Consider the following 429228-nt stretch of genomic DNA (forward strand, 5'->3'; position numbering starts at 1 on the left):
TCAAATGACTGGTAAGTTAAATCACACCAAACAGAGCTAATGTTCCTAACTTTTAAAATACTTAGATGTAGAAACCTGTGAACATATTTAAAAGCCAGGAACACACTGAGTGCAGAATATGATGAACTGTCAGAACCACTATCTTCTGACTCAAAAGGTTCTAGAACTTTAAAAGCAACAGATATGGGGGAGAAAGCAGACCTACTGCAATAGTGGAGACAGATTCAGTTTTCAGCTTCATCATGTATTTGCTTATGACTTTGAAATGAAAAGAATATCCTTTTCTACTCCCCAAATGCACAGACAAGTAATGAGAATCCAGGAATCTGAAGTACTGAATTGTACAAATGAGAGTTAATGGGATAAAATGAAGCACCACGTATACTATGTCTAAGAATTTAAAAAAATCGTAACATGATTGACCTTCTAGGAACTCATGTCAAATAGACTATTTGCAAAAAGGGACTGTTAATGTCTCAGTTATTTCTTAATTTATGATTTTTCACTGGCAGATTTAACATCTAACAGAGATCTTAACAATTCAAATAAAGCCCTTATGTAATAGGTAGCACTGAGAGTTAAATTAATGCTGACAATTACATCATGTATTAATATCCATTACATACTAAGCACTTGGGTAGAAATAAAATAATCAGATTAAGCATATTCCATATCCCATACAACACTCACAATCTTTACTCATTTAACTATTGATATCCTTATTTTTAAGACCTTGTAGTGAGCCAGGAACATGGCTCACTGTATGAACCTTATAACATGTGACATGTAACAGATGCCATCCAACTATTGTACCCGTCATTGGAATAACAGCTCATCTCACTCCACCCTCCCATCCAGCTGATCCAAAAATAGAACTCCCGTTCACCTCAAAGCTCCCATTCATTTCATAATACACATACACATAATACATAATACACAATTCACATCCAAGCCATCACGAAAACCTGCCGGTCTCAGCTCCGCAACATTGCCAAGATCCGCCCTTTCCTCTCCATCCATACCGCTACCCTGCTCATTCAAGCTCTCATCCTATCCCGTCTGGACTACTGCATCAGCCTTCTCTCTGATCTCCCATCCTCGTGTCTCTCTCCACTTCAATCCATACTTCATGCTGCTGCCCGGATTATCTTTGTCCAGAAACGCTCTGGGCATGTTACTCCCCTCCTCAATAATCTCCAGTGGCTACCAATCAATCTGCGCATCAGGCAGAAACTCCTCACCCTGGGCTTCAAGGCTGTCCATCACCTCGCCCCCTCCTACCTCACCTCCCTTCTCTCCTTCTACAGCCCAGCCCGCACCCTCCGCCGCTAATCTCACGGTACCTCGTTCTCGCCTGTCCTGCCATCGACACCCGGCCCACATCATCCCCCGGGCCTGGAATACCCTCCCTCTGCCCATCCGCCAAGCTAGCTCTCTTCCTCCCTTCAAGGCCCTACTGAGAGCTCGCCTCCTCCAGGAGGCCTTCCCAGACTGAGCCCCTTCCTTCCTCTCCCCCTCGTCCCCCTCTCCATCCCCCCCAACTTACCTCCTTCCCTTCCCCACAGCACCTGTATATATGTATATATGTTTGTACATATTTATTACTCTATTTATTTATTTATTTATTTTACTTGTACATATCTATTCTATTTATTTTATTTTGTTAGTATGTTTGGTTTTGTTCTCTGTCTCCCCCTTTTAGACTGTGAGCCCACTGTTGGGTAGGGACTGTCTCTATATGTGGCCAATTTGTACTTCCCAAGCACTTAGTACAGTGCTCTGCACACAGTAAGCGCTCAATAAATACGATTGATGATGATGATGGTGATAATAACGGTATTTAAAATCTTACTATCACCATCAATTGTATTTATTGAGCACTTACTGTGTGCAGAGCACTGTAGTAGATATAAGTTCATCAGGGTGGACACAGTCACTGTACCACATGAGGCTCACAGTCTTAATCCCCATTGTATATATGAGGACACCAAGGCACAGAGAAGTTAAGTGACTTGTCCACAGTCACATAGCAGACAAGTGGTGGAGCTGGGATTAGAACCCAGGGCCTTCTGACTCATTTACACCTAGAATAGCTCCATAAGAATGCTCAGAAAGTGACTCAGCCCAAGATTCAGAGTGTTTGCTTCTGTTCCAGTTACCATTCATGAGTTGAAGCAGAATCTGGGCATTTGGAGAGGGAAGAAAGAGAGGATACAAATGATCAGCAGAACTCCCATATCAAGCTGTTAAATAACTGTGATGTGATATGTCCGCAATGTTTATTAGCCCCTCCCAAAATCATACCTGGAGAGTCTCCAGTATTCTACCAGTCTCAGCTATGGGAGGGAGAGTCAAGCAGAGGCATACACAGAGATCTCAATAATGCTTACTAGTCTTCTTCAATACTTAACAGTCAAACTGAACTCCAGTTCAAATCACCTTTAACCCCCACCACCATTCGTGATATCTTTAGACTTCTCAGGCTCTCATTCTTATGATCCTTTCCCCTCTTATAATCCGAGGTTCTGGTCTCACCCTAAGTTTTACAGATGTCAAAGCACCGCCCTGTCATTTCTCCCCCTCAGGGCCTGGAGTCTCACAAATCGTATCTCTGGACCCTGATCCTTCAAAGTATCCAAATCTTAACTCAGGATCATCTCAGATCCTACTCAATCTTCTGGATCCTCTCAGGTTTATAGTTTAGAGCCTTCCCTGTGTTCTCTTTCCCAGATTCCCAGATCCCAAACTTTCACCTCAAAATGATTGAAGGTCTCTTTCCCCAACTACCTGGGCCCTGTACTTCCTCCCCAACAACGGTTGATTGATTTGATTCCCAAAAAGTTTCAATAAAGTTTCCACTGGGAGGGGCATAACAAAGTGAATCTCCCCATTCCTGAGCATGGGGACTACTCAAAGTGACCACCACAATGCCTTCCAACAAAACAATGGATTCTTTATCAAATTTGGAAAGTATGTAGAGAAGAAGCAAAATGATACTTGAACCCATTCCCTGTAAGATGTGACCTTGTTGCATGCAGGGAATGTGTCTGTTTGTCATTGTATTGCACTCTCCCAAGTGCTTAGGAATAAATATCATTTTATGACACTTGGACCCATTTTCTTTCAGATGTCATCCTGTGATTTCATCTCTTTTTTTCCCCCCTTGCTATAGCAGAGTTGGTTCCCAGGTGTCCAGACATAGTGGCTGGCATCATTTTTATACTTTCTTCCATTTCCATGTCATAATCTTCCCAAAGCAGTTACCACATTTTATTATGTCCTCTATTAGAATCCACCAAGGCTTTTTCTTCTAGAGAACAAAATGGGATTGCTTTGCCAAAGTTCCCCCCTTATTCAATATCATCTAAGTCAGACGCCAGGACCCTACCTATGAATGGACCAATGTATGTTGGACCATTGCTGAATGAAAACCCTTAAACAAATTAATGATCAAAAATGTATAAGATGATGTGAAACGATCAGCTGTCTGACACTGTGGATCACTCTTCTCAGTGAAACATTATCCAACCTCGGCTTCACTGACACTGTCCTTTCCTGGTTCTCCTAGTATCTCTCTGACCACTCCTCCTCAGTCTCTTCCACAAGCCCCTTCTATGCCTCCCACCCAGTGACAATGGGGGGTCCCCCTCAAGGCTCAGTTCTACATCCCCTTCTATTCATCCTCTATACTCACTCCCTTGGAGAACTCATTTGCTCCCATGGCTTCAATTATCACCTTTACATAGATGAATTCCCAAATTTACTTCCACAGCCCTGACCTCCCTCCTTCTCAGCAGTCTCACATTTCATTTTGCCTTTAGGACATCTCTATTTGGATTTAATAATAGTAATTTTGGTATTTGTTAAGCACTTATTGTGTGCCAAGCACTGTTCTAAGTGCTGGTGGAGTTACAAAATGATCAGGTTGTCCCACGTGGGGCTCACAGTTTTAATCCCCATTTTCCAGTTAAGGTAACAGGCATAGAGAAGTTAAGTGACTTGACCAAAGTCACACAGCTGATAAGTGGAAGAGCCGGAATTAGAACCCATGACCTCTGACTCCCAAGCCTGGGCTCTTTCCATTGAGTCACGCTGATCCAAGCACTTATCCCATCCCACCTTAATTAATGTATTAGCCTCCTTGCTGACTTCCCTGCCCTCTGTATCTCCCCACTCCAGTCCATACATCTCTCTGCTGCCCATATCATTAAAAAAAACAGAAAAACAAATTCAGTAGACATTTTCCCCACTTCTCAAAAATGTCCAGGGCCTAATTAGGCAATGTGTACCTTGTTATTCCTTCAATATTCTGATCCAGTCTTCCTTAGCCAATGCAGGTACTTTAGGCAGTCTTGAACTAGGTGTGATCTTGTTTCCCAATTCCTAGCTGTCAACTGAGGTTAATGTAATTCTTCTTTTCTTTTTGTAGTGGGAAGAAAATGGTGAGAAAATAAGCTTCCAGCTGGTGAGAAAAGAATGGGGCTCCTTTTTAAATCCCAAAACCTTTGTAAAAAAGGCATATGTAGTCGATGTCAAATTATACTCTTTAATGGATCGTACAGTTCTTCCATTTCTTTCAGAGATGCCTGTGCTGGGCAGCAGCGGCATGGGAGAGAGTTGAGGGTGGAGACTCAGGTTTACTGCATGGAAGGAGGCAATGGCAAACAGGTTCTGTATTTTTACTAAAAAAACTCTATGGATCCACTACCAGAACAGTTGCAGATGGAGGTGGGGTGTTCTGGGAGAGATGCGTCCATGGCATTGCTAGGGGTCAGACACGACTTGATAGCATAAGACAACAACAATAAAATCTTGCTGGTCTCTTGGACATCATTCAGTTTTCCAAGCCACAGTAAAGATGTGGCTGCTTTTTGTGGGGCTGAAGATCAAGAGGGTCTAAATAAAAGCACCAATTCCTAATGTTACTGCATCAATTTTGTTTCTCTTCCCAAAATGAGGGGCTATATTTCTGTAATCCAAAAAGGGTTGACATATCCGGCAAATTCTGATCATTGTTCCTGAGAGGAGAACCTGGCCTGCACACCAAGTTTCCCGGTTCATCTCAGTCAGAAATACAGTCTGGCACTGCGTGTAGAGTACTGCAGCTTCCCTTCAAGGGTAGAGCTTCCCACCAAAGGAGGATGAGACCCAGGCCATTTGGAAGTCTTACTGGTTGGATCCTACACCACTTAACTTGGTCTCTGATCCACCTCAGTTCCTGGAAGTGAACTAAAAGGAGAAACTAAAAGCCAAGACTGTGGCATGCAGATGAACTAACGTTCAACTGCTCTTTTTAAATGTAGATGATGTTTGGGTTGAGCTGCTGCAATGCAATCTCCATCTCAGTAACAAATGAGTTTGTGGTTACAGTGGTTTAAAGTTACCATAAAATACGGGAAAGCAGCATGGTTTAGTGGATAGAGTACGGACTTGGGAATCAGGACTTGGGTTCTTATACCAGCTCTGTCACATTGCTGCTATGTGAACTTGGACAAGTCACTTCACTTCTCTAGGCCTCAGTTGCCTCATCTGTAAAATGGGGATTAAGACTGAGCGCCCTATGTGGGACAGGGACAGTGCGCAAACTGATTATCTTATAGCTACCCCAGCATTTAGAACAGTGCTTGACCCATAGTAAGTGCTTCACAAATATCCATTATCATCATCACCACCTCAGCCTTCTGGTGGGAAAGCACTGTAAATATTTGACCAGGGTTAGCCACTGTTTCACTTCTGGTTATGATAGATGCCAGAATAAACCTTCAAAGCAGAGTGTAAAAGGAAATGAAACAAATGATTTTTTAAAGACAAGCAAACTTCTGGACAAAGAAGTGCACACATTATATAGCCAATTATCATTCACTATCATGGTGGAGGATAGTGATCATTTACATTACTGTCCATCCTAAATAAATGCAATAAAGTTTACAATTTGTTAGCACACACTCTTAGAAAATCCCTCTGAGTTCATGATTCAGCAGGATTTCCCTATGAGAGAAGGTATCACAGGGAAAAATCTGATTTTATATATATATATATATATATATATATATATATATATATAAAATCAGATATATATATATACACACACACATTTTTATAGCATATATATATATATATATAATTTGAAGATACTGCAGATAGTGAAGTTCAGCTATGAGTGTCTATGTGACTGAAAAGGACACTTTGGTGAGGAAAATAAAGAGGACTAGATTTCTCTGTATAGGTAGGGGTGCAAAACCTTATTCCTTGTAGTACTCAACTGTATATTTTAGTTTTCTTACATGACGTATGAGAATATAATTATTGACAATACAAAAGATTACTCTACTTACATCATTCATCTTTAATTATATAATTCTGGATGCTTAGAAGCATCAAGTTGTAATGGATAGAGCACAGGCCTGGAAGACAGAAGGTGATAGGTTCTAATTCCAGCTCTGCCACTTGTCTGCAGTGTGACCTTGGACAAGTCACTTAACTTCTCTGTGCCTCAGTGACCTCATCTGTAAAATGGGGATTGAAACTGTGAGCCCCACGTGGTAAGGGGATTGGGTCTAACCTGATTTTTTTGTATTCACCTCAGAGCTTAGTACAATGCTTGGCAAATAGTAATAATAATAATAATAATGGCATTTGTTAAGCACTTACTATGTGTGAAGAACTGTTCTAAGCGCTAGGGAGGATACAAGATGATCAGGTTATCCCATGTGGGGCTCACAGTCTTAATCCCCATTTTACAGATGAGGTAACTGAGGCCCAGAGAAGTTAAGTGACTTGCCCACAGTCACACAGCTGACTAGTGGAGGAACGAGGATTAGAACAAATGACCTCTGACTCCCAAGCCTGGGCTCTTTCCATTAAGCCATGCTGCTTCTCAAGTGCCCAACAAATACCATTAGTAGTAGTAGTAGTAGTAGTAGTAGTAGTAGTAGTAGTAGTAGTCCAGCACTTAGAACAGTGCTTTGCACATAGTAAGCGCTTAAGAAATGCCATTAGTAGTAGTAATAGTAGTAGTAGTATTAATAGTAGTAAATAGAATATCTGACCAGTTCAGGAACCAATTCTCCATTTATGACCTTATTCCTAGGAGAATAGCATCTTGGCCTACTTAACAATAATAATATTTGTAAAGTGCTTACTTTGTGTCATGCACTGTTCTAAGCACAGGGGTAGATACCACCTAATCAGGTTGGACACAGTCCTTGTCTCACATGGGGCTCACAGTTTTAATCTCCATTTTACAGACGGGGTAACTGAGGCACAGAGAAGTTAGACGACTAGCCTGAGGTCACACAGCAGGCACAGAGGCAGAGCCAGGATTAGAACACATGACCTTCTGACTCCCAGGCTTGTGCTTTATCCACTATGCCACGCTGCTAATCAATTCCCTGTGTCTCCTTACTTCCTATTAGAGCTTGGCTCCCACACTTGCTCCTTCTAACACCAGCTTGCTCACTGTGCTGTCCAGCTCACTGACAACCCCTTTCCCACATCCTCCCTCTGGCCTAGAAGTCCACGCCGCAACATGCCCCAAGACATCCAAGAGGTCTTCCCGAATTAAGTTATTTTCCCAGTGTCCCTCTCCCTTCTACATCATCTATACACTTGTATCCATGCTCTTAAGCACTTGATATTCACTCCACCCTCAGCCCCACAGCACTTAGGTTTATATCCGTAACATATTACTTTATACTTCATATGAATGTCTGTCTGTCTCTCTCTCTAGACTATAAATTTGCTATGGGCAAGAAAACTGTTTACCAACTAATCTCCGGAGAGATTAGTACAGTTCTCTGCACACGGTAAGCACTCAATGGGGAAGAAGCATGGCCTAATGGAAAGAGCATGGGCCTGGGATTCAAAGGATCTGGGTTCTAAGCAGCTGGCTTAGTGGAAAGAGCACAGGCTTGGGAGTCTGAGGTCATGGGTTCTAATCCAGGCTCCACCACTTGTCAGCTGTGTGACTTTGGGCAAGTCACAACTTCTCTGTGCCTCAGTTACCTCATCTGTAAAATGGGGATTAAGACTGTGAGCCCCATGTGGGACAACCTGATTACCTTGTATCCCCCACTAGTGCTTAGAACAGTGCTCGGCACATAGTAAGCACTTAACAAATGTCATCATTATTATTATTATTACTATTAAATGCTTGCTGCGTGACCTTGGGCGAATCACTCAACTTCCCTATGCCTCAGTTCTTCTGTTCTCCCTCCTACTTAGACTGTGAGCCCCATGCGGGACAGAGACTGTATCCAACTTAATTGACTTCTATCTACCCCAGCGCTTGAAACAGTGTTTGATTGATCTAAAGATGCAGCACATATTGATTGGAAGTCTTAGATCTTGCTCCATTGCCCTCCACATCCACTGTTAGTCAGGCAGATTGCTGTGCTTTTCTTATGATGAGATCATGTTACTGGAAACCTATTCCTTTGATTATTACATTGAAATAATTATGTGACAGTCCTCTAGACTGTCAGTTCTGTATGTGCAGGGAATAGGTCTACCAGCATGATGATGATGATGATGGTATTTGTTCATTCATTCAGTTGCATTTATTGAGCACTTACTGTGTGCAGAGCACTGTACTAAGCACTTGGGAAGTACAAGTTGGCAACGTGTAGGGATGGTCCCTACCCAACAATGGGCTTAAGCGCTTACTATGTGCTAAGCACTGTTCTAAGTGCTGGGGTAGATACAAGGTAGTCAGGTTGTCTCACATGGGGTTCACAGTCAATCCCCATTTTACAGGTGAGATAACTGAGGCACAGATTAAAAAATAAATAAATAAAAAATAAAAAATGGCATTTATTAAGCACTTACTATGTGCAAAGCACTGTTCTAAGCACTGGGGAGGTTACAGGGTGATCAGGTTGTCCCACGGGGGGCTCACAGTCTTAATCCCCATTTTACAGATGAGAGAACTGAGGCCCAGAAAAGTTAAGTGACTTGCCCAAAGTCACACAGCTGACAGCTGACGGAGCTGGGATTAGAACCCACGACCTCTGACTCCCAAGCCCGGGCTTTTTCCACTGAGCCACGCTGCCTCTCATCATCTGTATCATCATCATGTCATCATCATCTGCATCATCAATGCAACATCTGTTGCATTGCCCACACCCGACTTCTTGAGAAGCAGCATAGCCTGACATGGGCCCGGGTGTCAGCAGGACCTGGGTTCTAATCCCAGCTCTGGCACTGGTCTGCTATGTGACCTCAGACTAGTCACCTCACTTCTCTGTGCCTCAGTTACCTCATCTGTAAAATGGGGATGAAGATGGTGAGCCCCATGTAGAACACAGACTGTGTTCAACCTTGTATCTACTCCAGCACTTAATACACTGACTAGCACATAGTAAATGCTTAACAAATACCATTAAAAAGTGCTTAGTACAGTGCTCTGCACACAAATGCCATTGACTGATTCAGCTCCACCCAGAGAAAGGGGCAAATAACATCCCCACAACTAGTAGCAATGAATACATTTTAATCTTGAACAAAGAGTGTGTCTTCATAACTGAGTGTAAATGAAGACACATGCCAAATAATATGAGCAAAAGAACTATTTGGTACCTGAATCAGCCAGGAAATCATTCTGCTTATCCATTTTTCTCCCCTACAGGAGACATGAATAATAAAAATTCATCTTTAATACCTCTGCAAAGCATGAAACATCTTATTTTTTTAATGTTGTATACATAGCTTCCATAAAGTCAACGGAATGCAGATGATTTACATCCCTATCCTTTTTTTCTGATTTTTAACCTATTTCTCTTAGAGTGGTTGAAACCTTAATGGCTGAACAATTTAGATGATGAATGTTAATGAGACTTGCATATGCTAACCCCTAAGACAGACCAGAATGACAAGATTTTGATTTGTTAAACCCTTCCAGATTTAGCCTTTATAGGTTTCACGTGATGCAGTGTCAGAGAAGACCTGACCAAGTGTATTTTACGCAAAATTGAAGAAATTAAAAATCCAAAGAGATTGGTAGTGGGGCTCAGAGCAATGAGGTAAACACTAGGGTATGTCAAAGTAGATAATCTTTCCAACAATACCCAAAGAGCACAGAGAAGGGAAATGTCTCAAAAAAGACAGGTCCCTGGATCTTAATGATTTTGAAAGTGACCTAATTAGTCAAGCCATTAGGGAAACATAAGGTACTTCAAGGCCTGAAAGAATAAAAACATTCAGGTGTAAAGTCCTCTGGGAAGGAGTGGCTTTTCACTTGACTCTCAAGAAACCCAAAACTTGTTTGCATGGGATTTCTGCCTCAGTAAAGTCTCTGAAAAAGAGTTTTAAGGCTAGAAGATCAAATTCTTCTCTTCTCATTACAGCATTTTTTCCAGCTTAACACACACGGCCTCATTAAAAGGAACTAATTTTTTTAAAAAGTGCTGAATCACAAGTCCTGGGAGACCTTACACAATTTGATCACTAATCAGATAAGGAATGTACATACAGCTTTGATGTTCAGTTTGGATTCCATCCTCATGCAAGCCCAATAGTTGATTTTGGCCCCTCTATTCTGTAAAATCTTTGGGGATAGGGGTTGTGTCTACCAACTCTATTGTGTTATACCCTCCCAAGTGTGTAGTACAGTGTTCTGCACACAGTAAGTGCTCAAATACCACTGACTGATGTTTTCCTTACAAGCAAAGCTGCCCTGTTCAAGTCAAAGTCAAAATCCATCTCAATTCGAGAGCAGGTTGGAAATTTCCCTCCTAGAATCTCCTTCATTCAATTGCATTTATTGAGTGCTTACTGTGTGCAGAGCACTGTTCAAGCAATCGGGAGAACACAATATAACAATAAGCAGACAGAATCCCTGCCCACAAAGAGCTTACAGTCTAGAGGGGAGACAGACATTAATATAAATTACAGACAATAAATTATTATACAGCAATAATAAATTACAGATATAAATAAATTACAGTTAAACCCCCAGGTTCCTGAGTCTCATTGCCAAGCCAAGAACAGTCCCCATCCTCACATCCCCTTATCCCCTGTAAAATGGATAAGCACTTAGTACAATGCTCCACACACAGTAAGTACTCAATAAATATGATTGAATAAATCCCCTGAAAAGCATTTGTGTCAGATAGGTATCACAGAGAGGACAGTACCAATCTGCAACTAGTCTTTTCTCAACTTCCCTGGTCCACTTGTTAATTTCGCTACCTGTTCCTTCCTGTGAAACTCTGAACTCCCAAGGTGTCTTGAAGTTTCCTGAGCCAGACTAAGGTTTCAGCAGCCCCTTCACACTGAGGGCTTTCTCAAACATGAGAAAAAGATCAAAGCCAAAAAAGATAAAACAATAAGAACACACTTGAGTCTGCTTTCCAACTATACAACTACTGCATCTCAAATTCACACCTATAGTTGTTCTGATTTCCTCCCAAACTCTACGCATCTACAGGGAGAAAAATGTAACCTAATTAAAAAGAAATGGTGAATGAGGATACTGTTTGTGATTACAGAGAGACACATAGGCTGTATATATCAATCATACCAGAGGCATAGTGTTTCTCACACAGAGGGATATCTCACTTGCCGAGCCCTTCCTACTGTCATTTTCCTACCCTCATTTTAGCTGTTCTGCAATGGTGTCTCTATTCATTCGTTAATTCAATTGTATTTATTGAGCTCTTACTGTGTGCAGAACATTGTACTGAGTGCTTGGGAAATACAAGTCAGCAACACATAGAGACGGTCCCTACCCAGCAACGGGCTCACAGTCTAGAAGGGGAGAGACAGACAACAAAACATGTAAACAGGTGTCAAAATCATCAGAATAGAGTTATAGCTATATGCACATCATTAACAAAATATAGTAAATATGTACAAGTAAAATAGAGTAATAAATATGTACAAATATATACAAGTGCTGTGGGGAGGCGAAGGAGGTATGGCAGAGAGGGGGATGGGGAGGAGGAGAGGAAAAAGGGGGCTCAGTCTGGGAAGGCCTCCTGGAGAAGGTGAGCTCTCAATAGGGCTTTGAAGGGAGGAAGAGAGCTAGTTTGGAGGACGTGTGGAGGGAGGGCATTCCAGGCCAGTGGAAGGATGTGGGCTGGGGGTCGACAGCGAGACAGGCGAGAACGAGGCATAGTGAGGAGGTTAGCGGCAGAGGAGTGGAGGGTGCTGGCTGGGCTGTAGAAAGAGAGAAGGGAAGTGAGGTAGGAGAGGGTGAGGTGATGGACAGCCTTGAAGCCGAGTGAGGAGTTTTTGCTTAATTTGTAGGTTGACAGGCAACCATTGGAGATTTTTGAGGAGGGGAGTGACATGCTCAGAGCATTTCTGTACAAAGATAATCTGGGCAGCAGAGTGAAATATAGACTGAAGCGGGGAAGTCTCTATGATCCCTCTGTCTATTTATGTCAGGGCTGGTTATGTCAGTGCTGGCTTCAGCTCTAGTGGGCCCTCCTGACCAAAAGTTGGTGCCATCTCTGGCCTATGTCTGCCCTCTGTCCCGGAGCCCCCTCCCCCTTCATATATAACAGACCACCACTCTCCCCACCTTTAAAGCTTTAGCAAAACCACACCTCTTCCAAGATTCCACCCCTACTCAGGCCCTTATTTCCCCTACTTCCTCTCCCCTCTGCATCATGTATATACTTGGTTCTGTACCCTTTAAGCAGTTGATAATCTCCCCACCATCAACCCCCACATCACTTATGTACAAATCCATACTTTATTTTAATATCTGTCTCTGTATCTAGATTGCAAACTCCTCGTGGGCAGGAAACATGTCTACCAACTCACCCAGGTGCTTAGCATGATGCTGTAAGCACTCAAAGTTATCACTGATTTATTTTATTTTTTCATACTAATCTATTTCTCTAGGTCTCATTGCTTATGCCTCACCCCAGTCAATCACTCCCCCTCTTCTCTAATTTCCCACATGGTATTTTTCTCCCTTTGCATATTATGTTCTGCTCCAGGCCTTTGGAGGACCTACATGGGAAGGTAATAATATTAATTTGTGGCTTTTTAAGTACTTACTCTACACCGAATACTCTACTAATTGCAGGGGTATCAATCATATTTATTGAGTGCTTACTGTGCACAGAGCACTGTACTTGCCCACAACAAGCTTACAGTCTAGAAAGGGGAGACAGATATTAATGCAGATAAATAAATTATGGGTATTTACCTAAATGTTGTGGGGTTAAAGGAGGAGGGAATAAAGGGTGCAAAAACAGTGCAAGGGTGACACAAAAAAGAGAAAGAGAAAGAGGAAGAGAGCCACTTAAATTCTCTGTGCCTCAGTTACCTCTTCTGTAAAATGGGGATTAAGACTGTGAGCCCCACGTGGGACAACCTGATCACCTTGTATCTCCCCAGTGCTTAGAACAGTACTTTGCACATAGTAAGCACTTAACAAATACCACCATTATCATTATATGAAGAGGAAGGGCATTCCCAGCCAGAGGCAGGCTGTGAGGGAGAGGTCGGCTGTGAGATAGAACCAGGATATTGAGGCACAGAGAAATTGTGGAACTTGCCACAAGTGGAGGAGCTGGGATCAGAATCTTATTCTTCAGGCCCATGCTCTTTCCATTAGGCCAAAGCGACAAACACACTCCCATCACTCTAAATACTGGGGGGAAGGCTAAGAGACATCACCCTTGCTACAAGCACAAGATGTCCTTATTTAAAGGGAGACCAGGAATTCAAACCATAAACCTCACAGATCTTACTACATCAGGACCAGTTGCTGGGGATGTTCCCTTTACAGAGTCCAACACAGACCAAAGATCCAGAGCCAGATGGGCTGAAGTGAACCCTATCTTCCAAAGCAGGGAAACACCACCCCAAAACATAAACCTACCTTTCTGAGTATCATATGAAGATTCGCATTGCTTGGAGACTATTTCCCATCTTCTCCTTAGCTGCCTTTCATTGGTTGTTCCTTCATATCCCTGCAGCTCTTCTCCCTTCTCACTGTCTGTTAGCAATTACCTTAATCACCTTCAGCTTCCTGTTTAATTGCTGAATCATGCAGCCATTCAAATAGTCTCTAAATAACCCCATCTCTATCTCCTAAGGGAAATTTAGGGATGCAGCTTGGCCTAGTGGAAAGAGCATTGACCTGATAGTCAAAGGATCTGGGTTCTAATCCCATTTGTTGGGGTTTTTTTGGTATTTGTTAAGTGCTTACTATGTGCAAAGCACTGTTTTAAGCGCTGGGGAGGATACAAGGTGAACAGGTAGTCCCATGTGGGGTTTACAATCTTAATCCCTATTTTACAGATGAGGTAACTGAGGCACAGAGAAGTTAAGTGACTTGCCCAAAGTCACACAGCTGACAAGTGGCGGAGCAGGGATTTGAACCCATGACCTCTGACTCCCAAACCCATGCTCTTTCTACTGAGCCACGCTGCTTCTCAGACACAGTTCTGCCCTGTGTCTCCTGTGTGACCTTGGGCAAGTCACTTAGCATCTCTGTGCCTCTGTTACCTCATCTGTAAAATGGGGATTAAGAGGGTGAGCCCCATGTGGGACGTGGACTGTGTCCAAACTGATCCAAGCTCTTAATACTATGTGTGGTAAAGAGTTCCAACTTAATTATCTCACATCTATCCCAGCTCTTAATATGGTGTGTGGTAAAGAGTGAGAGTTTACAAATTCCAGTGCTTAGAACAGTGCTTTGCACATAGTAAGTGCTTAATAAATGCCATCATTATTATTATTATTATTATTATTAAAAAATGCTCACCTTCACTACTATTTCTTTGAAGGAAATCATCTTTCATTGATAGGGTTCTCTTTGCCTAGAAAGCTTAGTAAACTTCCCATGTGTAAAAGAAAAATGGTAAACATGTGGTAGAGTGGGAGTCTTTTTGGCAATTGGAATGCTTCTACACCACAGCAGGGGGTTGGGTGAGATGATTTTGAGATTGTCATTAAACCTCTTTGCTGTTCGTGGTCCAGTCTTGCCATTTGATGTTAAGGCACAAAGAGGGAGGTAGCAAGTATCTAATCATCAGTAGGACATACACTTGACTATGAAATAAGATTACTTGATCTTCACCTAAAATGGAAGTTCATTAGTTCTTTGAAAGCTGAGGAAACTTTATTTCATTTTTTAAATGAAAAAGTAATCTATAAACAACACAGAAAATGCATCAGATGGGGCAGAAATCTGGGAGACTGAGTTCAATAGAGGGAAAGTATAAGGCAAAACTTTGCACTCTAGTTTATATCAAGTAATCTGGGTTTCTTAAGAAAGTGGCTGAAGTTCATAGGGGAGCATCTATCTTTGTTTGGGTACAGATTTTCCAAGCTAAATATATTCAGATGTTAAGGCAGATATGTTCAAATGCATTTTTAATGCTTTATGTGGGTGTTTCTGTAGCATCCATTAATCTTCTGTGCTTTTTTCTTTAGCAATACATAATTAGCTACAAAATGAGTTTAACTACTTTTCTTACAAATGTCAAGGATAAACTGAAAACAGACATGCGTAAAAAAGTCAAAACAGTACTTTTGATCTGGAACCTCCGACACCCCAATCAAGTGTGGTTTTAACAAATCACAGCTGTGCAGTTCCCTAAGCAGGTGAAGAAATGTGATTGTGAGAGCTGAAATGACAGTTTTCTAACCAGACTCAAGTCATGCCCTGTGCATCTGTTAAGTATCTGGGTATTCTTTATCTCAGTTGCTTTTAGAGAAATTCAAACCAGCAGATCTGTATTTAATTTGCCAGTCATCATAAATATGGTAAAAGTGGATGTGAGTAATTATAGAATAAGGGAGTTGCCTTATCTCAATGGAAAATGTTGATCTGTCAAGGCCATTAATGAAGCGCATGAACTATGGTCTCTCTCAATTTTCCCTGTTTCCTTCTTGTGGAATATTTTAAATAGTAATTATTTCACTCCTTCCTTCATAGAAGTTGGATCATTACGCTTCGGAGTTTACATTTCACATGGGTTAAAGCTTTGATTTTCTCACACTGCAAAGGCTGCACTGGAATAGCTACCTAGAATATTGCCTTGCATTTTATTAGACCCGATCATCCAACAATCTCCAAGCATTCACACCTATCATTTGACTATTTACCATGGTCATCCAGGGTGGGGCAGGAGAGCATCACTATTTTACAGTGTGAGGAAAATTAAGACAAATAGGGTTTTTTGTTTGTTTTTTTCTGATAAGGTTTTTGCCATTTGGGAACAGAGCCAGTAACAGAAGTCCAGGACCTTAATTCCCAAGTCACTACTTGATTCATTCTTTATCTACTGATGCTGCTTAGATACCAGTAGGCAATTATTTCCTCCTGACAATGAGAAAGTCTAGCTCCTTACCTCCACTGGGAGATAGCCACTAAATCTAATGTAGAACCTAATGAAAGAGGCAAGGCATCATAGAGCTTTGAGATGGTCCAGCCAGTATCAGATCATCTAGACACATCTGCCATGCCCCAATTCTGCCAGTAAAACACCACAATCCAGCTATTGGCAAATCCTCATATATAAATATATAAAGTGTCCTACATATAGATGTTCACATGCTTATATGCACTCTTTTTAATGGTATTTGTGGAGTACTTACTATGTGTTAAGCAGTGTACTAAGCAATGGGGTAGATTCAAGATAATCAAGTTGGACACAGTCCCTGGCCCACATGAGACTCAGAGTCTAAGTAGGAGGGAGTAGGATTTAATCCCCATTATACAGGTGAGATAATTGAGGAGGTACAGAAAAGTTAAATGACTTGTTCAAGGTCACACAGCAGATAAATGGCAGAGCCTGGATTAGAACCTAGGTCCTCTGACTCCTGGACCTAAGCATTTTCTACTGTGCTTCCTAAGAACTCTTAAGGCCATTCTCCAAGTAACCAGACTTCCAGAAAGGAATAAATCAGGAAGATTTATTCCAAGATTTATTCCAAGTCCATCCTAGAAACACAAGTATTCTGCTTTTGGAAGCTATCAACATTGAAGATAATCTTCCTTCATGAAAGACTTCACTTTAAAGCCATTTAAAGACAATATGATCTACTGCAAAGAATCCTGGATTAAATAGTTTGGACACCTGCTCTCTTTACTGTACTGGATTTTTTCCTACTGACTTACTCAGAGAGAGAGACAGAGAGAGAAGAATGAATCGACATAGTTTCTGCCACCTTGCCAAGAAGGAGTTAACAATCAGAAGAGAGAGACAAGCATTAAAATAAACTACAAATAGGGGAAATGGGGATTTGAATACCCACCTTCCCTCCTACTTAGATTGTGAGCCCCATGTGAATAAGCACTGTGTCCAAACTGATTAACTTGTTCATTCATTCATTCATTCATTCATTCAATCATATTTATGGAGCACTTACTGTGTGCAGAGCACTGTACTAAGCACTTGGGAAGTACAAGTTGGCAACATATAGAGACAGTCCCTACCCAACAGTGAACTTACAGTCTAGAAGGGGGAGACAGAGAACAAAACAAAACATATTAACAAAATAAAATAAATAGAATAAATATGTACAAGTAAAATAAATAAGTAGAGTACTAAATACGTACAAACATATATCCATATATAAGGTGCTGTGGGGAAGGGAAGGAGGTAAGGTGGGGGAATGGAGAGGGGGAGGACTGGGAGAGGAATGAGGGGGCTCAGTGTGGGAAGGCCTCCTGGAGGAGGTGAGCTCTCAGTAGGGCCTTGAAGGGAGGAAGAGAGCTAGCTTGGTGGATGTGGGGAGGGAGGGCATTCCAGGCCAGGGGGATGACGTGGGCCAGGGTGTATGTGTCCCAGTGGTTAGAACAGTGCTTGACACATGATAAGTGCTTATCATCATTATTATAAGAATGTGGCTCTGATTATAAAGATTAACACATGACCAACTATGTCCATGAAAAGATTGTTCCTGGCTGGGCTATTGAATTTGCTATCAAGAGCGCCTGGTCAAAGCTTCCCAGAAAAGATGAATAGCTGAGTGTCCTCATCAGCACTGTGGGAACAATGATACTTTACACTTCTAGACTGTGAGCCCGTTGTTGTTATCTTACTGAATTGTACTTTCCTTGCGCTTAGTACAGTGCTCTGCACACAGTAAGTGCTCAATAAATATAATTGAATGAATGAATACACCAATCTGCTCAGGAAGAAAGTGTTAAATAAAAGCACCTGAATACAAATAACAATTAAAGATCGACTGAATTCTTCATATATACAGCATAAAATAGTATTATCACTGAATTCTTCAAGGATTTCTAGAAGTACTAAATGCCCAATGAAAAATGATCATCTGGCAGTTTAATATGCAATGTTGTCTCCCATGGCTATTTAAGTGAAATCAGATTTCAGATTCATCTGCCCTCAAAACCCTCTCAGGATGGCACTTGGAGAGTTTCCAGTACTCTACCAGTCTCGACTATGGGAGGGAGAGTCAAGCAGAGGCCTACCCATTTCATTCCTAGCTTGGCCAGTGGCTAGTGAGTGGAAGGCAATCAGCTACAAGTCAAAACTCACCTTTGTTGGGAAGCAACAGCATGGGAGAGAGTTGAGGGTAGAGACTAAAGTTTAGTGCACAGAAGGAGGCAATGGCAAACCATTTCTGAATTTTTACCAAGAAAACTCTATGGATATACTACCAGAAAGATTGCAGGTGAAATTGGGGCAGTCTGGGGAGAGATGTGTCCATGGACTCGCTATGGGTCAGAGACCACTCACTGGCATAAAACAAGACAAGTTACCCTCAAAATACACACAGAAACCGAAATAAAATTTTTCCAGACTTTGAAAAGTGCATATAATAGTATAAGTCCAAGTACACTGCATATATTGGTCTGGTATCGTTCAAAATATTCAACACAACCAGGCTGAAAGGCACACCTAGCAATCTGAAAGGGTGGGTTTAAATATAAATCCAACCCTTTAAAACATGCCTATTCTCTTAGGACTGGAGGTTTTGAGAAATCTATGGCCCAAAGAGAGAGAAATAAAAATAACATGAAGTACAGTGGATAACCTATGCAACAGATTTATTGGCCATTCTCCCATACAATAGATAAATTTCAAGAGTCTAAAATCTGGAGGTTCCCAACAGCAGATCTATGGGGTCTGCAGTCAGTGGTCTGAAGAGCTGACCATCCTCAACTACTACAAGAGCCAGGGGCAGAGTGCAAAAACTGACCTTCACAGCTTTTCAATCCTGAATAAGTGGTGGCAGTTTGTGTGTTTGCCTGGAACAATGAGAACCAAAAAGTAATGAATCATTATTTCCGTTTTTTCCTTTTCTAGTTTGTTCTTGAATGTTCAAATAGAGTTTAATGTGAACCTGTCTTTATTGAATTTTCTCTGCTTCTGTCTTAGATTGTAAGCCCCTTGTGGGCCAAAGACCCTCCCTTAATTAATAACTATGTCTTCTCCCAGAGCTTAGTACAGGATTTTGTATATTGTAGTTGCTTAAGTAGGATTATAATTGATTGAATGATTGATCAGAAGCATCATGTTCTAGCCAAAGAACAGCTACACGTACACTCAAATTGAATTAAAAGTACATCTCTGACTTCAGAATCAGAGATAGTCATTAAAAGGTGTGTAGAAGAAATGGTAAATTAAATACTAGGCTTAGGGTTTCTGAATTTGGAGCTCATTAGCCCTCTGGACAAAATGATTTCAAACACTCTACAAACCTCATTTTACCTTATTTAATATTGTTTATATTCATTTGTCCTTTGATCCATTTAATCCTGCCAAGATTTGAATCTCGAAAGGTCATAGGAAAAAAAATCCATATTACTTTGTACTTGGCTTACAAAGCATTATGAAGAGTATAAGTAACAGCAATTTAAGTAGAACACTCAGGAAATACTTTTTTTAAATCATCTTTATAGAAATGGAAAGTTATGATTGACCTATATTTACGTCATGTTGCAGTGAAATGCGAAAACTGAAACATGAAATATGTAATATTACCCACATACCTTTCCTTGTTGGTAAATCTTGTGTTCCTTAAAAGAACACCAAGAGTTTTTTTAATTTTCAAAGGTATATAGCAGATCCATTAATTTGCTAACCTTTTTAGAAACAAATTATGGAAATACACTGTCAGTTTAAAGACCAAATCTTTTGAAAGCTAGAGTCCTCCTTACCTCATAATTAGCTACAACTAGCTTTCATTATATGGGGCTTGTTTCCATTCAAACAGCTATTCTTTAGAGGAGAAGCAGCGTGGCTCATTGGAAAGAGCATGGGCTTTGGAGTCAGAGGTCATGAGTTTGAATTCCGCTCTGCCACATGTCTGCTGTGTGACCTTGGGCAAGTCACTTAACTTCTCTGAGTCTCAGTTCCCTCATCTGTAAAATGGGGATTAAGACTGTGAGCCCCACGTGGGACAACTTGATCAGCTTGTATCCCCCCAGCGCTTAGAACAGTGCTCTGCACATAGTAAGCGCTTGACAAATGCCCTCATTAGAGGGGGCATGGAATCCATTTTGTTAACTGGTTAATTCAATCACCAGTATTTCACAACAGAGTGAAAATAATATGGGACCAGTTCTCTAATGGTAGAGTTGTGTTCTTTCATTCATTCAATCACATTTATTGAGCACTTACTCTGTGTAGAGCACTGTACTAAGCACTTAACAGTTTTGCACTGTTCTTGCAAAAACTTGCACTGTAGTATGCATCTATTCTAATGTGTTCATGAAGAAGCTTCTTCCAAAGACATGCTAAACCCAACTGTAGAAAATACACAGTGATACACTGTGATACACTTCTAGACTGTGAGCCCACTGTTGGGTAGGGACTGTCTCTATATATTGCCAACTTGTACTTCCCAAGATCTTCGTACAGTGCTCTGCACACAGTAAACGCTCAATAAATATGATTGATTGATATAAAGGACATAGTGATATGTGAATCATATTGACCCAAGACACCCCTGCATCATAACTGGGCTATCAGATTATTTCAAAAGGCTTCCAAGTCAGTTTATCCAGTCTTTCCATTTCTTCTTCTAGGTGCAGCCCCAAGATGTATGAGAACACAGGGAGCCAAGCAGCTGTATTCAACAACTAAGGAATCAGTCAATCAGTGGTATTGACTGAGTGCTTACTATGTGCAAAGCACTATACTAATTACTTGGGAGCACACAACACACAAGCAATGGCAGATACATTCCCTGTCCACAAGGAGCTTACTGCCTAGAGGAGATAGACATTAATAAATATCAATATATTATGGGTATGTATATAAGTGTTGTGGGGCTGATGGGGTGAATGAAGAGAAGCAGCGTGGCTCAGTAGAAAGAGCACAGGCTTGGGAGTCAGAGGCCATAGGTTCTAATCCCGGCTCCCCCAAATGTCTTCTGTGGGACGTTGGGCAGGTCACTTCACTTCTCTGAGCCTCGTTTACCTCATCTGTGAGATGAGGATTGAGACTGTGAGCCCCACGTTGGACAATATGATCACCTAGCATCTCCCCCAGCGCTTAGAACAGTGTTTTGCACATAGTAAGGGCTTAACAAATGCCATTATTATTATTATTATATCAGTGCTTAAAGGGTTCAGATTCAATTGCAATCAAATCAAGGAACCAAATGTAATTACTGTAATAAAATACAGCTTGTAAAATGTTTGCTGCAAGCTGTCTGTGGTTTCTTAGAAACATGGAACAGTTCTTTGCAAATGTACCTTTTAGAAAGAAATGGAAATTACATATGATATATTTCTGGAACTAAAGTGATTGAGTTGTACCATTACTCAGTCTGTTTTACATTCAACCCACTGCCAGGCCCACAGCACATTTTGTACATATCTTTATACCCTGTGGTATCCCCTATTTATAATTTATTTTAATGCCTTTGTGCCCCACTACTTTGGGAGCTCCTTTTGAGCAGGAATCATGTCTATTCATTCATTTAATGGTATTTATTGAGCATTTACTGTTTTCAAAGCACTTTACTAAGCTCTGGGAGACTGCGATACAGCAAGACACATTCCCTGCTCACAACAAGCTTACAGTCTAGAAGGACAGGCTTACGCTCTAGTTGTAAAGTGGAATGTGATGCCTTGAGCTGAAAGGCATCACAAACTCTGTACTCTATTGTACTCTCCCAAGCACTTAGTACAGTGCTCTGCACACAGTAAGCGCTTGATGAATACACTTGTTAATTTGTTGATTGTGCTCCTTTTTCCCCATCCACCTTGCTTCAAATCCTTGGCTGAAAAGAAGGAAATATATGAGCAAATATGATTGTAGGGGAGAGAATGGAGATCCCGTTTTACTTTGTGTTACCATGAAGTGTTTGAAACCCACTGGTGTGCTTTGGTCCTTGGCTTGGCCTGAGATAATAAAAACCAGATTAAGATGTTAAAATCCTGGATAATGATATTATTGGTTTTACACCACATAACTATATTAGACCTATTTCCTTTGCTGTCTCATTTAATCGATCTGTGGTACTACTGTGGTCTGCGGAGGATGGTAGCATACAGTGCTGGAGAATTCTGCTGGATTCTTCCCAGATTTCATCCTTCAAGAGCTGGCTTTTCTATACACTATGGACGGAGATGAAGTTGGAGTCGAGCAGTTATTGCATATATATTCAACAGCTATAGAAGGGTCTGCTTTAGCTCCCCCATAACCAAGAAGGAGAGAACTGAGCTGAGGAAGAATAAAGAAGAGTGGAGGACAAGGTGGAGGAAAGGACAATTCCAGTCCAACAAATTTCACAGTAATTTATGCATCATTATCTTTTGTTGCCCTTTTCTCCCCTGCCATATTGAATGTGAAAGGATGTCTTAAAAGGAGACTTTATTTTTCTCAAAGCCAAACCTGCCAGAATATGGAAAAGGGGATTGTTGGAAGAAAGGACATTTCACATTCATAGGTAAACTTTCTTTGTCTTTACACCACTTTTTTTTCAGATTCTGATAAGGCTATTATTGATTTAGTAGTTTCCAGGATTGCCTACCCAAAAGAAAAATATAACATGAGAAAAGCTAACATGTAAATATGACACAAATGTGCATAATTCCATTTGAAAAAATTAGTCACTTCTTCCTATATCACCATTCTTTTTTTTTACAACCCTGCTGTTCATTAGTAGATAATTGCCACTTAGTGTGAACCAGTCTATAAATATGCTGTTTGCACTGAAAGCAGAAAAACTAATGCTAAATATCCCATCAAATGATTAGTGAATGATGTAACCTGACTGTATTGCTGTCTGCAAAGCTCTGGGGTAAGCTATGCAAGCAGAGCTGTGCACCTCCCCGATTGTTTCCTAGAGTATTTTCTATTTGCAGAGCACGACATTAACTAGCTTGATTTTATGGTTCCCCTTATGCATTCCAGGCTCCAGCTCTTCTCTGCTAACCTAGAAAGAAACAGTTTTTAAATTTTCTCTAGAGACGAAAGTAAACAGGAAATTTTTGGAACACCAGCCCAGTTAAAAAAAAACACACACAAAAAAATCCACAGAGCAGATATTCCAAAGTGATTTTTTTCAAAGTGGACTCTGTTTTTCCAGCACTGGGACTCCCCCAACCATGGCTTAGGGTAGGAGTGGCACATTCGATCCTGGGTCCTGTCAGCCCAGAGGTGAGGGGGCTGGGCTACCCCTCACTGGTTTACTGTCCCTTCTACTGGTTTGGGAGGTCTTGCATTGGCTGCGGGGAGGAGCAGGTTTATCCCCAATTTGGGCAGGTGGGACCTGAAGCTTTGGCTGGAACCTGGGCTGCTGAGTTCCTGGTAAGTAAGTTGCCAGCGGCAATGATGTCAGCTGCAGGGAAAACCGGCATTCTCCAAGTTCAGTGATCCAGGAACCACACTGAGGTGGAGATCAGGAAAACCTGGTCCACTGACCCCACTGCTCCAGGCTAGTGACCAGCCAGTACTTGACTGACAGGCCAGTCAATCGTATTTATTGAATGCTTACTGTGTTTTGCACAGCACTGTACTAAGCGCTTGGGAGAATACTATACAACAATATAATGGAAACATTCCTTACCCACCTTGAGCTTACAGTCTAGAGGGGAAACAATATAATCAAGTGGGACACGGTCCGTGTCCACATGGGGATCACAGTCTTCATTCCCACTTTTCCAATAAGGTAACTGAGGCCCAGAGAAGTGAAGTGACTTCTCCAAGGACACACAGCAGGCAAGTAGAGGAGCCAGGATTAGAACCCAGGTCCTTCTGATGCCCAGTCCCATACTCTATCCATTAGGCCATCCCACTGGACAGGCCATTAGGGAAGGAGCAACACTGGGCCAAGAAGCAAATATGGAATTACCCCAGATGCAGAAAGGAGCCCAGAGCATGGTAAAGTAATAATAATAATAACAATTATGGTATTTGTTAAGCACTCACTATGTGCCAAGCATTGTTCTAAGTGCTGGGGTAGATACAAGGTAATCAGGTTGTCCCAGGTGGGGCTCACAGTTTTAATCCCCATTTTACAGATGAGTAAACTGAAGCCCAGAAAAGTGAAGGGACTTGCCCAAGGTTACACAGCAGGCAAGTGGCAGAGCCAGGATTAGAACACACATCCTCTGACTTCTAAGCCCATGCTCTGAAAAGTAGAACAAGCTGTCCAAGCTATGAAACGGGAAGTAATGCCTTATCTTGGCACTTACTTTGTGGCAGACACTGTTCTAACCAGTGGGGTAGACACAAGATAATCGGGTTGGACACGGTCCCTGTTCAACATAGGGCTCTGCACACAGTAAGCACTCAATTAATATGATTGATTGATTGCTTCATCATCATCATCACCACCATCATCAATGGTATTCATTAGGTGTTTATTGTGTGCGGAGCACTCTACTAAGTGCTTATGAGGGTTCAATACAACGGAGTTGATAGACACATTCCCTGCCCACAGTGTGCTTATGGTACTTTGCTATAGCCCAAGGTTATATGTTAAACTAGATATTGAAGATCAGAAGAAGTGTATAATTGATTAACTGAAAGGAAAGGAAAAGGAATCATCCTGACCTCATTCAGGTTAAAGAATCCTGCCCAGATAAGGCTTAAGGGCAAAGGTTTAAGGACATAAAGGATGTATAGACCAATCAAGAACCAAAACTGAAAGACATGCTCACAGGAATAAAATCAACCCTTCAATTAATCAGCATTTAATGAGAGCATACCCATATTATGTGTAGAACACTTTATTAATCCTTTGGAAATTTGCAACATAATTTTGATATGGCCCCTGACTTCAAGGAGTTTATAGTTTAGTGGAAAAGCAGACACTAAAATAGATCAGAAGTAATAATAATTAACGATAATTATGGTATTTTTCAAGGGCTTACACTATGTCAAGCGCTGTACTAAGTGCAGGGTCGATAGATCATTTCAGGCACAGTCTCTGTCCCACACGGGGCTCAGAATCATAGGGGGAGGGAGAAACGGTATTTAATCCCCATTTTACAGATGAGGAAACTAAGACACAGAGAAGCCAAAGTCATTCAGCAAGCAAGTGACAGAACCAGGTTTAGAATGATGATGATGATGATGGCATTTCTTAAGCGTTTACTATGTGCTAAGCACCGTTCTAAGCGCTGAATCCATGTCCCCTGTCTTGGAGGCCTTTGCTCTTTCAGCTAGGCCGTGCTGAGTATAGAAATAAGTATTGTTGAAAGTATTGAACAGGTTATCCATACTCAAGTGCTTAGGTAAATAAAAATGCTCATGTGGCAATTTGGGGGAACATAGGATGGGGAGATGAGAGATTAATCAGGAAAGAGCACCTGGAAGAGATGTGCCTTCAGAAGGGCTTTACATATATTCATTCATTCATTCATTCATTCAATCGTATTTATTGAGCGCTTACTGTGCAGAGAGCACTGTACTAAGCATTTGGGAAGTACGTCAGCAACATATATTTATAAATATATATACATATTCACATATATATAGATACATGTATACACTGATGACCTCTTGCATACAGCATCCCTTCTGCAGGAAATTCCTTTCCCTTCATATCTACCAGATCACTTTCACTTTTTCTTTAAAGCCCTTATAAAGCCACACCTCTACCAGGTGGCCTACCCTGATTAATCTGTCATCTTCCCAACCTGTGTCCCCCAAAACTATATATATGTATGTATTTCTACCTTCACCAGGGAAGCCTTACCCTCAATCAAAACTTCATACTGGCAATACAGAGGTTAAAGTTGTGGCAGAATTCTACTTCCTATTCATTCATTCATTTAACCAATCATATTTATTGAGCTCTTACTCTGTGCAAAACACTGTACTAAGCACTTGCCATCCTGAACAACAGTGCAATGATGGACAAGGAAATAAGAAAGAGAATCAAGAATCATTCATTCATTCATTGAATCATATTTATTAGGCACTTACTTGTGTTCAAAGTACTGTACTAAGCCCTTGGGAGAGCATAATATAACAATAAGTGGATACATTTCCTGCCCACAATGAGCTTAGAGTCAAGAGAATCAAGAAAGTCAGCATATGTTTGGGAGGTAACAGAATATGGTGGCAGCGTGATATCAAGTTCCAAGCCAAACTAAAGATGAACATAGCTGTAGTGTTTATCCATACTCCTACATGGCTGACAGACCTGGACTGTATACAGGAGCCATAACCAGCATTTTAAGAATCCCACTAGCATCACTTAAGGGGTAGCAGTATGGCCTAGTAGACAGAGCTCTCGCCTGGGAGTCAGAAGGTCCTGGATTCTAATCCCGGCTCCACCACTTGTCCACCCTGTGACCTTGGACAAGTCACTTCTCTCTGTTACCTCGTTTGTAAAACGAGGATCAAGACCATAAGCCCCATGTGAGACAGGGACTGTGTCCAACCTGACTAGCTTATATCTACCCTGGTGCTTAGAACAGTGCTTGACACATAGCAAGTGCTTAACAAATATCATCATAATCATCACCCTACACAATATCGGCCAGCAAGATAATGAACAACAAATTTTTGGAACAGTCTCGTGCAGCGATAAAGAATATAAAGACTGCACTGAATCTTTGTTCAACCTTAACTTACCATGGTGCTATCTTATTTAACTGTCTAAATAAATTCTCTTTTTACACGACTTGTAGAAGTGGGCTCATGGGCAATTAATTTCCCTAATTACTTTTATATTATTGATTCATGAGTTCTCAGAAATAAAGAGAAAAATCTTATATTTGGGAGTAAGCATAAAGGAAATTAAAACAATCAAGGAAACATTGGGTATGGGGGTAATTTTTCTTTCTGAATGTTATACCAGTAGTCATAGTACTAGTTCTTATTAAGCATTGCTATGTGCAGATTATACTAAGTGCTAGAAAAGAATGCCCAGATGGTTCACAATCCCTGGCTTTCAAGCGGCTCACATTCTAAGAATATAAAGGTGGTGAGGGGATTGTAGGCAAAAAACACATAAGACCTTCCATGATGCAGGATGGTCTGATCCAGAAATTCTTTTTCTAGAACTGAGTGGGAGAAAACCTGCACTAAAAATTGAACATAAGAGAATAAAGTTCTCATTGGAAATCCTTTGTAGACTGATTGGTGGCTTTGTCTACCAAAATGTCTTAACTTTCTATCCCAATTTCCCATGTCAAGTCCTGACCTTCATGCCATTTTCCGGAGATTTGATTGAAATTACATTTCGGCATTAGAAGAGGCAGGGAACAGTTTCCCTAAAAGGGCAAATTATCCCTCAGGATTATGAACAGTTACTTCTCTGACAGTCCACATCTTGAACTTTAAATGTATTCCAAAGGAAAAAAACAGTAGAAAGTCTCAAATTCACATCACTCGCTCTGTCCCTAATGAATTATAGTTTCTGTTAGATAGCAGTAGTGGAGCCAAAGAAAACACAGTTCCCCATTAAGTTCTCATAGCAAACCTTTATTACAGTTTTAAAACCTGTAATTGTGGAGAAGCCTTTTGTGATTACTACTAGTTTATTTGCATAAGTGGGCCCTATTGACTGAAATGGATCTGCCAATGAGTTTGATAGGGCAGATTCATTTTCCTGGCTTTGGATCCTAATGGAATTCAGATTTGTGGGTTGAAAGGTCACATTAACACAGGGAGTACACATTTATTCATTCAATCATATTTATTGACTGCTTACTGCATGCAAAGCACTGTACTAAGCACTTGATGAGGCACCTCAAACCTCTCTAGACTTCTAGTTCTCTAGTCATGAATCCCAGAATTAAATATGCAAACATACTGGGACAATACCTTAAACCAGAAGACAAAATGTTCTGTATTCACTACTTATGAAAATGTTTAAAACTAAGGGTGTGTGCTATAATAGCAATGGGCAATAATAAAAGAATAAGAAAACAACATAGATGTTATAGTGAGAGGAAAAACAATATAAAACTTTTCCATTGATAGTAAAGCAATATCCAATTCAAATCCTGCAGTTTAAAGAATCACAGATGTTGACAGTGTTATTAGGAAAAAAAACCACACACATTTTGGGTAAATCCTCCCCTTAATCAAAGCACTGAAACACTGGATAGGTTTCAGAGCGCTGATTCAGAAGCAAGAAAAAAGCCATTGTTCTCTCCTTGAGGGCAAGAATTGTGTCTTCCCAATGAATTGAACTGTACTCTCCTGAGTACTAGCACAGTGTCCTGCACAGAGTCAGCACTCAATAAATACTATTGACTAACCAATTTTCCCCTTAATGATACCTCTAGACTATAAGCCCATTGTTGGGTAGGGAGCATCTCTATATGTTGTGTACTTCTACTTCCCAAGCACTTAGTACAGTGCTCTGCACACAGTAAGCGTTCAATAAATACAATTGAATGAATCTCATTCTACAAAACCAAGACAGTCATAATCCTACTCTTATATTCTAAAATTTGCTCATCCCCTTCATAGAGAGGCAGCATCAGCTGTTAGAAAGAGCGTGATAAAGAATGGATTGTATCTCTTGGTCACCATTACCATATCATGTTAGTCTTTTGTAACTATCAAAATAAAGACTCCGAACCAACTTGGAGTCAGGAGAACCGGTTTCTAGTCTTACCTCTCCCACTGGCCTGTTGTGCGATCTTGGACAAACTACCTTCCTCTCAGTGTCTCAGTTTCCTCATTGTTAAATAGGGATAAGAAACCCCTTTTCTCTACCTCAGATTGTGCACCTGGTTTGCAACAGGAACCATATCCAGTTTGAGTATCTTGTAAAAATATCTACCAAAGAGTTTAACATCTAGAAATATAATTATTATGTGGTAATTACCAAAAATAGGATGTGACAGTGCATTACTCTTTCATTCATTCATTCAGTCGTATTTATTGAGCGCTTACTGTGTGCAGAGCACTGTACTAAGTGCTTGGGAAGTACAAGTTGGCAACATATAGAGACGGTCCCTGCCCAACAACGGGCTCATAGTCTAGAAGGGGGAGACTGACAACAGAACAAAACATGTGGACAGGTGTCAAGTCGTCAGAACAAATAAAATTAAAGCTAAATGCCCATCATTAACAAAATAAATAGAATAGTCAAAATGCACAAGTAAAATAAATTGAGTAATAAATCTGTACAAACATATATACAGGTGCTGTGGGGAGCGGAAGGAGGTAGGGTGCTCTTCTACCTGGGTCATTTTTCTAAGAAACATTCAGTGTCCCAAATCTTTAAGAAATGCCAGTGCTTGACTAGTTACCTCTGCATCACACAAAAACTCCTTAACATTGGCTTCAATCGGCTCTCTCCCTCTGTCTTACCTTGCTGATCTCCTGCTACAACCCAGCCCATGTACTTCGCTCTTCTAATGCCAACTTCCTCACTGTACTTCCATCTTGTCTGTCTCACCACTGACCCCTTGCCCACATCCTCCTTCTGGACTCTAACTCACTCCCCCCATTATATGTGTGACGCTCTCCCCATCTTAAAAACCCTCCTAAAATCACATCGCCTCCAAGAGACCTTCCTTAACTCATTTTCCCTATTCTTTCTCCCTTCTTCATCATCTGTACACTTGGATTTGTACCCTTTAAGCACTTATTATTCACCCACTCTTAACACCACTGCAATTATGTACATATTCATAATTTATTTTGACCTTCTCTACCTCTAGACTGTAAGATCCTTGTGGGCAGGGAACACGGCTACCAATTTGTCAAAGCGCTAGGTACAGTGTTATGTGCACAGAAAATGCTCAATAAAATGCCTCTGATTAATCAATTGAGAAAATTATCCCTTGCTCTTGACAATCAAGGTTTATCACAAATTTAACAGTCTGTTCTGGAGGGTACATTTTGTTGTTCATTACTTAGGAATTATATTCAAAGTTAAAATTTGAAGTTATTTGTGGTTTTCAATGTCACAGACTCCTCTCTGATCACCCTCATTTGTCAAAACATTCCTACAGCTGTGTCAATGATCTCCTGATCTCCTTCCCCCCGTCTGTCCTTGTGCTAACAGTCTTGGTCTCCTCTGAACTGCAGACGGTGAATTGCAGGATAGGATCACTACCCTCAAAGGGGTCTCACACAGCTAGTCAAATGTGATCACACACACAGGACCTCAAGAATGGGTCTTAGGGAGGCCTCCATGGGGCAGCTCAAGAGCTTAGGGACAAAGAGGCAAGAATGGAATACAGAGCAACAGAATATCAAAAAGGAGGAAAATCCATGAGCAGCATTATCAGGAAGTAGCAAGCAAGGGAAGTAGCTAGAAATTGAGGGACTGGAGTCTGATCCCCAAATATTTTGATAGTTATCGCAAGAAACTTTAGTTGATGAGAAGCAGTGTGACCTGGGAGTCAGAGGACCTAGGTTCTAATCATGGCTCTGATGCTTACCGGTTGTGTGACCTTGGGTGAATCAGGTGACTTCTCTCTGCCTCAGTTTCCTCAACTGTAAAATAGGGATTCAATATCTATTCTACCTCCTGTTTAGACAGTGAGTCTCACGTGGGACAGGGGCTGCGTTTGACCTGTTTACCTTGTCTCTACCTTAGCACATAGAAAAGAGCATGATACATAGTAACACATAGTAAGTGCTAACAAATAACCCAGTTATTATTATTAGGCTTACCCAGCTCTTAGTATTACCACAGGTGTCCAACTGAGCCCCTTCTGCATGACTTCTAGGACGTGGTGGGGTTTTTTTTTGTAGAGTCCCATTAACCCTCATGATTCTGTCCCCCACCGACTCAACGTTTATACAGTAAAGACCTTTCAGCTTTCAGCTTTGTATTTCAGCTTTCTAATACAAATAGTAGAACTTCTCCCCAAAACTCGTTGGTAATAGCACTACCATTAAGCCAATCCAAATTAGTGCCCTGAGATTCTTCTGTTTGTCGAATTTCCCAAGAACTGATCATTTCTGAGGTGGCTTTACAAACATTCTCAAGTGTGCTAAGGCTCGGTTTCAGCCAGCTAGCAAAGAGAGAGGGTTGAGGGACGAGGCAGGGTGGGACTCTTCTAAACTGTGAACCCGTTGTTGGGTAGGGACCGTCTCTATGCATTGCCGATTTGTATTTCCCAAGCGCTTAGTACAGTGCTCTGCACACAGTAAGTGCTCATTAAATATGATTGAATGAATGAATTTTGTACGTATTTATTACTCTATTTATTTATTTTACCTGTACATATCTAGTCTATTCATTTTATTTTGTTAATATGTTTTGTTTTGTTCTCTGTCTCCCCCTTTTAGACTGTGAGCCCACTGTTGGGTAGGGACTGTCTCTATATGTTGCCAACTTGTACTTCCCAAGTGCTTAGTACAGTGCTCTGCACACAGTAAGCGCTCAATAAATACGAGTGACTGATTGATTGATCGATTGATTGATTGAATTTGTGGCCAGGTCAGTGGGGAGGGCTCGGGGATTCAAAGCAGTGTACCCTGCATTTCCTGGGGAATTGGGTTTCAGCCAAGAAGAGAGAAAGCCACCAGGTCACCAGACTTGCTCCTCTTTGGAGGAGTCTCCGTAGGGGCCATCATGTGGAGGACAGCTCTCCTGGGTTCATTCCCGCTCCCCACCCCTTGCCCATCTCCAAGAGGCTGGGGTCAGATCCAGATGTCTGGTTTGGACTGGGAGGGTACAAGAGTGCCCCACTGAAGGGACAGGGAGAATACAAGAAGCCCAGCTCTGTTGTAGGCCTTTCCTAGGCTCCCCTAAATCTGAGCTGGGCTCTGGAGGGCGATTTGGCTCAGACAACCTCCCAGTCTCATCAAATTGCTTTTCCTCCCTCCTATCTCCTAAGCCACTTCCCACGGTTTCTGGTTATGAAAGTGCACAGGATTGGTAGCCAGCAGCTCTTGGAAACAGTGTTTGCTGCTAGGAGAAGCAAAACACCATGGCCGCTGAGTAACCAGTATCCCCACCCTCCCATGTTCAAAGCCAGAGGGATTGATTGCATCACCTATGGGGAGGCGGGCGTGGGGGGCGAGGCTCAAGTGGAAGATTTTCCCAACAATCAGATTATGACTCAACAGGCTAATTTGCCCACCAATCATACCCTGTTTGGGGGTTCCAATCAGAGGAAGGATTGAGATGCAGCTCCTAACCTTATGCTTTAATTGGAAGAATCTGAATAAAGGTTTTCTGGAAACCTTTCAAAAATGGAGGGAGTCATAGATTAGCAAACCACAACACCCATTATGTACCCAGAACAGCTAAGAATGCGTGTGTCAAGCCAATATTCTAGCCACTAGAGAACAGTCCTTACATTAAAAAGCTGAAATCAGCACCAGCTTCTTGATATTTCTCATATTAAAATTTGAATCAGAATCAGAATTTGATTTAAAAGCTCTGAAATTAGCTCTCATGTTACTAGACTTGAAAACGATGTCACTTTGTCAGCTGTCTAATGCAAGACTGAAAAGTGGTTATTTGAATCAAAATTTCTACTTTCCAGGATATCTGGTCACTAACTTGAACAGATAAAATTGTTTCTCTTCACCTGGATATCTGGAAAGTATGTCAAAAAAATTCTGACAGATTCTATTAATGGAGTTATCATCCTGGGTGGAACTGTATTATTTAGTCAGTCTTTTTCTGCATGGTATGTAAAATTATGTATTTTCCTTTTCTCCTTAAATTTACAGCATGAGCTAAACTGAAGACCAGTATTATGTGGCTTATTAGGGGTGATTTTTGCAAATTTTCCATTTTATAAGAGGCAGGCAGCTGCATGTGAAGTTCTGTATTATAGCTATATGCCAGTAACCAAATGACCATTATTAAAGGAAGCCTGGCAGGCTGCTAATGTAACTTCCATCTAACTGAAGGGTTCCAGAAGTGATCATGGGAGTGAGAGCTTGGTAATGGGAACCTCCTACACCTAACAAATTAGTAGAATTGATCATGAAGTTGAGGACTGATGAGCACTCAGGAAAAAGATAATTTGCTGAAAAGATGCAAGGTGGCTTCTTTTGGAGAAAATTGTGTCTCACCAATTCTGCTGGAGTTCTTTGATGGGACCAAAAGTTCATCTCTCCTCTCCTTAAAACCCTTCACTTGTTCCTTTGTACTGCTGCATCAGTGTTGCCTGGTGGATAAAGCACAGGCCTGGGAGTCAGAAGGTCCTGGGTTCTAATCCTGACTCAACCACGTGTGATGTTGGGCATGTCACTTCACTTCTCTAGGCCTGTTACCTCATCTGTAAAATGAGGATTAAGACTGTGAGACCCGTGTGGGTCAGGGACTGTGTCTAATCTAATTATCTTGTATTGGCAGCAGCACTTAGTACAGTGTCTGGCACATCGTAAGTGCTTAACAAATTCCATAATGACAACAACAAATAAAAATTACTTACAATTGACCTCAAGGCTCTCCATTAGTTTGCCCCTCCTTAACCTCCTCCTCCCCCTCCCCATACCCCCTGCCTTACTTCCTTCCCCTCCCCACAGCACCTGTATATATGTATATATGAATATATGTTTGTACATATTTATTACTCTATTTATTTTACTTGTACATATTTATTCTATTTATTTTATTTTGTTAATATGTTTTGTTTTGTTGTCTGTCCCCCCCCTTCTAGACTGTGAGCCCGCTGTTGGGTAAGGACTGTCTCTATATGTTGCCAACTTGTACTCCCAAGCGCTTAATACGGTGCTCTGCACACAGTAAGCGCTCAATAAATATGATTGAATGAATGAATGAATGAATGAATGAATGAATGACAACTCTCTTGTTCTTTGCACCCAATTCTCTGGCATCCATCTCCTCATTCACACTGTTTCCCTGGTTTGGAATTTTCTCAACAGACAACAGCTCTCCCCGTATTTAAAGCTTCCCTAAAATCCCATTTCCAAAAACCCTTCCCCAATCAATATCTCAACACACTAAGCCATACAAACCCATCAGTCAACTCTAGCACTTATGAACATATTCATTCATTCAATCATATTTATTGAGTGCTTGCTGTGTGCAGAGCACTGTACTAAGTGCTTGAACATATTTAAACCTATCCTCAGTGGGTACAATTATACATTCAATTATTTAATAATTATAATAACGATGCTTAACTGCTTACTATGTGCTAAGCACCGTTCTAAGCACATGAGCCTTACAGTCTCAGTAGGTGAGAGTAGGATTTAGTCCCCATTTAACAGATGAGGAAACTGTGACCCAGAGAAGTTAAGTGATTGCCCAAGGTCACACAACAGAAAAGTGGAGGAACCAGAATTAGAACACAGATCCTCATTCTCAGGCCAGTGTTCTTTGGACTAGGCCATGGTGTGTCCCTTTTTATTTATTTTTCCTTATTATTTATTTTGATTGCAGTGCTCTGCACACAATAAACACTCAATAAATATCATTAATTGATTTGATTGACTACGTCTGTAGTCTCCCATTAGTGTAAAATCTTAGTGTGGGCAGGGAGCATATCATTTCTTTATCATACTTCCCAAGGACCTTGGTGCACTGCATCAATTTTGGAGTTCAATCTAAATACAAAGTGCTAAAACAATTTTGGATAATATACACTCAAGTTTCCCTTATGAGTGTTTTCACTATGGACTTTAGACAATTAGGATATTAGGTTGCTTTCAACAAAGCCCTCCCACAAGATTGTAATCTCCTTGAGGGTAAGGATCATATCCTTCAGCACTATTATATTGTATAACATTGCATTGTACACTGTATTATACTCTACCAATAGCTTAATATAGAGCTCTCCAAACAGTAAGTGCTTAATAAATACCATTGATTGACTAATCTTAATAAAATATAATGTAATGACTGTACAATAGTTCAGTCAAAGGGTAAATATTAGAAAGAGAGCTTTCTTTGGCATAGTGGATAGAGCATGGGCCTGAGAGTCAGAGGGTCATGGGTTCAAATCCTATTTCCACCACCTGTCTGCTCTGTGACCTTGGGCAAGTCACTTCACTTCTCTGTGCCTCAGTTACTTCATCTGTAAAATGGGGATTATGACTGTGAGCCCCACATGGGACAGAGATTGCATCCAAGTTGATTTGGTTGTGTCCACCCGTCACCCATCACCCAAGGATGGGTTTGTTCAGAAATTGGCTTAGAGAGAGAGAGAGAGAGAGAGAGAGAGAGAGAGGAATTGAATTAGAGATTCCCTACTGGGAGGAAGCATGTTACTCACGCTTGGCAAAAACACCCAGCTCTCACCAAGGAGGAATTTACTTACGGTTTGTTTGCACATGGTGAGGCGCCTAGCTCCCACCCACGAGTACTTCCCACTTGGGAGGAATCCATTTATGCATTACACACCCATGGCAAAGAACCTGGCTTCTAGACCTAAGAATGTTCAGCAGGATGGGTCACTCACCCATCCCACAGCTCCTCACTTGGTGCAGGCAGAGCGGGTTTCTCATGCTCTGGACAGAGGCGACCTGCATCTGGCTGCTGCAAGTCTTGATCCTCTGCACAGAAGGTTAAAGGCCACAGGTATTTAACACCTGCGCTCCTAGGACATTCCAGCTTCCAGCCTCAGTTTGTCCAATCTCCACCCTCTCCCTTCCTCCATACCTAATTTGATTGGCACAGAACCGAGGGACACCTTCTGTATTCCCAGCTTGGGCTGTTAATCTAGCAGTTTTCATTGTGGAAACAGTATCCCACCCACACTTCTGAGTTTCTCCTGCTGGCCATGAGATAGTATGTGACCTTGAGATGGTGGATACGCCAGGGTCACCTTGGGACACCATCCCAGTGCTTATTTCAGTGCCTGGCACATAATAAATCCTTAGACAATATTATTATCATTATTATTGTTATCATTATCATTTTAAGACCATTGCTATAGGAGAATTGAGTGTGTTTAAATTTTTGAAAAGCTTTTGATACAGTACCACACCAAAGCCTTTTGTTTAGATATGTTCTGTTTTCCATAAACAGAGTAATCTTGAGCTTACAGGGAATGTGCTGTGAATAGAAAATGATACGACACAAAGAGTAGGGATAACAGCCATGTTCCAAAATGGAGAAGGGTAAGTAATGGAATCCTGTCTAGGGAAACATTGCTAGTACCCATTTTGGATGGCATCTTTATAAATGATTTGAAAAAGGGAGTATCCAGGGAAATCTTCAAGTTTTCAATGACACTAAGCCAAAAGTGATGATTTTTTTTTCCTCAAATTTAGAGGGATCTTGGGCAGGGATGGGTGGTGGAGATTGGGAGGCATGGTATTGAAAGGGTTGGAGAAGATTGCAAAGAGAAAGCTCAGGTAGGCAAAGGAGAAGGGGAAGGAGAAAAAGAAAAGAAGGGAAGGGAGAAGGGGAAAAGGAGAGGAGGAGGAAAGGGGAAGGAGGACAACCAGAATTATGATAATTATAACGAGGACTCTGTCACTCCCCTGAAATTGGCTCTTAAGTGCTGAACTCTTCTGGATAGTGAAATGTCAAGGAGTTGAGGGAAAAGTGCACTGTGATCTAATAAAGCTGAATGAGTGGACTGAAAAATGGCAGTTGAGCTTTCATGTGAATAAGTTCAAAGTAATGCACCTAAGGAAAGATAATCAATCAATCCGTTGTATTTACTGAGCACATATTATGTGCAGAGCACAACACAACAGAGTTGGCAGACACATTCCCGGACCACAACGAGCTTACAATCTATTTTATAACTGGATGGCATTGAGTTCAGCCTAATCCAAACTTCAGAGTCACTGTTGACTGTCCTTTTCAATCGCCAATATAATATGTTTCAGCATCCAAAGAGGTCAACTGATCAATCATTCTTATTTATTGAGCACTTACGGTGGCAGAGCAGTTGTACTAAATACTTGAGCACTGTACTAAGCCCTTCTTGCTGGACCTCATAAAGATGGAGAAAAAAACAGTGCTGTCACCACATTGCTACAGTAGGTTGTCACCTGGATTCATGATTAAAGGTAGGACAGTTATTGGTAAAAAAGTACTAATGGCATATTTATGGCCTATGAACTTTATTCTCCCTAGTGTGTATTTTTAATTCTGATAGTAAGCTTTTCACTGTAGAAGTCATATTTAACTCCTGCAATATTCTGGGTTCCAAATAGTGCATGAATGAATGTGTTATTGAGAATTTCTAATTTACAACAGGGAGAAATTTCCAGAAAAGGAAGAGTGAGGCTCACTGATGAAGTTGTTTTATCTCTTCGGTGCCCCTGGGGAATTTTTGAGCACACCAAAGCAGTGAACACTGATCATTTCCTGGTAGTATGCAAGAAGTAATTATCAAGATTTTTAAGAGTTCAACCAAAAGGATCTTAAAAAATACACAGGGAATTTCAAAACGGAGAGACACATACTTTGTATTCATTTGAATACCTTCAGTATGCAACAGTACTCTTGTATTTATATAGCAGCTTTCATCTAAATATCTTAAGGCACTTCGTATCTTTTACCTAATTTGTCCCCACCACATGCCTGTGAGGTAAATGGATGAATTAATATAGGTCCTTGTGAGGGATAATTTGTTTGACCTCTATCAGGAAAAATCATTCATCAGGAAAATAGCTAGGCATATAAATTTTGAGTTTAACTTTTAAATTCTCCATTTTAATGATTTATCTCATTTCTCTGAGATTATAACTACCTTCTTATTAGCTATACACTAATTTTGAATCATGTATAATTTGAACTGGGTATAATATGAGGCAATTTTTTCTAATAATAGCATATAGTTGACATTCAAGTTTTTCCCCTGCTCCAAATTGATTTCCTATTGTGTGCTAGAGATGATGTTAAAGCTAAGGTAAGTTGATTGGGAATGGAAAGGTAGACCATCTGAGGAATGCTTATTTCTTGTTACACCAATAATCTGTCCCACCCACTTCCCTCTCTCCACAGGTGGCATATGATACTGATCCTAAAATTTAGAGTTTTACATACTTCTTTTCCTATTCTTTGCTGATATCACTGACCTGCAGGATTTCCTGGGTAATGGCGCCATATTTTTTTTACTCCTCATCAGGTAAAAAGCAAGAATGGTGGTTTTAGTTAATAAAATTTGTCCCTCCCAAGCCAACCCAGGAGTACCTTGCTCTCAACTCTGTCTCGTTGCTCACATTTTTTCCCTTGGAACTCCCTCCATCCCTACATTAGACAGTAGCTCTTCTAATATCAAATCCCTCCTAAAACCTCACTTCCTCCAACAAGTCTTCCCTGACTGATTTCCCAGCAGCACTCTCAAGGCTCCATTCTGGGTCTCTTCAATTATCCGTCTATGCCCACTCCCTTAGAGAACTCACTTGCCCCCATGGCTTCAACTGCCATTTCTATGTGGATGATTCCCAAATCTACCACTTCAGCCCTGTCCCCTCACTGAAATCTCACATTTCCTCCTGTCTTCAGGACAGTTCTACTTGGATGTCTCACTGACAGAGAAAATTTACTGTGTCCAAAACTGAATTCCTCATCTTTCCACCCAGTTTCCTCCTTCTATCACCTTCCCATCACTGTTGACAACACCATCATTCACCATGTATCACAAACACACAATCTTGACATTGTCCTCAACTCATCTATGTCATTCAAACCACATATTCAGTCCATCACCAAACCTGGTCAATCTTATTGTCACAAAATTTCCATAATCCACTCCTTTCCCTTCATCCAAATTGCTCCAACACTGGTCCAAGCACTTACCAAATTCCTGCCTTGACTACTGCATTGGCCTCTTATGTATGTATATGCCTCACATATATACTGTATACTTATACTCTGTTTCTTCCTCTTTCTGTAATTTAATTTCCCCCACTAAATTATAAATTCCTTGAGGGCAGGTATGGTGCCTACAAATTATATTCAATCTTCCTTAAGCATTTAGTACAATGCTCTGCCTAAGTGCTCAATGAATATAATTGATCAACTAATTGACTGATCTTCTCTCTGAGGTTGTCCAGATTGAAAGGTGTGGCCTAGAGTTTAGGTTTGGATGTGTAGGTGTCTGCCATTCCTAACCTTCTCCCTCACTCTTTCTCTTTATGTTTTATTCTGTTTGTCTTACTTTATTGTACTCTCCCAAGTACTCAGTATAGTGCTCTGCACATTGAAGCAGCATGGCACAGTGGATAGACGATGGGCCTCAGAGTCAGAAGGTCAAGGGTTCTAATTCCAGCTCCACCACTTGTCTGCTGTATAACCTTGGGCAAGTCACTTCACTTCTCTGGGCCTCAGTTACCTCATCTATAAAATGGGGATTGAGATTGTGAGCCCCACATGGGACAGGGACTGCGTCCAACCTGATTTGTTTGTATTCACCCCATTACTTAGTAGAGTGCCCGGCACACACTAAGCGCTTAACAAATACCATAATAATAAAATATTATAAATTATTTATTTACAGCAATGTCCATCTGCCCCTCTAGACTGTAAACTCATTATGGGCAGGGAATGTGTCTGCTAATTCTGTTGTATTGTATTCTCTCAAGCGCTTAGTACTGGCCTCTGCTCACAGTTGGCACTCTATAAATACCACTGATTAGTGGTATTGATTGCTGCTTGTTGGTCAGGATTAAATTCAAAGGTATTGTCTCTGGATAGCAACCCAGGGACCAGAACTAAGGAAGGGAGAATCCCTTCCCCGGGTTTCCTTAATAACACTGCAGAAAAATGCCAGTGTAATTCCTTGCTCACTTGTCTATAAACTTTCAAAAACAGCAATGATTTTACCCAACCATACACTAAAAAACAATATTCATAACTGTGCAACTAGGGGTGCTGTAATATACACCTTTCATTTGCTTACTCAGTTTTCATTAAGTATTTTGCAAGATCTGGAGTGTCATCATGATTAGGCATGCAACTTCATAATCTACTAATTATGCCATCGCTATCTTTATAGTTCTAATCTACTGAAGCTTTAACATCAAAGCTGTTAGTAATGTAGCTGCATTTCACATTTTTCTCTCCTAAAAGGATTTGTTCATCACAGTAGTTAACAATCACTCTGTAAACTGCCATGAGACAAAACAGAGAACAAGTTCATTGTGTAACAAATTAATCATTGTTAGTCAGTTTACCCAGTACAATTTTATTGTTTTATTGAGCCCAATTTATAGATTTATAGCAATAGCATTTAATTCCAGATAAAAGACACAAAAATGAAATACAGTGGGGTGCAGTTTTCACGTAAGCTACTTTCATTAAGAACCAATTGCACTCCAAAATCAGTTAGTATAGATCTTGTTCCATTTGACAGCCAATTTTCCACTGAGATTGGATACTCTTGGGCCTTTTTAATCCTCAACACCACTCTGAGGTTCAGGGGTTGGGGGGCCAGGGGATTTTAAAGTGATTAAGAAGCACAGAGTGAAGGGCTTTGAGAGAAGGTTCTTAGCTTTGAACAGCACAGAGCCTCAAGAGGAGGTACATTAAGCCCTTTGTTCATTGCATGCCAGGGTTTTCCTCAAGAAGACAGATTTCAAAATTTATATTTTTAAGGATGCAACCCGGTAGTGGGAAGATTCTTGTTCAACCTTGTTGGCTGCCTCTTCCTCCTCCTTCCATCTCCAAACTGGGTTTCTTGAAAAGGCTTTTATGGGAATCTTGCTCTACTCTCTGTCCACACTCTTGCCCAAAGTTCTCATCACTCACATGGTTTTATTATTACCTCTACCCAAATGACTCCCAAAACTGCCACTCCAGCCTATACCTCTCATTTAGTTTACAATCCCATCATTTCTCTTGTTTCAACTTGGATTTTTGTTGTTGTTGCTATTTTTTTGCTTTATGGAATTTGTTAAATGCTTACTGTGGTTCAGACACTCTACTATGTGCTGGGATAGATACAAGTTAATCAGGTTGGACTCAGTCCATGCCCATATAGGGGTCACAGCCTTAATCTAGATTTTATAGATAAGGTAATTGAGGCACAGAGAAACTGTTACTTGCCCAAGGTCACACAGCAGACAAGTGACAGAGCCCGAATTAGAACCCAAGTCCTCTGACTCCTAGACCTGTGTTCTATCCACTAGGCCATGCAGCTTCTCACCAACATCAAAACTCAACGAATCTAAAGCTGAACATCTATTTTTCCATTTCTCCTCTTCCTAACTTCCCCATATCTTTCAGAAACACCATCCTCCTTGTCTCAGAGCCTCAACCTTGGCAACGTCTTTGACTCCTCCCTGACTTTCAACTTTCGTATTCAATCAGTTGGTGATATTTATTGAGTTGTACTATGTGCTGTGCAGAGCACTGAAATAAGCACTTGGGAGAGTATAGTACAGCAGAATTAGCAGACAGGTTCCCTGCCCATAACGAGATTACAGTCTCACTCAACTGGGAACCCTTGTCAGTTCTAATTTTGTAATATTTTCATGCATCTGTCTCTTCCTCTTCATTCCAACACCTTCCACTCTTTGCCAAGGTCTTGCAACCTTGATCTCATGTACTAAGCACTTGGGAGAGTACAATAGAATGATCACTTAGATTGTGTGCCTCATACCCATGTAAGAGACTGCACCCAACCTGATAAAAATGTGTCTTCCCCAGGGCGTAGAACAGTGCTTGACACATAATAGGTTCTTACTGGTAAGTAGTACTACCAGCCTGGGGTGTAGTAGGAGAGTAGAGAGGTGAGGTAGAAGTGGGTAAGGTGATTGAGTGCTTTAAAGTTGATGGTAAAGAGTTTCTATTTAAGGCAGAGGTGGATAGGCAACCACTGGAGGTCTCTGAAGAGTGTGGAAACATGGACTGAGCATTTTTGTAGAAAAATGATATGGGCAGCAGAGTGAAGTATGGACTGGAGTGGGGAGAGACAGGAGGCAGGGAGGTCAGCAGGAAGGCTGATTCAGTAATCAGCCTATCTGTCTCCTACTTGACTGTAACTTTCAGCACTTAGTACAGTGCTCTGCACATAGTAAGTGATCAGTAAATATGACCAATTAAATTCCTTGATGAGAGGGATCATGTTGTCTTTTTTTTCTCTTAATGGCATTTGTTAAGTGCCTACTATGTGTCAAGCACTGTTCTAAACCCTAGGGTATATACACTTTTATCAGGTTGGGTGCAGTCCCTCTTATGCATGAGGCATGAGGCTCAGTCTGAGTACTCTATTGTATTCTCCCAAGTGCTTAGTAAAGTGCTTAGCACACTGTACCATTGATGGATTAGTTAACCATATACCGCAAGACCTTTGCAAAGAGTGGAAGGTGTTTCAATGGAGAAGAAGAGACAGATACAGGAAAATATTACAAAATTATAACTGGCAAGATTTCCCAGTAGCGTGACAAAGATACACAAGATCTAGGTGTGCTCCTCTAATCCCAACCTACTCATTGTACCTTGATCTCATATATTTTGCCACTGACCTATCACTCACATCCTGCCTCTCGCCTGGAATGCCTCTCTTTTCATATCTAACGGAAAATTTCTTTCCCCACCTTCAAAGCCTTTTTGAAGGCACATCTCCTCCAAGAAGCCTTCCCTGACTAAATCCTCATTTCTTCTTTTCCCACTCCCTTCTGCAACACTTTGAGTTGCTCTCTTTATTAACCAACTCCCACTCCTAACCCCACAGCACATATGTACATATTCATAATTTATTTACATGAATGACTGACTCCCCTTTTAAACTGTAAACTCACTGTGGGCAGGGAATATGTCTGTTATATAGCTGTGTTGTATTTTCCCACAGAGTACTCTTAGCACAGTAAGTGCTCAGTGAATACAACTGATAGATTCAAATAAATTACAGGAAGAAGAAGCAACCAAGTACAAAGATGTATACATTAGTGTTGTTGGTCTGGGTAGGAATGGGTGGCAGGAGTACCTAAGTACTTAGGGAAAATGGGCACGTACATTGAAGACAGTATGAAAAGGGGAAATATGGTGGGGTGAGGAGGAGGTGAGAGCTTAGTCCAGGAAGGCTTCCTGAAGGAGATGCAATTTTGGATGTGAAGGAAAAATTAGTTCCAGGAAGAAGAGAGGGCATGAACAAAGTTAAACCACTGTCTTCTTGCATCCAGTCTCTCCAATTCAATCTGTATTCCATATCACTACATGAACAATTTCTTTAAGTGTCAGGCTAGCCATCCCTCTCTGCATCATACAGAAAATCCTTAGCACAGATTTCAGTGTTCCCCATACAGCTCTCCCACCCAATGTACCTTCTAAATTCATTCATTCATTCATTCAACCATATTTATTGAGCACTTTACTGTATGCAGAGCACTGTACTAAGCACTTAAGAAGTACAAGTTGGCAACATATAGAGTCCCTACCCAACAACGGGCTCACAGGCTAAAAGGAGGAGACAGACAACAAAACAAAACATGTGGACAGGTGTCAAGTCATCAGAATAAATAGAAATAAAGCTAGATGCGAATCATTAACAAAATAAATAGAATAGTAAATATGAACAAGTAAAATAAATAAAGTAATAAATCTGTACAAACATATATACAGGTGTTGTGGGGAGGGGAAGGAGGTAGGGCAGGGGGATGGGGAGGAGGAGAGGAAAAAGGGAGCTCAGTCTGGGAAGTCCTCCTGGAGGAGGTGAGCTCTCAGTTGGGCTCCCAACCGCCCCTTTTCTCTATCCTCCAGAGGAGCAGAGGAGCGGAGGGTGTGGACTGGGCTATAGAAGGAGAGAAGGGAGGTGAGGTAGGAGGGGGCAAGGTGATGGACAGCCTTGAAGCCGAAGGTGAGGAGTTTCTGTGAATGAATGGGAGAGCAGACAGAATTGATTATGAGCCTGTGTATGGAACAGGGACTTTGCCCAATCTCGAAACCTTGAATATACCCCAGTATTTGGCAGTTAACCAGCATTTAGTAAATTCCATTGTTATAATTAATAATAATAATAATGGCATTTCTTAAGTGCTTACTATATGCCAAGCACTGTTCTAAGCTCTGGGGCAGATAGCAAATAATCAAGTTGTCCCATGTGGGACTCACAGTCTCAATCCCCATTTGACAGATGAGGTAACTGAAGCACAGAGAAGTGGCTTACCCAAGATCACTCAATAGCTAAGTGGTGGAGCCAGGATTAGACCTACAACCTTTGACTCCCAAGCCTGGAGTCAAAGCTTGGTCAGTGGCCAAAGCAAAGCAGGTCAGTGGCCTAGTCTTGCCACTAAGCCATACTGCTTCTCTAATTATTAATTATAGTATTTGTTAGGTGTTTATTTTGTGTCAGACATTGTTCTAAATATAGGCATAACTGTATTAATCAGTTACCCCACATGAGGCAGGCTCTCAGTTTAAGTAGGAGGGAGAAGAGAAATTGAATCTCCATTTCACAGATGAGGAAAATGAGGCACAGAAAAGTGAATAACTTCCTAAGGCCACACAATTAGCAAATGCATATCTTCTAACTCCTGGGCCCATGTTCTTCCCAATAGGCCACGCCATAATAATAATAATGATAATAATACATTATTATTTCCAGACCATCAGTGCTACCTTTTCTGTCAATTCAACTCTGTCCCACCCTTGTCTGCCATTGATCTTGTACCACTAACCCACTGATTTGAATCACCTCAACAGCATACTTCTACCACTCATTCACTTGAGCCACACAGAGAGAAATGGTACTGGAAATCCAAGTTCAAGGCCAACTTCAGCCAGTAGAAACTTATCCTCACCTTCTATAAATCTTCCTTCTCTGCTCTGCAATATTTCCCCTCCCTTACTGAAATCCAATACCCAAAGTAGTTATTTCAGACCTCTAACTCCCTCCTGAAACTCAATGCCCAATGCTCCTCCCTCTCTAATGCCTGATGACCTTGCCAACTAGATTATTATTCAAATCAAAATTATCAGGCATGAGCTTCCCAAATGTTCTCATCTCCCCACCTTCCTTGGACTTCTTCATCTATCCTCTAATCCTTTTTCTAAAGCATCATTTTGTAAACATCTCCTCCTTCCTCAAAAATCTTCAATGGCTGCCCAGTCCTATTCGTATCAAGTAGAAGCTTCTGACACTTGCTTCTGATCCTTGGCATTAAGACCCTCAGTCAGTTCTCTTCCCTACCGCTTATCCTTAGTTTTCGCTCATTAAACCCCAACCCACCCCATACCCTTCAATCCTCTAAGAACAACCTTGTAACTGTGTTTTATTCTCATTTCTCTCATGGCTGATCTTTTCCTCACAACCTCCTTGTGTCTGAAACTGTCTTCCCCTTCCCAATCCATCAAACCACAGCTCACTTCCTTTTCAAAGCCCTTCTGAAAGCACACCTCCTCCGAGAGGCTCGTTTGACCAATCTCTCATCTCCCCATCTCATTCCCTCTCTGCTTCAGTAGTTCTAGGTCATCCAAGCCCTTGGGTACACAATGCCCCTCCCCTACCCCCCACCCATCCAAATAACATGTACATCTCTTTAAATTTTGTAATTTACTTTAGTGTCTGTCCCCTCCAGTAAGTTGTAACCTCCTTGAGGACAGGAATCATGTCAATTAACTATTTTATTCTCTCAAGCGCTTAGTACCCTGCTCTACCCAACCTAAGCACACTCAATAACTATCACTGATTGATGGGTCTTAATTACATTCCACTGATGTGGAACAGCAGAGAGTGAGATTCATCCTGTTTTTATTTTATTTACAACACATTTTTATTTCCAGAAAAATACTTGCTCAGGATTTCCAAACATAATAATGTACATATGAATTTAGTTTTCCTGAAAATCCACACAATGAAAACTTGATTCTCTTAATTATACAAATCAATGAATCAATCAATCATTGGTATTTATTGAACTCTTACTGTGTGTGGAGTAATGTACTAAGCAACAGAGTTGGTATACACATTCCCTGCCCACAACAAACTTACAGCCTAAATGAAATCAGAGAAGAGTAAAAAATTATCACCCATAAACTGGAGGGAAAACAACAACATAGTAGTATTTTTCCTCTCTGTGACCCCATAAACTGAGTAGTGTGTCGTTACTAAAGTAACTCCATTAGTCTGACAGATATAAAAATACATCTGGAGCATATGTGAGAGTTATCTCACCTAAAGATGAAAAGAAAACCCTTGAAAACAAAAGAAAAAAATATTTCAATGATTAAACATGCCCCAATTATTTCCAAAGAACAAAGCATATTTTATGATCTTTTTTTATTATGTCTATCTCTCTTTCTCCAGGTTTCCTGTAGGGCTAAGCAGAGGTCAGCTCTGGGGTATTTTTATGTCAATTAATTTGAGGTTATGTCTTGTTCTCAAAATAACAGGAGCATTTTTCCTCAGAAAGCTTCAGCTGCTTTTATGAAGAAAAATATTTTCTCCACTTTTTTGGCTTATAAAAGGCACCACTTTCTTTCAGTAGATGGATTAGGTGTTAAACAGACTTCTGCAGATGGTTTAATAACACTGGCTTCCTGTGAGTATTTTTGCTTGCATTTAAAGTCTTTTCAAAGACATTTTTCTCCTACCTCCTCCATGTCATTGTAACTAAAGAATCATAGAGTCACTCAAGAGTTTCAGGACAATAATCACCAACATCTCTTCAGGAACAAAAGGTATGTACTCTCTTTAGCATTCATCAGCTTTAGCATTAGGAAGGATGATAATGTGAGTGCTTACCAGAAATCTTGCGTTGCTTTGAGTAATATGTAAAACAAATGTAGGATACTATGGTTCGGCTCTTAATAAATACCGCAATTATTATTATTAAACTACATCAGTCCCCAGTCTGATAACGAGGGGGAAGAGCTGGGAAAGAGGGAGGTGGGACATTCCAGTGAGCCCCCCTCATGCCTCTTCCAAAGTGACATTACTGTACCCCTCTACCAGCATAACTCCTACCAGAGCCCCCCTCTACCTCCTCTCTGTCCCCCCGCCCCCAAGGACAGTGACCGTGGGGGTCGGGGTTATGGAGGGGAATGCCATGGGTAGGCATGACACCTCCTGAGGATCCAGGGCAGAGCAGAGCCACCTCAGTTTCCTCCCCACACCCAGGGCTCAATATTGTGAGGCTCAGCGCCAGTGGTGGGAGCAGCCCACCATCCTTGAGAAATAAGGACACAGCATTGTGAGGCTGGGAGAAGATGAGTCTACCGGAGCAGTGGGGATGAGGACAGGGAAGGATACTTGTATTCCAGAAACATTCTGTCTGTCTCTCAATCTAGGTTCCTCTCTAATGATTTCCCTGTGTCAGAAGAGTGACAGATGTTCCAATCAATCAGAGCTTATCTGCAGGAACCAATCAGAAGAAGCAGCTCATAGTCATAGTCATGAAGTAAACCAACCTGTTCAACTGAGGGGTGGACGAATCAGATAGGGGCACCCAGCGATAGCTGTAATTCAATCAAACGCACCTTAGGCAATTCACACCTGTATCTTGAACTCATCATAGTCCCTTCTAGACTGTGAGCCCATTGTTGGGTAGGGACTGTCTCTATATGTTGCAGATTTGTACTTCCCAAGTGCTTAGTATGGTGCTTTGAATAAATACAAATACAATTGAATGAATGAATGAATAATAAGTGTTCTTCCTGCCAAACATTGCCTAAGTCTTTTAAACTTCTTTATTCACAGGTCTTGCAACTAGGAAGCTGGGGGAGTGGGAGGAAATGGGCAGAGTGGGGCATTATGATAAGCCCCTCTCCCACCCCTCTCAGAGCAGCTCTGTTTTCCCTCCCCTCCTCTTCCTCTTTGTCCTGGGTGGTGGCAGGGACATGGGCAGTAGCTTTATGGAGGGCAACTGTGAAGTTCATTAGAGTAGTTGTGGTGGCCCTCTGTGCCCAGCTGGGAGGAGACGTGTGGCATGGCAATGGGGCTGAGAATGGGGGAAAGATACTGATTTGATTTTTTCAGAAACATTATCTCACTACGATCTCACTATCTCTTTCATTCAACCCACATAGTTTTATGTCAGCAAATCCTGTCATTGTACCTTTACAACATCACTAATATCTGCCCTTTCCTCTCCATCAAAATTGCTACTACGCTGATCCAAGCAATTGTACTATCCTGTTTTAACTACTGCATCAACTTCCTTGCTGACCACGCTGCTTCCTGACTCTCCTCATGATAATAATAATAATGATGGCATTTATTAAGCGCTTCCTATGTGCAAAGCACTGTTCTAAGCACTGGGGAGGTGACAAGGGATCAGGTTGTCCCCGGGGGACTCACAGTTTTAATCCCCATTTTACAGATGAGGGAACTGAGGCACAGAGAAGTGAAGTGACTTGCCAAAAGTCACACAGCTGATAGTTGTCAGAGCTGGGATTTGAACCCATGACCTCTGACTCCAAAGCCCGGGCTCTTTCCACTGAGCCACGCTGCTTCTCCTCATGCCAGTCCATACTTCACTCTGCTGCCCAGGTCATTAAAAAACAGTTCAGTCCAGATTTCCCCACCCTTCAAAAACCTCCAGTGATTGCCCATCAACTTTTACATCAAACAGAAATTCCTTATCATCAGCTTTAAATCATTCTATCAACTCACCCCTTCTACCTTCCCTCATTGAATTCCTACTACAACTCAGTCTGCAGACTTTGCTCCTCCAGTGAAGAGAAGTCGCATGGCTCAGTGGAAAGAGACCGGGCTTTGGAGTCTAAGGTCATGGGTCCATATCCCAGCTCTGCCAATTGCCAGCTGTGTGACTTTGGGCAAGTCACTTCACTTCTCTGGGCCTCAGTTCCCTCATCTGTAAAATGGAGATGAAGACTATGAGCCCCCCGCTGTGGGACAACCTGATCACCTTATAACTTCCCCAGCACTTAAAACAGTGCTTTGCACAAAGTAAGCACTTTATAAATGCCATTATTATTATTATATTAGTGCCTGCCTACTTCCTTGATATCATCTATCTCTCCACTGTACCCTTTCTCACATCCTAATCCCACCTCTGCCACTTGTCTGCTGTGTGACCTTGGGCAAATCACTTCACTTCTGTGGGTCTCAGCTGCCTCATCTCTAAAATGAGGATCAAGACTGTGAGTCCCATGTGGGATAGGGACTATATCCAACCTGATTACCTTGTATCTACCACAGCGCTTAGAACAGTACTTGGCACACAGTAAGTGCTTAACAAATACCAAAAAAATCCATGATTTATATTAATGTCTGTTCCCCCGTAGACTGTATTACACTCTTCCAAGTGTAAAATGCTTAATACTGTACTCTCCCAAGTGTTGTACACACAGTAAGTGCTCAATAACATTGGCTGAGTGACTGATTAAGAATGGAGGTTTTAGTAAGGGTTTAGCAAATGTAAAGTGTAAATTTTGAATGGTAGAAATAGCTCTCTGTGTCTTCGTATCTCTGTTCCATTCTCTTGCCCTATGTTTCTGCCCCTCTGTCATCATTTCTGACTTTCTCTCTTTCCCTGTGTGCCTCTCTCTCTGTCTCTCTGTGTGGCCAGGGCAGTGAGTGTCTGGAGGTGGCTATCAAGTTATTTCAGTATCCCCACAGTCACTGTCTCTCCCCAATCCCTTCTATCGTAAGGTGGAGCAGGAAAACATATGTTAATCATGGAAGTTGCCTGTGTGGGACTAGCCCTGGGAGGCAGGCCAGTCTCTTCTTTGCTGCCCTGAGATCCGGGACCCCCATATCTGTGTCAGAATGTGGCAGATGTTGAGCTGATGTTCCAAACAAAATCAGATTCTCTCTGTAGGAACCAATCAGAAACCCATGAGTGTGCCATAAATCAACCCCTTCATCCCTGAAAAACATGATCAAAGAAAGGCAACCAGGGATACCCTGGGTGAAGCAGCTTGGCTTAGTGGAAAGAGCAAGAGCTTGGCAGTCAGAGGTCATGGGTTCAAATCCCAGCTCTGCCACTTATCAGCTGTGTGACTTTGGGCAAGTCACTTAACTTCCCTGTGCCTCAGTTACCTCATCTGTAAAATGGGGATTAAGACTGTGAGCCCCACGTGGGACAACCTGAGTACTTTGTATCTTAGAACAGTGCTTGGCACATAGTTAGAGCTTATTATTGTTATACCCACAGAACAATTAAACATATCCTCACCACTCCTGTTGCACATATGAACCTATGTTTTCACTCTGCCCCCTAGACTGTAAGATCACTGTGGGCAGGAAATGTGTCTATTATATTGCTGTGTTGTACTCTCCTAAGCTCTTATTCATTCTATCATATTTATTGAGCACTTACTGTGTGCAGAACACTATACTAAGCACTTGGGAGAGTACAGTGTAACAGTAAACAGACACATTCCCTACGCACAATGAGCTTACAGTCTGTACTCTGCACAGAGTAAGCACTCAGTGAATACAATTAGTAGGGGAGACAGACCCTACAATGAATTAGGATCAATCAATTAATTGTACTTATTGGGTGTTACCTGTGTGCTGAGCACAGACTGTAAGCTCGTTGTGCACAGGGAATGTGTACTTTGCAAGTGTTTATTACAGTGCTCTGTAATAATAATAATAATGATGGCATTTATTAAGCACTTACTATGTGCAAAGCACTGTTCGAAGCACTGGGGAGGTTGCAAGGTGATTAGGTTGTCCTACGGGGGGCTCACAGTCTTAATCCCCATTTTACAGATGAGGTAGCTGAGGCACAAAGAAGTTAAGTTACTTGCCCAAAGTCACACAGCTGACAGTTGGCAGAGCCGGGATTTGAACCCATGACTTCTGACTCCAAAGCCCGTGCTCTTTCCACTGAGCCATGGTACACAGTAGAAACTAAAAAAATTTAATTGAATGTCTGGAATGTCTGAGGGTTTTTTTTGGCAGAGGGGAGTCACTTTTAGAGTGCTCTGATACCTGTTGACTTCTTCTAAGTCCTAAAGCCAACTGGTTTTACTTTTCCTGAGATAGCCTGATTTGGGGACCCCTTCCCCAAATTACTCCCTGCCTCATTTAGCCTTCTGCATACTCTCTAAACTGTGGGCAAAAATTAAGGTAATTTTAAGTGAACCTTTGTCTTCAGGCACATCCAGAGCATTGACTGGTGACCAGAACCAAGCCAATCCTTTTCTAAGCAATTACACTGTTTAGCATTCTTTTGCATGTATACAACTATTAATTCAGATGACAAGAAGCAAGGCAAGGTCACCAAATTAACTGCTGCTCAATTAGTTTCATTTCATTTCTTTTTATTAAATTCCACTGAAGATCTGTCCATGTTATGCATTCCAGAGGCTCCTGGATATAGCCTATTCAAGAGTCTATTAAACAAGCATCCTTTCTTAGACTGTGAAGTAAAAGGACAAATATGCTTACAACCTTTGCATTGTTGACCTGTTCATATGGAGGCTTAGACAATTTTAGTCTTCAGTACTTTGTCTGTGATCTCTTTCGGGTATGGTTAGTTATATGAATACCACAATTTTCAGAAATACTGTTTATCTTGCTTCCCTAATGAACCTTTGACATAAAGTACCACGTTCTATTATTTGGAATCAGCCTGGGTCCGTTCTTACAATGGAAAAATGCACATTATGAATCTGATGAAATATAAAACCAGAGAATAGGTGACCACAAAATAAAGAGGCTTTGTGAATGTATTTCAATTCATTAAGTTAATTTCCACTCCATCAGTGGTTAGATTTCTAAAAGAATAAAGTGATTGCTGTCACTACTTCAAGACAATAAATATTTTTCAATCAATTATATTTATTGAACATTTGCTGTGTGTGGAGCACTATACTTAGTGCTTGGGAGAGTATAATATAACAGAGTCCGTAGACATGTTCCCTGCTTATGAGTTTACAGTTTGGAGGGAGCTTAGAGTCTACAGGGGATATTTTCCAATGAGATTAGTAGCATCATTCTTTTAGACTGTGAGCCCACTGTTGGGTAGGGACTGTCTCTATATGTTGCCAATTTGTACTTCCCAAGCGCTTAGTACAGTGCACTGCACATAGTAAGCGCTCAATAAATACGATTGATGATGATGATGATGATCATTCATTCATTCATTCAATCATAGTTATTGAGCACAGAGCACTGTACTATGTACTTGGGCAAGTACAATACAGCAATAAAGAGAGACAATCCCTGCCCACATAGAGTTCACAGTCTAGAGGTGGGAGACAGACATCAATACAAGTAAACAGACATCAATGTAAATAAATAAAATTACAGCTATATACGTAAGTGTTGTGGGGTGGGTAGAGGGAAGAAGAGCAAAGGGAGCAAGTCAGGGTGACACAGAAGGGAATGAGAGATGAGGAAAAGTGGGACTTAGTCTGGGAAGGCCTCTTGGAGGAGATGTGCCTTAAGGAAGGCTTTGAAGGGGAGGAGAGTAATTGGCGGATTTGAAGAGGAAAGGCATTCCAAGCCAGAGGTAGGACTTGGCCGGGGTGGCGGCAGGACATCCAGAATTCCAGCCTTAAAAAATGGATACAGATATTTCCTAAGATAATTTCATAAGATCACTGATAAATCAAACCACAGTTTCATTTGGGGGTTGATTATCAAAAAATAACTTCTTTTTAGGGGATTTCAGCTAAAAAAAAATCAACAATTAGGTGGTTACCTGTCAGACTGCTGGATATCACAGTTGCTAAGCAAGCACAGACTTTTTCCATATGTTCTCAGAGTTTGCAATATGTAGTTTTCCAATATCCCTTCAGCCAAGGGACAAAGTTATGTTCCATGGTGGTTAGATTAATTTTCTCACGCCAATTTTCCTAAATGGTTTCACTGACTGAACAGCTTTCCCTTCTTCCAGGTGGCTGAGTTACACACAGAGACAGCATTGCCCTTGTGTCAAACCCTATCATTTGATTCATGGTGATTTCACTCTCATTTGCATTACTTCTGTATTCAGGGCAGACATTTTATCACTGGATCTAATCCAAGCCTCTTATCTCTTAGCTTCTCTGATGAACTGGTAATTCACAGAGAAATAAATAATAGTGCATAAGGATTAGTTAAAAAAAAGATCATGTCAAACTGACAAATGTACCAAGGGATGAGATAATGATCTTCGGAGATAAAGCAAATAGGACTTCAGATGGTTCTAGATCCAAAGCGATAAATGGAGCAGTGGTTCTCTCTAGGGGCAATAATAGAGTTGGCCAGGAGAATGAGATACAGAGTGATACTGCTCTGAGTATTCTCATTCCAGAAACATTTTGAAGTGTTTCTCTGTTCTCATCATCACCATCATCAGTATCATTGTCACCATCAATAGTATTGAGTGCTTACTGTGTGCAGAGCACTGTACTAAGCATTTGGGAGAGAATGAATGCATACCACAGAGTTGGTAGTCACATTCCCTCCCTTCAACAGGTTTCCGTTCTACAGGGGGAGACAGACATTCATGCCTCATAACCCTCCATTGGCTTCCCCTTTCCCTTCACATCTAGATAAATCCTCCCAGCTGAATCCAAGGCTCCTCAGCAACTTTCCCCATCTTACATTTATACACTTTTCACCTGCTACTCTCCTACTCAGTCTCTTCACTCCACCCAAACTTATTTTCTAACATTATCTCACTTTCAACCCTTCTGCCCCCATCCCCTCATTCACAGTGTGCTCCCAGCGTAGAACTCTCTCTCCCTCCAAATCCATCAAACCTCAGCTCTCCACATATTTAATGCCCTCCAAAATCCCACCTCCTCCAGTATACCTTCCCTGTTTAGTCCTCAGCAGCTCAAGCCGTAAAAACCCAACAACTGTTTCCAGAACATGCATAGAGATAACGGATATCTATTTATAAACATTATCAAAACATTTGTCCCCTCCCCTTTTCCCTCCCTCATAGCCATCTTCAAATATGTGCTCTCCAATAGCTTCTTCCCCATTGCTTTCAAACATGCTCATGTCTTCCCTAGCCTTAAAAAAAAACTCCATTTATCACTTCATCTCCCTCCTACCATTCTTCTCCAAAATCCTTCAGCGAGTTGTCTACATCCACTGTCTCCAGTTCCTCTTCTACAATTCTCTCCTAGCGTACTCCAGTCTGGCTCCCATCCACTTCACTTCGCAGAAACCATCCTCTCAAAAGTCACAAATTATCTTCTTGCCAAATTCAGCAGCCTCTACTCCATCCTAATCCTCCTCGACCACTCAGCTGACTTTGACACTGCCGACTGCCCCCTTCTCCTGGAAACATTATCCAACCATGGCTAATGTGATACAGTCCTCTCCTGATTCTTCTCCTGCTTCTCTGGGTGATCATTCTCAGTCTTTTTCATGGGCTTCTCCTCTACTTCCCACCCCTAACTGTGGGTGTCCCTCAAGGTTTAGTTACGTGTCCCCTTCTATTCTCCATCTATACCCACTCCCTTGGAGAACTAATTGCACTCCCATGAATTCAACTACCACCTCTATGTGGATGATCCCCAAATTTACATCTCCAGTCCTGATCCCTCTCCCTCTCTGCAGTCTCTCATTTCCTTCTACCTTCAAGACATCTCTAATTGGATGTCCTCCCATCACTGCAAACCTGACACATCCAAAACAGAACTCCTTATCTTCCCTAGCCAAACGCTGTCCTCCCCCTGACTTTCCCATCACTGTAAACAGCATCAGCCTCCTTCCTGTCTCACAAGCCCATAATCTTGGCGTTATCCTTGACTCCTCTCTTTCATTCAACCCATATATTCAATCTATCACTAAATCCTGTTAGTTCAACCTTCACAACATCATTAAAATCCATCCTTTCCTCTCCATCAAGACTGCCACCATGCTGATCCAAGAACTTATCCTATCCTGCTTTGACTACTGTATCAGCCTCCTTGCTGACCTTCCTGCATCCTGTCTCTCTCCTCTCCAGTCTATACTTCATTCTCCTGCTTCAATCAGTTTTCTATTAAAACATTCACACCATGTTTCCCAACTCCTCAAGAACCTCCAGTAGCTGCCCATGCACCTCCGCATCAAAGAGAATACCCTTACCATCAGGTTTAAAGCACTCAATCACCTTGCCCCCTCCTACCTCACTATTCTACTACAACCCAGCCTACACATTTCACTCTTCTAATGCCAGCCTACTCACTGTACCTCAGTCTTCTCTTTTGCTACTGATCTCTCACCCACATCTTACCTCAGGCCTGGAATGCCCTCCCTTTTCATACCCAAGAAACTATTACTCTCCCCACTTTCATAGCCTTATTGAAGGCACATCTCCTCCAAGAGGCCTTCCCTGACTAAGCCTTCATTCCCTCTTTTCCCTCTCCCTTCTGCATTGCCCTGACTTCCTTCCTTTATTCCAGAGAAGCAGAGAAGCAGTGTGGCTCAGTTGAAAGAGCACAGGCTTTGGAGTCAGAGGTCATGGGTTCAAATCCCAGCTCCACCACTTGTCAGCTGTGTGACTTTGGGCAAGTCACTTCACTTCTCTAGGCCTTGGTTACCTCATCTGTAAACTGGGTATTAAGACTGTGAGCCCCCCATGGGACAACCTGATCACCTTGTAACCTCCCCAGAGCTTAGAACAGTGCTTTGCACATAGTAAACATGTAAAAAATATCATTATTATTATTATTCACCACCCCCACAGCCTATGCACAATTTATTTATTCATATTAATGTCTGTGTCCATTAATGCCTGTGTCCCCATCTAGAATGTAAGCTCTCTGTGGGCAGGGAATGTGTCTGTTACACTGTTGTACTGTAACTCTCTTAAGTGCTTAGTACAGTGCCCTGAACATTGTAAGCCCTCAATAAACAAATACACATTTTCACTCAACCTATTGAACAATCAATATTCTGAGTCTCCTACTTGCACAGAACTCTGTTTTGGATAAGGGTTGTCTCATCAGTAGGACAAAAAACCTCAGGTTGAACAGATGGGCAGATCCACCGTGAGAATAATCATCACATCATCATCATCATAGTATTTTAAGAGTTTACAGTGTCTCAATCACTGTACTAAGTGATTCTGGGTAGATACAGTATATGCATATCAGAGACAGTCCTTGAGCCAAATGTGGCTTACAGTCTAAGGAGGGAGGAAACCAGGCATTTAATCCATATTTTACAAGTGAAGAAACGGGCACACAGAGAAGTTAAGTGACTTGTCCAAGTTCATTCAGCAGGCCAAAATAAATGCCATAGAGGTGTCCTCTGGACCCTATCCACTTCCTTCCTCCTCACCTTGTACCACACCTTCTTTCTGACCAGGCTACACACAACCACTGCTGTGACATGAAGAAAAGTGTCATTGGGTGTGAAGGGAATGTGCTAAGAATCTCAAAGTTCCTTGCTTTCTGGCCCAACCCCCACCCCTCCTCACCTGTAGCCCTCCATTTGGACAGTATATTCAAACATAGGCCTTCCCAGACTGAGCCCCCTCCTTCCTCTCCTCCTCCTCCCCCTCCCCCCCCCACCATACCTCCTTCCCCTCCCCACAGCACCTGTTTGTACAGATTTATTACTCTATTTTACTTGTACATATGTACTGTTCTATTTATTTTGTATTATCAATCAATCAATCAATCAATCGTATTTATTGAGCGCTTACTATGTGCAGAGCACTGTACTAAGCGCTTGGGAAGTACAAATTGGCATCACATAGAGACAGTCCCTACCCAACAGTGGGCTCACAGTCTAAAAGGGGGAGACAGAGAACAGAACCAAACATACCAACAAAATAAAATAAGTAGGATAGAAATGTACAAGTAAAATAAATAAATAAATAAATAAATAAATAGAGTAATAAATATGTACAACCATATATACATATATACAGGTGCTGTGGGGAAGGGAAGGAGGTAAAACGGGGGGATGGAGAGGGGGACGAGGGGGAGAGGAAAGAAGGGGCTCAGTCTGGGAAGGCCTCCTGGAGGAGGTGAGCTCTCAGCAGGGCCTTGAAGGGAGGAAGAGAGCTAGCTTGGCGGAGGGGCAGAGGGAGGGCATTCCAGGCCCGGGGGATGATGTGGGCCGGGGGTCGATGGCGGGACAGGCGAGAGCGAGGTACAGTGAGGAGATTAGTGGTGGAGGAGCGGAGGGTGCGGGCTGGGCAGTAGAAGGAGAGAAGGGAGGTGAGGTAGGAGGGGGCGAGGTGATGGACAGCCTTGAAGCCCAGGGTGAGGAGTTTCTGCCTGATGCGCAGATTGATCGGTAGCCATTGGAGGTTTTTGAGGAGGGGAGTAATATGTCCAGAGCGTTTCTGGACAAAGATAATCCGGGCAGCAGCATGAAGTATGGATTGAAGTGGAGAGAGACACGAGGATGGGAGATCAGAGAGAAGGCTAGTGCAGTAGTCCAGACGGGATAGGATGAGAGCTTGAATTAGCAGGGTAGCGGTTTGGATGGAGAGGAAAGGGCGGATCTTGGCAATGTTGCGGAGCTGAGACCGGCAGGTTTTGGTGACGGCTTGGATGTGATGGGTGAATGAGAGAGCGGAGTCGAGGATGACGCCAAGGTTGCGGGCTTGTGAGACGGGAAGGATGGTAGCGCCGTCAACAGAGATGGGAAAGTCAGGGAGAGGACAAGGTTTGGGAGGGAAGACAAGGAGCTCAGTCTTCGACATGTTGAGCTTTAGGTGGCGGGCGGACATCCAGATGGAGATGTCCTGAAGGCAGGAGGAGATGCGAGCCTGGAGGGAGGGGGAGAGAGCAGGGGCAGAGATGTAGATCTGGGTGTCATCAGCGTAGAGATGATAGTTGAAGCCGTGGGAGCAAATGAGGTCACCAAGGGAGTGAGTGTAGATTGAGAACAGAAGGGGACCAAGCACTGAACCTTGGGGAACCCCCACAGTAAGAGGATGGGAGGGGGAGGAGGAGCCTGCAAAAGAGACTGAGAAAGAACGACCGGAGAGATAAGAGGAGAACCAGGAGAGGACGGAGTCTGTGAAGCCAAGGTCAGATAACGTGTTGAGGAGAAGGGGGTGGTCCACAGTGTCAAAGGCAGCTGAGAGGTCGAGGAGGATTAGGACAGAGTATGAGCCGTTGGATTTGGCAAGCAAGTATTATGATGTGCCTACAGCTTTAATTCTATTTGTTCTGACGATTTGACACCTGTCCATATGTTTTGTTTAGTTGTCTGTCTCCCCCTTCTAGACTGTGAGCCCGCTGTTAGGTAGGGACCGTCTCTATATGTTGTCAACTTGTACTTCCCAAGTGCTTAGTACAGTGCTCTGCACACAGTAAGCACTCAATAAATACGATTGAATGAATGAATGAATGCCTCATCCTGTTCGTCATGTACTCCCAAGAGTTCACGCTTCATACTCCTTTCATTGAGTAATGTTTTGCACATTCGTTGTCTTGTCTTATGCCATCGAGTCATTTCTGACTCATTCCGACACCACACACACATCTCCCTCAGAATGCCACGCTCTCCATCTGCAATCGTTCTGGTAGTGGATCCTTTGAGTTGTCTTGGTAAAAATATGGAAGTGGTTTACCATTTCCACCTTCTGCCCAGTAAACCTGAGTCTCGGCCTTTGACTTTCTCCCATGCTGCTGCTGCCCAGCATAGGTGAATTTTGACTTGTAGCAGATTGCCTTCCACTCACTAGCCACAGCCCAAGTTAGGAAGGGAATGGGTATACCTCTGTTTGACTCTCCCTCCCATAGCCGAGACTGGTAGAGTACTGGAAACTCTCCAGGTGTGACCCTAAGAGGGAGCCATTCTATTAGAGGGTCTTTTTTTAGCAGATTCTTCCGTGCATTGGCCTGGTGTGTCAAAAATGCAGGTGTGCACCTGCCTTGTACCCTCCTTTCAGAGTTAGACAATTTTTCACCTCAGTCCATGTTCAATTCTTTAATATGCTGGGGTAAGTAAGCAAATACCGTGGGTGAACAATTTGACAGGACGATTAGACAGTGCTCGCCAAAGGATTTATTTTCCCTGGCTTTTTTCAGAGTCACAACAGAGTTTTTGGCAAGTGATGGATATATCTAGTAAATCTCCTTACTGCATTCTAACAGAAACGGCATTCAGTGATAGGGCCTGCTCTACTTTTGTGCATCACAATGATGGGCTTCTAATCTGCACAGTGGATTTATAGTAATAAGTTGTTGAGAACATTCAGTCAGGATTCAGGGCAATGTTGGGTGCAAAGTCACCAGAGTAGAGAGGCAGCCTGGCCTAGTGGATAGAGCAGGGTCCCGGGAATCAGAAGGCCATGGGTTCTAATCCCAATTCTGCCGCTTGTCTGCTGTGTGACCTTGGGAAAATCACTTCACTCCTCTGGGCCTCAGTTGCCTCTTCTGTAAAATGGGGATTGAGAAGGTGAGCCTCACGTGGGACAGGGACTGTGTCGAGCCCGATTTGCTTATATACACCCAAGTGCTTAGTAAAGTGCCTGGCACATGGTAAGTGCTTAACAAATATCACAATTGATTATGAGTGAATTCCACTCCGGAAAAAACACCTAGATAGACAAATAGAATTAAATACCTTACTCAATATAGACCCCTGTTTCCCATGTATATTTCATTTTATGACTCACTCCTTCTGGCTACAAAATCTAAATGGAAATTCAGAGTGAGAATTTTACATAATTTATATCAAAAGGATTTTAGCAACTATCACCTATTCATTTTCACTGCATATGCTCTTATAGGCAGTTTTCTAAATGTATGTGTAATCTATATATATACAGAAGCAGCATGGCTCAGTGGAAAGAGCCTGGGCTTTGGAGTCAGAGGTCATGGGTTCAAATCCTGACTCTGCCAATTGTCAGCTGTGTGACTTTGCGCAAGTGACTTCACTTCTCTGTGCCTCAGTTCCCTCATCTGTAAAATGGGGATTAAGACTGTGAGAGTCCCGTAGGACAACCTGATCACCTTGTAAGCTCCCCAGTGCTTAGAATAGTGCTGTGCACATAGTAAGCACTTAATAAATGCCATTATTATTATTATATATACATTATATATAGACATAATACATATATGTCTGTATATACTCATTCATTCAATTGAATTTATTGAGCACTTACTGTGTGCAGAGCACTGTACTAAGCGCTTGAGGAGTACAAATCGGCAACATATAGAGATGGTCCCTACCCAACAGCGGGCTCACAGTCGAGAAGGGGGAGACAGACAACAAAACAAGTAGACAGGCGACAATACCATCAGAATAAATAGAATTATAGCTGTATACACAATAGGCATAATATAGACATAATATATAAAAGAATTAATCAAAACATAAAACTATAAATCCACCACTGACATAATAATTCCAAAGAGGGATGTCAATTCTATCCAAGTTGAAAATGAATGGTTCTATCAGGTAATTGTGGTACACAAGATATTTGTCCTCACTCTGAGTTTATTCATTCATCTGTTTTTTCAGATGTTATATTCTGCCTCCCTAATTATTTGACATTTTTATTGGAGTAAAAATATCTAAGGTGTAACCCAAAACTCTCTTTGTGTTCTACACAGCATCAGATGCACTGTCCCCTTCAACATATAAGTATTCAGGAAGACTTTAAAAGTACATTAAACACAGCATAATAAAAGAAGTGAGGCCTTGAGGGAAGAACATGGACCTGAGATCCAGAGGGTCTGGATTCTAATCCCAACCCCATCACTTACCTGCTGGGTGACCTGGGGCAAGTCACTTGGCTTCTCTATGCCTCCATTTCCTCATCTGTAAAATGGGGATTAAATGGCATTCTTCCATTCCCTTTAGCCTATGTGCCCCAGGAACTATGCATACTTACCCTTGGCACGTGGGAAATGTTTAGGAAATACCACAATTATTATTATCACTATTATGCAGCCTAAGACCCAATTTAAGGAGAAAAAATAATCCTAAATCTTAACATGGCAATATCTGTGTTGCGTTAAGATTTTATTTTCCCCAATCAATCAGTCAATCAATGGTATTTATTGAGCACTTGCTGTTTGCAGAATACTGTACTGTTTGGGAGAATACAATAAACAAGAGTTGGCAGATATTATCCTTGCCCACAAGGAGCTTGCCTATAGACTCCTAGATTCAGTATTTCCAAGTACCTGACACCATCAGAGCACTTCCGAACAGGGTTAAAATGTTCTAAAATGGAGGCTTTCTGCACGTTAGTTCCTTGAAGTTGGTCTTCTACTCCCAGGCTCCATCCCATTTATCTCCCGTTAAAATATCTGCCCATATTTTATTCCCACACTGAAAATTAAAAGTTGACATCTACCCAAGTCCATTTTTCCCACCGCACTCGGCAACATTAAATGATGTCCTCTGTCCTGCCTAAAATGCCTTCCTCCTTCCCATTTGGCAAGATTATTGCTCTTCCCATTTTCAAAGCCTTTCTAAAATCGCACTTACTCTAAAAGGTCGTCTCCAATTGGCCTCTAATCTCCGCCCCACCTTTATAGGAGGCAGCATTGCCTAATGGATAGATCATATGCCTTGGAATCAGAAGAACCTGGTGTCTAATCCCAGCTCCACCGTTTGTCTGCTATGTGATCTTGGGCATGTCACTTTGCTGTGCTTCTGATACCTCTTCTGTAAAATGGGGATTAAGACTGTGAACCCCATGTGGGACATAGATGGTGTCCATGCTTACTAGCTTGTGTCTATCCCAGTGCTTAATACAGTGGCTGGCACATAGTAAATGCTTGACAAAGCAAGTGCTATACAAAGCACTTCTGAACCACCTAAGCATTCAAGTTCTATGATCCCTCCACAGCACCCATCTACATATCTTTGGGTGCATATTTTTTTCCTTACAATAATAATAATAATGATGGCATTTATTAAGTGCTTACTATGTGCAAAGCACTGTTCTAAGCACTAGGGAGGTTACAAGGTGATCATATTGTCCCATGGAGGGCTCACAGTCTTAATCCCCATTTTCCAGAAGAGGTAACTGAGGCCCAGAGAAGTTAAGTGACTTGCCCAAAGTCACACAGCTGACAATTGGCGGAGCCGGGATTTGAACCCATGACCTCTGACTCCAAAGCCCATGCTCTTTCCACTGAGCCATGCTGCTTCTCTAAATAGTCTCTAAATACTTCTTACAGTATTTATAGTGCACATACTGTGAACAGAAACTCTACTGAGCACTGGGGGACATACCAAAAAAGTATAGAATGTAATTTGGGCCCTGAAAAACTTCACAATCTATGGGTGGTCATTTGGTCAAACTACAAAAGCTGAAATAATCACATTTTTTGAGGATTTACGGCATGCAGAGCTCTGTCCTCAGTGCTTGGGAGAGTACAATATAACAGAGTTGGTAGGCACATTCCCTGCCCTCAACGAATGATCCCGTCCAACTAGAGTCCATTATTCTACACGGGCTGTCGTTCCACTAAACCCCAGCTCTGGTTCTTCTCACACCTCCATCTTCCCTTCCCCATCTCCAGTCCAGCTGACTTTCCCCAAACACACTGATTTCTCCTGCGCCTCTATCCCCACCGACTTCATTCTGTGCTCTCTACTCTGCTTCTTCATTTGACTGTCTCTAAGAAGATATTGTTTGGATTTTGAGACAGTTCATTACTCTTCTCAATCCCTGGTCTCCATCCCAGACTGGATTAGAGTGGCTGGGATAGAGAGAATAAAGGGTGGACTCATTTGTCTCTACACTTCTCGATCTGATGCAGCCTGGCCTAGTGGAGAAGTGGTGTAACCGAATGGAAAGACCTGGGTTCTGTCCCTAACTCTGTCAACTCCCTGCTGGGTGACCTCGGCTAAGTCACTTAACTTCTCTGTGCCTCAGTTTTCTCATCTATTTCCTGGGGATTAACTACCTTGTTGCCCTCTCCTTTAGACTATGAGGCTGTGTTTGATCAGATTATCATGTAATAATAATGATAATAATATTTGTTAAGCACTTACTAGGTGCCAGGCATTGTACTAAGCGCTCGGGTGGATACCAGCAAATTGGGTACAGATGAGGTAACTGAGGCACAGAGAAGTGAAGCGACTTGCCGAAGGTCATACAACAGACAAGTGATGAAGCTGGGATTAGAACCCATGACCTTCTGACTCCCAAGGTCATACTCTATCCACTATGCCATGTTCTACCCCGATGCTTGACACCTGGTAAGCGCTTAATTAATTACTACAATTATTATTGTTACTGAAGACAGTCAGCTTCCAGAACTGTCAGCCTGATGTTTAAAAGGGAAAATAAACAGTGGTTAAAGCTGTTCAGATGGTTTATCTAAGACACTATTCCAACCACGCATCTGTAGCTGTAACTGTAACTACAGAAACTAAGGAGTAAGCACTATAGCTTTAATCAGTTTGAGACAGTTGATTTGGCAAGTGATTTTTGTTTTCTTCTACATGTTAATTACTTTACCACTTTCCTTTCATTGTAATGGCTCCTTAAATGATGTGACCCATGGGACTCCTGAATACCTTCATGGCTGCATACACCTATTTAACCATCTCTTTCACCCTCATCCAAACTATCGCGATCATTATGAGGACAATCAGTTTACATACCAAAGCAGCTCCACAACCCATGCATCCAGCAGAAATGCGAGCCTGAAATTTGCTCGGCTCTCCGCCCCAGGAGCCGGAGAGATTGGAGGAGAATCAGTAAAGGACAGTGTCAGTAAAGCTGAGGTTGGATAAGCTTTGCAGGGGAAGCGGGTGGTTGGGTGGTGTCAAAGAAAGCTGAGAAGTGGAGGAGGATTATGCTGGAGTAGAGGCCATTGGATTTGGCAAGAATGAGATCATTTGTAACCTTTGAGAGGGCAGTTTCAGGGGAGTGAAGGGGGAAGAAGTCTGATTGGAGGGAGTCAAGGAGAGAATTGAAGGAAAGGAACTGGAGGCAGTGGATGTAGATAACTTGTTCAAGGAGTTTGGAGAGCAATGGTAGGAGGGAGATGGGGGATACTTGCTCTGTCTTTCTCATTAATTGTGAATCTTGTGTGAGATGGGAACTGTGTTAGATGTAATTATCCTGAATCCATCACAGTACTTAGTTCAGTACTTGGCACAGAATCAAAATACCAAAAATAAATATTAAATACTAAGTTTGGGAAGAATATAGCTGAAGTTTAGATTTTAATCATGTCACAGTTTATGCAGCAATACTTCAATTCACCAAACAGCAGTGTGGCCCAGGGGAAAGAGCAAGGGTACAGGAGTCAGAAGGACCTGGGTTCTAATCCTTGTCTACTGCAAGACCTTGGACAAATTACTTAATCAATCAATCAATCAATCGTATTTATTGAGCGCTTACTGTGTGCAGAACACTGTACTAAGCGCTTGGGAAGTACAAGTTGGCAACATATAGAGACAGTCCCTACCCAACAGTGGGCTCACAGTCTAAAAGGGGGAGACAGAGAACAAAGCCAAACATACTAACAAAATAAAATAGAATAGATATATAGTACAAGTAAAATAAATAGAGTAATAAATATGTACAAATATATATACATATATACAGGTGCTGTGGGGAAGGGAAGGAGGTAAGATGAGGGGGATGAAGAGGGGGACGAGGGGGAGAGGAAGGAAGGGGCTCAGTCTGGGAAGGCCTCCTGGAGAAAGTGAGCTCTCAGTAGGGCCTTGAAGGAAGGAAGAGAGCTAGCTTGGCGGATGGGCAGAGGGAGGGCATTCCAGGCCCTGGGGATGACGTGGGCTGGGGGTCGATGATAGGACAGGTGAGAACGAGGCACGGTGAGGAGATTAGCGACAGAGGAGCAGAGGGTGCGGGCTGGGCTGGAGAAGGAGAGAAGGGAGGTGAGGTAGGAGGGGGCGAGGGGATGGACAGCCTTGAAGCCGAGGGTGAGGAGTTTCTGCCTGATGCACAGATTGATTGGTAGGCACTGGAGATTTTTGAGGAATCTTAAGATTCCTCAAGACTTAAGTCTTCTCTGCCTCAGTTACTGCATCTGTAAAATGGGGATTGAGACTGTGAGCCCTACGTGGAAAAGGGACTGTGTCCAACCTGATTAGCTTTATCTCCCCAGCACTTAACACAGTACTGGGCATAGAGTAAGTGCTTAACAAGTACCACAATCATTCTATTAGTCAATCTTTATAAATATATCACATCTGCCCAAGTCTAAGTGGACTAAGTCCTTTAACTCTTCACATTCATATTAATTCCAGAAGCAGTGTGGCTTAGTTGAAAGAGCACAGGCTTGGGAGTCAGAGGTTGTGAGTTCTAATCCCTGCTCCTCCACTTGTCAGCTGTGTGACTTTGGGCAAGTCATTTAAACTTCTCTGTGCCTCAGTTACCTTATCTGTAAAAATGGGGATGAAGACTGTGAGCCCCACACAGGACAACCTGATTACCTTGTATGTACCTGTGCCAAGGCTTCTAGACTGTGAGCCCACTGTTGGGTAGGGACCGTCTCTATGTGTTGCCAACTTGTACTTCCCAAGCACTTAGTACAGTGCTCTGCACACAGTAAGTGCTCAACAAATATGATTGATTGATTGATGTACCCCAGCACTTAGAACAGTGCTTGCCACATAGTAAGCGCTTTAACAAATACCTTCATCATCATCATCATTCATATTTATGCGGGGGAGTATTTCTGACCTGGTACAAAGCAAAACAATATTTCTTTGGGAAACGAATGGCATTGGAGCTCAAATGGATTTCAGTAGAGAACTTGTGACAGGCATTCAGCCTGAACAACCCTCTGCTGAATGACATTTTTGAGCTCCAGATGCCAGGCTGTGAACAACAGTGTTTCGGGTTCACCATCTGCTTCCCTGGGAGATTCCCCCCATGGTTGAATTGGCAACCCAAGGTGGCTTCGAGGTCCACCATGGGGGAGAGTGTTCCCTACTGACAGACTTTCTGGTCTTCCCTACCAATGTGAAGCTGCTGTCCTGTCACTCATCAGGATTTTGTTCTGGGAGTTTCCTTTTAAAAGGGATAATTAGATTATATATGTTTCCTTAAGATGTGCCATTTGGTATCCAAACCTCCTGCTGAAATCTCTTTAACAAGAGCCTGGACAGGAAAAACTAATTAACCCTGCTTTTCCAGCCCAAACCAAGACATAAATAGGTTCAATTCATTCATTCATTCAATCGTATTTTTTGAGCGCTTACTGTGTGCAAAGAGCTTGAGAGAAGCAGCATGGCTTAAGCACTTAGTACACACAGTAAGCACTCAATAAATATGATTGAATGAATGAATGAAAGAGCACGGGCTTGGGAGTCAGAGGATGTGAATTCTAATTCCGGTTCTGCCACTTGTCTGCTGTGTGACCTTGGCCAAGCCACATAACTTCTCTGTGCCTCAGTTACCTCATCTGCAAAATGGGAATTAAGACTGTGAGCCGCAAGTGGGACAACCTGATTACTGTGTATCTACCCCAGCACTTAAAACAGTGCTTGGCACATAGTAATCACTTAACAAATACTATTTTTTTAAACAGACAAATTCATTGCCCCCAGTGAGCTTACAGTCTAGAACAACTAGCTAAAACTAAGTTCTTGCAACTAACACTTATTCACTTCATTACTGTGGACTCACAGTAAGAATAACCAACAATAATTGTGGAATTTGTTAAACACTTACTATGTGCCAAACATTGTACTGAGTTCTGGTGTAGATACAAAACAATCAGGGTGGACACAGTTCCTGCCCCACATGAGGTTCACAAGAGAGGAGAATGGTATGTAATCCCCATTTTATCTTGTCGTACACCATCAAGTTATCTCCGACTCATAGCAACACCATGGACACACCTATGCCAGAACACCCCACCTCCATCTGCAATCGTTCTGGTAGTGTGTACAGAGAGTTTTCTTTGTCAAAATATGGAAGTGATTTATTTCCCATTGCCTCCTTCCTTGCAGGAAACTCGCATCTCTGCCCTCGACTCTCTCTCATGCTGCTGCTGTCCATCACAGATGAGTTTTGACTTGTAGCAGATTTTCTTCCACCCTGCCAGGCACTGGCCAAGCTAGGAATGGAATGGATAGGCATCTGCTTGGCTCCCATAGTCAAGATTGGTAGAGTACTGGGTACTCTCCAGGTGGGACCCTGAAAGAGGCAATCCCCATTTTACAGATGAGAAACTGAAGCAGAGTGAAGTTAAGTGGCTTTCCAAGAGTCATACAGCAAGAAAGCCATGGGGTCGGGATAAGAACCCAAGTCCCCTGACAATCAGACCACATTGCTTCTCTCTCAGTTTGAGAGAACTAGGCTGTGTGAAACTTTTTCCCTTTCTCACTTTTATTTTCATCATCTACACTGATCTCAGAGGACTTCAGCATTCAGGTTGATGACCCTGCTGATGATCGATCAATTGTATTTATTGAGTGCTTACTGTGTGCAGAGCACTGTACTAAGCATTCTGAAGAGTACAATATGAGAGACAGTAGACGTTCTCTGCCCACAACGAGCTTACAGTATAAAGGGGGAGACAGACATTAGTATAAGTGAATAAATGTTGACATTGTGGGGAGAAGTGTGCGGGGTGGATTGTAGTAGGAGAGCAGCAAGGTAAGGTGGGGAGGGCAAGGTGATTGAGTGCTTTAAAGCTGATGGTATGGCGTTTCTGTTTGATGCAGAAGTGAATGACCAACCATTGGAGGTTCTTGAGGAGTGGGTAAACATGGACTGAACATTTTTGTAGAAAAATGATCCGGGCAGCGGGGGTAAATTATGGACTGGAGTGAGTAAAGATAGGAGGCAGGGAGGTCAGTGAGGAGGCTGATGCAGTAGTCAAGGGGAGGTAAGATAAGTGCTTGGATTAACGTGGTAGTTTGGATCGAGAGAAAAGGGCTGATTTTAGTGATGATGTGAAAGTTGAGCCAACAGGATTTGACCCACTGAATATGTGACTTGAATGAGAGAGATGAACTGAGGATAACACTGCTGAGAAACATGGGAGAGATGAAAAAAGGAAAGGTGGGAGGGACTGGAGAGGAGCCAGGAAGCTTTAAAGGAGCTAACACCTGATGGTTTCAATTTTCTCAATAAAGTATTTGGCTAGGCCATTAGTGACAAGAGATGGGGGAGGCGGGAAGACAGGGGGTCTGAGGAGGGAGTTAAAAATATGAAATAACTGGTGAGGGCAATGGGTATGGGAGTCAATATGGATGGAGAAATAATGTTGCCAGGCAGAGGAGAGGGCAGAGTTATGGTGGCAAAGATGAACTTTAGGCAGATGATAACATCACTCTGCTCCTCAAGCACAGGAAGCGGACTGTGGAGTTGATCCAGAGCACAGGATAGTGTATGAGATTGGCAAAGGGGTAAGGACACCCTAGTGGATAGAGCTTGGCCCGAGAGTTAGAAGGACCTGGGTTCTCATCCTGACTTGGCAATTTGTCTGCTGTGTGGCCTTGGCCAAGTCACTTAACTTCTCAGGGCCTCAGTTAACTCATTTGTCAAGGAACAAATGTCAGTATAAGGAACAGGGAAGTTGACATTATTTGTATATCCATCAGCACATTCTCCACTTCCCTGGTATGACAGTACTAGATATTTTGCCCTCAGAAAGACGGCAGTTCTGACCTCCCAAATCATAATATTCCTATTTCCAGTTGGACACTGTTCTATAGTCAGGTGACAGCTGCCACCAATCACTGAGAGGAACTGTACTCTCCTTTCTTGTCTCTACCCTTCTTCCCTGTGATGCCACTGGGCCGTGGTTACCATGGCTATTGACCCCATCCAACCACTTGATAAAAAGCGATGGTAAGAACTCTCATTGGAGGTTTTTTGAAGGGAGGAACTGAGTCACCTTAAAAGAGACTCCTGGTCACCTGAAAACACATCCCATTCAAGTACAGAATCAATCACTAAATGGTATTACTGAGTGATAACTGTGTGCAGAACACTTCACAAAGCACTGGGATACATTAGAATACAGTTGGTAGACATGATTCTACCCATGATGGGAAGCAGCGTGGCTCAGTGGAAAGAGCCCGGGCTTTGGAGTCGGAGATCGTGGGTTCAAATCCCAGCTCCACCACTTGTCAGCTGTGTGACTTTGGGCAAGTCACTTCATTTCTCTGGGCCTCAGTTCCCTCATCTGTAAAATGGGGATGAAGACTGTGAGCCCCCTCCGTGGGACAACCTGATCACCTTATAACTTCCCCAGCACTTAAAACAGTGCTTTGCACACAGTAAGCACTTTATAAATGCCATTATTATTATTATTATTATATTAGTGCCTGTCTACTTCCTTCATCACAGTGGGACAACCCGATTACCTTGTATCTATCCCAGCGCTTAGAACAGTGCTTTGCACATAGTAAGCACTTAACAAATGTCAACATTATTATTATTATTATGATTCCTGCCCACAAGGAGCTTACAGATCAGAGGCAGAGACAGATATAAAAATGAATAAAATACAGACCAGATACCCAACCCAGACACATGTCCTTCCTGGTTTTCACACTCCATACTTTCTACCTGGTATCTGGTTCCTGGGGCTTTTAACTAGTCAATCATCTGCATTCTAGATGAAGCACAGTTGTTCATTCTCTGAGTTCAGTGACTTCTCTAGTGTGTTAGTCTGACCCTGGTGTCCTATGCTGTTTTGGAAGGCAGATTCCCTGATACAATTTTCTTCAAAAATATGATATATCTAAAATATAAAAAATAATTGCTCCTGCTAACAAGTTACGACTTCTGAACAAAGTGCAGTTGGGACCAGATCAGAGGAACACTTTTCAGTCACGCACACACGCACACCCCACCCCCCGATAAGTGAGTTCCATGATTAGTGGCATATATCTTCTTTGTTTATAAAGACAACTAACTTTAAACGGCATCAGTTTACTCCCAAACAGAACTTTAACATTCTCAAAGAACGGCTGAGATTTCCAGTGCGGACAAAATTATAATTCGGGAGGCATTTAAGTCTCTGGAAAATCTCACTCATTAACACATTGATTCCCATAATTTCCCTTTGGGGAGTTGGGGGAGGACAGAAGGCAGAATCATTTTGCAGATGAGAAACTAAAACTTGGAAGGAGTGAGCCTGAGGTCCACATCTAGGCAGTAGCAGAGGGATAATCTGATTTCAGGCCCTGAACCAGTGAATATCCGGAAAGCTTTCTTATGGACAAAGCTCCACTGTCATTCAATCAGCCAATCACTGGTAATTATTGAGCGCTTACTATGTGCATTAGCTTTAGCATGTGCTGTGCTCACAACGAGCTAAGCACCTAGAGGGGGGCAGGCATTAATATAAATAAATTATGGATATGTACATAAGTATTGTGGGGCTTGAGGGAATGGTGAACAAAGGGAGCAAATTCATTCAGAGTGGCTCAATGGAAAGAGCACGGGTTTGGAAGTCAGAGGTCATGGGTTCAAATCCAGGTTCCGCCAATTGTCAGCTGTGTGACTTTGGGCAAGTCACTTCACTTCTCTGTGCCTCAGTTACATCATCTGTAAAATGGGGATTAAGACTGTGAGCCCCACATGGGACAACCTGATCACCTTGTATCCTCTCCAGCGCTTAGAACAGTGCTTTGCCCATAGTAAGTGCTTGACAAATACCATCATTATATTATTATTACTCATTCAATCATATTTACTGAGCATTTACTGTGTGCAGAGCACTGTACTAAGCACTTGGGAGAGTACAATAAGACAACAAATGTACACATTCCCTGCCCACAATGAGTGCACAGTCTCAAAGGGTGACACAGAAGGGAGTGGGAGAAAAGGAAATGAGGGTTTAGTCAGTCTTAGAAATAGAGAGGAATTGATGCATAATGATAAGAAAAATTTGAACAACTAAATGCTAAAATCAGCTGTTTCTCCAGTATTTAAATTATGTATTTTTGTCCATGGCAAAAGTACTTCAGGCCTCAAAACGGTACTGTTTAGTGCGTTGAAGCAGTCACCCCCATTAGTATTTTCTAAGCACTTATCCTTGCAGATTTCTGTCCTATATGCTTGCTGGCATTAAATAAAAGTAGATAATTCAGATTCTGCCCTTTGGGAGCTTATGGGCATTTTCCAAATACCATCCTTCTGTCCCAAAAGAATAAATAAAACTTCTCAAAGTGTCTTAGGCCTGCTGTTCCATCGTATGGCCAGTCTGACTCAGGGAATAGGTAATCGTTTCAACATACAGGATCCTCCCTCAGAGACACTGAGCCAGGGAAAACATGTTAATGCATGCCTCTTACTCAAAGCAAGTAAAAAACCTTGATTTCAAGGAGGATAAGCCAATACTTTAGCTTTTTTCTGGGTATCTTCATGCATTCAAAGCGGGCCATGACAGGGCTGCGATTTGCATAAAAGGTGTTGGTTTGATTGCACATGTGTCTTGGCATCCTGTCAAATCTACCAATCCCTAGTAGAAAGGCTTGAACTACATACAACCCAACATGGCACCATGTTTCCTATGACTGACATCTGTCATACATTCGATATATAAGAAGCAGCAAGGCCTAGAGGGAAGAGCATAAGTCTGGGAGTTAGAGGACCTGAGTCCTACTCCCAGGTCTTCCACTTCCCTATTTTGTGACCTCGGGAGAGTCACTTAACTTCTCTCTTCTTTGGTTCCCCCGTCTGCCAAATGTGGATTCGGAACCTGTTTTCCCTCCTGAGAGCTGATTATCCTGTATCTACCCCACCACTTAATATAGTGCTTGACAAATATTATTATTATTTTTATTGTTGTTGTTATTATTATCATTAACAATCTGATGCCAACCTGGCCCACATCCCTGGAGGAGGGTCTACTCCCTAGCCATGTCAGGGACCCCCACCCTCTTTATGGTGAGAGGCAGCGTGGCTTAGTGGAAAGAGCATGGGCTTGGTAGTCAGAGTTCATGGGTTCTAATCCCAACTCTGCCACATCAATCAATCATTCACTCAATCGTATTTATTGAGCACTTACTGTGTGCAGAGCACCGTACTAAGCACTTGGGAAGTACAAGTTGGCAACATATAGAGACGGTCCCTACCCAACAACGGGCTCACAGTCTAGAAGGGGGAGACAGACAACAAAACAAAATATATTAACAAAATAAAATAAATACAATAGTAAATATGTACAAGTGAAATAAATAGAGTAATAAATCTGTACAAACATATATTCAGGTGCTGTGGGGAGGGAAAGGAGGTAAGGTGAGGGGGGATGGGGAGGGGGAGGAGGGGGAGAGGAAGGAGGGGGCTCAGTCTGGGAAGGCCTCCTGGAGGAGGTGAGCTCTCAGTAGGGCCTTGAAGGAAGGAAGAGAGCTAGCTTGGTCTCCTGTGTGACCTTGGGCAAGTCACTTGACTTCTCTGAGCCTCAGTTACCTCATCTGTAAAATAGGGATTAAGACTGTGAGCCCCACGTGAGACAACCTGATCACCTTGTATCCCCCCCAGTGCTTAGAACAGTGTTTTGCACATAGTAAGCGATTAACAAATGCCATTATTATTATAGGCAGAGAACATGTCTGTTATAATGTTGTGTTTTACTCTGGACTGTAAACTGGCTGTGGGCAGGGACTGTGTCTGTTTATTACTCTATTGTACTCTGCCAAGCACTTCGTACAGTGCCCTGCTCACAGTAAGCGCTCAATAAAAACGATTGAATGAATGAATTGTACTCTTCCAAGGGCTTAGTAGAGTGCCCTGCTCACAGTAAGTGTGCAATAAATGTGAGCAGCTGCTCAGTCCTCCTCCACCCATACAGCCCCTTCGGGTTACAGACCGCATTCTGACCCACTCCCTGGTCAGTTGCACGTGCGCATCTCCAAGAGGACGTTCTGTTCCCCAGGTGCACACCAGAGATACTGTCGACCTTCCACCACACCTCCCTGCCCCCTGGCCCTCACGATGGGGGTCATCTCCAAAGGAAGGGTCACGAGAGAGAGATCATCATCATCATCAATCGTATTAATTGAACACTTACTATGTGCAGAGCACTGTACTAAGCGCTTGGGAAGTACAAATTGGCAACATATAGAGACAGTCCCTACCCAACAGTGGGCTCACAGTCTAAAAGGGGGAGACAGAGAACAAAACCAAACATACTAACAAAATAAAATAAATAGAATAGATATGTACAAGTAAAATAAATAAATAAATAGAGTAATGAATATGTACAAACATATATACATATATACAGGTGCTGTGGGGAAGGGAAGGAGGTAGGATGGGGGGGATGGAGAGGGGGACGAGGGGGAGAGGAAGGAAGGGGCTCAGTCTGGGAAGGCCTCCTGGAGGAGGTGAGCTCTCAGCAGGGCCTTGAAGGGAGGAAGAGAGCTAGCTTGGCGGATGGGCAGAGAGAGGGCATTCCAGGCCCGGGGGATGACGTGGGCCGGGGGTCGATGGCGGGACAGGCGAGAACGAGGTACGGTGAGGAGATTAGCGGCGGAGGAGCGGAGGGTGCGGGGTGGGCTGGAGAAGGAGAGAAGGGAGGTGAGGTAGGAGGGGGCGAGGTGATGGACAGCCTTGAAGCCCAGGGTGAGAAGTTTCTGCCTGATGCGCAGATTGATTGGTAGCCACTGGAGATTTTTGAGGAGGGGAGTAATATGCCCAGAGCGTTAATGGACAAATATAATCCGGGCAGCAACATGAAGTATGGATTGAAGTGGAGAGAGACACGAGGATGGGAGATCAGAGAGAAGGCTGATGCAGTAGTACAGATGGGATAGGATGAGAGCTTGAATGAGCAGGGTAGCGGTATATCAAAAGAATAGATCAAAAGAATAATAAAAAAATGGGGGAAGAGCATAATTAAGTAGTCAAATTCTCTTCCCTGCCTGCTCTTATCAATAACAAGAATAATAATAATAATAATAATAATAATAATTGTGGTGTTCATTAAGCACTTACTATGTGCCAGGCACTGTACTAAGTTCTGGGGTGGATACAAGCAAATCGGTTTGGACACAGCTCCTGTCTTACGTGGGACTCGCAGTCTCAATCTCCATTTTCCAAATGAGGTACCCGAGGCACAGAGAAGTGAAGTGATTTGCCCAGGGTCACACAGCAGACAAGTGGCAAAGCCAGGATTGGAACCCATGACCTTCTGCCTCCCATGCTCATGCTCTATTCACTGTGCCATGCTTCCTCAACTCATCCTATCTTCAATTCACTGTGAGGCCACTCCCGAGCCACTCCCCCTCCTCCCCCTCTCCATCCCCCCCGCCTTACCTCCTTCCCTTCCCCACAGCACCTGTATATATGTATATATGTTTGTATGTAGTTATTACTCTATTTATTGATTTATTGTACTTGTACATATTTATTCTATTTATTTTATTCTGTTAATATGTTTTGTTTTGGTCTCTGACTCCCCCTTCTAGACTGTGAGCCCACTGTTGGGTAGGGACTGTCTCTATATGTTGCCAACTTGTACTTCCCAAGCGCTTAGTACAGTGCTCTGCACAGAGTAAGCACTCAATTAATATGATTGAATGAATGAATGAATGAATCCATGATCCACCTCAGTTCTTCCTCCCTTCATGGAAAGCCCTGCCTCCTTCTTCTCCACCACCACCCCTTCGTATTGAGATCAGCTGTCTTTATAATTTGAATTATGAGGACAGCCAATCAGGAGCCAGTACACTGCTCTCCATTTATTATATCATCTTAAAGGATTTCGCTTGATTAATGTGTCATAATGTGAAATGGGTCAATCTGTCGTGAAACCAAAGACCCTTTCCTCAACCTCCTATCGACTGCAGACACATTTAATAACAACTTCCTTTTCTTCTCTCTCATTTATCTTACTCGTAGCCAGAGAGGCTGGGAAGCTACTGTCAGGGTAGCCTAAAGCAGGACTCCCCATAGATTAAATCACCATAGAAATAGAAGGCTTAGAAACAGATGGAGGATACTAGTGTAATTCTTGAGGGGTGGGAAGCAATTACAAATTTAATTTCCAAAAATGAAAACCAATGTTTAAAGCTGACCTGGAAAATCATCAGAAATAGACTCTAAGTCGCAATTCTGCATTAGTAGAAAAACAGATCAAGGACCTGATTTGTTTACTACCCTTCCAACCTGAATTCTATGATTTAGTGGGACTATTTTCTAAGCTTTATCTGCTCATTATCTCAGATGACAGTGTTCCAAATCTCACACTGGATTAGAAATTGCTTAGAGAATAGAATGAAATGGGTTAGACTGAGTTAGGTGAGAGAACTATCTTTTATTTGTATCTAGGGACTCTTAAAGGATTAGTAAATGAAAGGCCTGTCACTTGTCAAGAGAGCTGACACAAGTGCATGCAATGAAACTGCATGGACTCAATTTACAAAAGACAGAATAATCAGAAATACCATGTAATCACATTTTTCTCATTTACGTCTGTACAAATTTATCTAACATCACCTTTGGCGCAAAATTATGGCTTTCAAAGGAAGTATTGAACAAGAAATTCCAAGAACTTTTCAACTGTAGCCCGTCTCCTGACATTCCTGGAAACTCTTAAAAAAAAAGGGAACAATCTCACAACTGGGCCTGGAGTTGTTAACATTAAGGATAGAGCAGAAAAATGTAGGCTAAGAAATGTAGGCTGAGAAAAGGGTGTGATTTTTGAGTGGACTGATTTTTTCTTTTTTTTGAAGAGGGATAAATTATGTCCAGAGATCATTTGATCATTTGTGGTCAGAACCCCATGATGTTCCATATTATTTTTGGAGATTTAGCTCATAGATTTACATAGAATAAGAACAAAGAACACCATCCCTAAGATAATTCTTGTTGTACAATTGGAATTATGGCTTTTTTATTAATTTTACAAATAGATAAACCATCTCTGGGGAGACACAAAATAGGGAAACATGTTAGTAATGTTTTTATATTAATATCTGTCTCCCCCTCTAGACAATTAGCTCATAGAGAAGCAGCATGGCTAAGTGGAAAGAGCATGGGCTTTGGAGTCAGGGGTCATAGGTTCGAATCCCAGCTCTGCCAATTGTCAGCTGTGTGACTTTGGGCAAGTCACTTAACTTCTCTGTGCCTCAGTTCCCTCATCTGTAAAATGGGGATTAAGACTGCGAGCCCCCTGAGGGACAACCTGATCTCCTTGTAACCTCCCCTAGTGCTTAGAACAATGCTTTGCACATAGTAAGTGCTTAATAAATGCCATTATTATTATTGTACACAGGGAATGTGATGACCAACTCTGTTCTTTTGTATTCTCCCAAGTGCTTTGTACAGTGCTCTGCTGACAGTAAGCACTCAATTAATAACATTGATTGATTGATTGACAATGTTGATAGGATAAATGAGGATGAGACTACCTCTCTCCCCATTAATAAACTGACAGAGAGATCTCAGGGGCTTACCACATTCTATTCTTTCTCCATATGAGGAAGAGAGAGAATGGAGGGAAGAAAGTTCATTTAAGCCTTCCATTTCCATCATATTTTCTCTGTGTCTCCCCTTCCACCTAACTGCTGCCCATTTCAAGGATTACTCAGGCTATTCGTTTCCAACAATCTCATCAAAAGAATCAACGTGGCTTAGTGGAAGCAGAACACCTCTGGAAGCAGAGGACCTGGGCTCTAATCCCAGTACCACCATTTCCCTGATCTGCACACCGTAAGCACTCAGTAAATACAACTGAATGAATTGAATGAATGAATGAATGAACAAACAGACACATTCCCTGCCCCCAACAAGCTTACACTCTAGAGGCCCGTGTTCCCCAGCCCCTGACCCAGAGCCCAACCTGTGGCATTTCCTGGAGCTGCTGTCCCCTCAGAACACCTCCAAAACCTGCCCCATCCCAGCTTGGAATGAAGCCTAGTACCTTGGTATTTTGGAGGTGCCCTCTGATCTCCCTCTCCTCTGGGCCACTTGGCTCCAATTTGACAGATTTGGCTTCAAGGTGGTTATTGAACAATGGGAACATTAGAGAAGGAACCAAGGGTGATGAACCAGTACCACTGGAAATCGAGAGGTGCTGAAGTCCTGGTCAACCACCAAAGAGAAGCTGAAGAAATTGACTGGTAGCAAGGAGAAATGAAGGATGGTTCCCATCAGAGGAATCATCAATAGGAGAGCTAAGGGGAGCTGACCATGTCAGCTAGAGAGAGGCTTGTGCAAATGTGTGGATGTATTAAAACCCTACATGTGGACCAGCAGACATGTGCTGACACCAATCAATAGTATTTATTGAGCACTTACCATCTGCAAAGCACTGTACTAAGCATTTGGGAGAATATAATGAAACACAGTTAGTAGATGTGTTTCCTGCCCATGAGCTTACCATCTAGAGGGGTGACAGACATTAAAATCAATCATGGATATGTACATAAATGCTGTGGGGATGCTTAAAGCATACAAATCCAAATAACAGGGTGATGCAGAAGAGAGAGGGCATAGTGAAAATGAGGGTTTAGGCATGGAAGGGCTCTTGGAGGAGATGAGATTTTAATAAGGCTTTGAAGGTGGGAGAGTGGAAGTGGGAGGGAGCTCCAGGCCAGAGGGAGGGTGTCGGTAAGGGGTCGTTACCAAAATAAATGAGATTGAACAGGTTGGCATTAGAGGAGCAAAGTGAATGGGCTGGGTTGTAGCAGGAAATAAGCAAGATAAAATAGGAGGGAGAAATCATTCAGTCGTATTTATTGAGCTCTTACTGTGTGCAGAGCACTGTACTAAGCACTTGGGAAGTACAAACTGTCAACGTATAGAGACGGTCCCTACCCAACAATGGGCTCACAATCTAGAAGGGGAAGACATACAACAAAACAAGTAGACAGGTGTCAATAGCATCAGAATAGAGTTATAACTATATACACATCATTAATAAAATAAATACAGTAAATATGTACAATTAAAATAGAGTAATAAATATGTACAAATATATACAAGTGCTATGGGGAGGGGAAGAGGGTAGGGCAGAGGAAGGAAGTTGGGTGACGGGGAGAGGAGGAGGAGGAGGAGAGGGAAAAGGGGGGGCTCAGTCTGGGAAGGCCTCCTGGAGGAGGTGAGCTCTCAGTAGGGCTTTGAAGGGAGGAAGAAAGCTAGTTTGGCAGATGTGTGGAGGGAGGGCATTCCAGGCCAGAGGAAGGATGTGGGCCAGGGATTAATGGTGGGACAGGCAAGAACAAGGCACAGTGAGGAGATTAACAGAGGGTGCTGGCTGCACTGTAGAAGGAGAGAAGGTGGGTGAGGTAGGAGAGGGCGAGGTGGTGGAGAGCCTTGAAGCCAAGAGTGAGGAGTTTTTGCTTGATTTGAAGGTTGACAGGCAATCACTGGAGATTTTTGAGGAGGGGAGTGAAATGCCCAGAGCGTTTCTGTACAAAATAATCCAGGCAGCAAAGTGAAGTATAGCCTGAAGCGGGAGAGACAGGAGGATGGGAGATCAGAAAGGATCTATTCTATCTTATTTCTATTCTATGCCAAGGTGGATGGGCAACCCCTGGAGGTTCCCCTCTATTATTATTATTGTACTTGTTAATCAATTACTAGGTGCCAAGCACTGTCCTAAGCACTGGGATAGAAACAAGTTAATCAGGCTGGACATAGACCCCGTCCTACATGGGCCTTAACACTCTTAATCCCCATTTTACAAATGAGATAACCAAGGCCCAGAGAAGCAAAGTAACTTGCCCAGGGTCACACAGCAGACATGTGGCAGAGCAGGGATTAGAACCCTGGTCCTTCTGACTATGCCAAAGAAAGCCACACTGCTTCTCTGCTTCTCCCGCCAGATTGTAAGCTTGTTGTGGGCAGGGAATGTGTCTACTGTTGTATTGTACTCTCCCAATCACTTAGTACAGTGTTCTGTGCATAGTAAGCACTCAGTAAATGCGACAATGAAATAATGAAGTTATTGAAGAGTGGGGAAACATGGAGTGAACTTTTCAAAGAAAAAACAATCCAAGCAGCAGAGTAAAGTTTGGACTGGAGTAGAAAGAGACAGGAGGCAGGAAGGTCAGGTAGGAGGCTGATGCATTAGTCAGGACATGATATGGGAAGGGCATGAACCAGTGTAGTAGCAGTTTGGAGATTAGAGGGAGGACTTTAAGTTATGAAGGTAGAGCCAACAGGATTTAGGGACACTGAAAATGTGGGTTGAACGAGAGAGATAGGTTGAAGGTAATGCCAGAGTTACAGGCTTGCAAGACAGGGATGATGGTGATACTGTCTACAGTTATGGGTAAGTTGTGGAGTGACAGGTTTGGGGTGGGAAAATGAGAAGTTCTGTTTTGGATATGTTAAATTTTAGTTGTCAGTGAGACATACATGTAGAGATATCGCAAGGGCAGAAGGAAATGCAAGGCTACAGAGAAGGAGTAGAAATCAAGGCTGAAGATAGAGGTTTGGGAATCATCCATATAGGGATGGTAGTTGAGTCACGGGAGTGAATTATATCTCTGAGACCTCCTGGAAAGGAATGGGATTAATGATGCCTATCAGACTAAGCTGTTGTCTCTGTTTTCCGTATGTACACCTCTCTGGGATTGATAGCGCACAGCAGAGAGGCAGCATGGCCTAGTGGCAAGAGCACGGACTTGGGAGTCAGAGGACTAATCCTGGTTCTGCCACTTGTCTGCTGTGTGACCTCGGGCAAGTCACTTAACTTCTCTGTGCCTCAGTTACCTCATCTGTAAAATGGAGATTAAGACTGAGCCCGTCGTGAGACAACTTGATTACCTTGTATCTTCCCCAGTGTTTATAGCATAGTTTGGCACATAGTAAGCACTTAATAAATCCCATAATTATGATTATTATCTTTTCATGGCTAGCTTTTTTTCTAATCTTCTTCAACAGAATCCATCATTACTTACTTGCAAATTCTACAGCTAATAAATTCAACATCAAAATGCCCTCTATAATGCTAGAGAAAATGGATTATCACTATATCTTTAGTAAAATTCACTTCAAAATGTGGAAAAGATGAAAAAGAATGCTGCAATATTGTAAGAATGCTCTCTATTTTCATGGAACATTAAGACTAGGGGAACTGTCTGCTTCCGTCATACCAACTTAGAATAAATGTAAAGTTTCTGAATTTAGATGAATAACAGAACACCTAAATGTGTTCCATCTTATTTAACAAATTCATCACTACATTTAGATTTTATGACTCTTTTCACAGGTTTCAGGTCTATAAAGTATAATCACCCGTGATTATTATTCAAAAGTATTGGTTCCTCAGATGAAATTTCTACAGTGTACCTGTTTAATATGCCTTGTACAGTGTGATGTCCTAGTAATAATAATAATTACCATGGTCGTTAAGCATTTACTATGTGCCAAGCACTGCTCTAAGTGCTGTTGGCAGATATAAGTTAATCAAGTTGGACATAGTCCCTGCTCCTGTGGGGCTCACACACTTTATCCTCATTTTATAGATGAGGTAACTGAGGTCCAGAGAAGTGAAGTGACTTTCCCAAGGTCACATAGAAGACACACGGTGGTGCTAGGATTAGAACCTAGGTCCTTCTGCCCCCCGGGCCCATGCTCTGTCCACAGAGCCATGCTGTTTCTCGAAAGGCACTTAAATACTGGATGAGGATGATGAATGGATGGGTGGATGGACTTGTTGTTGTTGTGGTTTCTATAATAACTGTAGAATGAATTTCTATCATCTTCTCAGACAAATGCCAGCTGAACCAGTACCACTTTGGGAATCAGAACACTTGCTGACATTGTTAGCAAAGCCAGTTGGACGCAATTGACCCCACCCTTCTAAGAAGCATTTCCAACAGAGAAGCAGTTAACGTCTTTAAGTGACCAACCTAAATGGAATAGCAACAAATTATACTTTTTTAAGTGGTTTCTGTTAAGTGCTTTTCAAGCACTGTTCTAAATACCAAGAGACACACAAGTTAATCATGACAGATACAATCCCTGTCCCACACAGGGCTCACAATCTAAGTAGGAGGGAGAACAGGTACTGAACCCCCATTTTGTTCTGGAGGAAACTGAGGCATAGAGAAGTAAAGTGACTTGTTCAAGGTCACACAGCAGGTAAGCAATGGAGCTGAGAATAGAACTCAGGTCCTCTGACTTCCATGCTTTATCCACTAAGACCATGTTGCTTCCCACTATTTGAACCTGTTTAACTGCTGTTGCAGTATCACATCTGATATACAATTGCACTGAGTCAACTTTGGGTGCTGCTGTAAGCATTAAACCTAGTAACACAAAAAGAGGCAGTCTTTTTGTGCCCACAACATGACAAGGACTGTGGGTCCCATAGGTACCTTGAAGCTCAGCGAACTTCAAGGATTCACCTCATGTTTAGTGAATTCCTCAACATGGATCATTTTAGGGGCAGTTTTATCAAGCAATTATTTCCTTCCAAACTCCACTAAGAATCAATTTTGACCATCTTAGACAAGAGGGGGTGGGGAAACCCCCTGTTTATTTCCCATTTTCATGGGAGCAGAGTCTTCCCCATTGCCTCCCTGAAGACTATCCATTTCCACCCCCAGTTTTCCAGGAACTGTAAACCTAGTTCCAGACTGCTTCATTTCCCCTGCCTCGTCCCCAGCGAGGAGGAAATTCACAGCCACAGCTGCAGGCTAGATCAGATGCTGTTCCATCCCTTTCCCCAGAGGTTTTTTTCATTTTGGAAGTCCTACAGAAAGAATACTGAACTCAGAATCAGGAAAGCTAGGAAACTGAGTGCCTGCTTCTCATGGCAGCAGGAACCAGTGGGTGCTGAATGTGATAAAAGGCAGATGGGAATTAAGAACCCAGTATGTGCATAAGAGGGAGGAAGTTTGGCCAGAATTTTGGAGAGGACACTGTCCCAGTAACATCCCAGCCTGCAAGAGACAAAGTGAAAAACGCAGCTGATAGAGGCCCTGAATAATCGGCCCCATTCACCCCTGCCCCCCAACAACGTTTTCCTCATTCATTTCATTAAGAATCTTCTCAGACACTCAACCACTTTTTATACTTCATACTTTGTATCACAGATGCAAGGGAGATTTTCCCACGTATTATATCCTGCCTATAAGCCAATGTTTTAAATGGGAGGAAACAAAAAAATGTTGCCTGGAAGCCTCTCATTGTCTAGGATGTGGTAGATTAGGAAGTTTTAACCCTGTAGTGGCCCCTCTTAGGATTGCACCTGGAAGAGTTCCAGTCCTCTACCAGTCTCGGCTACCAGTGGGAGAGTCAGGCAGAGGCCTACCCATCCCATTCCTAGATTGGACAGTGGCTAGCTAGTGGAAGGCAATCTGCTACAAGTCAAAACTCCCCTTTGCTGGGCAGCAGAGGCATGCGAGAGAGTCGAGGTCAGAGACTCATGTTTTCTGCATTGAAGAAGGCAATGGTAAAGCACTTCCACATTTTTCCCAAGAAAACTCTATGGTACACTAACAGAAGGATTGCAGATGAAGGTGGGGCTATCTGGGAGAAGTGTGTCTATGGAGTCACTATGGGTCAGAAGCGACTCAACAGCATGAGAAAACCCTGAAGTGGACCCATCCAACCTTGATATTTTCATCCACACTCACTCACGCAAGTACCGAGAAAATCCAATGCCCGGTATCCAACCAAGCTTTGCTGCAATGTATGAATCATTGAAGAAATGCCACAAAGCTTCAGAGATGCTGGTATTAATCAAACAGTTGTATGAACTGAGTGCTGACCATGTGCAGAGCACTGTGTTGAGCGCATGGGAGAGTGCAGCAGAGTTCATAGACAGCACTCCTGCTCACAAGAACCTTATGATAGGAAAGAGAGAGAGAGTTGGGTTTGGAAACTAACGGGGAATCTCTTTCCTTGCCAATGCAGGCAAAATTGTTTCTAGAATCCTTCTATACAGGCTACCTGTGTATTCCCTGAATCACAATGAAGTCCTGCTCAAAGTTGCTGGTATAATTTTTACAGCAAGACAGCTACAAGCAAAGCTCAGAGAGCAACACTGAGACCTCAACACAGTTCACTGATTCTTACAAAAACCTCTAACACCATCCACAGACCAAGTATCATAAAGGGTCAAGAAACATTTGTGGTCTGGAGATATTCACTGAATCTCTTAAGGTACACCTCGACTGAATGGTTAATCAAATCACAGTTGAAGGAACTTAATCAAACCCTTCGCCCAACAACACTGGAGCAAAGCAGCAGATTGTGATAGGTACAATCAGTTACGTTTATTGAGTGTTTACTGTGTGCAGAGCACCATGCTAAGTTCTTGGGAGAATATCATAGAGCTTTTTTCTCTTCATGGCATTTGGAAGCGCTTACTATGCACCAGGCACTGTATCAAGTGTTGGGGTAGATAATCAGTATCATGTGCCACGATATTATTCCCCATTTTACAGATGAGGTAACTGAGGCACAGAGAAGTTAAATAACTGCCCAAGATCATGGAGCAGATGAGCAGAAACCAGGTACTTTGACTCCCAGTCCCGTGTTCTATCCACTTGGCCACGCTGCTTCCCTGACATGAGAAGTTAATTGACATGATGCTTGACCTTAAGGAGTTTACAATCTAGCAAACAGATTGCTCAAAGTGTACTAGATCTGGTATTGTTCAACTTTTTTACGCTGCTATGCTTGAGGATGCAATGAGAGATTGACATGCAGGAATCAGAACATGCCAATCCACCAAGGAACTCTTCCATCCTCCTCAGTCATCTTTAGGAAACTGGTAAGTGCAGATGACTGCTTTAATGACACAAGCGTATTGACATGTAGACACTAACGGGTTGCTTTGCAGCTTTATCACAGTACTATAGTCTGACAATAAGTCATAAATCAGTCAAACATAAGAAATCTTGCTGGCTTCCCTGCATCCTCTCTGCCACCTCCCCCCCGGGACTCCAGTCCATACTTCACTCTGCTGCCAAGATTATTTTTCTACAAACATTTTCAGCTGTGTTTTTCTACTCTTCAAAAACCTCCAGTGGTTGTCCATCCACTTCCATATCAAACAGAAATTCTGTGTCACAGGCTTTAAAGCACTCAATCACTTTGCCTCCTCCTACCTCACCTCGCTGCTCTCCTACTACAACCCAGCCCCTCCACTTCGCTCATCTAATGCCAATCTACTCAACCTACTCACTGTACCTCGATCTTGTCTATCCTGCCACCAACCTCTCGCCTAAAGCCTGCCTCTGGCCTGGATCACCTTCCCTTTTCATATCTGATAATGACTCTCCCCACTTTCATAGTCTTACTGAAGGCACGTCTCCTCCAAGAGGCCTTCCCTGACAAAGTCCTCATTTCCTTCTCTCTCACATCCTTCTGCACTGCCTTGATCTGTTCCCTTTATTCACCCCTCCCTCAGCCCCACAAGGCCAATGTACATATTGGCAATTTATTTATTCATATTAATGTCTGTCTCCCCCTCTAGCCTGTAAGCTCACTGTGGGCAGGGAACATGTCTCCCCTTTCTGTTGTATATACAGAGCTTAGTACAGAGCTCTGAACACAATAAGCACTCAATAAATACAATCAATCGATTGAAACCTACACAAAAATCAGTGTTCCTTGCTGTCTTAGAACTTAAAACAGTTACCAAATGCAATTACCTAGACAAGACATGGGTAGCTAAGAGAGAAAGAGAAAACAGAAGCTAAAATGCAGGATGCCCATCAGAAGACTGTGAGACAGAGTTTTGTGACAACAGGGAATCAAGCCCAATCAAAAGGGAAGTTCTAAGGGCAATACTGTGTTGTCTACTCATCTTTATGGCTGTAAGTTCTAGACTAAAACATGCCCAGCTTCTGGAACAGTTTCATCGCTTTCACTTCACAACAGAATCATCATCGGTGAGATCTTGGAATATAGTCAGTTCACTAACACTGAACCAATGCAAGAATAACAATAATAATAATAATAATGGTATTTGTTAAGCACAACTATGTGCCGAGTACTTTACAAAGCTCTGAGGTAAACATGGGATAATTTGGTCTGACACAGTCTCTGTCCTGCAGAGACTCCTGGTCTACAAAGGAAGGAGATCAGGTATTAAATCCCCATTTTACAGATGGGGAAATTGATGCATCGCGAGGTTAAATGACTTGACCAAGTTCACACAGTAGGTCAGTGGTGGAGCTGGCATTAGAGCAGGTCCTCTGACTCCCTGACCAATACTTTTTCGACTAAGCAACACAGCTTTCTTTTTCTTAAATGGAATTTGTTAAGTGCTTACTGTGTGTCAGACATTGCTCTAAGCACTGGGATAGATATAAGTTAATAGGGTTGGACACAGTCTCTGTCCCACATAAGGCTCATATAAGTTAATCGGGTTGGACACAGTCTCTGTCCCACATAAGGCTCATCGGCTTACTCCTCATTTCACAGATAAGGCAACTGAAGCACAGAGAAGTGAAGTGACTTACCCAAGGTCACACACCCAAAAAGTGGTCAGGATTAGAACCCAGGTCCTTCTGACTCTCAGGCCCATACTCTTTCTACTAGGCCATGCTGCCTCTGAGGTCAGCACTGGTCAGCACTTTCCCTCTGATCCCCTACCTAAATACTCCATTCTGGGTGCTGGTCTGCAGACTCAAAATACTAATAATAATTATGTTACTATAATAATAATAATAAATAAGAAGCAGCATGGCTCAGTGGAAAGAACACGGGCTTTGGAGTCAGAAGTTATGGTCTTGAATCCCGGCTCCATCACGTTTGCTGTATGACCTTGGGCAAGTCACTTAACTTCTCTGAGCCTCAATTCCCTCATCTGTAAAATGGGGATTAAGACTGTGAGCCCCCCATGGGGCAACCTGATCACCTTGTAACCTCCCCAGTGCTTAGAACAGTGCTTTGCACATAGTAAGCACTTAAATAAATGCCATTATTATTATTATTATTATTATTATTATTATTACTTGTTAAGCACTTGGTATGTGACGAGCACTATGTTAAGCACTGGGGTAGATATAAAATAATCATATCCATCACATAGTCTCTGTCCACATAGGGGCTCCCAATCTAAGTAGGAGGAAGAACAGATACTGAATCTCTATTTTACAGAGGACAGAACTAAGGCTCACAAAAGGTTAAGCTGCGTGGCTCAGTGGAAAGAGCTCGGGCTTTGGAGTCAGGGGTCATGGGTTCGAATCCCGGCTCTGCCAATTGCCAGCTGTGTGACTTTGGGCAAGTCACTTAACTTCTCTGTGCCTCAGTTACCTCAACTGTGAGCCCCCCATGGGACAACCTGATTTCCTTGTAACCTCTCCAGTGCTTAGAACAGTGCTTTGCACATAGTAAGTGCTTAATAAATGCTATTATTATTATTATTATTATTATTATTAAGCTACTTCCCCAAGGCCCCACAGCAGGCCAGTGGCAGAGCTGGGAGTAGAACCCAAGACCTCTGACTCTAGGCCCATGCTCTTTCCACTGGGCCATATTGCTTCTCACCATGCTGCTCACCATACTTCAAAGCCAGGTGCAAGTATAGGCCAGTTTGCAGACAAAACATCTTTCCACCTTTCAGTCAGATTTATTTGGATAAAAGATTGGTTAAAATAAAATCTCTCAGTGGAAGGCAGAAAGGAATGTGACATCAACTACAACATCAACGTTTCTTTACTCAACATTTTGTCTCTTGGAATCCACTAACAAGGCACACACATCTTTTCTTCCTCCAAGCCTTTAGAACAAAAGGGTTTGAAAAGCCAGTTTCCTTCCCAATCACATCAATATTCGCTACCTTGGTCAAAGAATGCACTTTTAACATCCTCTATTTTCTATCCAGAGAAGCAACTAAATAATCGTACCAACATTAAAAGAGTTTACCAGCTGAAATTTGTTTCCTTTTCTGGGATTTGGGGAAAGTATGCTCATTTCAAAGGGAGAGAGGGTCAGTTGCTTTTTACATGGAAACAAAGGAATCTCTAGCTTTCATTTTGTTGCATACATTGAGTCTCGTGCTGGGAAATCAGCAAAGGTTTTAAATCTGACCCTCGCTCAGATTTTAACCCAGAAGGTATGTGGGGGAAAAAAAACTCCCCCAAATGGTTGGCACGTGTCTAATTTTAGCATAGAATGTTTAGAGCTGCGATTGTGACGGTTTTGAGCCGACGATGAGGCTGGCTCGCAGTAGGAGGTGGACCAAAACGTCTGATGTTCTGGAAAATACAGATTGTCGAATGAATGAGACTTGAAATACATTCCGCTGAGCGCCGTTGGAAAGCAACCCATTGACCCCTGTCCTCCCCCTACTCCTCAGCTCCACCCACGGGTCTATTTCATGTCTCACCCTAGCTGGTCCCCAGAATCCCACAGCTACACTATTCCCTCCCATTAGCTGCAGGAATCCAGAATATCCATGGCAACCGGGCTCTAACCCCAGGGAGAAGGCAGCGGAATTGAAAGGCTCCATTCTGTTCCCGCGGCTACAGCTCGGTGAATTGACAGCCTAGTGGTTTCCTGAGCTCCATTTGACTGGGCTGTACTTTTCTCCTTTTCTTTGTGTCACGCATTAGCCTGTGCAGATGTCAGCTCAGGTTCAGGAATTCTTCCTTCAAGAGCTTCTTTCCGAGAGCTTCCTTGGATCATTTTTGCCATATGAGCATATGTAGAACGAAGCGTTTCTGTGCTGTCGGCCTTTTCGCCCTCTTTCAGAAAGGTGAATTTGCAGGCCTGACCTGCAGATTCTTGCCAACCATGTAGATTTCAGCCGTACCAAGCCTTTTGTGCTGCTGCTCCCACAAACAGGCACAGAGAGAGGAGGAGAACATCTATTTTCTAACACAATTAAGAGGTATGATCCAATAATCATGGTCACCTGAAAGGGAACACTGATGTGGCAGAGATTTAGACAAGATAACAGATTGCACATTGCTTTCTCTGTCTGCCAGTTGGGTCTGAAAGCTAATTTGCACTCTGTGGCCCTGTCGAGGCAGCTGAATCCCAGTGGGTTCATACAGCCTGTCAGGAACAACCCATTTAGTCTGCAAGATCAATTTCCTACACCAATGTCACGTTTACCACCTGCTTTGGAGTTGTGGTTCCTCACAAATAAAGTGGCCGAAGAAGAGGACCTCTCTCGACAAAGGAAATTTTGTCATTCCTCTTTGTCCAAGTGTCTGAATCAGCAATTATAAAGATTTCGGTTCCATCCTCAAATTTAGGTTGCCAGTCTGATTTCCACTTCAGAAGCAGCATGGCCTAATGGAAAGAGCATGGGGCTGGGGTTCAGAGGACCTGGAGTCCCTGCTGCCACTTCACCATCTGTGTGACCTTGCAGGTTACATAACTTCAATTGTCTCATCTGTAAAATGGGAATTCAATATTTATTGTCTCTCCTACTTAGCATGTAAGCCCCACGAAGGACAAGAACTGTGTCTGACCTGATTATCTTCTATTTACCCAAGAGCTTGGCACACAGTAAGTGATTAACAAATGCCACAATTATTATTATATTTTATTATTATTATTACTATTATTCCCCTTGTTTGGAGAGGCAGGAACTGTTTCACCCAAATATGAGATGATTATTCAACCCCATCTGGCTTGGAAACATGGAACAAGGCAACAAATTAGGAGACAGGCCATTTACATGGACTATTGGGCAATTCTATTCCAACAGCAGGTCTTGCAATTGTCGCTGAAGAACGAGGCATATTGTGTTGGTGTAGTGTCAATGAGCAATCCTAGCCAACTGATCTTGCCAGAGAAGTAAGTCCTTCTTGACCCTGGCTCCCTAAGTGGAACATGCATCCAGGAGTTGAAAGGAAAATATCAGCCTTTTTTAATTTTTGGGCAAGCAGAATGGCCAATCCTTTCCCACTGGCCTGCATTTCCCAACCATCTTTGATATCTCCCTGCAAAGGGAGGTACCTCCAAAATCTAAGCAGGCATACGATTAACCCACCACAAACTACTTTAACTCTCTTGTTCCACTGCTTCTGGAAATTTAATCCAGATACAGTCCTTGTTGCTCTCCAATCTCTTTGTCAAATCCAGGAGGCATTCACTCTGTGCCCTTTTAGAAAGAGGAGATAGTGAAGTGACTTCATCCAGAATTTGAGTGTAACGGTTGTGCTATCGTGTCCCTGGACCTTTCACTACCAGAGAGTGAAATGCTGTGTTTGGGCATGGTGGTGACAAAAGCGACTTCTACCAGATGCTGGTGACATTTTAGAGCTGAGCAACAGCAGAAGCAGGTTGAGTGAGAGACAGAGGCCACTGTTTCTTGAATAGGCAAGTACCAGAGTACCACCCCCAGTAGCCCCAAGACTGATGAATTCTCCTCCAGTGTGGCTTAGTAGTTAAAGCATGGGCCTTGGAGTCAGAAGGACTTCTGGTTAAATTCCAGCTCTGCCATTTACCTGCTGTGTGACCTTGGGTAAGTCACTTCACTTCTCTGGACCTCAGTTACCTCATCTGTAAAATAGGGGGATTAAGACTGTGAACCCCATGTGAGACAGGGACTGTGTCTAACCTGATTACCTTGTAACTATCCCAGCACTTAGAATAGTGCTTGGCACATAATAAGTGCTTAATAAATTCCACAATCATTAATATTATCACCTTCTTAGAGCTTGGTGGCTCATAGCTCATTAGCCTCTGTGTAGTTTCCAGGGATCTCTTGCCCCATCTTTCAAGATTCCCTCTTCTCTTCTTTCCCATGTGACCTCTCAAATCAGCATCTCATACCACTGGATTCCCCAACACTAGAGATCAACTCTCATTCCCTCTCTAAGTCACTGGCACTTCTGAGAATCAGTGTGGTTTAGTGGAAACAGCATGGGCCTGGAAATCAGAAAGACCTGGGTTATGATCCTGGCTCTGCCACTTGTCTGCTGTGTGACACTGGGCAAGTCACTTAGCTTCTCTATGACCCAGTTACCTCATCCATAAAATGGGGATTAAAAGAGGGAGCCCTATGTGGGATGACTGTTTCCAACCTGATTATCTTGTATTTACCCCAGTGCTTTGTACAGTGCCTGGCCTATAGTAAATGCTTAAGAAATATTATTACTATTATTATGACTATCATCATCTTCACTGGTCACTTCCACCAACCTATTCACCTATCTTAGTGGGGACGCTCTCGACCCCTTTCTCTACTTTCCCATCCTTTCCAGCAGTATCTCCAGAAAAGAACTCCTCCCTCCTCTCAAGTGCCACCTCCTCCACCTGTGCTTTGGACCCTATTCCCTCTCACCTTATTAAAAACTCTCACCCCTTCCCTCCTCAACTTCCATCTTCAACCACTCACTCTCCAACGGCTTCTTCTCCTCTGCCTTCAAACATGCCCACATCTCCCCCATCCTAAAAAAAACCCTCTCTTGACCCCACTGCCCCCTTCAGTTATCGCCCAATCTCCCTCCTACCCTTCCTTTCCAAACTCCTAGAGCGAGTCGTCTACACTTGCTGCCTCGGATTCCTCAACTCCAACTCTCTTCTGGACCCCCTCCACTCCACTGAAACTGCCCTCTCAAAGGTCATCAATGATCTCCTTCTTGCCAAATCCAATGACTCCTACTCCATCCTAATCCTCCTCGACCTCTCAGCTGCCTTTGACATTGTGGACCATCCCCTTCTCCTCAACATATTATCCAACCTTGGCTTCATGGACTCCGTTCTCTACTGGTTCTCCTCTTACCTCTCTGGCCATTCATTCTCAGTCTCCTTTGTGGGATCCTCCTCCCCGTCCCATCCCTTAACTGTAGGAGTTCCTCAAGGGTCACTTCCTGGTCCCCTTCTGTTCTCCATCTATGCTCACTCCCTTGGTGAATTCATTCGCTCCCATACCTTCAACTATCATCTCTATGCAGGTGACACCCAAATCTACATCTCCTCCCCTGTTCTCTCTCCCTCCCTCCTTTCTGCCTTCAGGACACCTCCACCTGGATGTCCGCCCGCCACCTAAAACTCAACATGTTTAAGACTGAGATCCTTATCTTCCCTCCCAAACCTGTCCTTTCCCTGACTTTCCCATCACTGTGGATGGTACAACCATCCTTCCCATCTCACAAGCCTGCCACCTTGGTATCATCCTTGACTCCACACTCTCATTCACCCCACACATCCAATCCGTCACCAAAACCTGCTAGTCTCACCTTCATAACATCACCAAGATCTGTCCTTTCCTCTCCATCCAAACTGTTACCTGGTTGGTACAATCTCTCATCCTATCCCAATTGGATTACTGCATCAGCATTCTTTCTGTTCTCCCATTCTCCTGTCTCTCCCCACTTCAGTCTATACTTCACTCTGCTGCCCGGATTATCTTTCTATTGAAATGCTCTGGGCATGCCACCCCCCTCCTCAAAAATCTCCAGTGGTTACCTATCAACCTTCGCATGAAGCAAAAACTCCTCACTCTCTGCTTCAAAGCTCTCCATTGCCTCGCTCCTTCCTAACTCACCTCCCTTCTGTCCTTCTACAGCCCAGCCTACAGTCCACTCCTTTGCCACTAACCTCCTCACTGTGCCTCATTCTTGCCTGTCCCGCCGTCGACCCCTGGCCCATGTCCTACTTCTGGCCTGGAATGCCCTCCCTTCTCACATCCGCCAAATTAGCAATCTTCCCCCCTTAAAAGCCCAAAGCTCACCTCCTCCAGGACGCCTTCCCAGACTGAGCCCCCCTTTTCCTCTGCTCCTCCTCCGCTCCCCATCACCTTCCCTCTGCCTTATCCCCTTCCCCGCCACACATCACTTGTGTGTATTTGTACATATTCATTATTCTATGTTACTAATAATGTGCATATATCTATAATTGTATTTATGCATTTTGATGGTATTGTCACCTGTCTAATTGTTTCATTTTGTTGTCCGTCTCCCCCTTCTAGACTGTGAGCCCATTGTTGGGTCAGGATTGTCTCTATCTGTGGCCGAATTGTACTTTCCAAGTGCTTAGTGCAGTGCTCTGCACACAGTAAGCACTCAATAATTACGATTGAATGAATGAAAGGGAGGGGACAGATGAACCAAAATTTGATTTATAAATTTTATAAATTTTCATAATTTCAAACGGAAAAAGTTTTTTTTTCTAACTTTCTGATATTTCAGCTTTCAAATGCTCGTTCACTGTTTGATTCCAAAAAAAAAGTGACAGTCTCCTCTTGCCCAATTTCCACATTCTTAGTCAGGCTTCCCCTTTCCTGTAGTTGGAGGCAGTTCAGAAGTCCCATCTCTGCTCAACCTCTTCCCATGTCTGAGTGTTTCACACCTGCAGACCTCTACCCAAAATCAGAAAATATTGAAAGAATGGAGATGCTCTGATAATAATAATAATAATGGCATTTATTAAGCACTTACTATGTGCAAAGCACTGTTCTAAGCACTGGGGTAGATACAAGGTAATCAAGTTGTCCCACGGGGGGCTCACAGTCAATCCCCATTTTACAGATGAGGTAACTGAGGCACAGAGAAATTAAGTGTCTTGCCCAAAGTCACACAGCTGACAATTGGCAGAGCCGGGATTTGAACCCATGACCACTGACTCCAAAGCCCGTGCTCTTTCTGCCAACTCCATGCAGACAGTGGTCCCCACTGTCCCTAAATGCTTCCAGCTGTGAGGGTGGAGCCAGTACTACTACTATACTACTACTATTACTACTACTATTCATTCAATCATATTTATTGAGCACCTCATGTATGCAGAGTACTGTCCTAAGCCCTTGGAAAGTACAATACAGCAATAGAGATAATCCCTGCCCATAACGAGTTCACAATCTAGAGGTGGGGGGGGGGAGGACGGGGGCAGGCAGACATCAATACAATAAACAGGTGTCAATATAAATAAAAAAATTAAAGCTATATACATATATATGTAAGTGCTGTAGGGCTAGGAGAAGGGGGAAGAGCTAAGGGAGCAAGTCAAGGTGATGCAGAAGGGAGTGGGAAATGAGGAAAAGTGGGGCTTAGTCTGGGTAGGCCTCTTGGAGAAGGTGGGCCTTCAGTGGGGCTTTGAAGACTGTGAGCCCACTGTTGGGTAGGGACTGTCTCTATATGTTGCCAACTTGTACTTCCCAAGCGCTTAGTACAGTGCTCTGCACACAGTAAGCGCTCAATAAATATGATTGAATAAATGCGACTGAATGAAGTGGGGGAGAGTGATTGTCTAGCAGATTTGAGGAGGGAGGGTAGTCCAGGCCAGGGATAGGATGTGGACCAGAGGTTGGTAGTGAGACAGATGAGATGGAGGCACAGCGAGAAGGTTGGCACCAGAGGAGCGGAGTGTGCCGACTGGGATGTAAAGGGAGAGAAGGGAGGGGAGGTAGGAAGGTGCAAGGTGATGGAGAGCTTCAAAGCCAATAATGAGGAATTTATGTTTGATATGGAGGTGGATAGGCAAACTTCTACTAGTATTATTACTATTATTATTAACTGGGGTATTTATTAAGCACTATGTGCACAGTACTAAGCATCATGATGTAGTGGATAAAGCACAGATGTGGGAGTCAGAAGGTCATGGGTTCTAATCCTGGCTCTGCCACTTGGCTGCTGTGTGTGCGATCTTGGGCAGGTCACTTCACTTCTCCGTGATTCAGTTACCTCATCTGTAAAATGGGGAGTGAGACTTTGAGCCCCACTTGGGACAAGGACTGTATCTAACCTGATTTGCTTGCATTTACCCCAACACTTAGTTCAGTGCCTGTCACATAGTGAGAGCTTAACAAATAATAATAATAATGGTGATATTTGTTAAGCTCTTACTATGTGCAAAGCACTGTTCTAAGCACTGGGGGGATACAAGGTGATCAGGTGTCCCACTTGGGGCTCACAGTCTTAATCCCCATTTTACAGATGAGGGAACTGAGGCACAGTTATTATGTGCTGGAGCATTTATGAGCTAATTGTCATCACAGTCCCCATTCCATATGGGAGTCATGGTCTAATTTAGGAAGGACAACTACAGATTAGGAAACTGAGGCACAGAGAAGTTAATTTCCTTGTTCAAGGTCACACACTGACTTCCGGATCCAGTCTCTTCCCACTAGGTCATGCTGCTTCCCATTACTTCCAATCCCTGAGCTTTTGGGGCCAAAGTCCCTGCCTCTCTCATCCCAGTTATCCAACACCAGAGGGTTTCTGAGGAGAATGGATAAAACCCAACAATGAGTCTTTTTGACACATGACCTCTCTGAAGCCTTCCTGCCACTCCAAAACTCTATTCCACAAGACAACGGAGCCTCCTATCAAGGATAATGGATGAGCCTCAGTTGTGAGGCTTCAGGACAGAAAGCCTTCATGTAGGAATTGAGTATGGTGTTAATTACTTGCTCAGGGTCTCAAACACTCTCTGAGCCTTGCCAGCCATGTTCTCTCTGTGGCACAGAAAATGTCAATTTCATGTAGTCTCCACCTAAAAGTCCCGACTTCCTATCCATCTCCAGAGTCAGAGTGAAAAACTGGCACATCTCCAAAAGCTATGAATATATTAGCAGAACCATCAAAGATGTGGCAACATTATCCATGGGACCTTCCAGTTTAAGCATGTTTGACCTACGAATATTTAATGACAAGTTATTTTACATTGGCAGTAATTTACCTCTGCTTGCCCTTGCTGCTAGTGAAGCTATTTATGTCTGAAATAGAGATGCATAAAACTCAACTTCTCCTTTCCCTGATCTCTCCTGAAGTCATCATAATCTCGTTTTTATGACGCCACAGTACGTTGCCATGAAAATGATTTCCATGTCATAAATTTGGCTTTTCAAATTTGCTGCAGCACAAAGGGAGACGAAAGATACAAATACCTTATATAATTGGCCAGAGGAATATAGGAAACAATCAGAGAAGCCTGGGTGAACTGTTTCAGAGTTCTAAAATTCAGTGTATTTAGGACATGAAGCTGGCATATGGACATTTTCTGGCAATAAAACCCATGTGCTGATGACTGTGACAGTGGACTAAAACTCATGTCATTTCTCAAATGTCCTGTTTAGCCTAGGCGGATATCTCCTGTTAGGATTTAGGATGAAAACCCAATGTATTTTCCTGGTAGAACTAGCAATATAGCTGAATGCTCTTGCCTATTAACTGGAGAAGTAATTAAAATAATAAGGTCACAGTTATTTTATATTCCCAAATTAAAAGATTTTTATTTGCCTTGGGTTCGGCTCTTTTGCCAACAGTGAACCTAGATATCGTTTGTTGGAAGGAAAAGCAACATTACTATAATGAGGTCTAATTATGGAAAAGAAAATTGAGACCCTACAAGGAAATTGACCAACAAGGAAAATGAATTGTCTCCAGCAAGCTAGTGTTCAGCCACAACTCATGAATTCTCAAGAATAGTGATGAAGCCAAATTGAGGTGAGGGTGGGAAATGCAGGACCTGTGAAAGGCCCACAGGGCAAGTAATGGAAATAAATAATAATAATAGTAATAATGGTATTTGTTATATTCATTCATTCAACCATATTTATTCATTCATTCATTCAATCGTATTTATTGAGTGCTTACTATGTGCAGATCACTGTAATAAGCGCTTGGGAAGTACAAATCGGCAACATATAGAGATGGTCCCTACCCAACAATGGGCTCACAGTCTAGAAGGGAGAGACAGACAACAAAACAAGTAGACAGGCGTCAATACCATCAGAATAAATAGAATTATAGCTATAGACACATCATTAATAAAATTAATAGAGTAATAAATATGTACAAATTTACACAAGTACTGTGGGGAGGGCAGGAGCGGGTGAGGAAAGGGGGTGGGGAATCAGTCTGGGAAGGTCTCCTGGAGGAGGTGAGCTCCCAATAGAGCTTTGAAAGGATGAAGAGAGCTAGTTTGGTGGATGTGTGGAGGGAGGGCATTCCAAGCCAGAGAGAGGATGTGGGCCAGGGGTCGATGGCGGGACAGGTGAGAGCGAGGTACAGTGAGGAGGTTAGTGGCAGAGGAGCGGAGGATGTGGACTGGGCTGTAGAAGGAGAGAAGGGAGGTGAGGTAGGAGGGGGCGAGGGGATGGAGAGCTTTGAAGCCGAGAATGAGGAGTTTTTGCTTGATTTGCAGGTTGATAAGCAACCACTGGAGATTTTTGAGGAGCGGAGTGACATGCCCAGAGCGTTTCTGTACAAAAATAATCCAGGCAGCAGAGTGAAGTATAGACTGAAGCGGGGAGAGACAGGAGGATGAGAGATCAGAAACGAGGCTGATGCAGTAATCCAGACAGGATAGGATGAGAGATTGAACCAGCAAGGTAGTGGTTTGGATGGAGAGGAAAGGGCTGATCTTGGCTATGTTAAATGCTTACTATGTGGCAGGCACTGTCCTAAGCACTGGGGTAAATAGATACAAGGTAGTCAGGTTGTCCCACATGAGCTCACAGTCTTAATTCCCATTTTACAGATGAGGTAACTGAGGCCCAGAGAAATGAAGTGACTTGCCCAAGGTCACACAGCAAACAAGTGGTGGAGTCAGAATTAGAACCCATGACCTTCTGACTCCTAGGCCCGTGCTCTATCCACTACACTATGCTGTTTCTAGACTATAAGCTTGTTCGGGGTAGGGAATGTGTCTGTTCATTGTAATATTGTACTCTCCCAAGCACGTAGTACAGTGCTTCGTCCAAAGGAAACCATCAATAAATATGATTGAATAAAATCAATCAATCGTATTTATTGAGCATTTACTGTGTGCAGAGCACTGTACTAAGCACTTGGGAAGTACAAGTTGGCAACATATAGAGACGGTCCCTACCCAACAGTGGGCTCACAGTCTAGTAGGGGGAGACAGAATAAAACAAAACATATTAACAAAATAAAATAGAATAGAAATGTACAAGTAAAATAAGTAAATAAATAAATGAAAGGAACTCCTCCATAGCTGCATGAAGGAAGAGAAAACTGGCACCTTCTTTATCTCCGTTACTCTCTTCCTCCCTCCTCTCCACCAGAACTTAAGAGCAGAGTGACCAGAACAGAACACTGACCCAAACATATCCCCAGCAACTCTTCACCAAAACTGTCGAGCTAAGGCATAAGGCAAGCTAGGGCTAAAGCTAAAATATACACTTACAAAACTTCTCCAGTACATGGAGTCTAGTTTTTCAGGGAGAAATGATGGGTACAGTTGAATCCAAATGTGCTGTTACTCTTGTCTGCTACTTCTGGAGGTGGTTACCTCTGAGAAGATAGTCAAAGAAAAGAAATTATGAACCTGATATGTGAAGGGGTGTAGTTCACACCTGGGGAAGTTAATTACCTGTTTTCCCTCCTATTTGGACTGTGAATTCTTCATGGGACAGAGATTGTGTTAAATCTGATTGGTACATATCCACCCCAAGGTTTAGGACAGCACTTTGCATGTAAAAAGTGCTTAAATGCCACAAGTACTATTATGACATGGGAAAGAGCAAGAGTTGGGTCTTTGGGCAGCAGGAGGGAACATTATGCTATCTGACTATCCTGGTGAGGGAAGAGAACAACAGAACAAATGAAGAGATGAGGATGATGGGGGAATATAATTTTTAGTCCTTGGGTGGGGGTTTGAGTCAGATTCAAGGGTTTATGAGGAGCCATTAGGTGACTTTTATCATAATAATAATAATGGATTTTTTAAGTGCTTTTGCCAAGCATTATTCTAAGCACTGGGGTATATACAAGGTAATCAGGTTGTTCCACATGGGGCTCACAGTCTTAATCCCCATTTTACAGATGAGGTAACTGAGGCCCAGAAAAGTTAAGTGACTTGCCCAAAGTCACACAGCTGACAAGTGGCAGACCTGGGATTAGAACCCACGACCTCTGACTCCAAAGCCCATGCTCTTCCCACTAAGCCATGCTGCTTAAGGAGAGCAAATGTCGGGTCAAAGGGAAGAGCTGAAATTTAGCCCTCAGAATGGAGTGTGGAACTGACACATCCATCGACCAGATCAATAGGCATTTTGGGAGTACAATAACTGCCTCTGTAGCCCACCCTTGAGGAGGTGTCACCGAGCCCCATGTCTTCATCATCATTCCTCTTTCTACTTATTTATAGTTCCAGGGAATGAATAATAATAATAATATTACTATACTTACTATATGTCAATTCATTCAATAATAACATTACTATACTTACTATATGTCAATTCATTCATTCATATTTATTGAGCACTTATTGTATTCAAAGCACTGTACTGAGCTTAGACAACAGGACACCACCCCAAGCACTTGGGAGAGTATATATAAAAATAAACAGATACATTCCCTGCCCTGACGAAGATACAATAATCAGATCAGACATAGTCCCTGCTCCCATATAGGGCTCACAATCTATGTAGGAAAGAGGGCAGAAAATGAACTCCCATTTTACAGATGAGGTAACCGAGGCATAGAGAAGACTTACCCAAGGTCAGTCTCTTTTTACTCATATGTCTGTGCTCTTTCCACTAGGCCATGCTCCTGGAAAAAGTTTCTGGATTGCATGAAGTTATACGATCCAAAAGCAGGCTACCATTTTAACTGTGTTCCCGTAAAAAGCATAGGACAATATGACTAGGAGAGGTCACTACCACTTACCTAAGGCTCTTGACTTAATAACAGTGATGGTATTCATTAAATGCTTGTTAGGGGCCCATCAAAGTGTTCAGCCATGGAGGCGATGGGACACGTGAGGCTCCCAGCCTAAGTAGAGCAGATATCTTTTCTGCAGAACCCAGAAATGGACATTTTCTCTGGAAAGAACCTGGCAAGTGCTGAGTGGTAATAATAGTATGTATTAAGTGAAGCAGAGTGCTAATGTCTAGGCAAAAATACCCAAGTGAGAATTAGACATGGTCTCATCCTCAAGGGGCTCACAACTGTGAGCCCATTGTTGGGTAGGGACCGTCTCTATATGTTGCCAACTTGTACTTCCCAAGTGCTTAGTACAGTGCTCTGCACACAGTAAGTGCTCAATAAATACGATTGAATGAATGAATATAAAAGTAATTCAGGGAGAGGGGACTGGTAAGAAATACATAAGGAGGAATGAAATACTAAACACAGTTGAAAAAAAAATAAAAGTCAAGGATAAATCAGAAAATAAAAAGGAGTAGAGTCCTGTGGTTAGAGGTATCGAAATTCAGTCTCCTCAAGGCTCAGAGTCCAAAAGTCACAGCTGCAGTAACTGTCACAGCAAGAATCAACCACAGCCTTCCCAACATTTTGTATTTTGTAGAGGAGGACTGTGGGATCAGGACTGGATGAACCATTAGGCTAACTGGCCAAATGGGCCCCATCTTACCCCAGCACCCTTTACTCTAAGGAGGGACCAAGGTGACCGTCTCCCTTTCTACCTCACTTATCTCCACCACACCTATTATCCAAGGTCTAAAAATATCCTCAACGGTGTTGGGGAGGGAAACATGTTTATGCAAGACAATCCAGGATCCTTTATGGCTTTAATTAAGCCCTGAATGGGAATATTACTCTACATTCCTGTACTCTCTTTTACACATCCCAATTCCCAGTCTATTCCTGTTCACCATATGGGCTGCTATGAATGGACTGACCAAATCATGTTTGTTGAAAATTAGACAATAGGCCATCACCTTAAGTCAATACCTGTTTCTCTCCCTCTGGGTCATTGTGAGAGCATGAATGAAGGAAGGAAGTGTCAGGTTAAAGTCCCCCAGAAAAAAAGGGATGTATTACAAATCCAAGACTTCTGTGGGCCAATCTAAGCCATCTACTGACTAAATCCAGAACAGGGATATTAAAGTCCAAGCATTTAAAGTGAGTGACAGGTGTTGACTGTGAGAACAAGCACTAGTTTAGACAGGACATCCCCAATTCCTGAACACTTGCATATTTTTCTAAAATGGCTTGAGACAGCCAACACATATCTGAGAAAGTTCCAGCCCAACTGAGGTATATGGTCAGCTGAACTGAATATAGAAAGCAAAGGTTGAATCCCAATTTTTTTTTTGGGGGGGTGATGGTCCACTGAAGAGGGTTATGACTCTATAGAGTTGCACTAGAGTTTCTCCTCACAACGATGAAGCCACAAAGCAGTTAATAATTAATAAAAATTGTGTTTTTAAGCTCTATGTGCAAAGCACTATTCTAAACACTGGGGTAGATTAAATTAATTGGGTCAGAGACGGTCCCTACTCCGCATCGGGCTCACAGTTTAAGTAGATGGGGAAACAAGGATGGAATCCTCATTTTACAAATGAAGAAACTGAGGTACAGAGAAATGAAGTAACTAGTTCAAAGTCACACAGCAGGCAGGTGGGCCTGGGAGTCAGAGGACACATCTCAGCTCCACCACATATCTGATATGTGACCTTGGGCAAGTCACTTCACTTCTCTGTGCCTCAGTTGCCTCATCTGTAAAATGGGAATTAAGATTGTGAGGCCCTTGCAGGAAAGGGACTGTGTCCAACATGATTACCTTGTATCTTCCCCAGGGCTTAAAACGGTACTTGGTACATAGAAAGCGCTTAAAAAATACCACAATTATTATTAAGTGCTGGAGCCGGACCTAGAACCTAGGTCCTCTGACTCCAAAGCCCACACTCTTTCCACTAGGCCTCGCTGTTCTTCCTTTGTCAGACCTTCATTAGACCAAGGAGAGTTTACTTTTGGATCTGGAGATACAATTTGTTGCTCTTTTGGTCTTTTTCATAAATTATTTCTGTTACTTAGCATGGCCAAGTCATTTGTTTGTCAGTCACTTTGAATGTTCTTAGTGGATACCAGAATGTTTTCATTTCTTTCTGCACCAAGATGATTTCAGAAAAATGAGGAATACCAGCCATCTGGGCTTCCAGATCGAACTCAACCTCAGTGAATCCCTGACAAATTTATTTCCAGTTAACAGTGTTGATGCCTTGGGCAGCTGCTTATTTTTTCCATTTGCCAAATGAAAGGAGAGACGGTTTTCTCTGATTATGTAGAACCTGCTTGGTTTCCTCCACAGAAGGATGGTAACTGTTAAGAACTGCCCAGGTGGTGAATGGAGATACAGGCTGAACCTGCTCCTTTGTGATTTCTGCTCTAGTACTGCTGAGTTTTGAAGTGAGAGATAGGACTATGTCCTCCAGAAATAATGATAATGAATAATAATAGTACTTGTTAGGAGCTTACTATGTTCCAAACACTGTTCTAAGCACTGGGGTAAATACAAGTTAATCAGGTTGGACACAGTCCCTGTACCATATGGGGCTCACACTTTTAATCCCTGTTTTTTAAAGATGAGGTAACTGAGGCTGAGGCACAGAGAAGTGAAGTGATTTGCCCAAGGGCACACAATAGATATCTGGCAGAGCTGGGATTAGAACCCTGGTCCTTCTGACCTCCAGGCCTATATTCTATCCACTAAGCCATACTATTTCTCACAAACCCCTATCCTCTCTCCAAAGTAAAAAAAAAATAAATCCCAAAGATTAAATAGTGACATTTTTATCTGAATGCTGCAGGTCCTGCACACTTTAGATTTGGCCTGTGGTCCTTGGCCTGGGCTTGAGCCAGGCAGCTGGGAATGGGAGGGCTTGAGGCTCAGGCAAAATGATGGCACCCATCATTCCTGGTCCACAATAGCCTCCCATTCATTCAATCATATTTCTTAAGCACTAACATGTGCAGAGCACTAGACTAAGTGCTTGGGAAAGTACAATACAACAACAAAGAGTGACAATCCCTGCCCACAACGAACTCACGGTCTAGAGGTGGGGAGACATAACAGTACAAATAAACAGACATCAATATAAATAAAATGATAGATATATATGTAATTACAGTGGGGCTGGGAGAGGGAGGAAGAGCAAAGTGAGCAAGTTAGCATGACTCAGGAAGTGGGAGATAAGGAATAGTGGGGCTTAATCTAGGAAGATCTCTTAGAGGAGATGTGCCTTCAGTAAGGTGGGGAGTGTAATTGTCTGTAGGATTTGAGGAGGGAGGTTCTTTCCAGAACAGAGATAGGATGTGGGCGAGTGGTCAGCAGCAAGACAGGTGAGTTCAAGCCACAGTGAGAAGTTTGGCACCAGAGGAGCTAAGTTTGAGGGCTGGGTTGTAGAAGAGAAACGAGGTGAGGTAGGAGGAGGCAAGTAGATGGAGAGCTTTAAAGCCATTGGTGAGGAGTTTTTGTTTTATATGGAGGTAGATGGGCAATCACTGGAGGTTTTTGAGGAGGCTGGGGTGACATGTCCTGAATCTTCCAGTAGAAAGATCACCGGGCAGTGGAGTGAAGTATGGACTGGAGCGGGGAGAGGCAGAAGGTTGGGAGGTCAGCACAAAGGCTGATGCAGTAATCTAGGAGAGATAGCATGAGTGTATTAATGGGGTAGCAGTTTAGATGGAGAGGAAAGGGCAGCCACATGGCTAAGAAGGAGAGTGACCCTGGACAGAGTAGAGGAGTGCCTGTGCCACCTGAGAAGTAGCAGGGCCTAGTGGACAGAGTCAGAAGGACCTGGGCTCTAAACGTAACTCCACCACTTGTATGCTGTGTGACCTTAGGCAAGTCACTTCACTTCTCCAAGCTTCAGTTACCTCATCTGTAAAATGGGGATTAAGACTGTGAGCCTCCATGTGGAACAGGGACTTTGTCTAATCAGTTTGCTTGTACCTATCCCTGCACTTAGTACAGTACCTGGCATGTAACACTGGCACACACAAATACCACAATTATTATTATTACTTATCCACACTATCTCTAACTACTCCTTCTCAGTCTCTTTATAAGACTCCTCCTCTGCCTCCCACCTTCTGACAGTGGGTATCCCTCAAGGATCAGTTCTGGGTCCCCTTCTCTTCTCCATCTACACCCACTCCCTTGGAGGACTCATTCATTCCAATGGCTTCTACTACCATCTCTATGTGGATGATTCCCAAATCTACATCTCCAGCCCTAGCCTCTCTCTTTCTCTGCAATATCTCATTTCCTTCTACCTTGAGGACATGTCTACCTGAATTTCATGCCGACACCTCAAATTAAACATGTCCAAAGCAGATCATATCTTCCCATCAAGACCCTGTCTTTCCCATCACTGCAGACAATGCCACTATCCCCACCACCTCACTAGCCCATAACCTTGGCACTGTGCTTGACTCATCTCTCCTGTTCAACCCACATGCTCAATCTGTCACCAAATTCTGTTTTCATAACTGTTAAAACTGACTGTTTCCTCTCCATTCAAACTGCTAGCACACTGATCCAAGCACTTATCTATCCCACCTTTCCTACTGCATCTGCCTTCTCACTGACCTCCCTGCCTCCTGTCTCTCCCCACTCCAGTCCATACTTCATTCTGCTACATGGATCAATTTCCCGAGAACGCGTTCAGTCCACAAGTCTCCTCATTCTTCAAGAAACTCCAGTGGCTGCCCATCCACTTTCACATCAAATAGAAACTACTCACCACTGACTTTAAAGCACTCAATCAGCTCAGCATGGCTCAGTGGAAAGAGCCCGGGCTTTGGAGTCAGAGGTCATGGGTTCAAATCCTGACTCCACCACTTGTCAGCTGTGTGACTTTGGGCAAACCACTTAACTTCTTTGTGCCTCAGTTCCCTCATCTGTAAAATAGGGATGAAGACTGTGCACCCCCTGTGGGACAACCTGATCACCTTGTAACCACCCCGGAGCTTAGAACAGTGCTTTGCACATAGTAAGTGCTTAATAAATTTTTATTCTACCTAACCTCACATATCTTTTACTACAGTCCAGCCTGCACACTTCACTTCTCTAGCTCCAACTTACTCGCTGTGCCCTGATTTCATTTATCTCACCACCGACACCTTTCCCTCGACCTCCCCCTAGCCTCGAGCACCCTCCCTATCCATACACTCAAACCACCACTCCCCCACTTTCAAAGCATTATTAAGGTCACATTTCCTTCAAGAGGCCTTTCCCAATTAAGCCCTTTTCCCCAGTCCCCTCTCCCTCCTGCGTCATCTATGTCCTCGGATCTGCGACGGGCATTTGAAATTCACCTGACTCTCAACCCCACTGCACTTACACATTAAATTAGATATTACAGATATTAGATATTTACAGATATTAGATATTTATTTATATTAATGTCTGTCTCCCCATCTAAACTGTAAGCTCGTTGTGGGAAGGGGATGTGTCTGCCAAGTCTGTTTTATTCTCCCAAGCACTTAGAACAGTACTCTGCAATAGTAAGCCTTCAATAAAAATGATTGTTGATGAGGATGATGATGCACAGCCCTGCTCATCGATTTCGGCATCACATGACCAGTCCAGCAAGACTGCCTCACAGCCACACAGAACCTCCCCTCCCTAAAGAAGCAGAAGAAAAAGATTCCCCTGTGTCTACCAACTTTATTATATTGCACTCTCCCAAGCACTTAGTATCCCCTCTCAGGATCACACCTAGAAAGTTTCCAATACTCTACCAGTCTTGACTTTGGGAGGGAGGGTCAAGTCGAGGCCTATCCATTCCATTCCTAGCTTGGCCAGTGGCTAGCGAATGGCAGGCAATCTGCTACAAATCAAAACTCACCTGCGCTGGGCAGCGCAGCATGGGAGAGAGTCAAGTGGGGTGACTCATGCTTACTGCGTGGAAGGAGGCAATGGTAAACCACTTCTATTCTAGCTTAGAACTCTACTTGGCACATAGTAAGTGCTTAATGAATACCACAGTTATTATGTCCTGCTGGCAACTCAAACTGAACATCTTAAAAACATGCCTAAACATGGCATTTTTACCCTTAAACCTTCCTTTAAACTTTCTCATCTCTGTCAATAATATCACCATTCCCCCTGCTCCTGAAGTCCTCAACTTTGGCATCATCCTTGATTCCTTGTTATCTCAACTCTCACATTCAATTTTCTGTAGAATCCTGATGTTGCTTCCTAGAAAACTGAGATCCAAGCTTTCCTCTTTTCCTAAACTGCTACAACCTTGGTACAGGATGTGATAGTGTCATGGTGAAACTACTGCATTAGCCTTCTCTCTTATCACTCTGGCTCTAGCCTCTCAATTAATCAGTGGTGTTTATTGTGTGCAGAGCCATGTAATAAGTGCTTTGGAAAGTACAACAGAGTAGATAGAGATGATCACTGCCCACAAGGAGCATACAGTCTATAATACATACTTCTGAGTAAACTAATCTTCCTTAAATATCACTCAGCTGACGTCTTTCCTCTTCTCCAAACCCTCCACCGATTCCAAGAATCTCCCTTCCTCCCCAAATCCAACAGACCACAACCCTTCCCACATTAAGCACTACACAGTATGGTATAGTGGATAGACCACAGGCCTGGGAGTCAGAAGGTCATGGGTTCTAATCCTAACTTGACCACTTGTCTGCCGTGTAAACTTAGGCAAGTCACTTCACTTCTCTGTGCCACAGTTACCGCATCTGTAAAGTGGGGATTGAGACTGTGAACCCCACGGAGGACAGGGACTGTTTCCAATCTGATTTGCTTTTATCCACCCAAGCACTTAGTACAGTACCTGTCGTATGTTTAAGAAATACCATAATAATTATTCAAAGCTCTCCTATAAACTCTTCCAACAAAGCAAATCCAATTAATTTCCAATTATCTTAAGAATTATGCCCATCAGTTGACTCCACATTTTTGAACTCATTTGTACCTACCCTCAGTAGCCTTGTATACGTGTATAATCATATTGAAGCAGTGTGGTCTATTGGATAGAGCCTGGACCTGGAGTCAGGGGACTTGGTTTCTAATTCCAGCTCCCCATCTTGCCTGCTCTGTGACCCTGGGAAAGACACCAACATCTCTGTGCCTTAGTTTCTTCAACTCTAAAATGGAGAGAAATACCTATTCTCCCTCCCTTTTAGACAGTGAGCCCCATATGGGACAGGGACTGAGTCCAGCCTGCTTATATTGTATCAATTCTGGTGTTTAGCAGTGCTTTGCATGCTGTACATGCTTAAAAAATAACACAGTTATGACTAATTCTGTAGATATTTTTACATTTGTCTCCTACTTGTGGGTAAGGAAGATGTCACCTCTTTATTCTGTACTTTACAAGTGACTAGAACAGTGCTGTATCAAAAAGGCAGTAAACAAATACCACTCTTACCCCCCCACCTCTTCCTATTACTACTACTATAATTCTACGCAATTTTGAACATTTGAAATAGGGTTTCCTGCTTCCTTTAAAAAACAAAAATACAAAAGACTTCTGAATTTGAGGACATGGAAACCAAAGAAAAGTGCCCTTTAAGTATTTAAGTGAATGTCCAGTTACCACAAACGGCTATTAGATAGAAAGGTCACAACCAAAGCAGCAGCTTTAAAATCTTTTCAAAACAGACCTGGGAGGAGAATTTCTGGGAAGAAAGCCGAAGCCCAAAACTCCAAGGGCAAAGGAGTTGATTCCATCCCAAAAGCTACTGGAGCATTCTGGGAGAAGCCACTTCCTCTGCCAATAGTGGGAAAGACTACTCCTCTAGTTCTCCTTGGGGTTGGAGCCTAATTTACCTTAAGGAAAACCAGCCTAGAAAGTTGAGTTCTGGCTTCCTGTGCTTTGTGAACTTCAGGACTTGGGACCAGCTCCTGGTTGGGAATCGCACAAGCAGAAGAGTTGTATATTGCCCTCCCTCCACACATCCACCAAGCTAGCTCTCTTCCTCCTTTCAAAGCCCTACTGAGAGCTCACCTCCTCCAAGAGGCCTTCCCAGACTGAGCCCCCTTCTTCCTCTCCTCCTCCCTACTCCCCTTGCCCTACCTCTTAACCCTCCCCACAGCACTTCTATATATTTGTACAGATGTATTACTCTATTTATTTTACTTGCACATATTTACTCTTCTATTTATTTTGTTAATGATGTGCATATAGCTATAATTCTATTTGTTCTGACTATTTTGACACCTGTCTACATGTTTTGTTTTGCTGTCTGTCTCCCACTTCTAGAATGTGAGCCCATTGTTGGGTAGGGACCATCTCTGTATGTTGCCAACTTGTACTTCCCAAGTGCTTAGTACAGTGCTCTGCATACAGTAAGCACTCAATAAATATGATTGAATGAATGGATGAATGTTGCATTAATATTGCTATGATTATTCAGGATTGTGCAGTCAGAGACAGATTAACAAAGAGGCTCACAGGGCTGAAGCCCAGAAGCCCTGGGCTAAGGAGGGGGCCTGAAGAACATAGAAAGTGGCCCTCAGCCACAAGCATTGCCACCGCTACATTCTTCACTCCTACCTTTACCAAAATAATAATAATAATAATGATGATATTTGTTAAGCGCTTACTATGTGCAAAGCACTGTTCTAAGCTCTGGCCCTCAGGCACTGCAGGATGAAATCGATCATTCGATCATAATTATTAAACACTGTACTAAGCACTTGGGAGAGCATAGCATAACAGAGTTGGTAGACAAGTTTCCTGCCCACAATGAGCTTACAGTCTAGAGGGAACACAATTTTCCCCTGTTACTCCCCCTTAGGCAGCCCATAGGGACCTCAAAAAAATGCATTAATCCCTGACACTGGCAGGGGTTAATCCATTCCTGAGTGCAGTCCATTAATTAGGTGCTCAAGGTACACAGAATAAAGAAGTAACATGTTTCCTGCCTGTAAGAGTCAAATAAATAATTCCCTGCGGAAGTAAATATACAAAAATATTTATTTATGACTATAAATAATTTCCTTAGTGCTTGAGTGGGCTGATGAGTTTATATGACTTTGGGATACTGGGCAATTAATTGGTAAAGGCTAGTTGGAATGAATTTTTAGGAGGCCTCCAAATATAGGGAGAGCTGTGGTCTGTTGGAAATGAGTAGGGGGGGAGTTGTAAATTGAGAGAACAGTGGAGTGAGGAGGGAGGGGGTGAAGGAGTCGGGAGTCAGAAGGCTGGTTTGGGATGAACAGACTGAGCAAGTTGGAGATGAGAACATGTGGGGGAAATGGATTTCTGTTTGCTGAAGATATACTTGGGCTAAAAGGGGACTAGCTCATGGTGATTGGTTTCTGGTAATCAGGAAATCAATTTAGGAATTTGTAGTTTTAACCCTCAGATATTTTAACTATCATTCTGAAATCCTCCACCCTTGGATTTTCTGTGTCTATTTTTCCAATTTGTAATATGGATTCAGTCTCAAATCAGGTCATTTTATTTTACAGGAAATCTGGTTTGGCCTTGATTTTAGGGACCTTCACAGAGCTATCAACTAGTTCCTGGCCAGAGTTTCTAATCACACAATTTCCTTGGAACGCTCAAACATAGGGTGGTCAGTAGTCTTAATCCTAAATCGGTGTCAGATATCAAAAAGGCTCCAATCTCAATCTCATGAAGCAAAAGCTTCAGAGTTTAAAACCATATCCTGGGTCCTCTTCAAGAATGAAGACCCCCAGCCAATATAAATCCACTTGGAAATGGCTAGGCACTTGGTCATGAGCAAATATTCATTCAATCGTATTTATTGAGTGCTTATTGTGTGCAAAGCACTGTACTAAGCGCTTGGGAAGTACAAATCGGCAACATATAGAGACCGGTCGACTGTCTGGCCATTGGCTCTTTGATGTACTGAAATCAATCCTTTCATCCCTTGTTACTTGTTTGTTTTCCTCCAACTATAAAGGGCATCTGTAGGTTTTTAGTTTAAATGCCTCTAGCAGTTGTTTAAAAAAATAGGTAAAATGCAATTGAAAAAGACTGTGATTTGTAATCTGCCAGTGCAGCTCTATTAAAAGGGATTACAGATTTCATCAGCCCAGCTGAATAACACGAACATAGGAAAAAGGACAAATTTCCATTTGCTGGTAAATTTTGAGATGGTCTGTGTTGAAAATCCTTTTTTCCCCAGTTCCCCCTCTAGCAATCAGACTGTGATTAACCAAGGAGACCAGAATTTCACCATTGGTAGGCTCAAATGCCCAGATTAAATCTGGATAAATCTCTTCTGCATCCTTTTTATTTGACCAACTTTAGTAGCGTGATATGTTTTAGTCAGTTAGCTTGAAAATTAGCAATAATAACTACCTTCACAGCAGTCTAAAGGGGTGAAAGCATTCTCCTTGAAAGAAAAAGAGTAATTGAAGGAATAGTCAAATTGTCCCGACAGTCTTAGACACCTAAAAGAATGATTAATATAGGAGTCCACCCATCCCCACAAGTCTCTCTCTGTTCTCTTCCCAGCTTAGTTTTACTGATCCAATGTTTAGTGACTACTTACTGGGATGAATAATAAAGAACCCAGAAATCTGGTTACAGCCCAGCCCTGAGAGGCAGGTGTTCTGGATTCTTTTCCTGGTTCTATTTCTTATTCTTACCCTCTTTGTGCTTCCATTGTCCCATCTGAACAGGATTAATGATACCTGCCAGTAAGTTACTTGACTACATTTAAAAAGTATTTCTCCAGTCTATCTTCCCAAGACATAGCCTCCTTGACTGGAGCAGAGAATAGCCAAATGCCCATAGCCCACATTTGCCCTTGGGAACATTTTTTTGCTGAAAAATGAAATCAAGTAGCTCAAGGCAAATTAAGGTAGTCTTTTCAGTAGTTTGAAACAGAATAATGTCTTTAGTAAGCAGAGAGGAATGAGTCAGAAAAAAGGAGAAACAATACTGCTGGACCTTCAGGATTGTGAATTTTTCTCTTTCAAGCACCGACCCATTGGCTGTTAAAGTTAAGAGAAGACGAATGTAAAACTGAGCTAGTAGATTTTCTGCAAAAAAACCTTAATAATAATATAATGACATTTACTAAGCGCTTACTATGTGCAAAGCACTGGGGAGGTTACAAGGTGATCAGGTTGTCCCACAGAGGGCTCACAGTCAATCCCCATTTTACAGATGAGGTAACTGAGGCACAGAGAAATTAAGTGACCTGCCCAAAGTCACACAGCTGACAATTGGCAGCTGTGGAGAAGCAGTTTGGCTCCGTGGAAAGAGCCAGGGCTTTGGAGTCGGAGGTCATGGGTTCAAATCCCGCTTCCGCCACTTGTCAGCTGTGTGACTTTGGGCAAGTCACTTCACTTTTCTGGGCCTCAGGTATCTCATCTGTAAAATGGGGATTAAGACTGTGAGCCCCATGTGGGACAACCTGATCACCTTGTAACCTCCCCAGCGCTTAGAACGGTGCTTTGCACATAGTAAGCGCTTAATAAATACCATTATAAAAATAAAATTGGCAGAGTCGGAATTTGAACCCATGACCACAGACTTAAAAGCCCGTGCTCTTTCCAGTGAGCCACAAAGACCCATTAGATGGAAGAAGGGCTTTCCAAAATAGGTCTTTCATGTGCCAAGAGGGGGATCTAAAGAAAGGAGGTTTGTTCTGTCAAAATGGGTGAAATCTTCCCTGAGAGGTAACAGCCCAAGGAGGTTTGGAAGACAGAAAGCTTTGCAGCGGGGAGGTGCTTGGTCTTAGCCAGCCAACTGAGCCACTCTGCAGGAACAGAGCTCCATCTACTGCACAAAATGACATTAACTAAGTTGGGTGGGTAAACTGGGTCTGCTCCTGAAAGCTGCCTCAAACCAAGTGATATTTCACATCTTAAAGAGGTCTCCTGGATACCAGATGTTTCAGACGAGACAGACCTAAACAAGAATGCCTAAATGGACTGTCTGTTAAGTCTTTCTTAAGTCTTTCTTAACTTTCTCTCCCCCTTTTAGACTGTGAGCCCACTGTTGGGTAGGGACTGTCTCTATATGTTGCCAATTTGTACTTCCCAAGCGCTTAGTACAGTGCTCTGCACATAGTAAGCATTCAATAAATACGATTGATGATGATGATGTTAACTCATATTCTGCAAAGAGCTGTACGGTTTCCAGAAGACAGCCCACCTCAGCTGCCAGTATGGTCGCTTCTGTTTGGTTTGGAGGCTGGGGGAGCTGAGAGGTTGTGGGGAGGTGAGCCGAGAGGTGCAGTTTGGGGGCAGCTGAGAGACTGAGGGTGAAGGAGCCGAGAGGTTCGTGGTGGGGGATCTGAGAGGTTTTGGATAGAAGAGGATGAGCCTGGGAGTCAGAAGGACTTGGGATCATCATCATCATCATCATCAATCGTATTTATTGAGCGCTTACTATATGCAGAGCACTGTACTAAGCGCTTGGGAAGTACAAATTGGCAACATATAGAGACAGTCCCTATCCAACAGTGGGCTCACAGTCTAAAAGGGGGAGACAGAGAACAAAACCAAACATACTAACAAAATAAAATAAATAGAATAGATAGGTACAAGTAAAATAAATAGAGTAATAAATATGTACAAACATATATACATATATACAGGTGCTGTGGGGAAGGGAAGGAGGTAAGATGGGGGGGATGGAGAGGGGGGCGAGGGGGAGAGGAAGGAAGGGGCTCAGTCTGGGAAGGCCTCCTGGAGGAGGTGAGCTCTCAGTAGGGCCTTGAAGGGAGGAAGAGAGCTAGCTTGGCGGATGGGCAGAGGGAGGGCATTCCAGGCCCGGGGGATGACGTGGGCCGGGGGTCGATGGCGGGACAGGCGAGAACGAGGTACGGTGAGGAGATTAGCGGCGGAGGAGCGGAGGGTGTGGGCTGGGCTGTGAGGAGCGGAGGGTGCGGGCTGGGTTGTAGAAGGAGAGAAGGGAGGTGAGGTAGGAGGGGGCGAGGTGATGGACAGCCTTGAAGCACAGGGTGAGGAGTTTCTGCCTGATGCGCAGATTGATTGGTAGCCACTGGAGAACTAATCCCAGCTCTGCCACTTGTCTGCTGTGTGACCTTGGGCAAGTCACTTCACTTCTCTGTGCCTCAGTTACCTCATCTGGAAAATGGGGATTAAGACTGTGAGCCCCCCGTGGGACAACCTGATCACCTTGAAACCTCACCAGCACTTTGAACAGTGCTTTGCACATAGTAAGCGCTTAATAAATGCCATCATTATTATTATTACCCCAGTGCTTGGCGCATTGTGAACACTTAAGAAATATGATAATTATTACTTCTTATTATTAAGAGCTTGGTTTCTGGGTGTGTAGCCTGACACATTTAGAGTTAAGACCATGTTGTCTCACTCCACAGGACCAGAGGTAACAAGCAGGGCAGTTACCTGCACTTCCATCTGTATCCTTTAAGCTTCTGATTGCCATCCCACCTTCAGCGGCACAGAATTTACATACTCTATCTATAATAATAATAATGATGGTATTGTTTAAGCACTTACTATGTGCAAAGCACTGTTCTAAGCACTGGGATTGATACAAGGTAAGTCCCATGTGGGGCTCTCAGTCTTAATCCCCATTTTGCCGATGAGGTAACTGAGGCACAGAGAAACCAAGTGACTTGCCCAAAGTTACACAGCTGATAAGTGGCAGAGCTGAGATTAGAACCCATGACCTCTGACTCCCAAGCCTGTGCTCTTACCACTAAGCCATGCTGCTTCTCTAATTTCTGAGGTCACATAGTAAGCACCTCACAAATAGCATCATCATCATTATTATTATCTTCAATGTATTTATTTATAGCAATGTCTGTCACCCTGTCTACAGTTTAAGTTCTTTGTGGGCAGTGGACATATTCATTCATTCAATCATATTTATTGAGCCCTTACTGTGTGCGGAGCACTGTACTCATATCTACCAGTATTGTGCTCTCCTGAGCACTTAGTACAATCTGCTGTACACAGTAAGCACTTAATGAATAACAGTGGTTGATTGACTGATTGATCCATTACTCATAATAGGTTAAGGCAGCCCAGATGCTAAAGTTTTCAAAATTGTCCAATTGACAGGAGACATGAGTCACTACCTGGGAGGTCAACAAGAGCCTTCCTCATCCTTTGGATTTCAGCCTTCCACTGGAGTGAGATGGCTCCCCTCAGAGAGGTCAACCAAGGGCTTCCTGAGGAAACAGGGAATCTTCCAGCCTCCCTTGGGCAGCTCCAGGACGGCTTATTTTAAACCAGCTGGAAAACTGCTTTCTGTGCTCTGACGGCACTATATAGAAGAATAAATTTAATTTCATTAGGATTTTGCCCACAAGGAACTTACAGTGTAGAGGGGGAGACAGATATTAATATAATTAAATACAGTGAAGATAGTAATAACGATGATGATGCTATTTGTGAGGCGCTTGCTAAGTGCCAGGCACTGTACTAAGCACTGGGGTGGATACAAGCAAACTGAGTTGGACACAGTCCCTGTCCCATGTTGGGCTCACAGTCTTAATCTCCCTTTTACAGATGAGGTAACTGAGGCCCAGAGAAGTGAAGTGACTTGCATAAGGTCACAGAGCAGACTATCAATCGTATTTATTGAGCGCTTACTGTGTGCAGAGCACTGTACTAAGCGCTTGGGAAGTACAAGTTGGCAACATATAGAGACAGTCCCTACCCAACAGTGGGCTCACAGTCTAAAAGGGGGACACAGAACAAAACCAAACATACTAACAAAATAAAATAGAATAGATATGTACAAGTAAAATAGAGTAATAAATATGTACAAACATATATACATATATACAGGTGCTGTGGGGAAGGGAAGGAGGTAAGATGGGGGGGATGGAGAGGCTTACTATGTGCCAAGCACTGTTCTAAGCGCTGAGAAGGTTACAAGGTGATCAGGTTGTCCCACCGGGGGCTCACAGTCTTCATCCCCATTTTACAGATGAGGTCACTGAGGCCCAGAGAAGTTAAGTGACTTGCCCAAAGTCACACAGCTGACAGTTGGCGGAGCTGGAATTAGAACCCATGACCTCTGACTCCAAAGCCCACACTCTTTCCAGATGAACCACGCTGCTTCTCCCATTATGGACTGCTTAGCCATATACCTTTCCTAAAACAACTGATAACTTCAGGTTGTATCATTTACTCTGGTCATACATTCCATGATTTTCACCTACTGGGTGAAGTGTCCTTTGGGTTGGTTTATTTTACTTTGAACCTATTACCTTCACACTTCAGTGGGTGCCCCCATGTCCTAAGTGGCATTTGGTGGCTTGGTGAAATAGCACAGGCTTGGGAGTCAGAGGACATGGGTTCCAATGCCGACTCTTCCACTAGTCCACTGAGTGACCTTAGGCAAGCCACTTAACTTCTCTGTGCCTCAGTTACCTCATGTGTAAAATAGGAATTAAGACTGGGAGCCCAACATGGGAAAACCTGACTACCTAGTATCTACCCCAGCGCTCAGATCAGTGCTTGGCACACAGAAAGCGCTTTAACAAATACCGTAATTATCATATTAGCACTAGCACAAGGATGCTAGAAGTGATGAACATCAGCATGATAAAAGATAATTTTTCAAGTACAAGGAGTGGAATGGACTAGTGACGATCTGGAATTAGAACTCATGACCTTCTGACTCCCAGAAGATATGTCTGTTTCCCCTCTTCTAGACTGTGAGCCTGTTGTTGGGTAGGGACCATCTCTATATGTTTCTGATTTGTACTTCCCAAGCGTTTAGTACAATGCTCTGCACACAGTAAGCACTCAATAAATACGATTGAATGAATGAATGTACATAAATTCTGTGGGGCTGAGGGTGGAGTGAATATCAAGTGCATAAAGGAGCAGTGTGGTCTAGGGCAAATCACTTACCACCTCTGTGCCTCACTTATCTCATCTGTAAAATGGGGATTTAGACTGTGAGCCCCATGCGGGACATGGCCTGTATCCAAACTGATTAGATAGTATCTTTCCCAGCATGTACCTTCCCCAGTGCTTAGTTCAGTGTACATAGGACATAGTAAGTACTTAAAAATAACATTAAAAAAATGGAGCTTGCAATTTACAGGGGAGACAGACATTCAAATAGGTTAGGAAAGTGCAAATAGTGGAGTTTAAGAATATTTACATAAATACTGTGAGGCTGTGGTGAGCATTACAGTGTTTACCAAGTACACACCAAATTCAAAATGAATTCAGCAGGGAAGGCAGATAGAGGAAATAAAGGCCTTAGTTTGGTAAGGCCCCTTGGAGGAGATATGATCCTAGTCCAGTATAGCATCGTTTCCTAGAAAGTTAACCTCCAAGGAAAATGCACAGTTTTAATCACATGCTCACTTTAGAGTGAAATCTTTGCTCTGAGACATGAAGATGAGCTGTTTGAAAAAAATATGCATCGATAATATTTCATTCAGGCACAGAATAACCTGCCGGTCTCATCTCCATAACATTGCCAAAATCCACCCTTTCCTCTCCATCCGAACCCCTACCTTGCTGGTTCAATCTCTCATCTCCCGACTGGATTACTGCATCAGCCTCCTCTCTGATCTCCCATCCTCCTGTCTCTTCCCACTTCAGTCTATACTTCACGCTGCACCCTGGATCCATCTTTGTGCAGAAACACTATGGGCATGTTACTCCCTTCCTCAAAAATCTCCAGTGGCTGCCTGTCAACCTACCCATCAAGCAAAAACTCCTCACTCTCGGCTTCAAGGTTCTACATCACCTCGCCCCCTTCTACCTCACCTCCCTTCTCTCCTTCTCCAGCCCAGCCCGCACCCTCTGCTCCTCTGCCACTAACCTCCTCACTGAACCTCATTCTCACCTGTCCCGCCATCAGCCCCCGGCCCATGTCCTCCACCTGGCCTGGAATGCCCTCCCTCCACACATTCGCCAAGCTAGCTCTCTTCCTCCCTTCAAAGCTCTACTGAGAGCTCACCTCCTCCAAGAGGCCTTTCCAGACTGAGCCCCCTTTTTCCTCTCATTCATTCATTCAATCGTATTTATTGAGCACTTACTATGTGCAGAGCACTGTACTAAGCGCTTGGGAAGTACAAGTCGGCAACAGATAAAGAAGGTCCCTACCCAGCAACGGGCTCACAGTCTAGAAGGGGGAGACAGACAATAGAACAAAACATGGAGACAGGTGTCAAGATCATCAGAACAAACAGAATTAAAGCTATAATAATAACAATAATGGCAAATATGTGCAAAGCACTGTACTAAGCGCTGGAGAGGTTACAAGGTGATCAGGTTGCGAATCATATTTATTGAGCGCTTACTGTGTGCAGAGCACTGTACTAAGCGCTTGGGAAGTACAAGTTGGAATTTCTAATCTTTAGGGTAGATACAAGATAATCAGGTCCCACATGGGGCTCACAGTTTAATGAGGAGGGAGAACAGATATTGAATCCTCATCGGCAAGATGAGGTGCTGAGGTAGATACAAGCTAATCAGGTTGGACACAGTCCATGTCCCACGGGGGGGGTGGGGGGGGGGGTGTCACAGGGTTAATCCCCATTTCACAGTTGAGGGAACCGAGGACCAGAGAAGTGAAGTGACTTGCAGATAAACAGCAGACAAGCGTGGGGGTGTGGAACGATGGCATTAGGACCCGTGACCTTCTGAATCGTAGGCCCGTGCCCCTTCCATTAGCCCGTGCCGCCTCTCTAAGTTGTCACTTGAGTCTGTACCCTTGTGGCTGGAGGTGTGACCTTGGGGAAGTGTTCGGCGATGGCAACTGTTTCTTTGTCTAAGCATATTTGTGCCTGACCCGATCCCCCAAATCTAAGTGTGGCTCAGTGGAAAGAGCCCGGGCTTTGGAGTCAGAGGTCACGGGCTCAAATCCCGGCTCCTCCACTCGTCAGCTGTGTGACTTCGGGGAAGTCACTTCACTTCTCTGGGCCTCAGCTCCCGCATCTGCAAAATGGGGATGAAGACTGTGAGCCTCACATGGGACACCCTTGTAAACTCCCTAGCGCTTAGAACAGTGCTTTGCACACAGTAGGCGTTCAATAAATGCCTTTAGTGCCTTCTAGTGCCCCCCACTATTTTAGTCCCTGTAGAAAGTCTTGCCTGTCCCATCCTTGGCTTGCTTAGGGTGTTTGTCCCAGCCACCCAGCGGGGACGGCAGAGGAGTTGACGCTTTATTCCCGGGGCCGGTTGTTGCTCAGAGGGTGGGGAAGGGGGAAGATAGGTGATGATGGCCCACAGGTCCCGTCAAACTCCCGAGCCTGTCCCTGTTGCCCACTTTTTAGGGGGCTCCATGGGCATTTCTGGGTGGTTCTCTCAGCACTGATGAGTGGACCCCCACGCCCCCAGCAGCTAGGCAAGCTCCAAGCCTCCTCCTCTCCATCCCCCCTGCCCTACCTCCTTCCCCTCCCCACAGCACCTGTGTATGTTTGTACAGATTTATTACTCTATTTTACTTGTACATATTTACTATTCTATTTATTTTGTTAATGATGTGCATCTAGCTTTAATTCTATTTATTCTGACGACTTGACACCTGTCCACATGTTTTGTTTTGTTGTCTGTCTCTCCCTTCTTGACTGTGAGCCCATTGTTGGGTAGGGATCATCTCTATATGTTGCCAACTTGTACTTCCCAAGTGCTTAGTACAGTGCTCTGCACACAGTAAGCACTCATTAAATACGATTGAATGAATCAAATTTTGGAAGATTTCACATCAATCAATGAATGGCACTTCTGTAGCATTGATCACTTTCTGTGGGCAGACCACTGTCAGTGTTTGGGAGAGTACAAGAGAGCAAATGGACACAAGCCTTGCCCTTAACGAATTTACCATCTGATAATTATGATGGTATTTGTTAAGTGCTTACTATATGCCAGGCGCTGTTCTAAGCTCTAGGGTAATAATAATAAAAATAATAATGATGGCATTTGTTAAGTGCTTACTATGTGTAAAGCACTGTTCTAAGCACTGGGGGGATACAAGGTGATCAGGTTGTCCCATGTGGGGCTCACAGTCTAAATCCCCATTTTCCAGATGAGGTAACTGAGGCTCAGAGAAGTTAAGTGACTTGCCCAAGGTCACACAGCATAGACGTGGTGGAGCTGGGATTAGAACTCACGACGTCTGAGTCCCAAGCCCGGGCTCTTTCCACGGAGTCACACTGCTTGGGTTGTCCTAGTCTACATCCCACAAAGGGCTCACAGTCTTAATCCCAATTTTACAAATGAGGGAACTGAGGCCCAGAGAAATTAAGTGACTTGCCCAAGGTAACACAGCAGACAAGTAGCAGAGCTGGGATTAGAACCCATGACCTTCTGAATCCTAGACCCGTACTCTATCTTCTAGAACATGCTACTTCTCTAGCAGGGGGGCTTCTGACTCCCATTTTTAATGATACTCCCAAAATCCTGAAAATAATTGAATACCTCTGCAAAACCAGCCATACCATTCTACTGGTAGTAGTCCTGATATGGGAAGCAGCATGACCTAATGAAAAGATCACAGGCCTGAGAGTCAGAGGGGCCGGGTTCTAATCCAGGTTCCCACTCCTTATTTGCCGTGTGACGTTGAGCAAATCACTTCTCTGTCCCTCAGTACCCTCATCTGCAAAATGGGGATTTTACCCATATCTGGTCTCCCTGCTGCTTATACTGTGAGACCTATGTGGGACATGATTACCTTGTATCTACCTCAGCACTTAGTACTATGCTTGGCAGATGGTCAGGGCTTAATAAATACCATGGTCACTATTATTATATCATATATACATATATTATATGACCCAGCAAAAATTAGAGCGTTTGATGCACACCCTAACCAAGTGGCAAATATCTATACTGTGTCCACACGTCTTCAAAAATATTTCATTTAAACACCTGTAAACACTCTCTGAAGTCACAGTCCCATTTCCCCCTCTTAAAATCCAAATAAATAACTTTGAGAAGAAGCAAGGGAATGCTTTTCACTTGGTAGCTTGGAAAAGCTGAAATTGTTCTATGGATATTTAGATGTGGATTTCTAAAGCCATCTTTTTTGTAAGGGTGGGATGGCTTATGTTTCTGTAAATACAACAGGGTTCCAGCAGAAAATCGACCCCATGGAAAAACTCCAAGCTGCAAATTGATTTTATTGAAAAATGACATTCCAAAAACAAATTAAGCTAGCATCCTATTCTGGGTTTTGAAGGCAATACTGGTTTAATAAAAAGGGGATATTGGTCTTTTCACAGACAACCCCCAAGAACCAAGGAGGGTGTACACTGAGTTGGTGTAGTGCTGGAATAATTAGATGTGATACTAATAGTTGGCTTCTATATGGTTATTGAGCAAAGGCCCTTTACAATTCAAGCCAACTAGTGAGAACTGAACCCCAAACAGGCTATCAATCGTATTTATTGAACACTTACTGTGTAAAGAGCACTGTACTAAATGCTCAATAAATACATTAATGGTTGAAACATTTATTAAAATGATGAACTTCCATAATGTCATGTAATGAAAATAGCATAAGCCTGGGAGTCTAAAGATCTAGGGTCAAGTCTCAGCTCCACTGCATGGCTGCTGTGTGACCTTGGGCAAATTACTTAATTTTTCTGTGCTTTGGTTCTCTCACCTGTAACTCTTCTCACTCCCTCTTGAACTGTGAGCCCTACATGGGACAGGGATTGTGTTCATCTTGATTATCTTGTATCTACTCCAATGCTTGGTACAGTGCTTGACGCATAGAAAGTGCTAAGCAAATATTATCATCATTGCTATTATCATCATTAGTTATGATCATTTATCCTTAATAATTATCATTAAGTATTAATTATCCTCTTAACTGTGAGCTTGTCCTCTAGACGGTAAGCTTGTTATGAGCGGGGAATGTATTTGTCTACGGTCATACTGTACTCACCCAAGGACTTAGTGCACTGCACACAGTATGCACTCAATAATTCTATTGAATGATATGTAATTATCCTTATAACCCAAACACTGGGCTCCATCAGGAGCATCTGGTCATTAAGGAATGCAGGAGACCAGTGGTGCCCACTTAACATTTAAATCATGGAGATGGAGCACTGAGCATGGCTCAGTGGAAAGAGCACGGGCTTTGGAGTCAGAGGTCGTGGGTTCAAATTCCGGCTCCACCAATTGTCAGCTCTGTGACTTTGGGCAAGTCACTTAACTTCTCTGCACCTCAGTTACCTCATCTGTAAAATGGGGATTAAGACTGTGAATCCCCTGTGGGACAACCTGATCACATTGTAACCTCCCCAGTGCTTAGAACAGTGCTTTGCACATAGTAAACACTTAATAAATGCCATCATTAAAAGAAATGGGAAAAGAAGCAGATAAGGAGCCCTCCTCTCCTCTTCTCCCACTCCCTTCTGTGCCGGTTACTTGCTCCTTCATTCATCCTGCCTCTCATCCCTACAGCATATATGTATATATCTGAATATATCTGTAATTTATTTTATTTATTAAGCCTATGTTCCTACCCAAACCCTGTCCTCCTGCTCACTTTCCTCTCACTGTTGACAGCACCACCACCCTTCCTGTCTCACAAGCCCGTAACCTTGGCATTATCCTTAACTCCTCTCTCTCGTTCAACTCACGTATTCAAGCCATCACTAAATCCTGTCAGTTCTACCTTCAGAACATCATCAAAATCTGCCCCTTCCTCTCTGTCCAAACTGTTATCACCATGCAAGCACTTATCCTATCCCTCCTTGATTGTTTTAACAGCCTCCTTGCAGACCACCCTGCCTCCTGTCTCTCCCTACCCCAGTCCATACTCCATTCTGCTGCTCAAATCATTTTCCTTCAAAACATTCGGACCATGTTTCTCCACTCCTCAAGAAACTCCACTGGTTACCCATACACCTCAACATCAAGCAAAACTCCTCACCATTGGCTTTAAAGCACATCACCTTGCCCTCTCCCACCTCACCTTGCTACTCTCCTACTCCAACCCAGCCCATACACTTCATTCCTCTAATGCTAACCCTCTCACGGTACCTCAAGCTCATCTATCTCCCCACCAACATCTTGCCCATATCCTACCTCTGGCTTGGAATGCCCTTCCTCCTCATATAATAATAATAATGGCATTTGTTAAGCACTTACTATGTGCAAAGCACTGTTCTAAGCGCTGGGGGGATACAAGGTGATCAGGTTGTCCCACATGGGGCTCACAGTCTTAATCCTCATTTTACAGATGAGGTAGCTGAGGCTCAGAGAAGTTAAGTGACTTGCCCAAGGTCACACAGCAGACAGGTAGCGGAGCTGGGATTCAAACCCATGACCTCTGACTCCAAAGCCTATGCTTTTTCCACTGACTGAGCCGTGCTGCTTCTCATAGCCACACGGCTTCTCATCATCTCAATTATCAGACAGATTATTGCTCTCCCCCACTTCAAAACCTTATTGAAGGCACATCTCTTCCAAGAAGCCTTCCCTAAGCCCTCCTCTCCTCTTCTCCCACTCCCTTCTGCACCACTCATACTTGCTCCTTCATTAATCCTCCCTCCCATTCCCACAGCACATATTCATATATCTGTAATTCATTTATTTAACTATATTAATGTCTGTTTTTCTCTAACCGTTGAGCTCTCTGTGGGCAGGAATGTGTCGTTATATTGTACTTTTCCAAGCACTTAGGACAGTGCTTTGCACACAGTAAGTGCTCAATACATACAACTGAGAGGACAAAAAATAGAAAAGGGCAAAGAGGGAGAATGAGAGAGAAGAAAAAGGTACTCACCAATGTTCCAATTCAGCTCCTTTTGTGTCCTGGCTGGGCTAGGCAGCTCGGAGAGAGGGAATGGCAGGTGATGATCCTAGGATGCCTGGATGCTCATGGACTAATAGCAGCCCTTTCCCTCACCCATGAGGGAGGAGCACTGCCCTTTGGGACCGACAAGGACTACTGAAAGTAGCCCAGGTGCTCTGGGGCTGTGTAGCCTTTTAGCCATAGCTGACAGTCAGTCAGTTAGTTGATTGTATTTACTGAGCCCTTACTGTTTGCAGAAATCTTGGCCCTCCTGGAGTGGGCATCTATTTAGGCAAGACTGCTTAGCTGATCCTTATCAGCAGAAATCCCACTCACCATTCAATTCATTCATTGGTATTTATTGAGTGCTTATTCATTCATTCAATCATATTTATTCATTCAATCGTTTTGAGCACTTACTGTGGGCATAGCACTTTCCTAAGTGCTTGGAAAGTACAATAGTGAATAGTGACATTCCCTGCCCACAGTGAGCTTACAGTCTTGCTTTCTGTGTGCAAAGCACTGTACCAAATGCTTAAGAGAATACAATATAAATGATAGACACATTCCCTGCCCAGGATGGGTTTACAGCTTGAGGGGGAGATAGACATTAATATAAATAGATAAATTACAGAAGTGTTGTTTGTCCTGGGAGGAGAGATGAGTAAAGGGAGCTTATTGTATACACAGCCCTGCACTAAACCCTGGGAGGAGAACAATACAATAGAGTAGGTAGACTCCATCCATGTCCTTAAACCGTCACCGAACAGTCACACAACGGTCCTGAAAGTCACTTCTCCCTTCCCCCCAGCTCTAGTCTGTGATGCCATAGTCAGGGAAAAGTATTAGATCTTGGCAGAGGCAGCTTGAACTGGAATCGATTTCATTGCTACTCAGGAAACCAATAATCATTGTGGAGATCTCAGATCTTGGTGTCTGCCTGGAGTAGGGGCTGGAGAAGAAGCTTGGTGCCTGACAGACATATAGACTTGGGGTGGCATGGGGCTGGAGGTAGGGCTTTGGAGTCAGAGATCATCGGTTCAAACACCGGCTCTGCCACTTGTCAGCTGTGTGACTCTGGGCAAGTCACTTCACTTCTCTGGGCCTCAGTTACCTAATCTGGAAAATGGGATTAAAACTATGAGCCACCCCCCCCCCCCCCCACCGTAGGACAACCTGATCACCTTGTAATCTCCCCAGTGCTTAGAACAGTGCTTTGTACATAGTAAGTGCTTAATAAATGCTATCATCATCATCATCATTATTATTATCATTATTATTTTCTGGGTGAACTTCCTGCAGGAGTGGGGTGGTTGGCCTTCTGGAAGACTCCTGGGCTTCAGGCGAAGGATGGTGGCAGTAATAGGGGGGCAGGAGTCCGGAGTGCTCTGCAGAGTTGCCCCAAGCTGATTTTTAAAAAGAGAAGAACTGGAGGACTTCAGGATCCAGCAGAGACTAGCCAGGGCCTGGGTGCTTCTAAAGTGAGCCCGTTGTTGGGTACGGATCGTCTCTGTATGTTGCCATTTTGTACTTCCCAAACTCTTAGTATAGTGCTCTGCACACAGTAAACGCTCAATTTATACGATTGCATGAATGAATAAAGTGACTCTGTGGGCTCTTGTGGCCAGGATTTAGGGCTGAGACCCTCCAGGAACATCACATTCGCTGAGCAAGAAGGCTAAAGACACTCACCAGAGTCAGATTATAGGTGGAGGCTGAGAAATGCTTTCTCCAGTTGCTTTTCATTGCTTCCATCGCTGCTCTTCCATTTACCTGTCTCTCCTCCCCCAACCCTCTCTTCTCTCATACACCTCCTTCATCAACTTACCTCCAGCAGATATGCCTTTGTTTCTTCTTGAGACTTTGTTTTTTGCCTTCAAAATGTCAGCAAATTCTGGATTATCCTCCTGTCCTGAAAATCTTAGCATCCTGAAGAACCAGTACAGAAAAATTGAGATTAACCTTGATCTTTCTCAGTGTCCCTATCAGTTTGTCCATCATACTTAATTCCTCTCACCAGGCTAGCAAAATTAGCTGTCCCATCTTGCACAACGATGCTCTACTTTTAAATCGCCTTTTTGTCAACTTTCTTCTAGACTCATTTTATTATGCAATTATATGTATTTATTAGATGAAGCTGAAGTTACAATTCAGATGCCAGTACTATGGCAAAAAGTGGCAGCTGTGTCAATATCAGTACCTTCAGCTAAACACATCTCCTTAAACCCAGTGAAAGGTTGGTTGGTCACTATCATTACACCAAGAAAACAGACCATCCTGTAAATAATAATAGCATTTATTAAGTGCTTACTATGTTCAAATCACTGTTCTAAGTGCTGGGGAGGTTACAAGGTGATCAGGTTGTCCCAGGTGGGACAGTCTTAATCCCCATTTTACAGCTGAGGTAACTGAGGCAAAGAGAAGTTAAGTGACTTGCCCAAAGTCACACAGCTGACAATTGGTGGAGCAGGGATTTGAACCCATGACCTCTGACTCCAAAGCCCATGCTCTTTCTACTGAGCCACACTGCTTCTCTAAATACATACTTGACAGCTATTTCATAGATGCTTTCTACTCCTAGGGGCAGTTTAGCTCCTTTACAGCAACCTCCTTTTTTTCAGGGTTTTTTTTAAAATGGTATTTATTAAGTGCTTACTATGTGCTAGACACTGTTCTAGGCACTGGGTAAGACGCAAGCTAATCAGGTTGGACACAGTCCAATACCGGGGTTTCCGGTATTAATGCCCAATTTTACAGACAAGATAACTGAGGCACAGAGAAGTGAAGCAATTTGCCCAAGGTCCCAAATCAGACAAGTGGAAGAGCCAGGATTAAAACCTAGGTCCTTCTGATTCCCAGGCCTGTGCTCTATCCACTAGACATCCCTGATTCTCTAGGTCTCACTGCCTTTTTTAGGTTGGCCCAGAAATGATATATGTGGAATGTGGCAGCAGTCACCTCAGAATCTCTCTCCATCAGTTATAGAAGGGCTGCTTCGCTGTTGAGAAGCAGCGTGGCTTAGCGGAAAGAGCCCGGGCTTGGGAGTCAGAAGTTGTGGGTTCTAATCCCAGCTCTGTCACTTGTCAGCTGTGTGACTTGGGGTAAATCACTTAACTTCTCTGTGCCTCAGTTCCCTCATCTGTAAAAACGGGGATTAAGGCTGTGAGCTCCACATGGGACAACCCGATTACCTTGTATCTCCCCCAGCACTTAGAACAGTGCTTGGCACATAATAAGCTTAAAAAATGCCATTATTATTATTATTATGGTCTTCCTTGCTTAGTAACATACATGGATGTAAGGTCAAAAATTAGTAGATGGACCCTTTCATTCATCTAAATTCATCTGGGCAAAATCACAGCTGCCCGCTCAATTTTCCTTTAAAATTTACAAGTGCGTGACAAGAATTGTCAGGCCGCTGGCAGCTTATTTGTTTTTACAAAGTGCAGGCACAGTCATCTAAAACCCATAAAGTGCCATAGCCTGTCATCACTGCAAAGATGGTGCCATTATTTAAATTAGCATGTGAATGATATTTTCTCGACATGATGGCTTTTCAGATGGCTATCGGTTCTAAGCAAGCCACAGTAAACCGACTTTAAGCATCTTCAGCCCATTAGTCCTGTCCATAATTTGATGCTTTCAGGAAAGCAAACTGATAATAAAAAAGATGTTCTCTTTGTTTATGCCCACAAGAAGCCTCTGGGGAAGCATTTATGCCATAATTACCTGAATATGAGTACAACATCATGACCTTAGCAGGTAGAGGAAATAAGCACTCGCTATTCATTGTCCGGATACAGTATATGCTTAGCCTTTTTAGGATCGGAGACTGGTAGTAGTGATATTTTTATCCTAAAAGTTTGTGTCTCACCAGGGCCTATATGCACCCTCAATCATTCATTTTGAACACCCGAGTTGTAAATATCAATCAATGGTATTTTTTGAGCACTTATTGTGGGCAGGGCACTGTACTGTTTGGAAGCATATGACACAATAGAGTTATAGACAGTAAAGTTGGTAGTATAATTTTTTTTTATGTTTATCTCCCCCTTTAGAGCATAAGCTCCTATGGGTAGGTAATGTGTTGCTTTTTTTCTTTTTTATTAAGTATTCATTAAGTGCTTACATCTTTCAGGCACTGTACTAAATGCTGGGGAGGATACAAGCTAATAAGATTGGACACAGTCCATGTCCCAAATGGGGCTTGGAGTCTTAATCCCCATTTGTACAGATGAGGTATTGAGGCACAGAGAAGTTAAGTGACTTGTCCAAGCTCACACAGCAGAGAAGTGGCAGAGGCAAGATTAGAACCCAGGTCCTTCTGACTTCCAGGCCATTGCTCCATCCATTGGACCTCACCTCTTCTTTTGTCTGCATTTCCCAAAAGCCTAATACAGTTTTCTGCACCATGTGGACATTCCATAAATGCTACTGTTTGGGAGGCGGCAAAAGGTTAATATTGAGGATGGGAAACAGAGACTGTGAATGAGAGGGAGTGGCATATTTATGGAGGTGAAACAAATAAGGGAGCTAGGCTAGGATGGGGAAGTGTGAAGATATGTCTACGGGGATAGAGATAAAATAAAGTAGAAATATAAAGGTAGGACATGCGAACTAAGGGACAATTGTGAGAAGCAGCAAAATGCAGTACAGAAAGTTGGTTAATAATAATAGTGGTATTTTTTAAGCACTCAGTGCCAGACAGTGCCAGTGCCAGACAGTGCCAGACACTGTACTAAGCGCTGGAGTGGATACAAGCAAATTGGGTTGAACACAGTCCCTGTCCCACATGGGGCTTACAGTATTTAATCCCCATTTTGCAGATGCGGTAACTGAGGCCCAGAGAAGTGAAGTGACTTGTCCAAGGTCACAAAGCAGATAAGAGTGGAGCCAGGATTAAAAACCAGGTCCTTCTATCTTCCAGGCCTGTGGTCTATCCAAGAGGCTGCTTCCACTTTGAGGCAGAAATAATGTCTTACAACTCTATTGCATTGTACTTTCCTCTCAGTACAGTATTCTGTACACAGTAAGCGCTCAGTCAGTCAATTACTCGGTATTTGTAGATCACTGATTGATATAAATATCATTGATCTATAAATATCATGGACTGATTGATAAAGGTCACCCATAAGTCCATTCACACATCATGAACCCCACTGGACACACAACATGGCCCAATATACAGCCCCTCACCCACGTCCTGCCTCTGGCCTGGGATGCCCTCCCTCCTCGAATCTGACAATTACTCTCCCTCCACTTCAAAGCCTTATAGAAGGCACATCTCCTAGAGGCCTTACCTGATTAATCCCTTCTCTTCTTCTTCCTCTCCCTTGTGTGCCTCCCTGGCTTGCTCCCTTTATTCATCTCCCCTCTCAGCCCCACAGCATTTGTGTACATATCTGTAATTTCTTTATTTACATCAATGTCTGTCTCCCCTTCTAGACTGCAAGCCCTTTGGGGTCAGAGAATGCATCTGTTTATTGCTATATTGTACTCTTCCAAGTGCTTAGGAAAGTACTCTGCACACAGTAGGCACTTAATAAATTCGATTGAATGAATACAAACCATAGAAGAGATGTCCAGAGGAGGGTGGAATGATGGTGAAGGCTCTGATGAGGACCAGGTGGAACCATTAAGGGCCGAAGGGGCACGGGGGTGGGGTGTAAAATAAAACAGTAGGGGTGAGTCACCCATGGACAGTTGGCTCAGAGTGGTGGTCCCTAGAGTGACATCCCAGGGTGGCATGAGGATGAACAGAGCCCCTGTGGGGAGTGGGGCCTGGCAGGATTCAATCAGCAACTATTGCTGACTGGAATCTCCTGGTGCCTGCTGTTCACTGTCTTCAGTAGCGAAGAGGGGGATAACAGTCACTACTAGTCAGTCAGTCAATCACATTTATTGAGCGCTTACTGTGTGCACAGCACTGAGAAACAACATGGCATAGTGGATAGAGCATGGGCCTGGGAATCAGAAGATCCCATATGTTGCATAAATTGGCATATGTTGCCAATTTGTACTTCCCAAGCGCTTAGTACAGTGCTCTGCACATAGTAAGCGCTCAATAAATATGATTGATGATGATGATGATGAAGATCATGGGTTCTAATCCCTACTCTGCCACTCGTCTGCTGCATGACCTCGGGCAAATCACTACATTCTCTGTGCCTCAGTTATCTCATCTGTAAAATGGGAGTTGAGACTGTGAGCTCACTGTGCAGGGACTGTCCAACACAATTTGCTTGTATCCACCCCAATCAATCAATCAATCAATCAATCAATCGTATTTATTGAGCACTTACTATGTGCAGAGCACTGTACTAAGCGCTTGGGAAGTACAAATTGGCAACACATAGAGACAGTCCCTACCCAACAGTGGGCTCACAGTCTAAAAGGGGGAGACAGAGAACAGAACCAAACATACCAACAAAATAAAATAAATAGGATAGAAATGTACAAGTAAAATAAATAAATAAATAAATAAATAAAGTAATAAATATGTGCAACCATGTACAACCCCAATGCTTAGTACAGTGCCTAGCACATTGTAAGCGCTTAACAAATACCACAATTCTTATCATTATCTTATCTTATCATTATTCTTATCATTATTACTAAGCACTTGGGAGAGTACAAAATAACAATAAACTGACACATTTCCTGCCCACAATGAGCTTACCACTACTGTAATAATAATAATGACATATATTAAGTGCTTACTATGTGCAAAGCACTGTTCTAAGTGCCGGGGAGTTTACAAGGTGATCAGGTTGTTCCACCTGGGGCTCACAGTCTTAATCCCCATTTTACAGATGAGGTAACTGAGGCCCAAGTGACTTGCCCAAAGTTACAGAGTTGACAAGTGGGGGAGCCGGGATTTGAACTGATGACCTCTGACTCCAAAGCCCGTGCTCTTTCCACTGAGCCACCCTGTCATCCATGCCCAAACCTGAGAGCTGCCCTGCATCTTCCGTGTGAGTGGTGGCATCCTAGGGGCCCCGGAGGAGGTTGGTGGCAGAAAGGTCTCAGAATAGGCACTACAGAGTTGTGGGAAGAGTTCGGTCTAGAAAGGGAAAGGAGCAAGCAGAATGGAAATAATCAAGCTGGAAGTACACATAAACCTATCTGTAATTTCTTTATATTAATGTTCGTCTCTCCCTCTAGACTGTAAGCTCATTGTGGGAATATAATGAGTCTGTTCAGTGTTCTATTGTGCTCTCCCAAGTGCTTAGTACAGTGCTTTGCACACAGTAAGTGCTCAATAAATATGATTGATTGAATGAGTGAATGAAAGGGCCTTGATAAATAAGAGCAGCCTGTTGTCCATGAAATCCCTAGGTGGATAGATTTTTACATCTGATAGTTACAAATAAACCAGTTTGGGAGCAGACCTGGGCTCTAACATAAATTCTGGCTCTAGCTTGCATAGTAAAATATGCATACTGTCAGACTAGTGGAGTTACTGTAGTAATGACATACTGTTCAGTTTATGTAGGTCTCACAGTGGAAAGATACTACTGTATATTTTTTTTCCCCTAAGTTTCTGGTGGATTTTTTTTTTACTCTTTGCTGAATCAATTTAGACTGTAAGCTTGTTGTGGGAAGGGAATATGTCTACCAACTCTGTTATAATGTACTTTCCCAAATTTTTAGTGTAGTGCTCTTCACAGGGTGAGCGCTCAATAAATACAATTGATTGATTGATTCATTAACCTGCAGGAAAAAAAAGGTGTGATAATTAAGTAATGGTCTCCAAGAGGAAGATGGTTAACTGGGTAATGGTCTCCAAGATGAAGATGGTTAACTGGTTTCCAATAAGGACACAAGAAGAAAGAGACGAACTGTGGCATGAAATTATAGTTTTGATATTTTTGCAAACTATAAAGGCAGTGTATTGGAAAATTAAATCTTTAGATTTCCTCCTTGAGAATCAGTTACTAGTATTTACTGAACATCTACTGCACGCAGAACACTGTACTAAGTTCTTGAGAGAGTTAAAAGACACAATCCCTGCCTTCAAGCTTAGAGTATAGTGAGAGAGACCATCACAAAATGAGGTATAGAAAGCAAAATGGATAAGTAGATGAATATGTGCTTAACTAGAGAATGTAAGTCACTATATGCAGAAGTGCTATGGGTGAGTATGTAATTGATGCAGAAATAGTGAAATGGAAATTAGTGGCATATAACCTGGGGAGAAGAAAACTAAATCAGGGAAGGCCTCCTGGAAGAAATGTGTTCAAAAGGGCTTTAAAGATGCAAAGAGCAGTAGGCTGGAGGATGTGAATGAGGAGAGAATTCCAGGCAGAAGAAAGGCAGTTAGTAAGGGGTTGGAGATGGGAGTGATGGGAATGAGGCACAGCGAGTAAGCTGGTTAAAGAAGGGTAAAGATTGCAAACTGGAGTGAGATGGGAGAAGACAGTAAGAAGGAGAGAGCCAGTGAAGTGCCTTGAAGCCAATAATGAGGAATTTCTACTTAATGCAGAGAGGAATGGATGACCTATGAAGGTTTTAGAAGGATGAGAAGATGTGTGCAGAATATATCTTAGAAAAATGATCTAGACAGGGGAACTAAGTATGGATTAGAGTTTGGAGGGATTTACAGGACTGGACTGTAAACTCTTGAAGGGTAGGGATCATCATAATAATAATAATAATTTTGGTATTTGCTAAGCACTTACTATGTGCAGATCACTGTTCTAAGTGCTGGGGAGGATACAAGGTGATCAGGTTATCCCATGTGGGGCTCACAATCTTAACCCCCATTTTACAGATGAGGAAACTGAGGAACAGAGAAATTTAAGTGACTTGGCCAAAGTCACACAACTGACAAGCTTTAGAGCCGGGCCTTGAACCCATGACCTCTGACTCCCAAGCCCGGGCTCTTTCCATTGAGCCATGCTGCTTCTCTATTGCACCCGAGAGCAGGAGTCGGGAGGAAACTGGCCATTGAGGAAAGGAAACAAAGAAACAGACACCGCTAGCACACAGGATGACCATCGGGAAAAGACGCTGGTTATCTATCACTGCTCATCCCTCACTCAGTGGAATGGATTGAGCGCTTATTCATTTGTGTGCGGAAGAGGGCTGCCCTGAGTGCTTTGATTAGGCCCAAGAACAGATCGTGCACAGGAGGGCTCAGAGAAGGGAAGCGGGAAATTCAAGCAGGGTGGAGGAAGGGAGAACCTTGGGCCACACACGCCAACCTACGAAGTCTGAGGACAGAAGGAGACAACATGGAAAGTTTGAGGAAAGAGACCAGATAAGATGCTCTCACATTAAACCACAGAGAAGACTGTCCTCCTGAGAGGTCGTCAAAAATTGCCAGTAGCATCTGTGTCACAAGACGCCACGGCGGAGTATTGGGAAAAGTTTTCAACCAGAAATAATCACGCCTCGGATCATCCTCACAGGCTACGAAACTGCCAATGTGCAAAGCCAGTGTTAGCAACTGTTACCAAGGGATCATGTTACCAACTTTGTGGTAGGGTACTCTCCCAAGCATTTAGTATAGTGCTCTGTGTACGGTAAGTAATAGATAAACACAATTGATTGATTGATTGAGATCATGAGGAAGCTTGAATAGTATTCAGGCTAGGATATGGCAAGTTCTGGATCAATGAGGTGGACGTTGAACACGACAAAAAAACTGACAGAATTTAGTGGCAGACTAAATATTGAGGTTGAAAGAGAGAGAGGATATCAAGGCCAAGTTTGAGGGCTTGAGCTAGTCTTCTAGACTGTGAGCCCGTTGAGGGGTAGGGACCGTCTCTATATGTTGCCAACTTGTACTTCCCAAGCGCTTAGTATAGTGCTCTGCACACAGTAAGTGCTCAATAAATACGATTGAATAAATGAAATGAATGAATGGAGAGGAAGTCTTGCCAACTGACAGGAGGGTTGAAGAGGAGAAGTTTGGGAGGGAATATGATAAATTTATCCTGGCATGGCTTAGTAATCAAAGTGATCATTTTGATTCCCTCCTCAAAAATCACCAGTGGTTGCCTATCAACCTTCGACTCACGCACAAACTCCTCACTCTCAGCTTCAATGCTCTCCATCACCTTGGCCCCTCCTACCTCACCTCCCTTCTCTCCTTCTAAATCCCAGCCCTCACACTCTGCTCCTCTGCCGCTAACCTCCTCACTGTGCCTCGTTCTTGCCTGTCCCGCCGTCGACCCCCGGCCCACGTCCTACCTCTGGCCTGGAATGCCCTCCCTCCACCAAACTAGCTCTCGTCCTCCCTTCAAATCGCTACTGAGAGCTCACCTCCTCCAGGAGGCCTTCCCGGGCTGAGCCCCCCCTTTTCCTCTCCTCCTCCTCCTCCCCTCCCCATCGCCCCCCTTCCCTCCCTCTGTCCTTCCCCCTCCCCACAGCACTTGTGTACAGTTGTACATATTTATTACTCTATTTTATTAATGATGTGTATATAGCTATAATTCTATTCATTCTGATGGTATTGACACCTGTCTACTTGTTTTGTTTTTTTTGTCTATCTCTCCCTTCTAGAATGTGAGTATATGTTGCCAATTTGTACATCCCAAACGCTTAGTACAGTGTCCTGCACACAGTAAGCGCTTAATAAATACGATTGAATGAATGCATGAATGACTGATAAACTTTACAAGTTTCAAGTCTTTTATTGTTGATTTTAGAATTCCTATGAGTCCCAAAAATGTGAATCAATGGTGACATCTAGTGGATGCATTCATAATACCAATCAATTTAGCCCACGTAATACCTTAATTCCAAAACACTTTGGTTCCAATTAAAACTAATTTTTTACAAATTAGATGAAAACTTGTTACAAGATATATGTCCCTACCCCTTTGATTCATCCATCATAAGGTGATACGAATCCTAGAATCATCAGACTAACTGAACTCACTAAAGGAAACCAGATTGCAATTTGAAAAGTACTCCTAGAGTCACCATTTGAAAGCTAAACCCAGCTGGTTTTAGCAGTGTTAGCAATAATTTAATTAAACTCTAAGCAGCTATATATTTTTGCAGTTCTTAGATCTTCCAAATCCAATGCTATACACAATGGCTGTCAATAGCTGATGAACATTCTCTCGACTTTGAAATAACCACTACAGCAATCCTAATTTTAAAAAATCCAGCACGATAGACTGAAGGCACAGTTCACCTCTCTCCTGAGATTTAATTACTTCAATTAGCCCTTAATTAGATATCTATGAAGTTCATAATGAATTACACATTACTAAATACTGGAATATAACAAATGCTATTATTTAAATCAGAGGATGTCAAGGGTTTAGAAGAAGCCACCTGGCCTAATAGAGTATAGGCCTGGGACTCACAAGGACTAAATAAGTCACAAGGACCTGGTTTCTAATCCCATCTCTGCCACTTGTCTGCTGTGTGACCTTGGGCAAGTCACTTCACTTCTCTGGCCCTCAGTTGCCTCAACTGTAAAAGGGGGATTAAGACTATGAGCCCTATGTGGGACAGGCAAGGACTGTGCCCAACCTGATTATGTTGTATTTACCCCAGTGCTTAGAACAGTGCCTGGCACATAATAAGCACTTAGCAAATGCCATAATCATTTATTAATTACTAATAATACTATTATTATATGTGTAGAAGTGGTAAACATCGTGAGAAGGAACACAGCCCAGCCTAGTGAAGAGAATATGTACCTGAGAGTCAGAGGTTCTAATCCCAACTCTGCTATTTGCCTACTGTGACATTGACCTAATTAGTTAACTTTAAGGGGTCTCAGTTTCTTCACTTAAAAAGTGGAGTTACAGTACCTATTTTCCTCCCAAATTAGACCGTGAGCCCCATGTGGGACAGGCTCTGTTGCTACCCCGGCACTTGGTACAGTGCTTGGCACCTAGTAGGCACTTTATTATGAAGATAGGGCTCAATTAGAGACAGAAATGTCAAAATATATTTGGGGCTTCATATACCAGGACCAGGTTGCTTAGTTGAGGGTAACAAGAAATCCAAGGATAGTCTATTGATGTAGTTGGATGCTTTAGTGAGCTTTAGGTGCTGGGGTTGACCATGGGATGAAATGCAGTTGGGAGGAGGTAGAACTGGATCATGAAGGTCAAGGCTGAGTTAGGAGGGAACAAAGTTGAGACTCAAAAGGGGAACAATCAAGGAATGTGACTTTTTATCCTGTCTGATATGACCAGACTCTCTGCTTTAGTGAGGCCCAGTTGGATCCCTTCATGGCTGAGTGGCAGGGGGGAAATCCCAGGGCCATGGAGTCCTGGCCTAAAGCAGAAGAGAGTAGAGAAATGACCAATACAAAACTATGGCTGGAGTGGCCGCTTGGTGACTGATTCCTGGGCATCCTCAGTTCAGCCATGTGTTAGACCATCACATTCTAGGAGATGCCATCACTGGCCTGTTCCAGAACAGCAGAGGTTCAGCTCGTCTGGCAACCAAAAGCAACACTCGGTGGGGAATGGCAGAGGACAAGCAGCGTGCTTAGTGGATAGAGTATGATCCTGGGAGTCAGAAGCACCTGGGTTCTAATTCCGGCTCTGCCACTTGTCTGCTATAACCTTGGACAAATCGTTTAAATTCTCTGTGCCTCAGTTACCTTGTTTGTAAAATGAGGATTAATTCTGGGTTCCCCATGTGGGACAGAGACTGTGTCCAACCGGATTACCTTGTATTTACCCGAGCGTTTAGAACAGTGCCTGGCACATAGTAAGCGTTTAGTGAATGCCATTAAAAAATATAGTACAGTGGTTCTGGGAAATTTCCTCAGTCTTTTCATCTTGCCTTTCCCTTTTTCTCATTCTTTTTCCTTTGTCACACTTCTCCGTTGACCTTTCTCTGCCCTCTTGACCCTACTCCTGTCCCACCTGGTTGACTCAAGTAACCAGGTTTTTGGTGTTATTAGGCCTGCCTTCAAATTCTCCTCTCCTAGTAGGCTATTTAACCCAATCTATGGTCATCCTTAGTCCTGAGCAGAATAAGGAGATACCATTTCCCTCTCCTCCCAGAGAGTTTTTAATCTTGTTTGGGAGATAAGTCTCCTTAAAGGCAACTGCACTCCTGAAGGATGGTGCCTAGGCTTAATAGCCAAACCAACTAACAACCTCTCTACTAGTGCCAGGAGAACGCAAAGTCTGTTACTCCCTTTCCTCTCAAAAAACAGAAACACCACAAAGTGAGGCACAGACACTGGAGAACGGTCATCTGAGAGGAGGGAAGAAACACTTTCCCATAATTCCCAAATAATCTGCCCCAACTGTCAAAATCAGGCTGATGGTGGGAAAGGGACTGGGGACTTGGTACTGTCAAGATCTCCTTGGGTACCTCCCCTCTTCATTATTCCTATTTGCAAACCTGAGAAATCTGTCTGTATGTGGGGGTTCCTTTCAGCCTCAGTGCTCCAAGCAGGTTGCAGATTGTAGCAAGTTGTCTTGCTACAATCCCCTTGTCCCGTCCAACCTCACCTACTACCGGAGTCGGAGTTCATGGGTTCAAATCCCGGCCCCGCCAATTGTCAGCTGTGTGACTTTGGGCAAGTCACTTAACTTCTCTGTGCCTCAATTACCTCATCTGTAAAATGGGGATTAATATTGTGAGCCCCACATGGGACAACCTGATCACCTTGTATCCCCCCAGCGCTTCGAACAGTGCTTTGCACATAGTAAGCGCTTAACGAACGCCATCATTATTATTATTATTATTACTACTCTCCTACTACAGGACGCTCCACAAACTATGCTCCTCTAATGCTAACCTTCTCACTGTACCTTGATCTCATCTAATTCGCCACTGACCTCTTGCCCACGTCCTGCCTGTGGCCTGCAGCATCCTCCCTCCTCATGTCCGACAGACAATGACCCTCCCCCACTTCAAAGACTTATTTGAAGGCATATTTCCTCCAAAAGGCCTTTCCTGACCAAGCTCTCCTCCCCTCTTCTCCATTCTCTGCTTTGTCACCCTTATTCCCTTTATTCATCTCTCTTCCCAGAGCCTTAGCATTTACATACATATCTGCAATTTATCTATGTTAATGCCTGTCTGCCCCTCTAGATTGTAAGTTTGTTGTGGGCAGGGAATTTGTCCTTTTTATTAATAATAATAATTACGGTACTTCTTAAGTGCTTACGATTTGCCAAGCACTGTTTTAAGCACTGGGGTAGATACAGGTTAATCACGTTGGATAAAGTCCCTGTCCCACATGGGACTCACACTCTTAATCCCCTTTTTAAAGACGAGGCAACTGAAGCCCAGAGAAGTTAAGGGACTTGCCCAAGGTCATACAGCAGACATGTGGCAGAGTCAGGATTGGAACCCAGGTCCTTCTGATTCTCAGGCCTATGCTCTATCCACTAGGCCATGCTACTTCTCTGTTTGTTCCAGACCAATCTATGGTCATCCTTAGTCCTGAGCAGAATAAGGAGATACCATTTCCCTCTCCTCCCATAGAGTTTTTAATCTTGTTTGGGAGATAAGTCTCCTTAAAGGCAACAGCACTCCTGAAGGATGGTGCCTAGGCTTAATAGCCAAACCAACTAAAAACCACTCTACTAGTGCCAGAAGAACGCAAAGTCTGTTACTCCCTTTCCTCTCAAAAAACAAAAACCGAACTGGAGATGTTTGCATCTCTATTGGTTTTTCTCCACGTGTCCTTTCCTTTGAGACTCTAAACTCCCTCTAAACTGTAAGCCCATTGTAAGAAGGAAATGGGTCTGTTTATTGCTATATTATACTCACCTAAGTGCTTAGTACAGTGCTCTGCACACAGAAAGCACTCAATAAATACAACTGACTGGCTGACTTGACTTTGAGAGTGCTCTGCACACAGTAAGTGCCTAACAAATGCCATTATTATTATTATTATTATCCTCTAGGGCACATATGAGCTCCCAGTAGGGAGGCAAGTTCTTGGCCAATCCAGAAAGGGCAGGTTGGAGAAATGTCAACATCCTCACTGAGACTGCTGTATTGGACAGGGAAGCAAAGTGTAGAGGTCTTTCAGGTCTACAGTCATTCATTCAATAGTATTTATTGAGCACTTACTGTGTGCAGAACACCGTACTAAGTGCTTGGGAGAAACAAGTTGGCAACATATAGAGAGGGTCCCTACCCAATAACGGGCTCACAGTCTAGAAGGGGGAGACAGACAAGAGAGTTGGAAATACACCTGAATAAGGAGGTTAGCAAATCCAGAAACAATCAGTTTCCATCTAAATACATAAAACTGAACTATCAGTTACTCACTGTTTACTAATGGTCTCTTTTTCTCCAGCGATACTTAATACTTTCCAACATTGCTTCTCAATCTGTACATTTCCAGTGGATAGATTCATTTTTACAGTTCAGTGCCTGTGGCAGTTCTTGAGAAATAAATTTGATTAATTTTAGCCAGTTAATCTTTGGGTACAGTGAATGTTTTTTCCATAAATACATCAACTTCTCTTGCGTAGTTGATCTCCAGACAGAAGAATTTGTTTTTTCAGGGTTTCCAAGGGTTTATTAAACTGAAAGTTCCTCCCCTCCATACTGAAATCATGTTTCCAAATCAGACCTGTCTTTTTAACTATATCCAATGTCCTGGATCTGAAACCCCACACAACATAATTACTGCAAGTTTCATGAACTACAGTACTATGTGAATGGTGATAATTTCCTTATCTGTCAATAAAGGCTAAGGTCAAAAACAGTGGAACTGAGACAATAATGCTCCTTTTTTTCTCGTACTTGCATTTCTTTCATCATAGGGTCAGCTTAGTGGGATCTTTTGTTTAATCATGGCAGTTAATAATAATAATAATAATAATAATAATAATGGTATTTGTTAAGCGCTTACTATGTGCCAAGCACTTTCTAAGCGCTGGGGTAGAAACAAGGTAATCAGGTTGTCCCACGTGGGGCTCACAGTCTTAATCCCCATTTTACAGATGAGGCACAGAGAAGTTAAGTTACTTGTCCAAAGTCACACAGCTGATAAATGGCAGAGCCTGGATTAGAACCCACAACGTTTGACTCCCAAGCCCACTCTCTTTCTACTAAGCCACGCTGCTTCTCGAATGACCTCACCCCAGATAAAATGCAGTAATGAATGTAAGGGAACACTTTTTTAAAAACTAAGAGGGGGCAATACTTGGTGTCTGTGAGTGGTAAAATGGTGTTGATCAAGCATTTATTATGGGCCAAGCACTGTATTAAGCTCTGGGAGAGATACAAACTAATCAGGTTGGACACAGCCCTTGCCCCATATGGGGCTCACAGTCTTAATCCCCATTTTCAGATGAGGGAACTGAGGCACTGAGAATTTTAGGGACTTGCCCAAGATCACCCAGCTGACACGTGGCAGAGCTGGGATTAAAACCCAGGATCTTCTGACTTGCAGATCCTATCTGGCTCTATCCATTGTGCCACACTGCTTTTTGATATGACAAAACTAATCCTGAATCCATAATCACTGTTTGCTGAAGGGGTTAGATAACTTGCACTATCCCACATGGTGCAGTTTCACACCTTTGACAACTAGTTTGACTGATGATATAATAACAATAGACTACCACGAACCTTATAACTTGCTTCCAACTTTGCTTTTATTGATGGTAAGAAACAGTATTTTGTTGGCAATAAATCCAGAAAGGCAGAAACCCTAAATTCTATTCCCAACTCTAGAACCAGTTGCTGAGTTTCACTTGTTCAGTCTATTTTCAAAATGACATTCCAAGCCCATCTTTCATTCTTAATATTCAACACAGCAAGACACCCCAACATCCAAGGATTGTCCTAAAAATAGTGTTAATGCCCAATTAATAAATCCCTTATACTGAAAAAATGAATGTTCTCCATTCCCCACTGTAGATTTTGGTGAGACTAAGTTTATTGTGTTCTCTCTTGCAAAGTAATGCATTAGTAAGTCAATTAAAATTAATAAAACTAAGCTTATGAAATTTAAAATCCAAACTGCCCATTTCAACTCTCTAATTTTTCTTGTTACCTAGAGTCCAAATTGTGTATTTAATTGAAATGATTAAGCCAGAAAGCCATTCTGGTAATTTCAAATTCTGCTAAAACTTGCATTTATGACATTTTCAATTACTGCTGAAGTAGTGGTTTAACAAATGAACGATTGTTGGGAACTTCAAAATTTTAACTTTACAGAAAATATAGGCAATCAATACAGAATTAATTAGAGAATACTGATTTTTTTCATTTCTATAGCAATTTCCTAGATTTTGAAAACTGATTTAAGGTATAATATCATGCTACCTCAAAGAATTGTAAAATTTCCCTTTTGACTATTACTCCTTATATAAATAGAATGGTCCAGCTCCACTGAAACTGTGTTATGGAGCTAGCCTTGAAGATATGAGAGACCTCTAAACTCGCAATACTCTCTCTCTCTTAGAGGGTTCTTTATCTTTAGAAGAAGGTGATGATGATCCTGCTATAATTCCATTAGAGTTATAAATGCCATGGAAAGTGCCTCTTTATGTGAAAATGGAGGAGGAAATCTTGACCAAATCCTTAGCCAACAGGGGTGAATGGTGCAGTGGGAAGCAGAGTTATTCACACAGGTGCCGGACGAGTGTTCAGCCACACCCCAGAAAAGGTAAGGATCTTGCAATAGCATTGTATTGTATTCTCCCAAGCGCTTAGTATGGTGCTTTGCACACAGTAAGCACTCAATAATTATGATTGAATGAATGATTTTCAAATATTAAGAACGGCTAGAGGGAGAAATGGAGGGAGGGAGAGAGAAAAATGGAGAGAGGGGGACAGAAAGGCTGAGAGAGACAGAGGTAGACATGCAGAGAGCAAAAGCAATACTAGAACATAGTGTCCTGCTGATTCCAGGAACACTTTATAATCATTTGCTTATCCTCTTGTTTGTGTCCTTCCAGAAAACACTCAGGTGTGTGGGAGTCCTGAATGACTGATTCAAGGATTTTCAAAGATGCGCAGTCTGTTGAGTTGGAGGAATTTTCCAGAGGATCGGAATTGTATTCTGACACCAGCTTCCAGATTCCCTAATGCTTCTTCAGTCATGGGCTATGTAGAATAGTGAACTCAAGTGGCCAAAATTGAATGTATAATCCTGCTTTATTCCATTGGTGATGGGAAAGCAATCAGATTACTTTGGTCATACATTAATCTTAATAGTCAGGCTCAAACTTGCTGGTAAGTGCTCAAGACCAGTAGTCACTACATCATATCTATCTATCCATATTTATAGTACAGTATATTTTATAGGTCCAGGTATTGCTACTGTTGCATTCTGGCACATAACAAAATCATATTTAAAGGGGCCAAAAGCATGTTCATTGGCAAGGCTTTAAGAAATCTTCAGCTTTGATTCAGATGGACCTCTGAACTCTGATGCCACCTGATCTAAGGGGTAATTTATGGAAAAATAATCGGAACTATATGCAGCAGGAGCATATTTATAAATACACATTAATTCACAAGTGTTGCAAAGACTGCCATTTATTTAAAAAATGAAATCTACAGAACTATTTTATTTATTTAAAATTAAATTGCATGATTCTCAGCCAGATGGTAAGCTGGACAAAAGGAGATATGTTCAGATAAATGACTCTGTAAATGGACTTGATTTTAAGTGTCTTCTCTAAGTAGAGAATTACTGCCTATTGTTAACAGTAGCAGTATTTCTTCCCTGTGAGAATTGAATTTTAGCAGTTGAGGTGAAATAGTGGTAGAAATGGTATTTAATGGGCACCCACCAGGTGCAAGGTACTGCATTATGCACTTGGAAAAATATAATAGATCAGGTTAAGTTTCCCTAAAATTGACTGATAACCTGCTCTTGGTGCTCTCTAAAAGAACACGGCAAATAAATACATCATCTGTCTTGTCATTGTTGTTCAGTGCTGGTCAATTCCCAATTGTTGGGAGCGTTTGTCCTGTGGCCTGAAGCATAGCCATTTCCATAACAACCTGCATTTCATTCAGAGGCTAAGGCATGGGTTGGGAGAAGATCAAACACAAACTGGTTTCCTATTTGCCATTTAGATGAAAGGTTGGGGGCTTAAATTGAAATGCTTTGCTACAATTGGGCTTTTTAAATAGCCTGTGGATTTCAATTATCCATGCTGGGCCTATTTCCATTAGCACAGAATAGCACTGGCGTGGATAATTGAAGTTCTAAATGCTTAACTGTGGCAAATCTCACCAAATTTCACCCAAACCTTCTGGCAGTCCTCCCAGAAGCCTCTCATCTTAAATCTCGCTTGGCAAGAGAAAAGGAAAAAACAAGTGCAGCAGAGGCATTTATTGGACATTACCTGGATGTTACATTCACTTGATAGAGATGAAACACAGAGGGCAGGGGCCCAATTTGTGCAACTTTCAACTTTCAAATCCCCCAAATCCATTCTGCCAAGACCTGAGCTGGAGCCCCATAGCACTCTGGACATGAGAACTTGCAGTTTCCTGGGCTGGAACTCTAGGCCACCCTGCCTAAGGCAAAAGCCTTTTATAATGGAGGTTTATTTTAATGTGTTGACTCTGCAGTCCAATTCAGCACTGCTGAACTATCACCCTCTAATGATAATAACCATAACAATAATAACTGTGGTAATTGTTAAGCACTTAATATCTGCCAAGCACTGTACTAAGCGCTAGGGTTGACACAAGATAATCAGGTCCCAAGTGGAGCTCACAGTCTAAGTAGGAGGGAGAACAGGCATTGAATCTCCATTTTGCTGATGAGGAAACTGAGGCATAGAGAAGTAAGTGATTTGCCCAAGGTCACACAGCAGCCTAGTGGCACAGCCAGGATTAGAACTTGAGTGTGGTGATTCCCAGCCTCCTGCACTTTCCCCAAGGTCATGCTGCTCCATTACTCATCAGATAAATAATGGCATCTGGGGAAATAAGACATTACTCCGCCAATTATAGTATTGTTGAATACAAAGGGAGTGGAAAATCTCTCCATATAAAGATAAATTAGCAGGTTGGCCTCTACTGCTTTTATGCCTGATTCAATAAGGCAGGTGTCTAGAAGCAATTACACTCAGCATTTCCCTTCTACTGAGGAAAGCCTATACAAAAATAACCACAACACAAATCCTCTGAAATAGAGCAAGTGTAACTACCGTAACATGATTCATTAGGATGACACTCTGAGGAAACAGTTCAGATACATTCCAAATACATGCTTTCTGCCTCTCCAAAACCTTGGGTTTCAGTGTCTTCTAATATACTCTCCATCACAAGGTGGACTTTTAAAACAGCCCAAATTCACTCCATTCTCCTGGTGAGATTACTTGCAACACTATGATACAGCAGTGTTGAAAAGGATCATATAAAAGCAAAAATGTTGCGTCGTTTCCGTACTACCTTTCACAGGTACCCATTTTTCACATGAAAAAGGTTCATTGGACTTCAAAACTCGTTAATTCTCTCCCTCACCAAAAATCGCCTCTAGTTCCCTTAAGAAGCACATTTACATATTGAGCTGTAAAAACTGCAAGTCAGAATTCCTAGCTCTCAGCTACAATCAATTCTACATTTTCCTGCAAACTGATTTAAACAGAAACTCACTTTAGCACGCTATAGTTTTGAAAATTTGAATAGTATTTTAAAGCTCCTGTATTTGGCAAGAGAAATGAAATATTAGCACATCCTGGCCCCTGCAGGAAAACAAGGCTGACATTGGAGCGAAAGTTGTTTCTTCTCAACCCCAATTCAAGATACCAAATGTCCCCTCCAAATGTCTTGTAAGAGGAAGATGGAAAATCCTTGTGATCAGATTTCAGGAAGCTCTCTCTAGAAAAGCCTGCCCAGGTTCACTCTGCAGGTGACAGCAACATGCTAGTTGGCACATAGAAGGCAGAGAATGAAGTCGAACACAATCCCTATTTATAAGCCACTTCAGAGTGACTGTCAGCCACAATCACTTTCATTATGTATACACAATGTCAGTAGACTCGATGACAGCCACACGCGAACTTAGACTTTTTCCACAAAAATTGTGAAATGTGCTGTTCTTTGGAGAAAATGTACATTCATTTCATATTTTCAAGTAGTTTTCAAAATATCAAGACACGATATCCTTGTTTCACTACATAGACGAAAGGACAATTCATGTTTCGCCTTGCCTTCCCTCCGTAACGACTCTGGAAAGTTTTGACTTAAAAAAATCACTCTAAATATATATTGATTTTTATGCTGAATTTCCCTTTGTGGCATGGATTCAGAGCCGGTCTGTTTTCAAGAGCTTGAGATTTGCATCGTGGAACAGTTGACAACACAGGGAATAACCCTCAGCTTTCCACAGTTCCCTTAGCTTAGTTTCCTCAAGTCTGTTCAGCAGCACTATCCCTTCTCCTAGTAGCTGACACTCTGCTTGCTGAGGCACCGCTTCTTGAATTATGGCTTGTTTCCTGTCTTTGTTTTACCGTTTGGATTCGAGTTTACTTCTCTCAGCAGCAGTTCACAGTGGGCTAGGGACTCCGCAGGCACGTGCTTCCTGATTTGCTCCACCGTATTTTGATAGGTCACTTTCTCTTGTTCCAGGGACCGAATTAAGATCTTCATTTTGTTCTCTCGAGTTAAGACAGCCTCGAGGTTGGACTCCAAGCTCTGGATTTTAGCATGAGCCACCTGGTAAAAGAGATCATTAAGGTCTTAAGAGTCACCAAGTCACCATCTGAGCCAAGTAAGGTATAAAGATAATTGTCCCTATCCCATCTAGAAGCCCTGACCTTTGAAGGGAAAGGTAGTTTCTTTTCACCCATCTCACTTACTCTCCTTACACCTAGCCTGAGAGGACAGAAACTTCTCTCCCAACTTCCTCTCACTGATGTATGGTTCTGCAAAAGTGGCACTCCTGTCTTCTTTCTCCTTCTGCTACATGTCTCTCTCTGTCTAGCATACTGAGTAGCTGTTAGAGTTGTTGGGTAGAGAGTGGAAGAGTGTAGTAGCTCAGTCGATGGCAGCATTCCTGTGCACACCCATTACCCTCCTCTTCAGTCATCCCTCAACCTGGGGTGACCTTCAGCTATGGATTATTGGTTTAGTTCCTGCACTGAAGGGCTGCAGAAGTAAGACACACAGATCTAATTCTCTCACTACAGAGAAGTTCATTAGATAATACTAATAACAATATAGCATTTGTTAAATACTTTCTATGTGCCTAAAGCTGGGGTCGATCAATCAATCAATGGTATTTATTGAGTGCTCACTGTGTACAGAGCACTGTACTAAGCATCTGGGAGAGTAATAATAATAATAATAATAATAATAATAATGGCATTTGTTAAGCGCTTACTATGTGCAAAGCACTGTTCTAAGCGCTGAGGGGGGATACAAGGTGATCAGGCTGTCCCCCATGGGGCTCACAGTCTTAATCCCCATTTTACAGATGAGGTAACTGAAGCCCAGAGAAATTAAGTGACTTGCTCAAGGTCACACAGCAGACACGTGGCAGAGTTGGGATTCGAACCCATGACCTCTTACTCCAAAGCCAGCGCTCTTTCCACTGAGCCACACTGCTTCTCTCCAATACAACACACAGAGTACAACAGAGTTGGTAGATGTGATCCCTGCCCACAAGGAGCTTACAGTCTAGAGGGTGGATAAAAGATAATCATGTTGGACATAATTCTGTCCCACACGGGGTTCACAGTCAGAGAAGTAGGGATAATGGATACGTGACAGCTCAGAGCCACTCGGGGATGTGACTGAAGGGGCCATGTCTGAATCGGCAGCTACCCTGGTTCCAGGCAGGCCCTGTGGGTGACGGAGGAGGGCCAAGCTGCCCGTCCGCCCACTTGCCCTTGGAAGAACCAGGGCCCCAGTTCACTTCAGTACAGTGGGGATGGCAGCCCTTGCTGCCCGCTCCTCAGGAAGCAGTGTGGCTTAGAAAGAGCCCGGGCTTGGGAGTCAGAGGTCATGGGTTCTAATCCCAGCTCTGCCACTTCTCTGTTGTGTGACTTGGGGGAAGTCACTTCACTTCTCTGTGCATCAGTTACCGCATCAGTAAAATGAGGATTAAGACTGTGAGCCCCTCCTGGGACAACCTGATTACCTTGCATCTATACCAGCTCTTAGAACAGTGCTTGGCACATAGTAAGTGCTTAACAAATACCACCATTTATTTATTTACTTTTACCCTCTTCATTTCCACTTCACTCTCACTCCTAACCATACTTAGATAGGGAAGTGACCTAACGTCAGTCCTGCTTTGAACTGTGCGGCCTAGTGGGATGCAGCATGGCTTAGTGGACTGAGCATGGGCCTGGGAATCAGAGGACCTGGGTTCGAATCCTGTGTCACCACTTGTCTGTTGTGTGACCTTGGGCCCATCATTTTACTTTTCCGTGCCTCAGTGTATTCAATACCTGTTCTCCTTTCCCATTAGGATGTGAGCCCCATGTAGACAGAGTCTGTGTCCAACCTGAACATCCTGTATCTACCCCAGTGCTTGGCACATAGTAAATGCTAACAAATACTGGGATTATTAATTATATTATTTATTATGGACTCAAAACTACAGGGATTGAAACTCCATGTGGACAAGTAAGAGGACGGCAGTTCTGTCCTGCCCCTTTAACTCTTGGTTGCTGGCAAGGTCTAGGCAGGCCATGGAGGGAGCTGAGAGGCCCAAACCAATCAATCAATCAATCAATCAATGGTATTTATTGACTGCTCACTGTGGGCAGAACACTGCACTAAGTGCTTGGGAGAATACAATATATCAGAGTTAGTAGATATGTTCCCTGCCCACACCAAGCTTATTGTCTAGAGGAGTCTACGGTCTGTAATCAACTGCAGTTCCAAGTTACAAGGGTAAGATCTGAGAAAAACACTGCCATTTCCCTTGGTCTCTGATTCCAACTGAAGATGTGGGATTTGCAGAAACAAACTTGGGCCACCAAGATTTCAAGTAGTGATCCAGGGCCAGGCTATAATTATGGAACTCGTTAAGTGTTTACTATGTGTCAAGCACTGTGTTAAATGCTGGTGTAGATACAAGATAATCAGGTTGGACACCGTCCCTCTCTGACATGGGGCTCACAGTCTAAGGAGGAGGGGGTATGATTTAATCCCCATTTTACAGATGAGGAAATTGGGGCACAGAGAAATTAAGTGACTTGCCCAAGGTCACCCAGCAGACCAGTGGCAGAGCCAGGATTAGAACCCAAGTCCTCTGAACCCCAGGCCCATGCTCTTACCACTAGGCTGTAGTACTTCCCTTTTTAGCTTTGAGCTAGAATTAAAATGAAATGTTTTAAAGGAAAGAAAGATACCAATCATCAGTGAAGTGGTGACAACTTAGCCAAAGAAATCTTATTCACTTAAGTCTTTTCCTCCCATGGATTTAACTGGAGTTATTTTTTTTTTTCATTTCTGGAACTCTAGTTTCTGGAATTTATAGAAATATAGAATAAAGTAAAGAAATAAAAGAATTCTCACCAGTTTCTCCACATTGAGCTAGTATTTTGTATTGGTCACTTACCTGTAATTTTTCTAACAGATCCATGTTTTGCCTTTTCAGCTGACTATTGGCCCTTTCCAATTTCTCAAGAGGTTCACTGTCATCATAAGAGTTTGGAGAATCCTGGAGCTCGTCCTGAAGTACATGGTACTCCACTTCGTAGGCATGAAGCTGTTTTGAGATCTCCATCTCAAAAACCTACCAGTAAAACAGAGTAGTTACTGTGGGACTCCCTGCTATTAGCACTTATTATCATACTCCTTCTCTAGCTGTAAACTCCTGTAAGCTTGTTGTGGACAGGGAACATGTCTACCAACTCTGATATTGTACTCTCCCAAGTGATTAGTATAGTGCTCTGCACACAGTAAGCACTCAATAAATATGATTGACTGACTGCAAAGCATCCTATTAATTAAATAGGAGACTACAAAAGAGTATGTAGAAAGACACTTGCCCTCAAATCAGTTAATGGTATTTACTTAGTTTTTTATGGAATTTGTTAAGTCCTTAATACATTTCAAACACTGTTCTAAGCACAATATATAAGCACAAATATACAAGTGAATACGCTGGACATAGTCCCTGTCCTGCATGGGGCTCACAGTTTAAAAAGGAGGAAGAACAGAAGAAGTGAGATTCAGAGAAGTTAAATGACTTGCCCAAGGTAACACAGTAAGCAATTGGCAGAGTTGGGATTAGAACCCATGTCCTCTGACTCCTAGGCCTGTGCTCTTTCCATGAGGACACACTGCTTCTTACTGAGCGCTTACTGTACTACTCTCTTGGAGCATACAGTATATCAGAATTGGTAGACACTTTCCCTACCTACAGTGAGCATACAGTCCAGAAGAGAGATTACAGTCCAGTCGGGAGACACACTGATTTTGGTGACGTGGTCTATTGGGCAGTGATATTGTACTCTACCAAGTGCTTAGTACAGTGCTCTGAACTCAATAAATATGACTGAATGAATGAATGAATCAACTGGGAGGGAGGTACAGGAAGGAGGGAAGGTGTGAGCAAAGGGTTGACAGTGAAAGAGATGAGGTTGGAGAACAAGTTGGCATCTGAAGAGCAGAGTGTGTAGGATGGGTTGTGCTGAGAGAAGAGAGAAGATCAGTACGGGGTAGACCAGGTTTTGAGTCCTTTAAAGCCAATGGTAAGGAACTTCAGCTTGATTCAGATAAGGATTGACAACTGGAGGTTTTTAAGGAGTGAGGAAATGTGTGCAGCATGATTTTTTTAGAAAAATGAGATTGACAACAAAGTACAGGCTGGAGAATGGAGAAGCATGAGGGATGCGGGTCAGCAAGAAGCTGACAGCAGTTGAGAAGGGAGATGGTAGATGCGTGGCTCAACGTGACACCAGTTTGGTTGGAGAACAAGGGGAGGATTTCTAGTGATGTGGTGAAGGTAGAATCGACAGGATTTGGTGACAAACTGAATATGAGGGTTGAGGGAGCTAGGTGAGTCAGAGATAAGCCAGAGTCGTGGGTTTGTAAGAAGGATAGAACGGTGGTGTGGTCAACAGTAATGGGAAAGTCAGATGTGGGAGGGGGTTTGATTGGGAAGATTAATAATGGCATTTGTTAAGTGCTTACTATGTGCAGAGCACTGTTCTAAGCGAGGCATTCAGTTTTGGAACTATGAGAGCACAGAAGCAAACATTAAAAACAAATGGAGACAATAAAATAAAATTTGGATGAACCTGTGAATGTGAGTGTTAAGGATGCTGACTGAAAACTTGACCAGTAAGGAGGGGCTTTATCAGAGAATTCCCCTCAGATGAGGTAACTTTTGGGGAAGACTTTGTAGAGGGAAGGAACATGGTCTGATCAGAGAGTGAGGGCAGAGAGTATTCCACGTTGGAGTAAATACACAAGCAATTCATCAGAAAAGGGAGAGTCACAAGTTGATACAGGCAGCTTAGGAGGTTCCAAGGATGTGAACATAACCAAAGTTCATTTTCAATATTTGGAATGGTTTCGTGCCACTACTTGTTTAATTTGAAATGCTTATTTTGGAGGACGATAGTGACACACAAATCCAATTATATCACATATTTTGAAGCTGCTTACCCTCGCTTACAACAGCTACTCTGAAGCCAAAGACCCACAAATAGAATTCTGGTTTCAGACTTTTTTGAGAACAAACTCTAAACTGTTTCCTAGGAACTGCTGAAATAAATGCATTGCTACAAGGTAAAAAGATTTAACTATTAAAATTTTTCAACCTGATTATCCCTTGACTATTCTGCAAATAGCAGGTCTCATTTTCAATCAATCAATCATATTCATTGAGTGCTTACTGTGTGCAGAGAACTGTATTAAGACACATTCCCTACCCACAACAAGCTTTTTGAAAGGAATCATGGTGTGTAATTAGCCAAATCTTCATAGAACAAACAATCTTAGTCATCAAGTAAACATTGTTGGAAACAAAAAAGACAAAAAATGACACATTGGCTAGGTCATTCTCCTTTCTAATTGATTTGACTATTAATCAACTAACCTTCATCCCTGCGATAGTACCACTGTCTGTTTCCTCCACTTCTGTTCCTGTATAGAAATCCCAAATCATGCCAATCTCTGCCATTATAAATTTTTTGGGGGGACACTGTCCCTGTCCTGACCCCACCCAGAAATCAATGCTATACCTTGACTCACTGATAATACTTCCACGTCCCAAATCTCTGTGGCTGTGGGAAGAAAGGGGAGCTCAGATTTGCCAGTATCCCTAGTCACAGCTTCCAACTGGATACTATTCCCAAATTCCCTATGGAACGCAATCAGGATATAAGATTTTTGTCCATGGTGATCAATCAATAGGTGGTATTTATTAAGCACTTGCTGTGTGCAGACCACTGGATTCATTCAATTAATTCAGTCATGTTTATTGAGCGCTTACTGTGTGCAGTGCACTGTTCTAAGCGCTTGGAAAGTACAACTTGGCAACAAGTAGAGACAATCCCTACCCAACAATGGGCTCACAGTCTAGAAGGGGGGAGACAGACAACAAAACAAACAAAACAAAGGGAGGAGGAGCAGAGGAAAGAGGGGCTCACCCTGGGAAGGCCTACTGGAGGAGGTGAGCTTTCAATAGGGGGAAGTGTGCTAGTTTGGCAGAAGTGCTTGGAACATTACAATGCAATAGAGTTGGCATATGTGATCAATGCTTGCCCACAAGGAGCTTACTTACAGTCTAGAGCTAATACTTTACAGTCCTTCGACGCCAATTGTGACAAAAAGTACCACTGTTACATCCTCCTAACTGGCTAATATGTGAAACATTATGAGGGCTTCTAAAGCCCACATGGATACCATGAAAACTTTCAAACCTTTAAAATTGTTCCAGTTATTCATATTAATGTCTATCTCCCCATCTAGAATGCATACTCATTATGGGAAGGGAACGTTTCCACTAATTCTGTTGTACTGTACTCTCCCACCTCACTCAGGATCACATCTGGAGAGTTTCCAGTACTCTACCAGTCTCGGCTATGGGAGGGAGAGTCAAGCAGAGGCATACACATTCCATTCCTAGCTTGGGCAGTGGCTAGTGAGTGGAAGGCAATCTGCTACAAGTCAAAACTCACCTTTGCTGGGCAGCAGCCACATGGGAGAGAGTCAAGGGCAGAGACTCATTTTTACAGCATGGAACAAGGCAGTGGTAAACCACTTCTGGATTTTTACCAAGAAAACTCTATGGATACACTACCAGAACGATTGCAGATGGAGATGGGGCATTCTGGGAAAGACGTGTCCGTGGCGTCACTATGGGTCAGAGACGACTCGACAGCACAAGACACAAGTACTCTCCCAAGCACTTGGACCAGTGCTTTGCACATAGTTAAGTACTCAATAAACACCACTCATTGATTGGTTGATGAGGAAAAATTGCCAATATTTTTATCCCCATTTTTAAATTGTCATTACTAATAATATACAAAAGGCTAGAGTCACAGAAAACCATGCTTAGGTCATTCCCCTTTCTATTTCATTTGACTATTAGTCAACTAACCTCCAACCGTGAGATATTCCCACCCACTGCCCACTCCCTCTACTTCTGTTCCTGTGCAGAAATGCCCAAATCATGCCAATCTGTCACTACAAATTTCCCCTTGGATTAGCAAAACAATTCTCAGTCCTCATTAAATTTTTTACTTGTGACCCTCTACAGATATTCAAGCGCTTAGTACAGTGCTCTGCACACAGTAAGCGCTCAATAAATACGATTGAATGAATATTCCAGATATCTAATACTCATCTGAAGCCTCCACCTCCTACCACCTCCCAATCTAACACCCAATGACCTCGCAAACCAGTTGATTAACAACAATGCTAACTTTCTGTCATCAGTAGTCTGCTGGCATGCCAAACCCCCACCATTTTTCTTCCTCAGGATCTTTGAAGAGGAACTCTCCCTCCTAATCCTATAATCCTCTCCTGGTTCATCTCCTCCTGCCTTCAAGACATCTCTACGTGGATGTCTTCTCATCACCTCAAATTTAACATTTCCAAAACAGAACTTCGTTATCTTCCCACCCAAACCCTGTCCTCTCCCTGAATTTCCCGTCAACATAGACGGCACCACCATCCGTTCTGTCTCACAAGCCCGTAAATTTGGTGTCATCCTTGACTCCTCTCTGTCATTCAACCCACATATTCTATCCATCACCAAATCCTGTCGGTCGCACCTTCACAACATCGCTAAAATCCACCCCCTTTCCTATCCATCCAAACTACTACCACCACGTTAATATAATCACTCATCCTATCCCACCTAGATTAAATAATAATGATGATAGTATTTGTTAAGCACTTTCTATGTGCCAAGTACTGTTCTAAGTGCTGGAGTAGACACAAAGCACTCAGGTTGTCCCACATGGGGCTCACAGTCTTAATCCCTATTTTACAGATGAGGTAACTGAGGCACTGAGAAGTTAAGTGGCTTGCCCAAGATCATACAGCAGACACGTGTGGAGTTGGGATTAGAACCCATGTCCTCTGACTCCCAAGCCCGTGATCATTCCACTAAGCTATGCTGCTTCTCTGCAGATTACTGCATCAGCTTCCTTGCTGGTCTCTTAACCTCCTGCCTCTTTCCACTCTAGTCAATCAATCAATCAATCAATCGCATTTATTGAGCGCTTACTGTGTGCAGAGCACTGTACTAAGCGCTTGGGAAGTACAAGTTGGCAACATATAGAGACAGTCCCTACCCAACAGTGGGCTCACAGTCTAGAAGGGGGAGACAGAGAACAAAACCAAACATATTAACAAAATAAAATAAATAGAATAGATATGTACAAGTAAAATAAACACAGTAATAAATATGTACAAACATATATACATATATACAGGTGCTGTGGGGAAGGGAAGGAGGTAAGATGGTGGGGATGGAGAGGGGGATGAGGGGGGAGAGGAAGGAGGGGGCTTAGTCTGGGAAGGCCTCCTGGAGGAGGTGAGCTCTCAGTAGGGCCTTGAAGGGAGGAAGAAAGGAGGGCACTCCACTGCCCACATCATCTTTCTACAGAAACGTTCAGGACATGTCATCCCCTCCTCAAAAATCTCCAGTGGTGTCCTATCCACCTCCATATTAAACAAAAACTCCTCACCATTGGCTTTAATGCTTTCCAACACCTAGCCCCTTCCTACCTCATCACGCTTCTCTCCTTCAAAGCCCAGCCTGCATACTTCGTTCCTCTGGTGCTAACCTTCTCACTGTGCCTCAATCTCACCTGTCTCTCCTCCGACCCCTGGCCCACACCCTGCCTCTGGCCTGGAATACCCTCCCTTCTCAAATCTGACAGTAAATTACTCTCCCACCTCTTGAGGGCATATCTCCTCCAGAAGGCCTGCCCAGACTAAGCCCCACTTTTCCCCATCTCCCACTCCCTTCTGCATTGCCCTGACTTGCTCCCTTTGCTCTTCCCCTCGACCCCCAGCCCCAGAACACTTAGGTATATATCTGTAATTTTATTTATCGTAATGATGTCTGTTTATTTGTATTGATGTCTGTCTCCCTGCACAAGACAGTGACATGAGCTTGTTGTAGGCAGAATTGTCACTGTTTATTGTTCATTCATTCAATCATACTTATCAGCGCTTAGAACAGTGCTTTGCACATAGTAAGCACTTAATAAATGCCATTATTATTATTATTACTTATTGAGCGCTTACTGTGTGTAGAACACCATACTAAGCACTTGGAAAGTACAATTCAGTAATAGAGAGACAATCCCTGCCCACACTGGGCTGTACTGTACTTTCCCAAGCGCTTAGTATGGTGCTCTGCATACAGTGAGTGCTTAATAAATATGATTGAATGAACGAATGATCAAATGGTTCTTGAATCCCATCCTTTCTCACCTCTTAAAATGCAAGTTCCCATCGGAGGCCTGCACTCCTGCCGTATTCCCAGAGTAACCCACAGGTGCCCTGCAGGTTGGGACTGAGAATTAATTAGTTTCTGTGTGGATACAAGTCCAACGTGTGAAAGTTCTGCTGCAGAAGCAGCATGGCTTAGTGGAAAGAGCACGAGCTCGTGGGTTCCAATCCCGTCTCCACCCTTGTCAGCTGTTGGACCTTGGGCAAGTCACTTAACTTCTCTGGGCCTCAGTGACCTCATCTGTAAAATGGGGATGAAGACTGTGAGCCTCACGTTGGACAACCTGATTCCCTTGTATCTACCCCAGTATTTAGAACAGTGCTTGGCACATAGTAAGTGCTTAACAAATACCAACATTGTTATTATTATTATTAACCTTCACTGTCCCTATTGCCGGGCTATGCTTGGGATGGTGCCACAGGCTATCCTCAAGCCACTCCAACTTTCCCCACTTTTTCTCCTGTTTCTCTTCCCCTTTCCCTGTCAGCCCATACCAGTCACCCTTGAAAGTTGGATGATAGTGTAACTCAATCAATCAATCAATCATATTTATTGAGCGCTTATTGTGTGCAGAGCACTGTACTAAGCGCTTGGGAAGTACAAGTTGGCAACATATAGAGACAGTCCCTACCCAACAGTGGGCTCACAGTCTAGAAGGGGGAGACAGAGAACAAAACCAAACATACTAATAAAATAAAATAAATAGAATAGATATGTACAAGTAAAATAAATAAATGAATAAATAGAGTAATAAATATGTACAAACATATATACATATATACAGGTGCTGTGGGGAAGGGAAGGAGGTAAGATGCGGGGGATGGAGAGGGGGAGTAGGTGCTTCACAAATACCACCATCATCTTCTTTATTTTAGAAGATGCCTTCTATCTCAAATGCTCTAACAGATCTTTTTGTCATAAATCGAAAGAACCCAAAGATTTCCCCCTCTATTTTAACCTATTTGCTACCCATTTTGTAACACTGCCATTTGTCTATAACACCAGATCTTGTCCAATTTTCAATGATCCGAACATATTTGACAGAATGGATGTGATATGGACTCCCTGCCAGAGGCCAGTTCAGGAGTGACTTATCCAGTCTAATCCTTCAGTATCCACAGCAGAGTGGCAGGGCAATTTAGGTAAATCATTCTTCATTGTGGCTACGGATAGGAAATGGTTGGGTAGTCTTTGGATGCAATTTGGGTACACTGTTAGAGCAGCGTCATTTTGTGGAAAAAGCAACAGTCCAGGAGTCAGAGACCTAGGATTCTAATCCAAGCTCCACCACTTGCCTGCCGTGTGACCTTGGGCAAGTTACTTAACTTCTCTACACTTCAATTCCCTCATCTGCAAAATGGGGATTTAATGCCTGTTCTTCCTCTTTTGCAGACCGTGAGCCCCATGAGGGACATGATTATCTTCTATCATCTCCCCAGCAATTAGATCCTGGGTGGAATTTCCTAATTCCATAACTCCCTTTAGTCGCACTAAAGAAAAGCAGCATAGTCTAATGGAAAAACCATGGGCCTCAGAGCCAGATGACCTGGATTCTAGTCCCAGTTCTGCCAATTGCTTGCTGTGTGATCTTGGGCAAGTCACTTAACTTCTCTGTGCCTCAGTTTCCTCAACTGTAAAATGAAGATTAAACACTACTGCCTCCTACTTCAACCATGAGTCCCATGTGGGACAGGGACTGTTTCCAACCCGATAAACTTGCATTTACCCCAGCTCTTAAGACAGTGCTTGACACAAAGTAAGTGCTTAACAAATACATAAAACAAACTAAATACAGGATGACTGATTTTGAACCTCACTGACTGTTAGTCAGCAAAGTGACCCCAGTTTTAGTCTCTGGAGGAAAAAAACCTCAGTAGGGTCCAATAGGTGTCACATGTTTCCATCCGAATAACTTATATTTTACTCTCCCAAGTGCTTAGTACAGTGCTCTGCACACAGTAAATACTCAATAAATATGATTGATTTGATTATTCTCCCCCAAATCACTGCCTTTTCCTGATCAAAGCTGACATGTTATTGAGTTCCTTCAAGAAGAGCCCCTAAATAAATAAAAATTGTGATTTTGTGCACGACAGACTTGTATTTCCTTCACGTCATTTAGAAATAATACACATATGTGCTTTACCTGGGTAACAATTTTTTCCATTTCAGATGCATTCATATCGGGTAGAGTGCTTTTGAGGAAATCTACTATGCTTTCAAAGTTTTCACATTCCATGATAAGGGCTTCTTGACTGCTTAGCAGGCTGAGTGCCACCTTAAATATAACATCAGTTCCTTGAAGAAAAATGATGTCTAAAAAACAGAAAAATAATTTGAATTATTGCACCCGCACTAAATGCTATATAAGTTTATGATTTTGGTTAAGAATATTTATTGGAAGCTAGCCCAGCTGACATGCTGGAGAACAATGCTTTTCATTATGTTACTTATTCATTCATTGATTCAATCATATTTATTGAGCGCTTACTGTGTGCAGAACACTGTACTAAGCACTTGGGAAGTACAAGTCAGCAACATATAGAGATGGTCCCTACCCAACAATGGGCTCACAGTCTAGAAGATGGGCTCACAGTCTAGAAGACTTTCTTTATTCACCTATAATGTTCTTTTTAAGCATAATAATTAAGTTATTTATTAAGCAGCTTTTCTTATCTTATGCAGTCCAACCCATTGCAACACAATGGACACATCTCTCCCAGAACCCCCCTCCTCCATCAGCAATTGTTCTGGTAGTGTATCCAAAGACTTTTCTTGGTAAAAATAAAGAAGTGGTTTACCAGTGCCTCTTTCCGCACAGTAAACTTGAGTCTCCACCCTCGACTCTCTCCCATGCCACTGCTGCCCAGCACGGGTGAGTTTTGACTTGGAACAGATTGCCTTTCACTCGCTAGCCACTGCCCAAGCTAGGAATGGAATGGTTATACCTCTGCTGGACTCTCCCTCCTGTAGTCGAGACTGATAGAGTACTGGAAACTCTCCAGGTGTGACCCTGAGAGGGGATTAAGCAGCCACTATGTGCTAAATACTACGATACAGACCAAGTTATAAGCTTGGATACAGTCCCTTCCTCTCACGAGGCTCACATTTGATCCTCACTGTACAGACTCTACCACATCAGGAAATGAGGAATACGAACTTTTAGACAAAATGTGAAAGACATTTCCTCTACGGGAAAATAGAGCAACAAACGCTACTTCAAAGAGTGCTCAGGAAACAGAAATGCTAGAAATGATGCAGTTGCTTTTTTCTCCCAAAGCATTCTCTAACAGCATCATCATCATCATCAATCATATTTATTGAGTGCTTACTATGTGCAGAGCACTGTACTAAGCGCTTGAGAAGTACAAATTGGCAACATATAGAGACAGTCCCTACCCAACAGTGGGCTCACAGTCTAAAAGCATCTGAAGGATGAGCCTGTCTCCTTGTCTCCTTTACCTCATGTGTAGACAGGTGGAGTAAATTGTTCACGCGTTTTCTCTTTATTCAGCAATGTGCACTTTGTTTTGAATGACTATTGGACAGTAATGGATGTCAACACTCCATGTGACTTTGTGGCTACAGCATGGGCCTGCAAGTCAGGAGGACCTGGGTTCTAATTCTGGACCTGTCCCATGATTGTTGTGTGACCTTGGGCAAGTCACTTCACTTCTCTCAGTTAGCTCTTCTGTAAAATGGGGATTAAGACTGTGAGCCCCATGTGGGACAGGGATGTGTCCAACCTGATTACCTTGTATCTAACCCAGGGCTTAGAACAATGCCTGGCACATAGTAAATGCTTATCAAATACCACAATCATTATTGTTATTATTATTATTGTTACTCATTTGTAAAACACTTTTAAAGCTGTGTGGCTCAGTGGAAAGAGGGTGGGCTTTGGAGTCAGAGGTCATGGGCTCAAATCCCAGCTCCGCCAATTGTCAGCTGTGTGAGTTTGGGAAAGCCACTTCAATTCTCTGGGCCTCAGTTCCCTCATCTGGAAAATGGGGATTAAGACTGTGAGCCCCCCGTGGGACAACCGGATCACTTTGTAACCTCCCCAGCATTTACAACAGTGTTTTGCACATAGTAAGTGCTTAATAAATGCCATCATTATTATTTTAGGGAGGCAGCATGGCTCAGTGGAAAGAGCACGGGCTTTGGAGTCAGAGGTCATGGGTTCAAATCCCGGCTCCGCCACTTGTCAGCTGTGTGACTTTGGGCAAGTCACCTAACTTCTCTGGGCCTCAGTTACCTCATCAGGAAAATGGGGATTAAGACTGTGAGCCCCACGTGCAACAACCTGATCACCTTGTATCCTCCCCAGAACTTAGAACAGTGCTTTGCATATAGTAAGCACTTAACAAATGCCATCATTATTATTATTATTGTTAAACATGGGCATAACTGGATATCTTCCTTCTGACTTTTATTTCTGTGTTCCACGCTAAAGTAGAAAGGAAGAAGATACTAGATAAGTGATAAACCCATTACGCTTAAGCAGTCAATCATATTCATTGAGTGTGAACTGTGTTTAGAGCACTGTACTAAGCACTTGGGAGAATACAATATAATAATGTAACAGACACTATACCACTACCAGTAAGAATTTTTTCTTCAGTCTGTCACCATACCAGGAGTTGGTTTACCACAGCAGGGATTCTCAAGCCAATCAAGTATCTCCCCTGCTTGCTCTGCTAGGTCTTTCCCTTCAATGTGGCCTTGTGAACAGAGCACAGACCTGGGTTCTCCACAATCAATCAATCAATCGCATTTATTGAGAGCTTACTGTGTGCAGAGCACTGTACTAAGCGCTTGGGAAGTACAAGTTGGTAACTTGTTGGCAACTTGGCAAGTTGTTAATTCCTGACTCTGTCACTTGTCTGCTGCATGCCCTAGGGCAAGTCACTTCACTTCTTGGCACACAGTAGTGCTTAACAAATACCAGCATTATTATTCTTATTATATTCATTAATATTCATTATATTAATATTCATTTATTATTCTTATTATTCTCTGGGCCTCAGTTACCTCATCTGTAAAATGGGAATTAAGCTTGTGAGCCCCGTGTGGGACAAGGACTGTTTCCAACCTGAATAGCTTGTATCTACCACAGCTCTTAGAACAGTGCCTGGCACACAGTAAGTGCTTAACAACTACCACAATTAATATTATTATTATTCTCCTACTGTCCTACCGAGAGTCTAGGCTTCCTGAGGGTCACAGAGTGATGGAATGGATTTATGGAGCTGCAGGGTCTGTATGGTTCTGGGTGCCCAACCTCTGCAAGCATCAGGACCTTTTCGCTGTGGGCAGAAAATATGTCTGTTTGTTGTTATATTGTACTTTACCAAACACTTAGTACAGTGCACTGCATATAGTAAGCACTCAATAAGTACAACTGACTGACTGACCTTTAGTACTGAATCTGTGGCTCTGGTCCAGGGCAGCACAGATTTGAACCGGGTCATTTAGGAACCTGAAACTTCTCGAAGGTTCCCAGGTGAGGCAAATTTCAGCATCTCTGCAGGCTCTGATCATCCACTGGACAAGCTGTTTGCCCTAGTGGGCTGCTGTTTTTTTAATGGTATTTGTTAATTTCTTACTATGAGCAGGCACTGAACGAAGCACTGGGGAAAGTCCAAGCTAATCAGGTCGGATACAGTCCGTGTCTCACACTGAGCTCACAGGCTTAACTTGAGAAGCAGCATGGACTGGTGGAAAGGGTATGATCCTGGAAGTCGGAGGAACTGGGTTCCAATCCCGGCACCACCACTTGTCTAGTGTGTGAAATTGGGCAAGTCTCTTAACTTCTCTGAGACTCAGTTACCTGATCTGTAAAATGGAGATTAAGATGTGAGCCCCATGTGGGACGGGGACTGCATCCAACCCGAACACCTTATATATAGCACTAAGTATAGTGTCTGACATGCAGTAAGCACTTAACGAATACCATAAAAACAAAACAAGAAAGACACTTTACAGGTGAAGTAAACTAAGTAACTTGTCCCTGGTCACACAAATGACAGATCATTAAACATGTGCAAGAGTACATCCTGAAAGTGAATCCAGATCAGCCTGTTTGGTTAGGTGCTTGGACACCAGTTTTGGGGTCATGTCAGCCTGGGCAGGCCCTTGTTTTTCAGCTTATGATGGATTCTAGAAAAGTCCATGTACTGCCAATATCTCTGCTGGCCGGTTGGAATGGAAATCATTTGAATTGCTCTTTCTTGCCCTGGAGGCTATGAGTACCATAACTCCCAAAATTTCCAGTGACACTAATAGAACATCGGAACTTAAACAATGTCACTAGTAGGCCAAACCAGATTGCTCCCCTAAGCAGGTGTTTTGTGTCAACAGGACCTTTGTAGAAATTAGCATGACTGTAAGCTCGTTAAGCTTGTTTCTAGACTGTGAGCCTGTTGTTGGGTAGAGATTGTCTCTATATGTTGCCGACTTGTACTTCCCAAGTACTTAGTATAGTAGTGTGCACACAGTAAGTGCTCAATAAATATGATTGTATTGAATGAATGAATGAATGGGCAGGGGAAAGGGACCTACCAACTCTGTCATATTGCTATATTGTACCCTCCCAAGTGCTTAGCACAGGGCTCTGCACACAGTAAGCACTCAATAAATATGATTGCTTGATTATTGTCTTCCTGGTCTATCCTAATTACTGAACCACCTTACATCCCTAACTTTTATCTCTTTGTAACCTTAATTTTCTCTTGAGTATACCATTGTGAACCCCTCATCCAAGGATTTACCCCAACCCCCTTTGAGTCACTTTTCTGTAGCTAAAGTTTCTGCTATAGTGTTCTTTCCAGTGTAATGACATCTGCCTTTCACAGGGGAACCTCAGATCTTTATATACATGAAGAAGCTAGAAGAAACAAGAAGTGAAATGGTTCACAGAAGAATATATTAAGGTCCCCCTTCTGACCTACTGTGGGAAATGGGGAAAGTCACTTAACCTCTATTGGCTACATTTCCTTATCTGAAAAACTGGGGTTAATAATACCTGCTTCTCTCAGTTACACAGACCTACCCTGAGGATAAAGTGAGATGACTGATTTGAAAACACTTTGAAAAAACAAATGCACCTCACACAACAACACAAGGTATTATTATTATGGAAGAAAGTAATAAAATCATCATGATCATTTTTATCAATGATGGTGACAAATTTAGATGTCGTGGGTTAATGTTACTGAAATTTCCTACAGAAAAAAAGAAAGGCAGAAAGAAAGGGGGAGGGGGGGGGGTGGTCTTTCCTATAGCAGAGTTGGACTAAATAAAGGACAGCAGGGATAAAAAAAAAGTAAACTTAATCTCGTCTCTGAGGAGTGCTTTCGATAGTACTCAGCAATCATAATTTCTCATTAAATTACCCTGCAGGAGCTGCTGATTAGGTCATATAGTGCTGTGTTTAACCAAAAATCATCAGATTACCCAGCCACAGACTCAATTACAGTCAACCCAGAGAAGCAGTGCAGTGTGGTCTAGTGGAAACAGCTGGGGTCTGGGTGTTAAAGGACCTGATTTCTAATCCTGCCCCAGTCCCCCATCTCTCAGAGCAAGAATAGTGTCCCCTCCTGTCACCACCCTCAGGACAGCTTAGCAGCTTTGGATACTCAATCAGTTCCCAGTTTCAGGCCCGCAAAGAAAGAGCACAGGCCTGGAGTCTGGAGACTTGGGTTCTAATAGTGGCTCTACCTGCTGTGTGACCTTGGGCAAGTTACTAAACACCACTGTGCCTCAGTTTTCTCATCTGTAAAATTAAGAGTCAGACACCTGTTCTCCCTCCTCACTTCCTCTGTGAGCCCTATGGGAAATAGAGACTGTCTGATCTGCTTATGATGTACCCACTACAGTGCCTGTCATATAGTCAGCAGTAAAAAATGCCATTGTTGCTATTTAAGAGAAGTGAAAGCCTCTCTCGTGCCCACCCTGCCTGGTTCCACCCCTGCCCTAAAGATGCGGGTCTTGAGGTATGTGAATCCAGTGATGAGTTGGAAGAAATGCTGGGTTTTATTTTGCTGCCAGATGGCTGGTTGACTGCCTACAGGCAATTAATAATAATAATAATAATGTTGGCATTTGTTAAGCGCTTACTATCATCATCATCATCATCAATCGTATTTATTGAGCGCTTACTATGTGCAGAGCACTGTACTAGGTGCTTGGGAAGTACAAATTGGCAACATATAGAGACAGTCCCTACCCAACAGTGGGCTCACAGTCTAAAACGGGGAGACAGAGAACAAAACCAAACATACTAACAAAATAAAATAAATAGAATAGATATGTACAAATAAAATAAATAAATAATTACTATGTGAAAAGCACTGTTCTAAGCGCTGGGGGGGATACAAAGTGATCAGGTTGTCCCATGTGGGGTTCACAGTCTTAATCCTCATTCTACAGATGAGGTAACTGAGGCTCAGAGAAGTTAAGTGACTTGCCCAAGGTCACACAGCAGACATGTGGCGGAGCCGGGATTCAAACCCATGACCTCTGATTCCAAAGCCCGGGCTCTTTCCACTGAGCCACGCTGATTCTCAATTAATCCCAGGCACATGCTTCCTGAAAAGCATGAGTATGCAAATAGTCCTTGAAAATGAATACAACTGAATCCTCATGCCAAAAAAATTGAAAACCTAACTAGTCGTGTTAAAAAACGCCTAAATGTGACTGAGATGAAGACTGTCGCAACGGCATGAAAGTCATCCCACCATTCCAGTTAAATTTCTTTGAGTAGTGAGAAGAAGAAAGTTGCTTTCCACCACTCAAACATGCCTGCCCCAGCACTGGGTTGCTGTGCTCCACTGGGGGCTGGGTGATCGGCCTAAGCTGAGCCACTCAATTCTTTCTACACGGTCTGGTGCCTAAGGTAAAGCTAAACCCAACCAAAACAGTATGGATAAATATCACCCACATGTCCATTTTAAGATCTTGACTGGAAAACTGTTTAGGAAATAAGAATTCACAGGGAATTCATGTAGCCAGGTGTTTAGATGATTGGGAGTGCAAACATACACAGAGACCCTATACCCACACACACACCCTTCTTCCCTGGCCCTTTTTTAGTAACAGGGAGTTCCAGAAGTAGGGAGAAGCAGAAAAGAACTCTCAATTCAAACAAGCATTAGGAGAGGAGTAGTATCCTCTGGAAAACTATGCCCCGAGTGTTTGTTCATGAAAATAAGATGCCTAACGGCCAAATGCACACCCTCAAACATTTGGGCTCCTCTCATTTTGACCAAGTGGTTTCCAATGCATACCAGAGCACAGTCAGTTGGATGGATAAAATCTCAATGGTAGGCAGTATATGAAAACCATTTAGGTTAACTGAAAGACAAGGGACATATTGTGCTGGGAATATTCTTCTGAATACAATCTCCTCAGTTGACTAAGTGTTAAAACCTCTTACCAAAAACTCTGGCTACAAATCCTAGTGGAAACTGAGAAGCAAACAGTGTGAGGAACCAAGGGGCAGCATAAAGACTGGGACTGATTTCGTTTTCTTCCAGGTAATTGTAGAGATCCCGGTGATAGTCATGGAGAAGTCTTGACAGCTGATACATCTGAATCTAAAATTGATTGGGAAAAGAAAATACAATGTTAAGTCATAATTTACCATGGTTTCACCAGGATTGTTGCTACTATTTAAGCAATGTGAGATTTTATATCATTTGGTTTACTTACAATTTGGTTTACAATAACTGTCATTAGTTATTCTCTCCTGGGTATCCTGAGACCATTACCATTTTCCAGGTATGCATTGATTGGCTAAGGACCTTACAGTGAAGCATCAGAGCTCATCTCCTGACACACAAAAAGGTTCAGTTTCACAGAGGTATTTTTATAGCTGTTCTCAGAATCCAAAGGTGATGTGGATGATGATGTCATCCATAAGGACAACTTTGACTGGAAACATATTCTTTGCCTAAAATGCCAGACCATTCGCTTGTATTTGTATGTGAGTCTGAGTTAAATAGTAGGACCTGGACCACTCTTAAACCAAGACCTGAAATATAATTCAAAAAAACCTTGACCCTAAAATATCTTTAGTCCCAATCCACTCTTTATCCTTAATTTCTCTTTCTCCTCATAACCCCAAATTTACTTTGTCATCAAATAAGGGTTCTTCCTCTACAACATTGTCAGGATCGACCCCTGTGTCATATCACCCAAATGTCCATTCAAAGCTTGACTGAAAAAGCATTTAGGAAATTAGCATTTACATAGAATTCAGGAACACCAGCAGATGGATGCAGCTGTGCGCGCGCGCACACACACATATATATGTGTATATATATATATATCTCCACACTGTGAGCCTGTAGTGGATAGGGATTGTCTCTATTTGCTGCTGAACTGTACTTCCCAAGCGCTTAGTACAGTGCTCTGCACACAGTAAACGTTCAATAAATATGATTGAATGAATGAATCCACACCTATTTTTGAACAGGAAGTTCCAGAAGCCTAGAGAAGCGGAACAGAGTTCTAAATTTAAAATGAAGCATTAGGAGACATAAGGCAGATATGCCCCTCTCTACCCAAACCACCACCAAGCTACTCCAGGTACCTGACAAATGCTAACTCAACTACTGTACCAGACCCTCTGCAGACTTCCCTGCCTCCAGCCTCTCTCCAATTCACTCTATGTTTAGTATAGTGTTCTGTACCCAGTAAGCACTCAACAATCCCACTGATTGATACTTCATTCTGCTGCCCAGATCTTTTTTCCAAAATATCATTCTGCACATGCAGAAGTGAGGAGTTACTTGGAAACCCATCCTCTCCTCTCAGAAAAAAAACTCCGAACCATCGCTTCAAGGCACTCATACAGTTTTCTCCATGCTCCTTATCACTTTTCTCACACTACACCTATGTGATCATGCTCATTCTTCTCAAGCTAATCTACTCACTGCACCTCATTCTCATCTCTCCTACTGCCAACCAGGAACTCCTGCCCCCTTCTCATAAGTGCCTAGAACAGTGCTCAATAAATATTACTGATTGATTGATTTACAGCCATTCTGAAATCATTTGTACTCCAGGATGTCTTCCCTGATTAAGCTCTCATCTATCTCACATCCCTACCAACTTCCATTCAGAATTTATGTGTCTTCTAAGCAGATGGTTAGTCAACCACTCCCATGGCACTGTGTACCTTTAGACTGTGAGCCCACTGTTGGGTAGGGACTGTCTCTATATGTTGCCAACTTGTACTTCCCAAGCGCTTAGTACAGTGCTCTGCACACAGTAAGCGCTCAATAAATACTATTGATTGATTGACTGTACACATTCTAATATTCTATGGCTTCACCTAACCTGTAATGTAATTTAGTGCACCTCTCCCCTATTAAATTGTAAGTTTCCTGAGGACAGGGATCAACCATACTAACTCTACTGTACTCTCCCAAGCACATAGTAAAACGTTCTGCATACAGAAGCAGCTTTTGCTCAGTGGAAAGAGCCCGGGCTTGGGAGTCAGAGGTCATGGGTTCTAATCGGGCTCTGCCACTTGTCTGCTGTGTGACCTTGGGCAAGTCACTTAACTTCTCTGAGCTTCAGTTACCTCATCTGTAAAATGGGGATTAAGACTGTGAGCCCCACGTGGGGCAACCTGATCGCCTTGTATCCCCCCCAGTGCTTAGAACAGTGCTTTGCACATAGTAAGCGCTTAACAAATGCCATAAAAAAGACATTCAATAAAATTCAATAAAATATTACTGATTGATTGGCTGATTGATATGTGGGCACTGTTTAGCTCTTAAGATGAGCCAAGCACTATATTAAGCACTGGAGTACATACACAATCACCAGATCCCATATGGAGCTCACAGTTTATGTAGGCGAGAGAGAACGGGTACTGAATCCCCATTTTGCAGAGGATGGAACTGAGGCACAGAGCAGTTAAGTGACTTGCCCAAGGTCACCCAGCAGACAAGTGGCAGAACCGGGATTAGAACCCAGGTCCTTTAACTCCAAGGCCCATGCTCTTTCCACTAGGCCATGCTGCTTCTCAAGAGAATCTGCTTAAGATCAAGGAGATCTTCAAGAGAATCTTCTTAAGACCTCAAAGTGACTGATTCTAAGCATGTTTTCATTGGCTAAAAATGAGAACTTGTTTAATATGTGACTTGTACTTACTGAGTCTTCTGTTACACAAGAATCAGTAAACCGTCAAGCATTTCCTGAACACTTAGCATGAGCACAGATCCATACTGACCACGTACATATGCTTATTAAATAACACTAAGTTCTTCTTAAAAAAGAGCTAAGTAGAAGAAACATCAAATGATTGGGCTATCTTAACCTAAGCTTAACAAGAAGTGTGATTATCTACCTCTTTATAACACCTAGGTAATAATAATAATAACAGTATTTGTTAAGTATTTGTTAAGTATTTGGAGTCAGAGGTCAGGGGTTCAAACCCCGGCTCCGCCAATTGTCAGCTGTGTGACTTTGGGCAAGTCACTTAACTTCTCTGTGCCTCAGTACCTCATCTGTAAAATGGGGATTAAGACTGTGAGCACCCCATGGGACAACCTGATCACCTTGTAACCTCTCCAGCGCTTAGAAAAGTGCTTTGCACATAGTAAGCGCTTAATAAATGCCATTATTATCATTATTTATTATTATTCTCTGGGCCTCAGTTACCTCGTCTGTAAAATGGGGATTAAGACTGTGAGCCCTCCGTGGGACAATCTGATCACCTTGTAACCTCCCCAGAGCTTAGAACAGTGCTTTGCACATAGTAAGTGCTTAATAAATGCCATTATTATTATTATTAAGCACTTACTATGTACCAAGTATTGTTTTAAGCACTGGGGTGTCAGGTTGGACACAGGCCCTGTCCCACATGGGGCTCACTGTCTCAATCCCCATTTTACAGGTGAGGTAACTGAGGCACAGAGAAGATAAGTGACTTGCCCAGGTCACACAGCAGACAAGTGGCAGAGCTGGGATTAGAACCCACATCTCCTGACTCTCAAACCCATGTTCTTGCCACCAGGCCATGTTGCCATCCTAGGTAACATTGTTAGAGTAGTGCAGCGTGGCTCAGTGGAAAGAGCACGGGCTTGGGAGTCAGTGGTCATGGGTTCGAATCCCGGCTCCACCACATGTCTGCTGTGTGACCTTGGGCACGTCACTTAACTTCTCTGAGCCTCAGTTCCCTCATCTGTAAAATGGGGATGAAGACTGTGAACCCCGCGTGGGCCAACCTGATCATCTCGTATACCCCCAGAGCTTAGAACAGTGCTTTGCACATAGTAAGCGCTTAACAAATGCCATCATTATTAGTAGTACCACCGATTTATTTTAGCTAATAGAAATTCAGAGGTGGGTTTTCACAAAGAAATTTCGGTATCGCGGGATCTTGTTATAATTGCAAAGGAAGGCACTCACCTGTAGTGACATCATGTCGGGTCTGTACTGTTTACGGAAACCGAGGTCATACATGAGGAATTTCAGCATTTCAAAGGCTTGCTCTTCACTCATGTGCAGAAGCAGTACTCCTGCCACGAAACTGATTCCCTGGCAATAACCTACTTCTTTGTCCAGCAGAGAGTAGGCTTTCAGGAGGTTAAAGAGAGACAGCTGTCCTGCTCCCAGCTGCACAGAAAAGTAAGGATGTGTTGGAAATGTTCTTCCTAATACAGGGAGGGAGAGAGAAAGAGAGAGAAGCAATATTCTTGTAATTCATTCAAACAAGCAATCAACAGCAGGAGTCACATAATAATAATGATGGTATTTGTTAAGCACTTACTATGTGCAAAGCACTGTTCTAAGCGCTAATCAGGATGGACACAGTACAGGTTGCACACGGGGCTCCCAGTCGTAATCCCCATTTGACAGATAAGGTGACAGGCATAGAGAATAATAATAATAATAATAATAATAATAGCATTTATTAAGTGTTTACTATGTGCAAAGCACTGTTCTAAGTGCTGGGGAGGTTGCAAGGTGATCAGTTGTCCCACGTGGGGCTCACAGTCTTAATCCCCATTTTACAGATGAGGTAACTGAGGCACAGAGAAGTGAAGTGACTTGCCCAGAGTCACACAGCTAACAAGTGGCGGAGCTAGGATTTGAACCCATGACCTCTGACTCCAAAGCTCGTGCTCTTTCCACTGAGCCACGTAGCCCAAGGTCATACAGAAGACAAGCGGTGGACCAGGGATTAGAACCCAGGTCTTTCTCTCCCCCTCGTCCCCCTCCCCATCCCCCCCATTTTACCTCCTTCCCTTCCCCACAGCACCTGTATATATGCATATATGTTTGTACATATTTATTACTCTATTTATTTATTTATTTTACTTGTACGTATCTATTCTATTTATTTTATTTTGTTAGTATGGTTTTTTTTGTTGTTGTTTTTTCTCTGTCTCTCCCTTTTAAACTGTGAGCCCAATGTTGGGTAGGGACTGTCTCTATATGTTGCCAATTTGTACTTCCCAAGCGCTTAGTACAGTGCTTTGCACATAGTAAGCGCTCAATAAATATGATTGATTGATTGATTGATTGATTTCTGGCTCCCAGATATTGCTCTATCCACTAGGTCATGCTGCTTCCAGCCTTGCCTGGATCTTGTTCCTTCATTCAATCATATTTACTGAGCACTTACTGCATGCACGGCACTGTACTAAGCACTTGGGAAGCACAAATTGGCGACATATAGAGACGGTCCCTACCCAACAACAGGTTCATAAATAATGGATGGAAGCAAACGGGGATCATATTAAAAATAAGTCCAGCAACAAGGCTCTTAAAACAAAATATCTAAAGGCAGCATCCAAAATTATTTTTAATGCTTGCATTCTTTAAATATCCAATGACAAAAAAAAAAAGAAGAAGGTGAGACCATGGACATTAACAAGAGGATTCTGTCATTCAGAATTATAGAGCTTTCTAGAAGAGATAAGCCTCGAGTCCTTTGTGTTTTAGATTGGTTGCTGCTTCTGACTGCTATGGATAGTCGCTCATGAGGTCATGCTCTTCTGGGGCCCCAAATCAGGCAGAGTAGGGTGCAACAGGGCTCTCTCTCAGCACTAGAGCACCGCTCTTTCCCATGGGAAATTCCAGCTCAGACTAAAGAGTCCTAATAATAACTGTGGTATTTATTAAGAGTGAACTACATGATGATAATGGTATTTATTAAGTGCTTAGTATGTGCCGAGCACTGTTCTAAGTGCTGGTGGAGCGCTGCACTAAATCACATGTTTGCGATGCACTGAATTAGACTGTCTTCTAGACTGTGAGCCCATTGTGGGTAGGGACTGTCTCTCTTTGTTGCCGAACTGTAGTTTCCAAGCACTTACTACAGTGCTCTGCACACAGTAAACGCTCAATAAATAAGATTGAATGAATGAATGAACTAAGCCCTTAGAAGTGGACAACAGAGATAGACGATGTTAGATAGTTAGATGTTAGATAGTCCCTACCTTCAAGGAGCTTATGATCTATTCATTTTTAAGTCATCATCATCATCATCATCAATCGTATTTATTGAGCGCTTACTATGTGCAGAGCACTGTACTAAGTGCTTGGGAAGTACAAATTGGCAACATATAGACACAGTCCCTACCCAACAGTGGGCTCACAGTCTAAAAGGGAGTCTAAAAGTCAGTGAGTAACTCTTCATATTCATTCAATCATATTTATTGAGCACTTACTGTGTGCAGAGCACTGTACTAAACGGTTATCTCTCCTTATATTTCTGACCCACTCCACTCAATAGTATTTAGGCAGGGTCTATACAGGGAAGACAGTGTCTTCACCTGGCATTTACCCAAATCATAGTATTTTCACCTGGCACTTATCCTTGCTCTGCACACAGTAAGTGCTCAATAAATACGATTGAATGAATCAACGAATCCTTCGGTACCACTGATAAGATGGACTCGTGTCACTGTTGACTTAAAAAACGGGAGAAGGAAGAAGGGAAAACAAAAGGGAAGAAAAGGAAAAGAAAAGAGTTGAGGGCAGAGTAGGAAAAGAAAAGAGAGAAAAGAAGAAGAAAAAGAGAGAATAGAAAAGGATCTAACCAGTGCGTAAGTGGAGGAAGCGATACACTATAGGGCATCAGTTACCTATATCTGGTCCATATGTGTTGCAAGATTTATAAAGCACAAGTAAATTGTAAAGCAGCTTCATAATCACAGAACAGATTTTTTAAATTGTTAAAAATAATAACCATGTAGACTAAAGGAATCTCAACTATAAATGATTGTTAAATTTCAAAAATGCAGCATAAATGTTCATGGACTGCAATCCTCAAAAGTTTATTATGCTTCATCAGCAGCAGCAGTGGCATGCATTGAGTGCCTATTATGTGCAGAGCACTGTAGTAGGAAAAGAAGATACAATAGGCATAAAAAAAAATCCCTGTCCCCAAGAACCTTACAGAATTGCTCTCCCATCATGTAAAGCTTCAAAAAATCAATCAATCATAGTTTTTAAACCCTTACTCTGTGACAAGCACTGTACTAAGCGCTTGGGAGAGTACAATATAACAGAGATGGTAGGCACTTTCTGTGCCCACCGGAGCTAACAGTATAAAAGGAAAATTAAATACTTCATGGAAAAATGCCCTTAAAATTGTTAAACTATTACAAACCTCAAGTCAGAAGAACATAATCAATACTACTACTGGAATAGACATGAGTACATAAGTGTTGAAGGGCTGGGAAGGGGAATGAATAAAGGGATACAGGGTGATACAGAAGGGAGTAGGGGAAGAAGAAAGGGGGGCTTAGTGATTCCACCCTCATCACAGATGAAAGAAACTTTCAGTGATGGAAATGATACTTCAACCTTCCCTTGACATCAAAGATGAGCCCTTGCAAAGCACTGAGAACTCATCTACATACTTCAGTTGTATTTACTGAGCACTTACCGTGTGCAGAGCACTATACCAAGCACTTAACATGACTTACAAAGTCATGGCAGTTTTCCAACTCCTCAGGACTTCACCATCACAGTGGAACACCTAGGGCCTGGGAGTCCAAAGGAACTGGGTTCTAATCCCAGCTTCACCACGTGTCCACTGCATGACCTTGGATAAGTCACTTCACTTCTCTATGTCTTAGTTACCTCATCTCTTAAATGAGGATAAAGACTGTGAGCCCCATTGTGAGACAGGGACTGTGTCCACCAGCCCGATTTGCTCGTACCCACCCCAGCAATTAGTACAGTGCCTGGTACATAGTAAGCACTTAACGAATGCCACAATAATAATAATTATTATTATCATTATTATTTAAAAATTGATAAAACACCTGGATCTGATGGAATATCTGCTTAGCTCTAGAAGCATGGAGAAAAGTCAGTCTTTACACAGACCCGAGCTTTTCTTCAGCACGTATAACACGGAAGAGATTCTGTAGTTTGTAAAAACACTATCATCATTACCTTCCAGAAGAGAGATTAATGATTAAAGTGACAAAACGACCATAGCATTTTCTGCTCTCCGTCCCTGGAAATGTCCTAAGCACACACTGGGGGAATCACATTAATTGTTTATTCCCCAAATGGCAATGTGGCTATAACCTTCACAGCACATCAGAAACAAAAGAAGTGTAAGGATCTAATTCAATACTTCTCTGCAGTATTTAGGGACCAAACAAAAGTGTCTTATACCATCAGCGGTACCACAGCTCTGGCACTTGCTAAGAAATTAATCAAAATCCTGACAGGACTCTAAGATTTATTAGCTGGCTGGGTCAGAATTGAGGATGTCCTTTATGGCCCATTTCCTACAATCAATGGAATAAGCAGGGCTATGTTGGAATCCCATTCCCGTTCACAGTAAGTGTCCTGGATACTGCCGAGAGAACACACTTCTGATCCTCTGGGAAACTCTCCAACTTAACAGGCTTGAAATATTTCCCAAAGTTCCAGAAACGGCCATTTAGTGATTGCGTTTTGAGGCTTTCTTCCCCTAGGCTCACGCGTCAGTTCTGTGGCCTAGCCATAGTGAGTGGAAGGCAATCTGCTACAAGGCAAAACTCATGCAAGTTGGGTGGTAGTGGCATGGGAAAAAGTCGAGGGCAGAGGCTTGAGTTTACTGCGCAGAAGGTGGCAATGGTAAACCACTTCTGTATTTTTACCAAGAAAACTCTCTGGATACACTACCAGAACAATTGCAGATGGACAATGTGGCATTCCGGGAGAGGTGTGTCCGTGGTGTCGCTACGGGTCGAAAATGACTCGACGGCATAAGACAAGACCAGCTTGCATTAGGGAAATGATACCCAACCTTTATTGGCCACACGGAATTGAATGGAATCACGAAATTCGGTGACCTAGGCAACAGTGTCAATAATGTAAGAAGAGGAAAGAAAGTAGACAACAGAATCAAGAAGGTCAGCGTGTCAGGTAGTGCTGTACAATCCCACCGAGCTTCACCGAGCTGAAGGTCTACAGAACTGTAGTGCTGAACAACCTCCAAGAGGATTGTGAGTCTTGTGAAGAAGTTCCAGCACTGCTATCTGTGTGCCATCAGGTGGAAAAGAAGGATCCCCAAAGCTTCACTGGGCAGAACATCGAAGGAAAATGACTGACGATATGATTCCTGCACGATGATGTTGTGAAATGGGAAAAGTGAAAGCAAAGTGGCAGAGGAAATGCTTTAAGGACACAGTGAAGGACTGCGATATCACTGCATCTTTTGACAATGCAACATAAGAGCTGAATGTTGGGAGACAACTGAGATGGAGAAACCAGCCTGGCATAACGCACATCAAGAAAGTTGAATATTTTTTGTTTTGAGTTTCCTTTTCAGGGGGTTATGAATAGAAGATTCAAGGGGATCATGAAATTAAAAATCTAAAGCAAAATAGTACTAGATGCTGCAAAGAGAAATCCATCAGCACAGGGGGAAGTCTTTGTGCATACACGGTGAGAAGCAGCATGGCCCAGTGGATAGCGCACAGCCCTGGGAGTCAGAAGGACATGGGTTCTAATCCCAGCTCTGCCACTTGTCTGCTTTGTCACCTTGGGCAGGTCATTTCACTTTTCTGTCCCTCAGTTCCCTCATCTGAAAAAAGGAGATCATGATTATGATCCTTATGTGAGACTTAGACTGTGTCCAACCCAATTATCTTGTTTCTACCCCAGCACTTAGAACAGTGCCTGGCACATAGTAAGCTCTTAGAAAATACCATTATTATTATTAGATGAAACTCTTGGCTCCAATTCAGCTTTTTTCAATCACAAACATTGATGGGTATATTTTGCTGAAAGTGGTGTCAGTCATACAAGTCATTCCCCTTCACAATTGATTACATTTGGGTTTTTTTTCTCTCACATGTAATTCCAGCCAATTTCCTGATGGACAATTTTCCCTCTAGGCTGTAAGCTCATTGTGGGCATTGAATGTGTCTGTTAACTCTGTTGTACTGCACTCTCCCAAACTCTTAGTACAATGCCTAAGACATACTAAGCACTCAATAAATATCACTGATTGTCTGGTCAATTGATATCAAAAATTTATATATTTATATTAACATCTGTATCCCCCTCTAGACCAAAAGCTCAATGTGGGCACAGAACACAGCTACGAACTCTGTCATATTCTACTGGGAAGCAGCATGGCCTAGCAGATAGAGCCCGGGCCTAAGAGTCAGAGGACTTCGGTTCTAATCCCTGCTCCTCCACTTGTCTGCTGTGTGACCTTGGCCAAGTCACTTCACTTCTCTGTGCCTAAATTCCCTCACCTGGAAAATGGGGATTAAGATTGTGAGTCTCACGTGGGACAGGGACTGTGTCTAACTCAATTTGCTTGTATCCATCCCAGCACTTAGTACAGGGAAGCAGCATGACCTAGTGCCCAGAGCACGGGCTTGGGAGTCAGAGGACGTGGGTTCTAATGCTGGGCAAATCACATCACTTCTCTGTGCCTCAGTTACCTCATCTGTAAAATGAGGATGAAGACTAGGAGCCCTATGTAGGGCAGGGACTGTGTCCAACCTGATTACCTTGTATCTACCCTAGCGCATAGAAAAGAGCTTGGCACATAAGAAGCACTTAACGAATACTATAATTATTATTATTATTACAGTGTCTGGCACATAGTAAGTGCTTAACAGACACCATAATTACCATTATCATTATTATTATGATTATTACTCTTCCAAGCATTTAGTATAGTGCTCTGTACACAGTAAGAACTCATAAATATGACTGCTTGATTGACTGATTGACTCCCAAGCTGTTTGGTTCATCATTCCCTCTTCTCAGAATTTTTTTTTTATGGCATTTATTAAGCGCTTACTATGTGCACAGCACTGAAGAAAGGCATCCTAAAATACCCTAAGGGTAACTCTGTCATTGAATCATTACCAGTGGTCTGGTAGTACATGATGTGCCAGCTGCAAAATAAGAGGAGCAAGATGCCCAAACTACACCAGCGTCAGTCCAGGGAGGGCAATCTGCTCATCTCTGGAAGTGCTCAAGGAGAAGGCTGGACCATAGTAGCTTCAAAAACAAAGGACACTCAAGGAAAGTGTTCCCACAAAAGGTGGTTAAATCAGTACGGTTTAGATCATCAGAAGAGGGATTTCCTCTGAGAAAAGATTACCTATGTATGGGGCATTTATCTTATGAGACACTACATGGCTAAGTGGATAAAGGAAGGGCCTGCGAGTCAGAAGGACCTGGGTTCTAATCCCAGCTCTGCCAACTGTCTGCTGTGTGACCTTGGGCAAGTCATTTCACTTCTCTGGGCCTCAGTTCCCTCATCTGTAAAATGGGGATTATGCATGTGAGCCCTATGTGGGACAGAGACTGTGGGTAACCTAATTAACTTGTATCTACTCCAGCACTTAGTATAGTGCTTGGCACATAATAAGCACTTAACAAATACCACAGTTATTATTATTATTATCATTATTACTATGAATTTCCTGCTGACTCATCTGTGGGACAATAAAGACATTTGAGCAGGAGAAAGTTCAGACATCTTGATAAGCAAGTAGAATTATCTTTGAGGGTCAGATCATATGACTCTCTAAACTCCACATGCAGATTCTCAGTTTCCCTTTTCTCCCAGACTTCTCCTGATTAAGAATTAAAGAGGAAGCCAATCAAAACAGAAAACTGGCCCTTCCCAAGCACGCATTCTCCCTCAAACCAAAAAACATAACCTCTGATAACACTGAAATTAAGATGTGAAAGTACCTTAAAAAAATACTTCAAGAACCTATTAATCAAAATGGTCCACATACCTAAATCCACAAGGATGGCATGTTGTTGAGCGGTGAGCTGCTTCAAAAGCTCTTTGTAGGAAACATCTGGTGGTTGCTGTTTACTTGGTAACCGATGCCTCAGACGATACTGCAGAGCCAGAAACTGCCAAATTTCTCCTCGCCGGGTTTTGGGCACCCCTAAAGTTAAAAAGAAAAACAAAGAGGAGCTTGAGTTTTAGAATGAGGTAGCCTCAGAGACACTGTACAAAATTCTGACTTAAGCTATCAAATACATGGGAACCTAAGTTTTGGATCACAACCAACTAACAAACCCAAAGAATATAGTAAGTACCTGGGAGTCACTCCAATCCATTCCAGAAAGTAACATCGAGGTGCTTAAAGGAATAATGAGATGGGTTTTTTTTAGCTGTTAGTAGCAAGTCCAATGTGAATCTCCTTTATCAAAGATGCTGTCACCCTGATAATTTCTCTTTCCTCATTCTTTTCTCTTGCCCACATACTGTGCTGCCTTAACTTGCTCTCTTCATTTATCTCCCCAGCCCAGCCCCAAAGCACTTATGTACATATCTGTAATTTTATTCATTTATATTAATGTCTGTCTCCCCCTCTGGACTGTAAGCTCGTTGTGGGCAGAGAATGTGTCTGTTGTATTGTTATACTGCACTCTCCCCAGTGCTTAGCACAGTGCTTTGATCACAGTAAGTGCAGTAAATATGACCAAGTGACTGACAGACTTGCCCTGACCTCCTTTAAGGTTAAGCTGGATTAAAAAAAAATGGCTTGCTGGTTGACAGATAGCTGTGATAAGACAGTTCAGCTGTCACAGAACTATCAGTGTCACTCCAGCAAGGAGATTCACAGAGGCTTAAAAATGACCCGACCCCAGCGAGGTCTGGGAAAAAAGTGGGATTTCAAGAACTGGTCAAAAAAGGTGCCCAGTTTCCCTCGCTCTCTGGAAGCACAGAATTTGGAGTTGCTGAAGGGCATTAAAAATAACTGACCACCCCATTCCAAGTCAGCTTTCAGTTTGGATTTTGCTGATATTTATGAGCAACTAGATGAATAAGTAGAAAAATCCCAAATATCAGTACTGATGACTCAGAATTAGCAGTAATAATAATAATAATAATAATAATAATAATGGCATTTGTTAAGCGCTTACTATGAGCAGAGCACTGTTCTAAGCACTGGGGGGGATACAAGGTGATGAAGTTGTCCCATGGGGGGCTCACAGTCTTAATCCCCATTTTGCAGATGAGGTAACTGAGGCTCAGAGAAGTTAAGTGACTTGCCCAAGGTCACACAGCAGACATGTGGTGGAGCTGGGATTCGAACCCATGACCTCTGACTCCAAAGCCCGTGCTCTTTCAACTGAGCCACGCTGCTTCTCTATAAATAGAGTCATAAATCCGTACAAACATATATACAGGGATTCGAACCCACGACCTCTGACTCCCAAGCCCGGGCTCTCTTAACATAAGCACTTAGTACAGCGCTTCACACAGTAAGCACTCAATAAATACAATTCACTGAATACATGAATCACAACTCATCAAATACAGTGTAACAAGAATTTAACTTCACATGTGGAACATAATTCAAGCGTAAACATTATTTCCAGAATATTTTAGATTAAAAAATAAGTGTAGGCATGGTAAGCATCAAATTTTCTTGTTTGATAAAGTCAGATTTCTATTCATTGCCTGCTGGATTCAAACTGCACAAAGAGAAATCAGTAGGATACCCTGCTATGACAAAAGAAGCAAAAGATATGGTGACTCCTAATACCTTCTTTTAGGGTAGTATGAATATCTTCCATGTCAGATCGGATTTTAGCTCTGGAATTCAACAACTTCTTATCCCAGGATATTAGAACATCTTTTTGACACACACCAACTTCATCGTAGTCCAATTTAACTTTTCTGGATTGTAGTTCATCTCTACTTGCTAGAAGATAACATGACACCGAGGTTGTCAGACCAAAAACATTTGTTTTAAAACTACAAGAAAGTGTGTCTAATATTTTCAAGAGTTCAGCCACAAAAAAATGACCTAAATAAGAAAACCTCTTAAGGAATAAATAAGAAAATGGGGCACCAAAAGTTTCAACTTTCTATATGGAAAATTTTTAGCATGAATGTACTAAAAAGGGCTTTCTATATAGCATTACAATGTTACCATTGTTTAAGAAAGAAAAGGAGCAATACCACTTCTGTGTTATGTCCCAGAATGTTCTTTCTTTTGAATGAGATTATATTTACATGCATACATAAATATCCCATTTCCCAGTTTGAAAAGCATTGATTTTCAGATGTATTCATAAGGCTTACATAAAAGAGATTGTCCTATCCGCTGTCTGGACTCGCAATTGTTTCTACTGCTTATTATAAACTTCAGTGCTGTGTGGCTTCATGATGATGATGATGATGGCATTTGTTAAGCGCTTACTATGTGCAATGCACTGTTCGCAGTGCTGGGGGGGATACCAGGTGATCACGTTGTCCCACATGGGGCTCACAGTCTTAATCCCGATTTTACAGATGAGGTAACTGAAGCTCAGAGAAGTTAAGTGACTTGCCCAAGGTCACACAGAGGCTTAATGGATAGAGCATGGGCCTAGGATTCAGAAGGATCTGGGTTCTAATCCCAGCTCCGCCACTTGTCTGCTGTATGACCTTGGGCAAGTCACTTCACTTCTCTGGGCCTCAGTTACCTCATCTGTAAAATGGGGGTTAAGAGCTTGAGCCCCACGTGGGACAAACTGTGTCCAACCTGATTAACTTGTACCTACCCCAGAGCTTAGAACAGTGCTTGGCACATAGTAAGTGCTTAACAAGTATAATAATAATAATAATTATTATTAATATTAGTGGGAATTTGAGACATTCTTCACCCACAATCAATGTGGCATGCTTTATACTTACAGATGGAGCTAAACATAGGCCCTGAAGTGGTGTCCACTATTCATTCAATCGTATTTATTGAGCACTTACTGTGTGCAGAGCACTGTACTAAGCACTATGACACTGCAACGTCACATATTCTGAGGTGAAGGAAGTGATGATATAGCCAAGGACCAATTGTTAAATGGCTGAGTCACAGTCAGTTTTTTTGGCAAGCTCATATGCTTTCAAACTTTAATAGGGTCTACACAAGTCACCCAACTTCTCCATGCCTCTGTTTCCTCATCTTTAACATGGGGACTGAACACCTCTTAATAATAATGATAATAACAATTCTGGTATTTGTTCAGCGCCTACTATGTGCCAGGAACTCTTCTAAGCGCTAGGGTTGATACAAGCAAATCAGGTTGGATAGAGTTCCATTCCCACGTGGGGCTCACAGCCTCAATCCCCATTTTACAGATGAGGTGAATGAGGCACAGAGAAGTGAAGTGACTTGCCCAAGGTCACACAGCAGGCAAGTGGCAGAGTTGGGATTAGAACCCATGACTTTCCGACTCCCAAGCGCATGCTCCATCCATTAGACCATGCGGCTTGTCTTCTCCCTTCCCCTTGGACTGTGAGCCCCATGTGGGAGAGGGACTGCATCTGAAATTATTTTCCTGTATCTACATCAGTACTTAGCACAGTGTTTGGCCCATAGTAAACACTTAATGAATGCTCCAATTACTATTTGTAGGTCTGGCAAGGGAAATGTAGAGAAGGAAAGTACTAAATGTCTGACTCCATCAATTAATCATTGGAATTTATTAAGGGATTTCTTTGGGCAGAACATTGTACTTAGCACTTGGAAGAGTACAATAATCAGTAAATTGCATTTACTGAGTGCTTATTTTGTGTGCAGAACACTGTACTAAGCACTCGGGAAAGTACAATATAACAAAAACAGACACATTCACTGCCCACAACACAGTTGGCAGATACGATCCCTGCCTCCAAGCAGCTTACAGTCTAATTAAAGGAGCTAATAATAATAATAATTTTGGCACTTGTTAAGCATTTACTATGTGTCAAACACTGTACTAAGTCCCACCTGGGGCTCACAGTCTAAGTAGGAGGGAGCACAGGCAACGAATCCCCATTTTGCAGATAAGGGAACTAAAGCAAAAAGAAGTAAATAACTTGCCCAAGATCACATAGCAGGTAGGCAGTGGAGCTGGGATTAGAGCCCAGATTGTCTCAGTCATTCATTCATATTTATTGACACTTACTGTGTGCAGAGCACTGTCCACTTCTCAGTGTACACTGGGGCTCTCTAGATGATTTGCCTCAAAAAAGAGCTCTGCCTAACTCTGAGGCAGACCTGAAATCAGTTAGGACTTAATTTCCAAATCTTCTCTGCTCTCTGTTCCTGCTGCCTTTGGTCTCTGCCTAGAGAAGGGCTTCCTCTGTCTCAATAATAATAATAATAACGGCATTTATTAAGCACTTACTATGTGCAGAGCACTGTTCTAAGTGCTGGGGAGGTTACAAGGTGATCAGGTTGTCCCCCGGGGGACACACAGTCTTCATCCCCATTTTACAGATGAGGGAACTGAGGCACAGAGAAGTTAAGTGACTTGTCCAAAGTCACACAGCTGACATTCGGCAAAGCAGGGACTTGAACTCATGACCTCTGACTCCAAAGCCCCTGCTCTTTTCTACCAAGCCATGCTGCCTCTCTAAGCAGCCCTAAGTCTTCCTGGAACACATGGTGAGGTTTGTCTTTTTCTCTCTCTCTGTCTCTATTTAAACCTATATCTGTGACAAAATAGGCCAAGAATATAAAAACTTACTTTGGGGATTTGTCATTCCACTCCTTTCTAAGCAAAAGCTTTAGAATAAAGGGCAAATGTGTTAAGGGGAACTTGGCCTGAACATATGGCCCCTGGAACTGATCAGTTTGTGAGTGTATGCGAGTGTTGCTTTATATCTCAGCTGATACATTCATTCATTCATTCAATCGTATTTATTGAGCACTTACTGTGTGCAGAGCACTGTACTAAGCGCTTGGGAAGTACAAGTTGGCAACATATAGAGACGGTCCCTACCCAGGAACAGGCTCACAGTCTAGAAGGGGGGAGACAGACAACAAAACAAAACATGTGGACAGGTGTCAAGTCATCAGAATAAATAGAAGTAAAGCTAGATGCACATCACTAACAAAATAAATAGAATAGTAAATATGTACAAGTAAAATAGAGTAATAAATCTGTACAAACATATGTACAGGTGCTGTGGGGAGGGAAAGGAGGTAGGGTGGGGGAATGGGGAGGAGGAGAGGAAAAAGGGGGCTCAGCCTGGGAAGGCCTCCTGGAGGAGGTGAGCTCTCCATTTCAATCTCCATTTTTTTCTTTACAGTTGTAATATTAATTAAATATTAATTTTTGGCCATCATTCTATCTGGGAATTATTTCAATCATGTTCAGTAAGACTTGCAAAATTCTCCTCATATTCTGGCCAAACTCCCACCCACTTTGTTCCTTTTGAGCACCCTGGGTGCCGGGAGGGTAATGTGTTTACTCCTTGTCCCATGTGTGCTAGCAAGGTAGACTCAGTCTCACAAATAATAATAATAATAATAACGATAATAATAACAGTACTTGTTAAGAGCTTACTATGTTCCAAGCCCTGTTTTAAGTGCTGGGGTAGAAAGAAGTTAACCAGGTTGGACACAATCCCTACCCCACATGGGGCTCACAATCTTAATCTCTGTTTTCCAGATGAGGGAACTGAGGCTCAGAGAAGGGAACTGACTTGCCCATGGTCCCACAGCAGACATGTGGCGGAGGCAGGATTAGAACCCAGGTCCTTCTGACTCCCAGACCTAACTGCGCTTTTTCCACTAAGCCATGCTGCTTCTCACATGAGTCCACTCGATTAGCTCTCTCCCTCCAATCTAACCTGGCCACCAAAACCCTATTGAGAGCTCATCTCCTCCAGGAGGCCTTCCCAGACTGAGCCCCCTCCTTCCTCTCCCCCTCCTCCCCATCCCCCCACCTTAACTCCTTCCCCTCCCCACAGCACCTGTATATATTCATACATGTTTGTACATATTTATTACTCTATTTATTCATTTATTTTATTTGTACATATTTATTCTATTTATTTTATGTTGTTAATATGTTTTGTTGTCTGTCTCCCCCTTCTAGACTGTGAGCCTGCTGTTGGGTAGGGACCATCTCTGTATGTTGCCAACTGGTACTTCCCAAGCACTTAGTACAGTGCGCTGCACACAGTAAGCGCTCAATAAATACAATTTAGTGAATGAACGAATGAATGGCTATTCTCCTACCATAACCCAGCCCACATACTTCACTCCTCTAGCAACCACCTATTAACTGTGTCTCAATCTCATCTATCTTTTTACCAACCCCTTGCTCACATCCTACCTCTGCCCTGAAACCCCCTCCTCCTTCATAACCAACATCCACCAATAACCCCATCCTCAAATCCCTACTAAAATCACATCTTCCCCGACCAAACTCTTTTTCCCCAAAACCGATTCACCCTCACTTCTGAATTGCCTATGTAGAGAAGCAGCATGGCGCCTTGGAGAAAGCAAGGGCGTAGGAGTCAAAAGGTCATGGGTTCTAATCCCAGCTCCACCACTTGTCTGCTGTGTGGCCTTGAGCAAGTCACTTCACTTATCTGTGCCTCAATTACCTCATTTGTAAAATGAGGACTGAGACTGTGAGTCCCACATGTCCAACGCAGTTTGCTTGCATCCACCCCAGCATTTAGTACAGTGCCTGGCACATAGTAAATGCTTAACAAATACCATAATTTTTATTACTGAGGTCTGTACCTTTAAGCACTTTAATATTCATCACCCCCAGTACTTATATACATACCCCTCTCTCTGCTTCTCCGTCTACCTGTAATTTATTTTAATGTTTGTCTTAGCCACTAGATTGTAGAGTCCTTGTACTGGATCATATTTACCAGCACATTAAGCGCTCAATAAATACCACTGACTGATTGGGTGATTGAGTCTCCATCCAAACTGGCGCTAGGTATATGAGTCAGAGGTCGTGGGTTCTAATCCCAGCTCTGCCACTTGTCAGCTGTGTGACTTTGGGCAAGTCACTTAACTTCTCCGTGCCTCAGTTATCTCATCTGTAAAATGGGGATTAAGACTGTGAGCCCCATGTGGGACAACCTAATTGCCTTGTATCTACCCCAGTGTTTAGAACAGTGCTTGGCACATAGTAAGCACTTAACAAATACCAACATTATTATTATAATCATATGTACTACAAATCATGTGAGTCTAACTTAAGTGCATCCACACTGCCACTGGATCCCTGTATCTGTCACCACACCCACAGGACCTTCACCAGGGCACTGGAAACAACTCCTGAAAGCCAGCCAAGGGTTTTCCCTCTCTTGGCTCCAAGGGCCAGAGGAAATGAATACAGGGAACTCCACGATGGAGCTGTGTGAGAGGACAGTGGTAACATAGCCAAGAAAGCAACAATGAACGCTTAGTCACAAGAATTTCTTTGCCATCTTCATGGGCCAGGTACCACTGCCATCCAACCCTGGAGCAGAATTTTAACCCACAGGGAGGTAGCACCTGCAGCTGATGTATAATGATGATGGAGCTGATGGAGGGAGTATAATGAAGTCACCAACTCTGGGCTGAAGAGGCTTCTAGCCATCTCTGGTCTCTGTACTGCCTTCTTCCACTAGTCCTGCTGAAAAAGCTTTCCTCAAACGCTGCGAAAATCTACTCTTTCCCTTTAGCTAGAAAGTCATCAGCACAGCTTAGTGGACAGAGAATGGACCTGGGAGACAGAAGGACCTCGGTTCTAATCCCGACTCTGGCACATGTCTGCTGTGTGACCTTGGGAAAGTCACTTCACTTCTCTGGGCCTCAGGTACATCATCTGTAAACTGGGGATTATGAGAGTGAGCCCCATGTGGGACAAGGGGCTGTGTCTGATTCGATTAACTGATATCTACCCCAGTGCTTAGAACAATGCTTGGCACACAGTAAGCACTTAATAAGTACGATAATAATAATAATTATTATTATTATGCCTAGGAGTAATCGGTTTCACTAGTCATACATTTTAAAAATAGCTCTAAAAAGAGAAAGCTAGAACATAACTGAAATAGAGAATAATCAGTTATTTTGGCATAGCACTTTCTCACACGATCACAAAGATGATGGGACTTAAATATGAGCCCCCAAATGCAGTCAACATCTATTGTCTTACAAACATCCAAGAGACAGACTTGTTTATTCCCATTAAAATCTAAATAAGGTTTAAATAAGAGAAGCAGAAAAAGATTAAATTTTACTTAGTTTCAGCTTCTGAATGAACTACAAATACATTTCAAAGGATTGCAGCCACTTGAAAAAAATGCCTTCATAAGCAACTGATTACTTGAAGAACCTTACCTTCTGCAAAACAAATCTCTGTCAATAAGTCGAGACCCCTCGACAGCACAAGAAATAATATTAGGATAAACTGTTACTGTTTTATCAATATAGTTAAAACAGCTAAATAGTCTTAGTCTTTTAAAACTTTTAAAAAAGATTATTAATGTTGAGGAAGGGATAAAGTCACACAAAATAGCAACAGTATTAAGATTAAAACAGTTTTACAACCAGAGAATTTTGCTACCACTAGATGGCTTCCTAACATGGATTAGCTCCTGGATTATTTCATAAATGCATTTGTATTTCCATTCATACAGCAGAAAGTTAAGGAAATGGGCAGATTTTTAATAGCTCTAATAACAAAAATGACCTGGTATATCACTTTATAAGAACAACTGTAAATGAATATACACAAACACCTCTTGCGTTGACTAGAATGTCACTGTTTGGGGATATTTATTTCAGCATCTACTAGTAGAGTCAGAAAATGAATGCAAAGGTAATAAAGGTTCCCCTAACACTTGCCACATTCTTTTCCTCTTCACATTCGAAATGTCGAATAATTTAAAACGCTTATATTCCTATTGAATCAAATCCAATTTATTTCCATCAATACACATTATCAATTTACTGAGCCCCTTCAGGCCAATAATCTAGTTGGCTATCCATTAAACCAAATCTTCACTATTTTTGGCATACAAATTTAACATTATTAATTTAAAAGAGCAGAAAAATATGGTATATGGTGAATTTAAACAATTTCAAACTTTTAGCTCATGAGGGATTTTTTTTCCTCCCACAGGATAGAGTTTCTATTACTCTTCAGATATTTTGATTTGGGATCTCTAGCCTTAACTTCTAAAAAAAATTAAATGTCTTCATTAGTGGTTAAATATCAAGTCATTAGCTTCCATCCTTTTTCTCTGAGGCATTAGCGGAAGTAGTCAAGGAGAAAGATTTGGGTGGATTTATCATTCCATAGTGAATGAATGACCAAAAGTTTCGTTCACCTTTCAAGTCTTGCAAACCATGATGGATTCCAGTAGGACATGCTCACTCCAAAGTGGAGGTGATTGCGGTCAGGGAATGTGTCTGTTATATTGTTGCCTTATACTCTCCCAAGCGCTTAGTACATTGTCCTTACACACAGTAAGCACTCAATAAATATGAGTGATTGATTGATTGATTTGAGGGCAAGTTTTAATACCTCCGGCCAGGAAACAATTTCAGGGTGAGGAGGGCAAAGCTTCCGAAATTTCAATTTTTTAAACTCATGAACCCACTTCCTGCTAACTAGTAGATGTATCCACCCAAGGAAACTGACAGAAAGGGAAGGAAGAAAATATTCCTTAAGGTGGCAGGGAAAGTTTTGTAGAGGGAAAGTAAACAGTCATGTAAAAGATCAATAATAATAATAACAATGATGATAATACTCGTAGTTGTTAGGGGCTTACTATGTGCTAAGCACTGTTCTAAGAGCTGGGGTGGATACATATTAACTAATTAATTAATTCATTCATTCGTATTTATTGAGCACTTACTGTGTGCAGAGCACTATACTAAGCGCTTGGGAAGTACAAGTCAGCAACATATAGAGATGGCCCCTACCCAATAACGGGCTCACAGACTAGAAGGGAGAGACAGACAACAAAACAAAACATGCAGACAGGTGTCAAAATCATCAGAACAAATAGAATTATAGCTATATGCACATCATTAATAAAATAGAGTAGTAAATATGTACAAGTAAAATAAATAGAATAATAAATCTGTACAAATATATACAAGTGCTGCGGGGAGGGGAAGGAGGTAGGGCAGGGTGGTGATGGGGAGGAGGAGAAGAAAAAGGGGGCTCAGTCTGGAAAGGCCTCCTGGAGGAGGTGAGCTCTCAGTAGGGCTTTGAAGGGAGGAAGAGAGCTAGTTTGGCAGATGTGTGGAGGGAGGGCATTCCAGGCCAGGGGAAGGATGTGGGCCAGGGGACGATGGCGGGACAGGTGAGAACGAGGCCCAGTGAGGAGGCTAGTGGCAGAGGAGCGGAGGGTGTGGGCTGCGCCATAGAAGGAGAGACGGGAGGGGAGGTAGGAGGGGGTTAGGGGATGGAGAGACTTGAAGCCGAGAGTGAGGAGTTTTTGCTTGATTTGTAGGTTGGAAGGAAACCACTGGAGATTTTTGAGGAGGGGAGTGACATGCCCAGAGCGTTTCTGTACAGAGATAATCTGGGCAGCAGACTGAAGCAGGGAGAGATGGTAAGATGGGAGATCAGAGAGGAGGCTGACGCAGTAATCCAGTCCGGATAGGATGAGAGATTGATTAATCAGGTTGGACACAGTCCCTATTCCTCATGGGGCTCACACTCTTAATCCCTGTTTTACAGATGAGGTAACTGAGGCCCAGAGAAGTTAAGTGACTTGCCCAAGGTCACACAGCTGACAGGTGGTGGAGGCAGAATTAGAACCTAGTCCTTCTGACTCCCAGGCCTGTACTGTATTCACTAAGCTCAAAAATATTTGAGGATAATATTGAAAAGTGGCTGTGTCCCGTTTCTACTTGTCTTTTCAATGGTTGGTTCTGCCTGGGCAGCCTCCTGGAAACAGCTCTATCTCGCAGGAGTGAATTACATGAATTCCTAGAGGGAGAACACAATACATTCCAAAGATATCACTATTTTTGAGCATGGCAAAAGCAAAGAGATAGTGCGATACCTCAAATAACTTAGCTAACCCATCTTTTGGGAATTTAGAAAATGAGATGGTGGGGGGCAGAGGGAGAGTGTGTGTGCGTGTGTTTTAATTGACAAACTGTAACACACCATACAGAAAGAAGAAGAATTCAGTTTGGATTAGAGGGGACATTAGTCCTTCATAAAGATCAAGCAAAACATTCTTCTATTTCTCTTCCAAAATATTTTATTCTAAACTGGACTGTAAACTTGGAGAATCATTTTTACCTAGTAAATTACCAAATTACATTTCAAAAATGGAGCTACATCATAAATCACTGTATTTTTTAGTGTGCTCTAAAAGCATATGATCTAAATGATCAATCGTAAATTTCTTGAGCTAAAGCCTTTCTCCATATTTCTCTCACTAGAATATCTCAAAAGCAAAAACAGCAATTGATTAAATCTATGCAAAATATAGATGTTGAATCGCTGCCTTAAAATGACATCAGTATCAGCATCGAAGCTTTTTTTTTTTTTAACCCCGAATGGCTGACCTTCCAACTTCTGATTTTCTTTCTCCATTCGAAGCAAGAGGATTTGCTGGTGGATAGCTTTTCTCCATAAGCTCCTAAGCTCTTCAGAATTTTGTTTCCCTCCGGCCTTCTCAGGGGCATCCTCATCGGGGAGGAATAAGGAGAGAGGATCCTCTTCCATCGTTGGAGCAAGAGGAGACAAAGGCAACAGCTCGTTCCTGTCAAGTCCATCTGCAAAAATGTCAAATAATATTATATCTTCTTCACTGTCAACTTGACTCCAAAAACACCATTTCTAAAATGAAGACAGCCTCATATTTCCCTGACGGCATGTTGTGGTGGTTGCTGTTTCCCCAGAGAAGCCTACTTCTTCAGCAGTATTTCAGACAATTTCTGGACTCAATGATTTCAGCTCAATTGGTGAACTGAATTCCCCTACAATACTTCCTTCTTACGGTGAAACAAATGAAGGCATAAATTGACCACTTCCTCTTTACCTTTCCACATGACTAATGTTACATTTATCTAGAAATACAAGAGCGATGGTTCCAACAGTATGGGGTTTCCCCTGAGAACGAAGTTCTCTACTTCTACCATACTTCTAATATGGGGGTGCAAAATCCACAGGGATGAAGACTGGGAATTGATTGCATCCAAACACTTGACTGTTAAATGCTTCAGGAATTAAGCAGCGAAGCTACTAAAGAACATAATATGATCTTCGAGGATGAGCATAGCCTAATGGATAGAGTACGGTCCTGGGAGTCAGGAAGACCTGGGTTCTAACTCCATTTCCACCACTTGTCTGCTGTGTGATCTTGAGAGAGTCACTTTAGGTCCCTGTGCCTCGGTTACCTCATCTGAAAAATGGAGATTAAGATTGTGAGTCCCACGTAGGACAAGAACTCTGTCCAACCTGATTAGCCAGTGCTTAGTACAGTCCCTGGCACACTGCAAGTGCTTAACAAATTTCACACAAAAAAAAGGACAAGAAGAAGTCTTTTACTTCATTCATTCATTCATTCATTCAATCATATTCATTGAGCACTTACTGTGCGAAAAGCACTCTATTGTATCTTAATTAACTAATCAATCAGTGGCATTTACTGAGCTTTTACTGTGTGCAGGGCACTGCACTAAGTTCTTGGGAGAGTACAATACAACGGAATTGGCAGACATGTTCCCTGCCCACAACCCATTCCTTGACCACAAATGATTATATTCCCAAATGATTTATTCGTTGTTGTGTACACTGTAGGCACTTTGTACACCCTGCTGATATAAATCCAGTGAACAAAGTGCTTTAAGACAGTCAGTGCTATTTATTGAGTACTTTCTGGGTGCTGAGCACCGTAGTAAATGCTTCTGTGAATGCAATACAAAAGAGCTGGTACACATGTTCCCAAGCTGTCTTTTTGTTTCAACAGCACATAAACTGATAATATTTCCTTAACAGCTATGCAAAGACAGGACATTTTGTTGTTTAAAATATCTGAAATACTAAAGAGTGAGAACTGTGTCTTCTGTATATTATAAAACATGCAGTACCAAGCAATGGTATTTACTGAGCATTTACTCTGTGCAGAGCACTGTACTAAGTGCTTCGGAGAGTACAACAGAATTAGCAGATACGTCCCCTGCCCATATCAAATTTATAATCAAGTATAGAAACATTTGGTCACTGGATTATTATTTGATATTGAGAATTTTGTGATTAGTCAGTTGAAACACCTGTCAAACTTTCAATAGCTTCTCCCTTTTTATTTCTAATGAACAAATAGTTAAAAACCATTCACTGACAGATGATCTGTTACCTATTTTCCTTAACCAATAAAATTAGTAGGCAGTATAATTGTACTTTGTAAGTTTCTCATAGCACCAATGACAACACACGATGAAAAATATCCTACCACGATTTGATATTAGCGCCACTGACAACTGTGAGCCCGTTGGTGGGTAGGGGCTGTCTCTATATGTTGCCAACTTGTACTTCCCAAGTGCTTAGTACAGTGCTCTGCACACAGTAAGCACTCAATAAATATGATTGAATGAATGAATGAATCCTCCCAAAAGCCTATTTGCCTAGGGGCAAAGAGGGGTCTGGATTAGAACTCCATTCCTGACTTCCCTTCTGCCTTCTCCAAAAATTCCTTTACTGAAGATCAACCCACACCTCACCATAAAAGGCAGAATGGGGAAAAGCGAAACAGTCAGAGATGGGGGAATGCCTGCTGGAGTGATGTCATCGGTGGTTGGTCTGTGGTGCTACAGCACGGCACTAGTGATGTGTTGTGCTCACTTCAGCCAGAATGGGTTTCATATGTAAAATTCTCACCAGCACTTCACCATGAGCAGCACTCCTGCCTGCTGACTTGTAGTACCTGTTATACCAGGGTGAAGAGAGAAGTGGCGTGGGCTAGTGGAAAGAGCATGGATCTGAGAATCAGACAACCTGGGCTCTAATCCTGACTCCATTAGTTGTCTGTAGTGTGACCTTGGGCAAGTCACTTAGCTTCTTTGAGTCTCAGTTTCCTCATCTGAAAAATGGAGATTAAATCCCTCCTAACTAGACTGTGAACCCCATACAGGGTAGGGACTGTGTCCAAGCTGATAACTACCCCAGTAGTTAGAACAGTGCTTGGCACATAGCAAACTCTTAACCAGTACTATATTATTATTACTACTCCTAACACAACCTTAATAATAAACGATATTGATGGTACTTGTTAAGTGCTTGCTACGTACCAGGCACTGTACTCAGCGCTAGGGAGGGGTACAAGCAAATCAAGTTGGATACAGTCCTTGCCCCATGTGGGGCTCACCATCTCAATCCCCACATGAAGTAATCGAGGCACAAAGAAGTGAAGTGGGTCAGACAGCAGACAAGTGTACTCTATTTTACTCTATTTATTTATTTATTTAATTTATTTGTACATATCTATTCTATTTATTTTATTTTGTTAGTATGTTTGGTCTCTGTCTCCCCCTTTTAGACTGTGAGCCCACTGTTGGGTAGGGACTGTCTCTATATGTTGCCAATTTGTACTTCCCAAGCGCTTAGTACAGTGCTCTGCACATAGTAAGTGCTCAATAAATGCGATTGATGATGATGATGAAGTGGCAGAGCAGGGATTAGAACCCATGACATTCTGGCTCCCAGGGCCATGCTCTTCATTACGCCACCCTGCTTCTCTACAATGCCAACCTTCAAGGATAAGGATGTGAGTGACACCATACAAACCACTGGCACTGTAATCAATTCCCCTACACAGGCCCTCGGTCCTAAAATCGTCATAGCGAGATCAAGTCATCCATCGTTTTCCTCACCACCATCACTCCACAATGGCATTCGTTCTGAAAATCCAACACCAGATTCAGACTGCTCGCCACCTGCAAGAGTTTCTCTCTAAAGCAAATGCAGTCATTTCCTTCTGGCACTAAGATTCTCACTAGTGAGGCCAAACCTTGCTGCTGCATCGCTGAGGGAGACTTATTCATGGGCGAGGCCACCCGAAGGAAAATGCGCTGGCGCCAGGAGATGCGACGGGGGGTGACAGTGATCCCTCCGGCATTTATGGATTCATTGCTGCAGATAGACGAAGTCCTCTTTCTGCCCTCCCCATCGCTGCGGGAAACAAAACAACAGTCGGGTGAGGCGGCAACCTAGAAAGGCAAAGAACTGAAAGCTAAAAAGTTGCCCAAGGCATGCACCAGTTAGCACTCTGTTACACTAGGGCCACAACTTACTTTGCTTTCACCTCACTGAGATTGGATATGAGGCATCTCCCTGGCCACTAGGCTGTTTGTCCTTCACTTAAATGACAAAAAGTTCCGACGGAAGCTAAGCCAGACGCAGCTCAGCAAAGGCCATGACAGACCCCTCTGGATTTTAGACCACACTGGGCTCTATATTAGGCACCCAAACCCTGAGCTTAAGTCTCAGGCCCAGATGAATGACCCTGGAATATCAGCCACATACCAAGGCAGCCTACGAACATGGTCCCATAACTCAGAAATCAAAATCTCTCTTATTTAGTTGCTTATTCCATAGTTCAGGAATAAAGCCAGAGAAAGTATGTATTTTTCATGATGTCACAGGCTCCTAGGTAAGCGACCTTTCTGAAGACGGGTTGCATTTATCGAGGAAGCAGCAGCTTTGTTCAAGTTGCAAAATTGATAGCCAACTCCTAATAAGAGTAATAATAATGATAATAATAATAATAATAGAAATGGTACTTGTTAAGTGCCAAACACTGTTCTGAACACTGAAATGCATACAAATTAATCAGGTTGGATCCAGTCCCTATGCCACACGGGGCTCACAGTCTAGAGAAGCAGCAATGGCTCAATGGAAAGAGCCCGGGCTTGGGAGTCAGAGGTCATGGGTTCTAATCCCAGCTCGGCCACTTGTCAGCTGTGTGACTTTGGGCAAGTCCCTTCACTTCTCTGTGCCTCAGTTCCCTCATCTGTAAAATGGGGATGAAGACTGTGAACCCCACGTGGGAGAACCTGATCACCTTGTATGACTTTGGGTAAGTCTCTTCACTTCTCTGTGCCTCAGTTCCCTCATCTGTAAAATGGGGATGAAGACTGTGAACCCCACCTGATCACCTTGTATCCCCCCTGCACTTAGAACAGCTTCGCACATAGTATGAGCTTAACAAATGCCATCATTATTATTATTATTATTATTAATCTCCATTTTACAGATGAGGTGACTGAGGCCCAGAGAAGTTAAGTGACTTGCCCAAGGTCACACAGCATACATGTAGCAGAGCTGGGATTAGAATCCAGGTCCTTCTGACTCCCAGGCTGAGAAAGGGCTGACAGGATGAGGCTTTCCCTGTTACTTAGGTCTTAATACATCTCTAATGGAAATGTCAAGACTCATTTTAAATACACTGGTGATTGTCAGTGTTTCTGCTAGTAGAAAACAAAAACGTTGGACTATATCACAAAAAACCAAAATTACAGAGGTTTGATGTTACCTCAATTAAACCCACTGGATAAGAAAGTTTACACTCACCAAAGCTAGGTTTGATCTCCAGTGAATATATCATTCATAATTTAGGAAGACAATAAAATCCAGAAGGCCACAAAAGTAAGCAACTGAAAGACCATAAATAATCAACTCAGTTCTATTCTCCCAAGTACTTAGAGTGCTCTGAACACAGTAATCGCTCAATAAATACCACTGATGATGATGATTATGTTCAGTTAAGAATCAAAGGAGTTCATTTTTCTTGAGTACAACTAAACAGATGTCAGAGAATGAAAATTGACCTCAGCTACCATACACTGCCACTGCCACAAATCATCAAAATCAGAGAAGCAGCATGGCTCAGTGGAAAGAGCACAGGCTTGGGAGACAGAGGTCATGGGTTCTAATCCCAGCTCCACCACTTGTCAACTGTGTGACTTTGGGCAAGTCACTTATCTTCTCAGTGCCTCAGTTACCTCATCGGTAAAATGGGGATTAAGACTGTGAGCCCCATGTGGGACAACTGATCACCACCAGCACTTAGAATAGTGCTTTGCACATAGTATGCGCTTAATAAATACCATCATTATTATTATTATCACTGCACTTTATTGACACTGACTTTTAATATTTCAATCATCTTGCCAGCCCGCTCCTATCTTACTTCACTGATTTCCTTCCATAACTCAGCACACTCATTTTGTTCCTCTAACGCCAACCTACTCACTGTTTCTGGATCTTGTCTCTCTCGCCACCGACCCTTTGCCCTGGCCTGGAACTCTTTTCCCCTTCATATCCATTAGATCATCACTCTCTCCACCTTCAAAGCCAAATTAAAATCCCATCTCCTCCAAGAGACATTCCCTGACTAAGCCCTCATTTCCTCTACTCCCTCTACCTTCTGTGTCACCCTTGCACTTGCATTTGTACCCTTTATTCACCACACCTTCATCCCCACAGCACAATGTACATAGCTGTAATTTATTTTAATGATAATAATTACGGTATTTGTTAAGCACTTACTATGTGCCAAGCACTGCTCAAAGCACTGGGGTAGATACAAAATAATCAGGTTGTCCCACGTGGGGCTCACAGTCTTAATCCTCATTTTACAGATGAGATAACTGAGGCACAGAGAAGTTAAGTGGCTTGCCCAAGGTCACACAGCAGACAAGTGGCGGAGGGGGGATTAGAACCCACGGCCTCTGACTCTCAAGCCCATGCTCTTGCCACTAAGCCACATTATTATTTATATTTGTCTTGCCCTCTAGACTCTAAGTTCATTATAGAGAGGGAATGTGTCTACCAGCTCTTATAGTGTACTCTCCCAAAGTGCTCAACACAGTGTTCTGCACACTGTAAGCCCTCAATAAGTAAGATTGATTGGTTGATTTTCAGAAAGACTACACTTTTCAATCCCCTCCCATGTCTCCCTTTCTGTTTCAGTCTAAAGAGCTGAGGAAGAAGTTCTGTAGCTGAGGGGCTAATTGTCAGGACTTAAATGAGTTTGTCTGGTACTATTTGTGAACTGTTATTTGAGACTGAACTCCTTGTCTTCCCTCCCAAACCCTGCCCTCTCCCTGACTTTCCCATCACCGTTGACGGCACTACCATCCTTCCCGTCTCACAAGCCCGCAACCTTGGTGTCATCCTCGACTCTGCTCTCTTGTTCACCCCTCATATCCAAGCCGTCACCAAAACCTGCCGCTCTCACCTCCGCAACGTTGCCAAGATCCGCCCTTTCCTCTCCATCCAAACCTCTACCCTGCTCATTAAATCTCTCATCCTATCCCGTCTGGATTACTGTATCAGCCTCCTCTCTGATCTCCCATCCTCCTGTCTCTCCACACTTCAATCCATACTTTACGCCGCTGCCCAGATTGTCTTTGTCCAGAAATGCTCTGGGCGTGTTACTCCCCTCCTCAAAAATCTCCAGTGGCTACCAATCAACCTAAGCATCAGGCAAAAACTCCTAACCCTCGGCTTCAAGACTCTCCATCACCTCACCCCCTCCTACCTCACCTCCCTTCTCTCCTTCTACAGCCCAGCCCGCACCCTCTGCTCCTCTGCTGCTAATCTCCTCACCGTGCCTCGTTCTCGCCTGTCCCGCCATCAACCCCCGGCCCACATCATCCCCCTGGCCTGGAATGCCCTCCCTCCGCACATCCGCCAAGCTAACTCTCTTCCTCCCTTCAAGGCCCTACTGAGAGCTCACCTCCTCCAGGAGGCCTTCCCAGACTGAGCCCCCCCCTTCCTCTCCCCCTACTCCCCCTCCCCATCCCCCCGCTTTACCTCCTTCCCCTCCCCACAGCACCTGTATATATGTTTGTACGTATTTATTACTCTATTTATTTATTTGTTTTATTTGTACATGCTTATTCTATTTATTTTATTTTGTTAGTATGTTTGGTTTTGTTCTCTGTCTCCCCCTTCTAGACTGTGAGCCCACTGTTGGGTAGGGACCGTCTCTCTATGTTGCCAACTTGTACTTCCCAAGTGCTTAGTACAGTGCTCTGCACACAGTAAGTGCTCAATAAATACGATTGAATGAATGAATGAATGAATATAAAAAAGAGTGTTAAAGAGTGAATGCCATTTCAGCATTGAAAGATCCCTGAGAGGGTAACTGGCCCCAGTAACTGACAGAGCACCTACCATGACATCAGACTAGACAATTCTGGCCAAGAGAATCAATCAATCATTGCTTAACTATGTGCAGAGCAGATCACCATAGACTATAAGCTCATTGTGGGCAGGGAATGTGTCTGTTTACTGTTATATTGTACTCCCCCAAAAATAATAATAAGAAGAAGAACTGAGGTATTTGTCAAGCACTTACTATGTGCCAGGCACTGTACTAAGTACTGGAGTGGATACAAGCAAATCGGGTTGGACACAATCCCTGTCCCATGTGGGGATCACAGTCTCAATCCCCACTTTACAGATGAAGTAACCAAGGCACAGAGAAGTGAAGTGCCTTGCCCAAGGTCACATGGCAGACAAGTGGCAGAGTGGCAGGGTGGATTAGAACCCATGACCTTCTCACTCTTAGGCCTGAGCTCTATCCACTATGGCACACTCCCTTGTGCTTAGTATAGTTTTCCGCACATAGTAAGCTCTCAATAAATATGACTGAATGAAGGCAAATTAGTGATCAAACCACACAGAGAACTCAACACCACTGCTGAGACCATGAAGCCAACCAGAAACAGGACTAGAATCTCAAATTTTTATATCTTTAATTATCCATTAAAGAACTTCTACATCCCCAATTTTTATTACAAATAAAGCATATACTTTGGGAGTCTCATTTGATGTGTTCATTTCTACCTCAACCAATGATATTTATTGAGTGCTTACTGTGCACAGAGCACTGTACTAAGCACTTGGGTGAGTACAATCAAGTTGGCAGACACTTTCCCTGCCCACAGCAAGCTAGCTGTCTAAAGGGGGAGGCTGACATTAATATAAATAGAGATATGCATTTACCTATGCCCCTCCCCAAATTCTACTCGATTTTAAGTGTTTCTTAACTTTTTCACTAATATCCTCAATCACTGCTGACTCGAGTTGATTCCTGAATTTGTGTGCTGAATTATCAACATCTCCAGTACTGTCAATGGAATTGATACACTTTGAAATATTCTGTTCATTTTTAAATGTAACATAATGTTTTTTTTCTGGTAAATTCCCCTCCTATCCTTTCTGTAGAAAGCACTGAGTTTCCTCGTAATGGGCAAACATGAAGTAGTCTTTGAGTGGATTCTGAGTAGAATAAGCAAGTCATGAGTTTTGGTTTCTGTAAAGTGGCACTTCATAGAGCAGGTTATATATATATATATGTGAACATAAATATATATATATATCAATGATATTTATTGAGCACTTACTATGTGCAGAGCATTGCACTAAGCACTTGAGAGAGTACAACAGAATTAGCAGACACATTTACTGCCCATAATGAGCTTATTACAGTATGCATCTCTGAACTTCTAAATTTGTTTTGATACATGCCCAGGTATTCCGTAACTCTGAAAATGGCTTGCTGGCTGTTCAAAACCCCCTGTAATTTTAAGTAAATACACTGTCTTTGACTTCCTCTTTTGAAGCCAGCTTTATTTCCTTTTGGAGGAAACTGAAGTTACTCTTTCAAGGCTGCTGGAATTTACTCTGTGATCCAAAGAGCTCTGAACAAATGCATCTGACTTCTCCTATTTTGCCAAAAGCACATATAAGTTCATGTCAGACCTTGTGACAAAGGTGGGCTAACACAGCCTCAAAATGACAACATATTTTGTCTAGGACAAAAAAATTTGATCTAAGTACAAGCATAAGACAAAGAAATGAATTGGCTATATTTTTTCACTATTAGACAACTTTCTATTTAGTAATTCTTCCTGCAGTTTGAAACTTTAAATATTAATAAATAGGCATGTCTAATTTCTTGAGATGAAAATTCTTAGTAGTTAGTAAATCTGAACTTGACCATAGAGTAAGATTAAAGGACAGGACAGGAATGGTAGAAATGCAACTATGTAGGGTATATTTAAAATGATAGCACAAGTGTGGCCCTGTTCTCTTAACAACAGCCTAGTAGCAGTGACTCAAAAAAAAAAAGAAAAAAAGTAGTAGTTTCAATGGTTCCTAAATTCCAGAAATGTTCATTCCAACTAATTCATTTTATCTTCCTCCCTTGGTTTGACAAGTACTAATGTAAAGTCTCAAGAAAAATGAAGTAGCTGCCATACAATTGTTGTCTATAAACAACTGTTCCTGAAACATGTCAAATAACAGGCAGTCAGAAGAATATTATCTTACTGGTTGAGCAGCAATTCAATACTACCATTTGTTTTCCCTTGTTTCACCTTTTAAATAGACTAGTAAATGAAACAAAACTAACATAGGAATGGCTGTCATTTATTATCAATCAATGGTATTTATTGAGCACTTACTGTATGCAGAGCACTCATAATAATAATAATAATAATGATGACGGCATTTGTTAAGCACTTACTATGTGCAAAGCACTGTTCTAAGTGCTTGGGGGCATAAAAGGTGATCAGGTTATCACATGTGGGGCTCACAGGTTTTAAGCCCATTTGACAGATGAGGTCACTGAGGCCCAGAGAATAATAATAATAATAATAATGTTGGTATTTGTTAAGTGCTTACTATGTGCAAAGCACTGTTCTAAGAGCTGGGGTAGATACAAGGTAATCAGGTTGTCCCACGTGGGGCTTACAGTCTTCATCCCCATTTTACAGATGAGGGAACTGAGGCCCAGAGAAGTGAAGTGACTTGCCCAAAGTCACACAACTGACAAGGGGTGGAGCCAGGATTTGAACCCACGACCTCTGACTCCAAAGCCCGTGCTCTTTTCCACTGAGCCACGCTGCTTCTCTAGGTGCTTGAGATAGTACATAACAACAGAGTTGGTAGGTAGTCATCATTTACCATTATACATTATACCATGTAAGAAGCCCTATAGCGTAAGGTTTAGAGCACTGGTCTTGTAAACCAGGGGTCGTGAGTTCAAATCTCACTAGGGCCTTCTGTGCTACTTTTACCTTGTATCCCCCCCAGTGTACCTTGTATCCTCCCCAGTGCTTAGAACAGTGCTTTGCACATAGTGAGCGCTTAACAAATGCCATCATTATTATTATTATTATTATTAAATTGTTTTAAGCCTATAAAATAGTTAAACTATTTTACTGAAAGGATGAATTTACATAAAGGAGCATCTGTTAAATTACAGTTGAATTGCAGCCTGCAAAATAATCTCCATTAAATCCTCTGAAAGGCTGATGAATACTCCAAAGAATGCATTCTGATCAGAAATCAGAATTCCTTAGTAGCCCTTATTTAGAAAATACATACAGCTTCTGTGGGTTAATTTCATTTTACTATATTTAGAAGTATCTCTTCAGCTAACTAAATGTCTAAAATCAGGAAGATTCTTTCAATTTCTCCAAGATGGCAATGCCAAGAATTTAAACCATTAGAATTACTTATGAATTTGTGTGGCTGTGTTTGAGGCTGTGTTTTTAAATTCCTTCTTTCTCACTGACCCAGGAATAGCTTATCATCACAACTGTTCATACCAAGGGATTTTGTTGTTGTTTTCTCTATTTTCTTTTGAACTACAATTTGGCTTTTACTTCCCCTTTTTCTTGCTTAAAGCAACTTGGCAGTTGGGAAGTCTCAAAGTCTACCTTGTAGAGTGGTAAGCAGTGTGAAAAATTAAAAGCAAGCAATGTTGAGAATTCTGTTTCTCAATCATAGGCACTGTTGCCACTTGCAGCAACTGGAGGATTCCTGGGTGGATTTAGTGAGGAAAGAGAGATGGACATAAAAACTCAGAAGAGCATATTCTAAGAGCCCGGAGAGCTAATTAAATAGCAAGAGACCAGGAATATCTTTTAATGGAACATGGATTTTATACATATCAATCCTGATGTTTTAATATTAACCTCATTTTTAAAAGATGCAACAACCAAAACTTAATGATCACATTATCCTAGTCACACAAGAAAGTTTCAGCAAAATTTTCCTTCAAAACCACCCATTAGAATAAGTGATAACACTGCTTCTTGGATCATTATTCATTCATTCAATCATATTTATTGAGCACTTACTGTGTGCAGAGCACTGTACTAAGTGCTTGGAAAGTACAATTTAGCAACAGAGACAATCCCTACCCAACAATGGGCTCATAATGGCCCAAGATTATACAGGACTGTTTTTACTTTGAAACTGCCCATCTGCCTAATAAAAATTTAGTCTCAGTGTAACAGTAGTAAAATTGTGATAATAATAGCAATAATAAATGGCAATGGCATACTCACTTTGTGCCAAGCACTGGGGTTGATACAAGATAATTAGATCAGACACAGTCCCTGTCCCACATGAGGTTAATAATCTAAGAGACGGGAAGAGCAGGCAATTTAACCTCACTTTACAGATGGGGAAACTGAGGCACAGAGCAGTTAAGTGACTTCAAGGTAACCCAGCAGAAGTGGCAGGAAAGGAAAAAGAACTCAGTTCCCCTTTCCACTACACCATGCTGCCTCCTTGAGTAAATGTCTCAAGTCATTACCATTTTCTGCCTTTATTTTGTATTCTGTTCGACCACTAAGAGAAGTCCTGTTTGCTTCTTGAGTGAAAACACTTTGAGAGTAAGTGCTTGAATTTTCAAAAACCTGCAAAAGGCTTAATTAGAAAATGCTTTGTCCAATTACTGAGATGTATATATTTCCAGCCCATTAGTAATTCTTCAGTATGATGGCCATGTCAAAGAAGTTATAAGGTATCCTGTCTTCCCTCCTAATTCTGCTTGCAAAAATTCACCAAAAAAGATGTTATTCACAAGAAATATTCAGAAAAAAATCTGCCCACCTACAGCTTACCTCTTAGAAAGATGTACAAATGGATGGCAAAACTTGGAGAATTAAAAGAACTCCCCATTCAATCAATCGTATTTATTGAGCGCTTACTGTGTGCAGAGCACTGTACTAAGCGCTTGGGAAGTACAAGTTGGCAACACATAGAGACAGTCCCTACCCAACAGTGGGCTCACAGTCTAAGAAGTCATTAGTATTTAAGAGTTGATGTCATCTTGCCAGTGAGTTCTGTTGCTCAAAAACCACTTACTGTGAGGTGAACCAGAAACTGGACACAAAAAAGAGGTCTCGGGTAGGGGGTGTCATCTTTATTATCACATTATCTAAGTGTGCCTTTCCCAGTCTAGGCCCCTTTCTCCACACTGCTCTGAAAAGGGCGCTGGGCTGAAGTAATGGATGATTTGTGTGAGATAAGAGCTAATAAACTTCCAAGAAAAACGAATAAATCTCCCCAAAAGAATTCTCAAGTAAAAACTTTCCCCACTCACGCTATAAAATTATAATTGGTTTTCTGAAATGAAAAATGGTTCCCAAGCCAAGATGAGAATTATTCACTTACAAAACGTACTGATGGCATTTTAGACACTTGTCCAAAAGTCCCCATCCAAGAATAAGTCTTATCTCCTGACACATTTGTACATTCCACCTTCCCTGATTTCACATTGGAGCACCAATGCTATACTAACACTCCACGTTTTCCAGAGCTGGAAGTGGAATGGGGCAGGGGCTCAAGATGGAAAGGTTCTAAAGGCAGGAAAGACAGAGGCAGAAAGAGTGAAGGAATGAAAGAAAGAGAAAGGCAGGCACAAATGAGAAACACACTCACGGCGAAATACTCACCCAGGGCCCCTCCCCTGCTGCTTTCCTCCTCAGCCTGTTGCTTTACACTGATTGCTGCTGTTCCTGCTACAGGCGATTCCCAGAATATTTCAGGCACAGCTGCTTTTGCAAGCTGTTTTCACCAGGAAGAAAACTGAAGAAGCAGAGGCAACGGATATGGGGGCAGCAGCACAGTGGTTGGAGAGGACAGCTAGCATTCATTTCGACTGTAAGCTTCTTGAGGGCCAGGATCATGACTTTTTCCCACTGTGCTCCCCCAAGCACTAGTATAGTGCTGGTACAAGAGGCACTCGATAAATATTCAATCAATCAATAAATCAATCAATTGATTGACTGGCCGCCTCTCGACCTGCTTCTGCTGAACTGCTACTACTCGGTCAGTCAATCATATTTATTGAGCACTAACCATGTGCTAAATGTTTGGGAGACTGCAAGAGAACAATAGACACATTCCCTCCCACAAAGAGTTTACAGACTAGAGAGGGAGATGGACATTTTAGACTGTGAGCCCACTTTTAGACTGTGAGCCCACTGTTGGGTAGGGACTGTCTCTATATGTTGCCAATTTGTACTTCCCAAGCACTTAGTACAGTGATCTGCACATAGTAAGCGCTCAATAAATACGATTGATGATGATGATGATGATTAATATAAATAAATAAAGTTACAGATCTGTACATAAGGACTGTGGGGCTGGGAAGAGGGGGATGAATAAAGTAAGCTTGTTGTGGCAGGGAATGTGTCTATCATTGTAGTATACTCTCCCAAGTGCTTAGTACAGTGTCTGTATACAGTAAGCGCTCAATAAATATGATTGAATGAATAAAGGGAGCAAGTCAGGGTGACGCAGAAGGGATACTTTTCCACATTGGACTCTCACTGCCACAGCTCCCAAAGTGCAGTTTGTGGCACAGTTTGGGGGCCTTCATTAATTCATTCAATTGTATTTATTGAGCGCTTATTGGGGGCAGAGCACTGTACTAAAAACTTGGGCGAGTACAATGTAACAGCAAGCAGACAGACTTTCTGCCCACAGCGGGCTTGGAAAATATACTGGCTTTGCAGGAGTTCTAGCTGTCACACTGTCCACTTTCTCTCCTTCCAATCTGGCCAACAGAAATTAGTTCATGTCCAAAACAGATCTCCTCACCTTCCCACCCAAAGTCATTCCTCCCCCTGAATTTCCCATCACTGTAGACAAGTCTGTAACCTTGGCCTTATCCTCATCTCAGCTCTCTCATTCAACCCATATGTTCAATCTGTGGCCAAATCCTGTTGGTTTGACCTTCACATCACTAAAATCTGCCATTTCCTCTCCATCCAAACTGCAACCACATTGATCCAAGTGATTGATTGATTGATTGATGGATGGATTATCCTATCTCACCTTGACTACTGAATCACCCTCCTTGCTGACCACCCTGCCTCCTGTCTCTCTCCCCACTTCAGTCCATATTTCACTCTGCTGCCCGGCTCATTTTTCTAAAAGAAATTCAGTCCATATTTCCCCATTCCTCGAGAAATCCCAGTTGTTACCCATCACTCATTCATTCAATCGTATTTATTGAGTGCTTATTGTGTTCAGAGCACTACTAAGTGCTTGTCAATCACCTTGCCCCTTCCTATTTTACCTTGCAGACATCTTGCAGCTATGTTGCAGGTTTTCTACTACACACCAGAATGTGCACTTCACTGCTCAAACACTAACCTATTCACCGTACTTCAGTGTTGTCCATCTCTCTGCCTACCCCTTGCACATGTCCTGCCTCTGGCTGGAAGCTCCTTCTCCCTTCATATCCTACAGACAATCACTCTCCCCACCTTTACAGCCTTATTAAAATCACATCTCCTTCAAGAGGTCTTCCTCAACTAAGCCTCATTTTCCAGATCCCTGATCCTTCTGTGTCACCCTTGCACTTGGATTTGTACTTTTTATTCACCCCAACCTCAGGCCCATGGCACTTATATACATATCCATACTTTATTTATTTATAGTAATGCCTGTCTAAAACTCTAGACTGTAAGCTCTTTGTGCACGGGGAATGCCAACCCTGTTATACTGAACTCTCTAAGCACTTAGTACAGTGGGAAGCAGCATAGCATAGTGGAGAGAGCACGGGCCTGGGAGTTGGAAAGTCAAGGGTTCTAATTCTGGCTCCACCACTTGTCTGCTGTGTGATCTTAAGCAAGTCACTTCTCTCGATCTCAGTTCCCTCATCTGGAAGATGGGGATTGATAATGTGAGCCCCACGTGGAAAGAGACTGTCCCACTCAATTTGCGTGCATCCATTCCAGCATTTAGTATATGCCTGGCACATAGTAAGTGCTTAATAAATACTATTATTATTATTATTATTAACATTGATTGACCCAAAAGTGGCCTGTGCTCAGATCAGTGATGGGACAAAGGTTCTGCAGTGACTGCAGTGTTGTCCCTTTAACAATGTCACTCCTCATTGCCACCTCCAGGTCTGGGGCCAGAAATGGGATGAAATCCATCCATCAATCAGATTTATTAAGCCCTTACTGTGTGCAGAACACTGTAACAAGTCTTGGGAGGGTCCAGTAAAACAAAGTTGGTAGAAACGTTCCCTGCCCAGAGCAAAATTACAGCCCAGAGGGAGTTTATATCAAACACCTAGCCCATCTGTAGGGAAGATGCGGCCAGGGACACTCAAGATGGCACCACCTGATTGACCATTTCACTTCTCCACCAACCATTATCTTCCTACCGGAGAGGACAAACTGCTGGAGCCTGCAGTCACCTACCTAATAGAGAACATCCCCAGAGATACCGCAAATCCCCAAAACCAGCTAGTCTCCACTCTCAGCCATTCCTGTATCAACATGACACAAATTTGATTGACTGTATCATCACCATCACCATCATCATCATCATCATTTATGTTATCCATTGTGTGCCTACAGAGTATGAAGCACTGAGAAGCAGCATGGCCTATTGGAAGAGCATGGATTTGGGGGTCAAAGGATCTGAGTTCTAATCCCAGTTCCTCCTCTCGTCTGCTGTGTGATCTTGGGCAAGTCACTTAACTTTGCTGTGCCTCAGCTGCCTGAGCTGTAAAATGGGAATTAAGATTGTGAGCCCTATGTGGGACAGGGAATGAGTCTAACCTATCCAGTATCTACCCCACCTAGTATAGTGCCTGGCATATAGTCAGTGCTTAAAAAAAACCATTATAATAATTATTATTATTATCATTATTTAGTAAGGACTTTGAAGAGTATACCTGGGCCAAGTGGCCTAGTAGAAAGAGCATTTACTGACTGCCTATTCTGTGATCTCTCTGTGTCTCAGTTTCCTGATTTGTAAAATGGAATAAAATATCTACTGCCCCTCCCTGTTGGACTATGGGCCATGTGTGCAACAAAGACTGACTCCAATCTGATTATTTTCCATTTACCCTAGCGCTTGGCACAATGCTTAGCACAGAGTAAGTGCTTAATAAATGGCATTATGATGATGACGATTACGGCTCACTGTCTAATGGGGAGAATGGACAAAAATTACTGCAAAATTGCAGAAGCAGCAAGAAGAAGCAGTATGACCTAGTGGAAAGACGATGGGTCTGGGAATCAGAGGACCTGAGTTCGACTCCCAGTTCTACCACTTATGTGTTGTGCGACCTTGGGCCAATCGCTCAATCTCACTGTGCCTCAACTACCTCATACGTAAAATGGGGATTAAATACCACTCCCTACTACTTAGAGCAGAAACGGGATTATGTCCAACCTGATTATCTTGCATTTACCCCAGTACTTAATACAGTCCTTCAGACATACTACGAGCTTAACAAGTAGCATAAAAAAGGCTATAAACAGGAAGTATAAACAGTGGGCTTCTATAATGTGAGCCCACTGTTGGGTAGGGACTGTCTCTGTATGTTGCCAACTTGTACTTCCCAAGCGCTTAGTACAGTGCTCTGCATACAGTAAGCGCTCAATAAATACGATTGAATGAATGCATGAATGAAGTAGTATAAAATATGTGCAGGCACTCTATTAACCACTGGGGTAGGTACAAGATAATCAGGTCGGACACAGTCCCTGTCCCAAAAAAGGCTCACAGTCTTAATCCACATTTTACAGATGAGGAAACTGAGGCCCAGAAGAAGTTAAGTGACTTGCACAAGGTCACACAGCAGACAAGTGGTAGAGTCTGAATTAGAACCCACGTCCTCTGACTCCTAGGACTATACTCTTTCCATGCTGCTTCCCCTACATATACACTTTTGCACATTTTTGTATATTTTTATGTATATACATACAGATGTATGTATAGAGATGCTTTGGGAATGCCACTTCCTTATATGTGACCTTGGTCAAGTCACTTCACTTCTCTGTGCCTCAGTTACCTCATCTGTAAAATGGGGATTAAGACTGTGAGTCCCACATGGGGCAACCTGATTACCTTGTAACTACCCCAGAGCTTAGAACAGTGCTTAGCACATAGTTAAGTGCTTAACAAATACCATAGTTATTATTACTATTATTGTTATTAATAGGGTGCAATAATAATAATAATGATGGCATTTGATGGCATTCTCTAGGGATAATAGCCTGAAGGGTGGATAGATTATTTTATTTTGTTAGTATGCTTGGTTTTGTTCTCTGTCTCCCCCTTTTAGACTGTGAGCCCACTGTTGGGTAGGGACTGTCTCTATATGTTGCCAACTTGTACTTCCCAAGCGCTTAGTACAGTGCTCTGCACACAGTAAGAGCTCAATAAATACGATTGATGATGATGAGAGCTCGAGGTCAGCAGCATGGCCTAGTGGAAGCATGGGCCTGGGCATCAGAAACCTGGGTTCTAATTCCAGCTCCCCCACTTGTCTGCTGTGTGGCCTTGGGAAAGTCACTTACCTTCTCTGAACCTTTGCTACCTCATCTGTGAAGTGGGAATTAAGATTGTGAGCCCTAGGCAGGACAGGGACTGTGTCCAACCTGATTATCTTGTATCTCCCCCATAGTAAGCACCTAGTAAGCACTTAACAAATACCATGGGAAAAAAAAGAGATATGAGAATGAGGCACAGTGAGTAGCTTACCTTATGAGATGCAAATTGAGAGCTGAGGTGCAGTGGGAGAGAAGTGGGTAGAGAGTACTGACTGAGTGCCTGAAAGCTCCTTGTGGACAGGAAAATGTCTACCAACTTTGTCATAGTTTACTCTCTCAGGTTCTTAGTACAGTGCTCTGTAAAATATAAACAGGTTGCACACAGCCTCCGTCCCACATACAGCTCACAGGTTCAGGGGGGAACAACAGATATTTAGTCCCCATTCTCAAAGATGAGAAAAACTAGGTACAGAGAATTTAAGTAATTTGCCCGAAGTCACATAGCAGGAAAGTGGTGGTCCTGGGATTAAAATCGAGTTCCTCTGATTCCCAGGCCCATATTCTTTCCACTAGGCCACACTGCTTCTTCCCTTCTCAGAATCAATCAATCAATCGTATTTATTGAGCGCTTACTGTGTGCAGAGCACTGTACTAAGCGCTTGGGAAGTACAAGTTAGCAACACATAGAGACAGTCCCTACCCAACAGTGGGCTCACAGTCTAAAAGGGGTGAAGAACGGGAGCCCCCCGTGGGACAACCTGATCACCCGGTAACCTCCCCAGCGCTCAGAACAGCACATAGTAAGTGCTTAATAAATGCCATCATTATTATTATTATTCTCTGCGCACAGTAAGCGTTCCAGAAATACAAGCGATTTGCCCAATTTGAGAGATGGCAAGAAAGTACAGAATGTACGCCACTCAAAACTACGGCGGTTTTCGGCTCGCGAATCATTACATTTTATTACTCACGTTTTGCACCACAATATTGTGACGTTTTGTTACGGGGGAACGACCCGTAATACACTCAGTGACGATTACCGGTATTCGTTAAGCGTTTACTAGGTGTCCAACACTGTAGTAAGCACTGGGGCAGATTGAAGAAATTCAGTTCAGACCGAATCCCTGTCCCCCATCGGGCTCACAGTCTAAATAGGAGGGAGAGCAAGTGGCGACTCCCCCATTTTTACAGACGAGGAAACTGAGAAGCCCTGAACTTCACACTACAGCTCTAACAGTCATTGAACCTACATCCCCCACCTTTTACCTCCTTCTCCTTCCCACAGCACCTGTATATATATATACATATATACATATATATATATGTTTGTACGTATTTATTACTCTATTTTATTTGTACATATTTATTCTATTTATTTTATTTTGTTAATATGTTTTGTTTTGTTCTCTGTCTCCCCTTCTAATAATAATAATAATAATGATGATGATGATGATGATGATGGCATTTATTAAGCACTTACTATGTGCAAAGCACTGTTCTAAGCACTGGGGAGGTTACAAGGTGATCAGGTTGTCCCACGGGGAGCTCACAGTCTTAATCCCCATTTTACAGATGAGGGAACTGGGGCACAGAGAAGTGAAGTGACTTGCCCAAAGTCACACAGCTGACAAGTGGCGGAGCTGGGGTTTGAACCCATGACCTCTGGCTCCCAAGCCCGTACTCTTTCCACTGAGCCACGCTTCTAGACTGTGAGCCCACTGTTGGGTAGGGACCGCCTCTATATGTTGCTAACTTGTACTTCCCAAGCGCTTAGTACAGTGCTCTGCACACAGTAAGAGCTCAATAAATATGATTGAATGAATGAATGAATGAATTAAAACATTTCTCAGACTACCCCCACCCCCACTTCTTCTCTACCCGCACAGTTAAAATGCTAGACGAAGCACACATTATGACCCAAATCGACTACAGAGTCAGCCTTATCACCAATCTCCCTGTCTCCAGCCTCTCTCTTCTTCAGTCCGTAGTTCCCTCTGCCGCCCAGATCATTTTTCTAAAACCTTGTCTATTTGGGTCTCCCCACTCTTCAAAAACCACCTTTGTCCATACATTTACTCCTCACCACTGGTCTTAATCGATCAATCAACCAATGGTATTCATTGAGCACTTACTGTGTGCAAAGCACCATACTAAGTGCTTGGTAGAGAACAATATAAGGAGCTTATAGTCTACGGTCTACAGTCTTACAGTCAAATGCAGGAAGCAGAAACGACAAAACTACTGATAAAATCTACTGCGCTCTGTAACAAAGCCATAGAAATTATTTCTCTTTTCATATTCAATGAGATGTTGCAGTATACAAATAACATGTTAAGGAGAATTGAATTTTTCTTTTTCCTTACATTAATGGCATAACAATAAAGCCATTGCTCATCGAAGCCCAACCTGAACTAAAACCTTGCAGTTTTATGGAGCTTTGTCAGACAGGAATCTTTTCTCACTGATTTAAACTGTTTCAACTGTTCTACAGGAAGTCAATACGCATCTGTGTTATGTTGAGTCAATCCGTAAAGCTTAGTCAAAACAGAAGCTCAATAACAAAGAAAAGAAAAACGTGTACTTTCTATTTTAATCTCCTGCCTGAATGCTGATTTATGAATCAGGATAATGGCAAAATATTTGAATCAATCAATCAATGGAATTTATTGAGTGCTTATTACGTGCAGAGCACTTTGCTAATATTTTGGGAGAGTACAATATAATGGAATTGGAAGACACAACCCCTCTCCAAAACACCTTCAATCTTGTCTGTAATAAAATTTAGGGTCAAGAGTAAAAGTTTAAAGATCAAAATTCACATTACTGTTCAGGATTTTCAGTAAATATGTTGGAACATCATAGATATAGGTCTTTGAAAAAGCCATTTTTAAGCACATCTCCGGCACAAAGAATATACAGTTTGGAATTTCTATTAAGAATTCAAATTTCTAGTTCAGGTCTATTTCCCTTTGCATTTAAGTCTTTGTTGGCTCAGTGGAAAGAGCACGGGCTTTGGAGTCAGAGGTCATGGGTGTGAATCCCGGCTCCGCCACTTGTCAGCTGTGTGACTTTGGGCAAGTCACTTCACTTCTCTCTGCCTCAGTTCCCTCATCTGTAAAATGGGGATTAAGACTGTGAGCCCCTGTGGGACAACCCGATCACCTTGTAACCTCCCCAGCACTTAGAGCAGTGCTTTGCACATAGTAAGTGCTTAATAAATGTCATTATTATTCTTATTAAAATGCAAGCCCCTTGAAGGTAGGGATCATGTTTTCTATCACTAATGTCCTCTCCCATTCCCTTACTACAGGATCATTTTTCTACGTGGCAAATACTGTTCTAAGCATTGGGGAGATACAAGTTAGTTAGGTTGGACAGAGTCCCTGTCCCACACGGGCCTTAAGTCTAAGTGGGAGGGAGAACAGCACAGAGACATTAGGTGAATTGTCCAAGGTCACACAGCAAGCACTTAGCAGAGGCAGAATTAGAACCCAAGTCCTCTGACTCATTCTTTTTCCACTAAGCCATGCTGCTTCTCTAATGCACTTTTCTACCCAGTGGAAAGAGTGTGGATATGAGAGTCGTAGGGCCTGGGTTCTAATCCCAGCTCTGTCACTTCCTGCTGTGTGAACCTGGACAAGTCAGTTAATTTCTGTGGACCTCAGTTTCCTCATCTGTAAAATGGGGACTTAACACCTCTTCTGCCTCCTACTTAGATGGTGAGGGACAGGGACTCTATCTGGCATGATGATGATGATGACGGCATTTGTTAAGCGCTTACTATGTGCAAAGCACTGTTCTAAGCGCTGGGGGGATACAAGGTGATCAGATTGTCCCGCGTGGGGCTCACAGTCATCACCCCCATTTTACAGATGAGGTAACTGAGGCTCTGAGAAGTTAAGTGACTTGCCCAAGGTGTCACAGCAGACATGTGGTGGAGATGGGATTCGAACCCATGACCTCTGATTCCAAAACCCGTGATCTTTCCACTGAGCTATGCTGCTTTTTTGTATCTACCCCAGTGCTTAGTACAGTGCTTGTTACATAGTAAGCACTTCCGAAGTAAAGTGCACTACAAGATTGAGTGCTTTGTGAATAATATTGGTTGGCTACTGTAGCACTCTATGTTACATAAAACCCGAGAAGCAGTGTGGTCTAGTGGAAAGAGCATGGACCTCAGAGTCAGAGGATCTGGGTTCTAATCCCAGGTCCACCACTTGTCTGATGCGTGGCCTTGGGCAGGTGGCTTAACTCTGCTGTGCCGCACCTCTCTCATCTGTAAAATGGGAATTAAAACTGGGAGCCTTATGGGGAACAGGGATTTGTGTCCAACCTGATTACCTTGTATCAACCCAGGGCATGGTAAAGTGCCTAGCACATAGCAAGCATTTACAAATACCAGGAAAAAAATAAAAGGACAGACGAGATATTGGTACTGCAACTGAGGATAAGAACTCATCCTCACCTATGCTTAGAGAAGCAGCATGGCTCAGTGGAAAGAGCATGGGCTTTGGAGTCAGAGGTCATGGGTTTGAATCCCAGCTCTGCCAATTGTCAGCTGTGTGACTTGGGCAAGTCACTTAATTTCTCTATGCCTCAGTTACCTCATCTGTAAAATGGGGATTAAGACTGTGAGCCCCCCGTGGGACAACCTGATCACTTCGTAACCTCCCCAGCACTTATAAGAGTGCTTTGCACAGAGTAAGTGCTTAATAAATGCCATCATTATTATTACTATTATTATTATGCTTATATTTTGGTGGCTAAAGGGCTCAGAAATGCAAGAGAATGACAGGAAACTTTGGGGAGGTTTGAGTTTTAAAAAATCTATTGCAAAGCAACATGACTTCTTCAATCTGCAAAAACAGATTCAGCTTCAGCCCAGTTAAGCTATCATCTCTGGACATTTAAGCACAGGCTACAAGGAGTCAAGAGGAAGTTGAGACACTCTGTTCCAGTCACTATGTGGTCATTCTTTAATGGTCACCTAGATAAGGGCTGCCTTCTATCCAGCCACACCTTGTCCATGCAGGTCTCTATGGGAGCCCTGGCGGATCCTTTTTAATACTAGTGATTAATAATTGTGGTATTTATTATGTGCTTACTGTGTGTCAGGCACTGTACTAGGCGCTGGGGTAGATACAAGCAAATTGTGCTAGACACAGTCCCTGTCCCACATGGGGCTCACAGTCTCAATCCCCATTTTACAGGTGAGGCAACTGAGGCCCAGAGAAGTGAAGTCAAGATCACACAGCAGACAAGTGGCAGAGCCAGGATTAGAACCCTTGACCTTCTGACTCCCAGGACTGTGCTCTATCCACTACGCCATGCTGCTTCTCACAACTGCTCAACCAACTCCCTCGAAGGGAAGTTCCCACTCTAGTCCCACTCTAGATTGTAAACCCTCTCTAGACTGTAATCTCCCTGTGGGCAGGGAAGGTGTCTAACAAGTCTGCTGTAGTGTATTCTCCCAAGAGCTTAGTACAGAGATCTGTACATTCATTCATTCATTCAGTGAAAAGAGCATGGGCTTTGGAGTCAGAGGTCATGGGTTCAAATCCCGGCTCTGCCAATTACCAGCTGTGTGACTTTGGGCAAGTCACTTCTCTGGGCCTCAGTTACCTCATCTGTAAAATGGGGGTTAAGACTGTGAGCTCCCCGTGGGACACCCTGATCACTCTGTAACCTCCCCAGGACTTAGAACAGTGCTTTGCACACAGTAAGCGCTTAATAAATGCCATTATTATTATTATTATTATTCAGTGGCATTTCTTGAGCACTTACTGTATTAAGCACTTAAGAGAACACTTAAGAGAGTACAATACAACAATAAACAGACACATTGCCTGTCTAGACTGGTGGGGGTGGGGGGGGAGACAGACATTAGTACAAATAAATCACGGATACGTACAAAAATGCTGGGAGCCTGGTTGGGGTGGGGTGAACAAAGGGAGCAAGTCAGGGCAACCCAGAAGGAAGTGGGAGAAGAAGAAAGGGGGGTTTAGTCAGGGAAGGCATCTTGGAGGAGATATGCCCTCAATAAGCCTTTGAAGGGGGGAAGAGTAATTGTCTGCCAGATTTGAGGAGGAAGGGCCTTCCAGGCCAGAGGCAGGACATGGGCAGTGGTTGGCAGTGACATAAGATGAGATAGCGGCCCAGTGAGAAGGTTAGCATTAAGACCCATAGCCATGCCTGCACAGAGCAGGCTTCTTTTTAAACTGTAAAGTCCTTGAGAGAACTTGGTGACTTGTGTTGTACTCTACTTGGTACTTAAGACAGTGCTTAGTACATATCAGGTGCTCAATAAATACTTTTTTATCCAAATCTTTATGGAACAATGGAACAGAGAGGTCCAGCCAGGTCTCTGCTTATTGAACCAGTGAGTCAGTCATTTGGGACAGGGCTGGTACTGGTCTGCCATCTTGGGTTGCAAAAGCTCGCTGTGGACAGGGAATGTGTCTGTTATATTGTACTCTCCCAAGCGCTTAGTACAGTGCTCTGCACACACTAAGCACTCAATAAATATGACTGACTGACTGACTTACTGGCTGACATTCCATGGGCTTAGAACAACGGATTACACGCAGTGAACGTTAAATAAATCCAAATATTACCCTGACCGTTTTTCAGATTGCTGAAAATTCTCATAGGCGAATTGGATGTTGAAGGGGTTGGATAGGCCTTATCAACCCTAAATCATGACCCTCACTTTCTCTCATTGTGGCTACCACCAGTCCTCCACTGTGGTCTCTTTACTGCCATGAGGCTTATTCTCCTGATCCCAGAGGGCCGGGCCGGGGGAGGGCGGGGAGGGCAGGTAGAGGGGAAGAGATGGCCCCCACCCAGTCAGGCTACACCTTGTTTCTTGGGTTGGATCATTAATGTTTCGATGGGATTATTTAATGCTAATATTGCAAACAAACCTGACAACTAAGAAACTGTTACAGCCCATTGCTGGAACTCTCAACACTGAAAAGAAAAAACTGCTCTAGGCATTACAAACATTAAGTACAATAACACAAAGGACAACTGTGTGTCATATGTTTTGTTTTGTTGTCTGTCTCCCCCTTCTAGACTGTGAGCCTAGAAGGGTAGGGACCGTCTCTATATGCTGCTGACTTGTACTTCCCAAGCGCTTAGTACAGTGTTCTGCACACAGTAAGTGCTCAAGAAATACGACTGATTGAATGAAGGAAGGAAGGAAGGAATGAATGAATGAATACGTGGCCAGGACCCAGGATTTCCACACTATCCTTTCCTGCCACAAATGCACTCGTATGTGAATTTCATCATCTGTGGTGTCTTCCTCAAATAGCAAAGAATTCTCCCTCTTTTGCTTTCTCTCGCTATACATACATGTAAATAATACACACACACATACGTGTGTGTGTATGTATATATATATATATATATAGATAGATATAGATATATAGATATAGATATATAGATATATATGAACACCCACTGGTATTTATGGAGCACTTACTGTTTGCAGAGCACTGCACTATTAAGACATATTTAATCATCATTTTTAAAACCAAAGGGATTGGACTGCTGAACCTCTTTCTCCTAACCCCCATCCCGAGCCATCCTGCTAAGAGATTTTCTTAAGTGGAAACTTTCTGGTATTTTTGCCTTTTCAAGAAGAAGCCAGTGTCCCCCCCAGACCCTCCACATTTATGCTAACAAGTGAAAAATGGAATATATGACAGCTTTCTCTCCCCTAAGGCTCTGGGTTAATGTATTTATGTATGTATTTATTTTTGGCTAATAGCTAGCTAGCATAGAAATAGCTGCAAGGAGATTCTCTGGAATCACCCAAGCCTGAACTTTATTCAGGATAAAATACCCTTGAAGCTAACCTTGCGGTTCAGCTTGTACAAACTAGAACAGAATTGAAAAGGGTTTAACATACTGCATTCATTACTGAAGCATTAAAAATGATTACTATATACCTCCCCTTGAATATTTCCACACTTGGAGGGCAAATGGAGTTCAGAGAAGTGGTATCACCCTTAACATAGCCAAATTCAAACTGGAAAATGATGCTCTCCTAATTTACCTTCTAGTTGTGACCAACCTGATTATCTTGTATCCATCACAGTGGTTAGCACAGTGCTTGGCAGATGGTAAGCGCTTAGCAAATACCACAATTACTATTATTATGACCCCTAAAATAGCTCTCATTTTCCACAAACAAGAATCTGTGAGTGGCCAACAGGATTCGCTGCATAATCTCAAAGAGAAAATAGGATTAAAAAGTCCAGAATCAATCCTTTGCCATTTATCACTCATATCACCTTTCTGTCTATTTGCTCTTACAATACAGTAACTTGTGAGTAAATCTGAAACAACCGAATATAAAAAGCATTCCTTTCCAGTTGGACAATCATTACTGGATTTCTCCAATACCCAAGAAAGTCCTCCCTGCTTTCTGAAAGTATGAAATTCTTCTTAGATATGAAAATATTATCTTGTACATATTTTCACGATTTCTAATGAAAATTTAGAAAAAAGCATGCCAGTGAGTTTCTTACAGAGATGCCTTTGTGCACTTCGGAGGGTGAGGCTCCTTTAGGCAAACTACATTCAACGAGTAGCAACACTGCTAGACGGGTTTGAATAATTCTTCAATGAACAAAATTATCTTTCATTTGGATAACAAGGCAGAATCAGATCAGAGATTTATTAGGAAAGTTAAAAAAGACCATCACAATATATGACAGACGTATTCCACTCCAAACCTCATTAGCTTGTTTTCAATAGCACACATTAGTACATTAGCAGCACTGCAGAAATGTTTGTTTTGCAGACAGAAGGCACTGCTCTCACCTTATTTCATTTTCGTACTGTGGTGACAGTCTACCTGAATTCTGGTAAAAGCTTTTCAGGAAAGAGGGGGCAGAGAAGGATGGGGCAGACAAGGAGGTGTGAAGACTTGGAAGACTGGAAGAAGAAGATTTACTCCCCTTTTGAATGTGTCGAGATGCTAGGCGGGGGCTGAGTGTAGAAAACACAGCAGAGAAAAACATCTTGCCATCAGGCACTTGATATCAATTGCAGTTTAAGGGGGAAAAGCATGGAACTGGATTGAATATGGAAAGATAACATGCAGCTTTACAAATCTAATAATCCTGATTTGCTCCTTGGAATAAAGAATTCCTCACGAAAGCAAAATATGTTTATCCTCCAAGAGTTCTAACAATCTCACATTTTAAAAACTGTGTATTTTTACATGCAAGAAAAACTTCAAGAGGAAGTGTAAATAATTACAGGAAACTAGCTCCAGAGGAAAAACAGGTTATCCATGCTTCCAAGATTCAAATTTTAATTGCATTTATTCTTCTCGAAATGCAAAAGTAACTTATTTTGTTATTTCTGGGTTCAACAATAACTCTAAGCTTAATAAGCACATATTTCCAAATTACTTCCTTACTTATTATTAAATTCAATTTGATGATAGTATTTAGTCCTTGAAAGAGGCTACATTAAATTTTAAAATAATCCCCCAAACTAGAAACGAGAATATACTGAGATTGGTCATAGAAACGAGAATATACTGAGATTGGTCATAAATGTTTAAGCACATTGGAGGTAAGCATTTTTGAAGGGAAGAGCAAGAAAGGAAAAGAAAATGTAATATAAAGTCTTGAAATTGTTCGACTGGAAACTTGCTAACAACACAAGTCAATCAGAGACTTGTAGGGGAAGGCTGCAAAGATTGAAGTCAGCAAGTTTATAAATAACTAATCATTACTGTTTCCTGTTCTCACACAATAAGATGGCTTGAGAGTAAAACTTAAATCAAAACTATTTTCAAACACAAGGCTTATGTTTAGGAAAATCTGTTTAACAACCCAGTTTATTCCCCAATCTCAGTATGAAAAAAATATGTGCAGTTGTGTGAGCATGCACGTGCGCACACACACACACATATCCCCCATACTTGAAAGGAAGAGCAATCAGGAAAAACAATAACCATTCAAATTTTAATTAACAAATGTATTTCAGAAATAAATTGCTTTGTCATGGGTTCATAAGTGTTAAAAGAGGTAAAATAGGATGTAAAGTTCCTACTACAGGTAAAATGAGAATTTTGTTTCCAAAAGGCAGGTTATTCCACCACAGTAACTTATGGATTTCAGTTTATGACAAAATATAGCAGTTTAAGTAAAAAGGCAGGGTGGTGAAGGGAAACTTGAAAGAGGGAAACGTAGGCTGTTTTTTGTATTAGCTTTCAACAACTTCCTCTAATTAACTGAAAAGGCAATATAAACCATCTTTATCTCTCCTTATTGCTTACAGTGGAAAACAATTTTAACCGAAGGGAGACAGGATTCAAGAATGGCTTCTTGATTTAGGGAAAGACCAGAGCTGACAGAAAAAGTTGATGGGAGCTATTTTGGAGGATTAAATAAATGGAGCTAGAAAGCCCCAAGTAATTTTGGTTTGCCTGGGTTTTTAATAGTAGCTATTCATTGACACAGGTGGATCATCAGTCAAACTTCCAAATTTACTTCTGCCTCAAATAAATTTCCTTCCGAAGAGAACTCTAGGGAACAATTTGAGGAATTTTCAGTGTGACCTCTGCCGGAATACTTTCATCATTAGAGTTTTTAAAAATGAAAATGCCTTTTGGGATCAATTAATTTTTTTAAAGTTACTCTTCTTTTAAACCTATGACATTGGAAAAAGTATCTATTTCCACTCCAGCTAATAAGTGCCCAAAAGATGCTGTTTGGATTGTTACATCATTTTAAACACTTCCTTCTGCTGGCTTATCAAATTGTCGGATAACGTCCCCAAAAGACCTCGGAACAGTAAGGATTTTAGAAAGCTTCAAAATACTTTTAGGAGGGTCCTACAATACAAGCACTCGCTTTACTGATAGAGAGATGGATGTCAATTTCTAAAAGCATCTTGTTTCCCAAGTGGTGAGGCCCAGTGTCGATCCAGACCCGTCTCGACTCACCTGTATTGTTCAACAGAGTTTTGTCTCAGAAGAGGAGAGCGCACACCATAAGCCCGCCCATCCTGTGCAGTGTTCTTCCTCTTGGCATTAGACGGGGGGTGGCTGAAAGTGTGTGCCCGTCTCCGGAACTGGGGAGAATCTGATTCCTCTTCGGGAAATGACTGCCAAGCTGAGGAGAGCGGGGAAGCCGGCGGAGTTCCTGGAGGGGAGTCAGCTGGCGAGCCGTCCTGAGGAAAGATCGGCAAAGAGTGAGGCCTTCCTCCCTCATTAGCATCCCGCTGACTGACCCACCTCCTGGCTCAAAGTAGAAAGAGTGGCTCTTCTTCCTTCTGGGTCATGACCAAAGCAAATTTTAATTCAAACCACTGCCTGCTCATCATCAGTATCTTATCCAAATCCCTCTGTTCAACTGTTCTGATAAAGCACCGTCCCCAAAGACAGGCAAGGAGGAGAAAGATAGTCTTCTCTCAGGCAGGCTGGCTAGAAAAAGTGCTGTTGTTCTGGACTTCTGATTGTCAGGGGAAAGATGAAAGAGATCATGACCAAAACAGGGCGGGGTTTGTGCACTATGTGTGCTAATTTCCTCGACATATCAGTCGCCTGCTTCCTGTACTGTCAAAACAACTTTAAACAGCCTGATTGTTCAACTTTACTAGCAATACCTCCAGGAAAATAAAATCATAAAATCTGTTATGTGTCCTCTCCTGGGGAAGTCACTGTCCAACTGCATATAGCCTGAGGCAAATTGAAAAGCTTGAAAAACAGGAAATAAATGAAAAGTGAGAAATGTCGGTATGCAGCTCACATTACATGATCATCTCCCTATTCCGATGGTTTTAGCTTTAATATTGTATAACATGGTCACGGCTTAGCACAGCTTTTTAACTTAATGATTACATGGCTTAAGACATCTATCTCCTAGCATCCCCAATTTGGCTGTAGTTATAAAATGTTTTTTGAAGGCTTCATTTCTGAATTTAAATTTTCTTGGTAGTAATTGTTACTTTTTCTTTGATCGATCCTTAAAGCATACTGTTTATTCACACCTATGATGTAGGGAGCCATTTAACTCAATTATATTCTCCCAAGGGTTAGCACAGTGCTCTCCACACAGTAGGTGCTCAGCAAATAATATTGATTGATTTTAACTGAGAGGGAGTTTAGGAGGACTTTAGGAAAAGTGAGAGCTGACCTTTTTTTAATGGTATTTGTTAAGCGCTTAGTATGTGCCCAGAACTGTTCTAAGCGCTTGGATAGACAAGTTAATCAGCTTGGATACAGTTCACATTCAACATGGGGTTCACAGTCTTAATCCCCATTTTACAGATGAGGCTTCTGAGGCCCAGAGAATTGAATTGACTTGCCCAAGGTCACACAGCAGACAAGTGGCAGTGCCAGAATTGGAAACCAGATCCTACTGACTTGCAGTTCTGTTCTCTATCTACTAGGCCATGCTGATTCTGCTGCCCTTAATCATCATCATCATCAATCGTATTTATTGAGCGCTTACTATGTGCAGAGCACTGTACTAAGTGCTTGGGAAGTACAAATTGGCAACATATTGGCAACATAGAGACAGTCCCTACCCAACAGTGGGCTCACAGTCTAATGAGTAGCAGAAGAAGACAGCCAATACGTAAACTGAAAAATGCTCATGAAGAACCTTGGTATCCAACTGTATGAAGTTTCTACCTGACGCAGAAAAGAAATAGGTTGCCTTTGGAGGCTTTTGAAGAGTGCACCAAACAGTGTTTTAGGTAGATATTCCAGACAGTAGAGTGGAAAACACACTTCAGAAGTAAGAGGTTAGAAGCTGGTAGATCAGCTAGGAGGCTGAGACATAATATAATCATGATATTATGAGAACTTGACCCTAGACTGATGGCTGTTTGAATGAAAAGGGTAGGCTAGATCTGGGAAACATCATTAAGGAAGAATTGGAAGGATTTACCAGTTGATTAAAAATGACTGCAAAGGACGGTAAGGTAGTTATGGGCAGGAAATTTGTCTGCTAATTTTGTTCATTCATTCACTCAGTTGTATTTACTGAGTGCTTACTGAGTGCAGCACACTGTACTTAGCGCTTGGGAAAGTACAATATAATAAACAGTGACATTCCCTGCTAACACTGAGCTCACAGCCCTGTATTCTACTCTCCCAAGCACTTAGTACAGTGCCCTGCCCCAAGTAAGCGCTCAATGAATATGATCGATTGATTAACAGTATGAATGATACTAAGGTTCTGAGAATCTAAGACGGGAGAGTGGTGATGTTGACTGAAAGTTAAGATGGAAAGTGCATTAAGGAGGAAAGATGAGAAATTTGGTTTTAGACATGTTGAGTCAGAGGTGACAGCAAGACATCCAAGTAGAAATCTCTTGAGGCAAGAGAAAATATGGAAATGACAAAGAAGGTCAGAGGTCATGCTGAGGTTTGAGAGTCTCTACAAAGAGGTGATAGAAGTCCCGTGAACAGTTGAGCTCCCCTAGAGAGTGTCTGCTGTGTGACCTTGGGCAAGTCATTTCACTTCTGTATGCCTCAGTTACCTCATCTGTAAAATGGGGAATAAGACTGTGAACTCCAAGTGAGACATGGACTGTGTGTCCAATCCGATTAGTTTATACCTACCCCAGAGCTTAGTGCAGTGCCTGGCTATAGTGTCTGGCACATAGTAAATACTTAACAAACACCACACAAAAGAGAGAGAGTGAATGTAAAATAAAAGTGTGGGAGACCCAGAACAGAGGACAGGGACAGTGAAGGTTTAGAAGCGGAAGAGAAGCCAGAGAATCAGCTTTGTTTCTTTGGCTCTGTAATTTATATCATCCCCTGTGATAAGAAGAATTAGATTGTAAAAGAGCCTAGAAATTTGGTCTGAAAGGCAGGAAAAGAGAGCAGTGTGTTAACATTCAGTCATCATGAACAATGCCATTTATAACAAGTCCAACTAAAACACATCTGTTATTAAAATAAAAAAGACTAGATAAACCAGTATTGAGGCTGTATTATTAGATCAAAATTATTTAATAACCCCCTTTGAGTCTATAGTGATATAATAAACTTGTAATCCCTAGCAACAAATCGGCAACATTTTATTTGGATGGATCAGGTACCTTCTCTGAAGCAAGACTGTTAGAGCGTTCAAAGCTGTCAATGCTTCCAAGCCGGCCTCTCATTCTGCTTGCTCCCTGCAGAAAAATAGGGAAAAGCAATTTTTCTCTTCAGTCTTAGACGATATAAATTTGGCTCCCCCACGACTGTAGATGGCACCTTCATCCCCCTTCTCACAAGCCTTGGTATTATCGACTCGTCTCTCTCATTCAACCCACATATTGAATCTATCACCAAATCCTGTTTGTCCCACCTTCATAACATAGCTAAAATCTTCCCTTTCCTCTCCATCCAAAATGCTACCACGTTGGATCCTATCTGGCCTTGATTATTGCATCAGCCTCCTTGCTGATCCTCCTGCCTTCTGTCTCTCCCCACTTCTGTCCATACTTCAATATGATGCCCAGAGCAGCATTTTTCTACAAAATAATAATGATAATGATGGTATTTGTTAAGTGCTTACTATGTGGCAAGCACTGTTCTATTCAGTCCATGTTTCTCCTCAAGAACCTCTAGTGGTTGCCTATCCACCTCTGCAACCAGAAACAATTTACCATCGGCTTTAAAGCACTCAATCACCTTGCCCCCTCCTACCTTACCTCCCTGATTTCCTCCTAAAACCCAGCCCCTACACTTCTTTACTCTAATACCACCCTACTCACTGTACCTCGATCTCATCTATCTTGCCTCTGAGCCCTCGCCCATGTCCTCCCTCTGGCCTGGAGCTCCCTCCCTGTTCATATCCAACAGACATCCATTCTCCCCAAGCCCTCATTTTCTCTTCTCTACTCCCTTCTGTACTGCTCTTGTATTTGGACTTGTACACTCCTTTATTCACTTCTCCTTCAACCCCACAGCACTTACTTACATATATGTATTTTAATTTATTCACTTATATTAACATCTGTTTCACCCTCTACACTATAAGCTCACTGTGGGCAGGGAACATGTCTACCAATTCAGTTATATTGTACTCTCCCAAGTGTTTAGTTCAGTACTCTGCACACAGTATCACTCAATAAATATGATTGATTGATTGACTGATCCCCAGGAAATGGTCATGGGGAGTACTTACCAGGCTGGGAGGTGTCCCCTGAGGTTAAAGGGCAAAGAAAAGAAAGGGCAGGAGAGATTCAAAAGTGAGAAAAGATGTGGCAAGGGAGACTGATTTCCAATTCTCCCCACTCATCATAATTCTATGACTAATAAGAAGAACTGCAGCATTTCATAATCAATTGATGTTATTTATTCAGTGCTGATTGTGTGCAAAGCACTAATCTGAGGGCTTTAGAGAGCATATACAATACAGTTGGTAGATCTAACCCCTGTCCAGAGTCTTAACATAGAGTTTACAGTCTAGATGAGGACACAGTCATCGAAAGAAACACAGATGGGAAAATGCCAGAGTATATGGATATGTACATAAATGCTGTGGAGCTAAGGTGGGGGCAAGGTAACATACAAGGGAGAGGGAGTAGGGGAAATGAGGGCCTTGTCACAGAAAACTTCTTAGAGGAGATGTAATTTTAGGAGCACACTGTAGAGGAGATGTAATTTTAGGAGCACTCTATAGATGGGGAGAGTTGTGGTCTGTCATATATGAAGGGGGAGTTCCAGGTCAGAGGGAGGATGTGAGCAAGAGGTCATTGGTGAGAGAGATGAGACTGAGGTACAGTGAGGAAGTTGATGATACAGGAGCAGAGTGCATGCTGGATTATAGTAGATTAGTGAGGTTGGATAAGAGGAAAAGGGCTTATTGAGAGCCTCAAAGTCGACAGTAAGGAATTTCTTTTCAATGTGTAGGTGGATGGCAAAAAATTTGAGTTTTTGAGGAATGGGGAGATGAGGCTTAAACACTTTTTTCAGGAAGGTGTTCCGGTAGCAGAGTGAAGACTGAATGTACCTTGAAACGTGATAGCCCGAAGACCATCATCATCATTGTCAACGGCATTTATTGAGCCCCCACCCCTCCTCCCCCTGCTTTCTGCATCCCACAAGGCAGACAGAGTTTGAGACTCAGCACGCCAGTGCCCCATTTCTCGGGAGACCTCTGGAAAATACCACTGTGGCAGTCAGGTTAGCAGCTGTAAGGGCTTAGTGGGGCTCTGTGCCTGAAAAGTTCTGCTGCCACCTTTGCCAACCACACACACACACACACACACACACACACACACACACACACACACACACACCTCGCAGCTGCATCTCACCAAGCAGAGTGGCAGTAGGGCCCACCAGTCTTAAGAAGCGGCCTGTGCTTTTAACTGATGGAATCAGATCAAAAATGGTCACTGGGAAGCTTAAGAGGCTTAGCATTTCCTTCACACTTTGTAAACAGTGAAGGATTCACACACTTGCGTAGTCGGTAAAGACCACACTGTCTAGAATTCCCTGTGGACAGGACTCTGGGCTCCATCATCATCATCATCATCAATCATATTTATTGAGCGCTTACTGTGTGCAGAGCACTGTACTAAGCGCTTGGGAAGTACAAATTGGCAACATATAGAGACAGTCCCTACCCAACAGTGGGCTCACAGTCTAAAAGGGGGAGACAGAGAACAAAACCAAACATGCTAACAAAATAAAATAAGTAGAATAGATATGTACAAGATAAATACATAAGTAAATAGAGTGATAAATATGTACAAACATATATACATATATACAGGTGCTGTGGGGAAGGGAAGGAGGTAAGATGAGGGGGATGGAGAGGAGGATGAGGGGGAGAGGAAGGAAGGGGCTCAGTCTGGGAAGGCCTCCTGGAGGAGGTGAGCTCTCAGTAGGAGAGCATTTGTTAAGCGCTTACTATGTGCAGAGCACTGCTCTAAGCGCCGGGGGGAACACAAGGTGATCAAGTTGTCCCACGTGGGGCTCACAGTCTTAGTCCCCATTTCACAGATGAGGTAACTGAGGCCCAGAGAAGTGAAGTGACTCGACCGAGGTCACACAGCAGGCAAGTGGCAGAGGCGGGATTAGAACCCGCGACCTCTGACTCCCAAGGCCGGGCTCTTTCCACTGAGCCACGCTGCTTCACTGGGAAGCTTAAGAAGCTTAGCATTTCCTTCACACTTTGTAAACAGTGAAGGATTCACACACTTGCGTAGTCGGTAAAGACCACGCTGTCTAGAATTCCCTGTGGACAGGACTCTGGGCTCCACCTGGGAGCACTTCCCTGACCCGTTTTCTGTCCACAGTGCCAGGAAGAGACTTGCCCCATGGACACAAACAAACAGAGGTTGGCTAAAGCCCCATGATCCCAAGGTCCTGCCACTGCAGAGAAGGCCTGCCTCCAAAGGCGTGGACACGTAGGAACTAACTTCTCTACTGTTACAACACTCGGAAGGTTGGGATAGCTGGACCTCTTAAGATATCCCTTTTTATGTCTGTCTCCTTTGCTAGACTGTAAAGTCTTTGAAGGAGGGGATTGTGGCTACTTTCTTTATTGCGCTCTCCCAAGCACTTAGTACGGCGTTTTGCTTAGAGTACGATGGCCTGTTGGAAAAAGCAAGGGCCTGGGAGCCAGAAGATCTGGGTTCTAATCCAGCTCTACCAATTGCCTGTCACGTACCTTCAGTCAAGTCATTTAACTTCTCTGTGACTCATTGTCTCATCTACCAAATGGGCATTAAAGACCCGTTCTCCCACCTACTCAGACTCTGAGACTCATATGTGACAGGGACTGAAACCAACCTGATTAATTTATATATCCCCTAGTGTTTAGAACAGCACTTGACACATAGTAATTGTGGTCAGGGAATGTGTCTGTCTATTGTTATATTGTACTCTCCCAAGTGCTTAGTACAGGGCCCTCCACAAAGTAGGCAGTCAATAAATACAACTGAATTGAATAGGAAGTTCTAATCAAATAGGACCTTGGGCAAGCCATTTAACGTCTCTGTGCCTCAGTTACCCCATCTGGGAATTAAGACTGTGAGCCCCATGGGGGACAAGGACCATGTCTAACTTGATTTTCTAGTCTCTACCCTAACACTTAGCACAGTGCCTGGCACATAGTAAGCACTTAAGAAATACCATTAAAAATATAATGGATTGATTGTTTGATTGATTGAATGGTGAGGATCTCAAGGCTTAATCTTGCCCAGCTGTGATAGATCCACAGAGAAGCAGTGTGGTTTAGTGGAAAGAGCATGGCTCTGGGAGTCAGAAGGACCTGGATTCTAATTCCAGCTTTGCCACTTTGCTGTGTAACGTAGAAGTCACTTCACTTCTCTGTGCCTCAGTTACCTCATCTGTAAAAATGGGGATAATAAGAGTGTGAGCCCCATGTGGGATAGGGATTGTGTCCAATGTGATTAACTTGTATAATAATGATGGCATTTATTAAGCACTTACTATGTGCAAAGCACTGTTCTAAGCACGGGGGAGGTTACAAGGTAATCAGATGGTCCCACGGGGGGCTCACAGTCTTCATCCCCATTTTACAGATGAGGTAACTGAGGCCCAGAGAAGTGAAGTGACTTGCCCAAAGTCACACAGCCGACAATTGGCGGAGCCGGGATTTGAACCCATGACCTCTGACTCCAAAGCCCGGGCTCTTTTCCACTGAGCCACGACAGCACTTAGAACAGTGTTTGCCACATAGCAAAAGCTTAATATGTACCATAATTATTATTATTGTAATAATATTACAATTACAATAATAATTATTATTGTTAACATTACCATTATTTGGATAGGATGGGAATTATCAAGTGCTAAAATTTTGCCAAAAACATCAACATATTCAAGATGGGTTTTGATAAATTCATGGATGAGCAGTCCATAATAATAATTAGGTTAACAGTAGGCAATTTTAATTTGATCACAGGACAGAGGCAAGGCAGAGGAAAAAGGGGAGAGAGAAAGGAAAAAGGAGGGGAAAGGTGAAAGGGGGAGACGAAAAGAGGACAATTTTGGAAAGGGAGATGAGGAAGAAGAGAAAGATGGGAATGAGTAGAATGAGGAGAGAGGGAGGGGATGAGCATAGTCTACTAGAAAGAGCATTGACCTGGGAGTTAGAGGACATGGGTTCTAATCCTGGCTCTGCCATATGTCTGCTGTGTGACCTTGAGCAAGTCCCTTCACTTCTCAGTTAACTCGTCTGTAAAATGGGGATTAAGGGTGTGAGCCCCACATGGGACAGGGACTGTCTCTAATCTGACTAGCTTCTATCTACCCAGTGCTTAGAACAGTGCTTGGCACATAGTAAGTGCTTAACAAGCAGTAATAGTATTATTATTATTACCTTGTATTTACCTCAGTGCTTAGAACAAGTAGTTGGCACAAAGTGCTTTACAAATATTATTATTATTATTGTTATGATTATTATTATTATTAGTCATATATAGTGCATCCTTTAATTTGTTTGTGGAAAGAAGCAAAGCAGCACTGGGGAGGTTCACGTCAGAATTCAAACTGATTTTGACAAATTGGAAAGATGGTCAGAAACACAAAGAAGAGTTCAGGAAACATAAGGCAGAACACTCACTCTGGAGGGAAAAACCAACCCAAACATGCAAAAAGGGAAAGGACGTGTTGTTTGAAAATTGCAGTAAAAAGTGATCTAAAGGTTAAGGTGGTCACAAAGTTGACTCTGAGTCAGAAGTGTATCTGAAAGACCTAGCACAATACTGTCTATCTGAATACACATATTTTTACAGGCATGACTCATAAGCAGAGCTCCTCTTCCTCTCAGCTGGTCAACTCTTTACTAGAAAACTACGCTCTGTGGAGAAATATGGGGGAGAACTTGCAGTAAGTTCTGAGGAGAGTCAAAAAGAAGATTGTGGATTGGAAAAATCAGTACTAAGTAAAGCGGTTAAAGGAAATGGAAAAGATAAGGCAGAGGTGCACTTAATAATAATCTACCAGTTTGTATTCTTAACTAAAGGTTGGTAACCCACTATTTCCATCTCCGCTTGCAAATTAAAAATGAGGTAAAATCAGTATCATATATACTGTACTTTATTTTTATGTAAGTAAGAATTTTCTAAAAGGGAGGCCTATAAAACATTTGAAGAAATTAGCAAGAAAGCCCCTAAAAACAGGATGGTTCAAGTATGGTGTTCCCTGTAAGTGGGGAATAGCAATTTCTCAAAAACCAGTCTTCAGACAGACACTTTACATTTCTGTCTGTAGTTTGCAGTTTTTACCAGCAAGAATCACAAGCCAGAATTGTACTCTGCAATTACCATTAGTCCATTCAACTTAAAGAAGTCACGGGCCAAATACTGGTACTTTCAAAGAGCACCAGGAAGTCTGTCTTTAGAAATACTCACAACACTCACAACATGTCATTTGGGAACACTATTTTGGGAAGTAGAGCATCTGAAAGCTGAGGATACATGAAGTATACTTTGACCTTGCTATAAATAGCTTTGTTAGTTTTTCCATTTAGGGATTTGTTAATACAAGAGGCGAGTAAAGGGTTCTCCTTGTACCAACTTCGAGTTGTTAGTAAGCATCCCTGCATTCCTAAAGGTGCTCTGGTTTCATATAAACAGCTATAGTTAGCTATAGAGACTAATCTAGTATCTAAAAATGGCAGCAATCGTGGGGTCAGCCACAAGATGGAATGTCACTCTGCTTCTACATAACCTAAAGAAAACTAGCCTGCCAGGAAATATAGACGTGACCCACAGTCATGACCTGGCTGGTTTCCAATTCACAGAATGAATTGTTTGGCACAGGGCAAGACCTTGTTAAGTTTCAAAATTTACAGGCCTTGGCAACCTTTGGGGTGCAGCTCACAGCATAGCCCCCTCCACCAAAATAGATTTGCTCTCTATTTAGGAGGGCTCCCAGGCAAAACCAGTTCTGATCCAGACAAAGGTGGCTTCAGTAGTAAAGTCACCTAAGTACAGTGGTCAGACAGTCAATTAGTCAATTGTATTTACTGAGTGCTTACTGTGTGCACAGCACTGTACTAAGCACTTGGGAGAAAACGCTAAAAGAGAATAACAGACTCCTTTCCTTACAATCTACAGGAGGAGACAAACATTAACAAAAATAAATGAAATTACAATATGTACGTAAGTGCTATGGGGCTGAAAGGGAAGCCGCACCACATAGTGGATAGAACACGGGCCTGGGGGTGAGAAAGTCATGGGTTCTAATCTTGGCTCTGCCACTTGTCTGCTATGTGGCCTTGGGCAAGTCACTTCATTCTCTGTGCCTCAGTTACCTCATCTGTAAAATGGGTATTAAGACTGTGAGCCCCACGTAGGACAACCTGATTACCTTGTATCTACCCCAGCACTTAGAACAGTTTTTGGCACAGAGTAAGCACATAATAAATACCATAATTATTATTATTATTTTGAATAAAGGGAGCAAGTCAGGGAGATGCAGAAGGGACTGGGAAAAGAGGAAAGGAGGGCACGGATCACACAGGTTATCTTAATCTTGGTCTTCAACCAGCTGTTCCTCTGAATTGTACTTTCTAAGTGCTTCATACAGTACTCTGCACACAGTAAGCACTCAATAAATACGATTGAATGAATGAATGAATGAAAAGAAGCTGATGGGACAACTGAAAAAGGCTTGGGTCATTAACAAAATCAGGCAAGAAGCAGTTAAAGATAGCCAAATCTACAGCAGCAATACCCCTTTGCAAATACACCACATGGAAGGAAAACAAGGCTCCATTTCCAAGTATGAGCTTATAATGTATAGGAACTGCCACTTTCCCTCCTATACTACAGATGGTCCGAATTGTTACAGCATTCTGTTTCCTAACCAAACCCCTGTTTCTACTTGATAACAATACTCCCTGGCAAGGGACTAGCCTGAAGCCCTGAGCCCTCCCTATTTGTAGGAACATATATTAAAGGCTTTAATAATGATAGCATAAGTGACCGCATAAGCGCTTACTTAGTACAATGTTCAGCACATAATAAAATGCTCAATAAATACCACTGATTGATTAATTGATTCAAAAATGCATGCATGGTACACGACTGCTTAAGAAAATAATCATTTATGGATCAATCACTCAATCAATCAATGGTATGTATTGAGAACTTACTCTCTGCAGAACACTGTTCTAAGCATTTGGGAGAGTACAATATAAGAGAATTAGCAGACCAATTTCCTGCCCATAATGAGCTTAAGGTCTAGAGAGGGAGACAGCATCAGCCTCCTCTCTGATCTCCCATCCTCCTGTCGCTCCCCATTTCAGTCTATACTTTACTCTGCTACCCGGATTATTTTTGTACAGAAACGCTCTGGGCATGTCACTCCCCTCTTCAAAAATCTCCAGTGGCTGCCTGTCAACCTATGAATCAAGCAAAAACTCCTCACTCTCGGCTTCAAGGCTGTCCATCACCTCGCCCCCTCCTACCTTACCTCCCTTCTCTCCTTCTACAGCCCAGTCTGCACCCTTGGCTCCTCTGTCACTAACCTCCTCACTGTGCCTTGTTCTCACCTGTCGCGCCGTCGACCCCCGGTCCACATCCTTCCTCTGGCCTGGAATGCCCTCCCTCCACAAATCCGCCAAGCTAACTCTCTTCCTCCCTTCAAACCCCTACTGGGAGCTCATCTCCTCCAGGAGGCCTTCCCATATTGAGCCCCCTTTATCCTCTCCTCCTCCCCATCCCCCCGCCCTATCTCCTTCCCCTCCCCACAGCACCTGTATATATGTTTGTACAGATTATTGCTTTATTTATTTTACTTGTACATACTTACTATTCTATTCATTTTGTTAATGATGTGCATATAGTTATAATTCTATTTGTTCTGGCGATTTTGACACCTGTCTACATGTTTTGCTTTGTTGTCTGTCTCTCCCTTCTACACTTTGAGCTTGTTGTTGGGTAGGGACCGCCTCTATAGTCATTCATTCAATCGCATTTATTAAGTGCTTACAGTGTGCAGAGCACTGTACTAAGCACTTGGGAAGTACAAGTTGGCAACATATAGAGACGGTTCCTACCCAACAATGAGCTCACAGTCTAGAAGGGGGAGACAGATAACAGAACAAATGTAGACAGGTGTCAAAGTCGTCAGAACAAATAGAATTAAAGCTATAGGCACATCATTAACAAAATAAATAGAATAGTAAATATGTACAAGTAAAATAAACAGAGTAATAAATCTGTACAAATACATATACAAGTGCTGTGAGGAGGGGAAGGACATACAGCAGGGGGGATTGGGTGGGAGGAAAAAAGGAGCTCAATCTGGGAAGGCCTCTTGGAGGAGGTGAGCTCTCAGTAGGGCTTTGAAGGGAAGAAGAGAGCTAGCTTGGTGGATGATTCAGTAAGGCTGATTCAGTAATCCAGTCGGGATAGGATGAGAGATTGAACCAGCAAGGTAGCGATTTGGATGGAGAAGAAAGGGCGGATTTTGGCGATGTTGTGGAGGTGAGACCAGCAGGTTTTGGTGACTGATTGGATGTGTGGGGTGAATGAGAGAGTGGAGTCGAGGATGACACCAAGGTTGAGGGCTTGTGAGATGGGAAGGATGGTAGTGCCGTTTACAGTGATGGGAAAGTCAGGGAGAGGGCAGGGTTTGAGAGGGAAGACATCCAGATGGAGATGTCCTGAAGGCAGGAGGGGACCCGAGCCTGAAGGGAGGGAGAGAGAGCAAGGGCAGAGATGTAGATTTGGGTGTCATCAGTGTAGAGATGATAGTTGAAGCCTTGGGAGCGAATGAGTTCACCAAGGGAGTGAGGGTAGATAGAGAACAGAAGGGGACCAAGAACTGACCCTGAGGAACCCCTACAGTAAGGGGATGGGAGGGGGAGGAAGAGCCCGCAAAGGAGACTGAGAATGAACAGCCGGAGAGATAAGAGGAGAACCAGGAGAGTACGGAGTCTGTGAAGCCAAGGTTGAATAGCATGTTGAGGAGAAGGGGGTGGTCCACAGTGTCAAAGGCAGCTGAGAGGTCGAGGAGGATTATGTTGCTGACTTGTACCTCCCAAGCACTTAGTACAGTGCTCTGTACACAGTAAGCAATCAATTAAAAATGACAATGAATGAATGAATGACAGACATTAATAAGAATAATTTATAATAAATAATTTAAAGAGATGCAAATAAGGGCTGTAGGGTTGGGTGAATATCAAATGTCCAAAGGTCACAGACCCAAGTGCATAGATGGAACAGAAGGGAGAGTGAGCTGGGGAAAAGAGGGCTTATTAGGGAAGCCCTCATGGAAAAAATGTGACTTTAATTGTGCTTTGAAAGTGGAAAGAGTGGTGGTATGGCATTTATAGTGGGGGAGGGAGTTCGAGGCTAGTGGGAGGATGTGGGTGAGGGGTCAGCGGCGAGAAAGATGAGATAGGGGCATTGGAGGATTGAAGTGTGCGGGCTGGGCTGTAGTAAGAGATTAGTGAGGTGAGGTAGGATGGGGCAAGCTGATTGAGGGCTTTAAAGCTGATGGTAAGGAGTTTCTGTTTGATGCAGAGGTGGATAATAATAATAATGATGGCATTTGTTAAGCGCTTAGTATGTGCAGAGCACTGTTCTAAGCACTGTGGAGGATACAAGGTGATCAGATTGTCCCATGTGGGGCTCACAGTCATAATCCCCATTTTACAAATGAGGTAACTGAGGCACAGAGAAGTTAAGTGACTTGCCCAAAGTCACACAGCTGACAAGCGGCAGAGCTGCGATTTGAACCCATGACCTCTGACTCCCAAGCCCTGGCTCTTTCCACTGAGCCAAGCTGCTTCTCCAATGGATGGGCAGCCATCGGAGGTTCTTGAGGAGTGGGAGATGTGGACTAAACATTTTGAATGTTTATGGATCAGCAAAGTAGCTTGTCATTTTCCGACCATCCCTAACTTTTGCCAGGCTACTAACTGATAAAGTCTATTGATTTCAAGCCTCTGCGAAAAAACGAGAGAGTCATGAACAGGGAGGTATATACTCTGATTTCCAGCCAAAATTCCTCCAACGGAAAGGTATGGGGCATCTAACCACCTCTGAGTATCAGCTCTCCTCCATGTAAGATGTCAAAGGTTACCCTGTAACCAGTCCGAGAGGACTGGGGTTAGAGCTAAGAAAGACTTATATAAATAGTTTGGAAGCCCTCTGAGCTACAAAGAAATGCCAAGTATCAAAATCATTGTGTACTTTGGTGCTACGCAAACATGGAAAACTCTCCAAACTAACCACTCTCTTCCAAAGGGCATTTCCTATTGTAACTCTCTAGCACCTTATCTAAATTCTGTTCCATCAGCTCGAGATCAGGTTATAAGACTTTAAACTGTTCATAAATTTGATACAATGCTTGGCTTTGCATTCATAAATATTTGAGTTCGTGCCTGAAGCTGTAAAATCCAAAGCTTTACGTAAGTCAAAAATCAGAGGCCCAAACTTCCCAGAAGCCCTTGCTCTTAATGAATACACTTAAATTAAGAACTGGACCGACCCAGCCCTACCCCCATCAAATCCCATCTCAAAAAGAAACCAAACCCAAGAAGGGGTGGGTCCATATATGTGTACATGGGTGTGTGAGTGTGGAGGGGTGTACACATGTACATAGATGTGTGTGTGTGTGGAGGGGTGTATACATGTGAACACGGGTGTGTGGGGGGTGTATACACGTGTACATGGGTGTGTGGGGGCGATGTATACATGTTTGTATATAAAAATGCATATGTACACTATATACAAATAATGTTCCATATGCACATGTTTATATTATGTGTTTATGTATATACAAGTATACATGTGTACGTCTACACATAAATATGATAGTATACACCCACACTACACTATATCTACATATGTTTAATAATAATGGCATTTGTTAAGTGCTTACTATGTGCAAAGCACTGTTCTAAGCGCTGGGGGGAAACAAGGTAATCAGGTTGTCCCGCATGTGGCTCACAGTCTTCAGCCTCATTCTACAGATGAGGTAACTGAGGCTCAGAGAAGTTAAGTGACTTGCCCAAGGTCACACAGCAGACATGTGGTGGAGCTGGGATTAGAACCCATGACCTCTGACTCCCAAGCCCGTGCTCTTTCCATTGAGCCACGCTGCTTCTCTATGTTTATTATATAGGGAAGCACACACACACAGGGAATAAATGTGATTCCCCAATTTCTGTGAATGCTCTTTTCATTCAAAAGTGAGTCATCAGACAGTGGAGTTTACCCGAGGATGTAGGTGTGGCAGAAAGGACTAATGACTGATCAGCAGTGGGTTCCACAAAGGATGTGCGTCTCCCTGGGCATCAATTCTGCTATTTGGCAAACTCCTCCGGGGTACTCTGATAAAATGTGGCAGAACCCTGTCGGATCAGCCACAGTCTTTAGTGGCAAGACAATTGGGAATGGGGTGATGGGGAGAGAAGCAGGATGGGACTTTCCAGGGACCTTCCCCAAACAGAAAGTCCTTTCTCCCCAGCACAGGAGGCTCTGAACCCCACTTCCATTCACACCAATTACTACACAAACCCAGATATAGATGACTGTTTCACCAAGGCTTTTGGCTTTGGTGGCATCTCCACCTTTGGCCCTCTTCAACTATGGCACCCCAGCTTCTGTCATAGATGTTCCTTGTCATGATTTTCACAAGACACAGACTTCTCTGAGGCCCTCATTGGTTATGTGGAGCTGGGTGATTTTATTAGTTTTGAGATAAATAGTCCTTTACCCCCTGAGTCAACATCGATTCTTGGGGACATCAGTTAGCCATGCCTAATGCTTTGATACTTCTCTGGCAAATGGTATTGTGGATAAATTCCCTTTTTCTGTTCATGTTGGTGCTTGGAGATGGACTTCCTCATGCCAACAGAGCTGTTGTAATTTGCCTACAGACTTGTTACAGGGGTCTTTCTTCTACAAAAGTTTTGGGGTTTAGGGATCATGAACACTGAAGTGTCACTGTGAGCCTGAAACAGGTGATGATCAGCCCATAAACTGACCCAAGGCATTGCTGTGGTGAGATATATTTTTTTCTGTCCCTTTGCTACACTATGATTAAATCAATGAGTTGTGTTTGCTTAGCTCATGGGAAAAAGTCTTTCTTTCATCTGCAGTATGGAAAATAGTGTTGGCACACTCACTGAGTAAGAGCAGAACAGTGCTGTTTAATTTTACCTTGTGGTCTGATCACTTTTCCATATGTGAACATTGCTACCAACCTGCAGGCTGCATGTTGGCAGACTATCCAAATCTATGTAAAAGTGCTCTTTTTCTTCACTGCAGTTCGTTAATGTGCTCTGATCATGTTGGCGAAGTGCTCCTGTATGATCATCAACATGTCTAAGGCCAGGCTGGGAAACCCTGAGGCTGCCTTTTGTTTGATAGTGAAACCTCTACCTGAGAATCATTAATTTGAAGAGGTAAATAGTCCTTTACTCCGTGAGTTGACAACCACTCTTGGGGACATCCATTAGTCATGCCTAATGTTTTGATGCCCCTCTGGCAAATGGTATTGTGGAGAAATGCCCTTTTTCTGTTCATGTTGGTGCTTGGAGAAGAAAGGGTATCTGACACCTGTCTGTGGGAGGAAATCTAGCTTCCTTCAGTACGTTGGTGTTGATTATGTATCTGGCCAGGTCACCTGCAAAGAATGGTGGTCCTCTTTCTGGGCATTGGGCAGCTCTGCCTCACTGCCTACTATCCCCCATTCTGCCATTAGAGCAGGCACGGGCCTGTTACAAAGGCAGAATCAATCAATCAGTGGTGTTTATTGAACACTTACTGTGTGCAGAGCGCTTAGGAGAGTACAAGGCAACAGAGTTGGTAGATACGTTTCCTGCCCGAAGGAGGAGCGACATGTGCATTCCCAAGCTTCCTAGAAATGTTGCCGACTCCTGTGAAGTATCCAGCAGACTCCTCCTAACCACAAGGCTGGGAGGATGGCGAGGATACTGGCTCACTTCTTTAATAATAATAATAATAATAATAATAATAATAATAATAATAATGGCATTTGTTAAGCACTTACTATGTGCAAAGCACTGTTCTAAGCACTGGGGGGATACAAGGTGATCAGGTTGTCCCGCGCGGGGCTCACAGTCATCACCCCATTTTACAGATGAGGTAACTGAGGCTCTCAGAAGTTAAGTGACTTCCCCAAGGTCACACAGCAGACATGCGGCGGAGCCGGGATGCGAACCCACGACCTCTGACTCCAAAGCCCGTGCTCTTTCCACTGAGCAACGCTGCTTCTCCTCCTTCTTCTCCTCCTTTCAGACTCTGGACCTGTCTGAAGTCCCTGAGGAATAATGAAGGCTACCCCAAGGCCTTCCAACCTGGTGTTTCCAGTGACAATGTATGGATCCAAAAGCTGGACAGTGAAAAAACAGGACAGAAACAACACTGATTTTTTTGAAATGTGGTGCTGGAGAAGGCTTTTGCGAATACCACAGACTGCCCAAAAAACAAATAAATGGATTTTGGAGCAAATTAAACCAAAGTGGTCTTTGGAAGGCCAAATGACTCAACTTGGATTAGCATATTTTGGACACATCATCAGGAGGGCTAATTCTCTGAAAAAGACACTAATACTAGGAAAAGTCCAGGGAAAACGTGGAAGAGGCAAACCAGCAGCAAGATGGATAGAGACTACAACAATAATAATGGAAGAACCATTAGAAAGGTTGCGGATTATGACAGACGACAGGACGTTCTGAAGAAAGTATATCCATGGAGTCACTATGAATTGGAAATGACTCGACGACACAATAATAATAACACCCCAAGGCAGGCCTACAGTACTTGGAGTGAATCAAGCCTCCAGAGTCCAGGCCCTACATGTCTCTTGTGTCTGTTATATTTTTCTATTGTACTCTCCCAAATGCTTAATACAGGGCTTGGCACATATTAAGTGCTCAATAAATACGATTGACTGACTGACTGCCAGAATATCCCTAAGAGCTGCACTAGTAGAAGCATGTGGGAGCCTAGCCTGGCTTCACTTGCCCTAGGGGGATGTGGACACCAGTCAGTTAGTCAGTCAATCATATTTATTGAGTGTTTACTGTGTGCAGAGCACTATACTAAGTGCTTGGGAGAGTACAATCACTGTGCTGCCTTCAAATGCCCCTGTATACGATTCCTCCCTCTACAGGTTTATTATATCCTACCCACCAAGTGGACAATAGAGTCCATTGCTCCTTCCCTGAATACAATCTGTTTTTAACTGTACACTATGAAATCAAAAGCAGCGTGACCTAATGGAAAGGACATGGGTCTGGGTATCAGAGGAACTGGGTTCTAATCCCGGCTCCACCACTTTTCAATCAATCAATCAATCAATCGTATTTATGGAGCGCTTACTGTGTGCAGAGCACGGTACTAAGTGCTTGGGAAGTACAAGTTGGCAACATATAGAGACAGTCCCTACCCAACAGTGGGCTCACAGTCTAGAAGGGGGAGACAGAGAACAAAACCAAACATACTAACAAAATAAAATAAAATAAAAATAAGATAAAATACTTCAGTTACCTCATCTGCAAAATTCATTCACTCACTCATTCATTCATTCAATCGTATTTATTGAGCATTTACTGTGTGCAGAGCACTGTACTAAACACTTGGAAAGTACAATGCAGCTACAGCAATAGAGACAATTCCTGCCCACAACGGGTTTAAAGTCTGGGGATTCAATACCTGCTCTCCCTCTTACTTTGACTGTGACCCTCATCTGGGGCCTGACTCTAATAATAATAATAATGGTATTTGCTAAGCACTTACTATGTGCCAAACACTGTTCTAAGCACTGGGGTAGATTCAAGGCGATGAGGTTGTCCCACGCTGGGCTCACAGTCTTAATCCCCATTTTACAGATGAGGAAACAGGGAAGTGAAGTAACTTGCCCAGAGTCATACAGCTGATACATGGTGGAGCTGGTATTAGAATCCATGACCTCTGATTCCCAAGCCCATGCTCTTTCCACTACGCCATGCTGCTTCTCATATCGTCTATATACCCCAGTGCTGGGTATATTTCAGTTTGGAATACCAAGACTGATTGGAGGAGCGTGATGAGCTTCTCCACATACGTACACCATTTCATCTAACTTTGCCACCCACTTTCCAGCAACTCATCAACGAAGGGATTCTGAGTACTAAAAGGATATTTTAAATTGTTTTTGAATACAATGGAATAAAGATAGTGCCCAGATTAATATGTATATGTACTTGAGATATAGCGTTTAACAAATATTGTATTATCATTACTATTGTTGTTATCATTATTATTAATAATAATAAATTAATAGTAACAATATTAATGTTAATGTTAATAATTATTAATAATAATAATTTTAAAAGGAGCTGGCAATCTCACCAATTCACTGTGGTCACCACCTGAAGTTGACATTGGAATTGTCAATACTACTCTAAATTACTGTAGTATCCCAAGGGTTTAATACAGTGCTCTTCTAGACTTCTAGACTGTGAGCCCATTGTTGGGTAGAGACCATTTCTATATGTTGCCAACTTGTAATTCCCAAGCGCTTAGTACAGTGCTCTGCACACAGTAAGTGATCAATAAATACAATTGAATGAATGAATGAATGCCTTCATATGATAAGCACTCAATAAATACCACTGCTTGCTTCATTGATTGTTTATTATTTACTGTTAAAGGGCAATGAAGAGATGTTAAGGTCAAGCTATAGTACCATTTTCCCTTTCCTATGCCTCTGACACCAACAATCTAATTCTACAGATGATTCCCCTCTAGACCGTACGCTCAGTATGGGCAGAGAACGTGTCTGCTAATTCTGCTGTATTGTACACTCCCAAGTGCCTAGTACAGTGCTCTGCATATAGGAAGCACTCAATAAATCCCAATGACTGATTAATTATAACTAACACAGCATATTCATCCGAATACTTACCAAAACCTTTTTGAAGAGCATACTAGAAAACTATTAAATTTGCAAATTGAACATTTAAAATAGTGTGCTTCAAATCTAAGCAGAAGAAAATACAATGCAGTACAATGATTCACAATTCAGCAAAACCTCGTAAAACTCTTGTATCTCAGTTGTTAACCTTACCCTAGAGAAGATATTTTCCAGAGAGCTAGTCAAAGATCTCTTAGCTTTGTTTTTCAGGATGTCAAGTTTGAATCGACCACTGCTTGCTGCATTTTCAGGAACTGTGTTACTAGATGTATTCTGCAGAAAGAAAAAGGACAGATTTTCAATTTGGAATACGAAGATGGGTGACTGGAGAAGTGTAATGAGCTTCGTCACATGTGTATACCATTTTATCTAACTTTGCCATTCACTCTCCAGAAAATCATCAACAAAGTGAATTTGAGTACTAATGATATATGTTTAATTGTTTTTGAACACATTAGAATAAAGATAGATTAATGAATGTGTATATTTGTATGCTTTGAGTAGAGCTCAAAGTCTTTGAAGATGCAAGCAATGAAGATCTAGTGTGTGTGTGTGTGTTTGTGTGTGTGTGTGTGTTTGGGTGGGTGTGTGGGTGGGTGTGTGGGTGTGTGTGTGTGTTTGATGGTTGTCTTTTCAGCAATTTGAACACATAATGACTGACTACACTTTGGTTGTTGGAGAGAGCTGCTGCGTCACTGAATACATTTGGTTTTTACCTCTATTTCCCATGGGACTTGTCTAGTTCAAATCTTAAAGACAATCAAATGGAATGTATTTCCTTTTAATCAAATCTGTAAGGGAATACACCAAGTGTTCACAAAATCACTAAATTGTGGGCACAGAGAGACTAGTGCTTACAACAAAGAGGATATTCTTCTGCATCCACTGCATTATTTGGGACTAAAATGGATATTTCTCTCACTATGAGGGTTACAAACATTATGGGCTCGATTCTCACTTTACTTAGAGTGGTATGTCAGTTCAAATACAGTTGAGTATGTAGAAAAAAGTTGTAGTAAACTAGAAGGTAACAGCGGTGTCTATGGGTTTACAGTTCCATTACTGCAGGCATGTCCCTGGAGCTGAATTACAGCCTCTTCAAAATAGAGAACGGAGGAGTCCAGCCGAAAAAAGCACAGTCACTCAGAAGAAATACTTACTGATGGGGCTTCTCCAATGTGGATGTGTGTCTTTTGTTTGGCTTCGCATAACTGCCTCAGGTGCAAGATCACTAGTTCATTTTCCTCCTGATCAGTGATTGGCTTCATTTTCTGTTGAGGTGAATTCATAAATAAGTGTTCTGTTCAAAAAGAATATTTTTTTTGGAAAGAGCTCCGGACTGGGAGACAGAGAATCTAGGTTCTAATCCCAACTCCACCACTTGCCTCCTAAATAACCTTGGGCAAGTCATTTAGCTTCCTTAACCCTCAGTTTTCTCATCTGTAAAAATGGGTATTAAATACTCACTACCCCTCCCTATTTGACTGTGAGCCCCTTGAAGGACAGGGATTGTGTCTGACTGGATTATATCTACCCTAGCACTTACTTGGCACAAATACCCCAATTATTATTGTGATAAGTAGTAGTAAGAGGAATAATAATAATAAACTTGGGTCTAATCAGGAAGAAGATTAAACAGCAATGCTTGTTTTCCTAAAAAAATAACTTTTCTTGTAAGGTAAATCAAATAAGCTTTGCAGAGATCAGGTATTAAATAGCATCAAGCTGACTCACAGAATTGGAACCTGAGATGGGAGGAAGCAAATTTCCCTATGAACAAAATAGCAGATCCATGTTCCTTTCTAAACCTAATGAGTTCAGCTATCATCTGTCAACCTCACAGTGAGCAGGTGTAAGGGGAGAGGAACCCTTATGACCCCCTGTCCCAATTCTCTTCAGCCTTTTTTGTGACTGGGCAAAGGGGAATTCTGTTCCTCAGATTGCCAATAGCCTCTGCAAGTGTCTTCATACATTTCATTAGACATTTCATTTCATTAGAGAAGCAGCGTGGCTCAGTGGAAAGAGCCCGGGTTTTGGAGTCAGAGGTCATGGGTTCAAATCCCGGCTTCGCCAATTGTCAGCTGTGTGACTTTGGGCAAGTCACTTAACTTCTCTATGCCTCAGTTACCTCATCTATAAAATGGGGATTAAGATTGTGAGCCCCCCATGGGACAACTTGATCACCTTGTAACCTCCCCAGAGCCTTAGAACAGTGTTTTGCACATAGTAAGCGCTTAATAAATACCATTATCATTATTATTACTATTTCATCCTAAACCCAATGAAAATGTCCCTTTTGGGAATGAATGAAAGATGGCTTTATGTAGAAGCAGTGTGGCTCAGTGGAAAGTGCCTAGGACCAGGAGTCAGAGGACCTGGGTTCTAATCCTGGATGCTCCATTTTCCCACTGTGTGACCATGAGCAAATCACTTAACTTCTCTGTGTGCCTCAGTTCCCTCATCTGTTCTCCACGTGAGACCTGATTATCTTGTATCTACCCCAATGCTTAGTACAATCTTTGGCACATAGTGAGAGCTTAACAAATACCACTATTATTGTTATTATTATGATGATGCAATTAATTTTATAATGCACTTTGGGGAGAACAGATGTGCCAAAGTACACAGACAAAAACAAGTATCACTGACTATTACCTGAACTCGTTCAAAAATGTCTGCTTGCTCATTATCCGTCAGCAACGACAGGTGCCTCTGGATCACCAACTTCGCTCTAGGTGGGTACAGACCTAACGAGAAATTATGAAACAACATATAAATGAAATCCTTGGACCATGACTTTAAATTCATATTCTCCCTACACCCTAGGCCCGTTCTAAGGGATCTGACCAACTCACGACTCTTCAGCTTTAGGGACTGGACCTTGGACCACCCTTCTTGGGAGAGAAGATTTCTTGTCTACCTTCATGATTAGCCCCCTTCCTCTCCCCTATACCTCAATCAATCAATCAATCAATCGTATTTACTGAGCGCTTACTGTGTGCAGAGCACTGTACTAAGCGCTCAACCCCATGCCTTCCCACCTTCTACAAACCCTATGCCCCTTCATCTTCCTTTCCTGACAGCCATCTTCAACCATCCCTAAGAAGCAGCATGGCCTGGTGGGAAGAGCATGGGATTGGAAATAGGAGGACCTGGGTTCTAAATCTGACTCTGCCTATGCTTCCTGTGTGACCCTGGGCAAGTCACTTCACATTTCTGCACTTCATTTCCTCAACCATAAATGGGGATTAAATACTAGTTCTCCTTCCTACTTAGACTATGTCCAACCTGATGAACTTAGATTTACCCCAGTGTTTATAACAGTGCTTGACACATAGTAAGTGCTTAACAAATACCAGAATAATAAATATTATTATTAAATATTATTATTATTAGAGAAGCAGCATGGCTCAGTGGAAAGAGCCCAGGCTTGGGAGTCAGAGGTCATGGGTTCAAATCCCAGCTCCGCCACTTAGCTGTGTGACTTTGAGCAAGTCACTTCAATTCTCTGGGCCTCAGTTACCTCATCTGTAAAATGGGGATTAAGATTTTGAGCCCCACATGGGACAACCTGATCACCCTGTACCCACCCTCGGTGCTCAGAACAGTGCTTTCCACATAGTAAGCGCTTAACTAATACCATCATTATCATTATTATTCACTTTCTTATAGCATCTCTACTGTTCATGTTTAAGTTGCCCTTAACCTACATGCCCTTTTTGGACCCTATTGCCATCATTCAGTTATTACCTCTATCCACCTCCTCCCACTCCAATTTAAATTCCTTGAACAAGTTGTTTGCATATTCATTCGTTCATTCAATAATATTTATTGAGTGCTTACCTTGTACACAGCAAGGTATTAAGTAAAAAATAATAATGATCACATACATTCCCTGCCCACAACGAGCTTACAGTCTAGGGAAGGAGACAGACCTTAATAAAAATAAATAAATTACAGATATGTAAGTAAGTGCTGTGGGGCTGGAAAGGGGAATGAATAAAGGGAGGAGATCAGAGTGATGCAGAAGGGAGTGGGAGGAGAGGAAAGGAGGGCTTAGTTAGGGAAGGCCGCTTGATGGAGATGTGCTATTATAATTAGGCTCTGAAGGTGGGGAGAATAATTGTCTGCCAGATTTGAGGAGGGAGGACATTCTGGGCCAGAGACAGGACATGGACGAGGAGTCAGCGGTGAGATAGACGAACCTGAGGTAGAGTGAAAAGGTTAGCATTAGAGGAGCAAAGTGTGTGGGCTGGGTTGTAGTAAGAGAGTAGCAAAGTGAGGTAGAAGGGGGCAAGGTGATTGAGTGCTTCAAAGTCAATGATGAGGAGTTTTTGTTTCATGCGGAGGTGGATGGGCAACCAATGAAGTTTCTTGAGCAGTGGGAAAAAATGCCCTGAATGTTTTGGCAAAAAAAATTATCCAGGCAGCAGAGTGAAGTGTGGAATTGTGTGGGGAGAGACAGTAGGCTGGGAGGTCAGCAAGGAGGCTGATAAAGTAAATCAAGGCAGGATAGGATAAGTGATTGCATTAACGTGGTAGCAGTTTGGATGGAGAGGAAAGGGCCGATTTTAGTGATGTTGTGAAAGTGGAACTGACAGGATTTAGTAATGGATTGAAGCTGTGATTTGAATGAGTGAAAGGAGTCAAGGACAATGAGAAGGTTATGGGCCTGTGAGACAGGAAGGATGGTTGTGTCATCTACAGTGATGGGAAAGTCAGGGAGAGAAAATGGTTTGGGTGGGAAAATGAGTTCTGTTTTGGACATGTTAAACTTGAGGTGTCAAGAAGACATCCAAGTAGAGATGTCTCGAAGGTGGGGGGAAAAGTGAGACTGCAGAAAGGGAGGGAAATAGGGGATGGATATGTACACTCACTGCCTCCATTCCTCTTCCACTTCCTCTTCTCCACTCCCTCTACAATCTGGGTTCTGCTTTGTTCACCCCATTGAAACAGGCCTCTCCAGGGATACCAATCACTTCCTTCTTGCCAAGTCTGTCCCTTTGACAGGCTCTTCCTCTGTCTCATACCCTGATCTGCGACTGTGCCTCCAGGCTCTGTTCTGGGCCCCCTTCTATTCTCCATGTGCAAGCATGACCTTGGGGAGCTCATCCATTCCCACGGCTTCAACCACCACCTTTACGTGGGTAACTCCCAACTCTACATCTCCATCCCCAACCTCTCTCCTTCTCTGAAATCTCGCATCTCCTTCTGCCTTCAGGGCATCTCTACATGGAAGTCTGCCAGCACTTCACGCTCAGTAAGTCCAAACAAAACTCTTCATCTTCCCCACCAAATCCTCTCCTCCACCACACTTTCCCATCACAGTTGACAACACCATGATTCTCCCCGTTTCTGACAACTGACAACTGTCCTTCATACAACATTCCCAGTGTTCTGAAGGGTCTTCTTCCTACCCCATTCTCTGGTGGGAAAGGAAGGGATGGGGACTGGCCTGGAAATAATAAGAATCACCATCATCACCTTCATAATCATTATGCTTACTATGTGCCAAGCACTGTTCTACACACTGTTAGTACAAGATAATGAAGTTGGATACAGTCCCTGTCACACTTGGGGCTCACACTCTAAGTGGGAAGGAGACCAGATACTGAATCTCCATTTCTAGATGAGGAAACTGAGGCCCAGAGAAGTGACTTGCCCACAAGGTACTACATCAGGCAAGTGGCAGAGCCAGGATTAGAATTCAAGTTCCCTGATTCCCAGGCCTGTGTGCTTTCTACCACACCACACTGTTTCTCTATCTATGAAACACACTTCCTGCAGAAAGACAAACATCAGGTTGCCCTGTTCACTAGCAGGGATGGTCTTCTCCCCAGCCCTGATCACACTTAAATTCGGGAATTTAGTGAGCATGTCTGTTGATCATAAGCCAATCAGCATGGCCAATTTGAATGTGTGTGTGTGTGTGTGTGTGTGTGTGTGTGTGCGTGTGTGTGTGTGTGTGTGTCTCCAAACATACAAGCAGGCCTGGTCACCATATGCTAATATGTATATGAGCAGGCAGAAAGGGAGGACAGTACTTTTAAAAAACAAAAAAGAGAGGAAACAAGAAAAAGAAATTCAACCTAAATGCAGTTCAAGTACTTTTCTCAAGCAATCTAATGCGGGGGTGGGGGAGATGAGAAGAAGAGAAATAAACAAAAACACAAAGGATGCTATAGAAAGCCCAGGTAGTAGAAATGGGTAGTAAATGGAAGAAAAAGAGGAAACAAAATGAAATAAGTATGTAAATGTACTGAGTGGAGATCCAGAGAACAGGTATTGACCTTTCTACCTTAAATAATGATTTATAATTCACTCAATTCTCAATGGCACGTAGCTAACGGTAGGAAAACTAGATGGATTACAAAGAATAATTAAAAAATGCTTGAAAACCTAAATAGCAGCAGGTGAAATAGCCTTAGAATTTGCCTAGGTTGAGAGTGCTTGGAAAAAGACACTGTTTTGAACTAAGGATGCTGTGATGTGGAGACGCTTCAGATGAACAAGTCCAATTTGCAAACTCCTGTATATATTCAACAAAGCAGAGAATCCACTCTCCAGTACTTGAGAGATATGACAATAAGAAATTTTAGGAAAATCTGAAAAAGGTAGGATTTTATCTTTCACAAAATAGTAATATTTAAACAAGTCCATCACACTCATGTTTTTCAAGGCTTCACAACTGCTACTAAGCAGTGTGGTCTAGGGGAAAGAGCTCGATCTTGGAAGCCAGAGGATTTAGGTTCTAATCCTGGCCCCATCACTGGCCAGTTGTGTGACCTTGGGCAAGTCACTTCACTTCTCTGTGCCTCAGTTTTCATATCTGTAAAATGGGCATTAAATACCTTTTTCCCTCTTAGACTGTGAGCCCCTGTGGAACAGAGACTGTGTCCAACTGTAACTGCCCCACACTTGGCAGAATACACATTGCACATGATCTGGCAAACAGTAAGTGCTCAAAAAGTACCACAATTATTACTATATTATATAACTCCATGGTAGAATTCAATCTCATGTTCTTTTACAAAATTAATGTTGAATACTCTATCAGTAGGGTTTTTTTAAAATTAACACTCCCCCTTGAGCCTCTAATTACTGAGACACAAGGTTTCCCAATCCCTATTTTAATAAAACCTAGTTGGTATTGGCAGACAGTAGCAAAATGAAATGTTCTTACTGTATACAGATCATGCTTAATAAGCCGTATGCTTTTGGTCACTGCCTAGATTACAGATGTTCATAAGCTACCTATTCCCTTGAGTCTTTATCTCTTCTCTACCCAACCCTTTCTTTATGAAGGCAGTGTGGTCTAGCAAGCAGAATATGATCTGGGGAATCAGGAGACCTAGATTCTAATCCCAGCTCTTTCACTGATCTAATCATTTAACCTCTCTGTGTCTATATGGGAATTGAAGAAAATACTAACTACGCCAAAAAGGATGCCATTAGGCTAAACAAGATAACTGATGTGAAAGAACTATGGAAAAAGAAATTCAAGGTATTATTATTACTTTTTTTCTAGCTTGCAGTACTTTTAAAAGGCGGTAGACTAGTAAGAAATTCTGAGTAAGCTTTCTCCACTCCTGGTACATTTGTCCTTAGGGGGTGATTATCACAATGGAACAGAGAACAAGGAAAAATGAGCTGAGGCAGTTCTGATCACCCATCTCCCAGCACACATTAGCACATTACAGAGTTTCCAGTTGTTTAAAGGTAAGTTATTGCATTTAGTAATCCGGCAGATCCTTATGACTGAAAATGGTAAATTATTGTAATTGCTTTTTTCTGTAGGCACTTTTGGGTATATAGTCAATCATATTTATGAGCGCTTACTGTGTGCATAGACAGTGAAGCTGCTTTCTGGAAGCATATGATTTCTTCATAAGGCTATGTTTCTTCTGAGCATGGCTCTCAATTCTAAAAGGAACCATGACTTAACTGTTGTGGGGACTTGCATAGTGCTTCCTCAATGAACTCTAAATCAATCAATCAATCAATCGTATTTATGGAGCACTAACTGTGTCCAGAGCACTGTACTAAGTGCTTGGGAAAATACAATATAACAATCAAGAGACACATTCCCTGCCCACAACGAGCTTATAGTCTAGAGAGGAAACAGACATTAATATTAATAAATAAATTACAGATATGTATGTAATTGCTGTGAGGCTGGGAGGGGGTATGAATAAAGGTGCAAGTTAGGTTGTTGCAGAATGGAGTGGGAGATAAGGAAAAGAGGGCTTAGTAAGGGAAGGCCTCTTGGAGGAGATGTGCCTTCAAGGTTTTGAAGAGGGGGCAAGTAATTGCCTGTCAGATATGAAGAGGGAGGGCGTTCCAGGCCAGAGGCAGGACGTGGGAGAGAGGTCAAGTGACTACTCTACCTTCAATCCGTTCACAAAGTTTGTGCAGGGAGTGCATGGGGCAAGCCTCACACAGTTTGACCTGCGTTTTCGCACTTTGCAGGGCAGCTGCGGTACTGAAGGCTTGCTTCAGGGTAAGCATTACCTCATCCACCTAAGGGAAGAAACAACAAATAAGCCTATCAAAGATTGTTTTTTATCCCAATTGTGCCACCAAATAAAAAGCACACAATACAATACAAAGTCCTCCTGACATCAACGATCCCAAACAGTGGAAACTTGATCATTAGACAAATGTAAACTGTCTCCTGATTTGATCATTAGCAGAAGAGACACACGTGAGGAAAGTTAGATTACTTGCTGAGAACAGAGACAGAAATCCAAGAAAGTGACACATATGTATCTAGAAGTATTCATGAGTGAGACTGCTTGAATATAGTTCTCCAATCAATACAACCAACACTCAGATACTGGTCAATCAATCAAAGGTATTTATTGAGCCCTTACTTTGTTTACAACACTGTACTAAGCACCTGGAAGAGTACAATTCAGTTGGTAGATACAATCCCTGCTCACAAGGTGCTTACAGTCTAACAGGTAAAATACAAGTGAGAAGCACTTAGTACAGTGCTCTGTGCACAGTAAGCGCTCAATAAATATGACTTAATCAATGGAAACAACTAAGTACAAGGCTATACACTTATGTATATACTTATGCTTATATATTTTGTGGGAGTGAGGATAGGAAGATACATCTAAGTGCTTAGGGGGCATGCTCTAATGGATAGAACCTGGGCCTGGGACTCAGAAGCTCATGGGTTCTAATCCTGGCACCACCAAATGTCTGCTGTGTGACCTTGAGAAAAGCACTTAACTTCCCTGTGCTTCAGTTCCTTCATTTGTAAAATGGAGATTAAGACTGTGTACTGTGTCCAACCCAATTATCTTGTATCTATCCTAAAGCATAGACCAGTGCCTGGGATTACAGTACACTGCACACAGTAAGTGCTCAATGAATACGATTGAAATGAATGAACATAGTGAGCCTTAACAAATACCATAATTTGTAATTATTATTATTATGAAGTGCATGGGACAGCAGTGAAGAGGCAGGGGCAGAAAAGGATGGGCGGAAGAAAACTTAGTCTGGGATGGCTTCCTGAAGGAGATCTGATTTCAGTATGGCTTTGAGGTTATCAAGAGTGCTGATTTGTCAGATAGGGAAGGGAGATCTTGAGTAAGGGGTTGACAACGGGTAAAGAGAGAGTGAGAGACAGTGAGTATGTTGGTAATTGAGGAATAAAGTGTGTGGGCTGGGTTGTAGTGTGAGAGAAGTGAGGATAAGTAGGGGGGGAAACATGTTGATTAAGTGCATTGAATCCAAAGGTGAGGAGTTTCTGCTTAACACAGACAGAAGGGACAACAAACAACTGCAGGCACTTGAGGAGTGAGATATGTGAGAAGAATATTTTTTTTAGAAAGAAGATCTGGGCAGCAGAGTTAAGCGTGGGCTGGAGAAGGAAAGACTGGAGGCAGGGAGGTTAGCAAGAAGGCTGATGTGGGAGAAACAGGATATGACAAGTGCTGGAACCAATGTGGTAGTAACAGTTTGGATGGAGAGAAAGGAGTGAATTCTGAAGATGTTGTGGAGATAAAAATAAACAAAATTTAGTGACTGACTGAATATGTGGGAGGAAGGAGAGAAATAAATTAAATAAAATGCCATGGGTGAGGGCCTGTGATGCAGGAAGGATGATGGTCTTTTCTACAGTAATCAAAAAGCCAGAAGGGGGAGAGGGTTTTTTTAAAATACTTCATTCGGTATATTTGAATTTCCAGAGAGACGTTTGAATGCCGTATTTCATTTGCAACATTCTGGACAGTCGCTTCACACATTGCGTGATTTGGGAGCTTCATGGATGTGTAATGGTAGATTCTGAGTGTAAATCTGCTCTTAAACTTTGAATTTATATTTTATGACAGCTCCTGAACATGAAGAATTTGTTTCAGATGGGCTACTCCTTTAGAAAAAAAATACACGGATAAGTTAAACGCTTATTTTTCTATGAGGGCGGAGATGTCTGAATTAACATTACTCTTGACAAGTACCGCAGGCACTGTATAAGGGATGAATCTCACCACTGGGTCAGCAATTCCAGACATCAGCTGATTTCTCTCTTGCTCTTTCACTCATTTGGCTCAGGGGATTTGAATGCAGCCATCCCGTTTCCTAGCTGCTACTTTGAGGCCAACAACAGCTCATCTTTAGGCATTGTTAAACGGACTTCAGTCAGTGCCCCTGTCATCGGTGACACCACCACAAATAGAACAGTGCGGCTTTCCCACACTCCGGAGGACTGGGAAAGGTCAAACTCTGAAGCAGGCCATGGTGAGGTATGAAGTGATAAGGATTCCTCAACAACACCACCTGCTTTGATATTCAAAACTAACGTTCATGCTTCACGCACAATCTTTTTTTAGAATCATTTTCGTCTTCACTTTGGTCTCGCTAAGGATAAGGTGCTATTTAAAGCACTTAATCTACTTCTACATCGGAGCAGTTGAGGAATTGGATTACAGAAACCTTAATGTGCTGACGCTGCCCGAGGTAATCATTCAAAAACTGGATGTAAACCTAATTCTGAATCAAATTCACCATGATTTTTCTATAAGGAAATTCAATGTGATATGAAACTCTCTCAGTACAAATTGCTTTCAGTCACAATTCAAAAATCAAATATTACAGGATTTTTAAAAAAGTGTTATATATAGAACTGTCATTTTTTTTTTTTTTTACTTCAGTGTGTTTTCCTTTTTCAGGAAGCCCAGAACATTACATATACATGTAAAATGATTTCTGTTATCCAATCTGTCTTCTGCTTTAAGGCTTTGAAAGATCAGTCATATGATTAATCTGAATCTTCCATCCTTGTTGAATTTACCCTCATTTTGTTACTGTAAGAAGCTCCCACAGGAAGTGAAATCAACTTGTATGGCAACCTCTAGACTGTAAACTCATTGGGGGCAGGAAGCAGATACTGTAATCTCCCAAGTGCTCAGTGCAAGTGCTCTGCCCAGAGTATGTGCTCAATAAATGCTATTGATTTATTGACTGATCAACTTAGGGTGGCGTTATCCTTATTACAAGGAATGAAGATCTTTACAGTGGCTCTCTCTTACTGAATTACTCTTTTAAACCTGCTAACATTATTCAGGTATGGATTTGAAGTTGTTGGCTTTTTAAATCTCCTTGTTTCAAGCACACACCTTCTTTCAGAATTTCTACAAATTCTGTTAATCATTATCATATTAAACTTAGAGCACACCCGCAAAAGGCACTTCACTGCATTCCAAATACTTCCCAGAATGGAAGAATTGTGAAGCCGAAAAAGACTTCTAGAGGTCAAATGGTTCAGACCCCTTCCCTTGCAGGGGAATGTCTAAGCTGGCTAAAACTGAGACTAGGTGAACCACGTAAGGAGAACAAACAACAGAAACAACACCCTTCACCATGCTCTCAGGGTCAGTAATCGCTCTCCCTGTTCTTCATTTTAGGACATTTTTAGTTCCAAATTACACTTGACTGAAGATTTTCTAAGTGAACAGATTTCCAAAGCACAGGAAAGAGTGTAACTTCTAGCAACTTTCTTTGTGGAGTTTTTGTTTGTTATTTTTCTATTGGAATTTTTAAGCACTTTGCTTGCTACATTTCTTCTTGGCTTTTCCCTGTGGTTCAGGGCCGGCAACAGGAACCTGCTGGATTTTTTCCATTATTAGTACTGCAATCTCACTGTGGGCAAGGAACACGTCTACCAACTCCATTGTACTGTACTCTTCCATGCGCTTAGTACTCTGCTCTGCACACGGTAAGCACTCAAATAAATATGACTGACAAGAATTAGGAGATTTGTGCATAGCAACCAATGTTACTTACCAAGGATTCACTTGCACACTGGAACACATAACAAACATATTGGCTCAGTCCTTGGTCAAGAGACTCTCGGCAGATAAATCCAAAGTGATCAACCTGCTTAATACCCTGGGGGGAGAAATAGAAATGCAATGCTTCTCTGATTTTTTTTTAAACAACTACATTGATTGATTAAAATTTTCAGTTCCCTGAATGTAGGTTGAATACCCATATTATTCTGTTTCGTCAACATTTATAATAATAATTATTCATTCATTCATTCAATAGTATTTATTGAGCACTTACTGTGTGCAGAGCACTGTACTAAGCGCTTGGGAAGTACAAGTTGGCAACATATAGAGACAGTCCCTACCCAGCAGCGGGCTCACAGTCTAGAAGGGGGAGACAGAGAACAAAACAAAACATATTAACAAAATAAAATAAATAGAATAAACATGTACAAATAAAATAGAGTAATAAATATGTACAAACATATATACAGGTGCTGTGGGGAGGGGAAGGAGGTAAGGCGGGGGGATGGGAAAGGGGAGTGGGGGACAGGAAGGAGGGGGCTCAGTCTGGGAAGGCCTCCTGGAGGAGGTGAGCTCTCAGTAGGGCTTTGAAGGGAGGAAGAGAGCTAGCTTGGTGGACGTTGGGAGGGAGGGCATTCCAGGCCAGGGGGATGATGTGGGCCGGGGATCAATGGCGGGACAGGCGGGAATGAGGCACAGTGAGGAGATTAGCGGCAGAGGAGCGGAGGGTGCGGGCTGGGCTGAAGAAGGAGAAAAGGGAGGTAAGGTAGGAGGGGACGAGGTGATGGAAAGCCTTGAAGCCGAGAGTGAGGAGCTTTTGCCTGATGAGCAGATTGATTGGTAGCCACTGGAGATTTTTGAGGAGAGAAGTAACATGCCCAGAGCGTTTCTGGACAAAGACAATCTGGGCAGCAGCATGAAGTATGGATTGAAGTGGGGAGAGACAAAAGGATGGGAGATCAGATAGAAGGCTGATGCAATAATCCAGTCGGGATAGGATGAGAGATTGAACGAATAGGGTAGCGGTTTGGATGGAGAGGAAAGGGCAGATCTTGGCAATGTTGTGGAGGTGAGACCGGCAGGATTTGGTGACGGATTGGATGTGAAGGGTGAACGAGAGAGCAGAGTCGAGGATGACACCAAGGTTGCAGGCTTGTGAGATGGGAAGGATGGTAGTGCTGTCAACAGTGATGGGAAAGTCATGGAGAGGGCAGGGTTTGGGAAGGAAGATAAGGAGTTCAGTCTTGGACATGCTGAGTTTTAGATGGCGGGCAGACATCCAGATGGAGATGTCGTCAAGGCAGGAGGAGACACGAGCCTGGAGGGAGGGAGAGAGAGCAGGGGCAGAGATGTGGATTTGGGTGTCATCAGCGTAGAGATGATAGTTGAAGCCGTGGGAGCGAATGAGGTCACCAAGGGAGTGAGTGTAGATCGAGAACAGAAGGGGACCGAGAACTGAACCCTGAGGAACCCCTACAGTAAGGAGATGGGAGGGGGAGGAGAAGCCCGCAAAAGAGACTGAGACTTTGGGGAGCTCAGACCTGATGGATTTAATTTTATTAATGAAGTAGGAGGCCAGATCATTGGGGGTGAGAGAAGGAGGAGGGGGAGGAACAGGGGGCCTGAGAAGGGAGTTAAATGTACAGAAGAGCTGACGGGGATGATGGGCATGGGTGTCAATAAGGGAGGAGAAATAGTTTTGTCTGCCAGAGGAGAGGGCAGAGTTAAGGCAGGAAAGGATAAACTTGAAGTGAACAAGGTTGGCATGGTGCTTAGACTTTCGCCAGCAGCGTTCAGCAGCTTGAGCATAAGAGCGAAGGAGGGGGACAGTGGCAGTGTTCCAGGGCTGTGGGTTAGTGGGACGAGAGCGGTGAAGGGAAAGGGGAGCTAGCAAGTCTAGCTGAGTAGAGAGGGTAGACTTGAGAGCAGTAATCTGATCATCAAGACTGGGTAGAGAGGAGAGGTGGGGTGTGAGGCGCTCAGAAAGATGGATGGGGTCGAGAGAGCGGAGGTCTCTGTGAGGAAGTAATATAGATTTACAGGGGAGAGGAGTGTGAGTGAGGAGGCAGGTGAAAAGGTTATGATCAGAAAGAGGGATTTCAGAGTTGGTGAGGGTGGAGATAGTGCAGCGGTAGGAGATGATGAGGTCAAGGGTGTGGCCAACGTGGTGAGTGGGGGAGGTGGGGTGGAGCAGGAGGTTGGCAGCGTAAAGGCAGGCGGCAGAGGAGTCATCAGGGATATCCATGTGGCTATCCATAATTATGATAATTATGGTATTTGTTAAGCACTTACTATGTGCTAGCATTGTTCTAAGTGTTGGGGTAGATACAAGGTAATCATGTTGTCCAATGTGGGGCTCTTAGTCTTAATCCCCATTTTACAGATGAGGTAACTGAGGCACAGAGAGACGAAGTGGCTTGCCCAAGGTCACACAGCAGACAAGTGGTGGAGTTGGGATTAGAACTCACGTCCTCTGACTCCCAAATCCGTGCTCTTGCCACTAAGCCACACTAATTTACTTTAGTGGTAGTAGTACAATTTATTAAGAATTTATTAATTTATAAAGTGCTGTACTAAACCCTGAAGAAAATATGAGTTAGAGAAACCAGACATGGTCCCCAGATCTTAGGAACTCATTTTTTTATGGTATTTGTTAAGCACTTCCTATGTGTCAGGCACTGTGCTAAGTGTTGGAGTAAGCTGTACTGAGCTAATCAGGTTGGACCTGATCTCTGTCCCATGAGACTCCCAGTCTTAATCCCCAGTTTACAGATGAGGTAACTGAGGCACAGAGAATGGAAATGACTTACTCAAGGTCACACAGCAGACAAGTGACAGAGGTACAATTAGAATCCAGGTCCTTCTGACTCCCAGGCCCACTCTCTATCCACTAGGTCACTATATATGTATATTTATGTATATATGTTGATATATATATTTGTATATATATTATATATACAATATAATGATATGTATAAATACATAATATAGAATATATTATATACATATAATATAAAATATAAATATGAAATGTGTATTATATAATATATAAATACAAATATATAATATATACCAATACAGATACATATCGACATATACAAATACAAATACAGGTATATATCGATATATACATAAATATATATTTGTATTGTATATATATATACAATACAAATATATATAGACATATAGACATATATTGTATATAATATATATACAAATATATATATATGTATACCGACATATATACATAACCCAACTCCGCCACTTGTCTGCTGTGTAACCTTGGGCAAGCCACTTCATTTCTCTGTGCCTCAGTTACCTCATCTGTAAAATGGGGATTGAGACTGTGAGCCTGTGAGACTGTGGGACGACCTGATTACTTTGTATCTACCCCAGTGCTTAGAACAGTGCTTGGCACATAGTAAGCGCTTAACAAATACCATAATTACTATATACGTGTGGGTGTTCACGTGTGATTCACATTTCCCAAAGCACAGGGCTGGGAATCAGGGAACCTGGGTTCTAATCCTTGATCTGCCTCTTTCCTGCTTTAGCACAGACAAGTCATTTAACTTCTCTGTACCTCAGTTTCCTCAACTGTAGAAGGGGAATGAAATACCTATATTCCATTTCCCTTAGATTGGGAACCTCATGTGGAACAGGGCCCGTGTCTGATCGATTATTTTGTATCTATCCTACTTCTTAGCACAATGCTTAGTATTTAGTACAGCCTTTAACAAAAACCACAACTATTATTAGAGAAACAGCATGGCCTTATAGAAAAAGCATGGGCCTGGATGTCATAAGAACTGAATTCTAATTCCAGCTCTGCCAATTTTCTGCTGGGTGACCTTGGGAAAATCACTCAACTTCTCTGTGCCTCAGTTACCTTATCTGTAAAACAGGGATTAAGACTGTGAGCCCTATATGGGACAGGGACTGTGTCCAACCCGATTACTTTGTTTCTACCTCAGCACTTAGTAGGGTGCCTGGCACATAGTAAGCACTAAGGGCCTGGGAGTTAGGGGACCTGGGTTTTAATTCTGATTCCACCACCTGTGACCTTGGGCTGTATGACCTTGGGCTATATTACCTTGAGCCAGTTGCTTAACTTCTCTGTGCCTCAGTTTCCTCATTTGTAAAGTTGGTATTCAAAATCTCTTCTCCTTCCTACTTAGACTGTAAGCCCCATGAGGGACAGGGGCTGTGTCCAACCTGATCATCTTGTATATTCCCCAGAGCTTAGTACAGTGCTTAGTACATAGTAAGCACTTAACAAATACCACCATCATTATCAAGATCATTATTACTATTAGGTCAAATGCTAAGGGATTAGTATTCCCTTCTCCTCCACCGTAAAAATACCATGCGGGAGGTAGGTTCTCAGAAATCTTTAATCTGACTGGAATGGTTTGTATGTACAGGGGCACAGTGTTGCCAGACTAAAAATGTTTGTGGTGTTCATCAGCTTATCTGCAGAATTAATGGGACTTTTTAATCCAATCAATCGTATTTATTGAGCGCTTACTGTATGCAGAGCACTGTACAAAGCGCTTGGAAAGTAAATTCAGCAATAAAAAGAGACAATCTTTGCCCACATCAGGATTACAGTCTAGAAGGGGGGAGACTACTTGTTTTAATTCTGTCTCCCATCAGGCATCAATATAAATACACAGAATTATAGATATAAACATATATACATATATACATAAGTGCTGTGGGATGGGGGGAAGAGCAAAGGGAGTGAGTCAAGGTGACATGGAAGGGAGAGAGAGCTGAAGAAAAGGGGCTCTTAGTCTGGGACTTGATTTCTTGGTGATGGCTTGCTACCTGAACCGTCTATCTTTTTGGAGTTTAAACATCCTGAAAAGTAGCAGATTGGGCTTATGATGATAGACAGTTTGTCCCAAGACTGTGTCTCTGTCTGTTCACCCCACATCTTACCTTTTGGCCTGGAATGCTCTCCCTCCTCATATCAGGCAGATAATTGCTCTCCCCAACTTGAAAACCTTTTAGAAGGCACCCCTCTTCCAAGAAGCCATCCCTAAGCCCTCCTCTCCTTTTCTCCCACTCCCTTCGGCATCACCCTAACTTGCTCCCTTCATTCATCCCCATAGCACATATAATAATAATAACAATGATGGTATTTGTTCTTCTAGACTGTGAGTCCACTGTTGGGTACGGACCGTCTCTATATGTTGCCGACTTGTACTTCCCAAGCACTTAGTACAGTGCTCTGCACACAGTAAGCGCTCAATAAATACGACTGAATGCATGAATGAATTTGTTAAGCGCTTACTATGTGCGAAGCACTGTTCTAAATTCTAGAGGGGTTACAAGGTGATTAGGTTGTCCCACATGGGGCTCACGGTCTTAATCTCCATTTTCCAGATGAGGTAACTGAGGCACAAAGAAGTTAAGTGACTTGCCCAATCTCACACAGCAGACAGGTGGCAGAGCCGGGATTAGAACCCATGACCTCTGACTCCCAAGCCCCTACTCTTTCCACTGAGCCACACATAGAGAGAGATACATATCCGTAATTTATTAATTTATTTATTTATTCATTTATCTTGAAGTCCGTCTCCCCATCTAGACTGTAGCTCAGGGGCAGGAAATGTGTCCATTGGTTATTGTATTGTACTCTCACAAGCACTTAGTACAGTGTTTTGCACACAGTCAATGCTCAATAAATGCAACTGAATGAATGTTCCTCACATTAGCCAGAGATCACTCAGTTCACTCCTGCTGTTTTAAGTTGGAGGCTGCATATACTCTCCACTGATCCCTACCACCTGATTGCCCAGACTCTGGAGACCAACCCAAGACCTCTCAAGGAGGCAGCAGAGTTTGCCGACAAGGTTAGAACGGGGTAAATGCTGAAAAGCTTGCTGCGGCCAGGCAGATAAACCACTAGGGTCCCACTAGGACTCAGAGAAAGAACCTAACATAACTCAAAGAGGTTGATCTTATCCGTCTGGCACCAACACATACAGATTCGACTGTGCACTCAGTCGGTAACTTATCAGTTGCATTAGAGGGCCAAAACCAGATTTTTCAGCTGAAAATTTATCTTCCAAAAACAAGCCTGCCCCATGAAAACACACACATTTCTGAGGGCAATGACCGAACAAGAGAAACATTTACACACTGCTGACTTGTTGATTAAGCAGCAGGCCTTAATGCTATTTCCTTCCCCAAGAATTAGCTGATACTGGAAGATTATGGCAAGACCATAATCACTTCCTGCGCCAATGCAGACTGGCCTGACCCAACTGAGAGAAGGCCTAATAGTGGCAGTTAAAACCCAAATTCTTAGAGCTTCTCTCACATTGATTTTGAGACTGTGCTCAGCGCTTCTGCTACTTCCATCCCCACAGACTCCAAAATATTTTCTGTGAAGATGACTGTGTGGGGTTCTTAACTCTTATTACCATACCTCTGGTGAGAAGCAGCAAGGCCTACTGGATAGAGCACAGGCCTCTGAATCAGGAGAACATGAGTTCTAATCCTGGTTCTGCCACTTACCTGTTATGTGACCTTGGACAATTAAGTAACTTCCCTTTGCTGTGCCTCAGTAACCTCGTCTATAAAATGGGGATTAAGACTGTGAGCCCCATGTTGCACAGGGACTATGCCCAACCCTATTTGCTTGCATCCACCTCAATGCTTTGTATAGTGCCTGGCACATAGTAAGCACTTAACAAATGCCACAATTATTATTATTATTATTTATTACCTCTTTGAATCTTAACACAGTATTTGTAAAACTCATTGAGATTTGAAATGGCCATCCTGTTTATCATTCAAAAGCTAGCATTTTAAAAAAGAAAAAAATATTTTTCATGATGCAAAAATGACAACATAAAAATAAAGATACTTTGTATGGTGATTCTAAACACCCAATTCAAAATTTCTCACTGGGGCAGCATAGGCTGACTGAGTACTCTTACTCTCTTCTCCTGGCCAGTAACAGTGTAAACTGATAAGCATGGATGTAAGTAAAAATCATATGCTCTATTATCTAAAAGTTTCCTGTTTTCTCAAATCCATTAGGATCAGGACCTGTACCAGATGGCCCCAGCCTGAGAAGACTCAGAACCCAACCCCATTTAAACAAGAAGATTAAAATATAAAAATGTCTAACACTAGAAGTCTATTAGGAAACTTTTTTTGGCCTAGTTTATTTTCAGATCTATTTACACTTAGTAAGTACTACTATTTGTTTAATTATTCATATACATACCTGAGAACAAGAGGAGATATCTTTAAAATTCTTTTCAAGCACAACCGACTTAGAATCTGGGCTGATTAAGTTAATTTCAAAACGCCCAACCTTGAAAATAAAAGCAAAAAACTTTTACTGCCAGTGAACTCAGACATTTTACTTTATAGAAGATCAACCCAGGTGGTCTGATAAATTGTGAGCCTTGAAGTGAGTGACAGTGTTTCCGATATGATGAGAGGCAGAAGGTGAGGCTTCTAATACTTCCTCAGGCACTATTTGATATCTTTCCAGGGGGCAGAGAATGCACTGTTACATTTTTATGTTGTTCTCTCCCTAGCACTTAGTACAGTGCTCTGCACCTGGTGAGTGCTCAATAAATATGAGTGATTGAATGATAGATAGATATATAGATGTATATTCACATAGCTATACACAGCAATAGAGAGAGATGGCTATATAGGGAGATAGAGAGAGAGAAATATATACAGATATCTGTCCTTCATTACAAAAGCTGATACTATTGAGTATGACCTCCTCACCATGAGTGCATGAAAAGACAAAAACTGATTGACACTTCTTTCCACAGTGCACTGTTTTCCTGCAGAGAGTTCTTTCTTCCATACGTCAAATGCCACTGGCCAATTCGGAGTCAAGTGTGGTGAATCAAACAGTTAGGGAAGCCCAAACTCAGACTACTGTCAATGGAACCCAAGTGATTTGGACAGAATCAAATTAGCCACCAAAGTGTAACACAAACCAACAATCGCCCAACTCAACACACTGACACTCTCTTTGAGAATTCCCCTTTAAGCTGGGAGCCTCTATAAGCACCTGATAATATCTGACACATTTCGAGCCTCCCTCCTTTTCATCCATCACCATGTTGACAAACAAATCCAAAAGACAAAAGCAGTTTGTGGCCAATAATACTGATCCGATTAAAAGAATTTCCCCAATCTTTTCCCCCAACGTTTCTCCCCCCCACCCCTTCCTTTTTTTGTCTCTCAATTTCTTCATTCCTAATTCTGCAAAGATGGGTAAGGAGAACGAGAGGGTGTGGTTTAACCTGTTGTTGGAGACTAAACAACATAGGCAGTGCTGTATTATAGAAACGAACCCTGACCCTGGTGACCCAGCAAATACCTGAAACAGCATCGTTCGGTTCTTTTCAGAGTCTGAAGGCTGGACATGACTAGGAGCGCTAGCGTGTCTTCTGCGTGGGTGTGTTTTGGAGTTGGATTCATGGACCTTCCTCGGCATAACGGCGGTGACGCTGCTACAGCGGGTCCGATACTCCTGCTGTTCATCGGAGCCGGAATCTTCCAAAATCCGCTCGGGGAAGTAGGACCGAGAGCCAGCTGGGTTGGTCTGGGTGGCCCCTGCTGATGGACCCGTGGAACCAGAGGTGGCAAAGACGATGCCATCCAGTTCCTCAAATGGACTATCTGCTGGCGAGATGGGCACGTCCCCTTCTGAGAGGGCGAGGTCGTGGCAGGAATCCGTGCTGCGCTGCTCATCCAGGACCTTCAAACGCTGTCGTTCATGCTGACTGAACTTCTCGATGCAGTCGTCTATCAGGGTGGACGGGGCCTTCTTGTGGGCCACAGTCACCTTGCCACAGTATAAGACCTCAAATTTCTGCGAGTTATAAAAGGCATCTTCGCTGTCTCTACTGGGCTTGGCGTCCTCTTTCAGGGCAGCTTTAGAGACCTGCCTTATACTGCTAATGACATCGGGAACCTGAAAAGAGTCAAGATCTTCGTATGAGTTGGGGACTCAAAAGCCATTTTCACTCCAACTGAAACCGTTACATGAAACTGAATTCTCAGTCTGAAAGATAAAGCCTGAGATCAAAATCTAGGCCTGGACTAGAAAAAGGATAAAATGAAAATAACCAAATGCCTAATACATCAGCTACAGTTCAGATAAAATAATCATGGTAGACACAAGTGTTTGCCTACAGAAGGGATTTTATTTACTCAATAACCCCAGTCCCCTAGCTTAGAACCTTAAAATTGTACCTTTTCAATTAGTTAATCAATCAATCAATGGTGTTTATTGAGTACTTACTGTGTGCAGAACACTCTACTAAGCACTTGGGAGAGCACAATTTGAGGTAGTAGACATGGTCCCCACCGCCAGGAGCTTATCTTTGGAGTTCAAACCTTCGACTGTACCCCACTATACCATCATTAATAAAGTCTCTCTCAACTTAATGGATCATCTTTAATTAGTTGCACTCTGTTACTACTTTTAAAGGTGATGATGTTGCCCTGATACATTGATGCCCTGATATATTCTATTCATCATCATTATCATCATCAATGGAATTTATTGAGTGATTACTATAAGCAGAACACTGTTCTAAGTGCTTCGGAGAGTACAATTCAACAGAATTGGCAGACATGTTCCCTGCCCAGAACGAGCTCACAGTCTAGTGGAGGAGACAGACATTAATATAAATAAATAATTTATCATATATTTTATATATGTATATATGTGATCCTTCTAACCTCCACTCAGGGTTGCATCTGGAGAGTTTCATTCATTCATTCATTCAATCACATTTATTGAGAGCTTACTGTGTGCACAGCACTGTACTAAGCGCTTGGGAAGTACAAGTTGGCAACATATTGAGACGGTCCCTACCCAACAACGGGCTCACAGTCTAGAAGGGGGAGACAGACAACAAATCAAAACATGTGGACAGGTGTCAAGTCATCAGAATAAATAGACGTAAAGCTAGATGCACATCATGAACAAAATAAATAGAATAGTAGAATAGAATAGATCAAAGTTTCCAATACTCTACAAGTCTCGGCTACAGGAGGGAGAGACAAGCAGAGGCCTGTCGATTCCATTCCTAGCTTGGCCAGTGGCTCGCTTGTAGAAGGCAAACTGCTACAAGTCAAAATTCACCTGTGCTGGGCAGCAGCAGCATGGGAGAGAGGCGAGAGCAGAGACTCGAGTTTACTGCGTGGAAGGAGGCAATGATAAACCACTTCCGTATTTTTACCAAAAAAGCTCTATGGATACAGTACCAGAACGATTGCGGATTGAGAGCGGGGCGTTCTGGGAGAGATGTGTCCGGGGTGTCACTATGGGCTGGAAATGACTTGACGGCATAAGACAATCCTCTAATGGGTATCCTAGAAACACCCATCCCTGCTTAAAAGAAATATTCCATACTCGACAAGGTGCAATAGAACTTACCAAAAAAACAACTCAAGGAATTGTGGAAACTTGCTAGTACTTTGAAGGTCATCATTTATTATGATTGGTCTCTGCAATACTTTTAAGTGATAATAATAATAATTATTATTATTGTGGTACTTATTAAGCGCTTATTATGTGCCAGGCACTGCTCTAAGTGCTGGGGTAGATACAAGCTAATCAGGTTGGACGCTGATCATACCCCATATGGGGCTCACAGTCTTAATCCACAGAGGCTCAAAGAAATTAAGTAGTTAGCCCAAGGTCACAAAACAGACAAGTGGCAGAGCCAGGACTAGAACTCAGGCCCTGCTGACTCCAGGCCCATAGTCTATTCACTAGGCCATGCTATCATACAAATTGTGGATGATCCTCAGGTCCCAGGAAAAGTCACTGACAGTGCCAGATCAGCCTCTTTGAAAATTGGTAAAAATTTAAAAGTTTACACTCTTTTCAATGTCCATCAACTACAGATAGGTGCAAGGAAGGAATAAAAGCCCAGTACTAACAATGAACAGCATTATTTGTATTCTAAAGAGCATCTACAATCAGCTCTGTGGGGCAGCTTGGTCAAAGGTGTGTAAATATACAACTTCTGACACCTTTGCCACTATGGGCCAGAATTTGCAAGCCCTTTGACTGGAGGAGAACTGAACACTGAGAATTGGTACTATCTGTGGCTTACCCATTTCCTCAAATATCGTCTATAATCAACTCCAGTATTCAACACTAAACAATATGATAAACAATGTAGTTACACCTAAATTTCATATTTCAATAGCTTCTGGTATTCGGGAGAGATATTTCTGGTTGGTATGCACTGCTGTTGTTCTGTCAAGAATCAAGCATGCGTCTGGGAGTTAGCCACTTTCTATACTGTGAGCCCGCTGTTGGGTAGGGGCAGTCTCTATATGCTGCCAACTTGTACTTCCCAAGCGCTTAGTACAGTGTTCTGCACAAAGTAAGCACTCAATAAATACGATTGAATGAATGAATGAATGAATGAAGGATCTGGGTTCTATTCCCAGCTCCACCACTTGTCTGCTGTGTGACCTTGGAAAAGTCACTTAACTTCTCTGTGCCTCAGTTACCTCATCTGTAAAATGGAGATTATGACTATGAGCCCTAGGTGGGACTATGTCCAACCTGATTAGCTTGTGTCTATCCCAGCACTCAGAACAGTGTCTGACACATAGTACGCACTTAGCAAATACCCTAAAAACCCAGCCTCCATAGTAAGTCTTTCCTCCAGCAGAAAACTGCCTCACTGCACACAAAAAGGGTTTCCCAGCACTGCTGCTGTCAGATCTAGCATTATTTCACAAGCGCCGTTAAATCATCGAACACCAAAAGACCTGATAGTATCACATAAACTGAACTTGATTCTAAAAATATCACCCATAAATTGAAGTTTTCGTTAAAATACACTAAACTACACCATAAACCGATACGGAATAAGAACACCAATTTTAAAAATACCTTTTGTTCAGGAATCCAGCTGAAAAATGGATCCATTCTCTCAAGAGGCAGACTACGAATCTCCTTCTACACTTATTGCAAAAGCTTATCTTTCCTAGAAAAGGGGATTTAGGTCAGGGATTTCACTGCATTTCTTGAAATTAATATTATCACGCTGGAACCAATTGCAAAGCTTCCTAACAGTAACCGTTATTGCTTCGAAAGCCAGGCGTTTCCTGACTCTTAATACAGGAAATACGAGGATTGTTCAGGATTGGAACAGTAACATCCTTGAATGTCTTTTTAAAAAATGCACTAATTCCAAATCCCCTTCACTTTTAAGTGCTGTTAATGTTAGCCAACAACAGACGTCGGGCACTGATTGAGCAGGAAGACAGCATATTAGTCGTGACAAGTAAATTCTTAGGAAAATTTATTTTTTCCATGATGTTCTCTGTACATTTCAATAAATCTTTAGACAAGAATCAGTCTGAAACTTCTTCAAACCCATTTAAAAGCAAAGTACCTTTGGCATTGCATTTTAAAAGGCAGAACTTTGGCATCTCTGATGATGTTATGAAAACATCTGATTCCTCATGGAAGTCTATTCTGAATATTCTTATTCTTGGTGCAAAAATACAGAAAATGAAGAAAAAGAAAGCAGACTGTGGGAAAGGAAAATCAGGGGAGCTCTTGGGAGCAGGGAAGCGGCCCGGCAAGTGACCCATGTGACTAAGTGATTTATAGAGTTGTTTACGGAGACTCTTTTAAAGACCTATTTTTGATCTTTTACTTTAAAAATCATTTTTAATTAGTAAGAAGCAACGTGGCCTAGTAGAAGGACTCTGGGCCTGGGAGCCAGAGGACCTGGGTTCTAATCCCGATCCTGCCACCTGCCTGCTGTATGACCTAAGGTAAGTCACTTAACCTCTCAGTGTCTCAGGCAATGCCTAGTGGAAACAGCCTAGAAGTCAGAAGGACCTGGGTTCTAATTCTGGCTCTACCAAGTGTCTGCTGTGTGACCTTGGACAAGTCACTTCACTTCTCTGGGCCTCAGTCACCTCATCTGTAAAATGGGATTAATACTGTGCGCCCCATGGACTGTTCATTCATTCATTCAATCGTATAAATTGAGCACTGTGTGCAGAGATTGTACTAAGTGTTTGGGAGACTACGATATAACAATAAACAGACATATTCGCTGCCCAACCTGATTATCTTGTATCTCTCCTAGAGCTTATAATGGTGCTTGACACACAGTAAGCACTTAACAAATAGAATCATTATCATTCATATTATTAAAATAATAATGGGGATTTGCCACTTGTCTGCTGTGTGACCTTGGGCAAGTCACTTTACTTCTCTGGGCCTCAGTTATCTCATCTGTAAAATGGGGATTGAGACTGTGAGCCCCACGTAGGACAGGGACTGTGTCCAATCCAATTTGCTTGTATTCACCCAACACTTACTACAGTGTCTGGCACAGAGTAAGTTCTTAACAAATACCATCATTATTATTATTAAAAACTACTCCCTCATACTTAGGCTGTGGGCCCCATGTGGGACAAGGACTGTGTCTGACCTGATAATCTCTTACCTGCTCCTGTGCTTAGTATGTGCTTGGCACATAATAAGCAATTAAGAAGTACCATTTAAAAAATGGGAGAAATTGGTATTCTATTGAAGACTACAAATTTCAGAGTAGACTCAGCTGATTCATAAATCATCAGTAAGCTTCACTGACCATATTTTCCCTGACATGAAAACACAAGGACTACAGTTTGGTAATATCATGGAAAAGATAGCCCTATGCCAATCTAAACAAAAAAAATAAGAAAAGAAAGATTGTTCTTTAAAAGGAGACCTCCTTTCCATTTTTACTGTAGCTAACAAAGCCCTTTCCATCACAGGTCACTTTTAGAGGGCTTTTCACAGTAAAATAAAGTACTTCTTTTGGCATTTGGACTACGCCCAGTGTACTTAGAAGTCTGTGTCAACCTGCCAATTTTTTAGTTTATTAAAGTGTTTCCACTGAAACTGGGTCTTTCACTCACAGAAAAAAAAAAAAAAACATTAGGAGGTTAGTTGGCCATTGAGTCTTAAACTAGATTGTGGTGACAAAAGATGGAGAGTCAATTTTCTCCAAGATCAGGTGTAGTAAATAGAACTGTTCTGGGGGTCTTTCAATCCACAAATACCAAAACTAATGTACATGCTTTTTATGTGCTGGTCTTGGAACCACACCCAGCAACGGCTCCCTTAATCCTTTCTAGTCCCATCTAGGAGGAGAGATGATGAAGACTATGTACTAAGCCTTGATTTATTTATGCTTTGTGGACTCTAGATGGTAACAGATTCCTACACACAACCTGATGCCTGGGACTAATGATCGACTACACACCAAGCTAAGTATAAAACTTGGACTTGCTTTTGAAGCATGCCATGGAGCCAGCCGGTCTATATTCTCCAGTCAGAAAATTGAATAAAAGATTTCCTTGAGCAATTTTAGGCTAAAAGAGCCAAAATATTATATTCCCTTGCAAATTCCCACAGAATTAATTTGAGTACTTGGCAAAAATGGAGTACAGGCTAAGTACAATACCTTTCCAGAGTGTAAACTCCCTATGGGCAGGGAACATGTCTTTCATGCTGTTGTGTTATACTCTTCCAAGTATTTACTACAGTGCTCTGCCCACAGTAAGTGTTCGATAAATACCAATGATTGAATATATGTTCACACCTTCCCCTCTATTACAACTTTAACTGTTTCTACCCTCAGGTAAACTTCCAAACTCCTTGAAAAATATCCCAAAGGGTCGCACTCTCATGGAGAATACTCTAATTAATCTCCCCACCTCTAATTTTCCCAGTCCCATCATTCCATCCGCCACCTCAGCACTCTTGAATTTATCACCAATTTTTTGGTCATTTCCTTATTCACTTAGGTCCACTGTGTGCATCTATTTTCCTCACTTAACTATACAGTATATTCATGAATGTAACAAGACCTACACAGACAGGGACCTTATCTTTACCTCTTTGGTATGTTCCTTTAGCATCCAGTACAATGTCCTCCTGTATGTCCTGAAGTCTCAATGCAGAGTAAAGCTCATATCACTCCCAAAAGAAGTCACCTAAGGATAATGAGTTAGATAAGAGAGCACAGACCTGGGCGTCAGAAGGACAGAGAAGCAGCATAGCCTAGTGGCAAGAGTCAGAGGTCAGGGGCTCTGCCACTTGTCTGCTCTGTGACCTTGGGCCAGTTACTTAACTTCTCTGTGCCTCAGTTACTTCATCTGTAAAATGGGCACTGAGACTGTGAGCCCCATATGGGACAGGGCCTGTGTCCAACTGGATTACTTTGTATCAACCCCAGTGCTTAGAAGAGTGCTTGACACACAGAAAGTGCTTAACAAATACCATAATTATTATTATCATTATTATTATTGTTATTACTAATCATGGCTTGGCATTTGTCAACTGTGTGACCTTGGGCTAGTCACTTAACTTCTCTGGGCCTCAGATACCTCATCTGTAAAATGGGGATTAAGAGTGGGATTAATCGTACGTGGGACAGGGATTGTGTCCAAACTGATTAACTTGTATCTACCCCAGCACTTAGAACAGTGTTTGGCACTTAACGAGTACCATTATTATTATTATTATTATTACTACATGATGAATTAACGGTTTCTTACATGCAACAACTCCCTAATGTTTAAACTTTAAGCACACCTCTCCCCGTGGCTGTAAAATAAGGTACTATTACGTCCCTAAGATACCTAGATGAGGTTTATGATTTTAAAGATGGGATTCTTTCTACAATTTTATTTTTACATGTATCATTTCTCTTCTAATTTCAAAATCGAAGAAAAAAATTGGTTTCCAAAAATTACCAATATTAGCACAAGATATTCTGGTTACCAGGAAGAGAAGATTCACTTCTTGGTACTTCGCTGCAGTGAAACTCTAGATTAGGACTTCTAATTACAACTGTGATACTGCTGAGGGGCTTCCAAGAGACAAAAATGTATTCACGTTGTGATGTAATTAGAGCTAAAGTTAGAGACTGTCTTTTGTCCAAACAAATAAATCATCCTGAACATTTAGCCACCTGTAATATAAGCTCAAGGTTTAAATGAACTAACTGTGTTTCTGCTACCTAAGCTACTCTATAGTTTGAGGCAATCGGCTGTGCTTATTTCGAAAAATATACACAGTACTGTATTTTACTGTATTCTACTAGGCAATTAAACACTAGAGGGACCACTTCTACATACACAAGGTCAGTCATAAGCGACACTAATCACAATAAAGAATCATAACTTCAGGCGGTCCCTAAAGTATCAAGTGCAATCTGCACGTCGGAGTCAGCTGTTCTTTCAATCTTCAAGCTAATCTGCTGCCAACAGGGCAGAAAGAATCAAACTGTAAGAATGTGCACTAGTTAAGCGCTTAGTACAGTGCTCTGTACACAGTAAGCACTCAATAAATATGATTGATTGATAGTTCAAAGGATGTTCCCTGCTAAATACCAAAAGATGGATCAGAACTCAGTGAGAATTCAAGAGGACCATAAACAAAGCCTCCAACACCAAGAGACAAAATGTTACTAAATAATGCTCAACTGTATTAAAAAAACAAAAACTTACTGCCTTCCCTCACATAACACTCCTTACAATTAGCACCCTAATGCACTGTAGATTAATTTATATGAATGAAAATTCTTACAACTCTTCGTCAGAAACAGCCAACCCACTTGCAAACACTCTGATCACACTCAGCTGCCCCCTATTTTGAAAGGTTTCATCTTAAACCAAAGTAGTCTTTGGAAGGCCAAATGACTCAACTTTAGATTAGCATATTTTGGACATATAATCAGGAAGACTAATTCTCTGGAGAAGACACTAATGCTAGGAAAAGTCCAGGGAAAACGTGGAAGAGGCAGACCAGCAGCTAGAGGGATAGAGACCATAACAACAATAACAGAAGAACCATTAGAAAGGTTGTAGATTATGGCAGAGGACAGGACGTTCTGGGGAAAGTATATCATGGAGTCGCTATGAAAATGACTCAATGGCACTTAATAATAATAAAAGTTTCATCAGTGGGATCACTTAGAATAAAGTTGTAGATATTACCGTGCTCCACTTCGTTGTCCCTTGAATCCAAATGCCCCCAAACTGGAATTTCAGGCCTTCTCAAAGAAGACTGAATTTAGCTTATTCCTTCATGAGCCCAATTAGTCCTTACTGTGTCCCTCCTGTGGCTGGAATGGTGCATAGTAATAATAATAATAATGATGGCATTTATTAAGCACTATGTGCAAAGCACTGTTCTAAGCGCTGGATTGGCGATAATACTAATAATAATAATGATAAATGAGTGCTAAAAATAAGAGGTTTAAAGCGGAATAAAGGCACCTACAGCCAATTCCCCCATTTTAATACTTTTCGTTACCTTTTTTTCAGGCTGCTAAATGTCATTAAATATTAATTCTGGCATTTTTTCTATCACGCTTTCACTTTGAAATAGTACTGCAAAGGTTACACTGGGGCTCTCCACCTCCATCCATCTTGTGCTTCCCAAGCGCTTAGTACAGTGCTCTGCACACAGTAAGCGCTCAATAAATACGACTGAATGAATAAATCCATCCACGCTGATGTTAGCTCTTATTATATCCCACTTTGACTACTGCAGCAGCCTCCTCGCTGACCTCCCTGCCTCCTGTCTCTCCCCTCTACAGTCCATATTTCATTCTGCTGCGCAGACATTTTACCAAAAAAAGTTGAGTCTACATTTCGCCACTCCTCAAGAACCTCGGTGGCTGCCCATCCACCTCCCATTAAAACAGAAGCTTCTTACCATCAGATTTAAGGCACTCAATCAACTCACCCCCTCAGCCTTACCTTGAGCAGCATGGGCTAGTGGATAGAGCACAGGCCTCGGAGTCAGTAAGTCATGAGTTCTAATCCCGACTTCCCCACTTGTCTGCTTCTAGGATCTCGGGCAAGTCACTTAACTTCTCTGTGCCTCAGTTCCCTCATCTATAAAATGGGGATTAAGACTCTGAGCCCTATGAAGTACATGGACTGTGTCCAACCTGAGTTTCTTGTATCTACCCCAGCGCTTAGAACAGTGCCTGGCACATAGTAAGGGCTTAACACATTCCAAAATTATTATTATTATTACTGTTATTACTACAACTCAACCTATACATTTTTCTCCTCTAACACCAATCAATTCATCGTATATACATCTTGCTTTTCTTGCTTGCAGACCCCTTGTCCATGTCCTGCCTCTGGCCTGAAACTCCCTCTCCCTTCATATCCAACATCCCACCCTCTACCAAGCTTTAAGCCTTATTAAAATCACTCCTCCTCCAAGAGGCCTTCCCTGACTGGGCCCCCATTTCTCCCATTTGCTCTGCCCCATTTGTCTATGTACTATGCATTATGATATTTAATGCTTCCTATGTGCCAGTCACTATACTAAGCGCTGGGGTAAATACAATTTTAGAGTTTACCAGGAAACATTCTTCTATATTTAAGTTCATATCCCTATAATCTCCCATTCCTGCATCACTAATTAATTTTTATATCTCACTCCCACTTTTGACTGTGAACTCTTTGTGAGCAGGGGATGTGTCCACATCCTTCCCCTGCATTGGAATGCCGTCCCTCCACACATCTGCCAAGCTAGCTCTCTTCCTCCCTTTAAAGCCCTACTGAGAGCTCACCTCCTCCAAGAGGCCTTCCCAGACTGAGCTCCCTTTTTCCTCTCCTCCACCCAATCCCCCCTGCTCTACCTCCTTCCCCTCCCCACAGCACTTGTATATATATATTTGTAAAGATTTATTACTCTATTGATTTTACTTGTACATATTTACTATTCTATTTATTTTGTTAATGATGTGCATATAGCTTTAATTCTATTTGTTTTGATTACTTTGACACCTGTCTACATGTTTGTTTTTTTTGTTGTCTGTCTCCCTCTTTTAGACTGTGAGCCCGCTGTTGGGTAGGGACCGTCTCTACATGTAGCGAACTTGTACCTCCCAAGTGCTTAGTACAGTGCTCTGCACACTGTACGTGCTCAATAACTACAATTGAATGAATGAATGAATGTCTACCAACTTTACCGTATTGTTCTCTCCCGGGGGTCTAGTACAGTTCTTGGAATATAGTAAGTGCTCAGTAAATGCCTTGATTGATTAGAGCCCATTTTAATTTAGGAGTAGATGATAGCTCATTTTAGAATATATAATGGCATATCTAACAAAAATTCGATGGTACTTTATTATGTTACTCAACTTTTTTTGCTGAATACCATGTGAAAGATACCTACCCTTTGAAAATTAATTTCAGTACTTTCATAGGTACTCAAATCCAATTCAAAATATTTCATACATATTTATTATTCTATTTATTTTATTAATGATGTGTATATAGCTATAATTATATTTACTGCTTCTGTGTTCTGATTGTTTTATATTTTCCTCACGTGTCTGTCATGAGTTCCCCTCTCCCTTTAGTCTTGGATTATGGTGTCCTTGGGGCCCAGGGACCCTGTCTAATCCTTACCTACATATTCTGTTCTAGAGTTCAGTACAGTACTTTGCACACGAGAAGCACTTAATAAATACCATTACTACTATTATTACTGCTCCTATACAAGTATAAATCTGACAGCGGGCTTAAGTAATTGAATACATTCTAGTTTTTACTGTTTTTCCTATGCTTTGCTTAACTGTCCTGAAGATTTGTAGTCAAAGGTGAACATATTTGGATATGCACATCCTCTTTTTTTTATTTCTTTTAGCCTTAGCAGCAGAGCTATGATTGCTTTAATTGCTGTTTTTTGCCTTTTAAGATGCCAGGGCAATTGCAAAGACCTGCCATTGGAATCAGTCCCTAGGCAATAAGAGTGTGTGAAGAATAACCCTGGAAACTGCTAAATGCTTTCCTGCAACCATAATATTAATATATACCATTCGTGACTGGTAGGGGACACAGCGTGACCTAGTGGATACAGCATGTGCCTGAAAGTCAAAAGGATCTGGGTTCTAATCCCAGCCCCACCACTCATTTGCTCTGTGACTTTGGGCTAGTCACTTCACTTCCTTGTGCCACAGTGACCTCGCCTGTAAAATGGAGATTAAGACTGTGAGCCCCATGTGGGACAGGGACTCTGTCCAAACAATTTGCTTGGATCTGTCCCTACTTCCCTTCAAGGCCCTACTTCCCTTCAAGGCCCTACTGAGAGCTCACCTCCTCCAGGAGGCCTTCCCAGACTGAGCCCCTTCCTTCCTCTCCCCCTTGTCCCCCTCTCCATCCCCCCATCTTACCTCCTTCCCTTCCCCACAGCACCTGTATATATGTATATATGTTTGTACATATTTATTACTCATTTATTTATTTATTTATTTATTTATTTATTTATTTTACTTGTACATATCTATTCTATTTATTTTATTTTGTTAGTATGTTTGGTTTTGTCTCCCCCTTTTAGACTGTGAGCCCACTGTTGGGTAGGGACTCTCTCTATATGTTGCCAATTTGTACTTCCCAAGCGCTTAGTACAGTGCTCTGCACACAGTAAGCGCTCAATAAATATGATTGATGATGATGATGATGATGATGATCTGTCCTAGTGCTTAGTACAGAGCCTGGCACATAGCACTTAAAAAATACCAATGTTCTTCTTATTATTAATAATAATATTATTATTATTATAGTAGGTGAGGATTCCATTCTGAGAAAAGTGGCACCTGAAGGCCTTTCCCAGGATTGGACAACGTGAGGCATGTGAGGTCCACATGTTATACAGGAAACAAAGGGCAACATGACGCCAACACAGATCTCATTTTCCAGAAGAATATGGACTTTGTGCAATCCTAGTGTCTCTTAAGGGCAGAGAGGAACAGGGGAGTCAGGAAGAAGACTCTGAACCCCTCCCTGGAACACTTACACCATTTTCTCCACAGATTTTACGTTCCCCTCCCAGGTTAGGGTATAGACCCGGGTAGAATCTGAGAAGAGCACGTGCTTTGGAGTCAGAGGTCATAGGTTCAAATCCCAGCACCGCCAATTGTCAGCTGTGTGACCTAGTTCAAGTCGCTTCACTTCTCTGTGCCTCAGTTACCTCATCTGTAAAATGGGGATTGAGACTGTGAGCCCCCCGTGGGAAAACCTGATCACCTTGTAACTTCCCTAGCGCTTAGAACAGTGCTTTGCACATAGTAAGCGCTTAATAAATGCCATCATCATCATTGGAGGCAGCAGACACAGTGCAGGCAAGCTCAGGGCTAAACAATAAACAAGACAGTCAGATACCGTGCCCATCCCACACAGGGTTCATTCATTCATTCATTCATTCAATCGTATTTATTGAGCGCTTACTGTGTGCAGAGCACTGTACTAAGCACTTGGGAAGTACAAGTTGGCAATATATAGAGATGGTCCCTACCCAACAACGGGCTCATAGTCTAGAAGGGGGAGACAGACAACAAAACAAAACATGTGGACAGGTGTCAAGTCATCAGAATAAATAGAGATCGAGCTAGATGCTCATCATAAACAAAATAAATAGAATAGTAAATATGTACAAGTAGAACAGGTATTTCATCCGATTCACATGTGAGGAAACTGAGGCACAGAGAAGGAAAATTACATGCACGTGGTCATATAGCAGGAAAGTGATGGGGCTGAAATTACAATACACATTACAAATCACAACGAGACTACCAAAGTCACGGGAGGTCAATCCTACTGCATTTATTACAGTGATGCAATGTGTTTACATAGGCTGTAGGGTGTAAATTCAAATTGAAAAATATTTATAGGTATATTTTAATAGGAAAATTTTAATATGATTTTTTAAATTTTTTAATATATTTTCCCATGGAGAACTGTCCCCCCTGTAAAAGTTATTCTGCTCTAAGCAGGACCAAGGAACTGTCTGAAAATCTATCTCTGCAGGTGCAGTTGATGTTTTTTAAGCACAACTGCAGTCAATCAACGGTTTTTACCGAGTGTTTACTATGTGTGGAGTACTGTATTCATTCATTCATTCAATTGTATTTATTGAGTGCTTACTGTGTGCAGAGCACTGTACTGAGCACTTGGGAAGTAGAAGGTGGCAACATATAGAGACGTTTCCTACCCAAAAGCAGGCTGTATTAAGCATTTGGAAGAATACATCATAATAATAATAATACTTAAGTACTTTTGTGCTAAGCATTGTACTAAATTCTGTGGTAGATACCAGATAATCAGGTGGGACATAATCCCCATCCCAGATGAGGCTGATAGAAACAGTGAGTCACATGTGGCAAGGAAGAATAGGTATTTATCCCTCCTTTACATATGAGGGAAAAGAATCCCAGAGAAGTTCAATCACGAGTACATATCTATTCTATTTATTTTATTTTGTTAATATGTTTGGTTTTGTTCTCTGTCTCCCCCTTCTAGACTGTGAGCCCACTGTTGGGTAGGGACTGTCTCTATATGTTGCCAACTTGTACTTCCCAAGCGCTTAGTACAGTGCTCTGCACACAGTAAGCGCTCAATAAATACGATTGATGATGATGAGTATAAGGTCACATATGAATTAAGTGGTGGGACTGAGATGAGACCCCAGGTGCTCTGATTCCCAGGCCTGTGCTCTTTCCAGTAATAAAAATAATTCCGGTATTTGCTAAGTGCTTACTGTATGCCAGGCTCCCTACTAAGCACAGGGGCGGATACAAGTAAATCAGATTGGACACAGTCCCTGCTCCACATAGGCTCATGGTCTTAGTCCCCATTTTAAAGATGAGGAAACTGAGGCACAGAGAAGTGAAGTGACTTGCCCAAGGTCACACAGCAGACTAGTGAAGGAGCTGGGGTTTGACCCCACAGCCTTCTATTCCCAGGCCCAGGCTCTATCCACTACACCGTGGTAGGAAACATTGCTTCCCCGCTACCCTGCTTTGCTGCTTCACTGCTTCCAGATCTGTGACATGAATATCATCAATCGTATTTATTGAGTGCTTACTGTATGCAGAGCACTGTACTAAGTGCTCAGGAAGTACAAGTTGGCAACATATAGAGACAGTCCCTACCCAACAGTGGGCTCACAGTCTTAGGTGACCCTGTATCATTTTTCTAACCTCTGAAACCATCCGTAAGGCTTCAGACTTTTTTAGACTACCTCCTAAACGTTTTATCCACAGCCAACCAACTACGAACTAATGCAATAGTTGAGTTTCTTTTAAATTAATCTAACCTCCCTACTTAGTAGTTGATAGTTCCGAAAAAGAATCAAATTGACTAACAGCCAGAAAGAGAATCTACCAACTATATTATACTGCAATCTCTCAAGTGCTTATTACAGTGCTCTGCACAATCAATCAATCGTATTTATTGAGCGCTTACTGTGTGCAGCGCACTGTACTAAGCGCTTGGGAAGTACAAGTTGGCAAAATATAGAGACAGTCCCTACCCAACAGTGGGCTCACAGTCTAAAAGGGGGAGACAGAGAACAGGACCAAACATACTACCAAAATGAAATATATAGAATAGATATGTACAAGTAAAATAAATACATAGAGTAATAAATATGTACAAACATATATACATAGATACAGGTGCTCAAAAAATATGATTGACTGGCTGCAGGGCCAGATCAAAGACTCTAATATTGGTACAGCAAAGTCCACTCAACACTGCTCATTGCACAGTGAAAACACTGACCAATGAGTCAGAGCACAGTTGTTTCAAAGAACCATGAACAAGTAGTTCCTGGCAAGAGAAAATGTGGTATAAATAGCAAATTATTTCTCTTTCTTGCCATTAATCAGTTTGATTCTTTTTAGAGACCTTTGAAAGACTAAGTAGGCAGGTACGGTAATTTTGAAAAAACCTCATATATCACATCAGCACATAACATCAAAAACCCATGAGAGTTCCTGCTATTGCGAGTTTGTATGTGAATTTATCATGAGGTGATCAGTTTGGTTCATGAATGTCTAGCAAATTTACACTGAAACAGTGAAAAATACGGAATTCAAACCACCAGTTTAAGGATTTGGGCGATAAATGTGGGTATTACAGCATGTCCAGCATTTACATCTTTTAATAGGTATTATGTGTATTTAAACAGTGTCTTTTAAGATGGTACATTCTCTGCACACAGTAAGCGCTCAATAAATATGATTGATTGATTGATTGATTACAGAAGAGTTTATGGATTTTTAAGAATTTACCTGATTTAATCTGCTTTCTATATATGAATCTTGTTGTTTTTTAAATGAGGGTTAAATCCCCCATCAAAACAAACACAGTTTTTTAGTTTTCTTCAGTTTCTCTTTACACTGAGAAAATGGACTTAAATGTATTTTATGGAGTCACAAATCTATTTATGATGAAATGTTTAAAAGTCCGTTGATCACAGTAAAATATGAGTTTATTTTTGGAACAGGATATCTAAAATGCTTGGTTATTTTTAATGAATCATATGTATATTTCATTTTGAATTTTTATCTGGGGACTGTCTGTTTGACTAACTCTGTAAAAAGGATACGGAAGTTGCTTTGGTATATGACACCTGTGGTTAATTTTTGCTCATTTCTTGTATCATCATTCTTGCTGCAATACTGAGCCCTTAACTCCAAAACCAGATTTGGATATTTCACCTTTTGGGGTAATGTCCTAAATTAAAACCCTCAGTTAAGCAAGATTGTTTCAGCACTTTTGTGTATGCCTATACATAGATGTAATGTTGAGAAGCCACTTTCATTCATTCATTTAATTGTATTTATTGAACACTTACTGTGTGCAGTGCACTGTACTAAGCACTTGGGAGAGTACAATATAATAATTAAACAGACACATTCCCTTCCCACAATAAGCTTACAACCAACACTCTCAAGGAACAACCTTATCAAAGGAAAACTTACTGAAGATATTCTTCTAGGTAAATCTTAAAATAATAACAATAACAATAATAATAATAATAATGGCATTTGTTAAGCACTTACTAAATGCTGGGGTAGATACAATCAAATTGGGATATACACAGTCCCTGTCCCATGAGGGGCTCCCTGTCTCAATCCCCATTTTACAGATGAGGGTACTGAGGCCCAGAGAAGTAAAGTGACTTGCCCAAGGTCACAGAGCAGACAAGTGGCAGAGCTGGGATTAGAACCCATAACCTTTTGACCCAAGGCCCAGGCTCTATCCACTAAGCCATGCTGCTTCGCAATAAATTAAATAAATAAAATAGAGCTCAGTTAAAATCCCAAAGTGTTGAAAATTTGTAGATTTAAACTACCCACAGAATCATATTTTTAAGCCTGAAAAATAATAATAATAATAATAATGGCATTTATTCAGCGCTTACTATGTGCAGAGCACTGTTCTAAGCGCTGGGGGGGATTACAAGGTGATCAAGTTGTCCCACATGGGGCTCACAGTCTTTATCCCCATTTTACAGCTGAGGTAACTGAGGCCCAGAGAAGTCAAGTGACTTGCCCAAGGTCACACAGCAGACACATGGAGGAGCCGGGATTCGAACCCATGACCTCTGACTCCGAAGCCCGGGCTCTTTCCACCGAGCCACGCATACTCTTACTGAAATGACAACTTCCATTAAAGTCTATTGAATCTGGGGTTTATTAATGTACATCAATGATTTCCCTGAACATTTATGTACTGGCAATTGTGTATTATGTTCATGTGTATGTAAAAGTACTCCCTTAGGAAAATCTATAATGACAGGACAAATTCTTTGTGCTTACATGTATAACTTGGGAATAAATTAAGCACTTTGGGAGAAGCATTAACTTTTCCCAACCACCAGGGCATTTCAGCTATGGACAAAATGATCCACTAGGGATCTGAAAAAGTTCATACTCCTCCCGAAGAGCCTAATTACTTTGGGACACAAACTGGGAGAATTGAGCTTTCAGATGTGCATAATGTACACAAAGAAGCAGCGTGGCTCAGTGGAAAGAGCACGGGCTTTGGAGCCAGTGGTCATGGGTTCTAATCCAGCGCTTAGAACAGTGCTCTGCACATAGTAAGCGCTTAATAAATGCCATTATTATTATTATTATTATTATTATTAATCCCAGCTCCACCAATTCTCACCTGTGTGACTTTGGGCAAGTCACTTAACTTCTCTGTGCCTCACTTACCTCATCTGTAAAATGGGGACTAAGACTGTGAGCCCCCCGTGGGACAACCTGATCACCTTGTAACCTCCTCAGTGCTTAGAACAGTGCTTTGCATACAGTAAGTGCTTAATAAATGCCATTATTATTATTATTACATGAGCTTCTTGATTAATAACTTGGTTTGTTCCTTTCCCAGGTTTTAGCCTGATGGTTCACTGTGAGCAGGGAATGTGTCTCCTAACTCTGTTTTACTAGACTCTCCCAAGTGCTTAGTGTAGTGTTCTGGGTAAAGTAAGCACACAATAAATATGATTGATTGGTGTCATTTTTCAAAAAGTCTTCTAATAGAATCCACTATGTCATAGCCTTTCACTCCTGACACTCTCATGCAATAACTATGCACCACTGAATTCAATCTATGTGTCAGTAAGATCTTTGTGATGTACTGCCAAAGACGAGTCTTCTGCACACTGTTACAGCTTACCTACACTGATGCCAAAATGGACATTCAGATCTGAGGGGATCTTGTTGAGAAAGGATCATCTCGTACTAATTTAATATGGGCTACTTTAGTAGGTGTAATCACTTTTTTGACCTTTAAGAACCCCAGAGGCTAAGGACAATCCTAGATCCATCCACAAACTCACCAACAGTTTTGAAGCCTGGAGTGTGCCCCTTTTTGTTTTGTTCATTTAATGGTATTTGTTAAGCACTTACTATGTGCCAGGCAATGCGCTAAGTGCTGTATTAAAATCAAGATAATCAGATTGGACACAGTCCATGTCCCACATGGAGCACACAATCTTCATCACCATTTTGCAAATGATGTTACTGAGGCCCTGAAAAGTGAAATGACTTGCCCAAGGTCATACAGCAGAGATGTGGCAGAGCCGGGATTACGACCAAGGTCCTTCTGACTCCCTTCGGACTCTATCAAATCGACCACGCTGCTCCTATTCATTCATTCATTCACTCATTCAATCATATTTATTGAATGCTTACTGTGTGCAGAGCACTGTACTAAGTGCTTGGAACGTACAATTCAGCAACAAAGAGAGACAGTTCCTGCCCACAACAGACTCACAATCTAGAAGGGGGAGACAGACATCAAAACAAGTAAACACACATCAATAGCACCAATATAAATAAATCGAATTATAGATATATACACATCAAAACACGTAAACAGGCATTAATATAGCTATATGGAATTACAGATATATACACAAGTGCTGCAGGGCCAGGAGGAGGGGTAGAGCAAAGGGAGTGAGTTGGGGCGATGGGGAGGGAGGGGGAGCTGAGAAAAAAGGGGGGCTTAGTCTGAGTCTTATCTCACCATTGATATAATTCTAGGCCTTAAGGAAAAAGTCGGCTGATGGAATAAAGTGAAAATTTCTGTGATTAAAATTTCTGTTTTCCATCAAGTTTTTGGAATTTGATTTTTTGTGTAAATCCAGTAATTAATTTTCCGAAGTATACTCTCATCTTCCAAACAGCAAAGGGGCACCTGGAGATCTTGCCTGGAGATCTGTTTTTATCGATGTAGTAATCCCTGCTCCACCACTTGTCTGTTGTATGACCTTGGGCAAATCACTTCACTTCTCTGTGCCTCAGTTCCCTCATCTGTAAAACGGGGGTTAAGGCTGTGAGCCTTATGCAGGACAGGGACTGATTTGCTTGCATACACCCCAGCACTCAGTACATAGTAAGCACTTATTGAATACCACTATTATTATTAGTAGTAGTAGCAGTAGTAGTAATAATAATAATAATAATAATGATGGCATTTATTAAGCGCTTACTATGTGTAAGGCACTGTTCTAAGCACTGGGGAGGTTACAAGGTGATCAGGTTGTCCCACGGGGGGCTTACAGTCTTAATCCTCATTTTACAGATGAGGTAACTGAGGCACAGAGAAGTGAAGTGACTTGCCCAGAGTCACACTGCTGAGCCACGCTGCTTCTCACGTGCTTCTCACGCTGCTTCATTAGTAGTCATAATGGAATTCATTAGTCAATTAGGGTGAAACACCATGCCAAGTGCTAGGGCAGGGAACAGGAACCTATGACTTGAGAGTCACATATAGTGCTCAGTATAGTGCTTTGCACACAGTAAGCGTTCAATAAATGACTGACTGACAGAATGAACATAGCTCTTCTTGGAATCAAATTTGGCCCTAGAACGAAGGTGTCCAGCCCTGGACTCAGCAGTAGGAGGAGAACACCGTTAGCTTGTCGTTCATAGCAAAAAGCTTTGCAGGAAGCTGGAGAGGAAGTAGCTGAGCTGCTCTGCCCCTTAGATCAATCAATCAATCAATCGTATTTGTTGAGCGCTTACTGTGTGCAGAGCACTGTACTAAGCGCTTGGGAAGTACAAGTTGGCAACATATAGAGACGGTCCTACCCAACAGTGGGCTCACAGTCTAGAATGGAAAAGAGCCTTGGGGAGAGCCTATGAGGCAGTTTCATGCTCCACCAGATAACAGGGTGAAAACAGCTCTCAGCCACTGAAAGGTCTGGGCTCCTTGAATCAAGCAACTCCCCACACCCTGCAGCTACCCAGCTCAGAAGTAGATAAGACAAAAAAATGCCAAATCTTTTTAGAGGATTTCTTCATTTTGAGGAGCTGCAGGAAGGAGAGTTCTCTGGGACGGGTGAGGAGCCCACTGTTGGGTAGGGACTGTCTCTATATGTTGCCAACTTGTACTTCCCAAGCGCTTAGTACAGTGCTCTGCACGCAGTAAGCGCTCAATAAATACGATTGATTGATTGATTGAGTAGGAGAGACTGGGCATGTGTGGAAGCCATCTTGATGAGGTCTCTGGTATGGGAGTCAACATGAATGTCCCAACCAGTGGCCATTTTAGGAGATCAGGAGACAATCTGCTGTGTTGATATAATGACATCACCACATTTCACCATGCTCCGCATGACATGATGATATCACGTCATAAAAGGGCCATAAATTACATGGCTCTTTACGCACTAACTGATCAATTACTTCATTTACTTTTGCCTCACCTGCAAAAAAAGTTGCCAAGGTCCATCCTAGCATAATCACAAGGTAATCAGATTACACATAGGGACTCAAATACAAAATCGGTAAATGACAAAATAGCTATAATCAATCAATTGTATTTATTGAGAGCTTACTGTGTGCAGGGCACTGTACTAAGTGCTTGGGAAGTACAAGCTGGCAACATATAGAGACAGTCCCTACCCAACAGTGGGCTCAGTCTAGAACCTCACCACATATATTTATACAGAAAAGTTTACACTGCTACTAGATCATGTATTCCTTATTTGATTTCCTTTGTTTTATATATTCCTATTTTTCCATTTTTTATTTCATTCTTGGGAATGCAAATTGGACTCACTGCAGTAAAGCAACTACAATTTGACTGGGTTTAGACTGATATACAGCCCTGTGTTGGAGAGTAAACATAGAAAGCTGATAGCAGATGACTGAAAAATACAGGGGCTTTTTATCTCTTTCTTTTTTAAAACTGTCAACTGCGAGCAGTTAAGTTGCCACTTCCTACAGAATGGTAGCAGGGATGATATCTTGATCCTCCTCTGTAAGACTATCAACAGCTGTGCTGTCTACACAGTAGTCACTCTTTAAATTCTCCTGACTGACTTCAAGCCAAACTAGAATACGGATTTCAACTCTGAACTCTGAAGGACCAAGTGAGAGCATGAGAGCTTTCAAATTGCCCCCATTTTTGCTGAATGTGCCTTTTAAAAAGATACAAAGCAATCAGAGAGAGACCAGAGATCATACCAACTCGTTGTGGGCAGGGAATGTGTCTGTTTATTGTTGCATTGTACTTTCCCAAGCACTCAGTACAGCGCTCTGCACACAGTAAGCATTCAATAAATATGAATGAATGAATGGATGGATGGATGGATTGATGGATGGATGGATGGATGGATGGATGAATGAATGAATGAATGAATGAATGACAAAGAAGAACCACAAAAAATCCTGGGATGGAAATGAGGAAAGGGGACAGGCCTGGAGGTGGTTTAAGCCTGGAATAGCAATGGGTGCTGCTACTGGAATAGCAAAAGATATTGGTGAGAGTACAGTACAGATATGGTTCCTGCCCTCAAGGAGCTTACAAACTAGCAGAGGAGACAGACGCTAAAATAATTTATGGGTAAGGTAAAGTAACATAATTTGAAGATATGTCCTAAGGAGTCAGGTGGAGGAGAGTGCTCAGATGGGGAGTTAAGGACAGAGGCAGTGTGGCCGAATGGAAAGAGCCTAGATCTAGGAGCCAGAGGATCTGGGTCCTAATCCCAGCTCTGCCACTTGCTTGCTGTGTGACCTTAGGCAAGTCACTTAATTTCTCTGTGCTACAGTTCCCTCATCTGCAGTACCTGTCTTCCTTCCTGCTCAGAATATGATGATGTTGTATCTATCCCAGCACTTCATAAACAGTAAGTGCTTAACGAATACCGTAATTATTATCACTGACTTACCTGAAAAGACAGTGACAAAACTGGGCTATACAAATCAGTTCTGCAGAGGATTAAAGTTGCATTCTTTCATTCATTCAATAGTATTTATTGAGCGCTTACTGTGTGCAGAGCACTGTACTAAGCACTTGGGAAATACAAATTGGGAACATCTAGAGACGGTCCCTACCCAACAATGGGCTCACAGTCTAGAAGGGGGAGACAGACAACAAAACAAAACAAGTAGATTGGTGTCAATACCATCAGAATAAACAGAATTATAGCTATATACACATCATTGATAAAATAAATATAGTAAATATGTACAAATAAAATAAAGCAATAAATATGTACAAATACATTCAAGTGCTGTGGGGAGGGGAAGGGTAGGGACCATCTCAATATGTTGCCAACTTGTACTTCCCAAGCGCTTAGTACAGGGCTCTGCACACAGTAAGCGCTCAATAAATACGACTGAATGAATGAATGAATGAAGGGGGTAGGGCAGAGGGAGGGAGATGAGGCAAAGGAGAGGGGAGGAGGAGGAGATGAAAAAGGGGAGGCTCAGTCTGGGAAGGCCTCCTGGAGGAGGTAAGCTCTCAGTAGGGCTTTGAAGGGAGGAAGGGAGGTAGTTTGGTGGATGTGTGGAAGGAGGGCATTCCAGGCCAGAGGAAGGATGTGGGCCAGGGGTCGATGACAGGACAGGTGAGAACGAGGTACAGTGAGGAGGTTAGCGGCAGTGGAGCGGAGTGTACAGGCTGGGCTGTAGAAGGGGAGAAGGGAGGTGAGGTAGGAGGGGGCAAGGTGACGGACAGCCTTGAAGCCGAGAGTGAGGAGTTTTTGTTTCATGCAAAGTTTGACAGGCAACCACTGGAGATTTTTGAGGAGGGGTGTGACATCTTTCTATACAAAGATAATCTGGGCAGCAGAGTGAAGTAAAGACTGAAGTGGGGAGAGACAGGAGGATGGGAGATGAGAAAGGAGGCTGAAGCAGTAATCCAATCTGGATAGGCTGAGAGATTGAGTCAGCATGGTAGTGATTTGGATGGCGAGGAAAAGGCGGATCTTGGCGATGTTGTGGAGGAGAGACTGGCAGTTCTGGTGACAGACTGGATCAATCAATCAATCGTATTTATTGAGCGCTTACTGTGTGCAGAGCACTGTAGTAAGCGCTTGGGAAGTACAAGTTGGCAACAAATAGAGACAGTCCCTACCCAACAGTGGGCTCACAGTCTAAAAGGGGGAGACAGAGAACAAAACCAAACATACTAACAAAATAAAATTAATAGAATAGATATGTACAAGTAAAATAAATAAATGAATAGAGTAATAAGTATGTACAAGCATATATACATATATACAGGTGCTGTGGGGAAGGGAAGGGGGTAAGATGGGGGGATGGAGACGGGGACGAGGGGGAGAGGAAGGAAGGGGCTCAGTCTGGGAAGGCCTCCTGGAGGAGGTGAACTCTCAGTAGGGCCTTGAAGGGAGGAAGAGAGCTAGCTTGGTGGATGGGCAGAGGGAGGGCATTCCAGGCCCGGGGGATGACGTGGGCCGGGGGTCGATGGCGGGACAGGCGAGAACGAGGCACAGTGAGGAGATTAGCGGCAGAGGAGCGGAGGGTGCGGGCTGGGCTGGAGAAGGAGAGAAGGGAAGTGAGGTAGGAGGGGGAGAGGTGATGGAAAGCCTTGAAGCCCAGGGTGAGGAGTTTCTGCCTTATGTGCAGATTGATTGTTAGCCACTGGAGATTTTTGAGGAGGGGAGTAACATGCCCAGAGAGTTTCTGGACAAAGACAATCCGGGCAGCAGCATGAAGTATGGATTGAAGTGGGGAGAGACATGAGGATGGGAGATCAGAGAGAAGGCTGATGCAGTAGTCCAGATGGGATAGGATGAGAGCTTGAACGAGCAGGGGAGCGGTTGGGATGGAGAGGAAAGGGCAGATCTTGGCAATGTTGCGGTGCTGAGACCGGCAGGTTTTGGTGACGGCTTGGATGTGAGGGGTGAATGAGAGAGCGGAGTCGAGGATGACACCAAGGTTGTGGGCTTGTGAGACGGGAAGGATGGTAGTGCCGTCAACAGAGATGGGAAAGTCAGGGAGAGGGCAGGGTTTGGGAGGGAAGACAAGGAGTTCAGTCTTGGACATGTTGAGTTTTAGGTGGCGGGCAGACATCCAGATGTTGTCCTGAAGGCAGGAGGAGAAGCGAGCCTGGAGAGAGGGGGAGAGAGCAGGGGCAGAGATGTAGATCTGGGTGTCATCAGCATAGGGATGATAGTTGAAGCCATGGGAGCGAATGAGGTCACCAAGGGAGTGAGTGTAGATCGAGAACAGAAGGGGACCAAGCACTGAACCCTGGGGAACCCCCACAGTAAGGGGATGGGAGGGGGAGGGGGAGCCTGCAAAAGAGACTGCGAATGAACGACCGGAGAGATAAGAGGAGAACCAGGAGAGGATGGAGTCTGTGAAGCCAAGGTCAGATACACCTTGTGTACACTGGATGTGTAGGGGTGAATGAGAGAGCGGAGTCGAAGATGACACCAAGGTTGTGGGCTTGTGAGATGGGAAGGACAATAGTGCCGTCTACATTGACAGGAAAGTCAGGGAGAGGACAGGGTTTGGGAAGGGAGATAAGGAACTCAGTCTTAGACATGTTGAGTTTTAGATGGTGGGCAGACATCCAGATGGAGATGTCCTGAAGGCAGGAGGAGATATGAGCCTGAAGGGAGGGGGAAAGAACACGGGTGGAGATACAGATTTGGGTGTCATCAGTGTTGACATGATAGTTGAAGCTGTGGGAGCCAGAGTTCACCAAGGGAGTGAGTATAGATAGAGAACAGAAGGGGACCAAGAACTGATCCCTGAGGAACCCCTACAGTAAAGGGATGGGAAGGGGAGGAGAAGCCCACAAAGGAGACTGAGAATGAATGGCCAGAGAGATAAGAGGAGAACCAGGAGAGGACGGAGTAGGTTAGATAGCGTGTTGAGGAGAAGGGGGTGGTCCACAGTGACGAAGGGAGCTGAGAGGTACAGGATGATTAGGATAGAGTAGGAGCCAATGGATTTAGCAAGAAGGAGGTCATTGGTGACCTTTGAGAGGGCTGTTTCAGTGGAATGGAGGGGACAGAAAACAGATTGGAGGGGGTCTAGGAGAGAGTTGCTTAAAGTAATATATTGAAAATGAAACCACCCACGTCGAACATTCATTCATGTTTACTTTAAAATAACAATACAATAAATGCAACTATATTCAACATTTCAAATACAGGAGAAAACTATTTTGCCCCAGCTACTGTTAAAAACAAAATACAGTACATAGTTGCTGTGTTGAATCCCTAGTCTCTTACTCAACCCAATGATAAATCAAACATGTTGTTGGCAGTACTACACTAGGCTTAACTGGACTGAGTCCAGAAAAGAAATAATACTGCATTTATGTGCATGGTTTTAAAACAGAATTTTGTTTTGAAGCCTAGAGGCACTTAGTTTGTCCCAAAACATAGCTTCCCAACTCCTTTGAGGATTACTTTGTACATCACTCATGTCCAAAGGTTAGAACAATCTTTTTTAAAAAACAAAAGAGAATATTCTTCATTCCCTGGATTGTTATTATCAAAGGCAATGCTACAGAGCTTCCAGCATTATACCCATACATAAAATGGGGAAAGTGATTGAAATATAAATCAAAATGATTCCATTTTTTATAATATAAAAGAATTATAAGAACCAAACTGAGAGAATGAATATTGTTATGAAAAAAACAGATAATGACAAGGAAGGAAGCATGAGGAATAAAAGGCCTGAGATTAAAAAATAGAGAAGACCTTCAGAATGGTAGAAAAGGCATGTGGGAATAATATTTTCCGTAGAATAGTACTCCTGTGAATTAGCAGAAATTTCCATCCAAGCAATGGAACCCAGGGCTGGGGTCACCAAGGGGATGAAGCTTCCCACCCACAGTAGAAGTAACTGCAATCTTGGTAGGTGTGCCCTTGGCACACTTATTTTTGCATGCACTGTAATTTGATTGGGAAGGGTATTTAACTTTTTTTGTTTATAAATTGGGTTGTTTTCGAACCTCTCTGGCTCACACTCTCAGTAGCTAAGTGCTCATTTGTTTCCTTTGACCTGGTGTTATGGCGGCTGCTGCTGCTCCTTTCAAGCAATAATTTTCAGAGTTGCTTTGTCCAACCTGATCAATCAATCAATGGTATTTACTGAGAGCTTACTATGTGCAGTGGTTCTCCTCATCTCTCTGGCCATTCATTCTCAGTCTCCTTCACAGGCTCCTCCTCTGCCTCCCACCCCCTAACAGTTCTGGGTCCCCTTCTATTCTCCATCCACATCCACCTTTGGAGAACTCATTCGCTCCCTTGGCTTCAATTACCATCTCAACCCGGATGACATCAATACCTATATCTCCAGCCCTGATATCTCTCCCTATCCAGTCTCACATCTCCACCTGTCTTCAAGACAACGCTACGTGGATGTCCTCCCTTCACCTCAAACTTCACATGTCCAAAACAGAGCTCCTTATCTTTCCACCCAAGCGCTGTCGTAGCCCTGACTTTCCCATCATTGGAGCAGACATCACCACCACCATCCCTCCAGTCTAACCCTGGCATTATCTTTGCCTCCTCTCTCTCACTCAACCCACATATTCAATCCATCACTAAATCCTGACGGCCCCACCTTCACAGCATCAATAAATTCTGCCCTTTCCGCTCCATCCAAACTGCTACCACTGTAATACAATCACTCATCCTATCCCGCCTGGATTACTGCATCAGCCTCCTTCGCTGACTTCCCAGCCTCCTGCCTCTCCCCACTCCAGTTCATACTTCACTCTGCTGCCCAGATCATTTTTCTTTAAAAATGGTCTGAACATGTCACCCCGATCCTCAGAAAACTCCAGTGATTGCCCATCCCTCTCCACAGCTAACAAAAACTCCTCACTACTGGCTTTAAAGCACTTCATCATCACACCCTCTCCTACCTCACCTCTCTTCTCTCCTTCTACACCCCAACCTGCATATTTCGCTCCTCTAGTGCTAACCATCTCACTGTGCCTCTATTTCAACTATCTCACCACTGACCCCTAGCCCACATCCTGCCTCTCCTGGAATGCCCTCCCTCCTCAAATCTGGCAATTACTCTCCCCCGCTTCAAAGCCTTACTGAAGGCACATCTCCTCCAACAGGCCTTCCCAGAATAAGCCCCACCTTTCCTCATATCCCACTCCCTTCTGCAATGCCCTGCCCTGCTCCCTTTCTTCTTCCTCCCTCCCAGCCCCGCAACCCTTACGCACATATCTGTAATTTATTTATATTAATATCAGTCATCGTTCCCCCCCCACACACACACACCTTGTAAGCTCATTGTGGGCAGGGAATGTGTCTGTTTATTGTTGTATTGTACTATCCTAAGTGATTAGTACAGTGCTCTGCATGAGATAAGTGCTCAATAAATACTATTGAATGAATGAATGAATACAACAGAGTCAGAATACACATTCTCTGCCCACAATGAGCTTACAGTCTACCAGGAGCTTTCAGTCTAATGTCCATGCAAAGGGTGAATTCTCCATTGAGTTTTCGGAGTTAAAAAAATATAAATAGCCAGTCCCTCATCCCCACAGGAAACGTTGACCAGGACAATCACCAGACCAGATCATTTCTTTACGGTGCGGCACCAGAGCAGCAATTTCTTTCCAATGGACACAGGTGCTGTTTGCCATGATACCACTTTTATGTTTCGATTATTTCCATGGAGAGGGAGGAAAGGAAAGGGAAAAGATAACAGAACCACTGTGCAGCATTTTCCAGAGAATAAAGGTATTTTTATTTTCCAGTAGCTAGTGGCTCTTCTCTTTCATTCACTGCACATATTCAATCTGTCACTAAATCCTGTAGGTTCAACCTTCACAAAACCCACAAAAGTCTGCCCTTTCTTGCCCTTCCAAACTGCTATCATGTAAATTCAAGCACTTATAATAATAGTAATAATAATAAACATGATATTTGTTAAGCGCTTACTATGTGCCAAGCACTGTTCTAAGCACTGGGGTAAATACAAAGTTGTCAGGTTGTCCCATGTAGGGCTCACACTTTTAATCCCCATTTTACAGATGAGGTAACTGAAGCACAGAGAAGTTAAGTGACTTGCCCAAGGTCACACAGCAGACAAGTGGCAGAGCTGGGATTAGAACTCACATCCTCTGACGCCCAAGCCTGTGCTCTTTCCACTAGGCCACGCTGCTTCTCTCCTTTCCCGCCTTGATTACTGCATCAGCCTCCTTGCTGACCTCCTTGCCTCCATCTCTTCCTGCTCCAGTCCATACTTCACTCTGCTGCCCAGATCATTATTCTACAAAAACATTTAGTCCATATTTCCCCACTCCTCAAGAACCTCCAGTGGTTGCCCATCCACCCCTGCATCAAACAGAAACTCCTTAACATAGGCTTTAAAGCACTCAACTCATTCATTCATTATTCTAATCCTGCCCCCTCCTACCTTACCTCGCTGATCTCCTATTACAACCCAGCCCACAGACTTTGCCCCTCTAATTCATTCATTCATTCAATCGCATTTATTGAGCACTTACTGTGTGCAGAGCACTGTACTAAGCACTTGGGAAGTACAAGTTGGTAACATATAGAGACGGTCCCTACCCAACAGCGGGCTCACAGTCTAGAAGGGGGAGACAGACAACAAAACAACACATATTAACAAAATAAAATAAACAGAATAGTAAATATGTACAAGTAAAATAGAGTAATTTATATGTACAAACATATATATAGGAGCTGTGAGGAGGGGAAGGAGGTAGGGCAGGGGGGATGGGGAAGGGGAAGAGGGGGAGAGGAAGGAGGGGGCTCAGTCTAATGCCAACCTACTCAAGATACCTTGATCTCATCTATCTGACCTCCAACCTCTTGCCCATATCCTGCCTCTGGCATGGAATGGCCTCCCTTTTCATAACTGATAGGCAATGGTTCTCCCCACCTTCAAAACTTTATTGAAGGCACATCTCCTCCAAAAGGACTTACCCAACTAAGCCATCATTCCCCTTCTCCCACTTCCTTCTGTGCTACCCTTGCACTTGGATTTGCTGCCTTTACTCACCCCTCTCTCAGCCACACAGCACTTATACACATATCTGTATTTTATTTACGTATATTAATGTCTGTCTCCCCCTCTAGACTGAAAGCTCACTGTGGGCAGGGAATATGTCTACCAACTCTGTAGTATTGTACTCTCCCTACCACTTAGTATAGTGCTCTGCACATAGGAAGTGCTTAATAAAATATGATTGATTGACTGATTGATTGGTTAATAACAGGAAAGAGGAGGCCTGAGAGTCAGAGTACCAGGGTTCTAATCCAGGTCTACCACTTTTCTGCTGTGACACCTTGGGCAAATCACTTCACTTCTCTGTGCCTCAGTTATCTCATCTGTACAACAGAGATTAAGCCTTTGAGTTCCATAAATATGACTGAATGAATGAATGAATATGGGACAGGGACTGTGTCCAACCTGATTATCTTGTATCTATCCTAATGTTTAATACAGTAGCCGGCATATAATATGTGCTTAACAAATACCATTAAAAAAAAAAAGCTCAGGTTCACTCATGGAATGCAATTCATTCTTAAAAGAAAATATTGAAAGTATATTCCAAAGATTAAAATACTGACAGTTTTATAAGGGTTTTCTAAAACATGTTTCTGTTTTCTAAAATGAAATAGGACTAAACTTCAGGATCATTCACCACAATTCTTCTCCATAGGCCACACACTGGCACTGAGGCTCTGAATGATGAAAAAACAGAAAACTGAATCCACTTCAGAATGTCTTGAGGCCAACAGGAAAATATTTGACAGGACACTGAACATCTATAATCTGTGGGGCTACAAGACGTGCAGAGAAACAGTGTGGCCTAATGGAAAGAGCACAGGCCTAGGAGTCAAAAAACCTGGGTTCTAATCCCAATTCTGCCACTTGCCTGCTCTGTGACCTTGGAAAAGTCACTTAACTTCTCTGTGCCTCAGTTCCCTTATCTGTAAAATGGGAATTCAATATTTGTTCTCCCTGCTACTTACAGTATGCGCCAACATGCAGTACTTGATCACCTTGCAGTTTCCCCAGCACTTAGAACAACTGCTTGATAGGTTTCATTAGTGTAAGCTACCAAACAGTCATTTTCAACATTAAATGGTAAGGAAGGATCACCAACTATGAGATCCTGACAAGCACAGCTAGAATGGAAGCAAAGTTGGTTTCATCAAAAGCTCAGTTGTAATATCCACAGTGAGAAGAATGAATTTCGACAGGCTTCCTAAGCAACCACTTTAAAGTGAGCTGAAATGGGACAGCCACAATAAAGCTGTGAAATCCTGGGAAAAAACGGGCAGCATCAAACAAAACTTGCATGTGACCATCCTTGAGTAAATATGCTAGGAATACCGAGTTAAAGAGGCAGAGTTGAAAAAAACACCTGTCTCTATAAACAGCAGCTGAAGCTAGAAATCAAAGAAAAACTCTACATTTACATGCAGGGAATGATGTGTTTCGGCTACCCTCTGCACATAAGGGGAAAGTTCATTATCTGTAGGATCATCTTCAAATATATAGGAAAACTAGAGAGGCTTGTGTTGGTTTGAATATTTATTTGCCTCAAATACGGTCATCTGGGATGTGATCCACAAATGTATCAGTTTCAAGCAGACACAGAATAAATCTACCAGCTGGAGTCTGGGTTGGCAGTAATTTAAATCATGCAATTAAATATATATAGATATAGATATATATATATATATATATGAGTGTGCGTGTGTGTATAAATACTCTGGTAATTGTTGATAATATTTTAGCATGGTCTGTTTTTTAATCTTTGATCTCTAGTCCTCACTTTCTAACACCTTGTCTATTTTATCTAAAATCATACCAGGCTCACCATCTCACTGATTCCACCTCTCCGAATAAAATGAATGCATTAGAATGGGCTTAGCATGGAAAGGAAGGTGCACTTGGAAGGCCATGATGAGGTAATTACCACCATTCCTAAGTCTGCCTACCAATAAGCCACCCTCTTTTATGCTAGATAGTCTCATACTAGTGTGGAGCTGGTCTGTCTCTCCCTCTAGACCGTAATCTCGTTGTGGGAAGGGAATGTGTCTGTTATATTGTTATACCGTCCTATACCGTACTCTCCCAAGTGCTTAGTACAGTTCTCTGCACACGGTAAGCGCTCAGTAAATCCGACTGACTGTTGGAAGGAGGTAAACACCGAGGTGTCTGATAACCATATCAGTAACCACCTTATCCTTCAGCCCCACCTCCAGTTTTCAAGGCTGCAGTAATGGGGGTCCAGAAATAAGAGAGAAATGGGCATAAGAAGATAAGAGAAAGCATAGTCACCAACGACAACAACAATGCTGGCTTCGCAAGCTTCTTGTCTTTGCAGCCTTCAGTCACAGGAAGAAACTCTGGAGAGTCAGCAATTGTAGTGCTGATGGCTATTTAATTCTTATTTCCTCTTTCTTAATTTCTCTCCTTGCTGCTTCATAGCCAGGATATTTACTTTGGTGAACACGAGTCCTGGGATGTGGTTGAGAGAGGGTTGTCAGATAGAGAGAGAGAGTGTGTGTGTGTGTGGTGTGGGTGTGAATTTATGAGTGAGAGTGAATGGTGTTAGATCATGTGCATACATACCTCTCCCATACATATCTCTTCCTCAGCCCCTATGTCCATTTGACTACTGATGTGTACATATCTCTCTCTCAGGCCCTGTGTCCATCTGACTGTGTCCACCATGCGTCCACTATATCCAACGCAAATTCATGAAGCATTCCGTATTTTTCTGCCTCTTTCCACTTCAGTCCATAATTCACTCCACTGCCCAGACTATCTTTCTACAGAAACATTCAGGGTATGTCACCCCCTTCCTCAAAAATTTCCAGTGGTTGCCTATCAACCTCCAAATCAAACAAACACTCCTCACTATTGGCTTCAAAGCTCCCCATCACCTTGCCCCTTCCTACCTCACCTCTATTCTCGCCTTCAACATCCCAGTGCGCACACATCGCTCTTCTGGTGCTAACCTTCTCACTGGGCATTGACCTCGCCTGTCTCACCATTGACCCTTGGCCCACATCCTACCTCTGGCAAGGAATGCCCTCTCTCCTCAAATCCACCAACAATCACTCTTCCCCCCTTCAAAGCTCTACTGTAAGGCACACTTCCTCCAAGAGGCTTTCCCAGATTATGCCCCCTTTTCCTCAGCTCCCTCTCCCTTCTGCATCACCTTGACTCGCTCCCTTGGTTCTTCCCCCTTTCCCCGACTCCCAGCACTTATGTATATATGTATATATCTATTATTCTATTTATTCATATTGATGCCTGCTTACTTGTACTGATGTCTGCCCCCCATCCCCCCCATCACCCCGTCTAGATTGTAAGCCCCTTGTGGGCAGGGATTGCCTCTCTTTATTGCTGTATTGAACTTTCCAAGCGCTTAGTACAGTGTTCCGCACAAAGTAGGCTCTCAATAAATATGATTGAATGAATGAATGAATGAACCTGATTAAGTTGTATCTACCTCAGCACTTTGAACAGTGCTTGGCACATAGTAAGAGCTTAACAAATACCATAATTATTATAAATTGTTATTTCCCCCTCAGGCCCTGTGTCCATCTGACTACTGGTGAATACATATCTCTCCCTCAGGCCGTGTGTCAGTCTGACTACTGATGTATGCATATCTTTCCCTGAGGCCTTGTGTCCGTCTGACTACTGGTGACTACTATATATCATCATCAATCGTATTTATTGAGCGCTTACTATGTGCAGAGCACTGTACCCTCAGGCCCTGTGTTTTTCTGACTACTGGTGAAAACACATTTCTCCCTCGGACTCCGTATGCATCTGACAATTGCTCTTGACTCTTATTTATTCCAAATCTCAGTTGAAGCATGAGTGATTCTGTTCATAAATGGTATTCCTTGAATTTGATATTTTTTTTGCTTATTTCTTTCTAGGGCTAATAATAATTGTTAAATGCTTAGTATGTGTCAAGAACTGCATGGGGGTTGAAACACTATATGCAGATCAGACACATTCCCTGTTCTACATGGGACTCACAGTTTAAGAAAGAGGTAGTACAGTTACAATAATAATAGTAATTGTGGTATTTGTTAAGCGCTTACTATGTGCCAAGCAATTTTCTAAGTGCTGGGGTAGATACAGGGTAATCAGGTTGTCCCATGTGGGGCTCACAGTCTTAATCTCCATTTTACAGATGAGGTAACTGAGGCACAGAGAAGTTAAGTGACTTGCCCGAGGTCACACTGCAGACAAGTGGAAGAGGCAGGATTTAATCCACATTTTCCAGATGAGGAAACTGAGGCACAGAGAAGTTAAGTGTCATGCCCAAGATCACACGCCTGGCACATGGAGGTGCTGGGATTATGACTTGCAAGCCTGTGCTCTTCCCACTAAGTTAAACCACTTTTCCAGGGATCTTTATTTCTTTCCCATTCCCAGCAATTCCTATAGATGATTCTACTAATTTTTTAAATAATGTCTCAAAAAGTTTTAATAGTCATAATCAGGTTAAATTACATTACATTTGAAGTAATACTGCATCCTGATCCCAACTTCTGGAAAAAATGATCCTATTAAGCATTAAGCAATGCATAATATACAGAAAATTCAGTTCAGCATTTAACAATTTTATATATTCTTATACCAATTGATGTAAACATAACAGTTGTGATATAGCTCTCCCTCAGGCCCCGTGTCTGTCTGACTACTGGTGTATACATATTTCTCCCTCTGGCCCTGTGTACATCTCACAACTGCCCTTGACTTCTCTTCATTCCTAACCTCAGTTGAAACCACGAGAGCTTTTTCTAAGGTTTTTCAGCTCCTTGTTAGAGAAAGCAGTGAACTCTTTCTCTTTCACAATATTTTTCAGAGTACAAATCCAAAAGTACCACCTATGCACACCTGGTTTGAAAACTGACAGAGCCTGAGAAACGGTGCAGCTCAGTGAAGCAATCAGGGCAATATCTGCTAAAATACACAAGTCTCACACTTTGCTCTGAATGCCTCTCTTCCAACAAAGCAAATCGTTTTTTTAACGGTGACTCTCATGTAGGACAAAATCCCACACATTTAGATACTACAAATCCTACACTGACAAGGTGCACATTTGCTTCACCATTTTCCTACCTTATGGTGTAGAAATGATGAATTTGTCCATTATTTTCTCTTTCTTTAAAGTCCATGGCCTATCAAAAAGTTCCCATAGGTATCAGGATATGCTTCTGTACAACTGACATCTGAATGAAGCTTCTTATGCATACACACATACACACACACACTCCCACTGCACTGTACTCTCCCAAATGTTTAGTAGTGCTCTGCATGCAGTAAGTCCTCAACAAACACCAGTGATTGATACAAACACACACACACACACAAACACACACACACACACACACACACACACACACACACACAGCCCCACAGATTTAGCACATGAGAATGCCATTAACTTCACCTCCATTGCTTTTGGGGTAGGAAAGGCAGCATAAATAGAGAAGCAGCGTGGCTTAATAGAAAAAGCACAGGCTTGGGAGTCAGAGGGCGTGTGTTCTAATCCCGCCTCCGCCACTCGTCTGCTGTGTGACCTTGGGCAAGCCACTTAACTTCTCTATGCCTCAGTTACCTCATCTGTAAAATGGGGATTAAAAGTGTGAGCCCCACCAATTGCAAGCCTCTGTTTCTGTAAACGTTCCACTGATTCGCAACTCCTGACCGTTAGCCTTGCGTTTTGTGCCTTTATAAACTCCGGCCCTACCCCTGATCGGGGCTGCTTGATCTGGATTCCTGGCCCCTTGCAGCCGCGTGCTAATAAAATCCACTTCTAAATTACTACCTGGGTCTCACTCGCTGATTCTCGGCACAACAGTGGGACAACCTGATTACCCAGTATCCACCCCACCACTTAGAACATAGTAAGCGCTTAACAAATACCATCATTATTATTATTATTACCCTGCTCTGCTCTCTCCCCCCAGCGGGGTCTAGAGTGGTTTTGGGGGCTGGGTATGAGCTGCAGTAATTGCATGGGCAGAGGTGTCCAAGGGGCAAACACAGGTGGGAGGTCTTCCTGGAGTGAATAGGGGGCAGAAGTCTACCTGAAGTGAATGGGGGTGAGGCTCTCTGTAGTGCAAAAAGAAGAGGGAGGGCTCCCTGGAGCAGAGAGGGCGTAGAGCAGGCTAGGGTCCACAGGGCATGAGCAGGGGTAGGAGCTCCAGGTGGACATGGAAAATGAGGTTCTCGTATGGTCCTGTGGGGCCTGGCATATCAGGTAGGGGTGATACAGGTGGGTTAAAACAAAGGGAGTCTCTCACAAAGCCCCCAGGGAAAGCCAGGGAGTAGGGGGTGGAGAACAGGAGTCCCTCCTTTTTGCATCTTTTACTGCCTTTTCCATGTCTCAGTCCCATACTGGGGTCCACCTCGATTGAGGAGGGAGAAAAGGTATTTAATCCCTGTTTTACAGAAGAGGAAACTGAGGCCCACAGAAGTTGTGACTTGTCTAAGGTCACACAGCAGACAAGTAACAAAGTCAGGATTAGATTCCAGGTCTCCTGACTCCCAAGCCAGTGCTCTTTCTACAAGGTCATGCTGCTTCTTGGGTCCTTAAGACCACCCTAAAATGATTATGTTTGGGGTGGTTCAAAGTAGCACAGGGGAGTGGGATCTTCAGAAACTAGATGGGGGTTGGGGGGATGGAATTTAGACCTCAAGGCCACGGGAGTGGAAAATAGAAAAGGCAGTCACAAATGCAGAAAGAGAAGATAAACAAGGCAGGGAAAGTAGTAGTAGTAGTAGTATTTTTTATTAAGCACTTGCAGTGTGCAGAGCATGTACATGGAAGGAGTACAAAGGTGGAAATTAAACCTGGTCCCTAGCCCTTAGGGACTCACAATCTAAAACTATAAGGTGGAGGACAGGAGTGGTGACAGACACATAAAGATGGATGAAGTAGTACTGAAAGATATGAAAGAAATTTAGAGATGGAAATAGAGTGAAAAAGATACCAAAATATATACATATGGGGGGATAATGATAAAGGGATGGTGAAGAGCACTTCTGGCTACATCCTGGAATTTCAGAGACAACTGGAATTTTCTGGGCTGGAAATCCCCAAGAAAAATCCCAGTAAGCAGAAGGAAGGCGAAGTGGAAGGAGGAAGCAGAGGCAGTAGCAGCAGCAATAGGCTGCCTCAATTAATCAACCAATGGTATTTACTAAGAACTTACTGTGCACAGAGCACTGTACTAAGTGCTTGGGAGAGTACAATACAACAGAATTGGCGGGCAATGAGCTTACAATAAGCTTACAGTGTAGCCTCTCATCCACTCCTTCATTTCCATTGTTCCTGCCAATGCAAATGGGGCCATCCTGGAATTTGAACATGAGATACTAAACATCCAGGACTGTCCCAACCAATGCAGGGCATCCGATTTGTTTACTCTGCCTGGATACCTGCATCAAGCCAGCTGGACACTAGCTGGCTTTATTGGGGGCAAAAGTCAGAGCTGGGAGTTCCCCCTGCAAAAGAAATCAGGAATGGGGAAGATTTCTGAAGCCTCACCCTCCGAGCCTAAAGTCAAATGAAAGCACTTTCGCCAAATCTTAGTCTCAAAACTTTATCAAAAAACACTGCTCGATCCTTAGGGAATTCCTTTATTGCATCTTTTCATAACAGTGCAAGGTTTTCAGTTTGGAATAGGAATCAACAGTCTAACCACAATGCTTGGCACATAATAAGTGCTTAATAATTATCATTACTTTTACTGTTATTATCCCATCACTTAGTCTAATTCACCCTGTCCCACATGGGACTCACAGTCTTCATCTCCATTTTACAAATTTTGGTTCATGTCTTCTTCTAGCGCCTCTTTCCCACATCGTCTCCCTAGCCAGGAACTTCCTCCCCCTCCATATACATCAGACCATCACTCTCCCAACTTTGTTCCAAACACTGAACTAAACTCAGGGGTACATACAAGCTAATAATAATAATAATGATGGCATTTTATTAAGTGCTTACTATGTGCAAAGCACTGTTCTAAGTGCTGGGGAGGTTACAAGGTGATCAGGTTGTCCCATGGGGGGCTCACAGTCTTAATCCCCATTTTACAGATGAGGTCACTGAGGCCCAGAGAAGTGACTTGCCCAAAGTCATACAGCTGACAAGTGGCGGAGCCGGGATTTGAACCCATGACTTCTGACTCCAAAGCCCGGGCTCTTTCCACTGAGCCACGCTGCTTCAGATTGGCCCACATGGTCCTCACAATTTTAATCCCCATATTATAGTAATCATCATCATCATCACAGTATTTGTTACGTGCTTACTATGTGCCAGGCACTCTTCTAAGTACTCGGGTAGATACAAGCAGATAGGGTTGAACACAGTCCCACATAGGGCTTACAGTATCAATCCCCATTTTAAAATGAGGTAACTGAGGCACAGAGAAGTGAAGTTACTTGTCCAAGGTCACACAGCAGACAGAGATCAATCAAACGTATTTATCGAGCGCTTACTGTGTGCAGAGCACTGTACTAAGCGCTTGATGTTCCTCTTCAAAGGACTTTGGAAAAGCAGTCGAGGCTGGTTGTCCAGCCCTCAAAGGGGAAATTGCAGGGAAAGGGACAGCACAACAGAGGAGCCTGTATGTCCCAGTGGCTCATTTAAAGTTCCAGCTGCCTCTGCCTCTCCCCACTCTTCTCAGCTAGTCCATCCAGGAGAGGTTGGTGATTAACACAAATAAGTGCTAATTAGCTTGTCCCAGCTCTCCACCTCCTGGAGGAATCCTGCTGATTCCTTGGTCAAGGAAGTCCATAAAGGTGATAGTGAATGAAAGTGCCTTTGATGTTCAAGCAGTGTGGAGGTGACAACTGATAGAGTGTGTTTCCTCAGAGAAGGTCTGTGGCCTTGAGTAGTGTCACTTTGACTGGAGAAGAGAACGACCACCTATCACCCCTCTCCCTCCCCATTCCACTCTACTGACCCATTGCCTTTAGAAGAAGAAGCCACAAGGCCAAGCATGGAGAGGGAGCAGGGAAAAAAGTTACATTAGGAAATGTCACTCTATCATGGTGGGGGTCCACCGTACTCCTTCCCCCTTTCTTAATCAATCAATCAATCGTATTTATTGAGCGCTTACTGTGTGCAAAGCACTGTACTAAGCGCTTGGGAAGTACAAGTTGGCAACATATAGAGACAGTCCCTACCCAACAGTGGGCTCACAGTCTAAGACTGTCTCCAATGCTTTAATCAACCCATCAACCAAACAATGGTAGTTATTGAGCACTTACCATGTGCAGAACACCAGACTAAGTGCTGGGGAGAGTACAATATGAGAGTCTGTAGACACATTCCCTACCCACAAGGAGTATACCATCTAGAGGAGGAGCTTTTAGTAAGTCTCCCTCTCCTCCCCCTCACCTTCCCCTAGGACCCTTCCTCTGAGGCTGTCCAAAGCTTGCCTACATCTCTGCCACCACCCTGCCCTACTGAGAGCTCACCTCCTCCAAGAGGCCTTCCCAGACTGAGCCCCCTTTTTCCTCTCCTCCTCCCCATCCCCCCCGCCCTACCTCCTTCCCCTCCCCACAGCACCTGTATATACGTTTGTACAGATTTATTATTCTATTTATTTTACTTCTATGTATTTTCTATTCTATTTATTTTGTTAATGATGTGCCTTTAGCTTTAATTCAATTTGTTCTGACAACTTGGCACCTGTCCACATGTTTTGTTTTGATCTCTGTCTCCCCCTTCTAGACTGTGAGCCCGTTGTTGGGTAGGGACCATCTCTATATGTTGCCAACTTGCACTTCCCAAGCACTAAGTACAGTGCTCTGCACACAGTAAGCTCTCAATAAATACAATTGAATGAATGAATAAATGAATGAATGACACTTGAGAAGGAGGCCCTGTTATAAGGGCCAGCCTAGGGCCCTGGCTTCTCTTAAAACAACGCTGCTGAAGCCACATCCCACATCTGGTCTTGGCGCCACTTATTTTCTGTGTTCTATACACCACTTGTCTCACTATGGACACCTAAACTTGAAATACTAATGTTTATGTGTCCAATTAAGAGCAATCATCAATGCCAACAGACAGCACCAAAGATCCAGAGTTTACTGGTTCACTGAGAGCTTCACCCCAGTGCAGGAGGGGCTGAGGAGAAATTCCCTTAGCAGCTTGGACCATAACCTCTGTGCTCTGAGGCTTCTGTTGGGGTCACGGGGCTCATCAATAATAAGAATAATAAGAATAATGGCATTTGCTAAGCGCTTACTATGTGCCAAGCACTGTTCTAACCACTGGGGTAGATACAAGGTCATTAGGTGGTCCCAGGTGGGGCTCACAGTCTTCATCCCCATTTGACAGATGAGGGAACTGAGGCCCAGAGAAGTCAGACAACTTGCCCAAAGTCACACAGCGGATAAGCCGCAGAGTTGGGATTAGAACACACGACCTCTGACTCCCAAGCCCGGGCTCTTTCCACTGAGCCACACTGATTCTCTGTGGACAGGCTTTCTCTCTCTCTCTCACAATCTAGAGCTCAATCGCGGTGCCACGTTGGAAAAACACTGATTTACCCTCAACGGTACAATCAAGTATCATTGGAAGCAGCCAGACCCAGTGGAAAGAACATACGTCTGGGAGTCAGAGGACCACCGTTCAAATCCCAGTTCTGCCACTTGTCTGCTATGTAACCTGGGGCAAATCACTTTACCTAGCGGTGCCTCAATTACCTCATCCGTAAAATGGGGATTAAGACTGTGCACGCCTTGCAGGGACTGCAAGGCTCCCAGACTGAGCCCCTTCCTTCCTCTCCCCCTCGTCCCCCTCTCCATCCCCCCATCTTACCTCCCTCCCTTCCCCACAGCACCTGTATATATGTATATATGTTTGTACATATTTTTTTACTCTATTTATTTATTTAATTTATTTGTACATATCTATTCTATTTATTTTATTTTGTTAGTATGTTTGGGCTCTGTCTCCCCCTTTTAGACTGTGAGCCCACTGTTGGGTAGGGACTGTCTCTATATGTTGCCAATTTGTACTTCCCAAGTGCTTAGTACAGTGCTCTGCACATAGTAAGCGCTCAATAAATACGATTGATGATGATGATGATGACTGTGCCCAACCCGATTTGCTCATATCCACCCCAATGCTTGGAACAGGCTTGACACATTGTAAGTGCTTAGCAAATACCATTAAAAAAAATCAAGTGACAGTATAGAGAGGTTGGCTAAATGTTGGGTTTGGAGACAATGCTTTATTTTTCACCCAAATCAGTGAATCAGCAGATCTGCTTTGCTTGGCAAATATCACTACCCGGTGGCTAAATGGCCCTTTACAGAACTTCTTGAGCTAAAAGGATTTTTCTTTGCAACTGTACACAATGTTACCTCATGGACTGAAGGAGGAGGAGGAGGAAGGCCCTTGAAACCCAGAGTATGCCTTCATCCAATTCAAAGAAAAGTACAACCGCTCTCTGAAGTTCAAGAACAAGGGACCTTACTTCCTGAAACAAAGCTCATATTTATGAAACAAAAGGAGTTTTCATAAATGTCACTGGGAGTGTAGAGAGACGACACAGAAGCTGCAAATCGGTGAGGATGATGCCGAAAGGGAGCGGGGTCTCAATATACAAACCCTACCTGACAATTTGAAACTGGTCCTGGGCCCAAAAATGTCTCCTCCTTGAAAATATCTATATATGGCAAAACTGTAAGTTGAATTCATGAGACATAACTGCTTCATCTTGCAGTTAGCGCCCAGTAAATACGATTGATTGATTGGTTTTACTGCCCTTATGGACTTGAAGGGGAAGATTAGGCCTACTGTATCTCAACGTGTTTTGAAGTTAGACATTTTAAGGGGAGTATTTTCATGTTGAGAAAATTCAAGAAATGCTTTTTCGATTTATATACTAATAGTAATGATGATAGGAACATTTGTTAATCATTTACTATATACCAAGCACTTTACTATGTGCGGGGTCAATACAATAATAATAATAATAATGGTATTTGTTAAGAACATACTATGTGCCAAGCACTGTTCTTTGCGCTGGGGTAGATACAAGGTAATCAGGTTGTCCCAAATGGGGCTCACGGTCTTAATCCCCATTTCACAGATGAGGGAACTGAGGCACAGAGAAGTGAAGTGGCTTTATTCATTCATTCATTCAATCGTATTTATTGAGCACTTACTGTGTGCACAGCACTGTACTAAGCGCTTGGGAAGTACAAGTTGGCAAGATGTAGAGACGGTCCCTACCCAACAACGGGCTTACAGTCTAGAAGGGGGAGACAGACAACAAAACAAAACATGTGGACAGGTGTCAAGTCGTCAGAACAAATACAGTTAAAGCTAAATGCACATCCTTAACAAAATAAATAGAATAGTAAAGACACACAAGTAAAATAAATAGAGTAATAAATCTGTACAAACATATATACAGGTGCTGTGGGGAGGGGAAGGAGGTAGGGCGGAGGGGGATGGGGAGGAGGAGAGGAAAAAGGGGGCTCAGTCTGGGAAGACCTCCTGGAGGAGGTGAGCTCTCAGCAGGGCTTTGAAGGGAGGAAGAGAGCTAGTTTGGCGGATGTGTGGAGGGAGGGCATTCCAGGCCGGGGGAGGACGTGGGCCAGGGGTCGACGGCGCAACAGGCGAGAACGAGGTACAGTGAAGAGGTTAGTGGCAGAGGAGCGGAGGGTGTGGGCTGGGCTGGAGAAGGACAGAAGGGAGGTGAGGTAGGAGGGGGCCAGGGGATGGACAGCCTTGAAGTCGAGAGCGAGGAGTTTTTGCTTGATGCGTAGGTTGACAGGCAGCCACTGGAGATTTTGAGGAGGGGAGTAACATGCCCAGAACATTTCTGCACAAAGATGATCTGGGCAGCAGCATGAAGTATGGACTGAAGTGGGGAGAGACAGGAGGATGGGAGATCAGAGAGGAGGCTGATGCAGTAATCCAGTCAGGATAAGGTGAGAGATTGATCCAGCAGGGTAGCGGTTTGGATGGAGAGGAAAGGGAGGATCTTGGCGATGTTGTGGAGGTGAGACCGGCAGGTTTTGGTGACAGACTGGATGTGAGGGGTGAACGAGAGAGTGGCCCAAGGTCACACAGCAGACAAGTGGCAGAGCCGGAATTAGAACCTATGTCCTCTGACTCCCTAACACGTGCTCTTTCCACTAAACCACACTGCTTCTCGATATAAGATAAGCAGGTCCCACATGGGGCTCACAGGCTAGGTAGGAATTGAATTCCCCATTTTATGAGGAGTTATGAGTCACAGAGAAGTTAAGTGAGTTGCCCAAACCACAAAGCAGACCAGAATCTGCAAGATGAAACAGAAATTTCTTGAAGTTACAAACGGAGACTTGATTAGACACACCTGAAATACACTCTCTTTGGGACAGTCAATCAATCAGTGGTATTTAATGAGCACTTACTGTGTGCAGAGCATGTTGTGGGCACGGAATTTGTCTGTTGTTATATTTTACTCTCCCAAGCACTTAGTACAGTGCTCTGCACATAAGGAACTGTTCAATAAATACAACTGACTGACTAAACTAACTGACTATACTCAGTGCTTGGGAGAGTACAATGCAACAGAGTTGGAGGACACATTTCCTGCCCACAGCTAGCTGTCAGTCTAGAGAACGAGCTTAGTGCAAGGAAGAAGCTGAGAAAATAGTTTCCTCTACCCCTATCCCAAGGAACACTAACTAGGTGACGATATTCTGCTTCCTACACTGACTTTCCCAGACCACATTCTCTCTTGGGACCATTGTTCCAGAATTTCTCAGCCAGGGATGAATCCAAGGATTGTGGTAGGAAACACAGCATGAAGGAAACAATGGACAGAGACAACAAGGGCAAATCACTCACCCTGACTCTAGGTCAGCCTTCTCTGCTCACTGGGAGAGAGATCTGAGGATACATGGTGTAAAACTAAATGATTTAGTCACTCCTTTCCTCCATGCAGACTATCAAGGGAATAATGAAGCATAAAATTTCAATCAATGGGATGTATTGAGTTTTACTGTGCGCAGAGCACTCTACTAAACGCTTGGAAGAGTACAATATAATAGACTTGGTCGACATGAATTCCTGCCCAAGACCTTGGCCAAGTCACTTCTCTGTGCCTCAGTTACCTCATCTGTAAAATGGGAATTAAGACTGTGAGCTCCCCGTAGGAAATGGACTGTGTCTAGCCTGATAAGCTTGCCTCTAACCCAGAACTTCTGGAACACAGAAAAGCACTTAATAATAACAATATGGATAATGATAATTGTGGCATTTGTTAAGCACATACCATGTGCCAAGTACTATTCTAAGCATTGGGGTAGGTTCAATGTAATCATGTTGGACACAGCTCTGTCCGGCATGGGGCTCACACTCTTATTCCTAATTTTACATCTGAAGTAACTGAGGCAGAGAAGTGAAGTGACTTGCCCAAGGTCAAACAGCAGGCATGTGGCAGAGCTGAGACTGGAACCCATGTCCTCTGATTCCCAGGCCCATGCTCTTTCCGCTAAACCACGCTGCTTCTCACAGTCTAGTGGAAATACCAAATAACATTTTTAAAAGGCATTCACAGGGAGAGGAGCTTTGTAGCAGAAGCCTATGTGGAATTAGGGTAGTGGAGGTGGGTAAGATACCTCTGCACTATATTAAACACTTAGAATAATAATGATGGTATTTGTTAAGCGCTTACTATGTGCAAAGCACTGTTCTAAGCGCTGGGGAGGTTACAAGGTGATCAGGTTGTCCCACGTGGGGCTCACAGTCTTAATCACCATTTTACAGATGAGGGAACTGAAGCACAGAGAAGTTAAGTGACTTGCCCAAAGTCACACAGCTGACAATTGGCGTAGCTGGGATTTGAACCCACGACTTCTGACTCCAAAGCCCGTGCTCTTTCCACTGACCCACGCTGCTTGTTAAGTGCTTGGAAAGTACCAAGATCACACAGCTGACAATTGGCGGAGCTGGGATTTGAACCCAAGACCTCTGACTCCCAAGCCCGTGCTCTTTCCATTGAGCCATGCTGCTGAGTGCAATACAACAGAGTCCGGTTAGCATCGGAGACAACGAAGGCAATGAAGAGCATCCCCAAGCAGCCGATGGTCACGACTGCCTGATACGATAATCTTTGCACAATGTCTAACTTTTAGCCTGACAAAACAGAACCTCACTCTCCAGTTCAGAGTTCTCAAGGGCACTACAGTTATCGCTAATTATAGAGGAGAAATGACTTCTCTCTGCTCCATCCCTTATTCTCCCCTTGAGGCATTCTCTAACCTACTTCATCTGTGGAATCACTGAGTGGCCACTTACTCCTGCTTTTTCCAAAATGCCACTTTCAGGAGCAGTGAGATGTCAGAAAAGGAATAGAGTGGCAACCACATTGGTGCAATATTTGGAGAGGACTGGCACTTAATCCCAAAATGGTGCTTCAGAAGGTGGGCCAGCCGGCAGCTTGCAGACCTGGGTCACCTCCACACCCCGAATTCAGCATTGGCTTTCACGATGACAGCTCCTTCTGCGAGCCCCTCGTGGGCAGGGTTCGTGTCTACCAACTCCATTGTATTAGACTCTTTCGAGAGCTTAGTCCAGTGTTCTGCACTCAGTAAGCACTCAATAAATATCATGGATTGATTGATTGATGGATTATGCAGAAGCAAAACCAGACAGCTTCCAATTATAATAATAATGATGGTATTTGTTAAAGCGCTTACTATGTGCAAAACGTTCATTCATTCATTCATTCAATCATATTTATTGAGCACTTATTGTGTGCACAGCACTGTACTAAGCCCTTGAGAAGTACAAGTTGGCAACATCTAGAGACGGTCCCTACCCAACAGCGGGCTCACAGTCTAGAAGGGGGAGACAGACAACAAAACAAAACATAATACCAAAATAAAATAAATAGCACTGTTCTAAGCGCTGAAAAAAAATAATAATGGCATTTATTAAGTGCTTACTATGTGCAAAGAACTGTTCTAAGCACTGGGGAGGTTACAAGGTGATCAAGTTGTCCCACGGGGAGGCTCACAGTCTTCATCCCCATTTTACAGATGACTGAGGCACAGAGAAGTTAAGTGACTTGCCCAAAGTCCCACAGCTGACAATTGGCAGAGCCGAGATTTGAGCCCATGACCTCTGACTCCAAAGCCCAGGCTCTTTCCATTGAGCCACACTGCTTCTCAACTCTCAATTACACATTTCCTGCCGTAAAAAAGTATAAAGTTTAGCATGAAAGAACTATATTGAAAGCTTATCCTGTCCTAAAAATGCCAGGGTTCTCCTAATACAAGAATGATTTTAGTCTAAATGGAGAAATTCAATCTACCTACAGTGGGCCTCGTTTCAAGTTTGAGGGCAATACTACTGATTGTGAAATATGTGTGTAGATGCCGCTTAACATGATCAGCAAATCCTTCTATATGACCGTAAAGTATCAACAAAACTGCTTTTGGGCATGTGTAGGAAAAGTATAATAAAGGAGTCGGTCTTCCTATCCCTTCATTTTCAACCTCCACAGAAAGAGCAAACAAAGTAGCAAAAGTACATTTTGCCTCCGTCAAAAGGACAAAGAGCTACAGAGCCAACTTCAAACAATAGGCCAAAGACATCAGTGTCTGGCCTACCCCCATGCCAAGGAGGAACTTAGATCCTGGAAAGACAAGCAAACAATGACACACACAGATAGAATCCACTGTTGCCTTAGTCCCTGGATGTACACAGCAGAAAGGTTCAGAGATAAAGGAAGCAGCAGAAAATCAAAAAGAGGACAGACAAGGAAGCAGGGAATCACAGACAGAGAAAAGAAGTCCGGGTTATAGTCACAGAGCAAAAGAAAAGACATAGAAGACAGCAGGGGTGAAAATAGAAATTGCTTCTCATGAGAACGTCTAAGTATTTAAAACATTAAGCTCCTAAAGGAAATTGTAAGTTCCTCAAGGGTGTGGATCGTGCCCACCTTTACTCTCTATTTGTATTCTCCCATGTGCTTAGTTCAGTGCTCCGTGTGTAATAAGTATTCACTTAAAACGATTGGTTGATTCCCTTCTGTGTTGCCCTTACTGGCTCCCTTTATTCATCCCCCCTCCCAGCCCCACAGTACTTATGTACATATCTGTAATAATAATAATAATAATGGCATTTATTAAGCACTTACTATGTGCAAAGCACTGTTATAAGTGCTGAGGAGGTTACAAAGTGATCCGGTTGTCCCACGGGGGGCTCACAGTCTTAATCCCCATTTATACAGATGAGGGAACTGAGGCCCAGAGAAGTGAAGTGACTTGCCCAAAGTCACACAGCTGACAATTGGCGGAGCCGGAATTTGAACCGATGACCTCTGACTCCAAAGCCCACGCTCTTTCCGCTGAGCCACGCTGCTTCTCATCTGGAATTTATTTCCTTAGATTAATGTCTGCCTCTCCCTCTAGACTGTAAACTTGTTGTGGGAGGGGAGTGTGTCTGCTAATCCTTGTGTATTGTGCTTTCCCAAGTGCTTAGTACAGTGTTCTGCACATAGTAAGCACTCAGCAAATACGATTGACTGACTTACCGCCTGACTGGCCCCCCCGGACCTCTGCCACCAGCTAGCACTTGGTAGCAGGGTCGGAGAGCAAATGTGCTTACTCTTCCCAGCACGAAGCCTATATGCTGCCGCCATCAATGTATGAGATCACCTACACAGGAGCTTCTGCCACCCCCTATCCCAAGGCCCGCTGGAGGAATCCCGCCCCTTCTTTGGCCATGAGACACCCCCATGTCACCCCCCAACCTCCCTCCCACCACCTGCCCTTTCCCACCATCATCTGCAACTAGGGAATGGTATTAATGTTAAGTGCTTCCTACATGCCAGGCACTGTTCTAAGCGCTGGGGTAGATACAAAATCATCAGGTTGGACACAGTCCCTGTCCCACATGGAACTCCCAAGCCTTAATCCCCATTTTACAGATGAGGCAACTGAGGCCCAGAGAAGTGAAGTGACTTGCTCGAGGTCACACAGCGGACGAGTGACGGAGCCGGGATTAGAACTCAGGTCTTTCTGACTCTCAGGCCCATGCTCTAACCACTAGGGCACGCTGCTTGTGTTACACAGGAGGGAAGAGGGGGCAAGGAGCCAGCCCACCGGACAGGTGAAGGCTAAGGGCAGTGGGAGCAGTGAGGCTGGGTCTCTACTTTTGTATGGGGGAGAAGCTACATGAGACTGTGTAATCCGTTTAAAAGATACAGAAATTATTCTAATACTTGTTAAAAGTGAAATAATAATAATAATAATAATAACTGTGGTATTTCTTAAGCACTTACTATGTGCCAGGCACTGTACTAGGCGCTGGGGGTGGATACAAGGAAATCAGGTTGGACACAATCCCTGTCCCACGTGGGGCTCACAGTCTTAATCCCCATTTTACAGATGAGGTAACTGAGGCCCAGAGAAGTGAAGTGACTTGCTCAAGGTCACACAGAGGACGAGTGACGGAGCCGGGATTAGAACTCAGGTCTTTCTGACTCTCAGGCCCACGCTCTATCCACTAGGCCACGCTGCTTGTGTTACACAGGAGGGAAGAGGGGGCAAGGAGTCAGCCCACCAGACAGATGAAGGCCAGGGGCAGTGGGAGCAGTGAGGCTGGGTCTCTACATTTGTATAGGGGAGAAGCTATATGAAACTGTGTAATCCGTTTAAAATATATAGGAATTATTCTAATACTTGTTAAAGGTGAAATAATAATAATAATAATAACTGTGGTATTTTTTTAAGCACTTACTATGTTCCAGGCACTGTACTAGGCACTGGGGGTGGATACAAGGAAATCAGGTTGGACACAATCCCTGTCCCACGTGGGGCTCACAGTCTTAATCCCCATTTAACAGATTAGGTAATTGAGGCCCAGAGAAATGAAGTGACTTGCCCCAGGTCACACAGCAGACAAGCGGCGGAGCCAGGATTAGAACCCATGACCTTCTGACTCCCAGATTCGTGCTCTAGACACTCCAATAGGTAGAGTTGGCTCATTCATTGACGTCCCATTATTCCAAATAGATGAATATTTCAGTATTTAAAGTGCATTATTATTTACTCAGGCTGTATAATTCCTAAGGAACCATTTATCAGTGAAAATGGAAATGCTTTGTTCAAAAAAAAAAATCACTCGACCCAGCATGCCATAAAGACAATACTGCAGGCCAATGCAGATGTCATAAATTTACTTTAAAAAGCTTCAGGGCATTAGTAATGATTTCAAAACGAAGTATTTAGCTTCCCTCAAACCTACCACACTACTAATGAGGTAGCAATTATTAGTACTGTCTTCCCTAAGAAAACAGTGCAACACAGTTCATTTTTTTCCCAAAAGGATTTGAATTTATAAGCAGCTTAATGAATAATAAATCAATCACTGGTATTTATTGTTTACTGTATACAGAGTACTGTACTAGTTGCTTGAAAGAGTACAATTAGGTAATTGAGGCCCAGAGAAATGAAGTGACTTGCCTCAAGTCACACAGCAGACAAGCGGCGGAGCAGCGTGGCTCAGTGGAAAGAGCACGGGCTTTGGAGTCAGGGGTCATGGGTTCAAATCCCAGCTCTGCCAATTGTCAGCTGTGTGACTCTGGGCAAGTCAACTTCTCTGTGCCTCAGTTACCTCATCTGTAAAATGGGGATTAAGACTGTGAGTCCCCCATGGGACAACCTGATCACCTTGTAACCTCCCCAGCGCTTAGAACAGTGCTTTGCACATAGTAAGTGCTTAATAAATGCCATTATTATTATTATTATTATTACAATACAGTGGAGTTGGTAGATACATTCAGTGCCTACAATGAGTTCACAGTCTAGAGGGGAAGCAGACAAATTACTGAAAACTGCTGTACTCTTTATTGGAAGAAAGTCTCAGGAAAGCCTCACATTGCCATTTTACATGCATTTTTATATCTAGATTTTTACCATGCGTTTGGAGAGAAAACTACTGTAGAATTAGGGTATGTAGTTCCAACACCTATCTGCCTGGATGGAGTGTAATGTGATGTAGGAAAAAAACAACTGTGTGCATGTTTAACTCAAGTCAAGGCATGAGAACCAGAATGCACGCTTTCCTTAACACAAGATTTTTCAAGAGTGTCACCCCTGCCATGTTACAAGATTATGTAGTGTATGAATGTAGATAGCTATTGGTAGAATTATACTTACATATAGATTAGCCACCACCCCAAGTATAATGTTTTTCTATAATGCTTTTATATAATGCAATATTGTTAACAAATATTGTATTAGCAATCATAATGATCTATGGTAATAACATAGATTATTATGTTTACCAAAATCTTACCAAATTTGATATTACCCCAAAAGTCACATGCAAACACTATATATACTACTACTACTAATAATAATGATAGCATTTATTAAGCATTTAGTATGTGCAAAGCACTGTTCTAAGCGCTGGGAAGGTTACAAGGTGGTCAGATTGTCCCAAGAGGGGCTCACAGTCTTCATCCCCATTTTACAGATGAGGGAACTGAGGCACAGAGAAGTTAAGTGACTTGCCCAAAGTCACACACCTGGCAATTGGCAGAGTCGGAATTTGAACCCATGACCTCTGACTCCAAACACGCTGCTTTGAATGCCAAATTTCTTGAAGTCTCCCTCACTTTTGAGACAACACTGAGCAGTTTACCTTGATTTAAACACCTCTCTTCCTATCCCCCTCCACCTCTGATGGATTTGAATAGGGTGATTAGAGCCCACTTCAACTTAATATTAGATAATGACAGATTTCAGTATGCTAGGCAAAGTTGCCTTTTTGTAGAATGGGATGTGAATCAATTATAGTCTTTCTCTCACTCTGTCTCAGTACAGTGCTCAAGTGCTTAGTACAGAGCTCTGCACACAGTAAATGCACAATAAATACCACTAATGGATTAATAATTCATTAAACTGTTAGTAAATGCAAATTATTTTAGGAGAGAATAATAATGACAATAATGGTATTATGGCACTGTACTAAGCACTGGGGTGGGTACAAGCAAATTAGATTGTATATAGTCCCTGTTGCACATGGGGCTCACAGTCTCAATCCCCATTTTACAGACGAGGTAACTGAGGCCCAGAGAAGTGAAGCGACTTGCACTAGGTCACACAGCAGACAGTGGCAGAGCTGGGATTAGAACCTGTGACCTTCGGACTCCCAGGCCCGCCCGTACTCTTATCGACTACACCATGTGTTACACTATTTCTTTGGGAAGACTGTTCTAATAATCGCTACCTCATTATTAGTCTTAAGTGCTTATTTGTTAACAATATTAACCAATATTGCATTAGCAATCATAATAATCTATGGTAATAACATGGATACTTATGTGTACCAAAATCTTACCAAATTTTATATTACCCCAAAAGTCACATGAAAACACTGTATATTCATTCAATCAGATTTATTGTTGGGTAGGGACTGTCTCTATATGTTGCCAACTTGTACGTCCCAAGCGCTTAGTACAGTGCTCTGCACACAGAAAGCACTCAATAAATATGATTGATTGATTTATTGAGCGCTTATTGTGTGCAGAGCACTGTACTAACTAGCACACTTCCCCCGACTTCAAAGCCCTACTGAAAGCTCACTTCCTCCAGGAAGCCTTCCCAGAATGAGCTCCCCTTTTCCTCTGCTGCTCCTACTCCCCTCCCCATCGCCCCGACTCCCTTCCCTCTGCTCTACCCCCACCCTGCCCCACAGCACTTGTGTATATATGTACATATTTATTATTTTATTATTCTATTTATCTTATTATTCATTCATTCATTCAATCATATTTATTGAGCGCTTCCTGGGTGCAGAGCACTGTACTAAGCCCTTGGGAAGTACAAGTTGGCAACATATACAAACTGTCCCTACCCAACAGTGGGCTCACAGTCTAGAAGGGGGAGACAGACAACAAAACAACACATATTAACAAAATAAAATAAATAGAATAGTAAATATGTACAAGTAAAATAAATAGAGTAATAAATCTGTACAAACATACATACAGGTGCTGAGGGGAGGGGTAGGAGGTAGGGCGGGGGGGGCATGGAGAGGGGAGAGGAATGTGGGGGCTCAGTCTGGGAAGGCCTCCTGGAGGAGGTGAGCTCTCAGTAGGGCTTTGAAGGGAGGAAGAGAGCTAGCTTGGCGGATGTGCAGAGGGAGGACATTCCAGGCCAGGGGGAGGACGTGGGTTGGGGGGTCGACAGCGGGACAGGCGAGAATGAGGCCCAGTAAGGAGGTTAGCAGCGGCAGAGGAGTGGAGGGTGCGGGCTGGGCTGTAGAAGGAAAGAAGGGAGGTGAGGTAGGAGGGGGCGAGGTGATGGAGAGCTTTGAAGCCGAGAGTGAGAAGTTTTTGCCTGATGCTTAATGATGTGTATATAGCTATAATTCCTATTTATTCATATTCATGCTATCGATGCCTGTCTACTTGTTTTGTTGTCTGTCTCCCCACTTCTACACTGTGAGACCACTGTTAGGTAGGGATTGTCTCTATTTCTGCCAAATTGCACTTTCCAAGCACTTGGTACAGTGCTCTGCACACAGTAAGCGCTCAATAAATAAGACTGAATGAATGAATGAATAAGCTCTTAGGAGAGTGCAATACAACAACAAACAGACACATTCCCTGCCCACGACGAGCTCACAGTCTACATATCTGAACTGGAGTTCAATGTCCTTTCGGGAAAGCAACCAATTTTTAGAGATCCCATTGGTAGTTGCTTAAGAAACTGTTCTGAAGTTTAAGGGTACATTCTGTTGCAATATAAGTGATGTTATTAGCCATTATCTGGCCTATGCTCCTATTGCCCTATTACATTCCACCGCTGGGCAAACATAAAACTGTTGAAGTCTTACACAATATTCCTATATCCTGGTTCTTGGACCTTGGCCTAAAAATGCATGCATTTAGTGAAGCTCACAGGCTTCAACCCTAAAACTTTCTCAGTGCTCCATGAAAAGAGAGACATTTTATGAGGGAAACTAATATATTTTCCCAGCAACTCCTTGTTAATTATGATTACTCATCTCCTAAGGCAAAAAAAAGGGATAAAGCCTGTTGAGACTAATTTCTTAAGTAGAAAAGCCTTGACTTCTACATAGATTCATTCCCAACGTCAGAGAAAGAGCTAAAAGGGAAAGCACTAAGTGACTGGTTTCTGTGAATTCTCATCACCAGTTGTGGGTTTCAGCTGTAGTGTGGTTTGGAAGGGAGAAGGAAGACTGCATTAAGCCAATTGTTTTGAAAAGCATATTTTTCTGTCAGGGGAGAGAGTGCTTCAGATTGCTAAAGCCATTAACTTTTGCCCTTTATTCTTCATCCAAACTGCTACCAAACATTTTCCTACCCCACTTTTTTTACTGCGACAGCCTCCTTGCTGACGTCCCTGCCACCGGTCTCTACCACTTCAGTCCGTAGCCCACCCTGCTGCCCCAGTTCATGTTTCTACAGAAATATTCAGTCCATGTTTCCCCACTCTTCCAGAACCTCCATCCACCTCCACATCAAACAGAAACTTCTTACCTTTGGCTTTAAATCACTCCATCACCTTGCCCTAGTCTATCAACCCAACTTCAACCCAATCTGCACCCCTTGCTCTTCTAATGCCAAGCTACTCAGTGTCTGTCTGGCCTCCGACACCTCGCCCATGTCCTGCCTCTGGCCTGGGTCCTTCCTCTACTTCATATCTGGCAGACACTCTCCCCTACCTTCAAAACCTTATTAAAGCTTCTGCCTAAGGCCTCCCCAGACTAAGCTCTCATTTCCTGTTGCCCTTGAACTTGGATTTGCCCCCTTTATTTACCCCATGCTCAGCCCCATACCACTTATGTACATATCCACATTTTATTTATTTATATTAATAATTAACTCCCCTCCAGGCTTTAAGCTCACTGTGGGCAGGGAATGTATCTAGAAATTCTTCTGTATTATACTCCTCCAAGGGCTTGACTCTCCCCTTTCTCAAAACCTTGTTGAAGGCACATCTCCTCCAAGAGGCCTTCCATGACCAAGCCCTCCTTTCCTCTTTTCCCATTCCCTTCTTTGTCACCCTGAGTCGCTCCCTTTATACATTCCCCCCCCCGCCATCCAGCCCCACAGCACTCACGTGCAGATCTGTAATTTATTTATTTATATTAATGGCGGTCTTCCCCTCTAGAATGTAAGCTCATAGTGGGCAGGGAATGTGTCTGTTGATTGTTGTACTGTATTCTCCCAAGCGCTTAGTACAATGCTCTGTATTCATTCAATCGTATTTACTGAGTGGTTACTGTATGCAGAGCACTTTACTAAGCACTTGGGAAGTAAAAGCTGGCAACATATAGAGATGGTCCCTACCCAACAGCAGGCTCACAGTCTAGAAGGGGGAGACAGACAACAAAAAAGTAATCAATAAATATGACTGATTGATTAATTGCGTATTATTAAGATGAGTTTCTATAGCCCTCCTCCCCCTCCCCATCCCCCTGCCCTACCTCCTTCCCCTCCCCAAAGCACCTGTATATATGTTTGTACATATTTATTACTCTATTTTACTTGTACATATTTACTATTCTATTTATTTTATTTTGTTATGTCTTGTTTTGTTGTCTGTCTCCCCCTTCTAGACTGTGAGCCCGCTGTTGGGTAGGGACCATCTCTGTATGTTGCCAACTTGTACTTCCCAAGCACTGTAGTACAGTGCTCTGCACTCAGTAAGTGCTCAATAAATATGACTGAATGAATGAATGAATGAAATGGAACTGAGATTGTACGTTCCTCTACATAACTGAATATTTTGGAAGCTAGTATGGTGTGAGAACATTGTTATTAATGGTGAGATAAATAGACTTTAATACTCATGGTAAAGAGAGCCATTTCAGTTATATTAGTTTCTCCTAAGTGCTTAGTATAGTGTTCTGCGTTAATCAATCAATCGATCAGCGGTATTTATTGAGGGCTTACTTTATGCAGAAAAGAGCAACTAGATGCTTAGGAGATTACAATATAACAGAGTTAGTAGACACGTTCCCTGGCCACAAGAAGCTCCGAGTCTACAGCAGACAGGATGCACTCATCAAATATAACCAATTGACTGAATGATTAATGAGCCCAAATCTCCCATTATCTAAATTAATGTCCTCCTAGTTAGGCACTTTATGTGCAGTATCAGCCCTCTGATCACGGAGAGAACTGTGCATCTCAGGGGGTGCGTGTAACAAACACATTCCCTGCCCACAGCAAGCTGTTTGATCAGAGGCAAACTACCTCAATTACAGAGACACTACCTGAATCTTTTTTAAGAAAAAAGTAAATCAAGAAAATGTCATAGGAAGGACACAAAATTCCAGGGGAAATGCCATACATGTAATAATTACATTAAGCCTGTAGAAGATTACAGTTTGTCTAGTACATGAAGAGAGTTGTTAAACTCAAGGATTATTTAAAAGGATTTAAACAGATTTGATACAGTAGTTGGTTGAACTCAGATAGGCAGATGAAGACAGTGAACCATACCATCTTGCTTAATATTTTAAAGCATGAGTATAGCAAAATAATTATTATGTAAATAACCAGATAGGTGTTGATAAAAAACATCTTTGGTTTGTGTTACGATCACATTACACATTTCTTTCAAGGCAGTGATGATGAACTGAAGAAACAACTTGAGCAGCAAAATACCATTTTAGCATTTAGGGTTGTCCATGGTATATATCTATATATCTATATATCTATCTATATATCTATATCTATATATATATATATATATATATATATATATATATATATCAGGAAATATATGTATATGTACATATATATCGGGAAATGCCCCTCGGTATCACACACTGGTGGGTCCTATACCCACTACTGGATCTAGCAGGAAAGCCAGTGCAACATTACATTGGCCCCAAAACCCAAGAATTCATGGGCTTTGAACTAGTCCAATGAGTGGCTCCATACCTTGAACCATTTATTCATTCATTCAGTCATGTTTATTAAGCACTTCCTGTGTCCAGAACACTGTACTAAGCGCTTGGAAAGGTACAACAATCATTAAAGAGTGACAATCCCTGCCCACAGCGAGCTCATAGTCCAGGGAGAGGGAGGGGAAGGGGGAGACAGACGTCAGTATAAATAAATACAAATAAACATACACCAATAGAGATAAATAAAATTACAGATATAGTGCTGTGGGGTGGGGTGAGGGGGAAGAGCAAAGGGAGAAAGTCAAGGTGACACAGAAGGAAGTGGGAGATGAGGAAAAGTGTGGCTTAGTCTGGGAAGGCCTGTTGGAGGGGATGTGCCTTCAATAAGGCTTTGAAGAGGGGAGAGTAATTATCTGGTGGATTTGCGGAGGGAGGCTGTTCCAGGACAGAGAGGATGTGGGCCAGGAGTCGGCAGTGAGATGGCCAGATCTAGGCACGGTAAGAAGGTGAGAACCACTTCCCCCAAATCCAATAGCCCTGGTACAGAAAATATGACTCCAATCCCACACTGCCCAAGGACAGCCCTGCCTAGAGTCTCAGTGAAACAGATTGGAATTGGGTTCTTTCAGAATTATTAAAATCATAAGGACCCAGAGCCTTAGCCACTGGGAAATACACTTTGGCCATATATGGGAATTACAATTTGGCCACATACTTATATGTGCAATGCCTTATAAGAACTGGAGAAACACTTTCATGTAGAATATTGATAAAGCTTTTTGGTGTGAAGAGTAGACTGTAAATTCCCTGGAGGGAGGGTTTATGTCTGCCCACTCTATTATACTGTACTCTCCTAAGTGCTTAATACAGTGTTCTGCACAGGGTAAGTGCTCAATAAATTATCACTGACTGATGAAGATTGGGAGAGAGAATGGTAAAAACAAGAGCAGTATGGGGAAGCAGGGGGGCCTAGTGGAAAAAACACATGCCTGGGAGTCAGAAGACCAAGGTTTTCATTTTGGCTCTGCCACTTGTGTGCAATGTGAACTTGGCCAAGTTATTTAACTTCTCTGTGCCTCAGTTTCCTCACTTGTGAAACAGGGAGTAAATCTTACTCCCTCCTACTTAGATTGTGTCCAACCTATCTTGTACCTACCCCAGCACTTAGTACAGTGCTCTGCACACAGTAAGCACTCAATAAATATGACTGAATGAAAGTACTTAACAAATGATAATAAACTGAGGGAACAACTTTGACAGTTTAACTACCAAACAAGTATTGTTTAACAAATAGAAAGAAAAACATGAAACATCAAAACACAAAATATGAAAATGGAAAAAAACCCATAAAAACAAAAAACAAAAGAGCATGGAACCGAAAATGAAAATGACAACTGCAATATCTACAGAATGTCAGTAAATATAAGCAGGGTAGCAGAAACTAGCTGGGAATATCTCATAAAGGAGGGGTGTTTTCAGAAGGGATTGAAGATTCACAGGAACAACATCTGGTGAATTTGAAGTGGATGGAAATTCCAGCCAGGGGAAAAGGTGTGAGCATAGATTTAGAGCTGGAAGATTTGAGAGATAGGTAAGTAAAAAGATCAGGTTGGGAAAAAAATGGATAGTATGAGTGGGTGTGAGGAAGATGGAAAGCACAAATACGTAAGATGATGAGCCTTGAAACCAATGGACAGGAGCTTCTTTTTGATGCAAAGAGAAATGAGTCATCATGGGAGTGGAGTGTTGCATTGAGAATGAACTTTTGAAAAGATAATAATAATTGTGGTATTTTGTTAAGTCCTTACTGTGTGCCAGGCACTGTACTAAGCGCTGGGGTAGATACAAGCAAATTGGGTTGGACGCAGTCCCTGTCCTACATGGGGCTCACATTCTCCATCCCCATTTTACAGATGCGAGAACTGAGGCCCAGAGAAGTGAAGTGACTTGCCCAAAGTCACACAATGGTGGAGTCAAAATTAGCCACGACCTTCTGACTCCCGGGCCCGGGGTCTGTGGATGCACAGAGTAGGAAACACTGAAGACGGGGAAGGCTGAAAGCAAGAGGACCATTGAGGAGGCTGATGGACAATCCTGTTGATGACACAGACTTTAACTAGGGCAGGGGAGATCATCATCATCATCAATCGTATTTATTGAGCGCTTACTATGTGCAGAGCACTATACTAAGCGCTTGGGAAGTACAAATTGGCAACATATAGAGACAGTCCCTACCCAGATAAGTGTGGTGAGGAAAGGGCAGATCCAAGAAATATTGGGGAGGACAAATCAACAGATTTTAGAAAGACACTATATATGCAGGTGATGAGAAAGCAATGAGTCAAAGATATAGTAGTGTTTACTTAAACATTTACTATGTGCAGAGCCTTGTACTAAGCACTGTTATTAGAGAAGCAGCGTAGCTCAGTTGAAAATGCACGGGCTTTGGAGTCAGAGGTCATGGGTTCAAATTCCAGCTCTGCCAATTGTCAGCTGTGTGACTTTGGGCAAGTCACTTAACTTCTCTGGGCCTCAGTTACCTCATCTTATTTATTTTACTTGTACATATCTATCCTATTTATTTTATTTTGTTGGTATGTTTGATTTTGTTCTCTGTCTCCCCCTTTTAGACTGTGAGCCCACTGCTGGGTAGGGACTGTCTCTATGTGTTGCCAATTTGTACTTCCCAAGCGCTTAGTACAGTGCTCTGCACATAGTAAGCACTCAATAAATACAATTGATGATGATGATGATCTGTAAAGTGGGGATTAAGACTGTGAGCCCCCTGTGGGTCAACCTGATCACCTTGTAACCTCCCCAGTGCTTAGAACAGTGCTTTGCACATAGTAAGCGCTTAATAAATGTCATCATTATTATAACTACATTAAATGATTCAGTTTCCTCAGGCCTATCTCTGATCTATTAATGGTATATGGTCAAACCCCACAATCAATCAATGGCATTTATTGAGCACTTAATGTGTGCAGAGCACTGCACTAAGCATCCGGGAGAGTACAATAAAACAGTTGGTAAACATGGTCCCTGCCCAAAAGGAGATTACAGTCTAGAACACCAAATGTGCATTGGCATACTGTAATTTAGACATTAAAGCCTGCCTTTTTGTCTACTTAGAATATTGTAATAAATCCTGGTGTTGGCACTAATTATGTACCTTCCTGGCAACTTAATCTAGATGTGCAAAAGCATTAAGAATTGCCAGAGGGGCTATTTTCCATTGCATGCTTCAACCAGTTTCATTACGAGCCTATTCTTTTTCCTTTTTTCTTTTAGCCAGAAAACCCGCTTAGACAGCGAGCCACAAAAGCTGCTCCAGATTCAACGGCTGTATCTGTGCAGGGTATAACAAACATCCTTTCAAAAGTTGTACTTTTTTTAATGTGGAAATGTTTTTCTCCTCATCTTCAGTCCAATAAATGTGGAAGTTATAATGATTGTTTCTTGTCATAATGTACATGAATCAGCTGATATCATGAATCAGTGGTCAGACAGGGCTGTTTTCAACAGGAGTTGAAACAGAAATACATTTTAGACTATGAGGCCCATGAAGGACAGAGACTGCCCCTGATCTGATTATTCTATATCAATCCCAGGGTTTAAGACAGTGCTTTGCACCTCGTTGGGTTTAGTAAATCCCAGTTTGGATCCTCCTGCAAGCCTCTTGACCTGCCTGGAAGTCTTCCTGATTGACGGACTCTATCTGAGAATTGGCGACTCCATTTGCTCCAGATCTAGGAGGCTGGAGACACCTGAATCAATCAATCGTATTTATTGAGCGCTTACTGTGTGCAGAGCACTGTACTAAGTGCATGGGAAGTACACGTTGGCAACATACAGAGACGGTCCCTACCCAACAGTGGGCTCACAATCTAGAAGGGGGAGACAGAGAACAAAACCAAACGTATTAACAAAATAAAATAAATAGAATAGATATGTACAAGTAAAATAAATAGAGTAATAAATATGTACAAACATATATACAGGTGCTGTGGGGAAGGGAAGGAGGTAAAACGGTGGGGATGGAGAGGGGTACGAGGGGGAGGAGAGGGGGACGAGGGGGACCTGAAATGTGTCACGGTCCCTAAGGTGTCTTTGAGAGGGGATGGAGGTGGCCCTTTGTCCAGTTTTGCACTGGGCAGTGTGGTGTTCAGCTAGCCTGCACTTTCCTAGTGCACACCCAGCACTGGACACTCATGTCTGTTAATTTTATTTTACCAATCTAAGCCCCCTCAGTTCCGGCTCAAGCTGCCAAGTCTCGTGCTTCTGGAGGCCTGGGGAGGGAACACAGTGGCTTTGAACGAGAGAAGGAATCAGGGATTTCAGCATATTTCTGCAGAGAGTCTTTTAGGGTGGATTAGGACACCAGTGCAGTTTGGCCAAGTGGATGGAGCATGGGCCTGGGAGTTGGAAGGACCTGGTTCTAATCCCAGCATCGCCACTTGTCGGCTGTGTGACCTTGGGCAAGTCGCTTCACTTCTCTGGGCCTCAATTACCTCATCTGTAAAATGGGGAGTAAAACTGTGATCTCCTTGAGGGACAGGGACTGTGGCCAACACCACTTGTTTGCATCTACCCCAGTGTTTAGTATGGTGCCTGGAACATTTGCTTGACAAATACTACAATTATTATTATCATTATGTTACTTTCATCTCTGTAATGTTTGGCTGTTGCTTCTCTGTTGCCCAGAGAGATCAATATTCCTGAATACCGTTGCCATCCTCGCTGACAGTTGTGGTGCAGACGCGATGATATTGATCCTGTGTGAACCACCCCCCTTTCTGTCTCTAATTCTCCCCTTTCTCCTCTTTCTGTCCCTCCCCCAGTTTCTTTCCCTTCTCTCTCCCTTCAGGCCTCATTCTATTTCTAATCCTGACCCTTCCCCCATAATCTCCTTTCCCCTAAAATAGCCAAATTTCATGTCACTGGATAACTTGGATAGATGGATATCCAGCTCCAGTTGAGGAGTTGGATTTTCCAGCTTTTAGTATAAACTATCTGCTTAAAGATAAAAAAAAGACCAACTAACTATGGAAGAATGGCCTCTGGATTTAATGGGGGACTCTGCTTTCTACTCAACTGAAAAGTCACTGTGCAAAAAAAAATCACTTTTATTACTGTTTACAAGTTCATAAGTATACTTCACAAGAGTTCCTCCTTCACCTATGAATTATTAGAATCAGTAAAGGGATTTACATTTCTGTAGCTTGCCAATTTTTTCTTCCTCTGATTTTGACCTCTTTCTTTTTAAGTTTCCCTTTCCTTGTTTCTCATTTCTCTATTTCCTTTTCTGCTGCCCTCCCTCATCAATTCAGTTGCAAAGGCAAGCCTGTTATTTTTCTTTTCTAAATTATAACTTCTAGTTGGAAGGATACTGGCTTTTACAGACCCTTTTTTGATAGAAGGAGACAGTGACATTCTGTATTTCCAGGGTTAGTGATATTGGTAAAAAACCAGACCTTAATTTTCTAACTCTCTTCAGAAAAGTCGAGCAGTTTCCATAAATCCTTCTGTGCAGAGTTGCAGAACGGCCCCAAAGGAGAAAATATAAAATATCAAAATATATTGCACTAAAATCCCATGAGCCTCCTGTTGATGGGTTGCTCTTGATTTCAGTCTGTGATTAAAAGCATGTTCCTAATGACTTGTCTTTCATGAAAAACTCTATCCTATGATGCAATGCTATTACAACATAACGTCTTGCCTTTCTAGGCCAAGTAGGTTTGCCAGAAGGAACTGTTTCGGTCAGTTTAACTGAATCATGCACCAAACAGCTTGACTGAAAACGGTAAGTAAGTAAAAGGAAATGCAATGCTACAGAATTGCTTTATGCTGTTTGTTTTTTCCCTGTTTGGAACAGTACTCAATAAACCATTTTGATAAAAATGATGATGATAGTGATGATAATAGTAATTATGGGTATTCAATGTATTTATTTATCATTAACTATGTGCCAAGTACTGCTATAAATACAAGATAATCAGATAGAACACAGATTTAGGAGGCTAGAGACACCTGAAATGTGTCATGGTCCCTAATAGAACACATTCCCTGTCCAGCAGGGAAGGGGCACATAGTCAAAAAGAGTGAATACTGATTTTACCACATTTTTACAGATGAGGAAATTGGAATAACAGGGAGAGACAATAATAATAATAATAACAATAATAATAATAGCTACTATTACTATTTTTTTTAAGCTTTTACTATTTGTCAAGCACTGTTCTAAGCACTGGGGTAGATACAAAGGAATCAGGTTGGACACAGTCCCATGTCTCACATGGGGCTCACATTCTTAATCCCCATTTTAAAGTTGAGGTAACTGAGGCACAAAAAAGTTAAGTGGCTTGCCAGGTCAAACAGCAGACAAGTGGTGGAGGTGAAATTAGTACCCAAGTCCGATTCCCCAGGGTCACAGATGAGGCAAGTGATAGAGCCAGGACTAAAACCCAGGTCTTCTGATTTCCAATCCCATTGTCTTTCTACAGACCACACTCCCTCCCCAAAATAATAATGATGAGGAAGAAGATGAAGAATTGTAATTGAGACTTTCAGAGACTTTTACTGTGTCCTTTCTTTTTTTAAAAAAATGAGATCCCCACTAATACATTTTGGGGTCCATATTTCTACTGAGGAGAGATATTGGTTTCAATTTATTATAAGTTCCTGTTTGGAAAATTTGGAAGCATAAACATAATCTTAAATTGACTTTAAAACTCTAAGCTAAAAACTTTTAATGGGCTTAAGGATTCAAATACAGTGTGGCCAACTTCAACATAAATAAAACTGTTGTGAACCCAATCAGTTGAATTTATGCACAATGCCAAACTTTGAAGATGTTTCTGAAAGAGACTGTACAAACTCTTCCCGAAGATAATGTGAAGTTCCCAAAGTTCATATGGAAAAAAAAATGTTGAAAGAAAATTATTGAGAAGTTCAAGTCAACCTTAAGCATTTGAAATTTAGCTTACAGTCTTCAAAATAGGGTTGCAAAATTTTCCCAATCAGCTTCCATCTTGGATTCTAGGAATGTAGCATCTTAGACCTTAGGTAATTCACAAATCTCTTATTAGTTCATGAGAAATTAAAGATAAATGTGCTACTTGGCAGACTTGAATACTTAAATTACACTAAGTACAGTGCTCTGCACACAGTAAGTGCTCAATAAATATGACTGAATGAATGAATTAATAAACCCCAGACATGCTAAACACAGTCAAGGACAGCCAATTTATGAGGTTGCACATTTTTTGTATGCAAAGCACACTTTAAAATGACGCATATTATAAATGAACTCTTTGTAAAAAATATTAGTAACCTAGCACATTACTAGGGAGAACAAAAGGAAATAAAATTGATCAAAGAAATATCTTTATTCACACGTTGCAGAAACAGCATTAGGAGATGGAGAATGGGAGCAAAGAATTCCATAACAGTAAGGTTAGTGATCCAGGAATAATGAGGAGAAAAAGGAAGGAAATAGGGAGAGTGGGACAGGGAGAGACAGTGGATGCAATTTGACTTCTATGAAGCAAATGCTAGTAGAAAGAGCATCGGCCTTGGAGTCATAGAACCTAGATTCTAACCTCGGCTCTCCCACCTGTCTGCTGTGTGACCTTGGGCAAGTCACTTATGTTCTCTGTGCCTCATTTCCCTCACCTCGTAGTGGATAGAGCCTGGGACTGTGAGTCAGAAGGTCACAGGTTCTAATCCCGGCTCTGCCACTTGGCTGTAGGGAGACCTTGGGCAAGTCACTTCACTTCTCTGGGCCTCAGTTACCTCAAATGTAAGATGGGGATTGAGTCTGCAAACTCTACTTGGGACAGGGACTGTGTCCCACACAATTTGTTCGTATCCACCCCAGTGCTTAGTACAGTGCTGGCACATAGTAAGCACTTGGGAAATACCACAATTATTATTATTATTATTAAAATATGTAAATATTTTCCTTCCAACTTAGTCTGTGAGCCCCATGTGCCCAACCTGATGATCTTGCATCTACCCCAGTGCTTAGTTCAGTGCCTGGCACACAGTACGCACTTTAAAAAAAAAACGTCCAATAGATAATTGTCATTGCTTGTAAAAGAATGCTGCAATGGTAGGAGGCAGAAATTTCAGGAGAATGAGGTTAAATGGGGCCATTCGTAAATAGGATCTGTGTCCTTGGTGCCAGGCCCCCGTGGCCATTTCTGGGAACTCTGAACTAGGAGCCAGAGCCAACCGGTCTAAATCCCTCCATGATTCCCACAACAGGAAAGAAGCATGGCCTAGTGAATAAATAGAGCATGGACCTGGTAATAATCATAAAGACCTGGGCTCTAATCCCATCTCTGCTACTTGTCTGCTATGTGACCTTGGGCAAGTCACTTAACTTCTCTGGGCCTCAGTTACCTCATCTGTAAAATGGGGACTAAGACTGTGAGCCCTATGTGGGACAGGGACTGGGTCCAACTGATTAGCTTGTATCTACCCCAGCACTTAGAAGACTGCTTGACACATAGTAAGCGCTTAACAAATACCATTATTATTATCTCTATTATTATTATGAACCCACTGTGTGCCAACATGAAACCCCAGGATGACCAAGGTATCCTGACACAAACAGAGTTTGAGATGGATCCTTCAGGGTTGCCTAGCAACCTAATTTTGGCGGCAAAACAATTCTTGGCTCCCACCAAAGTGGCACGAACTAAAACATATCTAGCTTCAAGTGCTCCCTAAGTTCATCTGAACCACATCCATTAAAATTGTCCCTTTACGATCAAGTGCTATTTCCAAATAACACCATGCAATACAGCACAGCATAGTGGATAGCTCATGGCCTGAAGGTCAGAAGGTCATAGGTTCTAATCCTGACTCCACCATTTGCCTGCTGTGAGATCTTGGGCAAGTCACTTCACTTCTTGGGCCTCAGTTACCTCATCTGTAAAATGGGGATTGAGACTGTGAGGACTCAGTTACCTCATTTGTAAAATGGGGATTGGGACTGTGAGCCCCATGTGGAACAGGGACTGTGTCCAATCCGATTTGCTTGTATCCACCCCAGCGCTTAGTACAGTGCCTGGCACATAATAAGCACTTAACAAATATAATAATGATAATAATAACCTAAAGAGTAGTTAGCAGTAACAAAATGTGAAACCAAACACCTTTATTTTCTTCATCAAGAGTATCAGAATCCCCTTATATTATGTAAACTCAACAATTTAATCATTTTTACAGTAATAGACCGCTTGCATGTGCACACATACCCACATATCTAAAATGCCAATAGCCAATGTACAACCAAACGAATACTCCTGGTCTGGGTTCTTTTTATTTCTCCAACTATGCGCCTCCTGTTTCTTAATAAAATTATTATGTTTGAAAAGGGAATATTAGTAATTTTGTCTCTGGCTGGACTTGCATACTTTTAATCTTTTGTTTTTAAAATTAGCAGAATTGTATTCAATCAAGGATTAAACCAATGTTATTTACATACAGTTTCAGTTGTTACCTCTCCGGCTGCTGTGAACACAGGTCACAAGTCATGTGATAGGACCAATTATTTTAGTTTTGTAAGATCCTGGGGACATAGGACTTTAAGTACATACACTTAATTCATCTTAACATGTACTTCTGTTTGCCATAAGATATTCAAGTTTATCCACTTGCTCTGAAATATTCTTATTCTGGACGGGGATTAGTGTCTTTTCTGGTTACTGTGAGTGATCTTTATTCTTATTTAAGCCAGTGTGCAAATTTGTGCAAGAGAGATGTGAGAAAACTTCCCAACTGGTGATTTTGAATGAATATAAATAGACAAAATAATATTTAAACTGCTAATAGAAGGATTTCAATGGGAACATTACAGCAAGAGAGTAATCATAAACTGTGCCATATCTATTAGCAGCATGGCCTAGTGGATATAATACGGACCTGGGAATCGGAAGAGGGGCCTGGATTCTAATCCCAGCTCCACTACTTGTGTGACCATGGGCAAGTCACTTCACTTCTCTGGGCCTCAGTTACTTCATCTGTAAAATAGGAATTAAGACTAGGAGCCCCATGTGAGACGTGGACTGTGTCCAACCTGATACCTTGTACCTACCCCAGTGCTTAGTACAGTGCCTGGCACATAGTAAGCACTTAACAAATACCACACACACACAGAAAGATCTAAAACACCAACTTTTGACTGTAGCAAATGCCCCTTTTATCAGTCTATCTGCAGTATCATCACAATTACCAAGTGCCCTTAATTTGTTCCCAAAGCTGCATGGTATAAACCCAAGCATGGTTCTAAACAAATGAAAACAAAGTTTATTTTGATTGTTTCATAGTTTATCATCTATAAAAGACAGTCTTAGTTGAAGCAGAGGTAAAACCAAGCTGCTGGTTTACAAAATGAAAATAATAATAATAATATTAATGATGATGTTATTTGTTAAGCACTTACTATGTGCGAAGCACTGTTCTAAGCACTGGGGGGAGATACAAGGTAACCAGGTTGTCCCACGTGGGGCTCACAGTTTTAATGTCCATTTTACAGATGAGGTAACAGACTCAGATAAGTTAAGTGACTTGCCCAAAGTCACACAGCTGACAAGCGGCGGAGCTGAGATTAGAACCCACGACCTCTGACTCCAAAGCCCGTGCTCTTTCCACTGAGCCATGCTGCTTCTCTAAAATTCAATGTGTAAGAGCAAAAGACCCAAGAGATCTTAATAAATAAGATATCCTTTAACCTACAGGCATTCACTTGGTCACAATGGAAATTGAAACTTCATAAGAATCACAGTATACTGAACCTGAAGGAGTGGACCTGGGGCTTAGGCTCTACCTTGTAACCCCAAACCAGGAACAAAATTCAACATAATCTACCCCAGCACTTAGAACAGTGGTTGACGTTATGCTTTACAAATATCATTAAAAAATGCAGTCCTTCTCTCACATAGAGCCCCCCAGTCTAAGTGAGGAGGATTTAATCCCCATTTGACAAATGAGGTAACTGAGGGACAGAGAAGTCAAGTGACTTACCCAAGGTCACACAGCAGACAGGTGGCAGAGCCGGGATTAGAACCCAGGTCCTCTGACACCGAAGCCCGTGCTCTTGCCACTAAGATATGCTGCTTTTCACTAAGCCACTCTGCTTCTGCTGCTGGTTTCATGTCCTTACTACATTGAACCTACAGATAAACAATGATTCTTTTTTTAAAAAAAAATTCTAATACCTTTTTTCGGCCTACCTAACCAAGACTGACAACTTTATGGACAAAGAGGGTTACAACAAAGATTTACAGTCCTGTTGGAAAGACTGTTTGAGATGGGCCACAAAGCAGATACTGGTGACTCTATCTGTATCTACCAAATAGCAGATGCGGCCATCTGGGGCTGCCTTGCCATGCGATGGGCTGGGAGGTGGCATCCAGATGGCAAGTAGCCACTTTAATGGGAACAAACAGATGTGAAGTTCAATAGTTCAATGCAAATTTTAGCCTTACAAAGCATTTTTGTTCTCCACGATCCTTCTTAAATTTCACCCAATGTGATAGAAACCATGTACTATTTCTTGCTAATCCCCATACCGCTACTCCTGTTGAAAAAGTGGTTCACAGGGCAAGGTTTGGAGAAAATGTCATGAATCATAGGAACACGTCTACCATGATGTAGAGAGGATGTCTGCACCCAAAGTTTCACCTCACCTAGCCTTAACCTCCAAGAAAGATGACTTTAAGAAGATAAAATTATGGATGCAAGACAACGCATCTATCAAAGGAAGCCAAACGATTAACAAGAGATTCATTCCAAACATTTGAGGAATGACTATAAGCATTCCTACAAGGATGGCTAAGGGAAGTTCAAATAATTGGAAGTGTATAAAACTGGGTGTGCATCATCTTTCAGTGCCATTCCAAAAGAAATCCAACTAAGTTCTTTGCTGCTTTTATAAATGGCACAGATTGATTCAGTCAATTGCATTTATTGAATGCTTACTGTGTGCAGAGCACTGTACTTAGCACTTGGGAGAGTACAATACAACAGTAAACAGACACCTTCCCAGCCCACAACGAGTTTACAGTCTAGAGGGGGGCAGATAGACATCAATAGAAATAAATAAATTTCAGATATGTACAGGCTTGACAAGAAAAAGACACCTAAAATAATAAATACCATTTTGTGAGTTTCAGTGTATTTCTGTCTTCTGTATGCCCATTACTGGGATAAACTGCAGGAGACTTCAGAGAAGCAAATATATTATGAAATGTATACTCAAAGATTTCAAAAACTAATTTGAATTTCCAAAGAACAGTTTATCTTTTTTTTTTTTTTACAAAATATGAGCTGGAACAACATTTTTAATTAAATGGAAAAAATTCAGCTGGTTATCAATACTAATTTACTCATTATTATTATTCAAGAGAAACTGATTTGCCAAACTATCTAGAAAGCAGCTAAGCTTGCACTCATGTGAAAAAGGTCTGGAGGGATTTGTGTGGTTGGAAATTTAAATTTGTGTGGTAGGCTGGAGGTGAGTTAGTTGTAAGTGCTTGGGATGACAAACCAGAATCAGTAGAAGAGATCCCTGCTTGCACGAAGCTTACAATCTAGCAAGAGAAGGAGAAGCTAAAGTAAATAACAGCTGGAAGTAACAGAGTATAAAAATATGCACATAAGCACTGTACTTGGGAGAGTATCATACAGTAGAATTGGGAAACACGATTTCTGCCCACGGGGAGCTTACGGCCTACAGAAGAAGGCCAAGCGCTCAGTACAGTGCTCTGCACACAGTAGGCGCTCAATAAATTTGACTGAATGAATGAATCAATCAATCAAACTACCTCCAATGAATAACTGTAGATAATGCTTTGCCATGGCGAACAATCTACAAACCCATCAATCAGTGGCATTTATTGAGCACTTATTGGGTGGAGGTCCAGAACTCAGGGGTCTGCCAGCGGTGCCCCATGCCTGAAATTGCCATCTCCCCTCCCACCCACCAGATCCAAGAGTCAGGGAGTCAGGCCCACTCTGGGACAGCCTGCATTCCCAACTGTGAAAATGCCAGGGAGACAGTCAGCAGTTTGGAATTAAAGCTCTGGCCTGTAGCGAAAGAACATTAAGACTGCCCTCTCCAAGCATTGTTATTCTGTTCATCTGCCAGTTTCGTCCTTTCTTTTTCTTTTCAAGTCTTACATTTTTTAAATTGTTCCCATTGTCTTAAGCGCTTAGTAGAGTGCTCTGCAGAAAGTGCTCAATAAATACAATTCATTGATTGATTGACTGTCTATCACTCATTACTATCATTTAAGTGTCCTTATCCTCTCCAACCTGGTGGGAGAGGAACCCTGTGTGAATTTTTTATTTTGTATCTTTTCCAGCACTTAGCACGGTGCTTGCCATATAGGAAATTCTCAATAAATGCCATAACTAATATTAGACTCGACACTAGTTAAAACTGTTTAAGTATCTCTACAGAGTTTGGGCAATTACTACAATCTTATTAAACCATACAGATCTTTCTTTTTCCTTTAAATTATTTTTTAACAGAGACCATAGTTCACAAGTGAAGAAAACTTGCCAAACGATCAACTGAGTCATCCAACTAGAAATACAGCCAAAGACACCAGCGCAATTAAATCACAGGAAAATAGGGCAGGAACAGACACTGTTAGTTCACTGACTATAACCCTGCCTTGAGGCAGGTTTGCACCTACACCTCCCTAAAGTAGTTTATCCTATTTTCAAAGTCTCAAGATGCCTTGCTGTAGGGGAACTTCCTCCTTATGCATCCATGGGAATTTGGGGCCCCATGACTGGCGGAGGGAACCTTAACTGAACTGCTACTGTTAGGAATCCGACCCTACAGTTGGAAAGAGTGACCTGTCCTTCCTTATCTCACCTCAATCCCTTTGACTCGAGTTTAAATCTATTTCCTCTCATTTGGGCTCACTGAGAGCCCAAAAAGAGAGAAAATGAATTCACCATGTTCCAAAATGGAAATACTATGTGGATCTGGGATTTTAAAAAATCACTACTCCACCTTCTCAAGGCAATCAATCAATCAATCAATCAAATTAATTAAGCACTTACTGCCTGTAGAGCACGGTACCAAGCACTTGGAAGAGTATACTATAACAGAGTTGGTAGACACACACCCTGCCCACAACAAGCTTATGGTCTGGAGGAGGACACAGACATTAATACAAATGAATAAATTACGAATATGACCATAAGTGCTGTGAGGCTGAGGGAGGAGTGAATAAAGGGTGCAAATCCACGTAAAAAGGTGACGCATAAGTGATTGGGAGAAGAAGAAATGAGGGCTTACCTTCTTATGATCTTTAAATGCAACATCAATCAATCAATCAATCAATCGTGTTTATTGAGCATGAACATTACACATGAGTGTCATTAACATAATTTATTATTATTATTATATTTCTCAATAGCTTTCTATAGGTCAAGCACTTTCTAAGCACTGGAAAAAAGTCAGGCTATTCAGGCTGGACACAGTCCCTGTCCCTTGTGGGGCTCGCATCTAAGTTGGAGGGAGAAAATGCATCGAATCCCCATTTTACAGATGAGGAAACTGAGATACAGATACAGGTCACTCAGCCGGCAATGGGCAAAGCCAGTATTAGAACGCAAGTCTTCTGACTCTCAGACCCATGGTTTTTCCATTAGGCCACGCTGCTCCTCACAATACATGATCTAAACTGTTAAAGGAAAAATTATAATTAACTTATCAAGTAGTAGTAAAAAGTAGTAGTAAATAGTAGTAATATTAATTATTAAGTTCCATCTATGGGCAAAGCACTGCACTAAACTGAGGAAAAAGTACATGGAGGAATACCAGTCTTCACTGGATTCATTATCTAAGAATAAGGGGAAGGGAGGGTGGTCTGAGAAAGACACATGAGGAAGGATGAAAACAAAAAAATATAACATAAAAGGATGACAAAAAATGCAAGATGAATAATAAGGAATTTGGGTAGAGGAGAAGGAATTTGGTCTCTCCATGGCTCAGTTCAAAAGTCACTGCAACAAACACCTCCTTCCCTTCTTCTAGACTGTGAGCCCACTGTTGGGTAGGGACTGTCTCTATGTGTTGCCAACTTGTACTTCCCAAGCGCTTAGTACAGTGCTCTGCACACAGTAAGTGCTCAATAAATATGATTGATTGATTGATTGATTCCCAAAATTGATTGATAGATTGATTCCCAACATTCTGCAAGTTGGGAAGTCAAATTAGATTTCCGCAACATTCTGGAAGATGGAGGAGCACCATGGCCTAATGGCTAGAGCACAGGCCTGGGAGTCAGAAGGAACTGGTTCCAGGCCCAGCTCCGCCATTTGCATGATGTGTGACCTTGGGCAAGTCATCTCACTTCTCTGGGCCTCATTTGGGACATGGACTGTGAGCCCCATGTGGGACATGGACTGATTCCAACCTGATTACCTTGTATTTATTCCTGATCTTAGAATACTGATTGGCACATATTAAGAGCTTAACAAATACCATAAAAACAGTCAAAGTGGGTTTGAGTCCTGGGGCTGGAGCAGGAGCTGATGGGAGTCCAGATGGCCTGGGAGAAGGAAGGGGACCATTAATGGGATCATGTTACTGCCAGTGTCGGAGTTCTTTCTGGGCTAGACCAGTGCCTGAGGCAGGGAGAAGGGAAATTGGGGCAGGGGAGGATGTGGTCAGCTTCTCTCCCACACAAGGCTCTTCCTGCTGACAGTGTTTAAGTCCTCCCTGGGGGTACAGTAGTGGCTGATGGAAGTCCCACTGGAACGAGGAGAGGAGGGGCAGTTCCTCTACTTTCCAACATATTGTGGGGTCATCTACCATCCAGACCCCTGATTTCTGAAAATGCAAGTCCAGCTCGGGAAATAATACGGGGAAGTAGGTCACGTTTCCCACTGTGTAGCTAAGGTTAAATTTGAACCATATATGTCCACAAAAATAACCATCTCAAGCTATCATCATCATCATCATCAATCGTATTTATTGAGCGCTTACTGTGTGCAGAGCACTGTACTTAGCGCTTGGGAAGTACAAATTGGCAACATATAGAGACAGTCCCTACCCAACAGTGGGCTCACAGTCTAAAAGATCAATCAATCAATCAGTGGTGGTTATGGTGTGAAGATCACTGTACTTAGTGCTTGGGAGACAATACAATACAAGTTATGCCTGTCAAAATGTCCTTTGGGTAGACACTGAAGATCCAATCAAGACTATTTATGTTCTCAATAGAAGACCACCAACCTAGTGGAAAGAACATGGGACTGAGAGTCAGAGAACTTGGGTTCTAACCTTGACTCTGCCACTTGCCTACTGTATAAGAATAATAATAATAATGGCATTTATTAAGCGCTTACAATGTTCAAAGCACTGTTCTAAGCGCTGGGGAGGTTACAAGGTGATCAGGTTGTCCCCCGTGGCCTTAGGCAAGTCACTTAACCTCCCTGTGCCTTAAACACATCGTAAAATGGGGATGTAACACTCGTTCTCCTTATCCCTTTACAATGAGAGCCCCACAGGAGCTGTGTCTGTCCTGATTATCTTGTATATCTATCACAGAACTAAGTACAGTACTTAGAACATAGTATTTTAATAAATATCACAATATCATTATTACTATTATCAAGGAACTTCCTCTGTATGTATATACAGAGAAAGAGACAGAGAGAGACAGAGAGACAGAGAGACATTTATCAATGGGTTTCTGATAGAGAGAGCCTTGAAACTGAAAGCATGCCTCCAGTTTATTAATCCCATCAATAACAAATCATTACCTGGATATCTTCACCAAGCCCTCAGGTCTGGCTGGCTAGTATGAGATAAACTGCCAGAGAAATTGGGTTCTCCAGTCAGCTGGGTACCTCCCTTACCAGGGAATGAAGTCTTTGGAGGGAGGCACTTAAAGAGAAAAACCAAAAGATACCTCCTTACTTGCCCTGGGGATTTGCCTCAGTCAATGAAAATCAACACCATCACTTGGTCCTGCCCTCCCCCCCCCCCCCCCGCCCCCCACGAGCAGTGTTACTCTAAAACAGACACATCTCTGTAGAGATATGTAGGGGTGGGAAAACTCTGAGGACAGAGAAGAGGTCTCTCCCTTGTGCTCAGGATGATCAAATGGCTTAGCCGTTCTGCCTCCTAAGTAGCCTACCCGATGGGTCTAAAGCTTGGTCCCTACACCCCTGTGTTAGATGTGGGAAATCCAGGACTGATTCCCAAATTTCACTGAAGGATTAACTCTGGAGGAAGTGGTTTTGGGAATGACATTAGTGGGAAGATTACCAGAGATTTAATCAGTGGCAAGGAATCCTGGATTTCAAAGGAATACTGGATTTCAAAGGAGACGAGGAATGTTTGGCCTTGCCCAAGGCTCAAGAAAAGCAGTTTTGGTCCCCGAATGATGCCTAAACCTGGTGAATGACAGAGAGACAGAACTTGTTAATCAGAACAGTCCAAGGATAAGGCTTATGTGGAAGACCTGCTTTTCTATCCTCTATTGGTTTCACTGTTAGCTGCCACCAGTCATTCAATTCTAACGCTAATTACGTGAAAGTGAACAGGCATTATGAGAACCAAATTTTGGCCTACTGAAAAGAAACAGCAATCAGCCCCACAGAATATAATGGGAACCTGTAAGCTCCAGAACTCATGCTAGATGGTGGCACCCTAGATATCATGGCTGGCCAACCAACATCTAATCATGCCTGGTGCACTGATGGCTGGGTCGTCACCCCACTGATGTTACTGCGTGTTCCAGTCCTCCCCAACACTGTTCTGGGATTCCAGCACTGTAGCCCTAGTTCCATCCAGTGGTTAGTCCCATTTTCGATTCAGTATTAGGACAACAGTGATAATGACTGCCATGTGGCCATAGTTTCATTCATTCAATTGCATTTATTGAGCACTTACTATGTGCAGAGCCCTATACTAAGCGCTTAACCTCCTGGGAGACCAGAACATGCCCTGCTTCCTTTCCCCAAGGTCTCCCCAGGGTTCAGAAATCAAAGTAGCTAGCTGAGCCTGGAATGGTATGGTTCATCTCTCTCATAGTCTACACTTTGCTCAAGTCTTCCCTGCTATCTGCAACTCCCTCCCCCTTCACATTCAATGGAGAACCACTCTCCACATCATCAAAACTCTACTAAGATTACATTTCCTCCAGGAACTTGTCCCTGATTAGTGTCATCTCCCCTATATTATTTCCCCTGCCCCGTACTGCATTACCCATAAACTTGAGACAGTACCACCTAAGCGTTCAGGTACTCACCTCAACCCTACACCCACAGCACCTTATCCTCAGGTGCTTCCCCTACCTGTAATTTATTTATAATGTCTGATTCTCTCCTAGATTATGAGCTCCTTGAGGGCAGGAATCGCGTCTACCTTCCATGTCTCAACTGTTTAGTATGGTTCTCTGGGCACAGTAAGCACTCTCTAAATACCACTGAGTGAGAATAGGTGGAAACATATCTCAGTTCTAAGTAAACTGAAGTTTTGATACTGCCTGGATTATTCAATACAGAGCATAGTAGTGGTGTGCACAGTCGGTAAACAACAACTGTAAACAAGTCTCTTCCTCCCTTCAAAGCCCTACTGAGGGCTCACCTCCTCCAGGAGGCCTTCCCAGACTGAGCCCCCTCCTTCCTCTCCCCCTCCCCATCCCCCATCCTACCTCCTTCCCCTCCCCACAGCACCTGTATATATGTTTGTACAGATTTATTACTCTATTTTACTTGTACATATTTACTATTCTATTTATTTTATTAATGTTTTGTTTTGTTGTCTGTCTCCCCCTTCTAGATTGTGATTTGTACAGACTTATTACTCTATTTATTTTACTTGTACATATTTACTATTCTATTAATTTGTTAATGATGTGCATCTAGCTTTATTTCTATTTATTCTGATGACTTGACACCTGTCCATATGTTTTGTTATCTGTCTCCCCCTTCTAGACTGTGAGCCTGTTGTTGGGCAGGGACCGTCTCTACATGTTGCCAACTTGTACTTCCCAAGCACTTAGTACAGTGCTCTGCACACAGTAAGCACTCAATAAATACGATTGAATGAATAAATGAACAACTAGAGACGATTTCATAACTCCTTCTCAGTTTTTTGATTTTGTGCAGGTGTGCTTGTAAAAGGACCTCATGATACCTGAATGTACTGGCCATCTTCAAACTTAACAGAAGAGTGAAATCAATCGATGGTATTTACTGATGCTATGTACTAAGTACTTGAGAGAGTACAATACAACAGAGTTGCTGAACATGAACCCCCTCCACAAGTCTAAAGGGGAGATGAAGATCAAATTAAATTACAGATAGGGGAAACGGCAGAGTATAAAGATATGTACCTAAATGCTGCGGTGTTGGGTGTGTATCAGTGTTTAAGGGGCACACATAAGCAATCATCATCAATCGTATTTATTGAGCGCTTACTATGTGCAGAGCAGTGCACATGCAGAGGGGAAGGCAAATAGGGTGGGGAGATGATGGAAAGGACATCAGGAAAGTCTTCTTGGGGGAGATATGATTTTAGTAGGGCTTTGAAGATGGGGAGCGTGATGATCTGTTACATGTGAAGGAGGAGGGAGTTCTGGGCTAGAAGGAGGATGTGGACAAGGGACAGGCATTGAGACAGATAATTTCAAAGTACAGTGAGTACGAAAAATAAATACATTTCCTATTTGCAGCTGGCACAAAACATCATAATGGTATCATTCATCACCTCCAAGTAATCTGTTCAACATAAAAGAACACCATACCACAGAAAATTGCAGACTCCATTATGCTCCATTATATAACTGTGTATTAAAGGACTCACCAACAATCACGTTTAAAAAAAATCCATCAGGGTCAATTCTAATCTGTGTAATTGTATTGATGAATTATGTTGTTATCTTAGTAGAGCATTGATGCATACACCTCAATCAATATCTGAGAAATCATCCAGGGTCAAAAGGTAAACAGGATTGCTTTATATCACTATTCTTTATGCTGATGCCCCGGCTTTACTTAGGCCCAGTTTATTAGGGATAATTTGTTTTTCACCCTTTAAAAACTTGGAGTTCACGACTTGGTGACTGTAGCCCCCCATCAAATGGATGATTTCATTTATCAAATTGGTATTTTGATCAGTATCCCCAGAGTTCCCAAATGGATGTGGAGCCACAGCTGCAGAAATCTCAGGACTCTTGAACTACCAATTCATCATAATCTGACAGTAATAAAATCCAAAGTGTAGGTCTTCCCTTAGGGAAAGGGCGGCTAGAAACCAATAACCAGATTGCATTTTCCCCATAATAAAGTGGGAAGGGGAATAGGGGGAGGGGAGAGATACAGAGTGGAAGAAGCCTCAATTCTTCTTCATTAAGATCAACTGCCTTATGCCATCTTCTAAGAATCTTTTTCTAGCTTTCTCTCAGTGCCTTTAATATAAATTAATAACATGGATAAAGATATCCATCATTTAAAGATTTGCTCAAAACTCCCCTCCCCTCAGAGACTTTCCCAATGTTGTTATCCTTCTCTTTTCAAATCTGCAAAACAACTCACACTTTCTACTACCTAAGCCACATCCAGCTAACTTGTACATAAGGCAAACTGCAAATAGTTCTCAAAATGATTTTGGGACACAAAGTTTTGTATAAGTACACAAAAAGTCCTGGAGCCGCGACCCCAGGCACATACTCCCAATACCTCTCTTTGATGATCCACAAGCCTCATTCACAGGCACTCAGGTTCACCCCACAGTACAACACAAACACAGTAGCACATAAAAGAATATTCCTCAACACACATCCCTGTCATGTACACTATAATTCAGCCTTGGTCTACCTGCTTACCTGGCCCCCAGCACAGTCGTTTACAGTATAGGGCACAGTTACAGACTGCATTAGGAAAGAAGAGCAAGTGATATTAGGACACGATTCAGAATAATAACAATAATAATTGTGGTACAATTCACTCAACCATATTTACTGAGCACTTACTGTGTGCAGAGCACTGTACTATTAGTTAAACACTTACTGTGTGCCAGACACTGTTCTAAGCACTACGATGGATACAAGCAAATTGGGTTGGAGACAGTCCCTGTCCCATGTGGGGCTCACCATCTTAATCCTCATTTTACAGATATGTGAAGTGACTTGCCCAAGGTCACACAGCAGACACGTGGCAGACTGTGAGCCCGTCTTCTAGACTGTGAGCCCTTTGTTGGGTAGGGACTGTCTCTATATGTAGCCGACTTGTACTTCCCAAGCACTTAGTACAGTGCTCTGCACACAGTAAGCACTCAATAAATACAATTAAATGAATGAATGAATCAATCAATCAATCGTATTTATTGAGCACTTACTGTGTGCAGAGCACTATACTAAGCGCTAGGGAGTACAAGTTGGCAACATATAGAGATGGTCCCTACCCAACAGTGGGCTCACAGTCTAAAAGGGGGAGACAGACAACAAAACAAAACATATTAACAAAATAAAATAAATAGAATAGATATGTACAAGTAAAATAAATAAATAGAGTAATAAATACGTACAAACATATATACATATATACAGGTGCTGTGGGGAAGGGAAGGAGGTAAGGCGGGGGTGATGGAGAGGGGGAGGAGGGGGAGAGGAAGGAGGGGGCTCAGTCTGGGAAGGCCTCCTGGAGGAGGTGAGCTCTCAGTAGGGCCTTGAAGGGAGGAAGAGAGCTAACTTGGCGGATATGGGGAGGGAGGGCATTCCAGGCCAGGGGGATGACGTGGGCCGGGGGTCGATGGCAGGACAGGCGAGAACGAGGCACGGTGAGGAGATTAGCAGCAGAGGAGCGGAGGGTGCGGGCTGGGCTGGAGAACGAGAACGAGAGAAGGCAGGTGAGGTAGGAGGGGGTGAGGTGATGGAAAGCCTTGAAGCCCAGGGTGAGGAGTTTCTGCCTGATGTGCAGATTGATTGGTAGCCACAGGAGATTTTTGAGGAGGGAAGTAACATGCCCAGAGTGTTTCTGGACAAAGACAATCTGGGCTGTGGCGTGAACTATGGATTGAAGTGGGGAGAGACAAGAGGATGGGAGATCGGAGAGGAGGCTAATACAGTAGTTCAGATGGGATAGGATGAGCGCTTGAACGAGCAGGGTAGCGGTTTGGATGGAGAGAAAAGGGCGGATCTTGGCAATGATGTGGAGCTGAGACCGGCAGGTTTGGTGACGGCTTGGATGTGAGGGGTGAACGAGAGAGCGGAGTCGAGGATGACACCAAGGTTGCGGGCTTGTGAGACGGGAAAGGTGCCGTCAACACTGATGGGAAAGTCAGGGAGAGGGCAGGGTTTGGGAGGGAAGACAAGGAGTTCAGTCTTGGACATGTTGAGTTTTAGGTGGCGGGCAGACAGCCAGATGGAGATGTCCTGAAGGCAGGAGGAGATGCGAGCCTGGAGGGAGGGGGAGGAAGCAGGGGCAGAGATGTAGATTTGGGTGTCATCAGCGTAGAGATGATAGTTGAAGCCGTGGGAGCGAATGAGGTCACCAAGGGAGTGAGTGTAGATCGAGAACAGAGGGGGACCAAGAACTGAACCTTGAGGAACCCCCACAGTAAGGGGATGGGAGGGGGAGGAGGAGCCTGCAAAAGAGACTGAGAATGAACGACCGGAGAGAAAAGAGGAGAACGAAGAGAGGATGGAGTCTGTGAAGCCAAGGTTGGATAGCGTGTTGAGGAGGATGGGGTGGTCCACAGTGTCGAAGGCAGCTGAGAGATCGAGCAGAATTAGGATAGAGTATGAGCCGTTGGATTTGGCAAGCAGGAGGTCATTGGTGACCTTTGAGAGGGCAGTTTCCGTGGAATATAGGGGACGGAAGCCAGACTGGAGGGGGTCGAAGAGAGAGTTGGTGTTGAGGAATTTGAGGCAGTGTGTGTAGACGACTCATTCAAGGAGTTTGGAAAGGAATGGTAGGAGGGAGATGGGGTGATAACTAGAAGGTGAGGTGGGGTCAAGAGAGGGTTTTTTTAGGATGGAAGAGACATGGGCATGTTTGAAGGCAGAGGGGAAGGAACCAGTGGAGAGTGAGCAGTTGAAGATGGAAGTTAAGGAGGGGAGAAGGGACGGAGCGAGAGATTTCATGAGATGAGAGGGAATGGGGTCAGAAGCACATGTGGCCGGAGTAGCACTTGAGAGGAGGGAGGAGAGCTCCTCTGAGGATACTGCTGGGAAGGATCGGAGAGTAGCAGAGCGTGTTGAGAGCCGGTGGGGTTGGAGAAGGGAGGGGAGTGACTTTGGGGAGTTCAGACCTGATTGATTTAATTTTATTAATGAAGTAGGAGGCCAGATTGGCCAGATAAATGAATGAGAGGCAAAGGTGGATTAGGAAGAAGCTAAAGACCAGGCTACAGGGCAAAAAAGTTAGAAGTATTTGATGCAGCCTATTGGATTACAGGCCTCACTTCAAGAAAAGAAAGAACCAGAGAGAACGTGTGAAATTTTGCTACCTAGCTGCACCCTAAGGGCAAGGGTCAGAGGTCATCTGGTTCACAGTAGTGTCAGCAGCTGTAGCACTTAATGGAAGCAGGGAGTATACTGGAGAAATCCCCTGTGGGGTTCTTGAAGAGTGAGCCAGGCTCCAGTTAGACCTGCCCTGATTCCACTGTGTCCATAGCCACTGCCACAATGTAACCATCAATGCACTCTTTGTAACTGGTACTTGCTAGAAAATCCCCTTCCAAAATAATTGCATGCATGTAGGTGCTTGGATATCCTTTTTATAGGTCTACCTGTGAAAGGCAACTATCTCCAGCCCAATCCCTTGTTATACCTCATTTTCAGGCTATGTGTCCTCAGGACACACAGAAGCAGTATAGCAAAGCAGATTCATTCATTCATTCATTCGTATTTATTGAGCGCTTACAGTGTGCAGAGCATTGTACTAAACGCTTGGGAAGTACAGGTTGGCAGCATATAGAGACGGTCCCTACCCAACAGTGGGCTCACAGTCTAGAAGGGGGAGACAGAGAACAAAACAAAACATATTAACAAAATAAAATAAATAGAATAAATATGTACAAGTAAAATAGAGTAATAAATACATACAAACATATATACATATATACAGGTGCTGTGGGAAAGGGAAGGAGGTAAGGCAGGGGGGATGGAGAGGGGGAGGAGGGGGAGAGATAGAGCACGGGCCTGGAACTCAGAAGGTCATGTGTTCTAATCCCGGCTCTGCCACTTGTCTGCTGTGTGACCTTGAGCAAGCCACTTCTCTTCTCTGTGCCTTTGTTACCTCGATGGTAAAATGGGGATTGAGACTGTGAGCCCCGTGTGGGACAGGGACTGTGTCCAACTCAATTTGCTCATAACCTCCCCAGTGCTTAGTACAGAGCCTGGTACATAGTAAGGTCTTAAAAAATACCACAAAAAAAAGACTGCACACCAACTGTGCAAGCGCTTTCCCCTCCTCAACAAGTAAACCCCTGGCTGCTGGCCTACTCTTCCTTTCCCCTTCCCCCGCAAACATGTTATACTGCCAGATGCCCAACAGCCTGTACTAGCTGGAACATGAACAATGAATAGGGGAATAAGAGAACAATTCAGCAAATATACTTAGTTCCATCAATGGATTAAAACGTAGGATGAGGATGCTGGAGGGAGAGCGATAACACTGGGCCTGAAGGAGCCCAGAAAACTGTGCTGAAAGAAGACATGGCTGAAAGGCAGGCAGACAAGAACGTGACAAAGGCAGGCAAAAAGCATGTGACGAATATGTTCCAGTTCTTAGGATCTGCCTGGGTACATGAATGGCTTTGACATTCATTAGTTTTTGCCTTTAAATCCATATTTGAAGAAATAAGAATGAAAACCTCAACTGAAAAGCTCAACAAGGCCATGCTAAGAAGCAGTATGGCCTAGTGGATAGAGCTGGGAGTCAGAATCAATCCATCAATCTTATTTATTGAGCGCTTACCGTGTGCACAGCACTGTACTAAGCACTTGGGAAGTACAAGTTGGCAACATATAGAGACAGTCCCTACAAAACAGTGGGCTCACAGTCTAAAAGGGGGAGACAGAGAACAAAACCAAACATATTAACAAAATAAAATTAATAGAATAGATATGTACAAGTAAAATAAATAAATAAATAGAGTAATAAATATGTACAAACATATATACATATATACAGGTGCTGTGGGGAAGGGAAGGAGGTAAGATGGGGGGGATAGAGAGGGGGACGAGGGGGAGAGGAAGGAAGGGGCTCAGTCTGGGAAGGCCTCCTGGAGGAGGTGAGCTCTCAGTAGGGCCTTGAAGGGAGGAAGAGAGCTAGCTTGGCGGATGGGCAGAGAGAGGGCATTCCAGGCCTGGGGGATGACGTGGGCCGGGGGTCGATGGTGGGACAGGCGAGAGCGAGGCACGGTGAGGAGATTAGCGGCAGAGGAGCGGAGGGTGCGGGCTGGGCTGGAGAAGGAGAGAAGGGAGGTGAGGTAGGAGGGGGCGAGGTGGTGGACAGCCTTGAAGCCCAGGGTGAGGAGTTTCTGCCTGATGCGCAGATTGATTGGTAGCCACTGGAGATTTTTGAGGAGGGGAGTAACATGCCCAGAGTGTTTCTGGACAAAGACAATCCGGGCAGCAGCATGAAGTATGGATTGAAGTGGGGAGAGACATGAGGATGGGAGATCAGAAAGAAGGCTGATACAGTAGTCCAGACGGGATAGGATGAGAGCTTGAACGAGCAGGGTAGCGGTTAGGATGGAGAGGAAAGGGCGGATCTTGGCTATGTTGCGGAGCTGAGACCGGCAGGTTTTGGTGACGGCTTGGATGTGAGGGGTGAATGAGGGAGCGGAATCGAGGATGACACCAAGGTTGCGGGCTTGTGAGACGGGAAGGATGGTAGTGCCATCAACAGAGATGGGAAAGTCAGGGAGAGGTCAGGGTTTGGGAGGGAAGACAAGGAGTTCAGTCTTGGACATGTTGCGTTTTAGGTGGCGGGCAGACATCCAGATGGAGATGTCCAGAAGGAAGGATCCAGAAGGATCTGGGTTCTAATCCTGCCTCTGCCACATGTCTGTCATCAAACATTGGTAAGTCACTTCACTTCTCTGGGCCTCAGTTACCTCATCTATAAATAAGGATTAAGAATGTGAGTCCCACATGGGATAGGCACTTTGTCCAACCTGTTTAACTTGTATCTACCCCAGCGCTTAGAACAGTGCCTGGCATATAGTAAGCACTTAACAAGTACCATAATTCTTAACAGTTGTTGTTGTCTTATGCTGTTGAGTCATCTCTGACCCAGACCAAAACCATGGGCACATCGCTCCCAGAACGCCCCACTTCCACCCACAACAGTTCTGGTAGTTTATCCATACAGTTCTATTAGTAAAAACACAGAAGTGGTTTACCATTGCCACCTTCCATGCAGTGAAGTCGAGTTTCCACCCTCGACTCTCTCCCGTGCCAATGCTGCCCAGCATGGATGAGTTTTGACTTGTAACAGATTGCCTTCCACTCGCTAGCCACTGGCCAACCTAGGAATAGAATGGACAGGCCTTTGTTTGACTCTCCCTCCCATAGTTGAGAGTGGTGTAGAGTACTGGAAACTCTCCAGGTGCGATCGTGAGAGGGGTATTAAGTTACTGAAATAAATATTTTCAAATTAAAACAGAAATTCAATCATCAATTTAAAGCAGATAGATCAATAAGTCCATAACCAGGAATCAACAAATACAGGGCTAGTTAATTGATCACCACTTCTCAGACCTTCTTTTTCTCTGCTCATCAGTTGGCTTTGTTGAGCTCCTCTCAACAACCTCTCTCCTGTTGTATTTACTGTTACAAATAGGATTATGGGAACACTCTGAAGAACAAGACCAAATAAGTACATTTTTCAGTCCTCTCCATAGTTACTCTAAATAGACAATAGTACTCTATTACTAATGGCAACAATTCATTCAATCCAAAGTGGGAATACTCTCTTTCTCCTCCTGGCTTCCTCTCCCCCCTGCTATAACTTGAATCATAAAGCAGAAACAGAAAACAGATACACCTTTAGAAAAGTGTTGAATACACATTAGTGAATCTGTTTCCATGGATCTTGGCATCAAGGTCCATTAATTCAGGCATGACTTCCGCTTCACTACATTTTCCATATTGTTGGTATGTCTCTCCCTGATTTAGAGTAGAAGGGAAGGAAGGAAATTGTCTACTGTGAATTGTATTCTGGCGGATGATTAAATAAAGCATGCAAATTTGGTACATTTCACATATGATGTATTTCCATTATCTGACAGTTGTTAGGCACCTTTCAGACAACTTTGAATGTTATTTCAGATAGAGTGATAACGGTATCAATCAATGTTCACTGAATGCAATATGCTTGGGAAAATACAACAGACCACGAGACTCTTGTCCGTGCTTGGCAGTCTCTGCACAAATTCGTTGATTGACTGATTGTCTATGTAAAGTTCATCAAGATCCACAGATTTCTCCCCAAGTTAAGGCCAAGAGGAACTGAAGTCAGTCAGTTGATCACATTTATTGAGAACTTACTGTGTGCAGAGCACTGTATTAAATGCTTGAGAGAGTACAATATAAACACATTCCCTGCCCGAAGAGAGCTTACAGTCTAGAAGGAAGAGCTTACAGGTATCCTGGCTTACTGTTTTCCCATCACCATCAGGATAAAGCACCTTTTGTCGATTTCAACCTATTCTTTGCTGATGAGCTTAGGATACAATGAGAAATTAGACAGTTGATAACAATTATGGCCTTGATCAAGTGCTTATTATATGCTAATCCTAAAACAGATGTAAGGTTATGATATCGGACATGGTCCACACCTAGTTCTCATGGTCTATCATTCCCCATTTTACCAGATAAGGAAACTGAGGCTCAGAGAGTTAAATGACTTTCCTAGGTCAAGTAGGCTGAGTCGATGGCAGAGCTGGGTCTTAATAATGATGATTATAATTAATATTATCGTATTTATTAAGCACTTACTTTGTGCCAGGCACTGTACTAAGCACTGAAGTAGATACAAACAAACTGAGTTGGACACAGTCCTGCTCCCACATAATAATAATAATAATGATAATAATAATGGCATTTATTAAGTGCTTACTATGTGCAAAGCACTGTTCTAAGCACTGGGGAGGTAGCAAGGTGATCAAGTTGTCCCACGGGGGGCTCACAGTTTTAATCCCCATTTTACAGATGAGGTCACTGAGGCACAGAGAAGTTAAGGGACTTGCCCAAACTCACACAGCTGACAGTTGGCGGAGCCAGAATTTGAACTCATGACCTTTGACTACAAAGCCCAGGCTTTTTCCACTGAGCCACGCAGCTTCCCATGGAGCTCACAGTCTCAATCCCCAATTTACAGATGAGGTAACTGAGGCCCAGAGAAGTGAAGTGACTTGACCGGGGCCACATAGCAGACAAGTGGCAGAGCCGGGATGAGAACACATGACCGTCTGACTCCAAGGTCTGTTCTCTGTCCACTATGCCATGCTGTTTCTGAACTCAGGCCTTCTGATTCCCAATCCATTCTCTTTCCATCATGCCACACTGTCTCCTAGTAGATAGCAATAATAACTATTATTATGGTATTTGTTAAGCACTTACTGTGTGCCAAGCACTGTTCTAAAGTGCTGGGGTAGATGCAGGGTAATCACGTTGTCCCACGTGGAGCTCACAGTTTTAATCCCCATTTTACAGATGAGGTAACTGAGGCACAGAGAGGTTAAGTGGCCTGCCCAAGGTAGCAGACAAGTAGAGGAGCAAGGATGAGAACCCACGTCTTCTAACTCATTCATTCACTCATTCAATGGCATTTATTGAGCACTTACTGTGTGCAGAGCACTGTACTAAACTCTTGGAAAGTACAATTTGGCAACAGATAGAGACAATCCCTACCCAACAACAGGATCACAGTCTAGAAGGGGGGAGAAAGACAACAAAACAAAATAAGTAGACAGGCATCAATAACATAAAAATAGGCTCCAAAGCCTGTGTTCTTTCCACTAATCCACGCTGTTTCTCTAAATTAGGCTTTCAATCCAGTGGAAAACTCTTCTAATATGTTGCAATCATCTTTGAAAGTCTTTGTGAAATTTATGAGCCACAATATACTGGTGACTATGTTCCAGAGGCACACAATCAAAAACAGAGACATGTAGATGATTCTTCAACACTTTTCGGAGTCACCACGGCTTTCTGAATTAATAATAAAATTGATGATTGCCTGCCTACCCCAGCGAATCCTTAACCACAGTCTAATCTGCTTTTATCAACCAAATATTTTCATCCGCACCATAAAAATAGTACCTGCACTGAATTCTTCTTCCTAATCTGCCCCTTGTCCAATGATGGTCTGATAAAGAAGTGGAGGAAAAAAAATACATACATCTGAACTAAAAGCACTTAGAACTAAAAGCACCAAAATCAACTCATATAGTTCAAATTAGGTGCAATATTTAGTAGTTTGTAGAATGTACTGTCGATATACTACAGAGCTGATAATCATTCAAAACAATTATGAGCAAATGGTTCCGCTTTTCTCTAAATATGAAAGAAATTAAAAGCATTCATTTTTCAATAATGAATGTTTTCCTTACAAGTTTTGGCTAGAATGTTGTCAGGGAATTAGGGAAGATTCATCCGACAATGCGAGCTTGTTTCGATACAGTGTGACATAATATTGGAAGAAACAGTTGTGAGCAGGCATGGCCTAGTGGATAGAGCACAGGCTCGAGAATCACACAGACCTAGGTTCTAATTCTGGCTCTACGATTTGTCTGCTGTGACACCATGAGCAGGTCACTTAACTTCTCTGTACCTCAGTTCCTTCATCTTTAAAACGGAGATTAAGACTGTGAGCACTATGTGGGACATGTATCGTGTCCTACCCAATTTGCTTGTATCCACCCAGGGTTTAGTACAGTACCTGGCACATAGAAAGCATTTAACAAGTACCACAAATACTATTATCAAGCACAGTTGAATTCTCAGCATGAGTTAACATGGGGTTTTGCTAGAGCACATCCCCCTCCCTGAAACAGGTGAACTAGAAGCAATACTTCAGTCTAAAGACTTTGTCATCTCCTCTCCCTCTTAATAACCCCAACCCTAGGGTCTGCCACATTTTTGATGAAAATGATGATCAAGAACACGTATGCTCAGATTTACTGGATCCTAAACAGTAGCTGAATCAAAATGTTTGTGGCATCTGGGAATCATTTACGAGGTGAGGTTTGACATGTCAGTGCAAAGATTGCTCGAGATGCAAAGAAAACAAGACTTGACAGGAATGAGCATATCTTCGTGCATTTCTGCAATGTTTCACATGATTGATTTTAAAGTGCTTGCTTTCTTGCTTTGATTCTGGATTTATTCATCCTGCTTTGAAATGAAGACTTGAAGTGCTACGCATTCAATCATTTCAATTGTATTTATTGAGCATTTACTGTGTGCAAAGCACTGTACTTAGCGCTTAGGTGAGTACACTATAACAACAAACACATTCCTGCCCACAACGAACTCACATGAATATATAAAATGTATTTAATGAAGAGGCAATTTGAGGCCTTCACAAAAATCTCAGCAAGGCTGGTATGACCTCAGCTATGACTGATGGACACTAAGCCATGAGGAGCCTGAAATTTTGTTTGTTCTATGGTACTTGTTAAGGGCTTACTATGTGCCAGGCACTGTTCTAAGAACGGGAGTAGACACGAGATAATCAGGTTGGACACAGTTCCAGACCCACACGGGGCTCACAGTCTTAATACCCAGTTTACTGATGAGGCAACTGAGGCCCAGAGAAGTGAAGTGACTTGCCCAAGGTCACGCAGCAGACAAGTGGCAGAGCCGGAATTAGAACCCAGGTCTTTCTGACTCCCAGACCTGTTATCTATCTGCTAGGCTACGCTGCTTCTGAATTTTGCTTTTTTAACCATATATTCATTCACTCATTCATTCAATCGTATTTACTGAGTGCTTACTGTGTGCAAAGCATTGTACTAAGCATTTGGGAGAGTATGATATTACAACAGACACATTCCTGCACACAACAAGCTCACAAACTAGAAGGGGAGACAAACATTAATATAAGTAGATAGATAGATAGATAGATAGATAGATAGATAGATAGATAGATAGATAGATAGATAGAGATAGGATAGATAGTATCCTATTGATCTTCATTTTGTTCTTGTCCTCATCTTTTATGTTGGGTAGTGTTGTACTGTTTCATCACTCCTGATCTGTCTGTCTCCAGTTCCCTCTCCCTACCTTAAATTCTTGGGTTGTGAACCTACTGAAGGCCAAGGACAGTGTCTAATTTCCACCCCTGTATTCTGATAATCCAGTACTTTGTCCAGACGTGATTAATCAATGCTATTCCCACTATCGCTAGAACCACCATCTTGGCAGCTCCACTTCCAGCCAATTCCCATTTGGCTCATTGGATGGGGAAAGCTAAATAAGGCTGCCCACCGTGTCCAAAAAGCTATGGGGCAGAGCTAACGGCTACACTGATGGGGTGCCAATCCCAGGAAAGAGCAGAGGGGAAAGCCCAATTAAGTTCCTGAATCTTCTGGATGGACTATTCAAGTTTACGCCCTATTGCTTGGGTAACTTGTTATAATCCTAAAAATGATTTTTCTTTTTAGCCACTGTCATATTGTGGCGGGGCGGGGTGGAGGGGAGGAAGTCAGAACAGCATAAATCAAATAGTGGATAGCCTTGGAAGTTTCTACACAGGAAAGAGAGGAAATATAAAAGGTAAGAAAAATCTAGCCTCACTAAAGTGATAAATAAATGGGGCTGGGCTAAAATATTCATCTCCATTCCGAGACCTCTGTCTTGTTAAGTCCGTGAGTGAAGCATATTTTGATGTGATCTATTATAAATTTTTTTATATTAATATCTATCTCCCCCTTTAGTCAGTCTGTAAGCTTGTTGTGGGCAGGGAACATTTCTGCTAACTCTATTGTACTGCACTCTTCCACACACTCAGCACAGTGCTCTGCGCCTAGGTAAGCACTTGATAAATACCACTGATGATGATCTATCTGTTGGAAAATTAACCCAGCAGACAGACCAGACTGATGGACAGTAATGAGGAGATGTGCTGATTTCTTTCTAGACTGTGAGCCCACTGTTGGGTAGGGACTGTCTCTATATGTTGCCAACTTGTACTTCCCAAGTGCTTAGTACAGTGCTCTGCACACAGTAAGTGCTCAATAAATATGATTGATTGATTTCAGCAAAGACAATGGCGAGTCAGGAATATGTACAGGGCAGTCGCAAATGTAGCAAAAGGCCCTCTAAGAGGCAAAGACATTAGTTTAGCAAGGAACTAATTTCAGGAGCACCTAAGATTAACCAATCTAGGGCAATTATTGAACATGGTCCTGAGCACTTAGCGCTAAGATGGACAGAGCAGTCACCCATACCAACACCCCCTCAATAGCATCATATTTGTTTTCTTCAGATGTGTGTGTCTGTGAAAGAGTCCCAGAAGCAGCGTGGCTCAGTGGAAAGAGCATGGGCATTGGAGTCAGAGGTCATGGATTCAAATCCCAGCTCTGCCAATTGTCAGCTGTGTGACTTTGGGCATGTCACTTAACTTCTCTGTGCCTCAGTTACCTCATCTGTAAATGGAGATTAAGACTGTGAGCCCCCCATGGGACAACCTGATCACCTTGTAACCTCCCCAGGGCTTAGAACAGTGCTTTACACATAGAAAGCGCTTAATAAATGCCATTATCATTATCATTATTATAAATCACTTCTTGCTGAAGGGATTTTCTTTTGTGTCTGTGCTTGCAGATTTGCAGTAAGCCTCCCCACCCCTTTCCTGCTCTGGTTCACCTTATCCCAAGTCATACACCTCAGTTTTCCTTCTCCTCCTCCCTGCACCCCAAACCTACACTCCCTTACCCTGACACGGTCCGCATCCTTTCTCCATGCTCCTTCCACCGCATAACAGGCCAGCAAACCTCCTGTAACTGGGCCAAATATTTTCTTTTTCAAAGCCTATTTTCTATTTTTTTACCGAGTCACCGTGCTTCACCACACTCATGCCCCTGGTTTGAAGTCCTTTGCCATGCCCTAAACAAATATGGGTAGAGAAGGCTGGACCAAAACAGCGACTATGCTCTATTTATCTATTTATTTATTTATTTTATTTGTACATATCTATTCTATTTATTTTATTTTGTTAGTATGTTTGGTTTTGTTCTCTGTCTCCCCCTTTTAGACTGTGAGCCCACTGTTGGGTAGGGACTGTCTCTATATGTTGCCAATTTGTACTTCCCAAGTGCTTAGTACAGTGCTCTGCACATAGTAGGTGCTCAAAAAATACGACTGATGATGATGATGATGATGACAATGGCAGAGGGAAGAGGCCGCCTGCCTGAAGAGACTGTTGCTACTTCGCCTTACTCAGTCTTCATGCCTCGTTCTCCCCATCCATAAACCCTCATGCCTCACCCATCCAGCCAATTGCCATTCACTTCTAAGTCAATAAGAGCACTCTAAAATAATACTTTCTAACGTATGTTTGCCAAATCATCAGAACATACTGCCAGGTTTCTGAAAGAGCTCAATTAAGAAAAGTCAATTCTTCATCATTTAGTGCCTTTGTCTGCCTTTCAGATATTTTGGGAATAGTTAACCCATTTGGAATTGGCACATTCTGTTTTGTAAAGTGTCAGTGCAAAAAACTTTTTTTCAAGTGCTTACTATGTGCCAGGCACTGTACTAAACACTGGAGTAAATACAAGATAATCAGGACAGACAAAGTCCATGTCCCACAAGGGGCTCACAGTCTTAATCCTCAGTTTACAGGTAACTGAGGCACAGAGAAATGAAGTGACTTGCCCACGGTCACCCAGCAGACAAGTGGCAGAGCTGGGATTAGAACCACTAATCCCAGGCAATACTGTTCCCACTTTCCATATTTCCAAATTTCCTACTTGTCATAGCCAACCAAAAAAAAAAGATCCTTCTACTGAGATTTCCATTTTCTCTATTAAGCTGTTAGGTTATCTAGTGAGGATTTGGAATTTCATTGGAGAAAAAAGTTAAGAGAAATGGAAATGTTCATTATTGATTTCTCTCTTCTATATTCCTTAATCCAGGACAAGAAATAACCAAATTGTATGTTTATGCAATAGCAACAATCCTTAACAAATATGATATGAACTGTATTCCAGAATGCTATTTTCAACTCTTGCCCAACTTCTTAAAATTTTAACTATGTTTTCAGACTGTCCCAAGAATCTTGAGGTTTGAATGTGCAGCTTTAACCAAAGAACTTCTCAGCTGGAAAGTATACCTTTATTAGAGTACATTTTTAGTAAATCCATTTATTTTTCATTTTTCCCCAGTACCTATCAAATACAATTTTAAATCTAAAATGTATGATCCAATCAATCAATCAATGGTATTTATTGAGAGATTCCTATGTGTAGAGCACTGTACTACCCACTTTGGAGAGTACAATACAATAGAGTTAGCAGAAATGTTCCCTGAGCACAAACACAAAGGAAAGGTGTGGGTATACAATCCCATTTCTTTCTTCTTCCCTTCCACCCCTAAAATGCAAACAAAAAGCCAGCAGATGGTATGTGACTGTGAACCAGGTTGCCTTCAGGGGACTGTAAGGTATTAAAGAGAAAACACCTGACATATGGGGGTATAATTAGGTTGATGGCAATAATTTCCCCCTGAAGACCTTTTCATTGTATGTACAGTATAATCTTTGAACCATACTCATTCAGGTATTTATTGAGAGCTTACTGCTTAATGACAGTATCAGCACCAAGGATCTTATTTCCCAATCAACCAACCAATCAATGGTATTTATTGAGCTCTTACTGTATGCAGAGAACTGTACTGAGCGCTTGGGAGAGTAAGATATAACAGAGTGAATAGACACAGTCGCTACCCACAACAAGCTTATAGTCTAAACCCATGGCACTTCTGTACATACCCATAAATTATATATAATTTATATAATATAGCTATATAGATACATACAATTTACGGGTATGTACAGAAGTGCTGTAGGGCTGAGGGTGGGGTGAATACCAAATGCTCAAAGGATACAGATCCAACAGCAAAGATGATGCAGAAGGGAGAGGGAATCATGGAAAAGACGTTTTAATCAGTGCTTCAGGATATCCTTGATCCATTTTTCCTGTGACTCTCCTGCCCCTCATCAGAAAGCAGCTGCTCTGGTGTCCCAGTTATTGGAATACTATATTTTTGAGATAGAAATGAGAAGCAATGAGGCCTAGTGGATAAAGCACAGGATTGGGATTCAGGAGACCAGGGCCTTAATCCCAGGTCCGCTACTTGCTTGCTGTATGACCTTTGCCAAGTCACCTAACTTATCTGTGCTATTTTCTATCCTCTATAAAATGTGAACCTCTTGTAAACCCTATGTAGGTCAGGAACTGTGTCCAATCTTATTATCCTGTAGCTACTATCTACTCCAGTGCTTGGTATGTGGTAAGCACCTAACAAATACTACTATTATTATTATTATTATGTTAATATTATTATTATTAGAGCATACGGGAACTGCTGCACAGAGAGGAGGATTAAGGGCTCACTTATAAGTCGCTCAGTCCTTTATATGAATGAGGTATTTGTTTAACAAAGCCTCAAATAACCAGTTTGCTTCTCAATGAAGCATCACAATACTTTGGGTCATCTAACCTCAGGAGAGCAGGGTTGCTATTCATACTGGTATTGATGTTCACTTTACAACTATGCTCTTAAAATCTCATTACGGGTGACTTCACGTTACCTGCTGAAATATGGAGTTGCCTGGATACAGACATGTAGCTAAAGTGGCCTCTCAGACAATAACTCCTGAGAACCCACAATGAAATATGTTGGGTAGCTGTTAAGAAGTTGGAGGTAATGCTTTGCCATTCAATTTTTAACTGGCAAGAAATCCTTACAGTGTCATAACCAATTGAACCAAGATGTTCAGTGGAAACAACTGGGCAATTGGACCATTTAAGCAAGATCCATTATTAAGTTTGTATCCAGCAATCAAGAATGAGGTGGATATTTCCGAGAGGCCATGAGTCCAAGAGCCAAAGTTGAAAATGCCACCACACTCTGAAAGCATCAACTACTATTACGCACAGAAAAACACGTTTTATGAATGAACACTTGTTCAGTGTTCTGCATTCAGGACTCACTAAATACCACAATTGAGTGAAAGGAGGGGACTGCTGGTTCTTTAGAGGTGTTTTTAGTCATATCTTTTATTAGCAGCATGTGCCCTAGTGGAATGTGGTGGTTTTTAGAGGTGTTAGAGGTGTTTTTAGTCATACATTTTTATCAGCAGTGTGTGCCCTAGTGGAAAGTGGTGTTTTTAGAGGTCCTAGAGGTGTTTTTAGTGATATCTTTTATCAGAAGCTTGCCCCAGTGAAAAGACCTCAAGCTTGGGTGTCAACTGATCTGGGTTCTAATCCTGCCTCTATCACTTGTCTGCTGTGTGCCCATAGGGAAGTTACTTACCTTCCCTATGCTTCATTTTCTTCATCTGCACAATGGGGATTAAATACCTGTTTTCCCTCCTCATTAAACCATGAGTACTGTGTGGGACAGTTCATCAATCTTGTATCATTCAATCGTATTTTTTGAGCACTTATTCATTCAATCATTTCTTAAGCGCTTACCATGTGCAGAGCACTGTAGTAAGTGCTTGAAAAGTACAATTTGGCAACAGAGACAATCCCTGCCCAACAACAGGCTCAGAGTCTAGAAGAGGGGAGACAGACAACAAAACAAGAACAAGTAGACGGGCATCAGTAGAATAATCGACTGGGAGGGTAACAGTAATAATTATAACAATTGTGCTATTTGTTAAGCCCTTACTGTGTGCCAGGCACTGTACTGAGTGCTGGGGGTGGGGGCCTACAAGCAAACTGGGTTGGACACAGGTCCCTGTCCCATGTGGGGCTCACAGTCTCCATCCCCATTCTGCAGATGAGGGAACTGAGGCACAGACAAATGAAGCAACCTGCCCAAGGTGACCCAGCAGCCAAGAGGCGGAGGAGGGACTAGAACCCAGGACCTTCTGGCTCGTGGGCCCAGGCTGGGGCGGCTCAGCCTCACTGCTGCCAATAGAAGAACGAGCCCACCACGAGCTCACAGCCCACCACAAGCTCTGTGGGCCGGGTGGGGAGGCTAGAAATAAAGTAGAAATAAAGTAGAAATAAAGAAATCACGGAGATGGGGTTAGAAAAGCAGCATGGCCTAGTGGATACAGCCCCGGCCTGGGCATCAGAAGGTCCTGGGTTCTAATCCGGCCTCTGCCACCTGTCTGCTGTGTGACCCTGGGAAAGTCGCTTTATCTCTCTGAGCCTCAGTTCCCTCAGCACACTGTACTAAGTGCTTCGGGAAAGTACAATACAACAATACACAAATACCTTCCCTGCCCACAATGAGCCTATAGTCTTGGAGGGTGGGGGAGACAGACATCAATACAAATAAATAAATGACAGATATGTACATAAGTGCTGAGGGGCTGGGAGGGAGAAGAACAAAGGAAGCAAGTCAGGATGATGCAGAAGGGAGTGGGAGAAGAGGAAAGGGAAGGCTTAATCTCAGACAGCCTCTTGAAGGAGACATGCCTTCAATAAGGCTTTGAAGTGGGGGGGGGGTGGGGGGGTGAGCAATTGTCTGTCAGTCTACCCCAGCACCTAGTATGGTATTTGGCATATAGTAAGCATTTAAACACTTCTCTAGACTAAATTCATTGGGAGCAAGGAACATGTCTCCAAACTCAGCTGTACTGTGTTTACTACAGTGCTCTACAGAGAGTAAGCACTTAATAAATGCTACTGACTTAATGGTTAATTGTGGAAATCACAAATGAAGTAAATGAACATACAATCCTCACCTTAGGTAGTTTAAAATTTGAAGGGGGAAAGGGTATCAATCAATCATACTCACTGAGCACCTACTGTGTGCCACACACTATAATAAGCACTTGGGAAAGTACAAGAAGCAGCATGGTGTAGTAGACAGGGCAAGGACCTGGGTGTCAGAAGGTCACAGGTTCTAATCCCGGCTCTGCCACTTGTCTGCTGTGTGACCTTAGGCAAGTCACTTCATTTCTCTGTGCCTCAGTTACCTCATCTGTAAAATGGGGATGGAAACTGGAAGCCCCACATGAGACAGTGACTGTGCTCCACCCGATTTGCTTGTATTCACCCCAGTGCTTAGAACAGTTTCTAGCACATAGTAAGCAATTAAAAAATACCATAAATGAACATTCATTACCCACAACCTACAGTCTAGGGGGGAGGCAGACAGTAACATAAATAAATTACAAATAGGTTCTGTGAGGCTGAAGGAAAAGGTGAATAAAGGGTGAAAATCCAGGTGCGAAGGTGACACAGAAGGGAATGGGAAAAGAGGAAATTGAGGGCTTAGTCAGGGAAGGTCTCTGAAGGAGATGTGTTTTTAGAAAGGCTTTGATGGCGGTAAGATCGAATGTCTGTTGGATGTGAAGGGGGACGGCTCTCCAGGCCAAAGGCAGGACGTTTGTGAATGGTTGGTGACAAGGTACACGAGATCAAGGTAGGTTGGCATTAAAGGAATGAGGAATAATGGCAACAGCATGGCGCAGTAGAAAGAGCACGGGCTTTGGAGTCAGAGGTCAGGGGTTCAAATCCCGGCTCCACCAATTGTCAGCTGTGTGACTTTGGACAAGTCACTTAACTTCTCTGGGCCTCAGTTCCCTCATCTGTAAAATGGGGATGAAGACTGTGAGCCCCCCGTGGGACAACCTGATCACCTTGTAACCTCCCCAGCGCTTAGAACAGTGCTTTGCACATAGTAAGCACTTAGTAAACGCCATCATTATTATTATTATTGTGTGGGCTGGGTTGCCGTAGGAAGTCAGGCAGGTGATTGAACGCTTTACAGTCTATGGTAAGTAGTTCCTATTTGATGCGGAGGTGGGTGGGCAACAACTGGAGGTTCTTGAGGAATGGAGAAACATGGCCTGAATGATTTTGTGAAGAAATGATCTAGGGAGCAAAGTGAAGTATGGACGGGAGAGGGGAGAGACAGGAGGCAGAGAGGTCACCAAGGAGGCTGACACAGTAATCAAGGTGGGATAAATGCTTGGACTAACATAGAAGCAGTTAGGATGGAGAGGAAAGGGTGAATTTTTGTTTGTTGACAGACTGAATATGTGGGTTGAATGGGAGAGGTGAGTTGAGGATAATGTCAAGGTTACAGGCCTGGAGGACAAGGAGGGTGGTGGTGCTGTCTTCAGTGAAGGGCAAACATAAACAAACAACTACACCACAGTGAGAAAACTGATGTAAACAACAGAGAAAACTGAATAAATAACTAAACAACTCTCCAATTCTGTCCCCTAACTCGAGTGCTCAGAGAACAGTTTCTGCTTTCAAGGTCTAAAATTGTTTGGTTGGGGAAGGGGTAGACACAAACAAATGATAAGAAAACTGATTTAAATAAAAGAGAAAACTGACTCTCCAGTTCTCCCCACATCCGACCCCGCACCAACCCTAGTGCTCAGAGAACAGTTTCTGACTCCTAGGTCTTAAATAGAATATTAGGGGAGTTGAGCATCTGTGTACATGGAAGATTGGTTGAGATGCCAAGTTTTTTCAAATTTTCTCAACAACAGCTCTGGGAAGGAAGACCAGCGCACACAAAATCTCCAAGAAAAGACCCCTCCCACCCCCGGTTGGTTACATTGCTTGTAAAATCGTTGGTCTTGAGCCACTCAGTAAATTAGGCAATTTAATACTGGCTCAAAGTCAATCCTCACAAATATAAACTCCAGTAAATAATACTCATTTGGTGTTATTGCAAAGGCAGGTTGCAGTCATATTTCTGTTCCTGAAAAATGGAGAATAATAATAATATGGAACTGCCAATGACAGTGTCAGTTTTTATTTCATTCTAGCAGATGACGCTCCCAGATCTTCTCTATTAAATCAAGGAATCAATTAACCATATTTACTGAGCGCTTGGGAGAGAACGATGTAACGAAGTTGGTAGACATGTTCCCTGCCCACAACCATCTTACAGTCTAGAGGGGGAGGCAGACATTAATGTAAATAAATAAATTATGAATAGCACATCCTCTCCCACTCGTCCCCCTCTCCATCCCCCCATATTACCTCCTTCCCTTCCCCACAGCACCTGTATATATGTATATATGTTTGTACATATTTATTACTCTATTTATTTATTTATTTTACTTGTACATATCTATTCTATTTATTTTATTTTGTTAGTATGTTTGGTTTTGTTCTCTGTCTCCCCCTTCTAGACTGTGAGCCCACTGTTGGGTAGGGACTGTCTCTATATGTTGCCAACTTGTACTTCCCAAGCGCTTAGTATAGTGCTCTGCACACAGTAAGCGCTCAATAAATACGATTGATTGATTGATTGATAAGGCCTGTGGGGCTGAGGGAGGGGGTGAATAAAGGCTGCAAATCCAAGGGCTAAGAAGTAAAAGACGGGAGTGAGAGAAGACTAAATGAGGGCTTAGACGGGGAGGGCCTCTTCAAGGAGATGTGCTTTTAATAAGATTTGGAAGGTGGGGAGAGTGATCATCTGTCGCATATGAAGAGGGAGGGAAGTACCAGGCTAGAGGCAGGATGTGGGCGAATGGTGAGTGATGAGATAGATGATATTGTGTAGGTTGGCATTAGAGAAATGCAGTATGTGGGCCGGGTTGTACTAGGACATCAGGAAGGCAAAGCAGAAGGGGGCAAGGTGATTGACAAATCTTAAATATTTGTATAGTAGCAGTGGTTTTGACTACAGGCCAAGCATATGACTGGCTAAAAATAACAGTAAAAAAATCTTTCTTCAACTCCCACGAGGCCAAACACTGGGAATTTCTGTGTTTCCTAGAAAATGAAAAATGGCAATTCAATCCAGAAAACAAAAGAACTGTGGTAGAACCTGGGCTTCTTGTAAATAAAAAAAACAAAAAAATCCACTCAGCATAAGTAATAAGGAGAAGCAGTTTTAGCTATATCCAGGAGCTTTGTATGCTTAGTACCTATTACCTACCAACTCTGCTTTCTGAAAAAAGGTATTTCTGTTCACAGGCATCCTGTTAAAATGAAATTTTGCTGCTTTCCAAATAAAAAAAGGCATGGGAGAGCAATTCTAAACCCTCCTTGAGAGGAGCAAAGTGATTTCCCTCCTTCTATTTCTTCATTAACATTGAGTTTGGACGACGATAAACACTTTGATGTGCTGCCATCCATTTGGTCTGGACAGTCTTTGATTTCATTCATTCATTCATTCATTCGTATTTATTGAGCACTTACGGTGTGCAGAGCACTGTACTAAGCACTTAGGAAGTACAAGTTGACAACATATAGAGACAGTCCCTACCCAACAGCGGGCTCACAGTCTAGAAGGGGAAGACAGACAACTAAACAAACTATATTAATAAAATAAATAGAATAGTAAATATGTACAAGTAAAATAGAGTAATAAATCTGTACAAACATACATACAGGTGCTGTGGGGAGGGGAAGGAGGTAGGGCAGGGGGGATGGGGGGAGGGGGAGAGGAAGGAGGGGGCTCAGTCTGGGAAGGCCTCCTGGAGGAGGTGAGCTTTGAAGGGAGGAAGAGAGCTAGCTTGGTGGATGTATGGAGGGAGGGCATTACAGACCAGGGGGAGGACATGGGCCCCCGGGAGTTGACAGCGGGACAGGCGAGAACGAGGCACAGTGAGGAGGTTAGCGGCAGAGGAGCAGAGGGTATGGGCTGGGCTGTAGAAAGAAAGAAGGGAGGTGAGGTAGGAGGAGGCGAGGTGATGGATAGCCCTGAAGCCGGGAACGAGGAGTTTTTGCCTGATGCGTAGGTTGATTGGTAGCCACTGGAGATTTTTGAGGAGAGGAGTAACATGCCCAGAGTGTTACTGCACAAAGATGATCCGGGCAGCAGCGTGAAGTATAGATTTAAGTGTGGAGAGACAGGAGGATGGGAGTTCAGAGAGAAGGCTGATGCAGTAATCCAGTCAGGATAGGATGAGAGATTGAACCAGCAGGGTAGCAGTTTGGATGGAGAGGAAAGGGAGGATCTTGGTGATGTTGCGGAGATGAGACCGGCAGGTTTTGGTGATGGCTTGAATGTGAGGGGTGAACGAGAGAGCAGAGTCGAGGATGACACCAAGGTTGGGGGCTTGTGAGACAGGAAGGATGGTAGTGCCATCAACAGTGATGGGAAAGTCAGGGAGAGGGCAGGGTTTGGGAGGGAAGACAAGGAGTTCAGTCTTGGACATATTGAGTTTTAGATGGGAGGCAGAAATCCACATGGAGATGTCTTGAAGACAGGAGGAGACACGAGCCTGAAGGGAGGGAGAGAGAGCAGGGGCAGAGATGTAGATTTGGGTGTCATCAGCGTAGGGATGATAGTTGAAGCCCTGGGAGCAAATGAGTTCACCAAGGGAGTAAGTGTAGATAGAGAACAGAAGGGGACCAAGAACTGACCCTTGAGAACCCCTACAGTAAGGGGATGGGAGGGGGAGGAGGAGCCTGCAAAAGAGACTGAGAATGAAGGGCCGGAGAGATAAGAGGAGAACCAGGAGAGGACAGAGTCTGTGAAGCCAAGGTTGGATAGCGTGTTGAGGAGAAGGGGGTGGTCCACAGTGTAGAAGGCAGCTGAGAGGTCGAGGAGGATTAGGGTAGAGTAGGAGCCATTGGATTTGGCAAGCAGGAGGTCATTGGCGACCTTTGAGAGGGCAGTTTCCGTGGAATGAAAGGGACGGAAGCCAGACTGGAGGGGGTCGAGGAGAGAGTTGGGGTTGAGGAATTCGAGGCAGCGCGTGTAGACGACTCGTTCAGGGAGTTTGGAAAGGAATGGTAGGAGGGAGATAGGGCGATAACTAGAAGGGGAGGTGGGGTCAAGAGAGGGTTTTTTTAGGATGGGGGAGATGTGGGCATGTTTGAAAGCAGAGGGGAAGGAACCCGTGGAGAGTGAGTGGTTGAAGAATGAAGTTAAGGGGGGGCGGGGGGGGGGGCGGAGCGAGAGATTTCATAAGATGAGAGGGAATGGGGTCAGAAGCACAGGTGGCCAGAGTAGCTCTTGAGAGGAGGGAGATCTCATCTAAGGATACTGCTGGGAAGGATGGGAGAGTAGCGGAGAGGGTTGAGAGCCAGGGGGTTGAAGAAAGGGGAGGAGTGACTTTGGGGAGCTCAAACCTGATGGAGTTAATATTACTAATGAAGTAGTAGGCCAGATCGTTGGGGGTGAGGGAAGGAGGAGGGGGAGGAACAGGGGGCCTGAGAAGGGAGTTAAATGTACGGAAGAGCTGACGGGGATGATGGGCATGGGTGTCAATAAGGGAGGAGAAATAGTTTTGTCTGGCAGAGGAGAGGGCAGAGTTAAGGCTGGAAAGGATAAACTTGAAGTGAACGAGGTTGGCTTGGTGTTTAGACTTTCGCCAGCAGCGTTCAGCCGCTCGAGCATAAGAGCAAAGGAGGCAAACAGTGGCAGTGATCCAAGGCTGTGGGTTAGTGGTATGAGTGCAGCGAAGGGAAAGGGGAGCGAGTGAGTCAAGCTGAATAGAGAGGGTAGAGTTGAGAGCAGTAATCCGATCATCAGGATTGGGTAGAGAAGAAAGGGAGGCGAGGTGTGGTGTGATGCACTCAGAAAGATGGATGATTTATGCTCCAATGACCAATGATATCCAGATTCTACCACCAGTACTTATCATGAACATGGGATAGAAAGCAAGGACAACTGTTGTTCAACCTCAAGGACAAGCTGCTTCTCACATATATGAAAGCAAAAATATGATTGTATCAGTCTTCTTGTCAGTCTGCACTTATCCTCAACCTTAACCCTTGTACCCTAACCCTGATTCAACCTCCGCCAATTATTTAGCATGGCCCCAAAATTTTTAGTGATGCTGCCTGAGTCTCAGCAGCCTGAGCAAATTATATAATTATGATATCTATGTGCTCAGCACTAGCGGGGAGTTAAGGTTGTCAGAATGAACACCTTCCCTGTCCCATCCAGTGTTCACAATCGATCTTATCCCACTTTTTACAGATGAGGAAACTGAGGGCAGAAAAGTTATGTGTCTTGCCCAATAAATGGGACTAGAATTTGAGATTTCTGACTCCCTCTCTAGACTGTCAGCTCATTTTGGGTAGGGAGTTCTCCCAAGTACTTAGTACAGTGCTGTGCATACAGTAAACACCCAGTAAATACCACTGAATGATTTCAGTGCCATGCCTTTTCCACTAGACTAGGCTGCCCTTTAATGCTGGTGGAATTTGCATTGTGGAGGGGAGCTGTATGCTTGTAATTGGTGTGGGGGGGCAGAAATGGACTTTTAATCAATCAGTAGTATGAATTGAGTACCTACTGAGTGCAGAGCACTGTACCAATACCCTAAGAGTATACAAAAAAAAGACAGTGGCACTCTCCCTGTCTCTCAAGAGTGACGTTTTCAAGCCCTGTGGTACTAATCAATGGTATTTTACTAAACACTTAATGTGTGGGGCAGGGAATGTGACTACCATCTGTTTTATCATACTTTCCCAAGCACTTAGTACAGTACTCTGTACACAGTTAGCACTTAACAAATACAATGGATTGAATATGTGTGGAGTACTCTACTATAAGCGCTTGGGAGAGTACAATACAATATTCCTATTTATAAAACATAAATCCACTTGGGAAAATCATGCATTCATATAGCTTAAGGCTCCTAATAACTTCCTATGGGTGAATGACTACAGAATTTATGTATGTGCCCCTCCCTGCCCCTCCCCATGGCCTTCAGTCATTTTATTCATTCATTTGATCATACTTATTGAGAGCTTACTGTGTGCAGAGCACTGTATTAAGTTCTTGGGAGAGTACAGTAGGACAACAGACGCATTCCCTGTCCACAATGAGCTTCACACTTCCCTTTCCCAAGCCTGCCTCCCTTCCATTGTCTGGTGGTGTTTAAGTTTCTTCCTCTTTACATTATGATCTTCCCCAAGTCCCCGCTCTAAGATAGTTCCCAAATTTCTGATTGCTGCACTCGAGACTGACCTGTCCTCTAATGTCTGCCAACTACCCAGGGTCATGCCACATTAGTTGAAGCTTTGCTTTACTGCATCTTTAAAGGACTTCTGTTGACATTTAAGCTCACCATTCAGTAGGCACTATATTAAGCACTGGGGTATATTCAAGATAATCAGGTTAGATACAGTCCACGTCCCACAGGGGGCTATTTTTCATTCCACGGGGGCTTCTTCAATCAATCAAACTCTGGTATTTATTTGAGCACTTACTGTGTGCACAGCACTCTACCAAGTGCTTGGGAGAGTAGCACACAACTAAGTTAGTAGATACCTTCCCTGCCTTCAAGGCAACCAAAGCTCCAATAACTTGAGCCATATAGGTCTTGTTTGGAGCAGGGAAGTCTTAATGCTCATTTTGCAGACAAGGTGACTGAGGCCCAGAGAAGTGAAGTGACTTACCCATGGTCACACACAGCAGACAAGTGGCGGAGCGGGGATTACAACACCGGTACTTTTGATTCCTTGGCCCATGCCCAGAAAAAAATTACAGTGTAATCTGGTTTAAGGGAGTTCCAGTTCCACATGGGTCCCACAAAGAAGGAGAACAGGCATAGAATCCCTATTTTACACATGCAAAGGAAATACAGAAGATGAAAACAAAGGCAAAGAGTAGTTGAGTGTCTTGCCCACTTTCACAGAGCAAGCAAGTGGCTGATCCAGGATTAGAACTCGGGTCTTCTGACTCCTGGGCCCGTGTTCTTTCCACATGGCCAACCTGCTTCCTGGAGCCACCAGTTTCTGGCCCTGCTATCCATGCCAAACATCTGTGCCAGAAAGCTATTTCCATTTCAGGGAGCTCACAGGACTCACAGTCTCAGGAAGTTCACCGACACCCCGTGAATATTTCACACACGCCGTAATGTGGCCCCTCGGAACTTGTCAGTCAATCGTATTTGTTGAGCACTTACTGTGTGCAGAGCATTGTACTAAGTGCTTGGGAGACTACAATATAACAATAAACAGACACAATCCCTGCCCACAGTGAGCTTACAGTCTAGAGGACAAGTTTACAGTCTCAAAGTTGCCAGGCACCACTGCTCACCTGACCCAGGAGCCGCCCTAAATTAAGGGGCGGGAGGGAAAGGTGTGAGCTCAGTGGGATCAGGATTCAGAGGTTGCCTGGCAAGACAAAGAATGAATGCTTACTAAGCACAATCCTCCTGCTCCCAAAGGCAGAAGAATAACCCCTTCATTTTGGGATAGCGCTTTGATTCCCAAAGGACTCTCATTTTTCTCATGTTTCCCCTCAAAAACCCTGTAGATGAGCAAGATATTCTTCTCCCCATCGTGCAGAGGAGGAAATTGAGGTACAGAAAGAGAAATTGACTCACCCAAGGTCACACAGTGGTCCCAATGGCAGAGATCAGGGAAGCGGCCTGGCCTAGTGGATACAGGGTGGGCCTAGAAGTCAAAGGATCTGGGTTCTAATCCCAGGTCCAATACTTGCCTGGCTGTGGGTCCTTGAGCAAGTCACTTAACTTCTCTGTGTCTCAGTTTCCTCAAGTGCACAATGAAGATTCAACAAGTGGTTTCCCTCCACTTAGACTGTCAGGCCCATTTGGAACAGGAACTGTATCTGGCCTGATAAGCTTGTGTTTACCCCACTGCTTAGATCAGAGTTTGGCACACAGTAAGCCCTAACAAATACCTTTAAAAAATTAGACTCAAACCTGGGTTCCCCCGATTCCAGACGGGCGCTCTTCTGCTACAGCATGCTGTATTCTCATCACAGCAACTGAGGGAGCCTCTTCCTCTTCTTCTCCACTTAAAGCAGGCCTGCACCTGCTCCAACTGGGGAAATGTTTGCAAAAGAAGCGGTCTAAGTCCTGACCCTCTCTATTCCACTCCACTCGCAAACAATTTGGCTATTTGAACTGCATGGTGAGGGTGGCAGCTAGGAACAAAGCCATGATGACTGTGTTGATGGCAAAAAGCACTGCCAACTCATACCAGCCCCCTCAAACTCGGGTGTATTTCCAAACTGGCCTGTGAGTCCTCAGAAGCCCAGTCAGCACAAGAACGAGTGAAAAATCTTCAGGCTGAGCTCAAGGGAGAGACACACATCTCACTCATGTATATAGCAATCCCAATAATAATAATAATAACATTTGTTAAGGGCTTAATATGTATTAATCACTGTACTAACCACTGGGGTAGATACAAAATAATCAGTCAAACTATGATATGGCTTGCAAACGGGATAAAGACAGAGCAAATGATTGTGTATCTACCCCTGTGTTCGATGGATACTAAGTGCTTAATTCCATCAATATTGTTATAACATGCTCTTTATCAAGATAGCACTACTCAGTTTTACTGCGAGTATTTCCTTCTAAACCTGATTTTTTTTAATGGCATTTTGTTAAGCGCTTACAATGTGCTAGGCACCGTACCAAGTGCTGGGGTAGATAGAAGTTAATCTGGTTGGACATAATCCCTGTCTCACATAGTGTCAGAGTCTTAATCCCCATTTTACAGATGAGGTAACAGCCACAGAGAAATTAACTGACTTGCCCAAGGTCACACAGCAGACAAGTGGCAAAGCCAGAATTAGAACCCTGGTCCTAATTCAGCACAGGACCCAGTAAACTCTCAATAAATATGAATGAATGAATGAATGAATGAATGAATGCAAGTGAAAAGGATTTAAAGAGTTTAATTTACTTCAAGTTTTAGCAATAAGAAGTTTCAACTATTGAACTTTTTTGCTTCAAAGACACCAGTTTCTAGAAAACAATGAATTTTAAATACTTGCAATGTGTTCCCTTTGAAATAATAAAAACAGCATGGCCTGGGAGTCAGAAGACCTGAGTTCTATTCCCAGCCCCATCACTTGTCTGCTGTGTGGCCTTGGGCAAGTCACTTAACTTCTCTGTGCCTCAATTTCCCCCTATGTACAATGGGGATTAAATCCTCTCCCTCTGCTTTAGACTGTGAGCCCAATGTGGGAAAGGGACTAAATCCAATCTGATTGTCTTTTATTCATTCATTCATTCAATCGTATTTATTGAGCGCTTACTTTGTGCAGAACACTGTACTAAGCCCTTGGGAAGTACAAGTTGGCAACATTTAGAGACGGTCCCTACCCAACAGTGGGCTCACAGTCTAGAAGGGGGAGACAGACAACAAAACAAAACATATTAACAAAATAAAATAAATAGAATAAACATGTACAAATAAAATAAATGAATAAATAGAGTAACAAATACGCACAAACATATATACAGGTGCTGTGGGGAGGGGAAGGAGGTAAGGCGGGGGGTGGAGAGGGGGAGGAGGGGGAGAGGAAGGAGGGGGCTCAGTCTGGGAAGGCCTCCTGGAGGAGGTGTGCTCTCAGTAGGGCCTTGAAGGGAGGAAGAGAGCTAGCTTGGCGGATGTGTGGAGGGAGGGCATTCCGGGACAGGAGGATGATGTGGGCCGGGGATCGAAGGCGGGACAGGTGAGAACGAGGCACGGTGAGGAGATTAGCAGCAGAGGAGCGGAGGGTGCGGGCTGGGCTGTAGAAGGAGAGAAGGGAGGTGAGGTAGGAGGGGGCGAGGGGATGGACAGCCTTGAAGCCCAGGGTGAGGAGTTTCTGCCTGATGCGCAGATTGATTGGTAGCCACTGGAGATTTTTGAGGAGGGGAGTAACATATCCAGAGCGTTTCTGGACAAAGACAATCCGGGCAGCGGCGTAAAGTATAGATTGAAGTGTGGAGAGACAGGAGGATGGGAAATCGGAGAGGAGGCTGATACAGTAACCCACACGGGATAGGATGAGAGCTTGAATGAGCAGGGCAGTGGTTTGGATGGAGAGGAAAGGGCGGATCTTGGCAATGTTGCAGAGGTGAGACCGCAGGTTTTGGTGACGGCTTGGATGTGAGGGGTGAACACATATCTGCCCCAGAGTTTAGTACAGTGCCTGGCATACAATAAACACTTAACAGGTACCACAAAAAAAGATAATGAAAGCCTGAAAATAGTTTCCACACTATCCTGCCCTATTGACCTAAACAGCCACCTGACAAACTCAATCAATTCACATGCCTGTAATGATTACTGTGTACCCCTATTATCCCATCCCGTTCTATCCAAATTTAATAATAAAAACTTGTGTTACAGCTGAAATGGCTGCAGCTTGAAAGAATGACCACTTTTACTATGGGAGTGAGGTTGAATTTGGGGAAGAGCATAATGAGATACAGAAAGAGATAGAGAGTGACAGAGAGAGATATGGAAAGACACAGACAGAGACAGAGAGGCAGAAAAGAGCAAGAGAAAGGTATGGTTGAAAGAAAAGTGGAAGAAAAGGAAGAAAGAGGGGGAGAGCTGGAAAGAGTAAGAGGAAGGAAGAGGAGAAGGCAGTGAAGAAGTGGGGAGGGAGAAGGTAAAAGGACGCAAACCTTCCTTCAGTGCTGTGTCCTCGATCTCTTCTGTCTCGACAAAATGGGTCTCGCCCTCTAGAATATAAACTCCTTGTGGGAAGGCAGTCAATCTCATTTATTGAGTGCTTACTGTGTGCAGAGCACTGTACTAAGCACTTGGGAGAGTACAATATAACAGAACAACAGACACATTCTCTGCCCACAATGAGCTTTCAGTCTAGAAGGGCAGAGAATGTGTCCACCTACTCTGTTATACTGTAGTCTCCCAAGTACTCAGTAAATATTAGTGATGGATTGATTTTTCTCTCCTGCAGCTCCAGAGCCAGCTTGGTGCGCTGAGAAGGAGCTGCCCACCCACCCACCTCTGTTCAGGCATCCTGGGGGAATCCATCCTCCCATGACAGGCCAATTTGCCCAGCACCTGACTCTCTGGCAAACTATCAACATGACCTCTAGGAATTTCAAATTTGTCAAGTGCTTTCAAAAAACGCTTTCACACAATCTAAAAGACAGTCATTACAGCGTGGCTCAGTGGAAAGAGCATGGGCTTGGGAGCCAGAGGTCATGGGTTCTAATCCCAGCTCTGCCACTTGTCAGCTGTGTGACTTTAGGCAAGTCACAACTTATCTGGGCCTCAGTTACCTCAACTGTAAAATGGGGATTAAGACTGTGAGCCCCACATGGGACAACCTGATCACCTTGCATCCCCCCTAGCGCTTAGAACAGTGCTTCACACATAATAAGCACTTAACAAATGCCATTATTATTATTATTATTATTATTATTATTATTATTATTATTATTATTATTATTATTCCCTATGTTAACCAACGGTCAGATGCAAAGAGCCACTTTACATATAGTTCCTCTTTTATTAAAATAAGCAATACATATGCAAACAGAGAGAGCCAAGTAATATGTTCAACATGATCCTTTCTGCATCACCCCAGCACTTGGATTTGCACCCTTTATCATCCCTCCATCAGGCCCACAGCACTGGGAGTCAGAGGACCTGGGTTCTAAACCCAGCTTCAACACTTCTCTGCTATGTGACCTTGTGCAAGTTACTTAACTTCTCTGTGCCTCGGTGACCTAGTCTGTAAAATGGGAATTAAGACTGTGAGCCCCAAATGGGACAGGGACTGTGTCCAACCTGATTTGTTTGTTTCTATCCCAGCCCCTAGTACAGTGCCTGACACACAGTAAGCACTCAGCAAATATCAAAATTATTATTATGTACATAGTTATAATTTATTAATTTATATTAATGTCTGCTTCTCCCTCTAAACTGTAAGCTTGTTGTGGGCAGGGAATGTGTCTACCAACTCTGTTATACTGTACTCTCCCAACCTCTTACTATATTGCTTTTACATACAATAAGCGTTCAGTAGGTATGATTGACTTATGGATTGATTTCCATTAGATTAACTCTGCCTATTTCCTACCCCATCCTTGTCTATGGAATATCATCCATGTGTCCGTTATCAATACATTCATGCATTCCTATTAATTGACACCCTTTATTGCCACAAATGGATCATTCTAATTTCATATTCCCATGTTTTTCTACAGAGAAACATTTCAGAGAAAGTTTTGACCGAATTTCTGGAACAATAAGGAGATTGGCAAAGGCATCTTGCCTATCAGCAAACTACATTTCAATAGCAGGCAGTAAACAAACAGCATGGCCTAGATTTTTGGTCTCAAGCACACCCCAATATCCTTTGTATTCTTGGAGTTCCCTTTTAAGTCAGTCAGCTGGGTGGAACTAGGTAAACAAGAATCTGGCTCAACTCCTTCACTTGTATATCTCTGATTCAAATATTAACAGGATTTTTTTTTTGTTCTCAAAAGAAATTTTCACCAATAATTTACCTTTTGGTACAGGTGAATGCTTAGTTGGTTCCTTGTGGACAAGGATCCTATTTACCAACTCTATTTTATTGTACTTTCCCCAGTACTTAATACAGTGCCTGCACATGGAAAGTACTCAATAAATACCATCTATGGATTGATTAGTGTCTTCTGGTTAGGCCTCCCCTCTCTCCTAGCCCCATTGACACTGGTCGGACTTTTGTCACAATCCACCCGGGGCACTGATGTGCAATGTTTATCAAACAGGAGCACAAACAGTAAGGAACTATGGAACACGTCAGACCGGCAGCCTCGCATCACACCTTGAATAAGTGGAACACATGAGAAAAATGCATATTTCATGGAATTCTTATAACATTGCTCTATGATAGGCTATGAACAGAGTGGAACGCAGAGACATTTGAAAGAGATGCACTGAAACAAAGATGGACAATTGGGAGACTGTTAGCCAGCTGAAACAGTGTTCTTTAAAAGTCTTTCCAAAAAAGGGTTTGGGAGGAAAAGTGACTTGTTTTGTCCCAACAATTTTCCAGAAGCCATTGGAACATTCTAGGAAGAGATTTGCTCCCTTCACAATAGTTGAGAAGGCCCCCCACAAAGAGAAAGATCAATTTTGGGTTCCTATCTGATGCTCTATGTGCTTCTGATGAGCTCCTGACTGGGATCACACCCGAAGAAGAGTTTCTCCTGGTAATGGATTTAATTCAGATCAACCTGGCATTCAATAGCAGTGACGGTATTGAATGAGAGCCTTCTGGATACAAATGACACTGCAATAGACACTTGGGAAAGTACAACAGGAAGAGAAGACATGTTTCCCAGTGACCCTTGAAAAAGATACTGAAAAAGGATTACAGTACAAAGCAAGAGAAAGAAAATAGTAGTAGCAAATCTAACAATTCAGCAAGTGGCAATTATAATAATAATAATAATTGTGGTATTTGTAAAGTGCTTACTATGTACCAGGCACTTTACTAAGCACTGGGGTAGATACAAGCAAATCAGGTTGGACACCGTCCCTGTCCCACGTGGGGCTCACAATCTCAATCCCCATTTTACAGATGAGGTATCTGAGGCCCAGAGAAGTAAAGTGATTTGCCCAAGGATACACAGCAGACAAGTGGCAGAGCCGGGATTAGAACCCATGACCTTTTGACTCCCAGATCAGGGATCTATCCACTATACCATACTGTCTCCCAAATAAAAACTATACTGAAGGCCTTTAATGTTGGCCACATACCTGGACTTTACTGTTGGCTACATACCTACCCACCCATGGGCAGCCAAGCAGGGATATGCCCAGAAATGGACCCCCAAACACCCCCCAACACTTGCACTTGGATTTGCACCCTTTATTCACCCTTTACCTGAGCCCCACAGCACTTATCTACCTATCTGTAATTAATTTATTGAGATTGTCTATTTTCCCCTGTAGATTGTAAGCTGGCTCATTGTGGGCAGGGAACATATCTACCAACTCTGTTATACTGTACTCTCCCAAGTGCTTAGCACAGTGCTCTGCACACAGTAAGCTCTCAAAATATAATAATAATAATTGTGGTATTTGTTAAGCCCTATGTGCCAGGCACTGTATTAAGGCTGAGATAGATACAAGTAATATATCACTGGTTGACTAGAATGAGGAGTCTTATTCATTCACTCATTCATTCATTCATTCAATCGTAATTATTGCATTCTTACTGTGTGCACAGCACTGTACTAAGCACTTGGAAAGTACAATTCAGCAACAGATAGAGACAATCCCTACCCAACAACGGGCTCGCAGTCTAGATGGGGGGAGACAGAAAACAAAACAAGTAGACAGGCCAGCTACTTGGTAGTCCATTCCAAACCAATCAGACTCTTTGCAGCATCACAGGGAATGACTTTCTCTCTCCTTCCCATCTCTTTCATAGAGACAACACAGCTGAATTCCTAAACCAAATCTAGAAACTATCACTGAAGCAGCATCACTTAGTGGAAAGAGCACAGACCTAGAGACCAGGGGATCTGGGTTCCAACCCCAGCACCAACACTTGCCTGTGGTGTGACTTAGGGCAAGTCATTTAACTACTCAATGCCTCAGTTTCCTCATCTGTAAAATGGGGATTCAATACCGGTTATGCTTCTTCCTTCGACGGTGAGTCCCTGGTGGGCCAGGAACCGTCACTGATCTGACTGCATCTGTAAAATGGGGATTCAATACCAGTTATGCTTCTTCCTTCGACGGTGAGTCCCTGGTGGTCCAGGAACCGTCACTGATCTGACTGTATTGTATCTACTCCAATGGCTAGGACAATGCTTCGAACATAGTAAGTGCTTAAATACCACTATTATCATTGCCACTTCTCAGTATCAAAAAGAAATATTCAGTCCGATGAACTACCAACTAAAAAAATGGTTCAGCAGTTCAATTATTTAGTCAAAAAGCAGCATTTATTGGACACAACTGTGTAGAGAGACCTGAACTAAGCATTTGGGAGAGTACAATAAGACATACTGTCTTCCCTCAAATGACCTTACAAACCAGTGTGGGAAAAGCAACATTAAAATCAATTACAGCAAGGGGAAGCAACAGACTATAAGGATCCGTACATTAAGTGCGGTGGGGATGGGATAAGTGTCTAACAGGCAACACAGCAGGGAGAGAGTTTAGGGTGGTGATAATAATAATAATGATGGCATTTGTTAAGCACTTACTATGTGCAAAGCACTGTTCTAAGCGCTGGGGGGAGGGGGGATACAAGGTGATCAGGTTGTCCCATGTCGGGCTCACAGTCTTCATCCCCATTTTACAGATGAGGTCACTGAGGCTCCGAGAAGTTAAGCGACTTGCCCAAGGTCACACAGCAGACGTGGCGGAGCCGGAATTCGAACCCATGACTTCTGACTCCAAAGCCCATGCTCTTTCCACTGAGCCACGATATGAGAAGTTAGTCAGGAAAGGCTTCCTGGAAGAGATGGGATTGTAGGGTATTGCTAAAAACTAATAAAGGCAAACCTGATTTTTCACATGATTTTTTAAAATCCAATGATTACCACCCAAACTACGCAAACCCTGCTGACAAAACATCTTCTCCTAAATGCTATGGTGCCCCTTGTTTATAACTGTGCCATCAGCCAAGTGGGACTGCTTGTCAGCTAAAACCTTCCACTGAAAATAATTCATAGCTTCACCTAACTAGTCAGTGTAGATGTACAGCTGGAAGTGGAAGTGTACATACATGTGTATATCTGTGTGTGTATGTGTATTTTGACTGATGTTTACAGCAATTTCCCAAATTTATTAAAACCAATCTAGAAGAAAGAGAATATTGCCTAATTTTGTTAATGTGAATGGAATGTGAAAGGAGACCACGTAAATTCATTTCCTTCTCCTACTGTCTTTCCATCCTTCCCAGCAGTATCTTCAGAGGAGATCTCCTCCCTCCTCTCAGGTGCCACCCCCTCCACCTGTGCTTCAGACCCCATTCCCTCTCATCTTATAAAAACTCTCATACCTTCCCTCCCCCCTCCTTAACTTCCATCTTCAACCGTTCACTCTCCAACATCTTCTTCCCCTCTGCCTTCAAACATGACGTCTCCCCCATCCTAAAAAAACCCTTGCTTGACCCCACTGCCCCCTCCAGTTATCACCCTATCTCCCTCCTACCCTTCCTCTCCAAACTCCTAGAGTGAGTCTTCTACACTCGCTGCCTCAAATTCAATTCCAACTCTCTCCTGGACACCCTTCAATATGGCTTCTATCCCCTCCACTCCACCAGAACTGCCCTCTCAAAAGTCACCAATGACCTCCTTCTTGCCAAATCAAATGGCTCCTACTCTATTCTAATCCTCCTCGACCTCTCAGCTGCCTTTGACACTGTCGACCATCCTCTGCTCCTCAGCATGTTATCCAACCTAGGCTTCACAGATTCCATCCTCTCCTGTTCTCCTCATCTCTCTGGCCGTTCATTCTCAGTCTCCCTTGCGGGCTCCTCCTCCCCTGCGCATCCCCTAACTGTAGAGGTTCCTCAAGGGTCAGTTCTTAGTCCCCTTTTGTTCTCCATCTACACTCACGACATTGGTGAACTCATTCACTACCACATCTTCAACTGTCATCTCTACGCAGATGACACACAAATCTACAACTCCTCCCCTGTTCTCTCTCCTTCCCACCAGGCTCGTATCTCCTCCTGCCTTCAGGAAATCTCCACCTGAATGTCCGCCCGCCATCTGAAACTCAACATGTCCAAGACTGAGCTCCTTATCTTCCCTTCCAAACCCTGTCCTCTCCCTGAATTTCCCGTCACTGTGGAAGGCACTACCATCCTTCCATTTCACAAGCCCACAACCTTGGTGTCATCCTTGACCCTGTTCTCTCATTCACCCCACATATCCAGTCTGTCACCAAAACCTGCCGGTCTCACTTTCACAACATCGCCGAGATCCGCCCTTTCCTCTCCATCCAAACTGCTACCTTGCTGGCACAATCTCTCATCACATCCCAACTGGATTAGTGCATCAGCATCCTTTCTGATCTCCCATTCTCCTGTCTTTCCCCGCTTCAGTCTATACTTCACACTGCTACCCAGATTATCTTTCTACAGAAACGCTCTGGGCATATCACCCCCCTCCTCAAAAATCTCCAGGAGTTGACTATCAACCTTCACATGAAGGAAAAACTCCTCGCTATTGGCTACAGAGCTCTCCATCACCTGGCCCCCTACTACCTCACCTCTCTTCTCTCCTCCTACCCCCAGGCCGCACCCTCCACTCCTCTGCAGCTAACCTCCTCACTGGACCTCATTCTCGCCTGTCCTGCCGTCGATCCGTGGCCCATGTCCTACCTTTGGCCTGAAATGCCCTCCCCACCGCACATCCGCCAACCTAGCTCTCTTCCTCTCTTCAAAGCCCTACTGAGAGCCCACCTCCTCCAGGAGGCTTTTCCAGATTGCGCCCCCCCTTTTCCTCTGCTCCTCCTCCCCTCCCCCATCACTCCTAATCCCTCCCTCTGCTCTACCCCCTTCCCTTCCCCACAGCACTTGTGTATATCTGTACATATTTATTATTCTATTCATTTTATTAATGATGTGTTTATATCTATAATTCTATTTATCTATTCTGATACGATTGATGCCTGTCTACTTGTTTCGTTTTGTTGTCTGTCTCCCCCTTCTAGACTGTGAGACCATTATTGGGTAGGGATTGTCATTATCTGTTGCCGAATTGTATTTTCCAAGTGCTTAGTACAGTGCTCTGCACACAGTAAACACTCAATGAATACGACAATGAATGCCGAGAGCCTGAATGATGAGCAAAATGAGATGAATCAACCATAATTACTGTGTGCTTATTGTGCACAGAACACTGTACTGAGCACTTGGGAGAGTGCACTATAACAGTTGATGGTCTCATTCCTTTCCTATGACAAACTCACAGTCTAGACGGAAGAGCTCATAGTCTATAATTGGCTCCATTGTCTTTCCCAGTCTCTTGCCCAGATAGCCTTACCCTAAAATATGCAGTATATCTAATCCTGGAAATTGATTCTAAGAATAAAATTCTTCCGCATGCATTGCCAAAATGTCTTCAATAAGGCCCTGACCAATTCCTCAGCCTCAATGATTCTGGAAGGCATATCTTAACTTCATTCGATAAGGCTCGCTATAAAAAAGGAACTGAATGCTAGCAGAGCTTCCAATGACCGGATTCGCTCTCTTGTCCTTGATTCCAGTGGACTTTCAACTAAAAAGTATCAGGGTGGTTGAACAGCAATCTAGTGTTTGCTTTCTATTTCTCCAGTGGCAAGTGATCAGATCTTTTTCTGTAGCTTGCCTGCTCAATTTAACAAAAGCAAGGTTCCCTGTTTGTTATAAAAATTAATAAAATACCTTCCAGAGACTCAAATTTGCATGCGAACAATGGACTCTTTAGGGCTATTTTCCGAAGAAGTGAAGCTAAAAGTATTTAAAAAAAATGAAAAAATAGTCACACCCATTTCTGAGGACAAAAAAGTACACAATATATAGGTTTATCTTGTTACTGATATACAGTACAATCAATCAGTGGGATTTACTGAGCACTTATTGTGTGAAGAGCCCCTTACTAAGCTCCTGGAAGAGTACAATAGATGCAATTTCACCTTCCTTCAAAATTCACTCTTTTAACAAATGCAATAAAGCTGAGGGAGATACAAGATGATCACATGAAATATAATTTATGTTCCAAAAAAGATTCACAATCTAAGAGATAAAACAAAATATCTCATTTGCATTTTCCTAGGAGGAAATGAGATTCACAGAGATTAAACTTGCCGAAAGCCTCAAAGCAGACCTTTGGCAGGGTTGGGGTTAGAATCCAGGTCTTCTGACATCCAGAAGCAGTGAAGAAAAGCAGCATGGTGCAATGGAAAGAGCATGGGCTTTGAAGTCAGAGGTCATGTGTTCAAATCCCAATTCTGCCAATTTTCAGCTGTGTGACTTTGGGTAAGTCACTTAACTTCTCTGGGCCTCAGTTACCTCATCTGTAAAATGGGGGTTAAGACTGTGAGCCTCCCGTGGGACAACCTGATCACCTTCTCCTCGACCCCCTCCAGTCTGGCTTCCGTCCCCTACATTCCACGGAAACTGCCCTCTCAAAGGTCACCAATAACCTCCTGCTTGCCAAATCCAATGGCTCATACTCTGTCCTAATCCTCCTCGACCTCTCAGCTGCCTTTGACACTGTGGACCACCCCCTTCTCCTCAACACGCTATCTGACCTTGGCTTCACAGACTCCATCCTCTCCTGGTTCTCCTCTTATCTCTCCGGTTGTTCATTCTCAGTCTCTTTGGCAGGCTCCTCCTCCCCCTCCCATCCCCTTACTGTGGGGGTTCCCCAAGGTTCAGTTCTTGGTCCCCTTCTGTTCTAGATCTACACTCACTCCCTTGGTGACCTCATTTGCTCCCACGGCTTCAACTATCATCCCTACGCTGATGATACCCAGATCTACATCTCTGCCCCGCTCTCTCCTCCTCTCTCCAGGCTCGCATCTCCTCCTGCCTTCAGTACATCTCCATCTGGATGTCTGCCCGCCACCTAAAGCTCAACATGTCCAAGACTGAACTCCTTGTCTTCCCTCCCAAACCCTGCCCTCTCCCTGACTTTCCCATCTCTGTTGACGGCACTACCATCCTTCCCGTCTCACAAGCCCACAACCTTGGTGTCATTCTCGACTCCGCTCTCTCATTCACCCCTCACATCGAAGCCATCACCATAACCTGCCGGTGTCAGCTCCGCAACATTGCCAAGATCTGCCCCTTCCTCTCCATCCAAACCGCTACCCTGCTCGTTCAAGCTCTCATCCTATCCCGTCTGGACTACTGCATCAGCCTTCTCTCTGATCTCCCATCCTCGTGTCTCTCGCCACTTCAATCCATACTTCATGCTGCTGCCCGGATTGTCTTTGTCCAGAAACACTCTGGGCATGTTACTCCGCTCCTCAAAAATCTCCGGTGGCTACCAATCAATCCGTGCATCAGGCAGAAACCCCTCACCCTGGGCTTCAAGGCTGTCCATCACCTCGCCCCCTCCTACCTCACCTCCCTTCTCTCCTTCTACAGCCCAGCCCGCACCCTCCACTCCTCTGCCACTAATCTCCTCACTGTTAGGCCTCGGTCTCGCCTGTCCCGCCATCTACCCCCGGCCCACGCTCCCCCGGGCCTGGATTGCCCTCCCTCTGCCCATCCGCCAAGCTAGCTCTCTTCCTCCCTTCAAGGCCCTACTGAGAACTCACCTCCTCCAGGAGGCCTTCCCAGACTGAGCCCCTTCCTTCCTCTCCCCCTCGTCCCCCCTCCATCCCCCCATCTTACCTCCTTCCCTTCCCCACAGCACCTGTATATATGTATACATGTTTGTACATATTTATTATTCTATTTATTTATTTATTTATTTTACTTGTACATAGCTATTCTTTTATTTTGTTAGTATGTTTGGTTTTGTTCTCTGTCCCCCTTTTAGACTGTGAGCCCACTGTTGGGTAGGGACTGTCTCTATATGTTGCCAACTTGTACTTCCCAAGCGCTTAGTACAGTGCTCTGCACACAGTAAGCACTCAATAAATATGATTGATTTATTGATAGAACAGTGCTTTGCACACAGTAAGCACTTAATAAATGCCATCATCATTATTATTATTATTATCCAGCCCTACATTCTTTCCACTAGGCCACCAAAATGTACCCATCTAAACATATGAGTATGAATACACACATACCGGCATTCATGTTTGTAATACGTTTTTAGGGAAGCAGCATGGCCTAGTGGAATGAGCACAGGCCTGTGAGTCAGAGGACCTGAATTTTAATCCCAGTTCCACCACTTGCCTGCTGTGTGACCTTTGGCAAATCACTTCACTTCTCTGGGCCTCAGTTCCCTCACCTGTAAAATGGGAATTCAATCAATCAATCAATCAATCAATCGTATTTATTGAGCGCATACTATGTGCAGAGCACTGTACTAAGTGCTTGGGAAGTACAAATTGGCAACACATAGAGACAGTCCCTACCCAACAGTGGGCTCACAGTCTAAAAGGGGGAGACAGAGAACAGAACCAAACATACCAACAAAATAAAATAAATAGGATAGAAATGTACAAGTAAAATAAATAAATAAATAGAGTAATAAATATGTACAACCATATATACATATATACAGGTGCTGTGGGGAAGGGAAGGAGGTAAGATGGGGGGATGGAGAGGGGGACGAGGGGGAGAGGAAGGAAGGGGCTCAGTCTGGGAAGGCCTCCTGGAGGAGGTGAGCTCTCAGCAGGGCCTTGAAGGGAGGAAGAGAGCTAGCTTGGCGGAGGGGCAGAGGGAGGGCATTCCAGGCCCGGGGGATGACGTGGGCCGGGGGTCGACGGCGGGACAGGCGAGAACGAGGTACGGTGAGGAGATTAGCGGTAGAGGAGCGGAGGTTGCGGGCTGGGCAGTAGAAGGAGAGAAGGGAGGTGAGGTAGGAGGGGGCGAGGTGATGGAGAGCCTTGAAGCCCAGGGTGAGGAGTTTCTGCCTGATGCGCAGATTGATTGGTAGCCACTGGAGATTTTTGAGGAGGGGAGTGATATGCCCAGAGCGTTTCTGGACAAAGATAATCCGGGCAGCAGCATGAAGTATGGATTGAAGTGGAGAGAGACACGAGGATGGGAGATCAGAGAGAAGGCTGGTGCAGTAGTCCAGACAGGATAGGATGAGAGCTTGAATTAGCAGGGTAGCAGTTTGGATGGAGAGGAAAGGGCGGATCTTGGCAATGTTGCGGAGCTGAGACCGGCAGGTTTTGGTGACGGCTTGGATGTGAGGGGTGAATGAGAGAGCGGAGTCGAGGATGACACCAAGTTTGCGGGCTTGTGAGACGGGAAGGATGGTAGTGCCGTCAACAGAGATGGGAAAGTCAGGGAGAGGACAAGGTTTGGGAGGGAAGACAAGGAGCTCAGTCTATAATTATTGTGAGAAGCAGCATGGCTTAATGGATAGAGCATGGGCATGGGAGTCAAAAGGAGCTGGGTTCTGATCCCGGCTCCACCACGTGTCTGCTGTTCGACCTGGGGCACGTTATTTAACTTCTTTGTGCCTCAGTTCCCGCATCTGTAAAATGGGGATCAAGAGTGTAAGCCTCATGGTGGGACAGTGACTGTGTCTGCTGTGGGACTTTGGGCAAGTAACTTAATTCTTTGTGCCTCAGTTTCCTCATTTGTAAAACAGGAATTAAGAGTGGGAACCCCATGTGGGATAGGGACTGGTTCCAACCTAATCTCCTTGCATCTACCCCAGCACTTAAAACAGTGCTTGGCACATAGTAAGCACTTAACAAGTACCATAATTATTGTTATTGTTATTAACAACTCCTCTGCCTTCTCCTTTCTTCTCCTCTCTCCAGGAGTTCCAGGTGGCTCCAGTCCTGACATCTGTATCTCTTTGCTGTCTCCAGGGTGCTGGGCACCACCATATAGGAAGCAGGGACAGGCTAGGGATTAGGGAACTTTGGTTCAAGGTGGCTCTTTCCCAACTCCTCCTCCCCACAGGACCCCTGACCTGTGAAGCCTTCCAGTCAGCAAACTACAGAGTCTATCCAGATCCAAGCAGGATTACTTATGAGGAATGGAGCTTTGGATTTTATTGTATCCATGTGACAGTGTAAGCAAGGCTGCTTCAATCGGTTAAACCACCATTAGATGCATATTACTACTCTCTGAAGACTATGTTTTAAGCAAACCTTTCCCTCTCCTTCCTGCTAATCCTGCCAGCTTTACTGAAACAAACCCCAGTATCTTGTTTCTCATTTTAAAAGGGGTACACCTGGGAATAATGATTTCTGTTCTGTTCCTTTAGGCTGTGACCACCCAGGTAGAATTAACTGTGCAAGGGAGACAATTATCCAGATAATTCAGGCTAAAAGAAAAACTACTTTTCTGACAGCACGTCTTTATTTCCCAAGCTGGCGTTCCTCATTATTGGATAACTGTTTGACTTGCTATTTTGCTTTCACTTTGTTCAATAATTATCTAGTCTTGATAAAATATTTTGTGACTGATACCGGGAATGAAATTTTCCATTACTTGTATCTAACTAGAACCCTACAGATCAACCAAGCAGATCCTTTATCACAAAGTATCCCCAACATAAAATAGTCAAACCTTTCATGGGAGCAACTAGTAACATTAAAACCACGTACATTTGTCCTATTAAAAGTGGTTGTTTCTTTGAATCTACTAAAGTAAACTCCATAAAAGAAAACTATTCCCTAGTTCACTCATGGGATTATACTCACACCGTAAGCGCTCAAAAAATACGACTGAACGAATGAATTATCCTCAAACACAATGAAGTATTCCTTCTCTGGGAAGCATTAAAAACTTGTGGTTTCGAATAATATATTTCCTCCAACACACGGTTCTCTAAAGATGCTTATCAGAACAGAATCTTTTGAAGAAGGAAGATATGTAAATTAATGAGGCTGCATACTAGAGGTTAAGATGAAAGCAAACCTCTGTAATAAGATAGTATTCTTTTAATACTCCAACCATGAACTTTGAACACTGAAAGAAACTACACAAGAGCCAGTTGAAAGGAGTACTCATATAAGGCATCTCTGCCAACAGCACAAAGTAAATATGGGATTAAGTTTACTTGGAAGCCCTAATTTTTTATGTGAATTCTCTCTGATGTACCCTACGTTTCTTCGCATGTGGTATTTGTTAAGCGCTTACCATGTGCCAGGCTCTGTAGTAAGCACTGGTGTGAAGAGAGGAGATTCAGGCTGCTCTTCAGCTAGTAAAGGAGTGTGGAAGCAGAAGAAGTTGTGTGGTAGTGTGCCAGGAGAGGGGCAGACATAGTAGGCATGGAGGTATGGCAGTGTCCCAGCTTAGCAGGGAGAGAACTAGAAGTAGATGTCACATGTCCTTATTCCAGCTCCCTTGTGTGGCAACAGTCTAAATGGACCTCATTCCTCCCACTATCTCTCTATCTTAGGTAGTGGGAGGAGTGGAGAAGGAAGACTGGGAAAGGAGGGCAAATGGAAACAGACCCTCTACCTTCCCAGAATTACCCCAAATGCAAAAAAAAAAAAACCAAAAAAGACTCCCACAAGACTCAAAATCTTGATTGCTTATTACAACCCAGCCCACACAGTCTGCTCCTCTAAAACTCTATGGATACACTACCAGAATGATTGCAGATGGAAGTGTGGAGTTCTGGGAGAGATGTCTCTATGGCATCACTATGGGTCAGCCACGACAACAGCATAAGACAACAACAACAATGGTAACCTGCTCATTATACCTCGATCTTGTCTATCTCCCCGCCAACACTTTGTTCATATCCTCCCTCTGGTCAAGGAGCAGGTGTTTACCCTCAACCTGATAAAACTTAAGAAAGCCTTGGAAATAGAGCCAAGGGCAAGGGGTGGAAATTCTTCAGAAGGGAAAGTTTCTAAAGGAAAAGGAATGCTTTATCTGAAATCTAAAACACATGGCCCGGTGGAAGGACTGCCCTCTGAAACTGAAGATAAAGCTAATTTAAAAAAGCAGATGATCATCTTGAATTATATATTGACATCAGAGATATTGAACTAGCTACTACAGTGTCTGAAGCTAGAAAAAGCAAAGAAAAATCCAGATGAGTTTGCGATAGCACCTGATGAAGTTTTTTGTGCTATTTTTAATAGTATTTATTAAGCACTTTATATGTGCCAAGCACATAGTACTGAGCATTGGATAGCTAAGAGTTAATCACCTGTCTACATGTTTTGTTTTGTTGTCTGTCTCCCCCTTCTAGACGATGAGCCCGTTGTTGGCGTAGGTACCGTCTCTATATGCTCCCGACTTGGACTTCCCAAGCGCTTAGTACAGTGCTCTGCACACAGTAAGCGCTCAATAAATACAATTGAATGAATGAATGAATAAGCAGGTTGGATACAGTCCTTGTCCTACAAAGGGCTCACAGCCTTGATCCCCATTTTACAGATGAGGGAAATGAGGCACAGAGAAGATAAGTAGTATGCCCAAGGTCTCAGAGCAGACAAGTGGTGGAGCCGGGATTAGACCACAGATCCTCCTGACTCCCACAGCCAAGCTCTTTCTCTTTGGCCACGCTGCTTCTCAATTGTTGGTGGCTTTACATTCACAGATCAATCAGTCTTGGAGGTCAAATAAGGGCAATTGCAATGACAAATGAGTGGCTCTACGGGGAGTGGGCACTTGAGGAAATGTCAAAGATACTTTTTCGAATAATAGAATCAGATTTTAAATGCCATCAGCCCTGGACTCTACCTTGATACTGAACACATATAAAAAACTTTCCCATTGAAAATGCGCATCTCAGCTGTTGATGAAAAATTTTTTACAGACTTTGTTTAATGAAGTTGAAAATCACTAAGTATGCATTATCTGTTCAAAAAAGGTTTTGCTTGTCATAAACATGGGGGAGTATTTCAGGTTGATTAGCTCATATGTAATGAGAAGTCTAGTCCATATGTTTCATAATATTGTATCTCTTCACTGTGAGATATAATATTTTGAATGATACATTTTGACTGGTTTACATTCGTTTAGTCCTTTTGCATTTTGCAAAAATTCCTTTTTGTGTGATTGGGCACTGTGGGCATTTGTAAAGTTTGCAGCTTCAATCAATCAGTCAATCAATCGTATTTATTGAGCGCTTACTATGTGCAGAGCACTGTACTAAGTGCTTGGGAAGTACAAATTGGCAACACATAGAGACAGTCCCTACCCAACAGTGGGCTCACAGTCTAAAAGGGGGAGACAGAGAACAGAACCAAACATACCAACAAAATAAAATAAATAGGATAGAAATGTACAAGTAAAATAAATAAATAAATAAATAAATAGAGTAATAAATATGTACAACCATATATACATATATACAGGTGCTGTGGGGAAGGGAAGGAGGTAAGATGGGGGAATGGAGAGGGGGACGAGGGGGAGAGGAAAGAAGGGGCTCAGTCTGGGAAGGCCTCCTGGAGGAGGTGAGCTCTCAGCAGGGCCTTGAAGGGAGGAAGAGAGCGAGCTTGGCGGATGGGCAGAGGGAGGGCATTCCAGGCCCGGGGGATGACGTGGGCCGGGGGTCGATGGCGGGACAGGCGAGAACGAGGTACAGTGAGGAGATTAGCGGTGGAGGAGCAGAGGGTGCGGGCTGGGCAGTAGAAGGAGAGAAGGGAGGTGAGGTAGGAGGGGGCGAGGTGATGGACAGCCTTGAAGCCCAGGGTGAGGAGTTTCTGCCTGATGCGCAGATTGATTGGTAGCCACTGGAGATTTTTGAGGAGGGGAGTGATATGCCCAGAGCGTTTCTGGACAAAGATAATCCGGGCAGCAGCATGAAGTATGGATTGAAGTGGAGAGAGACACGAGGATGGGAGATCAGAGAGAAGGCTGGTGCAGTAGTCCAGACGGGATAGGATGAGAGCTTGAATGAGCAGGGTAGCCACTAATAACCACTTAATAAAGTACTATGGTGTTTGACTATGCAGGAAGGAGGGTACTCCCGTTTTGTATTTCAAAATGTCTACATTCAGTTCTCCATCTGCTACCATTAGCCATTTTGCTCTGTCAAAATTGAATGCGGATAAACTTTTTCAACGATTTGTTCTTTACATTGAAGAGCTCGGACCTGGGGGTCAGAGGACTTGGGTTCTAATCCTGATTGTCACTTGCCTGCTGTATGACTTTGGGCAAGTCTATTGACTTATCTTGACAACATCACCAAGATCCACCCTTTCCTCTCCATCCAAACCGCTACCACATTAGTACAATCACTCAACCTATCCCGACTGGATTACTGCATCAGGCTCCTTCCTGACCTCCCAACCTCCTGCCTCTCCCCACTTCAGTCCATACTTCACTCTGCTGTCCGAATTATCTTTCTAAAGAAACATTCAGAGCACGTCACCCCTCTCCCCCAAAATTTCCAGCGGTTGCCTATCAACCTCTGTATCAAACAAAAATTCCTCACTATTTACTTCAAAGGTCTCCATCACCTTGCCCGCTCTTGCCTCACTTCCCTTCTCTCCTTTTACAGCCCAGCCCACACACTCTGCTCCTCTGTACTAACCTCCTCACTGTACCTCGTTCTCGCCTGTCCCGCCGGCGACCCCTGGCCCACATCCTACCTCTATCCTGAAATGCCCTCCCTCCTCAAATCCTCCAATCACTCTTCCCCTCTTCAAAGCCCTACTGAAGGCTCACCTCCTCCAAGAGGCCCTCCCAGAGTAAGCCCCTCTTTTCCTCAGCCACCCCTCCCCATCACTTCAACTCACTCCCTTTACGCTACCCACCTCTCACCGCCCCACAGCACTTATGTATATATGCATGTATCTATAATTCTATTTCTATTGATGCCTGTTTACTTGTTTTGATGTGTTTATATCTATAATGCTATTTATTTATATTGCTACCCATTTACTTGTTTTGATGCCTGCCTCTCCCCTTCTAAACTGTGTGCCTGGTGTGGGCAGGGATTGTCTCTCTCTACTGCTGAATTGTACTTTCCAAGAGTACAATGTTCTGCGCACAGTAAGCACTCAATAAATACGACTGAATGAATGAATGACTTCTTTCTGCCTCAGGTTCCTCAGCTGTAAAATGGGGATTCAATAAGTGTTCTCCCTTCTACTGAAACTATGAGATATGGGGCAGGGATTGTGTCTCATCTGATTAATTTGTATCTACCCCAGTTTAGCACAGGACTTGGCACATAATAAGCACTTAAGAAATTACTATTTTTATCATTATTATTATTATATCTGACAGACCACTGCTCTTCCCACCTTCAAAGCCATCTTAAAATAATATCTCCTCCAAGAGGACTTCCCTGACTAAGCCCTCATTTCCCTTACTCACTCTCCCTTCTGTGCCACCTATGCACTTGGATCTGTATCCCTTAATCAATCAATCGTATTTATTGAGCGCTTACTATGTGCAGAGCACTGTACTAAGCGCTTGGGAAGTACAAATTGGCAACACAGAGACAGTCCCTACCCAACAGTGGGCTCACAGTCTAAAAGGGGGAGACAGAGAACAAAACCAAACATACCAACAAAATAAAATAAATAGGATAGAAATGTACAAGCAAAATAAATAAATAAATAAATAGAGTAATAAATATGTACAACCATATATACATATATACAGGTGCTGTGGGGAAGGGAAGGAGGTAAGATCGGGGGATGGAGAGGGGGACGAGGAGGAGAGGAAGGAAGGGGCTCAGTCTGGGAAGGCCTCCTGGAGGAGGTGAGCTCTCAGTAGGGCCTTGAAGGGAGGAAGAGAGCTAGCTTGGCGGATGGGCAGAGGGAGGGCATTCCAGGCCCGGGGGATGATGTGGGCCGGGGGTCGATGGCGGGACAGGCGAGAACGAGGTACAGTGAGGAGATTAGCGGTGGAGGAGCGGAGGGTGCGGGCTGGGCAGTAGAAGGAGAGAAGGGAGGTGAGGTAGGAGGGGGTGAGGTGATGGACAGCCTGGAAGCCCAGTGTGAGGAGTTTCTGCCTGATGCGCAGATTGATTGGTAGCCATTGGAGGTTTTTGAGGAGGGGAGTAACATGCCCAGAGCATTTCTGGACAAAGACAATCCGGGCAGCAGCATGAAGTATGGATTGAAGTGGGGTGAGACATGAGGATGGGAGATCAGAGAGAAGGCTGATGCAGTAGTCCAGACGGGATAGGATGAGAGCTTGAATGAGCAGGGTAGCGGTTTGGATGGAGACTTAAACACTTTTTTCATTCATTCATTCAATTGTATTTATTGAGCGCTTACTGTGTGCAGAGCACTGTACTAAGCGCTTGGGAAGTACAAGTTGGCAACATATAGAGACGGTCCCTACCCAACAACGGGCTCACAGTCATAGTCAGGATATTTGTTAAGTGTTTATTACTAAGTTCTGGAGTAGATTCAAGCTAATCAGATTGGATATAGTTCCTGCTCCAAATAGGGCTCACTGTCCCAATCCCCGTTTTACCAATGAGGTAACTGAGGCCCAGAGAAGTTAAGTGACTTGCCCAAGGTCATGCAGCAGACAAGTGGCAGGGCCGGGATTAGAATCCTGGTCACTGTGACACCCAGGCCTGTGCTCTATTGATTTGTATGGAAGTCTGTCTCTGCCAGTCTAGACTGTGAGCTCATTGTGGGCAGGGAATGTCACTGTTTATTGTTGCATTGTACTTAGTACAGTGCTTAGTACGGTAGCTTAGTGCTCTTGTATAGTGCTCTGCACAAAGTAAGCACTCATTAAGTACATTTGAATGAATAAATAAATAACCTCTAAGCCATGCTTCTCCTCTATATTCACACCGCCCTCAACCCCAAGGGACATACATATATATGTATATATTCATTCATTCATTCAATCGTATTTATTGAGCGCTTACTGTGTGCAGAGCACTGTACTAAGCACTTGGGAAGTACAAATATATATATAATTCATTTCAATATCTGACTCTCCCTCTAGACTGTAAGCTCCTTGTGGATAAAGAACATGTCTGCCACCTTTAGCATACTGTATTCTCCCAAGAGCTTAGAACTCTGCACACAGTAAGCGCTCAATAAATTGAGTGCCTGACTGATAAATTGATTGAGAAGTTCTAATTGTTCCTACGGGAGTGCTGCAGGAAATCAATGACAGCCCTGCTGCTGCTGAGGGCCAGCAGGGCAACCCAAAGTCATCTAAGATCCCTTGCTCCACTCCCATCCTAACCCTATGGTCTTGCCCAAGGGTCCAAAATGAGAAAAGCATAAACTGGAATTCCTCAGAATCCACCATGGCTGTGTATGGATGGTCTGTGATTGTCCCGGATATTAAATGGAGGCGGTGGACTGAAGGGAGAAGATTGGACGTGGAAATCAATCCACAGTATTTATTATCTACTACGTGCAGATCATAAAAAATAATAATAATAATAAGGGTATTTGTTAAGTGGTTACTATGTGCTAAGCACTGTTCTAAGTGCTGGTGTAGATACAAGGTAATCAGGTTGTCCCATGTGGGGCTCACAGCCTTAATCAGCGTGGCTCAGTGGAAAGAGCCCAGGCTTTGGAGTCCGAGGTCACGGGTTCAAACCCCAGCTCCGCCAATTGTCAGCTGTGTGACTTTGGGCAAGTCACTTCACTTTTCTGGGCCTCAGTTGCCTCATCTGTAAAATGGGGATTAAGACTGTGAGCCCCCCGTGGGAAAACCTGATCACCCTGTAACCTCCCCAGCACTTAGAACAGTGCTTTGCACATAGTAAGTGCTTAATAAATGCCATTATTATTATTATTATTATTAATCCCCATTTTACAGATGAGGTAACTGAGGTAGAGAAGTGAAGTGACTTGCCCAAAGTCACACAGCTAACAAGTGGCAGAGCTGGGATTAGAATCCATGACCTCTGACTCCCAAGCCTGTGTTCGTTCCACTAAGCCATGCTACTTCTCATGAAATTAAACCCTGACAAAGAGAAGCAGCGTGGCACAGTGGAAAGAGCCTGGGCTTGGGAATCAGAGGTCATGGGTTCAAATCCCGGCTCTGCCACTTGTCAGTTGTGTGACTTTGGGCAAGTCACTTCACTTCTCTGGGCCTCAGTTACCTCATCTGTAAAATGGGGATTAAGACTGAGCCCCACGTGGGACAACCTGATCACCTTGTAACCTCCCCAGCACTTAGAACAGTGCTTTGCACATAGTGAGTGCTTAATAAATGCCATTATTATTCCAGTGCTTAGAACAGTGCTTTGCACATAGTAAACACTTAATAAATGCTATCATCAATACAGCAGAATTAGGAGACACGATCCCTGAACTCAAAAACTTCACAATCTCATGGAGAAGATGAATGCCAGTATAAATTACAGGTAGTAGAAAGTAACAGAACACAAAGATACGTAGATAAATGCTGTGATGGGTGGGGGTGGGTAGGTGAATAACTACGTTCTTACAATTGGGGGTGGTTAAAGTGGGGAGATGAAAAATGAGTCAGAAAAGGCCTTCTGGAGGAGATATGATTTCCGAAGGGCTTTAAAGATGTGGACAGCAGCTGTCTGCCAGATGTGAAAGGGGACACAGTGCCAGGGAGGACTGAGAATGTGAGCAAGAGGTTGGCAGTGGGACAGATGGGAATAAGAGATGGTGAGTAGGTTGACTTCAGAGAACGAAGCACATAGTCTTGGGTGTAGTGGGACTAGAGAATGGGTAAATAGGCAAAAGAGAGGGAGCTGATAGAGTGATTTAAGGACAACGGACAGGAGTTTTTGCTTGGTGCTGAGCGGAACAGGCAACCATTGCAGGTTGTGTTTTAGGTGTGAGAGATGTGCCCAAAATGCTTTAGAAAAACGATCTGGTCAGCAAACTGAAGAACGGACTAGAATGGGAAGGGCCTGAAGATAGGGAAGTCTGTGACAAAACTGATTCAGCATATAACAAGTGCTTGGGTCAGCACAGACTTTGGAAGGAGAAGAAGGAATGGAAATTAGAAATGCTGTGGAGGAAGAATTGATTGCATTTGGAGACGAACTGAAACGGAAGTTGAAAAAGTCAAAATTATTACCCCTTCATACCTCACCTCGCTACTCTCCTACTACAAGCCAGCCCACACACTTAATTCCTCTAATGCCAACCTTCTTATTGTACCTCGATCTCATCTATCTCACCACCAAGCTCTCGCCCACATCCCCCTCCTCAAATCCAACAGACAATTGTTCTTCCCACCTTCAAAGCCTTATTGAAGGAACATCTCCTCCAAGAAGCCGTCCCTGACTAAGCCCTCCTCTTCTCTTCTCCCACTCCCTTCTGCATTGCCCTAACTCTCTTCATTCATAACCCCTCCCAGCCCCATGACACTTATGTGTACATCCGTAATTCATTTATGTATTTAATTATATTAATTCCTGTCTCCCTCCTCTAGACTGTGAGCTCCTTGTGGGCAGGGAATGTGCCTGTTTATTGTTATAGTGTACTCTCCCAAGCACTTAGTACAGTGCTTTGCACACAGTAAGTGTTCAATAAATACGACTGAATGAATCAATGAATGGTAGTGCTGTTGACTGTACTGGAAAAGTTGGGAGAAGGAGGGGATTTAGGAGAGATGATGAGGAATTAGGTGTTTTGACATATTGACACTGAAATCCTTAGAGGACATCGGAAGAACTGTCCTAGGTAGAGAAAGTAATGCAAGAGTGCAAGAGGAGAGAGATCAGAGCTAGTGAGGTAGATTTGGGAGCCATTCACCTAGAGGTGAGAGTTGAAGTCACGGGACATCTGAAATTCCCAAGGAAGTGAGTGAAAATTGAGAAGAGGAGAACTGGACCAGGATATTGATGGACCACCCAAAGTGGAAGGCAGAGGACAAAACCAGAAAAAAAAAGGCAAAGATTGGCCAGAAGTAAGGGGAGAACCAGAAAAGAACTGTCAGAAAAACCAAGGTTCAATAGTGTTTCCAGGAGGGGATGAGGAGGATAAGGACAGATTGACAGCCTTCAAATTTGGTGAGAAGGTGATTATAGGTGACTTTGGAGAAGGCAGTCTTAGTGGAGAAGGGAGCAGAGAGCAGAACAGAGTGGGAGGAAAGGTAGTGTAAGCAAAGGTTATACACAACCTGTGAATGGATCTGGACAGAATGCTCCTTGACAGCAGGAATTGTATTTACTTTTTTGTACTCCCCCAAGAGTCTAGTACAGTGCCCTGCACACAGTTAGAGCTCAATAAATACCACTAATTGACTGACTAAATGGAAAGAGGAGGATGGGGCAATACCTGGAAGACAGTGTTGTATAGTGGAAAGAGCACAGGACTGAGTTCTAATCCCAGCTCTGTCAACTGTCTGCTTTTAGACCTTGGGAAAATCACTTAACTTTTCTGTGCTTCAATGTCCTCATCTGTAAAATGGAAATTAAATGCCTGTTCTCCTTCCACTTTTCATTGAGAGCCCCATGTGGGACAAGGACTACATCTGATCTGACTGTATTGTATCTATCCCAGCACATAGCATCGTGTTTGGGACTTAGTAAGTGCTTAAAAAATACCATTATCATTGTTACGCTCAGTGAGGTCCAGAGAAAGTTTTTTTTTTTTTTTTGGGGGGGGGGAGTTGTTTTTTTTTAGAACAGGGGAGATGCGAGTGTGTTTGAAGGTAGAGAGGAATGTGAGATATCTGAACTGGAAAGGAGAGAAAGATACTCACCAAATAGCAAGCACTGCGATAGATGATACAACTATGAACATTACCCTGGGCCCTAATTTATCCTCTTTCTCTAAACAATATGAAGTGTGTGTCAAAAGAGACTGACGATTTATATTCAGCAAGAGGCAGAAGACCAGTACTCAGAAACTTTTTCTGTGGGGCACATTGCCCAAAAAAGGATTAAAAATGGCAGTTTAAGCCACTGAAAATGCTTGATGGTAATTCTGTAAACATTGGTTACAAATGTTCTCTGAAAGCAGTGTCTTGAAAGTTTCAGAAACTATATACAGAAGTATAGGCAAAGTAAATGTTTTAACAACTACCCAGATGTTTGTGTGTGTGGTTTGTAAAGTGCCCACATTATTTTGACACTGAGAAATACAAATTTAGGCTTTTGCAAAGTCAACTGTTGAATGATGGTCATCATTGCTTTTAATTTCCCCGAAAGGCTTATATGTGTAGACCAAGAACTCCTGCACTAAACATGGAGGTAGCATTGTTAATTGTCACCTTCTGGAACACTCACCCAGGAGTTTGCCTGGGAAGCTCTTCTGGAATATCCCATATTTTCCAGAGAGGAGAAGCTTAAAATGCAGTAGGTCATTTTTTCCTTTTAATGAAATAGAATGGATTAATGTCAATCAATCAATCAATGGTATTTTTTTTAATGTTTAAAGCAAGCAAAGTACTGTTCTAAGCACTTGGGAGAATACACTACAAATGGAGTTAGGAGACATGCTCCCTGGCCTCAAAGAGTTTATAATCTAGACCAGCAGACATACATTAAAATTAATTACGGATATACACATAAGTGCTATGGGGCAAATATCACTATCAAGGAGTACAGATCCAAAGGTATAGGTGATGCAGAAGGGAGATGTGATTTTAATAGGTCTATCTCATATGATGGGGGAGTTTCATGCCAAAGGGAAGACATCGGCAAGATGTCAGTGGCAAGACAGACGAGATGGAGGTACGATGAGTAGGATGGCATCAGAGGAGTGAAATGAGAGGGCTGGGTTGGGGAGGGAATCAGAAGCGTTGGTAGGAGGTGATGAGCTGATTGACTACTTTAATCAATCAATCAATCGTATTTATTGAGCGCTTACTGTGTGCAGAGCACTGTACTAAGCACTTGGGAAGTACAAGTTGGCAAACTTGTAAACTTGTAAACTTTAAAGCTAATAGGGAGCTTCTGATTGATGCAGAGGTGAATGGGCAATCATTGGAGGTACTTGGGGGCGGGGAGGGGAGTGGATTGAACTTTTTTTTTTAATGATCCAGGCAGCAGAATGAACTAACAATGCTATCCAGCTTCATAAAGTATTGCCAGTGACATTACATATTCACTCCAAACAAGTCGTACTGATGAAAAACAAACATGAGAGAAAAATAAATAAGCTTCTCAGCATTACTGAGAGGCCCTGGTATTACTCATCCCTGCGGCTAAGTTTTCTAAATGATAGGCCACTTCAGGCCATGTTTCTACAGGCACTCAAAATCCACACCTTCAGAGCCTAGTCTGGCATGAGGATTGGGGTGGTGGACCAGGTAGTGGATGAGGTCCAGCCTAATCCTCAGCTCTGACCACGCACGGGCTCTGAGAAGAGGGAACCAAACATGACATGAATTCAAATTAAAACGGAAGGTGGTAAGGCCTTCCTTGAGAGGGCAGCCCCACACTTAGGAGCAGTGTGGCCTAGTGGAAAGAGCACAGGCCTGGGAGTCTGAAGATGTGGGCTCTCATCCCAGATATGGCATATATCTTCTGTGTGACCTTAGGTAAGTCACTTAACTTCTCTGTGCCACAGTTACCTCATCTGTAAAAGAGGGATTAAGACTTTGAGCCCCACGTGGGACAGGGACTGTGTCCAACCTGATTACCCTCTATCTACCCCAGCACTTAGAACGGTGCTTGGCACGTAGTAAGTGCTTACAAAGTACAATTGTTATTATTATTATTATTGCTATTACTTGGGGAGCACCCCCTGAGGTTACGGCCAGGGACCACCACACACACAAATCCAGTAGCCGCTCAGTGGCTGCCCGGTGGCTTCAACATCATTCATTTGTTCATTCACTCATTCATTCAATCGTATTTATTCATTCATTCATTCATTCAATTGTATTTATTGAGCGCTGCGTGCAGAGCATTGTACTAAGCACTTGGGAAGTATAAATCATCAACATCGGATTTACTGAGTGCTTACTGTGTGCAGAGCACTGCACCAAGCACTTGGGAAGTACAAATCACTTGGGAAGTACAAATGGGCAACATATAGAGATGGTCCCTATAAAGGCAGTCCCTATAGAGACGGTCCCTACCCAACAGTGGGCTACTGAGTGCTCACTGTGTGCAGAGCTCTGCACTAAGCGCTTGAGAGAGTACAACAGAACAATAAACAGACATATTCCTAGCCCACAATGCCCACCCCCAAAATGGGTGGGAGAGCTGCAGGGCTGGAAGGAAGGAGGAATGGACTGGGAAGGGACTAGTAAAAGCACAAGGGCGCAACCGCCCTTTCGGATTTGAACAGTTTGCAAACGCATGTTGCTTTGGGGGCTTCGTAGATGCTGAGCCCCCTGGGCCAGACACCCCCGGGTGACGCAGAGTTTGGCTGTCCATGCCCGGCCTTGGGTCCCTGTGAGCCCAGGAGCGGATCTCTCCCCGACGCAGCAGAATCCAGGCCGCGCTCTGGCTGCTCCCGCTCTTTTGGATAGACTGTAAGCTCGCTATGGGCAGGGAATGCGCCCGCTAATTCTGTCACCTCGTACCCTCCCAAGCACTTAGTACAGTGCTCTGCGCACAGTAAACATTCAAATACGATCGATTGATTGGTTGAGGATGTACAGACTCCAGCCCGGGGACAGGACGATGACTTCTTTACAATTCCTCAGCCCCGCCCCCCATTTCGGTATGGGTTGATTTTTAATCGCACCACTGACTGGACCCAACTGTGTTTGTGCTGGCCCACGTTGGCCCACGCTAGCCCTAGGGGGTCAGGAGCCATAAGAAACCTAAACCAAGACTAGATTGGACTCTACTAGCAGAACATTTGAAAACTAAAGGAGATTGGAGTGTAAGCTACTAGAGGGAAGGGATGACATCTACCAACCATATTGTACTGTAGTCTTCTGAGCCCTTAGTATGGTGCTTAGCACCCAGTAAGTGCTCAAAAAATACCACTGATTGATTGCTAGATTAACAGCTAGTAGACTCACTTAGGACCAAGGCACCAGCAGAGCCAACGGCTCCTCTCAAAGGATAGGGATGGTGTAGAGACATTTCCTTAGAGGATATTGTTAAATATGGACTCACCATTTCCAATCTCCTCAAGTCAATACTTACCAATGAACTTCATTTCCTCACTGGAAGTTTATCCAAATTCCCTGACCTAATGTTCTACTTTATCCCAAAGAATTAATCAGCAATCTATAAAAAAACACACACACACAGGTGGCTATCACAGTATCCCTATTCTCTCTACAACTCCACCATTTCTCCTCATACACTGCTGCCACTGCCCCAGGCCCTATGGTGATGTCTCTCCACCATGGCAGTGCGATGATGACAGGGCGCCCTGAGGCCTTCTGAAATTTCAGAATACTGGTGGCTGGGATTCTTGCAAAAGTGGCTATTTTAACAGCTGGACTCTTGAGTGAGGTCAGAGATTGTGTCTACCTACTCTACTGTAGTCTCCCAAGTACTTAGTACAGTATTCTGTATGCAGTAAGTGCTCAACAAAAGCCACCAATTGAAAGTCATTCATTCATTCATTGATTCTTTCATTCAATCGTATTTATTGAGCGCTTACTGTGTGCAGAGCACTGCACTAAGCCTTTGGAAAGTACAATTTGGCAATAAATAGAAACAATCCCTACCCACCAACAGGCTCACAGTCTAGAAGGGGGGAGACAGACAACAAAACAAAATGAAACAAGGAGACAGGCATCAACTGCATCAATATAAATAAATAGAATTATAGATATATACAAAGCATTAATAAAATAAATAGAATAATACATATGTACATATATACACAAGTGATGTCCTTTCTGGGTGGTAAGGAACTTGAAACAGCAACTCCTAGGGTATTTGTTATCTTTTTATGTTGTTTTTCTATTTTTTGTTGTTTCGCCTTTCCTTCACTGACCCTTAGATTATGAGCCCCTTGAGGGCTAGTGACTTTATCTAATTTAAATCCATGCAACTTTTTCCCAGGGTTTAATACAGTATTATGCACCTAATATCACAACTACTACAACCCTAAGCAAGACCAGAAATACACAAATGAGTTGTGTTTTTTTTAAAGGAAAATCTGTACAAGGTTTTCTTTTAAACATTTATGTTAGTGAATAATTGGCCACGTCTCCGCTGGCAAGGTTATACAGCCCAGGGCTCTGTGCCAGGCTATGATTTAAGGAATACTGATCAAGGGCATTCCCAGGGTTAGGTAAGCACATGATCTGGCCCTGTGACTAAACCAAGATTCTGAAAACAGATTGTCACCAAGGACCTGACCATCCATACAATGACAGTGCCGGGCCATAGGAGAAGTGGAGGGGGTGAGAGGGAGCTGGGAAGGAAGTGCTGCTTTTCAAGGTTTGTCTGAGTTGGTGGGGGAGGCAGAATAAGAGTTTTTATTCCAAGGAAGTCCCTTCAGCTTCCCATGTCCACCTGGTTTGGATGTGATTTCTCCTCCAACCTATGCAAACTCAAGAAAGCCAGTTCCTCCATACCATACGTCACCTACTCCGGGAGCTCATCAATCCTTGAAGCAATGGTTCAACATTAACTCCAGACCCCGAGATGTCTCACTAGTCAACCAGGCATTCATTCATTCAATCGTATTTATTGAGCGCTTACTGTGTGCAGAGCACTGGACTAAGCGCTTGGGAAGTACAAGTTGGCAACATAGAGAGATGGTCCCTACCCAACAGTGGGCTCACAGTCTAGAAGGGGGAGACAGAGAACAAAACAAAACATATTAACAAAATAAAATAAATAGAATAAACATGTACAAATAAAATAGAGTAGTAAATATGTACAAACATATATACAATGTATTAATGGAGTGCTTACTGTGAGCCCGCAGTTGGGGGGGAACCGTCTCTGTAACGTTGCCAACTTGGACTGTCCAGGTGCTTAGTACAGTGCTCTGCACACAGTAAGCGCTAAATAAATACGATTGAATGAATGAATGAATCCACCAAGCGAGCTCTCTCCCTCCATTCAAAGCCCTACTGAGAGCTCACCTCCCCCAGGAGGTCTTCCCACACTGAGCCCCCTCCTTCCTCCTCCCCAGAGCACCTGTATATATGTTTGTACAGATTTATCACTCTATTTATTTTACTTGTACATATGTACTATTCTATTTACTTTATTTGCTTAATATGTTTTGTTGTCTGTCTCCCCCTTCTAGGCTATGAGCCCTCTGTTGGGTAGGGACCGTCTCTATATGTTGCCAACTTGTACTTCCCAAGCACTTAGTACAGTGCTCTGCACACAGTAAGCGCTCAATAAATACGATTGAATGAATGAATGTGCCCACACTCTACTAAGCACTTGGGAGAGTACCATATAACGACAAATAAACACGTTCCCTGACCACAATGAGCTTACAGTCTACAGGGGGAGACGGACATTAATATAAATAAATTACAGATATATACATAAATTCTGTGGGGCTGGGAGGAAAAATGAAGGGAGCAAGTCAGGGTGCCGCAGAAGGGAGTGGGAGAAGAAGAAAGGAGTGCTTAGTCAGGGAAGGCCTCTTGGAGGAGATATGTGCCTTCAATAAGTCTCTGAAGAGGGGGAGAGTAATTGTGGGACATGAGGAGGGAGGGTGTTCCAGGCCAGAGGCAGGAATCAATCAATCAATCAATCAATCGTATTTATTGAGCGCTTACTGTGTGCAGAGCACTGTACTAAGCGCTTGGGAAGTACAAGTTGGCAACATATAGAGGCAGTCCCTACCCAACAGAGGGCTCACAGTCTAAAAGGAAGTAGGCGAGAGGTCAGAGGCAGGAAGTAGGCGAGAGGTCAGCGGCGAGATAGATGAGCTCAAAATACAGTGAGAAGGTTGGCACTAGAGGAGTGAAGTGTGTGGGCTGGATTATCATAGGAGAGTAGGAAGATGAGGTAGGAGGGGGCAAGGCGATGGAGTGCTTTAAACCCGATAGTAAGGAGATACTGTTTGATGTGGAGGTGGAGGGGCAACCTCTGGAGGTTCTTGAGGAGAGGAGAATACAATTTCCATAGAAGAACTGTGGGAGAGACACGTTTAACTGCAGTAATTGAGACTCAGCAGGCATCAATGTTGTCTAGGGGGCCTGCAGATTTAGACGGTAAATATAATATCTGTGGTGGGCAAGGACTATGTACTTTGAGCTTAAGTTTTGTAGAGTTCCATGTGACCAGTAGGCTCTCAATATCTGACTGATTACAATTATATATTAATCGTCATTAACTGTTTCATAACAGTAATTTAATTATGCATGTGAAATATTAACAAGTCAGCACTTTCCCCTTAGAAGAATAAAATAAATAGTGTTTTATGTAGATTTACGTGCTCTCCCATGAATCGACACCTTTTTGTGGCAGGAGAGTTTGCATAGGCTGATGAAGCTTAGAGCTCGGCCACACAGGGCTACGCATAATGAAAAGGTCTAAGGTGATGCATCAGACAAAGTCCATTCAGCTGTGCTGGGCAGCAGCGGCATGGGAAAGAGTCAAAGTGATCAAACATCGATCAAAGACGACTGCGGAGACTCAAGTTTTTACTTTGTGGAAGAAGGCAACGCTAAACCACTTAAGTATCTTTACCAAGAAAACTGTATCGATACACATACCAGAATGACTTTTTGATAGAAGATGGGAGATTCTAAAGAGGGTGTGTCCATGGAGTCACTGAGGGTCGGAAACAACTCGACCGCATTTAAAGAAATGTATGTGGGCCAAAAAAACCCGGTACTGACCTCAATTTAATGCATAACACCTAAAAGACCTAACAAATACGCTTGTCCTTCACGTTCTTAATCCATGCGCCTCTTTTGCCCTAGCTCCTTTATTCAACAATAACGAAATAAAAAATAACCGCAAAATAATAATAATAATAATAATAATGATGGCATTTGTTAAGCGCTTACTATGTGCAAAGCACTGTTCTAAGCGCTGGGGAGATACAAGGTGATTAAGTTGTCCCATGTGGGGCTCACAGTCAATCCCCATTTTACAGATGAGGTAACTGAGGCTCAGAGATGTTAAGTGACTTGCCCAAGGTCACACAGCAGACATGTGGCGGAGCCGGGATTCGAACCCCTGACCTCTGACTCCAAAGCCCGTGCTCTTTCCACTGAGCCATGCTGCCTCTCCTGGCAGCATGTACGAGACACCATAAAAAGAACAGCTTCAGAAAAGACAGTTGCAAAACGTAAAAAGTTTGTTATTCGAATCAGTCCTGTAATCCTCAGCCGGGCCTTGAGGATCACACCCGTAGTGTTAAGGAATAAGGGTGGCAGCTCTGAGAAATCAATCAATCAACAGCATTTTTTTCATGGCTTACTTGTGCAGATAAGTGTATCCTGAATGCCCTAGGGAAAGGACCACATGATCCCTGCCCTCAGGAACTCCTAAAATCTAATGGGCAACTTTAGAAGGGGGAAAGAGACTTGATCTAGGGGAGTGGCATTTGGGCATATAGGGTGGACAGAGAGAGCCCAACCAAGAGAGCCTGTAGAAAAGAGGGATCACAGTTCTCCTCAGTACAGTGTGCGGCACATAGAAAGCGCTTAACAAATACCAACATTTCTTTTTCCCCAAAGTCTACCCTGGCCTCCTTAAGCCTTCTGTCCTACTGGGCGGGGGCAACGACACTGCAGTGGATGAGTACTGATTGATCAGAAACTCTTGACCACATTCAAGAGTTTCTGATAAACAACCACCATCCTTCCTGCATGAACATAATAGACATACAGTCCCTCCCAAAATGGACTGAACAGTGTGAATTTTGGGATAAAACTACAGCCCCACTCTCCATATTTGTTCACTGCAATTTCACTGTTATTTATGGGATGAGCAGTAGAATTGCTTTACACTTGAAAACCAGGTAAACTTTGTTAGAAGGTAAAAACAGTCCATTTAATCTCCTCGATAAAGCACCGGGACTTTCCTAAGAAAGGCTGACCAAGTCTTTGGAAGGAAGAGAAGGATGAAACAACAAACGGCCAATATATTGCTTAACTATATCCTTTTCATCTCAGTATCATTTCCCGGTGACACATGGGATCACAGGTGCAAGGTTTTAGTTATTTATACTTATATAGCATGAGGGCTTCAAGGAGTTGGCAGTTAACTATAATTAATTATTATAGTTTAAATAATTAAATATTTCAAAGAAGTGAAATGCTTGCCACTACATTAGGCAAATCTTCTACATGCCTCAAGAAGAACCTGCGTTTTAACAAAAGAAAAATCCATACCTTTACTATCACTTAACTGGTCTGATCTCTTTCATTAACGGCTTTAATTCAGGTCAGGGAAAACGAAAGTCTTTAGTTTCAGAGCAGCCCAGTCCTTTATGAATGTCGGAAGAAACTGCCCAAATTTCAATCAATCAATCAATCAAGCATATTTATTGAGTGCTTACTGTGTGCAGAGCACTGTACTAAGCGCTTGGTAAGTACAAGCTGGCAACATTTCAAAGAAGCAGAGTGGTTTTAGTGGAACGAGTAAGGGCTTGGGAATCAGAGGTCACGGGTTCTAATCTCAGCTCTGCCACTTGTCAGCTGTGTGACACCTTAGGCAAGTCCCTTCACTTCTCTGTGCCTCAGTTACCACATCTGTAAAATGGGGATTAAAACTGTGCACCCCACGTGGGACAACCTGATTATCTTGTATCTACCCTAGCGGTTAGAAGAGTGCTTGGCACATAGTAAGTGCTTAACAATTACCATCATTACTGTTATTATTACTTGTCTGGGACATGAACTTGGACAACGCAGGGTGTGAAACTGATGTTTTCACGTGAGTGTAATACACGGCCAACTTCGGCTCTCTGCAACATGAAAACAGAAGCCCCGGATTTCATGATCTGACACTATCACTTTCTCACCCAAGGGGAACTTTGGGGACAGACCCCTGAGTCCTGAATGACGGCAGCTTGCAACTCCCAGGTTAGGCAACAATCTCTGCTGCCACCAAAAGAAGACTCCACATTAAGGACTGGCTCCTCAAGCAAAGGGGTTCCCTCCGAATAGAGGGGTTCAAGCCTCTTCGCTCGTCCCCTACCCTCCGACTGAACCCTAAAGGAGGCAGGGTAGGGTCCACTGTAGTGGGAAGTCCTGGTTCATTCATTCAATCGTATTTATTGGGCGCTTACTGTGAGTAAAGTTATTCTGGGGGCTATGGCCTGCAGACCACGTGCGCTCCCGGAGAGGTGTGAAGTTGACAGGTCTTCGCTGTCTTGTGCAGGTGTTGCTGCATGTGCTGCAGCTGCTGTTACTGCACCCGCCGGTGCAAGGGGAGCCTAGGGGCACTTTGGAGACAGGTGGCGGGGTCGCCTTACCTGCGGCCCCCCTCCAGAGCCCGAGCTTGGGAGTCAGAGGTCACGGGTTCTAATCCCGCCTCCGCCACTTGTCAGCTGGGTGACTTTGGGCTAGTCACTTCACTGGGCCTCAGTTCCCTCATCTGTAAAACGGGGTTGAAGGCCGTGAGCCCCAAGTGGGACAACCTGATGACCTTGTATCCATCCCGGCGCCGGACTGAAGCGCTTGCTAAATGCTATTATGATTCTTATCCCGACCTCCGTGCCCCTCCAAGGGGTCCCCCCGACCCCCCGGCACTCGCCTGGCTGGGGTCGGTGGCCTTGAAGACGTGGCAGGCCATGGGGGACTCGGGGTTGTCCGGCTGGGCCTTGATCAGGTAGGCGAAGTAGGAGAGGTCGTGGCTGTTGTGGATGAAGCGGGCGATGTGCTGGGCCTTGTGGTCGAAGATGAAGACGGCGGGAGGGGGGTCCCGGGGGTCTCCGGCCTCTGGCCCGGGGCCCCCGCGGGGCTCGGCGGGGAGGCAGCGGAGGTTTGGGGAGGCCAGCAGCAGCAGGACCCGGCGGGGCCCGGGCTCGGCCCTCTGGCTCCTTCGGCGGATGTCTGCCACCAGCCAGGGCAGCATGGGCAGCGTGGTCCGCCGGTCCAGGCAGGCCCAGCCCACGTACCACAGCCTGAACCTCTTCTCGGCCGGAGGGGCCGCAGGCTCGGGCTCCAGAGGGTGGGCACCGCTTCGACCCTCCATGGCCCCTGCCGCCCTCTCCTCCTCCTCCTGCTGCTGCCAAGGGCCCGGCCCTCCCCAACTTGTACCTCCCAAGCGCTTAGTCCAGTGCTCTGCACACAGCAAGCTCTCAATAGATAGGAATGAATGAATGGCCCCCGAACCTGTCACCCCCTGCAGCTCCTGCTGCTGCCCCTCCTGCTGCGGCTCCTGCTCCTGCTCCTGCTCCTTCCCCGCAGCCGTGCACGGCGCGGTGGGAGCGGGAGGGGAGGAGCTGGGCGGGATTGTCCTCCGGGATAGCCTTCTCCCCGGGGAGGTCGGGCCCCGGGCACCGGGCAGCCCGCCCGCCCGCCCGCCCGCAGCTCTGACAGCCCTCCGGAGGAGGAGAAGGAGGAGGGAGGACTGCGAAAACTCTCCCGATGGAAAATAACAAAATAAAACGTGGCCGGGCCGACGCTCCTCCTCCTCCTTCTTCTCTTCTTCCTCCTCCTCCTCCTCCTCCCCTGCCCCCTCCTGCTTTGCCTCCTGTCCAGGAGCAGGGAGGGGGCTGACACCAGAGAAACGGCTTCTGCAGCAGGGAGAGCGACCTTCTTCTTCTCCTCGTCCTCCTCGTCCTCCTTTTCCTCTTCTTCCTCCCCCTTTTCCTCCTTCTCCTCCTCTTTCTTCTCTTCCTTTTCCTCCTCCTCCTTTTCCTCCTCCTCCTTTCCCTCCTCCTTCTCTTCCTCCTCTTTTTCCTTTTCCTCCTTCTCTTCCTTCTCCTCCTTTTCCTCCTCTTCCTTCTCCTTTTCCTCTTATTCGTCCTTTTCCTCCTTCCTCCTCTTCCTTCTTTCCCTCCTCCTTTTCCTCTTATTCCTCCCCCTTTCCTCCTCCTCTTCCTTTTTCTTTTCCTCCTCTTCCTCCTTCTCCTCCTCCTTTTCTTCCTTCTTTTCCCCCTCCTCCTTTCCCTCCTCCTTCTCTTCCTCCTCTTTTTCCTCTTCCCCTTTTCCTCCTTCTCTTCCTCCTTTTCCTCCTCTTCCTTCTCCTTTTCCTCTTATTCGTCCCCTTTTCCTCCTTCCTCCTCTTCCTTCTTTTCCTCCTCCTCCTCCTCTTCCTTTTTCTTTTCCTCCTCTTCCTCCTTCTCCTCCTCCTCTTCTTCCTTCTCCTCCTCCCCTTCTTCCTTCTTTTCCTCCTCCTCCTTTCCCTCCTTCTCTTCCTCCTCTTTTTCCTCTTCTTCCCCTTTTCCTCCTGCTCTTCCTTCTCCTCCTTTTCCTCCTCTTCCTTCTCCTTTTCCTCTTATTCGTCCCCTTTTCCTCCTTCCTCCTCTTCCTTCTTTTCCTCCTCCTTTTCCTCTTATTCCTCCCCTTTTCCTCTTTCTCCTCCTCCTCTTTCTTTTCCTCGTCTTACTCCTTCTCCTCGTCCTCCTCCTTTTCTTCCTTCTTTTCCTCTTCTCCTTTTCCTTATTCTTCCCCTCTTCCTTCTCCTCCTCCTCCTCCTTTTCTTCTTTTTCCTTCTCTTCCTTCTTTTCCTACTCCTCCTTTTCCTCTTATTCTTCCCCTTTTCCTCCTTCTCTTCCTCCTCTTGCTTCTTTTCCTCCTCTTCCTTCTCCTCCTTTTCTTCCTTTTCCTTCTCCTCCTTTCCTTCCTCCTCCCCCTCCTTTTCTTCTTCCTCCTCCTCCTCCTCCTCCTCTCCGGGTCCAGCCGCCCTGGCGAGTGACAGGGAGTCTGGGCTCCGTCGGGCACCTCTGCTGCCCCCTGGAGCCCAAACGTCGGCCCGCTCGGACACCGGGGCGTGGGGGGGGGGGGGGGCAATCACGCCCACACCCTTTGGGGCAGCCTCTTTTTTGTTCTCCTGTCTGTGGCACCTACAGACCCACTCGCTCCTTGCCGGTACCAGCGTGGCTCAGTGGAAAGAGCCCGGGCTTTGGAGTCAGAGGTCATGGGTTCAAATCCCGGCTCCGCCAATTGTCAGCTGGGTGACTTTGGGAAAGTCACTTCACTTCTCTGGACCTCAGTTCCCTCATCTGTAAAATGGGGATTAAGACCGTGAGCCCACCGTGGGACAACCTGATCACCTTGTAACCTCCCCAGCGCTTAGAACTGTGCTTTGCACATAGTAAGCGCTTAATAAATGCCATCATTATTATTATTATTATTACCGAATGCCCCCCTGCGGACCTCCCCTTCCCGGACAGGGTATTTCCGAAATGTGTGTGTTTTTTAGCAAAATAAAACGATGATTTGTGCTTTCAATTTTCACTTTTCAATACAGTACCGTATATAACGCTGGGTATTATATATAATATATGTCGAATATGTGAGCCCACTGTTGGGTAGGGACCGTCTCTATAGGTTGCCAACTTGTACTTCCCAAGCGCTTAGTACAGTGCTCTGCACACAGTAAGCGCTCAATAAATACGATTGAATGAATGAATGAATGAATAGTATTTGTTAAGTGCTTATGAGGTGTCAAGCACTTGTACAAAATAATCAGGATATATACAATCCCTGTCCCACATAGGGCTCACAGTCTAAGTTGGGAGAGGAGGCTTTAATCCCCATTTGTTTGAGGTAACTGAGGCACAGAGAAGTTAAATGACCTGTCCAAGGTCACAGAGCAGAAAAGCAACAGAGCCTGGATTAGAACCCAGGTCCTCTGACTTCCAGGCCTGTGCTCTTTCCCCTAGGCCATGCTGCTTCTCCTATCTCTTACCTTTAGGCACCGCCCCAAACTCGTGGACAGAATAGAAATATCAAACAAACAATGGACGAAATGCAGGTGACAAAAATAAAGGATGATTCATATTGTCACTGGTTAAAATTCTTTGATGGCTCATTTCCTGTTGTTATTCTACTGGGCTTTCTCTTTCTTCAGCTGGGGATCTTAGGCAGCTCACGGGTGTCAACTGTCAAAGGTATTTATTGAGCGCTTATGGCCTACAGAGCACCGTACTAAGCGCTTGGGAGAGTCCGATATACCGGAGTAGGTAGACACGTTCACTAACCATTGTGGTCTTTAAGCCTTTACGTCATGCCTGGCCCTGTAGTGAGCATCGAGGAAGACGGAAGAGAGGTTGGACGCCGGCCTCGTTCCACGTGGGGTTCCCGGTCCAAGCAGACATAGCGTACAGCTTCACACAAAGCAGGGTGAAGATGGGCGGCCCCAAAACTCCCAGCATGTGTCTCCTGCCTCCAAACAGGATGCTTCTCTCCCTCCCTCCCCCTCCACCCCCCTCCACCAAGAAGTCAAAAAGCTCTTCAGGGAAAACCTACAGTGGACTCTGCAGAGCCAAAGATGAAACTCTTTGCTCGGGTGTCTTGTCTCCTTGAGTTCATGAAGGAGAGTTGGATGAAAGGATAAATAAAAGTCCTGTCTGGGACAGGGCAAGGCCACCTTCAGAGGGCCGGTTCAGGACGTGAGGAGGGGCCTTAGGGAGGTGTCATTCGGACACTTCCAGGCCAGAGAAATGAAGGGGCTGCAGATTCTCCTGAATCAAACATGGCCACTGACCCGGGCCCGCAGGGGGGGTTGGCCCCCTCTGCCTCTTGGCCTCGAGTTCCCACATCCCCAAACACACACACTCGCACACTCGGGGCGGCAACAGGGAAAAACTCACCAGGGCAGCAGTGGTGGACAATTTCTTGCAAGTACGACACCCCGTTCACACGGGCTGATTCTCTATTTATTTAATTATTTATTTATTTATTTTACTTGTACATTTCTATCCTATTTATTTTATTTTGTTGGTATCTTTGGTTCTGTTCTCTGTCTCCCCCTTTTAGACTGTGAGCCCACTGTTGGGTAGGGACTGTCTCTATGTGTTGCCAATTTGTACTTCCCAAGCGCTTAGTACAGTGCTCTGCACATAGTAAGCGCTCAATAAATACAATTGATTGATTGATTGATTCAGCAGTTAGGTTGGGTCCTGGGGGCTTAAACCCTTGGGGATCCTTGAATTGAGTCTACAACCAGACACTGAAATGCTGAGAGTCCCCAGTGGACACATCCACCTGCAAACTTGAAAGGATGATTTATGTCAGGATGAAATACCTGGACTGACAATTGAATAAACAAATATACATAGGTACATAAACTGAGGAGAGAAAACAACATAGAATTAATAAATGTGTTAGGAAGACACAGCTAGGGTGTGGTGAATTAGTAGTGGAACCCTTCCTGGATCTGGAGGAGAGGAGCTTTTAGGTGGGCTTTAAAATGGGGAGAGGTCTGGTCTGATGAACAGCAGTGAAGCTATGCTCACTTCAACATACCAGTGCTAGGTGTGACTTGTGAAAAGAATAGACAACACTAGAAGAGTCATCTATACCCGCTGCCTCGGCTACCTCAATGCCAATCCTCTCCTCGACCCCCTCCAATCTGGCTTCCATCCCCTACATTCCACCAAAACTGCCCTCTCAAAGGTCACCAATGACCTCCTGCTTGTCAAATCCAATGGCTCCTACTCTATCCTAATCCTCCTCAAACTCTCAGCTGCCTTCGACACTGTGAACCACCCCCTTCTGCTCAACATGCTATCCAACTTTGGCTTCACAGACTCTGTCCTCTCCTGGTTCTCCTCTTATGTCTCCGGCTGTTCATTCTCAGTCTATTTTGCGGGCTCCTCCTCCCCCTCCCATCCTCTTACTGTAGGGGTTCCTCAACGTTCAGTTCTTGGTCCCCTTCTGTTCTCTACACTCACTACCTTGATAAACTCATTCGCTCCCACGGCTTCAACTATCATCTGTACGCTGATGACACCCAAATCTACATCTCTGCCCCTGCTCTCCCTCCCTCCCTTCAGGCTCGTGTCTCCTCCTGCCTTCAAGACATCTCCATCTGGATGTCTGCCCGCAATCTAAAACTCACTCCTTATCTTCCCTCCCAAACCCTGCCCTCTCCCTGACTTTCCCATCACTGTTCACGGCACTACCATCCTTCCCATCTCACAAGCCCGTAACCTTGGTGTCATCCTCCACTCTTATCTCTCGTTCACCCCTCACATCCAATCCATCACCAAAAACTGCCGGTTTCACCTCCGTAACATCGCCAAGATCCGCTCTTTCCTCTCCATCCAAACCGCTACCCTGCTGGTTCAATCTCTCATCCTATCCCGACTGGATTACTGCATCAGGCTCCTCTCTGATCTCCCATCCTCCTGTCTCTCCCCACTTCAATCTGTACTTCATGCTGCTGCCCGGATCATCTTTGTGCAGAAACTCTCTGGGCATCTTACGCCACTCCTCAAAAATCTCCAGTGGCTACCAATCAACCTACGCAGCAGGCAAAAACTCCTCACTCTCGGCTTCAGGGCTGTCCATCACCTCGCCCCCTCCTACCTCACCTCCCTTCTTTCCTTCTACAGCCCAGCCTGCACCCTCTGCTCCTCTGCCACTAACCTCCTCACTGGGCCTCGTTCTCACCTGTCCCGCCTTCTACCCCCAGCCCACATCCTCCCCCTGGCCTGGAATGCCCTGCCTCTGCACATCTCCCAAGCTAGCTCTCTTCCTCCCTTCAAAGCCCTACTGAGAGCTTACCTCCTCCAGGAGGTCTTCCCAGACTGAGCTCCCTCCTTCCTCTCCCCCTCCTCCTGCTCCCCCTCGCCCTACCTCCTTCCCCTCCCCACAGCACCTGTATATATGTCTGTACAGATTTATTATTCTATTTATTTTACTTGTACATATTTACTATTCTATTTATTTTATTTTGTTAATATGTGTTGCTCTGTTGTCTGTCTCCCCATTCTAGATTGTGAGCCCGCTGTTGGGTAGGGACCATCTCTATATGTTACCAACTTGTACTTCCCAAGTGCTTAGTACAGTGCTCTGCACACAGTAAGAGCTCAATAAATACGATTGAATGAAAGAATGAATACCCAAAAGCTGCTTTGTGCTCAGTTGGAATTGCAAAACTGAAAACAAAATAGACAAAGGAAGCATTTTAAGAATACAAGAAAACAAAGCCTCGGGCGGTGGTGCTGAAAACTGAGAGTCGATTGGTGCAGATAGATCAATCAATCAATAAAGCAGTAGGTATTGAGCTCTTACTCTGGGCAGAGCATTGTGCTAAGCATTCCAGGCCATACTTCACTCTGCTGCCCAGATAATTTTACTACAAAAACGTTCGGGACATGTTTCCCCACTCTTCAAGAAACTGCAGGAGTTGCCCATCCACCTCTGCATCAAACAAAATCTCCTCACCGTCGGCTTTAAAATACTCTGTCACCTTGCCCCCGCTTACCTCACCTCGCTACCCTCCTATTACAACCCAACCCGCACACTTTGCTCCTTTAATACCAACTTTCTCACTGTACCTCGATCTTGCCTGTCTCGCCACCGATCCCTCACCCACATCCTACCTCTGGCCTAGAATGCTCTCCCACCTCAAGTCTGACAGACAATTACTCTCCCCTCCCTGCAAAGCCTTACTGAAGGCACATCTCCTCCAAGAGACCTTCCCTGACTAAGCCCTCCTTTCCTCTTCTCCCACTCCCTTCTGCATTGCCCTGACTTGCTCCCCTTATTCATTTATTCATTCATTCAATCGTATTTATTGACCACTTACCGTGTGCAGAGCACTGTAACCCCCCTCCCAGCCCCACAGCACTTATGTACCTATCTGTAATTTATTTATTGATATTAATGTCCATTCCCCCTATAGACTGTAAGCTCATTGTGGGCAGGGAATGTGTCTGTTTATTGTTATATTGTACTCTCCCAAGCACTTAGTAATAATAATGGCATTTATTAAGCACTTACTATGTGCAAAGCACTGTTCTAAGCACTGGGGAGGTCACAAGGTGATCAGGTTGTCCCACGGGGGGCTCACAGTCTTCATCCCCATTTTACAGATTTTTTTTTTCTGGCAGAGCTGACCCTGGGGAAGACAGTGTGGCTGAGTAAGGGAGGTGGGGGGCAAGATCTGGGGCAGGGGCTGCTGCGGGAGTGGGATCATCTGCAGGACTGTACAGTGCTCTGCACACAGTAAATGCTCAGTAAGTACAATTGAATGATTAAATATGACTGAATGAAGGATGTATGAATGCTAAATACCCACATTCATTCAATCATATTTATTGAGTGTTTATGTGTGCAGAGTACTGTACTAAGCACTTCAGAGAGTACCATACAGCAATAAACAGTCACATTCCCTGCCGATAATGGGCTTACAGTCTAGAGTGGAGGAGACAGACATCAATATAAATAAATAAAATTACAGATAGGTACATAAGTGCTGTGGGGCTGGGAGTGGGGAGAGCAAAGGGAACAAGTCAGGGTGATGCAGAAGGGAGTGGGAGATGAGGAAAAGTGGGGCTTAGTCTGGGAAGGCCTCCAGGCCTCAGTTCCCCTTCCTATGAGATAAGAGTAAATCTCACGCTTGACCAAGTGTTGCCAGTCTCCATAGAGACCACAGCTACAAGTGTGACGGCATTTCTAGCCAGAAGCACAGTTTTCCAAATGCTACATTAAACCGTTCCTTCCAGTGGGTCCCTGTTAGTGAATGACGCCTGCGTAGGCAGAGAAATAAAAAACTTTAAGACTGTAAGCCCCATCTACCCGGTACTCCATCCCATTGCTTAGTACCTTGCTCTGTACACAGTAAGCACTTAATACTATTTCTACCCAACAATGCAGATCTTAGCACATAGTAACAAATATCACTTCCTCTTCTGGGCAGCAGCAGCATGGGAGCAAGTTGAGGGTGGAAACTCAAGTTTACTGCGCGGAAGGTGGCAATGGTAAACCACTTCTGTATTTTTTACCACGAAAACTCTATGGATACACTACCAGAATGATTGAAGATGGAGGTGGGGTATTCTGGGAGAGATGTGTCCATGGCGTCGCTATGGGTCGGACATGACTCAACAGCATAAGACAAGATGGTGATCATCATCAATTGTATTTATTGAGTGCTTACTGTGTGCAGAGCACTGTACTAAGCACTTGGGAAGTACAAGTTGGCAACATATAGAGACAGTCCCTACCCAACAGTGGGCTCACAGTCTAAAAGGATGGTGATAGTGATGATGATTAATAATAAAACTGAATCCGGGAGACCAGAATGTCAAACAACATTTGGCCAAACAGTGTTTCAAGCATCACACCAAACTACAGGTCTTTAAAGCTGTCTTAATGTCTAAGCTCCCAGAAAGCTAAATAACCTCCGCTATGGCTGCAAGACATGGCTCCACCAGAGAAGGTACAACTGGCTTCTCTAGCACTTTCATCAGCAACTTTTACGAGCTACCCTCAACATCAAATAGCAGGCAGTATAACTGACAAGAAGTCCTGGATTATTGAAGACAGATCACCTGCTTTGAGGCACTGTCCGGAGCAACCCACCTTCACCAGGAAAAATATGGAACAGAACAGGTAATGGGACACTTACATAGCTGCAGCCTGTTGAACCAAACAGGGTTATTTTCCAGCAGGGTGAGCAGACCGCACATGTCAAAGGCATTGCAAAGTACAACCTTAAACTCTGTAGTGTAGGAGAGGGCTCTTAGGACCTGCTCAGCAGGCAGAGAATGGGAGAGGGGTTGCTCACTTTCAACAAAGACTTCAGGAAGATCGGGATAACCATCCAAGAAGCTTCGAGGATAAGCCCTTTGTTAACTTTTACAAGGAATTATTAGGAACCACTGAGACAGGCAACAAGAGTGTCTCCAAGTGGTTGATGGAATGCCAATCAGAATGACTAGAAGTTACCTTCTGTTAAACCCATCTGGAAAATGCTGCTTGATTCACCGCTCTATGTCCTGGAAAGCAGGATTGGTGGAGTTCTTCCCCATAGAAACTTTTCTCTGTCAAATCAGCTAATCAGTGGCACTTATCGAACACTAACTGTGTGCAGAGACACGTACTCAACAATGGAAAACACATTTCCTGCCCACAATTCATTAATTCGTTCATTCAATCGTATTTCTTGAGCACTTGTGTGCAGAGCACTGTACTAAGCGCTTGGAAAGTGCAATTCGGCAGCAGTTAGAGACAATCCCTACCCAACAACAGGCTCACAGTCTAGAATGGGGAGACAGACAACAAAACAAAACAAGTAGACAGGCATCAATAGCATCAAAATAGATAAATAGAATTATAGACAATTAGTAATAAAATAAAATAATAAATATGTGCAAATATACACTAGTGATGTGGGGTGGGGGGGTAGAGCAGAGGGAGGGAGTAAGGGTGATGGGGACAGGAGAAAAAGCAGAGGAAAAGGGGGGCTCAGTCTGGAAAGGCCTCCTGGAGGAGGTGAGCTCTCAGTAGGGCTTTGAAGGGGGGGAAGAGAGCTAGTGTGGCGGATGTGAGGAGGGAGAGCATTCCAAGCCAGAGGTAGGATGTGGGCCAGGAGTCGATGGTGGGACTGGTGAGAACGAGGCCCAGTGAGGAGGTTATTGGCAGAAGAGCGGAGGGTGCGGGCTGGGCTGGAGAAGGAGAGAAGGGAGGTGAGGTAGGAGGGGGCAAGATGGTAGAGAGCTTTGAAGCCAACAGTGAGGAGTTTCTGCTTCACGTGAAGGTTGAAAGGCAAGCCCTGGAGATTTTTGAGGTGGGCGGTGACCTGCCCGCCTAATGTTGGACCCGGCTAAACGGATCAGCATCAACCAGGCTCTGCAGCATGCCTTCATCCAGGAAAAGATTTAAATGAGACGAAGAAGCTCCAAGGGTTTGAGTAAATTAAAGTACAAAGACTGAAGCAATGATGTCCCAGCCGTTTATTAATGTATATAAGCCTATAAATATCTTTCCCCGCCAATTGAGGAAGCATGATCTAGTCGAATTAACACGAAGGCCGATATTTCGTTTGGCCCACGTCATCCCCCGGGCCTGGAATGCCCTCCCTCTGCCCATCCGCCAAGCTAGCTCTCTTCCTCCCTTCAAGGCCCTGCTGAGAGCTCACCTCCTCCAGGAGGCCTTCCCAGACTGAGCCCCTTCCTTCCTCTCCCCCTCGTCCCCCTCTCCATCCCCCCCACCTTACCTCCTTCCCTTCCCCACAGCGCCTGTATATATGTATATATGTTTGTACATATTTATTACTCTATTTATTTATTTTACTTGTACATATCTATTCTATTTATTTTGTTTTGTTAGTATGTTTGGTTTTGTTCTCTGTCTCCCCCTTTTAGACTGTGAGCCCACTGTTGGGTAGGGACTGATCTATATATTGCCAATTTGTACTTCCTAAGCGCTTTGTACAGTGCTCTGCACATAGTAAGCGCTCAATAAATACGATTGATGATGATGATGATGATGCCCAGAACGTTTCTGTAGAAGGAATTTACAGTCTATGATCTTAAACCTCTAATCTGTAACAATCAATCATATTTATTGAGCACTTACTGTGCACAGACACTGTACTAAACTCCGGGGAGAGTACAATATAACAGCATAACAGAGTTGGTAGATATATTCCCTGACCACAGGAGTTTACCATCCAGAGGGACACTGTAATGTTCATTTGGCTCCAGTAACCAAGATAAGAACACTGGAACATTGATATGGAGTCAGAGGTTGTGGGTTCTAATCCTGACTCTGCCACTCATCTGCTGTGTGACCTTGGGCAAGCCACTTCACTTCTCTGTGCCACAGTTACCTCATCTGTAAAATGGGGATTAAGACTGTGAGCTCCACTTGGGACAACCTACCTAATATCTACCCCAGTGCTTAGAAAAGTGCTTGGCACATAGTAAGTGCTGAACAAATACCACAATTATTATATAATAATAATGTATTATTATATATTATTATAATATGATATATTATAATATATTGTTATATTTTATTATATTGTATATGCTATATTATTGTTATATATTCATAATTATATTATTATATAATTAACCATAATTATAGCAATCAATCAATTGTATTTACTTACTGTGTGCAGTGCACTGCACTAAGTGTTTGGGAGAGTACACTATAACAATATAATAGACTGATTCCCTGCCATGCTGATAGAAAGAGCAAGGGTTCTCACTCTCCATTGAAAATCACAACTTCTATCTGATATCCCGCTGAGACCATTTTGAGTAGATAAATGAAAACCCACCAAGTGTTCTGGGTTTATTTGTCTTCTCCACAGTGTGGGAGAGGTAAGAATCCATTATCTTTACTATTGCCTTATTTTCTTTTCTAAATATTATTACATAACTTTTCATAATCCCATTTACCAAGACTTCACTTATGTTCTAGATTTGATCATTTTTTTAAAACAAATTCAGGCACTTTTTGGCTTCTAGGCAATTACGGAGCATTTATATCTTCAGGTTTTGACAGACTAAAGAAAACCGACAGTAATTAGGTTAAGACTCGAGAGGATTTTTCAAGTTGCAGTTTTAATACAGGTGAATTTTTAGTAGAGAGAAAGGTCATAAAATTCACAAAAGCATTCCTGAACATGTATTCAATATAATCTAAAATCACCTCATATTTTAACACTAAGATGTTAAGTTCCAGCACAAATCAAATGTAAACATTCCCAGTATGACTCAGAAAAGCGGATTCCACTGTCTTAACTCTTAGCTCTTTCTGCCTGAGACTCGAATGGGCTTCCAAACGCTGTGTTTAACTAAGTTCTTTGAATGATGATAATGCCCTGTCCTACTTCCGCAGATTGCATCCTAACCCCGAACACTTGTCTTACCATGTTTGTGGCTAACCAGAGGGAGACAGGGGGAGAGAGAGTATACATGGTTCTGGAAAAAAACGACTGAAGCACAATCTCCTGACGGGAGATTCTCCTCTCTACCACTAAACAAGTCTTATTTATACAAATAGGCATCTGAAGATATTGATCAACTGATTGTACCTGTCTCCCTTTGGGTAGAGAAGCAGTGTGGCCTAATGGATAGAGCCCATAGTGACTCAAAAAGACCTGAGTTCTCATCCCGCCCGCCTCCACCACTTGTCTACTGTGTGACCTTGAGTGAGTGACTTAAATTCTCTGTGCTTCAGTTACCTCATCTGTAAAATGGTCTGTGGGACAGAGACTGTGTCCAACTCGATTAACTTGGATCGATCCCAGTGCTTAGAACGGTGCCTGGCAAATAGTAAGTACTTTTCAAATACCATTCAAAAAAAAGAAGTGGGAGACTGGGGGAGGGAAGGGATGGACGGACAGACACAGGCAAACAGTCATAAACACAGACAGTCAATCAATTAATCATATTTATTGAGCACTTATGGTGTGCAGAAAACTGTACTACGCACTTGGGAAAGTACAATATAACACTATAACAGACACATTTCCTCCCCACAATGATCTTACAGTCTAGATGGGGAGAGAGACATTAATATAAAAAATTACTAAATAATTACTACTAAATAATGGCCAACCTGATTAGCTTGTATCTACCCCAGTGCTTAGTCCAATGCCTGGCACATAGTAAGCACTTAATAAATACCATAAAAAGGAGGTTAGAGTTTATGGGGTGGGGGGCAGGTCATTACTAAGAATAAATCTGCAGTTATATTTATGTTTGATTTCATCTTTCCTAGTGTGTCTATCACCAAACCATTCCCCCACTTTTTTAGATCTTGAGACCCTGGAGGCCCCAGGTTTAATTCTCTCTCATGTCCCCTTCCCCAACACCTCCTATAATAATAATAATATTATATATATATTATGTATATATTATTATTATATACATGTACATATCGCTGTCTCCCCCTTCTAGACTGTGAGCCCACTGTTGGGTAGGGACCGTCTCTATATGTTGCCAACTTGTATTTCCCAATCACTTAGTACAGTGCTCTGCACACAGTAAGTGCTCAATAAATACGATTGAATGAATGAATGAATAATAATGGCATTTATTAAGTGCTTACTATCTGCAAAGCACTGTTCTAAGCGCTGGGGAGGTTACAAGGTCATCAGGTTGTACCACATAGGGCTCACAGTCTTCATCCCCATTTTACAGATGAGGTAACTGAGAGCACAGATAAGTTAAGTGACTTACCCAAAGTCACACAGCTGACAATTAGTGGAGCCGTAATTTGAACCCATGACCTCTGACTCCAAAGCCCATGCTCTTTCCACTGAGCCACACTGCTTCTCCTATAGTGGTCTACACACAGTGAGTGCTTAATAAATATTTTTGCCACTGTTATTGATGAGGCACCAGCTCCCTTCGGAGACAATCTGAGTGCCTGAGCAGCCCGATTTGAAGATCCACTGCTCACTCCAACTAGATGACCAGCCAAACATTGGCTGTGTCAAAACTGGCCTATAAGAGGACCATGCCTAATGCTGCGGTCAAAAGACAGCTTGTTTAAAAATGCTGTGGCCGAGTATTTTGCTCTCACTTCTTCCTTTTCAGCTACATCTGCATATACAGATGGTCCGACACACCCGTCTCACAAGCCCACAAACTTGGTGTCATCCTTGAATCCAATCCGTCACCTTCTAGACTGTGAGCCCGTCGTTGGGTAGAGACCATCACTATATGTTTCTAACTTGTACTTCCCAAGTGCTTAGAACAGTGCTCTGCACACAGTAAGCGTTCAATAAATACGATTGAATGAAATCCGGTCTTACCTTCACACCATCGCCAAGGTCTGCCCTTTCCTCTCCATCCGAACCGCTACCTCGTTGGTACAGTCACTCATCTTATCCCAACTGGATTACTGCATCAGCCTCCTTTCTGATCACCCAACCTCTTGTTTCTCCCCGCTTCAGTCTATACTTCACTCTGCTGCCCGGATTATCTTTCTACGGAAACATTCTGGGCACGTTACCCCTATCCTCAAAAATATCCAGTGGTTGCCTATCAACCTCCATGTCAAGGAAAAACTCCTCACTGTTGGCTTCAAAGCTCTCCATCACCTTGCCCCTTCCTACCTCACCTCCCTTCTCTCCCTCTACAGCCCAACCTGCACCCTCTGCTCCTCTGGTACTAACCTTATCACTGTGCCTCATTCTCACCTGTCCCACTGTTGACCCCTGGCCCACATCCTACCTCTGGCCTGGAATGTCCTCCCTCCTCAAATCTGCCAAACTAGCACACTTTCCCTCTTCAAGGCCCTACTGAAATCTCACCTCCCCCAGGAGGCCTTCCCAGACTAAGCCCCCACCTTTCCTCTGCTCCCCCTTCCCTCCCCATCACCTCAACTTGCTCCCTTTGCTCTACCCCCCTCCCTGCCCCCAGCACTTGTGTATATATGTACATATTTATAATTATAATTCTATTTATTTTTATTAATAATGTGCATATATCTACAATTCTATTTATTTATAATGATGCCACTGATGCCTGTTTACTTGTTTTGATGTCTGTCTCCCCCTTTCTAGACTGTGAACCAGTTGTGGGCAGGGATTGTCTCTTTCGTCATGGAATTGTACTTCCCAAGCACTTAGTACAGTGCTCTGCACAAAGTAGACACTCAATAAATACAATTGAATGAATGAATAATAATGGAAAGAACACAGGCCTGAAATAAAAGGGATTTTAATCCTGATTCTGCCACTTGTCTGCTGTGTCACCTTGGGCAAGTAACCTAACTTCTCTGTGCCTCAGGTACCTCATCTGTAAAATGGGATTCAATACCTGTCCTCCCTCCTCATTAGACTGACAGCCCAATCTGAGGCAGGGGCTGGGTCTGATCTGGTCACTTTGTATCCACTCCAGTGCTTAGTATTGTGCCTGGAACATAGCACTTGAAAAAAAAAATATTGCTATTATTACTGTGACTTCTGCCCTTAAGGAGCTAAAAATCTAGCAGCGGGAGGGGAGGAGACAGACTGTAAAATAAATTACAGGTAGGAAAAAGAAGGAAAGAACTTAAACTAGTGCTTAAGTACTAGGACACTACAGTACTCTAGTACTAAATACTACAAAAAGTTGATAGTACCTAAGTGCTTCAGATGATTTTAAAATGCTAAAGTGACAGTTGGGCAGATAGATAACAGCCCTGGGAGTCAGAAGGACCTGGATTTCAATCCCGAATCTGCCACTTGTCTGCTGTGTGACTTTGGGCAAATCACTTCACTTCTCTTTGCTTCATTTACCTCATCTGGAAAATGGGAATTAAGACTGTAAACTCTATATGGGACAGGGACTATGTCCAACCTAATTACCTTCTATCTACCCCAGCACTTATCACAGTGCCTGGTACATAGTGAGCACTTAAATACCACAGTTATTATTATTTTTAGTTTATTATTATCATTATTATTATTATTCTTACTTTCTCCATTCCTACATTGATCCTTGGGGGCTTAAATATCCATGTGATGTCCCTGACTACACTTGCACCATCCACTTCCTCTCACTCCTCAATTCCAGTGACCTCTTTTTCACCCCACCTCACCCACCCATCAACTTGGGCACTCTGGCAACTCTAATCACCGTACAATCACTACCCTCACTAATTCTGAAATTCCTCTATCAGACTACAATCTCCTTACCTGCTCTCTTCCCCCTACACCTACCCCCTGCAAATCTGTCCTGTTCCCCCAGAGACCTCTGGTCTTCGATCCCTGCCTCCAAAATTCAGTACCTCAAGAAGATATCTCCCACTTCCTCTTAAAATCTACCCCCTCCACCTGTGCCTCTGACCCCATCCCTTCATACCTTTTTAAAATACTTGTCCCCTCCCTTCCCTGACTGCCATCTTCAACAGTTCCCTTTCCTATGGCTTCTTCCCCACTGTTTTCAAACATGCTCTCCTTAAAAAAAACCCTCCCTTGACCCAATGACCTCATCCAGTTACTGCCCTATCAACCTCCTACCATTCCTCTCCAATCTCCTTCAGAAACTTGTCTACACCTGCTGTCTCCACTTTCTCTCCTCCGATTCTTTCCTCAATCTCCTCCAAACTGGTTTCCAGCCCCTTCAACTCCATGGAAACTGCTCGTTGTAAGATCACCAATGACCTTCTTCATGCCAAATACAATGATCTCCACTCCATCCTAATCCTCCTAGACCATTCCCGTCTCTTTGAAACATTATCCAACCTTGGCATTATTGTCGCTGTCCTCTCCTGGTTCTCCTCCTACCTCTCTGACTGCTCCTTCCTTTCTCAGCCTCTTTTGCAGGCTCCTCTGCCATACACTTTCTGACAGTGGAGGTGTCCCTCAAGGCTCAGTTCTTGGTCCTCTTTTATTCTCAATCTACACCCTCTCCCTTGGAGAACTCATTTGCTCCCGTGGCTTCAACTACCAATTTTATGCAGATGATTCCCAAGTTTACCTCCCCAGGCCTGACCTCTCTCCCTCTCTACAGTCTCACATTTCCTCCTACCTTCAGGGCATCTCTATCTGTATTTCCTACCTATACTTTGAACTAAACCTGTGCAAAATAGAACCACTTATCTTCCCTGCCAAACCCTACCCTCCCTCATCTTTCCCATCACTGTAGACAATATCACTAATTTCCCTATCTCAGAAATCCATAACCACTGCTTTATCCTCAACTCAACTCGTTTCTCTCATACAACCCACATACTCAATGTCAATGTCACCAATTCCTGCCAGTTCTACTTCCACAATATTGTCAAAATATGCTCTTTCCTCTTCATCCAAATTGCTACGATGCAGATCCTAGCATTTATCCTATCCTGCCTTGACTACTACATCTGCTTCTCGCTGATCTCCCGGCCTCCTATCTCTCCGCACTCCAGCCCGTGCTTCTCTCTGCTGCCTGGATCACTTCTCTAAAAAAAAACCTGCTAGCTTGTTGTGGGCAGGGAACATGTCTACCAACTCTGTTATACTGTACTCTTCCAAGTGCTTAGTATAGTGCTCTGCATACAGTATGTGCTCAATAAATACCATTGATTGATTGATCAGTATCTAATTTCACTGTACTCCCTCAAATATGAATATTATTGATTGTTACCCATGCTGATAGTTTCTGTCTGGATGATGCCCCCGCCTGTTATTGAGGGCAGAGGGGGGTCATCTACCTGAGCTGTGCTGGTTGCATTGCCGGGCAGAGTCCATGACTCTGGCCTGGAGTGTGTCCGTGATGGCCAAGGGGAGAAGTGGGGTGTTCCGGCCTTCCTGGGATGGTGGTGTCAGTGGACAGTGCAAGGTCTGGGACTCCAGCAGGAATGATGGTGCTCTTGTCGCTGTGCTAAGAGCTATGGCTGCCATGCCAGGGGTGGAGCTGGGCTGACCTGGGTTTGTGACACGGGTGGGCTTGGGAGTCATAGGTCTTGGGTTCTAATCCCGGCTCCTACACTTGTCAGCTGTATGACTTTGGGCAAGTCACTTAACTTCTCTGGGCCTCAGTTACCTCATCTGTAAAATGGGGATTAAGAGTGCGAGCCCCACATGGGACAACCTGATCACCTTGTATCCTCCCCAGAGCTTAGAACGGTGCTTGGCACATAGTAAGCGCTTAACAAATACCATCATCATCATCAAGCACGTGGGGAGCCTGGGCAGTCAGGGTGCTGGCGTCCCCTGGCCCCTTCTCCTCAGAGATTGAAGCCCCAGTTTCAACTCCCTTTTAACCTCCTTCTCCCCTGCCCCACACCTTTTGGAGTCGAGTGGTGGGCAGAGAAGCAACATGACTTAATGGATAGAGCACGACCCTGGGAGTCAGAAGAACCTGGCTTCTCATCCTGGTTCCATCACTTGTTTCCTGCAGAACCATGGGCAAGTCACTTCATTTTTCTGAGCTTCAGTTGCCTCATCTGTAAAATGGGGATTAAGACTGTGAGCCCCATGTGGGGCAGGGGCAGTGTGTCCAACCTGCTAGCTTGTAAATACCCCAGCTCTTAGTACAGTTCTTGGTACACAGTAAGTGCTTAACAAATACCATAGAACAAACAAACAGAGCTCAGCCCCACCCTACCTAGAGGCTCACCGTCCCCTCCAGCTCCCCAGCTACAATAATAATAATAATAATGGCATTTATTAAGCGCTTACTATGTGCAAAGCACTGTTCTAAGCACTGGGGAGGTTACAAGGTGATCAGGTTGTCCCCCAGGGGGCTCGAAGTCTTCATCCCCATTCTACAGATGAGATAACTGAGGCACAGAGAAGTTAAGTGACTTGTCCAAAGTCACACAGCTGACAATTGGTGGAGCCGGGATAAGCCTGCTGCATTCAGGAGTCCGGTGGGTGACTGAGCCCAAAGCTTCTGCTCTGCTCAGAGCAAAATCCCTGGGCCCCAGCCAGATGAGAGCAGAAATCCAGGATGGGGAATCGCTGTGTGCTCCACCTGGAGAGGATGCTGATAAGCCCTTAGTATAGTGCTCTGCACACAGTAAGTGCTCAATAAATACGATTGAATAATGGAAAGGACCACTGATTGGCTGAGGGAACTGACTGACAGCTCAGGAACAAAGGACATGGAGGAGGAGGGATTAGATAAATGCTATAAAAGGCCAGTTTTATAGGCAACATGTGATCAGCACCTGGACCTGTAGATGTGTGCTGGGACCTCCGAGGAGGGAGTGGGAATAAAGGCGTTGGACTGGAACAAGCTGCTCTTTGGGTGTTTTCTATGCTACGTTCTGAGGAATTATAGCATTGATTGATATTTATAATATCATGTAAATATTATTGTTACAATTGATTCCTAAGGAGTTAATGAATCTTGAAATATTTCACATTTTCTGGGCTTTGTTGAAATAAATAAAAGCAGATTTTCTTCTCTCAGGACAAACGCCTTAGAAATACGGAGGGGTGTGTATCCGTTAAAATTCCTAGGTGCCATTACGAGCAATGTCTTGCCTTGAAATTAGATGATCACTGCTGGCTGATGTGCGATTAGCGATAAGGGATGCATGGATGGAAGAAAAGAGTGTTATATTTCATGCATCTCTTCTATCAAAGACTTAATGATACTTTATAAATGCAGGTCTCATTCTTCCTCTCTTTTGTCCTGGGGACCTACAGTATCCTGGGCATGGATGAGGGAAAAGCTTCCGCTTAGACCAGGAAGACTCATTCTGACTAGCAAAGCCTGTGTATTGCACACTGTCCAGTAGCAGAATAAACTGGTCGTTATAAAGGCGGCAAAAGAGTGAGAGAAACTCTCTGAACCGTGAGCTGACCTGCTTTGTAATATGACCTAGTGGAAAAAGCCTGGCCCTGGGAGTTAGAGGTCCTGGGTTCTAATCCTGACTCTGCCATTTACCTGCTGTGTGATCTTGGGCAAGTCACTTAACTTCTATGTGCCTCAGTTTCTTCAACTGCAAAACAGGGATTCAATACCAGTTCTCCCTCCTACTTAGACTATGAGCACCATGTGGGCAGGAATTGTTTAAGATTAAGCTCACTGGGGGCAGGGAACATATCTACCAACTCTGTTATATTGCACTCTCCCAAATGCTTAGTACAGTGCTCTGCATATGGTAAGTTTACAATACAACTGATTGATTGTCTTGTCCCTCTACCCCAGTGCTTAGCACATAGGAAGTGCTTCACAAAATGATAATTAATTCTTCTCACACCAAATATCTACTCCTTTTTCAACAGCCAGCATTATAATTCTCCTTGAATGAATGAATCAGTATGGATTTCATTCATTCATTCATTCAATCCTTTATTGAGCGCTTACTGTGTGCAGAGCTCTGTACTAAGTGCTTGGGAAGTACAAGTCAGCAACATGGTCAGTACATTAATCTACCCTTCAAACTATCATTCTAATATGTCCTCTTGAAATATGACCCTTTAGTGCTTCATCTCTTTGTTCATGGTATCCAGGAACATTCTATCCTATTCTCTGTAATATAATATTCTCCATTATAAATTATATATCATAGTCTCAGGAAGACCATGTATCTGAAAAGCATATCACCCTCTTTTATATCTGAAGCACCTGTGTTTGGAATAATCATAAAATTCTTTAGTTTTATGAGACGTGAAAATGGACAGGTGCCAAATTTTCTTTCCAGCAACCACCATGCATATTCTGCTGTACTGGATTTTCCTTTTCTTGTCTGTTACATGCTGCTTCTGGGGGCACCTAATAATAATAACAGTGGTATCTGTTAAGTTCTTACTATGGGCCACATGCTGGGGTGGATACAAGACTATCAGGCCGGGCACTGTGACTGCCCACAATCTAAGTAGGAGGAAGAATACGTATTGAATCCCCATTTGACAGATGAGGAAACTGAGGCACTGAATGGTTAAGTGACTTGTCCAGAGTCACACAGTGGCCAGGTGTCAGAGCTGGGATTAGAAGCCAGGTTCTCTGACTCCCAGGACCATGCTGTAGACTTGCACGCACATGAGCTCGTTGTGGGCAGGAATGAGTTTATTGTTATATCGTACTCTCCCAAGCGCTTAGAGTATAGTGCTTTGCACACAGTAAGTGCTCAATAAATATGATTGAATGAATGAATGTTGCAAAGTAAAATTTGCTTTTAAGGCTCACTACTCTTGGAAGACAGTAAGCTATGTCCTCTGTTGCCTGGCATATTTCTTTTAACTTTAGAAATGAATGACAGTCTTTCAATGAGTCTGGTTATTTCTTTTTCCCTTAGCCACATGTTAATGAATACCTTCTCACTGACTTGAGTTTACATAGAAAGAACTGAAGTAAGAATGACAAAAATCACAATCTTGAGAGAGCTGAAATCAAAGCCAATCTTGCAGGATAATAAAGGAAAATTGCAATGTATCTGCCAACATGAATTATTCCAAAGATTTGAAAAACCTGGAATGAGCTAAGCAAATAGCTCGTTGAAGTTGAAGCTTTTATGCAAGACTATTTATCTTTAGACTGTAAGCTCCTTTCTATACTGTAACCTCCTTACCTCCTTCCCTTCCCCACAGCACCTATATATATGTATATATATTTGTACATATTTATTACTCTATTTATTTACTTATTTTACTTGTACCTATCTATTCTATTTTATTTTGTTAGTATGGTTGCTTTTGTTCTCTGTCTCCCCCTTCTAGACTGTGAGCCCACTGTTGGATAGGGACTGTCTCTATATGTTGCCAGCTTGTACTTCCCAAGCGCTTAGTACAGTGCTCTGCACACAGTAAGCGCTCAATAAATACAATTGATTGATTGATTGATTGTGGCAGGGATAATGTCTACCAACTCTATTGCACTGTACTCTCCCAAGTGCTTAGTTGAGGTCTTGTGCACATACTAAATGCTCAATAGAAATACTCTTGATTGTTCTCTGGGGAATCTCAGCCTGTCAAAGTCGAGATCCTAGGTGCCCATTCCATGGGAAGCTCTGGTGGGGATAGGGAAGAGGGAGGCAATGTTCTCCACAGAATTCAAACCATGGGAGTGATGCCATTAGGTTGACTTCCACAGCTTTTTGGTTGGGAAGATAGCCAAAGTTACCTTGCCTGACCTTTAGAATCGGAAAGGAATCTGAGACTGAGCCAAGATGGTAGCTGCTCTCTTTACCTTTTGCCAAGATGGCAGCTGATCTCTTTGCTCCCCGCCGACCTGGGGGTCGATGTCCTTGTCCCACGCTGAAATGATGGCTGATCTTGTTGCCCTTCCCTTGGAAGACCTGGTACCCAGCTCTCTACCTGATGATCTTGTACCTACCCCAGTGCTGAGTACAGTGTTTGGGCACAATGTAAGTACTTAAGAAATTTACCCAAAGCTTACTACAGTGCCTGACACACAGTAGATGCTTAATAAATATTATTAAAAAATGCAGCAATTATTATTTTTTGAAGTCAGAAAGGGATGCCATCAGAAGTGGAGAGGAAAGATTGATACCATCCAACTACAAAGCAAAGGAATGGATCAATCAATCAATCAATCATATTTACTGAGCGCTTACTGTGTGCAGAGCACTGTACTAAGCGCTTGGGAAGTACAAGTTGGCAACATATAGAGACGGTCCCTACCCAACAGTGGGCTCACAGTCTAGAAGGTGGGTGGGTGGGGGAATGGATGATGTCATTATAGACATTACCCTCATCCCTAACTTTTCCTGATTCTCTAAACAACAGTGACAACAATAATAATAACATTAACAACAAAAATTATGATAGTATTCATTAAGCACTATGTGCCAACTGCTGTAACAAGCGATGGGTTGGATAAAAGAAAATCAGGTTGGGCACAGTCTACTTCCCAAAAGGACTGAGAGTCTATGGGATGGGAAGAGTGGATATTTAAGCTTTACTTTGCAGGATGTGTTTAGCACAGAGTAATGCACTTAACAAATATCACTATTATTGTTATTATCACATCAACTATCTAGCCACTCCAGAAACATCAAAGTGTCCAATAACTGGCAAATCAACCAATCAATGCGTAGTATTTATTGAGCACTTGCTGTGTGTAGAGCACTGTACTAAGCAATTGAGAGTATACTATAACACAGTTGGTAGACATGTCCCTTGCCCACAAGGCATGTGGGTAGCAGCATGGAAAGACCATACATGAGCCTTGGAGTCAGAGGTCCTGTGTTCTAAATCTGACTCGACCACTTGCCTGCTGTGTGACCTGGGGCAAGTCTCTTAACTTTGCTGTGCCTCAGTAATCTCATATGTAAAATGGGGATTGTGAGTCCAGTGTAGGACAGGGTCTATGTCCAACCTGATTATCTTGTGTCTACTACAGCATGTAATACAGTGCCTAGCAAATAGTGAGTGCTTAAAAGATACCATTAAAAACACAGGAGATTACAGTCAAGAGGGGGAGAAAGACACGGAAAGAAATTATGGATATGCAAGTAAGTGCTGTGGGGTTGAGGGTGAGGTGAATGTCAAGTGTTTAAAGGGTACAGTTCCAAGTGTGGAGGTGATGTTGAAAGGAGGGGGAGTAAGGGAAATGGGGGCTTAGTTGGGGAAGTCCTATTGGAAGAGATGTGATTTTAATAAGGCTTTGAAAATGGGAAGAGTAATGGTGAAGGGGGCGTTCCCGACAAGAGGCAGGACATGGGCAATGAATCATTCATTCATTCAATCGTATTTATTGAGCACTTATTGTATGCAGAGCACTGTACTAAGTGCTTGGGAAGTACAAATTGGCAACATATAGAGACGGTCCCTATCCAACAACGGGCTCACAGTCTAGAATCAGTGGTGAGATAGACAAGATCAAGGTACTGCAAGTAGGTTGCCATTAAAGGAGCTAAATGAGCATGCTAGCTTGTAGTAGGAAATCAGTGAGTTAACATAGGAGGCGCTGAGCTGATTGGGTGCCGTAAAGGTGATGGAAAGGAGTTTCTTTTTGATGTGGAGGTGAATGGGCAACCATTAGAGATTCTTGAGTTGGGAGATGTGAACTTAATTTTTTTTGTTTTTTTAGAATCATGATCTGGGTAGCAGAGTGAAGAGCTGTAGTGGGGAGAAGGACATGGGGAGGTCAGTGAAGAGCTGATGCATACTCCCTTTCCCTTCTGCATTGTCTATGTACTTAATAATAATAATAATGATGGCATTTGTTAAATGCTTACTATGTGTCAAGCACTGTTCCAAGTGCTAGGGGGGGATACAAGATAATCAGGTTGCCCCACAGGGGCTAACAGTCTTAATCCCCATTTTACAGATGAGGTAACTGAGGCACGGAGAAGTTAAGTGACTTGCCCTAGGTCACACAGCAGACAAGTGGCGGAGCTGAGATTAGAACCCATGACCTCTGACCCCTAAGCCCGTGCTCTTTCCACTGAGCCATGCTGCTTCCCAAGTAGCTTCTCAAGAAGCCACACTACTTGCATCTGTACCCTTTAAGCACTTGCTAGTCACCCCACCCTCAGCCCCTTTCATTCATTCAATATTATTTATTGAGCACTTACTATGTGCAGAGCTCTGCACTAGTCGTTTGAAAGAGTACAATATAACAATAAACAGACACATTCCCTGCTCACAATGAGCTTACAGTACAGATGGGGAGACAGACATTAATATTAGTAAATAAATCACAGATAGGTACCTAAGTGCTGTGGGGCTGGGATGGAGGAATGAATAAAGGGAACAAGTGAGGGCAACAAAAATGGGAGAGGGAGAAGAGGATAGCAGCGCTTAGTCAGGGAAGGCCTCTTGGAGGAGTTGTGCCTTCAATAAGGCCTTGAAGTGGGGGGAGAATAATAGATTTGTGGCAGGAGGGAATTCCAGGCCAGAGGCAGGATGTGAATGAGAGGTTGGCGGTGTGGTAGGTGAGATGGAGATACAGTGAGAAGGTTGGCATTAGAGTGAAGTGTTGGGGCTGGGCTGTACTAAGAGAGTAGCGAGGTGAGATAGGAGAGGGCAGGGTGATTGACTGCTTTAAAGCCAATGGTGAGGAGTTTTTGTTTAATGCGGAGGTGGATGGGCAACCACTGGCGTTTTTTGAGGAGTGGGGAAATATGTAGAAAAATTATCTGGGCAGCAGAGTGAAATATGGACAAGAGTGGAGAGAGACAGGAGTCTGGGAAGTCAGCAAGGAGACTGATGTAGTAATCCAGGCGGAGTTAGAATGAGGGATTGTATTAATGTGGTAGCAGTTTGAGTGGAGAGGAAAGGGCGGATTTTAGCAATGTTATGAAGGTGGGACCAACAGGATTTAGTGATGGATTACATATGTGGGCTGAATGAGAGAGAGGAGTCAAGGATTATGCCAAGGTTATGGGCTTGTGAGACAGGAAGGATGGTGGTGCCTTCTACAGAAATGGGAAAGTCAGGGGGAGGACTGGGTTTGGGAGGGAAGATAAAGAGTTCTGTTTTGGACATGTTAAGATAGAGGTGATAGGAGGACATCCAAGTAGAGATGTCTTGAAGCCAAGAGGAAATGTGAGACTGCACAATGGGAGAGAGATTAGGGCTGGAGATGTAGATTTAGGTGTCATCCACATAGAGGTGGTAGTTGAAGCTGTGGGAGCAAATGAGTTCTCCAAGGGAGTGAGTGTAGATGGAGACTAGAAGGAGACCCAGAACTGAACCTTGAGGGACCCCCACAGTTAGGGGCTGGGAGGCAGAAGAGGAGCTGGTGAAAGAGGCTGAGAATGAGAGGCCAGAGAGATAAGAAGAGAATCAGGAGAGGACAGTGTCAGTGAAGCCAAGGTTGGATAATATTTTCAGAAGGAGGTGGTCCACAGTGTCAAAGGCAGCTGAGAGGTCAAGGAGGATTAGGATAAACTAGAAGCCGTTGGATTTGGTAAGGAGCTCTTTGGTGACCTTTGAGAGGATGGCTTCTGTGGGGTGAAGGGGACAGAAGCCAGATTGGAGGGTGTCAAGGAGATTATTGGAGGAGAGGAATTTGAGACAGCAGGTATAAACAACTCACTCAAAGGGTTTGGAGAGGAATGGTAGAAGGGATATGGACTGATAACTGGAGGGAGCCGTGAGGTTAAGGGAGGCTTTTTTTTCCAGATAGGAGAGACATGGGCATTAATTAATAATAATGGTATATGTTAAGTGCTTATTTTGTGCCATGCACTGTACTAAGAGCTGGGTGGGTACAAGCAAATTGGGTTGGACAAAGTCCCTGCCCCACATGGATATAACTGACGCTCAGAGAAGTGAAATGACTTTTCCAAGGTCACAAAGCAGACAAGTGGAGGAGCCAGGATTAGAACCCATGACCTTCTGTCTCCCAGTCCTTTGCTCTATCCATAATATCATGCTGAAAGCAGTGGGGAAGAAGCCACTGGAGAGCGAATGGTTGAAGATGGCTGTTTAGGGCGGGGGCAAGAGTTTTGATAAGGTGAAGGAATGGGATCAGATGTGTAGGTGGAGGGGGTGGATTTTGAGAGGAGGCCGGAGATCTCCTCTAGAGGTACTGCTGGGAAGGATGGGAGAGTTGAAGGGGGGCCAGAATGGGGAAGGACTGAGGAGGGGCAGGAGCAATTTTAGGGAGTTCAGACTGATAGTGTCAATTTTCTTAATAAAGTAGGTGGCCAGATCATTGGGAGCAAGGAATGGGGGAGGCGGGGGGTTAGGAGGCCTGAGAAGGGAGTTAAATGTCTGGAACAACTGGCGAGGGCAATGGGCATGGGTGTCATAAGGGTGGAGAAATAATTGCCCGTCAGAGGAGAGGGCAGGGTTAAAGCATGCAAGGATAAGCTTGAAGTGGACAAAGTCAGCCTGATATTTAGATTTCCGCCAGCAGCGCTCTGCGGCTCAAGCACAAGAGCGAAGGCAGTGGGCTGTGCAGGGGATCCAGGGCTGTGGGTTCATTCATTCATTCATTCATTCAATTGTATTTATTGAGCGCTTACTGTGTGCAGAGCACTGTACTAAGCGCTTGGGAAGTACAAGTTGGCAACATATAGAGACAGTCCATACCCAACAACAGGCTCACAGTCTAGAAGGGGGAGACAGACAATGAAACAAAACATGTGGTCAGGTGTCAAGTCATTGGAATAAATAGAAGTGAAGCTAGATGCACATCATTGACAAAATAAATAGAATAGTAAATATGTACAAGTAAAATAAATAGAGTAATAAGGGTTAGTGTAATAAGGGTTAGCATACAAGATCGATGAAGGGACGGGGGATCCAGTGAGTTGAGTTCAGTAGAGAGGGTCGTGTTGGGAGCATCAACTTGGTCATCGAGGGAAGGCAGTGGCTTAGTGGAGAAAGCCCAGGCTTGGGAGTCAGAGGTCATGGGTTCTAATCCCGGCTCTGCCACTTCGCTGTGTGACTTTGGGCAAGTTACTTCACTTCTCTCTGCCTCAGTTACCTCATCTGTTAAGTGGGATTAAGACTGTGAGCCCCATATGGGACTACCTGATTACCTTGTATCTACCCCAGCGCTTAGAACAGTGCTTGGCACATAGTAAGCACTTAACAAATACTGTTATTATTATTAGCGCTTAGAACAGTGCTTTGCACATAGTAAGCGCTTAATAAATGCCATCATTATTATTATGGAGGCTAAGTGGAGCATGATGAGTTGAGAAAACTGGATGGCGTCAAGGGATCGGAGGTCTCTGGGGAAATAGTACATATTTACCACGAGGAGTTGTGTGGGAAAGGAGGCAAGCGAGGAGGTTGTGCTCAGACAGAGGGATTTCAGAGTTGGTGAGGGTAGAGATGCCAACTTATATTGCCAACTTGTACTTTCCAAGCTCGTAGTACAGTGCTCTGCACACAGTAAGTGCTCAATAAATACGATTGAGTGAGTGAATGAATGAATGAGATCAATCGTATTTATTGAGCACTTACTGTGTGCAGAGCACTGTACTAAGCGTTTGGGAAGTACAAGTTGGCAACATATAGAGGCAGTCCCTACCCAACAGTGGGCTCACAGTCTAAAAAAGGGGGAGACAGAGAACAAAACCAAAACATACTAACAAAATAAAATAAATGGAATAGATATGTACAAGTAAAATAAATAAATAAATAGAGTAATAAATATGTACAAACATATATACATATATACAGGTGCTGTGGGGAAGGGAAGGAGGTAAGATGGGGGGATGGAGAGGGGGACGAGGGGGAGAGGAAGGAAGGGGCTCAGTCTGGGAAGGCCTCCTGGAGGAGGTGAGCTCTCAGCAGGGCCTTGAAGGGAGGAAGAGAGCTAGCTTGGCGGATGGGCAGAGGGAGGGCATTCCAGGCCCGGAGGAGATGTGCAGTGGTTAGAGATGATGAGATCAAGTACATGTCCAAGTTGGTGAGTGGGTGAGGTGGGGTAGAACAGGATGTTAGTGGAGTTGAGGAATGATATCCTAAGTATATATCTGCAACTTAATGCTTGCCTCCCACTCTACACTATAAAACTCCCTGTGGGCAGGGAACATGTCTACCAACTCAGTTGCACTGTACCTTCCTACCTCCCCCTCCCCAAACCAAGTGATTAATTCCACGTGCTGCACACAGTAAGCACTCAGTAAATACCATTGATTGATCGAGGAAAGGGCAGACCTTAGAATGATGCTGGCATTTATTAAGCACTTACTGTACGCAAAGCACTGTTCTAAGCGCTGGGGAGGTTACAAGATGATCAGGTTGTCCCTTGGGGGGCTCACAGTCTTCATCCCCATTTTACAGATGAGGTAACTGAGGCCCAGAGAAGGGAAGTGACTTGCCCAAAGTCACACAGCTGGCAATTGGCAGAGCCGGGATTTGAACTCAAGTTGCCAACTTGTACTTCCCAAGCGCTTAGTACAGTGCTCTGCACACAGTAAGCGCTCAATAAATACGATTGATGATGATGATGATGATGATGGCTCCAAAGCCCGTGCTCGTGCTCTTTCCACTGAGCCACGCTGCTTCTCTAAATGTCTAAATGCTTCTCTAAATGTCTAGACACTCTCTAGAATGTTGTACAGGTCAAGCATACAGGATTTGGAGACATTGAATATGTGGGTTAGCATTTCGATCAGTGCTTGGCACATAGTAGGTGCTTAACAAATATCATTATTATTATTCTTATTATTATTGAATGAGACAGATGAATCAACGGGCAAATACTCGTGCTGGAATTGACAAAATTTTGGACAAGTGGAGGATGTGATAGTCGCTATTATCAACTGCAAATGGGATGGTGAGGGCACCCCTGAACCCTATCCCAAGTCCAGTAAAGGGGTCCAAACGTCTTCTATTTCCCTTGCAGCTCTGGACTCTGAAAGGAATTGGGCTGGAAAACTAAGAAGATGCTACTTGTGTCAGTCTGGGGCCCAAGCTCCCCTCCCACCTCCCCAGCCTTTCTACACAGTTCAGGGTACCATATGGAGCAGATTAGTAATAGTCCATTTGTTTCAATCAATCAATCAATCAATCGTATTTATTGAGTGCTTACTGTGTGCAGAGCACTGTACTAAGCGCTTGGGAAGTACAAGTTGCCAACATATAGAGACGGTCCCTACCCAACAGTGGGCTCACAGTCTAGAAGGGGGAGACAGAGAACAAAACCAAACATATTAACAAAATAAAATAAATAGAATAGATATGTACAAGTAAAATAAATAAATATATAGAATAATAAATATGTACAAACATATATACATATATACAGGTGCTGTGGGGAAAGGAAGGAGGTAAGACGGGGGGATGGAGAGGGGGATGAGGGGGAGAGGAAGGAGGGGGCTCAGTCTGGGAAGGCCTCCTGGAGGAGGTGAGCTCTCAGTAGGCCCTTGAAGGAAGGAAGAGAGCTAGCTTGGCGGATGGGCAGAGGGAGGGCATTCTAGGCCAGGGGGATGACGTGGGCCGGGGGTTGACGGCGGTTTAAGGGAAAAGACCAAAGTCCACAAGTAGGCAATGCTCTTTCATTCATTCAATCGTATTTATTGAGCGCTGTGTGCAGAGCACTGTACTAAGCGCTTAATTGTATATTAGGTGTCTGAAAATGGGACAGCTTTTTAGATGTGCACTTTTTTATGTGTGGAACTCAATGGAACCAGCCCAAGACTATCAGAGACCATCACCATGTATCCGACAAAATGCTCAATGCTTGGGCTGAAGTAATGCCTCTTACCTTCAAAATACTCATTTTTCAGCCTGGAAAAGATGTTGAGTTTCTTCTCTTCTTTCCCTTTTGTTTTTTCTTCCTTTTCCCGGATTTTCTCCTCTGTGCACTCTCTGCAGTCCGCCTTTCGTTCTTTCACCTGCCTTGGCCCCATTGCTGAGCCGACGGGAGGCATGCACGGGGGACGCAGTGGAAAGAGAATGGGCCTGGTATTTGGAGTCGGCCAATTGTATTTATTGAGCGCTTATTGTGCACAGAACACTGTAATAAGTGCTTGGGAGAGCACAATATAGCAGACACATTTCCTGCCCACAACGAGCTTACAGTCTAGAGGGATGTGGGCAAGTCACTTAACTTCTCTGTGCCTCAGTTACCTCATCTGTAAAATGGGGATTAAGACTGTGAGCCCCACGAGGGACAACCTGATTGCCTTGTAACCTCCCCAGTGCTTAGAACAGTGCTTTGCACATAGTAAGCGCTTAATAAATGCCATCATTATTATTATTATGTGGAGAATCTGGGGTTCAACTAAGGATCAGAAGGATCTTTATGAGCTTGGGCAAATCTCTTAACCTATGTGCCAGTTTTCTCATCTGCAAAATGGGGATAATCCTTGCTTTTCCCTACCTTGAAAGAATGTTGGGAGGACAAAAATGAAATAAGCAATGTGAAAGTGCTGCAGTCAAGGTATCATTATGGCTTTGTGCAGGTGTCTGATGAATACTCCCTATGATTCCTTCCTTAGGTGTCCCAATCTGATATCTGTTTCTCTGGATATACATGCATGTGTTTTTATTCACATATGTGTGTTAAGTCCTGTAGCCTGAGGATGTGGATGTACATACATTTTCTTTTTTTTAAATCGTAATTGTTAAGCACTTTGTGCCAGACACTGTACTAAGTGCTGGGGTAAAATCAGGTTCAAGTTGGACAGCCTCCGAACCACATAGGGCTCACAGTCTTAATCCTGTTTTTGCAGATGAGGTAACTGAGGAACAGAGAAGTGAAGTGACTTGCCCAGTATCACAGCAGAGAAATGGTGGAGTAAGAATTAGAACTCAGGTCCTCTGATGCCTAGGCCTGTGCCTTTTACACTGATCCATGCTGCTTCTAAATCTCAGCTTTCATCTTGTCTGGTTTGGGAATTTGGTTCTGCCATAGTAGCCAGGGCCTCCACAGAATTTTCAACTTCATCTTGGTGTGCATATTTAACCCCATATCTGCCTTTGTTGGTCCTAAATTCCAGATGGCTGAAATTGGCCCAACTCTGGGATGATTTAAACAGCCCCAACGTTGATGTCCCAAGGAAAAAGCTTCATTGGGCTTTAATAACCCCATCTCTGATTAAAATGGGGATTAAACACCTGTTTTCCCTCCTACCTAGACTGTGAGTCCCATGTGGGACAGGGCAGTGTTTGACCTAATTATCTTAGTACAGTTCTTGGGATACTGTAAGCGCTTAACAAATATTATTATTCTTATTATTATCACCACCATCATCATCCTATGTCAACTTGGCCTGGCGGCTGCTGTTTCTCCAAAATCAAATTCCAGTTTACTTTTCATAGTGGAAGATGAAATTTAACATAGTATGTTTCTATGTACATTGGTGGGATTACCGGTTCTTCAAAAGGAAGAGAGCATGCATACATTAATTTTGCATGTACTAATGTATGCATGCATACATTAATTTTAACCCAGTGGCTTTTGATCTTTTTTTTTAAAAGAGAGTTGGTTAAAGAATATTAGATAAGAAAAAGTATACAAATGTCCTTGTTCAATCACTTTAAACACTCTCTTACAAGGGATGGGAATGGCCAAATCGCATTTATCAATCATTTAATTGTTTTCTGAAGACATGGGCCAAATTAACTGAGATGTTCATGGGAAAAATCCTTATGGTTTCCTTCAACTCTGGGAGACTGTTACGATTGTATCTGTCAAATCTCCCTATTATATTACTGTCTCCCCCCCGCCCCCCCCAAAAAAAAAACTGGAGTGAAAGGCAACCTCATTAGACCTTTGAAATCAGTCCCCAATCACACCGTGCAGCAGTGTGAGATGTACTATGGTTACAAAAATGATGGTCTTTAATAACCGTCCAACACAGGTAATAGAATCCTCATTCAATAGCCATCGAAGGGAGAATCGTTGACCAATAAGCTTTCTAAAATGAAGGTTTCCTTGAAAAATGTGTTGCCCACGATTAATGATCTCGGGATAGCCCATGATATGTCATTTTGGGGAAGTCCACTGATTGCAAGCAGTCCCTAGCGGGACACCCCCCAACTTGCTCCAGGGCCTTTGTCTTCTCCTCCCAGGTCCATATGAATGCTGGCACCCCAAACCTGCAGATTCACTGTGCTTGAGTCACGAAACTAGCTGCGGGAGCTGTGAGGCAGGGAGGCTCGGTCTTAAAAATTGAATAGAATGTCAAAACCTCCACAATCGTTTTGTTATCCCAAAGATAACAATCTGTCATAACAACAAATGACCAATGGAGATGGCCCACCAAACATACCCGAAATGGTACACCAACCACAGCAAACGGCAACTTTGTGAACATGAAGCCAGTGCCTTTTTTCATATTTAGAACAGTGCCTTGCACATAGTAAGCGCTTAACAAATGCCAATTATTATTATTATTATTATATTTGCGAATCAAGCCACCGAACCTCACCCTACTCTACCTTGCAAACCCTCCTAAAAAAGGTCATTTCCTCCATTCTCTGCTGAATCCCCACCTCCTGAGCACATCCTCCCCCTAGTCACTTTAGCACTCACGGTTATCAATTTTATTTACTACTTGCCTAGTTTTGTGTTTATCAAAGTGCAAAGATCGTGGGCCTAGGAGTCAGAGTACCTGGTTCTAACCCTGGCTCTGCCACTTATAATGATGGCATTTATTAAGCGCTTACTATATGCAAAGCATGTTCTAAGCACTGGGGAGGTTACACGGTGATCAGGTTGTCCCACGGGGGGGCTCACGGTCTTAATCCCCATTTTACAGATGAGGTCACTGAGGCACAGAGAAGTTAAGTGACTTGCCCAAAGTCACACAGCTGACAATCGGCAGAGCTGGGTTTTGAACCCATGACCTCTGACTCCGAAGCCCGGGCTCTTTCAACTGAGCCACGCTTCTTGCCTGTTGTGTAACCTTGGGCAAGTCACTTAACTTCTTTGGCTCTCAGTTTTTTCAACAGTAAAAGGGGGATTCAATACCTGTTCAGTCTTAGTTGGACTGAAGGCCCCACTGAGACAGGGGCTGTGTCCATCCTGATTAACTTGAATCTACCCCACCACTTGAAACTGTGCTCGACACATAGTAAGTGCATAACAAATACCATGATAATAATAATCGCTATTATTAACTCCTACACTTTTACTTATATGACATGGTACCTGCCGATCTCTAGAATCTGACTGTAAACTTCTAAGGGCAGGACCAACCAGCACATAGTGCACAAACTAGGTACTCACTAAATACTGAGGAAGAGACTGTTCATGGCTGTGACTGCTTCTATCATTTCAAGCACAACAGTAATAATAATAATGATGGTATTTGTTAAGCGCTTACTATGTGCAAACCTTTGTTCTAAGCGCTGGGGGGATACAAGGAGATCAGGTTGTTCCACGTGGGGCTCACAGTCTTAATCCCCATTTTACAGATGAGGTAACAGGCACAGAGAAGTTAAGTGACTTGCCCAAAGTCACACAGCTGACAATCGGCAGAACTGGGTTTTGAACCCATGACCTCTGACTCCAAAGCCCAGACTCTTTCAACTGAGCCACGCTGTTGCCTGTTGTGTAAACTTGGGCAAGTCACTTAACTTCTTTGGCTCTCAGTTTTTTCAACAGCAAAAGGGGGATTCAATACCTGTTCAGTCTTAGTTGGACTGAAGGCCCCACTGAGACAGGGGCTGTGTCCATCCTGATTAACTTGAATCTACCGTTTGAAACTGTGCTTGACACATAGTAAGTGCATAACAAATACCATAATAATAATAATCGCTATTATTCACTTCTACACTTTTACTTATTATATGACATTGTACCTGCCGATCTCTAGAATCCGACCGTAAGCTCCTAAGGGCAGGACCAACCAGCGCATAGTGCACAAACTAGGTACTCACTAAATACTGAGGAAGAGACTGTTCATTCATTCATTCAATCGTATTTATTGAGAGCTTATGGTGTGCAGAGCACTGTACTAAGCGCTGGGGAAGTACAAGTTGGCAACATACAGAGACAGTCCCTACCCAACAACGGGCTCACGGTCTAGAAGGGACTGTTCGTGGCTGTGACTGCTTCTATCATTTCAAGCATAACAGTAGTTCTGTGGGGCGGTGCGGATGCAAATCCTTCCTTAGTGAACCATCTGTATATATGTATATCCTGTATATATGTTTGTACATATTTATTACTTTATTTATTTATTTATTTTACTTGTACATATCTATTCTATTTATTTTATTTTGTTAGTATGTTTGGTTTTGTCTCCCCCTTTTAGACTGTGAGCCCATTGTTGGGTAGGGACTGTCTCTATATGTTGCCAATTTGTACTTCCCAAGCGCTTAGTACAGTTCTCTGCACACAGTAAGCACTCAATAAATACGATTGATGATGATGATGATCTGCCTGCCGTCGGGAGAAGCCTATCGGCTCTGAGCAGTTGTAAAGACTGCTTGGAAATCTTCCGGACACCAATTTCTCCTATAACACGAGGGCTGTGTTCGGGCAGAACCCCACATTTAGGAAAACTCCCGCTATAATACTCACCTGTGCCACCACCTACTGTTTTGCGTGTCGCATCTCCAAATCCGCTAACCTGCCGGGTTTGGACAGACTCCCGCTGTGGACAGAACGTTCCCCGATGCCTTAACCATAGTCTAGTCAAAATGCACAACTGAAAACATCGATTAGGGCAAATCCGACTGTGAACATCGGCCACTGATCCAGCGTGGGCTAGTAGAAAGACCACAGACCTGGGAATCAGAGGATCAGGGTTCTAATCCTAGCTCTGCCAACTGCTTGCTGTGTGATCTTGGGCAAGTCACTTCACTTCTCTGCGCCTGTTTCCTCATCTGTTAAATGAAGGTTCGATACCTGTTCTCTCTCTCACTTGGACTGTGAGGGAAAGGGACTGTATCCAACTTGAATAACTTGTATTTATCCCAGAGGTTAGAACAGGACTTGACACTTAAATATCATAATTATTATTATACAGTTACAGATATTTGGCAATTAATTTCACCACTCTACTGCCATATGATACAGGAATGTTGATATTCATTCATTCAATCATTCTTATTGAGGCTTACTGTTTGCACAACCCTGTACTAAGCACTTGAGAGAGTACAATGTAACAATAAATAGACATTCCCTGCCCACAGTGAGGTTACAGTCAAGAAGGGGAGACAGCTAAGTACCCAAGTGCTGTGGCTCTGGGAGGGGGTGCTCAATGAAGGGAGCAAGCCGGGGCAACGCAGAAGGGAGTGGGAGAAGAGGAAAGGAGGGCTTAGTCAGAGAAGGCCTCTTGGAGGAGATGTACCTTCAGTAAGGCTTTGAAGAACCGGAGAGTAATTGTCTGTCGGATTTGAGGCGGGAAGGTGTCCCAGGCCAGAGGCAGGATGTGGGCGAGGGGTCGGCAGTGAGAGAGACAAGATCAAGGTACAGTGAGATGGTTAGCATTAGAAGGGGGAAGTGTGCGAGCTCGATTGAAGTACGAGAGTAGCGAAGTGAGGTAGGAGAGGGCAAGGTGACAGAATGCTTTAAAACCAATGGTGAGGAGTTCTTGTTTGATGCGGAGGTGGGTGGGCAACCACAGGAGGTTCTTGAGGAGTGGGGAAGCATGTACTGAACGATTTTGTAGAAAAATGATCCAGGCAGCAGAGTGAAATATGGACTGGAATGGGGAGAGACAGGAGGCTAGGAGGTCAGCAAGGAGGCTGATACAGTAATCAAGGCGGGATCGGATAAGTGCTTGGATTAATCGGATAAGTGCTTGGATTAATGTGGTAGCAGTTTGGATGGAGAAGAAAGGGTGGATTTTAGCGACATTGTGAAGGTGGAACTGACAGGACACAGTCATGGATTGAATATGCAGGTTGAATGAGAGAGAGGAGTCAAGGATGCCTCCCAAGCGCTTAGTACAGTGCTCTGTACAGTGCTCCCTTCCCCACAGCACCTGTATATATGTATATATGTTTGTACATATTTGTTACTCTATTCATTTATTTATTTATTTATTTTACTTGTACAAACCTATTCTATTTATTTTATTTTGTTAGTATGTTTGGTTTTGTTCTCTGTCTCCCCCTTTTAGACTGTGAGCCCACTATTGGGTGGGACTGTCTCTATATGTTGCCAACTTGTACTTCCCAAGCACTTAGTACAGTGCTCTGCACACAGTAAGCGCTCAATAAATATGATTGATGATGATGATGATGCTCTGCACACAGTAAGCGCTCAATAAATACGATTGAATGAATGAATGAAAGAAAAGGATGGCGCTAAAGCTACGGGCTTCTGAGACAGAAAGGGTGGTGGTGTCATCTGCAGTAATGAGAGTCAGGGGAAGGTCAGGGTTTGGGTGAGAAGCAGTGTGGATCAGTGGAAAGAGCACCGACTTTGGAGTCAGAAGTCATGGGTTCAAATCCCAGCTCCACCAATTGTCAGCTGTGTGACTTCGGGCAAGTCACTTAACTTCTCTGTGCCTCAGTTCCCTCATCTGTAAAATGGGGATTAAGACTGTGAGCCCCCCCCCATGGGACAACCTGATCACCTTGTAACCTCCCCAGTGCTTAGAACAGTGTTTTGCACAGAGTAAGCACTTAATAAATGCCATTATTATTATAAGGAGCTCTGTTTTAGACATGTTAAGCTTAAGGTAAACTTAAGCATCTTTTTCTTTGCTGGAGAGAAATTTAGGACAGTTTTGTTGAAAACCTCTAGGCTAAGGCTAAAATTGATGACCACCTTAGACTTGATAAAAACTCCCACCAACCTCAGCAGGTGTGACTGAATCAAACTCCCTTATCAGGCATAAGCAAAGTTGGGAGTCAATTAGTAATCCCAATGGGAAAAGGTTGTAACAGAGAATTTGGTCTACCTGTAAATTATTTCAGTGTCTATCTCACTGTCTAGACTGCAAAATCCCTGTGGGCAAGGATCACGTCTACCAACTCTACTGCACTATACATTCTTCCAAGAGCTTAGTACAGTGCTTTGGATACAGTAAGCACTGAATAAATACCACTGATTGACAAGGTTTTCAAGGTACTTTTTACAGCCCCTGTGGATTTTGTTTTGCAGGCAGGAAATGTGTCTGTTGTTATACTGTACTATCTCGAGTGCTTAGTACAGTGCTTTGCACACAGTAAGTGCTCAATAATTACGACTGAATGAGTGAATGATTTAAATGGAATTTGTTGAGTGCTTACTATGCTTACTTTTTAGACTGTGAACCCACTGTTGGGTAGGGACTGTCTCTATATGTTGCCAACTTGTACTTCCCAAGCGCTTAGTACAGTGCTCTGCACACAGTAAGCACTCAATAAATACGATTGATTGATTGATTACTATGTGCCGGGCACTGTACTAAGTACTGTTCTAGATTTAAGATTCATTCATTCAATCGCATTTATTGAGCGCTTACTGTGTGCACAGCACTGTACTAAGCGCTTGGGAAGTAAAGTTGGCAACATATAGAGACAGTCCCTACCCCACAACAGGCTCAAGATGGTCAGGACCAGCCTGAGGATCTAATTACATGCCACGTGGCTAGATCAGACCCCGTGCTGCCTTGAGGATTTTGCTATTGGAATAGGTAGGAAACAAAATGCGTGATTAAATACTCCCAAATAAGGTTAATGATCAAATTAACACAGTTTAGCTTCCTTTAGGTCCCCGGTAGAGCTCCAACAGAGAGAAATACATTACCACTCGAAGGTACTTCTGGCTGAACCACAGAGAGAACAGGCAAGGGGCAGTAGCATGGCTCAACGCTGGTTTCCATGAGTTATTTCCTCTTGCTTTGCTCTTGGGAAGGCATGGGTGGGTGGGTGGAGATTCACCTCTGCTGGCAAAGAAAG

General features: G+C 43.1%; 1 protein-coding gene and 5 non-coding genes across 7 annotated transcripts; 2 read left to right on the forward strand and 4 right to left on the reverse strand.

Annotated features, from left to right (window-relative positions):
• Window positions 1-18328: 18328 nt before the first annotated feature.
• Window positions 18329-18466, forward strand: LOC119924812. The gene has a single exon (XR_005449504.1). It is a non-coding gene; the product is annotated as a small nucleolar RNA SNORA7 (small nucleolar RNA).
• Window positions 18467-58682: 40216 nt separating this feature from the next.
• LOC119925025 lies at window positions 58683-58820 on the reverse strand. The gene has a single exon (XR_005449697.1). It is a non-coding gene; the product is annotated as a small nucleolar RNA SNORA7 (small nucleolar RNA).
• A 71637-nt stretch (window positions 58821-130457) lies between these two features.
• Window positions 130458-130598, reverse strand: LOC119924199. Its single transcript, XR_005449068.1, has one exon. It is a non-coding gene; the product is annotated as a U4 spliceosomal RNA (small nuclear RNA).
• A 10262-nt stretch (window positions 130599-140860) lies between these two features.
• On the reverse strand, window positions 140861-391903 carry TBC1D4 (TBC1 domain family member 4). 2 transcript variants are annotated; one of them, XM_038769748.1, is made up of 20 exons: window positions 391468-391903; window positions 254390-254986; window positions 253265-253354; window positions 246011-246115; window positions 242098-242230; window positions 236366-236457; window positions 234871-234981; window positions 233864-233983; window positions 216895-216969; window positions 213782-214008; window positions 211642-211809; window positions 188199-188359; window positions 184756-184965; window positions 174994-175152; window positions 173224-173382; window positions 165404-165648; window positions 161415-161574; window positions 154122-154291; window positions 145607-145783; window positions 140861-142749 (listed from the first exon to the last, which is right to left on the reverse strand). In XM_038769748.1, exons 1-20 carry the CDS (start codon window positions 391786-391788, stop codon window positions 142516-142518), a joined length of 3714 nt encoding a protein of 1237 aa, XP_038625676.1. In that variant the 5' UTR covers window positions 391789-391903; the 3' UTR covers window positions 140861-142515. The 2 variants fall into 2 exon arrangements, with proteins under 2 accessions (XP_038625676.1, XP_038625686.1); XM_038769758.1 differs by lacking the exon at window positions 211642-211809.
• On the forward strand, window positions 149031-149170 carry LOC119924742. Its single transcript, XR_005449439.1, has one exon. It is a non-coding gene; the product is annotated as a small nucleolar RNA SNORA7 (small nucleolar RNA).
• Window positions 154861-154998, reverse strand: LOC119923324. Its single transcript, XR_005448822.1, has one exon. It is a non-coding gene; the product is annotated as a small nucleolar RNA SNORA7 (small nucleolar RNA).
• Window positions 391904-429228: the final 37325 nt, after the last annotated feature.

This window comes from Tachyglossus aculeatus, chromosome 2, assembly GCF_015852505.1.
Source record: "Tachyglossus aculeatus isolate mTacAcu1 chromosome 2, mTacAcu1.pri, whole genome shotgun sequence".
Classification (NCBI taxonomy): domain Eukaryota; kingdom Metazoa; phylum Chordata; class Mammalia; order Monotremata; family Tachyglossidae; genus Tachyglossus; species Tachyglossus aculeatus.

What these genes read in the sequence shown, in the direction of transcription:
- TBC1D4 (XM_038769748.1), bottom strand. Translation starts at nt 391,788, where the DNA reads ATGCTGCCCTGGCTGGTGGCAGACATCCGCCGAAGGAGCCAGAGGGCC. An exon ending in CCGACATGATGTCACTACAG is followed by an intron (nt 161,575 to 165,403) that starts GTGAGTGCCTTC and finishes AATCAATTTTAG; the next exon opens with ATTCAGATGTATCAGCTGTC. An exon ending in TGGAAAAAATTGTTACCCAG is followed by an intron (nt 145,784 to 154,121) that starts GTAAAGCACATA and finishes TTTTACTGGTAG; the next exon opens with GTTTTTGAGATGGAGATCTC.